This window comes from Pogoniulus pusillus, chromosome 6 (genome assembly GCF_015220805.1).
Source record: "Pogoniulus pusillus isolate bPogPus1 chromosome 6, bPogPus1.pri, whole genome shotgun sequence".
NCBI classification, from domain to species: Eukaryota; Metazoa; Chordata; class Aves; order Piciformes; family Lybiidae; genus Pogoniulus; species Pogoniulus pusillus.
Genome location: NC_087269.1, coordinates 33,775,971 through 34,340,936, shown reverse-complemented (window position 1 = coordinate 34,340,936; position 564,966 = coordinate 33,775,971). Strand labels below are relative to the sequence as shown.

General features: G+C 41.3%; 3 protein-coding genes and 1 long non-coding RNA gene across 21 annotated transcripts; 3 read left to right on the top strand and 1 right to left on the bottom strand.

The window, feature by feature from the left end:
- Positions 1–25,253: 25,253 nt before the first annotated feature.
- Positions 25,254–82,530, top strand: RHOBTB1 (Rho related BTB domain containing 1). 4 transcript variants are annotated; one of them, XM_064145178.1, is made up of 12 exons: positions 25,254–25,474; positions 29,942–30,037; positions 54,843–55,044; positions 55,320–55,423; positions 70,629–70,814; positions 72,489–73,456; positions 73,879–73,997; positions 77,156–77,306; positions 78,263–78,351; positions 79,632–79,737; positions 80,229–80,403; positions 81,916–82,530. In XM_064145178.1, the coding sequence occupies exons 3-11, from the start codon at positions 54,853–54,855 to the stop codon at positions 80,396–80,398; spliced, it is 2,085 nt and encodes a 694-aa protein (XP_064001248.1). In that variant the 5' UTR covers positions 25,254–25,474; positions 29,942–30,037; positions 54,843–54,852; the 3' UTR covers positions 80,399–80,403; positions 81,916–82,530. The 4 variants fall into 4 exon arrangements, with proteins under 4 accessions (XP_064001248.1, XP_064001247.1, XP_064001249.1 ...); XM_064145177.1 differs by lacking the exon at positions 81,916–82,530 and adding an exon at positions 43,480–43,542 and having other exon boundaries at positions 80,229–80,580; XM_064145179.1 differs by lacking the exons at positions 25,254–25,474; positions 29,942–30,037; positions 81,916–82,530 and adding an exon at positions 47,909–47,980 and having other exon boundaries at positions 80,229–80,580.
- Positions 82,531–107,872: 25,342 nt separating this feature from the next.
- Positions 107,873–119,175, bottom strand: CDK1 (cyclin dependent kinase 1). Of its 2 annotated transcripts, XM_064145175.1 has the most exons (9): positions 119,072–119,163; positions 118,507–118,661; positions 117,865–117,915; positions 116,340–116,496; positions 115,240–115,363; positions 114,104–114,274; positions 113,507–113,670; positions 113,220–113,361; positions 107,873–108,202 (listed from the first exon to the last, which is right to left on the bottom strand). In XM_064145175.1, the coding sequence occupies exons 3-9, from the start codon at positions 117,899–117,901 to the stop codon at positions 108,077–108,079; spliced, it is 921 nt and encodes a 306-aa protein (XP_064001245.1). In that variant the 5' UTR covers positions 117,902–117,915; positions 118,507–118,661; positions 119,072–119,163; the 3' UTR covers positions 107,873–108,076. The 2 variants fall into 2 exon arrangements, with proteins under 2 accessions (XP_064001245.1, XP_064001244.1); XM_064145174.1 differs by lacking the exon at positions 118,507–118,661 and having other exon boundaries at positions 119,072–119,175.
- A 73-nt stretch (positions 119,176–119,248) lies between these two features.
- LOC135176259 (uncharacterized) lies at positions 119,249–120,023 on the top strand. Its single transcript, XR_010302583.1, has 2 exons — positions 119,249–119,615; positions 119,729–120,023. It is a non-coding gene; the product is annotated as an uncharacterized LOC135176259 (long non-coding RNA).
- Positions 120,024–126,263: 6,240 nt separating this feature from the next.
- Positions 126,264–556,655, top strand: ANK3 (ankyrin 3). 14 transcript variants are annotated; one of them, XM_064145162.1, is made up of 47 exons: positions 126,264–126,447; positions 175,686–175,724; positions 390,006–390,107; positions 390,546–390,644; positions 391,030–391,128; positions 396,294–396,392; positions 399,950–400,135; positions 402,029–402,127; positions 417,421–417,519; positions 428,141–428,239; positions 432,814–433,011; positions 435,350–435,448; positions 438,729–438,827; positions 440,112–440,210; positions 442,060–442,257; positions 442,755–442,853; positions 443,625–443,723; positions 447,513–447,710; positions 449,895–449,993; positions 461,159–461,257; positions 461,340–461,438; positions 461,839–461,934; positions 465,236–465,308; positions 465,514–465,576; positions 472,535–472,658; positions 475,641–475,743; positions 484,528–484,634; positions 492,935–493,159; positions 496,211–496,365; positions 503,354–503,565; positions 504,913–505,120; positions 508,897–508,993; positions 510,242–510,470; positions 511,135–511,260; positions 511,988–512,110; positions 512,597–512,623; positions 514,316–514,397; positions 519,630–527,327; positions 527,968–528,042; positions 528,913–529,044; positions 530,504–530,647; positions 532,973–533,642; positions 536,093–536,471; positions 550,211–550,294; positions 550,421–550,480; positions 552,292–552,384; positions 555,241–556,655. In XM_064145162.1, exons 1-46 carry the CDS (start codon positions 126,400–126,402, stop codon positions 552,358–552,360), a joined length of 13,716 nt encoding a protein of 4,571 aa, XP_064001232.1. In that variant the 5' UTR covers positions 126,264–126,399; the 3' UTR covers positions 552,361–552,384; positions 555,241–556,655. The 14 variants fall into 14 exon arrangements, with proteins under 14 accessions (XP_064001232.1, XP_064001233.1, XP_064001230.1 ...); XM_064145163.1 differs by lacking the exon at positions 126,264–126,447 and adding an exon at positions 205,402–206,002 and having other exon boundaries at positions 175,688–175,724; XM_064145160.1 differs by lacking the exons at positions 126,264–126,447; positions 175,686–175,724 and adding an exon at positions 318,275–318,899 and having other exon boundaries at positions 475,656–475,743.
- Positions 556,656–564,966: the final 8,311 nt, after the last annotated feature.

Sequence of the window (564,966 nt, the reverse complement as noted above, 5' to 3'; positions counted from 1 at the left end):
ACATTTGATATTCCTGTCAGAGGAAATGCCCTTTAAAGCACTGAGATTTTCACACAATGTGGAGTTCCCAGCCCCACTATGTAAGCATCTCAGGCAGATGCAATCAACAACTCCAGTTGACATATCTGCCACTGGAAAAGCCCATGTTCCCCATCCAGTGACAAGGAAAACAAAACAGAAAATACATAAAACTTGAAGAAACAAAAGCCTAAAATGGGATACAAAGAGCTACCTGAAGTCTGCCTGAAAGGTGTTTATCTCATTGGAAATGGGTATGAAGGCCAACAGCCACTAAATCATCCATGCTACCACAAAAAAGATGTTCTGCACAAATTCTAAACAAAAGAACAAGACATAGCTTTGGCTACAACAAGTCCAGCTCTCTAGCAGTTGGCATTAAGCATATGAAAGTTTTGATGAAAGCAAAGTCAGGACATGTTTGCTCTTTGTACAAAATTAACATCTTGCATGCTACCTTTCATATTTCATAAATTGTAAATAAAGTCATCACAGCCAGTCTTGCCAACCATGTCACAATCTATTACTTTTCACCTAAACACAGATTTGGTGACACTTTCAGCATATCAAAATACCCCACATTATTCTGGAGCTGGTGAAGATGACCAACCTGTATCTTCTTTTATTTTGTGCTAGATATATGGTAGCTGCTATGATACAACCAACCACTTATCTTGTAGAGCTAAATGGAGAGGAAATGACTCACACAATCTGATACAGGCTGTTTATTAGTCATGACCACAAGACCATGGTTTTGTGCTATGATAAGCTCTGACTCCTGCTCTTCCTATTATGCCCACGAGTTTTTGATGATGATACATGGGAACGTTCCGTTGCGAATGAGAACAAGGTGCCCTGTACTGCGATATTATCTGCTGTACTACTGCACATTTTTTACAGATGCTGATGGATTCCCAGGAGCAACTGAGCAAACAAACCCAGAGCTGCCCCATTTATAAGCCATACACAATTGTCTGAACAGGTTTTTCGATACATTTGTAAGGCAAAAAGGATAGTTGGATGTTTTACAACTTTTGTGTTATTTTCAGCCAGTAATTCTCCAATCAGAGTTCTTAAGCTGTCATTAATATAGCTGATGCCATTTTCAAGCAAGGTGGACCTCATGACTTACCAATGTCACTATCAAACCCATCTTTTATGTTCTGTTCAAGCAATTATACAGCTGCCAGGAACCTAGCATGTGGCTGCTGCCTGTCAGAGTACAAGAGTCAGAGATGTAATGCTTTAAGACAAATACAGCATAAACACAAATGGCTGCTCTGAAAATGTAAAGCCAGACAGCAATTCATAAATTCCAAGCTGTAAGATTTAGCACTGGTGGTTCACCATTCCCAATTCTTTGGAACCTACAGAATCATCAAGTACATAATACAGACCTACACTGTTTGGAGCACGAGTTCCAACTCACATCAGTCCCTGAGCTTAAGCTCTTCTCCCACACATGTGGGAGATCATTTAATATGGTCGCTGAAATAAACATCATAGAGCTCCCCATCCTACCTCTAAATTGCTGACAACACTGCTGACAAAATTGGTGTTTGTCCAGATATTTCTCAGAAGGCATGCAGATTTGATTAAATATATCAAGAGGTAGAGGAACCACCACTTTGCTTAGCATTTTAATTGGCTTACTTTCATTTCAAAGTTTGTTTCCATCTCACCAAGTCACTGACTTTTACATCTTTCCTCATCAGATTTGAATGAAAATGATGGATAACAATAGCTTCAGTGTCACTTTTGAGCTATTTTCTACTGTCAGTAGGTCAGAGAAATACATTTGTTCTCATCTTCTAGGATTAGTACCTTGCTGAAGACTTCTAGGCATTAACTGATAGATTTGCTACCAAGAAATCGCAGTAAGAGATAAAGATCTCATTTTTGCCAACAGATAATTATGACATAAAAAGTATTAGTAGACACTATAATTTCTCAACATTGCTGTATATCAGAGCTCACAAAACAGACACCTGTACTTTTGGATAACATTGATAGTTAAGGAAAATTGATTAAAAGTTTTTATCTAGATGATATCACATACTTTATCAGTAATACGTGCTGCTGATTTATGCATTACAGAAGTCCTTTGGATTGAGATTTACAATGGTAACAAATGTTAAATAGCAATTATGTTGCTTAGTATGGCTAGGAACATTATACTGCCTTGATAATTAATTCAGTATTCTCAAAGGACCCTTTAAAATAAGGAACCTTTAATAACTGCAGTCAACCTTCTCACGATAACAGACACTTAAGTACACAGACTCCTGGACTGTCCAATGGAAAAGGTAGTCCTGTGCCATCACTGACATCTCTCATACACTGGCTGCTGCAGCCTAGCAATGAAATGAGCTCCAGAGGATCCTGCCAATTTTTCTTTCTTATCTGTTGAGACCCTACCCTGTGCAAGAGAAGATCGTCTACCTAGCCTCACCATTAGTGCCTCAAGAGAAGAGTCTAATATAAAATCCTGAGAAAATTCCTCAAATAAGTAATTTTCAGCAGCTTGTATCTTATTTATATTTTTTTAATCTGTTAATTGCCTTTACTTGCTTTGACACCTTATTAATAAATGCTAGCATTACTTCACCATGGTTTTTCAACAGCAAGTAATGCAATAATTCATTTCAATGAAACAAATTATGTTTTCCAACATTAGCACAGTAGATAGATAGCTATGTTCGTGGTTGAAAACATTCATCATTGTGTGGTCTGGAGATCACCAGCAGACTATAACCTGTGATAAAACAGTCAATGAAAAAAACACAAAAGAAATTCAATAAAGAAACTATGTATATATAGTCCCATATATGCAAGGAAACAAAGAAGCACAGGGAAGAAACCAATATAATATATATTCAGAGTTCAGCAGGTTGTGGCCATTATACACATGAATTTCCAGTATGAAGGGAATTACATTATCATTGCATATATTTAAAAATAACAGTCAAAATACTAACGTCAAAACAACCAAAGGGCAGGAAATCACTTTAGATCCCAGACCCTACAGACAGTTTTTAAGCCACTTACATGCTGATTAAACCTCATTTTAATGTCTAATGTCTTACAGATGGCTTAGTACAGACTTTTTTAACTGTTGTAAGGATGAGTCTCATGAGATAATGTCCTCAGATTTATTTCACATATATCTCTAAACTTTGACGCTTAAAGCCAAGAAATATATGACTCCACTCTCATTTTTTTTTCAAAATGCCAGAATCTCTCTAAAACTGTTGTGAAACCTTCTGTATCAGTAATAATGTCCAAATACTTAAAAGGGCAAACAGAGGTGATATAAAATTAGGAAAATAGTTATATAATTGGGAAAGTTCTACCTTTGGACTTTATTGTGCTTTTGCATTCCACTTGCACCATTAACACAGTGTAGGAACTCTTCTCTGGTATGGAATGTGTGTGTTCACCTTGCTTCCTGTGTGACTGTTGAGAGACATGATAGTGACATAATAGTCCTTTTCACCCTCTTGAAGCACTGTGCTGAGTAACTTGGCCAAATTTCAGAATTGTGTTGTTGTCAATCAAATACTGTATCACACTAAACTGCAATGCTGTGTTTCCTGTGGCATTTTAGAATGTCAAATTAATCTTTTTATCATTTTGAGTCCAATCAAAGTGAGACATGGACTACTTTAAAGGTTATAGCCTGTGTTCTGTTCACAATCTTGACCTCCTTACCTCATTTCCACTATTAATAGATTTGCATTCCTTAAGACAGTAATAAATGAGGCTAGTCTTGCAAAGGGAGTAGTATCTTTTAATAGCTGAATCAATGGAAGAAAACAGAGAAGCTTGCAGAGCATAGGAGTGGGTTGAGCGCTGAATGCTCTTCTCTTTTCTCCTGCTAGAGTAGCAGGTCTAATAAAAGACAATATAATATTACCTCTCACAGACCATCACAATGGCAACAACTCTTCTTTAGAGAGCTGCCATTTAAGAAGCTGGTTTAAAACTGAGATGAACGGTTTCATGTGAAAGGATATATGTATATCTCAGTAACACTGTAGAGAAAAGTTCCTTTGGTTGATTAAACACATAAATGCCTTCTGTATTTCTTTAAATAGCAATTAATTCTAGGAAAAGAAGTTATAAATCAGATCTTCAGTTGCATTTTTAATTTACATGAGTTTTAGCTAGCTGTATCCTCATAACTTCCTACAGGTCATATATAAGTGATAAATCTTAGAAACACTATTAAATCAAACTCTTTGTGTTAACACCCCAGAATTCCCATCTTTTTTTTGTTCACGAAGTTAGCTATTTGCCATAACTATCTGCCATGCACAAATTAGCATCTTAAGCTTACCTTGTCACCTGAGCTACCTGACAGAACAATCAAACACTTTGAGGGGATGACCAACTTGTCAGGATGTCAAAGATAAGTACACTGAGCCATCTTGTGACCACACAAGTGGACAATTAATGTAGGGTATGGACTAAATGCGAACGTGAGATGCCCTAGCATACCCACTGATGACCCAGAAGAGCAAAGATTTGTCTTAAGTCCTGTGTTATACCTGCCAGCCCTATGTCAGTATCTTACAAGTTTTAGGCCATTTCAAATGACACAGTAGGGCATCTGAAATGGCACTACACTTTTTAGTTTAGGCAATGGATTCCTACTATAGATGTCTAATTAGAAGCAAATAAAATTACATGAGAGGAATTTAATCCACAGGAAATACAGTCAACTATATAATGCTAGAGATTTTCAGCTTAAGAGCATAAAGATGAGACACAAAAAATATCAGAAAGCTGTGAAGTTAACTTTTTTTTTTTTTTTTAATCTGTCAAGGCAAAAGGATGTCTTTTGCCCATACCACTTCTTGCTTAAATCTACCTTCCTCCTCAGCATTCCCTGCTTTGGATTCTATGGAAAGGGTTTGCCTTAACCGAGGTGAAAAGAAATGTATGTTAAAGATGAGGAATGTGCTTATTTTCACAGAAGTAGAACATAACTTGTGGTTGTGTCCTGCAGCAGTCTCACAAAGTCACGAAAAGCTTTCATGAGGTCTGGCTCTCCATCATAAGCAAAAGCTTGTTTATAATTACTCATAATCATCTGACTTAATGTGGATGGATAGCATATGTGATTATATTGCCTCTGTTCTTGCCATTGCTTTCAAAGTTTACTTTTAAAGCAGGATTTTGTAACATCACAGCATTTGCCTATTGTTAGAACCTTAAACATATTTAGCATGTGTTCTCTGCCCACTCTAAGGAAGAAACCTGGGTTGTACATTACTTTATTTGAGAGCTTCAAGGATGTGTAGTTCCTGAATGCAGAAAGCTGGGTTCAAACAATACTTCATTCCATACTTTGGACATACATCTTGATTAGATTATTCTGCATCTACTTCATTTTACAAGAGGTGTTAAAAAACACTATTAGATTTCCAAATCTGGTTCACACTCTTTGGTATGCTAAGAATTTTAATATGTCTTAGCTCTACACTTTACTGTAAGAGTAATGAATTTCACATTCAGAATCTATACTTGTTACTAAGTATGTGATTTAACACTCAAAGAGAGAACAGCTCTATATCATTTCCTATAGTATGAGCCATGTAACAACAATTCCTACCCTGCAAAATGAATCAGGAAAGTCTGTTTTTTTTCATTGCAACATGAGTGTTTGAAGGCCCTGGAAAAATAATCTCATTTTAAAACCACATGTTTGTCTGAAGATACATTTCTTTTCTAGTGTATCATAAAAATGCAGTAAATCTAATAGACAGTAAATGAAGCAGATGTTAACTATGAACACTTGCTTGGAAAATGTAGGATGAGGTAGGGTGAGACAACATTATCTTTCGAATTTCATGGACACTTGCCCCAGCTGAAGAATAGATGTTTTGAAATGCAAGTATTTATTCTCCCTGAAACATTCAATTGCAGTACAAGACTTTTATATGTCTCCATATGCTCATTTTAAGTCAGCTGTGCATCTGATGAATGGTACAAACCCACTCTATTTGCATAGTTGTAACCTCTTAAATGTGAAGATCCATATTTGAAGAGGACATGTGAGCTACCCATCAAAGAACATGACCTTTTTGTGAAGAACAAGAAGAGTCTTATTAGAAATAACTCATGTGATAAGAGTCACAGGAAGGCACATCACATCCCTTAACCAGGATACATTTTCTTTCCAGAATTGCATTTCCCAAGGTGAAATCAGAGTGAATTAGTCTAGACCACAACTGCACACCAGAAGGAATAATGAGTACAGACCAGATTGACATTGTCTATACACATATGCGTTGTTAACATGTCAGTGAATATATTCAAAGCTAGCACCAATCCATCAAATACCTTCAGGCTCCATTACCCTTTCACCCAGCTGCTGTTTGCAGACAAAAGGAATCTATTTTGTTTTGCTGAGCAGATCAAAGTGTAACAGGCTATATATGGCCTGCACTGGAGGAAAATAGTATGGTGTGCCATGCTGCCACACTGATGTAAGGTAATTACAGGCATCAACAGTGACACATTGACTTTTGCACCCATTGCAGTATTTTATCCCTCTTTCCACCGCATCATCAAGTACAGAGTTTAGACACCAGCAGCCCCCCCAAAAATGTGCCAGTGCCAGCCAAAGAGGACTGGAGAAAAAGGACAGGTCTAGACATGGACTTGGAAGCCAAGATCTGACTCAGCACTGTCTAAGCCTCCTGGGCAAGTGACTGACAGGTAAAAGTGAGCTAGCAAAGACTGAATACCCAGCTTGTGAGAGAAATAAGAAATAGCATGTTTCAAACATAGTTAATGGTGGATAGTAAATGTGTAGATGCTGCACCCCTTCCTACTGGATTCTTAAAACATATTCATTACACAATAATTTTTAGCTACTCTCTAAAATACTTGTTTTCTGAATTTAGCTAGTTTGGCTACTGCTAGCATAAAAAGAAAACTTACTCAACCTTCTGCCAGGTTATGTGAGCACAGAGGAGGAAGAGGCAGTTTATCCCTTAAATCCTCATCATGAAAGCAGATACAAGAATTCCAACCTCTATACCAAGCCTTGCAAAACACAGTAGCAGACATGGCTGTTCACAAATAACCGACCACTCCATCAGCTATTGCCAGACTCTTTTGGAGAAACACAGCCAGAGAGATTTTGTCCATGGATTACCTCAAACTAGCTCCTGTAGTCTTGTGGGATAAACAGCACAGCTTGGGAGGACTTACTGGAGAATGTGAGGTTTAGAAAGTTCATTGTAGCAAACACTTTTAGCCTTCATATTTTCTGCCATCAAAGCATCATGAAGCACCTAGACTGGAAAACCTGGTTTCTATATAGGGTGTATAGACTCTGTAGAGGTAGTTTCACATCTTTGCCTATTCTCCTCTTCTTTTTTTAAGGTGTTATGCCAATCACTGAGATACGTGGGAGTCGCTCCCTTCATAATTCTGTGTGTAAATTATGGAAACAGTTTTCTCATAGTCATGTGTATCGTGAAATAGAAGTGTAACTGCTTTGCACTTTGGTTAATTTTCACTGGCAATCCCCAACACCTGAGATTTAACAAAGCATTATTTTGTTCATCCAGTCTTTTGTTTTTCTGACTTGTCTGCTTATCTTAGGAGGCTGTAACAGAATATCATAACAGGAACCTCTCTTTAACAGTTAAACCTATTAGCCTTCCACTCAGTCTATAGTACAGGCTTAGCATGATGCACAATAAAAAGCTTGATCTTCATCTGACAACAGTAGAAAGCATGCACAGCCACTGTGTATAAAGAGGGTGCACTGCAATTACACCTAGTCCCTTCCTGATCAGCATAAAGCGCTTCTGACATTGGAGAAACCCAAATGCACATAAAGGGATAGCACTGTGCCAATGAGGATGAGCCAGTATGTTCAGATCTGCCTAGAAATGACTTTTTGAAACACTTTAAACCAATCTGATTTTTTTTTTTTTTTTTGTATAAGCGCTGATTCTAAGAGGAAGAAAAGATTTTTGGTCATGATATCAATACAGCAACAGTTACTATCTAATGAGGTTCACATCAGCACCTTCAGATTGATCCAAGTTGGCCCAGGCCACTACTATGTATTTCTCATGATTCCCTATAATGTGAGGTACTCTACTGTGACACTGTAACATAGATTCATAGAATCACGAAGTGGTTTGAGTTGGAAGTGACCTCTAAAGGTCATCTAGTCCAACTCCCCTGCAGTGAGCAGGGATATCCTCTGGTAGATTAGATACCTCAGAGCCTTGTTGAGCCTGATGTTGCATATCTTCTGAGATGGGGCCTCAACTACCTCCCTGGGCAACCTGTTATAGTGTTCCACTCCTCTCACAGTAAAGAACTTGTTCCTAACAATCTAAGTCTGACCTAATCTAATCTAAATCTAGTCTTCTCTAATTTCAAACCATTGCCTCTCATGCTATTACTATGGGCCTTGGTAAACAGTCCCTCTGCAGCCTTCTTGTAGGCCCCCTTCAGGTACTGGAAGGCTGCTATTAGGTCTCCCCAGAGTCTTCTCTTCTCCTGGTTGAACAACTCCAGCTCGCTCAGCCTGTCTTAGTAGGAGAGGACATTCATAGTAGTTTGTAACAGTACAGCCTTTGTTCATTTGCCTTCCATAAACATGGTGCAACAGTTACCTACAGCAGGACAAGGATGTCAAAAGAGAATGACAAAAAAAAAAAAAAAAAGTGAATTGAAATAAAAGATGTGACGCGATAAACACAACTCTTCGAGTGAAATTGGCATTACTTGAAGATTTATAGCACTAGAGAATCTAAGCCTGGCTAAAACAACTGAGATTGCAAGCTAGTAAATGTACCCCATGCAGAGAAACATGGTATTGTTCTATAGACTGGCTTATGATTAATAACACCATGGGAATGGTATACTCCAGCTGACACCCACACCTTCTGCTTAAAAAAATTACCTTGTTTTTCCCAGCCATCATTTCAGTCAAAGTTTGTGCTAGTCAAGCTAGCAAAAAGGAAGAACAATTTGTTTTAAGGGAAAGAAACATGTCTCTCAATGAATGTTTAACAACATTTTAGCTTTCTGGTTTTGATCTACATGACTGGTTTATAAACTGCCTTTCAAACTAGCATAGCAAACAAATCTTGTCAGAGAATAATATAACATGCCACTAAGCTGTAGCAAATGATTTCCCTTAGGGTTAGGTTTTGCCATGTGTCCAGAAAAAAAAATAGAGACATGTTCTTGCTAAAATAGTTTTTTCAAAATTCAACATCCTTCCTATACACAAAGCTCTTATTTTTGAAGCTAGATTTTTCTCCCTTAGTGTTTTCTGTGCAGAGAATGACTTTCAACAAATGTCAGTAAGAACAGAGCAAATTCACCAGACTCCCCAGACACTGCTTCATCTGCCTGTGTAACAGCTGTATACGCTATTTAAAGCTGAGAAGCCCCTAGGTTTATGATTAACAATTTCACGTAAGTTACATCATGGGAGAGGCACCTTGTGCAATCTTCTTACATAATCTACTGTACATGGCATTCATTCCAATGTGAGTTATAAGTCATCCATGAGTAAGTACTGAAGAATTAGAGGAAACTGTAAGCAATACACAGAGAAGCCTGACAATGAGCATTTGTGATTTGTTAATAACTTGGCACTAACATTTAAGTTTTGGGTTTCCAACTGTTAAGTGTAATCACCAGAAACTTTCAGACTGATGTAATCTCTTACATTCTTAAGATACAGAATTGGCCTTTCAGCCATTTTTTTTCCAAACTGCTGACTTTGATAGTGCTTGCTACAGCACTGTGGACAAATTCATGGCTTTTGATGGCAGAAAAATGAAGTTCTGACAAAGATGGTGTTCTTCATGGACACAATCATGTTCACTTCAGATGTGTCAATGACCTCACTAGATTCTTATTTTTTTATGACGTCGTATTTTCACTCAACTAACACTATATTTATCTTAAATACATAGGATTGCTGTTGTATTTGAATGATTAAGGAGTCAGTGAAAATTAGTAGCCTGCAGTAACACTCACAATACTGTAGCTGCTTCCTAATCATACCAGCAACAGTCTACTCTCAGTGCAGGTAAGTGTTTGGGAACAGTAGCAATGGGGAAAGAGAAAAGAAACAGAAGATTTCCTAAGTGCAGCAGTTGTGACAGAAGCTTCCAGGGAACCTTTCAAATGGAAGGGTGCTGACAAACAGGGAGAATGAACTGTGCTTGGGGGCTATGATAAGAAGACATATTGGAAATAAATGCAGTAAACACACTGTTCAGTAAATATGGACATCACCTATTACAAGTGCAAAGTGTTACAGTTCACTTATTTTGGTGGTGCCCAGTGACAGGACAAGGAACATAGGGTACAAGCTAGAACATAGTAGGTTCCACCTAAATAAGAGGAGACAATTCTTTATGGTGGAGGTGACAGAGTACTGGAATATGCTGCTCAGAGATGTTCTGGAGTTTCCTTCCCTGGAGACTTTACAAACCTGCCTGCATGCATTCCTCTGCAGCCTGCCCTAGGTGTTCCTGCTTTGGCAGGAGGGTTGGACTAGGTGATTTAGGTGGTTTACACATAACAGTGCCAGCAACATATTCTATGCCTACTATATATTAGGTGTTAAATGATATGCTACAGCAGAGAAAGGAGATCCTTCCATTTCAGACCTGCAGGCAGACTCAAAATATTACTGTAGTGTCTTAATGGAGGATGGAATAGCCAAATTTATTTTGAGTCGTGCTCTCTACATCCATAAAGTGCTTAATTCAAACCTCTTTTCTCACCAAATTTATCAGACTCCAGGGATTCCCTTGGCATCAGGGATTCCGGCTCAATAAAGCAATCAAATGGAATAGAAGAACTGGTTCACTGATCAATTTGTTCTCTGGGATGCTCAAAGAATCCTTGTGTCTGCTGGATTTGACTATATGAACAAACTTTGTTGTACAGAGGAAATTCTCAGAGGGCATGGAGCTGCCAGAGTATTTTTTTTCACTATCTCCTCCAATGGCCCTCGTTTACCACAAGAAGCACAGACAGGAGAAGGAAATGTGCACTGTCGGCACAGATCCCAAGGACACAGGCTGTTAGCACATGTGTTAGTGACCAGCGTGACATTAGAATGGCCTCAGATCTGTAGCCACAGAGTGGAGTTTTCTGCTAGACTGGAGTACACTGCTGCAATGTTTGTGCAAGGTGCCAACTAGTTCTCCTTTATACTCTGTTGCTATTCATCATAGTAGGTGGGAATGTCAGGAATGATTTACGGCACACCTGCAAGCTAGACTGAACTGGTAGAAATCTACACACAGAAAGGGTGGCATTGCTGGTGTTTTGTTTTGTTTTTCAGGAAGCAAGTGTTTCTCTCTGAGTGGGCATGTTTATCCTTTACATAATTACTTTAAATGTAGGGGGTTTTGGCTAAAGTTGCCATCTGCAGATATGCACTATGTTTCACAAAAACCAAATTCTGATCTGAAAATTTAGTTCAATTTTCCACTGCATGTACACAGACCTATGTCTTTCCATGTATTTTCCCTTGAAGGCTTAATGTAATTCTGATCTTACAGTATGCCTGTATCTACATAACAGCACATGTAGTGGAACAACAAATGAATACAACAGAATATGTCCTACAGGCATACATAGAACACGTTTGTACATATACAAAGACTGACAGAGCTGGGTGTATAGGAGAGATTTTAAGAATCACAGCCAAGAATTAGTGATTCTGTCAGTATCAAGAGATCACATAGCCAGGCTTTATGGTGGAGGAAAATTATATGACTACATTTGGAATTCTTTCAAATGGCGTGTTCACTACGGCAGAGATAGAAGATGGTCATTTTAAGTCCCATCAGAATTAGATGCAAGACCTACATCTCAAGGAAAGTATTAGCTATCTTCTCAGTCCAACATTCCTGTTCCAAACAGATCCCAAAGACCATCATTTATTGGAATTGCACTGCTCCTAGGCTCAAAGTAATTTCCTCTTGTGCAAAAAAGTGTTCTTTATGAGTATGAAGGATTATTTTAGTACCAGTAAATAAGCAAGTGAGGAGTTAGGTAAGGCTACTAAAGGTACAAGATATAAGCATGTGCTATATATCTTCAGTGCATCTAAGATATTTAATTAGTTTTATCCAGATTAATAACTGCAAGAAAAAATAAAGTTGATAAGAGATCCCCACAGCCATGAGTTCTGTCTGACCTATTATTGCAGAAGTCCCTTTCCTCATTATTCTGAAGCAGGTTCTTTCCAGGTAACAGTATTTTTGGCTGTGATCATAAAGTACAAAATGTGTAAGGAAACTGCATGCTGCTTTATGAAGTACCATTTGGGAAAAAAACAGATTCGGAATGCAATTTCAAGCTTATGGAATCAACCTGCCATGTTCATTCTAGATTCAGGAACACTGCCTTAGGTTTGGCTAATGCAGTTTTGTATTTTAATATGGGGAGGAACAATAATAGCAGCCCTACATGAGAGAGATTTAAGACTTAACCAGAAATTCATAATAAGAAGATTCTCTACAGTGCAATGCAGGGTCATCTGGGATGAGTAAAGCTAACAGCCAGGATTCTGAAGAATGCTTTTACTTTTGCATGTCAGATTTAAGACATCTTGGAAAGACTGGGTATGCAAAGGAGAGATGTTCCACAGTTTTTCCGAATGAAAACAGCATGAGTGGTACTGAAAGCAGTAAGCCAGAAAATCTTGGAAAAAAAGTTCTTTATTTTGAGAAGAAAGATCATTCACATTAATGGCCAATGTCCTTTTTCTGCTTGCATTAGGCATTTGAAAATCCCATCAGCATCTCTGAAACACATATGATTTTATGACTGTATTGGAAGAGGCAGCTCTAAGGAAACTGATGGCTATGAAATTCTAAATCAAACTCTACATAAGATACTTTTATTAAAAATTGGAAGCTTCTGTATTTGGAAGAAACTGTCTCCCCTGCTGTGTCTATTGGATTAGACAGAACTTTTGATAAAGTTGCCTTAGAATCATGATACAGCAACAACTATAGCAGATGTCACCAGACCTGTACAGAGGAGAATACTGCTATTCCACTAGTTTATATCTGCTTTCTGCTGTGCTGCATTCAGTTATTGTGTACAACTAAATAAAAAATATAATCAAAGACCTCCCTCTGTGATGGTACCTGGCACTAAAAAAGTATGTGGTTTATTGGAGGGTGGAGAGGGTGCAGGCCACCTTTAATGACCTTTTAAGATAACAAGTATTTACATTTCCCCAGTGTCTGGGGTGCAGTGATCTTGCAGTCTGACTGCTCTCCCAGTAACTGTCAAGTGTGACAGCCAAAGTGCTCAGGTAGCTGCATTCTCTATTGCAGAAAGCCAGTGAGCAAAGGGAAGGACAGGTTTTCCTTCACTTTTAAGAGAATAATGTACCAAATTATACACCCCTTTGCCTCTCTACCTTTCTTCTTTTATCTCTTGCCTCTCACACAGAACTGCAGAACTCCTTAGGAACGTATTTCCACCCACAGCTGCCTTATATCTCCTTAGAGTCTGAATTGCTCTCGGAATCTTAACAGAGACATGAAGTTTCATGTCCCGTGCCCCTTTTATTAACACCCTCCACTACCTCCTCTCACTCAGAAACACCTTTTTTTTTTCCCAATCAGGTATACATTTGGCAACATGAGTTGTAGAATATTACTTGATCTGCTCCTTTCTACCATGCTGGTTTTAATGTGTAACTGTCACGGTGCACAAACATCATATATCCCAGATGTCCAGAAGACTGTCTTTATGCTTAACTATCTTCTATATAATGACATCACATGCAGTTCCTGCGCCCTGAAAACAGACAGTCCTGTATCACATGAAATAGCCTAGACATTCAAGACTGGAATACTACTAATTAATAGTACTTACTCCAGGATAACAGAAATTGGCATTCACCTATATACTATGGAGGTGCAAGACTATAAAAAGGGATATTGCTTTCCAATTTTACATGAAAGGCAGCCAGAAATAACAGAAATTGGGTGGAGCGCAGTCATTTCAGAAAAAATCAATGTTCTAACACCAGAACAAAACCTTGACAATGAGCCAGCAAATGCTGTTTATGGCTGAACCTGTAATTGCAAGTGCACTTGACTTAGTGCTTCTCCAGAACATTGTGGACAAAACAAAATTTTAAATTATTTCCAGTCATAACGACAAGTATACGAACTTTGTGCAAATGATTAAGTAGCTACTAAAATGGTGGGAGCACTTCACTGAAACAGGAACCTGAAAAGAATCCAGAGATTCTCTGCCTCTCAGCTTAAGGTTTAAAATAATTTCTTTTAGCTACTGTGCAGTGACACGTGAGTGGATACAACTGCTCAAACTAGCCCATTAGAACCTCAGCTCTGTGCTGCAAATAATTTCTAAATCACCTCTATCATCATCTCTGGACTATGTAAACATTGGATATCTTGTGTATTTATGAACATGAAAATCTTTGACAAGTTTCATCATTTTACTGCTGAAAATGGAAACTATTTTCTTTCTTGTTAAACTCCCTGGCTTTGCAAGACAGTACAAAATGCATAAAGCAGATATATCCATCCCTTCTATGACCACATGAGGAAATAGTCACTATTTTGTAGGATACAGCCAAGGTCTTGGCTCTTCCCATGCGCCTGCCACCATGGGAAGAATTTGAACAACGGGGTTCTGAGTTCTCACCCTTTTCCCTTGTGCTCCTGAACATTTGGGCAAGGAGTTAGCACTTTTCTCACACCTGCTAGGGACTCATCTGCAGCCAAGAATCAAAGCCCAGGTCTTTTTTTTTTCCTAAGTGACATTGGAAGACGCACTTAGGAGCCTCCTCTTCATCTTCCTCCTCTCTTTTTTAATGCCCATGGCTCTCAACTGTTTCGACTTGAGTATGCTATCATTGGGATTGATCAAACAAGAGTCACCTGAATTCCAGACAAAATATTTAACCTTTCATTCACCCATACAATCTGGAACATATGATCTTATTCAGCCACCTGTGATTTTCAGATAGGGAAAAAGTGAACAGTGAGGCAGCAATATACAGAGCTGAAAATGAACTGAAATGAACTGTTCCATATATGGAGGCATTGCTAAACACCAAAGTCCTTGTTTATGATAAACCTTATTTCACCTTCAACCCACAGTGACTTTATCACATCTCATTTGTAAAGTCTGAGTATGAATCATTACGAGCACAATGTGTTTTATTTATTGGTATATCTTTCCTTAAGGAAGCTGTCCTGTTAAATATATTAGGGATGAGAAAATGCCTATAATTGTGCATCAGCACAAATAAAGACCCCATGAATGGGATAGTTATACCACAGAACACTGACAGAAGGTCAGCACCACACATAATCAGGAAGTCTACACTGTCCCCAAAACAAAAGCAATGTAACCACATCAGTCCAAGATGAGTTAATGGCAGTTTAAACCTATGGCAATACCTTTACTGATACCTATACTACTCGGCAGGCTGCTGTGGCTGCATTATAGCAGGGAACCAAAACAATGGGCCATAGCTCAAAAGCTCACATCTGCTATACGGTAGAGAAGTAAGACAGCATATTTTACAGAAAAACAGGCTAGTAAGAAAAGATCTACTTAAAAAAACAGTCCCACAAATGGTGTGAATCTTTTTATGCACACATCCAGTCCCATCCTAATATTCAGCTAATTTCAGCTGATGAATATCTCAACTGTGGGGAAAAAACTTTGGTCACGGCAGAGACACAATTAGATCCTCAGAAGAATCAAATATGAAAATGGCTCTTCCTCAGTTCTGCTACTCACAGAACTATTAGTAATTCAAGGGATATAAACTAGACAAGGTGCCCTGACAAATCCACCAAAATTGTGGCTCAATTATTTTCCCAGTAGGCTTCTAGTTGCAAAAATTAGAGTTCTGTTTTCCAGGCAAGTGATATGGCAACTACTGAAGACACTGAGTTTATGAAAGACACTTATTGAAGAATGCTGCAGAATTTCTCACATTTCCACCAGTTTGTGCCATGGACTTTCCTCACCTTCAGTGCCTCATTCTGTAGATATGAATCCATATTATTCTCATTATCCAGGTAGTGGTGCTCTTTGCTTTTAACTCTCAGCAGGATCAATTATCAATTAATAATTAACAAGCATGCATGAAAGCTCAGAAATACAGCCTAAGAACTAAAATGTTTTCAGAGGAAGGTATGTGCTTTACTAGTCAATTTTACAGTGCCCTATCACAAACCACTTCTTAGCTCTGTCTCTATTGGCCCAGATTAATACCAAAATACCATATTTCAGAAAGACAATCATGTCACTGTGGCTACAGGATTTTTCTACCTCAGAGACCAACTTCTGCCTAAGAAATTAAAAAGTAATATATTTTCCGCAAAATAACTCCAAAACTTAAAAATAACCTGGCTTTTAACTATGGATTTTGTAAAGTTTTCCCACTGTATTTTCTGCTCTTGGGAGCCATGCTATGTAACAGTACAGGTGCTGTGATAGAACAGATGATAGGACAGATTGTCACATTAACTTTCAAAGAGCAAAAATAGATTCAGAGGTGGAAAGGAATGAAACTTTCTCTAGTCAGAAGTATTGACACTGATTTCCTACCTATGACTGACTTGCCAAGGCAGGGCTTTGCAACTGATTTGCTACCACTAGCACAGTCTATGACCTGCTGATGAGAATAGTGGTCTCAAAACAAGGTCCTTCAAAAGTACTTCTTCTCTGTAGAAGGGAAAGTGTATCTCACTGCACCATTGCAAGTTCAAATCCCTTTTGTTAGTAAGTTTGCAGATGACACCACGCTAGGAGCACATGTCGATATGCTGGAGTAGGAGACCCCTGCAGAGGGACCTTCACAGGCTGGATAGGTGGGCAGAGGCCAGTGGGATGAGATTTAACAAAGCCAAGTGCAGGGTTCTACACTTTGGCCACAGCAACCCCAAGCAGCACTACAGGCTGAGGACACAGTGGCTGGAGAGCAGCCAGGAAGAAAGGGACCCGGGGGTACTGGTAGATAGTAGGCTGAATGTGAGCCAGCAGTGTGCCCAGGTGGCCAAGAGAGCCAGTGACAACCTGGCCTGCATCAGGAACAGCGTGGCCAGTAGGACAAGGGAGGTTATTCTTCCCTGTACTCAACACCAGTCAGGCCACACCTTGAGTACTGTGTCCAGTTCTGGGCTTCTCAATTCAAGAGAGATACTGGAACATGTCCGTAAGGGTAATGAAGCTGGTAAGAGGCCTGGAGCACAAGCCCTATGAGGAGAGGCTGAGGGAGCTGGGGCTGCTTAGCATGAAGAAGAGGAGTCTCAGGGTGACCTCAGTGCTGTCTACAATTACCTGGAAGGAGGCTGTAGCCAGGTGGGGGTTGGTCTCTTCTCCCAGGCAACCAGCAGTAGAACAAGGAGACACAGTCTCAAGTTGTGCCAAAGGAAGGATAGGCTTGATATTAGGAGGAAGTTCTTCACAGAGTGATTTACCATTGGAATGGGCTGCCCAGAGAGGTGGTGGAGTCACCATCCCTAGAATTGTTTAAGACTGGATGAGGCACTCAGTGCCATGGTCTAGTTGAATGCCTAGGGCTGGGTGCTAGGTTGGACTGGATGATCTTGGAGGTCTCTTCCAACCTGACTGATTCTATGATTTAGCCCAGCGAGGAGAAAGGCATCAGAGAGACATTATTGTAGCCTTTCAATACTTAAAGATACTTCAACACAAGAAAAATAGAGACAGACTTTTTATCACAGTCTATTGCAACAACACAAGGGGTGATGGTTTTAAACTAAAATAGAGGTGGTAGATTAACTCATTCTTGGAAATATTTAAGGTCAGGTTGGACAGGGCTCTGTGCAGCTGATTTAAAGATGTCCCTGCTCATTGCAGGAGGGTTGAACTAGATGGCCTTTAAAGGTCCTTTCAAACCTAAAATATTCTGTGATTCTAAGATAATTTGCTTTTTCAGTACCTGTGGCCAGATTTAATTCTTCATTTTCCCATGTATCTTCTGTGTGTTGGCTAACAGCTATGTGTACACTCTCAATTGAATAAAATGGTGCATACTTATGCTGAGAGACACAAGCATTCCCTGATCCTTTAAAGTGCTAGTGGATTGTGTTAACTCTTAACTACTGGCAAGTTCCAGGGTACAAATAGTGAGTCACATCATAAATGTTGTTCTGCATTTTCAGAACACAGAAATACTGCTGAGTAGTTTATTTTCAGAAGTTGTCAAGAAGTTTTCAAAACTCAGGTTGGTGAGACATTAAGAAATATTTCTAATCTATGTCCGGCCAATGGCAATATCTGTGCTTGGAGATCTGTTTCACAAGGAATAAAGAAATAAAAGGTGTTATGCTTCATAATAGTCATTTAAGGGGCAAAAAATATTTCAGAAAGTTATCATTAAACTTTATAGAATCCTTAAAACAAAAAAAATAGTTTATAGTTTCTGAACTGCCTAGAAATATAAATATCAAAAGTTTATTAAATTATTAATATACATGTTAAGCATTTGACAGACAAAAAAGTATTAGTAATAGTTATAACCATGATGGCTAAACCCAAATATTAATTACTTATTAATACAGTCATTAAATCTATGAACTGCTGAAATTTACTACAGTGCATCTGCATAAGATCTGGTGGTCAAATAACAAGTAACAATATTATCTACACCAACCGGTCAGATTTCCAAGCACCTGAAATTTTCTGGACTGTTTCAAACTATCACACTTAAAACACTCTGATGTTTTCTGAAAGTTTTAGCAGAGTAGCAATTGATGGCAAGAAACACTGATGGAGCTTTGACAGTGACTGATCTCACTGTCGGCACTGGAAAAATATCTTGGGTTTAGTGGTACATGCAGTCAGCCTGAGAAGATTAAGCACTTGGTAATGAAAGAAAAGAGGCAACAAAAATGTTCTGTCTACACTGTCTTCTTGCTATTTTAATCTACAACTACAGTACAGAATGTTTACAGGTGCTAGTTATGTATTCAGGAAACCTTTCTATGACACTCATCTGATACAACATCTTGCTAGAACAGAGAGGGCGGAATCTGAAGCCAGACACAAGGGCTGTTTACTGAAACTGATGTTGAAACAAACATCTCTTATACACAGTAAGACAGCTCTGGTCTCCATGATACACTGTGAGGTGATTTCTCAACCAAAGGCTCCTGTTGGGATCTCATAAACTGATGGCAAATTAGGGATTCCAACTGCATATGCAACAGAGAATAATGACTACTCGACACTCAGGTCTTCTGCCTTCTCAGAGACAGTTTTGTGGCTATGTTGGTTTTGGCTTCTGTGGAACCCCAATGCTTGCAGTACACAAACTTGGGGTTTGGTTTGGGGCCATTTGAGAAGCTAATAACTTCCTTTGAAAATCTGTAGATAGACATCTATGATAAGTACGATACAGAATGAAGAACTGAAACAGACAGCAAGTAGATTAAACAGCATAAAGAACTACTATTTATAGTTGTTTCTTTTTGTGCACAGCAGCCTATTTTACCAGGTCTTGAAAAGGATGTTTATATGAGTTTCAAACATTCAACAACTAAACGTAATTACAGTAACACAGTGTACCAGCTTGAGAACTAGTAAAATTGTGTTTGCCATTTCAGATATGTGTGTATCTATTTTTGCATGCATATCATAATTTCAGATACCAGAAGGCACTGGTTTTCCTGTAATTATACAGACTGGTTTGTTTTGGTCAAAGTCCATTGATACTGTGAGTGGTATTCATGAGTATAGAAATTCATATTGTTAGTTGCTTGTTATAACTTATGAAGAGGACAAATGGGGGTTGGAAGCAAGCATGGTATCTGCTCCAGAATTTTTTTACAGCAAACAGCATCTGAATTGACATTCACTACAACAATTATGTTTATGTGAGTACGATGTTTATAGGAGACTCCTACAAGTACTAAACAAGAGGAGTCAGGTCTTAGATGGGAAGGGTTGAAGGTAGTGTGCTTCCTCATTCGCATTTTCCTCTCAGTGGTCCCTGATTTCAAGATAAGGAAGATCAGGAGTGAAGGGCCATAAAACAATTTGACATCTGAATTGTGCTAAACCTAGGAAGGAAGATTTGTGTGTGTGTGTGTGTGTGTGGAAACTGATGGTCACATAAGAATTTGTGCTGGCAGACAGGTAATTTGATTAAATCCAATGTACATTCTCAGCTAAACAGTATTAAATTCACAATGGCCATTAGTTTCCTCTGATCATTTATCCTTCCAAAACAGAGTGTATCTGTGCTGGTTTAGTTTGGTAACATTTCACATGCACTGCATGGTAGAAGGCTATGGTGAAAGGTTGTTGAGAACTACGTTTAGGTGGCATCACAGACCTTGGCTTGTTATACAGAGGATTTCCTAGGAATGCACTGCACCGGTGCAAATCTTCTGTATTGGCAGCATAAACAACTATGCACACTATGCATTGTTGCAATCCACCTTAGTTTCAAGTAGGGATTAAATTCTGCAACTCAGGCTAGGCAGGGGAAGACTACATGGACACAATCCTTCTATCAAATGTTGCAGGAGCACACTGACGCAAGTGGAGGTTCTTAGTCTTTTTCCCCATAGCAAAGTGATCCCTGAGTTCTGTAGTTGCAGTGTAGAAAAAGGATAGGATAGGAATTTTTGGTCAGTTCTTGCTGCATCTCACTTTTATATCTAAACATAAGGATGGATAATCTTCAGAAATTTTAACATTCTATATTACTTTATGATCTCATTTTCCGGGGACCAATTTTACTTAATGATAAAGTCATAGAAGCTTTTCTTGCTGAATTTTGTGCCTTTCCAAAAACCTAGTTGGGTGTGGCTAAATATTCACTAACTATATTTAATGAAAATGTGGAAATTAATGACAAAGTGTTCTCTACCCTCCTTCTACAGCACTATCATCCTTTCCACTGTTCCTCATACAGTATTTGTCATAGGTTATAGGATTTATAATTTAAAAAGAAGGAGCTGCTGAATAAACAGAATTATCTGTGAAAGCAAAGCTACAAAAGTTTATTTGTTAGTACCACTAGACCTCAGGGATTCTGCTGACATTTCACTCCTGCCATTTCTGAGCCCCAAAGCAACAGCAGATTCAGATAGTTTTGCCAAAATCAGGAATGGGTTCCCTCTGCATGACTTTCATATATTATAGATTGGGCATTTCCATAACCTAACTGGTATTTCTGCTTCAGAATAAAATGTTTCACTATTACAACAATGTGCCAGTGAAATCCCTTCTCTCGCATGCAGTTATCAAGTCAGTATCTTTACCCAAAGACTCCACCAGTCTTATAAAGAAGATTTGTCTAGCATGAACACAAAGTGATTCACAATGGTGACTACTTCAGTGTTTAGAATACTAATTTTATAACAGCCTATAAAGATGACATAAGCCTTTAGCATAAGCTAATAGTGTGCCTTTCTGCCATTTTTTTCCAGTGCCCACTGAACTATGCATAGTGCTTTAGGTATAGGCTCGCCAAAACTCTGTAGGCAAGAACCAAAACCTTTCACTACTCTGAAATTACTTCTTGCACCAAAGCTTGAAGTCATAATAGGGCCTTCTGAGACTCTGAAAGCTCTAGGCAGCTAAATCACTGTGATTCTGAGATCTCTTGAGACGAAGAAGCAGCTATGAGGTCAATACAGTCTTTAACACAGAGATGTGGAGAACAGGCATTCCAACTGTCCTAACACCAAATGACAGTGAATAGTAGTAAGCTAGGGCTGGCCACAGCCTGCTGGAGGCTGTGAGCAGAGTCAAAGTATACTTAGCAGTGGAAAGCCATGATCTGAAGCCTGTTCATGTCTGACACAGCAGTGAAGGGCTACAGTAACCATAGCCACAACCTTAAGGCAACGGAGAGCAAAGTATTAAAATAAGCTATTTGTGATAATAGAGGGTAAAATATTAAAAAAAAAAAAAAAAAAATAAAAATCAACAGGTTATAGCATAATGTGCCTATCTGGAAAGGCCAGGGACCTGCTGATCACCATCTCACATATGACCTCCCAAGTCACCACAGCTCAGTGACCAGAAATGAGTGCATTAACACTCCCTATTTCACCACAGCAGAAAGATCCAGGCTCTATTAACTGTCACTGAGACCTAATACTTTGAGGCATGCTTGAAAACAGGCAGTAGGACTTTCAGAAATAACAGGCAGTCTAGATCTATCCTATACATTCAGTGGGTGCTGAAAAGGACAAATGCATCCACCAAGCAGCACAGAATAGGTTTTGCATCACTTTTCTGCAAACAAAAACCACCCTGAAATCTATTATCTTTTAAGAACTCAGACATGTAATGAAAAAAGTGACTCATCTGGAGCTACCATAGTCAAAATAACTTAACTGCAGTTCAGCTACAATGGTGCAGCAATGAAGACTAACAAATATTTTCATCATCACAGTATCTTCTGTGAATGGGAAGCAGCGTAATCACAGTCTTGACATCATTACTGGTATCAGTCTGTCTTATGACTAGGTTCAAGCTATATCATAAAAGTTACACAACTGTCTGACAGCAATTATTCTTAACAGCAAATTTTATAAGATGCTTTGGCTTTCATTCTTTGAAGCTTAGAACTTACACAGCTTCTCATCAATTCCACATGCACTCTCAAGGGTAACATCACACTCTCCATCTTTGCTCACAGCCTCAACATCTGCAGTTTTGCCCAAAAAGAAGCTGCATCTTAAAAGCATGAACAAATCTGTTTGCAAAACTCAATAAAGACAATAAATCAAAGTTTGTGAAAACAGAGCTATGCGCTGTAATGGCTGTTAGCTTTCCACACTACTGCCTAACTAATTTAAGGCTGAAACAGCGTAACCATACTTTAAAACCAGATTACTTATTCAATATTTGCTTTTCCTGAATTAAACACACAGTCTTAGTATCTAGGGCATAGTTTTAAAGTAATAAAGATATCCTAGACTCAGAAACCACAGGGCAATGAAGAAATAGGAAATCTTGCCTGTGCTGGCACGAGAAAACAAGTGAGTTGGACTATCCTGAGCATAGCAAAGTTTCCTCTTTCATATCATTGAGATGTTTCCTCGTGCTAGACTCAGACTGGGATTAAATATGGGAGTTCAATTTCCAAAACTGTCAGTCAAGAACCTTTCACACAACCTAAATTCATTTTACAATGCTAAAGGAAATACATGAAATAGAAGGAAATAATTCAGTATTCAGCAAACAATACAATCCATTGCATGAGTTGACTTTTATCTCACCTGGGTTTAGTTAGCATAAGAATGTTACTCAACACAAAGTCTGAGGCCATCCACTGAATGGACAGACATGATAACCTTGTGAGCAAAACTGCCTGCTTCAGTCACCTTGCAAATGATAGTGTGTTTCCAGCACAACTTACAGGAATTTAGACAGTTTGTTCATACTAATCAGAATTGCACAACTGTACACTTCTGCACACAAATGCCATGGAAGCACTGTGGAAGCTTCCTCACTAGGACTTTAAGTACAAGTTACTGGAACTCTGAATAAAACTGTTCCCAAACAAAATAATCTGTTCAGTCCTAGGCAGGAACTATGGCCCAGCAATCTTTCTTTGCCCTTGGTACCACACAGACAACAAAGATCATTCTCTTTCAGGATTTATTCAAAATCTTAAAAATTGAACAAGCTGTTAATACTTTTTGTTCCCTTAATGAGTGGTTTATAATTCCACTTGTCATTTATTTTAAATAAAGGTCACGGAATCCTGTGATTATTCTTCTATATTTCTTTCATGAAGCACAGGGTATGCTGGGGCTCAACAGTAATGATTTATGTGCTGAAGGCAGTCAGTTTATTCGTGGCAGCACGGAGTCCCACACAAGCTAATTCACCCTGCTGCACAGTTCAGTATATTGATACAGCATGTACTAATACCATATGGATGTACACAGCGCTGTTGATCAGCATGTATTGATACTGCATGCATGTATACACACTACTTATGCAGCATGTGTTGATAAAACAGACAGGTAAAGAGCACTGTTGATGCAGTGCACAGCAAGTAAATTTCAGCCTTTCTATACTCCACAAGGAAGTACATGAATTAAAAATCATCGAAAGAAGAAAGGACCCACACTTTTGCTCTGGTTTTCATATCTAGGGGCTAGATGCATTAGTTTAAACAGGATACCCGGTATCATTTAGAAAGGAGAAAAGCTTTTGGACATCAAGCTCAGCTCGCCCCTCTGTGCAACACTGCCAGCTCCTCCTGTCTTGAGGCCCTGTAGTACTTTCTCTTTAGCCCCGAAGAGCTATGTTGTCAAAAACTGTACATAATCAATACCAAACATCACCACTAAGTAGCATAAAGCACGGACAACTGCACAGCGTCTGCATACCTTATCTCTACGCTCCTCCAAACTCCTTCTAAACCCACAAACAGAAAGAGACAGAGTAAGACCCAGTCCAAGCCACCAAGCAAGCATAAAATTCATTATCAGGTTACTGGGACATTCCTCACACTTTCCTGAAGCATTTCAGCAATATGCTCTATAACCCTCTACGGTGCTGGATTGCTTATAACTTCCTATTATGGTTCCCTTTAGAGAATTCTTTTAGTGTGTTATTGATTCAGAGGTCAGACACCCTGAGGGCAGTGTAAACGGGAAACATCCTGGTAGGAAAACGGGCTTAACGTTGCTTTTTAACTACAACCCACCAGGGCAGTTCTTCCTGGGCAAACTGAGGTGGTGTGCAGCGTAATTTACTCAGGGGACAGAAATGCTAAATAGACTGTACACGCTCCACAGAAACATACATATCCCGCTCCTCAGCGAGATTCGACATTTCGCCATGAGTGCACTTACATGGAGCGCGACTGCCCTTAACACGCAGAGCAAAGAGGGGGGCACAAGGAGCCTCCTCGCTGCAAGAAGGCCGTTCCCCTCACGGAGCTTCGCAGGACTTTCTGCCTCGGCAGCTCCTCAATTCCTGGAAACGACTTTTCCTGAAGGCAGGAAGGGCGGCGCGCAGGTGCCGGCTGCCCAAGGGGCGCAGATCCCCGCGCAAGCCGCGGTTACCCCACGCCGGCCCCGCCGGACTTTACCTGAGCGGCGGCGCGCGGCACCTCACGGTCCCGCCCCGCGCGGCCCCGCCCCCTCCCGCCTCGCGCGGCTGTAACGGCCGTAACGGCCCCGAGCGCTCGAGCGCGCTCACGTGACGGCCCGGCGCAGCCTGGCCCGGGGGGTGGTTGGCTGGCTGGGGCACGGCGGCCGCTCCGCTCCCCGCTGGCCGGGGCGGGCAAGACAAGACAAGGCAGGGCAGGGCGGGTCGCACCGCACCGCACAGCCGAGGAGGCGGGCCGCCCTAGGCAGAGAGCTGCGGGTAGCAGCAGCTGGCACTTCTGTCCCGTCCTCGGCTGGTCCTGCTGCGCGCTCAGGTGAGACGCGCGGCCCGGTCGCGCTCCCGCGAGGTGGTCAGGGAAGGAGGGAAGGAAAGAAGGGAGGGAGAGAGAGAGGCAGGCGGGCAGGCGCCGGTGGCAGGCGCTTCCCGGGTCTTTCTCGGGGGCGCTTTGCCGGGCCGAGCGCGTCGTGTCGCGGGTGACCTAGCGGGTCCAGGGACAGGGTGGATGTCAAACTCCGCTGGTCCCGGGGGCAGCGTGAAGCTGCTGGAGAAAGCGGCAGCTGCCGCGGAGGACGGAGCGGCGAGTGACCGATGCACCGCGGGACTCAGCGTAGTGCCGGTCGGCGGGCCAGGGGCGCCACATGCCGCCGCCCCCGTTGGAGGGCAGGTGCTGACAGGAGTCCCTGGCTTTTACGGGCCGCATCCGCCGCAGGGAGAGACCCGGCACCTGCCTGGCTCTGCCTGCTGTCCAGTCCCCTGCTCTGTAAGGCTGAAAATGCTGACGACTTCGGGTGCGGGACCGCTCCAACGCTGCCGAGCTATTAAATACCGTTAGACGGATTTATTACTTCTCTGGTTGAGCTCGATGTAAATAGTGCGGTAATACGACTTTGACAAGTTCGTGCCCGGGGCGTTTTTATGCGACTTATTCTGACAACCCTCTCTTACAGCAAGCTCGGTGGACACAACAAAAAGCTGTTCATACTTCTTTTTCTGGATATTGATCTGGCACATGCACCATGAAAATCAAATTTTGCTCGCATATGGATTCTGCAGGGGATTTCTGAATGCATTTCGATTGAAAAGCAATTTACTGAATTAACGTAACATGCACAAAGATAACTTGAGTTGACGTGCTAGCAAAGTAACATCTATTACACGAGCAAAAATGGAATATTCCTGCCCTTAGGTTCCTTTTTTAATCTTAAATGATTAATGGGTCTCTGCATTACATGAAAGAAATTTGCCAGCAGAACAGAGTGCAAGTGCCTGTTGAAAACTGGATACAAGAGATGTGCTGGTTATGAAGGATGTGTGTCTGAAAAGACCTACAGGAGGGTGAAGTTTGAGAACCCCTTCTGTTCCCTGTAGTTGTTGAGGACCTCTGGGGAAGAAGCAGTGAGCCATACCCAACACAACTCTCTTGCAGCCATCAGAAAAGAGGAATTAAAATAAAGACAAAACATTTTCCTACTTAGGCAGCACACAAAATGAGAACTTCAGTACACAAACCTTTATTTACCAGCTGTTTAACCAAACCATTGTGGCTGCTCCTACAGTAGAGTTAGTGGCAATCTTAAGTATCTCATCTTTTAGAACTTGTTTGTCAACTTCTCACCATACCATTATTTGTACTTAGTTAAACAAAAATACACACGTGACATCATTTACCTTTGTCTTTGTATTGATTTACAGGAAAAAATACCCAGAAAAAGCATGCTTGTCTAAACTGAACTACAAAAGGCAAAATGCTTGTATAGGCTATGAATTCTAGCACATTAAAAGGTTTAAAAATGTGTTGAGAGGAAATGTTGGTTTAAGTATCAATGCGAGGTAAAGTTACTTCTGTCTGTTCAACCATGTAATGTATAGTGAGGTGTGTCATAGTAATTAAAACAGTGAACTAATGGTCTGCTCTTTCTTTTACTTGAACTTCTTCCAGTGTTTGAACTTTGAAGGTTGGAAGTTTGAAGTAAGACCATATTAACCAAAGTGGCAATTTCATACTTATAAGCAGTTACTTTTCTTCCACATAATCCCTAAAAGTTTGTTGAAGGTGTTTTATGAAAATGTGGGATGTTGCAGAAACCTGAATACTATGTAGATATGATAGGTTAGCAAAAGGAAGCTCTCAAGTAGATTGAGACAACAAAATTCTGCAGTATTGTTAGTTTGGTAATAATCTTAAAAAAAAAAACCCAAACAAAAAAAAAAGAGATTTTTAAATCCCTGCAAAACTGGGAAATAAAAAAGACTGGCTCAGCTTAGTCTACTGAACAACCTGAAGGTGAAACTGGGGTGAATTTGAGTGAAAAAGAGGAATGAATTTTCTTTCAGTTTTCTGATTGCAGCAAAATAAGTTCTTAGGCCAGATCACACGTGACCAGTTGATGTATTGGCCCCACGGAGCCATCCAGGGAGCACAACATTTTACATGGTCTTGTCTGGATTCCTTCCAGGCTTGGTTTGTGCTGTGGGTGTATCACTTCCTAATCTGCAGCAGCAACCACCTGCTCTTCCCCTTCCTGCCTGTTCAAACGAGAATTAGGCCATATAAGTACATCCTTTGCTGAATTACTCTTAGCTCCAGCTGGCTTTAGTTTCCCTTTGTTTACTGCACGTCCAGCAGACAGTACCATAGTCTGCTTCATGTTGTGGGTGAGCATTAGTTCAGGTAGTGCCTGCCTGGGTCAGTGGGAGAGGGAAAGAACTGCACTGACATAGCCAGAACTGGTGCAGGCACACAGTAAGAGTCACATAAAGAAGGTTGTCTTTTCAGCTATGAGCTTCTCAAAACTTGAGTAAGGAAGTTGCACATAAGATTTAGCTGCGCTGTTCTTCTATGTGAAGGCCATCACAAAAATAGAAGATCTACTTCCACTGCCATGACAGGGAAGATGTTTATAATTTGGAGTTGTAATCAGGTAGCACAATAATAAATGAGATTAAAGCCTTACTTTTTTTGGTCCCAACTATATTCAAAATCAGAAAGAAGTAGTAAGATAGAGGGGCAGAGGGATGGAGCCCAGAAATTATTTTTTATTGTGAAATGGAATTTTTAAGACTTATGCTTTAGTAATGATGAAAATCGGGTTTAACTACATTTATATCTGTTTACACTCTTCAAGCAACTGGTCTGACTTAACAGCGTAACAATTAAAAACATCAGCAAGCGGGAGAGTCTCAATGTGTCTTTTACTAGAACAATAATGTAAATAATTAATGATTACTACAAAAGAACTATGAATGAGCTGGTGGAAAGGCTTTCGTGTCCGTTCAAGAGTGAGAATGATCTCAATGTATCCATGGAGGCCATGTCTGTGGATTTTAAGAAGGACAAAGCAGAAAAAGGGTGGTTGAAATGTGAGATACTGTGGTGAATTAAAAGCAGAGACAGCTCTTGAGTTTAGAAGATAGATGCCTCCTTTTTGAAAAGAGGTGTTCTGAAAAACTGCAAATAACTTTTAATCTATAATCCTTACTGAGAGAACAAATGAACAGTTGTGGATGATACAGTAGCACCTAATTAGGTATTTAAACAGTTGGAGAACCCCGTGTGTGCTCATGACCCTAATCGGTATTTGCAGTTTTGTTTCATTGTGGGATTAGGCTCTTTGTAGAGTTCACAGGGTGTGGAAGCTGCAAGGGCCTGCCTTGGAGAAAGTCAAGGTGAAGACAATAGAAAAGGTGATGAGAAGATTTTCAACACTTGTAACTGGATGAAACATGTCAGTTAAGGAAGACTGATATGTTCTTTGCTGCTAAAATGCTTATGGATAAATAACAAAGGACTTCTGGGGATGGAAGGAATTTATAGAGGGATATAAAATCATGTCTCTAGCTCTAATATCAATTCCAATGGTTTGCCTGTTCCATAAAGGTGTAGTGAGGCCTTACTTCATTTTCCGTGTATGTGTCCTCAGTCTTGTGCAGTGTATCTACGGAAAGTGGAAATTTCTGTGAGAAACTAACTTCCTTTCTAAATTCAACTCTGAACTGTTGCTGATAAGGATGGGAAAACGCCTGGACAAGCTTAGCAAGCCACCAGTCTCTTCATCTGAACATTTCACTTCTGCTTTTCAAGCTAGCATGAAACCTCTGAAAGCTATTTGTGTCACTGAGCATTTCTTTTAGGGCAATGTCTGAGGTGAAATCAATGTTACTTTCACCTTAGATTCTTGGAAACACTCAGCCTTGCTCCTGGATGAGAACCAAGCCACAGAAGTGCAGACATTTACCAAACCAAACGAAGTACTTCTATAATTAATTTTATTTGGGACTAAAGGTGGAAGCAACACAGATGTCCTGGTACACCTGTCATCAGGCTGTCAGCTGATTTTTAGAGTAATAGGTCTTGTCACCTTCCTGAAGGTGGACAAAAATACCCCTCCTAAGAAACTCTTAGCTGATCTAGACCTAGTTAGGTGTGATATAGCAGTGTTTAATTCTGACACATAAGGTGATTTTTTTTTTTCCTAATCTAAGTCTTGAGGAAAATTATTCAAGAATAAGCTTTATTTGACAGACCTATGGCAATCTTGTTATGCTCAAAAGCTCGTCTTTTTAGCCATGATTTCTTCAGTGCATTAGAGTGAACAGAAGAGGTAGTATTTTAATGTAGATACTCAATTTACCAGTATGAAACTTTGAAATCAGACTGTTTTGTTGGACAAGCAAGCCTATTTTATAATATAAAATGTATCATGACAGGTCTTTGGTATTGCATGTGTTGTAATTTTGGGTTGAAAATAGCATGGTTTATTGTCTGTTTTTATCTTTTCAGGAGTGCCACAGTAAACTAAAGGCATGAAATATCTGTAATGGAATTCTGCTTTTGATCAAGCTGTTAAAAATGGATATGAACATTTTCTCTTGTGAGGTAAGTGTTCCCAGAGAGAAACAACAAACCCAACAGATGAATTTCACTTAGTGTTGCCTGTCACTGCTGCTGTTCTGTCCAGCAGCTTTTGGTGAAGTATTTTAATGTTACAGCATCTGTGACTTGGAGAACTTGGTACTGAAAGTCTTAACTGAAAATTAATCCTTTCACTTACAGAATGGGTTAGCTTTGTTTTGATGTTCCATTAGATAAAATAAATGTATAAAGGACATGAGTTGTAGAGTTGGTGTAATGGATGGCTTCTGAATATAGCAGCTTTTGACCCAGTGTCAAGTTTTTCTTCAAAGCATCAAAGAAACGGAAGCTGCTAAGTCTAATTTTCAAGAGTAAATACTTGCACACTAACTACAGATGCAGGAAATGGGTGAGATCCTAGGATGAAGAAAGCAGCTTTCTCTGTTCCTGCTCCATGCAACCTAAGGAAAAGGTGAGGCTATTGCCTGCCTGAAATACAGGTGCATATTAACCATGTGTTTGCCAAGTCACACACCCAGATCTTTTCAGGTTCATACAGTAAGCATGTAACTTAGTAAAACCTAAATCTAAATTTAGAATCACAGGAAACTTAGGTGGTAAGGGACCTTCGAAAATCATGTAGTCCAGCTCACTGCTCAGATTTTGGAGTACTCAATGATAGTAGGCTGGTTTCACCTATTGGCTTTCCCAGTCTGTTTTATGTTCAGAAGCATTCAGAAAAGGTGGATTTATACCTTGCCATATTTATTAAACATAAATTATAATAATGCAAGTAGGAACATAACATGCTACTAAAATTTGTCAGAAGGAAAAATATTTTGATTGAGACTGGATTGTGCAAGGATATTTTGTTTCTATCAACAAAGGGAATGGAAAAGCTTTTATGTATTAATTTATAGCAATTACAAATGAAATCTCTATAGGTCCTAACACAGTGATGTGCTGCCAATAAATTCAAGACAGGATCCCTGCAAGAATGACCCCTTCCCAGGCATCTCTGGGGACTCCATATGTTTACTTTCTCATGTAAGCAAAATTGCTTTCTCATAATAAAGGGAAGTGAACACATTGCTTATCCTGCCTGATACATATTACTGAAACATTTCCTCTGAAGTATAAATATTTGTTCATGGGAAAACATAGTGACAATGTGAATAAAAATAAGCATCTTGTCAGGAAGCTTAGGGAGCAATCTCTCCCCTGGGCTCTCAAAAAACCATCAAGTATTACCTCCCCTTCATTATGTACTATCAGACATAATGTTTTGCAAGCCCTAGGAATAACTATTTCAGTGTTTTGGCCAGGGAGGTTCATACAAAGTAAGGGTTAATGGTGTCAGAAAAAAAAAATCTGCATTCATAACCTCATAGGAGGGTGAATGAAGTGAAGAGACACTTGGTTTACTTTGGTTTTATGCTTATCTCAACGTGCTTCAAATTGATCCATCAAAATTGGTAATTTAATAGCTTTAATAGTTACATTAGTAATTTAATGAGTCCCTTCCAGCACATTATCAAAGGCAAACATATACTTTGTGAACAAAAATAGAAGTAATTGCATAGATAATGCAGTTTCTGAAAGCCAGTATATAGCATTACATGTATGCAAGTTGTGATGCTGTGAATTATTTAATTAACTCTAAGTGACCTGAGCATCACAAAATACAGCAAATGACAGACCTAAGAACCCAAACATTTCTTTTCACTTCTATTTCCAGTGTTAGGTTATCATTTCCCAGTCTGATTTTCTGTTTGTAAATAAAGTTCTGAGTAACATGTATAGCTTATGTAAGCAGGCTGCAGAATAATAGTCTTGGAAATTCACTGTTTCCACACCCATTTCTGGTACTTCTGTGACTGGGGCTTACTTCTTGAAGAGAGCATATCTGCAGGTCTGGATAAAAGTTAGCTTGTGTACTTGAGTTATGTGTTCGTGTCAAAAAATGCTGCATCTGTGGAAGGCATCTCTATGGAGAGGTGTTATTTGCTTCTCAGTATGCCAGTGACAGCTTATTTGCTGATGGGCTTCTGTATCACCTGAGGCATTATGAGATGAGTAGTGGTAAATTTAGCTCTCTGGTTAAGGAAGATACTCCTCTCTCAGAGATTACCTACTCCATACTCAGTGGAATAAAATATGTACATATATGTTGGTCACTACAGCACAGAATCTGGCAGTTTAGCTGAAAATTCAGACAGGTAAAAACAAAGTTCTGTACCATGCAAAACCAACAGAGGTGTGTGTGAAACAGTAATCTTTGGTAGAATTGTATGTGGCAGAGCAAATGTTAAAACTGCTTGAGATAGATCTTTGCAATCTTAGGATTGCTTGTGTGCTGAGATTAGAAAATTGGAAAACTGCTGTGTGTCTTTGGTTGGGGTGTGAGGAAAAGGGCAGTGTTGTGTTTGTTGATTTTAATCTTTGTAATTTGTGTTCTTTAGCACTGCTGAAATCCTCTAGTAAGGACTTGTCTTAATTTCTTTATGGGATTTCCTGTACTTTTGGTATGCAGAGTCAGGAGACAATTGTTAGGTGGGAAATGAAAGAAAAATGCAGTTCTGAAATGTCTATTAACTCAGGGAGCTTAGGCAAGAAGGTACCTTACACAAGAAGTGCAAGTTGTGGTATAAAAGCAGTGCTGTGACCCCAGAACATCCTCTTGCCAACTGGAATTAGCTGTCTCTCTCAATTCTGGAAGTAAGTGCCTAGCATTCTAAAGATGAGGATTTGCAGCAATAAAAACTTAAGCTCAGGTACTGTTACCATACTTTAGAGACATATTTGTTTTCAGTGCTTTGTCAGTGGTGAAATGTGCTTGTACACAGGCTTCTAAACTGGCAGATGTTCCAATAACTGTGCTAAGCAACAGGTACCACTTACACCTGAGGCAAATGTCTATGTTGTGGCTCTTGCGACTCTCCATGTTTCAGATCTTGTTTAATGGCTCTTGCTTAACACTTGAAGTCCTCAATTTTGGCTCTTCTATTTCAGATACATGGTTTTGACTGTTGTATGTGCTTAGGCATATATGTGTGGGAGCAAATATGATTAACACCTTGGTAGTTCTTCTATCCTAACCTCAGAAAAAAAATGTAGAGGGTTCTTTAAAAATAAAAAGCTCCACACCTTGCAACTTTATTGAAATACAAAAAAAAATCAAAACTGTTGTAGAATTTATGATGCTTTGGCAATATGATTTCCAAGCAATGGGCACATGAGAAATCTGAAGGCACTGGAATACTTTTTATTCCTGAATGCCTGATTAAGTTCAAAACCATTGCTGTGGTTCCAGTTTGGCTTTAGTTTTGTAAAGGTAAATTCTGCTCATGACGTATTTAACTTCTGCAGTAATCTTTTTGTGTATGTGTAATTGGAAAGTGCTGTCTTTTTCTCATACTTTGCCAGTCACAGTCTATAGGAGCTGAATTCTTTATGTTCCCTGTCTTTTGCCTGAACTGTGTTTCAAGCTTGCAACAATGATACTTTGACAGCTCCTGGAGGTGGTATGTTCCACACTGCAAAACTATAAATGTGTGCAAGAAAGATGTGCTTTTGTGGTTGATGGCTTTTGAATGGTAGAAGTAGAAAAGAACAGAAAACTTTTTGGTAGCTGTTCCTAATAAACATAATTTGGGAAGTTCTTATCAGGTTCTGTCTTTGTCTGATTCTTCAACTTGAAATTGTTTGTGTCCCATCATTTGTCTGCATTCCTCTGCAATATCTGGAGTTACCATTATCCTTTGGCTATATCAGTTTGCTAGAATTTATAGAAAAGTGTTTCAAGAGGGAGAAAGATGTCCTTTAGAAACAACCTTGGTAATCTTTCTGTTTATGAGACCTTCACTCACTGGGGAAACAAAGTGATAGCTGGATTTACTTACACGTACTGAAGAAAACTACAGAAACAGATGGAACAGTATTTGGATGGTAGAAACCTTGTGTTGATATGCTTAGTGAGTTAGACTGGATTATAAATTTGCGTTGCAAAAGTGCAATCTTTGAAAGGAAATATGTGCTAGTGTAACTAAATCACATCATTAAACTGATATAAATGGTTGTAAGAGGCACAAGGTCTTACCTTTCTGGGAAAGCTTTCTCTTTCAAAAGGTGTATGGCTCAAAAGTAGAGAATGTGTGGAATCTAACAGGAGTTTCTGGTTTTGAAATTGGATCTTGGATGATTAAAGCCATAGTGCTGCTACTGTGTAGAATCAGCCTATTCAAAATAAATGAAGGATTGTGCTGTAATCTGGGGCGGGGGAGGAGTACAGAACTGTAATCCAAGTCAGTACATTCTATGAACAATGTAGTGCAAAAACTGTTGAAGCGAGAGGTGTTTCATTCAGTAGTGCTTTGTTTCAGCTACTTTAAGTCAAATGTCTTCATCTTTCAAAGACAGGCATATTGCAACTAATCCCATGGACGTTTTCTCCTTTAACTACCACCTGAATGGAAGCCCAGAAAAGTCAAGGGGAGCTTTTCCATATCAATTGCAGTAGGATTTATATCAGGCTCTTAAGCTATAAATTAGGCTTTTACTTTCAAGTCTATATAACTGGTGGACAGAAGTGAAGTAACGTAGCTAATAAGGCTGTTTCTTAAAGATTAGTAATGGTGAGATGAAGCTGCCCTTGATTCTGTTATTTAATCATGCTCTATTGGTTTGACACCCTGTAAAGATCAGAATATAGCTGTTGTTCTTGTATGTAAGCAGTGACTCAGAGACCAGTAGTACTGGTCATTGTCAACTGTGAAAAAGGAGAGAAAATCCACTTCTTTTTCTCTTACCACCTCTACCCTGCACCTTCTAATTCCTGTAACTAGAGATTGGTGTTCTTGTCCCTAAGAACAAACCTGTCCTTGTGATCACTATGACACCCGTATAAGCACCACAGAGCAGTAATGACTTGCCACTGCAGAGATCTCTATTTATAGAATCCCAGAATGGTCTGGGCTGGAAGGAACCTCTAGAGGTCATATGGTCCAGCCTCCCCTGCAGTTAGCAGGGACACCCCCACTAGAGCAGGTTACCCAGGGCCCCATCAAGCTTGGAACTGAATGTCTCCAGGGAAGGGGCCTCAACCACCTCCCTAGGCAACCTCTTCCAGTGTTCCACCACCCTCATAGTAAAGAACTTATTCCTAACGTCCAATCTAAATCTGCTCTTATGTATTGCTCCCGTAGTATTTATGCAATCATTGACCAATATTTCAGCTTCTAAAATGTGGTCTATTTGGGAACCTTCTGCATAGGAAGCTACTGGGCTTTTCATATATGAGGTGATTTTTATGACCCTCAAAAGGCAGGGAGAGCATTTATAATGCTTGAAAGAGTGAGAGCTGATACATATATATATGGCTTTTAAAGCTTGCTATCTTGGAACAAGAGTGAGAAGCAAAGACTCTGCCATTGAAAACTTCCTCCTGTACTTCAAAGGATTTCCAAGAGATTGTGGTCTATTTGAAATTCCGTACTTGGACAGAAGTGCATTTTGACTTATCTACAGTTAGTCAGAAGGTCAGACAGACAGAAAATCTTCCTCAGCTGACTGCTTGCTATGACTGTCATATCATTCCACAAAGAAGTTCTTTCCATTCTGTTAACATCTGATTAGAAGGCAGAAATATTTTAAGAAACGCTAAGCAGTTACACAGATGTCAACGTTACAGGTGAGCTAACTGGATAACACAGTGCAGATGTGAAAGCAGCTCCTCAAGGTAAAAATCTGCTCCCGGGGTTAGCATTGCATATATGTGTTAATGTTGTCCTGTGGTGTGGCAATAAAGAATTATTCTGGGATGAAAGTACATTTTGGTATGTCCTAGTTTGAACAGAAGCAGTAGCTAGGGACAGACTTGTCAAGAAATTAGAATGATTCTTCTCATATTTGGCATACATTGACTGCTGCATTACTCATAGCAGTACCCTTAATTTTGCTTAGTGAGCTTTAAACAATGTAACTCTTTAAGAGATTGCTATAGAGGGCAAACCTAATTTTGAAGATTAATCTCCTGTACCATGGAAAACCCTTTAAATACTGGAAAGAGCTGATACAGCACACATGCTTTGGATAGTTGGGAAAAGGTCTTGTGACTCTGGTGCAATCACTTCCAGTTTCATTCCCTTGCCAAACAGAAAAATGACACAAATTCAAGAAGAGATCCTCCTCCTAGTGGGTTCCTCCCATTTAGCTTCTGTTTGGAGCTGGTTTTGTAAGCTGATTAAGTCTTTCTTCCATGTGTTGTAGTTCTGAGGATCTAGGAGCAGGAATATAACATTTACAAGCTGTCGCAAACTTGTTACCATTAAAAAAGTTACACACCTAATACAAAACGGTGCTCTACAATAAATTTTTAACACAGCCTTGCCCTCTTTGGTTTGAGAATGCAGCGAGCCATAACTCTGCTGCTGCTTCTTCCCTTGGGAGACTCTTACATAACTGCTCAGCTGTTTCTCTTGCTGTTCTTCATATTAAACCAGAATTCTATTTTGCTTAATTATATCCTGGCACACCTAACTTTGCACACTGAGGTGCTTCAGATGAATCCACTCCTTTATAAAACTGGACTATGCAGCCTGTAGAAAGGGAAGTGCAGCAGCAGAGGCACTAACACAAGTTTTGTAAAGTTTCTTGAGACTCTGACAGTGCAAGTGAACAGGCTGAGATGTACCTGAGTCAGCAAACTGGCCCTCCAGCAGCAAAGCCTAAGCACACACTGGATCCACTAGGATAAGTGTAGTGAGGAAGTAAATGCCAGTGATTATTCCCCTCTAGTCAATGTTTGTGAGGCTGCCTCTGAAGTACTGTGTCCAGTTTCAGGCTCCACAGTACTGAAGTGAGATTGGCCATCTGAGGAAAGTGCTGTGAAGGGCCTCTAATATGGTGCAGGGACTGAAACACAGATGTACAGAGAGAGAATGAAGAAGATGTTTATCTGGCCTGGAGAAGAGAAAGCTAACAAGGCATCAAATTACTATCTCAGGTACTCAGTGAGAGGTTGTAGGGAAAACTAGACCCTTCTCACAGTTGCACAATGAGAGGGCAAGAGGTGGCAGTCACAAGTAGCAGTGAGGTAAATTCTCAGTGTAATGAAAAACATTTTCATAGTGACTCAATAAGCAATGGAACAGGCAGATGAGAGATTGTGGACTTCTCATCCCTGACCAATCAAGCCTTGACATTAGGTGCACACTGAAGAGAAGGTTTGATTAGACAACCTTCAGAGGTCCTTGCCCACCGAAACGATGATCCTTTTGTAGGATGAGTTGTGGGGCCTTATAATTTACAGGTTACACGTGGAAGCAAGGGAAGGCAAGACCCAAAATCCTACAGGCCATTAGTCTAAAACCAAAAGCATTGTTGAACTGTAACTGAAAGAATGGTAGGTAATTTTTATTGCAAATTGTAAGAATTGGCATTTTTTATCTCTGTATGGTCCCTTTCCCTTTACCCAATGTTTAAAATACATGCATGTATTGTGGATTTTATATTCCTCTGTTAGTAGAAAAGAACGTGGAAATAAAATTCATAAGGTAAACAACTGGTGCTATGTATCATTCACTGAATGCTCTAATAAATCTGGTGCATTGCAGGGTTCTAAAGTGATGATGGTCTTGCACTATATTTAGCATTTTGTGAATAAATGAAATAACTGGAAAAAAAACCCTAACAAATGAATGCATAGCATTAGAGTTTAATGCACACAGTGGAGATGTCATTGTGTACATTATATATTTGCAAGTCCGAGAATTCAGACAATTGTGTGGGATAGTATGAAAAGGGATGCAACTGGCATAATCGGTATGCACAGCTGGCTGAGAGTAGATGTTGACATCACTAAATAGAAGCACTTTACGTCAAACACTAAACTCTGTCCTTATTGCACCAAAGCTAAAAAAAAAAAGTACTGCATACAATAGTTTTGAAAAGAAAGCTAATTATGAATTCATAAGCATTTGTCATGGGTACATTACAGTTCTGAATGCAAACATTAGTACAGAAGTTGTATTGACAGGAAATGAGTTGGATTTTATTTCAATGTGTACAGAATATGCTTTTACATACTTTTTTTTCAAAGGCATTTATTCTCTTTATGAATTTTTTATGGATAAAATCTAGTGAAATATATTCTGATCCATTGCAGAAGTAGTTAGAAATTATTTTGATCTACCCACATAATTAAAACCTCTAAGTCTAATTGTGGGGAAAAAGTAGACTTCAATGATAGGAGCTGGGTAATTCTGATATTTTAATTCATGTCCTGCCAGCTGGCTGATACTGCGTATATCGCATACAATGAGTGGATGGTGGAGTCCAAAACTGAAGCACCGTGTGTCTCATTTTGGTTGTGCATCATTCAGTCATGTTCATTTCTATTGTTGAAAGCAGGTTTCATGGACTGTAGAGAGCATGTTCTGTCCCTGTGTGATTGCAGTATGCATCATGGAGCCTCTTTGTTTTGCTTAGTTCCTTACGCATTTGAATTTATTTCCACTAACAATTTTTTAAATCTTAGCATGCTCATGAAGTCTTCCAGTATGAATGACCTCTATGTTCAGGGGTACTTGAGAGGAACTCTGGTTTGTCTGGTACTGATGAGTTTGGTTTCAGCCTGTCCCAGGCTGCCTCTGCAATGTCACATCTGCCCTCTCTCAGTGCACGCTACCATTCCTGTAACTGTCCGTGCTGACTATTGTCAGTGTACCTAGTTAGTCTTAGGAAACTGCATTTGTGCTTATTACTACCTAAACCAGAGGGAAAAGAATCTCGTTTGTTCTGCATTAAAAGCTTGAGTGGGTCCTCAGAGGAAGCAAAGAGCCACATCACTAGAGATTTATTTGTTTTGTTTTTTTTAAGCAGGCATCTGTGGTAGACCCTACCTAGCCCTCTAGTACGGACAACCTCTTGCGTCCACATGGGCTCATGTCTGGTGGGTTTGGGATGTAGACTTTTATCAGATAGCTGGTAAACAATATTATAAAAGCTAAACCCCAGGTTTACCGTGCTTACTATCATTCTTCCACAAACACAGCAGAAGATTGTCTTCTTCTCACATTATGATGGGGTGGTAAGAAGCATCCTCCTCTTCCAGAAGAGTGTTGACAAAGAAACTGAACTAAATGCTTGTAGTCCCCTCTTATAGTACCTCCTGCTATGTTTGACTGGAATTTTTTCCACCTGTCTACTCCTCTGGTGTCTCAGGAGTGCAAAGAATGGAAATGCCTGAGGGTGCTGAGCATTAGCATTTCTGACCTGACAGAAAGCTCTCCCAAGGAGTTCTGCCTGTTGGAACAGCCTCTGAAGTTAAACTAACTCTCTAGATTTGGGAATGTAAAGGTTATTTGTAAATTCAGTTATGGTTTATGGAAAACTGATGTTCTCTCCTGATGTTTTTTAATCATCTGAGAAATATATTCTGAAAAACAAAAGGTTAATCTAGCCCCAGAATAACAAATAATATGTTGGAGCATATGGGAATATACCTTTACATTTGCACTTCTAAATGCATTTTGTGATTAAGAAAAGTTAACATAGTTGTAAGTAGAACTCTCCATGGGTACAAATGCATTTAAAAAAATTAGTATTTTATTCTTTATTCTCTAAGATGTGCAATAATGTTAAAAGCACATATTGGTGGTGCAATGATGAGACACATATGACAGCCCATACTAATGTTTTAGAAAGCTATATGAACTTCTCCAAAGCAGATTCTAGTTAAATGCTAGTCATGGTCAAATGCCATGTCCTTTGGGATTGCTTCCAAAGATTGAACATAGATCTTTCTCCCTTTTCCTGTAGCTGTTATTTTCCCCTGAAAACAAAAAAAAAGAGAAAAAATCAAGCTGGATACCTGCAATGGTTACACATCTAAATGAGTAAAGCTTTACCACTCATCTATTTTCATTGCTGTAAGTGGAAATTCTTGTGGTTTATTACTGTGCTTTCTTGTATCAAAGCCTAAAAACTGCTGGCTGCTCTACAGTCTCTTAGAGATGCATTCCAGCTACTTCTCAAAGTGTGTCACTCAAGTGGTAAAAATTCAACTGCTAGTTTGAAAATTTGGAAAAATGTAAGTACAATTCAATAGGATGATGTGTCAGAGAACAGAGAGCTTCAAGTACCCTGGGATTTCATTTTATACTTTGCTGGAAAAGCTGCAGTCTAAACTATATAAGAAATTGAATGGTTGTGATGAAAGCACTGAAAGGTAGAAGTTGTTGTAAATGATCATTAAAACAGAAGCTACATAGCAGCTTGTAGCTCTGGACACCCTTTGAAACAAAAAAATAAACTTGAGATCTTTATCCCCATCAAACCCAAAGCTCTGTTTCTCTTTTTCAGATTTGAACCATCTGACTAATCTTTGTCACTGCTGTATTCTGCTAAATTTACTGTTAGTCACTGAAAATAACACTTTCTTCCTTCTTCCTGCTCTCTTTGTTTATTCCTGTAGAAAAGCTTTGTAAGAAGCTTTGCAAGCAGATGTAAAGGTGTGGGGTTTTAACTGCAGTCCAATACTTCTTGAGTTAGTATCAGGCTAAGTCTGGCTGCTTTGTATGAATTTTCTCCCACATGGTGCTACTTACCTGTTCTGACAATAACATTCACTCTGTCTGCAGCCATGATAGTCTATTTGATATGTGTTATAGTGTTGTGCTTTGTCTTCAAAAACTGATCCTTTAGACTGTAAAGCAAAGGTACAAATAAGAATTAGGTTTGCTATACTGAAGCAATCCAGTAAAGGGAATATTTTTATTATCACCCTGCTTTTTTAACTCCTTGTTTTGCTCAGCCCTCAAAGTATTGGGGTGTATCTTACTGTTTCCCTTGCAGTTGCATGGTCTAGAAGGAAATGAATACATGGGGACATTGAATGAAAAATTTTAGCTCTTAGTTGTGGAGAAAAAACAGTTCACATAATTATAAGACATAATTTCAATCACTTGCCATCTTTTTGTTTCCCACATTATCAAATTGATATTTGATTGCAAGCAGATGTCTGAGTGTTTTAGTTTCTAATGCGTTCATCTTGTCCATCCAAACTGCAAAGCTAGGAAAGTAACAATGTCTGCAATGATGCAAATTGTTCTTATGCACCTAACAGCCTTCTGTGACATGAAGTGGCAAACCCGAATTTATCTGACATGGATGTACTTCATTCAAAAAACGTTGCCGTCCGACCTGGTTACTGTGAGTGTGGCATCTGGGTGTTTAGAAAATATAATTAGTTGATTAAAGAGCACCCAACTGCATTTGCTTAAACCTGTTACTGGTACTGCTAGCTGGAAGCAATGTTTCTAAAACACTTTTAAAAACACATTTCCCAAAACTTTATGGCATTATTGCTGCAGGGCTGTGCAGTGTGTGATTCCAGGTTGCTGTAAGGCAGTATTTTCTTTTCAACAGTCAGATCCATGTCAGGAATGTTCCCTTGGCTACCGTAGTTGTGCCTATGCCGCTTAACGGATAGTGACATTTTTGGTGGTGTCAAATGGTTCATGGGAAGAGCTGGAGAGCAGCTTTTTAGCAAGGAACCCGGGCTGAATTGTGAGCGCTCTTCTCAGTTACGGTCAGGGTCTGGGGCCCTTTTTTACTGGTCTAGACTGTCAGTTTCAAAGAGGAGACGTTTCTTGTTTGATTGTGTGAGTCTGTTTTACGTGAAGGTTCCAATATTCGTGAAACGGAGAGAAGTAACTTCAAAAGATAGCAGCAGCAGCACCTGGACTATGACATTGCTTACCCAGCTCAGGGATTATGCAGTCAGGCCTTCAGGACCTTGCTCATGCACACACAGCGTGTATCGAGTGTGTGGGGAACTCGTTCGGCTTTGACTAGTCTTCTGTACGAGTTTTCTCCCATGCGAGGCCGCGGCAGCGAGCTCCGCGGCGTGCCGGTGCCGAGCTGGGGAGCAGGGTTGCGGCGCGGAGCTTGTGGCGCGGGCCGGGTGGGCCGGAGGCGGCGGGCGCGGCCCCAGCAGCCGCCCCGTTACGCGCGGCCCCAGCAGCCGCCCCGTTACGCGCGGCCCTGTTTTCATGAATGAAATCCAATCGCCGCGCTAAAAATAGCGCGGGGCTGCAGACGTCACCGTGCGCGCGGCTCCCGCCGGCCCCGCCGCCCAAGTCAGAGCTGCGGGCCGCTAACCCGCCGCGGGGCCGGGCGGTCACAGCCGCCCCGGCGGCATGCGGCCGCGCTGCCCAGCAGGACTGGCTCCCGGCGCTGCCCTGCCGCTGTGAAGAGCCGCGGGAAGGGAGCGCGGCGGCGGCTGCCGCTCCCTCCCGTCCCACTACTCGTACCCCGTCCGACTGGCATCCCGCTCTCCCGGGTAGGTCCCGTATCGCCCGGGCGCAATCGTGCTTTGACCTGCCGGTGCGGCTGCGACTGAGAAGCCAGCTGAGGCGGCGAGCCAGGGGCTCCGCAGGGCGCGAGTGTCGGAGTTCTGCACCTGCCGTCCCTCGCAGGTGCCCGCCTGCCTCGTTGGGAGAGGAGAAGGTATCCTCCCCTCCCCCGGGGACAGAGGACTGAGTCCTTGAAGCAGATCTGTCTGGCTTCCAGCAAGGCCACAACATGCAAGGCAAAAATAGAGGGGTACATTGTATACGGGAAGCAGCAGCCTCCTGAGTGTAATTTACTAAGAACCTGAAGATTTTCTCTTTCTCCCTCTTTTCTTTCCTCATTTCTTTCACCTGCTTTGTCTGTGAAGTCTGTAGTGGGTTGCTGTGACAACAGCTGGAGGCTGCTGGGGGTCTTGAAGCACGCAGCTTATCAGATGTCTGCGTCCGGAGCTGTCTGGAGCCGTAGAAAGGGGCTGTAGAGACAAACAGCAGGAGGCTTTCATTTGTGAAGTCAGTCTTTCGTGGATATTGTGGCATCCAACATCTGGAGCAAAGAGAAAGCGGTCACTGGACAGACTGAGGCAGACTAGTCAGAAAGACTCGAGTTGCCTTCTGTTGGTCAGGGCACCATTCAGGCTTCTGAAGGCAGCAATATACTTGTTTCTAAGATTATAAAAACGCCTTTGAAGCTCTGCATACATCCTCATCGAGAGTAAGAAAGTGATGCCAGAATATTCTCAATGAGTTTGTTCACCCTTGTTTTGTGTACTATTCCAGGACACGACTAACTCAAAGCCAGTGTTCAGCTTGAGCTATAATAAAACCTGAGGTGGATATCAGTTTGGTCACTGTGCTCATGGAGAGTTCTTAAGCTCCTGGGCTTTCTAGGCAAAAGTAATGCATGTGGGGAGAAAACTGTTACCGAAGGACGTAAAACAGTCATGATACAAGTGCTCAGTGTAAGTAGTGGCTGAATGGCATGTGTGTCTGTGTGTGTACAGGCTGCATTTCAGTCTTGGGAGTCCTAGTAAAGGATAACAGAACAGTTTACTTTCTTCTCAATCATTTTCTGAGGTCCTCCCCCACTAAGTTATGCCTTTCTTTTATATGCAGGTTGGATTTCCCTGTCTTGGGTATACAGAATCTATATACTATGAACAAGAAAAAAATAGCTTGGTGAGTTCAATATTTGTGCTAGTGACATAATACTTAAGGAGCATCAGATGTGTAGAAGTACTTTTATCTAAGAAGAAATAAACATCAATTTTAGTTCTGGGAAGCTTTCTAAAACTCCTGCCATTTTAAAACTCCAAGCTTCACAAATGCTGTAGAGCATTAGGCTGAGGGGAAGAGGCAGTCACTTGACCTGTAAATCCCAGTGTTTGATTCTTTCCTAATGCATTTTATTTGCTGGAAAAATGCTTAAGTCCTGCGTCCAGATGTTACTCTGTGCTAGACATGAAAGGACAGAGAAACCTTGATGTAGGAGAAACAGGAAGTGCTTCACATGGTCCTCCCTTGCTCCCATCTGTCCTGCCAGGAGAGTGTGTAAGTGTAGAATGAAGTATATATTTGAAATGTAAGGGAAAAGAAATGCTGAGCAGTCTGTGCTAGTGCAGCAGACTTGCAAAGCAGCTCTTAGCAAGGCTTGTTAGGCTGGCGTGGAGGTACCTTTGGTTCATCAAGGAGCTCAAAATTTCATTCTGAGGGAGTGGTGACATCATGCGTGAGCTAGAATTGGTGCAGCCTGTAGGAGATGTGAGAGTTGGGCCCTTTTGTTGCTGAGGGTGGGTTCATGAAATAAAAATGTGTATTCCCTTTGGTTCCCATCCAACACCATTCTAGTTTTCCTCTCCTTTCTCTGACTTGAAAGACAGAAGATAGCAATTTCTCTTTTCTTGTTGAATTTCCTTTTATTTTAATTCACAAATGAGTCTCTGTGGCACTAGACGTTATAAGTAAAATCCATATCTACTGTCTTCCTGTGCCACTAATGTCACTGGATTTGCATTTGAGACATAAATGCAAAACTTGGCCCAAGATCTGAAAATAGCACTTATGTGAAATCTGCCAGTATGGAGTATTTACTATTCTAGTCAGTGTATAGGTCTTCTGGGGTTTTTACCTGCTCTCATTATAAAGTCTCATTCTCATTGTGTAGTTTCCTTGTAGCAGTCACTTGTGGGAGAGAGTAAGATAACATATAATGTCTTTTTGACATCACTGATTAACAGAGAGAAGGATATATGAGAAATGTCACATAAAGTTCAAGAAACAAGAGCCTGATTCTGTCTTTTAGAAGGAAAACAAGCATGAAAAGTAAATTCAACAGCTCTCTTCAACACTGCTCAGAATAGTGTCCCTACCAAAGAGTGCATACAATGTCAGCACCTGTCTTTATAAATGGGTAAAATGAGTAACAACCTATGCTACAGTATCAGCAGTTTAGTACTGTACGAGCTTCTGATGCCCTTTATTACATAAGAAAACAAAATGAGGCATTTCATGGAGTTTATTACCATGAAACCCTGTAGTGTTAAACTTTTCCAGTGACCCTTCTCCCTTTAAGCTTGACTTTTCTTATCCGAGATACTGTCAAGTGTCACAGCCACCAACTGTAACTTTGCCTCACTTGTGTTCATTCAAATAACAAACCAGAAGCTAGAGCATCTGATGTTCATTTATGTTAGTGAGTTGTGTGATGCAGTAGCAAGGGATTTGGGGCTGAGAAATTTGGTGTGGAGGACCCAAGACTCACACTGCACACATTTCAGACACAAAGGGTGTTGCTTCAGATTACCTTTAATCTGGTCATATGCGCTGAATGATTGTTTATTAGTGTTGAGGACCACATTTTTCATTTGACATTCATCTGAAAAGAATTCAGTTTGTGCACTCCATGTCTGCACCTGATGGTAAACTTGATCTGAACTAAAATGCTAGTACAGGTGCAGCCTTAATCTGCTTGTGCAGCATAATCTTTTATTGCAGAAGGAGGACTAATCTAAAGATTCATTGCACAGTGGCATTTTCATAGATTCCTGCTTTATGAAGTACCAGTTGTTTGGTGATGGTTATCATCATCAATGACTGTTTTCTGTTCTTCAGTTACTTGGTTCTCAGCCACTTTGATAAAAGTCAGTCACAGTTAATTTCAGTTTGTGATGGTATGACAGATTGTGACCCACAGCAGTGCCACATCTTGGCCACTGTCTAGTCCCCTGTGTCAGATGTGCTCATCCCTGATGAATGGAAAGAACAGTCAGTTATGGCCACATCTTTCTGGAATACTAACAAAAACTATGTGCCAAGCCAAAGTGTGAGCCTTAAATCAGTCATGTGCCAGATATGGATTATTTCCAGGAGTGGGTCTAGTGTCGTCACCCTTCCTTACATCTCTCTGCACAGCAAGAAAGAAAAAAAAACAAACAAAAAGAAGCACGAAGGATTGTCCTGTGTTGTGGCCTGTTCTTGGGGTAGATTCTGAAGAATTGGTGAAGATAGGAGTGGCAATGTTGCAGGCTTTCCCACCATCCCACCACTCATCTCAGATTCTCACACACCTGTTTCTGAAACTGTTAAGTGTCCTTCATCTGCTGTATGGATTAATTTCAAGAGAGATGATGTCATCAGAAAGTATATAACAAGGTACATCACAGGTCAAAATAATAATGTAAAATGCTCATTGTAATCAGCTTGATGATTTCTGCCCTTAGAACTTTTCAGAAAAGTGATATTGTTCAAGTCTAATGCTGAGATTTGCCTTTGCATCTCTGTTCTCGTAAACTGTGAGTTTAACACAAGGACAAGTTCTTGTAGGCTGCACGTTTTCAGCAGGCTCCAGAGAATCATTCGTTGTACCTAAAACTGTGTGTTTTCATGCTCAGCTTCAGGGCAGTCTGTTTTATACAGTAATGTAGGAAGAATTTATATTTTGCTAGTATCTCTGATTCTAGGTCATCTGAGGAATTGGGTCGTAATTCTTAAGGTGTTTTATCATCACAGAGACAGACTCAGCTCAACAAAGGGTTCTAATAGCTAGCATTTAGAAACAAACACATCTGGAGCCAAACGTGTTGAGAAAGAGCAGACTGTCAGGCTTTTGATACAACAAGCCATGCATTATTGTTCCCTGTTTCTATGGTTTCTGCAAAGTCTGCGGCAGTGATTTGACTGAGAGATTTTCTAGGTAAACACAGAGATACCTGTTCTGTTTTCAACTTTACATCTTCCTTAGAGGCTGCTCCTTTCATTTCTTTGATGTGGCATCACCAGGTTTTTTTCTCCATTTTAAACTTGAGGGATATAGCGGAGATTATGCAGCTGAATGGAGGCTTCTGAGAATGTATTTCTTCCAGCAGGTTGTGCAAAGTGAGGGGTAGCATCTAGTATTAAATCTGATGCTTGCTGACCAAAAACTGTCATGAAAGAAGCTGGCTCAGGCAAGCCAAGTGAAATGTGTCATGAATGACAACCTCAGTACTTACCTTCTCCAGCTGTAGCAAATGTAAGCAGTGTCTAGTGGCATTTGTTTCTTTGCTGATATTATCTCTAAGATAAAACATCCCAGCTATTCTGGAACAGCTGAAAAAGGTTCTGTCCTTGTGGATGATAAAGGCATTCCTGCTGACCTACACTCTCATTTTGTGGCAGCAGCAGCTAGAGTTATCTTATTCATCACTTCATCCAACAAAGCAACGTTTTCGTCTGCTACCCTTCCCTTTCTGCTTCTGGTAAATCCAAGGGTCTCATGTTTTAGAAGAGGTTAACTTTAGAATGTAAAGGCTTTTCTCTATTTCTGATCACTGGATGTATCTGTTGTTTTCTGTCAATGGGCTTGGTAAGGCAAGTAGTTGATAAACTCCAGAGTTAATTTTTATTTTCTACCTCCCATGTCAATCTGTTCATTTTCAGTCTTTCCATGTGAACTGCCAGAACTTTAAATAATGTAGCAGGGCAATGTCTCTTCATCCTGGCTGAGAATCCACCCTGATATGCCTCATACCCATCTTTGTCCTCTGGTGACCGAGTAATCTGATGCCACCTTGAGTCTTTACCCTTTATCACCAGCTGGTTCCTTGATGCTGACAAGGAATAGTTTTTCCTTTTAAAATGATCTCCTTGATGCCCACCTGCAATTTAATGAAATACTAATATTAATTTATAGCTTATGAAAAATGTTTTGTGTCAATAAGTGCTGTAGTTTATCTGTTACTTGATACCATCTTGTGATTTATTTCACAAACATACTTTTTTGAGCCCTAAATTTGTTGATTAAATTGAGCCAAATCACAAACCTGCCTCTGAGCCCTTAAATGTTCCCCTAATCAGAGCTGTCTGTGAATTCTAAGCTCTTGAACAACTGAACAGTAAACTTCTTTTTCTCCTAGCATGTATGTGTTAATATAATTGTGTCAGAACAAATGGTAGGTTACATACTGAGAATGAGTATTTCACAGGCTTGTTCTGGCCCATGTGCTCTTTGGCCCTTGCAAGCGTGCTGGTGCCTTGGGATTCTGCAGTGTTAAGGTAGTGACTGAAGAATTTGGCATTTTGCATCTCCTTTTTCAGTTTCCATGGTTGCATGCAGTAATTTTGCTACATGGAGATGGAGGTAAGAGAATTGCATGGTCTTTTAGATTTTTTTTTTATACTCCTTTTGATGTGTTATTGTGTAATGGCTCTCTGAAGGAGTTGCTCCAAGACTATACTCAAAAATGCATCTTCAGAACAGACTGAAATATGGAGTACCTAAAAATGCTCTTTCATGTAGTTGTAAATGAGTATAGCTGTCAGGGATAAGTGTTGATGGGCTTATCACCTTACTGGTGACCTGATTTTTTTCATTTACACCATTCATATATTCATATTAAGTAGTGTTAGATTCTGGTATCTCTTTCCATTAGATTCCTTTGTTAAATTGTGGTATTATAGTTGAGGTTGAAAACCTGTTTGACCTCCTAGTTTGTATATTTGGTCAGATTACTTTGGGAAAGGTTTACTAATTATTTTTTCCATAGAATAACTTAAACATCCTTAGATATTGTCACTCTGAATCTAAAGATGAATAGTTTGTTCTTAACACATGAACTGCTTGTTTTTATGCTACGAAGTGCTACCTCAGTCTTAGAGGAAGTGTTTACTCGGCTAAGAAGTAAATGCCTGCTGGATCACTCCGTTATCACTGATTGATGTAGGTCACAGGATCACAGGATGTTAGGGGTCAGAAGGGATCTCTGGAGGTCTTTGAGTCCAACCCCCCCTGCCAGAGCAGGACCTAGCACAAGTCACACAGGAACACATCCATACAGGTCTTGAGGGTCTCCAGAGAAGGAGACTCCACAACCTCTCTGGGGAGCCTGATCCAGTGCCCTGTGACTCTTACAATAAAGTTCTTCCTCATGTTGAGGATGGAACTTCCTGTGCTGTAGTTTACATCCATTGCCCCTTGTCCTATCACAGAGCATGCAAAGAGGCTGTCCCTTCCTTCTTGACACCTAGCCCTCAAATATTTATATACATTTATTAGATCCCCTCTCAGTCTTCTCCTGTCCAGACTAAAAAGCCCCAAGTCTCTCAGCCTTTCCTCATAAGGCACATGCTCCAGTGCATTAATCATCCTTGTAGCCCTCCATAGGACTCTTGGGTAGATCCCTGTCCCTCTTGAACTGGAGAGCACAAAACTGGATGTGATACTCCAGGTGGTGCCATGCCAGGGCAGACTAGAGGAGCAGGAGAACCTCCCTCAATCTGCTGGACACACTTTTCGTAATGCACCCCAGGATCCCATTGGCCTTCTTGGCCACAAGGGCAGATGGCTGTCCCATGGATAACTTGTCCACTACGACTCCCAGGTCCTCCACAGGGTTGCTCTCTAGCAGATCACCTCCTAACCTGTACTGGTGCAGTTTATTATTCCTTCCCAGGTGCAGGACTTTGCACTTACCTTTCTTAAACCTCATTAGATTCCTATTTGCCCAGCTTTCTGGTCTGTCCAAGTCTTACTGAATGGCTGCACAGCCTTCAGATGTATCAACCAAGCCTCCCAGTTGATATCTAAGATGCTCTTAGTGATTTGTTTGTGGTGTTTTGCTGAAAAAGGTTGATAATTAGCTACTGCTTTTAGGGGGAAAAAAAATCATGGTTATGTTTTGTATATGCTGAGGGATGATTTAAAAAAATGTGGACATTTCAAAATGGGCAGTGACATTCATAGTTGTGAATACAAACACTGTTGAGTTTGGATCTTCAGCCACTTTCTAGCAGAGAAAAATGTAATTGTAGCTTTAACTATATTAAAATGCATTCTTAGGACAAGTTCATGGTTAGAATCTAGTGTATATGAACATACATTAATATAGAGAAAGAAAGATAAGTGAGTCTGTTGTGTTTAACCAGTGGACTAGGTAACCAAGTGGTATGCTTCATCCCACATAGTTCAGAAAATATCTCTAGAAAGGCAGTGTTTCACTACTGGGGCTGGCTAGTCAGAAGGATCCACATGCTATGGCAACCACAAGTGTTTTTTAGTGACAATAATAACAACTCATTTAGCAACAATGGAAAACTAAACCAAAAGCCAAGCACCCTTGAGCAATTTGAGGTGAAGCAACAGAGAAACTAAAGTATCCATAACCATCTGTAAACTATGGTTCAGAACAGAAACTTGATACTTCTTTGGGAATAAATCAGCTTTATTTGGAATATTTCTTTTCTGATAACCAAGTAAAATAATGAAATGGCTTTATCTTAGACCTTGAGCCTACTCACGTCTCATGATTTATGACTGTCTGCCTCCTCTTTGACTGTGAAAAATCACAGGTGACAATGTAAAAATAGAAACACTCTTGAGAGATTTCTGAGATCCTGTGTTATTCTTGCAGGTATCTTGTTTTCATTTCCATCCATGTGATTTTTTTTCTTGAGAACTGGATTAAGCAGCTGAATCTTTCACTTTTTACTTTTGGAAACAGTCATATTTGATCAGATTTTTCCACTAGTAGATTTTTTGCTATTTCTCATTTGATGGCCTTTCTTTCTCTAGATTTTTTGGGTGTCCCCTCTGAGACTGCTCACACTTCTAATAACTCACCTCTTTACCCTGTTTTGTTTTGATGTTAAACCAAGCTATTGAGTGTTATAGACTGGCTCTAGCAAGCTTTTCATTAGTCTTGGAATGAAATGCTGGTTTATTTATTTAATATATGCTGGTTTGCTCTTGTCTAACCAGTTTTGTTTCAGTCCCAGTTGGTTTTCCCAAATGTTATGAGACTTTCAGAGATCAAATCTAGTTGGTTGTTTTTTATTTAAGTTTTGTAAATTCATGTTTATAGTTTTTAATCAGTGTGATTATGTAATAGCGTTAGCACAAACTTAACGTAGAGGCTACCTTAAAAAAATAACTGGCTGTATTTTTGAGATCTTGTACCCATTCCTGTCTTTAATCATTCCAGTAGCCAGAATGATTCTGTCTACATTTGTGAGCACTTAATCCACACATTTTGGTAATATTTATCCTGTAATATGTTGTTAGATTCTGTTTATATCTGAGATGTCTAAATATCCATTCAGGCTTTGGTTTGTCAGTCTCTTCAGAAACCATTTCTGGTTTAATCCCTTTCAAAAAACTAGTGACTAATGTTTAAATGATCTGCATTTTAAACACAGACATGCTGTATATATACTGCAATGGATTTAAGAACTTTCCTTAACATAACAACAAAGCTCTAGCTTTGTTTTTATTCCAGTTTATTTTAATCTGTCCTATGCAGCATTGAGTCACGCTAAAAATATCACAGTATTATTAGGATTGGATGAGACCTCACAGATCATCAAGTCCAACCCTTTACCACAGAGCTCAAGGCTCCATGGCACCAAGTGCCACGTCCAATCTTGCCTTGAACAGCTCCAGGGACGGCGACTCCACCACCTCCCCGGGCAGCCCATTCCAGTGTCCAATGACTCTCTCAGTGAAGAACTTTCTCCTCACCTCGAGCCTAAATCTCCCCTGGCGCAGGCTGAGGCTGTGTCCTCTCGTTCTGGTGCTGGCCACCTGAGAGAAGACAGCAACCTCCTCCCGGCCACAACCACCCCTCAGGTAGTTGTAGACAGCAATAAGGTCACCCCTGAGCCTCATTAGACTGCCACTGATCTACAACAGGGCACTTGGACAGGCCATGTTTGAGTTCTGTGATAACTTTTGCTTTAATGAAGTTAGTAAGTATATTGGAAATCTAAAAAAAAAAAAAGAAATAAAATTTTTATTTCCATATATTTCTTTTCTAGTATTCTCAAATACATGCATTGGTTTATCTTGATACATTTGATTAGGTTTGCGTTTGATTTCAAACTCACTTCGTTATCCTCTTAGAAATTTCAGACTCTGTACTTAATAAATATTTTGTAACTGACTGAAGTCCATGTTTGCAAAACCACCATTTAAGACCTCATGAAAAATTTTTACATCAGATTGTTATAAAAAACTGCAGCTAATCTGTGTAACAGCATTTTAATGGAATATTGGAAGAAAAAATGGTTGGGCAATTGGTTTAAAACCAACCAGACACACTGGCTAGCCATACTCCTTCATTTTGTTTTCCAGCCTTGTAAACATTTCTACATTCCATCTGTAATGTCTAGTCCACACATTAATAAGATATGAAGTAATTGAAAACCACATATTATGTCAGGCGAGTTGCTGTTTATTCTCAGACTTGAAATGTAGCAATTTTAGACCACATACCCAAACCTTTTGGGGCTTTGCTACACATTCAGTGTTCTGCCTTTGAGACTGTGGTGTCTGAATATGTCTCTGTGATGTGGGAAAACCAAAACACATAATGGTTTTATACTTTTATTTATAGCATGACTACATTTTTGATGGATGTGCAAGAAGAAAGAGAAATTACCTCTCATTTCTCTTCTTGTATTTGGACTCTTGTATTTGATGATCTGTGAGGTCTCTTCCAACCCTGATGATACTGTGATACTGTGACTCTTGGAGGTGGTACAGAGGCTGTGGGCCATCCTGGTTATCAGGCTTGTGGATGCTTACATCCAATAAGTAACAGTGATTGGATTGCAAACAGGTAGCTGGGCTTCTCTGTAGCTTTTCAGAATGCTGTTGCAACTCAGTTGAAGGGATAAAGGCAGTATCTTAATAGCTTTGTTTCCATAGCAGCTAAAACATCTGTGCTGACACAGCAGGTTAATATCACAAGGCCATTAGGGTTTACAGATACACAAAGTGCACTGGGTTGGAAGGGACTCTCAAAGGTCATCTTGTCCAATTCCTCTGCAGTCAGGAGGGACACCTCCAACTAGATCAGGCTGCCCAGCACCACACCATCTGACCTTGAATGTCTCCATGGACAGGACCTCCATCACATCTCTGGGCAACCTGTTCTAGTATTTTATGGTAAAGATCTTCCTCCTGATGCACAACCTAAATCTACCATGCATGAGTAACCATTGCACCTCGTCCTATGATCACAAGCCATTCTAAACAGTCATTCCCCAGCCTTCTTGAAGGTCCCCTTCAGATACTGGAATGTAGTTATAGAGCAAAGCTCTAGTTTTGCAAATGTGTGCTTAGGGAAGGTTCTTCAATATGAAGGGATGAGACTGGAATAGTTGCCCAGGGAGGCTGTGGATGCCTCCTTGCTGGAAGTGTTCAAGACCAGGTTGGATGAGGCCTTGAGCAACTAAGTCCAGTTTAGAGGTGTACTTGCCTATGGTGGGGAGGTTGGAGGAGATGATCCCTAAGGTCCCTTCCAAACTAAGCCATTCTATGATACTCATGCCAGGATGAGGAATTTCTGGGCCCACAGTTCAGTGTAGGAGAACTCTCTGAAACATGTTCTGACGTGCTAGTCCGTGCTGTAGCATTTCCAGAATCTTCAGTGGCTGTGAAAATTTATCAATGTGGCACAGCAGTGGCATAAACTCACCTTTGTGCATTGTCTGTGCGGTCCTAACTCTTCCCAGCCACGTGTAAATAGATGATAATTGTACCTTAGCCAATATCCCTATTGGCATAATAGCTATTCTTTAGAGTAATTTTAAATAAATGGCTTACATTGAGTTCTGACAGTGACTTTTGTTTCTTGGTTTGCATCACTTCAAATGATGAAACAATGCTGTTAAAAATAGTGGTTTAGTAATTACTAAGCATACTTTTTCTCAAGTCAGATCATGGTGCCTCTGACAGTGAAAAGTGGACATGAAAACAGCTTGTATCTATTATTTTAAACAGCCTGGCAGTTAATATATATTCTATATTTATGTGCAAATGAGATGGGAATATCAAAAAAGAGTACTAAACCAAATAATTTGGGGTTTGTGTCTTGTAGTGCTTTCTTCTCAGGAAAAAGGACACCATCAGTCTAGATGATGACCTGTGTTTTGTCAGTGAAATTGCTGTAGTTTTCCTTCCTGAAGAAATCATCAGACAAGCCTTCCTGAACACATTTGTGCCTTGCATTTCCCCTTTTCTCCCTCCTCTATTATTATTCCCTGGTAGATACCAAATTGCTCAGGAGACTGCCAGACACTGGCAAACCAAAATCAGATCTATCAAACTATGACCCCATTTTCTTTTATAGGAAAGCAACAGGCTGTGCTGAACATGCAGGAGTTAGTTTTAGATTTTCAAATATCCATTTTTCCAGTTTATGTTTGTATGCAGACATTTATTAAATATGTTGTCACAGCATATTTAGGTAAATATTTTCAGTAATAGCTTTTCATAAGGATAGTATCTTCGAAAAGATATTCCTCTTTGCTTTCCATTGTCACATGGAAAAGAATTAGTGGCTATTGTTAAATACATTAGCAAGTTCCTGATAGGTTTTTTGTTTTCATTTTAGTCCATGATTTGCACAACCTTTCTCTCTGGAAAATAAGAGTGCATGATACATGCAGGATATAATGGGAAATGTGGTTTGTAGAAAACAGTCTCTGGAGTTGTCTTACATGTTGATTTTATTATGTGCATATAACTAAAACCATCTTGTGTGGCTTCCTGTTAGAAATGCTGTTTAGACAGCCCTCAATCACATCCTGAGTGGGCAAGGTTACAGAAGGCAGGTTTACACTGGTATTCTTCAGGTTAAATCCAATAATGCCCAGTCTTTTCTCCTTCTTGGCATAAAAAATATTAGCAAGAAGTAAGTTTGTGCAAACTGTCCTTGTTTCACCAAGATCTGTCTTCTGCAAACAGGCTTTTGTTTACAGAAACCAAAGTGAAAATAGCATGTGAAAAGCATAAACCCACTGTGGCCAAAATAGTTGTGTATTTGCATAACTGTGTGGTATTTAAAGGAAAGCTAGCTTACTTTGGGCCACTTTACTACAAGCTTTTCCTTAAGACTTTGTCCTCTTGAGGCAGCTTTCAAGAAGTGGAGTTAGAAGGCTCTGATTTTAGATAGCATCGGCATTGCACAGTAGTAGAAAAAAGTTTAATTGTCTTGTTACAGTTTCTGATAAATGGACACTGACATGGACTACGAAAGACCCAACGTTGAAACTATCAAGTGTGTGGTGGTTGGAGATAATGCAGTGGGGAAAACTCGTCTAATTTGTGCAAGAGCGTGCAATACAACCTTGACTCAGTATCAGCTGCTGGCAACTCACGTACCAACTGTCTGGGCCATTGATCAGTACCGTGTCTGCCAAGAGGTAAGGATGCAGCAGTGAGCTCGCAAGTGCTTTATGCACAGTCTGTACAGCATCCATTGCCTGATATTCATCTCACCGAGTCTCTCATTCCAAAGTATTTTTTTCTGTCAGACCTATATGTAGGGAGATGCATATTCTGCTTGTTTCATAAAGTAGGGCATTTACTGCAAGCTGTGTACACTTGACATAGTGTGTTTTGAGACTTCTTGTGGGGCAAAATAGAAATGTCCATGTTTGATGGTGGGAAAGAGAATGCTTTTTGTCTTCCATTCTAGGTCCTTGAACGCTCAAGAGATGTTGTGGATGAAGTGAGTGTTTCTCTCAGGCTGTGGGATACATTTGGGGACCACCACAAAGACAGACGCTTTGCTTATGGAAGGTAAATGAATCCAAGGCAAATTTTAAATACTTGTGGTAAAATTTTAAGGCAGGAAAAAAATCTTCAAATCTTAATTTTCAAAAGCAAGGACTTAAAAGCAATCAAGGGTATTCATATTCCTGCCTACTCCAAAGAGGATTATCTGTTGCAAGGATTAAAAAGATATAAATATTTTAAAAGCAGCGTAGTTTTACTACACTGCATTTCCTTGAACAGCCTGCTAAGCTCTGTCAACAACTGTTGTCCTATTTCACATTTTAAAGAACATACCCCCAAATCAGATTGTAGTTTTAAAGAATTGAACATCAGCAGTCCCTGTAATCAGTGTATGCTATAATTGTCTAACAAGCAGCTAAGATGATGTTGGGAAACATCACTCTTACCCAATTAAATAATTATACAGTGAGAGCAGAGCCGATTTCATGAAAGGTGAGGTTCTTTGGTACGTTTTTACTTAAAGCTGAGTAAAGGGAAGATTTTTTTTTCCCCTCTGTATATCAAGTGTCTGCTAGTGCATCACTTAAATCTGGAAATTCTAAAAAGAAACTAAAATTAATTTGATCTAGTTTTTCCCAGCACATGTAATGTAACTTCAACATCATTTCAACAAGAACTGAAGCCAGTGATAGTCGTCCTGGTTAGTTTAAGGTAAAGAGGTTTAGCCTTGTGGCAGTACAGAGAGCAGAACAGCTGAGTAACAGATACTTGAATACACATCTAATGACAACAGATTACCTGTACTGGACAAATACTGAGGTGAAGATGAATTTTGGACCTACATTTTTATAACTGATATTTGAGTGGGGTCTCAGACCTCACACATTTTTACACTTTCTTGAGCTTTTTGTATCCTTTTCATACTTGCTTCACTTCAAACTCCTGTAGAAGGACATGGATTTTTTTCTGTCTGGGAATGTCCTCTGTTAGAATGTCTGTTGCAGCTCTGGATTCTGTGTTCCCAAAATACACTGTCTTACTTTTTTCTTTCTCTCTGCACTTCCCAATGAAATAAGTGACTTTGAAGGATGACTCTCTTTTCTGTTCTCTACTCCTTGGAACCAATGGAGAGGGTTCTGTTTGTTGAATCCATCAGTTAGATTTTCACTTTTGTGTGGCAGTTTGTACAGACTTTCCTTTGTATGCAGCATTGTGTCATTATGTTTTCATAGTCATGAATTACCTTAAATTTTGTGTCAGTAACTAAAGCAGCAACATACCTGTACTACACAGTCTGTACAACTTGTGAATAAGCTTTGTGAGTGATGGAAGTTACAGACTTTGAGATAATACTGACCCTAATATTTGGTGCTACTTGAACGTATGAGTAGATATTGTTTTACTTGTTGGCAGAATATACTTCAATAAATATGGATATAACTTAGTGTTTCCACTAACTGTTCCTCCTTGATGTAGCTTTCTGATATTCTGCAACAGATACTGTGTTACTGAGAAGATTACTGGAGATTAGGAGAACAAAATCAGACATGTTCTGAACTCTGATCCCACATTTGCTGACAAGATGGGAGAGGAGGGAAACAACATACTTAGATTCTAATCCTTCAAACATCAAGGAGGATGTGAATAACTTCAGAGCTTGTAGGATTAAGCATATAACAGCACTTCGTTTGTGATACTAGCAGAGCTGAACCTGTGTAGAATCAAGTTTGCTATACCCTGGTTAACTTAAAAGGGCTGCTCTGGAACCATGCTGTTCTGTTTATGTGTTTTCTGCAAGTCTGACAACGCAGGAAGTAACTATAAACTCTAAAAAACCTTTTATAAATAAAAGTTAATTATAGAATTTTCTATTTGTAAGCACTGACTGGGTTCTTCCCTGTTTTGGAAGGTATTTATATTTTATTGAAACCCAGCTGCTGAGTGTTTTATTTATTTTAGTATTTTAAAAATAGATTTCTATATTGAATATTCCTGGTTTACACAATTAATTTTAAATCACCTCTGTAGGTTGAAATACAGTCTCCTTATAGCTGAGTCAAGTCTTGCAGTACAGTGAAAGGCATATTTTATGGCAAGCTGCTCAAGGTACACCTACAAGTGCCCTGTGGTTTTGATTGTATGAAGGACAACATTTTTCTGCTCTCAGAATTTTTAAGTGTATGCCCCTTGTGCAGGGGAAGGTTTATTTCAATGAAATGCTCATCCAGTTGTCCTAAACGTGGTGTAAGAAGAGCTGGCAGATCATTAATTCACTTGCTGCTCATTGGAAAAGATTGTTCCATGGAGTTCTACAAAACGTTACATAAATAGATTATGCTATAAATGACAGGGCGGAGAGTTAATAGGACTTGCAGCAAAGATAAATCCTTCCTAATTCTTTCTTTTTCATGCTTAGAAACAGGAAACGAGACTGAAAAAAATATGTGGTTTCCACTATTTTTGTGTAACAGAAAGTGAGGTTGGAAGAACTAATATTTTTCTGCTGTCCTTTAAAATGGAAGTATGGAGAGTGAGAGCTAGCTTGCATTTGGCTGTGTGGGGTTTAGTTTAATAATCACAATCTTCTGGGAGCTCTGGGAAACAGTGCTTGACAGTTTATGGGAGGGAGAGGGATATGTAGCTGTAGGGACGTGCAGAAGGGTTTGCTGCAGTTTTATAGTGTTACATGTTAGGGTTTTTCCTTCAGTATGTGCTTTAGTTTTGTAAGTATCCTATTCAGTTCAGCTTTGGCACTATGTGATGCCAGGCATTTCTTGATATTGACCCACTGGCTTTGGTTTGATGCAAAATCATTCCAAAATGCTGTGAAATGACAGGGTCTTTGTTATGATTAGTGTATTGATTTCCAGCTCCTGGCCACCTCGGTGGTGTTTTCATAGAATCATAGAATCAACCAGGCTGGAAAAGACCTCGAAGATCATCCAGTACAACCTATCCAACCAACATCATCCAGTCCAGCCCTATCAAATCAACTAGACCAGGGGTCCTCAAACTTTTTAAACAAGGGGCCAGTTCACTGTCCCTCAGACACTGTTGGGGGACGGACTGTAGTTTGGTTCCAGCCCAGTCCTGGCAGGTGCTTGGGGGCTGCAGAGGCCGATGAGCGGATTCAGTGGCAGGAAGTGGCTGCTTGGTTTTCCTCCCAACCCCTGGCGGTGGGGGGAGTGGGAGGGTTCTGTAAATACTGGCAGGCCGATTGAGGACCCTGGGGGGCTGTATCCAGCCCACAGGCCTTAGTTTGAGGACCCCTGAACTAGACCATGTCACTAAGTGCCTCATCCAGGCTTTTCTTGAACACCTCTGGGGACAGCCACTCCACTACCTCTCTGGGCAGCCCATTCCAATGGCAAATCACTATATGTGAAGAACTTCCTCCTAATATCAAGCCCACACCTCCTGCGGCCCAACTTGTGTCCCCTTGTTCTGTTGCTGGTTGCCTGGGAGAAGTGACCAACTCCCACCTCGCAGCAATCTCCCTTCAGGTAGTTGTAGACAGCAATGAGGTCACCCCTGAGCCTCCTCTTCTCCACGCTAAACACCTCCAGCTCCCTCAGCCTCTCCTCATAGGGCTTGTGTTCCAAACCCCTCACATTTTGTTCTCAAAGCCTGCAAATAAGGTGGTAAGTTCACGTAAAGCTCCATTTCTTGTTATGCACCAGTCTCCTTGGGAGGCACAAAACTGCATATAAAAACATGAAAACATCCGAATTTACATTACAGCGTGTCAGGATTTGCTATCCTCTATCCCCCTGTCCAGTTTGGGTTTACATAAGAGTGTCAGCATACTACTGTGTTCAAACTAATTCTAAAAGCAAAGTGGAAAAAAGACTGGCATGTACTTTCTTTGGTTTTGCATCTTTTTCTTTCAGTTCAAACCGCTTAACTACAACTTGATTTAATGTCCTGTGTATCCTGGTTTTCACATGCAGCTCTAATATGTGTAAACATGGCTGCAGATCTGCAAAGAGTTAATTCAGTCCCAATCAAATATTTGTTCTAAATACCATGGATGTGGTATGTCAACTAATGCAGCCAGGATGATTTATTTGCTTGCAACTTAAATATGAGTTGCAGACCAAACAAAATCCATTCATACATCATGAACAGTAAACATCTTTTTCCTTGTGGCTACACATGTGGATGGGATTTGCTGTGAGACTGCTGACAGAGCATCTTTAAATGTTTAGAGTATTTCCTCTGTGAGTGCATTTCATAAGCCTTGTAGGTATTGTATGTACACAAGGGAATATGTGCATTTGTCTTTTTCTGCATGATTACAGTTCCCTTACCAGTCCTATGGAATGAAATCCATAGAAATACACCCTCTGAGTGCTTCTGAAAAGGGGCCATGAGAATAGGAGTTTATTACTGATAGTTGAAGACTTCCAACGGTCTCTCTAGAGTTTAGAGTTAGGCTGGACATTGGGAAAAAATTCTACACAGAAAGAGTGATCACCCTTTGGAATGGGCTGCCCAGGGTGGTGGTGGAGTCATCATCCCTGGAGGTGTTTAAAAGTTTTTTTTATACTCAGTTGATGGGCAAGTATATACTTTATATATCTAAACCGTGAAATTAATGCAGATCTGTTACTGGTGCCACATTGGGAGTAGAAAGGGGTTGCCATAAAAGTGCTGTTTGGACTCTTTCATCCTTCCAGAAGTTACGTGCCAAATGCCTGGTAGTCAGGTCTGAGTCTCCTCTTGTATGCATAATCTATCTATAATAGAGAATAGACATGTAGTGCTTTAAGCCTTCCTTGACTAGAGTGAAAAAGAATGTATCATGATAAGTACATAATGTTCCATTTTCACTTGTTTGCCAAACTCTCTGGCTGGATGGAAAGAGGTCATTTGGGCACTATCTTGTGGTGTAGCATAATATTTTGGAAATAATAAACCTGTGAAGTAACTTTCCATCATAGTCTTGATCTTAGTGAACTATTTCTTTGTGAGTAAGTACTAGGTCAATTTCTTAAGCTGTTTTCTACTCCAAGGCTATCAGGATCTCAGTCTAGATTTCTTCATATGCACATCAGAATATGAAAACCACTCTGCATAACAAAATACATCTATTATAAAATGGAGCTCTTACCAGTAACTTTGTGATGCCAATTAAATTGCCTGTTAAATTTTCTGGACTTTTTAGTAAAATAGGAGGAGAGAGTGGTTTTACTAATAGCCCACAGAAAGCAGAAAATATGGAAGTCTGTACTTTCTCATCAGAGAAAGAGATGCTTGTATCTTCTGTTTATGTCCAGTTTTTGTGTCTTTTGTGACTTCAGAAGTCACTCTCACAGTGACTTATTCTGAATGCAAAACAAACCCTATCCTTCTTCCATTTCATCTGAGCTTTACCTTCCACTTTTTCCTGTGGCTTCCTGTCTGTTCTTCATCAGTATTTATACTGAATTTGGGGACCTTGCTTTGGATCTTCCTTGTCTTTTCTCCTCTTTTCCATCCTTACATCCCTCCTCTCCCTGAAATATTTTTTTTCTAAACATGTTCCTTCAAATTATGTTCTTTCAAGTTCAGTGTTTTTCTTATTGATCATCAGTTCCTGTTTTTTTTAGAGGATGGCACCAGGAGTAAAGAAAGGATTTGCCTCTTCTGCCATTTATTCTTCTGCAGTGCTTTTGATGAAAGTTAGTTTGCTCTTTGTAGAGGTGGTATATATAGTTCTCATCTGTAAGTTGCATCCTTAGAATTATGGAGAATAGACCCCAAAAGTCCATCTTCCTCTGTGTTTCTGGTGTCCTGTTGTTTCTCAGTTTATTTCTCATTAATGTTATTTTCTGACATCTCACATAATTTTTAGCTATATTTTTAGTCCCTTTATATGATGCTGTGAGTTTTAGTGTTTACTCCAGGTTGATCAGACATGTTTCAATTATTCCTGTAATGGCTCTTGCTCTATCCTTTTCCTTCACCCTTCTCTATTGACCTGGTGTTCAGGCTTTGTCTTACTCATATATTTGCAGCTTTGCATGTAGTATGCAGAATATTTCAATATTTTAGTATCTAGAATTCTCTTGATAATAGATTTTTTTTGTTCCTGTGTTAGAAATTTTGGATCTGAGATCTCAGCTCCAGGGAAGGGAAAAAGGCCTATTGGTGTGCGATGGTGGATATGTATACTGCAAACATACCAGATTCCAAAGAGAGGTTTGCTGACAAAATTTAACCCAGAATCATGCTAGGGTGTCTTACAAGAAGCCTGTCTCAAATGCAAAGCTATGTGTAGCACCAAGATGCAATTTTTCATAAGTAAATACTGGAATAGTTGAATTTACTTCTGATAGCCATCGATAAAATGAACTAAATTCCAATTCTCTGTAAGCAATTCTTTAAATTAAAAGTAAAATCGTTTCATTTTGTTACTACCTTCCACATGACTTTGCCATTCTTTTTAGCACTATTATTGGTCAGGCACTTGTAACCTAAAGGTAGCTTTTACACATTTCTGTAATGGAAAATGAAGTATTTTAATCATTCTTTGTGATATCAAAACCTTTTTTGTCATTCTCTGTAAATGCACCACTGTTTTCCCATGAGTACCTTGAAGGAAATAGAAGAGGTTTTGAAATGCCTGTACATTTAGAATGATGTATTATTTGTAAGGAATGTGTGGAAAAACTCACTCCACTTTTAAAGCACAGTCTTGAAATATGCAATTTACTTAAAGGTAGCTTTATCTTCTTTTTATCACTATTGTTTCCTACTAAAAATGATGTTACAGATCTGCATGCTACTCACCACAAAATCTGAATATATTTCAGGGCATTTTGACAGTTTCGCACATTACACCAGTACTTAAGAAGCTTCACTGCTCTCGGTAAAGTATAGAACGAATTTGTTCTCCTGCTCACATCCAGGGCACTGCATGGTCTTGCCCTGCCTTATCTGGGTATCTTCAGTTCTTCACATGCCAGGCACCCCCTGCTTTTTAGTTTTCTAGCTTGTCACCTGAGTGTGTGCGCATAAGTCCTGTGTCTTCAGGTCATTTTGTCATGCTGACCAGTCACTTAATGAATTTCTTCTCATTTCATGTGATGGCTGCAACTGCATTAACTAAAAATTGTGTCCACTTAAAACATTATCAGCCTTGCTTATCTGCACAATTTTTTTAATGCATGCATGAAAAATGTTGTATAACTGAGTGGATCTCTTCAAACTGTATCTAGATTGAGATGGAGATATATCAGGTGTTTGTTCAGCTGTAAATGAGATTCTTAATTCTTACATGGCCTTCTGCCGCCAGAACCTCCTGGTTTTGTGACCTTGGCAGCTGGTATTTGCACTCAGGATGATGCCCTACAGAGTCTTTCAAGTGGCTGAAAAACTCTGCATGTCTTGGTCTCCAGTGGAATAAGTTAAGCTGTGGTGCAGATCTGAGGAATTTTGGGAAAATTATGGAAAATGTGTAGGGAAGAACAATGAGGGTAAAAAGTAAAAGCAAACCAACTTCATATTGATAACTAAATGTCTATGGATAAATAAATGTCTAAGGATTAGCTGTTCTGGTAAAGTCAAGAGAGTCAAACAATTTGGATGAACCTCTACCAGATTGTTTGCTCTGTAAGATAGCCCAATGGACTCCTTTACTTCAACCTTACTTCTGAGAAAAGCTGCTGTCTGAAAATAGGGAAAAATAAAGACTGTAATAGGAGAAATCCACTGTTGGTTTTGGTTGTTTTTCTCCTTTTTTCCCTCGCTTGCAAGTCTGTTCTTGCAAGTTTCATTTGATTAAATATGTGGAACAGACTTCAGGTCAAACAAAATATAACTTGTCTGTCAAACTGATTCTGTCAGGTTTAACTCTTGGATCTCATTTAAGCTCTCTCAAGCAAAATATGTGCTGTTTCTAGACAGAAGAGAGGGTAGCGCAACAATACAGTTCACTTTTCCTCCTTTTCCTCTTTCCCATTCCCTGCACTGATTTCTAGATCAGACACATCTTTTCACATCCTGTGTGCCTCACAGCTTTATTTATTCCCCTTTCTGAACCCAATAGTATTATTCTGTGATACACCTTGTATGTGACCAGCAATTCTTGCATGCAGCAGTTTTTCCCAGTAGCTTATAAATTATAAACTACAGGGAAGAACTTCTTCTGGATAATGCAGTGTCTACATTTCCAAAGACACCTTGTTTCTTTAATGAGACATAAAGCCATGTTAGCATTTATGCAGCCTGCACTACAGTTAATAGCTCTAGATTCAGACCATGAAACCTAAAAATACACTTGCTGTGGCATATATGAGCTATCATTTAATATTGCTGTTTCCTTGCTAGCGCATTAGTAAAGATGAAAAATATATAGCAGTTTCTCCTTGAAAGTTGGATCAGCGATATCGTGTAGGTACTTCTGCAGTGCAGCTCGTTACACCATCTCTGGAACACATATAGCATGGAAGCAGGCAAGGCTTTCAAAATCTCAGTCCTAAACAAATGTTACTCGGAACAGCCCTAGTTAGAAAACATTAACTTGTGTCCTGCTTCTAACAGCTCCACCAGAAAAGCTTGTTACATGGGTAGTATACTTGCCTTTCAGCAGCAACTTGGACTGCTCTCTGTACTTCTGATGCAGTTTGTAACATGCCCTAGGAGCACGCAGTGTGGCAGCACACTGTGTGCTGATTTCTGTCAGAGATTTGGCTGTCTAGAGTTTACTTTCTTTCTCTGATCTCTGAAAAGGGATAGTTGGTTCCATCAAAAGTTCTTATCTGATATCCAAGCTTGGAAAAATATTGTTGAATGCCCATAGGTAATACCTACATGAGGTGGATGTGTTGCTTGAAATGGTGGTAAGGTTAGTTCTTTGGCCATAACTATATTTAGCTCAAGTTGGATTCTCTAAGATGCATAGAGTTTGTATTAAGAATAAGAATTACTTCTGCAACTCCAAGGGGACCATTTGAAGTGCTCTTATGCTTTTGCGTGAGACTGCAAGGCAGGAATCTGGTCAGCCAGGAAGTGACAAATGTATGACTGGTGATTTTCTACAGCTAAGAGATTCTGATCATCTTTTCCACCTGCCAAATCTCAAACATGTACATTGTCTTCTCCCCCTCTCTGCAGCCCTAGTGAGTAGAAAGAAAACCTGCTTTGTTATGTTGGTGGTGAAGTGTTCCAGACTGATCAGCCTCTAGTACCAGTAATGCAAGCTACGAGTTTTGGAGATGCTTCAGCATATTCAGTTACTTCAAAGAAGAAGAGTAGATTATTCACAATTTATTTCAATAAACCTATGAAAAGCAGAATGTGAAAATAAATCAGTCATGTATTTCCAACGTGTACCACCAAATCTATAAGACAGTGTGCTGCATATCCAGGCTGCTGTTTCACCTTACCTGAGTTATTTGTAATTACTCTTTTTGTTTCTTGTGATGCTCCAGTATCAAGCATTAGTATTTGCAGTAAGGGTAATCATTTGCTTTAGCTGTATTTAACAGCTGTGTAATAGATAGATAGACAGAATGATAGAACCATAGAATGGTTTAGGTTGGAAGGGACCTCAAAGACCATCCATTTCCAACCCCCCACCATAGGCAGAGACATTTCCCAGTAGAACAGGTCACTCAAGGCCCCATCCAGACTGGCTTTGAACACCTCCAAGGAGGGAGCATCCACAACCTCCCTGGGCAACCTGTTCCAGTGTCTCACCACCCTCCCTGTAAAGAACTTTTTCCCTGTAGGCTCCCTTCAGATACTGGAAGGCCACTATAAGGTCTCCTTGAAGCCTTCTCTTCTCCAGGCTGAAGAGGCCCAGCTGTTGTAGCCTGTCCTCATAGCAGAGGTGCTCCAGCCCTCTGATCATCTTCATGGCTCTCCTCTGGACTCACTCCAACAGTTCAATGCCCTTCTTGTGTTGGGGCTCCAGAACTGCACACAGTGCTCCAGGTGGGGTCTGACAAGAACAGAGTAAAGAGGGAGAATCCCCTCCCTTGCCCTGCTGGCCATGCTTCTCTTGATGCAGCCTGGGACACAGTTGCTGTCTGGGCTGTACATGCACACTGCTGGCTCATGTTGAGCTTTTCATCAACCCAGACTCCCAGGTCCTTTTCCTTACTCAGATTCCCAGGTCCTTTTCCTCCAGGCTGCTCTCCAGCCCTTGGCCACCCAGCCTATATCTGTGCTTGGGATTGTGCTGGCCCAGGTGCAGGACCTTACACTTGGCCTTTTTCAATGTCATGAGGTTGGCCTGTCCCTCTCCAGCCTGTCCAGGTCCCTCTGGATGGCATCCCTGCCCTCTAGCAAGTCAACTGTGCCACACAGCTTGGTGTCATCTGCAAACTTGCTGAGAGTGCACTTGATTCCTCTGTCCATATTACTGACAAAGATGTTAAACAGCACTGGTCCCAGCACTGACCCCTGAGGGATGCCACTTGTCACTGGTCTCCAGGTGGACATTGTGCCATTGATCACCACTCTCTCTGTGCGATCCTCCAGCCAATTTCTTATCTGGTGAGTGCTGCACCCATTGAGTCTGTGTTTTTCCAGTTTGGTGACCAGGATGTCATGTGGGACAGAGTCAAATGCCTTGCTCAGACCCAGGTAGATGATGTCAGTTACCCTTCCCTTGTGCACTGTTGCTGTGCCTTCATTATAAAAAGCCACTAAATTTGTCAGGCATGATTTGCCCTTGGTGAAGCCTTTGCTGGTTACCACCAATCATCTCTGCTTTGTTTTCCATTTGACTGACTGGCCTGTAGTTTCTGGGGTCACTCTTTCTTCCCTTCTTGAAGATGTGCCTTATGTTTGCCCTTTTCCAGTCAGCAGGAACTTCACCAGTCTGCCACGACCTTTCAAATACGATGGCCAGTAGTTCAGCAACTTCATTTGCCAGTTCCCTCAGGACCCGTGGGTGGATCTCATCAGGCCCCGCAGACTTGTGCACATTCAGATTCCTTAGGCACTCATGAACATGATCTTCAATTATAGTGGGCAGATCTTCCTTCTTCCAGTCCTTAGTTTTGCCCTCTGGGTCTTGGACATTGTGGTTGGAGCCCTTGCCATTGAAGACTGTGGCAAAGAAGTCATTGAACCTTATCCATATCCTCTGTCACCAGCTCTCCATTTTCCTTCTGGAAGGGTCCTACGTTCTCCCTAGTGTTTCTTTCTCACTAATATACCTGAAGAAGTTCTTCTTGTTCCTATTAATATTCCTAGCCAGATTTAATTCTAGCTGTCTTTTGGCTTTTCTAACCTGAACTCTGGTGGCACAAACAATTTCTTTGTATTTGTCCCAGGTTACCTATCCTTGCTTCCACTCTCTGTAGGCTTCTTCTTGCATCTAAGTGTGTCCAGGAGCTCTCTATTCATCTATGCAGGCCTCCTCTTTTTTGGAATGCATTGCTCCTGGGCCTGGAGGAGGTGATCCTTGAACACTGACTATCTTTCCTGGCCCCCTCTTCCAAAGTTTTTTCCCATGGCATCCTGCCAAGGAGGAGCTTGAAGAGGTTGAAACCTGCTCTTCTGAAATCCAGAGCAGTGAGTTTGCTGTGCACCCTCCTTGATGCCTTGAGGAACTTTATCGTTTCATGGTCAAGGCTACCCTTCAGCTTCACTTCACTCACCAGCCCCTCCTTGCTGGGGAGGACTAGGTCCAGCACAGCACCTTTTCTTGCAGGTTCTTCTACCACTTGGAGGAGGAAGTTATTATTGATGCATTACAGGAGCCTCTTAGATTGCTGGGCTCTGCTGTTGATGTCCTTCCAACAGATGTCAGGGTGGTTGAAGTCTCTCATGAGGACCAAGGCCTGTGATCGTGAAGCTTGTCCTATTTGTTTGTAAAGGGCCTCATCTGCTTCACCTTCCTGATCAGGAAGTCTGCAGCAGACTCCTACTATGATGTCACCTTCCCCTGCCCTCCCTTTAACCTTTACCTATAAGCTCTCTGTTTTCTTGTTGCACATCCCCAGGTGGATCTCCATGGACTCTAGTTTGTCAGTGATGTAGAGGGCAACACCCCCTCCCCTTCTCGTCCCTCCTGAAGAGTCTGTAACCATTTGTCTCCAAGCTCCAGTTAGGAGATCTGTCCCACCATGTCTCAGTCATGCCAGTGACATCATAACCCTGCAGACTTGTGCATATTTGCAATTCTTCCTGCTTGTTCCCCATGCCCCTTGCATTAATGCAGAGGCATTTCAGTTGTGCCTTTATTGGAGCTGACTTACTGACTGATTTTCCCCTACCCTGATCCTTGGGAACTCTTTTCTCAGTCTGTACTCCAGTCTTAAGGTCAGATCCCACCTGTCTGTTCAGGCACCTCTGTAGCTATCAATCTATCTCTACCCCTCATGTCATCACTACCACGTGATGTCTTGCTGTTGGCAGCTACTACCTGAAGGAGATCTGGCTCATCTCTGCAAGATTTTGACTGCATTATTTTGTCCCCAGCATGCTTCTGGACAGCAGGTAGAAAGCCCTTACTAGTCCCCCATTGCTCCCACACCGGTGTGTCCTCCCACACAGAAGTGGATGTACACAGTGCCTTATGTATTGCCCATCTCATTTGGATGGTGCTCTAGGAGGAATGTGATGGAGAAGCTCTAAACAACTTTCTGATGACTGTGGAAGTGGACTATGGGAATATCTCTTGAATCATCTTGAATTTTACTGGCAAATAGTTAGGAAATTTCTTTTTAGAAAGAACCCAGCATGTGTTTATTAAATGTATTGTGGCAGCATAAAGAAAGCAGAAGTAAACATGATTCAGCCTTTCTCATTCTTCAAGCAATCAAACCACACAAAAATGAGAATAAATTAGAATATATTTTATGAATCCTATCTTTGTATATTCCCTGAGAATCTTAAAATAACATTGGCCACTTTTTCTTAATATTTGGGAAGTATTAATGCATTGTCTTAACTTGACATGTTCTGGCATTTATGAGCAAATGTCAAACTAATCTTTACACAGAGGTGTTAGCAGGTTGTGAATGTGCCCTTTGACATTAAAAGGAATTGTAGGTATTCTAATTAAAGTTTCCAAAGGACAGTTTTCTCCAAATGTTCACAGTCCTGTGTAGACAATTAATCATCTTTATATATTACTGTCTCCAGTCTGTACTTATAGTGCAAATCATAGTTATGACTTGGATGAAAACTTCATTTATTGTAAGGTGGATGTATTTTGTGAGCTAGCAGATTCAGCTGTGGTGCTGTGTCAGCGTGTGAGCTCTCTCACTACCCAGTGATTTGCCATCTGTCCTGTTTATGGCCAAGACCATTTATTTTCCCTTGTTCACTACAGAACTCTCAGGATATTAATATGGGCAAGTCTAGTTTTGACAGAGGCCGAATAATATGCTAAATGTTTTACCTCTTAGTTCTGTTTTTCACTTCATTTGGAAGGCGGGAAGATGGAAATGCCCTGTTAGTGCAAAGCTATGTGTGTTGTGAGTTATGGGCAAACCCCTGGTGGAGCTTTGCTTCTGTGTGGTTTTCTGAGAGACACAAGGTGTGTTTCGTGGTTTGTAGAGTCAGGAGAGTTGGATACTCATGACTGCAATTACTTGGCTTAGCTATTAGTTTCTGAAGGGCACAAGACAGTCTGTCTTTCTAATATGCTTAGTTACAGTTAGGAGCCAGCCAACGCTTGCCTCTCTGGCTGTCCTGATGATCTTGAATTGAAACCACTGACAAGATTACATTATGTGTAACACAGTTGTTTTTTTATCTTAGCTGTGCATTGATTTCTCCTTTCTGGGAGATAAGTGAATGTCTGCTGGGGCCTACATTTTGCTCTTACATGACCCTCGAATAAAGCAAGTTTGAGTTTAAAAGGTATTTGCCTCAGTTATGTGCGAAACCAGTGTATTAGCTGTTTACCACTTCATGATTTAGTAGGTAACTCCAGTTTGAAAAAGCCTTGTTTCTAGATGTGACAGATAGGTTGCAGTTTATATAAGACACAAACTTGGAGCAAGACCATTGCTCTTGCATTAAATTCTATGCTCACAGCAGTACCTGCCCTGTATGTAGCTATCTTTAGAAACAGTCTTGCTGGATATATCTCTGCCCTCAGTGAAATGTAGAAAGCAGCAGTACCGAGGAGGTGTTTCATTATTTAAAAGGTGAACGTTAAGATTCACTGCTGCTGCTCTATACATTACACAAACTGCAGACACAACAGATTTGTGCTAAATTATAGAGTAATAGACATGAGATAGACATGGCGTTGCTGAGCTTATCCTGCTGACAATTCTGTGGCTATAAGCTGTCTCCTCCAAATGCCCCTTCCTCTCAGTTTTTTATAAGAGTTTCAATTTGACTTTTTTTTCTTTTCTTTCCTTCTTTTATATTCTCCCATGAGAGAGCCAAGAGCTTGAGAACTTATTTGTTAACACCCCATCCCAGTTTATAAATAGTGAAATTGCCTCAAATTAGGAATGCCTGCCTTGAGACAAGTATTCAAGCATTTCTTTGCTTTAAGGAGCTAGCTCTGACAAGAGTTAGGTGGGGGTTTACTGGGTGAACTGTCAACCTTATTTCTCATACTTAAAATTCATAAAGCAACTTTATTTAGTTAAGTACTTTCTCTTTCCTTAAAACCTTTAAAAGCCTGCAAATACTGTCATACTTCCTCTGAATTAAGCCCCTGTCGTATTCTACACTTTGCTGACCTTATTTTTGTTGTAATGTTAATTTTTGCTTATATTGTAGAAGTGGTCATTCTGCAATAATTTGCCCTTCTAACAGGTTATTTATTAAAGACGTTAGTGAAGTGCTGTGCAAAGTGCATTGCAAAGAAGAGCACACAGTGTCTAAACAGTGCAGTAAAGGTATTTCTCCATGACAAGTTCAGAAGCGATCTGTGTCTGCTTGTGTAACTCCTGTCTAATTCCTAAGTACCAGTGATCTTCGAGTTGTAATTTAGGTGTCCAGTTGGCAGAACTACTTCCTGAGCAATGACAACCTGTGAATAGCTATAGTGTAAAAGCAGAGAGTGGCAAGCCCTACGTCGCTTCTCAGTGCTCTGTTCATACATGTAGGGATCATCTCTTGGCATGGAGGGGCAGTGCTTCATAGGTGTGTGGCTTTGTGTTTCCATGCTTCTGTGGCCAGATGTCTAGCTTCTATGAAATCCCTGCATGATAAACATGTACTCTGACATCTGGGTGTCAGTGCATTTTTTGAAGTATAGAGTGGAGTAGCTTTAAGATGGAGTGATGAAATAGGTAAAGCTGCAGCAGAAAGCATATTTGTTGAGTTTTAATTACATATTTTTTTGTTGCCTTTCTAGGTCTGATGTAGTTGTTCTATGCTTTTCAATTGCTAATCCTAATTCCCTGAATCATGTGAAAACGATGTGGTATCAAGAAATCAAGCATTTCTGTCCTCGCACACCTGTCATTCTGGTGGGCTGCCAGCTAGATCTCCGCTATGCAGATCTTGAGGCTGTTAACAGAGCCAGACGCCCTTTGGCAAGGTAAAGTTTAAACAAAAAGAAGAACTAAAAAAAAACACCCACCTTGGTAATCAAGTACAGTGCTTTCAAAAGAGAAATGGTAGAACTTCGTTTCTTTTATTTTTTGCTGTTGTTAATTGAAAATCTGTGTTCTGCTTTTTTGACCCTGTTGTCTGAGTTGGTTAATTCTTTAACACACATGCACACAGACACACAGGTTTTATGTTTCCTGCAATCTTTTTGCACACTGGGCATCTGAACTTGTTTGTGTGCCTGAACACTGTGATAATATAGAGATAATAATGATCACCAGTCATTTTCTTAAGTGATATTCTTGATCTGAACACGTGTGTCACATCCTACTCTGTCACTGCTGTTTGGTACTATTTGAAACTGACAGATTCTAATCAAGTTTTGTTAATCCCACTCCCCCTTTTTTTTGTTTATGTAATCCTAGATCGTGGCAGTTGCAATTTTTTTTTTTTTAATTCTTAGATTAAAAGAGAGTTTGAGGTCATTCTGGATAAATTTTGTTTCTCTCTAGTTCAAAAACCAAGCATTCACATGTTTGGGCAAAACAGTCCCACAGTTACCTGCTCACTTCTGCTTTCTTCCTTTCATGTGAATTTGAATGAGAAATAATATCCATGCCCGTGTAATTAAAGGCTGTATTGTAACAGATGTCCATAAAGGGCTTGAAAGACTGTTTTCTGGGCTCTCAGAAAACTTTGCATTGCATTTCATTTGACTCAGCAATAGGATTTTCATGGGTTGGTTTGTTTCTTAAACATTTCTTGGTTGTGTGAGCGGTGTGGACTGTTTGGTTGACGCTCTAAAAAGGAAATGTTTTTTCAAAACTCTTCTTATGCCCTAATCCTCCTTTCTGATTTCACCAGTCTGCATCAGTATTCTGCCTGTCTAGCACAGACTTCTGCCACCTGATCTGATTATTATCTGGTGACTACAGCAAGCTGTTGTCTGGAGTGTGTTTAAATCTGTGCCAGCTTGTGTCTGTCCAATATGGTATGCTCAGAGAACGCACTGTTGAATCATGTCTTCTGGTGAAATAATTTTTTTGTTGACAAAATGAATTCTAGCCCAGACTTTTTTGCTGGTTTGTTTAGCCTAGAGCTGCACTGGAAATTCATGAGTTTCCACATGATGCTTCTACAGCCAAAATGTAGGCCTAGCTCCTGAAGTGTGTGTTCAGTTATGATTTTGTCATAGGCTGCTATGGTTTTCTTTAAAAAGCATAAGCTTAAGAAATACTTCTCCTTTCATTTTTAGCTATATTTTTGGTGTTTCTATGTCCTGAGAATTCCCATTTGAGTTCAAATGAGGGATACAAAGAAAGATACTGACAAAATATCTGAGTTGAAGGGGACACCAGGAGGTTTCTCCAGCGTCTTATCAAATGCTTTTACAGCAGATTTCTCTTGAACAGAGAGGAGGCTTGCTTCATTTTATGCAAAGGATATCTAGATATTTTCAGTAATGTTGCAAAGACACTGCCAGTCTTAATTGAGATTATGTTTATGTGCTATTGTAAAACTCTTCTTTTATGTTCTGTTTCACCTGAATGATAGTGATCTCAGAATTGTTGCTGAGACATTTAGTAAAATTCCATGCTTTCTGGAGAAACTTTGTGGTGGTTGTGGTGTCTGAGGAAGTTGTGTTCTGTTTGTTTAACCCTAGGCCAATCAAAAGAGGCGACATTTTGCCACCAGAAAGAGGCAGAGAGGTTGCTAAGGAGCTTGGGATACCATATTATGAAACCAGTGTATTTGACCAGTTTGGGATTAAAGATGTGTTTGACAATGCAATTAGAGCTGCCCTGATCTCCAGAAGACACCTGCAGTTCTGGAAATCCCACTTGAAGAAGGTCCAAAAACCTTTGCTTCAGGCTCCATTCCTACCTCCAAAAGCTCCTCCTCCAGTTATCAAAATTCCTGAGTGTCCAGTACTGAGCATGAATGAAGCTGGATATTTATTGGACAGCCCTCTGTGTGCAGATGTTATGTTTGTTCTCCAGGAGCAGGACTATATTTTTGCTCACAAGATATACCTAGCTACCTCCTCTTCTAAGTTTTATGACCTTTTCTCAATGGAGTGTGAGGACAGTCCAGAGTTGGATGAAACACCGTGTAATAAAGAAAATACAAACAAGGATGTTCTGACAAGTCACTTTGAGCCAACTAGTGTCTGTGATGACATAACCTTGAAAGCTGCTGATGTTAAAATCCCCCCATCAGAAAGTACTGACTCTTTAAAAACACCAGAGCCTGAACTTGGTGAAATAAATTCTGTATCAAGATCTCCACCATCATGGGGTAAGGGGTTTGTTAGTGTGCATAAGGAAATGCAAGTGAATCCTGTCTCAAACAGGACGTGTCCTGTAACTGTGGTAAAAATGGATTCATCTGTGCAGGCTGGACCTTTTAAAACTGTTTTGCAGTTCTTATACACGGGACAGCTGGATGAAAATGAAAAAGATCTCACAAGACTGGCTCAGATTGCTGAAATCTTGGAAGTATTTGATTTGCGAATGATGGTGGAGAATATTATGAATAAAGAAGCCTTCATGAATCAAGAGATCACTAAAGCATTTCATGTCAGGAAAGCTAATCGGATAAAAGAGTGCCTTTACAAAGGGACCTTCTCAGGTAAGTAAATACATGCTTTAACAGGAGAAGCACTAACTCTGCTCTCATTCACATTACTGTCACTTCAGAGACTTCAACGAGTGTGACATCTTACATTGTTCTGAGAGGAAGGATGAGCTCAAATTTGTAGTGTTACTTGAGGCCAACGGTTCCAGCCTGGGGTTCTGCAGAGTAATTTCAGAATTTACACAGAAGCTTTTAAATAAGTAACCCTATTTTCTAAGGTGCTGAGCACCTAATACCTACTTTTTAAGGGAGGCCTTTTATTTAACTGTGTAAAACACCAGAGTTCTCTAGTGAGAACTACTAGAGTAGGGGTTGTGGGAAGTGAAAAAAGTCCTTGCTTAGCAATGTGCAAGTAGAATGTACGTTCTTGAGATGGTTTGACTTGCAGTCTGCCTGTTTCTTTGCTCCCATGGCAGATGTGACATTTAAATTGGATGATGGAACCATAAACGCCCACAAGCCACTGCTGATCTGTAGCTGTGAATGGATGTCTGCTATGTTTGGAGGATCATTTATTGAAAGCTCAAACAGTGAGGTATTTGTCCATTTTTGTCCATTGTGCTTATGCTTATAACATCTGATGGATTTAGAATGATGGCAAGCATCATTCTGTATCTATTTGAAGGGCTGCAATAATCCCTCGAATGACTGTGCTTCTTCAGTTTTTCCTTTGCAGACCTGGAATGCTTTTCTCCTTACAGCACTGAATTAGGAAATTAGGATGCCTAGGAGAATTACATATTTTTTGGAGGCATGAGACTTCCTTCAATGCTGGAACATGTGTTTAAACATTTTGGCAGCAGGGGCAGGAATTGAATAGGGATTTGTACATTTCTTAAGTATTAAGTCTTAAAGTTGTGTGAATATATATGTCAGAAGCATTGCAAAGAATTCTTGGGGCAAGGGTATTGTTGATGGAATTAGAAGGAAGAAAGAGTTCAAGAACTAGAAAAGGGAGCTAGCTTTGCAATACTTCACTAGAAACTAAGCTTAGATTCTCTAGTGCATCTGCTTCTCCTTTTGAAGAAAACAGGTATGAAGTCCACCATAAAATATTTCAATGCTTTAAGATTTTGCAGCAGAAGCCTCGTGTTTTCAGGTGCCTTTGTGGTCTGTTTTCTAGTTTCTAAATGCTCTGCTAATACTGGAAGATTGTGTTCTACTTATATTTTTTTTTTACTTGCTTCTTCTAATACAGCTGTAAATACAGTTCCTTTCCCAGAGGCATACTGAACAAGTGGTTCATTAAAAATACATAATTTGGTACTAGTAAGCAACATTTGACAGTGAAAAATATACATTTATTTTCTACCAGCCCATTTTTAATTATTAACTTAACAGTCTTAGCTCATCTTTCCAGTTTAAAATGGCTTCCATTTTGTAACATTGAAAGCATTCAGTAAAGATATGAGCTGAATTGTTGCCTTTGACTGTCTTACCAAAAAATCAAACCATCCACATTTTACTTAGCTTTATTTTGTATTTGAAACACAACATTTTATTAAACTCATTCTCTGAATTTACAGTTATCTGCACCAACTAAAAGGTGTTAAAAATGAGTTTCATAACTAGTTCTACTTACTTGGAGAATTATGCTACTTCCCAGAGTGGCTGATACCCCTAAGTGGGTTCATATTTTGCGCTCTGAGATCTGGGTTTGAATCTCACCCATCCAAGCAGAGCTGAAAGAAAAAAATCACAAGCCCCTAGGGTTAACAACCTGCTTTATGATAACGATTAAACCTCATCTAGCAGGAAGTACATGGTGACTACTTCCAAGTAGTCAGATTGAGTTGCATGCCCTCTAGCTTCTCATCATGACTTCAGTATTCTGCTCTGCAAGTTTTGTTGCTTTGTATTTAATGCAAGTTCTTCACAATACCACAGTGCATTCTAAAGTTTCAGCATCTATTATGAAATTGTGAAGATGGACATAGAACTGTTGGAGCAAGTCCAGAGAAGGACCATAAAGGTGATACAAAGGCTGGAACACCTCTGCTATGAGGATGGGCTGAGGGAGCTGGGTTGTTTGGCCTATAGAGGAGAAGTCTCCAGGAGGGTCTTAGAGCTGCCTTCCAATACCTGAAGGGATCCTACAGGAAGGCTGCAGAGGGACTTTTCATAAGGGTGTCTAGCAATAGGACAAGGGGGAGTGGTTTGAAGCTGAGGGAGAGGTTTAGACTGGATCTTAGGAAGATCTTCAGTATGAGGGTGGTGGGATGCTGGAATAGGTTGCCACAAGAGGCTGTGGATGCCTCCTCCCTGGGGATGTTCAAAGCCAAGCTGGATGAGGCCTTGAATACCAAGTCTGGTTGAGTGGTGTCCCTGTCCATGGCGGGGAGATTGGAGTAAATAATGTCTAAGAAACCTTCCAACCTAAGCCATTTTAATATTCTACATGCACAACAAACTGCTGATGAACATGATTGACTAGTCTAGGTATTGAGAGCAGACTTATCTGTCACAACCTTGAGCTCTGCAAAAATCAATTTCACCTTGTTCTTTGGAGGGTTTACAGTGTGCAAAGTGTAGTTGAGATGCTAGAGTGATTGGTTACAGTGAGGCCTTCTAGCTCTCCTTCCTCTCTGTTAGGCATCCTTACAGTGAAATGAAGTTGGGATTGTGCTGCTGAGAAATTGGATAGCTTTTATTCTAGTCTTGATAGTTTCATTACATGGTGGTTACACTGATTACACATGTGGCAGAAATGGTTTACATTTTCTTTGCCTCATTTCTTCAGTTCTCAGTCCTGTCCCAGCTATCATTTGCTTGGATAAGTTCATTATTTATAGACAGACTGAGGGAGGTTACCTTTGTTATCTTTAGGTTTCCATTATTCACAGAATCCCAGGGAGGTGGTGGAGTCACCGTCCCTGCAGGTGTTCAAGAAAAGACTGGATGAGGCACTTAGTGCCATGGTCTAGTTGATTGGATAGGGCTGGGGGATAGGTTGGACTGGATGATCTTGGAGGTCTCTTCCAACCTGGTTGATTCTGTGATGATTCTGTGAATATCTGTTTGCCAAGAGCAGATAGATTGCATTCCTCAAGAAGTCTACCAAGGGAGGTTTGGCATGTGAAGAGTTCAGTGGCTTTTATGTATCACAAGGAGCTGCTCACTTGCATGCTAGAAAGCTTTCATAGAACCAAGCAGGTTGGAAGGGACCTCCACGATCATCCAGTCCAACCTAGCACCCAGCCCTAGGCAATCAACTAGACCATGGCACTAAGTGCCTCATCTAGGCTTTTCTTCAACACCTTGAGGGATGGTGACTCCACCACCTCCCTGGGCAGCCCACTCCAATGCCAATCACTCTCTCTGTGAAGAACTTCCTCATAACATCCAGCCTAGACTTCCCCCAGCACAACTTGAGACTGTGTCCCCTTGTTCTGTTGCTCGTTTCCTGGGAGAAGAGACCAGCCCCCACCTGGCTACAGCCTCCTTTCAGGTAGTTGTAGGCAGCAGTGAGGTCCCCCCTGAGCTTCCTCTTCTCCAGGCTAAACAACCCCAGCTCCCTCAGCCTCTCCTCACAGGGCTGTGTTCCAGGCCAGGGAAATTTGTTTTTTGAAAACCATTTTCTCTCTGTTTCTGGAATGGCTTGAAAAGACACAGTCCAGCCAAGTGTCAGAGTGAAATATGGCCTCTGATAATTTCTTAGTTATTACAGATTCTTCTCTTAAATCTCTTTTCCAGGTAGTTCTTCCCAACATAAACAAGACTTCCATGCAAGCAGTTTTAGATTACTTGTATACCAAGCAGCTGTCCTCCAGTCAGGAACTGGACACACTTGAGTTAATTGCTTTGGCAAATAGATTTTGCCTTCCTCACCTGGTTGCGCTAGCAGGTAAGAATTTGTGGCCTTGTCCACTGTGGTGTCTTCTGCAATGGTTGAAACACAGTTTGGTGGTTTTTTGCTTTTGTGCTAAACCAGCTCTCAATACTGAAGTATTCTGTGCTTTAAAGATGAAAAGAGCAAACATTGTCTTTAGCATTAATGTTCATTCTGTTTAGTTCTTGTAAATGTTCTGAGTCCAAAGGCTGCCACCAACAGCCGGACCTTAAAGAATCAAATTATCTGACAATGTTTCCAAGAAGCACTCAAAACCTCTAAGATATTAATGATTCTAGGAAAGGGTTAAGGAGACTCTTGAACTGAAGTGACTTTTGGGGGAACTGGTTAGCTTTCTTCTGAATTCTAGGAACAGCTAATCTGAGAAACTGAAGAGGGCCTGAGGTGAACTTTTCTCTATTAGTGCTGTGGATATAGTTATTAATAAATGCACAATGCAATGACAAGTACAGTGTGGCCTAAAAGCTTCACTGTTGCTTTTGTATTGCCCAAAAGAGAGAGATAATCCATATTTCTAATTTATATTGAATATTGCACTTTTCCATTCTGCCAGAAAGAGGCTGATGGCTTCTGAACTTTGCTCTCCTATAGGCGTGCATTAATTGCAGGTTTGATTTCTGCAACAAGGAGATAAGAATTATGTGTGAAACCAGAAATAAATAGTTCAGGTTGAGGCAAAGGGGCAAATCTTCATGTGGACTGCACTCCACTGGAGCAAGATGGTTTATACCTGCGACGTAGAATTGCCAGCCACATGTCTAAATGCCAGAATTTGACTTCAGCAAATCTGAAGTTGCTCAGGATGTCTGGGTGAATGTGCCACTTACGTAATGCTAGAATTAACACTAGGAGAAGGGACAACATGCCTCCTTAGTTCTGTTACTTGTGGAGGATCTGACATTTCCCTTTGCCTGTTTCCCTGGAGAGTAATGAGTTTTCTCCTCAAACAGAACAGCATGCAGTACAGGAGCTGACAAAAGCCTCCATGAGTGGTGTTGCAATAGATGGAGAAGTCCTAGCTTATCTGGAACTGGCTCAGGTCAGTATGCACTCCTTTTTAAAGAGATTGTGGCCAACTGCAGAACTTAGTTTTAGCACCTAAATGATTTTGGTCCATCTAAGTGGCTTGACATCTGTAGGTCTGAGAGTGACTGATGATAGAATTTAGGTTTGTACTGTAAAGATTTTTACTCCTCTGGGAGGTGCTGTCTTTCAGCTATATATTCAAGTTTTTCTTGATTGTAAAGTTTCCAAGCTCTGTGTTCTCATGGTCACATTTCAGTAATGTGAAATGTAGTGTAATGAAGCTGTTCAGTTTAGTGGTATTGGCTGATTCTTGAGTTCCTTTCAATTCAGTATTTGTAGCTGTGTTTAGACCTCTGTTGTGAAGGTAATTGTATTCTTAGACTTGACATTTAGGCCAGCTACTTGGAGCCCATCAGCTGATCAAATCCTACTACTTTAAGTTCAAACACAGTTGAATATTTCTTAAGTCTCAGAAACCATGAAAAGAGAGCTCCAGACCACAGTTAAACTGCATACCTCCATTCTCTAAAAGGAGTGCTACAGCAGTCTCCCAGATACAGCAGTACAAGCCACAGTATTTTTTAAGTTGACTTATTCTTGATTTCACACTACTGATAAGTCTGGCTGCAGCTTGGTCTGAATTTCAGTAGCACTGAAATACAGCACAGGATGGCCACCATGCAAGACGTCCTGCAGGTGCTTTCAAATCCCACTTTTGCAATACCTACAGTGCTGCAAAACCAGCCCTGAGTTCGTTCCAAGAAAAAGTAGTTCACTTCATTTCAATTTCATTTCCTTCCTTTGTTTTTTCCTGCAGTTTCTAGAATATCATCTGTGCCCAGTACCTACACGAATATCTAATGTGAGAAGATCACAGTAGATGATCAGAGTGCCAGAACAGACACAGATGCAAGATTTTGTGTTGAGCTTTCAGTAATGTTTAAATTCTGTCAGCAAGCATACTTTTAGAGGGAGTTACTTCAGAGCAGGCTTTGCAGTAACAGACAGCAATATACGACTGGTGCAATCATATCAGACTGCAGTTTACCATCTGCTGTGCATGCTGAGCACCTATTCATGAGCATTTTGGGCCGCTGGTTGTTCCAGCAGAACTGTGCAACAAGGTCTAGGGAATCTAGAAGCCACTTCAGCCTCAAAAGCTCTGGTGTATGCTTGTGAGAGTACTGCCAAATACAATCAGCTGGGGATCACTGTGGCTTTAGTTGTTATTTGGGGCTGCAAAATGAATAATAACTTCAGGAAATAAAATAAGGCCCTTCTTTTTCTTTACAGTTTCACAACGCTAACCAGCTGGCAGCTTGGTGCTTGCATTACATTTGCACCAATTATAACAGTGTTTGCTCCAAATATCGCAAGGAAATCAAAGCTAAATCTTCAGGTAAGGGCATCTTCCCCCCCCAGTTTTCTCCCGAGGTGTTGCTTCTCTCCAAATGGTTAAACATGAAGACAAAGATGAGCTAAGGTAGCTAAGACATGAGATTGAAATTCTATGCTATCTCAAGTAGCATTCATAAATTTTTCTTGTCTTTAAAGAAAGGTCATAAGCATTGGCCTGATTCCTGGGCAGGTGGTGTGCTCTATACCTATTTCAGGGATGCCAAATGGAACAGCTATTTTCAGGTTCAGCAATGAAAAATAGACTTTGTAATGTGCTTGGTTTCTAACACCCTTTGGTGGACTATGGCCCAGAGTGCAGCTGCTTCCATAGCCTTTTCTCCTTGTAAGACACGTGGAAAGTGGGGGAGTCCTTGACAGGCCAGCTGACGTAGTCTGGATAAAAGATAAGCGGCGGAGCTTTTTGCAGACGTTTCTGGCATTTGTGTATCTTATTGGCTTGTTTGGGGTCTTTTTTATTTTCTTTTTAATCAGATAATCAAGAATATTTTGAGAGACATCGCTGGCCTCCTGTGTGGTATTTAAAAGAAGAAGATCACTACCAGCGAGTTAAAAAAGAAAGAGAAAAGGAAGATGTTGCACTGAATAAACACCATTCGAGGCGGAAGTGGTGCTTCTGGAATTCCTCTGCTGTAGTTGCCTGAACAAAGTAAAGAAGTGAAAATCCATAGCCAGTGTCAGAAATTAGTCTTATTGTTAGAAACAAAAGATATAGTTCAGGTTTTCAGGAAACCTTGTTCCATGTGTGCATTTATTATTGCTAGAGTCAAAAGCACAAGCTCACTAAAGAGTGAGCCTGGAACAGCTCCTTGAAGTTATATATATATATATATATATATATATATATTTTTGTCTAGTAAGCAGATAAACATCTACCATTATTACATTTCTTTTTATATAAAAAGAAAAAATCCAGCATTAATGTTTCAGTCTCCAATTGGGAAATATTTTTATACTGTGGTATATTTTGTTCAGATTAAATTCTGGATACCTTTTTATGTTACAGATCACAAAATAACCATGTAGCAGCTTTATAATTAGATTTTAACTATTTTTACTCTGCGAGTACAGTGAAATAGACAATCTTCAGTCATAAGAGAAGGCTTTTAGAGTATCTCATAAAAAAATCATCTGAGGAAAAGAAATCTCATTGCCTAGTATAGATTGTCTTTTTTAAACTAAGTACTGTGCACTGGTAATATAATTAGATTATTATTATTTCCCCTTCCTAAAGTAAAGGGTTAGAATAAGATCCAATAACTGCAAGATATAGAGTGCTTTATCTTTGCTCAGCTGAATAATAGGCAGTATAATTACCTGTTCAACTGCAGGCAAATGTATTTCTAATATTTGCCATGTAAGTGCAAATAATTATGACTATTGGGCCATGTGAAATCTAGTTATTCTAAGTATTCAGAGGTTTTATATGTCTAGATCAAAGAGAATATTTCTAAAATCATTTAGAAGGGCTTATTAATTTATATCCTTATACAAGTGTGGATCTGAATACAAAAAGCAGTTATACTGCTTGCACTTGAATTACTGCATGGCAGTTACCTTGTTCTGTGAGATCTTAACCATGCAGCTATTCCTCATGCTGAATTCCTTTTTGCTTCACTGCAAGCAAATGAAAGGGCTGCAAAAACAAGTAGAAGTTATTTCATGTTACAGCATTTTGTAAATGAAGAAGGGTCTTCACACACAAGATCACTTCATTTTGATCCAAATTGTTTTACAGATTTTCCCAGGTAAAACTCAGAATGTGAGATGATTTTCCCAGGTAAAACTCAGAATGTGAGATGATTTTTAAGTATTTCTTCTGGAAGTAGATGCTCCCAGAAAGCTGGGTGCAGAAGGGCAGAAATTTGCACAAGTAGTGCAAGAAAAAAATGGAAAGCCTCCAATGTTTTCAAATATCAGCCACTACTCTGAAGCTGCAGTGTTACACTAGATTACATAAGGATGAGAGCATTTTTTTGTAAAGACCAAAACTAAACTGTAGGCTGTAGGACATACACATGCAATCCTGTACTGTCTCAGGCAGAATTCTGTAACCAAGGTAGTATTGTGTGTTAGGTTCATTAATACTGTTTTGTGCTGCCAGCTCAGCATTCAATGTGAAAAGCTGTTTGTTTGTGTTTGTTTTCTTCTCTGTATTCAGAGGCAAGGTAGTACAGTCAAAGGCCTGTACTGTAGGAAAGGCTTTGGACTGAAAGCCATATACACCTCTACATGTTTGCGTTCCGAATGGACTTGTTCTTGGCAGATGCTACCACAGGATGGTAGAAGCCAGCCAGCGTGGAAGGAAATGCTGCTTTACAAACTTTTATAAGGCAAGCAAGTGGCAGATTCTCACCCCCATAAGATTCATCACCATACAGTGATAAAGAAGGGCTACACGTGATGGTCGCGAATATGTCTCCTAAGTTCTTGGTCAGAGATAATGTAGATTGTGGTAAAGAAGAATGAATGCTGGAAGACATGTCAAGACTAAGGTGAGATAAATACCTTTTGTCATAAAATGTTAACCAGTCACATTTTAAGTATTGCTACTAGGTTTTACACAACCAAAGCTGTGTGATTGTAATCTTGCCAAACTGTAATGGATATATAAAATGAACCTGAGGTATATGCAATAATACACAGTTGTGCTAGTTATCAGCTACTATAACCAAGTGGCTGGTTCATTTGGTTAATGCTGTCTATGGCCTTTAATCTTGATGGTTATTTTGTGTTTTTTATTTTGCAAAAGTCAATAAAATTGTTTAGTTACAAATTGTCTCCCAGCTCTTTGAAGAAGCTTCCTGTATTTGTAGTAGGTGCCACCGTTTGTAGCGCTGCTCCTAAGCATCCCGTGGTGGTATCATTAACTGAATTTTGCTGAGCCTGTACTCACGTGTCATGTCAGGATTTACGGTTGGGAATGTCACAAGGAAATCTACAGCATATAGAGAGTCATAGAATAGGTTGGGTTGGAAGGGACCTTAAAGGTCCGTCTAGTTTCAACCCCTTGCCATGGGCAGGGACACCTTCCACTAGACCAGGTTGCTCAAGGCCTCATCCAACCTGGTCTTGAACAGTTCCAGGGATCAGGTGCCTACAGCTTCCCTGGGCAACCTGTTCCAGTGTCTCACCACCTTCACTGTAAAAAATGTCTTCCTAATGTCCAGTCCGAATCTTCTCTCTTCATTGCCCCTTGTCCTGTCACTACAAGGCCTTGTATGAAGTTCCTCCCCAGCTCTCCTGTAGCCTGCTTCAGGTACCAGAATGCTGCTGTAAGGTCTCCCTGGAGCCTTCTCTTCTGTAGGCTGAACAACCCCAGCTTTCTCAGCCTATCCTCATATAGCACAGGTGTTCCAGCCCTCTGATCATCTTCTTGGCCTTCTCTGGACCCATGCCAGCAGGCCCATGTCCTTCCTATGTTGTGGACTCCAGTGCCCAACACACGATGGCAGAAGGTTGGTGCATGTCACTTACTGTTAAGCTGCATAGCAAAAAACATATCTTGCCACTTTCCCCTATGGTTTCTGATATTTAATTACTGTGATATTACCCAAGGGACATGAAACTAATTGGTTGTGACAGATCTGTGGAGAAAGAAAAGCAGGTAAACAGCAGGAAGTCCATAAGGTTTTCAGTGCACTCTAAACTTTGTACAGGCACTGTTTCCCTTGCTTCCTCACTACCTGAGTTGTCTACCATTACACAGAATCTCTCATTATCTCTTAGTGGACTCTCAGCAACTACCTCTCTGAATAGAGGTTAATTGATAGAGGTAGGAAGCTGGTGCTCTTCAAAAGCATTTGTTTTGCAAGATGGTCACGCAAAGAGTCATGTTTGTGCTGGGTTTGTTTTTTAAAGCTCTTAAGCAATGCCAAGGTTGTTGAAAGCAAGCACACTCAGCACAATGTATGTTTCTTATCATCCTGATTTATGAGAATGTAAAGATAGCTCAGTGATTTATCTTTGGAAGCAAAACTTTATTCCTTTGGGCATACCATTAAGAAAAGGTAATGGGCTCAGCAGGAAAAGTAGTGACATGAAATGTAAAATATTTCTCTTGACTGATTATGATAAAACCAGAAGCATGGAATGAGCAAATCAGAAGAATTGTTTATCAGGGCATTCTTTTGTGACCGTTTAGTAGATGTTGTATGGTTGGTTTTGTTTGTTTGCTGGGGGTTTGTTTGGTTGTTGTTTTGTTGTTGATTTTTGTTCTTGTCTCTGGGGAATTTCATTCAGATTATTTCTCAGAAACAGTGTTTTTGTGTTTGTTCTTTAAGACAGAATTTCTGCGAGCAAGTTCCCCTACATCACAACACAAACCAGTTTTGGTGGCTTGCTACCCACACATAGCACACCAAAGCCAGAAATACAAATGTTTTTGATGAAGATAGGAGTGGCCAGTCTTCAACCTCAACCTGCTAATTTCATTCACTGAAGATCTACCCATCACTGTGTTTAAGTCAGATCAGGCCTCAGTGTGCAAAGGTAAGCTAGATAGTGCTAAGTAGTAGGTACATTAAAAAAGGTTGCCTTAAGTAGAAGAGGCTAATCTGGACATCACTTCTGAGCACTAAAAGCAGGATTGCAAGGCAAGTACGGCAAGAGCAGCACAGTGCTGTGTTGCCCTAATTCTTCACAAACTTATCCACAGATATCACTCAAGATTAACTTATGCCTAGAAGTATTTGATCTGTAAAAGCAGGGTTTTTTTCCTGTGTTCCAGTAACAAGAACTGGAAGACCAGCTGAAGCCATCTCAGAAATCCTGCTCTGAGTGCTGAGTCTGTAGAGAGGTTTATGTAAATTTCCAATGTACTAAACGGGATTAATTTTGGCACCAAAACTCCAGGATGACAGATTATAGTCTGGTAAAGTTATTTACTTCATCAGATAAAGCTACAGTTTTGTCCCTATTCCATCTCTTTTTTCCTAAATCACAGTCTTTATCTCTTGTCATATCTCTTGCCAGCATTTATTTACTCTGAGTTGGAATCCAAGGTATATAATGTGCAGTGAGGTGTCCTTAAGGTGGCTGCTTGCCACTGCTGAATCTCCTTAGATTTTTGGCCTATTAAAATGATCTAACAACGTTAGTGTGAGTCTACTTCTGAAGTCAAAATTCCTATTGAGATGAATATGATTTCGCCCCTCCACACACACACTCTGGGACTTTGAGGTGCCACCTAATGAATGTACACATTATCACTTGTCTGTGATCCAAATCTGCTAAGAGAAATTTGCTCTACATTCTGTGTGCAGGATAAAACAGTGTTAGCAGAAATAATCCATATCCTGCGGGCTCTACAATGGGATAATTCATTGTCACTTTACGTTTGCCTTTGCCTTTAGCTAGGAGAATATAACTCCTGTCATTGATTCACTTTGCACTAGCAGCCAGAGGAGTGAGACTATTGTATATTTATACATGCCAACTAAATCCCTCAGTGCTGCTTACATAAAAATCTTGATTTCTGATAGAAATATGAAAAGCTTTTGGATCAAGGCTGCAGGAGACTAAGAAGACAATTTGAACATCAGAGGATGCAAGAATGATTATGCTAATGTATCCCAGCTCTAGAGAAAGTCAAAGTGAGATAGAGATATGATTCAGAGAGAGCAGTTAGCATGGGACAGCAGAATTGTAATGGCTCCTTTATGGTTGCTCAGCCTTATTGTTTAATTTGTAAGCAGGCCATATAGCTGTAGCATCCCACTGTGCTGTTCAGCAGTAGATGTTTTCATCATGCAGGTCCTGCCCAAGGTGGGGGGCAGAGGTTGGTGTGAGAATGTTACATTGGTGATTCATCTCAGGTCCTTTCCTGTATAGCAGATACACCAGAGTCTGTCCTTTGGCCTGCAGACAAGCCCAGTACCACTTGCTGGACATGATATATCTATTTTAGTCCCATATTGAAGGACATTCCAGAACAGCAAGGACCTTACCCCAGCGTATGAGGGATCTCCAGCCAGTCTTCTTCACTGGGGTAGTATAGAGTATAGAATCATAAAATGGTTTAGGCTGGAAGTGACGTCAAAGATCTAGTTCCAACCCCCCACCATAGGCAGGGACACCTCCCACTGGAGCAGATCACTCAAGGCTCATCCAACCTAGCTTTGAATGCTTCCAGGGAGGGAGCATCCACAACCGCCCTGGGCAACCTGTTCCAGTGTTTCGCCACCCTCGCCGTAAAGAACTTCTTCCTAACATCTGGTTTAAATCTTCTCTCTAGAAGAACAAAGATCTGTAGCAGCCAGGTACTGGCCTGTTGAGAAATTTCAACATTAGACTTTCAAAAACCACTCAAAAGTCAGTGTCAGAGACCGCCCAGGCATCAACTGCACACCGGCCTGGACAGCAGTATTTCAGGTACCATTTAAAGATACTGAATTGGAGAGGGGTAGATTTCCTGTAGATAGCAGCTCTGGTTTTCAGCTTTAAAGAAAAGCAGCCTCACCATTAGATAAAGTTAACAAGCTGGGCACCATCCCTCTGTACTGCATAGGTCTGAGCAGTCACACTGGAGGGCTGTCTCTTCCCCCCACAATATTCTGTCTGCTCTGAAGCTTCAAATAAACAGCCAAGTGATCAAACTTCACAGGAAGGATTTTCATATGAAATTTTCCTACCTTTAACATTTTTAAGAAAGGATGCTTTATTTCCCACAGGAATTAATGTATTTTAAGGTGATGGCTGTATAATTGGGATTATACAGCATTGCAGATATTAGTGCTGAGTAGTCAAATTATCCTCACAGGTTTAGAAAAACTGGAATTACCAGCAGTTTAAGAGTACATGATTCAATTTGCATCTCAGTCATTAAGTATAAGATAGCCATTCTGACTGGTCCCACCTCCCAGCTATTAGACATATTGGTTATGCACTACATATTGAAAGTAAATTTCTTTAAATTTCTCACCTAAATCCTTAGTGAGACCTACAGCTTGCTTGAAAAGTTTTGTGCATCTCTCTATTGCTTGTATGACATCTACACCTTCCATTGTAAAGTTTCTGGGGTTCATTTTTAAGTAATTAACATCACATAATGAAAATGTATTAGGTAATGGTGCCTTTTCTCACAAGCAGGGACTCTCCATTGCGAGGGAAGCTCTGTCACTTACCCCATTTCTTCACAGCAGAGGTTGTGGGAGGAGCTGCATTGTCTTGCAGTGGATGTGATCGCATCGCTAGTCCTGCAGTCTGTAAGACATCCAACAGCACTCTGTAAAACAGCCTCTGTCTGTTGGTACTCACACACTACTCCAGAGATTAAGATTTGCCTCTACTTTGTAGCTGTCCAAGGGATACACAGAGTTTTTCCTCTCTCCCTCAGGCTGGTCTGCTGAGGCAGGTCGTCCTTTGTCCCCACTTCATTTTGGCTGGTCAAGGGCAGTAAACTGAGTACCCTGAAATGGTTTCTGACCTGCAGAACAGGGTCCATCTCTCTGGCAGGTGCTGCAGTCAGTGGAGGAGTGCAGTTTCCACAGCTGCACAGCCTTCCTTTCCAAGGCTAGAAAAGGAACAGTGCTAATGAGCTGTAGAGACTGATGTCTTGCACTTAATGGGGGTTTTTATTTGCTCAAGAGGGTCTGTTTGTTTGTTTGCTGCAGTCACAGCAGAGTTTGTTTTGTGGAAGGCAATTTGTTAAGAAAATAGGAGGAATAAAGAATAAGAAATAAAAATGAGTGCATGAAAATATAGTTGGGGTAAATAAGTTAAAGACTTACTTTCCTTTCTGCTTCTCCAGTATGTCTGAAGGTGAGAAGGAGGCTAAAGGTCAGTGCAGAGGGTGCCTGGCAGAATTTTCATAACTGTTAATACAACTGGTTGCTACTCTAAAGCTGAACTGGTGTCTCAGAGTTCGTTAGAAGCCATGAAGTGATTCACCTTCAATCTTTTCTAGATTGAAGTTGAATCTATTGTCTGGACTCTATAATAAGTGGTGTTGATCTGAGCTAGCAGTAGGGCTCGAGGAAGGGCTCTGTAGAATAGTCGTGGTGCGTGGTGCACGTGCCAAGTACCAGGTACTGTGTTCAGGTCTGGGCCTCCCAGTTTAGGAGGGACATTGAGATGCTTGAGCGTGTCCAGAGAAGGGCGATGAGGCTGGTGAGAGGCCTTGAGCACAGCCCTATGAGGAGAGGCTGAGGGAGCTGGGATTGTTTAGCCTGGAGAAAAGGAGGCTCAGGGGTGACCTTATTGCTGTCTACAACTACCTGAAGGGTGGTTGTGGCCAGGAGGAGGTTGCTCTCTTCTCGCAGGTGGCCAGCACCAGAACGAGAGGACACAGCCTCAAGCTACGCCAGGGGAAATTTAGGCTTGAGGTGAGGAGAAAGTTCTTCACTGAGAGAGTCATTGGACACTGGAATGGGCTGCCTGGGGAGGTGGTGGAGTTGCCGTCCCTGGAGCTGTTCAAGGCAGGATTGGACGTGGCACTTGGTGCCATGGTCTAGCCTTGAGCTCTGTGGTAAAGGGTTGGACTTGATGATCTATGAGGTCTCTTCCAACCTTGATGATACTGTGATACCTGTAAAAGGCAGGCACTTGCAGCATAAAGTGTAACTATAGGGACAGCATTTGATGGCTTTGCTGTTCTCTCATAGCTCCATGGCTTTTGTTTTCCTCTATGAAAAAATACCAAGGAGATGTTCGTCCTCTTCCCAGCTTGTTAACACAGACTAAGATTCAGACCTGGGTGGTGACTTCTTAATTAGAACTGCATTCTCCCCTCAAGTTTCAGAAGCTTGTTTCCTTAAACAAAGGTACCCAGACAGGAAGGAGAAATCCAGCCCACTACACTTGTAAACTATTTTTCAGTCTTTGTGTGATGGATTATGCAAAATTAATAATCTGTATTAATAGTGATGTCCAGGCAAAGATTGTTAATAACTATGAACCTGGTTTATTAGCATTAAAACTCGTCAGAAAACTTACAAGGTTCAAAATGCATGGTTTGGAAATGTATACACACAGGGAACAGGCAAAACTAGAGCACTTATTTCTTAAAGCGGCAAACACAAACATAGTGGAAGAGAAAATTCGAGCGATTAATTATACTGCTTATCCACTAGATGGACACAGGAGGCTCCTTCTGCTTGTGACAGAAGGCAATTAGTGAATTGCAAGAGACTTCAGGCATTTACTTGCAAAATATTATCAGTCAGTACCCAAAGCACATAAAGGGGTCGCTGTTGGTGGTTTCAAAGCTGTTAGAGGCTTTGAAGTTTCCCAGGCTGTTCTCTCAGGAAGCTGGGAGTCTACAGCATAATCTCTGACCTGCTTCTCTTGATTCCCAATTCAGCAGAAGCCTTGCAGAGGGGCAGGCAGGATGCAATGCAGTGTGCAGTCTTGGCACCGTGTCACGCTGGCTAGGCAGGCTGATCGTGTGCAGGCATTTAGAGCCTATTCCTGGTTAACTCTAGGCAGCGGAGTTTACAAGCAATTTTGGAATGCAATGAGGCAGCAACAGCATTCCATACTACTTGCTCATCCCTTTTCATCAATACAGCCTGAGACCAATGGGCCTTTGAACATAGATTAGCCAATCAGAATGGCACTTTGCCAAGCTTGACCATATTAGGTGAAGTCAGGGCTTTCAATTTCCTTTCCTGCAGTTGTTTCCCCCAGCACAGAAGGAGATGGAGCAGGGAAACATGCCTGGGACATGTCTGCTGCAGGCAGAGTCCCTTGTATTTGAGGAGATTTATCTTCTATCTGGTGGCAGTTCAAGAGTTAATTGCTAACCCATTGACAAGGGGGAGGAGGGAAAACAGAGTGCTTCATCTCTCATCTGTTTCTAGAAAATTACTGTGCAAAGGATCAGTCTTTTAGAAGAGATGTGATCCACAAAGTGATTGTGTCTACAAAGGCTGCAAAACAGAAACACCTTTGAGCACAGGGGTCAGAATCAGGTACTATCTCCTGGCAATTAAATAGGCTGTAGTCCTGTGTTTGGTTTTGGGCTCCCCCATTCAAGAGATCTGCTGGAGAAATTCCAATTGAGACCAATGATGATGGCTGTGTGACATGAGCACCTCTCCTGTGAGGAAAGACTAAGAGACCTGGGGCTGTCATCTGGAAAAGAGAAGGCTGAGAGAGGATTTTATCAACATCTATAAAGATCTGAGGGGTGGTCAAAGGTACCAGTCTTTTTTCACTGGTGCCCATTGATAGGACAAGGAACAGTAGGTACAAGCTAGAATACAGGAAGTTCCACCTCAACACAAGGAAACACTTCTTTATGGTGAAGGTAATGGAACACTGGAACAGGCTGCCTGAGAGGTTGTGGAATCTCCTTTGGTGAGGAGGAATACATCCAGGTGAGTTTTAAATCTCACCTGGATGTGTTCCTAGGTGATCCTGCTGTGGCCAGGGGGATTGGAGTGGATGATCTCTGGAGGTCCCTTCCAACCCCTAATGTTCTGTGATTCTGTAATATACTTAATGATGAAGTCTGGTCTCAACAGTCTTACAACAATCTCTGGTCATTGTTCTAGATGATACTAAATCACATGAGAACACACAGTATGAATACACTGTCCGTTGCAGACTTTAAATCATCTTGAATCATTTCCCACAAACCAAATACCTAACTAATACATGAGGTTGAGCTCTTTGTGTTGTCATCCTCACAGTCACCTATGCTGCCCTGCACTTTTGAGGGATGCTTTTGCCTGTTGGAATTTAATCAGTTTCCAGTTCTGGAGTTGTACAGCAGCATATTAAAAACATAAAAATAACTCTGATGTGAGCAGTGATGGCAGAGAAACGTGGAGAGATATCTTAATTGTAACCAGCAGCCTGTCACTCATTGTAGAGAGCCAGGGCAAATGCTGTGTCCAGCCCCCACTTCTGCCTACCTTCTTTTGCTTCTTACTTGCTTTGCTTATTTTCACACACAAGGCTGACAAAGTAGCATCACTTAGTGTGATACACATTTCTTTTATTGCACTGGGAATAATCTTTCATTATTAAAAGATTTTTCAAATTTCTTAAGGCCTTTTACCACTTTGCCAGTGTAGCATAATCTATTTTGTGGAGTGGTTTACACATTAAAACATGTGAAGCTGTATTTATATGTCTCTGATGAGTTCCTTGCCGGGTAGTGGATCAGTGTTGTGCTTTTTTCTTTTTGCCGTTTTGTTTTGTTGGTTTAGGCTTTCACAGTGCAGTTTTTCAGCTGAAAATGAGGCTTCAAACTTGCTGACTTCTGCCACTTCACACCAGTTCAATCACTAGTTCAATTCTCAGTTCCAGATAGAAAGTGTAGGGCCTGGCATCCTTCTGCAGCAGGAACTTCTCTCTTCCGTCCAGAGCAGCTGAGGACCCTTCAAACAGAAAGTTACAGCTGTCCCTCTGAGTTGCTGTCCTTTGGTTTTCTGGCTCCATACCCTTAGTTCAAGTTACATATCTTTGTCTATACATTTTATACATAGTTTAAGAACTTCAGGTTCTGTCTGCTGTTATCTTTGAACTGGTTCTTACTTCATCACACATCCTCTTCCCACTTGTAACCGAAACCTATCTTAAGCTATGTAGCAAAGCATGGGCATTAAATGTGATTAAAGATGACTGTGAGTATACTCACATCAGAATGCGGGGAAGACTTAAGTTTTGTACAAATGCCATTAGTGATGGAGAGTTTGTGCAGCATTTCAGGTAGGACAGAGGAAGGCACACACAGACCAGTCCTCACTATTCATTGTGAAAAAAAAAACAGAGCCAGCAAGCTCCTCCCAAATATGCCAGTACCAGGTTGCAGTCACAGCTTACCACTTGATCTGCCATAAATTCCTTTTGTGAAGTGCCCAGGGTCAGCTGAGAACTCTGTTTTTAAACTAGAGACCCAAACCTTAGGCAGAACACTTATATGGGTTAATAGGATAAACATTGTACCTATTAGTACTGAGCTAGTTAGCAAAAATCACAGCTTCTCCTAAAAATACATGCTGAGAATTTAAAGTTCAGGGAGAACAGTGTCATTTGTCTTTGCCTTGCATCAGTGGCATCCTGTTTTGCAGACCAGGCCCTTGGAAGTACAAGAATTACTGTGTGTACTTCACTGCTGTTTGGCCTGGGAAGCAGGAAAAGGAAAACAGGGTTTGGAGGAAGCTGAAGAGTAGTTGATGGGCAACCCATCAGAACCCAGGCTTGTTATTACATGCACAACCATCACCATGAATGGATCCACCTTAGCTGAGAGGGGAGTTTGCAAGCCTGCATACACACAGCTCCTAATCCTTCCTCTTGCACTGCCACCCTTTGACCTCCAGCTTCAAGAAAGTACTGGAGCAGCTTGTTAGGCAGTACCACAGATGAGCTGTTAGGACAACCTTTACACTGTTCCCTCTGGATGTGTGCTAGCTGCACAGATGGCTTCTTTTTTGGCTCTGTTTTCTGCTGAGTTGTACATCTAAGAGCCTGCCTCAGATCAAATCTGCTTTTTCATAGCTAGCTGGAATATAACTGTGTAGATACTTGTGAAAGAGCATCACATTCCTTCATAAATATGAAGATCAGTTCCTTGTTTTGGGATATTTTACCCACCTGCTGAGGCTTTTGAGGGTTGCCAGGACCAGATGAAAATGTATCACACAAGCAACAACAACAGAAAAATACTGCATACCTAAAGATAGGCATACCATAGAGCATCTAAACCCAGTATCTTAAAGGCTGGATTGGCTGTTGAAAGCCTGATTCAAACATTAGAAGTGGCTGATCAGGAACTTTTCTGTAGTAGATGGGGCAGTGCTATAAAAGTGTGCTACTAAGATCAGCACCACTTTTAAGTAGGTGGATTACCTCACTGAACTGGGCAAAAGTAGGAGATAAAAATACTCCATGGAAGCCAATTGTAAGTACCTTATCTGCACAGAGAGCCCCAACCTCAGTTTGTCCTCATTCATTGTACTGTGGACTAGTATAGGTGGAGGACTGACCTGTTGGAGAGCAGTGTAGGAGAAAGAGACATGGGCATCCTGGTGGACTGATGACCATGAGCCAACAATGTGCCTTTGTGGCCAAGAAGGCCAGTGGCAGCCTAGAGTGTATTAGAAGGGCTGTGGTTAGTAGGTAAGAGAGGGTCTCCTCCCTCTCTACTCTGCCCGGGTGAGACCGCATCTGGAATATTGTGTCCAGATCTGGGCCCCTCAGTTCAGGAAGGACCTCCAGGAACTGGTCGAGAAGGTCCAGCGCAGAGCCACAAAGGTGCTGAAGGGAGTGGAACATCTCCTTTATGAGGAAAGGCTGAGGTAGCTGGGTCACCCTAGGTTGGAGGAGAGCGGTTGAAGAGGTGAGCTCATTCCTGTTTATGCAAAGGGCAAGTGTCAGGAGGATGGAGCCAGGCTCCTCTCAGCAATGTCCAGTGATAGGACAAGGGGTGCAAGCCAGAGCATAGGAGGTTCCATGTGAACAGAAGGAAAACACTTTTCCACTGTGAAGGTGACAGAGCACTGGAACAGGCTGCCCAGAGATGTTGTGGAGTCTCTTTCTCTGGAGAAATTCCAAACTCACCTGGATGTGTTCCTCTGTGACCTGCCATAGGTGATCCTACTCTGGTGAGGGAGTTAGACTCAATGATCTTTCAAGATCACTTCCAACCCCTAACATTCTGTGATGGTACAGAGCTACAGCAGCAATACTCTGTAACTCTGAGCAAGACATTTTCCCTGCTGTTACTGATCAGCTAAGATTCATGTTCAAGGTATCCCACATGACAACTCATCACTACAGTTAGGTATTTTACTACTGATTTCTTAGTTGAACACCTCCTTTAGTGCAATGGCATAGCACAGCAGCAGAGACCAGAGAGTGAGGTCTAAAGAGGACCAGAGTTTACCACTGTTTCTTTATGGAAGGTGCTCTGCAGTGCTACAAACTACCAGAAAGCCATCATCAGTGGAGCTGGAAAAAGGAAGTTTTTAGCAGACTGAAATCTTGGATGCTAAGTCAGCACAGAGAAAGCTGTAAGGAACCCACAGCTCAATCTGTGAGCAAAAACACAGGTTAAACAAACAGAGTCCTAAACTGCTAACAGCATGGAACCACTGTCTTGACATGGGATGGAAGACTGTATGCAAAGAAAGGTTCTGATAGGCCTTGGAAGCTGTAAATTTCATTTCATAGCTTACACAACAGAAGAAGAGTATCAGTGGAAGCCAGATAAATGTGAAGCAGTTTGCCTTTAGCTCTGAGTGCTACTTCTCCCCTCCATCAACTCTCTCTGAACTGGCCAACTCTGCTGCTGCTTGAGGTTTTGTAGCCCTCCTGTCCCTCAGAAGTCTGCAACCTCTTCTCCTCTTCCTCTTCCCTGGGCCTTTGTTTCAATTATCTTTAACCTGCTAGAAGTGTAGATATACTTAAGATACTGCATAGGCTTTAATTCTTGTTTCTTACCATCTCTGGTAAAATTGTGTTCTGCTAAGCACAGTAATGTTTTCTCATTTTCAGTGTGCAAGATGAAAGGGTTTACATGAAAATAATATTTTTAAAGTTATTTTTGTAGTGGAGATCTATTTATAATCTTTGATATGTTCTTCTGGAAGAAGTTGTTTACAATAGCCTGACATAAAATTTGAAGCTTGGATCTCAAAGAAGGCCTCTAACAGGACCTTGAGGAAAAAAAGATAAGAAACTTCTGCTGACCAGAAAATAGAGACATAGTGGTGTTTAATCCCTACCTGTGTGCTGCTCCTTCTTCTTCAGTCTCCAGAAGAAGTTTTCTTAAATGATTTAAGTGTAACCTTTTTTTTTCCTTAGTTCCATTAGGCAGCAAAGTGTGTGGAAAAAAGTGTGTGGAAAAAAGTGTGTTTTGTTGGTGTTGTCCTTTACACAACAGAAAGAAAAAAGTGCTCCATAGTGTTTCTGTGACCTGCCGTACAGGTGGCAGGCTCCCCACTTGCTTTATGAAGCACCTCCTTCTGATGCCCTACCCCTGTTACACATGCTGCATTTGTACAGGTGGCAGGCTCCCCACTTGTGTTATGAAGCACCTCCTTTTGAAGCCCTACCCCTGTTACATGTGCTGCATTTGTAACAGGCTGCTGTTCTCTAGGGAAAATGCATGTGACTAAGGACATGAAGAAAATATCAGGGACATTCATGTGGTTTAGATGTGTTCACCTGAGACTCTTTGGACCTATATATTTTCTTCAGCATGATGAACCTCCTCTTAAGGATGCTCTGGTCTGTGGTCCAGGTGAATGCTTCCCATGCTGTGATTTTATTTGCTGCACGCAAGACGCCTCCTGTTGTGGAAGGGATAGCTAACCTGTGTGGCTTTATCTGGGTCTCTTCCCTTTTCTGGCTTCTACTGGCTCCTTTCTTGCCACAAGTAAGGTTTGCTGGTGGTGCAGTGACATCCAGAGCATGTGGCTGCTATCAGACATGAGAGTCCCAGGGGCCTACTGAGAGTGAGCCGCTTGCGAACCTCAGAGCCTGAGCACTGGGGAGGCCAATCTGGGGGCAGCTGAGCCAAGCCCCACACCCTCCTTTCCAGGTCACTTGCAGAAGGCTGGTGTGAGGCCATGGCTTTGTATGTCAGTGTGGTACCTGAGGCTCTTCGCACAGGGTGGTGGCTGTGTTCTGCCAGCAGATCTGGGTTGATGAGCCAGAATCCAGTACAGTTGGTTACTATAATCATGGAGTTTTTGTCTTCCAGTCCCTTTGTGAGTCCTAGAGACTTTAAAATGAAACAAGCAGCTAAATGAGAGCAGCCTTAGTGATAATCCCATGTAGCCATAGGACATTAAACTTATGGTATTGATCACAGAATCATAGAATCAACCAGGTTGGAAGAGACCTCCAAGATCATCCAGTCCAACCTATCACCCAGCCCTAACCAATCAACTAGACCATGGCACTAAGTGCCTCATCCAGTCTTTTCTTGAAGACCCCCAGGGACAGTTATGCTTTTGTAGCTGGTCAGAAAGTCTTATGTGGCCTACAGAGATCACATAGCTCATTATTTTATGGCCAGAAATTATTAAAATAATTACTATGAAATATATAATAATAAATCTGCACTTACTTTAACGTATTTTTTTCCTGGCATTGAATCCTCCAGCTTGCATATAACTCCTAGGGCCTGAAACTCTTCTAAATGAGTCCCACACTCTCATTCCACAGTCCCGTGAGTAGAGTCTGAAAGACTGACTTTAACTCCTCAATAGTTGAAAGGCTTTTTGGAATCTTGTAAGAGATGTTACTGAATGGGAAAAGCTTTGGAGGCCAACTTACTAAAATGGCAAAGTCAAGCACTGTCAAAATCATGACAAATGCTGAGAGCCTGTCACTTTGAAATTGTAGGGGCAGATGGTGAGAAACTTCCCTGCTGGTCAGGAAACTTTCTGACCTTCCCTTACATAAACCAGCCTGATGATTTTTTTTGAAGACATTAATTAATTGTAAGAACTAAACTTGATTTACTTCCAATTTGTCACAGGCTCCAAGCATATGTCACATAGTATAGGTCAGCTGCTTCATGGTAATGTCATGTCCCAGAATAACCTTTTCATTTGATCGTGCCTTTGGTAAAACAAGGAAGCCTTGGAGCTTATTCCTTCTTCTGTGTTCCTCCTCAGTCTTAGCAAGCCAGAACTGAAAGGGGTTTGTTTTGCATGATGTTTTTTCCCCAGGAGAACTGAAGTAACAGAATACTTTCAGGACAGGGCTTAAGAGCTAGAAAGCAAGACAGTCCCTATTCAGACACAAAGAATGACTGGAAGAATAGCCATTGCTGAAGGTGGGCTAGCTGCCCAACTGACAGCTGTGTTGAATATGCTGATAGCAAACTTTGGGGCTGTTTGGAATTTTGGGGGCTTGGTTTTGTTGATCTGGTTGCTGCTGAGGAAGCTTTCCTTTCCCTGGTATTTTAAAGGCATGTGTTGTGACATGCCACTTTCTACATTTGTTTGATGTGAAATTTGAGTCTGGCCTTGGAAAAGCACACGGCAGGAAGATGTTTGTTTTGCTCTCTGCTGGAGGTAATAATGAACAGCTTCCTTTCCAGTTTTGTTAACTTTCAGGTCAGGTTTGTGTTGTAAATGTAATAATCACATTTTTCAGAGGAAAATTGGCATGTATGGTCTACAAATAGAAAGCCCAGAGCCAGCAGCCTTGCTTTACCTTCTTCCAGACTCTGACTTTTCCCAAACAAACATTCACTTGAAATTCATTGCTTAAGTGGTGACAGAAACACTGAAACCCAAATTCACAGCTAATGTAAATCTTGCTTAGATGCTAAGGGGCTTCTCCAAATCACATCTGCCAAGACTGTTTGCTTTAGTACTTGCAAGATACTCTCCAGATTTCATAATGTCAAATGGATTTTAAATTCACTTAATCCCATCCATAATATATAAAGAAATAAAATAATAGAACCAAAGCAGAACCAACTTTTTTTTGGTGCTGCTTAGTTCCCAAGAGATCAGGAAACAAAATCCTATGGTTTTCAAACGTTCTGTTTAACCAGTAGATGCATGTGGAGAATACTCTCAGTTTTAGTTCAAAGGACAATATAGATATCTCAAGGGCTAACTAAAGCAGTTGATGCTTATTCAAAGCCTGTCATCATCCCTCTGGATGGATCCCTTCCCTCCAGAACGTCAGCTGCACCACACAGCTTGGTGTAGTCAGTGAACTTGCTGAAGGTGCACTCAGTGCCACTGTTCATGTTGCCAATGGAGATGTTAAACAAAACCAGTCCCAATACTGATCCTTGAGGGACTCCATTTGTCACTGGCATCTACTTGGACAGGGACCCATTGACAACCACTCTTTGGGTGCAGCCATCAAACCAGTTCTTTATCCACCAAGTGGTCCACCCATCAAACTCTTATTTTACCAGTTAGTTTTGAGGACCAAATTCTCAGAAAAAGTCAAGTTTAGAGCAGCTTATTTTTTTAAACCAACAGAGTATTTAGGCAAGCTCCTGAAGAGTGCTTAGGAAGTGACAGACTGTAAAACAAAAAGAGACACAATGCTGTAGACACAAGTCCAGGTTGGCAAATCTGGAGATTAAATGCGAAGGCTTAAAAAAAATCATCTGCAAAACTACCCACTGTGGACAACAGATAGGGATTTGTGAGCCTGGTTATGAGCCTACTGCAGTTTAACTATATTGACTGGCACTTCTGTGATACATGCTTTATTAAGCAGAGTTGTTCTGCTCGTTAATTTCAGCATGAAATGGTTTTACAGAAGCTTTTGTGTGTTAGCTTAAGTGATTCTTCACTAAAGAAAGAAATCAGTATGTCAGTATGGTACTGGACATCTTTGAAGTTAGCAAAATTTAACTGCCCAGATGTTTCATGAAAGGCTTTCAATTCAGATAGTATTTTCAGCCTGGCTGCCTACCAGAAAATAAATACCCTTCCGTTTTTCATGGAGCCAGGGAGTCGGTTTTTCATCTCTTCCCTGCCCCCCCTCAGTTGTAAGTACTGAGGTACCAGAGTGACACCTCGTGGTAAAATGAAGACACTTTAATAAGAGAATAGAAATTTTATGCTAAATACACGTCAGGACTTCACTACATCTCTTCATAGTTCATCCAAAATAATGTTTTCTACAGCTACATTATTTTAATTTCCATACATTTGTTTTAAGCCCCAGATATTAATAAAACATATATTAGTTACTGAACCAGGAAAAAAGTACTAGAATTCTGCAATGAGATCAGAAGAAAAGGTTATACTTCCCCAAAGCCTTATAGATTTTATTTTACTTTTAAAAATCATTCTTTCTCAGGCAACTTTTAAGAAATGCTTTCCTATATCCCCCCACCCCCCCCTTTGTGGGGATGTAAAATGGTTTAAGCTTTCTCATCCATCTGCCAATTTTATATGTTGCACACTAATTTTCTTCTTCCTTTTATCCTTTTGCCTATCACTGAATGTTGAGTAACTATTGACTTTGCAACAAATCAGCACTTGCAGTACAAGGATCTAAGCTGGGTGAGGCAACTCATGGAAACTAATTCCTCATCCTCAGATTACAGCTTTTTAATAAGATCAAGGGAACTCTAACAAGGGAGGGGGAATTATCTTTTTCAGTCAATGAGTTGAAAGATAGTTCAGTAACATGTGCCTGCGTGGTGCAAAAAAAGGTTGGCAGGTGTGGGGCACATTTGTAATACAAAATATTAAGTGTTCAAAGCCCAGAGCAAACAGTTCACCAATCAGCTGTGAAATATTTACACTGCTGTCTACAGTTTACACAGCAAGGGGTTGAAATGGAACATAGAAGCTCAGGGGCTTACTTACACTGAGTGATGAGTAACTGCTCTGAGATAACGCAGAAAAGGTGAAGATCCTGTGGAAGAAACCAAAGTTGATCCATGAAGGGGGACAGTAAAGACTTAGTCTTTTCCCTGCCTTCAACTTGTCAAGTCCTTTCTGATCTCCACAGGTGTCTGAAGACCTGCTAGGTCACAGCAGTAAGCTGTGTGCAGTTTGATCCATTAAGAGAGCCTACAGGCTAAAAGGGATTGACCTTTCCTTTTATCCTCTCCATGCCACCAGTTGGGAGCATTTTAGAGCCTGAGCTCTCCTCTGATATAGAAGTGTCAAGATGGGACAATCTTAGGCATTAGTTAAGCCTCCTCATTGTCGTTAGTCCCTGTTGGAAGCAAGACAGGTAGAGTCAAGCCTTTTGTTTAGTTATGATGTTCTTGCTGTAATCACCATCAAGGAGAATGGCCTTGAAAAAGGCCCAGCTTTGATGCCTCCTAAGTCAGTAGATAGCAGAAGGGCAGAAAAAGTAGCGCTGAATGGCAATTGGAGATGGATGGAATGACAGCAAGGTCTTTTGATGACACAGACACAAAAAACTTCATTTTTTTAAGGCATACTCTTCTGACAAACCAACAACTGGCAGGAAAAGTGCTAGTTGATGAGTTTTGTACAAAGAAAAGCAGTAGGTGCAGGGCAAATCAAAGCCCGGGAAACTCCTTCAGCCCCACTTGGATTAGAAGGGCCCATGGAGCAAGACTAAGCTGTCATGGAAAAAACACATTCCTCCAAAACTAAAGATCCATGGCAAAAATTGCCAATATTGCAGGCTTCAGCTCCCTGTCACAAACATTGTGCCTTGCACAGAACTGAGTACTTTGAGTTGTAGGCAACTCACAATTTAAAAAATCAAATGCAGTAATTTACCACTCAAAATAGTTTGGAAAAAATATTTTCTTAAAGATCCTGCAGTAGTCTAATCTAAACTCTGCAAAAGTCAGCAGGAGGGCTTCTATACTAAATGCAAAGGCCTGTAAAGCCTTTAATTTTTCCCAAAGGCACAATGCCTGTTATTTTAACTACTAGGAGAGACCAGCTACCAGTCTCGTTCTTCCATTAAGGCAGCCAGACACCTTTGTTGGCTGTATTTGAGATCACAGTATCACAGTATCATCAGGGTTGGAAGAGACCTCACAGATCATCAAGTCCAACCCTTTACCACAGAGCTCAAGGTTAGACCATGGCACCAAGTGCCACGTCCAATCTTGCCTTGAACAGCCCCAGGGACAGTGACTCCACCACCTCCCCGGGCAGCCCATTCCAATGTCCAATGACTCTCTCAGTGAAGAACTTTCTCCTCACCTCGAGCCTAAATCTCCCCTGGCGCAGCCTGAGGCTGTGTCCTCTTGTTCTGGCGCTGGCCACCTGAGAGAAGAGAGCAACCTCCTCCTGGCCACAACCACCCCTCAGGTAGTTGTAGACAGCAATAAGGTCACCCCTGAGCCTCCTCTTCTCCAGGCTAAACAACCCCAGCTCCCTCAGCCTCTCCTCGTAGGGCTTCTGCTCAAGGCCTCTCACCAGCCTTGTCGCCCTTCTCTGGACACGCTCAAGCATCTCAATGTCCCTCCTAAACTGGGGGGCCCAGAACTGAACACAGTACTCAAGGTGAGGTCTAACCAGTGCAGAGTACAGGGGCAGAATGACCTCCCTGCTCCTGCTGGCCACACCATTCCTGATGCAGGCCAGGATGCCATTGGCTCTCTTGGCCACCTGGGCACACTGCTGGCTCATGTTCAGGCGGATATCAATCAGCACCCCCAGATCCCTCTCTGTTTGGCTGCTCTCCAGCCACTCCGACCCCAGCCTGTATCTCTGCATGGGGTTGTTGAGGCCAAAGTGCAGCACCCTGCACTTGGAGCTATTGAACCCCATCCCATTGGACTCTGCCCATCTGTCCAGGCGGTCAAGGTCCCACTGCAGAGCCCTTCTGCCTCCAACCCAGCCACATCTGCCCCCAGCTTGGTGTCATCTGCAAACTTGCTGATCAGTCAATCAACAGTAACATAAATAGAGGCTGCTGTTGCTGCAAAGACAGAATGTATTGAAATAGCCAGCAGAAGTGAAACATACTCAAGAGCCCAGGTGAACACCCAGTTCCCAGCTAACTTCTGTGAGAGGAGTCAATACTTTACACGGGAATAACAGCAGGAGCAAACCCAGGAGTCATTACCTGAAATCAGCCATTGACACAGCAGACACAGACACAGCAGCTGGTGGTCAAAGCAATGGGAAACTTTTACATTACTCCATAAACTGATGCAGCTTGTCAGAAAATAAGACAGAGAGCTTGGTTGAGAATGAATAGTCAGGCTTAATGAAGTATGGCCTCTGTATCAGTATTTCCTTATTGTCACTCAGTCTTTGTAAAGCTGATGGAAAATAAAATCAAATAGAGCCGGGGGTGGTGTTATAGGCTTCATGCAGGTCTGCAGACATCAAGCAGGAAATACTGCTGTTCAAAACTGAGCGTTCAGAAGTAACCCTGGATACTGATACAGAAATATTACTAAGTTCCCAGTCTTCTCCTGCAGGTTTTAATTGCTGCTGAAAAGTAATTTTAAGTGTAACAAATGCAGATCTGGCTGAATAGGTATCTCCTTTGGGATTCCAGTAGGTTATTTCCCATCTTCCCTGGACCAGTATGAATCTTACATTTATGCCATCCTTCCCCAGATGAAGTAGCAAAGAAACAGTTTGCAATGCATGTTCCTGGAGAAACAGGAGGCTCCTTAAGGAATTAATAGAAAGCAAGGTTGTTTATATAATCCTTTCTAGCAGTGTCACAATAACTTTGCCCAGGGAGGTGGTGGAGTCACTGTCCCTGGAGGTGTTCAAGCAAAGACTGGATGAGGCACTTCATGCCACGGTCTAGATGACTGGATAGGGCTGAGTGCTAGGTTGGTCTGGATGATCTTGGAGATCTCTTCCAGCCTGGTTGATTCTATGATTCTCTTTCCTCCTGAAGAAAGCTAATTATAGAGATGCTGAAAACAGATTTATGCACAGTGCTGAAAATCTAAAGTCAGTGCTCTCTTAACACCATAGGATCCAACATGCATTTACCAGCTGCTGTAAGACTGTCACAAGGCCCTCTTTAGCCCTTAAAAGCCCATTACCTCCCCAAGCAGCTCTATTGATTTAGTTAGCAGCTTTAATCTTCCAGTCAGAAAGCAACTTACGCATAAAGTTCGTATTCCAACTATAATTGTCCAGAGGTGTGCAGCATTTTCCTTCTTTTAGTAAACTATTTTCTTAATTATTAACCTTCTTCCTTTTGTCATATACATCATTACCTTAACCTTATTCCACTTGGCACCAACTGCAGCATGTAACATCCTCCTTTCCTGGTGAATTGTGTGGTGTTCCAGTGCACTCAGCTTTGCCAGTTGTGGGGGATGCTCTTCTGGTTCTGGTAACTGGTTTCACCAAGCGTTGGAGTTTTTCCTTTTGCAGCTCAGAGAACAGTACTTTCCTAGTACTGACAAATTACCTCTACTTGCAGTTTGGGCAGACATTTAACACAGTCCTGCAGCACCTAAGGTTGATAACAAACCCTCTAAGCACAACTGTAATCCATCTAGTGAGGAACGAGGGTAAGGATTATCACTGAATGGTAGGGGTTAGAAGGGCCTTCTGGAGATCATCTAGTCCAACTCTCCTGCTAGATCAGCATCACCTAGAGTAAGTCATCCAGGAACACATCCAGGCAGGTTTTTTCTACCTCCAGAGACATATTCCACAAACTCTCTGGGCAGCCTGTTCCAGTGCCCTCAAAGTGTATCATATTATAAACTATACTTAGGCCTTGCTCTTTCAGACCTGATTAGGCAGGCAGAGGGAGGTGAAGGTTTGAGGTTTCAGTGGGTGTTTTTTCCCAAGTTGCAGGTCAGCTTCAACTTGCTGATCAGACCCAAAACAGTCCCATCAGACCAAATCCCAGTTTGAGGAACAAGAAGTTAGTTCACTGAAGGTCAGCATCCTGTAGCATGGGTGCCAAAGACAGCATGCAGACCAGTTTGGACAAGGAAAGCACAATGCTGGGGAGCAAAAGTTCATGAAGGGAAGAAGTTCCTGACTGAGCTCTGAGCCGTTTCTGCTTTCCCAAGACAGGCATCTTCCCTCCATAAGGTCCTTCCCAGCTCCCACTGAGATTTAGTGTTTTCTTTCCTGAACTGATGATCAGTTCTGATGCATGGCCTTTTAAGGGTTCTGACGTCAAATTCTGACTAGAAAGCAGAGGGCAAATGTCTCAAACTGAAACTTTCTCCATTTAGAAAGTATTTAGGAAGCTTCTTATCTTTCACACTATTCATTGTCTTCAAAACACTTTTTGTTGTTTTGTAGTTTGTTTGGGATTTTGTTTGTTTTTCTCTTTATTTCTGGTGCCCTTTTTCTTCCACCTCCATTTTGTGCTCTGAGCAGCCTTCTGCCTGCTTAGAAAGTCTCCTTTCTCATCAATAGCAGCTCTTCCCTCAGTTGCCCCCAGGGACTATTCTTTTCTCTCCTCAAAATATAAACCCAAACACCACTGTATTGAACTACAGGACTCAACAGTGAAACCTTTTTCTCCCACAGATAAATCACTAGACCACACTACCCCAGCATCTGAGGTACTCTATGACAGCACTTGCTAATGCAGAGCTTCCCAACCTATATGGGTGGTTAAGGGCTAGGTTAACTTGTCTGGGTGGGCCTTCACATGAAACATTTTCATGAGACTCCTTGCATCTCCTATCCCAGTAAGTACTGGGAGAACGTGATTTGTAACAGCACAGACAGCCAAAAGGTTTTAAGAACATGAGCATCTGGGAAAAATATTCAAGACAAGAAAATAAGCAAGCAAGAGACACCACAGCTATGATCAATTGCTAGGGAATGTCAAATGATGTAGAATCTGGATAAAAGGACAATGCTTAAGAAGAATTTGCATGTTTGGCAGCAATTTCAGGAAAAGTGATCTATTGATGGTATTCCATCTCCAGGTGCCATAAAGGTCCAGAAACTGATAGAAAAGCATCCACAAGAAGATAACCCACTAGAAAAGAGCAGAATATAAATGAAACTTAGGATTCCTTAAACAGTTGCAGCATAAAGCATCCTAGAAGTACTGTCTCAGAAAGGACTACTTCTGACCCTGACTTCTGCACTAGCACAAAGAGGTATACAGGTTTCTTTCTACACCAGCTGTTACAGCACTTACCTTAATCAAGGACTGAAGTTCTTCCTCTTTTATTTGTTGCCTGTAAAATCTCTCCATAAGCAGCACTTATTTTAAAAGCAGCAGATGGCAATAACAGATTCTCACTAAAATGAATCATGCCTGGGTAAAATAAAAACAGCTGATCTCAGTCTACAAGTATGCAGTAGGTGGTTGGCTATTTTGAGAATAACAAAACTTTCTAGCACCTGGAAACTTTGAAACAAAAAACACCACCAAGCAACCAAAACCTTAATTCAGTTCTGTGCCAAGTCATATTCTTGTACACACTAAACTTTCTCATCTGCACTACTTCAAGGAAATAGAAGATAAGCAAATATAGTAAAGCAGCAAGTTCAGTTTGTCATTCCCTGATTGGGTTTGCCTGTGCTCTAGAGGAAAACATGCTACTGAGCAGCAGTCAGAGCACCAGAGGTAATAACTGATTAAACGTTTTGGAATTTCACTCAACCAAGAATAGACTGCTTTTAGTTAAAGTTATCCCAACTCTAATTAAACAATATTTGGCAGAAAACTACTGTGAGCTTTTACAGATTCACTGATTGCATTGGGTTAGAAGGGACTCTCAAAGGTCATCCTGTCCAACTGCCCTGCAGTCACCTAGAACACCTCTAACTAGATCAGCCTCCCCCTACCATCACAGATGCTAACTATCACTAAAAGCAGCCCATAAAGGTAGCTTTAAATGCAACACAGTGGAGAGTAATAACAGTATGCAGGCACTTAGTAACTCAATTACTAAGTAACTTAGCACTAAATCTACTGCACATGTAGTTGGAAGAAAAACACACCCTGCACTTAATGCATGACTTCTAGTCACTTCAAATAAGATACTATGTGCTCTGTTTTCAGTTAATCTTCCATTTGAAGCCATGAAAAAAATAGCTGTTGCCTGGTGCACCCATATCCAAATTGTTCAGTTTAGTATAATTCAATTGCCTAAACATCCCCATAAAAATTAGGAACCAGCAAAACCCTGCAAAGCACTATGATTTCCTCAACTGCAGGACAAGGATTCTACAATTCAATTCTTACAATTCACAATTATTAACAGAGCTGACAATTATTACTCAGTGACTTAAATGACCAAAGCACAAGGCACCCTGTTCCCAGCAGTATAAAATGGCATTTTGAATGGCCACAACCTGAGCATTACAAACTTTATACACATTATGCCTAACAGCAGAGCAAAACACAAATGTGTTTTTTTCCTTACCTGTGTTACTGGTAACTTTGCACTGTATTTCAGAGAGAATATATTGAAATGGATCACTCTGTGTGTATTCACCACCTTCCCTGACTTCAGACAGATTGACATTGTTAGTGACGAAAACAGGGCTTTGCCAGTATTCCAAGCAACAAACAAAACAATTCCCAATTCACTTATGTCTCAGTTCTAAATTTCCCAGAGACTCAAATATAGTTCATAGAACCAATAACAATTTATAGGATGCCCTTCCCTCTTCCCCCTTCTTTCCCAGAAGAAAAGGAATTAAACAGAGAGAGGTAAGTTAAGCACACCCAAATAAATCTCACTGAGATTTGGAAGTTAAAAGAAGAAAAGTTTAGCAATAAATAAAAAGTATGTGAGGTAGGGAAGTTACAGAGATACAGAGAAGGGAAAACAAGGTACAAAATAGGTAAATATATAACCAAATTTTATGGCAATGGGTTTTGTCCACCTCATGGGGTGATGGCCACGTGGTGTAACAAAGAGCAGCAGGAAAACAGGAATGGTGATTTCTGGTGAGCAGGAAGGCAGGGGAGAGAAAGAACACACAAAGTCCCTCTGCTTTTCTGGATCTTAGATAGGAAGGGGGAGTGGACTAACCACCATCACCTGGTAGTGTTCAGACCTGCCCCTGGGTTAACCAAAAGTGGGTTAACCCTGTACAACTTATCAAGAGTCTTCCCCAAAAAGGAGCTTAAGTAAAGGTTTGCCAATAGGAAGAGACAAACTAAAGGTCCCCAGTATTTGGTTAAACAGATGAATTTCTGGTTCACAGAGTAGTTGCTAGCAGGTTTTCCCTTCTTTATTCCTAGACAGCTAGCACCAGCAATACTATCCTTCAGCCTGAAAAGCTCAAAGTACTACATTCAAAAGCAGATAAATTAGGTCCCTAGCTTAATCTGTCTTGAAATTGTATCCTGTTATTAGATGTATTAATAGAAAGCAGCCAACAATCTGTTCCTCTACCTTCAATTAAAACCTTTCTGTATAACCAAATATACACCAAGTCGTCTCTTGACTTCCCACTCTTAGGAGTCTGTTAACTTGACAGCACCCAGATACTTTCAAGAACCACTCCACAGAGGACAATGCTAACACCCCAACTGATAGTTACATCTAAAAGTGCTACTTGTTACCAAAACTTAGGTCTAACACTTACAGCTACTCTTCAATACATAAGCAGTTGAGGGACAGGATGTCATAATCTCTACTGCTTTTATTTGTGTCTCTTCAGCTGCTGTAGGACAGGGCTCTTACAAACCTCACTGCTCATGAAGAGTTCATTTTGTTCCCTTCACATACCTAGTTTAGACATCTAAGTGCTTTCATTATTATTCCACACTCTACTGTAAGCTTTGGCCCTTAGCTAGCAATTATAGTGCTTAGATCCAATGAAACCTGAAGACAGAAGCACATCCCCTCCTCATGGACATATCCATAAGCCAAGAGAAAAAGCAATTGGACATCTAACAAACAATCAGTGTATGCCTTTGAATTTCATTTCAACTTCTTACAACACTCTCGTTTGTAAAGTTAAATATTGGCAAGTTTTGGGAAGCTCCTGCCTTAATCATAGGAGAGTCTATAGGCATGTAGCATCTCAGTCTAGAATTACAATTCCTGGCAGTCAAGTCAACATTTACTTCACTGCTCCTATATGAAGACAGACTTGTTAGCAAACTTAAGCATAATCCAGGGGCTCTAGCAGAGAACAGTATTACTGTTAGCATTTGGAAGGGGCCCTCTTAAGCACTTAGTTACACATTGATATATAGACAGTCCTTGTAAAATTTAAGATGCCAGATTTTAGCTGCTCTGGCAGTAGAAACTGTACCAATCACAAGTTAACATGCTGATATGTAGGTAAAGTCTTGGGCCTTTGAGAAAACAGAAAAGTATACAGAGCAAGGAGTTTTCTAAACACCTTCAAAAAGTCAAACCCTAAGATGTGTTTGGCCATTTATTTGGCTTGAATAGTAAGCTGCAATTCTTCAGAATACCTGAATTCCAGATATCTTTGGCACATTGTCACACTCAAGTAGAATTGTAACTGGCATTTTACTGGACCAACTCACACTTCAGAGGAATTTCCTCTTGTATCTTCCCATCACAGAACCAACCAGGTTGGAAAAGACCTATCACCTGACACCTTCTAATTAACTAAACCATGGCACCAAGTGCATCATCTGGTTTCCTTTTAAACACCTCTGGGAATGGGGACTCTGCCACCTCTCTGGGCAGCCCATTCCAAATGCCAGTGCTTTCACAAACATCAGTTTAATAGTTTAGGTTAGCTGCTTTTAAGAGAAGTAGCACCTCACCAGCACATTCCAAAGAAAGCAGTCTTATTCTAGAGCACATAGTCTGGAAGCAACTTCAGCCCTTCTCTGAATGTAAAGCTTTATTTATAGAAACATCGCTGCAGTAATGGCAGCAATATTTGCATTGTATTTTAAATCAACACTAATAGGTTAATATTTACATAACACTTAAAATCCAAAACAAACTGAACAGCTTTAGAGCAGAAAGAGATAAAAAAGTTACAGAAGTACTTGAAAGAAATCACAATTATTTCTCTCTGGTTGATTTAGTCCAAAGGTCTATTATTAATCAGATGAGCAGGAAGAGTAGATTTGTCCAAGTCATCAAAATATGGATGGTTCAAGGCCATTTTGCCAGAAATTCTTTTTGCAGGGTCATAAGTCAGCATTTTCTGGAAGAAAAAAAACAAACATATTTACTACTTCATGAAATGGGAACCAACATCATGTTAAATAGGTAAATATTTAACCACAATGTGCTGGTTTAAGGCTAATTGGAATATTTTACTGAGAGACATTGAATCCTTAGCTGTGAGAAGAAAAAAAAAACATAGTAACCTGTACCACTCATCCTTCTGCTGAGAAATGCAACTAGTCAAAATAATAGATAAGACACTCACTTGTCACACACTGCTCAGCTTAGTTCTGCTCCTTCTCTCTGGCAGTCTGTGTGGGGTTGCCTCTGCCTTAACTATAATCTGACCTAATGCCTTATTTCCCCTAACCTTTTTGCCATCTTGCCTCCAAACTCTCCAGATTTATCATGTGACATAGAGAGGGATTCATCTGGTTATTTATGAAGGGAGGGAAAGAGGGGGAAGGGGTAGGAGGTTTGGATTGGAAGCCTCCTGTCAGCCTGAGAGGAGAATTTGCTTCTGTATTACTTTTAACTTGTATATAACTGTAAAGGTTTGTGTATATATCTGCCTATAAATTGTGCTAAACTGTGAATATGGCTTCATTCCTTAACTTCCAGCTGGCTGAGTCTAGTTTGGGTGATTTCATTGTGTGTGAGAGCAGGTAATTCCCAAATCAGATCTTATTTTGGCACCCAGTGTGAGGCTAATTCAATTTGATAGCTTCATCTTAACTTCCAGACTTAATTAGAAACTTTACATTTTATTTTCTATTTTTTAACCCATTAGGGCTTGGTTTTTCTACTGTTGGTAGACAGCAAAACTTGGTTCATTGATTTTTGATCTAATATGGAAAAAGTTTAATGGGATGCTCCTGGAGTTCGGAGATTACATTCGCAGCTGGGTTGGCTTTAATATTACTGAAACTATTAACCACTTCCCCTTTTAATAAGTTGGGCAATATTACAATTCTTTTTTCTCCTCCTACAGCTTTAATGTGTATCATCTGGCCAAAACCTGAACTTCCAGACCCCTGTAGTGAGTTTTATACACTTAATATGGTATTTTGCTTATGATGTATTAATATAGCTGTAATAATTTTAGTTTTAGCACTAATGGTAGCATTGTGTATGAAAAATTTGACTGTGGCTGCTTTAAGAAAACAAAAGAGGCAGATTTCCAAAGGCTCACAAGCTACTGATATAGAAGGGAAATCAGCTGTTTCATGTTCTGTAAACAATGATTCTGAAACTCCCATGAGGGGAGAAAAAGGGGACAGTGCTATCGTAGATTCTGGACATTTAGCCAAGAGTATGTTATCTACCAATAACATGGCAGATGGCCAAAGGGTGGCTCAAGCCGTCCAAGTTTCAACTGGTTTTAGTTCTACACTTAGTTCAAATCCACAGGCTTCTAACCCTAAACCAAATTCAACCTCACAGGCAGCAGTTCAGACCCTCAGTGATTCAGACTAACTAGAAGGAACATCTGCTGCCTTTCTTTCTCCCACAGAGGTGCAAGCTGAGACTAAACATTTGACAAAGAGCAATTCATGAGAAGATTTAGTGGAGGGGACCTCTGGTACACAAGAGGAAGAGAAATAAAATACAGCCTTAGAGACCTAGCTATTACACTCAGATCTCAATACTCTGACAAGAAAAGATATGCTAGATTGGCTGCCAAGAAGGAGGATGTCTCTGAGGAGTTTAAGAGTGCTCTTAAGAGAGTTCTGTTTCTAGGCCACGGACAACCAGAGGAAGAGAAGGAGGATGATAGCCACGATTTCAATGATCCCCTCAAAGAGATCAGGAAAGTTAGAAAGGAATATTCAAGTGCATCAGGGAAGCCAATCCTAAGCTGGCTGGTGGGATGCCATACTGTTGGTGCAAATGCCTTCCAGATAGGAGACAAGTCAGCAAAGCAGCTAGAGCCACTTACAGAGGAGAGTGAAATGGGCAAATACCTGGCAACCCCTCTTGGTAAGGTTAGCTTGTGGGCATGCCTCCTATTGGCTGTGGCTATGAGATATCCTTCCCGAGATGATTTGCCATGGGCAGCTAAGAAGCAGAATACACTCACATTCTGCCCTAGCCTCTGCTATAAAAACTCTGGGTACAGAGATAAAAGATACTATGGAAGAACTGAAGGGGGGAATTAAAACCTGTCCGAGAGGTAGTGTCTGCTGAAGGTCCTGGTCATACCTACTGGGTAATGTCAGAGAATGGTAAAATCCAGTGTATTCCACAGAGAAATTTAGCTGAGAGAGTTTAAATTCAGAGTGTATAATGCAAGCTGTTAGGAGTTGTCTGTTCCAGGTATTACTTGGCATCAAAAGACGAATCTACCAGAGATTCTTCAGTACATGAGCATGAACCCAGTGTCACCTGGGACTCCCTGTTCTTGTCTCATCTGTGAGGAGACAAACTGTTTCCTGTTTTTCTAACCTTTTCAGTCATCTACACACAGGAATAATCAAGAATCCATAAAGACAAGTTTTCCCCCACATTCCATGATTTCTCATAGAGGGAGAGGTTATTTTTACTTGTCATAACATCTCAGAAAGGGAAGAACCATTTATTCTTCCATCAATAACTAAGCCATGAATCTATTGGGGTACTGAACTAAATTACCACTTGATGCCTGGTTCTATATTATTAGTCTCAGCTTCTCAACTAAGGGAAATTATAAGCCTTAAACTCTTAATACTCAGAGTGCTTACATCAAAGGCAAGTGGTTGTACTTTGTTAAACTCTCACTGAAGAAAGTAGCATCAAATTGCTTCTACTCAGCTTGGTGCAGCATAGTCATCACACTTTTCAAGTGGACTAGTCCAAACAGAAAAACTGTATACAGTGAGGCAGAAGTCAAGAAACCCAGAGTCTGTAATCTACAAGGGATGCTTTGCTGCTAAAGTACCCCACAGAACTTTAGAGCAGGCAAGAAATTAGTTTACTAGAAGTTAAAAATAAGCTACAGAAACACCAATGCACCCAAACCAAAACTAACCAAATCAACCACAAACCTGCATCTACAGGGGCTAAAAAGAGGAAAAGAATAAACCATCTAAAAGTTTTCTACTAGACCTAAAACTAGCAAAGCCTCTGCAGTCTTTTTGCTTAGATTTCTCTTTAGTAAAGGAAACTACATTTCTAAGTCAAGTCATCAGGATTCTACCAGCTGTTTGTCCTGCAACAAATTTGTCTTCCAGAAAAAAAAGCTTAACCACTACTCCTCTGCCCAGTATTCAGTCTTGACATTTAACTATCTTTAGACTTCATCCCACAGGGAGCTTTACAAGTTGATTTAAGCTCAAGCTATTTGTCTTAAAGCTACATAACTAATTTTCAGCTGTAGTGATTTTACATACTACTTTTATTTACATTCATCTGTAGAAGATGAAATTAACAATTTATTTGACACATCTGAGCTTGTGCTCTAGAGGGAAGCAGGTGCCTGTGCTACCTTTAAAGTTAATTACTGCTTCAGGCTTGTAAATGCCAAAACAATGGATTCCAGGTGCTTAAGAATTCAGGTATATCACTGTCACCAGGCATTAATAGGAAGCAAAAAAATTTCAAAATTTAAGTATACAAGACTTTACAGAATTTAATATTGTGTTAATACCATTTGAGTACCATTGAGGGGTTTTGCCTTAATTAGCAGCAGCCTAAAATATTTGGTTTACATAATGAAGCCACAACTAAGCTTAGATGATTACTTAGCTGGCCAGTTACATGATAACATCAACAAGATTCACTTGCCTGTTCTATTGATTTTAGTTTGTAAACACAATCAGTAACAATTCCACTTCAAACTCATGTAATAGTGATGCCATCAGACACAGAGGAATTAAGTCAGTTCTCTCTGTAAAACAATACTACTGCAAGGTTTAAAGAGCCATCCAAAACAGCTACGCATCTAACACCTGTTGTTCAGGTTGTCAGTCTGACCTGTGACTCTGCAGAAGAAAAATTGTGAGAAGTTGTGGTCATCTGGACTTCACAGTATCACCAAGGTTGGAAGAGACCTCACAGATCGCCAAGTCCAACCCTTTACCACAGTGCCCAAGGCTAGACCATGGCACCAAGTGCCACATCCAACCTCTTTAGTGACACCACTTCATTCAGAGTACATAGCCATACCAGTATCAGAAATAAACTATTTGGGGACTGCTTAAAGCCACGAGCCAGCTACACAGATAATTGCCATATAAGGTTCCCCTTATACAGAGATGGTTCTGAAGTCTGAGCTTATCCTAAGATCCAGAACACCTACTCCACACTCCCAGATGCAAGTCTGCACTGTAAAAATGCAGCTTTACAAGTGTGTTCTTATGCTTAGCTGTGTCTAAGCAAAATTAGACTGCAGTGGCAGCACACAAGCTGCAAGAGCACTAAATGGAAAAGCCTGAAGAAAAACAGATCAAATAAAATCTTAGTGTGGTAGTTCAGCTCCATGCCCACAGAACTGAACTTGTTTGACACAAAATAGACCTATTTAAAAGGTTAACCCACCACAGGAAAAAAAAAAAATTAGCTCAGAACTTAAAGGCAGACAAACTAAGCACCTAGTTTCACAGCTAAGCAATACATTTAGCTGTTTCTATCACCGAGTATTCAGTTAAGACCACCACTAAAGCTGTGTGTTTTTTTACTATAAAATGAACCCACAAATATTAATCCACTTGCTACCATGAAGGAAAAGCATTTCCAACTCTATCTGCAGTCACGGGGTCACATCATGCTTACTGCTGCTACCAGGAAAGTCATGACTAGTTTTAAGAGAGAAGACTTCAACTTAAACCTGTTTATAAGATTTCATTCTCTTTTTCAAGTTGGATCTGGCCTGTTAGTATAAAAAAGCTGAGGCATAATTGCTTAGTGAGTAGCGGTCTAATTATCTGCTACTTATGAAAGCGAGTGCCACACAAGGTATCAGTTCTACAAAAAAAAAAAGGCAATCCATACCACTGCTGATAGTTTAAAGATCTCAGTATCTTAATTCTAGCGCTCTCTCTGGTTGTTAAAGCTGCAGTTTAAGACAGACTACTTACAGACAGCAGATCAAGTCCATCTTCATCTAAGTTTTTGACTTGTGTTGCAAGGCTGCCAGGTTTCCATTTTGGGAATGTGTTTTTATAATCCTGCAGAGATTCCACTTCAGGCCATACATCATTGTTGGGGGTTCCTAAAGCTCTACACAAGTATAAGCAAAATATTAAGCAGTTAGTCTGAAATCTGTATGTACTACTATAGTTTCAGTAGTAGCTCAGTTTCAATAAGCACATGGCACCTGCATGCAGTGCTGCAAAGTAGCAAGAAATGGTTCAGCCTGACATACCTGAAGATTCTGAAGAGCTGGTCAATTTCTGAGTCCCCGTGGAAAAGTGGCTTTTTAGTTGCCAGCTCAGCAAATATGGTACCTATGCTCCATATATCTACGGGAGTTGAGTAACGAGCAGATCCTAGCAACACCTCTGGAGATCTGTACCACAGAGTCACTACCTATCAAACAAAGGGTATTTATTTCAGTAAGTTTGCAGAAACAGATTCTCTAAAAGACTGCAAGCACAACAGTTCATTCATTATTAAGCAGTATTCAGGGCTTTTGTTAAAATATCCAGGGCTAGTTTTAGCAAAGATACTAATGCAAACCTCACAAACTTCAGCACTTTGTGAAGCAAAAATACCCTTACATGTCAGAGAGCAACAAGTTCTGGCCCATCCAATTCACTGTTAAGGATTGCTAGGTGGGATTCGTAAGAGCCTTGGAATCTTAGAGTAAAACCAGTCAAGGAAATAGAAAGCCACTGAATAAAACTGAAGTTTTGAAGTCAAACTATCAAAAAAATTACTATTTTTCACTTGTTTCATATTCAGTTTTTATCAGAAGATAGTAAGCATTGCTCAAATCAATCAAGAGAATGTTCCAACTCACTTCATGAGTGTATACACGCACTGGAATTCCAAAGGCTCGAGCCAATCCAAAATCTGCCAGTTTAATCACTCCCTTGTCATCTATTAAGAGATTCTGAGGTTTTAGGTCTCTGTGGAGAACTCTTCTTGAATGGCAGAAGACAATACCTTGCAAGATTTGATACAAATAACTCTAGAAAGAATGTAGAGGGAGAAAGAAAATTAGTAACTTTTAGTACAGTGTTATCAGAGAACAGTAGGGGTTGGAGGAAACCTCTGGAGATTGAGCCCAACCCCCCTGCCAAGGCAGGTTCACCTAGAGGTGGTTTTGAATGTCTCCAGGGATGGGAACTCCATCCTGTCTCTGGGCAGCCTGTTCCAGTGTTCTGCCACCCTCAAAGTGTATCAGTTGCTCCTTATGTTTAGATAGAACTTCCTATGTTCAAGTTTGTGCTCGTTATCCATTGTCCTGTCACTGTGCACTGAAAAAAGACTAGGCCCATCCTTCTGACACCTGCCTTTTAAGCATTTATAACCATTTATGAGATCCTCCCTCAGTCTTCTCTTTTCCAGACTAAAAAGACAATTCTCTCAGTCTTTCCTCATACGAGAGATGTTCTCATCCTCTCATCATTTTTGTAGCCCTGTACTGCACCCTTTCCAACAAGTCACTGTCCTTGAACTGAGGGGCCCAGAACTAGACCCAATACTCCAGATGTGGCCTCACTAGGGCAAACTAGAAGGGGAAGAAAACCTCCCATGACCTTTTTCCCACACTATTCTTGATGTACTCCAGGATGTCATTGGCTTTTTTGGCCACAAGGGCATGTTATGTTCTGCAACATAAAGCTGTTCCTTTACTTTAGCTCTCTCCCTAGCAGTATGACATGGAGATCCATGCAGATATGGGGTTAATATCAATCACAGAGCCATGCAAATCAATTATTTACTTAAGCATATTTTGAGGCATCTTCATTTCAGTAAAAGAATTGGAAATTACATTTGAGAGCAAAACTCCCATTCATCTTATTATCAGTAGCTGCTGCTTTACCTCTTTGTTTCATCTCAGAGAGTTAAATTACACAGAAAATAAAAGAGCTGCTTATAGTTTTGTAGGTCATCTTTAGATTAATCATATTAAGAAATTGTCCTCATTACCTTAACACGTGAACGATCCAAATATTGGCCAGATGGAATAGTATCCAAGTATTTCTTGAGATCCATGGAAAGGAATTCGAAGATGAGGTACAGTCTTGAATCCTGCATAAGAACATCCTGAAGACTAAAATCAAGTGTTCGATCAACTTCATTGCAAAATGCATGGACTCATGGTTACATTTCTCCTCTCAGCAGGGATACAAACTGACATTTCTGAGTTCCTGTTATGTAAATCTTAACAAGCTTTCACACTTCAAAGACTAACAGTGAGTTATGTTGTCATCTAGAAAATCAAGGATATCGAAGCAGCATTAGACAGATGTGTTTCCTCTTAAACTCATGTTCCTCGTGCCTAGTACTGGGCACAAAATCTGAGGAAAAGATTGCTGGCTGTGGGTGTTGGTGCTCCACTTCTCATTGAAGCTGGTTTATTACTGCAGAGCATGAATTACTAGGATAGTTTAGGAATACTGTAACAAGAACCTAGTAGACAACAGGTTTTACACGGGTTTTTAATTAGCCCTTTCATCTTTGATAGATAAAACTTCCTAAACCAAATCACGCATGCATTGACACATTGCACAGCTGTAACATGGCCAGTTTCAAGACACATTAGAAATTATTTTGCTGCATCAAAGAGAAAGCAAATATTTTGTGGGAAAGACAATAGCTACCATCGATTCTACATGTCAAGTAGTCACTGATGGAAATTTCACTGATAGCTCAGATGTGCCAGCTATGGCAGCATCATAACATAACATGTAAATCTTGCTATTCCGAGGTGACAACATTGAGACCAACTAAAGTAACAGCTTTAACCAGTTTTCGTGAGTTATGCCATCTCCATTCTGACAGTAACCACTCTGCAGATAATTTACAAAATTAACAAAAATTCCTTAGACTCATGGAATGGAAAGAGGCAATGAAAAAGTCTTAATCAGAAAACTGGCATAAACGTCTTGGAATTAGAGCTATTTGCTACTAAGCAGACCTGTATTAAGCAGAGTAGCTTTCATCTCATTAGAATGGTGGAAAAATAATTTATCTGAAGGGACCTAGCACCCTTCAAAGAGTTTAGCTAAATACCAGTATATGCATACCAGACTATATTGGGATGATGCAGCTCTTTTAATAAAGAAATTTCTCGGATAGCAGTACTTGGAACACCTTCTTCCTCACTTTCTAGACGTATTTTCTTCATTGCAACCACTTGGCCTGTGGTTTTGTGCCGACCTTTATACACAACACCATAGGTACCTGAACAAAAAGACAGGGAAAGGTACATAGGAAATACCAGCCCAGGTACAGAGAAGTCATTGCGAGTAAGAACTGCTACCACAAGCAAGTCCTTGCAACCAAGTCTGTAAGTGTTTGGCTTGACTACAAACCACTACTTAGTTTTTGGCATTTAACCATGCAGTAGTATTGTTTAAGGCATGCCACCCATAAACAGTGTTTGTTAGGGCAAGGTACTACTGTGTAGCCTCAGTGTGAAATTCAAATATTTGGAAAATGTAGGTGTCAAAAACAGATACTATGATTTCAGGTTGATTAGTTTCCAGGCAAGGTCATTATACTTCCTACGATTTTGCCACTGATACATTGTATTTAAATGCCAAAATTGTAACTGCAGAAAAAAAGTGAGGCCTCTGCAGTCAGAGCTCTATCCATCTATACCTCTAGCAGAAACCTCAGTGCAGGAAAGGGTAGTGCTGTGGGTCTCAGCAGAAACTGAAATTGGAGCCAGTGGTAACACTCAAACCAATAATCTATTTTATTTATCAGTGTTCACAGAGATAGGATATCTTGGCTTGTCAAGGATTCTAAATATGCTCTTTCTTGATGCATTAATCTCTCAGATTAAGCTCAAAGTAGTTTCTTTCAGGGAGATGATTCAGACACAAGTTATGAAGCTTTGTTGTAAAATTCAAGCCCATAAGTTGTGCAGTTACCTTTGAGAGTACCTTTTCAGAGTAATGTACTGCAAATTCTCAAGTCTACATAAAGGTTGACCATTATCAAACACAGACTTCTACATGTAACTCAGGCTGGATTTCCAGTAAAAGTGAGCTTGTGATGACCTTCTGCATAGAAGCAATCTTCTTGGTGACTTAAAACTTACAGTTGTTAAAATTTTGCTTCTCCAGAGGTATACAACCTGGCTTTTTCTCTTTAACACATGGAGTGACTGGATTTAATCCCAGCAGAACAATCCACAAGCCCCTGCTACCTACCAGCAGTTCCAAGCAAAATAAATATACTACACAAAGCAACTTCAGAGGCAACTGGTAAAGAAATTCATACATGACAAAATAGAGGAGCTTCCTAAACTGAAAGCTGGTTTCAGGCCTAAGAGCATTTCCCCACCACCACCCTTGGAAGAAAATTGCACCATCAGTCATTAATATAAAGCCAAATACTTCTCAACATTGATCAGTTGTTTCAGCTGGACCATATCATCTTCAAAAGAAAGGCAGTCTCAAAACTCTGCATAAAGAGATAATTACTGCAGTATTTTGCTGTTTAGTTGAACATCAGAAGTTTCTCAAATAGCCAGAATACAGAGCGTCTACAACACCTGATAAACTCTGGACCACTACAAAGTTTACAATTCTCAGTACTTACCTTCCCCAATCTTCTCTATTTTTGTGTAATCTTCCATTGTTACAGTTATCCCTGAAATTAACAGGAAGAAAAGCCATAAGAGTGAACAGCTGCTGTTCCAAACACTACCCAGTCACTGAAATGAAGCCAAGTCTTTAGAACCTAGTATTGCCTTGTGATTAGGATGTAAGGTGGAGCACCTACCACTCCACTTTAAGCACAGCTTCCTATTTGGGATTCCGTCCAAAAACCTACACCCTAAAGCACGAGTGGACACTCAAAGGAGAAAAACGCTTTTGTGAAGAAAGCTTCTCCAAGTAACTGAAAAAAAAAAAACAAAAACAAGCCAAAACACTCTAGGCAGGCATCAGTTTGAAATAGTTATGATTAGCAGGAGCTCTACTGTCTAAAGTCACAGGGTTTGAAGCTAGCAAGCAACACGTAAAAAGAGAGCAGTACCCTATTATATGATAATTGCCCTGCAAGGTCTTCAGAGCTATGAACCTAAACTACATTGTCAGGCACAAAATACTTGGAGGCACTGGCACCTGACGGGACTGGCAGTTCAGACTTTCCATGTGACTCGTGATCTCTGCTAAGCACAGCTGAGCTGTACTACCAGGCTCGGAAACGTTACAAGGTAAGGAGCTAATTTGCGGCTACCTGCAGCTCCAGAGAAGGCTTCCGAGCTCAGGCAGTCGCTGACGAAGCGGGGAAAGCAGCGAGTGTTCTCCCCTAGCCCGCTAACCGCGCAGGCGAAACAGGAGCACGCTTCCCTTTCGGCCTAGCTCCTACCCTGCTGTCACACGTCGCAACACCTGGAAAACGCCACACTGCTGCTGGGATCAGAGACAGCTGAAACCTCAAGCATCCGCTCTAACAGCTGATGCCCCGACGCCTCCCTTCCCCCCAGCTCTCAAGGGCGACCTCGCCGGAATCAAGCAGGGACAGGGCCCGTGGCGTGACCCAGCACGCTGCCCTGCCAGGGAGCGGGCCCCCCTCCGCCATTCCTCCGGTGCAACAAGGGCTAAGTACAGCAGAAACTAGGAAACGGCCAGCCCCGCGCCATCCGCCAGCCTCGGCCCTGCGCGACGAAACAACTCTTCCTGCAGCCGTGACGCGGCCGCCTACACCAGCGGCTAAGGAAAAGAAGCGCAGCGGCCCCTCCGCGGAAACAGCGCCAGTCTGAAACCCCCGGAACCCTCTCGCCAGCTCTGCTCGTCCTTACCTGAGGCGCCACCGCCGAACCCACTCCCCGCCGCAAGGACGTCCCGGAGACCGCTGAGGGGCAGGCGCTGCACATTCGAACTAGCCGCGCGCCGCCGCGCTCCACCAATGGCGACGCGCCGGGAGGATTCAAAGCGGCCAATCAGCGCAGCCTCGCTCCGGCGGCGGCGCCAAAGTAAAGCCGAAAGGCGGCTTCCGCCTCCGCTGTAGCAGCGGTGCGGCCGGGCGCGGCAAGCTGAGAATGAGTTGAGTGTCTGATTGGTTCGCGGCCGGTGAGGGAGGCAGGACTCGAAAGTTTCTTTGCCCAAATGGCGAGATGGGAAGGTGCTCGGGGGTGAACCGATCGCTGCGCAGATAACAGATTAGCCTGCCTGTATGGAATGGGGAAGGTAATCGGCTTTGGTTGAAGGCAGGCTTGTGGCTGCCGCTGCTGCTTTGAATCAGCAAGTGTAGATTCAGATGCCAGAGCATACATCGATTATTTCTGCTTGCAAGGCTGCTGAGCTGTGACTTTTGAAGCCGATTTTAAAATACACACATTAAGGGTAGGTCATTGGATACCTTGATTCTCCAAAAGGCGAGACTTATGTCTATAGCAAATCAAAGTTCTGTTTCACTGCTCCCAGCTTAAGAACAATTATTCTCTGTGCTCTCACAGCTTCTGAAAGAAAGGTCGGGAATGTAACCAGAGAAGCTCCTGAGGCCATGCTCAGTGAGTGCTCTGGCAGCGGCAACCTCACTCCATCGGTACCCTGGAAAAGTCCCAGTGCAATGTGTTCTCATTTGAGAGAGGAGAAGAAAGAAGAAAAACAATCAAAACCAAACAAGCTGAAGAAAATATTATTCCAAACATTGCAAAAGTGTATTAATTAGAAACTTCAATGCTACATAGGTTTGCAGAGAAAACGTGTTTCTAAATGTATAGGTTTTCGTGGGGATGTTGTGAGGCTGCTGACCCACTCTGGCGTCCTGGGCCAACAGACTGCTGTGGAAACGTGCAGTCCGTGCAGGAGGGAAATAAATGCAAGCACGACTCCACGTTGCTGGAATAACTGCATTTTCTGATTACTTCATCGCACTCCATTACAACATCCTTGAAGGAGATCAGTACTACTCCTCATAAATGTAAGCAAAGCGGGCTGCTGTGTACGAAAACATACACCTTCTTCCTTTAAAAGCATTTGTTTGGGAGGGTGATTCCAGCAGGCAGGACTGTTTATGGTGCGCTTCCTTCTCTTCCCTAGCCCCTGCAAGGCAAAGGCCCAGCTCCTCCCCTCTAACACACTTACGTTTCAGGGGGAAAAAAATCCTTCACTTTCCCCTCCCTCCTGGGGAATTTTTGCGGCATAAATTGTGCATGCTTGTAGATTTCTATTTGCCTCGAATTGTGTCTTCCAGCACTTGCTGCAGATTTACTTGCCTAGAACAGGACTTTCACAACTCTGGGAAATCCCAGATGGAAATGCAGCTTCACATCTTATGCAGTTCATAGGAAAAGACTCTGACCTGCTGTGCCTTGCTCTTTCCTTTGTGTAGAACAAGTCTAAGGCAGCCAGGACAGCCTTTGAAAGGTAGCCAAAGTCTACATTTTCCTCCAGAAAAAAGGAAAACATGTCTGGGAAATCCCAGACAAATGGTAACCTCAGTTAACATGTGTGTGGAGGGGGAGGTAGTAATATAATGTACTAATAATCTAGTTTAATATTACTTACACTAATTTAATATTAAAAAAATACTGTACCTGAAAGTACTGAATACATGGATCTGAATTTTCCTGAAAGCAGCATTATTATTTTTATTTTCCAACTTAGTTTAAATATACAGGAATATTTCTTAGTTGTGCTCATCCAGTCATTTCTGTTGAATATCGAGCATTAATTCTCAGTGGGCTCACTGCATTTTCACATGGTTTGAGAATATGTCTTTTTCCATAATATCACATTGCCTCACGAATTTTGGGTGGCGAAAACCAGGAGGAAAGTTGGTCAAAGGGGAGCATCTCTCTCTTAGACTGTAGCCCACTAGCCTTACTTCTGTTTCACCCTTGAGGACACTGCTCTACAAAGCCAGCAGAATACAAGGTTGTGATCTATCTGAGGCTGTGATCTCATCAACTGGTACCTGAGATAACAAGTTCGGCCTTTTCTGATACCTTCAGAGAAAACTTAGGAGGCAGATAGCTTTGAGATCTCTCTGATTGCCATTGCACTTGAAGCCCAGTATAACTGTCTCTGTCTTTGCTTTGGCTCTTGTGGCACTCCCTCAGAGCACAAATAGTGCTGGCTTAAACGCAAGTAAGCCGCTCAAGCAAACTGTTTTGCTGCAGCCTCCACATGAGGTGAACTAGCAGCTGTGTACAAACAACTTACAGCATGGCATAACTCTATACACTAGCAGTGCTGCATACTCGATGCCTGTACTATACTTGCTCACTTGCTCTGCCCTGCTCTGTGTAGCAGTGGGCTCTAGTTGGCTTGCTTAAAAGGCAGAGCACATGTAAGTAGAGACCTGTCATGGCATTAATTAGTCAAATATCAGTCTTGACAGTCCTGCTTACCCAGCGTTTTCCTCCTTCTTGCTATTGTCTGTGCAACCTTAGGATATAAATCACATCTCCTTTCTCACTGGATAGTGCTCATCTCATGCTGGTCATTGCTTTAGACATAGCAGTAGCTAATGATACTGCTCAAGAGAAGTGATACAACTACGCTTGTATTGACTTCAGTGTTTTAAAGAGATTGACTGTTCTGCTTGAAGGAACAGTAGCAGTGAGCCTGCTGAGTCATCCGTGGACAGATGTGGGAATCTCTAGGACTGCTGTTCCTCTTTACAGCAAAACATAGATCTGAATGCAAAACTGAAGGAAGACTCAAAAGCAAACATCAAAGGAATCTAGGTCTACTTTGACAATATGACATTAATTACCATTTTATTTATATAAATGGGTCAAGGCATATATGTTAAAACCTCTTCAGTATCCAAAACTTCGCCTCGCTTGAACTTCAATGCTATTTGTGCAAGGCATATATAGGATCAGACTTACAATGCCAAGCTCAGATTATAGTATTACAGTTGTATTCATGGCTAAGAACCCAGGGTAGTACACTGAACGACTCCTTCTATGCTGAGTAGAGGGCAGCTGCAAGAGTCAATATCATCTTGTCTTTCATATATTAGTCATATTCTCCTCAGCAATAACATCATTGTTAAGGAAGAGAGAATGTGTATTCTGTCTTTTACATAATGGGATGGGATTAGAAAAGGTCAACTGATTTGTGAATACCAATGAGGACATCTAAACTAGATCACATTTACTGTGCTCAGAAGCAGACAAATTTAAACATTGATTGGCTTCTTTTAACATTTATTACAAACAAAAATTAATTTGTTAATGTAACAAAAAAGTAGAATAGGGCAGATTTAGTAGCATTTAGGAATGATAATCTCTTCACTGCTTAGCTCAGGTGATGCATTTGACATGTTAAATTCTTCTTGTTACATAGGACAGTGAAAAACTCCTCTACTGCTCTTATCCTGCATTATCATTTTGACAGGATGCCAGAAAGCAACAAGCTCCTGAAAACTCTTGGACAATAAAGTGAAAGAATGGAAACTTAAGGAAAAAATAAGTGTCAATATCTCTGGAAAGCATGAGTATAAATATTGTAAATGCATTTAAACTATTTTAGGTTCAGATTTTTTAAAGTATCATTTTTAATAGCATAGTGTGTGTCATGCACTAGACTGCTTTACCTATGAAATTCAAGCATTTCTATGGTTGCAGTAATGAATATATCATAAACCATCCCCATATTTCTAATAACAAAATTGTGGCTAGAAGGAAATGTCAGTCTGGTGGTTATTCATGGGCTTGTATCTTCCTGGAGGAAGACTTGGCTGAATTTGAAATTAGGGGAAGTTTTACCATGAACTTGGTAGCAGCACACGAAAAGGAGCACAGAGTGCAAGGAGCTGTTGAGAGGGAGCAGTAAGTGTATTGGGACTGGCCTCCAGATTCTGAAACGTGTAGCCCCTGGATGTGAAGTCTGAAACCTCCCTTCAGCTCTGACTTTGCTGAACTCATGTGCCACTGTGAGGAACAATTCACTATGACTAGAACTCTTCCTTTATTGTGGGACACACAGATGGTTACATACAAACCCGAAGAGAAATACAATTCTAATTAAATGAGTAAGGTAAACAGGGCATGTGTATCAATCCAGGGGAATGAAAAAAAAGGAAGGGGTAAAAAAGGCTTTTGATTCTCTGGAGTATCTGGGCAAGCATCCAGGCTTTTCCACTGAAGTTATTGGTGAAACTCCCATTAACTTAAGCTAGGCAAAGCTTTTGCTTCTGATCCTGTAAAACAAACCTTAGAAAAAAGTGGCTGCTTCCAATTCTTGGTTTTTGCACTTCACACAGCTTTCTAGACAAGAAGAAAAATGGCAGAACCCAATAAACTGCTTTTTAGTTGTTTTTTTGGATGTATGAGGGTGGCAGAGGTGCATCTAGAACTACGCTTTGGAGCTCAGCTCTCAGCCCTGATGTAGGCAGGCAGTTTGCTGTGGCTGGAGGGCACTGGATTTGAGGTCTCTCTGAAAGGCTGTCAGCAGAGTCCTTCAGGTGAACAAGTGTGCTGCTTTGAGGCTAATTGGAATATTTTAATGAGAGAAATGAGATAATTGGTTGTGAAAAGAAAATAATGATGAAGAGTATATCATTCATTGCTGAGAGGAATAAAATGCCAAAATACAAACAATCTCATTCAGTCTAGTCTGTGTCACTGGATCTAATATCTCTCCTCTTAACTCTGCTCTGCTATCTTTTCATTAATCTTGCTAACAGAAAACAATGTAAGCTTTGCTGCTTGTTTTGTCTGTCTGTGTGGGGAAGTAGAGGGAGAAAGAGGGGGGTTGCATTGAGCCCTTCTGGGCAGTTTCCCGTGTCTGAGAGGGAGTTTGGATTTCTGTATTATTTGTAAATTGTATATAATTGTAAATACTTGTAAATATATTGTGTAAATATGCTCGTAAATTTTGTCATGCTGTAAATATAGCTTCATCTTACTTCCACGCTCTCTGAGTTTGGTAAATTCCAATGGTGAGGGGAGAAAGTTCCTAGCCCACAACAACAAGGCAATCTCAAACTCAGTTCCTTTAGGCTTTGTCCAAATGTAAGGCCTGGTCAGTACAGCTGTAGAAATATAACTTTATCAGCAGCCTTCCTCAGGTGAAGGCAGTTACGCTAGAAGTCTGTTTGCTGGAGTATTTGTTTCATTTCAACAAATCTTTCTCTCCTCAGTCACCTCGGATTTTCTCTGTGCTTCTTAGCCACTTTTTTTTCATCTTACAACAACCACCTGCTACTCTGCTGTACCAGAGCCACTGCACAGCAAGAGCACATTGAATTTCCAAATCTCCTTTGGGGAATCCTGGTGTGAAATAGTGGGAGTAAACTTCTTCCCTCTGGGTATCCTTCCAGATCTCAACCAAGAAGGTATACTCGTCCAAGTGAGAGTGCAGGTGAGATGAGCCCATGGAAATGGATTCACATGTACACATCACCCTTGAATTTGTTTAAAAATGTGTCCTATCACTCGTGAGAGTGGAATTACAAACTACTTTTCACTTAAAGTAAAAATGTGGGGAGGGGTCCCCCTTAAACTGTGTTTTCTTTCACAATCTGTGAATTCTATTTAAGTCTTTACAATTTTCCTTCCTGAAGAATGATGGGAAGGTGGTATGCAGTGATGATGTGGTATGTGACTTGTATAAAAGTCATGCTTGGCCACCACAGAGCTGCTAATTGCCACCAGTGATAGTACAGCTTGTCAGTGAACTTCTGCATCCTTGCTTCATGCTTTCTTATAGCCAGTGAGGAGGTTGTGATCCCTTTCTTCCCATCTTCTCTGTCTCCCAGCTCCCTGAGTGGGATGAGGAAATGAGTCATGTCCAAAATAAGAGGGATAAAGATATTCTGGGGAATTAACTTCTACATATGAGACACAGCCAAGGTCTGTGGTTAAATATTTTTGTTTGGCTCTATATACAAAGGAAAAAGATACACACTTCATAGAGAGAATGAGCAATCAGTTACACAGTATCGCTGTGATGTATAAACACCTACAGTCAGTTTACACAGCTGGGTATTGCCTTCCTAAATTGTACCTACAGCACGCAGGCCCAGGGCAGCAACAAGTAACTGGATTAAGCTGTTATCAGCAATATTTCTAGATAAATTAGTGTTTAATAGCATTTGTTGTGTTTAACCACTCCCAATTGGTAAAAGAAGTTCTACTGAAAACAAGAAAATAGTTTGGTGCACCATAACAGGCTTTTGAGAAGTGTGTTAGTATAAAGTCATTGAAGTAAGAATGAAAATGATGTTAGTTGCTTTTACAATACTTTCACAATCTGAAGTCCTGTGATAAAGCACACTTCAATAAGAGTGATTTAAAATATTCTTTAATACCAATGCAGCAGTTTTTGTGTGAGGTTTGTGTAGTTGTCAGCTTTGACCATGAGGGGAGAAACCTCTAGACTCAAACACGTTCTGGGTATCACTAACCACTATAGATAGGAGCTCCTGACTGCACTCGTTGTGTGTTGTGTACTTCTCATCAAGCAACTTCGAATTTGCTTCGTAGGAACTATTCTACACCTTCGTACTCATTATTGCAATCCAACAGCAAACCTTTAAGGTAAGGAGTATGGCAAGGAGTTCACTAGTGCCAAGACAGAGACCTTGGCTGACTTTTTCATTTCACGTAACAAAGTTCAGCTTGTCTCTCCAGACGGCCCCCTCCAGAGTGACCTGCAGGCAGACAGGAGAAGCGACACTCCGACCTGCCCTCGGGACTGGCACTGGCAGCCGTGGGTCGCCGTTTCAAAGTAAGCCCTGGTGCAGGTGGCCTAGCTACAGCTTGAGGGGCTCTGGGTCCTCGACGCCCTCCCGTAGCAGCCGCCCGCCCTCTCTCTTTTCCCGCGCGGCAGGGCTTTGGCGCACTCCCCTCACCGCAGAGCGCCTTGCTGCGGGCGCTGCTAGGGGCAGGCAGTGCCCGGCCACCCCGCGCTGCCCCGCGACCAGGCGGGACGAGGGAGGGCGGCGGCGGCCCCCTCAGCGGGCGGGCAGGCTGCCGGGAGCCCAGCGTGCCCGCCCCGCCCCTCTCCGGCCTGCCGCGGGAAAAGAGGCACCGGCGGGGCACGGCTCCACCTGAGGGGGCGGCGGCGGCGAGGGGCAGGCCCGCCTGCCGGTGGGGGTGAGGCCGGGACGGCTCTGCCCCCACGCTGGGCGAGGTGTGGAGCGAGAAGTGCCTGGGAGCGTTGCAACATGGCCTCCTCCTCCTCCCGTCCCGCGGGACGGGGCGTCAGAGACCAGGTGAGCAAGCAGCCCTCGGTCCGCACCGCTGCCGTCGGGCGGCGTGAGGGCAGTGGCGCCGGGACCGGGCTACCGCTTCTGCTTTTCGTCCTTCCTCCTCCCTTCTCACTGCTGCCGGGAGGAGCGGGGCCGTTTGCTGCTGGGCTACGAGCGGCGGCACCGACGGCGGCTGCGGCGGGGAGCGTGTACCGTGTACCGTGAGGGGAGGAGGCGGCTCGCGCAGCCGTTAACGGTCGCAGCTGGCCGTCGGCGGCCCCGGAGCTGCCCACGTAGGGTGGGAGAGGAGCGGTGCGGCTGGCTCTCACCCTCTCTACCCCGCCAAGGTGTGAGGGCTGGGACTGGTCGTGGCCAGCCCCCTCTCCCCACTGCCAATCTCGACCCCAGCCCGTGTCGGGACTGGCCTCCTCCGCTGGCGTACCGCGTGTGCTTTGCTGGCTTTTCACACCTCGGTCATGACGCAGCCAGGTGCTTGTGGGGTGGATGGATGCTGACATCCCCCTCGAGAGAGGGCTTGGGTTTCCTCCATGCTTGCCTGGTGCTTAGCCGTCGACTTGGGCTTGTGGGTCGCTGCTGGGCAGGTAGCGTCTGGTTTGCAGCATGTCACCGGGGGGGATAGCCAAGGTGAATCCATAGCAGAACGGCTTCAGTGTCGCTGTCACAGGCAGCGAGGCAGGTAGAGAGGAGGTGCTGTGTAAGGCTGTGCTGGAATGTGGCGCAGGCTGGAGCTGTTTTTTAACCAGGTCCTCCTTCCCCCACGGTGGTTAGACCCATGCCACAGGGTCAGGTGAAGGAGCTTTGCTACCTTGTTGCGTATCCCTTAGGTATTCAATATGAGCGCTTTCTGCTTATTGCTTTAACAAGCGCTGCCTTGTGTCACGAGTGAGCAGGCTGGTCCCACATTCCTCCAGCTGAACACAAATGGTATAATCAATTTTAACTGTGAAGACTTATGTTCTCAGGGGAGAAAAAGAGTGCGTCTTAGCCTATTACACAATACCTGACCAGCAAAATGACACTTCTCCCACTAGAAGTAAGTGTTTCAGGATTGGGAAAGTATGGTAAATGTGAATTACTTTTTGAAGGCTCTATGCCCAGAGCTCCTGAAACTGAAAACTGTAAAATTAAAGTATAATGAATCAAGGGTAAATAAGCTTCTCCCTTTCCTTTTGATTCTCTCTCAAAAGTGTCTGGCGTTCATGCTCTAAACCGGAATGTGAATTAACATCCCGAGAGAACAGACCAGCTAGGTTCTCTGTACGTTCTGTCTCAGCGAGATGCTGTTCCTCTTGTCTGTCAGGTCTTCACTTCATGGCATCTGTGTTTGAAGGAGAGGTCATAGGACACGAAGATAACACTTCTTTACTCCAGGCTCTTTTACTTCCTCTCTTGGCTGAAGGATAAGTGTAGCGAATGTGACCTCTTGTGCGTTCACAATGTGGGCAGTTTCCGAACCTACACTGAGAGTTTTATAACCTAGGCCACGTTAAAAACATTGAACTCTTAAACAAGGTGGCAGTTCTCAGTCTCCAGACTGTATATATTACATCTTGGACTTTGAGTAGCTTCAGACCTGTTGAAGGGACTCAGCTTTGCTCTCTGATCATTCAGACGATCAAGGGCAGCTGATTTCCCATTGTTTTGAGACTGTTCAATCCTACTCTAAACTTTTGTGTGTCTTTTTGTGTGGTTGTTTTTTCTTCCCTCCCAAGAGGGTGGTGGGTGTCTAAGATGCTCAGATCTTGACACACTATTAATGCCTAATGTTGGAGGTGGGGGCATACTTTGAGAAGGTTGACGTTTTTAGTGAGTTCTTTGTGAGGATATTTTCTGCCATTCTAAATATCATCCTGACATCCTAGATGTTTTTATTGGAGTTTCCTAATGCTCATAGCTTGATTTCTGTTGCCAATGATGTTACTGTGCTGTTACTCTGCTGATACTTGCCAGAGGAAAAGTTTGGGGACTTTTGTTGCTGAAAACATTATCATCTCTCTTATCTTTTCCTAGATACTAGTTAATTTGCCATATACATTTTTAATGGTAAGATTAATCTGTTACAATACAGGGATTTACTAATTCCTGTGAATAATTAATTGCATGTGGACTTTTCCTGCTTTAAAAATTATATTCCTTTTTTTTTTTTCTGAGATAGCTTCTAAGCTTTACAGAGGGAGACCAAATTGTTGTAATGACACCACCTCAAAACTTGCAATTACAGATATTTATGTTACTGTACTATTTTGGTGTTAATTATCAAGACAGATCTATTTGCTCTTTATTTAATTTATATGTACTCTGTAATGTTTTCTTCAAAAGATTGTGTTTTTAAAAAGCAAGAAGAACAGAACACTAGGGGCTTTCTTTAGTTTTCTCTTGCTTTACTGTGAGAGTTCTGAGCCTCAACAGCAAGTGCTGTTAAAATTCAGCACCTAAAAGGAAGTTAACTAGATTTATAAGTCACTGACAGTGCTGTGTTACAGTTTATAGTGTTTATATTCAGTCAGCTCAGAATACTGTAAGTTTGGAGGCTGTCTAGGGCTATAGGAGATCTAACTTTTAAATCTTCTCATTTCAAAAATTCTTACTTTTTCACCACTTAACCTAAAACTGAGATGTTGGTGAGAAAAGAGAGGAGACAGTGGTCGTACTGTTGCACAAGGAGGAAAAAGAAAACACAACAAACTGTTCAAATGTGAAAGCCATGTTAGTCTAAAAAATAATTTGCTGTTGAAGTAGAAAATGTAATTCACAGACTGAGCTTTCAAGTGCAATCTGTAAGACAGTTCATTCAATTGCAGCTGTTCTCAAAACCAACAATAAACTTAAATTTTCTTCATTCTTTGAAACTTTTTGGGAAAATAGTAGTAGTTCTGCAGTTAAAAAACAAACGAACCACCCAGATGTTCGGTGTAGTATACAGATTGTTGGTTCTGCATCTAAGTTTCAGACAAACGTTCAGTCTAGGCAAGCTCCTGCCCCTGCTGTCTATTCTGAGTTTGTTTTACATTTTTATCAGGTTAGCTTCCTCCCCCCCCCCCCCCTCCAAATTTCTTGGAGCTTCATTCTTACATGCTCTTGTTTCTCAAATGTTGATGTACTTACCCAGTGGTTGATTACCTGTAAAAGTTTTTTTGGCTGCTTTGTGTTGTCTGATATGTGAGTACTTCCCATATACATTACCTTCTGTGATAAGCTGTTGATTTGGCTGCTTGTAGTCCTGTTGGCATGGCTCTCAGAATGGCAAAGTAATACCTGGCATGTTGCATTATTTCAGACAAAAATATGGTTTTACAGTCTTTAATGTGCAAAGTTTCATTAGTGCATTCTTTGAGGGAGTTTGACAACAACTTGACCCAAGGAAGCTCATTTTCCCCCCTTGCTTTTTTGTAGATAGCTCATGACATTTGCTAGCTTTTTCTGGGGACTAAAGAGTGGCATAGAACTTGGGGTATGAAGGTGGTATAAGCTGTTTCTGTGGATTTTATGCTTGATTTTTGAAATGCATAGTGTTAAATAAGTATTTGTGATGCTGGCATGTCTAAGAATGAAAATTAGGTTTTAGATTTTTATTTTTCTGAAACAAATAATTAAAAATAGTTTTGGACATGGCACTTGGTGCCATGGTCTAGGCTTGAGCTCTGTGGTAAAGGGTTGGACTTGATGATCTATGAGGTCTCTTCCAACCTTGATGATACTGTGATACTGTGAATTTAGATTCTGTTCCTTTCTTCCCTGAAAAAAGAAGAGAGAGAGAAATGAGGCAAGAAGTAAAAATATAATGTTGCTTTTACTTTTTTTAATCTAGAGAGAGAGAGAAAAGAAGGAACTCCAAATGGTTACTCTCATCTGCAGTAGTTAAGAAACACAAAAACGTTGTTGTTTTTTGATAACTTGCATTTTCTGGCTGATGGTTGGTGCCAGTACCTCTTGCTCTCCACTGTTGAATTACCTCAGAAGTCACATAAAATACATAGAATATAGTTACTGCTTGCACTGTTTTTTTCTGCCCTTGCCAATGGGATGCAGCATGACTGTGAAGAGGATATGTTACAGACTGAGAACAATAGGTCAATCAATGATTGTCTCCATGTTCACATGATTCTTACAATCTTACTCAGTTTTAGTAGTGTGTTCACCAAAAATTAACCTGTTTAGTCTTGGTGTAGTGGTTGCTCTCTCTCCCACATTTCCCTGTGACATCTCACAAAAAAGGTTTCAGTATTGGCTGTTTAATTATGTGGTAATGATCTTGGAGGTCTCTTCCAACCTGGTTGATTCTATGATTCTTCTAATAAAACAGTTTAAAACTTCTGTTCCCACTGACTCATTGAAGATACAAAAGTTATCGTATTTCTTTCACTCTCCTTTTAAAATTGGTCAAGGGCATACTTAGGTTGGTGCCCTTCAAAGGAGAAATTGTTCTAAGTTTCCATATAGTATCTGATGTGTGCATCATGACTTTATCAGTAGGTGTTATTGATTCTGTCTGGTAATAACCTAGAAAACGTTATGAGCTAATGAAAGCAGTTCTGCACAGCTGCATTGGGGAGCATTCATGAGCTGAAATCTTCCCATCCAGTCTGCGTGCTAGTGCTAAAGCAAGAGCTGGGCTCAGCATCTGCACTGTTCTCCTGTATTAGTTTAAACAGGTTGTGATGACAGCTCCTTTTAGTAGGAGAAACTAAAGTAACAATCTGCAATGACAGAGTAGTTGATAGCATATGCATATCATATGAGAGCTAGTTATTGCCAAGAGTCTTCACTGAGACTTCTGTGATATAGCATCTATTTTGGAAAGTATTTTAAAAGCAATCCTAACTGTTGGGTAAACAGATGGAAATTATTTCGATGGTCTTTGCATACTATTGTTATTGGTGCTGCATTTTAGGGCGGTCTGTGTGTATTTTTAATTCTGAAGAAAGCAATATGGATTTTCTAGCTTCCCTGACTATTCATTTACTCTATAAAAACATAGACATTTGAAATGTTATAAATTGCTGCACCCTGGCTTAATTCTAAACAGCTAACCTGCTTTTATTTTTCATGACTCAGCATTTTTGCCTATTAGTGTATTGAGTGTGCTGATTATACAGCCAGCGAGGAATTACTTAGAGACAGCTGCCTGAATATCTTCCTAGTGCTATTTGTCTTCTGAATTTGAAAGTGACAAATCTGAACTCCTCTGTGGTGGGGAACAGCCATATTCATAGAAACATTCTATGCAGATTACTCTCACTTGTTTTTCTCTTAGTTTACTATTCTGTAGATTTTTGTTGCACATGTCTCGCTCTTGAAAGGTTACCTGCTTTTCTCTTTCTTGTCCTCACTTTTGTGTGAGGGAGATTTTATTGAATTTCTCTTTTCCACCTTGTAATCTCAGACACGTTTCTGTCACTTTAATAGTTTAGTGCTGCCTTAGGCAACAAAGCAGCGTCTGTGCAGGTTCAGTTTCCTCAAAACACCTGTTCAGCTTTAGGACTGAGTCAAAGACAATATGTCCTGAAATTGCCAGTTTTACTGCACAAAGAGCTCCCAGGTCCACCAGAGAACAGAACTCACAAAACTGGAAAATCAATGATTAGTTTTAGCCTTTCTTAGTGACTTTGGTCTATGTGTGAACCCACAATACATTTTTAAAAGCACAAAAGCCAGGGTCTTATAATAGCAAGGCTCATGGAGAGAGGATAAGCAGGAGAACTGCAGGTGTTGCTTATTGAGTAAAGTTCATTTGTTTCATTAAAGTTTTCATTGTTTCCTCTCTTCTTTTTCCTTATTTTAAAGTCTTCTGTTTGTGCCGTGGAGGAACAGAATCAGACTGCTCTGCTTCTGAACTACAAGACCAACCCTTTTAAGAAGGTGTTTTGGGGACTGATTTGTAAAGTCTGCTGAGGTAGTTGGGTGAGAAGAAAAAGAATGATCCATGTGAATGGGGAAGGGGGAATATACAAGACCAAGTCACAATAGTATGCCCTTCAAATTATATCTGTGGGGCACAATGGGCCACTATAAACTTAACATAAAAATTGAGTCAGCTGGCCTTCTGTTCTAACAGTCAGTATGGCATTCAGGGAAAGAAAAGAGACTTCTAAAGTTAGAAGAGTCCTCCAATTATAGATGGAAGTACTCTGTAATATTGAAAAGTAGCAGTAGTAGCATATAGGAGTAGTCATGTGATTGGTGTTAAGGGAGCAAAATCAGAAAGAGTATTAGCAACTTTACAATATTTTTTGAAGGAAAAATTATAGGAATGAATAAACTTATTGATTAAACATGTTCACAATTTAACATTATTTGTTCCTTATCCTCCAGTGTCCTCAGTGCTCTTCTGTGAAGGAAAACATTTTATTGAGAACCTTAAAAATAAAGTAAAAAAGAGGGGGGGGGGGGGGTTTCAATATGACTTTCAGATATTAATTTAAAAGAGAAACTATACTGTGTGCCTTATTTTGGTGGTGGTTTTAGTTTTCTCTTGGTTTTGTAGATATCTTTGGCTATGCCTGTAAGTGACTGTCTTTCATTAGAGATTAGATGTAAGGCACAATAGTTCTGCTCTTGTCCTGTATTTCTGCTCATGATTCCTTTGTGTAATTCCTGAGATGGAAGGTATTCTTAACAGTCTCTTGCAACACTTGATCTGAGAACATTATGTGCATATGGAGTTAAAGTTGTTGGAGGTTTTTGGCATCATAGCTCAAAGCAATTGTGTCTCAGTTTTGCTGGGCTTTAAATTAGGTAAAGTTAAATTTCTGTGTGGCTGCTGAATGTCTGGCTTTAAATTTTTTTGTTATATTGTTTAATATGAACCATCATGCCCAAAATTCTTGCTTTCAGTGTCCTTCCTAGTACAATGTGGACCAGCTTCTCTGTACCCTGAGGTGGCATAGGCACCATACTTTTTATTTAATCCCAGCTTCTGTGGTGATATACTTGACCTCATCTCATTCATGCTGTTTAATAAGGAGATGCCAGTCTATTTCTGTGTGGGTTTTTTTGGTGGGTGGGTGGGTGGGTGGTTTGGTTTTTTTTTTCTGCTCAGCCTCATAATCCTTCATTACTGTATTTGGAGAATTCAGCTTGAATTCTTAGGGTACTGTACCTGCAACCTGACAAAGATGAGAAAAAGTCCAGCATGTTTTGGGATGTGGACTTGCTCTTGTGACATTCAATTTAACAAATAATGACTTGTTGTGCCGCAGATGTGGCCTCATGTAGGGGAACAATCTATAGGTGTGAGTCAGTGTTTTGAATCTCTGATGGCAAAGCTAATTTCTTAATCCTCTTTTTGCCTTGATTCTGCTTGCTCTTGTTCAATAAATACTACAGAGAAAGCACATGTGCATGTGTCTGAGAAGGCAAATCATATCAGAGGCCGTGACTTTGCAAATACATGAGTCAGCCTTAGTCAGGTATAGGAACCTCTGGTGGGAACCAGTTACAGTGAAAAATGGAATGGGAAAAACCTCCTAAATTGCATCTGCCTGTTAAAAATCTGCCATATAGAACATCATTATGCAGTGCAGGTGCTGATCTTTTCTGTTCTGGAGCATATGTAGACCACAGAACTAACGAGGTTGGAAAAGACCTTTGCAATCATAGAGTCTGAGATCATAGGGCTCAACCTTGAGGCTTGCATGGTCTTAGACTTGGTGCTTGTATCCTTGCTTGGGAACTCAACCTGTGGCTTCAGCATCTCATTCCAGTGCCTTAGTTCCAAATAACCTAACAGAGAAGAGAACTTCATCTTTTGTGTGTCTGTGGTGGCTTCCCCCCCTTTTTAACTCCTTCCATTTGTGCATCAAATCTACTGATCTACTGTGCTTTGGTGATCACGGAATGTTAGGGGCTGGAAGGGACCTCAAAAGATCATCTAGTCCAACTCCCCTGCCAGAGCAGGATCACCTATACCAGATCACAGAGGAATGCATCCAGGTGGGTTTTGCATTTGCTAACTCTCTGCCTGTTTATTGTCTTCCTCTGCTTTGTGAGGTGATGTCAATTCAGTTAAAGTACTGAGGTCATTGAAGCTATTGCTCTTAGGCAGGATGAACTTTTTTTAGCCTTTAGTCATATTGGTGCTATGGTTTACAGCTCGGTCTTGAAGTGTTTTGTTGCTGTAGTTGGGGAGACAGACTGTAGTGATGTGGCAGGGAGCGTCAGGTGCTTTGTTTCTTAGCTGCATTGCTGCAGATGATGTCATGTAAATAGCGAGACTTTGCTCTGATGTCTGATGAGTAAATATGTGTTGTGTGAAACCGGGTTTGCAGAGATAGGAAGGCAGTAAGTTCAAAAACAATGTAACAACAGCGTAACAATTCTGTAAGAACTTTCCAGTTATCCAGGAGCAGCCTGCCTTCTCGTTATCGTTCTGGAAGGCCATGAACAGTAGTGACACCTTCACCCCTGTTTGGTTTAGTGGTTGGAGAAGCCTGCGATTAGCAAGAGAAGGGTTGGTAAGTCCTACATGAAGTTGTTTTATTAAGTCTCATAAATCCCCAATAATTTCAATATAAAGTTGAGATACACAGTATGTCACCCTTCTAACTCATAAATCAAACAAGTCCAAATAAAAAAGCAGGAAGAATGTCCACACATCGGTCTGTGTCAGTTCAACGTACTTTACTGTGTGTGGCCTGCCTTTCTTTTTCATGGAGTCCATCCCTGCAAAGCTGCTTTGTGATCTCAGCCTTGATGTGGGTCAAAAGGGGAAGATTGTTAACATTCCTCCTGCCTGTCTCCATCACCACGAGCAGCTCCCAGTGGATATCAGTCCTTTGGGCTCCAGCAGGAGAAGATAGTTGTATTTTATGTTGCTTGTAATCACAAATATGTCTGTGTCTTATCTGGACAATGATCCAGCTCCCAGTTTTTGATGATTATGCTGAATTGTGGTTGATTAGTAATTTGAATGCCAGTATTGCTGGAATGCTAGTATTTTCATATATTAGTGACGTTCTCATGCCCAGCAGGAAGTCTATGATACAGCTAAAGAAACAGCTTTTCTGTAGAATTCTCATTCTAGGTAGAGTTCTCTCAAAAGCTGACTCACCTTGCCTCTGACTGGCCACTTTAATCTTGTTGCTTGTCTATGTGGTTCCCCTCTCCTCAATTGAATGATTTTGAATGATTGTGCTGTATTTCTTTTGGTATCAGAATAGTTGCAGTGTCACCATTTTGGCTATACAGGATAGAAACAACCAAGTTGTTTTTGTCTCTTGGATTTGACTGCTTTTGATAACTTTAAACTGCTTTCAAGATGAAGTGCTGAAATGCCCTTTGTTCTGCAAATGAGTTTCGAATTACATGCTATATTAATACAAGTAGGTAACAACATGGCTCTGAAGAGATTAAGGACTTGTGTTGCATTTGTTTCAATCACCATAATGAAATGCATGTATCTTCTCTGCAGTCTTTCTCTTGTCTTTAATGTGTCCATCTTTCTCAAGAACTTGACAAAGAACATGATATTGCCAACCAGTATTCCCTTGATCAAACTCAAACAAAAGAAAATATAATATTCACTTGTGGTCTATAGATTGAAAATCATGTACAGAAATCATTAGCTCACACTGAACTCCAATGTGTTGTTATTATGGGGGAAGGAAGGTATCAAATGTGATTATCATGAAGCTTACATACCAGGGAGAAAAAGCCCCAAGCAAAGCAACCTGTTTTGCATATCCATGATAGGCAATTTTTACTTAAGGAAAGTATGTGTAGAAAGATAGTATTAAGTTACAGCTTGTGCATTTCATGTTAAATATTTCTTTCCTGCTCTGCTTTTACTACAGTTAACAAAACCAGTACATTGTGGTAGAAGAGTCATAAGGATGATAATTCTATTTAGTCAGCTGTGTGGTTTGTTTAACTGGACTGTGACATTTAAGGAACAAAAAGATTGCTCCATGAAAGTTGAAGTAATTGTCTTGGACACCTGTAATTTCATCAGATGCCTTTTTTTTTTTGTCAATTCCCTGCAGTGCAGATGATTTTGGCAGTTTAGCACGATAAACATGTTAAGCTTTCTGCATGAAGTATGCTAATATCTGGGGGGAAAAAATCAAATTCTTATGTAATTACACTGCTTGAATGTTTTGGTTTATTATGTAAAACTTTGTTGTTTGTGTCAATTGTTGCTGATGTAAGTGTAACAAATCCAGCTGTACTAGTCACTAGTCCTTGCCAGGGTTTTGGTGTGTGGTACTGTGCAGTGAAACTATAAAGAAAGCACCAATATAAGTTGTGTATTTTTAAGTATAAGATATGAACAAGTTTGTGCTTCTCTCAGATGTGTTCACGCATACTGAGTTCCATGTAGCAGATTCAGTTAAAGTAACAGCAGTGGAACCGCTAAGAAATAGTAATAATTTTTCTACAGTCTGTCTAAATAGAGGAAGAAAAGGAAATGTATGACTGCAGCTATATGTGATTGATTCCACTGGCTGGAACAGAGTACAATTCTCTTCATTCTCAGTGATACTTCTATAAAAATGTTGCCTATTTAATGGAATTACAACTATCAGTCACTGTCATCCACACTCAGCACAGTGACTCACTAATTCATGTCTTTCCCTACTCTCTCTATACTGTGGCACAGTCTGTGCAGCTGAGGGAGTGGAATTGACTGTCCTTTGTGTGTGCAGAGCTGTTGATGGTTTGTCTTCTCATAGGTGCTGTCAGAAGAAGTGCAGCTCCTTGTAATAACAGACCTTAAGTCTGTATAATACTGTTGTGTGATACTAATTTAAGTGGTAATAAGGACCAGGGAAAATAGTGATGTCCGTATTGAAGATTGACAGGCTTTTCATTTATTTATTTTAATTCATGTCTACTTATGAGATTAGATTGGAGAAAAGATTAAGATGAAATGTAGAACAACTTTTCAGAGCTGCTGGAATTCTAGAGTTGAAATATTTAGAAAAATGAGTGGTTGATACATAGATATTTTTTCTATATTAAAAAAATTGTGTGTGAGGTCCACATAATAATGACTGGGAAAAAAGTGTCACAGAGACATGAAACAAAGGGAACAGGTAACCAGTTAGTCCATGTAGCTAGGTCACTAGGGCAATAGGATTGGTGGGAGGTCTAAGCAGCCAGATAATTCCTATCATAGTTCTATTGGAGCATGAAACTCTGATTCCAGCTGTTCATCTTTGTCCTGCTGGCCTGTATTTTTGGCAGACACCTTTCAGGAATTTCAACCTAGACTACTGGAGTGTTTTAATGAAGGAAGGAGGGGACTCATGGAGTGTAGACTCCAAAACATGAGAGAGATGGAGTAGAAGACAAATTCATCATGCAGTCTTTCTTCCTCATCAGTGATCCCTTCATCAGTTCTGAGTATGCTCTCTGCTAGCACTTCTGTTAGGTCCTCAGTGATCAGATGCTGGTTTTGGCATACCCATACAGATGCTGTCTTCCATGGTTGCATGGAAGATTTATTGTTCATTTTTACTGCTTGTGATATAGTTGTTACTGTTCCCCCTGTACAGTTAAATGTGTTTGGTTGCGATTACAATTAATCTGGAACAGAAAGCCAGTCATTTGAAAAATAGCCTTATGAACCATACCAAACAAAGCTTGGGCTTACAAACCTGCTGATGTCAATAGAAATCTTGAAGGTGATTATGGATGCTGACTTGAGTCTTTTTGTAACTGATGCTGCAGTAACCTTCTCTACTTCAACATCAAGTTTTCTTTGTTCTCTTTCATAGTGGTTAGGTAGGTAATGGTAAAAATTGCACTGCTTAATGTTGTTCTTTTCTCTGTCCTTGAATAAAACCACAGTTAAAAGGTAATTCTGCTGGGTTCAATTGACTGTTTGTATAAATCCTGTAAGAAAAAGGCCATCCCTGAAATTATTTTACCAGGAACTCCCCAGCTTCTAGTCAAATGCAAGACTTTTGTCCTAGTAGAGTAAATTACGGTCTTACCTTCTCAAGCCCACTGAATCTCCTTCCAAAAAAGAAAACCAGATAGTGAAAACTAGCATTCCCTTTCTCTGCTGAGATCTTGACTGGTTAGAGGCATCCCCTGAACGTTGCAGGAGTGAGCTCTGTGCTTCCTGGGACTGCTGCATGATCTGAAGTCATTTTATGGTTGGCAAAGCAGAGATGACTCTTCACAGCATGGGTAGAAGATTTTCCTAAAATGCTATTTTTTTTACCCCAACTTCAGGAAAAAGTGTTTGTGGGCTTCTTGGTGGTTGGTTTGTTTGTTGGTTGGTGTTGTTGTTTTGGTTTTTTTTTTACTCTTTGTGTTTTTTCTATTATGCACTTGAATGTTTAACCCTTAGCACTTCCCAGCAAAAACATTTGTCTTTGCGTTATTTATTTACTTTGTATTTATCACTGTGTGCTCTGCAACTAGGCAATCCAACATGAAATGAGGATATAGAACTTTAGACTGCTCACTGACTGTGAGCAGTGCCTTAAAGACTGCAGTTCCTCCAAAAACATCTGCCAACATGTAGATGGCTTGCACTTCTCCTGATGGAAGGAAAGCCCTTGCTGTCCCACTTGAGTTTGTCAATATAGTTGCCTCTAGCAACTTGCTAGCCACTTCATTTTTTTGATCTCCTCTGCTTATAAGGGTGGGTAGATGTTTGTCTCTTGTCATAGTGTTTCTTCTGCTTTCCTGGCAGATTCTTGTATGCCCCACGTGGTTGATTATTCTCTGGGTCAGAAAGCTTATTGTGTGCTGGTGGGGCTTTCGTCCATCTGAACTACTGATCCCCCCTCAAAGCTTGGCTGGAGCTTTATGATACCCTGATCACACCACATACAAAAACTCTTCCATTTTGCACAACGTATTCTTTGCTATTTTTTAGTAACTCTTCCAGTGAATTATTAGTTTGTAACAAGCATCAGTGTCTCTGTTTCAGTTGTGCTGATAAACAGATCTTTGTGTTCTGATACTTGGTGGTTTGGGAGGACAAAATCACATGGCTATCTAAGGATGAGCAAATGCTTTTAGTAAAGATGGAAAGAATGAGATGTTGAGATACTGAGTCCAGAGAAGGGTGACAAAGCTGGTGAGAGGCCTGGAACACAAGTCCTGTGAGGAGAGGCTGAGGAAGCTGGGGTTGTTGAGCCTGGAGAAGAGGAGGCTGAGGGGTGACCTCATTGCTGTCTACAGCTACCTGAAGGGAGGCTGTAGCTAGGTTGAGGCTGATCTCCCAGGCAAGTAGCAACAGAACAAGGGGACACAGTCTCAAGTTATGCTGGGGGGAGGCAAAGGCTAGATGTTAGGAGGAAGTTCTTCACAGAGAGAGTGTTTGGCATTGGAATGGGCTGCCCAGGGAGGTGGTGGAGCCGCTCTCCCTGGAGGTGTTGAGAAGACTGGATGAGGCACTTAGTGCCATGGTCTAGTTGATTGGCTAGGGCTGGGTGCTAGGTTGGACTGGATGATCTTGGAGGTCTCTTCCAACCTGGTTGATTCTATGAATTCTTGCTGTAAAAAATGAGTTCAGTTTGAAAACAGATCCAGAGGTTTATTCCGTTCACTAACAGTTAAACCTGTTAAGTGCAAAGAAATTGCTACCAATACATTATTCAATCTTTTAATAGTATATATAAATATGATAAAATAATTTTGACATTTGTATTTAAACATCAGGTTTATTCTCTATGAAGGATTGTAGCTTATATTTAAATAACAATTACTATAAATAATAGTTACTGTAGGAATGTACTGCACTAATTTTTCTTTTTCCCATCCTCTGCCACATCCTTGTGTGGGTAGGCAGAAAACCTGTACCAAAACTAATCTTGTTTTGATGCTAGTCAGCAGTAAAACCCCATTAATCTGCTTTAATTTCTTTGACATGGCTAACTTCTAATAAAAAATGAACATCACGCTCTTCAATTGAGACTCAGTGATGTGTGTATTCTTGTTTCATAATCATCCTTAAATGATTAGCTGAATAGAAAATTGCATGCTCAGTAGAAAAATAAATTGAAAAGGGTAACATTGTAATATTAATCTTCACTAAACTGTAGTTAAGGGCTTTGAAATGGAAGAAACATGTTTTTCCTGAAGTATTTCACTACTAGCAGAAACTTCTCTAGTTTACAATTATATGCAAATATTTTTTCTCCTGTTCTTAGGTGAACAAGTAAAAGTAAGTCTTGAATTTCAAAATGTAATGTTTGGGGTCTTACATCCAGTTTCTGGTTTGGAAATCTTTAAATGTATGCATTTTAAATATAGGCATTTTTTCCTTTCTTATTACTTATCTACTTCTACCCCACACTTACTACCAAGTATCAGATTTAAACAAATGCTTTTGCCTTTTGTGCATTTTCCCAATCTCTTCATGGTCTTTATGGTTTTAGTAGGAATTGCAAACTGTCCAGGACTGTACTGGTTTTGGCAGATATTCCACTGCTCTTGGGACATGCTGAATATCAGTTATGTTCTAAACACCACTCCAGAGTACATTAGGGCTCAAACTACACCAGCCTATAACCAATGAAGTTCATGGTCATAAACAGTTCAGGTACATCCTCTAACATTCCCACTCTCATGACTGTGAGTCAGTCTGTACGTGTCTCTCAGAACACTGTTTAGATCACATATTCTTGTTTTCATTCCTTAGAAGGATTTTGAGATTATTGCTGTTAGTGTAGACCTTATTCTCAGTGCCAAATTCATCACGCTGCCTGGCTGAGGGTGATCTGGGATGGGATTTATGTACTGTAAAATCCTGTGATCAGAGATTGTCATAAAACAAAGTTATTGCTTTAAAGTGAAAAATACTCAGGGAGAGATCAAATTTAAATTGCCTTAGCAATAGATATCCTAGGCCGTTACAGAAAACTTTGGAAAGTCCAAAGGTTCTTAGATATAAGCTGTGTTTCTCTGCATGAGGGCCTCTCATCTGTAACAAAACTTTTTCTGGTGCTTACAGGGATTTTTGAGTAGTTTGTGGATACTCGTGCTAGAGTAGTTAGAGATAGGCGTAGGAAAGAGTCAACCACAGGCATGGGACTTCAGAGAGTGTAGGGAAGGAAATACAGTGCTGAAGGAATTGCATGTGTTAAATGGCCATGAAAAAGCACTGTTAGAAACAAAGCTAAAGACTAAACAATTACAAGGTTTCTGTCATAAAACAGGGTGCAGAGGAAGCAAGCAGGACCTCACTGGCGTGAGCGAGCCTCAGACCTACAGTGGGTAGGAGAAAGATCAGACTTGTGAGCACAACTGTTGAGTACACTACCTCACGTTAGATCCTGCTCATGTGCTGGGCCTTAGTCTCCTGGCACATGTGTTCATAGAATCAACCAGGTTGGAAGAGACCTCCAAGATCATCCAGTCCAACCTATCCCCCAGCCCTATCCAGTCAACTAGACCATGGCACTAAGTACCTCAGCCAGTCTTTTATTCAACACCTCCAGGGACAGTGACTCCACCACTTCCCTGGGCAGCCCATTCCAGTGGCAATCACTATCTCTGGGAACAACTTCCTCCTAACATCCAGCCTATATTTCCCCAGGCACATGGTCACATTGTCCAGATGGCACCTGCCAAGCCTAAGACTTCTTTGAATCTTCAGAGACCTGTGCAAGTCATGACGCTATTTGTTTGTGATTGATTCCTGACATCATTTATGTTGTGGAATTTTCTTCTGTTTATCATACATTTAAAATAGTAGCCAACATAGGTACAAGATCAAATGTTGTTTATTGTTCTATTGCAGAGCTACTGATTGGGAGATATTCTCATAGAAATGAGGTGTTTTGATCACTTTGCAATTTCAGATTTAATTCTAATTCTGTAATACTGGGAGTAGCAACTTCTTTTCCTCTCTAAGTGAGCATCTTGCACTCTGATTCAGAGCTCAATGTCTGTGAAAATATGGTGTAGAATATTTTCTTTTTTTTCTTCATTTTTAGCACATGTCCTTTTCCTATGAAATCTAAAATTTCACTGCCTGTGTGTTGAGATAGGCTGTCAGCCGTGATGGAACACTTCAGGATTAGCAGATGAGAAAGGTTAGGTTTTTGAGAGAGGGGAAAGGGAAAAGAATGTTCTTTTAGTCTTTGTGTGATGGTTTGGGTGTTCCCTGCTCCCCCACACTTTGGAAATCACCCAGACTAGACTCAGCCAGCTCTGGAAATAGGAATGGAGCTTATATTTACAGCTAGCACAATATACAAGCAGCTATTTACAGTACATACAGTTATATACAGAAATATACAAGGTAAAAGGTAATACAGAAACACAACTCCCCTCTCAGATACCTGAGTCCCCAGGAGGGGCTCTCAACCACCCCTTCCCTCTACCCCTCTCAACCTTACCCCAGTCCCAAGGAAAAATAGAGGTTCAGCCAGGGGGTTAGGAAGGAAAGTGAATTAGTCCAAAATGGAGGGCAAGGTTAGAGAGTAAGATGCAGCTCAGCCAGCAGCCCAAGTGAGAGTGGTTATCTATGCTTTTATTTCTTGCTCCTGTATGTCTCAGCAAGCCTTTGAGGGAAGCAGACATCACCATTGTTTTCCTTTTACAGCCTGTAATCTAGTTCTTCTCACCAAAACATTCTAGCTAGGTTCAAACTGGCACACCTTGAAAATTTGCATTCTTTAAAAATGGTGTAATCCTGGAGTGCTGTAGGTGCAGAACAGTTAAATAAGCCAGAAAAGTACATGACTATTGGCTTCAAGTCCATATTTGTGAACAGCTGCCCTAAAGCAATGGAAAGAGGAGGAAAACCCACCACATCTGAAAAGTGGTGCTGATGGAAACTTGGGTTTCAAGTAACATAAGTTAGAAATAAGTGGAGAATGTAAGACAGAGAGAATTTAGGTCTTCCTTCACATTTTTTTCTGAATGAGTGGTAAATGTTTTGTTTCTCCAAAGCCATATCTGTATAGATAATCACTGACTACGATGTACAAGAAACTGTCAAATCAAAACTCTGGTAGAGGATGTTTAGAATGTATTGCATTGAAGAGGTAGTGAAGCCATTGCAAAGGTGGATAGTGTGGATTGCTTTGATCTGACAGCTGATTTCAACCCAGAGCTGAATGTACTTGTTTCTCATTCTTCTTTCTCCATGCCCAGTAAAGGTTCTAGGTGTGTCTTCCCATAAAGCATCCTTACAGCTGCCACACCAAAGCATGAGGTAATCTTCTCAGAGAAGCTACTACACTTAATGTGTTTTCGTTGACACTCAGATTTAAAACAGAAACCACAATTAGTTTCTCTTGTGGTAAAGAGAGTGTGGGAAAGAAAGTAGGACATTTTACATGTGAATTGTGATGTGTCATGTAGCTTACCACTACTCTGATGCACTGAATGCGCTTGGGTAAGAAAAGTCTAGACAGAGTATTCCGAGATGCCTTGAAAGAAACTGAAACTAGTATCAGATTTCCCCCCAGTCTGATTTTCCTTGTGTGGTATGCCTGTTACAGACCTTACAGTACTTAAACTTCCACATGGCAAGTACAGCCATGTTCACTGATGTTTCGATTTGCCATTGGAAGGGGCTGCCCATGGAGGTGGTGGAGTCACCATCCCTGGAGGTGTTCAAGTAAAGACTGGATGAGGCACTTAGTGCCATGGTCTAGTTGATTGGATAGGGCTGGGTGCTAGGTTGGACTGGATGATCTTGGAGGTCTCTTCCAACCTGGTTGATTCTATGATTCTAAATAATGTCTGGAGCAAATGCAAGTGAGTCTAACAATTTTGGGATGCTTTTAATTCCTTAGAAGAGACAAACACATTGGATGTGACGTTACTGAGGAATCTTCCAGGCAACTCCAATTTAAAAGAAGGAAAATCCTAGAGATGGAGGATAGGATGGGGGGAGCTTTCACCTTTCCATCTCTCTCCCTCCTTGTGTCTCAACAGTCAGCACTGAGACCCAGTCTGATACAGGATATGGAGCAGAGATAAAGCAAAAACTGACAGTTTTGGGTTCCCCTTCAGATTAAAATACGGTCAAATAAGCAAATCCTATTGGGCAGAAGGGAAACTTTAACAAACCTGATTCCAAATTTCCAGAGTTACTTTCAGAAAATTATTTTTTTTTGTTTATGACTGAACTTTGCCTTGACTATTATCTAGTAAGGGGGTTTCTGGTGTGTTTTTGTTGGGTTTTTTGTTTGGTTTGTGTGAGGGATGTGGGGTTTTTTGTTTTCATTTGGTTTTGTTTTGTCTTTTAACTTGTTGTAGTGAAGACATGAACTGAAGGACTTGGGTCCCTGCTGTGTAGTTCTAGACGTTGTTGGATATGGCTGAATGAAAGTGTGCATTATAAGTCTATAAACATACACTATTCCTAATTGTTCCTGAGTTATCAATTACATTCAACTTGAATGTTAAGAATTCATGATTGGGTAATTATGACCTTTATTGCAGATGGAATTTGATCTAGGAAGATTTTAATCCTTTTTCATAAATTGACCTTTTCCTGTATGCACACCTGGACAACTACAGCTCTTTCCTAAGACTTCTTGCCCTTTCCTCTCCTCTTTACAGAATAGTTAGAAGTGCATTTATTTAGTCTTTTGTGTGTGAGGGAAGGTTTTGTGGTTGCAATCTCTGTGCAATAATGGAAATACAAATTGCTAGTCTATTTTCAGTGTCTAGTTATCACGTATATTATTTCTCTCCAGAGTGTTTCCAAAATTCTTTCCTTTGCTCAAAATAAGTGGTTTTATTCTGTGCCATCAGGAAAGGAGAAACAAAATAAAGAGTTTCCTTTTATCTTCATAATATTTCTGTAGTTTCACCGAACAAAAAACATGAGTCATGCTGGTACTGGCAAATCTCAGGCACTTTGATGAACAAATAGATAAGGAAGAATTCTGACACTTTGCTCTGGTGAGACCATATCTGAGTGCTGCATTCAGCTCTGGAGTCTTGGACACAAGAAGGATGTGGACCTGATGGAGAGGGTCTAGAAAAATGTTTGGAGGTCTACAACACTTGGGCTACGTGGACAGGCTGAGGGAGTTTGGGCTGTGTAGCCTGGAGAAGAGGAGGCTCTGGCCAATTAATAACCATGAGAGTGACGGACCATTGGAACAGGTTGCCCAGGGAGGTAGTTGAGGCCACATCCCTGGAGAGGTATTCAAGGTCAGGCTGGACAAGGCTCTGAGCATCCTGATCTAGCAGAGGATGGCCTGGCTCACAGCAGGGGTGTTTTGCTAGATGACTTTAGGAATTCCTTTCTGACTCAAATAATTCTGCAATTTTATGTTTCTGCAGTGAACAGAGAATATGATTATTCAAACTAGATGCAGAAAGATCTGCACACTCACTAATGAATGCTGACTTGGAAAAAAAAACAAAAAAACCCAATATTTTGGCCATCTGACCTATTAAAGAGGAAGTTGTAATCTGTAAATTTTGCTGTAAACAGTTACATTCAGTTCTGCAGTGTATCTTGAAGAGCAGAAATATGAGACCCTGTTTCCTTTTGAAATGCTGTTCATTTTTTTGTATGTTCTTTCCTCTTTTTTTTTTTCTTTCTGTGAAGAGGATTATCCCCAGCTTGAGAATAAAATAAAACCAGAAAGAGACTTGCTCCAGAGGACACAGAAGCTTAAAATATGGGAAGTACTCATACAAAAGTTCCATAATTCAGAAATGGGAAGTAATTTTCATATAAAAATGTAAAGAGAGCAACACCTGTTTTATCTTAAGATGTAAAACTTTGTTTGAATCTTGCCAAATCATGTCTATTTTTAATCTTATTTAATCTAATTCCTAACAATATTCAGTTCACTCCAACAGCTGCAGCAAAAAGGCATTTTGTGAGCTGCAAGTGGTACGCATCAATGCTACATGTGTTTTTGTGGAGAGTGGCTTCCCTATTAGGTAATTGGGGCTCATATGATTCTCTTTACTCACAGAATGTTGGGGTTTGCACTTCTGAGAAAGTGAGCAAGTGGGAATACAGTTGAGAGAGGCATTTGAGAAGGAAGTTCTTTTGGATTCTGTTGATAACGTTCATAAACTGTAAGCCAAAAGCCATGTCTTGCAGAACTAAGAGGTTCCCAAGGATAAGGCATAGAATAAGTTGTTTCAGAACCTGTGTGAGAGTTTTGTACTCTGAAGATTTTATGATCTAAGAAAAATGTGTACATAGTACTTTTGTGTTTGCTATTTTATTTGTAGGCTAATTTTATCTGGAAAATTTAGCTATATTATTATGAGTACATTTAATTAACATGATTGCTTGCCTATAAGAAGGGAAGTGTGGATTATCTATTGCAGAGCCACAAGTGTTCTTGCAGAACTGTCTTTAGGGGAAAGGATTTTAAAAAATGCAGGATAAATGCAGCAGTTTAGGTTTGTTTGGGTTTTTTTTAACCTGATTAATTGTTTAGAGCCATGAGTGGATGATTAATTTTACACTGAGATTACTGGATTTTGAGTCACTTTTTATTCTTCACTGCAGCATCCTTCAGTGAAAACATCTCCGTTTGCTCCCTGACAAGAATAGTGGATTAAAAGTATCTCTACCCAATTCATGCTAATATCATGCTTGTTTTCTTGCTTTTGTATTTCAGGAGAGTATTTGAGAATATCTGTGCTTTCTGTTGGTCTATAGCACCTGATGACTTGTTCTTCAGAACAGGAATGTATGGCTGAACTGGAGCCAGAAATCAGTGGCCGTGTTACAACAGTGAATCACAGACTTCCTGGAAGATTCAGTGTTAGATGTAGAAAATGTAATTGAAGTCTTAAACCCAAAGTTTGGCTTAAGTATTGTAGGTGTGAAAAATCCTCTACCATGTTTTTATTATAAAATCTCTCCAGATGAGAATAAAAGGGAAGAACTTAACCTTTTCTCCCCTTATTATTAGTTTGTGTTCCCCTAAAGCATAAACGATTCCAAAGGTAGCAGGTTAAACAGCTTCAAGACTAGGAAATTACAAGTTCCTTTTATTGTTGTTTGTTGCTATGAGTTTTGTTGGACATTAATGATGCAGAAAAAACTGTTTCATGGGTGCACTCTGTAGGTGGCTGAATCACAGTGCAAACATTCAGTCATTCATCTAAATCACTGTTTAGCCTTTCAATTGTTTCTTTTGGGGAGGAACTGCAGGTGGGAGGTAGAAAGTTCAGGGTAATTATTTCCCTACAGTGTTGAAAACAAGCTCTATACCTATTGTATGCACTTGCCTCTGAAGTATAAACAGTTTTCGCTGCTGCAGTGTTTTGGGAAAGTAGTGAAGGTATTGGAGGAAGGGTGTGTTTAGTAGCTATTTAAACTTCTGTATTTAGTCAAAGGAGAACTATTACTTAATTTCTATCTCACATTTAATTGATTCAGCCCCCAAAACGATGCTAAACCAATGTATGGATTGGTCTAATGCATGGAATATGATATGCAGGGCATAGTTAGATGCCTAGTTGCCCCATAGAAGCTGAAGCTGTGTAGAGCAACACAACTCTTCTGTGAAGTGGTCAATGGAGGAAAGTCGTGAACCTCACCGATAGCTGCTTACAGCTGATTTGTAGTTTTCCACAGCCTCCTCCAGTTCGTCTGGCTGCTGTCATCAGCTTGGTTGGGAAGGCAGGAGCCACAGTCAAAACAGCTTATGAAAACTGAGGGAGAGAGGGGATCACACAAGATGCAGTTGCCATGACTTGCTTTCCTATTTCTCATTTTTGCAGCTTCTGCTGACTGGTCAGGAGTCTGGTGGGAGCTGCCAGGTGCAAGAAGTGAGAGGGAAATTGAGAACAGAGCCAAGAATGGGAAGTAGCTTGAATCTGAAAACTGCCCGTGGTAGCTCTGCTGACAGAACATAATCTTATGGGGATAGCTGAGTGTGTTACTGTATGACCTATTAAATACATAACTGCAATGAGCTGACAGAATGTTTTTGGTGAGAGGATGTACTTTTTAGCTGGATTTTCCTGCACAGTAATCCTTTCTGTCAGCCTTTCCTTACTCATACTCAAGACATTTTAATGTTCTTGACTGCTTTTGATGAAATTTGACAGAGTGAAAACAGTTCAAAGTGAGTTTTCTACAAGCTTCTTGAAAATAGGTGAGGACACAAATTCACATTCCCAGTTTATCCACTGTAGTGTGAACGTAGCTATATTAGGGCACAGCAAAGAATCTCAGTGGGGGTGGTAAGCAGGCAGGGTAAGTCCCACTAGCTTGCTTAATTGTGTCACATGCTCATAAAAGTTGTCGTGCCAAACTTGTTAAAGTTTACCAAAAATAGAGACAGCTCAGAGGTCATGTTCAAAGATGCAAAGCACATTTAAGGACTGAAGAGTTTTGTTTAGTTTTTGTTTGTTTTTTCTTCACTTTATGCTAAAGAATTTTTAGGACCCATGTGCCTTACCATGGAACAAGTATGCAGCATGACAGGATAGGGGATAGGCACATTTAATTTATTTCTAGGTGAGAGACCAGTTGTTAGCCTTCTGACAGTTGAAGAACTCGGTTTTTATTTAGAGAGCAATTAGACAGGCATGAGGTTTTGCATATTTATTACAGTGAGATATTTTTGTTAAACAGTGGTTAATTATTAGTGAGCTGGGAAGCCTGTCCAGTATGAGATTTTCCTTGTGCCTGTTGTAGACTGTTGTGAAAACTCATTTGAAGGACCTGCAGCTTATCACATTGCTTTTGTTTTTATCCAAAATAGGTTTTATATTTGAAGAGTTGCATTATGACTTCAAAGTAATGCAATCTTCTTCCATGGCATAAGCTCTAAGCACTTTGTCTTCTGTAATTTGACTTGCCTCTTCTTTGAAGTGCACACAAATCTGGTTGGAAAGATTTAATTTTTTTTTTCCTGTTTAAGGAAGTAGCAATTAGAATGTGTGTTACCCTAGAATATGGATTATGTATTTATGTATGTAAAGGCAGTATATATGCTTATGATAAGAGCAATAAAAATGAATGCATTTTATGCTAAATGGGTAGGCTAGGAAATGCAGAATCATAGAAGGGTTTAGGTTGGAAGGGACTTCCAAAGGTCATCTAATCCAAACCCTTTGTGGTGAGCAAGGATGTCTTCCACTAGATCAGGTTGCTCAGAGCCTTGTTGAGCCTGAGTTTGAGCATCTCCAGGGATGGGGCCTCAACTACTTCCCTGGGCAACCTGTTCCAGTGTTCCACCACCCTCATGGTGAAGACCTTGTTCCTAAAATTCAATCTAAATCTCTTCTTCCCTAATTTCAAATCATTGCCCCTTGTCCTACTGGGGTCTTTGTGAACAGTCCCTCTGCAGCCTTCTTGTAAGCCCCCTTCAGGTACTGGAAGGCTGCTGTTGGGTCTCCCTGGAGACTTCTTCAGGCTGAACAACCTCATCCCCATCAACTTGTCCTTGTAGGAGCCTCCATCCCCTTGATCATTTTTATGGCCCTTCTCTGGACCTTCTCCCTTGGGTCCATGTCCTTTCTGTGTTGAGGGTTCCAGGGCTGGACACAATACTCCAGGTGAGGTCTCACTGGAGCAAAGTGGCAGAATCACCTCTCTCTATCTGCTGGCTTCTTTTGATGCAGCCCAGGGTGCCATTTGCCTCTTGAGCTGCTGAGCCACTAGAAAATGAATAATGTGCATTTACACCATTCGTAGTATAACCATCCAAATAAAGATTAAGTTTAAAACTATGCTTTAAATGCATGGAAAGACTAAAAGAAAAAGGACTGTGATGTTTATTCATGTTTTTTTAAGATAAATGCCCATTAAATAGGGTGATCAACAGTGCAGTTGCAATCCATTTTGTACTCATCTACTCTAATAATGCATTGAATTCTGATTGTACTCATCTACTCTAATAATGCATTGAATTAGATTTTTATTAGTGTGTTTATATGTGCCCATTTGACAAGAAGAAAAGTAACAACTCTAAAAACTGTCAGTAAATGTGCTAGTTTGAAGCTAGCTAGAATGTTTTGGTGAAAGAACTAGATTACAGGCTGCGAAAAGGAAAACAGAATGATGTCTACTTCACTCATAGGCTTGCTGAGAGATACAAGAATCAGAATCCAGACGTAGATAAGGCACTTCTCCTGCTGGGGAGCTCTGAGCTGCATCTCCCTCTCTAACCTCACCCTCCATTTCTCTGACTAATCCGCTTTGCTTCTTAACCCCCTGGCCGAACCTCCATTCTTCCTTGGGACTGGGATAAGGTTGAGAGGGGTAGGGAGAAGGTGAAGGGGCGGTTGGAAGCCTCTCTTTGGGACTCGGGTTTCTGAGAGGGGAGTTGTGTTTCTGTATTACCTTTTCCCTTGTGTATTTCTGTATATACTGTAAATATCTGCCTCTATATCGTGCTAGCTGTAAATAATAAGCTTCATTCAATTTCCAGAGCTGGCTGAGTCTAGTATGGGTGATTTCCAAAGGGAGGGGGGGGTGGGGGGAGGCGTGGAACACCCAAACCATCACAGTAACCAAAGGTGCTTTCATACAATACTGACATTTGTTGCTTTTAGTACCTGGTTTTAGAAAGGACAAGAGATTCTTCATGCCTTTTAGGTTTAGTTTTTGTTGTAATTTGAGAAGAGTTTACAGCAAGAGCTTCTGCCTCTGGCAAATTCGGTTTGATTAGTTCATTCAGTCTCCCAGCTGTTTGCTGTTGAAAACTTGCATAAGGCAAGTCCATACTAGATCTACCTGATAGACTAAGGTGATGCCAAAATGACTTGGTTAAATGATTGTTTTTAATTGCAGTTGTAGCCTTTCTTTTGAATTAATGGGTACCTCTGCAGATTCTTGGTCAAAAATCTTGACTTAATGCCCTTAAATTTGGATTTAGAAGCCTCATTTAAGTGCTGTACTACAAATTATTAAGGCCTTAGGGTTTTAACAAATATGCTAACTTGAGTAATGCTTAAAACACCAGGACTGCTAAACATGCTTTTTATATTTCTGTCATATTTTTTTCCCTATTACTGATATGGAAGCCCTCTAAAAGCCTAATTTAACATATTTTGCTAGTTCTTTATCCATAAGCTGAATTTCTTTACTGTGTAGCATTAGAAATTTGCTAGGCACCATCTTCATTAAAATTACAGCATCTTGGAAACCACAGGGGAAGAGCTACATCATATGAACAAAGCAAGTGTGTGTTCTTTTGGTTTTATTTCCAATTTCTACCAGTTCAGTCTTAAAATTAGTTTATTATTCAGTCTTGTACTGAGTAGTGTGTTTGCTTTCACTTGTGTCAAAACCTGAGCTCTCTTGATAAGAGCACGGGGAGAAGGGTAGCTTTGTGTTATTTGTTCTTAAAACATGTCTTTGTTTGAAGCTGATATACAAATATCATGTGATCCTTTCAGAAAAGAATGGGGAAGAAAAACACTTTCCTCTGTGATTTCCTTTTACAGTAAGTTGTAGATAAAAGCAGCATATTAAAACTACAGCATTGCATCCAAATAGTCTTCTTAGAATTGTGTCTCTGCATAGGTGAAAACATATAAGGATGGTGGTTACAAACAATGAAGTTAATTGTTATGACCTGTTTCATATATATTTAAAGCTCTGATATTCAAGTCTTTTAGTCATTGACTTTACATGTAATATGAAAATAAGTTAAAGTACAATTTTTCTGTGCCACTCCTGTTGTAGAAAGATCTGATAGCATTTGCTGATTTGCATGTTACTTTTATTAAACAAAAGCTAAGGAAATATTGAAGGTACTTACTAATATTACACATGTGAAACTCAAACTACAAATTATGTTTCTATGATCTATGGATGCATTCAGTGTTCAACTCTAGTGTAGTTCCCAAGCATAACTATTGAACAGAAATGCTTTTTGTTGTTCAAATATGCTTAGGAAATTGAAGAATTTACTATGCATTAATATCTGGTGAATCTGGTGATCTTTTTTCCTCTGCTACTATGATAAAATAATGTAAAAAATCTGCCAGAGTGGAACTGCTGCAATGTTTGTAACAGGTTTATCCCCTAGAGAGATCAGTTTTGGACATCTTCAGATACCTTTCACCCAGCTGATGTCTGAATTCTGCAAAGCACATGTACATACCTCTACCCCAGTGGATTAAACCTTAGTGCATCCCTGGTATCTTGCTGGATCAGAGCTTTAGCTCTTCGTTGTTTCTTTTAAAGGTGGGTGGGTAGTTTGTTTTTTTAAAAAGTAGTCCTTACTTTGACTTCACACATCTTATGCTGTTGGTTATCTTAGCGTTGCTGAGCTCTGAGTGCACTCGGAACAGCGCAGCTTGATGGTCTTTATGGCCTTGTGTGTGATATGAATTGAACGTGTATGGTTTCCAGTACAAAAGGAGCAGAGCTTGTGTTCAGTTTCCATGGATGCCTTGACTGGTGAGGTAGGAGCTACCTGCTAGTGCTCCACTTCAGTCTGGCATTAAATGAGTGAAGCTTGTGTGTTTGGTTGGGTTTTCGATGCATGTCTGGTTTGCTTTCGCCTGCCTGTGGTTTTGTTTTTTAAAAAGCTGAAAGTTTCTCAGAAGGGATTGATGACACAGGAGTCCCTGCCAAAGGGAGGATTTTATGCTTCTGACCTAATGCCCTTATGCCATCTTGGCACTTGCTGGCTGGTATAGGTCACAGGAAAAAAAAAATAGCAGAAAGTTGGTTGCTTTTTTTTGTGTGTGTGTGTGGAATAGGGGTGAGGAGTTACTACTTCAGTGGGTTTAAAAGACTTGCAGTGAGTCTGCTGGGTGTTGGGAGAAGGTAGAAGTTACACTGGAGAAAGGTCAAGAGGGATCTCTCACTTCTGATGGGTGCAACTGCATCTTTCCCAATTTCCCAGAAATCTGAAGCCACAGATCCTTCACTTCTTGAGTGTTAAATATAGATCTCTTTGCAAAGTGTTTAATGTCTTGACTATTAGCCTGGGGAATAACAGTTGCTGTTTTGCAATAACATTACAAAACAAACCAGCCTGCTGTAGTATAAGAAGGCCATTAGAATTGTGAAATAAAGAGCCAAAGATACTTTTCATCATGGATATGGTTGAATTTAATCCTTGTATGTGAAGTACCTGTCAAGTGATACACATGATAACGTATCCACGTCTTGTAAGGGCTACAAATTACACCAGCAATGTCATAATCCAGAAAGATCAATTTTGCTAGAAGTGGCATTTAACACTAATCTTAACATTGTTTTGTAAAGATGAGTATATGCTCTGAATTCATCACTACAGAGTGTATTGGAGTTGTTCTCTGCAGGGAACTTGTCACTTTATGATTGTCTTATCAGAATGAGACCTATTAGTAAGTGCACAGAAACTTCCTAAGAGTTTTTTGGTACAACAGCTTTCTCATAGATACTCCTGCAGGAACCTGCACATTGCAAAAAATAAACAGATGAGTTAAGGAAGAATTTAGGATCTCTACTGCTCTTACTGGCAACAGTACAAATGCCAGCAGTAGTAAATGGTGTCTGTCCTGCTAAGCTCATTTTGCATGCATTCCAGCTGTGACTGCATGAAACCAGTAACCAATTCACTGCCCTCCACGGGTGGTGTACAGTGCAGTAAGATGATGTTTTAGTCAACCACAGGACCTGAAGGCAGAGAGTATTCTTGCTGAATTTCTTAGGATAGATACCTTGGTACTTTAAAGTGTCAGACTAAACCAGTGCCCAGTGTTCTGCACTGAATGGCGTTTGTAGTTGAAAACCGTATTTGAGAAGAATTATGTTGCAGAGCTTTGTCTTGTGATGTTTGACTTCAGGAAATGAGAAGGCTCTTGGAGGATGGCAATCAGCAGAAACACTTTCACAGTAGTAGGAATTTGGACTTGATTTTAAGGTATTAACACGAATCACCTGTTCTTGTGCTTTTATACCTTCAGTTCTGTTGTGCTGTCTTGATAAGTGTCTGCATGATCTCAGCAGCAAAGCTTACAGCATAATGACCTGAGGCAATGTATTTTTAACCTTCACTGAAACCAGTCAATTAGCCCTCTTCAGCTGGCCTAATTAGTAAAATAAATTACTCATTTAATCCATTTGCCTATGGTGATTTACTGTTATCATTACTAGGGAGGGAACAAACAAACACCACACCACCCCCCAACAGCAACAACTAAGAAAATCGGGAGAAGGTGTGTTTAGTTTGTTGCAGTCTTTTAATGGTGTAAGTAAAACCTGCTTGCTTTAGTCTTTTATGCTGGTTTTCAGCTGAAAAACGTGTCTTCTCAAAACCACAGAAAGTTCTGAGATCAGCTTGTGATATTCCTGACAACGATCAAGAGCTTTAAATTGCTTAGCAGGCTGGATGGTCAGATTGTCAAATCCAGTGAACTGTCCTGTATGTCTTGGCTCTTGTGCTTTGTGTAGAGCTTTTGACTCCAGCAGGAGTATGTGCTAGAGCTCTCTGCTTGCTGTAAAAGTGTCTATTTATAGTTGTTTTGTGTGTTAAGTTCAGTACTTCTAGGAAGCAGCAGGCCTGCAGGGCATGCGTTGTTTCACCTTCCTGCAAATGTTCAGTAATGCTCGATGCAAACCAAAATTACTGGAATTGCTGCACGCCTGGAAAGTTTTCTTAGTGTGTGCTGCAGGCTGGGTGCTTCTGAAAAGCACAAGACCATTGTGTATGCACAGACCAGTGAGGGAGAAACTATGCAGCAGGGCTTCTCTTAAAGCTTCGCTTTATTGCACATGGCTAAAAAATATACTGCCCTGTGTTGCCAGTGCCGGTGTGGGTTGAGAATACACATACTGAAATCGTTTAAGGTTTCCTTATATTAGAATAATGTTTGGATAAAACTAATTATTTCCATTTTTGTGTGTGTCTGTCTGTAACTTTGTGTCAAGATCCAAATTTTCTCTTTGAATTAAATGGGTACCTGTCCTTTGTGCTCCAGAAACCATACTCATCCCTTGTTTTATTCTTTTATAACACTTTCACTTCTGAGTATCTTTTTCTGCATTCTGTCAGTATTGAGGCTCCTACCATTTTTACTGCTTAACTGCTTCCTATAAGTTATGCTCCATGACTCGGGCCATTTTTGGGAGTGGAGGGAGGAAGGAAGCTATTTCCTGCATATCTGCTAGAAGCAGTCATCCATTCTATCAATCTCTTCCAGCAATCACTCTATGGTATCATTTTGCCATGTTTCACTGATCCAGGTCAAGCAGTATGACTACAAAGATGTGTATCTGTTTCCAGACAAGTATAGGAATGTATTTTGGGTATATGTGTGTGTGTGTAGATATCAGTACCATATCCCAATTATTAGGTGTGGTGTTGTTGGTTGTGATTTGTTGGGGATTTTTTTTTTTTTTGGTGTGTAGGTGTGTTTGTTTTCTGCAAGACATTTAGCTTTCTGTGAATAGCTTTTTGCATTTGAATGATCAAAGGAAAAAATGTACATTGACTATTATCACTCCTGGGCAGTATTTTTGGATCTTAAGAAAAAAAGTAATGGACAAATTTTAACTTCCTCCCTCGTGTTTACAAGTCCTCATTTCACTGTTTCTCCCTCTATCTGACTATATGTTACAACTTGTTCATGAAGTATGTAGCATGTGGCACAAACTCATTCCATTTTTAGACATGTTAAAAATAATCCACCTCTGTGCCTCTCCACAAGGCTTTGAATTGGATTTGTCAGTACATGCTACCAACACCTGCTCCGTAATGTTTGTGATAGCATAAGAGACCATATGGCATACATTTATAGTGGCATAGGGCAGTTGTAATGTTGTTAAATATCCCTCATCCTATGTGATGCTGCACAGCAGACTGTTCTCTGTATGATGGTGGTGCCAGATGCTCATCTAATAAATAGTCTGGAGCCAGGAGACACATACCAAGAAAAAGCAAATAGGCCCAAGTCCTGAAGCTGCTGCTGGGTGGGTTGTGTTAGCCATTCCAGTGGTAGTGTTGTAGCAGTAGTAGTTTCAAGATTGTATGAGACCTTCTCTTTTATAACTTGCATGACAATTGACTCGTATGTCAGGAACAGAGGAAACAGTAAAATGGTTTTAGAGTATGAAATGTCTTCCTTTTCTCCCATCTATGTCAGTTAATGCTTATAATGGTATAGTGGTTCTGAACTACAGAATGTTAGGGGTTGGGAAGGACCTCTAGTCCAACTGCCTGACAGAGCAGGATCACCTAGAACAGGTCACATAGGAACACATCTGGAAGGGTACCAAATGTCTTCTGTGAAGGAGACTCCAGCCTCTCTGGGCAGCCTGCTCTAGGGCTCTGTCACCCTCACAGTGAAAGAGTTTTCCTTTGCACCTACTGACACTTGTCCTATCATTAGATGTCACTGAAAAGAGCCTGGCTCCAGCCTCTCAACACTCACCCTCCACATCTTTATGAACACAAATGAGGTCACCCCTCAGCTTCTTCTCCAAGCTAAAGATGCCCTGCTCCCTCGGCCTTTCCTCATAAGAGAGATATTACCGCTCCCTTTGTCTCTATGGCTCTGTGCTGGATGCTTTCAAGCAGTCCCATGAGTTCCCTCTTGAAGTGAAAGGCCCAGAACTGGACACAATATTCTAGATGTGACCCGATCAGGACAGAGTAGAGGGGGACAGGAGGGCATGGCTTATGAGGAGAGGCTGAGGGACCTGGGGCTTTTTAGTCTGGAGAAAAGAAGACTTAGAGGGGGTTTGATAAATGTTTATAAGTATCTGAAGACTGGCCAGGATGGGGGAGAGGGGGGGAGGACGGGACACGGACAGGTTCTGCTCACTTCCTCTCTGTGATAGGACAAGGAGCAATGGGTGTAAGTTGCAGAAAAAGAGGTTCCACCTCAACACAGGGGGGAACTTCTTTACTGTTAGGGTCACAGAGCACTGGAACAGGCTCCCCAGGGAGCTCGTGGAGCCTTTCAAGGTCTGTCTGGATGTGTTCCTCTGTGATCTGTGTTAAATAGCATTGTCCTGCTCTGGCAGGGGGGTTGGACTCGATGATCTTTTTGGGTCCCTTCCAACCCCTAACAGCCTATGATCCTCTCTTGACATGCTACCCACAGCCCCTCTGAAGCTGGTGGTGTGGATAAATGAATGAAAAGTCTAGGAGAAGCCATCCTTGGTTAAACAAGTAAAAACAATTGGAACAGAACAATTAACTGTTGCCATCTCCACTTAGAATCTTTGCACTGCCGAGGTCCTGAGCTATCGTCTAACGATGTGGTTTAAATACATAACTGGCAGGCCTTTCACATGCAGGCAGCAGTCCTCAGTTTTTTCAGTCGCACTCCGGTTAATTAGAAAACACTTTGCCCACATCCAGACATTTTGCAAGTGAATCTTTGCACGGGCAGCTTAGCCCACACTTGCTCGCAGCGAGATGGTAGTAGAGCGTTGGTACGGCCAGTAGGTGGCGCTGCGGCCTCACGGCTGCGCATCCCTTAGCATGGTAAATGCTCCCTGTGCTGCTTGAGTTGGAGGATTGCGGGGCCTGACTGTACTCTTTCAGCTTTGGACACCTGCATATTTAGACGCATATCTCGTTTAAACAAGCGTATTTTCAACCTTATGCTCCTGAAATTTTGTTCTTGGTTCACAGAACATCTTGTCTAAAAAGCGATGGAATTCTTGGTCTCCTTCAAGTATATATTTCTGAGAACTATTCCCATGTATTATGCTGAAGTGCTTTGCTGAACTGAGTAACCCTGCGCTCAGATTGCAGCTTCGTGTTGTCTCCTATGCTCTTCTTTGCCTGCATTTAAGCAAGAACATTAAATGAATGACTTTCATTGGAAATGCATCTCTAATAGGGTAGATAAGTGTTGAAGGAAACATTGGAAACACCAAAGCTCATCTGCTTCTGCTCAAGCCTGCAGATCGTTTCTCTCTTTCTAGGAAACAAATTTGTACGTGTGTGCTGCTCTGTCATTATTTTCTTAGTCTAAGATGGATACTTGTAGCTGTAGCAAAGACAGCATTTCTAATTACTTCTTTCCTTTTCTTGTGTGTGGTACAGATTGTGCCTAAGAAGCAGTACTAGCCCTTTGTTCTGTCTGCAGTGTTACGTATGGCTCTCCTAGCTTGCCTTTCTCTGATAATTGATCCTTCCTTTCAGCATTTAATCAACTTAGCAGGTTCAAATACCATCATTCACATTTATGACTGGTCTCTGAAGTAAGACAGCTATTCAATACCTGTAGTAAGGGAGGAAGTAAGAGGTCATTGGAGAGAAGTATATTAACTGAATGGAGGGGGGTTTAAAAAAGGAAATGCAGGAAGGTGTAATTTTTTTCACAAGGAAACATGAAATAAGCAATAGTGGGAAAAATTAAGAAGATTTAAGGCTCTAATATACTCCAGGCTGACTGGGACATATCTGAATGTGTGTTTTTTAGATGATGCTCTTGGGACTTCCCACAAACAAATTTTCAGGAAATGAGACCTTTTGATTGCTAAATTATCTCAGTTACATAGAGGGGAATTACTAGGACACTCTCGTTGTGTATTTAGGAGGTGACATCTTGTCAACATTCTTAGCTTGCCTTGTTTTCCTGACTCTTGTCTTCAGCAGTGCTGCCCGTCCTTGTGTAAGACATGTCCTTGTGTTTTCTATGGTAATGCAGAGAACTCTACAGACCACTGTTCCACAATAGTCATATTGTGCATCCCACATATGTGAGGCTGCTCCTATATGTACATGACTCAAACGGATTTTCAGGTTAGCTCCTAACATTTTTTACAAGTGAAAACTGAAGTGAACAGCATGTGGGGTTGTGTGATTTGCATATACTGAGTGTCAGAAGATTATATGTGATGGTTTGGGCTCTTACCCGCCCCCCCACACTTTGTATTTGCCCCAGCTAACTTAGACGGACCCTGGGAATATAGATGAAGCAATTTATTTACAGCTAGCAGAATTTACAAGCAGCTATTTACAGTATATACAGTTATATACAATTATATACAGAAATATACAAAGGATAAACAATACAAAAGCACAACTCCCCTCCCAGAAACCTGAGTCCCCAGGAGGGGCTTTCAAACCACCCCAACACCTCCCCCGGCCCTTTCAACCTTACCCCGGTTCTCAGGAAGAAAAGAGGTGCAGCCAAGAGGTTAGGGAGCAAGGTTAGTAGGAGCAGGGTTAATGAGATGTGACCAGGTCTGAAGGCAAAGGCAGAAGAGAGACAAAATGGAGAAAAAGTCTTTCTTCTTCCCAGAGTTCTCAGCATGACTGTGAGAGGAGGAGACACCATGTTTTCATTCCACTGCCTGTTATCAAGGTCTTTTACCAAAACATTCCAGCTTGCTTCTAACTAGCACATTATAGAATGTTAGGGGTTGGAAAGGATCTCCAGAGATCTGAGTCCAACCCCTCTGCCAGAACAGGATCATAATCTAGTGCAGCTCATGAGTGTCATAGAATCCTAGAATCACAGAATGGTCTGGGTTAGAACGGACTTTCAAAGGTTGTCTAATCCAACTTTCTCTGCAGCAAGCAGGGACATTCTTAACTGGATCAGACTGCCCAGGGCTTTGTCAAGCCTTACTTTGAATATCTCCAGGGATGGAGCCCCACCCACCTCCCCGGGCAACCTGTTTCAGTGTTCCACTACCCTCGTGGTAGCTGAAGAGAAAAACAACAACAAAATCAAAACAAGCAAAAAAGCAGCTAGAAATGATGACAACAAAACCCCAGACCAACCTAGCAAAATATAAAACAAAACAAAAAACAACCCAGGAAAAAAATCCTAAAAAACAAACAACAGAAAGAACAACAAAAATCGACAAGACACCTCAAAAATATGCATGGAAGTAACAGAGATGTGAATAAAAGACAAGTCTCTGCCCTTGCCAAGTACACGTGGTGTTGTATTATCTTGAAAATTCATGCCAAATACATTCTTCATATCTTTTTAGTTCCTTTTAAGCCTAAAGTACTAACAGAAGGCAAACTGGTTGTGTATTGGGCACTGTACTATTTAGTGGAATTAAAGTAGTTAGAAACGAATGACTGGATTCGGTCCTGTGCCGCCAGGTTAGACACAAGAAGATAAATTTGCACTGAATAATACTGTGCCTGATCACAAAAATAATACAAATCCTGTTCCTCTGTGGAAAACTTTGCTGCCTGAAGGTCCACCATGGATTATGATGCAGTTTGTTAATTTGCAGTGTGTCCAACTGCAGTTTACGTTTTAGAAAAATCAGATTTGTGACTTGGTCTATATTAACTAAAGCCTGATGAAACACATTTTTTCCCTGTGACTTGCTAAGTTCTGTGATACTGAAATATGTCTTCAATTGAATACCAGGCTGTGGCCTGCTTTCATTTTATTATTTCATCCCATGCCTTTTCCTTGGTCTCTCCAAACGTGCCAGTTAATATGTTTCTGCAATTCACTGAAAACTCTTCTTATGATCAGAACCACTGCTCGTGCTACTGAGTGGGATTATGGTGATTTAATGTTGTGTGTATTCAGTCTGTTGTGGCCACAGCCAGCAGTGCTTGGAAGCACAAGAGGGATTTGCCAGATATTCCTCTCTCTGTGGAGCAAAGCTGGAGGTGGGTGGATTCAGATGGGACGTGAGGAGGAAGTTGTTTGGCATAAGAGTGGTGAGAGCCTGGAATGGGTTGCCCAGGGAGGTGGTTGAGGTCCCATGGCTGGAGGTGTTTAAGGGCAGGCTGGATGAGGCTGTGGCCAGCCTGATCTAGGGTAGGGTGTCCCTGCTTATGGCTGGGCAGTTGGAACCAGGTGATCCTTGTGATCCCTTCCAACCCTGGCTGATTCTATATTGGTCCAGGTTACCTTTGTATTACAGGTTATGCTACTACTGAGGTACATTTATTCTGTTAACACTTTGGCTTCAGATGAAGAAAGTCTTTCCAGCTTACCTATGTTCGATATTCCTTGAGCAAACTGGAGAAGAGTCTTGTTTGGGTTGCAGCTGTGAGATAACAAACAAAATCTGGGGAGGGACTTTTTAGTCTCTCAGCGAGTGACAGGACTAGGGGGAATGGAGCAAAGCTGGAGGGGGGGAGATTCACACTGGACATAAGGAGGAAGTTCTTCAGCATGACAGTGGTGAGAGCCTGGAATGGGTTGCCCTGGGAGCTGGTTGAGATCCCATCCCTGGAGGTGTTTAAGGGCAGGCTGGATGAGGCTGTGGCCAATATGATCTAGGGTGGGGTGTCCTCTGCTCAAAGTGGGGTTGGGACTAGATGATCCTTGTGGTCCCTTCCAACCCTGACTGATTCTATGATTAATTCTTTTGGTACCCTATCTCATAAGACTCAGAAGTATGCATTTTTGTGGTTCTTTCAGGCCTCTGCAAGGTCAAAGTAGTTTAGAAGATGGGTGAGTGTAACTAATGCATCTAATCTTGGTCAGGAAGATAACTTCTTATCATGTGGAGCTGCCTCTTCTAGGCTTGAGATTTGCTGAAAGGATGGTGTTATGGAGTTTTTACCACTGGGATAGCATCAGTTGTTGCAGTCACTCAGAAGCAGTGAGAATCTGGCACCTGAGAAGCCCTACAACCCTGAGACTGTCAGAAATATCTGACACAAAGCACACCTTTTTAATCCCTTATTGCTGAACTCAGTGCTTTGTCATTTAGGAGAGCCAACAACTGATATATTTTTACCTGGAGGATGGCTAATAAACACATCATGGATGTTGAGGGACTGAAGGAAATAAATCTTATATCTAATATTTACCTGATTTTTATGTTTTTGTGGAGACTTGCATGTGAGGGAGGCCTAGGTTATAAAAGCAGATAAGCCATGAATAAACATATGTTAGAAGACATAAATACCTCTGGTTTCTGTGCTGCTAGCATGAGCAGAATCCTGACACTTGAGATCCCTGGATGGTCTTCTATGACTGAAGATTTTACTATTTCTTTGTGACTTATCAGTTATATTGCTTCTGAGACAAGTAGCACTTGCTTTCCAGCTGGTACTACCTCTTTTTAAATTCTAGGTGTTTGCTGATAGGGTACTTGGACATGTCTTAAATTTTGACTCTTTGAAGTATCTAGAAAGCTTTCTGAAATTCATCCTTGGAGAGTATTTAAAACAAACCAGCCAGCTTGCACCAGATGTCACTTGACTGATAATTTTATCACTTTTAATAGCAACATTTTGTTCTGATATGTAACTATCAACAGTGGATCCTTTTTCTATAAACAAATAAGTGAAAAACACTGCTCCTGCACTGTGTTGCTGGAACATTCCTATAAAGTAACAGGATATCTTGTTGTGAGCCTTTTCTGAAATAGCAAAGCAATGCTTTCCATCCTTGCAACGTGAATAGCAGTAGTTGCCATATGGAGACTAACTGCATGCTTAGTGCAGTATTCTGCATAGGTTAAGAACAGCACTTTTTTGGTGGATACAGAATACAGCAAGCATTGTGCACAGATAATTCTGTTACATCGTGGGCTGACAACAGTGTTTATGTGCAAGATGATGCAAACTTTAGGTGTGTTAACCACAGATATTTTTCTGCTGTTTGTGGAATTGAAGTTCAGTCATAGGATTGCCTTGAAATAGTGGTTTCCATTTATACTACAGCTACATAATTTTTGCACATTGCAATATTGCTGCATATGTAACATTTTGCAGGGTTCCAAAACTCATCTGATCTCACACAGGAAATGTACAAATATATTTATAGTTTTTGTTATAAATGATACATGAAATATTTGGTCTCCAGACATCTTGTCTTTAGCTTCATGTTGCCATGGGCACTCATTAGTATTCCAGGGAGGCCTGGTTGTCATGGCAAAGTGTGTAGTTTTGCTGTGTTCCCATGGTAACCTCCACCATTATGTACCTTTAGCAGATCTCTAGCAAAAATCTGTTTGGGTAAATCTAAGACGATTTTATGGTGGAATTAATGTTTTAAATAGCGTTGCCATCCTACCCCTGGGTGATCAGCAATGCAAATTTTTGGTACATTAATATGGACCACTGGGTTAGTATAACATAGCACAGCTTTACATTGCAGGAAAATCAGCAGCAGGGGGTAGCTCGACCTCTAAAGAGGTTAAAACAAAATCATGCTGTGAAAGCTTTTTACATCTTTCGTGTGTTCTTATGTCTGTCTGAATTAGAAATGAAAATATTCCTGAGGTTTGCAGCTACTGCCTTGTACAACCTTCAGCAGGAACAATGTTTCTGTGTACATCTATAAATGTATGTGAGAGAGGTTTGATTTTGAACCTCACTTTAAGGATGTTCACCTTCTGGCACCTGTTTTTTTGTGGATTGTTTAGGGGGCAAGGTATTATTGCTGGTGTGAAACAGCACTGCTGATAATTTATTTTTGGACCCGCAAAGTCTTCTAGCCATTGCTGGAAAATTGTTTTGATGTTGAAAATGTTTATTTATGTAGTGGACAAATTACCATCTGTCAGCTCCTTGCTAATGACAGGCTGTTGGCTTGTCTTAAATTTTGTTTTGCATTCATACAGGTTTAGTAGCATACCTAGTCAAGGAGCTGATGAAAAAGGTATGGGTTGTTTTGTTGTTTGTGGGTTTTTTGCATGCTTTAGCAGATGTGAAGAGCTATGTGTTCAGAACTGGAATGTGATTCTCTAGCCTGCTTAGATGGGACAGCTTGATTTGCCTCCGCACATCCAGAGTATGCCCATCCTGTGTCTGTTGTTCAGTAATAGAAATCAAGTACAGAAATATACAATTGCATGGAATGTAGAAATTTGCACTCTTTTAAACAATCAAATACCACAAAATGGTACTGCAATATTCCTGTGAAGTGGGGATTTGACACACATGGAGAATTTCCTTTTGCTTAGCTTAAGGCTTTCTGCAGCCCCAGGTGGTGCGTTAATTCTGTCATGGTTATGATGGTTTCTTTTTTGTGGCCAGCAGATTAAACCAGTGGCTTAAAAGCAGCAAAACTTATAATTTGAATAAAATTAATTAAAGATATAAACATTAGAAATCACTTTACCATCTTCTATCCTTATTCCTTTGCTTCAGCTTGATAAAGGCAGTTTGCGCAGATCCCTTGGGTTCTTCACTGACTGCATTTAGAATTTCAGATATTTCTTGAAGTCCTGTTTCTGAAGATGCTTCATGCTTCAAATGTCTGTGCTGAAAAACACTTTTTTGATACCCTTGCTTAGAGAACACCACAAACTTAAATGTGAATTGATAAACAACTGAGTTATGGTTTTAAGCAATGATGTCTTTCAATGTACTGCCAGCTGACAGCCAGGAAAGCTAATGCTTTTTTATCTTTTCTATGGTTCTTCAAATTGGGTTTGCTTTCAAACTGAGTCAGACTGCATGGCCTGAATCACACCACTGCTTCTGAAAATGTTATCTCACAACACTCTTAAGCTGAATCAGAGCAGTGTGCCTCTAAGCACTTGGTTAGAAAAGAGAAACGCACGGTAGGAGGGGAAAAGAACATACTTTTATATACTAATACATTAAAAAGGAAATTTTTTACTCAACCACTGGTGCAGTTTTGGTTTGCAGCCAGATTTGTTTAGTGATTATGATATGTATGTAGGTGTAGCAACAGTTAAACATGTGGCTCCTTTGAATCAGTGAGTGTAGAGTGGCATCTGTAATGGCCAGGATAGGGTCATGGGGTATTGTTTTGTCCTGGTCACCAGTAATTCTTCATGGAGTCCTTCCTTACTCTAGGTAGATTTTTTTTGTAATAGAAGAAAAGGACTTATAACACTGATCTATAAAAAAAAAGTAAAGAGAGGAAGTGTGATTAATCTGCACAGTTGAAGAGCTGTGCTAATGTGAGCAGACATCTACACAGCTTTTTTTTTTTAATAAATCCAGAACTGAGTGGTAAAAAGTGATGGGAAGCTCATTTTGATATATTTTCTGTCTATCACTTATGTCCCCAGTGAGTAGAAAATTAGTTTAGAGAAATTAAGAATAACTGCTGGAAATCTGGAAACAAACACTTTTAAAGGAATCAATGCCACAGAATAAATTGTCAGAATTGCACTGAAGTTGTGGGAAATGTTAGCTGACATGACCTGCTGTAGCACTTCCACTCTACAATGCTCAGGGTGGGGTTCTTTCTATTAGTTTTGTTTCTACCCTCTGTGTTTTGTCCCAGGTGGATAGAGGAGGAGGATATGAGAGGGTGAAAATTCTTAGTCGCCCTCATAAGTACAGAAACACAAAAATCCCGAGAGACGTTGGCTGTAGCCTGAGGTTTTAGCGTTAGCAGTCTGAAATATGAAAACACTGCTCAAGCTTAGAGCTTTCCTGAAGAGAGCTTTGGCTTTTATTGCAAACACTAAAGGCTCTGTCACAAGCACAGGCTCTGCTTGTGGAGGGCCTTTCCCTGAAGCACTGGAATTAATGTTTGAATGAAAAAGAGTCCAGAATATCTGACATGAGAACGCCCTGCTATACAATATGCATTCTTGTGCCCTTAACCTAACCTTACAAGTGTAGCTGATGCTTGGCTATTTGGAAACTTACTGTCCTTGGTTATTTTTTTTAACATGAAAATGTTGCAGTTGCATAACTGAATAACCCAAGCTATTGCCTAGTAACTTGAAATTGTGAGGCTTGTTTTTCTTCCTGTCAACTGGAATAATATATTGAAAGCAAAAATCACTCTTGAAATAATTTTAATCTGTAGGTGGTTCATAAGCAAGTGGAGTGATTTCTTGGAGTATAAACATGCTTTGAGAATGATCCCATTCTCTACCAGGAGAATAGAACCTTTAAGTGTTCACATTAAAGATTGAATTTAAGTTACATAAACTTTTTGAATAGCCTATCATAATCCCTTTAGTTGTCATTGCAAGTAAAGTTTGTTTGTAGCAAGCAGCTGTAAAGGTAGCAATGTATGCCAAGTAAACCTGATAGAAGGTGTTCCCCTGGCATGCTTGTATATGCTCTTTATCCATCTCCAGTGTTGGCAAGTATCCTACTGCTCGGTCTGTTAATGATTATATTTCTTCACTGACAATTTCTTTATCAATTAAATATCCATATAACCATAAAGTGTAGTGACTGTTAGTAGAGCAGATGAGATCAGTAACTCTATAAACCTCCCATGGAAACACTAAGAGCACAAAACATGTTTGCTGAGGTTCTTCTTAAAGAGAGAGTGACATGATTTGAACTTGGAAGACTTTTAGATAAGTCATGTATGTAGATAAATGTCATGTGTGACCAGGACACTGCCAAGATCTTTGGCAGAAGTGCTTGTCATTCAGTTGTGACTTGTGTTCTTGCCAAGCCATGTTGTGGTTTTTATTTTGGCTTTTCTTTTTTACTTCTTTCCCCACAGCAATTGAATAAATAATGGGCTTTATTCCTCTTTTCTATAAACGCAGAGGTTCTTGTCAAGAGAAGTATAGAGAGAGTACAGAATTAACTGAAGGAAATGAGACATAGTCCACTGGCATTCTATGTGAGCTTTTTGTTTTACTATATATCCTAAGATTTCATGCATGGGTAAGGAAAAGAGTTTAGTAAAACAAGTTCTATATGCAATGATACCCGTAAAATTTGGTATTTGCTACTACTTTTGCTGTCCTAATATTGATGATACTCTCATACAAGAGCATTTTGACTGGAGGTTAATTCTTTTCTGGTGATCATTTGCAGTAAATTGTATGGCATGAAATGACTTTGACTTATTTTCACCATTCCATATGCTGTAAGTCATCAGCTTTTAAAAATACCAAGTATGTATGTAAATAATATCTCATCTATTTATTAGAAGCTTTCTGCTTAGCTGTTAATTAGCATGTTGTTAGATTGCAATGAAATGTTAAACTGGTTGCTGAGCCTGCTTCTGGGTCTCCAACTTGGCAAACATGTAGGTTATGCAGCACTTCCGTACAAATTATTATTGCAAAGAAAGGCAGCATCTTGAATCTTGAAAGAAATCTTTTTCAGATGAGTAATTAAATCTGGGCTAATAGTGAATTCTGTTGCTGCTGATATACTGGAGCTGTAATGGATTAAAATGAGGAAAGAGAAAAATGCACCAACGTTAATGAAACCATCCCAGACAACATAAACTGTGTAACATGCTAGAAATGGCAGTCTTGTAACATGTTAAGTAAGGACTACTATATGTATGTATGTATTATTCTTGTACTGAGAGAGAACTTGCTGTTTGGCTTCATAATGTTTTTACTTAAGAGAAAACTATTTTTGGTAGTAAAGTGCCAATTGACATAATACCATTTCTCCAGTAGTCTGACTCGGGACTCTAGTGGCATTTCAAATGGTTTGGGTGGTCTCCCAGGTGACCATTCTTGAACATGTGACCTGAACAAATCAAGTTCCCATAGGATCCTTGCTAGGATGAGATTAAAAGTGTGGCTTGCACTGGAGGGGAAAAAATAAAAAGGTAATTTCAAAGACTCAGACCTCAGGCTCTGACTTGTGTATTCTACTCCATATGCATGGGGCACAGAAAGGGCGTTGAAGGAGGGTTTGAGAGTGTCTGTCATTGATTAGCATATTGTTATCTAGAAAGATTTCAGAAAATGGGTGACTCATAACTTTGGTAGGAATCTCCAGCAACAGTGATGTGCTCAACAATTGTTGAATGAGAATAATTTGCATTCTGCCATTGTGGCAGTTTTGCCAACTTACATGCTTGTGGCAGAAGAGGAGTGCTTTGAAGACGTCTTCAGAGTGCTGCCTTTGTCGAAGCCACCCTTAGTAGGATTGGTATCTATAATTACAGGCAGTGGTGACTGGAGCATGTGCCTTTCCAGAGCTGTGATTTTTACCCTTTCTTAAAGTGATGCTCTGATACAGTGACATGCAGGTGATTATAATCTTGCACGAGTTATGCTAAATGCAGTGCTAAGCTGCATTGTGCAGCTATCTCTGTCTGTGAAAGTGTAATTAATAAGTGGATTTTTGTTGCTGAGAGAAGTCTGAAAACTGAGCAAGGATGTGATTTCCGTCTGGCTGTCACCTACAGCTTATATTCTCTTGGTTCTTGAACAAGCATTGCGCACTGAACTACATAGGCCAGCTGATGTCCTCTCTGCTTTGGCACACAGCTGAGTCAAAAGCAGCACTGGTCTGCTTACATGTCCCACAGTCCTCAGTCAAAAGCAGCGGGAGTGCAGCAGCATGTGGCACAAGTAACTGAGGTGGACACAATGTACAAACAGACTAGCACAGCTGGGAATTAATTGTACATCTTGAGTGGGACAGCTCAAAAATTAAAAGCTTTCTTCTGCTTCTACACAGTGGTTAAGTGTATTAAAAAAATGAATGTTCTGAGTAGATGGGACTATTCCCATTAAAATGGGAATAAGAAAGGGTGGTAGTGGACCATAGCAGATATAGGACCTGATGTGGGCTGCATAAATTAAATATTATGCAATACTTTTGTTCTCTAATAAGTGGGAACCTAGAAATGGAAATATGAACATTTCCCCTATTTACCACTTGCAGAGACTATTCTTTTAGTCTAAGCATTGGCCAGCAATGAAGGGAGGTTGTTCCTTGTGGGAATTGAGGCCTTTATTCAAAATGTAGTTCAGCAGTTGAGGTAAAGAGGAATATCCATTAGCTACCAGTAATAGCACTTGCATCCCCTTAGCTGGATTCTAGCTGCTGAATGTGAAGACATTAAAATGCTACAAAAGCCTGTGCTGAAATGGGACTAGGGACATAAATTAAACATTTGAAACGTACCGGTTCTGATTGATAATGCTTCTCAGGACTCAGACATCAGTTGAAGGTGCTGCTGCTAGTTTATAGGGAAAATAGCAATCTTCTGCAGAATACACAAACTTTCCAGAAAGAATTGCTCACATACATCTATGCCTGATTTCTGTTTTGCTTAACTGTGTGATAGGGCTGTAACCTGAGTCTCTGAGACTCTCATGTGATTTCAGCACAAAGAACCCTGTGTGTGAGAGGGAGTACCTGATTGGAATGTGTGTCTCTAAGTGAAGACACTCAGGAATATTGAAACATCTCATAGCAGTGATATGCTCTTGCCTTTTACTGTTTCTGCATTTCAGGAGAAGTAAGTTAAAGGTCTGTCTAAAGTTTTCACTCTGGTATAAAAACTCAAGATTTTGACTGACAATGCAGTTAAGTATTTTGTTTAATTTGAATCACTGTTGAAAGCAATGATTTTTTTTCTTGTCTGTCTTAGGAATGTGAAGCTTTAGAAGCCTGTTATCAAATTGGACTTCTCATTATTGGGTTGGCAAATCTTATTTGTGGCTATGCTTTTGATTGGTGTTACATTCTTTTTCTCCTCCTTTCTCATGAGAACACTGTTGGGTACAACCAGTACAGTTCGGCTTAGTGCCCTGGAAAATGCATAAAATATGTCCCTGCCTCAGTGTGAAAGACCGAGTGGATTCCAGCTATTGATGAAAGTATTTGTACCTGTTTGCATATCATTAGCTGGCACTAACTTGCCATCATACTGCCGACTGCCCTGTGAGAATGCTCTTTCTACTGCTGTTGTTATCCTGTGATTCTCTTTGGCAACTCATCAGGCCAAATAATTCTGTCACGTAACAGGTCTTTTCTGTTGACTACCTGACGTATTGCCAAGACAGATTCTATTAGAGAATGAATGGAGGTTTAGTAGGTCCCTGAACTTTTGCCCCTGAGATCTTCTGTTAATTTTTTCCATTGATATTCCAGTGTAACTGGTAGTGTCTGGCATATACAGAGGTCTTAGCAACTGTTCCAGGTAATGAGAAACATGTGATACTTCTAATCACTTCTCATCATGGAGCAAATGACAGAGGGATCCTTGTTTGTGATTCTCAAGTTGGAGCCAAATTCTCTAAAGCTGGAAAGTGATTAAATTTCTTTCCTCAAATATGCTACGCACAATGTAGTGTGTGTGCATCAAAATGAAATCAGCACTGCTCAATGGAACAATCATGGGTACACACTTGTACTGTGGAGCTTGTCCTGAACCATCTGCTATCAAGTACTTCTATGGAGGCCAGGTTTCTGTATGCCTGTATTCTGTCAAGCTCTGCTTGTGCATTAGACAAGAAACACAAGCAGCTGTGGAAAGAACTAACTGTTATAGTACTGTCGCTTACTGAAACTTCAATATAGCCTAAAAGTAAATTGATGAGAAAATTAATTGAGAGCAAGAGCCCAGTCTATTGAAACCTCCATCATTCAGAGCACTCTATGTACCTTACTGTGATGGTTTGGGTGTTACCAGCCTCCCCACTCTTATGAAATCACCCAGACTAGACTCAGCTGGCTGAAAATTAAGAAATGACACTTTATATTTACAGCTTAGCACAATATACAAGCAGATATTTACAATATATACAGCTATATACAGAAATATGCAAGTCAAAGGTAGTATAGAAACACATCACCCCTCCCAGAAACCAGAATCCCCAGGAGGGGTTCCCAACCACCCTTCCACCTTCTTTCCACCCCTCTACCTTATCCCAGAGTTCTCCTTATGTGCAAAGTGAGTTTGGAGGATCGGCCAGGGGAGTTAGAAAGCAGAAGGATTAGTTACACAGAAGAAGCCTGAGGAGAAAAAGCACAGGCTCCCAGAGACCCACACCAGCTGTCTTATCTGTGCTTATGTTCTTGTTTCTATACATCTCAGCAAGCCTATGAGTGAAGTAGACATCACGATTGTTTCCTTTTCACAGCTTTTGATCTAATTCCTCACACTAAAATATTCCAGCTAGCCTCAAACTATTTCACTCAAGAGTTTTGCTGAGAACTATCTGTCTAGTCTAAAACAATATTTACAATAACAAATATTACAAGTTCAGTTTACGCTTCATTCCGGCTATCTCAGATGTAGGTGATTCAAAAACTCAGAAAGTACTTTTATGTTTATGAAAATACAGGTATGTGCCACTTCTCACCACGAATCAGCAACCCAGACCCCCCCAACTTCCAATTTGTCAGAAAAAAATTTATAGATGTCTGGACATGATGATGCTGGGAATCTCATTTATAAAGTTCAAGAGTCATTGTTGAAATAATGCTGTTTTCCTAATTCAAATTCTGGGAAACATGGAGGCTGGCATTCTTGTGAGTTGTAAAAAAAACATGGTGAAGAACTAAGCAGCAAAGTATTCTCATCCTTCTGGCTACTATGGGCACACAGTGGCTGTTGCTAGTCTTGTTGCTCTGATACCGGTATTCCAGGGATTGACTGACTTGGTTTGGTTGAGATGCAACGCTTCAGTAACCAGAATCTTGTCTAGAGGTACATAGATATCTACTACAAACATTGACTATGTATCTTTGACTGTGCAGCTTCTTGTTTTCTTTTATTAGGCAGCTGTCAAAATTCTTTAACTCCTGGATTACCTTGCCCGTATGCCGAGTATGGAGAAACTCTCCAGTGCTCACATCAGTGAGAGGTTTGAACTACATAGCTTGTTAAATTCATTGCACTTAGGGAATACATAACATGGGTGCCTTTCTCCTCCTTTGTCCATTCTCATTACAGTGCTATAGGCATTACAGTATCACACATGAATTACATGAAGCTATATAGATTGCACAGACTACAGAAGTTAGTGATTCCTAGAATCTTGTCTAACTTCCTTGCTTTTTTCTCATGCTTTGAGGCATGCAGATTGCAAAGGCACAGTGATTACCCCTTATAACTTTCCAGTCTGTAGTGTTTCTTCCATTTCCATGGAAATCAGTCAAAAATTGGGTACTCTTAGCTGGTCTGCAATTTGTTCTCAAGTCTAGTGTGCTGCTTAGTTTACAAAAGTCTGTAATACCTGCCAAAGTAACATATGCGAGTGACATGAACAGTATTGTAGTAAGCAGTCAGCTACAGTAGCATCTTAATTCAACACTCAGTATGAGAGAGTGACAGTTTAGCATATGGCCAATCTCTTCAGATGCTGGTTTGTTATTTCAGATATATTTAGAACTATTTTATTCTTCCATTCGGGAAGTGATTTGCTTTGTAAATAAATTTCTCCTTGAGCTTTTTAAGTATCCTTTGGTGGTGTTCAGATCTCAAAGTTAGAGCAGCAACTGAATTGAAGTTGCTCCATGTGTGCTGTAAGATCATCACAAAATGCAGACATGAATTATTCACTAGGGATTGTTAAGACCTCTTCAGGTAGGCTAAGGATGGATTGTTGAGTGATATGTGTAAGATTTTGCATAACTTACGAATTTGAACTGGAAAAGTGTTTGCAGAGGCAGATCCTGCTGTTTGCTTAGTATTAGAGCCAAATAATTACTGAACTGGAACATAGTTTGACTTTATGGTGAGAAAAATTGAGTAGTTCAACTATAGTGTTTGCTATTTATTTGGTTTGGGTTGTGGGGTTTTTAATTACAGTCATTTGTATTCAAGTTAAATCTTGGAACAAGTACTTGAGAGACTTATACTGTGAAAATATCTCAGTCTTCATTACTGGGACTATCAGACAGAATACATTTATTTAGGAAAGGAAATATTCTGAACCACTTGTTTGTGGTTTTTTTTTAATATGATATATAGATAATGACTTGAGTTTTATATAGATATTGTTAATAATTAATTCTGGATTCACACTGATAAAAAAGTTACATTCCTGCTGTGACAAAAGCCAAAACCAAGTGTGTGCATCTCTGGAACTCAGTTTCTCCTAAGGATTTTAAGTAACTTCTATAAAAACAGTAGAAAATGAGCAGTTCTAGAAAATGTCCTTTCATTGGACTGTTCCTGTAATGAAGCTGCTAATTTTGCTTAGTTGATATTCAGTCTGGGTAGTCAGTGACAGTACAAGCATTCCAAGTAAATTTTGCAATTTTATGTGCCTTACTTGCAAAGAAAGCAGAGTTTTGCCCCCAGTGTAAAACAGATAAATGTATAGTAATGGCTATGGAAATTGATCACCTCACAGAGAGCAACTCTTCCATCAAAGACATAAATACTGTATATATATATATATATGTAAAAAAAAAACAAAAAAAATCCCAAAACAGCAACCCAAGAAAACCCAGAAAAAATAAAAGAGGGGCAAAAAACTCCCAAGTAGCCACAACCTCCAAAAAGCCCAATAAACTCAAACGCTGAAACTAAACCAAACAAGAGAAAAACAGCTCAAACCACTTCTAAGATTATGAAACTTTGCTTTTCAAATACATCTCTGTATATTTTAAACAGATTCTAGAGAGCAAGTAAATTAATGTTCTTTACTGGAGTCATGCTGGCATTAATTCTTACTTTTTTACTTCTTATGTCGTCTTGTGTTTTGAGCCAGAGAGCTGACAGATGGACTTCCATAAAAAGCCAGGGTTTCATTAGATTGGCAGGTTCAACTTCCTGCTTTTTCACCTGAAGAACTGAACAGTTGGGTAGTCCTGACTCTGCAGAGATCCAAGAAAGACTCTGGGAGCTTGTGTCATAACTCCATGAAATTTGCTTGGCCTCTTTTCCAGCCCTTGCCAAGAAGTCCTTGTTTATGTAGTCATGTAGTCCTTGTGGAAAAGCATTTGGTCAACCACTGCGGGTGGTGCCTCAGATGCAAAGCTACCAAGATGCTTAAAACTAAATTATGCTGAAGAACAGGGTCTGTCTTTGTTCTTGTTATTATCCAAGTAGATCAAAAGGGTATTTCTCCTGTGTTGGGGTTAGTGTTTTGTTTTTTTTTTTGGTGTTTTTTTTTTTTTTTTTGTTTTTGTTTAATTTATTTTTTCCATCATCTTCATCTGGTAGTTTCTTTTGTCTGTCTGCAGGCTTTGGCAGAACAAGGGATGTTGCACTTTCTTTGGTGCTTTGAAGGCTTTTGTTTTGTCATTCCCTCTTGCTTAGCATCTGAATATTTCACTGTCTGTGACTTCCCCCCCGCACCCCCTCTTTTGGAGCTACTTCATCTTTTGCCCCATGACAATGAACAGAACTGCTTATAAAAACGGTATGAATGGATTTCCAGGACACACACTTTTTCATGTCAGACTCTGGGTTGAAAACAGCTGATATATGTAATGCCTCTGTGAGACAGTGGGACATCATCCTTCCAAGGAACGTGAAACACTTACTGTAACTTGGACATTAAGTATAATTTGTAGATCTGGACTCTCTACTTGGTCATTAAGTATAATCTGTAGATCTGTACTCTAAAAATGTTTGGGGTTTGTTTGTTTTTGGTGGGTTTTTTTTGGTTTTGTGATTTTTTTGTTGTTGTTTGTTTGTTTCCCCCCACAAACATTTGAACGTAAAATGTTTGATTTATTAAAATTTTCTTACCTTTAAATCATTTGGATAAGAATTAAGCATCTATATTTCACCTGAATGAAGCAAATATTTGTGGGTTGAGTTATTTTTGCAAACTAAATTACCAAACAAGCTTTAAACCTAAAATGTTCACTTTAATACCTGCCATAAATGCAGCCTCTATCTTAACAAAAACAGACTGTCACCTAAAGCGTCTTGATTTTCACAGCTACTGTGTTTTCAGCAGCAATGTATAAGTATGGGATGTTTAAGTAATGATTATGGAAACTGTTCATTACTACCAGGCTAATGGGCTGCCCAGGGAGGTGGTGGAGTCACTGTGCCTGGAGGTGTTCAAGAAAAGACTGGATGAGGCACTTAGTGCCATGGTCTAGTTGACTGGATAGGGCTGGTTGATTCTATGACTTCGGTCAACTGTAAATGTATTCTGACTACATACTTCTGATGCTCCATATTGCAGCAGCCCAGGGTATCCAGCCCAGGTTACTGCTATGCAGGTGGTCCATCACTGTGCTTGTGTCATACAGAGCTGCAGTAACTCCACTGCTTTGGCTCTGCTGGTCAGACACAGAGTTTCCTCCTTGTTTCTGGGAAGCTGGATGGGGCTCACAGTGTGTGCTTCAGCAGGCGCAAAGCCTCCAGCCTCTCTATGGCACCTTATATATTATATATGAGGTGTAGTGTGTATATTCTGGAGATCTTTGCTACATAGTGACAGTGGTGTTTGGATTGCTCCACAGTAGACCCTACTGGTGTTATTTTATTATTATGTAAGGATGACATTGTAGCCAGGTGGGGGGTGGCCTCTTCTCCCAGGCAACCAGCAATAGAACAAGGGGGGACAGTCTCAAGATGTTCTGGGAAAAGTATAGGCTGGATGTTAGGAGGAAGTTTTTCACAGAGAGAGTGATTGGCATTGGAATGGGCTGCCCAGGGAGGTGGTGGAGGCACCGTCCCTGGAGGTGTTCAAGAGAAGACTGGATGAGGCACTTAGTGCCATGGTCTAGTTGACTGGCTAGGGCTGGGTGCTAGGTTGGACTGGATGATCTTGGAGGTCTCTTCCAACCTGTTTGATTCTATGATTCTATTCTATGATGATGTATATGTTTATACTGTCATGGAGGTTGCCTTGCCTACCAATTGCAATTATTTTCAATTGAATTCCTTTTTATTTTTAGGTATACCACAAATTCTGCCACTCAGGAAGCCCTAGAAAGGTAAAACCTTTAAAGTTCCACTTCTGTTCATTCTCTGGGCTTAGATGCCAGCATTGTTTTGTTTTTATCCTTAATGTGTTGCTATAATAGTGAGCTTGCCACTGGGGGAAAAAACCCAGAGAATATAAAGTCTTTGTGACTGTCTGATGTTTTTGAACACCCAGAATGTGTTTATCTAGTGGTTTACGTTTTGATCTTCACTTCTTTGGAGCTTCTTCAAATTCATCTGTCTTTGTAAACATCTGTATTGCTGTAGTACATTTGTTTAGTGTTCACCACCATAGATATTTTGTTTATGTGAGCAAATAAAGAGTAGCCCTTCAAGTGGAGTTGCATGAAAGGCATCGTCACATCTTTGTGACAAGAAGTTCCTAGATAGACAACCACTTGCTACAGAATTTGCTTATGTTTAACAAATTGTCTGTCAGTCAGATGTGTTCTCTTGTGGATGAAAGCAATTTCATTCAAAGCCCTTGGTTAGAAAACCAATAGCTGTGTAGACTTCAGTGTTTACCTCTGTCCTCATCAGTTCAACTGTTTTGTCACTTCAATGAGAAATTAAGATCTGTTGCATGCTTATGTTTATATTATCAGTGCACAATCCTGGCATGTGAATTATCATCTGGTTTGCCTCACCTGAAACCTGCATGGGAAATTCATAGGCTTCAAATGTTACAAATATGAATGTAAATTTCTCCTGATGGCCTTGGCTTTTAGTTCAGTAATATTCTGGTGTGCCTTTTTTTTTTTTTTTCTTCTTCCTTATTTCAGATTAGAACAAGATGAACAAAGTAATCAGATTTCAGAAAGTTTTGGACAGGAATGTGTTGATTCCTTTTCTCATTTTCTTTTCCCTTATATTTTTCCTCTTGTCTGGATGGCACTTATCTTAGATGTGGTTACTGACAAACTACTAGGCAAGATGTTAGACAGAGAACAGCTGACTTTGAGTTAAGTTTCTCTGGTTTCATGCTGCAACAGGACAACAGTTGTTCCTCCTAGTTGTTACTGTCATCTGTAGAAGCAAATATGGGCTCTGGTGATGCTTGAGTCAGATGTTTGAAGACCTGTGGTATCACCTAATGAAGCAGTGGCACTGATTGTTTATCTCAGATGCGTCTTTATTCCCCTAAGGGGTGGAATTCAACTTTTTTTGGTATACAAAGACCTGCTTAATAGAGCAAGGGCCTTCTATTTTTCACTTACATTGTTCACTTATCCTTTTCAATAAAAGCATTTGGTAGAACTGTCTCTCATTTAAGTTTTGTATTTGCTGAACCTTGTGACATATTTGAAGCTTCTAATAATGCATAAGATTCCATAGACAAGTCTATCACTCAATTTTCCATGCTATGATTTTGCAGTTTAAAGCACTTCTAAATCTTGGTATTTGAATTTTGCTGCTACAAGCAATCGTATGTTGCTATCAAAGCTATTGTGATTCAGCTGGGAAGGACAAAGGCTGGTCAAGAAACTGCCATAATCTTGGTCGAACTGAAACCTCTTGGATTATACTTCCAAATCTAGCAGGTGGCTGAACTAAGGTGTCCTGTTGACATTGTGACCAGTGACTGAGGACATGAACTGCTACAGAAATCTCCTGGCAATGCTGTTAGAACTTTAAAAGTGTGATAAATTTCTGAATTGGAGAAGGATAACAAGGGAGGGGAGTAAATGGCTGAAGCTGGCACTCTTGTCTTCATTCTCTTTTTCCATCATCAAATGCCCTCTGCTAAGCCTAACACATTTAATGGAGGAAGCATGACTCTATCAGACTTTGATGTTCTTTGGGCTAGAAGATGATTTGGGCGCTCTGGTAATCCACTGGAATGGAGGGAAGGATTGTTTTTGTGGAGGCCAGTTATTTGATTCTATGTAACAAAGTTTGTGAATTAAGGAAACTCAGTTGCTAGCTCTGATCCTGCTGACCTGCTCTATGTTCCCGTGGTACTGCTGTTTCCCTGTTGTGCTGTGCTCATGCCCAACCTAAAACTGAACCTGGCACCATGTGTGGTGAAGGGGGGGAAAAGGAAGGATTAGTAGGATTTTTCAGGGAACAGCAGGAAATATTCATTCTTAGCAGGCAATTCTCTTAACTTTTCTGCTTACCCTTTCTCAGCAGTGAAAGATGATGGTAACTGACTAGTAACTCCTTTCAATGAGAATCACCAAACTATGCTGCCCAATGATCACCATTTTCCTTTTTAAATCTGCACACCACACTGCTGCCAAACATGAGGACTCTCTGTTTGGTGCCTTCTGAGCTCTGTTGCAATATTAAGTTCAGACTATAGTTTAGAAAGAAATGAAGGAATTCCTATGCACACTGTGCCCATTTTATTTGTAGTAGTGCACAAAAAACAGGAAAAAGAATGCAGTATTTAAAATGAAGAACAGTTGTAATCAACAAAACTAAATAATATTTCAATGTGAACGATGGGCCTGCTTTTGGCTAATGAGATGGTCAATGTTAGGTTCCATATTTGTTACTGCTAGTTGTAGCAAGTGATGCAAGTGTTCATCAGTTAGTCTGGATCTGATTGGAGATTTCAGATGTTTCCTTGGGGAAACAGTCTGCTCACAGACATAGATGCTGCCAAAGATGGCTGTGCTTTTGAGTGCATGGTTCCTGAGTTTATGATATGCCTCTGAGGGGGGAGATGCATAGAAATTAGTAAGGCTGCTTGATTTGAATGCATCCTTCAGCGAGTCACAAGTCTGTAGTTCGACCAATTCCATTTGGTAAATCAGATCAACAGTTTCAATGTCAACAGAAAATGGGTTCTGGAAAAGCTGCATGTCCTGTTCATGGAGACAAAGCTCTTTAATTTGAAACTCCTTTTGCAACATTTTTAGTACATCCATACATATTTTGTTTGGGAATGCGACTGCTGTTTTTTCTGCAGGCAGGATTTGAGTTGTGGGGAGATGGCAGAAATTTTCCTCCTTTATTTGGTTAATGAGCAGGTCTAATTTGACTTGAAATGCTTTCACATGTGAATACATATCACAGATGATCTTCCCCTTTCCTTGAAGTTGGACATTGAAATTGTTGAGTAGCTCTGTTACATCGGTCAGAAACGCAAGGTGCCATTTCCATTCTGCATCTTTGTGCTCTGGTACTTCTTTGGTTTCTAGAAAGCATAAAATCATAAACCAGTGGAAGTAAGTCATAAAATCGTTTCAAAACTCTCCCTTGACTCAGCCAGCAGGCTTCTGTGTGGTACAGAGTATCTTCATAGGCAACATTTAGCTCAGACAGAAGTTCCTGAAACTGTCTGTGGTTTAGTGCATGAGCACTAGTGAAGTTGACACAAGAAACCACAATTTTCATGACAGAGTCCAGCTGCAGTGATTTACAACACAGTGCTTGTTGGTGGATGATGCAGTGTATGGCTATTGGATGTAAATGGCTGCGTTTGTCCATCTCTTTGTTAATGCGTGCAACCACTCCTTTCATGGACCCCACCATACTAGGAGCAGCATCAGTTGTCACACTGAATAGTTTAACCCAGTCCAGCTCCAAATCATTCATAGTTTGGCAAACTTTCTCATAGATATCCTCTCCTGTAGTTGTTCCTTTGATGCTTTTCAGTGTAGCAAGCTCCTCTGTGACTTCGAAAGAGTCATTTGCCCCACGAATGAAAATCAGTTGTTGTGCAGAATCACGAACATCGTTGCTTTCTTCGAGTGCCAATGAGAAATAAGAGGAGGAGGAGGACCGGGTGGCGGCGGCGCGGTTAGTAGCCGAGTGGCGCCCCATGGTGGGGGCAGGTCGAGGACGAGGCGCTGGTTCCAGCCCAGTCCCGGCGGGTGCTTGGGGGCTGCGGAGTTAAGTGGCTGCTTGGTTTCCCCCCAGCCCCGGCGGGTGCTTGGGGGCTGCGGAGTTAAGTGGCTGCTTAGTTTCCCCCCAGCCCCCGGCGAGGAGGGGTCTGTACATACCGTCGGGACGGACTGAGGACCCTGGGGGGCCGTAGTTTGAGGACCTCTGCATTAAGGTCTTAAAGTCTAGTGCTTGCTTAAAACACATACCCAGATGGAATTACACTGTGTCAGTTACTGTATGCCTTCATAGATAAGGCAAACACTTTTCCCTTTGAATTTCACCAACAGTAGCTTAACAAGCTAGTTTTAATTTTTGTAATGAAAGAAAAATGGAATATAAAATATATTTAAAATCAGGTGAAGCTTAAAAATAAATGAAAAAGCCAAGAAATTGTGAAAAGCTCTAGATCAACTTGATCACATTGCATGTTTTTAAACTGACAGTCCTTGTCTGAAAATGTAATTGCTTTCTCTTCTGCTTGACATTAAGGATGTTCTTTTTATTGTTGTTCAGAAGGTTATGTCTTACTGTTAGAGCTTTAACTTGTCATGACTCAATCCAAATTCCAGCATTTTACTTACTTCAAGAGCTTTGAACAAGCTGATGCTTGAGATGAAAGCTTTTTTCATTACTTAAATTACATATTTGTGTGGGAAGAGAATCAGATGGCAGCGTTTTGGAAATCTAGTTCACCACTTCACTCACTTGTGCCAGTTAGCTGTCTGGTCAGGAGCTTGATATATAGGCTTGGAAATAAGAGTTGGCATCTATAGGCCTTTTTGTTTAAAGGTAAATTGAGTTAATAGAAGCAGCCAGAAGAAAGGACTGGAGAAAAAAAACAAAACCCAGACTCTGAGATTGACACTCTTGGTTGTAAGACAACAGCTTGACTCTCAGTACAGTATCACAGTATCAGCAAGGTTGGAAGAGACCTCACAGATCATCAAGTCCAACCCTTTACCACAGAGCTCAAGGCTAGACCATGGCACCAAGTGCCACATCCAATCCTGCCTTGAACAGCCCCAGGGACGGTGACTCCACCACCTCCCCGGGCAGCCCATTCCAGGCAGTACTGCATAATATGGGAGGTGTAAAACTGCTGGAGGATAAATGGTCCTTGCAGAAATTATATAGAATGATTAAACACTGTTAAAATTGCATCCATTACCTGGTGTTTCCTGATCCAGTTGTATGCAGTGCCAGATCCTGGGATTTGGCAGGTGGAAAACTTCTTTTTAACCTTGCTTCTAGCAGATGACGTTAGAGTAATTGAGGATCTTGGTGAACTCTTTGTGTGTGTGTTTATTTGAAGCACACACACACACACAAAAATCTTAACCCAAATTATTTTCAGGAAAATATGTTGACTTTGAAAAGGTTTTATTTGGCTCTTTTTATTTTGTCCATACATCGTAGACCTAGGACCTAGGAGATAGTTGGTCCCTCCTCCAAAATTTTATCTCAAACGGCAGTTTTTATTGCCAGTCAGTGGTGGTGGGGAAATGAATGTGTCAGCTTTGGCTTTTCAGCAGATATAGAAAACTGCTTCCAGCAGTGTGTGCACTTCATATTGACTTTTTAGCTGTGTTCATGTCTAGCTTTGATGCACATCAAGAGCACACATCAGAAGTCTTCTGAGATCCTCTGGGAGGTTAAAAATATAATGTAAGTGCACATCAAATGGATGAATGTCAAATAAACTGTTTTGTTTTCTCTCTTTTTTTTCTTCTTATACTTACTAGAAATTCCAGGAGATTTTTTTAAAAATTATTTTATTATTTTCAGACACAGAATGTTCATCAGTTTCTGTGCTGATAAACTACAACCAAGGTTTTCAGTTGTAAAATAGGCCATTATTTTAATCATAGAATGGCTTAGGTTGGAAGGGACCTTAGAGATAATCTACTCCAACCTCCCTGCATCACAGGCATGCCTCTCAGATTCAGCTACTAAAGACCTTATTTAGCCCGACCTCAAACATCCCCAGGGAGGAGGCATCCCCATGCTTCCTGGGAAGCCTATTCCAGAGTCTCACCACCCTTGTACTGAAGAACTTTGTTCTAAGATGCACTCTAAACCTAGTTTCCTTCAGTGTCAAACCATCCTCCCTTGTCCTATGGCTAGACATCCTCCTGAAAACTCCCTCTCCAGCCTTCCTGTAGGGTGCTTTCAGGTATTGGAAGGCAGCAAAGACAAAGCTGTGTAAAAGCTCCATGCAGAGCACTGCAGTCAGAAGATAAAGGCATACTGAGCAGTAGGTAGCAGAGGCAGCATTAAGGATTTTGATTTAAACATCTGAGTCTCACTTGATGTAAAAAAGGACAATTTACATAAGCAATTGTGTGGTAATAAGACATGTGTAAAAACTGGGGTAGGTGAAGTAATTCAGATGCAGTGTGGTAGAGCAGGAGAGTGTTCCAGAGTTGTGGTTTTTGTAAAAGCATACAGTAATTGGGATTTCTAATTCAAGTTTTGTCTACCGTGCAAAGGTGAAAACTGAAAACCATGGTGAGGGAAGGAAAGGTGCATTTATTTATTTATTTAAAACTCCCATTCTTCTGGGGTACAAACTAGTCAGCTAGAATAGCTGTTTTTGGTGTTCAAATATTGCTTTAGCTAGGACCCTATTGTATGCTATTCCTTTTAGAACATTTTCATAAACACCTAAATCACAATAATGATTCACAGCAAGACAGGTTGTTCCTTCAAGATTTACTTGAATCTGTTTTATCTTAATCCATGCAAGCAGGCAATACAATAACCTGCATGAGATTCAACAAGTCAAAATGCGTGTCCTGCATCTGGGTTGGCCCAATCCCAGGCACAAATCCAGGCTGAGTGAAGCGTGGGTTGAGAGCAGCTCTGAAGAAAGAGACTTGGGGGTGTTGATTAATGAAAAGCTCAACATAAGCTGACAGTGTGCTCATGTAGCCCAGAAGGCAAATCATGTCTTAGGCTGCATCAAGAGGATGCAACTCTGCTTTGGTGAGACCTCACCTTGAATACTTATGTGCTTCTGGTTTCTTCATCATAGGAAGGACGCAGAGCTGTTGCAACAAGTCAGAGGAGGGCCACAAAGATGGTCCAAGAGCTGGAGAACCTCTGCTATGAGGATAGTCTGAGGGGGCTGGGGTTGCTCAGTCTAGAAAAGAGAAGATTCTGAGGGGATTGTAGAGCTGCCTTCCAATACCTGAAGGAATCCTACAGGAAGGCTGGAGAGGGACTTTTCATAAGGGTGTCTAGCAACAGGACAAGGGGGAATAGTTTGAAGCTGAGTGAGAGTAGTTTTAGAGTGGATCTTAGGAAGACGCTCTTCAGTACAAGGGTGGTGAGACTCTGGAATAGGTTTCCCAGGGAGGTTGTGAATGCCTTCTCCCTGGGGACATTCAAGGTCAGACTGGATGAAGCCTTTAGCAGCTGAGCCTGGTTGAGAGGCATCTCTACCAGTGATGGGGGAGTTGGAGTAGATGATCTCTAAGGTCTCTTCCAGCCTAAGCCATTCTATGGTTCTGTGAAGCAGAAATTACAAAGCTTTTTGATAATGAAATAGCAGAGGAACAATAATGGTGGCTATCATTCACACCATCAATCAGTAAAATTCTTCCTTTTTACTTTTCCCTGATACCAGTGACCTATAGAGTTTGGAGTTCTTAGTCAACTCTTTTGAAGCTAACTGGTTGCTATTGATTGTTTCTTTAGGTATTCCTGTAAGATTTTTATTATATTTTTTCTCAGGAGAAAGAAAAAAGTTACAAAGACTTCTGGGTTTAGTTCTCAATGCTTTCTTTCTGCCTGCTTTTCAAAGAGGTTACAATTTTGAACTTCTCTAATTGCAAGAAATTATTTTTTACTTCTTAATGCAGCAATTTTATACACAGAGTGCTGGAAAGGAGGGATGGATTCCAATATCATATTTTCCTGGCTTCCAAAGTTAGAGGCCAAAACAATGCCTTGTTGGAAGATGGCAAAGCCTCTGGGCTTATCTCCAGACTTCCATTATGTGATCACTTTGTTATAGCTGGACAGCACCGGTAGGAGGAGGGGTAATAAATGAACCCTCACTTAGAGCAAAGGCTGCTCACAGAAACACATAGCTAAGGGAAAGGAAAAGTCCCTGCACTCAAGCAACCTTTGTCTTTTGCAGCATCAAGACATCGCCCAGAATATGGAGTGAGAACACCTAGTGAAGTATGCTGGGGGGTTCTGGGGTGCAAGTCTGCTTAAGAAATGATGGCCTTGTACTTCTTCAGTATAGAATCTACTCTGTATTTTGTTATCCTGACAGTATTCTGCCTGACTTCCTTAGAATAGAGGACAGGGATGTCTTCCACTGAAGCAGAGAGGCAAAGCTTGTTGTGATGGGATATGTAACTTCTCTTGGATATTTTTTTTCCCAGTAAGGTGTGAATTGTGAAATAATTTCATCCCTTCCTACTATTCCTTGAGGCAAAGCTGAGGAATAAGATAGCCACTCATCCAAAGAGCATGAGAAACTGAAGAAGCACGGCACAGTGGGGCTTAAGAGGGGGTGAATGAAAGGCATTGGAGCCTGCAAAGGGGGAAATTCTAGTTGTAACTGCCCAGCAATAGTAATTTGTGACCAAGAAGTGTTCTGACGTGGAGGGTAAGAAGGTCCAACATAGAACTGGATGAAATCAGGAATGCCAGATGTGGAAGAAGTCCATGTAAGGGATGTTTCCCTTGCTGATGACAGAAGAAACAGCTACAGCATGGTCTTGTAGTGATTATGTAATGCCAATATTTGGGCAGCAGAGTGACTATGGGTGTTTGGCATGATATGAATTATGTTTATTAATATTAATAACCAGGCAAAAATAGTTCTAAAACTCTTGACATTTATTAATACTAAATGTCACCACAAAACTTATTTATAAGATTTGAACACATGGTTGTGGATATTTACACAGGGAACAGGCAATTAAACCAGGCAAAACCAGAAATGCAAACCTTGAGGTGAACTTTTGGAGATTCTTGTGGTGCAGTATGCTACTTGTTCTCTAGGTGCAGTTGAGAGACTCCTTTCTGCTAAGGCATAGAGCAATGGAACCAAAGCAAAAGCTTGAATTACAAAGAGGCTTTTTAGAATAGTTACTCACAAAATAGTATGTCTGAGTTAGAGCTCCATACAGTACCCCAAACACTTGGAAGGGTTGCTGTCGGTGGTGCGGTACCTGTTGGAGGCTTTGGGAGTTTCCCCAGGACTCTGGCAGAGTCTGTGACCTGGTCTTGGTTCCTTCTCAGATGGATAGTGTCCTTTCCAGGTTCGCAGGTGTGCAGACAAGCACAGTGTCCTGTGGCTTTGGCGGTAACCTTCTCTCTCTCATCATGTAAGCTGTGGTGAGGCCTCTCAGGGGCACAAGTCTTACCCCTTCTGCGTAGTCCAGGCTGCTGTTACCTGCTGGAGGGGTCTTTCATGCTAAGGCTGGCTGATTCAGGCAGCTTTTGCAATGATTCTTGCCTATGGAGTGAAGGCACTTAATGCCTCTTCCTGGTAAATTAAGGCATGACAAAGTTTCCAGGTAAACAAGCTTGAAGCATCAAAGTTTGTTGTTAGATAGCAAAGCTGATTTGAAGCAGTTGGTCCTAGTTGCCAAGACGAAGTGAGTCGAGGCAGAGCATGTTGTCTACAACTTCACGTGGATTTATCAACTGCCTGAGTCCCGATGGCACCATTTGGCCACAGTCAGAATGGTACTTTGCCAAAACCCATATTAGGTGAAGCCAGGGATTTGCTCTACCCATATTTGGGAAAGCACAGGACATGTATAAACAAGTGCATGCACCTTCTTTCCCATAAGAGCAGATTTGGTGTCTCCAGATCTTTTGTCTTCTTTCCCATGTTGCTCCCCACTCCAGTAAAGGAGAAGGGGGAGTGTGGGATATCATGCCTGGACAAGCCAGGGCACGAATTAGGCCTACTTTGGCCTCCTGTGACAGGTGTGCACCAAACATTGGGCTGAGGTGTCCCATGCCAGTGCTCACAGGGTTGGTAGTGGTATAAGTGCACATAAAGAATTGGTTTCCGACTCATTTTTGCAGGCTCCTTGTAGAACTGCTTATGAAAGAAGCACTGTCCAATAGAGTGCTGTTATGTGGTGTTCAAGCACTGTTTAATTCACCTCAAAGAGTGCTATTAAAAAAACCCAAACACCAAATACCTGGAATATACAAAGTATAGGATAAAAGGAACTGGTGAACCTGTTTGGAAACCAAAGCTGGAAAGAATAACCATGCTTGGTTCAGTGAGTATGGATGATGAGAAAGACCTTGGAGGCAGAAAACATATGGGAGGAAACAAATCAGAGAAAATGCTACACTTGAAAGTGAAAATGAGTTTAAAAAGATGGAGAAAGATGCTGTAAAAATTAGGGTACATGCCAGGAGTATGAGAATGAATTAGCTGTAATGTTATACACAGAATGAGACAGATACAACAAGAAAATGTAAGTCGGAAGTGAGCTGCCTTCCAGTACCTGAAGGGATCCTACAGAAAGGCTGGAGAGGGACTTTTCATAAAGGTTTAGAGTGATAGGACAAGGGGGAATGATTTCAAGCTGAGGAAAGAGTAGGTTTAGACTAGATCTTAGAAAGAAATTCTTCAGTACAAGGGCGGTTAGACTCTGGAATAGATTGCTGTGGGAGTTCGTAGATGCATCCTCCCTGGGGATGTTCAGGGCCAGGTTGGATGAGGCCTTGACCAGCCAAGTCTAGTTCGTATGTGTCTCTGCCTATGGCAGGGAGGTTGGAGTAGATTACCTCGAAGGTCTTTCCCAACCTAAGCCTTTTTATAGTACTTAGCTATGCCCGGAAAGGAATTGGATCTCTTAAAGTTGCAAGGAAGAGAGTGGGAAGAAGCTGAAAGTGAATAGATGAAGAGATGAATACAAAATCCTAAGTGTTCATGGTAGGAGGGACAAACACCACAGAGCTGTCACTGATTTCAGAGGGTGGTGCAGTGAGATGTGCTACCAAAGTGGCGTGTAGAGGGAGGTGACACATGGAAGAGACAGGTGAAGAAGTGGTTCACATAAAAATTCACTGACGAGTATGAGATTTCAGATTGTCCTGAGAGATGGAACATTGCACACACAATGCAAATCAGGAAGAGGCAAATGAACCTGTGGAAGAGAGAGCAGCAAATAACACTATTCCAAAAGGAAAATTAAGGGGAAGGAGAATGGGTTGCATGAAAGGCAAAGGGAAACAGTTAAGAAGTTAATTATAGTCTGTTTTTGCAAAGAGTAGAGTGTGCACAGTGCTGTCAACAGAAAAATGAGATGCCAGCTCAAACTCTTTATGTAAATAATCTAATGGAATTTTACTTCCACAGTAATTCCTGTGTCCATGTTCAGCCTGATAGGATTAATCAATCAGCAGGTAAAGTGTTAGAGACAGTAAACAATGCTGTCCTTAATTTTCAGTTACCAAAGCACTCAGTAACTCAAAACAGTGTTTGTTAGCTAACTCCTGTATCTTGAAGCTGAATTGTACAAACTTGAGCTATTTCATAGAACCACAGGATGCTGTGTTGGAAGCGACCTCCAGAGATCCTCTAGACCAATCCCCTTGCCAAAGCAGGATCACTTAGGGCAGGTCACACAAGAATGTATCCAGGTGGCTCTTGAAAGACTTCAGAGCTTTCTCTCCACGACCTCTCACGGAGCCTGTTCCAGTGCTCTGTCTCCCTCACGGTGAAGAAGTTTTTCCTCATGCTGAGGTGGAACTTCTGTGTTCCAGTGCTTCACAAGTGTTATGTACACTTCATGGGCTTAAAAATTCTACTTTTTTTCTGAACAGAGCTGGGAAGATTCTTTGAGCAGTAACACAAGTTCAAGAAGCACAATAAAATATCAAGATTGAAAGATTCATAGAATGGTTTAGATTGGAAGGAATCTTGAAGATCATCTGATTCCAACCCCCCTGCTATGGGCATGGATGCTCTCTACTAGACCAGCAGCTCTCCTCCAGAACTATTAAGGCCATCACTCTGTCTACTCAAAGTATGTCACACCTTGTTTGAGACTATGAAGACATTATGGTAATCAGCCCAGTCCTGCCACGTGTTATTTTGAGACAAGAGAGGACTGGTCTATCACACACATCCAAGTCCTTCTCTTCCAGTTTCCAGCCACTCCTCACTCAGCCTATATTTGTGCTCAGGATTGCCTCTCCCCAGCTGTAGGAACCTGCACGTGGCCTCATTGAACTTCATGAGGTTGGCTTGGGCCCATCTCTCAGGCCTTTCCAAGTCCCTCTGGATGGCATCACTTCCCTCCAGCCAATTCCTTATCTAGTAGTCCACCTGTCAAGTCCAGTTTAATTCTTTTGGGATAGCAAATCTGCATATTTCAATGTGAAGGCTTCCTTCTCTTGAGTATTTTCCAGTTAGTGATAATGCAGCTCAAATATGTGAACAGAAATAAGGAAAATAGGTAAACAAATTTAAGAACTTTTTCAGTTCATCATTGTTATAGTAAAAAAGGTCTCCCTAGGAATCCTTTAATGCTCAGTTGTCGATGAAAGAAAAGAGCTTTTCTCTCTAAGATGCTTACATGACTGTAACTCCTCACCTACTTTGAGCCTGCAAAAGCCTCATGCTAGTTTATCAGATATAAAGTTTTAGAAAAAGCAATGTTTGTTCTGAGGAAATTCTACCTGAAACTGAATGTTGACCAAATAAGATTTTAACTTGCAGAGTTAAACATCCTTAGAGAAAGAAGTCATTTCGGACACCAATCTGTGTGGCACATCACTAGAGGGGAAGATGCCATCCATAGGGACCTGGCCCAGGCCAACCTCATGACATTCAACAAAACCAAGTGTAAGGTCCTGCACCTGGGTTGGTGCAATCCCAAGCACAAACACAGGTTGGGCGGCCAATGGCTGGAGAGCAGCCCTGAGGAAAAGGACATGAGGGTCTTGGCTGATGAAAAGCTCAACATGAGCCTGCAGTGTGCATGCAGCTGAGATAGCAACTGTGTCCTGGGCCGCATCAAGAGAAGAGTGGCCAGCAGGGCAAGGGAGGGGATTCTTCCCCTGTACTCTGCTCTTGTCAGACCCCACCTGGAGTACTGTGTGCAGTTCTGGAACCCCCAACACAAGAAGGACTGTTGGAGCGAGTCCAGAGGAGGACCATGAGGGTGATCAGAGAGCTGGAGCACCTCTGCTATGAGGACAGGCTACAAGAGGTGAGGCTCTTCAGCCTGGAGAAGAGGCTTTGAGGAGATATAGTGGCCTTCCAGTACCTGAAGAGGGCCTACAGGAAGGCTGGGAAGGGACTATTTACAAGGCCTTGTAATTACAGGACAAGGGATAATGGGGTTAAATTGGCAGAGGAGAGGTTCAAACTAGATGTTAGGAAGAAGTTCTTAATAGGGAGGATGGTGAAAGACTAGAATGGTTTTCTGAAGGAGGTTGCAGATGCTCCTTCCCTGGAGGTGTTCAAGGCCAGGTTGGATGAGGCCTTGAGCAACCTTTTTCAGTGGGAAATGTCCCTGCCTATTGCAGGGGGTTGGGACTAGGTGATCTTTGAGGTCCCTTCCAACCTAAACTGTTCTATATTTCAATTAATAGTAGTGGAAAGAGAATTGAATTGGGCAGACATAAAGTTAACAGTTTAGCTGTTCTTGTTTTGCAAACTTGATCTACGTTGGTTGCATTAAAACCAATGCCAATGTTTTTACTTAAACCATCATATGCCTTGCTTGCACTCAAGAATGACAGGTTTTTAACAGTTTTGACTAGAAAGCTGCAAATTACACTCACATGTGTAGAGTCCTACATCTGCGAAAGAACAACCTCACGTACCAGTGTCGGTTTGGGGCTGATCTGTTGGAGAGCAGCCCTCTCTGGAAAGAGGCCTGGGAGTCCTGGTGGACAACAGGATGACCGTGAGCCAGTAGTGTGCTCCTGTGGCCAAGAAGGTTGATGGCATCCTGAGGTGTACTAGAAGAGATGTGGTTGGTAGATTGATGGAGGTTCTCCTTCCTCTTTACTCTGTTCTGGTCACCCCGCGTCTAGAATATTGTGTCCAGTTCTGGGCCCTGCAGTTCGAGAAGGACCTCAGGGAACTGCTTGAAAGAGTCCAATACAGAGCCACAAAGATGCTGAAGGGAGTGGAACATCTCCCTAGTGAGGAAAGGTGCAGGGAGCTGAGTCTCTTTAGCTTGAAGAAGAGGAGACTGAGAGGTGACCTCATTCATTTTTATAAAGTTGTGAAGGGTAAGTGTCAAGAGGACTGAGCCAGTCTCTTCTCAGTCACCTCCAATGATTGGACAAGGGGGGCAAGCTGGACCATAGGAGGTTCCATGTGAACGTAAGGAAAAACATTTTCATTGTGAGGATGACAGAGCCCTGGAACAGGCTGCCCAGAGAATTGTGGAGTCTCTTTCTCTGGAGACAGTGCAGATTTGCCTGGATGTGTTCCTACATGATCTGCTTTAGGTGATCCTGCTCTGGCATGGGGGTTGGACTGGATGGTCTTGCAAGGTCCCATCCAACCCCTAACATTCTCTGATTTTGTGGTTCTGTGATGTTCTCTAGACATTCTTGTAACTTCTACCTACCACGGAAAACTTCACAAAACCTGATGGAGAACTGCTGTTTGGAGGCCAGAGGAGCAGATCTGTCAGAATATCCCTTGCTTGAATCCTGTTTGGTATGATTAAGGCAGCAATGATGCTGATGTTAGGAGCATTCTGGATAGAAACAAGATTGTGGAAACCCCTTGAAGGTTGAGGAAGCTAGAGATCCTGAGGTGGTAAGAAGCAAAGAGCCTTTCAGCTTCTTGCTTACCTCACCAGTCAATTTCTTTGCATTATCAGAGCTAGTGACTGTTGTGCTCTGTCATATAATTCTTTAGCAGGCCTTTGACTTCCACTGGCACATTGAAGGGCTGAAACAATTTATGTTGTCCTTATGACCTTTTGATGACTTTTCTGTCTTCTTCAGCTTGGAAAAGTGTCTGTTCTTCCACCAGATAATCTTAGACCAGTACAATGATTAGAGCTGCTAATGGGAGCCTGAAAGGAGAGTAAGCAATTACAAGCTCAAAAATCATGTCAAACTCCCAACAAAGCCAGAAAAAAACAAACAAATAAACAAAACCCAAAAAACTGCCAAAAAGCCCGGGGCTGAAGTGTGCATATAAGCATCAACAAGAGGCTGACCATCTCTCAGGACACCAACAATGCTGCAAATGGTGTGGAGTTAGACATGTGTGACAAAGAAGGTATGGCCTAAAACGACTGTTGGGGTTTAACTCCAGCCAGTGGCTAACTCCACACAGCTATTTGTTCACTCCTCAGACAGTGTTGGGGTGGAGCAAAGAATTGCAAAGGTGAAGGCAATAAAAGTTGTGGATTGGAATAAAAGAGGCTTAATAGGTAAATCAGAAGCTGCTTGCACAAGGAAAGCCAAAAGAGGAGTTAATTCAGCAGTTCCCATTGGCAGTGTTCAGCCATCTTCAGGAAAGCAGAGCTGCATCACAAGTAACATTTACTTGGGAAGACAAAGACCATCTTTTTGAATGTTCCCTCTTTTCCTCCTTCTCCCAGAGCATCAGGTCACATGATATAGGATATCCCTTTGGTTAGCTGGGGTCTGCTCTTCCAGCTGTGTCCCTTCTCACTTTCTTGTGCCCCCCCAGTTTACTCACTTGGTGAATGGGGAGAGAAGCAGAAAAGTCCTTGACTCTGTGCAAGTACTGCCCAGCAATTACAAGAACATCTCTGTACTGTTGGTGATGGTTTCAGCACTAATCTAAAGCATGGTCAATAGTAGCTACTGTGAACAAAATGAACTCTCTCCCAGCCCCAACCAGCACAGCAATGTTCTTCGTTGGATAAAAGCTCTCGCTGGAAGAGTGGTTTTGTTTGTTTTAGGACTGTCAGTGCAGAAAATTCCCAAAACAAACCCTTCATGTGCATATCCCTTGGATAATTTGTGAGCTCTAAAGAGTATATGAGTAAATGTGCACAATAAAGTAAAATACAGCTTAGAGTATTAGGGAAATAATGTGTACAGTTAAGTGAGATTGTAACAGTGGATTGATACCTGAGACAGTGCTTTTAAGTGGAAATCTTGAAGAGCTGCCTTTCTACCTCTACTAAGTGTCTAGTTACCTGCTGTTTGCTGCAGAAATAGTCAAGTTTTCCTTAATCCTGAAAATCTTTTGAAATGGAGGTAATTATCCATTAATACAAGAGTGACTTGGCAATGGGATTGTAAGAATTGGTTTCAATGATCTTTTCCTACCTCAAATTTTATTTTGAGTACTGTACCCTTTCAGGGACTTTCTAAAAGGAGTGTTGGAATCTTTTCAGAATCTGGAGTCCCAGCAGTGAGCTTTCTGAATCTGTAAACCACTATCACTTAATGTCTGTTTTGATCACAGCTACTTTAATACAATATCTTTAAGAATTAGAATCATAGAATCAACCAGGTTGGAAGAGACCTCCAAGATCATCCAGTCCAGCCTATCACCCTGCCCTATCCAATCAACTAGACCATGGCACTAAGTGCCTCATCCATTTTATTTATTTTAAAATAAAATGTATCTTCTTCATTCTATTGCCTTGGAGACATCTGGATAATAATTACTGGACTTCTTGATCAGGGACATGCTTTCATGTTTTGGCTAATTTTCTGGCATCATTCACAAGGTTGTTTTGAATCCTCTGGTGCTCACTCATATTTTTTTTTCCCTCTACATTAGATTTACTGTATTTTTCTTGTCTGTAATCTTATAGAGTAATATGAATTGAAAAATAGTTCGAACAATTGCAATGAGCTGTTCCACGGCAACAGGGGTTGTTTTGTGTAGATAATGCGAGAGGAAATCAACCCCTTTTCCCCCCAGGGACCTTCTTCTGCAACCTCGTGCTATTTGTTTTCTGGTCCTGAATAGCTCTTCCTGTCTGTATTCAGCAAGTTATTGGAGTACTTGAAAGTGGGCACTCATGGTAGAGGGCAGGTTGTACATTAAAATTTCAGCACAGGTGAGCTTTGTGAAGCATGACAGAACCATTGCACTCAGTGCTCCTTTCACTCGTGTGATTCATCTCATAGCAAAAACTTTTGTCAGGTGTGAATCATTACAGATTTTCTGTTGCACTTAACCTGATTCAGGGCTTCAGAAAGACAAAGTTATTTTCCCTTTCTGTTGCTTGTGGTCACTTCTATCATTTCTGCAGTGCTGTTGAAAAAATTGCAGATGTGGAACTCTAGACCTTAAGTGCACATTAAGAATTGCTTTGCATACATAAGCTTTATATGCTAGAATGGCAAACGACATCTTATGTTTCAGCTATTTTAAATGGTGGCTTCTTTCTCCTATTCACCTTCTAGCTGATGAGAGAAATAGGAAAATATACTTGGGTTAAAGAGACTATTTTGGCTGTAGTCATATTTTACTAATTTTCCTCCCCCTCTCAGTTTTTGGATCTTTCTGAATAAAAAGAATCTTTTACATTTTGTTTTCAGCATAGAGATTAAGTGAATGTGAGATCTTCTTCCTTGTGTGCATCTCTAAAGAACATACTATTACAGGTTAGATAAATGCTTTTTTGTAATGAGGTCTGTGCAGTGGTTCCAGACAATAATCATAGAATCATAGAATGATGGAATCAACCAGGTTGGAAGAGACCTCCAAGATCATCCAGTCCAACCTAGCACCCAGCCCTAGCCAGTCAACTAGACCATGGCACCAAGCGCCTCACCCAGGCTTTTCCTGAAGACCTCCAAGGACGGTGCCTCCACCATCTCCCTGGGCAGCCCATTCCAATGATAGTTGTAGGTTGGTGTTCTTTGGTGTGGTGAGTTGAACTTTGCTGGCAACCAGATGCCCACCCAGCCAGGCTCTCACTTTGCCTTTTCAGTAGGATAAGGGACAAAAACTAAGATGAAGTTTGTGGATAAAGGCGAATGCAGAGAGATTGCTTGCCGATTACCATCGTGAGCAAAAGAGTCATAAAATGGGGGAAATTTAATTTCTTGCCAATTAAAACACCTCTAGATGGTGAGAACAAAAGAAAAAGACTTTCTCTAAAATAATTCATTTCATTCTCTTGTAATAGTGAAATAAAATTGCTCACAGGTTTCAGGATCTTGATCTGATACATTAAAAGAAAATACTGTATTTCTGTGAGTGTAACTTCTATAGCTCATGAGGATCTTGTGGATTTAGCTGACTTTTCTGGAAGGCATTTTCATGATTTTCTCCTTTCAATTGCTTTTTCTCAGTCATAAAATAAAGATGAACTTACATCAATCTGGAAATTTGATGCTTTTAATACTTTCTGCTATTCTCTGTGTTTTATATTCAATGTCAAGTGTTGTTTCCAGTTGCCATAGCATCAATTATGATACTTCATGAATCTTCATGAATTGCTTACTTAATTAGGAAGCATTTTCTGCTCATTTTATGAGAAGTTGAAAATCTTCTTTTCTTTGACAGCTTTTCTAATTTAATAACAACTTAGAAACTCAAACTAGCATTTGGGGAAATCCATTTTCTGCATGACAGATCAGATTTGGAATTACAGAAACTGGACAAGAATACTGTTGGGTGCACATCCCTCTCCCTACCACTCCACTGACCTTTTTTTTGGCAGGCTTTTGTTCTTAGTCTAAGCTTAAAGGAAAGGCAGGTTTAGATGGTGCTTGTCCATGGGGTGTTATTTGTGTGTTCTGGTTATTTTTCATGTAGTTCAGGTTTTAAAATAATTGTGGAAGTTGTACAGGAAAATCAAATTCAGAGATGGTGTTTAAGATCTTTATAATGGGCTTGTAATGTTCTAAATTATGGCATCATAGATCATAGAATCATTTAATGGTTTGGATTGGAAAAGACCTCCAAAAGTCATCTGGTTCAACACTCCTGCAGTGAGCAAGGACATCCTTCTCTAGATCACGTTGATCAGAGACTTGTTGAACCTGACCCTGAATATCTTCAGGGATGGGGCCTCAGCTATCTCCCTGGGCAAACCTCTTCCAGTGTTCCACCAACCTCATGGTAAAGAACTTGTTCCTAACATCTTGTCTAAATCTACTCTAATTTCAAACCATTGGCCCTTGTCCTGTCAGTACAGGCCTTTGCAAACAGCCTCTGCAGCCTTCTTGTAAGCCCCCTTCAGGCATGGAAAAGCAGATGTTAGGTGTCCCTACATCCTTCTTTTGTCCAGGATCAACAAGTCCCCAGCACCCTCAGTCTATCCTCATAGCACAGGTGTTCCAGACTTCCAATAATTTTCATGTCTCTCCTTTGGGCTCTCTCTCTGAGGTTTGTGTCCTTCCTGTGTTGAGGGCCCCAGATCTGGACACAGTATTCCAGGTGAGGTTTCACCAGAGCAGAGGGACAGAATCACCGCTCTTGATCTGCTGGCCATGCTTCTTGTAATGCAGTCCAGGACACCATTTGCCTTCTGAGTTGCAGGTGCACACTACTGTCTTGTGTCCAGCTTCTCATCAATCAGTCCATTTGCCTTCTGGGCTGCAAGTGCACACTACTGTCTTGTGTCCAGCTTCTCATCAATCAGTCCATTTGCCTTCTGGACTGCAAGTGCACACTATTGTCTTGTGTCCAGCTTCTCATCCATCAGAACTTCTAAGGGCTGCTTTCTATCACCTCATCCCCCAGCCTGTACTGATAATGAGTATTGTTAAGACCCAGGTGCAGAACCCTGCACTTGGCCTTGTTGAACCTCATGAACTTCATTTGGGCCCACTCCTCCAGCTTGTCTAGGTCCTTCTGGGTGATGAGCCATCCCTTGAGCATATTGATAGCACCACTTCACTTGGTGTCATCTGACCATCACTGTTGGGCTCTGGATGCAATCACCCAGCTGATTCCTTACCAACAGAATGTACAAAGAAACTCTTAATTCTGTTTAAGTATTTGTCACACCTTTTATGGACAAAAGTTGTTAATTTTGAGCTGTATGTAAATTGATTTCAGTGAGACTTAGGCTGGAGGGCTGGGCAAGGAGAAGTTGAATGAAATTCATCAAGGGCAAATGTAGAGTCTTGCACCTGGGAAAGAACAACCTCAGGTATCAGTATAGGTTGGGGACTGACCTGTTGGAAGGTAGTGAAGGGGGAAAGGATTGAGGGAGGGTCCTAGTGGATGGGAGGTTGACCATGAACCAGCAGTGTGTTCTTGTGGCCAGGGGGGGCAACGACATTGTGGAGTGTACTAAAAGGGATGTGGTTGGTAGGTCAAGAGAGATTCTTCTCCCTTCTCTACTCTGCCCTGATGAGACCACATCTGGAGTACTGTGTCCAGTTTTGGGCCCCCCAGTTCAAGAGGGACGTAGAACTGCTTGAGAGAGTCCAGTGCACAGCCACAAAGATGATTGATGGAATGGAACATCTTTCTTATGATGGGAGACTGAGGGAGCCGGGGCTCTTTTGCTTGGAGAAGAGGAGACCGAGAGGTGACCTCATCAATGTTTGTAAATGTGTAAAGGGTGAGTACCAAGAGAATGGAGCCAGCATCTTCTCAGTGATGCCCAAATACAGGACAAGGAGCAGTGAGTGGAAGTTGATGCATAGGAAGTTTCATGTAAACATGAGGAGGAATTTTTTCACTGTAAGGGTGACAGAACACTGGAACAGGCTTTCCAGGGGGGTTGTGGATTCTCCCTCTGGAGATATTCAAAACCTGCTTGGATATGTTTCTGAGTGATCTGGTATAGGTGATCCTGCTCTGGCAGGGGGGCTGGACTGGATGATCTTTCAAGGTCCCTTCTAGCCCCTGACATTCTGTGATTCTGCGATTTCATAACTCTGGATGAAAACGAACATTACACTGACCCAGAGCAGCTTAAAATGGTTTGGATGATGTTCGTTCTTGAATTGATAATAGATAGAATACTCTTTGGCATGTTGGGAAGAAATGAAAGTCCAAACCTACTTTTACAACTTTACATGAGATAAAAAAAACACACCAAAAAACAAACACCAAAGCAAAAAAAATTTGTTGCTATTAAAATTCTCTGGGACACTTCAAATTATGGGTACAGTGATGGAGAGAAAATAAATATAACAATGTGTCTGTGTTCTTATGTTACTGAATGGTTGCATTTAATCCTGTTTCCTGTTTGACCTCTTGCCTGCTCTCTGCTCTAGTCTCTCTTGTCTCTCCATTATCTGTGAATTTATTCCCCTGTGCATATCTTCTAATGAAAGAAATCTAATCACAGCCAGCATACAGCCTTGAATATAAATAGGATAGACCTTATAATGTGGTGCTCTGTGAAATAATTATGACCATTATTTCATCCATTTTGTATGTCTGGTAGCTGGGCAAACAAATTGCAGCTTTCATTGTTGGAGATTAAGAAAACCCAAAACTATTCCAGTGGCTTGTACTAAATGTACATCCCAGTTTTTAAAGGTCCCTCCTTCCACTTCCTTCAGGATGGCTTTTAGTAGGCTTGTCGTAGGGTTCAACCTTCCCTGCAGCTGGTGAGTGACAGGTGATGTGATACATCTACTCATGCTATGCTTCTTGGCTCAAATGCCTATAAGGTTGTTTTGAAAATGAACTCCATTATCTGACTCTGCACTGGTTAGGCCACACCTTGAGTACTGTGTCCAGTTCTGGGCCCCTCAATTTAAGAAGGACATTGAGATGCTTGAGCATGTCCAGAGAAGGGCAACGAGGCTGGTGAGAGGCCTTGAGCACAAGCCCTATGAGGAGAGGCTGAGGGAGCTGGGATTGTTTAGCCTGGAGAAGAGGAGGCTCAGGGGTGACCTTATTGCTGTCTACAACTACCTGAAGGGTGGTTGTGGCCAGGGGGAGGTTGCTCTCTTCTCTCAGGTGGCCAGCACCAGAACAAGAGGACACAGCCTCAGGCTGCACCAGGGGAAATTTAGGCTGGAGGTGAGGAGAAAGTTCTTCACTGAGAGAGTCATTGGGGCACTGGAATGGGCTGCCCGGGGAGGTGGTGGAGTCGCCGTCCCTGGAGCTGTTCAAGGCAGGATTGGACGTGGCACTTGGTGCCATGGTCTAGCCTTGAGCTCTGTGGTAAAGGGTTGGACTTGATGATCTGTGAGGTCTCTTCCAACCTTGGTGATACTGTGACTTGCTTCTTTCTGGGGTGTCATGTTACCATAGGACTTGTTTTTCCAAGGCCTAGGATGGTATTCTGAGTGGTGGCATGGAGCACTGAATGTTTCCAGCCATCCAGTGGTTTCTTTTACATTTGCCTTGGCAGGTTTGTGGCAGTGATGGAATCAGTCTGCAAGGCTTCCCCATATTTATATGTCAGCCATCGTGTCCCATACTGCAGAGTCTTGGCCTATTTGGTTGCAGCATACATTTGAGATTCATGAATAATAAACTGTGCAATGATGTCCATGGTTAAGCCCACCCCTTCACCTTGAGCCCATCTTTATGTCACATCCCTTCCTTTGTGGCCTGAGCTGTCATGGGCCCACCAAGATAGAAGTAATTCATTCTTATGTTGCCAGTCTAGATCCACCTGAGCCACTTCAGTCTTAGCAGCTTGATCTACCTGCTGGTAAATCAACCCTTTTCCTGTCATACAGTGAGCATGATGTGAACTTGGTGTAGAATATCCAATTCAGCTTGCTCTGTTGCTCTGTGCCACTGGGGTGGGGTAGCACCATCCCTTGTCACTTGTCCCTTCTAGTGGGGCCAGTCAGCTTTAACCGATACATAGCTTTATAAGCTGATTAACCACACAACTATATTGTAGTATAACTTCTGTATGCAAATATAAATAGATTCATATAGATAATGTTATAGTGTGCTGGTTTGAGACTAATTGGAATATTTTAATGAGAGAAATTAGATCACTGGCTATGAAAAGAAAATACTACTGGTATCTCTATCACCCATTAGTTTTGCTTAGAGATATAAAAAAACAACAAACAACAAAATCAGTCTCTGGCTACTGCTTGCTGCATTGACTATCTCTGCTTGAATCTGTGTAACTTCATTTAATCATTCTCCTTCTAACCTCTGGTTGGCTTTCTGCCTCTCGCCCCTGCACATAAGCTTTCTGAGATAAGGGAGGGGGTGGGAAGAAGAACGGGAGTTAGTTTGGAGCCTTCCTGAGTGGTTCTGCTGTTTGGGAGGGATTTTGAATGTCTGTATTACTTTTAACTTGTATATAGTTGAAAATATTTGTATATATTGTGTATTTACAGTGTGGCACAAATTTAAAAGCATATATAAAGCTCCATCCTTAAGTTCCAGCTGGCTGAGTTAGTCTGCTGAATTGTGGGGTGGAAACTCTCAAACCACCACTGTAAACAATATAGAGTAGATCTCATCTGCATATCATTTTTTGGGTGTGTGTGTGTGTGTGTTTCTTCCTTCAAAGGCTTTTGAGTAGGTTGTTAAAACCCCAGACATTGGCTTCTCTGAATTCCCAAGGCACTGTTGGGCACAGTAGTGGTGTGACTAGGAAAAAATGTTGTTTTTATATTCCTCAGTGGAAACTTTAAGTTTGAATCTAGGCATTTTTCAGTTAGTACTGTGATTTTAGTGCTGTTCTTGCAGTTCTAAAACAGTGTTTACAGTGGCTACATCTGATACCATGATTTAAAATAAAAGGTAAGAGGTGAAGATATTGGCACTTAACCAAAATGTCACATTTTCCTCTCTAATTAGGGAGAAAAGCTGTTAGATACTCTTACTGTGACATTGTGGTCCCAAAGCAGAGTTGCTCCAACACAACTTTTTTCTCCCTGTATTTAAAAGCCCAGCTTTTCTTGTTGCTTCAGTATCACCAGCAAGATTCAGAAGAGTGTCTGGCTTAAAAAACTTACAACCTGAGGCCTTAGATTTAGAAATGAATTTGGGCTGTTCGGTGAATTTGTATGGTTATGAATAATCTGTCACGAAGACTGATACCATTTCACCAGCTTGTGAAGCTATTACCTTTTGGGATCTTTTTCTTTGATTGTCAAAATAAGCATTATTCAGGGGTGTAAAGAGGCTGCACATGCACCTACCTATGTGTAGATTTGCTTCATCTATCTCTTACCTCCTATTGCTTTGCATACCGATCTCAAAAGGGGTGATGTTAGGCTGCATTTAATAAACACTGATTATGGCAATGTGCTGTTGTGGGGCACTGCTGCCTGATAACCAAACTGACGAACCCCTGTAATGATCAGATCAGCTGACTTGATGGCTCCCTGTGAAGGAAGCACCATGGAAAGATGGCACACACATACCCCTGGCCATGGTGCTGCTACACAGCCTGAGGAAAACCAGCCCTTCTGGAAGGGGCAGCTCCGTGGTTGTTTTATGTTCTCTTGTATGCTGAATGTAGCCATGGGAAGACACTGCATTACAAACCTGCAGTGGCTTCTGATGTAGATGGACCTTGAAACACACGGTCTGAAATACTGCCTTGTAAGGTAAGGCTTCTTTGCCTTATGCTCTGGTACTGTAGAAGTTTGTCCAAAATAGGCCACTCCCACTCCTGTACTTCCTCTACAAGATTTTGCTGACAGCAGTATACATACTTGGTATAAAGCTTGCCATCTTAGTTTAGTAAAATGGTCTGGTTTTCTACATTTAAACTTAAAGAACTCAAAACAAACTATTAAATGACAGGGACAAAAAAAAGGTAACATAAAATACAAAAGATGTGAAATCAAAACCAGAATCTGTCATGAAGTATCTCAGCAGATAAGCAGGAGTTTATAGAACTTGGGTACAAAATACCTTCTCTTCATGTAACTATTTTCAGTCACAGTTGGCAAAGATTTTGTATGAGTTAACAAGATTTGCAGGATTTTTGTGGTATGACTTTTTTTCCTTGCCTAATTTTTGATATCCCCTTGTTAATGAACTGGAATTCTTACCAACTTCAGTTGCTGAGGGATTTCTCCCCTTCAGGGAGCACAGGAAGAAACTTAATCGTTTAGCTTTTTCTCTCCCTCAGAGTAACTTCCCAGCCACCCTGAGCTTCACTCCCAGACTCCCTCTGGTTCCATCCTCAAGGGTTATATTTGTCCTCAAGGCTCCTAAATTTGGTTAGCTAACGTGTTAAAGCAGTTATCAAGACAAGACAGCTTGGTTTCACTTCATATTAGCATCTTGTGTTCAGCCCTGGACTTCAACACAAAAAATAATTATAAAACTTGAGTTTTAAGAATTTTTCCTGATTGCAAAGGGAGAATTGTAGCAATCAATCTTTGAGGGTTTAATCACAGACTTTACCTTCCTATGGCTTTAGTTGACTTCTGCTTCTACTCTAGAATATTGTTCTAGGTCTGAATTCATGATGCACCTCAATTTAAAAGGAGGAGGGAGATCAAGGGGACGGTGCTAGCCTATAGCACGTGGTTTTAGGAGAAAGAAAAATAATCTACAGATTGGCACTTGAGTCTGTATTGAACCAGTCCAGTAATCAGGCATGGTTTCTAAGTGGTAAGCATCACTCCGTTCTCATAATCTTAGTCTGAAGGTAAGTGGGTTCGGAGTTGTTTTCATGCTGACATGGGACTAATGAGCCTTTACACACACGTGGCTTTGAAACAACAGATTCATAAACAGGCTGTGATGGAAGCCTACTGTAATATTACAAGTCAATAATGGTAGTATTTGAGCCCTCATTTTCTAAACTACTTTCTTTTTCCAGTTATGAAATATGAAAAGAATTTGAGACCAACCCCAAAACCATATTTTTTTTCCTTGACTTCAGTGTCTACACAAAATGCTTCCTTCCATATTTGAAATGAAACTATGCACTGTATGCAAAAGAGCTATGACTCTTAATGTGATTTTAATTTCGTTAGAGAAGGAGGCCTAGAGGAATGTCACCCTCTTACCACAAATTCCATTCCCATCTACATAATACTTGATTTTTCCATGAATTTTGACTTATCATAGGGCAGAATATTGCTTGAGGTGCAAGAGGAAACACTAAAGAGTCCATCTGTGAAGTGATCTTAGAGTAAACATTGAATACCACAAGCTTTTGTTAAACTAAACCTGTGGATTTCACACGTAAAGAGCAAGCTGGCTTTTTGTCTGCCCTACTTCCTCCACACTTCTAGTCTTTTAGTTAAACCTTGAAGCAGTTTGGTGATTCGGATTTGGATATTGTTTTGACAATTCAAGTCAATCTGTCATAGCTTCTTTTTAAAACCTGTTGCACACAGTTACAGACAGGTTACCAAAAGCAAGTTGTGCACTCCTTGCTTCTTGCATGCAAGTCACTCTAACTTATAAATAGAAGTGTACTGATAGACAGAACTTGGCCTAGCCTCTTGTCCTCTTATGCGAGTTATTTAGATTTAAAAATAGAACTGTCCTAGAACTGATACATATCAGCGAGCTTGTGAGAGTTCACTTCTAGACACTGCTGTAGTTAAGCAGCAATTACAGGCAGTGGTGTGTGTGTTCTCATCAATAATGATTTTAGAGTACAGCAGTAGTCATTTCTGTTTTTCACGGATCCAGTGTTACACTTCTGCATGTTGTTCTTTTGTTGTAGCTTATTAAAACATAGCTACGTACATATGTGAACTTACACAAAGAAGCTGTTGTGAGTGTTACAAAAAAGAAGATGCTCCTGTAAGCAGGGACTCTCTGGACAGTAGATAGTAACTGATTTGTAAGTTATCATTATTATGCTTGATCACAGAAGTGTTGCAATGTGTTCAAGCATAGATTCTTTCCGAATGGCAATGTTTCCTTGAAATAAAGTAACTGCATCGGTGTTGCTCTGTTGCAACTTTGTTTGCTTTCTTGACTTGGAGATCACTTCTAAAGCTTTTAATCTTCCTTGATTTATACTGTTTTTTGAATGCTTTGTTCAAGTTTTATGCACATGGAAGTGCTTTAATATGTATGAGTCTTTTCTTGAATGTTTGAAATTTTTCACCTTTTCACATATTACAGCTTGACTTGATTCTATGATTGTATGACTTTTCTCTTTCCAGTTCAGCTACCTTAAATAACTGAGTACAGCAAAAGCCTGGGGTTGGAACAAGGCCAGTTTGAAGATTATTTTTTTAGGTATAATTTAGAGATAGACTGATATCAGCAGTCACTTGATTGCAGTTTTACTGTGAAAGATAATTTTTGTGGGTTTTGCAGATGAAGAAAATTAAAAAGCATGTTCTCAAGAACTTTCATGTTTGTTTTTTTGTTTGTTTGTTTTTCTATTTGTTTGGTTTGTTTTTCCCTTTTTTCCCCCCTAAAGGTCTTTCCTAAGAAAGCTTTTCTGTATTTCTGTTAAGTACTTTAATACTTGAGTTTTCCTTCTGTTGCTGTGGCTGTACCCAGAGTAAAAATATGTGAAATTTCTTGAGATAAGGAAGAAATGAAAAAGAAAAAAAAGCTAACAACAAAACCACCCCCAAAACCTCCCAAAACCCCCAACTCCCCCCCAAAAAATAACAACCAAAATTCCTTATAAAACGGTCTAACTGTTGACATACAAATGATTACTTCAAATGGCAGAAGACAGATTCATTACATTCTTCTTCAGCAGGGTTGCTATGGTTAGCTGAGCAATAAAAAAAGGGGGGGGAAGAGGGGTGTGAGAGCTTTTCCTACCTCTCAGAGCATCTTGTAACTATAAAATGCTTCTGTTGCTTATCTGGATTCTTCCTTCATGTTCTAAATATACTAGTGCTTGGGAGATTACTCATTTTTTTGGTGAAAATAAGACAGAAAACAGGGAAAATGGAAGTGGTTCTAAAATATATAGCTACTGAAGGTATTGATGGTTCAGAAATAATTAACTGCTCTGAGTCTTAAAGCCTGTTAGCTGCAGTTTCCATCTCATGAGCTGGTCTCGGAGAGGTACACAGTGGGAACCTGTGGTGTTTCTCTGTCTGCATACCTGAGCTGAGTGAGTGGTTTGAACATGTCAGCTTTCTGACAGCTAACAGGTTGCTCTGGAGAGAGGATTTTGAAATTTGTTAAGAATTATTTTTATTCCTGAGGAAGCATGACTGTATCACCTTAGCATTTAAAAAGCAATACAGAATGCCTTTATATGCTTAGAACTAGCTAAGCATGCCACAAATTACAGAGCCTTTCCTTTAGCTAGCCAATTGAATGTATCCAAGCCATAACTTGCTTTGAGGAGATTCATCTGAATTGTACTTGAACTTTAACTGTTTGGACTTATTTCAGAAAAGAATGTGTTGTCCAGGGGGGATACACACAGAAATAAAAATAGTCTTTTGAAAAAGGAGATTTGCTTTGCATAAGCATTAGGACAGGATGGCATTTTGGTATTTTGAGTGTTTAAGCATTGTTTTACCCACTGTTAACCAGCAGAGAGCACTTGAGTTTATAACATAACATCCATCAAAAAGGTGAAATTGGGAAAGGCTGTTTGGGAAGGTCCTTTTTCTCTGAGAGAGCCATTAAAAACAAACTGCCTGTGAAACTTAAAACGCTGCTTTTATGCATTATCAAGAGTGCCTGTGCTTTGTGAGAAAAAGACTGCTTTATAAGGACGAGTCAGTAGCATACAGTAAAACTTAAGGAAAGATTTGTGGTAAATTTTATCAGTAGTCTCTCAATAGTGTTAAATTCTGCACTTTTGAGGTACAGCTCCTCAAAATGTCAACCTTACCAAACTGATATGAAGAATTATCTCCCTAGTTCGGAGCACCAGGTTCAGATGGTACTGGTCTGTTTCCAGCTGATGAAGACAGCAAGCACAAGGACTTGTTGCCAATACACGGAAAACAGCTCCCATGTGATGCTGGTGTGTGGTTGCTTGCTGAAATTTATTTGTAGAGAATGGCACCATGAGAAAGCTTTGAGGCAAATGGCATTGTGAATCAGTGCATTAAGCCTACTTCTTTTCTCAGGCTATAGTACAAGTATTGGTTGTCATGAGTGGAATAAGAGTTGAAGGGTGGGAAGATGTGAAAAGACAGGAGGCAGAAGGATGCTGATATTGACCTCAACACCATCCCCCATCCTCAACCATGTGTTAATTGGAGGCTGCCTACCACATAATTCCAACTGAAACCCAACAGCAAATAGTCACCTGGAATTTCTGATGTGACTGGCATCTTCAGAAATTAACAGATTAGTGTTTTGCTGACTCAGGTCCACAGTATGAGTGCAGTGAATTCGGGCCATTGCATGATGTCTGATCCTAGTTCCACTCTCTCACCTCACCCCTCCCACAGATAACTTGGTGGGAGAGTACGGATCCTTAGGGGCAAGGTCACTGTAGGAATCTGTGGATTTACCAAATGAGCTGCACAGTCTTAAGTGTGGTAATGACATAATTCAGACACATCCTGAGTGACTGCTGTGTTGGCTGTTGGTGATATGTGGGCTGCGTGTAAAGTGTCTTCACGGGCGCAGAGGGGAGAGAATTATTGCCACGAAGTCTCTGACCTCCCTTGATTTTTAGTTTTCCATGAGACTTGTGGAGAAGTAGCCAAGGCATTCTCTGGATTAGCTCACAGCATGAGGAAACATGATCTGCAACCCGCCAGTCATGCACATACATGAGGCACGTAGCACTTGTGTAGGAGAGCTGCATTAGTAGAGAGACCGTACAAATCCTGTCATAGGAACAGGCGAGCAAGGGAGGAGCAAGCTCTCGCAGGCAGGGATTGTTGTAAATATGTGCTTTGCTGAAATACTGTTGCTGCTTTTGTGAGATGAATAATTAATAACAGAAATCTTATTGTTCAGGGTGGCAATTTTCAGGTCCTTTGGATGGGGATATGGAGCTGTTAGAAATGTAAACATCTCGTCTAGCAATTTCTTCAGCAGCGTGTTGTGCCTTTTATTGTTTGAATCTGCCTGGGAGTGGCTTTAAGATCCAGTAACCTGATCTTTTATCACTCTTGGAGGCTTCCTTTTCTGGTATGCCCTGATGCATTCAACACATGTCGGTATTGTACGCGACCGGCAATCAGAGCAATTCAGGATCACTTTCTCCGTCTGCAAGAAAGAGCAAATCATCCGTTGGTGAATGCTTCTCCGCTGGTCAGCCGTCTGCTGCTAATTTCTGCCTGCCTCATCAACCCCATTTAAGAGGCTGGAAGCTCGGTGGATGACCAAGCTAGAAAGCCTTGGCAAAATCTTATCTCGGGAGGCAAGACTAGTTAAGAATGAGAGAGAAAAGCTGTTTTTCTTTTCTTTAAAGGAATCAGACTGATGTGAGAACACCCAGTTTCTCACTGAGCAAAGCAGAGCAAGGCTATGAGCAATTCAAGGCTGAAGAGCAGAGACTCCCTTTAAACAGCACTAATCCTGCTACTTGTCTGACAAACGTCAGCCCATGGACTTTGGTTTCAGTGCTGTGAATATTTGCAGTGGCTTTGCATGTTGGAATACTAGCAGTGATCTCCTTTTTCCCCCTTCCCCTGTACATCTACCTGCTGAAAAATGAGTGAGGAAGCGAAAGAGAAAAATGCTAAACCGGCTCACAGGAAAAAGAAAGGAAAGAAGGTAACTGCCTGTATAGACAGTCTGCTGTATATGTCTTTTTAAACTCATTTTGTCTTCTAGCAGTTGGCTTCTGGGTGTGGAGTGGCTTTGGTTTGGTAATTTGTTTCAAATGAGGGTGATGGTAGAAGCAGGGTGATTTTGTTTATGCTGGATTCTGATGGGTGTGTTCTTTGCTAGAATCAGTAATCCCATCGCAAGGCAGCTTTGCATTATTGAACTATGCCAGCATTTAAATATATTAGCTATAGAATTTCAGTGAGGTTCTAGTTTTCTTAGTGTATTCCAAACACAGGATTAACAAGTAAACAGGTATCTGAATGAAGCCTTTTTAAAAGGAGAGGCTGATAATCAACATGTGTTCCTGCAAATGAATATTATGGGTGTTGGTTAAAAAACCCTAACTTTTAAAATATGCTCCTGTTTTTAAGAAGCTGATTTTTTACTGTGTGCCACTTCAGTCAGTGTTATGTGGTTTGGGGGCTTAGAAATGCTGTGGTTAAGCTACACTCTGGAATAAAATTCCTGTTTCAGGGGAACTAATTTGTGATATGGTGTGTCTTTTGCCTGAGACTGTACTGAGAATGACAAATTTGATCATTACCTTCTGTTACAATTTTTTGCTTTCTTGATATCCATGTAATATCTCCTCCCATTTTGAGGTGGATGATCTTTCATGTGTTTACACTCAGGAGCCAGCTTATTATATCTAGGGAGTTGACTTCTTCACGTTTTTTTCTAGCTAACATTTTGAACTTTAACTCAGTATGTTTATGTATAATGTCAATTTACTTGAGTACTGTGGAAAAAGACATCTGAAAGGTTTATCACTGTTGTAAAGAAAATATTCAGACTCTTACCCTTTCTTTCCTGAGTGTATTTGCTTCCCTACCATAGGAAAGTGTATGACAGCCTCATAGTTAATCCAATTCTTTGGTGAATGATGCAGTAAATACTGTAGAAACAAGGCAAATTAAAACAGATTGGCCTGCCTATTCTCCCAGAATTGTGAAGAACAGCTTTGGAAGGAAGCAAGGAAAAACATAATTGAAATCACTTTTAATGGTGAATTAGGATACCTTCCTGACATACAAAATGTTTGTTTCAGGCATGGTAGATTGCTTCAGGGCTAAATCTACAACTTAATTCTGGGATGAGCTTTAAATGTCGACTGTGTTAGTGGTTTTTACTGTGCTATGGAAATTATTTTATGGTGTTCAAAAATCTAGCTGTACTTCTATGTCACACACCAAGTTTTAGAGCTTAAGCTCATATAGATCTATGTCTTCTGGAGGACCAACACAACAGCCAACAAGACAGAGCAGCCCAAGTGATTAAGGATCACGTGAAGTCTGGAATCTCACCTGTTATTCCAGCAATGACTGGTGATAGTCTACCTGTATCTTCACCTTTTAAGGTTGATATTCTCTGTGTCAGAAGGTGAAAGCTGTCCTGTCCAAATGCACCCTCTGTTGCCTGGTACAGTGTGTCATTGGTCTCAGGCAAGGCGGAAGGGGAAACTGTCAGACATGTTTGCACTTGTGAGCAACTGCTGTGAGTGCTGAAGGCCTGTGGCTGGAAGCTCCCTTGATGTCATGCAAGGTAATGGTAAGGCCTACTCTTAGGTGCCTCAAACCTTTTGCTACATAAGCTGTATCTAACACCAGGGTGTGACTGCAGACCATTGTGTTTTGCTATGGAGTGGCTAGATATTAAGCTGCAGAACATATTGTTCCACTGCGCTATTTGATTTTTTTTCTTCATGCTGTTGGAATCTTTGAGGCTGCTCAGATATGCTGCACCATGCTGAGGTGTGTCCTTCATGTGCATCAGGGCTGCTTACGTGTCTGTATTAAACACAGGTTTGGGCCAGAACATGCCCACTGGGAAGCAAACTACCCTTTTTGTTTGTGTTTTTTTTTTTTTTGACAATCAGCAACCATTTCTTCTGGTGCTAATAGATATCTTCAATGTCTTTCACAGTCCATTAAAAGAAGGGTTTAAATGTACTGTGTTGGTTCAGAAGATGATGCTCTGAAAGTCCAGTGAGGAAGCACTCAGTTAACTCTCCAGAAAGAGTTTGATAAACAAATGGTGTTTGGCTCTAAGCTTCTGAGCCAGGTGAAAGCTTAACTAGGTCTGGGATTCCAGTGAGTTACACCACCTGTCCATCCTAAAAGTAGGCATCCTGAAATGGGTGTTTCCATGGCTGCCTTCCTGTTCTCTTTAGTCAGTTCCTTTCTTGGCAGCTGTGCTTTCTCTGTATTTAGCCTTTCCGTCACCTTCTGTCTCATTTGTCTTCAGAGCTGAGTGGTGGTAAGTCTTCCTTCTGCTCTTTGACTGCTGAGGTACTCATTCGTATCCCATTCCCTCTTCGTCATCTCTTGGTTTTTCTGTTCTCACAAAATTTCTGAAATGAAAATATGGAGAGAGCAGAAGGGCAGTGATGGAAAGGTCACATAGCTTGCCATGGGGAAACCACCAACAGCAGTGTGTGTTCCACTTTCCCAGACATGTGTGACTGGGATGTGTACCACAAAAATAAACTTCAACCTGACAAACCAGCATCTCGCTGCTGAGCACACAGATATGCAATACCTGTACATTTAGAGCAGATTGGCCAAAGCAGAAGATTTTCTCAAGTATGTCAAAATGTCAATCTGCATGGAGTGGATTAATAAAAAAAACTAAATTGGGAGATGCTGCCAAGATTTATTTTTGAGGATGGACTAGTTATATGAAAGCAAAACAATGTTGTGTTTAGTATAGTGATACTAAGTGGGGGGACAGCTTTCAAAGGATGATGAAGACACCCTAGCAGTGTTTATTGCTGAGGCTGAACTGAATGGGATTAGCTCTGATGGAATAGGAAGCCTAATTAGTTTCTCTGTTCCATTCTGTTGGATTTCTCTCTACCATCAGCCTGTGCCTCTTGCACTTGGGCTTCAGTCATCCTGCAATTTCCAGCCACTCTTTTATAGAGACAGTGTTTTGAAACTGTCAAGTTGAATCCCAAGGCATTGTGGAGTGGCTTTATCTTGTATGCTTTTGTCATCACTTCTCAGTAAATTTTGGAATCTCAATTATAGAAGAGCATTGAACTTGGATGTCGCTAGAGATGCAAGATGTGTTTTGTTTTGATTTTTATTGAGATAGAAGTATTCTTTCCTCTTCTTTCAGCAATCAGAATGGAGTTAGCCATGAAAACACTTGTGATCCTCTGAAACTTTAAAAGATAGTCAGAAGTGGATGAACACATTAGAAATAAAATTAGATCACCTCAAAGCTTTTGTAGTAAAAGATATAGCTTTTCCAATTTGATTTTACAGTTATTGGTTGGGCACCAGTCACTCTTGCTTAGTGGGACCTTTCATATTAAACTCTCCTACCAGAAGCTATGCTGGAAATGCTTGGTTTTATGTGGGGGAGAATCTTTCATTCTCTCTTCCTCTTCATGTTTCCAGACACCACACACAATGTTGTTGATGCATCTCTCAATGTGGATCTTGCTTAAATCAGCAATGGCAACTCCAAACAGAAATGTTATTAAAAGTGTTTGTTCTTAAATGTACTTAGAAGAGAGCTCGTGATTCTAGAGTAATCTGTTTATTAATCCACCTCACTGGCTTATATAGTGATCACTGTAGTGTGACTTCAGCACTCTATTCCATTGCTTTGTGTCAAATCCAAATATGCTGTGCAGGAAGGGGTGAGCTGCTTGTGCAGCAGATTGAAGATCAGTGCTTGGGGTCAGACAGTCTAGAGTAGCCAAGATTATGGCTTTTTTGGACTAATAGGAGTTTTAGCTCAATCCACTAGATTTGAGCCAGCAGCCTGAGCTCACCACACTGGGAGCACACTTTGCAATTTCTGCTGTGGTGTATTTGCTCTCCAAGGTTTGACTCAGCAGCATTAGTGGCTGTCCTCAAAGGGGACTTTTCTGTGGTTGCAAATGACTGAAAACCTGCTCAACAGTGTAACTTCACAGGGATAAGAAACTTTAAGGAGCTTATGTGTGAAGGTGGATGCTGAGAGGTCAGATGTTCTTGGGTGTGATTAGCCTTTACCCACTCTTGTGAAAATAACATGTGTATGTAATATCAATAGTTGTCTTATGGAGTTGGACTGGGTCCTTTATAGGCAAAACCTGCCTCTGCTGAAATAACATCACTGTTTTCAGTGGGGACAATACTGAGGGACCTGAGTTCTCGGCATTGCAAGAACTCAAGTAAGTAATCAGTGTGTGCATGTATTATTACAGAGGGATTTCTGGTGATCATAAGTCAGTGTCTGTGAAGACCAACTTTTGTCATGACAAGATGGGAAACTGTTTTGTTTCGATATTTGTGGTGGTATCACATGAAGACATCTCCTCTCCCAGCTGCCTTTCTTTTACAACTAGATTTACTGATTTGGTTGCTTTAATGAACTATGTCATATATTTTCAATTCTCATGCACATTATGGTTGTTGGGGGAGAATATTCACTGCTGTTTGCTCCCAGCGGAGAAGCACTCATTCCTAATGGTAAAGAAAATGTTCATGGCAGACTTCTCTAAATCTCTTGTACTTTTTAATCTATTCATACAATTAAGCTATTGGAGTGTAAATTGATTTTCTAAATTATTTTGTTTTCCTGGCAAGCTGAGAAAGGAAAATCTGCTTAGATTTGTGGAAACAAACAGCAAAAAGACTCTATGAGGAAACTGTCATCTTGTTTTGGTAAATACAGTTTCCATCATCTTGCTCATTTCAAGAAATTGTTGTTCTGGGTTTAAATTTGACTGTATGGTGGTGGTCTTGAACCTTGATCTGCAGTTGCAAATGATGCTGAAAATTTAATTCAATGACCTGATAAACAGGTTTGCTTTGGCCTTGCTTTCAAATTTCTACTTGTTTAGCTTTATCATCCACATTAGTGATGTGATGAGTTCTTAACCTCATGTGTTCAGACGATAAAACAAAGTATAAAGAAGCTCACAGGGCTTCTGGGACATACTTGTCCCATGCATGTCCAAACAACACAACAGCAAGATGAGGATGTTTTCAATAATTTTGGCTCTTCTTAATTAATTTATTCTACTTTTAAAATAAACTTCAGGCTTTAAAACTGTATTCCTGTGAATCAACTGCATTTACATTCTTCCTACCATCTACAAGTATCTGGAGTACCTCAGATAATACCTGTCACCTTGACTGGAATCACTTTGATACAAAATAATCAAACAGAATAAAACTTGTAATGACAAGTTTAAGCATCCTGTTTCCAAAGGAGCCACTTCAAAAGTTCATTTTCCCTGAAAAAGTGCCTTGAACACTACCAAGTTTTGGTAGAATTAGTCAACACATGCTAGCCCCTAGATCCCTCCCTCATAGAATGGCTTAGGTTGGAAGGGATCTTAGACATCACCTGCTTCAGCCTCCCTGCTGTGAACAGGGATGCCTCACACCTGGACTCAGCTGCTCAAGGTCTCATCCAACCTGGCCTTGAACACTTCCAGGGAGGAGGCATCCACAACCTTCCTGGGCAGCATTTTGCAGAATTACACTACCCTCATACTGAAGAACTTCCTAAGATCCACAGAATCACAGAACTTTAGAGATTGGAAGGGACCTCCAGAAATCATCAAGTCCAACCCACCTGCCAGACAGGATCACCTAGGGTAGTTCACACAGGAACATATCCAGGTGGGTTTTGAAAATCTCCAGAGAAGGAGACTCCACAACCTCTCTGGGCAGCCTGTTCCAGTGCTGTCTGAAGAAGTTTCTCCTCGTGTTGAGGTGAAACCTTCTATGTTCCGGTTTGTAGCTATTGCTCCTTGTCTTAGTGCTGCTGACCACCAAAAAGAGATTAGCCTCATCCACCTGACACACACCCCTCAGATATTTGTATACACTCATTGGATCTCCTCTCAGTCTTCTTCATATTAAACAGCCCCAGGTTTCTCAGTCTCTCTTTGTAGGGGAAATGCTCAAGTCCCCCAGTCATCCTTGTTGCTCTCCACTGGACTCTTTCCAGCAGGTCCCTGTCCTTCCTGAGCTGGAGAGCCCAAAATTTGACAGTATTCCAGGTGTGGTCTCAGCAGAGTAGAGGGGAGAAGAACCTCCCTAGACCTGCTGGACACACTTTTCCTGATGCACCCTAGGATGGCATTGGCTCTCTTGGCCACAAGGGCACATTGCTGGTTCATGCAGAACTTACTGTCCCCCAGGACTCCAAGGTCTTTCTCCACAGAGCTGCTTTCCAGCAGGGCAGCCCCAGCCTATAGTGGTGCGTGTTGTTATTCGTCCCCAGATGGAGCACCCAGCACTTGTCCTTATTGAACTTCATGTGGTTTGCTTTCATCCAGTTCTCCAGCCTGTCTAGATCTTATTGGATGGCAGCACAGCCTGATGGGCTGTTGGCCAACCCCCAGTTTTGTATCATCAGCAAACTTGCTGAGGGTACACTCAATGCCCTCAACCAGGTTGTTGATAAAGATATTGAACAAAACTGGACCCAGTACTGATCCCTGGGAAACACCACTGACTACAGGCTTCCAATTTGATTCTGTGCCACTGATGACAACTCTCTGAACTCTTGTGGAACCAGTTTTCAATCCACCTCACAGAGCAGCCATCTATGCCACATCTTCTGAGCTTATCTATGAAGATATTATGGGAAACAGTATCGAAAGCCTATCTAGTCTAAACCTACTCTCCCTTAACTTCAAACCATTGCCCCTTGTCCTATCACTAGACACCCTTATGAAAAGTCCCCCTCTAGCCTTCCTGTAGGATTCCTTCAGGTATTGGAAAGCAATGCTAAGGTCTCCCTAGAGCATTCTCTTCTCTATTCTGAACAACTCTCAGCCTATATATGGTTCAAATATGGGAAGTAGTTTTTTTTTGTCAACATAGTCTATGTGAAATGAAACATGAAGGTGTGCTAAGTAATTGAGTTTTGATATAATTAATTCTGTAGATAAATGATGGAACTTGTAACTTGAGTGCCAGTCCTTCCATCTGATGCTAAATTCCCACTTTAACTAGACAAAAAAATGTTGTAACACAATTCTTTAGCCAAGAAATCCTGCAGTTTCATGAGAGAACATGAAACCTGAGGGAGCTTCTTCATGTAAGTTCATCCTGTAGTTTTGAGATTTTCCCAGAAAATGCAAATGTGAATAGTCCTTGTCCTTCTGAAGGATGGCTCTAGGAATTTGAAATACAATTTTGGAAAATAGCTACTTATCTGTTTTTCTTCCTTCAACAGATTTTGCTTCCCCCTTGTGGGGTTTTTCTCCTTCCTTTAGTGAGCTATATTTCTATCTGCTATAGGACCAGTCACTTCCCTGTGTTGCCTTTTCTTCCATTTCTTTTTCAGAAGTTCCTCATAGGGTTTCTGAGCTGTTCCTTACCATAAATAACCTCGACTGTTGCCACATGTCTTCCACCAGGAAACTGATGGATTTGAGTACAGTTTCTGGTAGAATCTTCTGTTCTCTCAGTACTTTCCTTGTACTGAAATGGATGCTTCATAGTTGGTGTTTCACTTAATGTCCAAAAGGCTGTTGCCCCAAATAGAGTCTAGTTCCTTGGTGACCATTACTGAGTGCAGTGTGGCCAAGCATGAGTGCAATGGGCAGTATTCCAGAATGACTTGCATGTGGATCATTGCTGGTGTCTGGCACCTCAGCTGGAGGACTTACGCTATCTTCTACTTCATAATCTGGGCACTTACAGTCCAGCTCAGATGTCTCCTTTGCAGTAAATTGTTTTATGTGGAGTTCGGTTAGAGTTAGATTGGATTATAGAAAGTGGGTTTGAGCTACAAGAGACACAATTTCATACTGCAGTGCAATTACACACTGCAGTTTGGCAGTCATCAGTGGGACAGGAAATGATAGGAAAGTTTTTGCAATAGTCATCTGTTCACCATGTTGGATCTTCTTTTGGTAGGCTCCATGGCTGAGACAATTGCAGAATTCAGAAGTTTATAGTGATGGTACCTGGCAGGTCTGGTAGGTGTTAAAATGCTTATCTTACTTATGCAGTGATTATGTCTTAAAAATACTTTAATCAACCTGTCAGTTACAGATTGAGAAAACTTAAATGCATTGGGTGTTCTCGTTTGATTTCCAAATGTGAGTCTGTAGATCTGCACAGCCCTTGCTGGATGTGGGCTTGCTCCTCAGTCTGTTTGCCTTGCTTTTACTTTGTGAAAGTGGTGGTAGAACCCGAAGCTTTCCTTTACCTCTGGTTGACTGCAGGGAGGAGTAGGGGATAGTGCTCTGCACAGTTTCTAGGACTAGAGAGGCAACACGCTGCTAGTAGGAAAACAGCTCCAACACAGTTTTGTTCAAAGTACCAAAATGTCTTAGCAAGGAAGAGATGATAATCAAAGTAAGCATTTTAAGCAGGAGAAGTAGAGCTTTTCTTCTTATATTTTCAAAGCTCCATATTGATTGCAAACACTGGAGCCAGGGTACCATGCCTAACCGTTGGATCTTTATCTTGGCAAACAGGCTCAGCTTCAGGTTTCCAATCTTAATGCTATATGAAAACATTTTATTAAATTGCTAACTGTTGGGTCCTTATTTTGAGTGATGAAGCTTTTGATATCTGATCAAGCCAAAAACATAATGAATTCTCCTTTGTCACTCTTCTAAACGCTTCGGATTTCAAGTTTGGAATGTAAGCAATAGGTCAGTGCTTTATGGAAGTCATGGCAGTCTCCATGTTGTCTTCCATTTAATTTCTAGCTTGATAACAAAGATGCAGGTTGTTGCATTCCACTGACTGGCAGGTGTTAGTTCAGTCAGTTGAAAGTATTTGCTGGATAAACTGAGACAGGCATGAACTTTGCTCTTTTTTCTTCCCCAAAAAAGCACTGGGCAAACCCTGCATTTTCCCCTTAGCACTGAAGAGAAGAAACAGACTGGATGGATGACAAAAAAATAAACATGGGGTATTTGCTTTAGCATTTCTTCAATATGCAGTGAACACTGTCCTATTATGTCTAAATTAAATGCATGGCTAAGTATATTTAAAACACTTAAAGTGTTGCCATCACAGACTTGTTTCAGGTTTGTGCTTAAAAGGGATTTTTGGTTGCTGAGCATTCTCTATAGTGCATTAGCAATTTATACATGTAAACAAGGACTGATTTGTCTGAATAATTTTTGGGTTTTTGAGGAGTCATTGTATTGTGAAAGGGAATAACATGAAGCTATGTGGTGCTTCCTTCACGGTGTTCACTGCTGAGTCTGTTTCATAGCTTCGTTTTAATCTGCTGTTTAGGGGGAATGATAATTTGGGGGTGGGTAATAACTGTTATGTAACTGTTGTGTATTGCCAGTGTGCATGGCCTTTTTCTTGCAGTTTGATGTAAGCTTGTATTAATGTCAAAATGAACAGATCACTGCAAGCTGTGTTCCTCCTTCCCTTTTTGGATGTGTCATTCATGGCATAACCTGGAATGAAGAGTTGTATTGATTTGGGTTTTTTTCTTTATAAAAGAGTATAAAAACAAAGGTTCAAAAGAACACCACTGGTTTTTCTTTGCTACCTGATATTTGTGTGATTTCCCTTAATGACATTTTTAAGGAGATCCTCTTAGTCAAGGGATGGTTGATGCCTTTAATCAAGGTCATGCCACTCACTTCCATAGTTGGTTTCTAAACTAGAAAGAAAGAATATTTCTGAAATGACCCTGAAAATTTGTAAGATTCATGGTATTAATAAGACTCTTTATTTGAATGATTCTAGTGTGCTGGAAATTCATAATTGTCTTGGAATTTGCATCAGAGGAGTGAGTGGGAGAAGCTAGAAAAGGAGGTCTTGGTGGAGAAAATGGGGTGTTCAGAAGATCGGTCCAAGGTTGTGTTTCCTTGGGCAGGAGCAGGGACAGGACATCTGTGCAATTCTGCTGGTTTCCAGCTTTTTCTTGTTGAGTACCTTTGGCTGGGACTGTGCCTGGGCTTATTCATGTATTCAAAGCATATGGATATACTGATCTTGCAGGCTCTCAGAGGAAATACTGTTTCCTAAACCAGGGGGTGCTATGTGTGGTGAGGATGAAATTTATCCTGATGGATGGCTATCCTCAGGCAAAATCTCAGCTGCGTGTGAAGGATGCGCACACAGAACACAAGAGCCTAAGGCAGAGTGCTGTAGGATTCACATGTACTCTTGTCAGATGGGGCTAATTCTATGCAAGTGACGCTGAGGACTCTCTTCCCCTCTTCCCTGCTCTCCTAAACAGACCTGTAATTTCATTACTTAATTACTGTTGTGTGTTGTTGGGAGGTAGTATCAGTACTAATTAGTAATTAATATTTGCTGCAGAATGCCAGTGTGGAGTTAGCACAGGGGAAAGCCTTAACAACTAGAGCAGCAGCACTTTGAATGCTTTTCCAGATGAAACTTCATTATCAAAGATGATCAGTGTAATTCTAGTGGCTGGTTCCACTCATACTTGATTGAATTTGAAGGACACATCCCAGAGAGGGATTTTATTAAAGTATCCTTTTATTACACAAAAATTAAATATGTGAATGCCAGTCCACACTAAAGTACTTTGTGATCCAGCTATTTCAGTCATCCAGGCACCATAAATGTAAGCCTTTTGCCTTTTTGATACACTGGTTTCTTATATACGTAACTCTTTTTTTCCATGATCTGACATTCAGTTTTCAAACAATCTTTGGTACACCTCAAGCCCTTCTTAAGTGTCCATTACATAATTCTTGTACAGGTCCATCAAAAGAATGCATGAACTGATGAGTACAAGTGTTAGGATATTAGGAGGAAGTTCTTCACAGAGTGATTTGCCACTGGAATGGGCTGCCCAGGGAGGTGGTGGAGTCACTGTCCCTGAAGGTGTTCAAGAAAAGACTGGATGAGGCACTTAGTGCCATGGTCTAGTTGACTGGATAGGGCTGGGTGATAGGTTGTACTGGATGATCTTGGAGGTCTCTTCCAACCTGACTGATTCTATGAAGTGACAATGGAAGAAATTAACCTCTTTCCTTTCTTTACTAATTGTGCTACACAGTGTCCTTTCTCGTTGAGAGTCTCTTCCATACTAGTTACGTACAACTTCCTGACTTTTCCTTGTCATCTAGTATGAAACAATTCTCTCTCAATAGGAACATCAGCTGAAATAATTATGGAAGGTGAAAATAGGAAGAAGTACTTCCTAGGCAGTTGAAATCAGTAAATAGCTTTGCATTTATGGCCAGGACCCTCATTCTGTCACTTATCCAAAATGTGCTTCATATGCTGAAAGGGACAGTCCCAGATGAAAATTAAGTTTCATAGTACTTTGCAATACATTCATGGGGGATATGAGGATATTATTTACCTTTTTAAGAAGAAACAGTATTGTAAGTACAAGGATGGTGATAGCTTTAAGTAACCAGACAGCTACTGCATCTAACAAGAACATATGGATCTAAATGAAAATATACTTTGAGTTAGCTAATCCAAACCTGCTTATTTTTAGCAGGAAGATGAAAGGTAGTGCAAGGGTAGTGCTTACTGTGGTAATATTGTAATCTCCTACTAGCAAAGAGGAGACTCAGGGGTGACTTCGTTGCTGTCTACAACTACCTGACATTGTACCCAGGTGGAGGTTGGTCTCTTCTCCCAGGCAACCAGTGACAGAACAAGGGGACACAGTTTCAAGTTGTGCCAGGGGAAGTACAGGCTGGATGTTAGGAGGAAGTTCTTGCCAGAGAGAGTGATTGGCATTGGAATGGGCTGCCCAGGGAGGTGGTGGAGTCACCATCCCTGGAGGTGTTCAAAAAAAGACTGGATGAGGCACTTAGTGCCATGGTCTAGTTGACTGGGTAGGGCTGGGTGCTAGGTTGGACTGTGGATGATCTTGGAAGTCTCTTCCAACCTGGTTGTTTCTGTCATTCTATTTGAGAGAAAACATTTCAAAGAAGCTAGAGCAAACTTGGGCTAAAGAAGATACTCATGGTATTGCTCTGAAATCAGATTTTTTTAATGGACCCTTGGACTTATCAATGCAATAAAGGTAGCAGATCTGTCACTCTGAAGTGTTTGAAGATCAACTTCTGGCAATTAAAATAAAGCTAAACAAGAGATCTGCTTATCCACAAGTGCTGATGAAATTATGAAGTCTTGTGTTCGTACCAAAGCCTGTAGGTGATTTATCTCAAAGCCGAACTTCTGAAATTGAAGAGAAAATATCAGGCTGACTTAAGGGTAACCCTTAAAGAGGAACATAACTTTAAAAATTTAATTCAGTGGTGTAGTTAAACTCCAGAACTACAACCTTTTTATTTTCACCTAGCTCTCAAATGTACCAATTGTTTTGACTAGCCATACAAGTGCTACCCAAACCAGATTTATACTCAGCCTGTGGTATGGCAGTTTTTAACAAGAGAACTCCTATGATTTGTCTGCAAATACTAAAAATCATCTTTCAGGAGAGAAATTTGAAATACTTTCTAACAACTTCCAAGCCCTAGAGGGAAGAGCTCAGGTGTGCTGCATGAGCAGTGGTAAGGCACCTGCATGCAGCTTCCTCCTGCGTTGCTCCCTGGCGTTGCCCTGAAAAAGACCCACCAAACCAGAACTGGAACACAACAGAGCTGAGGTTGCTTGTTTCTGCCTTAACTTTTTCTATCACTGTGACAAACCTTTGTATTTATTCCCAAGGCTATACCTATGGCACCTCATGAATTCAATAGCACGCTTCTGTTCTCTGTTTCCTATTAAGCTGGCTTAAAGTAGGAGCCCATAACTACAAATTTTCCAGTTGGTTCACCCTTTCCAAGCATTTTTGTTATATTCATGGCTTGATTTGCTAGCACAGGGATTTCCCTTCTCTCTCTGTTTTTTTTTTTTTTTTGTTCTAATTTTGTATTACACAAACTATATGTATGTAACAAAGAACGGTGTTCTTCCTATTCCTTCTCAAATCTCAGCCTTTTCCATCAGGTGAAAACCTGCAGTTCTGCTAGATGAAAAGATGCCTTTACAATGGACTGTTTCATTCCAAGCTGTGCAGCCAGCTTTTCTGTCTTCTGTGCTCACAGTTCTGCTTTTAGGTGCTGACTACAATAAGATCTTGAAAACAAAATGAAGATGTGGGTCATCACTGTTTTTCCCTTCTATACACATACATATGTATTTATAAGGAAGATCTATTCTGACAGATCTGACCCCAGTGTCAAATTAAATGCAACGTGAGCAAGGTCAGCTTGGAGGGGCAGCCAGAAGCCCTTTGTGATGACCTTGACAGGAAGAGCTTCTGTGAACTGCAGCATCCAGCTCTTCACTGTAGTGGAAGCTCTTGAGAGGGGGAGAAAAGCAGCACAGATTCTGCCTAATCTCTGGAGTGGATGTTTCATCAGCAGATTGCAAAGGCCTGGTATTTTCAGCAGCTAATTGTAAACTAGGACTCATGTAAACACAGCTCATTTTCTGGAAGTTGTATTTAATGAAAGGGACATACCTACTTGATGCTGGTAGATCACTCCAGTGCACACATCAAATGTTGGTGGCAGTAAGAAAAAGGAGGCCAGATGCATGTAAGTATGAGCCAGGAATCTGTCTCCTTTAAAAGAGAGTCAGTCTATCTTGGATTTTAAAAGTACTGGAAGAGATATGCCACCCCATGGTGTGGCAGACTATGCAGTGCAGGAAGAGCACTGTTTTCTGACCTACAAGGCTGCTGGCTGTGGCTTCATCTGCTGTCAATAGTAGTTTGGAAAAGAAGGAATAGACATTAACCAGCTAATCTAGTTCTTGTGCCTTTTAAAGACTCAATAATTTATTAAAATTACCAAGAACTGGTTTTTAAAATGATGGCATTTTCCTACAGCAGGTGACTTGGGGAACAGGGTGGTCGTGGTGGTAGTGTGGTTATGGGAGTGTGGCAGGGAATCCTGGAAGGAATTTGAGAGTAAGATAGGGCAAATGGACAAATGATCTATGTTCCCTTTATGCTCATGTCACTACTTCGATTATTTTCCCTCTTGAGTCTTGTGATTGGTCAGACCCTGGAATGGGTTGCCCTGGAGGTGGTTAAGGCCAGGCTGGATGAGGCTGTGGCCAGCCTGATCTAGGGTAGGGTGTCCCTGGGCAGGGCAGTGGGGTTGGAACTAGATGATCCTTGTTGTCCCTTCCAACCCTGACTGATTCTATTTTTCTATACACTTTAACTTTTATACTCCAAAACAGAAGGAGAAATCCCACTTACAAAGGTTGTGGGCAAAGAGCAGGCAGGATGTCCCTTACAGTCCATTATTCCTCAACTGTATCTTAGACACCAATGTATCTGCTAGATCTGTTTGCTACATCATAGTATTCTCTGAGGTTTAAAGTACATATTAAAAAGTATTCACAATGACAATAAGAGGCTTATAGCAGATTCAGCAATAAATTTGTGTATTGCATCTCACATCTTTTTCTCATCTCTTGAATTTACTATGAGTACACTGGGAAATCAAAATGACAAGGTTGCAGTTGATCCTGATCTTAGTGGTCCTGCAATAACATCCTTTTCTCATCTTGTCCAAGTCTCTGTAGGGCAACCTAAAAGTACAGCAAGTTTCAGTAAACAGTATGGCTACACCGAGTTGCTAATGTCAGCATATCTTATTGGGAGTTGGTCAAACTTTATATAGGATCAGTGGGCTTTAGTTTGTTCTGGTTTTAGAGAACTTGTTTTATAAAATGCATCTAGAAGAAAACAATGTTTTTCTATTTTCATATTTATCTTGAAAATACTATGGATTTTCATTTGAGTAAAAGTTTAACAGGGATTTATGCTCTTTTCTGAAACAGGAACTGAGCAGGTACATATTATCTTTCCTTTTAATATTATTTTCAGAAGTCCCCTTCAGTCTGTAAAGAAGAGAATTTGACATAGGTCCACATTTTTTGGTGGTTGTTTGTACAGTCAATATTATGAGGAGTGCTGGAAAGATGGGGGAAAAAACAATACTTGAACTTGTGCATTTCCCTGTTATGCAGAATATAATCTCTTTAATTGCAACTCAAAATCTAGAGAGTAAATACACAATAAGAGTTTGCCTATGAGGTTGTAAAATATAGTTTGAGGGCTTTATGTCAAATGCAGTTACTATTTTTTCTTCTGATCTTTGCTACTTCTGCTTGAAGCTATTTCACAGCTGGGAGGGACAGGATTTATTCTAAAATAGGCTACAAAATGTTAATCTATGAGAGACTGGAGTTGTGGTGCAAAATGTCAAAAAGGACTATGAACTGCTCTTCAAGTTTTGGACAATCAAGGGCTAGCAAGTGGTCAAGTGAACCAAGAGTGTATATTAACTTTTCCAAAGGCTGCTTTAATATGATGTAGAGGAACATGGTCAGAATCCAGGTCGGTAATATGGGCTCTGGAGAGAGACCTCACAAATGTTTGCCTTTTACACCTGCTATCACATTTCAAAGCAAAGCTCTGTTGCTAGCATAAAGTTAGAGCAGTCCAGATTCCCACCAAGAAATTGTATTTCTTTATTTTACTCCCATGGCCGGGATTAACACTGAACAGACTTTTGTCAGAAGGGAGACTGGGAGCAGAGTTTACAGAGTGCTCTAATTCTCAAGTGTTGAGCTCTCAGCAGCTTCAGTGAAGAGTGGGAGTTGCTTGTCTGTTCAGCAGTTTTCAAATCAGGCTACTTGTTTAGCCCGACTTAGCCTGTGTGGTTCTTACATGCATTACAGCACACTTCTGTGAATGACTGTTAACAATGCCGTTATGCAAGTCTTTGCCATTCATCATGATAGGCATACTGCAAAGTGCATGCACTGATAAATCCAACAAAACTGGGAGCAGGTTTATAATTAGAGCATGGGGGAAGGGAGCAGAGAAAGTAGCTATTTGGAACACATCTTTGCTTTATATCTTTATTTCTGAAAACGTGTGATGCGTCCATCTGGAGCTAAGCAGAATCTGCACTCAGTCTCTTGGAAAGAGCATGACGAAATGTTCTGACAAGCCTGTTCTCACAGCAGCTTTCATCCCTGGAGTAACTCTCCCCTTACTCATTTAGACCAGTCATCTGCCTCAAACTGAATCAAGATCTCAATTGCTGTTAAGAGATAGTCAAGCACAGGACAGAAAAGGGTGGGGAAAAAAAAAACAAACACCAGTCCCAGCATTGGCTTGATCTTTCTTTTCAGGAATTCTAGCAACTTTTTAAAAGTGGTCTTGTGAACTTTTCATTCTGTTAATAGAGTGTGCCTTCCAGTACCTGAAGGGATCCTACAGGAAAGCTGGAGGGGGGCTTTTCATAAGGGTGTCTAGTAATAGGACAAGGGGGAATGGTTTGAAGCTGAGGAAGACTCGATTGAGACTGGATCTTAGGAAGAAATTCATCAGTATGGGGATGGTGAGACTCTGGAATAGACTTCTCAGGAAAGTTGTGGGTGCCTCCTCCCTGGGGAGTGTTCAAAGCTAGGCTGGATGAAGGCTTGCACATCTGCGTCTAGTTGTGAAGTGTCCCTGTCCATAGCAGGGAGACTGGAATAGATGATCTCTAAAGTCCCTTCCAACCTAAGCCACTCTCTGATTTCAGCAGCAAAGGTAGTATTTTAAGAGTCTGGATATTTAAGCTCTTAATCTTTAATATATTTTTTTTAAAGCTCCTTAAGGGTTTGCATATCTGAACTGTTCTCACTTCAGAAGCATGGTGCTGCATATATAATGAAACGGAACAGCAAAAGCATTGATTGATTCTGCAGGTTAAGTAGGCACTAAGGATGTAAGTGACCCCTTCAATCCAGACTGTGAAAAAGAGGAGGTAGCCTTTTGCATTATTTTCTCATATTTCCTGAGTAAATAACTTCCTGATGTGATATTAATGACAACAATAAACGAGTCTCTTGTTTATACTGGAATTGATGAGGGCTGTTAGTGTTAGGGAGAGTGCAAGTCCAATAGCATTGGTTACATTGTGGTCTTTTCCTTCGTGTTGGTACTTAGAATGGTGCCACCTTGTGCTAAGTTGATTTCAACTGCAAACTGTAAAGGTGATGCTGTATCAAAATGTATATCCATTGCTTTTGATGAGACTGGGGTACTGGTGAGCTACTGGCAGAGCAGGCGAATTGACTGAACAAGGGAGCCCAGGCTGAATGAGACAAATGTGAATCACATGTTGGCAACTGGCTGAATATGGGACCCAGTGTCACTCCATATACACGGATCCAAACAAGTTGTGCTCTGCTGCTGATCTGGATCAAACCTTGGGGAGATCAGATGGAGAAATCCTGACTTTTTCCCTTATCAGAGTTATTGTTTCCTTACAATTAATTTCCAGAATAACCATGTGAAAAATTAGCAGGCACTCAGCTCTTGCATCTAAAAGAAAATCACAAAGAGTTAAAAACAATCATAATGCAGGATTGAGACTGCCTTGAAATTTTATGTAGTCTGATTCATTTTATCCTTGGAACACCCTGATGGGCTTTTGAAATAACCTTTAGATTTTTTTCATTAGCTTAATGTGTATTAATTCATGACAGAATGAATCATATCTTGATTCATAATGTACACTGCTTGGATTTAGTCACTAAAGCAGAAATTAAAGTGGTCCAAAAAATAAGCAAATGTCATCTTATTCACTCAATACTATTATTGTACATTTCTTCTAAGGTCAAGTTTTCATATAATGATAGGATGATGTGAATAAACACATCACTTTAACACATAATTTAAATGATAAATGACACTGTCCCTAAATAAGACCCTCTGCCTAGAATATGTGAGCATTATAACATCAAGAATAACATAAATCAGAGTTGTGATTCTAACTGTGGTTCAACAGGCAAACTGGATTTGCTTTGCTTCTGAGAGAAAAAAAAAACCCACCAACCCCCAAACCCAAAAACTGAGACACCGAAGAAACCCAAACCCCCAAATAACTCTCCACACTAGACATTTGGATTTCAAACTTTGCTTCAGCCTTTTCTCAGAAGCATATTTTTCATGGATTTCAATTGGCTGGTAGAAAGTATGGAAGATCTGAGTCCTCACCTGCACCTCATTGCATTGTTTCCCATAATGTAAAGCACTCTCAAATCCAAACCTCAGGCAGCTGTCATGCTTCCGTCATCAAAATAGAAATTGGACTGACATTAGAGCAGCAAAGGGATTGTGATAACCCAAGTTTACACAACAAGTTTGTGATTGTTGTCTACAAAAGCTTTGTATTTTTGTCACTGTGGTAAAAAATAAATAAATAAGCTTTTTGGCACAATACATGATGTATAAAATGTTTTGGGGTTGTTGTTGGTTGTTTGTGTGAGGGTTTTTTTTTGCATCCTCCCAGCTTCAGTGTTAGTATTGAAGACTTTTCTGTTTTGTAGATTGTTTTGGAGGCTTTGTGGTATTGTCATCACACTTTACCTGAACTGAACAGAACCTGTTTACAAATTTGTGCTTGTGGGGAAAAAAAAATAGTCCTACTAGAGAAGCATGTAATCAATGACTTAGAGAGTGGAAAGAAGAGGAGATTTGAGGCATCTGCTGTGAAAGTGGGTTATGGTTTAAACCTGTTGTGCTGTTGCCTTTGTCTATATTTATTGCAGTGAAAGTGCATGCAGATGGCCCCCTAAACCCAGATTTGCCATTCATTTCCTTTGTGCTTGTTCTGAATGGGTATAAACAGCCAGCAAATCTACAAGGCAGGCCAGGGTTGATACCCTAACACCAGGTTTCGCTGCCCCAGTTTGGTGACAATGCTGAAAGAAGTAATCATAAAAGCAGAGACAAGGTCCTGTGAAGGTGCAGCCTTTTGAGGCAAGCTGTAGTTAAGTATCTGGAAATTAAGATGTGGGAGGCTTATATCCATTTAACAATCACTGTAACTGTACATTCATTTTGAGTTTATAGTTGTGTTCACTTGAAATTAATAGGCTGGGTATAATTCTTTACAACTGCTTTGCTGCAATATTGATGTCCCTTCGTATCCGAAATGTCCGCTGAAGTTAAAATTCAACAACAGCTGTGAATAGAGGAACAGCCACTCACTGTATACTGAGAAACCTGTGGGGTTTTCCTTGTAGCTTTTTGGTTCTATAAACACTCAGGAAATAGTAGCTTGCTTACAGCGAGGACCTCTTATGACTTGTAAACACGATATGAGGGTGTATAGGAAGAGTGAGTTTAAAATCAGCTGATAGTTCATCCGGGGAGGATTTACATTTTTGACTTATCTCCAGCACTTCCGTTGCTTCACAGGGACAAGGGTGTGCAACAGAGGCAATGCAGGCTGCAGAGAAAGGTGGTAATAACCACAGTGCAAAACTTAGGAATTCATTCCAGGTGTTTTGGTTTTAGAACATGTGTATGAAACGTACCAATATCTCCATGCCAATACACTGAATATCTAAATAGTGGTAAACGAATGATATCTGCTTTGGGGAATTGAATGTCTGTATGCATTTCCACATCTTTCCTCAGAATTCTTCCTAAGGACTTTGCATAATCATTTTACAACCACACCCTTTAGAATTTTTCTTAAATGGCTACTGAACTAAGGCCCAAGTGGCTTTTCATAGAATCATAGAATCAACCAGGTTGGAAGAGACCTCCAAGATCATCCAGTCCAACCTAGCACCAAGCCCTAACCAATCAACTAGACCATGGCACTAAGTGCCTCATCCAGTCTTTTCTTGAAGACCCCCAGGGACGTTGCCTCCACCACCTCCCTGGGCAGCCCATTCCAATGGGAAATCACTCTCTCTGTGAAAAACTTCTTCCCAATATCCAGCCTATACCTACCCTGGCACAACTTGAGACTGTGTCCCCTTGTTCTATTGCTGGTTGCCTGGGAGAAGAGGCCACCCCCCACCTGGCTACAATGCCCCTTCAGGTAGTTGTAGACAGTAACAAGATCACCCCATTTTAAATATGTTGCAATCCTAGGAGGAATTTAGAGAAAAGAGTGCATTTTGGTTGCTTATGAGAACTTTGCTTTGCTTTTTGATAGAAAATGTATGCATCTCCCTGCTGAACAAATGATTGGCACTTCGCTAATTTTCAGTAATTCAAATAATTACAGCAAGCATATTTATTCAGTAGCATGATCCATTGCCAGGATAAGCATTAGCACTAATGGCTATCTCAGAAAATCTTCTGTGGCAGCACAAAATGGCAGTGCTGGCAGCTTATTTTGTGATGAATTACGTCGGGAAAATTTATAAGGTCTGCATCCTTACGGAGAAGGAGCAAGAAAGATATGTTCCATTTCAGGTGAAATTTAGCAACCAAACGCTGGGTACATATAAAGACTTGCAACAACAAAAGGTCTCTTAGCTGAGCTATAGCAATCCTTCATGCAAATGTGCTATGTTTTGAGTTGCATGCCTAGAGGGGGCCTCAGTGCGAGCTGCATTCAGGCAAGATGCGGCCAGAGGGTGTTGGCATTGACCTCAGCCCTCGGGGTGGTATTTCTAACGTGCAAGTCTTCTCATCTGCCAGTAGGTTTGATGACAGTCCCTGGGGTTTGTCCTCCTCTAACGTCAAGAGTGATGTTTAGTGATCCTTTCTATGCTTTGTAGCAGAGGCTTGTTGCTCAGCTGCTGGTGTGTATGGCCTCACATTTGCTGGCTTTTTATTTAGTGAATAAAAAATTGAGGGTTTTTTTAGGAATGCCAAGTGCATCAGGGAAACATGCAGATGGAAGCCTGAACCCTGTGACATAGTGGTATTGGCAAAATAATTTGTATGAGCTGCCAGAAAGATGCAAGCTGGAGGGTGTGATTGAAGCCTGACCTTCCAGAATAAGATTAAAGGCTTGTGTTCAACATATAGTCCAAACACAGCAGGTACTGTACTTAGCTGCTCAACTTGATCTATAGCGAAAACTTAACAGAAACTTGAACAGGAGAAGAAGGAAAAAATAACCAGGACTGTATCCACTTGTGTGTTCATTGTAATTTATCTGTTTGTTTAGTTTGGCTACTGACTGTTGATTATTTGTGCACATTTCAAGGGCAAGAACTTTGGGAAAACAGTGTTTCAGTATAGTATCTAAATATAGACAAGTGTTTTTGCAAGTGTTTAATATCTACCAAAATAAATTATATCATTACAGACATATAGAAATGTCTGTGGTGATCAAGTGAAAAATGTGTATTGCTCAAAGTGGCTATTTTATTCATTAAACTACCTCTGTAACAAAAAAGGCCTCCATATGTGAAGAAACCAGGTTACAGAACTCCTATCTTTTTCTCTCCCTCTCCTTTGCTCTGTATATAAAGCACGTTTCCTTTAGGCTTTGATTATCATTTCTCTGCTGTTAGCAGCCCTTCACTCAACTGCAAAATTGTGTCATAGAAATGGAGGAAAATATTTTACCATACAAAAGCTGTGCCTAAGAGAGGCAGACATTTTGGCTGCTCTGGTTACTATGGTGAGAGCTGTGGAGAATGCCTGTAGCGCATCAGTTTCTATCTTCTGTTTTTAATTTCCTATGATCATTTACAAGCTGTAACAATATTCATCTATTTATATCCTTTTTCAGCACTTTGCTTTGCAGTATAAGCCCCTTAATACAGATTGACTGGGGAAGGACAGATTTGTCCTTCTTGCTGTCTGTCTGAAGTGCTCTGTGTGGCTAGAGAGCAGGGCTATCAGGGGAAGGATGACCTAATATGCTGCCGGCAGGAAGCAGAGCTGATTAATATGCCTCGGAGAGATGCCATTACAGGGTGTGACTGAGGTAATAAAAATCTCCTCAGGAGGATGTTTTATTCCTGTACCAATGACCACACAAACCTGTATAAAGGAGAAAAAAAGAAAACCAGTGTGCGTTCATCAGCTTTTGGCTACTTACTGATATGAGCACATAATTTTTTCCACATAACATGGTAGTGATGATCCTTTCTCTTTTGGCTTCTGTAAGTCAGAAGACACTTTTTCTGCTTTAGGGGAAAAAAATCTTTGTCACAGACTTAGGAAGGACCCACCTAGGCTTCTGTGGAAATTCCGTGCTTAATACTGGTTCAGGATGGAGATTGGAGCAGAGAGAAGTTTTTATCCAGTGACTGAGAGACATCTGAGTTTAAATTTCTTCATGGAGAGAAAGCTGAGTACTTGCCTTTCTCGAATCCTCATGGGTAGGACATGTTGCTATAAGGCCAAAGGGAAACAAGGAGGAGCATGTCAGTATACCATTATGACTACTTTTCCTCTGAATTGCTTGACAAATTCAAAACATATCTGTAGTACATCAGGCTGAAATACTGCTTTAAAGTGAAGTTTCTGTATATCTCATGAAGACTTGCATATCACAGTATTATCAGGGTTAGAAGAGACCTCACAGATCATCAAGTCCAACCCTTTACCACAGAGCTCAAGGCTAGACCATGGCACCAAGTGCCACGTCCAATCCTGCCTTGAACAGCTCCAGGGACGGCGACTCCACCACCTCCCCGGGCAGCCCATTCCAGTGCCCCAATGACTCTCTCAGTGAAGAACTTTCTCCTCACCTCAAGCCTAAATTTCCCCTGGCGCAGCCTGAGGCTGTGTCCTCTTGTTCTGGTGCTGGCCACCTGAGAGAAGAGAGCAACCTCCTCCTGGCCATAACCACCCCTCAGGTAGTTGTAAACAGCAATACAACAACAATATGTTATTTCTGATGCCTTTATGAATTTAATGCTACTGAGTTAGTATTACCAATATATGAACTCTTCTGAGTGCTTCCTTGGACCCTTCTTCCTTCGTTCCATTGAAAATTTACGTCAGCATTTTGCCTGTAATGCTACCAATATGAACTAAAACTGAAGGGAAAATTAAGTATGACTTGTTTATTTATGGATCAAGAGAGTGTGAAGTTTGCATTAAATAGGCTGAGCTGAGAAAGTGAAAAGCTAACAGCTGAAACAAAACTGGTAAGGGGGATTTCTGACTGTTATCTAGCCTAGCTGCAGCAGAATGGAATGAGGCCACCTATGAAGATCTTTCAAGCACTGATATATTTCCTAGCATGGCCTATCCAAAGCTGACATCATCTCATGCCAAAAAAGCTGCTGTGTGTGCTCAGGAAATGTTTAGTTACCTTGCTGTAGCTCTGTTGTGGCATACTGCCTTTTGTCTTCCCTTGAAGGTTTTGTCATTGTTAAGACAATCACACTTGCTGAGTTGAGTCTGGATGTTAGTTGTCTCCCATCATTGACGTCTCCAAAAATCAATCTGGAAATGCTAGAGTATGATCATTTTCAGGGGGAAGAAAGATTAAATGAAAAATGTGGAACTCCTTGAATTGTTCAGTGTACTCCTTCTTTTTGGATTTTCTCTTTCACTGTGGAATTTTCAAGAGAATAAAAGGTATTTTAACCCACTTTTGGTTGTTATGCCAACTTTTTAGAAAGCATGAGCTAGAACACATCTTCCTCAGGGTCATGGTGAGATAGGTAAAGATAACACTGTCTATTTTGCTGCTGAAAAGTAGCAGCAGTGGGAAAAGTTGATTATTGAGGGAACGTAGAACTCCTCTGTTTGTAAGTTTGTATTCTTGAAGATGGAGACTTAGGACTTCAGCATGAAATCATGGATGACAAATCATCAGTGCTTTTCTATCCTTTTTGAGACTTCTCATTGTTTGTCTGTCATGGAGATTTATACTGGAAGCATAGCTGATGGTAAATGTGTATATGCGATGAGCTAAATCAATAGCATCCACTTCAAGTGGTACAGATATGCTAATAAAGGATGATTTGCCACAGTTTTTATGTATAGTTTAAAATCTTTTCGTGGGACTAATACATATGTATTTTCTTATTTAAAAGAACCAGGTGTATTAATGCTGGAAACATTTTGAAAACGACTGGCTTCCATTGAAGATGGGAAATATAGGAGAGGATGGAAAGAACAGTTTTGTTCTCTGCATCTGGTACCTTGTCAGATGTAAAGGCTTCAAACAAGATCTTGCTCACAGGAAACAAAATCTGCTGCTCCCTCTTCACAATGAAGAGCACTTAGTGTGAAAACTTTCACACTATGTTGTCGTGTATGCCCTGAACTTGATATATGGAGAAGCACTCCTGATTAACGCTTAGTAATGTTTGTGTATCCACTAACGATTTGCCTATCTTCTCGCTTCTCTGCCTTGCATCTTCCATTTGCCACTTTGCAGTATTGCATGTAATTTCAATGCAGTCTTGGTGTCATGCAGCATCTCTCTTCAGTCTAAAGGTAGCGTCTTTTGGTATACTTCATTGAAGAGATGAACAGTAACTTGGCCTCTTTCTTCATTCATTTGGCTTAAATCATGCCACTTATCTGAGCCAGGCATTGTAAGTGCAGAAAGCTAATCTTAGCTTTTCCATGTAGGGAAAGGGGCTCCTCTCTAGAACCCAATTGGCTGGCGTGCTAGGACTTACAAAGCACATGATGCTGTGTGTGTGATGACTTCTGAGAAACTGGAGATATCAACTCTGAATTGCAGTTCTTGCCGAGTCTCTCTGAGGCACTGTTTGTTAGCAATGGAATAGAAATCTTGGGAAACCTAATCTTTGCCTACCTAAACATCTCCTCTAAAATTTCTGTTCTTTTGGATGCACTGACTGATTTCTTGGTGCTTTAGCACAAGGTGAAGAGGGCTGGCACGGTGGCTAGTGCAGCTGTGCTGTAAGCATAGAGAGCTACTACCTCTTCTGGCTCTGTGGACAAAGGTGGTTCCTGCTTTTATGTGCCTTGGCTTCAAAGGGGCCCAGCTGGTTTGCAACCACTTATTCATCAGTCTGAGCTGAGCAGTGCAGGCAGAATTTCAAGAATATTGTGTTAAGGGCCTGTTTTCCCTTCCACTTCATCCTACTGTGCCCCCAGGAGGTCCCACTGGATTTGGGACTCCAGAACAAGAGGAAGATCACTAGAAAGGCCTGTAGAATTTAGTCAGTTGGGTGGTTTTCTGCTTGTATTTCTCACATTGCCTTGAAAACTCTCAACTTAGCTCTGCAGGAACAACCTGTCATGGACACAACCAAAAGGTATAGGACTCACAAGGATACACAAGCAAGGAGCTGCTTCTGAGAACCTTTCCTACTAGTAGTTCCACAAGCTGATGGGATTTGTGAGTACATTTCAAGGCCTTTGCTGTGCAATAGAATGAGAGAAGTGATTGATGTCATCTCACAGGAGAAGGGCTGCACCCCTGTTTGAGGTGGAAATTCAAAGCTTTCTTGTCTCCACTTTCAGTATGTGGGGCTAACAGGGAATGCAGATTTCCAACTAACACGAGCAGACAATACTCATAATGTAGAAGAAGATTCCCATTTCATATTCCAGTTAATTTTCAGATGTGTACAGGAAAAATGGAGAGAGCCCACAAAGGACCTAACAATGAAAAAGCAACTGGTGACAATCTAAGAAACTGAAAAATCCAGTTCAGTCTTATTCACCAGTAAAGCTGAAACTGTTTAACATGAGAAAAAGAAATCAAACATAGCTCTAGGTTATCACTCAAATTACTTTTGCATTATTTCAGCTAATTTAAAAACCACATTAAAGGAGACGTGGTGCAGGGGCTGCTGTCTCTGTTTACTGTACAGAAACTCTTAGTTCTCTTAATGTGTTTAAATAGCAATTACACTGTAGGGAAGGAATATAATGGTTTAATGCAGGATGTCTTTGAGCTCCTTCAGTTTTCTCTCTTGTAAGAAGATGAATTGCTGTTTCCTTCACAGGTGGCATTCAGCCAGCCAAACCCTGCTAATTATTTCTTGTCATGGTTATCTTGTGCATACCTGCCATTCACTGGACAGCCATCACAAAATATGAAATGTCAGTGCAGGATAGTTCAAGGATGTTTTGGGGAGGAAAGAGTGGTGTGTTTGTAGTGAGAAAGCAGTCAAGAAAGGGAAGATAGTTTGAAAAGTAACAGTCTTCACTTTGGATTGCTGTTTTGAGATGTGGAAGAGTCTAAGATGAGAAATTCCTTTTCAAGTGAAGTATAATCATGAATAGTTTCTCAGTAGCAGCACAGAAAGCTGCAATTATAATCACAGCCCTTTTATGCTACAGTCTGCATGAGGTAAGGACCTGGTCTTTGTCTTCAGCCTTTTTACCATCTGAAGCAGTAAGAAATGAGGGAGCAAAATATGTGGTCAAAGAGAACAGAATTACTATAATGATTCCATGTGTTTCTAAATGTTAAGATTTATTTTTGTATAGAAGACAAAAATTTGGAAGACCTATTAGGATGAAGGCAGTAATACTAATAACAAAAAAGGAAAGTTGCAAAGCAAGTGCAAGAAAACCTGTTTGTGGGATGACCAGAGTCAGGAAGAGCAAATAGTCAAGGAGCAGCTGGGAGAGGCTCAGGATCTGATGCAAACTGACCACTGTGGCACTGTTGTTATCTGGGTGTTTTAACAGGCTGAGAGTTTCATTTGGGCTTTTGAAGGGAGTCTGCAGGAGATCTGGGTTCACTGGATAATTTATTTTTCTCCTCATCTTTCATGCATACTCTAAGCAAATGCCTGCTCTTGTTTACCCAGCAGACCTTGACATGATCCTCCAGAGCCTCTAAGGAGGGTCTATCTTCTCTGTCACAAGTGAGGATGAAAATGGGAGATAAAAAATTTTCCCAATATTGTAATTGCTGTAGGTTTTCATGTGAAACCTTGCATTTACCTTACATACATTTCTGGCTATAAACTGGAAAGCGAACTTTTACAAGCTGTGATCAGTGATTCTTACACTGTTGCCCACCTGAGATTAGCCAGCTTTTCCTCTCTAATGTCTGTGATTGAAGCTTCTGAGATGAGTGCAGCACCTGCCTAAACTCCAGCTAGGTTCAGTATTTGGGCTAATACTTGCAAACATTTCAGTCTTTTCCAGGATCTTCAAAGCATGGCTAACTTATCTGAAATTCATAGCACATAATGCTACGAAAGATTATGGAGATGAAATTCTTCCACAGCACGAAGCAGAGAATTTCACTTTGCTTTCTTTAACCAGCTCCATAATCTGTAATTCAACAGAACTATGTTATTCAGAAAGGTGTCTGATTGCACTTTAAAAGAATTCTCAATGTATGTATTGCACACAAACCCCCCAAACCAGACCAAAGCAAGCAGTCATTCTCTTCCATGAAATAATTCCCTGAAGTGTCAGTTTGGTGTGTGTTGGGTTTTTTGCTTGTTTGTTTCTTTGTTGTTTCATTACCATGTGCTTGTGCATGCTGCTTAATGAGGGTGACTTGGTACTTACTGAACTAATTGTGGGATATGTAACACTTGTGAATGCCAGCTCCAAGAGGTGAATTTTGGTACTTCTAGATGAAGTGCCAAGTGTTGACCTGGTGCCAAATAAGGCATGGTGCTTCATGGAAAACAACTCCTGTGAGTTGGGACCAAAAGGGGGAGTATTTCCTTTCATGAAGTAGTGGATCAAGAACAATATCTTTGTTGGTGTGTTGGTTCTTTCTTTGGTGATGTGTTTTGGGTTTTTTTCCCCCATCTCTGGAATTAGCTGGAGCTGTACCAAAAGCAATGGAAATTATTTCAGTGAAAAAAAACATTAAAACTACTCCAGAGACACTATTTTTTTTCCCTAAGAAATTATGGTGAGAGAAGAGTGTCTGAGGAAAAAAATTGACCCATGTGCAGAATTTATTCTTTTCACAAAATTTTGAATTGTTTTGTATCAGCCTTCTCAGGTAAGTGTTACTGGCAGTACCTATCCCTGAGTTCTGGAGAATCCTTTGTAACTTCTGCACTTTATTGTGATGGTTTGGGTGTTACCCAAACCTTTATTTTTCATAGCCTTTGTTTTTCCAAACTGCTCTTAAGACTTCTGTAAGTGAAAAGGCATCAGATTTGCACAGGAATCTTTTGGGATTCAGGCCATAGATGCAGAACCCTTTGGAAAAACTGATCCTAGCAGCAGTTTTATATTCAATCTTTCCATTACCTTAGCAACTGCCTCAATCTCTTTTTAAAGAGTCCTAGCCTAAAGATACCTAGCCAAGAGCAAAGGGATTGACTGTGGTTGGAGGACATCTTGTGACATGGTGGGAAAATGAATTTCTGCTAAAGTGCCAATTAATGCTCAGTGCTTCAGAGATTTAATTGTGAAATAAATTTTCTTATGTCCTAATTTCTCACAGTTCCAGCTTGTTAAAACCTTGCATAAACTAGAGTTGGAGCCATCTGCAATCACAAAAAAAGCTAAACTCCAGGAGATAACCACTACATTCTGGTAGTTTGTGCATCTGTTATTGCTATGTGCCTTGACAAGATTACTGGGCAGAAAAAAGTATTTCACTTTAGCCAAACAGTGAGGACAGCCACTTTTTTATCATCCTTCTTGCTCACTGGGAATGCAAATGAATACATTTTCCTATAGAAAAGCATTTGCTGACATTTTTTTTATCTCTCTGCCAAAGCGAGGAGTAGAGTTTCTGTTTTCAGGAATTATTCTGGCCTTTCTTTTGTTGTGTTAGGTGGCCTGGTTTTGTGATGTGGGTGTTTGGTGTTTTTTTACGTGTCTATGATTTTTGGGTTTGTGGTTGGGTTTTTTGTTTGTTTGTTTGTTTATTTCTTTCTTGGGTTTGTGGTTTTTTTTTGGTGATTGTTTTGTTGGAGAGTTTTATCCTGGGGCTTTTCACCTTTGGACTGACCACAGCACGCCCAAACTACAAGCCCATCTTCCAGAAAGATAAAATGCCAGGTCAGGACCTTTGCATTTTTTCTTTGGCTCTGTGTGAACAGGTTTCTGTGTGATTAAAAAGAATATATAGAGGGGAGAAGTGTTTTAATTGCAGCCTACCTACACTTCTCTGTTCTATGGCATAAGACTAGGTAAGTATAGATGAAATACTTTCTAAAGTACATGAAATACTTTCTAAAGTAATTGTAGCCAGGTGGGGGGTGGCCTCTTCTCCCAGGCAACCAGCAATAGAACAAGGGGACACAGTCTCAAGTTGTGCCAGGGGAGGTCTAGGCTGGATGTTAGGAGGAAGTTCTTCCCAGAGAGAGTGATTGCCATTGGAATGGGCTGCCCAGGGAGGTGGTGGAGGCACCGTCCCTGGAGGTGTTCAAGAAAAGACTGGCTGAGGCACTTAGTGCCATGGTCTAGTTGCCTGGATGATCTTGGAGGTCTCTTCCAATCTGGTTGATTCTATGATTCTGAAGCAGCTGCCCCAGTCATTTTCAGTTTAGTTGTTTTTATCTGATTACACCACAGCTCCTTAGAGATTTTATGTATTTACTTACTTTCTTTCAACAGATGTGGTCAGGGGTAGTTTACATGACCTCTGAATTACTTTTGTGAGGTGAATACTATTCATATTCTATAGATAACCCTGAACCTTTAAATAGCATTGACTTATCTTTCAGAAAGAGATTAAAATGCAGCAAATGGGAATTTTGCAATATTAATATTATTCACTTCTGTCTAGAAACTTCACAGGTTGACATTCTTTCATGGGCTGCAGGTATTTTTGTGAGGTGAATACTATTCCTGTTCTGTAGATAACCCTGAAACTTTAAATAGCATTGACTTGTCTTTCAAAAAGAAATTAAAATGCAGCAAATGGGCATTTTGCAATATTAATATTATTTGCTTCTGTATAGAAACTTCACAGATTTACACTCTTTCATGGGCTGCAGGTACAAACAACTGAAACTATACTGTTCATTGATGACATAAAGTCAGAGAAGAGTGAGTAAAGGGAAATCTAAATTATTTGTTGGAAATCAGACCCCAAATCCACTTAATCAACAGTTTTGGTCAGTCTCATTAGAGGATGTGATAAATGTTATGTAAGAATCAATGCTTTAAGGTTTAGTAGTCGTCTCCTCCCAGTTTGGTTTAGATTTAACGTGTTGAATTCCTGGTTTGTTGCTGAAAGTGTCTTACTGCATTTAGTGTAGTGATTTTTTTTTTTTTTAGTTTCCAATTTATTGCATGAAAGAGAAAATTCAGTTTTAAATTTTTGTAATGTTAGTTAACTTTTTTAGCAGCAGAAGGTTAGCAGTATCATGTAGAGAACAGCACTTAAAATGACAGAGTTACAACTGAAGAGCTAAATAGAGCTGTTGCAAGGCTTGATTAGGTATGTATGGAGTGGGGATTGATGATATGTTTCCCTGAACTGTAGCTGGTTTTCATTGGTAGAGTTGGATTTTTGTTGTTTGATTTAGGGAGCAGCATCATTTTTTCTTGCCAGAAGTTGTGATTTTCAGAGGAAGTACCATGCCTTTGACATCATTCTGACTTTCAAATGTAACAACTAAATGGAGCTCAATGTTGTGCTAGTCCATTACTGAACCAGTGTTCAGAACGGACTAGCACGTCTTTGAGCTCCCTTTAGGACACTGTGTCACTTGACCAGGCTATTTCCTGTTACCTTTACACTGAGAACCTTGTTTGATTCCATCCTTCCAACTTCATACCCTGCCCTACTCCACAGAAATTACTTATCCTAGTTTCAAACCCTGTAAGTTATTTTGTTCTTGTTCATGCTTCTTCTAGAGTTGTTCTGTTCTGACTAGTGCTTTTCTTCTATCCACTCCTTAAGTAATGGTGCTTTCCCTATCTGGGTGTAGCTTTCACAGTATCACAGTATCACCAAGGTTGGAAGAGACCTCACAGATCATCAAGTCCAACCCTTTACCACAGTGCCCAAGGCTAGACCATGGCACCAAGTGCCACATCCAACCTTGCCTTGAACTGCCCCAGGGACGACGACTCCACCACCTCCCCGGGCAGCCCATTCCAGTGCCCAATGACTCTCTCAGTGAAGAACTTTCTCCTCGCCTCCAGCCTAAACCAACACACTATAAAATGTTGGGTCAGTCTTAAATAGGGTGCAAAGTAATGTTCCTTTTTCATAGTGATCCTCTGCTCAGTTTGACTGCTTTGACAAATCCTTCTCCTCCTCTCCTCTTCTGTTGTCTCTTGGCTTGGCTTTTCATACTGCAGGCTTCTAAAATCTGTCACTTTCTGTTCGCTGCTACTGATGTAAAATTGGCTTATGCCATGATTTTCTCTTGGCTAAGTTGCTGTAAAGCTCATCCTTCTTCTGTCAGCACTGACTACCATTTTTACCCCAGACTTGCTGGGTGTTTGGCATGGGCTTTTGCCATGCTGCTCTTTTCATCTCTGTCTTTCTGCATAAAGTAAATACACTGTATCCTGCTTTCTTAAAGACATTTGCCCAGCTCAGTCACTGCCTCCATCCAATTATCTGCTTTCCAGCCAATGCAATATCTTTATTCTGCTTCTCACACCTTCTGAGATAGCGGAGGTCTCCTGTGTAACTTTTGGCTGATGAGGTTTTGTGGTTTTGGGTTTCTTTAATTCTTAATCTTGCCTGGCTGGGTTTCAGAACATGGGCCAGCTCTTCTGCTTCTCCCCTCATCTCCTTTACAGATCATATTCAGACAGGTAAAAGCAGATGACAAACTTGGTGTAAATTTTCACTATCACCTTTCTGTGGAGAATCAGGTATTGGAAAGCAAATGACAATTCTTAGTTTGTCTCTTCTGGGAAGAGTGTGCTCACTTACCCTGTGGTAACTTGTTTGCAGCTGAAGGAGTAAACCTGAGCCCCTTGCTTTTTGTGATTCTTGACTGGAGTTGGCAGTGAAGTTTGTTCCCTGTGAATGCAGCAGTTGCAAACAACTTAATTACTTGTCTCTTTAATGTAAAATGTAAAGTCTCATCATAAAATTCTTCTTGAATTAATTAGCACATTTTCCCCTGTCCTCCAGAACATCTTTTGACAATGGTACATTTGTCTGTGTGGTTAGTGCATCTGGTTTCCCCAAACAGCTCAACTTCCCATTCAAACTTCATAGGATGAGAGCAGGCACTCGGTGCTGTCCAGGCTGCTGCTTTTATTTCCAGTCCAATGACATAGTGCAAAAAATGTCAGTGCAAGGAAGAACCTTAATGCAGGAGATTCTTCTTCACAGACATTCACTATTCTGCTCTCTGGATAAAATCAATGCTGAAGAAGGCCTTTTCCCATCATCTAACAGCTGCTGCTGTGGTTTTGTTTGTTATTGAGGTTTGGTTTCAGTGCTGGTTTTTCATGGTTTTTTGTTTGTTTCTCTTTTCTGTGTGCTTCCACCTTTCTTGATGTTAATTATGATTCCAGAAGAGTGTAAAGAACATATCTACACCTTTTCTTTTTCTTAGCTATTGTAACTTCTTGGATCAAGTCTGTTATTGTTTTGTAGAAATGCCTGCAAAATTGCTACTAGCCACTTCGTATGCTTGAAGCCAGCCTTGCAAAGACCTTAGTCATTGCTTTTGTCCGTTTGAGATCCTGTTTGGAATCTCTTCAAATGGATGATGGCTGCCTCCATTCCTCAGTTTTTTCCAGACCCTTCCTGTAACCCATAGCTATGGAAGCTTTCAGATGAGCTGTAAAGCAGATATTAATTCTGTATATTGCCACTGAAATTCCGATCAGAAAGTAGTCTTCTCAAATAGGGAGGAAATGACTGCATGGGATGCTTGTTGTCCTGTCAGATGAAGAGATGTCTTGTTCACTAATAGGCCACTAAATAATTTACTGAAATTAGGGTAAGCATTCTCATGCTCAACATTTCCAAGCAAAGAACAGTTTAAGAGAGTGTATCAGCTCAGAATTGGACTCCCGGCTCAGCAGCTAAGCGTTATAAAGCAGTTTCATTCCAGATATGCTGTGTATCTGGAGACTTCATATCCTGTGTGTGCAAAGGGTGAACAAGATAATGTAACAGGTCACTTTAGCTGTGTCTGTGTGACACAACACAACCTTCTGCAGACTACTGGCAGTCTCTGTGCAAATGATCTCAGAAGTAACACAGCTTAAAAGCAGATTGTGCTAAACTCAGGACCTTTGCAATGTACCTTGACTGCTTCTGACACTCAGGTTAGCTTCTGTGAATCCTCATTTCTTATTTTTGTTGTACAGTTGAACTGTGTATGATGAATCCCTTTTCAACCAGAAATCTGTGGCTCTAACAGAAAACCTGTCAAGTGTACATTCCCACTTACAACAGGCTTTACTTAGCCTAAACAAGACATTGTAAGACTCTCTTTGTACGTGTTTATACACCTGAAAAGCTCCTTCAGGTTTTCAATTTGATCTATGCATTTATTCAAACAAACCCAATGAAACTCCGTTCACTTGTGTCTTTATAAAGTTGTTCTCCTGACTAATGTGTTTACTTATCTATTTCCTAGACATTTCCTTTGTGAAGAGATTGTAGGAGGATTTAAAATTAATTTTGACCTTATCAGTATGACACTGACATTAGCTAGCAACATGAGATTGTTCTTGTTTTGGTCGTTTGCTTTATTGCTGAATCTACGCCTGCTGTTACCTATCATCTGCACTCTCCATTTGAATATCCTGGGGAAATGGCTTTTTCTGAAAACATCCACATTTTGAATTGAAATATAGACAAGAATTCATTTGTTTTGTTGAGTCAACTCCTAATTCTTTCCAGAACCACTCCTAGAGAATGGCTAATTTTCTCTGTAAAGTATTATAATGTTATATAAACACAGAGGAAATGAAGTTATAAATAAGCTTACTCTGTAGTTACTCTGTATTTTTTTTTTGTTATAATGCTAATACTTCTTTATAAATTAAATACCCATTGCTTTTACAAATTAGTTACAAAGAAAATTGCTGCTGCAGAAATTAAAAATGGTATTTAATGAGCAAACATGAATGATGAATTGTTATTCTTGGAGAGAAGCAGATAAATAATATGCGAACTGGTTATTCAGAATAGCTGACAGCTGATTACTCTTTCTAGGTGTTTACTTGGTATTTATTGTTGCACTAAATGGAATGCATGAGTGACCTAAATTTAATAAACCTATGCTTGTGTTGTAGGCTAAACAGAAACAAATGACACTATAAAGACATTATAATAAATCTTTAAAATATAAGAGAATAAATTCTCATTTTGTCTGATGCCTGAGGAGCCCAAATGAGTGCCTGCTGTTACTAAGAAGTCTGGGTGCACTGTTGTTAATAAGAGATTTCCTCTGTAAAATCTATTCAATTTGAAGCACTTTTTACATAGGCTGTTGAGTTGTTTTCTTCTACCTGATGCACAAACCTCTTTCTTATTCCCAGGATCTGGGACTGTAGCATAAGAAAGGGAATGCCTGCTTTTTTTTGATCACCCATACCTTTGTAGGGTGTATATTTTCTTGCATGGTGAATGTTGCAAGTGCAAACTGCTTTGAGTCTGAAATTGGGAGTGGGGTTTACTGCTTCTATTTGTGGCTCCGTTGAGCAGCCAGTTGCCTAGGAGATCACTGGCAAAGCCCCAGCAACTACTTGTACCATGCTAGCCTATAATGTAAGCGCTGCAACAGATCTAGTGACAATCATTAGACGCTTCCTGAGAAAACACCCTGGAGGTTTTAGAAGGGTTTATGTTTCCACCACCTGTTTCATTGTCACATCTGCTCTTCAGCAAACAGGGAAACATTTGTGATCTCTGGATAAATAAAATATTTGTTTCTTTCCCCAATATAACCAATCAATGTCTATTAAAGGCCATTTCTATTCCTGCCTCATGTAATCGTCTTTGTGTCAGACATAATTAGCAACCATCTAATAAGATTAGCTAACTTCTGTGATTAGTGAGCTCAAACCCTGTGCTTTTCCTTTTGCAGGTAAGTGAATGTGGCACTGAACATCCCTATCTACATTATTATCACTTTCTTTGGCTCTTATTTCTGATGCTAATTTATGGATTGAAAAAATAAAGGCGATAGGACAATACTGCCATGCAGGTACTGTGGATGCTATTGGAGTGTGTGTGCTGAGGAAGATGGTAAGTGGGATGTTTTCCAGTCATGATAGCATTTTTACTACTTTGCCCCTGACATCTAGCATCAGCCTGTTGCACTCTTAGAAATCAGCACCACGTGCTGAAAGAAGGATAAAATTGGAGCTGCTTTTTTAAACTGATGAATAGTAGTTTTCTGTAGATATTTTTTCTGGGGTTGCAGGACATGTGTCTCTCTGAAAGATGATTATTAGCTTTTTGTTTGGATTTGGGTGTTTCAGATTGGAAGCCAGATACCATTAGAAGAGATGTTCCAGGGTGGTGTAATCAAACATTGACTCGGAAGAGCTGTTCCAGGCTGGTGCAGTTAGCCATAGAGTACCAAAGCGGAAGGAGGGATAAACAACTAGAAATGGCTATTTTGTCCGTTGCTGGAAATGATGGGAGTGTTCAACTGAGTGTGCAGCAAGGAGTTATTCTTAGATCACTCAGAGGCTTTGTAATTAAAGATAATTGCCTAAATTTGTATAAATTGGAAATTAGTCAGTCAGGTTTTACAGGTACTGAATTATGCTCCAGGAGATGCACAACACAGGGGAGATTTTCAGTGGAATGGAAATGTACCACTGTGAAGTGACGTTTAAAGGAAAGACAGAAGAATGAGCTTGTTAGTCTCAGTGTCAAGGCAGATGGAGTTCCAAGGGAGCTCAATATTATGCTGCATTTTCAGGGGAGGCAAGAAAGTGTTTTCTCTCCTACAGCAGCACCTGTGTATAATCTAACATACAAATGAGCAGGTCTACTTAAACCCTTATAAACAGTGGCTGTTACAAGGACAGTGTTTTAAATGCCATGTTTTGCATTGAGTATCTCTAGGAGCATTAATACTGAGTGAATGCTCTTAAAGGGTAATGTCTCCTCTAGTACCTACTTCTCTCACACATATTCTATTTTAAAATACTTTCTAAGGGAGGAATTACTCCTCCTCCTCAGGGGATACAAATTTCAGCTCCACATTGCCTTTCACACTTGCAGAAGACCCAAGAGTCAGGCTACCCACTACTGTGGTGCTTCCTCCAGTCTAGTCACAGTGGCAGAAACAGAGTTTTCTTAGTAGAGGCAAAAGGTGAAAAGAAACTCCTGTAATGCTGATACATAATGTCTGTCATGACATTGTGTAACTCTAACGATCACAGCTGCACATACTCATATTTTTATGAATTAAGAGAGAAGTTGTTTATCTCTTAAATGAGAGTTTTAATGATGGGAATAGCCAGTGGGATTTGCTATGTGGAATTACTAGTTAATTCAGCACGATGTCTTTTCTGATTAAACAGTTCATTCTGGGAGAGAGCCAAAATGATTTCCTACCCTTAGAACATAAACCCCCATGGATTCTTTGGCTTTCTCCTTGTGAATGAATTATGTTGCAGCTTGTAACATTTTCTGTCATCTTTAACATATGATAAAAGAGCTGAAAACCTGTTTACAACATAACTTAAAACAACTTACATAACCATTTTCCAGAGTCTTTATGAGATTTAAAATAGCAGAATATCAGACAAAATATAAAATAGATTATAAAGAAAAGAAGCACGGACACTAAATATTTGGGTTCCTTTTTCCTGAATTGCCTTATTACATGCCTTATTTATTCATAAATCTTTTATTTTATAGACTTTATTTTGTTGTGGTTTTTCTCTGCTGGTTTTTATGCTATATACATAATTATATTTGTGTGAATATATTAACATAACTTAATGTTTTTCTGTATGAATATGGGTTTTAAGCCATCCTCTTGGATATACATGAAATAATATTTATAGTTACAGAATATTTAATCATATCATCAGCATCTGTTGAATAGATGATTTACATTGTGTGGTAGGTTTTTGTATTTGCTATTATGATTCCTCCTTGTTTAAAACTAGTATGATTCACAAAATGCTATTAAATGTCAGATTTTAGTGTTGCTTACATGCACAGCTAATTTCTGTGATAGGAATATGAGAACAGTATGGTGAACCTATGGTGACCGACTGTAAAAATGCCTGTTTTGGCTTTTGGAAAGGTCTCTTGATCTTTTCTTCGTTGTTTTTTTGTTTGTTTGTTTGGTGTGGTTTGGGGTTTTTGGTTTGGTTTGATTGAGGGTGTTTTGCTTTGGTTTCTTTTGTTAAGTGTGAATTGTTCTCGTTTACTTGACACTTTGAAGAGGGAGTAAGTGGATGGGAGAAGGAGAGGCCTCAAACATAGCTAGGGACAAATCTTCTGTGCTCTCCTATGAGATGTCAAAAAAATCTGTTTTGTTGACATTTGATATGTACATCAGGCCAAGGAGAGAGTTTATATTGAAAGGTGGGCTATGAGACTGTCAAAGGTGTTGTGATCATCCAACTGGAAACTCTTGATGGAGCAAGACAATTTGAGAGTCAGTTTGGGGTGAAAACTAACTGGCTTGATCAACAGAAACAGGACTATGGTAGTACTGAAAGGAAAAGAAGCAACTGGAGAAGATGGTGGAGACTGTGGTCAGATCCAGCCTGACAGAGCATCTTTATTACTCAAGTACCATTATCAGTGTCTGTCCACTCAAGCTGATGCGGCTGTTTTACAAGCTGCAGGGAGTTAGACCTCAGGCTTATTCCACTAACTTACATCGGTGAGCATGACTGGTTCACCTGTCAAGCTGTCACTTCTGAAATTCAAGTTGTCACCATGTCTTCAATGAGCCCTGCTTTTCTTGTTAGGACATTTCAGAGTGGTAAATCACTTGCACAAGATTTTACACTGGGCTGACCTTACTTCCAGTGAATCTCCAGGGACAGATGAACTCAGTGGCTTTGTTCTGTAGAAGGAAGCTTTTACCTTGGGAGGTGTGGTTTGCACACAGATCATCAGTTTGTAAAAGCAGTCGTTATTAATATGGATAAAATAAGCCCCCTTGTTTTGAACCAGTGCAACAGGTACATTGTAACAAGTTAAAATTGATGAACATATTATTTTCCTGACCTTTTTATTGGCTACTTTTAGAACAGTGCTTATGATTCTTGGAAATAGAATTTTGGATAATATTAATTGGTCATAGTAGCTTGGCATACAGCTTTGCCCATATGATGTTAAATATAATATGTAAGCCTACCATTTAGATATGAAATGAGCCTGTATTCATTTTCTCTGGCTTATTTTATGCTTGTGAAAAGTATTCCTTTATTAGGTCATCGTTTTTTATTAATTAACTTGTATTTAGAAGAAGCTACTGTTTACATTAAGAATTGTAAATGGGAATTTACTTTTGACACTCCTCTTTCTCTTTGTTATGTCCATGGTCTATTCTTAGGTTTGTGAAGTGCCATGTGTGCATGACTAATAACTATACTAGATACCCCATGAGGAGTGTGGCCAGCAGGTCAAGAGAGGTGATTCTTCCCCTACACTCTGTGTGCTAGTTTGAGCCTAGCTGGGATATTTTAGTGAGAGAAATTAGATTATAGGTTGTGAAACCCAAACCATCACACTCTACTCTTGTGAGATCCCCACCTCGAATAATTTGTCCAGTGTTGGTGTCTGCAACATTAGAAGGACACAGAACTGTCAAAATGATTCCAGAGGAGGGCCACAAAGATGATCCAAGGCCTGGAGCATCTCTGCTATGAGGGTAGGCTGTGGGAGCTGTGGTTGTTCAGCCTAGAGAAGACTCCGGGAGGACCTTAGAGTTGCCTTCCAGTACCTGAAGATATCCTACACGAAGGGTGGAGAGAGACTTCTCATAAGGTTGTCTAAAAACAGAATGGTTTTAAGCTGAGGCAAAGTGAGTTTAGACTGGATCTTCGGAAGAATCTCTTCAATATGAGGCAGGTGAGACTCTAGAACTGTCTGTCCAGTGAGGTTGTGGATGCCTTCTGCCTGAGAGTATTCAAGGCCAAGCTGGAGGAGGCCTCGAGCATCCGAGTCTAGTTGAGAGGTGTCCCTGCCCATGACAGGGAGGTTGGAGTACATGATCTCTAAGGTCCCTTTCAGTCTAATCCATTCTATGATTCTACTTTGCATCTGAACTTAATTTATTCAGAAATACATGTTTTAAGTTAATTTATCTTCTAACATGCACAAACACATAGACCCTGCAGTCGTCGATGCAAAGGAATGCTGTCACCACTAAACACATAGAAAATGGGGGGAGTTCTATGTTGATTTGTGGCTGGCTTTGTTTTGGCATGGTAGCTTGTGAAGTGCTGTGGATATGTGGTCACGTGTGTCTCTTAAGGCCAGCCTGAGATTTTGTGATTCATCATATTTCCCCTTTGACTATTTTGAATTTGGAGAAAGAATAGAATAGAATCATAGAATCAACCAGGTTGGAAGAGACCTCCAAGATCATCCAGTCCAACCTAGCACCCAGCCCTAGCCAGTCAACTAGACCATGGCACTAAGTGCCTCATCCAGGCTTTTCTTGAACACCTCCAGGGACGGTGCCTCCACCACCTCCCTGGGCAGCCCATTCCAATGCCAATCACTCTCTCTGTGAAGAACTTCCTCCTAACATCCAGCCTAGACCTACCCTGGCACAACTTGAGACTGTGTCCCCTTGTTCTATTGCTGGTTGCCTGGGAGAAGAAGCCACCCCCCACCTGGCTACAGTGTCCCTTTAGGTAGTTGTAGACAGTAATAAGATCACCCCTGAGCCTCCTCTTCTCCAGGCTAAACAACCCCAGCTCCCTCAGCCTCTCCTCATAGGGTTTGTGTTCCAGGCCCTTCACCAGCTTTGTTGCCCTTCTCTGGACACATTCCAGCACCTCAACATCTCTCATTTACAGACTGGCCCTGACAGAGGCTAATCTTTCAAGGATAGGCAAATAAATCAGTGTTTCAGTTTTTGTTTTTAATGAAAGATAATACCTAGCCTTCTCCATGTGAAAGTGGCTGGTTTTGCCAGTATTGCATTTAGCTGAATTTCACTGAAATCTTATGTTTTGAAAAATATCTGTAGTTAGTTGCTTCATTATTATTTTTCCAGTACATTAATGGTTTTTCTGTATACAAAATCACGGTGATTCATGATCAGGTCACAGCAACTGGGTACCCCTGCTATTTCTTTAGAGAGGTACTTGTACAAAAAGTGCTAACCTGTTTTCTGTAGAATAAAAGGAGGAGGTAGCCAACTCAGTATGTCTTCCAATAAACTTCTAGCTTCCAGTAAAAATACTGGCAAATCCTTGTCTGAGAATCACGTGGGTGTTTGCTAAAGTTGTTGAGGTGAGAAAATCTTAACTATAAACTTATCACAGTGATGATATGACTTGTATATTCTCAGCAACTTGTGTGTATGTACTCTGCTTATTTAGGTGACTCTTGCAAAAATAGGAAAGTAGCTGTAAACCAAATATATATCTATATATATGTATGTATGTATACACTTATAATTTTTTTTAGAGATTGGATTATGTTCATCCATTATGGGGTTTGTTTGGTTTTTTTTTGGTGACAATTAGGACAGAATGAAAGTTGCAAAACCCTCCCAGTCTACCCTTTTAGACCCATGAGTTAAGGTGCAGATAAGATGAGCTTTTTGCTGTGTAGGTTGAGGATGCAGATGAAGTTCAGGTCAAGGCTTAGAAAACATAACCTGACACTGAGGCTCTGCCTTACTTATGCTTTACTCCTTGTTCCTGAGCCAGGATGTTAATGGCTTCTTTGGTGTAATATCAAATAGGACCGAGAGTGTGTTTGATGATAGAAGTGTTATTCCTGTTAGCAGAGAAGGCAGTGCATTATCTGTCCTTGTGCTCCTTCATGCTGACTTGCTCTGTCCCATGAAATGCACTCAAGAGATTTCGTAGTGCATCTTACACAGAAGCAAAGTACCACCAGGGTGGCAGGGCAGGCACTCCCCTTGCTGATGTTGAGGAGATCCTGTCTATTTGTATTGAATGCACGAAGACCATTCAATTCCAGTACTGGAGAAAGTTATGGCTCTAATTGTCAGTTCTCATGGAATTTTGCCTCACCTCTGACTTTTTAATTCATACAGTTCTTGTCGTGCTACCGTTTCACACCACCTTAATTTCTTTGTGATTTTTAACTTGGTGTAAGACACTGGCAATTAATTGATTTTAATTAGCATGCCTGTTGCCTGCAATGATTTTCTTGGCCTTTTCTTTATGCCACAGCTTCTCAGTTGCATGCTTTCATAATTTCTCACTGTGAGAAGAATTTCACTGTATAATGATGGCATAGCATTTTCTATGCTGTGGAAATAGAAGTAGAAAGGTTTTCAAATGAAACATGTACTTGCATTTATCTACAATGGCCTGTACAGATAACACAATTTTATATTGATTACACACTGTGCTAATCCTATTTACAATTAAGTTGAGCAGGCATATCCATACAGATATCTTATTTTCAGTATTACAGTACTACTTATGTATCATTCATATCCCAGACAGATGCTTTAGCTGAAAGAAATGCAGGGGCAAGGAATTCTTCCTGCAAGGCACTGTTTTCATGACAGCACATGCTAAAAAACAACATTACAAACCAACTCTGGCTTCTTACTAAGAGTCCTTTGAAGTAAGATGCAGGAAACATGCTTATTTATGCTATTCCTTTGGACTAGTAGAATTAAGCTCCTTGTGCGACAAGGAGAGGAAAAACTCTGAGTAATAAGTCTTAAGGTGCTTAACCTAATGTAATGATATTGATGTTCCTAATAAAGTTGTAGTGGACAAGATGTAGAGTGAAGTTTTCTGTACTAAGCATAAGGTTTGTGCAAAGCTAGAAGGAATGTTGATTTTTCTGAATCATTCCTCTTAGCTATAGGAAAGAGTTACAGGTTTTGTATAATGTGCATTCTCAATAAAGTGTAAACAATGTGGATGTGAAAACAACCACTTGCAAGGAAGTTACAGTGCAGTGAGTGTGCACTGAAGGGATCCATTTTTATGAATGGTGAGACTTAAAATTCCCACAGAAGAATACTGTTGGGCTTTATAAGGTGTTAAGAAGTTGGATTTGTGCTTTTCACCATAAACTACACTTTCATAGATGGAATGCTGCTGTACTTTTAAACCCACCAGGGAAAAATATCTAAGCTTATAAACCAAGCGGGCAGGAATTCACAGTGATGTGGAGAAGGCTGAGATTCTTAATGTCTTCTTTACCTCAGTCTTCACTGGCAAGGCCTCCAGCCACACTCCCAAAATCACAGAAAATAATGGCAAGGAATGAGAGAAGAAACTGTCCATTGTAAGTGAAGATCAGGTACATGACCATCTGAAGAACTTGAGAGTCCGTGAGACCTGATGGGATACAGCCATGGGTACTGAGGGAATTGGCAGATGAGGTCACTAACTCACTCTTTATTATATTCCAATAGTCATGGCAGTCCAGTGAAGCCCCCACTGACTGGAAAAGGGAAAGCATATTCCCCATTTTCAAAAAGGGGAAGAAAGAAGAAGGAGCAAGGGAACTATAGGCCAGTCAGTCTCACCTTTTTGCCTGCTAAGATCATGGAGTGGATCCTCCTGGAGGCACTATGAAGCAGAAGAATAACAAAGAGGTGATTGGGTACAATCAACATGGCTTCACTGAGAGCAATTCATGCCTGACAAACCTGGTTGCCTTCTATGACAAGATCATGACATAAATAGACAGTAGTTGACATCGTTTATGTGGACCTGAGTGAAGCCTTTGACACTGTCCAATGCAATATCCTGATCTCCAAGCTGGTAAAATATGGGTTTGATGGATGGACCACTTAGTGGATAAAAAGCTGGCTTGATGGCTGCACCCTAAGAGTGGCTGTCAATGCATCCATGTCCAAGTGGATGCCACTGACAAGTGAGGTCCCTCAAGGATAAGTACTGGGACCAGTTTTGTTTAACAACTTCATTGGCAAGATAAACAGTGGCACTGAGTGCACCCTCAGCAAGTTCACCGACTACACTAAGCTGTGTGGTGTGGCTGACACGCTGGAGGGAAGGGATCCATCCAGAAAGACTATAATGGGCTGGAGAGGTGGGCCCAGGCCAATCTCATGAAGTTCAACAAGACCAATTGCAGGGTCCTGCACCTGGGTCATGGCAACTCCAGGCACTGATATGGGCTGGGCAGTGATCAACTTGAGAGCAGCCATGAAGAAAAGGACTTGGGGGTGCTGGTGGACCAGAAGCTCAATATGAGCCACCAGTGTGCACTTGCAATCCAGAAAGCCAACCATATCCTGGACTGCATTAAGAGAAGTGTGGCCAACAGTTGTAGAGAGATGATTCTCCTCCTCTACACCATTCTTGTGAGACCCCACCTGGAGCACTGCATCCAGTTCCAGAGCCCCTATTAGAAGAAAGACTTGGACAAGTTGGAGCATGTCTAGAGAAGGGCCAGAAGGGTGATTGGAGGTCTGGAGCTCCTCTCTTATGAAGACAGACTGAGAGAGTTTGGGTTGTTCAGTCTGGAGAAGAGAAGGCTCCAAAGAGACCTTATTGTGGCCTTCCAATATCTGAAGGGGGCCTACAAGGAAGCTGGTGAGGAATTTTTTAGGGTGTTGGGTAGTGATAGGATTAGGGGGAATATATCCAAGCTAGAGAAGAGTAGATTTAGATTAGACGTTAGTAAGAAGCTCTTCACCATAAGGGTGATGAGACACTGCAACAGGTTGCCCAGAGAGGTGGTGGAAGCCCCATGGCTGGATGGTTTTAAGGCCAGGCTGTATGTGGCTCTGGGCAATCTGATCTAGTGGGAAGTGTCTCTGTCCATAGCAGGGGGCTTGGAACTGGCTGATCCTTGAGGTCCCTTCCAACCCTGACAATTCTGTGAAAATGAGCAGTATCTTACAAAATCTGAAGGTTGGCATCTATTGTCAGATACATGGATACAATATTCCACATAAGACTGACTAAGGTTTCTTTAAGGATCATTGCATTCTACCTGGCTTGACTTTTTTCTGCACAGCAGAAAATAACAGCTATACGTAGCACCGGTTCAAACACAACACAAGTGTTATAGTGTTAACCTTCATTTGAAATGTCAAGTGGCAGTGTTAACTGCATGATTGGTTAAACTTTTGTTAATGAAATTTTCTGTTAACCATTTTGTCAGGCACCTGTGCTCCGAAATGTGACATTAACAAGGTGTATCGTTAATCACAATTGCATAAAGGCTTTTGACTGTCTTCTGTGTCTTATTACTCTGGGAATTGAAGCAGTATGCATGTCAGAAAGGTTGCTCTTGAGGGGCAAAAAAAAGCACAAGGGAAATGTAATTGTTCACCATCTCAAAGGTATTAGCTGCTTTTCTTTACTCATCTAACTGCCTCCATGGTTTTTGATCTGCTGAAGAATGTATTTTTATTGCCAGGGCTGGGCTTAATTTATTTAGGAAACTGGTTGTTCTCGGGGGCTTCAGGTCCCCCTCTGTAAGTCTGAATCCACAAGGAGCTTTTCTCACCTCTTAAAAATAGACCTCTATTTCAGAAAGCAAAATTCCACCCTCAGTGATTCCTGTGTGCTCCATTTGGTGTTCAGAAATGTATTTGAAAATGTAGGAGAGAAATGGCATATGCTGTTTGCTGTTGAAAGCATGGACTCAAAATGGATGGAGACTTGAATTCTTGTTATCTGCCTGCAGAGTCACTGCTGGTAGTACTTGAAATGGTGGGGATAGAAGGACAATGCTCCTGGATCATGCTCTCTTGTTGTGAAACAGAAAAAAACTAAACACAGCTTGGGCTTTGTCTGTTGTATTGTCTACCAGTCAGATGTTTGAGTGGGACATTCCCATTGTGACCTTAAGGGACATGTAAAATGTGTGGAGATTTCTGTGTTTCTTCTTAATCCTCACTAGTAAGGATGCCAGGCAGTGTTACTTTGTGCAACTTGGCTTTAAGCTGTTCTTGTCTGCATCTGTCAGCAAAAACTATCAGTCTAACAGGGCAAATTAATTGGGTTGGGATGATCCACTCTTAAAATTTGCTAGCAGATCAGAGGCAATGTTCTTTATTTAAACTATAGACCATATAGGGGCAGTGCAGTTCCTGGGGCAAGTGACTTAGAGAAAGCACCTTAATTATTGCAGACAAAGAAACTGCAAAGGAACCAACAAAGCAGTATATTTGTTGGAGCATGTGAGTGTGGGCAAGTCTAGCTTGATTAACTGAGGAGGATAAAACAACAATTTTAGTGTTTACTTAGATGTGAAAGTAGAAATTGTTTGGATGTAACCTTGGTGTAGTCAAGTAGGTGATAACTTTTTAGACTATACATTTTAATCCAGTTCAGTCCACTGTTCTTTTCCCCCATAGTGTCATGGAGCTCTGATATTTGATGAATCACATTCAAGCCAGGGCACTTTAATAGAGAACTTGTCCCATGTCTGTAATTTTAGATGAAAGTAGATGTTTCTGTATATACTTGATTTGTGTTTTGCTGTCATCTAGTTCAGAGCTTTTTCCCTTCAGTGTACTTCTCCCACTACTCCATTTATGTGATTTACAAATGCTAAACCTGCATGTCTTTGTGCTAGCTGGAATTGTGTGACTCCAGTTCTCACCCAGGGAGGCTCAATCCCAGCAACTTCAAGGTGTTTCTCTTGATCTATAAACCTTTTGTATCCTTTCATCTTTCTCTTTCGTCTTTGTAGCCTCATGTATTTCTGAGCCCTGAGGTATTTAGCACCTTCTGATGCACTAGGAAAACACTCTGGTTCTCAGTATGAAAGAAAAGAGCTTTCTATGTTTCTTTTTGCTTCCTGTAAATCTTTTGTGACAAGTTCTGTACGCATTTGCTATGCTGCATTTCTAAAACACTCTGCAAAGTAACCTACAACTGATTACTAGTGCATGATGTTGAGAGAGAGAGTGATTTATTAACATTTATTTTTTTAGGTGCCTAGTTTAAAAAAGGAGATATTCTAGAAAACTGTCAGCAGAGATCAATATCACTGAATAATGTAATTATGGAATAATAGTTCTGTGATGAATAGAGGCAGGAAGGAAATCACAAAATCATTATCATGCTGGCTTTCCATGTAATTTGTTGAAAAGGGAATCATTGTTAACACTTCTTGCTTGAGTTGTTCTTTTAGTAGATGCTGTACAGCCTGACTGCAAACTCCAAATAGTAGTGACTTCACTCACCACAAAAAAATACCAACAGTTGCTACTCTGTGGCACTGAACATATTGATCTTAGACCAGAAGCAAAGAATATTATATTCTAGTAAAACTGTAGTGAATATGTGCAAAAGTAAGTCAAAATTTCCCAAGCTGAAATTCATTTGGGTTACTGAAGGTGACATTCAGGTATCATGGGATCTGTAACCATCACAAAGGGTCAGGAACTTGTATTTAATTTATGAACTGCAGCAGGATAGTTATGATAACATCACACTGGAGAACTGGTTCAGCACCGACTGCTCTTTTTCTTGAGTGTCAGGGTGTTCCTCCGTGCCACATTACAGTGCTAACCCAGAAAAACCCTCCTCAGGCAGGCAGGGTCAAAAGTAGTGTGATTTTAAGCATATTTCATTGGTCTTTTGCTTGTTTGCTTTGTATTCAAATACTGTGTAAATGTTCAGATACTTTATTCCAAATTCAGTCATTCCAGATGGGGATGATTTTGCTTTCCTGATCATCCAGAAACAATTTTTTGTGGTTAAAAAAAAAGTCACTGTGCGACCTCTTGTGAAGTAAAAAACCTGAGGTCATTCTCTGTGTCATTCTCATGACTCATTCCTGCTTAATATTTTGATCTCTACTTGTGGCTATTGTATTTGCAGATTCTGACAAATAAAGCTTGACAGGTAGGAAACTGATGTATGTCAGTGAGTCACAGCTGAAGCACCTGGTACTTTGTGTCTGAAACACCTTCTTATAGCTGCAGTCTTGGAAATACTGGTTTAAAGAAACTTCTGTGATTATATTTCTGATGGTCAGTGTGAGATTATTGTTGAATGTATTGTGGAGAAGACTGAGAGAGGATCTAATAGATGTATATAAATATCTAAGGGCTGGGTGCCAAGAAGGAAGGGACAGCCTCTTCTAGTGCCCTGTGATAGGACAAGGGGTAATGGATGTAAACTGCAGCACAGGAAGTTCCACCTCAACATGAGGAAGAACTTTACTGTAAGGTTCATGGAACGCTGGAACAGGCTCCTCAGGGAGGTTGTGGAGTCTCCTTCTCTGGAGATTTTCAAGACCTGTCTGGATATGTTCCTCCATGACCTGCACTAGATTGTATGGTCCTGCTCAGGTTGGGGGTTCATTCAAAGATCTCCAGAGGTCTTTTCCAACCCCTATCACAGTATCGCCAAGGTTGGAAGAGACCTCACAGATCATCAAGTCCAACCCTTTACCACAGAGCTCAAGGCTAGACCATGGCACCAAGTGCCACGTCCAATCTTGCCTTGAACAGCTCCAGGGACGGCGACTCCACCACCTCCCCGGGCAGCCCATTCCAGTGTCCAATGACTCTCTCAGTGAAGAACTTTCTCCTCACCTCGAGCCTAAATCTCCCCTGGCGCAGCCTGAGGCTGTGTCCTCTTGTTCTGGTGCTGGCCACCTGAGAGAAGAGAGCAACCTCCTCCTGGCCACAACCACCCCTCAGGTAGTTGTAGACAGCAATGAGGTCTCCCCTGAGCCTCCTCTTCTCCAGGCTAAACAATCCCAGCTCCCTCAGCCTCTCCTCGTAGGGCTTCTGCTCAAGGCCTCTCACCAGCCTCGTTGCTCTTCTCTGGACACACTCAAGCATCTCAATGTCCCTCCTAAACTGGGGCCCCAGAACTGGACACAGTACTCAAGGTGTGGTCTAACCAGTGCAGAGTACAGGGGCAGAATGACCTCCCTACTCCTGCTGACCACACCATTCCTGATGCAGGCCAGGATGCCACTGGCTCTCTTGGCCACCTGGGCACATCCCTAACATCCTGTGATTCTGTACAGCTAAGTTTTTATGGCTACAATGTTGGCTAATGAGCTTTGTAGCTGAGATGGGATCTACTAAGCATGTTAAGTAAAATATCAACTCTCTTTGTGGTACTTACAGCTGTTAGAAATAGGCTAAGTATATACAGTGCTTGTGAGGAAGGATATATGCAAAACGTGCCCAGTAATGGAATGGAGTAACTGCTTTTCAGTGCTCATCTTTACTTTTAATGCATAAAAGTCCATGTTTATAAGAACATTGTAGGAACATGCCCTTATTAGTGGGAAAGTGTACCAAAAAATCCCAAACTTGGAAATATTGAGACAGCAGAAAAAAGTGAGCTTGGAAGCCTATGTTGATTAGTGCTTCAGACAAATTGATATGAGTTACCAAAGTAAAAGAAAAAAACAGTTTTCATGTACCCTATTCCTGTTGGGCTTTAAAGAATGTGTTAAGTGACATCTTCAAACTATTTTAGGAGTATGTATAATCTTTTATACTAATCATAGCATCATAGGTTGGAAGGCACCTTAGAGGTTGTCTACTCTAATCACCCCACCATAGGCAGGGCTGTCTCTTAAGTACACTTGGCTGCTCAAGGTGTCATCCTACCTGGCCTTCAACATCCCCAGGAAGGAGGCATCTGCAACGTCTCTCGGCAACTTATTCCATAGTCCCACCATCCTCACACTCAAGAACTTCTCCCTAAGATTCAGTCTGAACCTACTCTCCCTCAGCTTCAAACCATTCCTCTTCGTCCTGTTGCCCATAGGAGAAATTCCCTCTCCAGCATTACTGTAGAATCCCATCAGGTATTGGAAGGCAGCTAAAGGTTGCCCTTGCAATCTTCTATACTAACACTTTTTACAGGACAGAACTAAAAGAAATATGCTTATTATAGTGGGACTTCAGAATCTTGCTTTCTCTTCTCCTCCAGTCAGTAGAATTTTATTCTGGAGCAGGCTTTTCTCACAGTATTTTTGCTGCTCTCCAAGTTGCTACAAACTAATGCCTTACAGAAGTTGCTCCTTCAGTTCACACAATGTATTTTGGGAGAGGATCTTGTTCTGTTATGCTCATATTTGTCCTGGAAGGCCAATAGAATGTGGTTTTGCCCTTTTTTCCCCCAGCATGTATAAAACAAGGAAATTATTTCTTTTGTAATATTCTTTATTTTGACTTCTTGGAAAAATAGTTTTATTCAGTTGTCCTCATAAAACAATATATACTTGAGTGTTAAGGTAGGAAGAATTCAGTGTCTCTACAAATAGAGAGGCACAAAGGGATGCAGAAAATCATGTTTTGTGAAAATATCACCACATCTAGGGGAGCAGCTTTGCACTTCAGGTGGTTTGGGTGTTACCCGCCCCCACCACACTTTAGAAGGTACCCAGACTAGACTCAGCCGGCTCTGGGAATATAAATGAAGCTATTTATTTACAGCTAGCACAATATACAAACAGATATTTACAGTATATACAGTTATAGACAGAAATAGACAAGGTAAAAGGTAATACAGAAACACAACTCCCCTCCCAGAAACCTGAGTCCCCAGGAGGGGCTCTCAACCACCCCTGCACCTTCCCCCTGCCCCTCTCAACCTTACCTCAGTCCTAAAGAAGAATAGAGGCTCAGCCAAGAGGTTAAGAAGCAAAGGTGAGTGGCAGGAGAGGTTAGGGAGATGCAGCTCAGTCAAAGCCCAGCCCAAGAGTGCCACAAAAAATGGCGAAAGTGTTATCTGATGTTTTTCTTTCTTGTTCCCATACATCTCAGCAAGACTGTGAGGGGAGTTGACATCACCATTGTTTTCCTTTCACAGCCTATAATCTACTTCTTCTCACCAAAACATTCTACCCTGCTTCAAACTAGCACAGCACTACAGCCTTCATTCCTTTCCTGAAGGTAAAATGTTGAGATGAAATGCTACCTAAATCTATTCCCAAGCCAGCATTTCAGCCTTTAGCTTCCAAAGCAGAGTTTACCATAAGCCCTTCTCAAGTGAGAACATCTTTCTCCTCTTGTAAGCATGGCAGTATGATTTCCTTAGAGCTCTCTTGCACGCTAGGTTCCCAGAGGTGTGTGATATATCATACTGGTATATTTTGCTGCACATATGGGTCCATCCTGGCCCAGCTGATCTGTCTCCCTTTTTGTCTGGCAAATGATACCAACTCTGGACTTTCAATCGTCATTGCACCCTTGTCATTCTTGTCCAAGTCAGATGCTAATTTATGTCCATGTGTCTCACTGAGCCAGCTTTATTTTTTGTGTGAGTTTGTTTGTGTTGTGTTGGGATTTTTTTGTTCTCTAAATGCCACCAGTACTAATTATTATTGATTCAAGTTCAGATAAGGTGTAAAATTTAGTTTTGTGGGGTTTTATTTCCACTCCTAATTCTTCATTTACACAGGGGCTTGCTTTGGTTTGCTGCTGCTCTTAGCTGGTCTAGGCATGGGATGCTGTGCACATGAAGTTTAATTGTTTGGTTGAAAATGACTATGTCTTTCAAATAGATTTAAATCCTTTAGCTGCATGGTACTAAAATGCTAAATGTATTCTGTTTGTTGTTGCCAGAGATCCTAAAGCACAGAGGAGCCCATGCTGACCTGTGCTAGCAGAAACTGGGAGTGGGGGAGAGATTCTTCCCATAATTGGTTCTCTGTGCTGTATCCTTCACCATGGGCAGTGGCCTGTGCATCCTCGGCATGTTGATGCGCATGGAGACAGGACTGCCAGTATCTTTTAGGTGCCTCAGCAAATAGCAGAGTAAATAGGAGGCCTGATTTTATGGTTTGGTTCTGGGTTGTTGGTTTTTTTTCTTTTTGAAATTCTGGGAATCTTGTTTCCATGACAGATCCTTAGAAATGTTGGGAGCTAAATTGGAGAGCGATCCGCTCGGCGTTGCTTAACTAGGGAGCTGTTTGGGGTGAGTTGGTAGCAAGCCTCCCAGATTTGCAAATGGCACTCACAATTAAGGCAGCCCCTCACTTCACTTGATGCTCCCACTTCTTGTCTCTGTAAAACTTAACAGTGGGCTAATGTGGTCTTAATGTCTCTGAAATACTGGGTTTCGATTTTGCCTCTATGAAGAGTTAGAGCTAGATTTAACACAGAGGTTTACTAAGTAAGTTAAGCATAAAATAAAGCAACGTCTTTTTGGTAGAAGGAATACATTAATGGCTGCTTCTTGTGCTGTTTTTTTGGAGTTGGGTTTCTCTTAATACGTGAAGACAAAAACAACCACCGGTTGGTAAAGTGACAGTATAGTTCTTTCAGTAAGTAAGTGTTAAATGTGCTGTCTTATTATGAGCATGACAATTGTTGTAAAAGCGCTTTTGTAAGCTTCAGGTTCTGATTTTCAGAATCAATTTGCAATTAATTTGTGCTTGAGGGGATAACTGAAAACTGCTTTTTAGATTAAGCAGAGTGAAAAAGAACTATTCCTTGAAGTATCTGAAATCCTGATATGTCAAAAGATATACACAAGCAGCAGAAAATAAATGTGCAGATGGGGAGGCCTGAAAAAAACATCAAGTGCAGATCCTGAATTTATGCACAGTTCTGACATTGTTGGATGAAAAATGCTGCTCTTATCTTCTATGGGTAACCATGGCTACCATGTGATGGGGTTTTTTTAACACAAAATTAGACACAAGTGCAGGAGAGTGGTCTTGTCTCAGCTTGTACCATATGTATTTGGGTGATAAGGATTACAGTCAATGAATGCAGTTATCAGTGTGGCACATTTGCTTTGTTAAAAATAGGTTCAGATTTATGTCTCCATGTCTCCATTAGTCCGTAGAGGGGAAATGGTGCTGGATTTCCTCAAATACTATTGCATGAGATTTAGGATGCCTTCTCTTTGCATAAAATTTTGTGTGTGAGCTCCTAATATTTGAGTCAGGACCAAATAGAATTTGGGGAGGGAAGGATTCAAAAGGCAACACAAACTTAAATACAAAGCATTGCAGGTTAAATTTTATGATGTCTCAGTGCCATATTCTTAATTATCAAATACCTGCTCCCCAGAGACTTAACTGCATTTTAGATTGATATGCTTCCCTGCTTGACCTGGTTTTGTATTCATTCAAATTTTCAGCTTCCATATGAACTCTGATGGAAGCAGAGATGAGGCATGAATTCTCAACCACTGAAATCTCTCTAGCTTGGGAGGGTTTGTACAGAAGCTGATAACTTATGCATGGAGCTAAGAATACATTTATGTTTATCTCAACAAGTGCATGAGTTGTACTCCAAGGATGGTGTCTGTGAATCAAAAGTGCTTGGCTTGCATGGGTGGTGAGATAGCTTGCAGGATCCCTAACACTGTCCTTCTCGTTGCCAGTCACTGTTCTGAGCAATGCTCGCTAGTATAGTGGCACAGCAGTAATATTGTACCTACCAACAGCAGAGAGAGTTGTCATATGGAGAAACAAGCTAAAATTGCAGTTTATGATGCAATTTAAACCTTTACAAACTGATTTAGGAGTGGGAATTTGGTTTGCTTAGAAATAATCATTTGGATTATGAGTGCAAGTACTCAAATTTGTGGTGTTTTTGCTGTGCTTTGAAAACATCTGAATTTATACTCGTTCTCTTGCATTTGTTGCCAATTGAGAGGATTTTGTAACAAACAGTAGAAGAAAGTTTTAAAGTGATATGTCAAGGAATGGTTTACCTTTTTTTGTAACAAACTCTTTCTGCTGCAGCACGTAAATGCTCTTTTTAGGTGTATCTTTGCTCCTGAAAGAGGTTTGTGAAACAAAAATGGATAATTTTGCATATCATATTAATGAAATTAATAGATGTGAAATGTCTTAGGGCAGTCCCTGATAACTGAGTGTGTGGTACAGACCACAAGCATACCTATGAAACTCTGTTGGACTGAGAAGGAAAAGGAACAAGAATAGTTTGCTGAGACAGATTAAAGTTGGCAGGGGAAAGCTTTAGAAAATTCTAGAAGCTTTCTGCAAATGTCATAATATTAGAAAGAGGAGATTATGTTTGAATAGTCTTACAGTAGAAAAATCATAACGAAATATGCACTCCTATGTAAATGTTTAAACCAGAGGTAGCTTTCAAACTGTAGTAATCCACAACTGAAAAATAGATCACTGTACTGCCTGCTTTGGGCAAGATAACTGTTTCAGGCAATTCTGCCTTCGTGAAAGTCAATTCATAGAGAATCATAACAAGAAGGAGAAATTCAGGAACATGATTGAGAAAGCCAACAATCATGCTGAAGCTCTTGAGAAAAACAAACCAGTGTGAAGCTATGGACTTAAGATTTAGCCAAAGACAATGGGTACTGCAACACAGAGCATGACAAATTTCTAGAGGGTACCGCAGGATAAGGAAGAACCTTTGTATGTTTTCTTTTCTTAGTGAAAGAACAAGTACAGAGCAAAACAGGCAAAGAACATGTGAAATTTGGAACCTAGGTCCAGCAGAGAAAAATATACTAATGGAACATAGCCTTCAAAGTAGAAGGGTAGAGTTACTGTGGAAGAAATCATTACACTGAGGAGTGTCTTATTTCAGGAGGCAAGTGGTGACTCATGAGGATGAGATAGCATATATATGAAAGCAGTTCAAAACAGCAGAAGTAAATGGTTTGTTAAACTCATATTAGCATCAGATGCAATTAGAAGTCAGTGACATGAAATCAAACAGGAAATTGAATGTCAAAGATGCAATAGGACGTGAATGACCGTGCTAGGCTATAAAATTGTCCTTAGCAGAGAGCAGGAAAGCAAAACTGCAAACAAAACCTAGCAAGTGGCCTGCATCAGGAACAGTGTGGCCAGTAGGACAAGGGAGGTTATTCTTCCTCTGTACTCAACACTGGTCAGGCCACACCTTGAGTACTGTGTCCAGTTCTGGGCCCCTCAATTCAAGAAAGATTTTGAGGTGCTGGAACATGTCCAGAGAAGGGCAACAAAGCTGGTGAGGGGCCTGGAGCACAAATCCTATGAGGAGAGGTTGAGGGAGCTGGGCCTGTTTAGCCTGGAGAAGAGGAGGCTCAGGGGTGATCTTATTACTGTCTACAACTACCTAAAGGGACATTGTAGCCAGGTGGGGGGTGGCCTCTTCTCCCAGTCAACCAGCAATAGAACAAGGGGACACAGTCTCAAGTTGTGCCAGGGTAGGTATAGGCTGGATGTTAGGAAGAAGTTCTTCACAGAGAGAGTGATTTCCCATTGGAATGTGCTGCCCAGGGAGGTGGTGGAGGCACCGTCCCTGGGGGTCTTCAAGAAAAGCCTGGATGAGGCACTTAGTGCCATGGTCTAGTTGATTGGTTAGGGCTGGGTGCTAGGTTGGACTGGATGATCTTGGAGGTCTCTTCCAACCTGGCTGATTCTATGATTCTATGATCTGATGGCTTCCTTCTAATGAAGCAGTGGCTAGGAGCTGTGCCTTGCCGTTCTAGCAGAGCAGTTGAACAGATGCACCTCTGAACTGAAGATAGTGTCTGTGCCTGAAAATCAAGGATAGAGTTTATTCAACTAGGAGAAGAAAAGATCCAATGTTGGAAGCCATTGCAAATGTCGACATAGCCAAATGTTCGCCTACGAGTCATGCCAGGCTGTGCCTATAGAAGGACTATGACTCACTGGGAGTTCTGGGAAACATTGTCAGACAGTGACACCGCCATCACTGTCAGTTGGGCAGACAAGCAAATTGGCAGGCAGGCCATGGCAGATAATGGACAAGGAGCTTGTCTCTGAACAGGAATTTAGGCGTGTTGCAACATCAGCTTACCATGACCAATCAAACAGTTAAGTAACCAGCGATATTATTTAGCTTCAAAAAGCAGAGAAACCACATTGTAACCAGTCCATCAAACTCTCCCCTGAAAGCTCTTGTGAGTAGCTCTGTAGAGAAAGCATCATGTGAATAGACACCTCTGGCAAACGAAAGTGATTGTCGAATGGAAGACAAGTGTCTTAAGCTAGGGAACTGTTATTATTCTAAATGACAAGGGAAAGACACTGTTGTTACTTTAAAATGTGGTATAGAAGCAAGTCATATGCCTTGGACAGGTAAACTTTAGTTGTTTTTAGACAGCTTTAGATATTTACACTTACTGGATCTAGCCTCTAAAGATACAGGTGTCACAGGTGAAATATTTGAAAGCGTGGTGAAATGCTACTTGTCTATATTAATTTCTCTTTGAATTCAGAATTTATGTTTGATTTCAGAAAATCCTCCCATATCCCTTGCTCATGGCTCTACTTTTTCCTGTCTGTCTGCTATAAAATCCAGGTCTGGAATTATCTTACCACTGTGGTTTGGGTAAGCTCCACCCTGCTTTCTCTCTGTGTTTTGCAACAGCCTCAGGCTTCTCTCTTGTACTCCTTTCTAGATGCAAATCCCTTAGCTCTTCTCTTCAGTTTTTTGCAGTATTTGTCTTTCCTTTTGTTCCCTTTCTTCATGAGGGTTTATGTCCCAGATGCCCAGCGTTCTACATCAGAGTTGTTTTCACAGATGTATGTCACGTGTTTTATACCTTCTCCTTGCCCTTTTCTACTTCCTTTGATCTGGGGCTTTTGAGCTCCTGCTTATATTAAGGGACCTTTTTCTTCAGCAGAGACTGAGTTGGAAAGGATGATTGCAAGGACTGGTAAATCTATTTTTCCTTCTTTGAAAAGGACTCAGGGGTTGGGAAACTTTGTGGACCTTCATTCTGATAAGAGCCTGTGCAAATAAAATGGAATAATTTCCATATGTTAATTTCTCATAGTGTTAGAATGGGGTGGCAATTCATTAAAGTTTGCTAGGGAAGGTAAAGAAGTCAAATATGTAAATAATATGTAGATAGGTCATTGGAATGCTTATTTTAGTGTTTCTTAATGCCCACCTTCACCATTCTGGACAATGATTCTGAGAGCTCATAAAGTCATATATTGCCTCTACCTGGCCCAGTTGATAAGTTTCAAAGGAACAGTTTGTGTTACAGTGAGTATATGTTTGGGAGAACTGAATCTGTGCCAACAAGTAGTTAGGACATCCTGAATGATAAAAATTACTTGAGACTCTGTCAGGGAAGAATTCCCTTGTGTTTTACTTAACATTTTGTCTATGAAGGAGGTCATAGAATTAAGTTACACAGGCAGTGATTAAATAGTTCCCGGGTGTTTTGTCTGTTGAAGCCTACTTGGTAATAGGCTTACAAATGTAGAGGAGCTGATGTATGTAGGATATTGTGGGAGGCACTGTTTGACATCTGCTGAGGAATATTATGCCTTTCCTCTAGGTTTTGTGAATGACATTCTGCTTATGGAGGCGGGACTGTGAGATACACTTTTAATGATTGCCACTGATAAACCTGGAGAGTTAGTGAGGGGGGAAAAAAGTCCATAACTGTGACTCTCACATCTCCATAGTGAATAATTTTCTCCTATAGCTCTGTGTGATTGTGCATTGCTTCTGTGCAGCTAAGATAGATAAGACCCTCAGTCTTTCTGTGTCTTTACAGATGCTAACATTGGAGCTTCATAACCATTTTAACTAGATTGAGCTACTGTTGAAAAAGGCAGTTCTGCCCTTACTCTTCCACTTTCCAGCCACTCATTCCTGCCTCCCTTGTGCTGTTACTGTTGTTTGTGTGTTCACTGGCTTAGGGAAAGAAACCGATCAGTTGATCAGTTGTCCCAGCTCAGTTCACACCTCAGGCCAGGAAAAGAGTGAGGAAAGGAAGATAAAGCTACTTTGGTAGGATTTGTTTGTTTGTTTAGTTTTTTTTTCTTGTTTAGTTTTGTTTTTCATGTTTTAAAGGACATGAGGAGGGTGTAGAGGGGAACTAATAATTTTCAGGAAATTTAAAATTGCAGCATCTCAGCATCATTCATTCCTATTTCCTAACAGTGAAATCCTTTGGGTTTCTTTTGAGGCTTTTATTTTGGAGCTTCTGAAGTGACAGTTCAACACTGTTGACCACTGCAGTCAGTTTGACACAGTTAGGATATGTGCAAAGTACCACACTCAGAACCGCTGATTGCTTCAGACAGCTTGTTAGAGGTGGTTGCCAGTGGAATTTCTGGGCCCACCCCAATCAAAGTCAAAGGAACAGCACCAGAACGAGTCTTTTTTGATGGAAAATTTTATCTGTGTCATGCATAGCTGTTATCAGTGTCTTAATCAAATAATATAGTAGCACCAAAACCAATATAAAATATCATTAATAATGGAAATGTCTGAAGCTCTTAGGTTATTTTTTTCCCTGTCCTTAGGATTTCCATATTCTGAACATAGAGATAAGCCACAATATATTAAAGAATAACTGGAACTGCTGACGAGATATTAGCTATGATTCAGTATATGACATTATCCATGAGTTACATACAATATGTGACATCCTTTATGTATCTAGTAAATCTGTCTCCAAGAGCTACTAGTATATGAAAAAGATGTAGTGACACACAGGTACTCTAAAATAAGCACAAATGTGGGTTTTTTTTAAAGTATGATACAGATAAATGTGGCAAGATGAGTAGATACATAGAGAGAGATTAAATATTACACACTATGCTGAATCATGTTTCAGTTCATACACCCTTTTTCCTTGCAGTTTTTGAGTATACATGGCAGTTCTAAAACATCCTTCTGGTACTGGCCTTAGTTTCTACATTGCCACCCCTTAGAGTGACTCCTCTGCTTTCTGACCTTGTGGGGTTCACTCTCCCTGTAGAAAGGACACTGTGAACCCAGTCCTGCAAATTACTGTTGATTCTATGAAGTACTGGGACTCCTGAAATGCTCTTTTGTTGTTCCTGCAGAGGAAGGTGGTGTCTTCTCTTAATGAGACAGCTGGAAATGGATTTACTTCACATCTAATGGAGGATAGTTACTTTCTGCCTCTTTAGGTTTTGTTGACTGTAAGTTCACTTAATAATTTGCAGAGAAGCACTATTTGTTCACATGCCTAGTCTACGTCTGTTTAACCACATTTGAATCTCATGCTTCAAAATGCTTAATGCAGGAATTGCTCCTGAACTGTGTTTAGACTAGAGAAGGCTAATGCAAGAATGTATTAAATGATCCCTCTTCTGCCAGTATGTGATTACAAAATGAGAATTTGAGACAGTTATGGTATCTATTTGTGAACAGTTTTTATGCATCACTGTGTAATGAAGGAGTGGTTGTTTGATTGTGAGATGGTATTTATCAACATTGATATTGTTTATTAATTTTGGTATTTAGGAGCCTCACCCCTGAATACTAATATCAGGTTCTTCTGCAATGGTCATGAAAGCATTAGACATATGATAACATAGGATCTAGAAATTACTAGCAAAAATTTAAACATTAATTGAACTGGAAGAGAAAGTTCTTGCTGCTAATTATACTGCTGGTCCACTAGCTGGACTCAAGTTGCTCCTTTCTGCTTATGGCAGAAGGCTATGGCGAATTACAACAGGCTTTAAGTATTTTCTCAAAACAATTCTCTCCCAACTTGCAGGGCTAGCTACAGCTTCAGGCAGTACCCAAACACTTGCAGCAGGTTCTCTTGGTGTCTTCTTAGCTGCCGAGGCTTCTGAGTCTTCCCAGGCTTTACAGGCTGCTGAGGAAAGGAGGCAGATAATCTCTGGCCTGGTCCTGATTTCTCTGGATGATCTGTGTACCTCCAGGACTTCTTGTCTTGGCAGGAGACCTTCAGGTGCAGGCAGGATGTCTTGCGATGTGCAGTTTCAGCATGGATGTCACACTGTCTCTGCAGGCCTGTTGCATGGAGGCAACTATGCCTCTTCCTGGTAAACTCGAAGCAGGCAGTTTCCAGGCAAACAAAGCATCAGTTTGTTACTTTGTGGCAGAGCTAGCTTAAAACTTAGCATAGCTTAATGCCGCAGAAGGCAATGGCAGAATGATTGCCAGAGACACAGAGGAGCAAACAGGAATCAATACAGCCCAAGACTAATGGGCCTTTAGACACAGGATAGCCAATCAGAATGGCAGTTCACCAAGCTTGACCACATTGGGTGAAGCCATAGGCTTACTTTATCCAAATCTGGGAAAAACATAGGCCTTGTATGAAGCAGACACAAACCATGTAAAACAAGTCTGGGCAAGCCAGAGTCCTTAGACTCAGTGGCTTCAGGTTCTTTGTCCTCTTTTGCATGGTTGCTTCTCCCCAAAACAGAAGGAGGGAGAGCAAAAAGCCTTCCCTCAAGCCTATTTTTGGCCTATTCAGTCTTACCATGACACACTGTTCAACAATTTTTTTTTTAATGTTCACTTTCTGCTGTCCTGTTGTATTCACAGCAAAGTTTCATCACTGAGGTGGACATGATGTGGAAATTATGTAACCAAGTCATAGTTAGGTGAGCAGTTTAGAGAAATGTAGATTATTGAAATCTCATCATTACTGATGGCCTCCTCTATACCTGTTCAGGTGCTTCAGCCCAACAGCAGTGCTATACCCAGTTATGCTATTGAGATAAATGATCTGAACCACTGCTTCCAGTACATGGCACTGAAAGGTAATTCAAGTGGCAAAGCCTTAACCACTAAAACTGTAGGTGTTTTACCTTGTTTCTACTAGTTTTTGTCTGTGGACACTACAGTGCCAAATGTGACTTTCAAAGTGTTGCTGTTAAAAGTAATGGCTGCTGAGAGAAGATTGACTGGAATTTGACCCTGCTCAGAATTGCACATCTAGTGTTTTCCATGACACATCCTACAGCACCTTTAAACAGAGGAAGTGGCACCAAGCTGGATAGGAAAATGCTGTGCTGGGTATCTTAGAGTTTACAAGTGTGTAGATACTATTTCTGTACTTTATTGTGCTGGAAAGTGTCCAGAGAAGGGCAACGAAGCTGGTGAGAGGCCTGGAGCACAAACCCTATGAGGAGAGGCTGAGGGAGCTGGGGTTGTTTAGCCTGGAGAATAGGAGGCTCAGGGGTGACCTCATTGCTGTCTACAACTACCTGAAGGGAGGCTGTAGCCAGATAGGGATCAGTCTCTTCTCCCAGGCAACCATCAACAGAACAAGGGGACACAGTCTCAAGTTGTGCTGGGAGAAGTCTAGTTAGGAGGAAGTTCTTGCCAGAGAGAGTGATTTGCCATTGGAATGGGCTGCCCAGGGAGGTGGTGGAGTCACCATCGCTGGAGATGTTCAAGAAAAGACTGGATGAGGCACTTGGTGCCATGGTCTAGTTGACTGGGTGCTAGGTTGGACTAGATGATCTTGGAGTTCTCTTCCAACCTGGTTGATTCTATGATATTCTATGATATTCTATTCTATGTGTGAATCCAGTATGTCCAAATAGTCAAACGTCCCCCTGTTTGGTACTGTCAGCAGCTGCACAGAGTCTGAGCAAACTCAGTGCACTGCAATGGCCTCAGGAGTGACTTTCCGCCTGTGCCAGTGGCTTCTGCTTGAACAAAGAAATGTTGAGCGCTGAGTGCAAGAGCACATCCTATCTTATTTAAGAAAACATTGATGGCTGTTATGGAAGTCAACTTTAAAAATTATGCTCTCAGTGAGAGGTGACACAGTATGCTGTTCTATTGTCTTGCAAGTTGTGTTTGTAAGGCTCAACTTCCTGGTGAGCCTCTGCTGCTTCTGCCCAAGTGCTCTTATTGGTACTACACAGGGTACAACAGCTTAGTGTCTTTAGGGCTGCATTTGGCGTCTGCACCGAGGAAATCTATCACCTCTTCTGATTGTACTTCACTTTCCAAGATAAGGGATGTTTGGGTGGGAAGAGATTGGCAGCTCAGTTCGTTTTCAAACTGGTATTTGATGTGCAAAAATGTGACTTTAACTCTGACTGTCAGGCACCATGCTACTCTCTTCTCCCTCTCATACCTTTTTAAGGGGACAGTCCATCCTGCTCAGAAGGCTTGAGTACAAGGTGGCTGGCTGGGATCACTTCTAGCACTTGGAATGCTTTGTTAGCTATCTCTAAATGTAGCCTGTGTTGGTATCCAAATGGCTTAGAAGACTTCTCTTTGTGTTTTGAGATTACATCCTTTTTTCCCCCCAGATACTAAATTAATGGGAGAGATCAAAAGTATTGCTAAAAGTTCAGCTGAGTTGCAGCTGAAGATTCACGATAGATGAGAGAAGAGCACCATTGGGAGAATGGGGTTTGTGCAGACACTTTAGTATTACGTAGCCTCTCTGTAGGATCCAGTTAATTATGTAATACTATGGTGCAAAGTACTACTTAATCACTTACCTGCTAGATGTAAAGTTACAGAACAAGAGAATGGCTTCACTCCTACAAAACAGGGTAAACCTTCTCAATACTAATTTACTAAGGAGCAGAAATTGACAAAGGTGACTTGGCAAAGGCAAGCCACTGAAGTGCAGTCTGGTATGGGAGTACAGAGAGTGATTTCCCATTGGAATGGGCTGCCCAGGGAGGTGGTGGAGTCACCGTCCCTGGAGGTCTTCAAGAAAAGACTGGAAAAGGAACTTAGTGCCATGGTCTAGTTGACTGGATAGGGCTGGCTGCTAGGTTGGACTGGATGATCTTGGAGGTCTCTTCCAACCTGGTTGATTCTATGATTCTTAGCTTGCTTTAGCTGAGTAACATTTAAAATGTTTTGGTCACAAATTGTTATGGAGTAGAAGTACATTTGTCTTGCTCTTTAACAGAACCAGACCTTGGACCTTAGGTTTATACGGCAGTGAGGATTAGGCTAGTTGAAAGTGAGACAGAAAAATTCTATATTGTTTTCTCTGTGCAAGGGATTTTCTACTAGAATTATGTTCTTAATCTGTACCCTGTTTTGTCACCAAGAGTGAGTACCTTGTTGTGCTAGTTTGAAGATATCTAGAATGTTTTGATGAGAAGAACTAGATTACAGGCTGTGAAAGAGAAACAGTGGTGATGTCTACTTCACTCACAGGCTTGCTGAGATGTATAAGAGCAAAAAACCAAACATAGATAAGACATTCGGTCACTGCCTGGGCTTTGAGCTGCATTTCTCTGTAACCTAACCTGATTAATCCACCTGCTTCCTAACCCCCCTGGCCAACCCTCCATTTTTCCTAAGGTGCAAGGCAACATCTGGGGTGAGGTAAAGAGAGGTAGGAGAAGGTGGAAGGGTGGTTGGGAGCCCTTCCTGGGGACTCTGGTTTCTGGGAGGGCTGTTGTGTTTCTGTATTACCTTTTAACTTGTGTATTTCTGTATATAACTGTGTATGTTATACAATATACAACCAGACTGTAAATGTCTGCTTGTATATTGTGCTAAGCTGTAAATACAAAGCTTCATTCAGTTTCCAGAGCTGTCTGGGTCATTTCTGAAGTGTGGGGGGGCGGGGAACACCCAAACCATCACACTTGTAGAAAGAACATGCTGTTCTTGTTGCTTTTCTTTGTCCGTTTAATAAAGTTAAGGCTTTGGGGACCACAAGCTGAAAACTGGTGCTATACACAAAGTATTTTCACCTTGTGATTTTAGAAAGTATAGAAGTCCAACCACAGAAAACTTACACCTTAAGGAACCTGTGTTAATAAGACATCCAGCAGCTAAGTCTGATGAACAGCAGCTAAACAAGATGCAAGATGTAGTTTGCTATGTAACTGCAAAAACTTTGATTTTTAGACCACATTTGCTTTTGTTTTTGCTGTCTCCAGATTCCATGTCTTATTTTGAAGGATCACAAATGTAATACAAAACTGAATATCATGTATAGAGCTTCCCCAATGAACTGTTTTGCTGGGCTGGACTTTTCTCCAACCTTTCATTCTTTTCTTTTCCTCTTGAGCCTCTTGCCCTTTCTCTTTTCCTACTGTGAGAGTGCACTGGGTGTTGGGCTGCAGGGATAGGTGCATCCTGTTCATGCAGGACTCCTTTGCTGCTCTGGTACTCCAATGTTATGTTGTGCAGGTGAGTGAAGGGTGGATAGAGCAGTGTAAGAGGCAAAAGCCTGACTGGACAGCTTGTGTTTTGATATATGTGTCTCTTGAAAAGCACACTTTCTATTCCCTGTAAACTCCATTCCTATGAAGCCTTAAGGGAAGTTGCACTGATCTCCAAATGCAGAATCCAGCGAAGTGCTGTGGCCTCACATGCCTGGGTTTAACAGAACAGCTGCTACAGCTTTATGGCTTGGGTGACCCGAAGAGAATTATCTAGACTTGTAGCTTTAAATGCTTTTCATTTTTCAGTGGCACTTCAAAATACCAGTATTTTTGTGGGAACTAGAAGAACCTACCTGCTTACAGTGAGCTTGATGTCTTGATTAGGTTTACCATGAGCTTTACTATTGAAGTGCTGTTATTCTGCTAGCTTTAATCCTTATTGTTACTAAACATTGCAATGGGAAGTCCAAAAAATGCTGTAGGATACATTTCAGATAAGTGCTTTTATGTTTGTATATGAAGAAACATGCTGAAAATAGATATTGAGTATTCCAGTAAAATTACTGGTTACACATCCTGTAAAACTGATTTTGATGTAACTTGATCAGAGAAGTCACTATGAAGATCAAGCTTTTTGTTTTTTTCCTTCAAGCAAATTCAGAGAAAAGATACCATGAACAAATATAATGGTTAGATAGTGCTAGGTCTTCAGGGGAAAAGGGCCACATGCTTATTATAACCAGTGTTTCTGTGAGTGTGCTTTTTTTGCCTGGAGACTTCTTTTTGCTAATTGGAAATGTCAGTGAAAATGATGCAAATTGACAAGATACAGCAGTGTGCCCTGTAGTTTACAGATGATGATTAGAATAATACATCTTAATATTTCATTGTAAGCCACAATACAGTGAAATGTTACTGGCTGTATTAATGATAACTGCATGTGTGCCTCAATTCTTGTACGGCTATTTAGTACCACTGAAGATGACTGTGCTGTCAGCTGTCCTATTCTGGAGATCTGTACAATGGGGATGACCATGCTTGGCTCTGGCTAAAGCCCCTGCTGTTGAATTCCTGGCTGCTCCAAAAATATTCCTGGGAATGTAGACATTGTCAACCCAGAAGGATTGTTCTTGTCTAAAGGGTGGACAGTGTTAGTCAGAGGAAAGGGTTTTGAGTTGCAGACAGTCACTGATGATACAGGTCAGCTCTATATGTGGGCAGGGACTCAGCAAAATGGTAATTCAGATGTTTTTGTGGGTTTGAATTCTGGTCTTCAAGCTCCAACTGCAAAGCAGAGTGCCTAATTTTAGGGCAGTTGCTCAACTTTTGGACTGCATACCAGTTTAGCACCTGGTGAAGTGGTCAAGCAGATGGTGCAGCCTTTTAGAAGTAATAAGGTTTTTGAATACTAAGATCACTGTCTTGTGGGAAAGGAGCATTCTCTTCTTTCCCTTGCTTTGCTGTAATTCTCAAAACAGCCATGTACCTTCAGTGTCATACCTCATTAATACCTACTGATAAATGGGTCCTAGCCTGCAAACAAGTTTGCCTTTGGCTAGCTCACCTTGCTTTCCTGAAATGCATAGCACAGCGCTGTAGGAAGAGTTCAGAGGTTGACTGTTTTCAGCTAGTGCCTTTTAGTGTGTTGTTCACAGGATCACAGGATATTAGGGGTTGGAAGGGACCCAAGGAGATCTAGTCCAACACCCTTGCCAGAGAAGGACCACACAATCTAGCACAGATCACAGAGGAACACATCCAGACAGGCCTTGAAAATCTCCAGGGAAGGAGACTATACAACCTCTTTGGGGAGCCTGTTCCAGTGCTCTGTGACCCTTACAGTAAAGAAGTCCCCCCTTATGTTGTCATGGAACCTCTTGTGCTGCAATTTGCACCCATTGCTCCTTGTCCTATCCCAGGGAGCAAGTGAGCAGAGCCTGTCCTCCCACTCCTGACCAGCCCTCAGGTGTTTACAAACATTTATTAAACCCTCTCTGTCTTCTCTTCTCCAGACTAAAAAGTCCCAAGTCACTCAGTAAGCCATGCCCTCCAGTCCCCTAATCATCCCGATATCCCTCCATTGGACCCTCTCCAGCAGACCTCTGTCCCTCTTAAACTGGGGAGCCCAAAACTGCACACAGAATTCAAGATGAGGTCTCACCAGGGCAGAGTAGAGGGGAAGGAGAACCTCCCTTGATCTGCTGGACACACTCCTCCTAATACACCCCAAGATCCCATTGGCCTTCTTGGCCACAAGAGCACATTGCTGTTATTTTCATGAGTGAATGTGGAAGCTGCTCTTTGTCTACTCAACATTTTTGCGTTCTTAACTTTGCAACATGTTTTATGTTTTGAGATCTTTGGATAGCATTCTTTGTTACTCCCCAACACCATGAACTGCAAGCATACTGTATCTAGTGCTGTGCGGTACAGCATGAGTTTCAGGTAGTATTGTGCAAAGAGAAGTTGAAATGGCTTGAAATTCAGCTTACTTTTGATCTGCTGCTTTATCTTAACATCAGTGGCAGTTTTTTACTAATTTTTAAGGAATGCATAGTCATTATGGTTTGGTTTTTTTCCATTCCTATACCTGGAGAGAAACCTCAAAAGATCAGCTCCAGCTCTGATAGCTAGGATGCTAACCTTTTGAATTTTGGTACAGCTGTCTGTGTATGATTAAACCTCTGTGGACTGTTTTAAAACACAGTCTCAAGTTGTGCCAGGGTAGGTATAGGCTGGATGTTAGGAAGAAGTTCTTCACAGAGAGAGTGATTTCCCATTGGAATGGGCTCCCCAGGGAGGTGGTGGAGGCACCGTCCCTGGGGGTCTTCAAGAAAAGCCTGGATGAGGCACTTAGTGCCATGGTCTAGCTGATTGGTTAGGGCTGGGTGACAGGTTGGACTGGATGATCTTGGAGGTCTCTTCCAACCTGGTTGATTCTATGATTCTATGAAAACAAACCAAAAGTTGAATGTCTGCTAGAAGCAGTTACTCAAGGAAGAATGGGGGTTTTGCAGTCTTTAAACCCTGTTTAAAGAAACTGGAAATGATGAAATTTATTAATCTTGGGATATATATCAATATAAGTCCCATATATTTTTGCAAGCTCTGCCAGAAATGATGTGTATATGTAGGTTGTGTTGTACAGTTGCTGGGCTATTAAAGCCTCCAATGAACAGATCTTGCTGATAAAACACTTCACAAAGTTCTTAAACCCTTTTTACTTTTCATCCATGAACTATTAGCTCACAGAAGTTACAGAAACAGCCAAAAGGGGAAGAAATAGCATTGTGCAATGCAAAGAAAAACTTGAATTAATTGAAGTGGCTTGATGAGAGTATTATCATAATGTTACACAAAATATAGGAAAGCCAAGAGTAATTTTGAAAATTGGATAATGTATTTTCCTGATTGGAAATAAGGGTAAGAAATGAAATAGCCGGGAGAAGAGCTGCATACAATTACATACTTGTTCAGGAGCAGCCAAGGTTTCCTGCCGAGTGACTCATTTTTGCCCCCCTGTGGACAGAAGATGTATGGCATGATTTTTTTTCCCCCTCAAAACCTGTGGAAGAGACTGAAATCAATGAAAATGTAAGTTATTTACATACATTCTGAACCACAAGCTCTGTAGCATTAAAAATGTAATTTAAAATTGAAGTTGACTGCTTTTGTTTTACATTGCATTGGCAAAAGTCTGCGATTAGTGTTTTGCTGTTCACAGTAATCACTTTGAAGTAGCTCTCTTGTCACTCCGGTACTGAAGGCAATTCCTTGCCATGTTTTTTGCAAGCCTGTGGTAGAATCATCCCTGGAGGTGCAGCTTAAATGCTGTCTTTTCTCTTGTCTTGTTCTTCCCTCAGTCTCCATTTCAAAAACAATCCCTAACCAAAGAGCATTGTTTTCCTCCAAAATAAAAAGCAAACCAAATCTCCCTCTCTAAACCACTACATCATATATAATGGGGTAGAAATCAGTGATTGGGTAGGGGAAGCATGGGATTTGCCATGGCTAGTTTATTTTGTTGACTGGGGACCAGACATGAAGGTCCTGTATCTTCCTGTGCTGGCTGTGTATTAACCAGAGCTTTCACTGAGCAAACAGTCAGGCTACGTGTTTGAAACAGTTCTCTTTACTGAGTAACAGCCTGCCAATAAATGAAGTGTGACCAGCATTGTGCAAGTGAGAGTGTTATTCTCAAGAGCCAGTACTGACCACAGATGTGTTCCACAGCTTCTGCAGGGCACTTCTCGGCACTGGCTGGGAAGCCACTGGTCGGCTGCCTTCCTACTAAGGCACACTGCTTTTGCATGGCTGGGTTACAGTCCTTGCCTCATGCATTTATATTTTCCAGGGTTTGCTGCTGTTGAATGGGTGCAGGCCTCACCTTAGCCACCCACGATGCTTCTCAGTTGCAGTTCATTTGTTTTATAACAGTAGTATTGTCCCAGTTTCCCAGTTATCAGCAGGGCATTCAAGTTGGTGTTTGCATGTGAAAAACAGACCTACATTGAGGCAGTCCTGTCTAGCTTTGTGGGAATGATAAAAATATGAAGAGGTGTATTAGAAGGACTGTGGTTAGTGGATTGAGAGAGGTTCTCCACCTCTGCTCTGCCCTGGTTAGGCTGCATCTGGAATATTGTGTCCAGCTCTGGGCCCCTCAGTTTGAGAACCTCAGGAGACTGCTTGAAAGAGTCCGGTACAGAGCCACAAAGACACTGAAGGGAGTGGAGCATCTCCCTGGTGAGGAAAGGCTGAGGGAGCTGGGTCTCTTTAAGCGTAGGGAAGAGGTGACTGAGGAGTGACCTCATTTATGTTTATAAAGATGTCGAGTTTAAGTGTTGGGAGGACAGAGCCAGGCTCTTCTCAGTGTTGTCCCATGAAAGGACAATGGGCAGCTAGTGTAATCCAGAGCATAGGAGGTTCCATGTGAACAGAAGGAAAACAGAGGTTGACAGAACACTGGAGCAGGCTTCTTGGAGAGCTTCAGGAGCCTCCTTCTCTGGAGACATTCAAAATCCCCCTGGATGCATTCTTGCATGACTGGCTCTAGGTGATCCTGCTCTAGCAGGGACATATAATTCTGTGATTTAGCTTGAAGTTCTGAAATCTTAAAGCATTCTGTATTGTAAACACATTTCTGCATTGACTTCTCTCCAGAACCCAGCCACAGCAATAACAACTCTCTGTTCTCCTAACACTGTTCATGCTGATCCAGTCGTTGGATTGCTGTCTCGTTACAGAGTTGGTTCTCAAACAGATAAGAGAGTATCAGTTGCAAGTCCTTCCTGGCATATGTGTCTGTTTTTTCTTGCTGTTCATTACCAAACAAGATCCCAATTTTACATCCTGCCTTAAAAGCAGAGGACTTTTGCATGATAAAGAGAAGATGCATCCTGCTTTTGTTAGTTTTTCTGAAGTGTGGAAGAAATGTAAAAAAAAAAAAAGAGTAAAGTGGAGCAGTGGAGAAAATGTCACATTCCTTATTTTGATGTAATTCCCATTCATTGTTTTTAAAGTGTGTTGAGAATATTGAAGTTTGGGTGGATGGCATTTGAGGCAAATAGCCTTTTCACCTAATCTGAATGATGAGGGAACTCTGCTTTCTGTGATTGTTTTAATTTTAGAACAGTTGTCTATAGTGACCCACATAAACTAATGGACTCCAACAGGTATGAAGGGAAGAGCACTGCTCAATTACCACTAGGGTAGCTCTGCTTAAGGCTGTATCTGTTTTGTCTTGATGTGAAAAATGTCAGGTTTGGGTGATGATTCTTCTTGTGTTGAAGAATCAAATAGCTAACCCAAACCGTAATTATTATGTATGTTCTCATAATAGACCAAAGATTGTTAAAGTTCTTTCTATGCACTGTTTAAATTTCAATCTCTCCTATCACTGTATCACAGCAACTATGTTTGTATCTCCTGCTGCTGCCCATTCTTTTTAGTATTTGCTTTCTGCTTCCTTCTTGTGGATGACTGATTCCTATGAAAACATGGTAGAGCACTGGAACTTTCTGTGTGATCAGTGCTGTCTCTCTTGCGATGATGACTTCTGATTAGTAGGAAGAGAAGGAAAAGCTGTAGCTCTGGCCCAATCTATGGATAAAAACTGAATGAAAATTAAATGGCAAATGTATTGCACCAGACAGCAGCTATAGCTCAACTGTTTTGTCCAGTTTTTAATACTTACAATAGAAAGAGGGGTGGTGGTGAGAATAATAATTATCAATCTATCCCATCAATATTTCATAACTACAATGTGCAGATTCAGTAATAGTCCTAGTTGGAACAAAAAATGTTGCAAGACACATGCCCATTCTGCACAGGTTATTTAGATTGGCTAGGAGCATAGAATTTCACTCCCACAAGTAATTTGCTAACCAGGAGGGTGAGGCAGGGATGAGAATTGCAACAGCAATTCCAAACCACAAAAACAGAGCTCAAAGTGAAATGCCTTCTTGAGTCCCCTGGAACCCTGCAGCTTAAGCTCCAGGCAGGCAGTCAGTCACAGCTGGTGGAGCTGGCTTGCAAGTCGCTTGAAGGAGGCTTAGCAAATTTCTAGAGTTAAAAAAAAACTCAAACAACCAAACCCAGGTTGGAAATGTGACTAGCAAAAGGTATTCTAGTTGGGTCAAGGAGTCGCCTCCTCCTGGGCAGTAAGACATACAGAAAACAAATGCACCAGTGGATGTGCATCTAAAATATTTCTCATTGCTTAATTAACACAGATCTCAAAGTATTGAATAGGATGCTCATGCAGTGTCTTACACAGAAAACCTCTACATAAACCACTGTTTGTAGGAGTTCAGAGGCATAATGGTATGGTAATATATGTACCACAGAATGCTCTGAATAGTGTTATGTATTACACCTAAGTAAATTTTGGTGTTGAAATACCACTATTTGGTATTGATGGCATTTTGGTATCAAAACCCTAATGGCTGTTATGCAGCCTACTGGAAGGCTGGCTCCTAGAATGCACCTTGATAAGGTGTCTACATCCTTTAGGTTAAATCATCTAGCTAATAAGCATGGATACTGTTCTCCTTCCAGTGTCACATTATCCCAGAATGAATGTCAGACTTCTTTCACTTGTCAAACTATTGCTCAGGCAGTTACTTATATTATGCTTTGTTCCTGTCCAGACATCAGCAAGTCTGGCAGTCATCTCAGACCCTGGAGCTACTTCTCTCCGGTGCAGATATCAACAGCAGAGATTTTTGCAGCATGTAGCCTGATGACTGTTCTTTGTGTAGAAAACAGTCGTGTTGCTTATCACAAGATTGTTTTCTAATGTGACTAAATGAAAGTTTGATGTGAATGTTGTTACAGGGAAGGGGGGGGGGGGGGAAGAGTGTAAGCATACTAGCAACTGAAACATCTGACACTGGCCAGAGGTGAAGAGTGACAGCATCATTTTAAGAGTATCTATGCATAACAACTTTGTTGCCTTGTGCAGTCTATTGACATACTCTGTAACGATGAGATGCCTTCACCTGTTACACTTGGCTACATGTAGCTGAGATTAATAAACAATTCACAAAACTCAAAATGCTGGTACAGACGTGCTGAATTTCTCCTAAGCTGTGGCAATCTGGTATTTTTACCTGATCTTTTGGTCTGAATAGTTTACTGTGCAGTGGATTGATCTGTTAGAAATAGTAGAACATATTTTTCCCCACCCTGAGGAGACAGACATTGCTGAAGGCTTAAATTACTGCTTTCCCAAGGAGTTTTTAAAACACACTGATCCTTACTGACCCCCACCCCCCCCAACCACCACCAAAAACAAACAAACAAACAAACAAAATGATCAGCATTCAAACTTGACTTTTATATGATGACCTGTGAACTTAGTCCTGTTCAGGTTGTTTAGCCTGGAGGAGAGGAGGCTCAGGGGTGAGCTCATTGCTGTCTGCAACTACCTGAAGGGAGGCTGTGGCCTGGTGGGAGTCAGTCACTTCTCCCAGGCAACCAGCAACAGAACAAGGGGACACAGTCTCAAGTTGTGCCTGGGGAGGTGTAGGCTGGATGTTATAAGGAAGGTCTTTACAGAGAGAGTGATTTGCCATTGGAATGGGCTGCCCAGGGAGGTGGTGGAGTCACTGTCCCTGGAGGTGTTCAGTAAAAGCCTGGATGAGGCACTCAGTGCCATGGTCTAGTTGACTGGACAGGGCTGGGTGCTAGGTTGGACTGGATAATCTTGGAGGTCTCTTCCAACCTGGTTGATTCTATGATTCTAGTGGGGTGTGTCCCTGCCTATGATGGGGGTATGGAACTAGATGATCTTTGAGGTCCCGTCCAACCTAAACCATCATATGATTCTATGAAAATAGTCATGCAATGGTTTAGATAGTCAGCATTTATGATGCCCCAGTCCTGTGAATCCCAAATAGAGCAAGACAATAGGCTTAAAATATCCTCATCTTGTTTTGAGCTGCTTGCAGAGAAAGTGATTCTCTTTAGAAATGGACATAAATTCTTGGTTCATCTGTTTTCTGTCTCATATTGTTTCCCGAGTTTCTCACCATTTTAATACAATGAGCCATGACACAGCCTGCTTAGTGAACAGACATGGGGGATAGAAATCTAGACCTTCAATTTTAAGTCTGAGAGGGAAAGCCAGAGCCCATGAATGCATTCAGTCACCCATTTTGTAGCTTTTTTCCATTTCTCAGCTTAGCCTTTGACCTTTCTGTTTAGAAAGGAATGAGCCAATTCAGCTGCATCTCTGTTATTTATTAGCTGTTCTTAGGTGCCATGCATACTTTCCCCCTTCCCCTTTCCTGTCAAGTTCAGAATAGATTTCTGTGTAAGCTCTGACTGTAGGATTTCAGGTGCTTAATCTATTGAGAATCTCTGAAACATCTTCTGGTTGCTATTGTAAGCTTGTAATGACTTTCTTGAGAATCAGTGGTGTGAAAATAATGGTTTTGTCTTAATCCCACTCAATATAAAATTGAGCATATTTATGGATATAAATATCAAGAGGCAACATTTGTGGAAAATCCCCCCAAATGAATGTGAAGATCAGCCTCTTTCTGTCATTTGTGGTTAAGGGTTCTAAAAATGTTGTGCAACTATTACATTGCTTCTAGTTGTAGAAAATATTCCACTCCCCCTGGATTTTTGCAGCCTTTTCTGTGTAATTTCTCAAGTTCTACAAACTGTGTTGATTTAATGTCAGAGCTGATTTATCCACTGTTCCCTCTTATTTTCTGGGGGTTTTCTATTTGCTAGCAGTGACTTACTTTGGGAAGAACACATCAGATATTACAGGTTATTTGGTTTTAATCAAATGCTTTGTTTATGTTGGAGAGGAACATTTTAATTATAAGGATATAACCTTAAGAAGTCTTTCAGTTCTGCTTGTGGATTAGATCCTTGCTCATCACGGGTGCTGTTTGGAAGGCAGATGAATAGATTTTGCTCTTGAATGAAGCTAGTGTTAATTCCTCTTGCCACCTGCCCCCTCAAACATTTGGCTCCAACACTACAGCAAAGCCCAGGATGCCACAGGCCAGCCCTTATGGCTGTTCTCTGCAGGCAGAAACCATGTCACTAACATCTTGTGAACCTGATGATTGCACTCAGCTTTCTTCTCTGATGCTTTATTAAAAGAAGAAGCAGCTTTCATTGCAGCACAGTGAGCCTTTAAAAAGAGAATAAAGCAGAAGAAACTGACTTCCTTCACTTCTTGTAGATGAGCATGAATCATTTCTGCCTTGCTTCTTAACAACTCTCCACAATATTTATATTTAACTAGCAATGTTTTCCATATTTCAGTCTCCTGAGTTTCTTGTTTTCTTACCATTTCTTTTATCTGAGCTTGCTCAAATGTTGACTATTCCTTATTGGTTGATTATCTGCAGTATTGATCAACTGCTTTTGTCTCTACCCATTTGTAGTAAAAAACACTAACTGCAGTTGAACATGATAAAAGTAGTAATTTTCATCCATGCCAGTTTCTAGACCTGACTCCTGGATTTTTCTGAGTTCATTCCCCCTCTTTCTTCAAGTGTACTTAAAAGATGTTTTATAACTCATAAAAAAGAAATCTCTGATAGGCTTTCCAGAATTACAACCACTGATAGAGGGTTTTGTAGCTGCCACTTTAATATTTTTTAACACTAAATCTGCTACGACAGGAAAACCTCAATTCATCTCAATCCTACCTGTTTGATGCCAATGCCAGCAATAGATGCCCAGAGCCTGGGGACAGAAGCAAACCCAGCAGCAAGTGAGCCCCTGAAAAGCAGCACAAAGGAATTCCAGACAGCAAGCTAGCTTCATGGGAAGCCCAGTTTAGATTACTCTATGCAAACTCATGTAGCATGGGAATAAACAAGCAGAGTTAGAGATGTGTGAATGCCTACAATCTCACTGGCATCACAGAGGACTGGTGGAATGGCTTCTGTGACTGAAGTGTTGGAACAGAAGGATACAGGGTCTGTAGGAAGGACAGGCAGGGCTGTTATCTTCTATGTCAGTGACCAGCTGGTGTGCATGGATCTCCACCTGAGGATGGATAAGGAGCCTATTGAGAGCTTATGGGTCAGTATTAAAGGGAGAGCAGGGACAAGTAACAGTATAGTGGTGCTCTGCTACAGACCGCCTTACCAGGAAGACCAGAAGGATGAGGCCCTCTATAGACATGTAGGAGCAGTCTCACATTACAAAATCCTGATCCTCACAGAGGACCTGAACCACCCTGACATCTGTTGGAGGGACAACACAGCAGGGCATAAGCAGTCCAGGAAGTTCTTGGAATGTGTAGATGTAATAACCTTCTCCAAGAGTTGGAGAAGCCAATGAGGAGAGGTGCTGTACTGGACCTTGTTCTAACCAACAAAGAGGTGCTGGTGGGAAGTGTAAAGTTTAGGGGCAGTCTTGGCTGCAGTGACCATGAAGTGGTGAAGTTCAAGATCCTTAGAGCAGTGAGGAGGGATCATGACAAGTCCATGGCCATGGACTTGAGGAGAGCAGATGTAGGCTTCTCCAGAGACCTGTTTGCTAGAGTACCTCGATATAAAGCCTTGGAGAGGAGTGGGGCCCAGGAAACCTGATTGATATTGCAGGATCACTCCAAGCTCTGGAGTGATGCCTCCCTACAGAGAGGAAGTCAGGGAAAAATGCCAGGAGGCCTAAGTGAATGAACAAGGAGCTCCTGGACAAAGTCAAACACATGCTACAGAGAATGAAGGTAAGGACAGGTAGCCTGGGAGGCATATAGAGAAATCACTTGAGCGTCCAGGTTAGGAAGGGTAAAGCACTTCTAGAATTAAAGTTGACTGGGAGCATCAAGGACAAGAAGAAAAACTTCTATAGGTACATCAATGATAAACAGAGAAGTAAGGAAAATATGAGCCCTCTGTGGAAGGAAATGGGAGACCTGGTTACCTGGAATATGGAGAAGGCTGAGCTACTCAACTACTTTTTTTCGTGTAGCCTTCACTAGCAAGGGCTCCACCCATGCTGCCAATTCACAGCAGACAAAAGAAAGAACTAGGAAAGTGAAGAACTGTAGGATAACATCAACACTGAGGCTGTTTAAGGGACCTGAAGGTGCATAAGTCCATGAGAGATCTGATAAGATACATCTGTGGGTCTCAAGGGAACAGGTAGATGAAGTCACTATGCCACTATCCATCGTGTTTCAGAAGTAGTGGTAGTCAGATGAATTTCCTCATGGCTGGAAGAGGGGGAAAAGTTGTTTCATTAAAAATGTAATGATATTTCTGTGAAATAACACCCACACCTAATATGCCTGTAATAACCAGGTGTTTGCAGGCCAGTGAGGCTTCACACATGGTCTCAGTGGATTGCCAGATTCCTCAGTTACTGACAACCTCTTGTCTGAAGAATTTTATAGACTATATTAGCTATTAAATGCTGCTAGAAAAAGACAGTTTGCTAAAATGGATAATTATAATAATTCTAGATATGAACAATTTACACAGGACTCTAAAAATCTCCCCTGTTGACATATTGGCATTAACTCTTCTTTTTGTATGCTGGGTTTTTTATACACACACACACACACACACACACATATATATGAAAAAAGCAGAAGTTAGTTTTGCTTCTCCCTTTTTCCTCTCAAAGTGTGAGTTGTTTTTTTTTTTAGCTAACTTACTTTACATAAAAGTAAGAGTCCAAACACTAAATATTGCTGTTTATTGTAGCTACTTGATAGATCCCTTTAACAGCCTCTCATGCCTTCAGATAAGGTTTGGTTCACTGTAAGTATACCTTAACTGAATAAATGCTGGCAAGTAATGTGTGAGTGCAGCAGTTTGGTGATCTCACAAGGTGAATATTAAAGCAAATGTTAATCAGGTTAAGGAACAAACCAAAACAATTACTTTGATTTTACTTGCCTTAAAAACAACGGATTGAATCTTCTGCCGTAAAGGATGCCACAGCCAATACTCAGCTTTCAGATTAGGGGTGTCTACTTTTAACTGAAATGATATTTGAGTCTGCTTTTAATTCCCCTTTCCCAAAATGATTGGGCATTTTCTCTATTCCACCTTCATCCCTGCTCCTCAAGGCTGTGTTGCACTCTTTATGTACTGCTTTCATATAGATTGCACTCTTAAGAGCATTCTTGCTTGTTTTTGAAGAATAGTTTGAGTTGGAAAGGACCTTTAAAAGCCCTCTAGTCCAACTCCCCTGGCAAGAAGCAGGGCCATTTCAGCTGGATTCTTGCTGAATACAGAGAAGATTCCAGAAATTCCCAGAAATGCTCACGTCTCTTGGATTTTTATGCTTCTGGTCCTGCACTCCTTTGCAGTGCCCATGTTGTGTGCCTACTGAAAGCCCCATGTGCTATTTTGCCTTTGCTGCTCAGTTTGTCAGGGCTCACTGCTGGCAGTTCTCTCTTCTTCCTCGCCTTGGGATGCTGTTCAGGCTCACTCTTCTTTGCAATGGCGTAGAAAAAGTAGTTTAAGTGTTTCAGTAGGCCATGTGTTCATCCCAATAGCAGTACTGCACAGTCCAAACTTAGCACAGGGGGAAATAGAAGTCAGAAGCAAACAGTTATATATTTCTGGTAGAGATGGACATTGCTGTCCCCAAAGTAGAAGCTGCCTTCTTTCGTTCTTTCCCTTGGCTGTGGGACACTGATCACCCTAGGCTTGTGGAATAATAACAGTCACAACCCACATTTTTGTTTAGCTATTCCTGAGTCTCTCTGATTGTACATCCTTTGTTCTCAGAAGCCTAATCCTATCCCTAAACCAAGTCTTGCCTTTCTCAGGGTGGTAGCCTCATAGCAGCCTGATTTCCTTTGAGGTTGTCAGTAGGCAAGGCCCATGCTCTTCCTCAGCTACATGTTATGGTGCTGGCATGCACACTGCTATCTGTGTTTAACCTAAGTGGAAAACAATTTGGATGTTACTGAACTGATTTAATGGAGATGAACTGAACTGTATCTAGTGGAAGGTCTGACCGATTTCTGTTAATCTGCAGATCTCTGTGTCAGAGATGAAGTGAAAAAAAAAACCACCCTGTCTGTCAAATAGATAAAATCAGCTCTAGGTTTCAATGTGGTAAGAGCTTCCTGGACATATTAATTGTAGATGACAGCTGGGAATGATTTCTCAGTTTTCAGAGAAGATTTATGAATGCTTTGCTGAGGAAAAGGTCTGTATTTTGAGAGGTAATTTTGGCCTGACAGTAGTCGATGGCTTACAAAGGAATTGAGAGATTTGCTGCTGTAAAATAATAGCATAGGACTGCAATTGCTTACCACCCAGAACCCTATGCTCTGCCTGTTCCTGAGCTATGATTTCTCCTCCCTCCCAGCCAGCTCCCTCAGTCATCTACTGAGCATGATGTCATGTGGCATAGAATATCCCCTTGGCTAGTTTGAATCAGCTGTTGTTGGCTGTGCCACCACCCAGCTCTTTGTGAAGATTAACTCTATCCTAGCTGAACACAAGACATCAATATATTCTGTTGTGGATAAGAATCTAGACCTTCCAAATTAATTTTCTTGGTGATCTTGGGAAGTAAAATTTTGTTTTATGGATATTTTGGCCAGTTTTACTGATGTTCATTTGGCAACATCTCTGTAAAAGAGTAGTGTTTCTAAAGCTGGGTATCTAAAGTGTTCTCATCTTTTAGGCAGCACTATTATGTGCACCATGTGGCTGGCTGGTATACAGAGGGTGACTTGATGTCTTGGAGGGTATGCAAGGAAGCTTGTGGCCTTCCTTTGAAAGGCTGGATATCTGCTGCAAGGCATGGCTTTGGGATGTGGTTCTTGCTGAGACACAGGGAGAAGTGATTTTGACATGATCTATGATGTAGCCTGCACCATATTTTGTAATGATGCTGAAGTGCATTGCTCCTCTACTGCTTCTTCCAGTGCAGCTTCACTGACAGACTGATAAAAATACTTCTGTGTATGATCACATGAACCTATTACTCAGCTTCACATGGGATGTATCTCTGCCTTACCCACTGTGTGACCTGGTACCTCTCTCTGCCCTTGGGCTGCACAGGTTGTGCTCATTTGCTTGGTGAAATATTCTGCTTCCACCTCTTGGTAGACTAGTTTGGGAGTGCCTTTTACAAACCTGGGTGCAAAGCTGCTGGGCAAACCATGAATTCCTGCTGCCTGGAGAACATTTCCTTTTGAACTCCTGCAGCCCTGAAGTGTTAAGCCTGTCTTCCACCGCAACTGCTGTCACCACCCCAGACTTGTCAGTGACTTGGTTCTCAAATCCTTTGCAGGTCTCTTCTGATAAACAAAGAACTGCACAAACTCACCTGAGAAGGGAAGCTCCTTATATCTGTCTTGAACTGTGTACACCTGTCCATGTAACCTGCTCTGACACGCACTTCAATAGAGGCAGTTTTCAGATAGGGGACCAAAGCCAGGCTAGTGTTAAGACATCACAAATGACTGAAGGGAAAGCCATGGAAATAAAGATATAAAACTGCCATAAAGACTGCAAAGAGCACCAAGCTCGCGATTGAGCCTGGTTCCTTTGGTAAATCCTGTAGTGGGACTTTTGCAGATAGCTGTCACTCTGTATGAAGTCATGAGTATTAGTGAGTCTAAACCAAGACAGGCTCCCTTGCTGTAGAGAATGTTAGCTGTCTCTCGGTTCAGTCGTTTGCAGAACTTGAATGAAAATAATTCCTCGGAATATAAATTTTAAATGCAGTACTCATGTGGCTTACCAAAACCATTGAAAGAGCTTAGTCATACAGTAGCATTTTATTATTTGTAAGTCATTTTGGTTTAAGAAACAGAACAACTGCACCCTCTAGTGACAAATCGTGTGTGTACCGGAGGATCCAAGGCAGCTTTTGAACTGTGGTGTGGCATGACAGAAAGGAAGATTTCATGTTACAGAACAGACAACCTTGGATGGAAATAGAGCATTAGGTATTTGTTGAACGTATGGACGAGATTCTTAGAGCATGGCCTTTCCTGCTAAGGACTTTTAAGCCTGTCACTGGGTGTCAGACACGGAGAATCGCTATTTATGTTGATCTCATTTGATTAGAAAGGAGCTGTCACATTACTTGTCAGTGTGTCATGCCATGCTTTTGGTTACTGCTAGAAAGAATTTACTTCTCGTTAGGAACATTGTTACTAAACCCCTGCATATTTGAACGGCGTAACGTGACAGTCTGTCAAGTGTGCTACAAGCAATACAGACTTTCCCTGTAGGGAAACAAGCCATGTTTGAGTTCCCTGCATGCATTAGAAACTTAGGGCTTCCCCTCTGAATGTTTACCTTCTGGTATCTCACTGCTGCAATGCTCCTGCAGTGATATTTTCATTGAGATGTTCAGAAATAGTCAGTGATGAATTTAATTAAACTGCTATTGAGGCTTAACAAGTGAAGGTTGAAAACACATCTCTTGATATGTAAGAATATTGATAAAAGACACAAGTAAACCAAAAGCAGAATAAAATGTTGTTGGTGACTCCATTCGATTTGGCCAGCATTTTGGCTTTGTGTTTAGCTAGAATGCAAGTTCTAGCCAGCCTCTTCTCTCTCACAACTACTTTCAATGATCTTCATTTGCCTTGGAAAAACTACTTTTGCTGCAGCATGCAAATGGTGTGTTGATGTTGTTTTGCTTGTCAACTGCTGATTGATTGGTATTGCTTCCTGCTGTCCCTGCTCTTCTTTACTTGGCTGTCTTTGAAAGCTGATACTCCTTCATGTGGAGAGGCAGTTTTATCAGTGAGCAAGGCTGTGTGGTGTGTTGGCTGCAGTAGTTGTCAGATGTCAGGATGTGCTTGTCACATGTACTTCCTGTGGAGATTTTCCTAATTATTAATTGCATGAGTTTTGAAGAGGATATTAATCAGCTCTGGAACATTGTGTCATCTTCAGCAGTCAGATGATACCTCCTAAGAATAGTTTGGGAAGGCATTGCAAATTTCACACCGAAGTTATTTCCTCTATTGGTTTTCGTTGTCTGCTAACAAGCACATTTCTTTTTGAAGCCATCATCTTACTGTTGTTTGAGCTAGCCAATGATTATTTTTCTTCCTCTAAAAACAGATATTCCATAAAAATATGAAATTCTTTAGTAGGATTTATAGAAATAGGATAAGATTATTATAGGATATTATTAAATGTTGATGTTGTGATACATCCATTATTAAAAGCCTTAAGGACCTGAGTGTTAAACCCCTCAAAGATATGTTTTTAAAATGTTTCTGAAAGGAAACCATTACAATATGCAGAAATTCTTTCAGTATAAACTTCAGCTGTTTTGTTTGAGCTGAGCTCTTTGAGAACTGTAAGTCTTCACATCTACGTTAGCCTGGGGTCAGTGGTGACAGTTTTCTGTGCTCTGAAGCTCATAATGCTGATACTCTGTGTTTGAATATAGATACATGAATGATGCATGCGTGAATTTGTGTACTTGAAAGTTTTCGTGGCTCTATGTGCCATTAGGTAATACTTAATGCAAACTCTGGGGCAGAAGGAAGGTCTTAATCTCAGTTTAATTTAATTTGCTTGATTTGGGGTTTGTTTTTAATTCACTGTATGTTAAATAATATTTTTAACAAATCCTTATGTAAATGTTCACAAGATCAGATTTAATGAACCAGTTCTAATATTTTGCAGTACTGCAAAATTGCAGATGGCAAAATACAGTAGCAAGTAACTTTCACTGAACCCCACACCTGCCCAAACAACAAAAGCTCTTTTTTTTCCCCATCAAGAATTAAGGATTTTGATGAAAAGACTACTCTTTGCTTCTTTGAATCTTATTGTTAAGAAAAGTCCAAGGCTGCTTACATTGTGTGCCACATTACTGTAACTATGTCAGTATAGAAAGATTAGAACAACTACCAAGATAAATCTACTCCACTTAATTGTTTCTGTTGTTCAAGGGCATTTCCATCAACAGCTCAGCAGAGCACCATGAGAATCTGAAATCAAATCAGGAACCTGTCCAAATCTCATGTTAAAATTTCTATGTAATTTTCATGTTAAATATAAATTTAAATTCCAGTGGCATTTCCCAGCATCTCCAGCTAAATCCGATGTAGTGACAGCTTATACATGTGTCTAAAGGCTTCTCAAATGTAAAAGCTCTTCTTGTACGTCCGTGGGCTTTCACACCTTGGTTGCTGGTTGTGACATGATTTTTGACAGGACAAGGCACCCCATTCATGGCATTGCATGACCCATTATCAGGTAATGGCTAGTTCAGGGTGCCCCTAATTTGCCTTCAGTTTTATGAATTCAGAAGCTCTTTCAGGAAAGCAGACAGGTTGTTAACTCTGCATTAATCACTGAGCTGTGAAAAATTATTTTTATGGGAGGGCATCTTTTAGCCACCCACATGTGTGATAGAAAGAAATCTCCATAAAGCTTTTTTTTGGTGAAGTGCTATGAAGTATTCCCAGCTTGTAGGGCTGTAAACACGGGCAAGAGTAAAACAGCGATTTCAAATTGGCTTGTACCACTGCGTTGGCTCACAAAACAGGTCCAAGACATCCGGTAACAGTGAGACCTCCTATGGGCTGCTCAGCGTTTCTCTTCTCCTGCCAACACTCTGCTCCATCTTCCACTCTGGATCAGGTATAAACCTGCCAACAAGAACTGTAATTTAATCTCAAATTGGATGAAACCCAAGATGACTAGATGAGCCAGGTTGTTTTTGTCATCTTCATGTCTGTGATTTTCAGTCTGGAGAGCAGATTATCTTTTTGGGTCTTTATTTGTAAGTGCTGTAGACACTTGTTCATTAATAGGTGGATCTGAGCTTTAATTTTATTTCCAGCCAAGGCTTGTTAGTCACCTCCTATGGGATGTTGATTACCATTGTTTTTTTCTGACTTGATTATGGTTTAGAAGTCAGGCTGTAGCTTTCCCTTGATCAGTATCAATACCTCTTTTTTTTTCTTTTCTATTTTTTTTTTAAAGCTTTCATCAGAATTGATTCTAAGACTTTGGTTTATTTTAAACTGATACTGTATTGTCCTGCAAATAAGGTGAAAATCAAGAAGACTGTGTTAAATTCTGTTCCATGATTTCAGCTTGCTCTTTAACACTTACTCCTGTTCATCATCTCTGTATTGGAAATTAATAATCATTATGACTTATGACTATTAATTTCTGCATGACTATTAATTTTTATTATTTCTAGTAAAAATCGGGAAAATTCCCTGTGATTCTTTGGATTTTCAGCCAATAGGAAATAATTGCACAGAATGAAACAGTTTAAACTTGGAAAATGGGAATGCGAGAACAGGAAGAATTCTAACTATGCTATGGAGTCTTGGCATTCACTCCAGCATATGTACTCACAACGCTTTTGGTCCCTGAGTAAGTCTCCTATATCAAAGATGCTTTCAAACTCACGATAATGATCCTGGGGTAATGTACTAAATATTCCATGCAGAGGGGAAGGAGTTGCTGCTAAGCCACTAGTGTTAGCTGCAACAAGTGGCCGCCTTTAATGAGCCACAAATGATGAGGGGCAGGAAGGCTCTGTGCTGAATGCAGGAAGGCTGATGCAGAAAGGTGTGGTTTTCTAAATCATCCCCCTTTACATACTTCATTTGGAAAACCAAACTGGCCAATAGGCACTAGCACCATTGTTTTGGCCAATGAATTCAAAGCTTTGTGCCTCCTTTGACCATGCAGGCACACTGAGGGCAGCGCAGGACACCTGACACATGGTGCTAAACCTCCTAGCCCTCAAGCCTTCACTGGGGCCAAACCCATATTGTTTGCTGATCTGACTCACTCCTGGACCCCAGCACAACAGGAGGAGGAGAGCAAGGGTTAAAAAGGCCAGGCAGGATTTATGCCCTACCAGCACAATATCATTACAAGCAGGAAGCCACATTTGTATCTTAGCATTTGTATTGTAATTACAAAAGGTGATTCCTATAAATATCATATATATAGCAGTACTTTAGTGACCAGTGGTGACCCCTGGATATGTTTGATCAATTATAGGATTCATCAGGTAGATTGATACACATGATAATCCCAGAAGAATTTATGCATGCTGTGGAAGGGCTGCTGGGTAGGTTTTGAATTCCTGTGTTCACGTTGTGAAACATTTTACACTGCAACCTAGATGTAATTTTGGGAACAATTTCATTTTATTATAAAAAATAAAAAAAAGAGTTGTGTTATTTTTGGTAAAATGTAGAGGCTAACCACATTGTGTTGATACAATATCATGTTTCCTTACGAAGGTCTGAATTTTTTATTTGTATCTTTTCTGTGACCTTCAATTCTGTTTAAGCCATGCTCTTTTCTTACTAGAACTGTGCTATTTATGACTTCTTTTCAAAAGAAAATCTGAAAGGATGCAACTGTAGGAAAGCTACATGGATTTCTCTCTCCCCATCTAGGGTGCTGGGCCAGTCAGCTCCCCCAGTTTTAAATCAGAGGCCTTAATTTGCTATCTAGAACGTGTTAGCCTCAGTACTATGACATGAAAAGGAGTAAAGGGTTTAAATTGGAAGAGGGGAGATTGAAACTGGATGTTAGGAAGAAGTTCTGTACAGTGAGGGTGGTGTGACACTGGTGCAGATTGCCCAGGGAGGTTGTGGAACACAGAATCACAGAAAGTGGTCAAAGATCACATCCTGTGATTCTGTGCTTCACGACCTCCCTGGAGATGTTCAAGGCCGGGTTGAATGAGGCCTTGAGTGACCTGTTCTAGCAGGAGGTGTCCCTGTCTATGGCAGGGGATTGGAACTGGATGATCTTTGAGGTCCCTTCCAACCTAACCCATTCTATGATTCTATGAAATTCTGTGATTTTTGTATTAACTGCAAAAGATGATGCTGTACCTTTATCCTGCCTTGCTCTGTTTGGAGAATCTTGGATTTATTCTGCTTGAAGTAATTCCTTGTGGCTTAAAGCGTCTGTCTAATAGCTACAGGAAACTGGTGCTGTGCAGCAGCTGATGTGACTTTGAAGGAGAGTTTTATGGAGTTTTGTGAATCTGCTTTGTGTGCACCAATTCTGGATCTTTCTAGAGGTAAAGGTTAAGGTAGCATGGTCACTGGCTGCATGAAATTTGCAACAAAAGGTCTCTTATACTTTATTGATTAATATAAGTTAGGTAGGTAGACAGGTTGGAGATTTTGCTCATTCTCAAGCACAATCTCTCCCCTTCCCTGAAATGGGTCTTGAGGGAAAGGGTTTTTAGGGGAAAAGTGTGATCATGGCAAGTAGGATAAGGGAGGTTCAGCAGGAGTCTTCATACAACTGAGAGTGAAACCAGAGTATTTCTCAAACATTGATAAGGGAGCGAACAGTAAAAGTTTTGAACTTGGGGATGGGTACAGGATAAAAGATTAGGATATCACCTTGACACTACAGAAAGAAATCAACCTTTCTCTGTTATATCCTTGAATATCAGACTGTTTGCTAAGGTAGCGGCTGTGACCAGTTCACATGGAACACTGGGCTGTTTAGAAGAGTCAGTGAGACAGGTGAGTGCAGCCTGCTCTCACAGGGGCAATTCGGGTCTCCACTTTACTCTTGGTCAGAAGGACCCAGGGTTTGGTATTTGCCAAAATCCATTTTATCCCACAATAACTGGTTTGCATCTTTGTGTAGGATCTCAGAAGCGATCCTGAATGATGGCCTTGCAAGGGGCTCTGAGTGGTAAGAGATGAACCACAAGGAAGCGTAATTTAACCTTTGGCAGAAAAGGTCATAGCCAGGTTTTCACAAAATACTTTGCATGGGTTTGGCACTTAAAAAAAAAATCTGTATTGATTAATTTGCCTCAGCCTTTGTTGTGTTAAGAAACAGAGTCACTGAAATCGATACCGCAAGTAAGCTGTGTCTTCAAGTCGCAATGAGATCCTCGTAGCCTTGTCCCAGAGACAGGGCCAGTGGCTCTACTGAGGGTTGTAGAGCAGAGGCCATAGAGGAGCTATGATGAACCATTGCATACCTGAAGAGCTTTGGAATTGCCCTCTTCTTATTTGGCATTGCTGCTGTGAAGCCTTTGGATTTCACTGGTGATTAATCTTCTGTGACTGGAGAGTGAAAACTCTCATTTAATTCTGTATCCTTTTAAAGTACTTTTTGAGTACTATCCAAGTACATAGTGGTTAAATGAAAGTAGAACAACGAACTGCATTCTTCATGCTGCTACATTTTTAGCTGTATTAATGGTGTTGTAGAAATACAACCAGATGTTGGCATGATAATAAGTTTTTAAATATGCTGTCTAGGATCATGTCAATGATTAGGCATTAAATGTTCTTACAAACTTGTCATCTGCTTCACTATTAACAGGAAAACTGGAATATAAGCAGGCAGTGAGCTCAGAGTCTGATGTGGGATTGCTTTTTATATACTCTTCGTTACACGGCGTTCAGTTCAAAGATTGTGTCATTCAGGGCAGTTGGAAATGTGCTAGCACATTTCTGGATACTCCCAGAAAGATTTTATGAGAAAGAGAGATTTATCATGGTTTAACTATGTCACAGAGAGGTAACATTGACAATAATGACTTATGGAAGTGATAGAGGCAGTTTATTGTATTTCAAATGCATCCAATTTATATCTGTGCAGAATGCAGAAGAGTTGTGGGGTGCAGGTGCAGGAGAGCTGTGGAAACGGAGTGAAGAGAAATGACAACCCCATGCAGAGATACAGGCTGGGGTCAGAGTGGCTGGAGAGCAGCCAGACAGAAAGGGATCTGGGGGTGCTGATTGATACCCGCCTGAACATGAGCCAGCAGTGTGCCCAGGTGGCCAAGAGAGCCAGTGGCATCCTGGCCTGCATCAGGAATGGTGTGGCCAGCAGGAGCAGGGAGGTCATTCTGCCCCTGTACTCTGCACTGGTTAGACCACACCTTGAGTACTGTGTTCAGTTCTGGGCCCCCCAGTTTAGGAGGGACATTGAGATGCTTGAGTGTGTCCAGAGGCTGGTGAGAGGCCTTGAGCACAGCCCTGTGAGGAGAGGCTGAGGGAGCTGGGATTGTTTAGCCTGGAGAAGAGGAGGCTCAGGGGAGACCTTATTGCTGCCTACAACTACCTGAGGGGAGGTTGTAGCCAGGAGGAGGTTGCTCTCTTCTCTCATGTGGCCAGCACCAGAACGAGAGGACACAGCCTCAATCTACACCAGGGGAAGTTTAGGCTGGAGGTGAGGAGAAAGTTCTTCACTGAGAGAGTCATTGGACACTGGAATGGGCTGCCCGGGGAGGTGGTGGAGTCACCATCCCTGGGGCTGTTCAAGGCAGGATTGGACGTGGCACTTGGTGCCATGGTCTAGCCTTGAGCTCTGTGGTAAAGGGTTGGACTTGATGATCTGTGAGGTCTCTTCCAACCTTGGTGATTCTGTGATACTGTGATGGAGACTTCGCTAACAGGAATAACAAGGCGTGTATGTATGCAGATGTGGTGGGTTGTCCCTGACTAATTATGCTAATGTGTAGGCATGTGCTCTACTGCCTGAGTGTATACATTTGGGCTGATACATAAATAAAGTGGTTCTGCGTCATTCACGTTGAATCGTCTGGAGTCCCTCGTGGCTGACCTTTGACCATATTGGTTGATAGGTTTGTGTACCACGGTCCCACAGCAAGCAGAGATAGCAGGCAGCGCAGCCTGCAATATATCTGTATTAGTACAGACACATATAAGCAAAGTTCATATACCCAAGCATGAATAATGTCTTAAAATGTGTTCTCACCACTATTACATGGTGTAAGTTCGAAGCAGGCTGGAATGTTTTGGTGAGGAGAACTAGATAACGGGCTGTGAAAGGAAAACAGTGGTGATGTCTGCTTCGCTCACAGGCTTGCTGAGAAGTATAGGGACAGGAAATAAAAACATTAGATAGCATTACTCGGGATTCACTCTCACTTGGGCTGCTGGCTGAACTGCATCTCTCTACCCTCACCCTCCATTTTGGGCTAACCCACTTTGCTTCCTAACCTCTTGGCCGAACCTCTATTCTTCCTTGGGACTGGGGTAAGGTTGAGAGGGGTAGGGGGAAGGTGCAGGGGTGGTTGAGAGCCCCTCCTGGGGACTTAGGTTTCTGGGAGGGGAGTTGTGTTTCTGTATTACCTTTTACCTTGTATATTTCTGTCTATAAGTGTATATACTGTAAATATCTGTTTGTATATTGTGCTAGCTGTAAATATAAGCTTCATTCCTATTTCCAGAGCTGGCTGAGTCTAGTCTGGGTGATTTCTAAAGTGTGGGGAGGTGGGGAACACCCAAACCATCCCATACACTTGCAGGTATATGCATGAGCATCTGCCGTAAAACATGGCTAACTTCACCACCAATACTGGCATTCAGTACCAGACTATGGTTTTATCCTTCAGACCACAAGATGCAGCTGTGCCTACAGGGGAAAAATCCCAAAAGAGTGTTGATGCAATCTGTTAAGGCATAAGAAGCCAGTGAACCGTTCCTAGTTCTATCTGATATTTATCCAGTGTAGTTTCAGGGTTGTTTTCACAGCTTAGTCTGTAATCTGAATGTGGTTATATATATAAAACTTCATTGTTTTCCCCAGAGAGTCCACAAGATGGCAGTGCACCAAAATCATGTCTCTGCTTTGTGCTGTGCAATCATTTTTTAAAGCATCATTTCCATGTACTGGTAATTCAGCAGAAAAAAAAAAAAAAGACTGCACGTTCATCTAGGTTAAGTAAAGTATTTTAAAATCAGATATGCTGACATTTATCTGGGTAACTCCTATTAATGCTTGTCGTGTGCTCAAGTACATCATTTCCAAAGGCTTTGTGCCTCTCTGAGATGGATTTCTGTTCCATCTTTGGAAAGAAAGCTTGTAGTTAAGGACTAAACTTTAGGCACTTGGTGTGATTTTGGATAGTTAATGCCTAGTTTTGCTTTTTTCCCTATGACATGCTGTGTATATCAAAACTTTACTGATGAAATAGTCATGTTGGTGAGAGGCCTTGAGCACAAGCCCTACGAGGAGAGGCTGAGGGAGCTGGGATTGTTTAGCCTGGAGAAGAGGAGGCTCAGGGGTGACCTTATTGCTGTCTACAACTACCTGAAGGGTGGTTGTGGCCAGGAGGAGGTTGCTCTCTTCTCTCAGGTGGCCAGCACCAGAACGAGAGGACACAGCCTCAGGCTGCACCAGGGGAGATTTAGGCTTGAGGTGAGGAGAAAGTTCTTCACTGAGAGAGTCATTGGACACTGGAATGGGCTGCCCGGGGAGGTGGTGGAGTCGCCGTCCCTGGGGCTGTTCAAGGCAGGATTGGACGTGGCACTTGGTGCCATGGTCTAGCCTTGAGAATTGTGGTAAAGGGTTGGACTTGATGATCTGTGAGGTCTCTTCCAACCTTGGTGATACTGTGATAATTTTTTTACTTGATATCTTTTAATGTGTATTAAAAAAAAATAAAATCAAAATATTCCTAAAGTTTCCTGAAATGAATGAGTATGAAAATCTCCATGGGGGGAATCACATTGGTGACTTCTGTTGACTACATCTTCCACTTGTCAGGGAAACACTTAGGGAAGCCCTTATGGCTTAGTTTCACAGAAATCATTGTTCTGGGTTGGATAGATGATGGATGTAAAGCTCTATTTTCTCTCTTTCTTCTTAACTTTCGTTCTTGTGCCTCTTTCAGCTGATCCTGGCTTTCTCATGACTCTTGACTTCAGTGTTGTCAATTAAAATGCTGTGATTGGTGCACGGTTGCACTTCATCCCTGTTTGTAGCTGCAGCATGTAATGTGCAAATCTCTTTTATCCATATTAGGGGAACTTTCCTGACAGACCTGTGCATGTGTCACTGGCTGATGATTACACTTCAGGTCATCACTAGGAGGAATGAGTCAAATTAATTTCTTTGTACCTCTTTGATCTTCAGCATTACAAGTATGGATCCTAGTGCCTGTTTGGAGATAGGAGCCACAGAAATAACAGAGTTGATGATATAGAGAAATCCTGAATAACTCAAGGTGCAAGTACAGGTTCTACCAGACTGTAAGCACTTCTATCCCTTTCTTGGCCACCACTGGGTCTAAGTGGTGTTGACTTCTGTCTAATCTAGAGATGGAATAAAGCAATCCTATTTAAATTTATTCATGAAGGGAGTTATCTTCTCCAGCTATCTTTGACTGTGGAAGAAGCAAGGGAGTAGGCAGTGTTGTGTGAATGGTCCCTGCTCTCAGCTCCCTGACTGAGCTTCCTTGCGGAGCTGTGTAAGTTGTCCTAAAGCAGCATGTCCAATTTAGTCTTGCTCTGACAGGGATATGGAAGTGTCCACCTCTAGGATACTACACAAGAATTGCCTCTCTCAACAATTTGCTACTTAGCTTCTCCAAGCCACTGTGCATGCAGCTGTTCTCTGTAACAAGTGGAGTATGTCTATGAATTGGACAGGGCTACCCATTCTCTAGGGAAGGCTCCACACTTTTGCTTACAACTACAAGGAAACAGCTGAGATGCTGTGCTCCATAGGCTATTCAATGGCCATAGCTTAACACAAGTTTTATTTAAGTATTCAAAGAGCTTGGGCTAGAGGTGCAGATTTCATGAGCTAAACTGTCCTAGTAATCCCAATGCCTGTGGCTATAGTGTTAAAGGATGTGATGATTCCTTTTACTAACACATGAACAGGAGTGCTAATTTCTAGACTTGCCTGGATGTTTACTGTTTTAAAGGAAAACAGTAGTTCTGTAGTGGATAATGTAGAAGTGAGCCAATAAAAATGGTTAATAAACACCAATTTTATATCTCTCTTAAGCAAAGCTGGATTAGATGTAAGCTTAGTATCAGATGTTGTTGTGAGGTTTTTTAATCTGTTAGATCATTTTTCCTTTGACAAGTCTCCTAACCCAAATGTGTAGCTACAGTCTTTTTGGCAATTGAAGCATAAAATAGTCTTTAATGAAAATAGCAACAGACACTTAACTCTACCCATTTCAGCCAGATGTCATCATAATGTTAACCATCAAAGTCAAAAGTCTCTTTTGATCAAAGGTATTTTGAAATCTATATAGACAGAAGGTAGTTGGTGTGATATGTAATTTTACCATATTCCTAATATGGATTTTTTAATATTTAATGGTAAAAACATTAAAAAAAATCAGATTCATCCATGCATTACACTGAATTGCTTATTCTTCAGTTAATCTGCAGCACTAACTGGAACCACTTTGTTAATATTCTTCAGCGATTATGCCCACAAGGCATATTCTGACATGCTTGACTCCCTTTGCCACCTCTTAAGCCTTACATGGTCGTAACTATTTGCCTATGGCTTTATTTGTGCCAGGTATGACACAACTCCTTTACAGTTGCCAATGTGAACAGCATGTCCTAAAACCAGCATGATCCAAAAAGGGATGTAATATTCTGCTTGGGTCCAGGTCTTGAGTGGCTGTGTTGATACCTGATCTCTGCTCTTAGAATGGTTTTGCATGGACATTTGGGGTATCCTTGAAAATTGATGATGTCCTTTGTTGCAATTTCATCTCATTTTTCACATTTTAAGACCCCCAGTGTTCACTTTCTGATCCTAGGAGCTGTACTTCCATCAGAATGGCAAACAGATGACCTGAAAAGTCAAATACTCCAGAGGATGGGGTTAAGTCAGCCTTTTTCTTTATCATACGTGTATAAGACAATGCTAGTTGTGAGGCTGGCTGCATTTATTAGCATTCCTGCCAGGACTTAGATTTTTGCTATAACAATATTTCCTGTCAAAGAAGATAAGAAATGAGGCTTTAGGTTTTTCAGAACTTGCCTGAGAAAGACTTAAGATACCTAGAAAACATGAAAGCATGACTCTTGCTAGTCCAGGTCAAGTGATATTATTTTAATGACAGTAAACCAAACATCTCAATTCAAAATATTGCCTTGAAATTTGAGCAAGAGAGAATTGTTTTTATGCACTGCATTCTACAGTGCTCTTTGTGAAGGGAGTTTAAAATCCCTGTGATGGTAATAACTCTTTATTACATTGCAGCATACATTCTGAGTAAGTGAATAAATTTCTTCTAAATATGAAGCTGAAGTTTTCTGTGTCTTGTGATTCATGATGGCTAGAGTTAGGCTTCTGAAAAGTGTTTAAACTGGAGAAGGTGGAAGGGAAGTACCTGCATTCAGCCAGAATCAGCTGTAATTGCAAGGAGTGACTTCTCTTTTGTGCTTGAGAGAACACCTGAAATGCAAGATCAGCAGTTATCAGGCAAATCAGGAGGAGTGACTGTAGAACTGTAGCAACAATAAAACAATTTTTGTTATAAAGGCTGAAAGTTACCCAAACCAGTAGTTAGTTTGGGTTTGTCTCATGTTGGAAAAGATTGAAATGTATTTGAGCAAGGCAAATCATGTCCAGTTATGCTCTGCTATACTTTTCAAATAATTAGTCTCAGCTCTCTTTTGTTTTCACCTTTTAGTTGTTGGTTGTTTTTTTTTCTCTTCTCTTTTCTTAGCTTTGGGTTTTGCAGTGATGAAAAGGCAGATCTCAAAGCTCTAGAAGATAGAAGGTCAAGATGCAGAATATCATTAACATGAAACTGCAGCTGCTTACCATAAGGCTCTGGAAGCCAGTCAAAATGATTTTGTGCTCAGTCATCTGGAAATCAGATTATTGCAAGGCTAGGATATCCTTCATAAAATAAAGGCCAAAGTTTATACTTTTACTTTTTTAAATGCTTGATCTCTGCTCTTCTGATGTGTTGTGCCCTGCTGCCCATATCATCAGATCATTGGGAAGAGCCTTTTGAACTTAACATGACTTCCAAGTGGGTTGTATTTAATGGATGGTTTTAGCAATACAAGCAAGTTCCAGCCCCTTATTGAGGTTTTGCCAAACCCCTGGATCAGCCAATGTCTTGTTGCTTATACCTCTGCCAAGATGTTACTAACCTCTGTTATTACATTTCCAGAAACTCCAACTCATTATTGTCCTGAAATAAATGGACATTTGTTTGTCTGTAGCTCAGCCTTTCTTCTGTCACGCCATTTGCAGATGACTTCTTCCTTGACTTAGTGACATTTCTCAGAACATCCTTTTAGGCTTATTTTGCTTTTGCATGCAATAGAATGACTCCTGGTTTGTACACCCATCTAGTGAGATCACAATGATATCTATCCTTTGTGCAAAAAAGTATAGAACAATTGCAGCTATTTCATATACTTTGTAGAGCTAGAGTGCTACTGGAGATTACATTGTAGTTTTTTTTTGGGAGGAACAAGATTCCATCACTTCATTCACAATTATATAGAACAGGTGAAATATGAACATAATTCTTCTTTACTTGAGGGGGAAACTAGACAAGATTATTGTGCATCTTTTTCTTACACATTTCAATATTTGAACACAGCCTTGGTGTTTTGAATTTCTTCTTTGTTCAGTGCCAACAATCTAGAACATGCAGATAGCTTCTTAATGTGTCTGTTCACATGCTAGTACCATGGCCAAAAGGGTAAATAACATAAGGAATAATGTGGAACAGAATAGAAAATAAAACTGAATAATATTCTTTATTAGCTTGCAATGTTCGTGCATTGAGAAGAGTTTCTGTTGCTCTATCACCCCATATCTTCTCAACAAATATGATGAGGTGAGAATAGCAGGAAAGAATGGCAAAAAAAATCATAGAATCACAGAATCAGCCAGGTTGGATGAGACCTCCAAGATCATCCAGTCCAACCTAGCACCCAGCCCCACCCAATCAACTAGACCATGGCACTAAGTGCCTCATCCAGGCTTTTCCTGAACACCTCCAGGGATAGTGCCTCCACCACCTCCCTGGGCAGCCCATTCCAATGGCAAATCACTCTCTCTGTGAAGAACTTCCTCCTAACATCCAGCCTATACTTCCCCTGGCACAACTTGAGACCATGTCCCCTTGTCACTACTTGTAGAGACATATTTCATCTAATTTCCTGTAATACAAGTTTTTGAGGTGTTACCCAAGCAAGAAATGGAAAATTCCTTTTCTTGTTTCTATATTACTGAGGTAACTAAATAAAAGTAAAATAAAAGAAATGCAGAGAGTTGTCATTTCAGAAACTGTCCCTAACCTTGCTGTTGTTGTGATTAGTTGTTAAGTACCAAAGAATTGAAGTAGTAAAACTGTTTCTTTCTACTTTTAAGATAAAATGTCTATGGCTTTCTGTGATACCTCTGATTTCAGTGTGTGCATGAGTGTTTGCTTTAACTGTAGTCTTCCAAGGAAATGAATGTCACCATCATAAAAAGGCTATTTGAGAGCCATATGGAAAATAGATGAGGGCAGGATGCTACGAAGGTTTAATGATGTGGGAAAGAAACTGGAGGCATGGTGAGGGTGGGCAAACCAGCAACCAGATAGACGTGGGAAGGGACTGGCAGGGGACCTGTGGCAGTAGCCTGAAAGAAATGGTAGACACCTAAAATTGTGCAAGGAGTGATGAGGGGACATGCTCCAAAGGTGATATAGAAAATTAGACTTGGTCAGCTCCAGTCTTCATGGAGCAACTTCAAATTTAAAATGGGGCATGGGATTATGGATAGTGTACCTGTAATACACATGAAAGGAATACACATATAATGCTGAACATATAATTCAGTGTAATGATTTACTCCAGACAGCACAGGAACAAGCTTCCAGAGAGCTTTGCTTTTTGCTGTAGATGGGAAGCAGTAGGCAGCCTTTGCCAGGGAGGTCAGGCTGACCTCAAGCCAGCTCCAGTAGCATTCCAGGAACTGGCACATGCTGATGCTGTGGCAGAGCTGCTCTTCTGCAGTGGGATTGTGCTTTATGAGACTTCATATACTGTAAAACTAAAAAGAATATACACCCTCCTGTAAAATTCTAGAGACACTACTGAATAGCCAGTGCTTAAAACAGGTAGGAATGAAGCCAGAGGAGACTGTAGGGTAAGAAATCCATCTGAGAGTAATGCACAGCCTTCCCTGACACCAATTTGTACTGATGGAAAAAAACTTGTCCATTGCTTCTAAATCATTGCAAATGAAAATGTTTCTCTCCTTTTGACTACCCTTGTGTGTGAACTTGGGCACTGTGCCACTAAATACACAAATATCTCAGTAAGAGAAAAAGGAGGCATGCTTCAGTTATGTGGGTATGCTGTTTGTCATGCGTCTGTCATGGAGACAGTAGTTTCCTCCCTGCTTATAAGAGACAAAGGCAGGCCACGTGTCAGTATTTAGTGTAGATACACTGCAGCATGGGTGCTTTCCCTGTCTACCTATCAGGAATAGTAATCTGTCCTGTCTCTTTTGCACACTGGATTTTGCCTTGAATGCCGTTAACAGAACACTGGTGAATGCTTACTTCCTTTCACCTGAGCTTGCATCTTTAACCAGACCTGTGACTGATGTTAATTTTCATTGCTTTGTTAAACTTGAGAAACTACACATAAAAAAAATTTACTTGAGGCCTCCAGTGAGATAGAAGGGAGAGGGAATTGGTGGCAAAAGGTCTGTTCTATGCCCTGGTCCTAGTGCAGAATACATTGTAGGTGTAGAGGAGAAAATGAGCTACAGAAAATAATGGCATCTCAATTTTTATTTTATTTATGGGATTCATGCTGATTTTATTGCTGCTAATATCTCTGCTGTATGTTTTGAATTAATGGTGTAATGGGAAGTGCCTTCATAATGGCAGGATTTCTGCTCTATGCTTTTCTTCCTAGTAGGGAAAAAAAAAAGTCTAGGAATGTTGTGGTTTAAAAACAAAAGCATGACACATCACTAGATTACAGCCTGCTGATGTTAACAGCCAAAGTTGAAGCTACAGAGCAGGACTTTCTTCAAATGCAAAGAATGAGTTTGCCTTGTGCTGTGGGTGTAAAAGTACTGGCAGCGTTTTGGATCCTTGAGTTCACTGGTGAGATCGTGGCTATCATAAAGGCTATTAGCACGGTGAGACAATTGTTCAGCCTACACACTGGAAGCCTGTGTGACCTAGATGATTCTGATTAGTGCTTCTTGTTTCTTTCACTGAATACTATGGGAATTGTTAATTGTCTGTTCACAAACACACAATTCTTAATGATGCAGTCCAAAACTTGTTTTTCGTTATCATTTTATCTGCAGCCTCTGCCAAACTATGCAGCTAGTCAGACTGCATTTGTGCTGGATTGTGGCTTCTCTAACTTGCATGTCCACAGAATCAACCAGGTTGGAAGAGACCTCCAAGATCATCCAGTCCAACCTATCAGACAGCCCTAGCCAGTCAACTAGACCATGGCACTAAGTGCCTCAGTCAGGCGTTTCTTGAACACCTCCAGGGATGGTAACTCCACCACCTCCCTGGGCAGCTCATTCCAATGCCGATCACTCTCTCTGGGAAGAACTTGCTCCTAATATCCAGCCTAGACCTCCCCAGCACAACTTGAGACTGTGTCCACTTGTTCTGTTTCTGGTTGCCTGAGAGAAGAGACCAACACCCACCTGACTACAGCCTCATTTCAGGTAGTTGTAGACAGCAATGAGGTCACCCCTGAGCCTCCTCTTCTCCAGACTAAACAATCCCAGCTCCCTCAGCCTCTCCTCTTAGGGTCTGTGTTCCAGGCCTCTCACCAGCTTTGTTGCCCTTCTCTGGACATGTTCCAGTATCTCAATATCTCTCTTGAATTGAGGAGCTCAGAACTGAACTGAGTACTCAAAGTGTGTCCTGACCAGTGCTGGGTACAGGGGAAGAATAACCTCCCTTGTGCTACTGGCCACACTGTTCCTGATCCAGGCCAGGATGCTATTTGCTCTCTTGGCCACCTGGCCACACTGCTGACTCATCTTCAGCTCCTCTCTACCAATACCCCCAGGTCCCTTTCTTCCTGGCTGCTCTCCAGCCACTCTATCCCCAGCCTGTAGCACTGCTTGGGGTTGTTGTGGCCAAAGTGCAGAACCCTGCACTTGGCCTTGTTCAATCTCATCCCATTGGCCTCTGCCCACCTATCCAGCCTGTGAAGGTCCCTCTGCAGGGCCCTCCTACCTTCCAACAGATTGACACCTGCTCATAGCTTGGTGTCATCTGCAAACTTACTGATGATGGTCTCAATCTCCTGGTCCAGATCATCAATAAAGAGGTTGAGCAGAATAGGACCCAGCACTGATCTCTGGGGGACACCACTAGTGACTAGCTGCCAACTGGATGTGGCACCACTCACCACCAGCATAACAGCAGGAATGTTGGTTAGTCTGGCGTCATACAGACTGTAAATGCCCTTCAGAATATGTACCATGAAGCAGTTCTAAGGCTTCAAATTAAAGTTAATAAAAAAAAATACAAGTTATGTTATATATATTGATAAGCATCATGTTATTAATTATTTTGATATCTCTAACCAGTTGTAATTTTAAGCAGTGAAATGAAGAAGAAAGAAGGTCTATAAAATTGCCATTTCATGTGTGTGGTAGAATAGAACATCTTGTGTAAGAAAAAACCCAGTGCCTAGGCCCTTCTACTCATGGAAGTCCTCAAAATGTGACAAGAGATGGAGAAAAACTATCATATCATCTTAGCCATTACCTTGACAAGGCAGAAGTATTCTTTACAATTCTCCTCTGCATTTTCTAGCTCAGTTTTAAGTGTAATGGGTTCCCAACATTTTCTTTAAAGTTCTGTAATGCACCTGTAATTTACAGTAGGCTTCTCAGTATATTGCTTATTTCTGTGTAGCTTACTGTGTTTAGTTCCTCTTAATCTTTAAACCTATGAAGTAATGGCAGGTGTTTGTTTTGTTTTGTTTTTTTTAATTCTATTTTAGATACACTGAGAAATACATTTAAAAGATTTTCAGACACAGGAGAGTAATTCAGACATGTCACTATTTCCTTTTGATTTGGATCTTCATTTTTGGAGCTCTGGTGTCTGCAGCAAGCGCTTCTGATAATGTGGAGCATGCTAACAGTGGTATTAGTTATATTAGGAACTATGGAATATAAATCTAACTCTCCTGCCTCACTAAAGCATACAACAATGAAATCAATAAAATAGCTTTGTGCTGTCACAGTGAGGTTGAATTAAGAACAGATTTTTGGAAGCTGATATGTCTGTGGTTCTTTTGGTGTGGTGGCCATAGGATGGTCATGAATGTTACTGGCATAAATATTGCCAAATGGATTGCAATGTGTATTTTAGAAGAGAAAAGCTGTAAAGTTTCTATTCTGGTCATAGTTAGAATATTAGATTGCAGTGGGTTTTGTCCAAAAATGGGTAGAGAGAACTAGTGTTGTAAATATCACAGTATCACAGTATCACCAAGGTTGGAAGAGACCTCACAGATCATCAAGTCCAACCCTTTACCACAGAGCTCAAGGCTAGACCATGGCACCAAGTGCCACGTCCAACCTTGCCTTGAACTGCCCCAGGGACAGCGACTCCACCACCTCCCCAGGCAGCCCATTCCAGTGTCCAATGACTCTCTCAGTGATCTAGTGTGCAGTTCCTTCAGACTTCTAGTATGAAAAGTGGGCAGAGACAGGAGTTTTCAGTTTCTTTAAATATTTATACATTTGATAACGCAGTTGGTGTTTTTATGTTTTAGGCAATTACTTATGCATCAGTCTTCTAATGCTCACTTCTGCATTAAGTTGCATTGGGTAGATCAAGTATTTATCTAGGGCATAGGGATGTCTTGATTAATAGCACTATGTAGAGAGCTATCTGATCTACAAGGCACAGACCCAGGTCTGCTTTTGTGTTTGTTGGGTTGATGTTTTTTTCCTTTTTTAAAAGTATGGGTTGTATTATTGATTTCCTGATGATCAATGTATCACACAAACTATTTTGGTAGTATTCTACACTTGCCTTCTGCAAATGGGCTATGCACACATGTTCTTGCTTTGGTAGTGTCCTGCTGATATTCGTAAGCCTCTGTAGTACAGAGCCTTTATGCCTTTCCTGAAGGTCAGTGATGAAGTTGATGTGTTTCTCTTACATTCTACTGTGGAGCTTCATCGTTCTTGTGTCCAGAGAAGGACAACCAAGCTGGTGAAGGGCCTGGAACACAAACCCTATGAGAAGAGGCTGAGGGAGCTGGGGTTGGTTAGTCTGGAGAAGAGGAGGCTCAGGGGTGACCTCATTGCTGTCTACAACTACCTGAAATGAGGCTATAGCCAGGTGGGGGTTGCTCTCTTCTCCCAGGCAACCACCAACAGAACAAGGGGACACAGTCTCAAGTTGTGCCGGGGAAAGTCTAGGCTGGATGTTAGGAGGAAGTTCTTCACAGAGAAAGTGATTGGCATTGGAATGGGCTGCCCAGGGAGGTGGTGGAGGCACCATACCTGGAGGTGTTCAAGAAAAGCCTGGCTGAGGCACTTAGTGCCATGGTCTAGTTGACTGGCTAGGGCTGGGTGCTAGGTTGGACTGGATGATCTTGGAGTTCTCTTCCAACCTGGTTGATTCTATGATTCTATGATTTTTCATAGTTCTCCAAGTCAGTGTTGCTGCAATTCAAACTGTTTACTCCTATCACTCTCCGTAGTAACAGTAAGGAACTATTTCTTTCTGCATTTTGACAGACTGTGATGGACTTGAGGACTGTTGCCATGTTCCATTAGTCATCCTTTCTTTGGGCTTAATGAAGTTCTGGTTGATGGCATTTTGATTGCTTTCATTCTCCAAATATTCATACCTTTCTGGCAGCATAATAGAAGTAGTCAGTTACAGAGTACTTGCAGCTTTGCAAAGAGTAAACAGGAGAGATTGTTCTACTGCACTTCTACACTCTTCTGTTTTTTGTCCAATATTGTACTTTCAGTGTTTTATACCCAGCAGACCTTGATGAAGAGCAGTTTTTAGTTGTTCCTTAGGCTATGTAAATGTCTTTTTCTTTCATTGGCATTCTCATGGAAGTTAATTTATTTTGTTTTGTTGTGAGTTCTTTGGGGACTGGGTGTTGGAGGTGTTTTGTTTGTAGGGTTTTTTGGTTGGTTGGGGCTTGGTGTTTTGAGTTTATTTGCTTCCCAAAACGACTCCCTGGTCTTACCATTTTGATCTAAAATTTCCCTCTCTAACATGCCAGGCACATGTTGTTTGCATTGATAACAAACTGTCTTTTCCATATCCCCAATCATTAATGGAAACCCAGAAGAGAAGCAAAGCCAGGACAGACTCTTGTAGAACAGCCATCCACTTTAACAATGAATATTAGTATCTCATTTCTGAGTTCAGTTGCCAGATCTCTCTCAGATTAATCTGATAGTCTTTTAGTCAATGTATGTCCTTTGATTCCTAAAGAGAATATCAGGTGCAAGCAATTGCTTTTCTCCTCTCTTCAACACCTGTTACCCTTTCATGAAACAACATTTAAAAATAATTGTGTAGTTTCCTCTTGACAAATCCAGACTGATTGCAGTTCAGCCCATTACCTTTCAGGTCATTGACAGATTCTTTGATACAGGAGATTTCTAAAACAGGCAGCTAGTTCATATTCTTTCAAGTTTTCTCTCCCTACCCCATTAGTCTGTTTTCCAGGATGTCTCAAAAACAGCAGCAGAAGAGGAAAACAAAAGACAACCAAACCCAACCAACCAAATATAAATAAATAGAATCATAGAATCACAGAATCAGCCAGGTTGGAAGAGACGTCCAAGATCATCCAGTCCAACCTAGCACCCAGCCCTAGCCAGTCAACTAGACCATGGCACTAAGTGCCTCATCCAGTCCCTTCTTGAAGACCTCCAGGGACGGTGACTCCACCACCTCCCTGGGCAGCCCATTCCAATGCCAATCACTCTCTCTGGGAAGAACTTGCTCCTAACATCCAGCCTATACTTTCCCTGGCACAACTTGAGACTGTGTCCCCTTGTTCTGTTGCTGGTTGTCTGGGAGAAGAGACCAACCCCCACCTGGCTACAGCCTCCCTTCAGATAGTTGTAGACAGCAATGAGGTCACCCCTGAGCCGCCTCCTCTGCAGGCTAAACAACTCCAGCTCCCTCAGCCTCTCCTCATAGGGTTTGTGTTCCAGGCTAAATAAAACCAACAGTGGCTGAAACTTTATCTTAAGTCTACTTAATTCAAGAGTCCTAGCATGAACTTCACAGACTTCACCTTGTCATTGTGTACCTATTGTTGTACCCTTTAAGTCAGGGGTCCTCAAACTTTTTAAACAGGGGGCCAGTTCACTGTCCCTCAGACACTGTCGGGGTCCAGACTATAGTTTGGTTCCAGCCCAGTCCCGACAGGTGCTTGGGGGCTGCGGAGGCTGGCGAGTGGATTCAGTGGCAGGAAGTGGCTGCTTGGTTTCCCCCTTGTTGGATATAGTAATATTAAATGCAGTGACTTTATAGAATTGTCTGTAGTACAGCTATTGGACTATTATACAGTGAAACAAGCCATGGACAGGCAGGAGTTCAGTAAGTGCTGAGAGAAGGTTGGAATGACCTTAGAGACTGGTGTAGCAAATGTAAACAAGTGTAAGCCTGGAGTCTGTGGTTTTCGCCTATCTCTGCTGACTTAGAATTGCCTGACACAATATAGGTGTTCTTATGAGAGTATGAAGAATGTCTCTGCCAAGTAGTGTGTAGTCCTAACCAATTGGAGTCTGAGATGATTTGTAACCTTCCTGTGTAGCCTTCTGATAAAAAAAAGTATATAAGCTCATGCTTGGACTCAGTAAACGGACTCGGATGGGATTTGGATTCGGATTGGATTTGGATCAGATTTGGGTTGGCTTGTATCAGGCCTTTGCCTCATCTCTTCTTACCTCTGATACTATGATATCACAGCCTGTGACACCCCCCAAACCTCCGGCAGGGGGGGGGAGTTCTGTAAATACCAGCGGGATGGATTGAAGACCCTGGGGGGCCATATCCAGCCCACAGGCCATAGTTTGAGGACTCCTGCTTTAAGCTGTTCCACTTCTGTTCTAGGCTGACAATTCTGTGTTTTCTTATCTTCTGCTCTGTGTAGCATTGTTTGAAGTTTAGATTTGTCAAATATTGCAGGCAGAATTTATGCTCTCTTTAGAAGACAAACAATGCACTTGTCTCTGAACAGACCTTCCATGCAGTTTGCAGCCCCCTAGCCTCTCCACAAACTACTTCGAAACAAAACAAACCACAAGAAGAGGAAGAGAAAAAAATATTTAAAAGCACCTTTAGTTCTTATGCAGGTTTGCATCCAGTCACTTGGTGTGGAAGAAAAGGCAAAGAGAGTGGAGGATGGGAGGCAGGCAAATGAGCGATACCGCAGTGCTGCTGGTATTCCTCTTAGGTGTGAAGATGTCCAAAGCTGGTTATTAATAAACACACGTTAAGAGAAGCATTCAGCTTTGTTTTGTGAAGTCTGATTTCAGGTTTAAAGCAACAAATTCTTCACAACTCCAGCTGAACAACTTTTTCCTAGAAATTTAGTGCCTGAAATAGGACACTGCTCCAGCTGAGATGCAAGCAAGGCTGTGTAGGAGAGAGAGATTTCTTCCCTGTGTTTTCAAGTCTGTTACTTCTGTTTTTACATCCTGAGTATGATATTTTCCATCTGTTAACTTATGTTCAGTTTGCCATACAATATAAACAAAACAACCCTGCCTCCAACTTCATCATCTCCAACTCACAGTTACCCTTCTCCAAAGCAGGAGGAATGCATTCTTCCTCACCCCCTGTACATGGTGCTTTCCAACAGACCAAGGCAGGAATTACCTCCTTACTATGTCATTCTGGATAGGGCACTAACATTGATGTTAGGCTGGATGTTAGGAGGAAGTTCTTCACAGAGAGAGTGATTGGCATTGGAATGGGCTGCCCAGGGAGGTGGTGGAGGCACTGTCCCTGGAGGTGTTCAGGAAAATCCTGGATGAGGCAGTTAGTGCCATGGTCTAGTTGACTGGCTAGGGCTGGAGCATAGGTTGGACTGGATGATCTTGGAGGTCTCTTCCAACCTGGTTGATTCTATGATTGCCTGGGTTTTCAGGCACCACATCAAAGCACATATTCTGTGCTAACTGGAATTATTGTATAGGTAAGTGTGTTTTTTCATATGCTAGCTTACTCTTGCTAGGCCAAGAATTAACTTTGCCTCCTATGGATATTAATAGCTTTTGGTGAAATTTATGCATAACCAAAATTTCCAATTTATTTTTTTGAGTAGTGGCAGTGATTAATTAATTAAATGACTTATTTATTGATGTTGACTAGTGTCTGTAGTTATCTTTCTTGCTCCAAGCATTCTGATAGCTGGGCTTCCTTTTTTTCTTTGTTTCTAGGATGGCCTTGAATGATCTTTGATACTGGTTGTTATTTTCAGAGAACAGATAATTTTCACATGCCATGGTTTAAAGTGTAAAACTTCTGATGTCTAGATGAGTTTGCTTATAGGAAAATGTGAAAAATATCACCTGAAAAATAAGCATTTGATAACCTTTTGCTGTTTGTTATTGATTTTTAGTAATTCTGCTTGTTATTCTTTTTTCTTGTGGAAGCCAAGTCACTGCTGCATAAGATGTGCAGAACACTTGCAGTGTTGAAATCTTACTCAGGGAGCATGTTAAGATTTTAATGATTCCCTGACTTAATTATGGAGAAGGTCCTTTGGGAATAAGACAAAGATGGTCATTTGAATATAGGAAAAGGAATAATGAATAATTAAGATGTCTAATTGAAAGAGTTTCTTATTCTGGAGTGGATAAGGGATATTTATTTTTTTCCTTTTTTGTTTTCATTTATTTCGTTCATTTCCTTATAACTTAATTAATTGAGTGTATATTGATAGGAACCAGAGTCTTGACTGCACTTAGTTTTGCTAAGCTGGGAAGTCTGCAATTAAGATAAGAGTAAATATGCCCTCTGTACTTGTCAAGGGAGCCTAGGTCAAGCATGGCAGTGTGGCACTGAGCAGAGGAGGAACTGAACCTGCAGCTCTCTGTTGGCTCACACATAGCTGTTTTCCTCGTTTTAAAATGGTGCAGATTTGTATTAATATTTTTTTGTTTATTTTAAGCTTCAAAGTAGTTCAGAGAAATGAGCAGAGGAAAAATGCCTACCATGCAAAACAAGGTACCATTTTTCTTCCTTTCTTGTATTTTTCTGTGGTTTTGCACCGCAGAAATTCAATGAACCATTATACAATTGGAAGTCTCAGGGTAACAGGGAAATGCTGGAAACTTCAAAGAGAGCTTTTCTTGTGACCTCTGCAGATGGGTCCTTTGTCACACTTATTCAGCATTTTTACATTGCAAAATAAAACAACAAGTAAGCTGATCTTGAGGTGCAGAGCTTGGCAACAGGGAAACACACACGTACCAGATCACTTAGCACAGCTCCTACTGTCAAAGGCTCCTTACTTTCAAATTATCCTTCTTTGAGACTGGGGGAAATAACCCATTTCATAAGGCAATCAAGCCCTCCCTTTGTCCAAAGTTACACACATTTTTACTTTTGTGCCTGTGTCATGGTTGGGAAGGTAAAATAATGTTTTCTTTTCCTGAGGTGAAGAGGCTTTCTAGCTCTGGATATGCATCATGCAATGATCTATGTGGAGGCTCGCTTAGTCAAAGTTCCTTTTAGCCAAAAGTATCTATTTTTGACCAAAACCTAACAAAATTAAATGGCAGTGGAAAAATGATCTGTTAATTATAGGAAAAGCTGTTGCATCTATTTGTGACCATTAGTCTCATTCCACACTTTGTTTGGCAGGTTCATTTGCTTAAGCAGATTCAGTTATTGACACTGCAACCAGCAATAGAACAAGGGGGGACAGTCTCAAGTTGTGCCGGGGAAAGTCTAGGCTGGATGTTAGGAGGAAGTTCTTCACAGAGAGAGTGATTGGCATTGGGATGGGCTGCCCAGGGAGGTAGTGGAGGCACCGTCCCTGGAGGTCTTCAAGTAAAGCCTGGCTGGGGCACTTAGTGCCATGATCTAGTTGACTGGCTAGGGCTGGGGCATAGGTTGGACTGGATGATCTTGGAGTTCTCTTCCAACCTGGTTGATTCTATGATTCTCTGCAGTGCTGTGGATTTTAATACAGCTTTTCTTCATATGACATTTCTGCTGCCTCCACATAGGGACAGCAGGCAGGGACTTGATGCTGAGTAACTTGAATTACTTCAACGACATTGCCTGGTGCTGTTTTGGGTTATTTTTAAGCCACTCTGAGACAGGGCATTTTCCATCCAAGACAAGCAGAGAATAACTCCTCTTGTATCTATTTGGGGACTGATGACCTGGCAAAGATGCTTCTGAAAGCCACACAAGGACCTCCTTTATATTTGCTTTCCTTATATTGAAGAAAACCCCACCATGGGCGCAGTGATCACTGTACGTGTTGGCAAACTGGCTGTTGCTTCAATGCTTTGGAGCAGAAGTTAACAGATGGAGCACTGATTAATTGTCCACTCAGGGTGAAGCTTGTAGCTGAATAATAAAACCCTGACGAATGGCTTTTCACATTTCTTGTTTGAACTCACCAGGAAAAGACAGATCATCCCATCATACCACACATAGTGTTCAAGCTATACACGTGAGAGTACAAAATTGATGCAATGTCTACTTTTGCACCTAATCCTATATGCTGGGATTGCTTTTCCTGTCTTTTTTTGGTGAAATTTGCAGGTGCATTTAACAATCCTCAGATCAAAACTCCGTTTGGTGCCATGCAGCAGCATCCCTCTGATCTCCTTGTCCCTTTGTTGTACTGGGACACCTAATAGAAAAGCTAGGATAGCAGAGGATAACTCTGACACTATGAATCTGGGAAATGTCAATATACTGGATTTATCATTTCAGAACATTAGTGAGTTGTTTCAAACGAGTTGAAAAACATGTCACTAGTCTAGTGCCAGTCCTGGATGTAACTTCCACCTGTTAACATGTTTAAAACCAATTTACTGGAGTTTCATAGGGTGATTTTAACAGCATCCCTAAGGCGTCTATACTCAATATGTGAACTTCAGTCCTAGTTGTAGCCTGCTATTTGAATTGCAGGGAGAAACACTGAAAAACCTTCTCTAAAAGTACATGCTTGTATAATTTCAGTGATTCACAGTAAATGTAGGTTTTTAGCAACATTCCTGGTGGAGAAATAATAGGAAGAAAGTTGGTTGGTGTTTTTTTAATGTTTGCTCAGCAACAATTCAGCGATTACGTATCTTACTTTTACCACATTCCCTACATCAGATACATTTCCTGGGCTCCTCAGCAGTTCCATCCACAAACCCACTCAAAGTCTACCTTCCAATTAGTGTGCCTCTATAAATAAGATACATTGGAATGGGTTTTTTTTAGTTTGTAATGAGTCAGAGATGAAATTCCTTAAACCATCTTTACAGAACAGTTAATACTAATTTGTCACTTTTAGCTCACTTTCTCTGTGTAAGCACCAGAAAAAGTTATCATGGTTTGAAAATCAGGGATGATAGTCTCCAGGTCCTTGGTACTCTGCAGACTTCTAGTCATGATTTCTCCTCTCCTGGTGGGTAAACAAGTAGTTTCCCTCTCTCCTTGTTAGCTGGTGAGGGGCCTGGAGCACAAATCCTGTGAGGAGAGGTTGAGGGAGCTGGGCCTGTTTAGCCTGGAGAAGAGGAGGCTCAGGGGTGATCTTATTACTGTCTACAACTACCTGAAGGGGCATTGTAGCCAGGTGGGGGGTGGCCTCTTCTCCCAGGCAACCAGCAATAGAACAAGGGGACACAGTCTCAAGTTGTGCCAGGGTAGGTATAGGCTGGATGTTAGGAAGAAGTTCTTCACAGAGAGAGTGATTGGCATTGGAATGGGCTGCCCAGGGAGGTGGTGGAGGCACCATCCCTGGGGGTCTTCAAGAAAAGCCTGGATGAGGCACTTAGTGCCATGGTCTAGTTGATTGGTTAGGGCTGGGTGACAGGTTGGACTGGATGATCTTGGAGGTCTCTTCCAACCTGGTTGATTCTATGATTCTATGATTTGCTATGCCTAGATGGTGGCCTGGGACAGTTATCCCATCTTCTCTGAGGTCGTAAGTTGAATGAGCTTTGAGTCAGCTGTCCCAATTTGTGATATAAATCTTAAAGGAAAACCAAATTTGATAGGTTTGTTTTGTTTTGCTGTTTGTTTTTTTTTTAATTTAAATCTCGTATTTCCAAATGGAAATTAGTCACAAATTCATGGACATGTCAGTGTGCTGGTTTGAGGCTCATTGGAATATTCTAATAAGAGAAATTAGATCATTGGTTGTAAAAAAAATATAATGATTAAGTCTATATCATTCCTTGGTTTGCTAAAAGGGATAACAACCCAAAAGTAGAAACAACTTGTCCCTCTTTGCTCAGAGTGCTTGTTCCCTTTGGATCTCTTCTCTCTCTAATATCTTCCACTAATCTTGGCTAACAGACAACAAGCTTTGATGGTTATTTTCTGTCTGGGAGAGAGAGGGTGGTGTTGAGCCCCTTCTGGGCTTCTTTTGTTTGTCTTGAAAGGAGTTTGGATTTCTGACTTATTTCTAAATGTTATATAATTGTAAATACTTGTAAATATTGTGTGTATATATATATATGCTGTGGTCTAGCCTTCAGCTCTGTGGTAAAGGGTTGGACTTGATCATAGAATCGTAGAATCAACCAGGTTGGAAGAGACCTCCAAGATCATCCAGTCCAACCTATCACCCAGCCCTAACCAATCAACTAGACCATGGCACTAAGTGCCTCATCCAGGCTTTTCTTGAACACCTCCAGGGACGGTGCCTCCACCACCTCCCTGGGCAGCCCATTCCAATGGGAAATCACTCTCTCTGTGAAGAACTTCTTCCTAATATCCAGCCTATACCTACCCTGGCACAACTTGAGACTGTGAGGTCTCTTCCAACCCTGATGATACTGTGATATATGCTTGTAAATGTAGCTGTGCTGTAAATATAGCTTTATCTTACTTCCAACTCATCTAAAGTGGTCTGCTAAATTTTAATTGAGAGGCAGAGGAGGGGAAGTTCCTCAACCCATTACTGTCAGCCATCCTCATGCTGGCATTATGCTGGACTGCAGGAGGTGTAACTTAATCAGCTAAGCCAACTATGCCATCCCTGCACAGAAGAATAGTAATTTTGCACATAATTCTGCTTGAGTGTGATTGCTGCTTTAGGCTCATTTAAGTTCAGAAGGCTGCAGGTGATGTGTCTGGAAAGTGCTTAGTGAAAAGTGTGTTCCATGAATGTTTACCATGTCAGTGTTTTGAAGGATTTTAAGGAGCTTTGAGGTGGGGTAAGTTGTGGGTTTGGGGTTTTTTTGTTGCTTGTTGGGGTTTTGTGGTTTTGTTGCTGTTGTTATTTGGTTTGGGTGGTTTTTTTTTTTAACATTTATAATCATTGTAATTTCTGCTTAAGTTTCCAGTGAGGACAGAAAGGTCATTTAAGTAGTAGTAAGCCTCTTGGTAGGAAGTACAAATACCCTTAGCCCCAAATATCTGACCATTATCATTACATCCCCGCATTTGTGTCGTTTCCAAAGTTTCTCTTAGGTTGGTATGTCCTAAAGAATTCCAATAAGAAACAAAAAATAATTTGATAAAGTTCTAAATTTTACCCTGTCCATTCAAAGAAGTTACAGAGTAAGAACTGTAAAAGTGCTATAAATGCAATTTAGATATTGTGTTATAAAATGCAATTCAGCTATTTAGTGATCTCTGTATAGTGCATGCATTCCTTCCTGTCTCTCTTCTGTATCTTTAGAGTTTCTCTGGGGCTGTTGCTGCCAAAGCAGAATTCTGCTAGAAGAGGCAGGTGGTGAGGAAAACTCAGTGCAGCAAAACAGAAGGGCAGAACAGGCCTTGGCTTTTCCTAGTTTCCATTTATTTGCTGTTTAGTGACCTTAATTTTCTGCATGCTTGGAGATGTGTCCATTCTGCCCTAATATCAGATGTGTGAAAAGGAGATAAAAAGTAAGACTGGATGCTAAATAAGCTTTTAATCTTGTTTTGTTTGGGTTGTTTTCTGAAACGTAACGCCTGCAAAGTCTAATGTGTCAGCAAATGAATCTTATGAGAGTCTCTTGAAGGGTTCTTTTAGGAGTTAGCTAAGTTTCATATCTAAATGTTTGTTGGTTGTTTTTTTTTTTAACAGCTCTTCTGCTTACTCTTCTTCCAAAGCATTATTTTAATGAATTAGTAAATCAGTGTTGTCCTTATTTCCAGCATGTTTCATTCTTCTTTCTTATCTTTTATCTGCTCTCTTCCACTGCTTCTCACAATACAATAACCCAGAACAGGGCTACAGTGGCAGATAGACCTCCCTTTCCTTCTCCCTTTAAAATTTCTTCTCTATCAGATAACTCAGGAATTAGGAATTTAGGAGTAACCTAACAAGAGTTGGCTTTATTTTTCTTCATGTGTTTTCATTTACCTTTCTGGCCCTTCTGTTCTACCTGTAATGCTTCTTTTTGTCTTTGGGAAAATGTAAACAGACTTCAGCTATCATTGAGAGTTGTCACAGTGACCTTCTAGTGCTCTGTGTGATTATGAGCCTTTTTTGATCTGTAGTGATCTAAATAAATATTAAATGTTTCTAGGATGCTCCATCTTCCATAAAAGAGATTATTAGATTTTTGTACATCTATGTTCTGACATATTAGAGTAACCCAAAATTTTCATAATTGTCTCATCTTTTTTTTTCCCCTTTCTTTTTCTTTCTCATCCTGCATAACCATTTGAAATAAATGTAAAAGTGATGGTGCCATCTTTGCTCTACGAACTTCTGCCTTATGGATCAATTGACTCAAATAACTAAATCACAAGCTATTTCCCTCTCTGCCCCCCACACTTCCTGTGTGTTTGTCAAGATGTGTCTCAATGTTGTGTACTAATAATGTTTCACACAGTCTCTCTTGAGTCTCTCTTTAAGAATTGGATCAGTAGCTTAAACTACACCGAACGGCACACTGCACTTCCCAGTTGTGATGGTTTGGGTGTTCCCCGCCCCCCACACACTTTGGAAATCACCCAGACTAGACTCAGCCAGCTCTGGAAATAGGAATGAAGCTTATATTTACAGCTAGCACAATATACAAGCAGCTTTTTACAGTATATATATAGTTATAGACAGAAATATACAAGGTAAAAGGTAATACACAAACACAGCTCCCCTCCCAGAAACCTGAGTCCCCAGGAGGGGCTCTCAACCACCCCTGCACCTTCCCCCTACCCCTCTCAACCTTACCCCAGTCCCAAGGAAGAATAGAGGTTTGGACCAGGGGTTGGGAAGCAAAGTGGATTAGTCCAAAATGGAGGGTGAGGTTAGACAGTAAGATGCAGCTCAGCCAGCAGCTCCAGTGAGAGTGATTATCTATGCTTTTATTTCTTGTTCCTATACATCTCAGTAAGCCTATGAGGGAAGTAGACATCGCCACTGTTTTCCTTTTACAGCCTGTAATCCAGTTCTTCTCACCAAAACATTCTAGCCTGCTTCAAACTAGCACACAAGTTGATAAAATCAGTTCCCAGCCATTATTACAACATTGTGAGTAGGTGAAGCTAAGTAGATGTTATCATTGTGCTAATAGAAATTGTAAGTTTCCCATTGTTCAAGTAAGATGCAGTTTACCTTTCTCCATACCTTTATCAGGATCCTATGGATTGTGCTGAAACATTCACTGGCATTTCGTTAACTGTGTAATTATAGATGAAATCAAATAGCTTAATTATTTCACTGAAATCTGAAAAAAAGCACTTAATGAAGTTTTCCAGTACCAAATTCCCTTGAAGTAAGTTATGACACATCTGGCATGAAAACATTCACTTTTCATCCAACTTTCATCTGGCAGTTTCATATCAGCTTCCAGTGAATGATACCAGTTCACCAATTCCCCAAAAGGAGAGGTTGTACACATACAGAGTCTTTTCCACAGGGGTCTGGCAGTTTCAGATCACCTTCCAGTGAATGATACCAGTTCACCATGTCCCCAAAAGGAGAGGTTGTACACATACAGAGTCTGTTCCACAGGGGTCTGGCAGTTTCAGATCACCTTCCAGTGAATGATACCAGTTCACCATGTCCCCAAAAGGAGAGGTTGTACACATACAGAGTCTGTTCCACAGGGGTCTGGCAGTTTCAGATCACCTTCCAGTGAATGATACCAGTTCACCATGTCCCCAAAAGGAGAGGTTGTACACATACAGAGTCTGTTCCACAGAGGTCTGGCAGTTTCAGATCACCTTCCAGTGAATGATACCAGTTCACCAATTCCCCAAAAGGAGAGGTTGTACACATACAGAGCCTGTTCCACAGGGGTCTGGCAGTTTCATATCAGCTTCCAGTGAATGATACCAGTTCACCAATTCCCCAAAAGGAGAGGTTGTACACATACAGAGTCTTTTCCACAGGGGTCTGAATCTCTTACACCGTTTTTGTAGCATCTTTTCTATGCGAATCTGTTCTGGCCTGCAAGATGCACAAAATCTTGCTAGTATTGCTCCAACTCTAAGAGTATTTTTTTTCAATCTGTTGCTTTACTAGCTAAGACATAATTCTCAAAATCCTAGCCTGAAGACTTCCCCCCCCCTCCTTTTTTTTTTCTTTCTGAAATCTATTTCAGGAGGAATTTAGACTCTGCAGTTCAAGTAGGGATTGTAATCCACATAAAAAACACCTACATGTTTGGTCCAGTTGGCTAATTAGCTGAAAAGATATTTGGGATCAAGCAGGCTTGGCTGACAGAAAAAATCCTTGCACTTATGCATATTTCAAAGGATTGGGAGACCTGAATTACTATCTTCACTTGTTAGAGTTATTCTCATTAATAAAATCTTAGGCTGCTTTCTACCTGGATAGAAGATTGCCTGTACATAAGGTGGCATTTGGACATCTAAGCTGTGTGCATGGATGCATATTATTGTGTGCCAACATTTTTTAAAGTGTGCTTCAAGTATTTCAAATATAAAACACATTATAATAAATCCTTTGTATTTCCACCTAATGAGGTTATTTAGGCATAAATTACAGGCTACTGTGGTTAAAAGGTTTATGGAACATCACAGGATTAGCTAGCAAGTGGTGAATGACAGCAGTATTCACTTCATTTGTGACTTGTATAAGAAGCTGGTTTCCTAAGACATGAAATCTTCCAAATCCAGATGGAAATGTGCGGGGAATAAGAGGGATCCTATTGAATTTTGTTGAATTAATTTTCAGTTCCAGTCCTGCTGTATCTTCCAGGTGCTTCCTTGCTAATAACTCTATTCTCTCAGAGGGGATCTAATGTCAACTTATTTTGTGGAGAAAGAACTGAGCTTCAGAGAGAATAGCTGCCAAGGTTATGCAGGCAGCCTATGAGGTAGAAAGTGAAGCCTTGGGAGCTTTTCCTTTCATTGTTTTTTCCTTTTTATTTTCCTTTAAACTTTTAATTTATTTTATTTTTAAATAGGCAAAAGTCAGAATCCATTTCCAGCCAAAACTTGACAGCTTCTCCACCAGCCTCCTTGAGATGCCTTCTCCCTGGTATCAGGTGACAGAAGGAGAGAGAATGCTTGAAAGTGTGCTAGGGGAAGTTTAGACTGGATATCAGGGAAAATTTCTTTACTGAAAGCATGGTCATGCATTGGAATAGGTTGCCCAGGTTGCTGGTGGAGTCACTGTCCCTGGAGATGATTAAGAAATGCATGAACATGGCACTTTGGGACTTGGTTTAATAGCTGTGATGGTCTTAGGTTGATGGTTGGACTCAACAACCTTAGAGGTCTTTTCCAGCTGAAACAATTATATGATTCTGTGAGTCTCCAGCACACTTAAAAAAGCAACTTTATTCACTTCTGCTTTCCAGTAGGTCTTCTGTGGTACATCAGAGCCTTCCCACTGTTGCCCTGTGCTTCAACTGAAGAGCTGGGCCAAAATCCAGCCACCTCCCAGAATGTGGCTTTTGAATGCTTGCATTTATGCCTTACAGTTGAAAGCATGCTCTGGGCATCCTTTAGATATAATCTTTGCAACTTTAAAAACAGAAATGTGTTTATTTGAGCACATGAAGCAGTGGGTATTTACTTCTGATTCAAAACTACGCATTGCCCAACTGCAGCACTCCTCTTTCCACACCTTTCCAAAGGCAGCTTTGTATGAGGCCTTTCAAATGTGAAAGAGGAGTAGGCAGAGGTACAGGGAGTTTTGGGTGCGAGCAGGAACCTGTGATTTTTACTGCATCAGGAAGAAAGATCTCTAATGTCACATAACTGTGGCCTCCATACTTGTGCATTTCTTGAAAGTCATTCCAAAATAAACACCTTTTAAGCCCCAGTTTGTTAGCCTGTGAACAGCAGACAATGAGCATACTATGTGCTGCCTTTTGGACAATTTCTACAGTGTCTTCAAAGTAGTTTCTGGTTTGGGTATTTAAAAGGTTATTTCACTTTCAGCCATGTTATGTGAAAACTAAACCAATGGAAGTGTCATTTATGGGACCTCAGCAGCCTGGATTCAGAAAATGTCTCTCAAGTTAGGAGGAAGAATATCTACAATCCCATGAGACTCCTCTGGGTTTTATGCTGCACTCTGAAGATTTGATCCAGTTTGGCTAAATTAAAATTTCACTTTATTTTTATGACAAATTCTGGTTTGTTTTTTTTGTTTGTTTGTTTTTTTCCCTTCTGGAAAGAAATGCTAGGATCATGTAAAACTACACTGCTTTCACTTGTGGAGAATTTTGGTTCTTATCCGAAACAAATCAGGCTGCCTTAAAACGCCGCTCTTCATTACTGCAAAGTATGCTACTAGGAATACTGGGAAAGGTTAAAAACAGCAGTCTTGATGCAAGCTGCTGAATGTTCATGTTTGTGGTGGGAAAAATATGGTTCCTTATTTACTAGATGCCTGCTCTGTGTTCGTCCTAGTGAGGGATCCTCCTGCAGGCCTTAATACTGCTGCTATTTTACCTCCCATAATGAATATTCAAAAGCTGCAGTCATTCAGGACTCAGGTGGCAAAAATAGTAAGATGATTGAAGCAAGCCTTGACATAAAAGCCTAAAAGTACATTTCTAACTACGTGGAAATAGTGCCGATTTCCCTTTCTGGCCACGTCAAAGAACAGTGCCAGGAAATCTCCCATGAATTGAATGCCTGTTTCACACACGCCAGTGCTATTGCATCTTTCTTTCTGTGTGATGTGTTGTAATAAGTATGTATATATGTGAAAGAAAAAAAATCCCACCACAAACCTCACAAAAAAACACACACAAAAAGGGGGTGGGGGTGGGGGTAGGAGAAAGACAACAGGGCTTTCTGTCATCCTCTGTCACAAAATATATTGCAATTGAGAAGTGGGTATAAAGGACACAGTGTTAAGATATGGCAATGCATGCATTGTTTTCTGCATAAGGCAGTCAGGGTCTCCATGGCAAAAAGAAATTTTTATTTCATTTTTTGTCACCATCAGCAGTTAACCTAAAGTAGGAGCTGCTCCATTTCATGATAGGTTAAATGGCTCAGCAGAGAAAACTAGCTGAGAGACGTACATCCTCAGCGCTGCAGTTTTCAACGGCTTTTTAAAACGTGCTTTAAGATTAGTGAAGAAGCTACAATGCAGCATATGTTATTGTTCTGGAATCTGGTTTAATAGAAAGCGCTCCTTTTCAGCATTCCCCCTTCGGTGGAGTCACTTAGACACTTCCAGCTGGTGGCAGGGGATACAGCCATAATACAGCTTTCTCTGTCCCAGCTGTCTTTTTCATTACGTTAAATGCATTACGATGGCTGCACTGGTTTATAAGCCGTCAGGTACAGAAAGGTATAGGAAGAAATCTGCAACTATGTATTTTTGTAGTGACTGCAAGCTTCTGTGAGATCTCTGAAGCCTGAATGTGTTCCTGGCTCTGGGCACAGATTTCCTTCCAATCACTGGAACATTTGCTGTAAGGGCTGGCTAAAGGTGCCCGAGGAAATCACCTTTTGCAAGGGAGCATTGTTGTAAAGGATTTTTAATGCATTATGGCTCACGCAGCATCACAGTTAAAGAAAAACAGGGATTTAGAAATTAATGCTGAAGAAGAAACTGAGAAAAAAAGAAAACACAGGAAAAGATCCCGGGATCGGAAGAAAAAGGTATCTAGATCTGTGCCAAATTCTGACAGGGATTCTTTTGTTTTAATTTCTTTACCTAGCAATCCAAGTATCGAAGCTCGTTCTTGCGTGTAACTTGGTAGCTGTGGGAGTAATTTGTTAGCGTTGTAAAATAGCATTGATAACCTCAGCTGTGGGCTTTGCAAAGCGATTGAATGTTTAATTGGATATTAGTTGATTGCAGTGATGATGCAGAAGGTGTGCTTTCATTTCCCGGATAAATCACTTGTGCTACTGTGATATGCAAACTGTCTGCGAGTTGAAAATAGTTTGTAACCGTGATGTGAGGCTAAATGCTGACTCTTCTTGTAGGTTTAAAAGCATGATAGTTTAGCCTTGCATGCATGTACTTAAAAGGGATGTGTGTGGAGACAGATTTATTTCTTTTTTCTTTGTGTTGGGATTCTGTCACATGTTTGACTTCTGAAATACCCGGGTTTGGGATAGCGTTAGAGAAATTAGATGTTTTGGCGTTTCTCTCTTTTCCTAAGGATGAACCATTTCAGGTATTTAAACTGCAGCAATCTGTTGTTAGCAACTTTCTTTTGTTAGGGAAATATGTGACTGAGGTTGCAGAGCTTGGTTTTTCTCTGCTGTAGATTTGTCCTAGCTGCAGAAAACCCTCCAGCAAACTAGGATCTGAAAAATTCACTAGGCACTGCATTGCTCATTGTTCAGCTCAGGAGCCTCTGTGTGATTCTAGTCTTACTGTTCCTCTCTGAGGTATAAAGTGAAGTAGTTATGGTTTGTGACATAACGACGGGTAAAGAGGCCAGCCACTTTGGCAGCTCACTGGATATGTCCTTAAAAATGACACCTTGTACTCTGCTCCATAGAAATAAGGCCCTGCCATGATAGCTTGACTTTGGCTCTATTTTATTATAAATTCCAAGAACACAATAAGAAGCCTTAACAGAAACCTGGTATGTAGTATTTCTGTGTGCCTTTGTGAAATCCCCCTAAGGGGGGGATTGAATAATCTTCATATGCTCAGAGAAGCAGTACATGTGCTTCCTAAATGACATGTAGATTTCCTCTAACATATGTGCATCTTTTGGTTGGGTGAGAGTCAGCATTTCCCTGCCCTTTTCTCTCTCTCTCTCTCTCTCTCTTTTTTTTCCCCCTTGCCATAGCAGTACTATAGATAATGAAAAGCTCTAAGAAACCCACTGCCTTCTGTTCTAGCGAGCACATTAAGGGGATGTTTAGATGGCTGCAGTGAGTGTACTGCAGCGTGTTAACTGTAGGTATTTTTTTCTGTGTGAATGTATACATACAGATTTTCTGAATCATCTTCCAATATAGAGGAAAGTGTGAAAATAAGATTCTGCCTTTGGGGCCAATGTCGAGGTGCTGCTGTTCTAAACTGGCCTAAATTACTAATATTTTTCTTGTTTCCTGTTTAGGTTATGTGCAGATCTGTAGTGTAGCTATCAGTACAGATTTTTTTCATCCTAGCTGAAAACCATTAGAGCAGCTAAGATTTTTTAGGAGCTGTCCTGTCAACCCATATTTAACTATGCCTTGTGAGCGAAAATGTGTAGTCTCTCAGGTAACTCTACTCGTGATGCAGGGAGCCCATGCTGTACTTAATGTGCTCAAGTTTAACAATAGCACGTCCAAACATATCCTTATACCGTCTTTGTCTGAGGGTGCTTTCTCAGAACAATATAGAAAGGATGTGGCAGTGAGAGGCTCTTGATTCAGTGAGGTGAGACAATTGCTTTGTGGACAAAAATGCTTTTATTGTTTATACAACACAGTGCTGTAGAAAGCAAATCTCTTAGCAACCAGAGTGGCACATGGATAAATATCAGCCTATTAATCTCAGGTGTGTGGATTTTTTTCCAATGTTTTATTTCTACATCTTAAGAATGAGATAAAATAGAGAGTTTTGCTCCACCAGAGGCTTTTTTGGGGTCTCCTTGTCCCTCTTCCACACCTCTTTTGTGTCACTCTAGAATTTGGTACCTTCATCCAGTTCCTTTCTCTGTTTCCTTAGGACTTTACAGACCCAGGGTTCTTTCTAGTAGAAGAATGGGGCAAAAAGCATTAGTTGTTTCAGTTAACATTTATTCATTGGGCATCAGTCTTGTCATATGGAAGACATGGTTTTGCTACCTAGTACATAGGGCGTAGGACGCCCAGTAATTGTGGTTTGCCATTTTGTACTTTTCTGACTATTTAAAACATTTTTCCCCCCAATTTTTCCACTATGAGTTGTGAGTCACTTCTTGTTCCTCTGCACCACCCACAAGCAAGCAGTACTCGGGGCTTTTTTTTGTTATCACATGATGCTGTACAAAGCTAACCTTTTGCTTAAGCAATATACAGAAATATCCTTTAGGGTCTTCCAATCATGCTGGAACTACAGAGTGCACCAGTGTTTCTGGATAATTTATGCAGTAAGGAGGCCAAGGCAGCCAATGGCTAGAAAGTAAGGCTGGACAGAGCACCCAGTGTCCTAGACATGATGACACCAGCAACAGTCACCCCGATAGATGTTCCTATTTGGTTTGAGAATTCCAGTCTGAGGGTAATACTTTGCTGCTTTTGACTGGCTAAGCAAGTTACGGCATAATAATGTTTCAGTTAAGTCTTGCTTCAGGGCTTGTCCAAGACAAATGACCTTTAAAAAATATACACAAATCAAATGCCTGTATTGTACACAATCCCATTGAATTTCGAGGTGAGAGATACTTTCAGATTGCTGCACTCATCTCTGTAGAGATGCTGTGTTTCTGTGCCTTATGAGCCCACTGCACTCTTTCTGTTTGCCTGATTTCAGGATGTTTCCAAAGGTTCAAAGCTTAAAGAGTTTAATTCATGCAAGAGAAAGGGAGGGGACCAGTAAGCAAAGTGAGTACAGTGCATTATACAGGTTTCACATTTGTTCTATTCAAGCTTGTATTACAGCTTTGAGCAGATCTGCCTCTGGACGATTGTGCAGTGTCCTACACTGCAAATAGTTTGAGCATGCCCAAGGGCAGACCTGAGCCTTAAATGGCAGCACAAACCCAGTCACCCTTAATACGAAGTGATTGATAAGATGGCTTGCTTGATTCCTTATAGTGTGACTCTGTTGTGCACAGTTTGGTTTGAGAGAACTAGAAACTGCTTCTTCTGTAATGATATGTGGAAAAAAATAGTTGCTTAGTCAGTGCTGTTCCTAAGGAAAGGTAAAATCTCTGACTGCTTTTGTCGCTGGTTGCTTTTTTGGTCTTCTCTGTTCAGTACATAGTAGAAGAGAAGGGCAGGTCTTGGCACATTCTCAATGATTTATGTTTTATGCAATATTCAGTAGGACTGAAGTGGTTTCCATTTGTGTGTAGTGCTCAGGAGCTAGCATGTTCTTTGGGAACACAGAGTAGCTTGATCATAATGTAAAAGCCTGGTGCTGCCATCTCCAAGATGTTAAAGGCTGTTGCTGTCACATCCTCTGCTGCTGCAAACTTGTGGGCAGTGAGGAAAGTACTGGATGCCAGTGTCACAAGTCTCGGTAATTTCATCACATGGCTCACAGTATTTGAAGGTTTTACTTAACTGTCAGGTATGGTGATGCCCTATGGTTCCCAAAGGGTAGAAACTGAAGTGCTGTGTCAGGAACGATCCACCTGTAGGTGTGCAGCTGCTCACGTAACTTGAAGGAACTCGTGCATCTTCTGGGCTAGTCTCTGTTCCCAGATGTTAGGGCTTGGGGGAGATGTGTTGGACTACCCAAGGTAGCAGAGCTGCAAACACCTCCCAAGGGCGGTGGTACCCCAGCAGGGCTTTATCATATCCTAGCTAGGAGACTCCCACTGTTTTCTTTCCTCTTAACTCAGGGCTGCCAAATGTTTTACAGATCTCAGCCATGTCAAGGTTCAAGTACAAGTGCCATGAGGCTGAATAAAAATCACCATCTGCACCATCACAATTAACTTGAGGAAAGAATGTATTCAGGCCTGCTTCGGTGCAAGTGGCTTCTACAATTTGATGCACACTGATAGTTAAGCAGGTTTAAGGAAAACAGGGATAGTTCCTTCTCTGACCTGCACACATTCCTTTGGTGAATTGCCTTGTGGTTTTAATAGCAGCTTGAGTTTGAATTTATGATGTTTTGTGTGCAGACGGGTCTACCAGTTATCAGGTTAAGCTTGAAATTTGAGTTTCAAGGTTTTTAACACAGGTAACAGGTACAAATCTCCATCCCTTTATTAAGACTCATATTTTGATGATTTTTAAACAAATCTCAGCATTAGAGAGATCCATTTCACGGGTTTGGAACTGCTGAACTTGTCAGTTGTACAATACAGAGAGTACAGGCACAAAGGATTGTTCCTAAACTTGTTTGTGGTAAGGTACAAACCTGACAGATGTTCTAACATCTGAGAACATGACCTAAAGTAAATGAAAAGATTATGTAGATTTAGAACCTGAAGGAAAACCTCATTCAGGAAATATTTCCTGTGTGCTAGGAAATTTTTTGTTACATCCTTGAATTTGGACATGATGCTCTGTCAGAAGCAAATCTAATAAATACTTGAAAGATAGTTTGTGATGTTTAGTGCCACTGGTGGATGGGATATCTGGTAGCAGTGTTGAATTCCTACCAGCATGGGCTTTGGTGGTGGAAGAGTTTCTATTTAGCTGGGAAAAACAATTCCTTCTTTGAAGATGACCCCCAAGGGAATGAAAAGATTGTGTTGTATTGTGTAGGCAACACTACAGCATCATTTGAAGTGGACACTGCTTAGTCTTACTTCGTTGTTTATAAACTCAGGAAAAAATTTTGCACTCTCACACATGTCCAGGTTTATTTAGGCAAGTTCAGAACATTCACGTTTTCATCTTCACCTTCTTGATGCCTCAGGTTTGCTTTGTCACAATGGGTGGCCATTAGTTCTTATGCAAATGTCAGTTTGGGTTATTTATCATGTTACATTTAATGTTAGCAGCTCGTGGTGGGAGAAGATGGGGAAGAGGGAGGACTAACAATGGGTGACCTTGCCATTATAGGAAGATTGGCCAGCTGACTAGATTTAGAACTGAACACTCAGTGTTATCAGCACTGTTTCATCTACCTGGTTGATATTAATGGAGGGTTTTTTTTTCCCCACTCAGGCAGTTTTAATTGCATTTATTGGAAAAGCTGAAGGGGAGAAGTAAATGTTTCTTCTATGGAAAAATAGAAATTTGTGTAGTTATGCATATTCAGCTCTGTGCCAAAAGTCAAAGCACTGCTAATTTCAGGCTCTTAGCTTGCCTGAATTGATGGCTTCAGGATAAGTCCTGGGTACTTTGATACAATTCCCCTTGGTCATTTGATAAATATTTGTCACTGTGAGCCAAAGTATTTGTCGACTAGTGCAACTGACTGAGAGAGCACCTGCTAAAATTGAGTCTTAGACTCAATCAGACCTAATTTGACTGCAGCAAGGGGTAGGAACTAGGCTCTTGGTATATTGGATGTGGGTAGAAGAAAGAAATTGAAGAGGAAATAAGTCTGAATTGTAAGTTGCTTTTAAATAAAAATAAATGACTTCATTTCCACACAGAGCCAGATATATTCCCATGTTGATGTGAATGCAAGCTCAGGCTGGATTTGCTACTATTCAGTAATTTGTACAGGTCTTCAGCCCACTGGTAGAGTGGTAATGAGAATTCTCTGACTGAGGCAGTAGGGTTAGCACAGGACTGCATTGTAAAAGGCGCAGAGAACTGCGCCTTGAGGGTTGGACTGGGCTTATCGTGCCTATCGAGTTGGAAACCTATTAGGCATTGTAGCAACTCTACAAAATAATGTTTCCCTGTTAGACTGTATGTAGGCTCCTTCAGGTGATGAACTCAGCTGAGATAATAAAACTGCCCCACATTGCTGCTGACTTCAGTTATCTCACTCAGGCTTTACTCTTATATATTAAATAGAAATGATAGGTGCCTTCAGAGCATAATTCAATGCATGAAAGTGAGACAAGCTAAAGTAGTGTCCTCATTTTCAGAGGCATCAAGTATCCTTCAGCCTTGCAGCTTCAGCTAAGAGCTTTGGGCGTTCTGCAGATCAGGCCCTGGCATCTCTGATGGATGTTTGGGATCATGTAACATTTAAAAAACCCAATTTCTTGTATGTCTGTTGCCCGAATGTGCTGTTTGTGTGGAGCTCTGCTTTGATGTCCAATGCACTGTGAAGCGGCCAGTTACTGATCTGCATGGGGGAGGACAAATTGTCTTGGTTTGGAAATCACCAAAAAAAGAAATCCAACAAAATGTTTATTTGGTATTTGTTCAAGTAAGACTAATGTGAGCAGTAGAATCAGACTGAAATAAGATTGTCTTGATAATTACAAAGAAAATTCACTCTGGGGTGTATTGATTTTTTTTTTCCCAAGGAAGTAATCATTTTACCAACGTGCTGAAGTTCTCCATTATTTGGAAAGTTATAACCAGCAATGTGAATTTGTCCCACATTAAATTATTTTCTCTGACGTGTACACAAGCAGTTTAATGAATTTGTATTATGCACCAGAAGTAAAACTTTATTTTACCTTTGTAGTTGCAGAAAGATACAGGACCTGTGATCCTGCACAGTTACCTTCACTTGAGTGTTCTTTTAGAAAACTCATTATGGTTTGTTGTACTGACTTGAAATGAGGTATTTTGCTTAACTTTTTTTGTTGTTTAGCTGTGCTTGATTCACAGTTTTAGCTCATTGGGGAGCTAAAGAGTTTAGGCATAAATTTTAAACCTCTTTAGAATCATTGAACAGCTCAGGTTGGAAGGGAATCATCTACTTGGACCTCCCTGTCATGGGCAGTGGTGATGTCTCTGAATTAGACTTGGCTGCTCAAGGCTTCAACCAATCTTTTAATCTTCCTAATTTTTCATTGAAAATCACTCATAATTTAAGAGAAAATCACAAGATAGAAAGCATTCATTTATCACACAGTATCACAGTATCACCAAGGTTGGAAGAGACCTCATAGATCATCAAGTCCAACCCTTTACCACAGAGCTCAAGGCTAGACCATGGCACCAAGTGCCACATCCAATCTTGCCTTGAACAGCTCCAGGGACGGCGACTCCACCACCTCCCCAGGCAGCCCATTCCAGTGTCCAATGACTCTCTCAGTGAAGAACTTTCTCCTCACCTCAAGCCTAAATCTCCCCTGGCGCAGCCTGAGGCTGTGTCCTCTTGTTCTGGTGCTGGCCACGTGAGAGAAGAGAGCAACCTCCTCCTGGCTGCAACCTCCCCAATGTTTCCCCTTATGTTTCTGATACTCTAGTTATGCAGAATATAACCTACTCCATATTTATCCATCTGTGGGGACTTCATAGAAACAGTTACTTCTTGGTAAAAGTGGTAGTATACAAGGCCTGTGTTACCAGGTTGATTCCTCATGAGCACAAACAGGTAACAAAGGTCAATACTTTATGAGGTGTTTACTACTTCTTTGTGACAAGTCATACACCCACAATATCTGCATTTATTTCATGGGCCTAGGATGACAAATATCATAATGCTTAGTGGAGGCTACCTCAACAAAATCTTCATCAGTAACATTAAAATTGATGTCTCTGGTGACCATATCTCTGCCAAGAGCCAGGAAGGCTCCCAGGTGTGTCACCCATTCATTTAATAACTTGTAAACACAAAAAGCCACTGTGACCTTGTCATGTGCTTCCCTTGTGAAAGTCTCCATGTGTCACTTTGATGCTTGATCCAGTGTCACTGGAAATCACTGCCTGCTTTCTGCAAAGCACTCTGTGATGGCTTATAGAAAATTGTGGTTTGTAGATTCTGGGCAGATTTCTGAACACCTCTGTTTTGGTGCATATCAAGGAGAAGTCACTATTTGTTAACTGAGCTTGAATTGTATTCAAGTGTTCCACACACATTTGTAATACCTCTTTGAGCATATGTGCATAGATGGGGTGAGGGTATAGTGTGCCAGTTGTTTGTTTTTTTTGTTGAATATGGAAGGTAGTTCTGAAAGGAGAGAAGTGTTTCTTCTTCTTGTGAAATCTCATCAGCTCAGATCTGAACTACAGCCCTATCCTTTAACCTGTGGCCTCTGCCTTTTGAAATAAGATGTTTCTAAGTACCCAGACTCTGCTGGAATAAAGGGTCTGAAAGGGAAGTCAGAAAAAGAGGTAGGCAGTTGCTGAATTTTGAGTGCTGTGAAAGGATTTCCTGGAGCTACTGAAGTGGCTGGTTTTGCATAATCATATTTTACAAGTAAGCACCATGATTGTGCAAATCATTGAACTCAGACAGACTCCAAGCAACTATTAACCAATCTGAATTAAAGTACTTTCACAGTTCACTAGTACTGAGGAGTAACCTTGGGGTGTAACACAAATACTTTTCTTCTAATGATGATATGATCTGCCAAGGTGTGTATAATGCTTTTGTAAACTGCTGCTTGCACGGTGTCTTTGTGCTCTGTCTGCTGAAGAGTTCAACCTAAGTATAAAAACTCATACCCTCTACAAGGAAAGGGTTTATACACAGCAAAGCACATATGTAATGTACTTATGCATAGATGTAATGTACATATGCATGTACTTATGGGAGTGTGGTGTTTGCAGGGCAAGGGCAGAAAGAGAGGTGATCAGGGCTTTGTTGCGACTCCCTGGCCTGTCTTCTTGCACCAGTCCATCTCCAAAATGTCCCTGCTTCCCAGAGCGAATATCCCCATCTGTGTTAGGTAGCACTGACACTGAGAGGGCTCACCTGGTGCTGCAAGGCAAACATTTGGTTTCAGAGCAGCTGTGTTTCCTTTGCTGCTCTGCAGTGGCTCCTGGAAAGCCAGGCTCACCCCAGGTCTGGGTCCTTAGGAGGAAACTGGCCATGAAGCTGTTAGCGATGCTTGCAGAAGTGTGAACTTCTCTGTGGGGGCATATAAGTAATTTGCTTCTTCACCTCTGTTATTTACAGTATGATTTTGTTCCATTGCCACCACTGATTCCTAAAGGAATTATAAATGTTTTTTTTCTAAATGGAAAGACAATTTGAAGGAAGAAGTTGTTAGGTAGAAGAGATCAAAAAGGTCAATAGTCTGTTTTCAACTTTGATACTTAGAATCATAGAATCATAGAATCAACCAGGTTGGAAGAGACCTCCAAGATCATCCAGTCCAACCTAGCACCCAGCCCTATCCAATCAACTAGACCATGGCACTAAGTGCCTCATCCAGTCTTTTCTTGAAGACCCCCAGGGACGGTGCCTCCACCACCTCCCTGGGCAGCCCATTCCAATGGGAAATCACTCTCTCTGTGAAGAACTTCTTCCTAATATCCAGCCTATACCTACCCTGGCACAACTTGAGACTGTGTCCCCTTGTTCTATTGCTGGTTGCCTGGGAGAAAAGGCCACCCCCCACCTGGCTACAATGCCCCTTCAGGTAGTTGTAGACAGTAATAAGATCACCCCTGAGCCTCCTCTTCTCCAGGCTAAACAGGCCCAGATCCCTCAACCTCTCTTCATAGGATTTGTGCTCCAGGCCCCTCACCAGCTTTGTTGCCCTTCTCTGGACATGTTCCAGCACCTCAACATCTTTTTAAGTATCACCCACAATCTCTGCACAGTGTTCAGGGCTCACCTCTAATACACTGTGATGTTGCCTGCCCTGTTTGGTGTTAGTAGAAGATAGAGCTGTGGAATTTACTTTCTGTTCAGCACACAGGTTCATGTTCTGGGAGATTGCCTGTTAAAGTTAGAACATGGAATAACTCCTGATAACTCCCCTCAACTAAGCAAGATTGTCACAGCTAGCTGGTGCATTGTCCTTTCTAGTGACACGTCCAATATGCTGTCCCCAAGCTTACCCATCTAGAGGTGTTCTCTGGGAACCCATGGAAAAGCAAAGTTGTACAATATCCACTGGATAGGTATTCCCTCCACATCCCAACAGTAAACAGGAGTTTGCAGGGCATTTTACTAACAGAAGACAAAGGTGGAACTGAGACACTGAGTTTCAATTTGTTTTTCCAGAACTGTAATCAGAGTATCTTCTAAATATAAGCATTCACAGCTTTGGATGAGATTCCTTCATAGCTTGAATAGCTTTATTTTCTCCCACACAGCTTTTTATTTCTTTTTCCTGTAACAGCATCACCACACCTTCTGCATCCTATCATGGTATCTCCACAATTGCAATCATTTCCCATTCATTAATCACTAGCTTAATGTTTATCATTTGCAACCTCTCATCAGCTGAATTCCCCATTGGTCTATGAGGAGACATCAGTGTCTGGGTGATCTGAGTCTAACCTGTTCTCCTGCACGCTTCAGATTTGTATGGATCTAGCAATCATTCCTGGTCCTGCGGCTAATATTTTTGTGCCCATTCTCTAGGAAAATTAATGCAGCTGTTATTTAGAAATAGGCTGCTGCCTAGATGTTGAAACACAGGTGAATAAGCCTGGGGTACTCTCCACACCTGAAGAGAAAGGTCCCCCATGAGACGACAGATGGGTACCAAGCACTTCATGGTGCAGTAAGTTAAAACAAGACCCTCAATCTAGTGATGAGTAAACACAACATTTTCCTGTAGTGTAGAGGGAACCTCTGTCAAAGAGGCTTTCTTTGGCTTGGCAGTATCAGACAGTACGTTCTGAAGGGTGGATGTGGATGGTTTCCTTTTTCTCACACAAGACTCAGAAGAGTTGAAACACCTCATAGCAAAATATTTCTGAGAAGTGAGTGGGAAAGGCTTCCTTTTCTACATTTTTTACACACTAAGCAAAGAAAACATCTTTGAGGAGAAGGAATGAATGCACTAGATACCTGCAGTCCTGGTTTTTCTTAACACTTGATTTAATTTGAAACCACCAGCACTTTGAAGCTGTTAAATATCAAAATTCTGATAACTAAAGACTGCTGTTTTTCTACCAGTCTGAAAAGATTAAAAAAGATGTTGAGAGGAAAACATCTCTCATGACAGTGGGTGCACAATCAAAGTTTTAAAGTAGGACAGCCTGAGGAACAGCCAACGCTTTTTAGCACTTATGGGAAAGTGTATGTTGTTTGATGTGCCTATCTGATAGCTTCCTGTCTACCTTATTTGTAATATCAGAATGCCTGGTTATGCTTAAAGAAGGCTTAACAAATGTTTTGCACACTCAGCACACGCTACCCACATAAAAGATCAATGTATGCAAACTTCCAAGTCATCCAAGCAACAAAGTGTTGGGGGTTCTTCTGCAGAGTGGGTTTGATCATGAACAGTTTATTTAATATCTGTTTTTTCATTATGTAAATTACTTCCATATTTTTCCTGTGCATTTTAAGGATCTCTTTTCAAATGGCAAGCACTGAGTATTCTTCTGTTCTCGATACGGAACATATTCTGCATGTTTTGAGTAAGGACCTTTGCTGCCAAGTAAGACTTGCACAGAGTTAGTAGTTTTTTTTAATGACCTTGGAGCTGCTCAGTGCTGACCTGGTGTGTGACCTCTTGGTGGCATCCACAGGTCTCAGGAACATTTTTGCTGGTGTCTTGCCATGATTCTGGAGGAGAAATGTGTTTCTTAAAGAAGTATAGGGTTACTGAAAAGCTTTTGGTGGAGAGGAACCATGCATGGTAATGATTCTAATTATGGCATTTGATATTAACTGTGTACTTAGATTAATTTTCTTTTCTGTAGCATTCCAAGGCATTGGCTAAAGGCTCTGCTAGAATGACTAGAACAGATTGGGTTGAAAGGAACCTTAGAGATCATCTTCTCCAATCTGCCTGCCATGGGCAGGTGTGCCTCTCAATTAGACTTGGCTGCTCAAGGCCTCCTACAGGCTGGCCTTGAACACACTGAAGGAAGAGGCATCCACAGCTACCCTGGGGAACCTATACCCAATGGGTAGGAAATCAAGAAGGGAATCCATGCAGCCTGCATTGTTAAATGGGGAACTGCTGAGCAAACTTAAGTGGAAGAGGAGAGTCTCTAGGCTATAGGTGGAAAGGCTGGCCTCTACTTGAGAGAAGTAGAAGACTGGTGTTAGACGTGCAGGGAGGCATCTAAGAGAGCTAAGGCCTCCTTGGAATTAAACCTTGTAAGGGAAGTCAAGGACAACAGAAAGGGCTTCTTAAATGCATTGCAGGAAAAAACTAATGCTAGAGGAAATGTAGGCCCACTGCTGAATGAGTTGGATGCCCTGGGGACAGGGGATACAAAGAAGATGGAGTTGCTCAATGCCTTCTTTGTCTCCATCTACGCCATTGGCACTGTCCTCAGAAGCACCAGGCCTGTGAGGAAGTCAGGATAAAGGAGGGGAGTCTTCCTTGGTTGATGAGGATTGGGTTAGGGAGCAGTTGGGCAGCCTGGATACCTATAAATCCATGGGTCCTCATGGGATGCAGCCGTGGGTACTGAGAGAACTGGTGGAAGGCTACTCTCCATCATCTTTGGTAAGTCATGGGGAACAAAAGAAGTGCCTGAGGACTGGAGGAAAGCAAATGCCAATCCACTCTTCAAAAAGGGCAAGAAGGAGGACCCAGGTATCTACAGACTGGTCAGCCCCACCTCTATCTCTGGAAAGGTGATGGAAGAACTTATCTTTGGTGCTCTCTCTCAAGGCATAACTAGGATAAGAGGGTCACTAGGAGCAGTCAGCATGGCTTTACAAGGGGAAAGTCATGTTTGACCAATCTGACAGTCTTTTGTGAGGGCATAACCAGGTGGATAGGTAATGGTGGTGCAGTAGATGTGGTTTATCATGGTTTCAGTAAAGCATTTGACACTGTTTCCCACATCATCCTTGCAGCTAAACTGAGGAAGTGTAATCTGGATGATTGGGTAGCAAGGTGGATTGGGAAGGGGTTGAAGGTTAAAAATCAGAGAGTTGTGGTCAATGGTACAGTCTAGTTGGAGGCCTGTATCTAGTGGAGTCCCTCAGGGGGTTGTACTGGGACCAGTATTACCCAATATGTTCATGACCTGGATGAGGGCATGGAGTGCAGTCAGCAAGTTTGCTGATGACACCAAACTGGGAGGAGTGGCTGACAGCCTGAGGGCTGTGCTGCCATTCAGCCAGAGCTCCACAGGCTGCAGAGCTGGGCAGGGAGAACTTGAACAAAAAGTGCAGAGCCTTGCATCTGGGAAAGAACAGCCCCACAGCCCAGTATAGGTAGGGGACTGACCTGTTGGAGAGCAGCACAGAGGAAAGGGACTTGGGGGTCCTGGTAGATGACTATGAGCCAGCAGTGTGCCCTAATGGCCAAGAAGGCCAATGACATCTGGGAGTATATTAGAAAGGGAGTGATTAGTAGGTTGAGAATGGTTTTCCTCCCCCTTTGCCCTGGTGAGGCTGCATCTGGAATACTGTGTCCAGTTCTGGGCCCCTCAGATCAAGAAAGACATAGAACTGCTTGAGAGTCCAGCGCAGAGCCACAAGGACGACTAAGGGAGTGGAACATCTTCCTTATGAGGAAAGGCCGAGGAAGCTGGGTCTGTTTAGCTGGGAGACAAGGAGACTGAGAGATGACCTCTTTCATGTTTATAAAGATGTGAAGGGTGAGTGTTACGACAATGGAGCCATCTCAGAGATGTCCAGTGATAGGACATGGGACAGTGGGAGCAAGCTGGAGCAGAGGAGGTTGCATGTAAACATAGAGACAAATGTTTTCACGGTGGAGGTGACAGAACCCTGGAGCAGGCTGCTCAGAGAGGTTGTGGAGTCTCCTTCTCTGCAGACATTCAAAACCGGCCTGGATGTGTTCCAGTGTGACCTGCTCTGGGTGATGCTGCTCTGGCAGGGCAGTTGGACTGGATCGATTTTCAGATTTGCTTCCAACCCCTAACGTTCTGTGATTCTGTGATTCCAGACTCTCACCACCCTCATAACCCTACTAGTTAAGCTGCAGACAGAAACGTGTGCTCTTCACAAAGATTTTGTAAAGCTCTCTGAGAATGGTTTTTGTTTTGCCCAGCCAATGTCCAGGGAAACTGTCTGATTTCTGGTATTAGAAGGGCATGGGGTTAAATGTGTTGTGTTTTGTAATGTTGTATGTATCTTCTTGTTGACCTGTGTGCCTCTTTTCCTTGAAGCTAAACTCACTGAAATGTGACCAAGTCATAGGTCCAATCAGGAGAGCTGCTGAATATGTGCAGTAAATTCATCTTGAAAGGCCACATGCACAATCTGCCTTGGGTTGAAAAGCCAGGAGATGCTGCGACCAAGTAAGACCCTCAGGGAGGCTGCTCAAAATTGTAGCCCTTTGTTCCCATCAGCAAAACTACCACTTTCTCCTTGTTTACTGCCTAACTCAGATAACAGACAAAGCTGGTGGATTTTAAAATAAGTCAGATTGGTGGAAGAAGAGGAAAGAGTAATATAAGCATTAGAGCCCTGGTGTTGAAATGGGAGCAGCAATTAAACAGGAGCTGCAGGAGGAGCCACGAGGGCAGCTGACCCAGAGGTTTGATTTGACTTTGGCGGTAACTAGCTGCTGGGAGATGAGCCTCTCGTCCTGAGGAGCTCCTTACTAGCCCTCAGTGTTTTGCTCAGGCTGAGCCAGTGGATAAAACCTCAGAAGGGAGGGAGCAGAATAAGACAAAGCCAGCATAAATTCAGTCTCTGCTGGGGTCTGAGCTCCAAACCCTGCTGAGTTCAAGGAGGCCTGCGGTTCCTTTCAGGACAGTGCAGATCGGCTTTGTGAGCAGTAAAGGTGATGTATGGCTGAGAAGATGGCTAAGGGGCTGGGTCTTTTCCCTGAGAGCATCAGCCTACTGCAAGCGAGCAAATACAGTGCTGCCTGCAGGGCCGCTGCTCTGTGATTGCATTGCTGCTGTGGGACTGCAGTCCTCTTGGCCAGCCCCTCCTCCCTGCACAGAGATGCTAGCTTGATAGGGGGAGAAATTCAGGCATCGAAGTAGGCAAAAAGATAAAAACCCTCCAGCTTTGTGTAGCAGGGTGAGAAACTTAATTGGTTGGAGGACGTCCAAGAGATTGCATCTGATTTAGTCCTTGAAAAGATAAGGTCTTTTATCTGTTACCTGGTTGCATGATTTTTTACTGTTGATATGTAGCCTACTGATTTGTTAAGGTCCACGTACAAAGAAGTAACCAGAAGTTAATCAGGGCATGTCAGTTTTAAGTCATTTCAGATACAAAATAGAGCAATTAATGTACACCTACAAAACAGCAGTTGTTCCTTAAAATAGCTGTCTCCTAACCAAAAGATGTAGTTCTTTAATTCTTGATGTTTAAGGGTGAAACCAAAATGTCTTTCTGTGTGTTTCTTTTTCATTTTGCAGTAAAATTGTCTCACATTTTCTTGACAAGCCAGAACCTCTGTCCTAGTTTTTGCCAGATATGCTCTCTGTGCCTGCCTGCTTCTTAGAAAACAGTTGTCTAAAAAGTTGCCTGAAAAAGGATAAAAGATGATATCCCAGAAGGAAAAGAAAGTCACAGTTTATATTGTCATTCAAACTAAGTAATGTCGTAAGGAAAACCTGAGGAAACATAGGAAAACAAAAACCTGAGGTGGGGAGCAGGGGAGATCTTGCAAGGCTAGCCAGCAAAACCCCTGCTAGAGCTTTTGAAGGCTTCCAGTGGGAATACTGCAATACTTTGAGTCTTCTTGTGGGTTCAGTTTTGTCTGCTTTAGTTATCCAACCTAGCGATTTCCTTTCTTTATGGACACAGGCACGTTAACTAGTGGCAGTTGGTTTTGTCATTTTATGCATTTATTGTTCAGAGGTCTTTTGCCTCTTGGATAGTTTTGTACCTTCAAACAGATCGAGTATATGAAGCCTTATTAACATATGGGTTGCCTGAAATCCATTTTATTTCACAAGTATCTCGTTACTGTGATTCAGTAAATGTGATTGTCTGTAGTCCTTGTATTTGGCAGGTACAAATTAGGGCTGCATATCTTCAGGGAGGATTTTCTAGCAGTACAATTTAGGTTTAACATGTAACAACCTTATTTTGAATACATCCTGCTGTTTGATGAAGAGACATTAATGGCTGCTCAGGGGAAGAGTAGTGGCAAGAGAGGACAAGGTCAGTGGTAACTTGGAGTGCATTATCCAGCCCCGGAGTGACAACACAGACTTTTTTTGCAGATGGCAGAACTAGAGTGTTTAATAGCACAGCAGTGACAGTGACAATAATGCTGGATTTCACTCTTCTGCAGTGAAGAAAAGACAGCTGTATTTTGTGGGGAGGCTGTTGATGACTGTCCTGGCACTCTGTGCTACTGGTCCACTGAAGTGAGTGGTCCTTTGGCCTTGCTTTGTTACCATACTGCTGGTATTTTAGAGAACAGTTTTATTCCATTTCTTCTTCTAACCCTAGTCACATTGTACTTAGAATGACTTGTAAAAAACATCTGACCCATGGGCTGTGGCATTGTTGCCTCTCCTGAATGATGCTGCTGTGGGAGTGCATGTGAAAGGGAGTCAAACAGCTTTTAGTGTAGCTTGCAAAATGAGGGAAACTCACCTGTCTCATCAGAAAGAGGGAATTAAAGAAATGTTTCCCTTCAGAGACCTAAGTTCCTTTGCTTTGTTCTAAGGAATCATTCTCTTTGCTTTGAGTTTATAAACCTACAAAAGGTGCATTAGCCATTTGCAATTGAAATGTGTAAGGGAAAGTGATGTTACATGCTGGCCACAGATCTCAGTTTTCAGAAAGCAAAAGTATTTTCAACTAGATAGGCTGATGAGCTTTATGTGGTGAGCTGACAGGAGAGCAAAATTCAAGCAGCTTCTCGTTTTGAAATCTGTTTCATTTTTACTTCTGTTTTCAGTCAGAAAAAGGCAATAAAAAGGTGCAGCATTGCTTCTCAGTGCTCACAAATGACTAAGCAAACTGTATGAGGTCTTTGCTTCTGTTGTCATGAGTCTGGTCAGTCAAAACTGCTAGATGTTCTGGCACTAATCCAGCAAAGTACTTAAGCTCATGCTTAAATTTAAAGCTATTTGCAATTTAGTGTGTACAGAGACAACAATATGCTTAATGATGAGTCCAACCTTAAATGGTGTGTTGAATGGAGGCTGTGGTACTTTAACCCATCAGAAGAGAGAGGCTGTAGAAGAAAAGGTCCATCCTGAAATGCTACATCCCAGCTCTTGAGCACCTGCAATCTGGAGATGATGTCATTTATTTTGACAGAAATATTGAGGAATTCAATCACCACCCATCCTTGGCGTTTCAATGGCAGTGTTTTCTTCAGGGGTTTCTATTACTTGGTTTTCTTTATTTGTTAAGAACCATCAAACACTAACAGTGAGAAAATCTTGAAGATGAGAAAAATTAAGTCCATTAAATAAGGCAAGTAAGGCCACCTAGCACTAAGTCACAGCTGATAATTACAATCATATTATTGATTTAATCATGCTTATTAAGCAGCTAATTAACTCATTATATGGCTGGTGTTACGGAGGTATTAATCCAACATGCAAATCGTAAGTATATGAATTCTCCATTGGACAGTTATTTGCGTGCCACAAACAAATGTATGTTTGGAACATCCCAACTAATTTAGGGCAATTTTTTTGGGTGAGTTTCCTAATTTGAAAAATGCAGAGTTTGATATGCTTAAAGTCATAAATGTGATTTAAGCTCAACAAAGTATTTAAGTCGGTTATTAAATCAACACATTCTGAAAAGCAAAGAACTGAAACCCAAACAATTAAAATTCTGATTAGAAGATGTCATTTATATTCAGTAAGTAATACCTAAAATAATTTCCATGTAATTTAGTGGCATTTCCCCCATGTATATATTTCTTTTTTATTGCTGTGAGCAAAGGGAGCCATTTCAATCACTAACACTGTTCTCTTTGTGACAGGCCTCCAAAAACATCATGACCCTGTAGGAAATTCAGTCTTGTGAAAACTATTAAAGATTAGCTTGTCCTAAGACTTCAAGGGAAAAGAAATACAAGCAGATAGGAATGTACTGTCGTTCCTGACACATCCATGATTCTGGAGACTCAGCTAAGCAGTCAAATAGTTAAGTGTTGGTGTTATTTAGCTGGGCGTGTTCTTTGTGACATTGTGCAAGTACATCTCATCTTTTGAAGTGGAGTTAGTGTATTAAAGTATTTTCCTAAATCCAGGAGTGAAACATGATCATTCCCACTATCCTTAATACAGGCATTTCATGCTGTGTGCTCTTTCAGTGACAGTTCCATTCAGCATTTGCAGTGGCATTAGTACTAATTCCCAGTAACTAAAATATGGGCTGCATGCACCTGGAGGTTTGAGGTCCTCTGCCTTCCCATCTCCTGCAGAGGTGGGCTTTGTACAGAGGTGGCTGTCAGGATGAGGTCCCAGTGCTAAAGAATCAGTTCTGCAGGCATGTTGATTTACACATGCATGTTTCCTTTCTCAGAAGAATAGACAATTTCTGATGTTTTGAAACCTTTTAAAGCTGGTTAAGGTCAATGGATTCAAACCTGATTGCTAAGAAGACTATTTAAAATCGCAGCTATTATCTATTTTAATTTGCTCTGGTGGAGAGCACCCCAAAACATTCATTATGTGGAGGGTGTAATCTCTGAGCAAATGACATGGTGGAATTAATGAACAATTAACTGCGATCATATGTTATAAACAGAGCTGATTAGAATCCACACATGCCTGGGTTTTAGGAAGATTCTCTTCTGTGTTGCTGAGGTAGGACCATACATCTCTCATTTCTTATTCATTGTGTGAGTATAACATCATTTCCTCCGAGGTAAGGCTACATGTCTTAGTTTTCATGGCAACCAGACAAAGAATTAATGTGTTCTTCAACTTCTATGTGTGGGGAGGGCAGGAGTGAGGAAAATAAGAATGCTTCCTGGTAATTTTCCTCTTATCCCTATATCTAATACGCATACATTACAGACCATTTCCCATATCCTAGAGACTATACTGTCCAATATACCATGTGGTGATTAGATCAGAGAGAATATTGTAAAGCTAAAAGAAAGGGAATATCTGTCCCCAGTAGCTGTGGCTGCACAGTGGTGTATGCAGCATGGAATGCAGTTACTGTGCTGTGCAATTTACTGTCTTCATTAAATCAGACAAGCGTCAGGTGAACCGTGGAAATTCCATCTGCATTCGCAGTGGGCTCCATGCATACTATTTACACTTTGTTCCTATCACTTTATTTAACTTCCACATGTATGTGTTTAATAAATGAATACTATTATAAATTATGCTGATTCTTTCAAACAATCATGTCAGATGCTGTCATCAAGAGCCATTTTTCAACCTTAAAGGGAAAATGCTTCTGACACGTTAAAATTGAAGCAGGTCTTGAGCTCTTCTAATGTCATTGGGGACAGGCGAGGATTTGTTTCAGAAGCTGCACTGCAGCACCAGGCAATGACTGGACATACAGCTTGATGATTTTGCATCACATAAAAGCACTAGCTTCCTTCTTATTGCCTTAGTGCTCTGATCATTTGGAAAAGTGAGACAAAAGAAATGATCCACTGTGTACTGACCTTCATTGTAACAGCAGAAACCTTTCAGTATTTTATCTCATTACTTGATACCCTCAAGGGCAATGCATTTGAAACTAGGAAATTTCATTTGCAGAAAGCAAGCATGCAAAATTTTCCTTACATAAGGAGAGGTGGACTTTTACATGTGTACTCTGTGTGTATATTTGTGCTTCTCAAAATACATATGCTTGAGAGATGCTTAAGCAGTAACTTACAGAACAGCTCTTTCGTCAGACCATTATGCCTGAAAGACATCTTTTGAAATGATAAAAAGATGTTCCTGAAGTACAGACAACACAGTCAGATACAACACTGTACATGAAAAATTGGTTTGTCCAAGTTACACAAATATATGTTCAAATAATACTTTTAATATTCCTAACATGATTATCAAGTGTTCTCTGCCAGTGGCATTCTATGCTAGTAGAGACTATGTACCCTAACAGTTAAATAATAATTAATTGGCCTGGGAGGATTTTTAGCAAAATGCTCAGAATTCCCAGTTTATTCATGATGTTAAATGATGTTCATGATGTTAAATCACAGAGTCACAGAGTGATTTGGGTTGGAAGGGAGCACCAAAGGCCATCTAGTCCAACAGCCCCACAGTAAGCAGGGACATCCTCTACTAGACCAGGTTGCTCAGAGCCTTGTTGAGTCTGACCTTGAATATCTCCAGAGAGCGGACCCCAACCACCTCCCTGGGCAACCACTTCCAGTGTTCCACCCCTGTCATGGTAAAGAACTTGTTCCTAACGTCTCACCTAAATCTACTGTTCTTCAATTTAAACAATTGCATCTTGTCCAGTCGCCACAGGCTTTTGTACAGCGCCCCTCTCCAGCCTTCTTGTAGGCACCCTTCAGGTACTGCGAGGTCTCCCTGGAGCCTTCTCTTCTCCAGGCTGAACAACCCCAGCTCCCTCAGCTTGTCCTCATAGCAGAGGTATTCCAGCCCTCTGATCATTTTCATGGACTGTAAGATCACTGTCTGATTCTCATAAATTCCTATCTTGCATTACTAACTACCTTGAAAAATGTCCAGGTACAAATGTAAAGATGTCAGACTTAGGCTGATAAACCCACAGAATTTGTGTTCAATGACCAAGTGTTTTGCTCTTAGTATGCTGTTAGCATGCATAATTTATCCCTAATACTGATAGATGGAGATAAAAACTATGAAACTATACTTGCTGTCTTTAGAATGAAAGGCTTTTAACTAAGAATTTGAAAGTGGTTTTGAAATTATTAGGTACTAAAGGCTTTGGTCTCCCTCCTCGTTGGAAAGTAAACGTGGAGTGTGTGAAATCCATCTGCACCTCATCAGTTACAGGACTGTAGACGCAGTGACTTTGACCAAAGAGTCGCATAGAGTGTAGAAGGGCCAAAGCACCCCAGGGAGACAGTGTTCCTGTTTGAAGGTCACAGAGCACAGTCTGCAGCTGAATGTCACTAAGGGAAGACCTCAGAAGCCTCACTGCATGTCGTGATTCTCAGGCTGCAGAGAGTTCACTGTCTTCAAGTGGAAGAAAATAGAGCAGCTTTTGGGTAAAGGTGTAAGAGGACATGTACAGCAGGTAGCAGGCTTTGGTCTTTGTGCCTTCAGTTTTTCATGCACTGAGACCTGAGAACAGCTTTCGGTGTGTGGAATATCCCTCCTCCTGCCCGTTTAAAGTCACTTGGCTCTGTTGACTTCCCTACCTTGAGCAGAGCTACAGTTTCTGACAGCAGCTGTAGATGTGATTACTTGCTATTAGAAAGGATATGTTACCTTTGGTGTGAGAGAGAGCGAGGTTTTCTTTCTTCTGTCTCACAGTATTGAGGAGTTTGGAAGCAGCAAGATTTGAAAGTTTTAGCATTCAAGAATGTGAGGGTTATTCTGCTTGGCAGCTAGAGTCTGTGTAAACAAGGGAGAGCATTCATCTTGGCAGGGAAATGGGAGTTGCTGTTTCGATGGGGTTAAGATGGAAAGAACGTAGAAGAAGTTTCCTTCTCCTTTAGAGGTTTCTATTCCACAGTGATCACTAGGCAAAGACCCTTCTACTGTGTCTTCACAAGGCAGCTCTGGAAACAATATCATTTTATCAGACCATTGCTCCTTATAAGCTAGTTACAGCAGCTTTCTTATAGCCCTCTATTGCTATAATTAGGACACTGCACATGTTCTGCTTCTAGGATCTAAGCATCTCTCTCTTCAGGGCTTTTCATTGTTCACCGTGGACACCCTAGATTGCTCCAAGCTGATATGACTGTCCTTGTTTCATTTTTGCATGAGGTCAAGAATATGCTCTTTGACTTCTACCAGCCAGATTTACAACTAAATCTTTTGAATTAGCTGAAAGAGTATTTTCCTTCAGAAGCAATTTTTTGATTTGAAGGGATAAACAACATAGTAGCTAATGTAAATGCTTGCAGAGGACATGTAATATCCTTTTCCAGGATAAAATTAATAAAATATATGCCCAGATTTGTTTTTCTTTTTACAAGAAGCCTTTCCAGATAGAGAGTGAATGTCTGGAAATCAGACCAAGAAAATATTGATCAATACATCCAAAGGAAACCTGAAACCTCAGTTGCTCAGCCAGTAATGCAATTGCTTTAATAACTGGTGGCATTGATTGTTGAGGCATTGAATACCGTGTGCTAAAAAATGAGAATATAGATTCGTTTACAACGAAGCAGCTTATCTCTCTTCTGGCTTTCAGAGAATATCTGTAAGCATACTGTGAGCTACAACATGTTGATGACCCCAGAGAAGCAACAGAGGCATTAAGATGGATGAGAAGAAGTCAGAGACTTAGTTGTAATCTCAGTTTGATCTTGGAGTGTGGCCTGGTGTTCTTGGACTACAGTCTGTTTGGACTCATTGAGCCCCACCTGTCACTGAAAGCTGCAGGGCTTAATTCCCGATTTTCCTTCATTTCACCATTCCCTGTGTTTTAATATTATTATTGCAGATGTTCAGCTCACATTTGGAGGGACACCAATGGTTTAGAGGTGCAGCAAAGTTGGCCCAATGGGAATCTGAGCTGTGTAGAAGAGGTGAAGAAGAGAACATGAGCAGTCTTTTTTTTTTTTGGCTTGCCATCCAAGATTAAAATGTGCCCTCAGCATTTTTTTTGTCTTGGTTCTTTCTGCAGAACCATCTCTAGCACTTAGTTGGATCACAGATAGTGCTGTAGCTCTTTGTTGTTCCCATTATGAAAGTGTAAGGTAAAACCCATACATTTTCAAAATGCAATCTCAGACTCTTTGTTTAGCCTACAGGTGTTGTGAGTTTTTCTATTACTAAGCTGTCCTGTCTACAACATCTCTGGTTTCTCATAACCTCACTCACTAACAAGACAGTATTTGCCAGTTAAAAGGTGGTGCCTGGCATGCACTCAGCTGTTTTACTGCTGTTAGCAGGTAAAATCCTAGAAGAAGCATCTTTGTATCCTCTTGTAACTGCATATATGAGTGTTCGATGTGGCCTCAATTTGATTAGACAAATGAGGGAAACCTCCATAGACTTAGTCTGTGCTCTGCTTTCTCTCCATTGTCATAAGAAACTCAGACTGCTACCTGTGCTGGTAGGAGACAGCCAATTGCAAAAGTCCTTTTGTCCCCAGCCTGTCAGAAGGCTTATAGTTTCCTGCAATTATAAAGAAACAGAAGGAAAACATTGTTGAGCCAAATTCCCAGAACTTTATGGTTTGGCAGTAATTTGCTTTTAGCTTTAGGGTTCACTGCTGTTTTCTTGTTTCTATGCTGTGGTGGATTATGCAAGTGTCAGAACTTTAAAGCCCACTTACTTTTGTTCCCATGAACTGGATAGTAATTTTGATTCTAGGAGTGACTGAAAAATCAAAACAGCATATGAGTTTTGAAAATCTTAACTCTAAATGTATGCTGCTGTTAAATCTCTGAGCTTTAACATAAAACTACTTTGATTTACTCTTAAGAAAATTTTGAGAAAAAAAAGATTGGGAAAGCTTTAACAATTGTATGGTTTTGCTAATTGTGAAACATGAGTCACCACATCAGTAGCATGACAGTATTTGCTAAGGTATAGATGATATATCAAGGAGGAGCCAAAGGCAGGCATGAAGTTGTGCCAGGGGAGGTCTAGGCTGGAAGTTCTTCACAGAGAGAGTGATTTGCCATTTGGAATGGGCTGCCCAGGGAGGTGGTGGAGTCACTGTCCCTGGAGGTGTTCAAGAAAAGCCTGGCTGAGGCACTTAGTGCCATGGTCTAGTTGACTGGGTGGGGCTGGGTGCTAGGTTGGATTGGATGATCTTGGAGGTCTCTTTCAACCTGGTTGATTCTACGGTATGCATGTTGACTGACTATATGGTGAATGCTTACTAATTAGGAACTTTAAGTTAAAAAAAAAAGCTACAGACTGTAGATGTAATTGTTCTCCCAGCATTATGGACTAATGCAATAGGGCTGAATACAAAGACTTTGAATCTGTGGACTTGGCCTTTGTAGAAAACAAAGTGAATGCTACCAGAGACTAACTCCTACCAATACTTTCTGCTTTCCTTCTCCCTTTCGTCATGCTGAACATATGTTGGTTTAGTTTCTGTGTAACATTTGGCCATATGTTGAACAAGTCCTCTAGGAATCACTTGCCAAGTGCCAGAAAGTGCTCTGCCATGGCAAATTGACAGATAGACTAATGCTATTCTCATTTAATGATATTGTAACATAAGCAGAGATTTGAATGTGTCTGAAAATACATTCAGAAGGAGTGACTAAGGGTTTCTTAACTAGAATACCAGAAAAGAAACAACCACTAGGAGTGTTTTTTAGAGCCTTTACTACCTGTTTGTTTGAAAGGAGTTTAAGGAGATCTGTTAATGGTTAGCCTCTCATCTCTGTTGATTCACATGTCCATGGTTCCACTGTATATAAAAACCTCGAAGAAACAGACCCCAGCAAACAGGTTTGTCCCTTTTAATGTTTCAAAAAGACAGAGTTGAGAGTTTTCTATTTAAGTCAGCCCACCAGCATGCATATACATGACAAGAAAGAATCAGAATAGCCAAACATTTTTGTTCTTATTAAGAATGAATTGGAAGTTGTGATTTCTTTACAACCATCATAACTTCGCTTATGTTAAAAGTATATTCGGTTGCTGGCAGAATCTGCTCTCTGAGAAAGAATTAATAAATTTCATTCCATTTGCATCTTCTTTTGATACTGAACATTTTTCCAATGATTCTTGAGTTCCTTAAAGAAGGAAATTGTGTAGTGTGAGTTTTCTTGCAACCTGCAGATGGAAACTTTTGAGTGTAGATAGATAGGTAGTACATTCAGCAGTTGATTCAGGCAAGGTTTTGTGGATGAACAAATATAAACTCTGAAAGACTACAAAAAACTAAAAATGAAAGTGACAGAAATTAATCTGGCAGCCTTTTTGCCCTGCTCCTGATATGGACCTGGACCTGCTTGGTAGTTATATAAGAGAATAACTTCTTGGTTTACTTTGCTTTGTCTGTTCATTTATTCATTTTAGAATGAAAGTGGGAGGTTTGAATATACATGGTACCAAAGTCCTGTTACAGATACTACATTATTTGTTGCCTGTGGCTTCTCAGGACACTGAGCAGAAGGCAGGAATAAGTAGCAGTTCTTGGGAGACAGCTGTGGTGGTAGAACTGTTGTGGAGTTCAGGACATCACCAGTACAGTGACTATTTGTTGTTTTGGTGTTTGCTGGGGTTTCTGTTGTCTGTTTGTTGGGGGTGGGGTTTTTTGCTTGTTGCTTCTTTTTCTTTTTTTTTTTTTTTTTAGCTGAATTAATAGAACTTTACAGATTTGAGTTCCATCTTTCTCTTTAGTGTTATCATAGTGTATGGGATATGCCTGCAATACTCAGTTTTGGAAGCAAATTATAGCATTTATAGTCTTCACAGTATCACAGTATCACAGTATCACCAAGGTTGGAAGAGACCTCACAGATCATCAAGTCCAACCCTTTACCACAGAGCTCAAGGCTAGACCATGGCACCAAGTGCCACGTCCAATCCTGCCTTGAACAGCCCCAGGGACGGCGACTCCACCACCTCCCCAGGCAGCCCATTCCAGTGTCCAATGACTCTCTCAGTGAAGAACTTTCTCCTCACCTCCAGCCTAAATCTCCCCTGGCGCAGCCTGAGGCTGTGTCCTCTCGTTCTGGTGCTGGCCACCTGAGAGAAGAGAGCAACCTCCTCCTGGCCACAACCACCCCTCAGGTAGTTGTAGACAGCAATAAGGTCACCCCTGAGCCTCCTCTTCTCCAGGCTAACCAATCCCAGCTCCCTCAGCCTCTCCTCGTAGGGCTGTGCTCAAGGCCTCTCACCAGCCTCATTGCCCTTCTCTGGACACACTCAAGCATCTCAGTGTCCCTCCTAAACTGGGGGGCCCAGAACTGGACACAGTACTCAAGGTGTGTTCTAACCAGTGCAGAGTACAGTCTTCTTGAGGGTTAGCATTAACTAGTTTTTAAAAGGAGTACCAGTGAAAAGACACAGCCATAATGGCACAGGAACAGTGCTAAATATTTTTCAATATTTGATTATATTTTCCATCATTTCTTTTGTAGTGCTTTCTGCCCTGATACAATGAACTCATCAACACCTTAGTAAACATCAACTGCAGCCTGCAGCTTTATTTTTTTCATCATTAAACAATTGACAATGTGCTCAGTATTCAGCCCAGCTGATCATGAGATAAAGTATGATGAAAAAGTAGATCATCTGGTGGATGCTCCAACATTTGATGTGACACAGAGGGCTTCTTTATTCTCCCCATTCTGTCCGTGCAGCTCCCACTGCAATCAGTTGGAGCTGTGCGTGCTTATTTGAGGCACGTTTCTGTATCTGAAGCATTTGCTCAATTTCATCATTGAAATTAGCACAACAGTAGAGACATCCAAGACAAGCACAGCCAATTCTTGACTATTTGTATATTCAGCTGCTTGCAGAATTAGGGTTAGTGGCTGAGCTTTTCTTTTATGTTTTGTTTTGTTTTTTTTGTAGCCCACATAGTGCTTAGCATTCATACTTTTCATGGTGGAGGATGGCTGAGGGTGGTGCTAGAGATAGTCATTAATTGCCTCGAGGCTTGCTCAAAGAAAGTTGTTCTTTTTTCCTTTTATCATGAGGTGACCCTTTTCAGTAAAAACTGCTGTCTTGTAGACAGATACCCTATGAGGGTAGTTCGCAACTGCTGAAGGTGCAACTTTGATTATTCACACCAAGCCTGTCTTGGAAGGGCCATCCCTGGGAGGACAGCTGCCATGTCCAGGTGGTGCTAAAGCCACTAGATGTGATAAGCAAACAAGGAACTTGGTTCTATTTCTGAGTGCATGTGGCACATGAGAAGAGAACCAAGCCCAGCAGCTATCTTCCATGATTTGGTCAAGTACAAAAGTGCAGAACTCAGATGAATTTGGACTAATGTTGTAGAGCTAAGATGCTTCCTTTGGAAGGCTCCTGTTGCAAATATGTTTAGTTGTAGTTTCATGACTGGAGTTGCTTTATAAGATTAATTATTCAAGCCTTGTTTATTTTCCATGTGTGTCTTTTGACTTTGGTGTGCCACAGGCTGTGGAGATAGAAGTGGTGTGTCTCTGTGTTCACATTTTCCACGGTGCTGAGGCAGGGCTGACCCCTATTGGCCCCTCTGTTTAAATGTTTGTCTGTATCTCAGAGCCTGGAATGTGAAGAGCTTTGTTTTTTTTCTAGTACCTGACAAAGGACCAGAAACTTGTGGCTCACATGCCAGATACAGCTGGAAGCTCTTATGTATGTGATGTTGTTGGTGCCTGAGCTGCCAAAGATATTTGGAAATACTCAGCCCTCTGCAGAGTCAGCTCCTCACATGTGTGTGGGAATTTGTTGCAGCCTGTTTCCTAGCCATCTTTGTAGTTAAAAAGATGTATGGAGACTGCATTTGCACAGTGTTTGTACTGTTATCCTAGGATTATCCATATGCCCAGAACTTAAACGTATCCATGTAGAGCCTTTTCTCAAGCTTTCTGCAGCACTGTAGACTGAATATACCTGCATGACTTTTCATCTTGGCAGGCTTTTATGTTCCTAAAGCCAATGGTGAGGTTAATGTGGATGGCCATGCTAGAAGTGCAGCAGTATCTAAAAAGATTAAGTGGCCTTCACAGTAGTGTTTATTCAGGTCCAACCAGCCTGAATCAAAGATGAAGATAGAGCAGGTTTAGTTGCAGAAGACCACCTGCTTTGCAGATGTCCAACTTACTGCATATTGATGTGAACTCAGTTTGGGCATTAGAACCAGGGACAAGTTACTCAATTGTGAAGCATTTATATCTTTTTGTCTTAGTTGTAATTTTTTTTTTCTTATGTACTTTCAGTATATTCCACCACCTCCCCACCCTGAGTGTTTTTTTCTTTCTAATATTTATAGAAGTTGATCATAACTGGGGAAATGTGTTTCTTTAAATGTGGAACTTGCAGACAAGCAGCTGTACCCTTACTTCTTATACTTGTGTGTTGCTAGATCAGTTCATGTATGATCCAATCCCTATGGAAGTGAGTGGGGTTTTTTGCAGTAACCTCAGTTATTGCAGGTTGTTGTGGGCTACTCTAGCCTTAGCCTTCTGTCTGGAGCCATTGAGGGCAGCATGTAGTATTTGGCATGTGCAATCTGGAGACTGCTCCCGTGTTATAGAACACAGGATGTAAAACATCACTGACAACATGGAGTGAGGGTTTTCATAAGCTGAAAGGACTAGTGTACCCATACATGTACACTTACATGGGAGTGCTGGTGGCAAGAGGCCCAGTGGCAGTGAGTGTGTCTCAGAAAGCTTCAACTGCCAGTCGGAGAGGAGAGGTTGAGGGAGCTGGGCCTGTTTAGCCTGGAGAAGAGGAGGCTCAGGGGTGATCTTATTACTGTCTACAACTACCTGAAGGGGCATTGTAGCCAGGTGGGGGGTGGCCTCTTCTCTCAGGCAACCAGTGACAGAACAAGGGGACACAGTCTCAAGTTGTGCCAGGGTAGGTATAGGCTGGATGTTAGGAGGAAGTTCTTCACAGAGAGAGTGATTTCCCATTGGAATGGGCTGCCCAGGGAGATGGTGGAGGCACCGTCCCTGGGGGTCTTCAAGAAAAGACTGGATGAGGCACTTAGTGCCATGGTCTAGTTGACTGGCTAGGGCTGGGTGCTAGGTTGGACTGGATAATCTTGGGGGTCTCTTCCAACCTGGTTGATTCTATGATTCTATGATTCTATGTGCTCTAAATGGCCTTTCCCCACTAAAGCTAACCTCAGATATACATGCATGTGAATTCTAAATCAAAGTGACTGGTCTACCTCAAAGGTGCAGTTCTGGTGGGTTTTCTTTTCTTATAAAACAGTCTCTGATAGCACTGAAGTGAATAATTCTATATTTGGCAATTATTTATGAAGTACAGATCTCATAAACACAGCAGATGCGGCTCCTGGATGGAAGCCATTAGTGCATCTGGGGACTTATTTGCTAGTTATCAAAAATATTGGGCTGGAAGAGAAAAAGAAAAGATGCTGCCAGCTCTTCTTGATTTTTGACTAATTTGTGAGGTGCTCCACAGCATCCCTTCCTGGATATGTGTCACAGTAGAAATAAACGTTGACATCTCTCAAATATTTAATTGTCTTCCAAAATAATAACATTCCAGAATACATTGCAGTTCCTGCTTCTTGCAGCTTTGTATCCGGAGCCACTTAGGGCAACATCTCTCAGTTTTGTTGAAGAATAACAAGAAATCCTTGCAAAAGAATCTTAAGAGGATTTTCTTATTGTGCCACCCATGACTAAACATTCGAATGAATTTTTTGAGTAGTTGAAAAGTGAAATTGGATGTTTCAGATAATCAAAGATTTTCTTTGTTCTACATAGATGTATAAACCTAGGACAATGAGGGCTGTCTTGGTCCCTGTGTGTGGAGGCCACTGAGAAGAGCAGAGCAGCCAATGGGTGTCAAGTCCCTCTGCTGTTTCTTCCTTGGCTGCCTCGGCTGCAGCTGACTGCGGGTGGTGCCGGACGTGGTGCTTTCCTATGTGCTGCTAATATACCTGCTTCCTTGGGCCAGTGGAGAGGCTCCAGCTCATTTTAGAGGCATCAACAAATTACAGCCCCAGGTGACATTTTTAAGGGAAAGATGGTGGGGCTAGTCTGTTTGTTTGTTTGTTTGTTTGTTTTTCCCCAGAGGTAAAGGAGAATAAGCTTGAACATAGCAAATTCCATCTAAACGTGAGGAGAAACTTCTTTACTGTGAGAGTGGCAGAGCACTGGAACAGGGTGCCCAGAGGGGTGGTAGAGTCTCCATCTCTGGAGTCATTCAGAACCTGCCTGGATACTGTCCTGTGACAACTGCTCTAAGTAAACCTGCTCTGGCAGGGGGATTAGACCAGATGATCTCCAGAGGTTACTTCCAACCCCTATCGTTCTGTGATTCTGTGATCTGAGATGTAATGGTACCCTTGCTGCTTTTTTGATATATTGCAAACGTTAGAGTGCAAGTATTCCCTCATTCTAAATTCAGGAGTGATATAGTGAGGAGAAGCATCTCTTTTATGCCAAACTTGAGTGTCTCATACCCATTATCTCCATGACAAGATAGGGTGTATGTTACCTGGTTTGTCTAGTTTGGTTTGGTTTTGTCCAAAATGGTTCTCAGTGGTATGAGGGACTATTTGATACTCTCTTCCATCCTGTCCACTCTCATTCCTCCTGTCTTCTGCTCTTCCATTTTTCTTTCTTTAATGCCTTTCTTTTGAGAAGGGGAGTTCCACTTGTAGCAAGAATAGGAGAAAAGGATGGCATTTGAACATTAATTTGCCGTGGGTTGTTTTCCATGCTTGAGGAGAGAGAAGGGATGATTTCAGGCCATCAGGCATTCAACAGAATGTGTGCGTCTTTGAGCTTAGTATTTCCTCTCACTGAAATGTAGAGATTTGGGTTTAATATGGGCTTAGTCTAGGGAAGAGCATGCTCTATGTGATACAGAATATTTTGTTCGGTTTGTGTTCGAATTTCATGCGTGAATATTTATGGAATTGGGGTTGAATCCTTCAGTCTTCCCCAGGAGGCAATGCCAGTGACTCGGTTTACAGTATCCACAGAATATATTCTAGTTTAATGGAAAAGCAAACTTCTTTGGCTGTATGTGATCTTCTTTTCTCTACACACTAGCCATATGTTATACTTTATATATAAGTGAAACACTTAAGCATATAGAGTCAATTGCTCATACAAAACTACTTGTAATAGGCTTATGAGAAATACCGATTTCAGTGCTAGGCTTTCATGCTTTATATGCCCTTGGCGTTTTTCCATATTGAGGTGAGACCAAAAGAAGCAGTGCAGCAAAGGTCTGAAAACTTAGAAGTACAATTTACTGTCTGCAACTACCTGAAGGGGCATTGTAGCCAGGTGGGGGGTGGCCTCTTCTCCCAGGCAACCAACAATAGAACAAGGGGACACAGTCTCAAGTTGTGCCAGGGTAGGTATAGGCTGGATATTAGGAAGAAGTTCTTCACAGAGAGAGTGATTTCCCATTGGAATGGGCTGCCCAGGGAGGTGGTGGAGGCACCGTCCCTGGGGGTCTTCAAGAAAAGACTGGATGAGGCACTTAGTGCCATGGTCTAGTTGACTGGATAGGGCAGGGTGCTAGGTTGGACTGGATGATCTTGGAGGTCTCTTCCAACCTGGTTGATTCTATGAAATTCTATGAAATTCTATAATACAAATACTCCACTTGTGTGCTAATTATTTCTTCATGATGGTTAGGAGTTCTAGTGCTGTCACTACTTGAATACTTTAGAAGACATTTTGGGCTCCGTTTTGGTTTTAAAATGATATAATTTTTTTTTAATCTCTGTGATTTCCCTGCAAACAGTGTAATTGCCATTATTTATTCTACTGGGCATAATAGAGTCTGTCATTTTAAGTATGAATTAATTTCCAGTCTTCAAAAATGTCTTGGGGCATATTAATCTACGCTGTGGATGTGAGTGTCATTTGTGATAATTTTTTGCTGCTCTATCTTTCCAAGAAATATCTGAAAACTTCTAAAGGGCCATTAGGGTTCGATACAAGAGAGCAGACATGGCAGTAATATGTAGCTCTTGGGTACATGGTTCTCTGTTATCTTTTGTGCAAGAAGTTAGCACGGAGATGCAACCTTTCAAAGTGAACCATGTTCCTAAAAATAGGTTAATTGTTTTGCCCCCCCCCCCCCAAAAAAAAAAAAAAAAAAAAGAAGTGTAGAAGTAAAAAGCTCCATGTTCTCTGCCAGGGGGTCTTTATGCATTTCTAGTAACACCTCTTATATATTGGCATCTATGTGAGTCCTTAAGCTTGAGGAAGGAAGTCAGAGAAAATACTGCAGAATAAGTTACTAGAGATTTTCTATAGCATAGTGTACATAGTGTGTGCACCTAAGGGTATTTTGTAAGGTAGCAGTTTGCTGTTGAGACACATCCTTGTGTGTTGGTTGTGCATCTGTCAAAACTAGACCTTTTTCTTGTCCTATGTACTCTAGCCTTTCATTTCACCACAGTCTAAGAAGCTGAAGTCTCAAGTCCAGGTCTGCAACCACTCTATTGTGGAAACTTCTACTAATGTCTTCCTGCCATTACCTGGAGTTCATACTGAGTCTGTAGATTAATGGCTCTCACTCATTCATCTGTGAACCATTAGAGGCCCATGGAGTATTTGCTCTTGAGGTGACCTTTTCCTCTCATTTAAATGAAAATAACTGGAAGATACCTGATTTCTGTAATTGCTGTAGAGCATGCTGGGTCACCCATAGAGAGCTAAGGAGTATCTGTGCAATTAAAAGGAGAGTCAGTGAGATTATTTCAAATGAGAGATTGCCATTGTATAGCTGTGAGTGAGGACGGAACGGATGATGTGATTTGTCGTCACCCAGCGTGCAGTCCCTGTCCGCACACTGTTCCCTGTGGGAGAAGACAGACTAACACTCGGCTGCCTTCAGGCTCCGACCTAACCCCATGCAGAGATACAGGCTGGGGGCGGAGTGGCTGGAGAGCAGCCAAACAGAGAGGGATCTGGGGGTGCTGATTGATACCCGCCTGAACATGAGCCAGCAGTGTGCCCAGGTGGCCAAGAGAGCCAGTGGCATCCTGGCCTGCATCAGGAATGGTGTGGTCAGCAGGAGCAGGGAGGTCATTCTGCCCCTGTACTCTGCACTGGTTAGACCACACCTTGAGTACTGCGTTCAGTTCTGGGCCCCCCAGTTTAGGAAGGACACTGAGATGCTTGAGCGTGTCCAGAGAAGGGCGACGAGGCTGGTGAGAGGCCTCGAGCAGAAGCCCTATGAGGAGAGGCTGAGGGAGCTGGGATTGGTTAGCCTGGAGAAGAGGAGGCTCAGGGGTGACCTTATTGCTGTCTACAACTACCTGAGGGGTGGTTGTGGCCAGGATGAGGTTGCTCTCTTCTCTCAGGTGGCCAGCGCCAGAACAAGAGGACACAGCCTCAGGCTGCGCCAGGGGAGATTTAGGCTGGAGGTGAGGAGAAAGTTCTTCACTGAGAGAGTCATTGGACACTGGAATGGGCTGCCTGGGGAGGTGGTGGAGTTGCCGTCCCTGGAGCTGTTCAAGGCAGGATTGGACGTGGCACTTGGTGCCATGGTCTAGCCTTGAGCTCTGTGGTAAAGGGTTGGACTTGATGATCTGTGAGGTCTCTTCCAGCCCTGATGATACTGTGATACTGTGAACACACGGGTTCTAGAAATGCAGACCGGGTAGCAGGAGTGGTTTCCTTGCAGGGCATGGGGAAGCCAAGCTCCCAGCCTGCCACAGATGCTGCTGCTGCAGATGGTATTGATCTTTTGCACCTGTGCTGGGAGAGCAGGAGCTACAGGAGCGCGCATCAGTCAGCACTTCCACTGAGATCTCTTGCTCACTAATGGCTCTTTCGAAGTCACTTGACTCAGTTGTTGCTGGGCTTGAGCAATCTCCCTCAGGTCAGTAGGTCCTACCTCCGAATGTGGGTCATTTGGCAGCTCTTCCTTACTGCCAGTGTCACTAGGGATAACGCCACACCGACACAAGGGCTGCCATCAGCAGGGCGCCTGCGCTGTCAGTTGTGATTAAAATCTTTGGCCCAAATAATCCATTCCGGATTCAGACAATGAAGGGACTTTTCCCCTGTCTGTGCTGCAGAGGATGTCACCCCCAGAACAACACAGCTTCAGCCCCCTGATTTGGCAGACAATTTTGGCCTGAGGCCCGGATGAGCCAGGGGTAGCCTTGGGCCTGGACGGAATGGGTTTAGACAGAGCAGGGCCTGTCAGGCCCCAGCGGGGTAGTCCTCGGAGCCCACAGCTTTTGGTTTTGAGTGGGGGAACATACAGGGACTTCAGAGTGGGTCACCTTTCGTTTGGGGGTGGACAGACGGACATTGGCTGCGCACCCAGTTACGCTCGAGGCGGCGGTCTCCTCACGATGCCTGTTTGCCCTGGATGAAAATGTCAGGAGCCATGAAAGAATTGGTAGTGCCTGTGCACGCAAGGAGCTCTCGCAGCCTCCTGCCTGTCCATCTGTGGGGAAAGGGCAGCTGCTTTGTGCCAGCTAGGCTTGGGTTTAAGCTAGGATTTTGTGTGTGTGTTTTGCATTTGTTATTTTGGGGTCTTGATTTGGGGTCTTGATTTAAATCACTTTTGATTTAAATTCCAGTATAAACAACTCAGCCATTAAAATGCTCTGACTGGTTGAACTGAGCTTTTTGGAGGCACTTGAGTCGTGGTCATAGATGTGAGTCATTAAAAAAATGGATAGTAAGCACCTATCACTTTTACATGGACAAAAGATCCTCTTGGCTGCTTTGTGCTCTATCTGGGCTGGCAGAGGCTCACCTAAATCTGTGTTTGCTGTTAGCTGGCGCTGTGTCTTTGCCATGGTGGACACATAAAGCCTAGGTGACCATTTTTGTAGTCACCAAAACGCAGTCTCCTTAGTCCAAAGTCACATTGTTTTTATTCCTCATACCATACAAAAAGTAGCATAGGGAACAGGTATTTCCCTCTACTCTTCCCCAGTTGCTTACCGGTGAAAAGGGACTTCTTCACTCAGCTAGAGTTAAAAGTGCATGTTTTCTGGAGGCAAGCATCATGAGGAAGTTCCATCAGAGAAAGAGGGGGCTTCCTTTCACCCACATTCTGCTGTCTGTAGGTGGTGCCTCTGGCAGCTGCTGTGTTTTTCACCAGGGAAGGCTTTCTAAATCTCAGTCTCCAGAGATATTTTGTGTCAAAACCTGATTCACTCTGTTAGCTTCATTTTGAACAGTACAGTCCTTTTACTAAAGCTATGAGAAGAGTGCTTGCTGAAAAGCATTTTAAAATTGCACATGGTTTTATGTCTATTGATTGTGTGTTACATCAGTTTACTGAAAGATCTCCATCTCTGCATTCCCATTAAAGGAAAGAAGCTAATACCTTACTGAAAAAAAAAAATTGCCAAGTAAAGATAATCCAATTAGGCTGCTGCACATAGCTGAGTTTCTAAATTATTGATGTTGGCTCAAAACTGTTTATAGTGCAGTAAAAGCTGCAATGTAGAAGATGTGTTTGGAAGATGTAGTAACATTACAATATGACTATGAAGTACAAACCCTAGATTTTTAATAAGACTTGTTTTGTCTTGCAGAGCACAAATCTGAAAGAACATGTTTACAGATTAAATATCTAGTCAGTAAATGGTAGAATCATAGATTTATAGATTCATAAAATGGTTGAAAGAGAATTAAATCCTCTCTGCTCTTGAAACCCTCACTGCTCTTGAAATTCAGGGCTTGTTTCACACTCTATTTGACATCTTGAGGATCTTAAGCTCTATCATCTCTTGGCCACTACAGACACGGCTGCCCTTAAGTTTCACGTGATTCACCAGCCCTTCCACGTTGGTGAGGACAGCACCATTTCTTGTTGGTTCCTTTGCCACCTGGATGAGGACGTTTTCCATCCATGCATTACAGGAACTTCCTAGGTTGCTTCTGCCATGCTGTGTTGTCCTTCCAACAGATTTCTGGATGATTGAAATCTCCTATGAGGGCCAGGGCAAGTGGATGTGAAACTGCTCCTGCCTGTTTATAGAGGGGCTCATCCACTCAGTCTTCTTGGTTAGGTGGCCTGTAGCAGACCACTACTATGATGTCACTTTCTCTTGGTTTTGGTTTAATCCTCACCCGTAATCTCTCTGCTGCCTCTTCTTTTATCCTCAGGTGGAGCTCCATAGACTCCAGTTTGTCTTGGATGTAGAGGGCCACACTTCCTCCTCTCCTCCTCTGCTTATGTATCCTGAAGAGCTTGTACCCATCTAGTCCCACACTTCAGTCATGGGCATCATCCCACCAGATTTCAGTAATGCCAGTGACATCATAGCTCTGTAGGCACACACACATCTATAGCTCTTCGTGCCCCATGTGTTAGTGTAGAGGTATTTAAGATGGGGTTCCAGTGCAGCTGGTTTACTAACTGGAGTTCCCACCTCAAGTGCTTTCTTCACAGCCTGCTGTCCAGCTTCGAGCCCAGGGTGCTTATTAGTGTTATTGACTTTGATGTGGGATGGATTGATGATCCCTTCTCCCAGCAATCCTGGTTTAAAGACCTTCTCACAGATCAGACAGCTTCTATCCAAACAGATTCTTCTCCTTCTCTGAAAGATGAAATGTGTCAGTCCCCAGAAGACTTAGATGGCCAAAGCCCTGTCTGTGATACCACTCCCTCATCCATTTCTTGATTTTCCCTATTTTGTTATCCCTTTCAAACCCCTTCCCCTTAACTGGGAGGATTGATGAGAAAGACTATCTGCACTTCTGAATCCTTCACTGCTGCTCTCCAGTGACTTGTAGTGCCTCTTGATGCTCTTTAGGTTGCTCACTGCTGTGTTGTTGGTGTCCATGTGAAACAACAGCAGTGGATAACAGTCAGTGGGATATAGAAGGTCAGGCAACCTCCCTATTACATCCCTGATGAAGACTTTGGTAAGCAGCATACCTCTCTATCTTGTGGGTTGGGATGGCAAATGAGACCCTCTGTGCCCCTTAGCACAAGGAGTTGCCCACTACTATCACTTGTTGCTTTTTCCATGTGGCTGAAGAAATTACATGAGAGGGGAGCTGACCTGGCCATCTTGGTTGGGTCTGTGGACTTACCAGATGAAGGTTTCTTGTCCTCCTCTATCTGCAGATCTGGAATCGTAGAATTGTTTTGTTTGGAAAAGATGTTGAAGATCATTGAGTGCAACTATCAACCTACCATGACCATGGCCTTTAAACCACATCACCAGCAGGATCTGACTGAAGTGTGTCTGGACCTGTTGTTAAGATTCAGGGAGATGTCTCCTGTCTTTAAATCTAAGCATGTCTGTGGTGTTATTTGCAAAACTCAGGCTAAAATTTTAATCTTCTGCAGTTGTCCCAAGGAAAGCCCACTTGCAGCTCTTAACTTGCTGAAAAAAAGTATTTTTCTTCTGTGGCTTTTAAAATAGAAAATATTTGGAATAAAAACCCACCAAAACTCCAGAGCAGCTAGGAAGGTGAAGTGGAGCAATTCACCTACGCATAAGCTCCATAGATGAGGGCTGGCACTTCTGGTTGCTCCCTATGGTGCTATGGGATGGCTGCAGAAGTCTCCCTAGGGCAATATGGTTCAAAACTATTTAGTGCTTTATTTTTTTAAGCAGTGCTTTCAAACTTGGCAAACAGTCAACATCTGTGGCACACCAATGCTGTGTATTAAGAGAATACAAGGAATAGCTAAAGAAGAGTACTCTAATCCAATCTAGAGACTGTATTAAAGCCATGGATCACAGTAGCAGAGTTTCTGTCCAAAAGCAAGAAAACCAAAATCTTCTTCACAGATGGATTAAAGAAGAGGTATTGATTACTGCCCCTGTTATCAAGCATCTAGGACACTCATCAGCATCTCAGTTGTGCATTTTAGTAATGAAGAGGAAGAGCAATTCAGTGGTTGGGAAGGCAGCAAGTTAAGTGGGAAGGAAAGGGAATCGGTGCTATATTTATTCAGCTGCTGTCCAAATCAGAATATGAAAACACATCATGATTTGGTTTTGTTTTCAGTGGGGACTACCTAAAATACTACTCCAACAGAATATCCTATTTTAAACATAACCTGGACAAGTTTACTATTTCACATATGTTTTGGCTGAAAACAGCTTGCAGTCTCTCATACTCTGTGAGTAAAGGCTTTGTGCCAAAGAAGGAATTAACTCATTAGACATTTAACAGTTAAGTGGTTGTTAAATGAAATCTGTAAAGCCCTATGAGATATTTCAATTCAGTGGTTGTTATTTGCTGCTCTTATGACGCTGATAAATAGAGAAAGCTGGATACTTTCTCAGGTCAGTTGTCTGTCTCATGCAAATAGCTGAGGTCAGCAGGTAAAGACTACTATTATGGTTGATTGCCACTGCTGAGGGAACTGGATTAAGAAGAATTTAATGAGATGGAATCTGGTCAAGGCATCCATTTTTGTCTAAGTCTGCAAAAGGCAAGCTGGGTCTTTGAAGACTACAAGGTGCTAAGGAATATTACACTTCATCCAAGCTCTTACTGGTGATAAATAAGTGAAATATGGCAGCAGAACAACATGGGGGAGCTTTCCATGTAAATGTACATAGTTGTACAGATGTGTTAGCACCTGGGCTAACAGGCTGTCAGGGAAGCGGTTGATTCACCATCCCAGCAGACACTTAAAAGCCACAGAGATGTGGCATTTGGGGACATGGTACAGTGGTGGGTTAATGGTTGCCCATGGCTATCTTAAAGATTCTTTCCAAGCCAAACAATTCTATGATTTAGTGACAGAATGAAAGGCATATCCTGTATTAATACCAATCGAGTTTCTCAGTAGTAAATGCATCAACCTTTTTGCAAATAACTACCAACTTAAATCCCCAATCTCACTGCTATTTGAAAGCTGTATGTAGTTATACCCTCTTTCTGATTTAATCATGCTTTTACAGTCATTTTTTTCTTGATATCTCAGTTAATACACTCATACAATACAGATTTACATGATGGGTTAAATTAAGCAGAAAGACATCACCAGGAGCAGCACATCCACCAGTTCTATTGTCACAAGGCAAAGCTCCAGCCCACCTCTTTTGCTGCTTTTGTAAGCTTTTAAGAAGTATTTTTCAGCCTTATGTGTGTATGGTAAAATGTTAAAGTAGTTAATAACAAAAATACAGAATGCTAATTATTTATATTCCACTTGTAAGTCTACTAAAATGCTAATGAAAAGGATAATGAATTTTCATTTGGGTCAAACATACTGATTGGATATTAGACATTTGGATGGTGCTTCTTTAAAAGAGCATTCTCTTGCCATTCATTTTAGGAAATGTGATTCGTGTCAGTAACGACATGGTTCTGCACCCTGGAGCAGTCTGTCAGAGCTCTCAGGAGGGTTTGTTTTAGTTTAATATTCATAGATGAACTAGCCCTTGTAAAAGAGCTTTTCTGCTTTTTCTATTTACATTTCAAACAATTCCGTGAAATTGTGTGGCAGCCAGAGAATTGTCTGTTGAATGCTGATGGAGACAATAACATTAATAATAATATCAGTGCTAGGGAAATAGATCAGAGAAGTTTGCATGTGCTTTGTTCTGTAAAATCCTGTAGCTGTGGCTTTTTCCTTCTTTTACAATGCACATATTGCAATATTAATCTAACAGGAGACTGCTTCCCTCTCCAGTCTGTTGAATGGCATCTTCCACAACCCAAACATTACATATCCCCCAGTGAAGGTTAGCATTATGCATCCACAGTGCAGGTTCATTTTAGCAGACTAATAATTTCCTCAGTGCTTAAGCTCAGCTTTTGTGATAGGTAACCTCTTCTAGGGAGATAGACATCTGCTCTGTAAATCAGAAATTACTGTTTATAGTAGTATTATGAAATAGGGAAGAGAAGGGGGGCAAAGGTAATGGAACTTTATATTATATAGGGACTGTGGTTTCTTATTCCAGCCCCAGAAATCCTTATCTACATTTCCTTGCCAATGTATGTCTGGGCTCTGCTGCCCACAGCGCTTGGTATGCAGGTAGGTAGGGACAGCATTTCTTAATGCTCTTTTTATTTTTCTTATGGGTCTGGTGGACTCCTATAGAAATAGTTTTATTCTTGTTTCTTTTTTGGTTTATGTCCAGGTGATATTCCCAGTCAGTTTATGAGAGAAGTGTGTAAATCCACATTTATTCTAATCTGCAGGCTTTCTGGTTCCACAAGATGGTGCCTACAAACTGAAATCAAAATGGAAGGTTTCCCCTCCTCTTCAATTCTCTGCTGTTAAATCTTAGATGAGATCCAGCATTCCTGTACAGAGTACTTGTGTGATGCAAATCACATATTTGTTAGACAGCATGAGAAGTCCAACTGGTACTAAAGTATATTAATAAGTACAGTTTCTGATGCATTAATTTCTCCTTTTGATCTGTTTGTTGCTTTACTTTATATAGTCAAATAATTTATAACACTTGGTAATTAAAAATGGGATTCCTTAATAAATTATGTGGGAGTTGGGTCAAATTTTGTATTCAGGTTTTTAAGTGCCTTGTTTGAGCAGAAGTGGTACATGTACAAATCCAAGAAGGCTTTATTTATTAATAGGAAGAAAAGATGTCATTTACTTCATGGTTGTACTGCCTTGCATCTCAGGAACTTGTTACTTCTCCATTCCTCTTTGCTTAAGCAAGTAAAATTAGAGTATAGCAGTAGTAGTTGATGAGGTTCTTGCCTTCCTTTTGTTTAAAATTCAGAATCAACACTATTCTCTGTGGTTTTCAGAAGCTGTCTATATGCATGGTCAAGTGTAGAGGATTGAGGAATATATTTATAGGTCTCTAGCAAGACCCAGCTCTCTATATGTGTATGCATGGAGAATTGTCTAAACGTGGAAAGCAGTCTTTGAAAAGATCCTTACTTTTCCTGCCATTATAAAGGACTGTAAGTTATTGGAGAGATTCCTTTACATACATTAAAAATTGGATTAGTGATGCATTTAACATGTATTTTGGGTGACTTTTAAAAACACAGTAACCTTGGCTCATCTGAAGTGACCTCAGTATGATTCGAGCTCTTTACCCACTGCCCTGCAGAGAGAGGAACTGGGAAATGTAGGAAAACTATTGGATTCTAGGATTATTAACCCAAAGTATTAGCCATGGTTGTAACCCAGGCATACTGTGGCTAAGAAAACTGTGGGCACCCAGACTGGTGCCTCAGGCAAATATGTGAGTGTCCAGACCCCTAGCTGCAGACAATGCCTGAGCCTAGCTTTTGGAATGGAAGGCGATGGGTATGAGAGGTGCGAGCAGGTGAGTGATCTGCTCAGTATGGTGGCTGGGCTAGAGGAGGGAGTTGAGAGACTATCTGTATGGGATTGTGAAAGGGAAACTGACTGGTGGAGCCAGGCTGTACAGTCCCCGAGGGAGGGCCAGCAGGTGAGGGCTGCACAAGTACTAGAGGATTCTGTTTCGTCTTGCTACCCAGACAAAATGGGTAAAGGAGGAGACCCAGGAGATGAGGGGGAGTGGAGGCAGATACCCCCCTCCACAGAGGCACGAGAGTCCCCTCCCGGTCTTCTCAGTCTTACCAGCTGCCCTTGCACAACAGATACGGGGAAGCAGAAACTGTGGATCAGGCAGAGGAGGATGGAGAGTAAAGTCCACCTGCTCAGTTGCCCAGCATGTGTCAGCCAGCCCCAAGAATTCAGACTTGTGCAAGAAAGGAAAAGAGGAGAGTGATAGTTGTAGGGGATTCATGTCTCAGAGGAACAGAGGAACCAATATGTCAGGCAGACCCCTCTCACAGGGAGGTGTGCTGCCTACCTGGGGCCCAGGTGAGGGATATTGCTAGGGAAATTCCTAGCCTGGTGTGCTCTATGGATTACTGTCCATGACTGATCTTCCATGTAGGAGGAGAAGAAATAATGACTGTTAGTCCCAGAACAATCAAAAAAGACTTCAGGGCCCTGGGACAAGTGGTGCAAAACTCAGGGGCACAAATCACCTTCTCTTCTATTATTCCAACCCATGGCACAGACACTGGATACAGCTGCATACAGTCTTCTAATACATGGCTCCATGGATGGTGTCACCACCATAACTTTGGGTTCTTCGATAATGGTATGATCTGTACAGCACCAGGGTTGTTGACACCAAACAGGAGACACCTCTCTTGAAGGAGGAAGACAGTCTTTGTGGCAGAGCTTGCAGGGCTAGTTGACAGAGCTTTAAATGGGATGTGAAGGGGTAGGGGGATAACGTCATCCGGCTTCCATGTGGCAAGGTGTGGGAGGACACACCAGTGTGGGAGCAATGGGGGACTACTAAGGGATCTCAAGCTGCTGTCCAGAAGCATGTAGGGGAAAAAATAATGCTGTCAAAATTTTGCAAAAATGAGCCAGATCCCCTTCAGGTAGTAGCTGCCAACAGCAAAACATCATGTGGTAGTGATGACATGAGGGGTAGAGATAGGTTGATAGCTACAGAGATGCCTGAGCATGGACAGGTGGGGTCTGACCCTGGGATTGGAGTACAGACTGAGAAAAGGATCAGGGTAGGAGAAAATCAGTCAGTAAGTCAGCCACAATAAAGGCTTAACTGAAATGCCTCTACACTAATGCAAGAAGGTTGGGGAGGGACTATTTACAAGGTCTTGTAATGACAGGATGAGAAGTTATGGGTTTAAACTGGAAGAGAGGAGATTCAAACTAGTTGTTGGGAGGAAGTTCTTTACAGGGAGGGTGGTGAGACACTGGAACAGGTTGCCCAGGGAGGTTGTGGCTGCTTCCTCCCTGGAGGTGTCCAAGGCCAGGTTGGATGAAGCCTTGAGCGACCTGTTCTAGTGGGAGGTGTCCCTGCTTATGGAGGGGGCTGGAACTGGATGATCTTTGAGGTTCCTTCCAACATAAACCATTCTATGATTATTCAAAGAAGGTATAGATATGGGATTGATGGTTTGTCCTGGCAGCTTGTGGCAGATATAATTCCATTTTCAGTTAGTAGAATCCAGCATGCTCTTTGGATACGGTGCTCATTCTGGAGAAAGCTCCAGGTTGCCATATAAAGTGCTGCACACTGAAATGATGTTGAATGTCAATGCCTGCTATTATATGCCTGGAGAATTAGGAAGTGCCATCTCTGTTATTTGTGAAATTTTAATTGTTCTTGTCTTGCTCAGAAAATGAAGAAGTTTTATGGAAAAATGGGAAGTGCTTATCTGTGAAACTATAATGTACTTGCTACAGGAAAATTTAATTGAGGCTGCTGGGACAATGCTTTGAAAGCTTGATTTTTATCTCCTTACAGTATTTTAATTTATAAAATTTTAAGGGTTATTTTATTCCAAGGAAAACCAGATAAGAGTACTGTGTCTCATGTGATTTTAGCTATGTGTTGTCAGCAAAACACGAACTTCCAAAACCAGAGTTCACATCCATCTCCTACTGGTGAGTGGAGCCAGTTTGCACACCCTCTGGAGTTTCTGCCCCATTGTTGTTGGGACAGTGCTTGAGGCAGGGCCCCCATTTCTACAGGTGTGGCAGGTAGTATGCAGGGTGCCACCCTTCTCTGTGATGGCTCCTCTTGAGTCCCCAGTGCAATGAGCTGTGGATGTTGTCTCAGTGGGGCCCCACAGCCTTTGGGTGCTTTTGTACATTTTTTACTTTGCTAAGGCAAATAGGTAATTGAGGAGAAATGATTGAATTGCTGGTTAAATAGAATTTTCATCAATCAGAAAAGGCATAACCATCAGTGAGTTTGGAGAACTGTAAAATAAACAGATTTATAATGAAAGCAGATATTCAGTACCCTAAATATAGCAGCTGCTGCCTCCTCCATAATGCAGTGTGAACACTAGCTAGTTTGTCCTGCCAAGGGACTTTTTTTCCATGAAACATCATGTAAGTAATGCAGATATAAGAAATACTACTGCTGTACAGTAATTTTAGAAGCATTGTGAAAGCTATTTAACAACAGATTGGAAATAACTAGAGAAAGGAAATGTGAGAGTTACATTAGTTGCTACAAACCTGAAGGTTCTCCCAAGAAAAAGAAATGTAATGCTAAGCAGGTTAGGGGGAAATAAAACCAAACCAAACAAAAACCCAGAAACCAAACAGAATCACAGAATCACAGAATGTCTGAGATTGGAAAAGACCTTCAAGATCATCGAGTCCAATCATTAGTTTCACACTGACAAGTCCTTCACTAACCCAAATCCCTTAGCACATCATCTAATCACTATGAATCGCTGTGGTTGAAAAGGACCACCAGGATCAGCCAGCCCAACCTTCATCCCCGTATGCTTCATCACTAGACCTCAAGCACCACATCCACTCTCCTTTTAAACACCTCCAGGGATGGCAACTCTGCCACCTCCCTGGGTAGTCTGTTCCAGTGCCTGACCACCTGCTCAGTAAAGAGCTTCCTCCCAACATCCAACCTAAACCTGCCCTGATGCAACTTGAAGACATTTCCTTTTGTCCTATCATGAGTAATTTGGGAGAAGAGACCAGCTCCAGCCTCACTACAACCTCCTTTTAGGTAGTTGTGGAGGGCAATAAGGTCCCCTCTCAGCCTCCTCTTCTCCAAACTAAACAACCCCAGTATATTATTCATGCAGTCATGCCAAGGTGTATTTGAGCATCTGCTCAAAGTGTTTGGTGTGAAATTGGTAATCAGAAGCTTCATGAGCCTGTTTCACTGATATAGCACAGATTACAGCCATTCAAGACAGGGCAAAATCCAGTAATGTTCTGAACTTTTTATAGTTTGAAATGCATTTTGATAAATATAGCATGGCTGTTACATACACAGGAGTTAAGGCAAGGCAAAGAGAGACCCATAGCCCCTTTATAAAGGCCCTTAATAGTTGTGGCTCTTGTATTTCATCTATAAAGAGATAAGGCACCCAAAATTTTAAAATGGGTTTTAGGAAACCTGCTTTGCAATACAATAAAAGTCCTCTTGTAGCTTAAAAACCCTCAACTATACCTGAAAAGCACTGCACTATAACCCAGTGTAATCTGCTATCAAATCAGTTTGCATCTTGAAAGCTCAACTCTCTTTAGAAATTATGCATCCTACAATTTCTTCCTGCTTTCCCTTCCGTAATTCCTAGGGAGCCAGTGAGTATTGTCGCAGTCTCTGAAGCTGCCCTTTTCTCTTCCTTTCTAGTTCTAATGTAGCTTCAGAAAAGATCCCTCTGAACTGTGGCCTGTTTGTTACACACATAAAGGGATGTTAAACTAGTAGCAGTGTTTCAGGGAGAGCATTACATACTGAGCCAAGGTGCTAGCACTACTGTGAGAACTGAGAGACATTTTTATCCATCTGTACTGACAAATGTAAGTCTTGTTTGGAATGCAGCTTGCGCAGCTTTCCTCATCTCGTAGCAGCATGGCAGAAACTATCTCAATGACATGGCTTTTATTAATTTTGTGGATGTTCCTCTGCCTGGGGTAAATTCCTGCATAACCTCAATGCAGAAAAATATTTACCCCTTCCTGCTGTAATACATCTTGTCATTATTACATCTAACACCTGAATGCTCTCTGTGTTCTTGGAAAGCACTGTTCACAGCCTCAGCATTGTTGCAATAACCAAGTAGGAGTAATATGACTCTAGTGTTGTTACTCTACCTAAAATTTGATGAGGAAAAGGCTGTGAAAGTTTCTTGTGTTTGCTATCCAGACATTTCAATGTGAAGTTAAATCTGAGAGACAGTTTTGTATCTGATCAGAGCACTGACCTCAAATTTCAGTGAATTATATATACTGTTTTATAATTTGTCCATGCCATGATTTCATGCCTTTGAATAGCTCAGAGTGCAATCTGAGTAAGAGAAATCACTTGAGGTTTTGCTGTGACTATGTTAAAAAGGGACTGTTCACTTAAGAATGTACAGTTCATGGTGCTTATTTGAAAAACAGTGCCTTACCTACTGAACTGTGCACTTACTGGAGTTGAAAATTAGATTTTGATCATTTTCCATGACAAATACAGGTTAGTCTTCTCATTGGGAAAAGCACCCTATTACTAAGAATGATTACTTCATGTCAAGCTTTTGATAATTGGTGACTAGTTTGTGTGTCCTAACAATCAGACTGTGTTAATAATGAGGCTGGGGATAACTTGAGTGATGCCAAAATCAACCGCAGTTACAGTCACTCATTTTCCTTTGGGTTCATTGCACTGTAACATCTCATTTTTACATCTTTTTAATGATTATCAGGCATTTGAAACTTGCACTTTTCCTGGAAAGTCCTTCCAAAGTGTAATTTGAAGACTTTTTAGGGTACTTTGTAATGGACATTCTTAAGGAATGGCAGTGCACTGGAGAACAGCAGGCCAATGCCTCATGTGAGGATGATATTTTCTCATACAGTGTCTGTAGGCAGGGCTCAGACTGATTTTATGTGGCTAGAGGTTTGTGTCCAGTAGGATCTTGTTTTAACCTCTCACTGACTAAGTGTGATTTGCCTGAAAAGAGGCTCTAATGCTCTTACACATCACAGAATCATTAGCAATAGAGTTGCATATGATGTTAAGATCTTCCTTTGTCTGTCATTGCCCATAATCATCTTTGCTAATCCACCATTTTCTTGCTTTTTGCCTGGTGTTCTTAAACTCTGAGCATGTTAAAATCCCATAATTGCATAGACAAGCTGTTCTCATGTCAATTTTCCCATGTAAGTTCTATCTTCTGTCCTCTCACTCTTTTACAGTTTATTAATGTGGGCAGAGTCCACATACTGGAGTGGAGAACAAGCTAACTCTTGTTAGCCAGGTGGAGGTTGGTCTCTTCTCCCAGGGAATAGAACAAGGGGACAGACTATCAAGTTGTGCTAGGGGAAGTATAGGCTGGATGTTAGGAGGAAGTTTTTGACAGAGTGATTTCCCATTGGAATGGGCTGCCCAGGGAGGTGGTGGAGTCACCGTCCCTGGAGGTGTTCAAGAAAAGCCTGGATGAGGCACTTAGTGCCATGGTCTAGTTGACTGCGTAGGGCTGGGTGCTAGGTTGGACTGAATGATCTTGGAGGTCTTTTCCAACCTGGTTGACTCTATGATTCTATGATTAAAAGCCTCAGTCATAATACTGCTCCATCAAATTGTTTCCATTGCATTTGTGAACACATTCAAAGGATTAGTTGTAGTTAGTTCAGTGGTTCAGTTTTTCTTTTATTGAACAATTGCCTGCACCATCTACAAACAAAGCCACTGAACAGTAAATGATGACTGTCTTAAATTGTACTTATTTCATGTGGCCTTGGACACCTTTGTACACCCCTGGTGAGAAGATACATTTGAATGTTTTTTGTGGTATTTCTCTTTTAATTAAGCCTATTTCTGTCCTCGTTTGAACTGATCCTTTTAGATTGTCCTGGAGGAATGAACAAAGTTAAGATATACAGTCAAATATTTCATTATGGGTTGGTTGGGGATTTTTGACTAAGGTCTTGTGGAGACAGTCAATTGCCAGGTGTCCTGATCTTGGACAACTATTGCTTTTATAGTACTGCTCTTGGAATGTATTTCTTGACAGAAGTTTCTTCTTCAGCGTAGAAACTGTCTGAGTATTTTGAAACCATTTGGCAGTTCTGTGGCTTTTTATTGCAGTTATCTTCAGAATAAACCTGAAAGATAGACAAGAGAGAGGGGGAGTGTTTGGAAGGGCTTATTTGCCAGCAGCCACATTTCTGGTGCTTAATTCAGCTTTCAGATGAAACACTTCTATGTTGTCACCATGAATGTTGATGATTTGTTCTTTGCTCATGGCAATCCTAGAATATTGAAAATTGCTGGAAATTGGATCCTGACTGAGCACCACCTTTTTGTCACATGGATACCATATACACATGGACAGTACTCTGTGTAGCATTCCTCTGATGCTTTAACTAGGGGGGTTTTTGATATATTCTTGAAAAAACAAGTTATTTTCTGAACAGTTAATTATTTTCCAGTGCTGTGCTGCGATAAGCTTAGCATGTGATTTTCATGTTTCTGTGTTTACATACCTACAAACTCATGCAGAACAACTGCTTTCATCAGCCTGATAGCAGAATTTTTATGTTTGGTCAAATATATTGATCTCTACTATTCAGATGCAATGAACTTTTACTTTGTGGAATCCTACTTTCCAGTGAGGTATGTCAAAGGAATAGTGAGACAGTTGCTGTTTTGATTTGTACAAAATCCCAGTTTTCATCATGACTTGGGACAAGATGCATGGCATGCAATGATCTATTTGATTAAATCAGCAGAAAATTTGCAAACATCAGCAATGCTTCCAGATGATATAGGAAGCTCTGGTATCGTGTCCTTGTGCTTCGCCCTTGTTCTTCCCTTCATCTCCACAAGAGTTCATGTGAGGTCTGTAGTTTCACTAAACATGCAGCTGCCTAGAGTCTCTGGCTTTTGGGTTTTCCCTTCCTAATTGGCTTTTATCAGTTCTTTTTCAAGCATGATGGTGTCAAGTCAATTTGCTCAGGAGCCAATCATGTGATTTTCATCATGGTGCTTATGTAAACCTTGCTTCCAGCTTGCAGCTTTAATACCTCAGTATTTTCCAAAGGTGCTGTCCATAGCAAATCAATGACATGGATGTCTTCTAGTGGGAGAGAAGGAAGTCTTAATAAAGCTAGGGACTTCTGGATAATTTAACTGAAGCTGCTTTCTGTGGTGGTTACAGGATGATATGTTGAAAGTCTGCTGCTCTCTTCAGTTCTTCATGATTTAAAGAGTGGTCTTGATGGTAAAAAGTTACCTTGGTAATGATTATCTCACAGAGTAGCTAATTATGGGATTTCTGTAATAATGTGGCAGTGGTTTTGCGAAATTAACTTTCTCTAGGATATAGGTGCATGAAGCAAGTTTCCCATGGAGAGGTAATATATTGAAGGAGGAAGATACATTGCTGAAATCTCGGTGGTGAGATCCTTGAATATATATGTCGAGTTTTGAAAAGGACATTTGGGTTTCTCTAGCAGTCTATATTCCACTTCTTGCAGTTGTTCCTATTCCCTGGTGACAGGATTATTCTGAGGAATAATCTGCTGATGTTTTAGCCCCAGGGTCACTGGAAGTTAAAGGAGCTTTAGAATTTGGGCATGAAAACCATAGCTAATGGATGAAAATGAAACAAAGTGGCCTTTCAGAAAGCTTGAGATGATTAACAGGGCAGACTGGAAGCATGTAATCTACTCTGCTAGTTTAAGGGAATAATACAGGGTTAAAAAGTGGAATTTGAAGTGGTTTTGTAGATAGCAGTTCAGATGCTTTGGGCATACCACTCATGCCATACATGTATCATTTATTTTAGTCTATAATCCCAAGAGCCTCTTGCCCTGCTGTTGAAAGCAGCATTTACCCGGGAGGTGAAGTGCTGATGGTGAGGTAACAGGAGCTGTTACGGATCTTGGCAGAGTAAACACTGCAGCTCTTCAGTGTGTGTCTTTCCTGGGCATTTGGAATATCTGTAACGTGCTGAATTTCACAGGTCACAGCAGAGCCAGCTTTAAGGCATACTGGTTTGAAGCGTTTTGAGGCTTATGAGAAACTACCGCAGGCTATCCTTTAAAAGTGATCACTTTTCAGTCATTGAGGTTTGATCCTAGCTACTGCTGAGGGAGAACAGGATGAGGCTGAGGGCTTCCTGTTTACTTGTTTGGAAAGAGAGATTTTAAATATCATAGACTGTTTTAGGTTGGAAGATCATCCAGTTCCAACCCCCCGTCATAAGCAGGGACACCTCCCACTAGAACAAGTCTCTCAAGGCCTCATCCCATTTAGTCTTGAATCATAATTTAGTGTAATGAAGACAGTTTTCTAACTCATTCAAATCTAACAATAGGGATCCTCCTATGCTTCCTGAAGAGCCCAAGGTCTAGGCAGGAAGGGCAATGTGCTGTGGATTTATGTTATTCATAGAATGGTTTAGGTTGGAAGAGACCTCGAAGATCATCCAGTTCCAACCCCTCACCACAGACAAGGACACCTCCCACTAGAACAGGTTGCTCAAGGCCTCATCCAACCTGGCCTCGGACACCTCCAGGGAGAGAGCAGCCACAACCTCCCTGGGCATCCTGTTCCAGTGTCTCACCACCTTCACTGTAAAGAACTTCTCCCTAATATCTAGTTTAAATGATGTATCAGAAGTTACAGGATTTCTTTTTTTCCAGTTCTGCAGAGCTTTAGATTCTTTGGTGTGATGACTGATGTGTTTCCTTGTGAGAGTTTAGGAAAAAAATAACTACAGGGTTTACAAATTTTGTGGATACTTTTTATTCAAGAGTAACAGGTTACACAGGAGTTTCAGGGCAGGTTGGAAAGTGTATATCATTGTCTTGTTGGGTGACTTCAACTTATTTAGTGTCTGGACTATTGTTTTCCTATCCTGATTCTATAATTGTATATAATAATAATAACAATAATAATAATAATAATAATAATAATAATAATAATAATAATAACAACTCCCAACTATAGATCTCTAATTCTGTGGATGTTTTAGCAGATGATATGATGATATCAGGAACTGTATCAGGAACAGTGTGGCCAGTAGGACAAGGGAGGTTATTCTTCCCTTGAACTCAACACTGGTCAGGCCACACCTTGAGTACTGTGTCTAGTTCTGGACTCCTCAATTCAAGAGAGATGCTGAGATACTGGAACGTGTCCAGAGAAGGGCGATGAAGCTGGTAAGAAGCCCAGAACACAGCCCCATGAGGAGAGGCTGAGGGAGCTGGGGTTGTATAGAGTGGAGAAGAGGAGGCTCAGGGGTGATCTCATTGCTCTCTACAGCTACTTGAAAAGAGGCTGTAGCCAGGTAGGGGTTGGTCTCTTCTCCCAAGCAACCAGCAATAAAACAAGGAGACACAGTTTCAAGTTGTGTCAAGGGGAGGCTGGATGTTAGGAGGAAGTTCTTGACAGAGAGAGTGATTGGCATTGGAATGGGCTGCTCAGGGAGGTGGAGTCGCTGTCCCTGGAGATGTTCAAGAAAAGACTGAATGAGGCTCTCAGTGCCATGGTCTAGGTGATTGGCTAGGGCTGGGTGCTAGGTTGGACTGGATGATCTTGGAGGTCTTTTCCAACCTGGTTGATTCTATGATATGAGCTGGCAGCATTTGAACAGCAGTATAACAAAATGATATTTTCATGATGGAGGGTGGTTGAACAGACAGGTCAAAAAATTATAGACAAATACTGATAATTTTGACTGTATATTCTCAGGGTCTATGATTATAGTGTTCACAATATAAATGAGTAAATGTAGATTTTGTTTGGATAGTAGCTTTTTGTAAGCCTGGTCATTATCCATCGTGGTTAAGTTCATTGTGTCTGAGGTGGAATCTCTTTGATGCAAAGGGGGAGCCTCTGTCTGTTGAGCTTCATTCACCATGTTCCATTTGCTGCATGCAGTGCAAATCTTTCCTGGCTTCACATATGATCCTGTGACCTGTGGATGTCAGGGAACTGTTCTGTGCACCTCTTGGTTTACTGTTTGCAACTTTTGCAATGCGTCCACATGAACTGCTGTTTTATGATCTCAGTTGAGACATGTGCTAGCTTTTTTTTTAGACCAAAACAGAGGTTTTGATAATTATGTTAAATATCTCATATACTACCACTGCTTTCTGTGTGTGATGGTTTGGGTGTTACCCACCACCCCACACTTTGGAGATCACCCAGACTAGACTCAGCCAGCTCTGGAAATTGAATGAAGCTTATTATTTACAGCTTAGCACAATGTACAAGCAGATATTTACAGTATATACAGTTATATACCGAAATATACAAGGTAAAAGGTAATACAGAAACACAACAGCCCTCCCAGAAACCTGAGTCCCCAGGAGGGGCTCCCAACTGCCCTTGCACCTTCTTCCCCCCACCTTCAACCTTACCCCAGTCCCAAGGAAGAATGAGAGGTTCATCCAGGGGGTTAGGAAGCAAAATGGATTAATCAGAGAAACAGCAGAGAGGCTAGAGAGAGAAATGCATCTTGGAACTCCCCAGCAGAAGAAGTGCCCTATCCATGTTTGAATTCTTTTTCTCTCAGTAAGCCTATGAGTGAAGTAGACATCATTCTGTTTTCCTTTTCACAGTCTGTAATCTAGTTCTTCTCACCAAAACATTCTAGCTAGATTCAAACTAGCACACCATGATATAAGAATCTTCTAAATCTGAAGACCCTTTGTAGGTGTAGATTGTATAAGAACACTTTTGTGCTGATGCTGTCAATCATTTGATCTATGAAAAGGGTGCCTGAAATACCACAGCTATAAATCCCCTGCTCTGGTGGGCTTCAGACGACTCTTCTGAACTGTCTGAAATTTCATCCACTGCAGTTTCAGGGGAAAAAAAATAATCTATTCCTTCTCACAAAATCTGGATCAGTAACTCCAGATTATGGTTTAGACTATTTCAGCTTGTCTTTTCCACTCTAGGGAAGATATTTATGTTTGTATCTCATGACAAGCCATGTTTTTTCATTCTGCAGAGTTCTGCCATGTGTTGCTTTGTTTGCTAGTCACTTCCAAGTCAGTAGTCATAAGTACTCCATCTGGAAGGGGACAGAGTAGTGATAAAGGGACATTTCCACTATTCTGTTTAAAAGACTCCTCCATCTGTACCAAATCTGTCATTTTAATGAGATTGTAAAGAGGTTTTGTCTTTCTTTTTTTTTTCTTTTTCAAAGAGGGGAGGAGATTGATTGTTGAGATTTGCTTTCCTTTCCCTTGCATATCTAGTCATTACATGATTGTATCCAAGGCCCTTTCTCTTTGCCAAGCTGTGAATGACTACAGGAATTTGTAGTTCCTGTAAGTCAGGATGCAAAGCAACAAAAGGATCCTGAAAAATTTAGCCAAAGTCTACAACAGATTGTGTCTTAGTAGTGATACTTTCCTTTATTGCCTTTCATTAATAGCATGCACATGAAAAATCATCCTGAATGTTGTAAGACTGATCCATGAGGTTAAAAAAATATAGTGTCAGTGTGATTTATTACATGAGGTTTCAGTAATCAGAGCTGAATTGATGGATGTGAACGTACCGAGATGACTTTTCCTTGCTGGCAAATTTTAATTTTTCTTTGTGCTTTTCCTTTGTAATTCTGATCATTGCTCCTTTTAAATCAATGGAGAGAGAACTGAGCAACTTTCTTGTGGGAACGTAGCAACCAAAACCAGGGTAGTTTTGTGGAGGCGAATAGGCAGCTGTCTGGGTCGTTCATCTGCTGGTCTCATCGTACTAATGCGTACTCACAGAGCCAAAAGCCAGCGACTGGAAAAGCAAAGCAGCTCTAGCAGAATAAATAAGTGGGCAGTGGGCAGGGCAGAGTGGTCTCAGAGGAGCTCCTGGAGGGAGCAGGCTGTCACCCAGATCGTGCTGGCAACATCCATGAGACCTGTGAAGCCCGAGGAACAAAGGGCACAGCCTGCTGGTAAAACAGACACATACAGAGAATTGTTTTTTTCTAAAAGCATTCTTTCTCCTTTCCAAACAAGCAGTAAGTCAGCTTTAGCAGAGCTGTTGAATTGCAGTTCTGTGTCACTGGTCAACTACGCCCTGACAGGAGGCTGCATTTCAGTGATACCCAGTGGCCTGAGGACACCACCCCACCACGGGCTTGGTTTTCTGGACAGACTTTTGTGAGTTTTCATATACCTGACTAATCTAATCCTTATATCTACAGAAAGAACTATTTGGTAGGTTTTAGATTTCATGTGATTTCCATTACAGAAACCATCACGTTTTCTTTCTCCTTGTTCTTGAGCACCTTTTCAAAGGCAGAAGAAGGGTATGAGGCACTTAGTTCTTATTCAGAGCCCAGCCCTCTTTAAAATCATAGATTCATAGATTCTCTTTAGTTAGAAACAAAAATTCAGTCAGTAGCTTGTAACCCAATGATCTTGGCTTTCGAGAAATAGGGTGTTTCCTTTTATTGTTTTGAAACAGAAGTTCTCAGTCTTCAAAACAAATAGTAATGCTAAGTCAAAATTCAGCTTTAAAAATTGACTGTTTCAGGATACTGTGTGGTATTGTGGCAGCTTGCAATCAGGACACTGCCGAGACAGCTGTGGTGCAAATGATCACAAGCTCTGCTACAGGGAGCTCTGTACAGATGTGTCAGTGAGGTAAATTCATTTAAACTATCTTGGTCATTGCCTTGTGTTTAGACTGAGAGGGAAGGCTTCTCCACCCCTGCAGAGAGCTGTTAGCTTCTCTGTATTGAGTCAGTGGCACAAATGGGTCTTAATCATAGATGCTATAATGCCATAAGCAAATATGTGCAGAAGCAGAGAGTATCTGTTAATAGAGTGCATCCTCGGTGGCATTAATGAAGTCATTTCAAGCTACACCACCTGAGTGCATGGCCTACACTATTCATATAGCAATACACTGGGACCTCAAATTTTGTACCTCCTGAAAGATTTCACATAGATTATTAGCAGCAACAAGTTCTGTATTATAACACAAAAGCATGGACTTAGTCAGTGGCTGGGCTCTAGTCAGTATGGAGAAGCATGTCTTGAAAATTTCAAATTGTCCTTACAATATTTTACTGAGAGATTATTTCCTTTCATGGATAAATTGGATGTTTGGGATAACTTGTCTGACAGAAATACTAGACCTTCATTTACTTTCTTTCCTTTATCTTTCCTGTTGTTGTTCTTTTGTACCAGGGATATCCATGCACTGCCCTGGCGTGTGAGGTGAGCTGTTTTAACAGGCCAGAGCGGTGCATGCTGTGCAGGTGGTGCACTGAAGAGATTTCAGTACCCCTTCTCAATTGGTACTCAGATGGCTTCTCTGGGGACACTCCTGATGTACATAACTGTAGGGTCCCCACGTATGTAACCATAGGGAAGCATGAAGAAAATTCCTGCTGCTACCATTAATTTCCATTGAAAAAGAAGAGTTCTGCCTTACTGAAATCATGAACTTCTCTCTTGGCTTCCCTCTGAAGTAAATTTTTTTTTTGTAGCACTGCTATTAATCTTTCTCTACTTTAGTAACTTGGAGTATATAGAAAGCAACCTTTTAGTTCAGGAAAATAGCCTCCAGAACCGACACAATCTATCATAATTAGTCATCAGAAAATCTAAATAAATATAAAATTACTGTGGAGTGGGAGGCAGGCATATCTGGTATTCAAAACACATGGAGTGTAAAATGATGTTATTGTTGCCTTTAGAAACAGTTCAAAGTCGTCTGCATTAGAAAGAGCTGATAAGCAGAATGACAAAAGCTTGTTTCATGAGTGATTCCAAGCAGCAGTGGTTTTCTGATCAGCTGATGCTGCAGCTATTTTGGGTATTCCACAGATCATGATTACATACACGGGGAATGATTGGAGGCAGCAAATATGGTAAGTGAGCCAGGAATCCTGGGACATGCTCCGTTACTAACTTACAATCACTTGTCCTTTGCCATTTAAATTGCCTGGGGAAGTCTAACAAGTGACTGTACAGAGCTTCTTAAAAAAAAAAAAAGGGAAAAAAAAAGGAAAAAAGAAAAGGAAAAAAAAAAAAAGAAACCACTTCCTGAGGAAGTATTTTTAGCAATGGTGCAGTGTCCAAAGTGTTAACTAATTGAGTCATCAAGTTTCATATCTGGCCACAGAAAATGGCAGTGGAAGAGGGAGAATGCTTTCCAGAACAAGTAAGCATTTGTGGATTCTGAAGTAAGAATGAAATCTGCATATCAAGTTTCTTGTATTAGTGTTTTAAGTCTTTGATTGTGTGAGGCAAAGCAGGATGTAGGAAGTGGTACGTTTGAGCTTGTTTGGTGTGTTCTGATGCTTGGCTTACAGTACAGGGTGAGGCAGTTATCAAATGATATATGGAATTATTTGTTTTCTCCTTACCAATGGTGACATTCTATTCAGCATGCTGCCAAAGAACTACAGAAACATTTTACAGTGCTTTATTCTGTGATCAAGACCTTAAGTCATCTAGATGTAACAGGTGTTTGGGTTTATTTGTTCATTGAAATGCTTTAGAAAATTTTGCATATTTTGAGAAAAAGTTGATTGCAGTCTATGCTTTTAAGGTATATCTATCATACAATACACCTCTTCCACAGAGGTCAGTTAAACTTCAAAAGAAGCCTGCTGTAATGCTAGCATTATGCTAATAGTGGTCTGTAGAGAGGCACCTATATCATTCCTGCTCTCAGGGATAGGTCTCAGTGACCTCCTTGTGCCTTTTAAAAATTCCTCAAGTGAGTAAGATGCTGTGAAATAACATCCTCATGCACTGTGAACTAGACTTTAAGGTTCTTCTGTAGCTTGAGTTAAAAGTACTCAGTTAAAACCTCCAAAGTTAAACCAGTTACTGTCCAGACTGCTTTACTGCAGAGCTAAAATACCGGGTTCCTGGGAAAGTGTGGTGTCATATTATTAATATTCACCACTCCCAAGCTTTGTGGGAGCCTCAATTAGTGGTAGTAGATTTTTTTTTTTAAGTAAAAGTCACTACTGATGGTAGCACCCAACACTTTACCAGCTAGTTTACATGTCAGCAATAGCTCTCTGCTCTGAAAAATTATTGTAGTGGGTTCTCTTAAATGTATATGCTGAGTATTTGCTCTCTGGGTTGTTTCCTGTTAAAAATCATTTTGAAACTGTGGTTGTTTTCTGGTGATATTGTTCATGTTCAGAAATTAACTTCCACCAATAATTTCAAAACCATGGAAACATTTATTTGGGAGATTATCTCCATGAAGCAATTTTTGTAGAAGATTTTGTTAGATTCAGATGTTTCATGGTACTTCATTAAATTCCCCCCCTCCAGTTTTGACAACATTATTTACCCTTTCTTTTTGTTTGAAAAAAAATGGCACAATAGTGTCAATCTTCAGAGTGATAAAACCTCTTTGCCGATGCTTTATATGAGCCCAGTATCATAGAACTTGAGGTAGTCCTGCTAGTTTCTCTGTTCAAGGGTTTGCAGAGCCAAACAAACTGAATATGTTGCTGCTTTTGTACTGCACTGGTCTGTGCAACGCTCTTCCTCTCCATGTTGCAACAGGATAGTACTCACTCTTGCTTTATGGGGGGGTTGTTAGATTTGCATAGAAACTGTTCTTTCTGTTACTATATAGATTGTTTACTGAAGGTGTACTAACTGCTTGAAATGGTGATGAGTGATGGAGAAGGGGTGCAGTATGTATTTCCTTTGTAAACTTTTTCTTGCTGATGTTGCTTCTGGTAAATTCTGTTTTCATTCCATATTTAAGTCTCCTATAGGTTGCCATGCATGGGTTTTTTTCAGGAGTAAGGGAGAAACAAGCTCTACTTCTCTGCTTTTTTTTCTTTCCTTTTTTTTTCTTTTTGATTCTGTAGGTTGGCTATTCAAAAGTGATCATTTCATTAGCATTGTATTGTAACGATTTATTCTATCATCTAATGCTAAGGAACATAACTGTATAGGGCTGGTAGACAGTATGATTGGCCATAACTTATTTCTGTAATCATGTGATAAACCAATCATCAGTTCAATGGTTAATTTTTTTTTATCTATGTTTTTTAAAGTAATAAAGGTTAAAGCCTTTTAGCCCACTTTGGAACGTGTTAATTCATTAGCAGAATATCATTATTTCTTTCAATTAAACAATTATGTGTTTTCCAAACATACTTTATTCTTATGCTAAGACACAGTGGTAAATGTCAGTTGAAAATGTACTATGAAGTCTGGTTAAGGTGAAGCCAAAAGTTCAGATTTTTCTGTTGTTTTTATTTTTGTCCAAAAATTAGAAATCCCATCTGAGGTGTTCAGATCACCACAACACTTCTACAAGGTTCCAGCTCCATAGTGCACAGTGGCTTTGAAATCCAGAAAAACACTAGTTTGGTTCTGTAACTGAGACTGGACTGTGACAAAATGAACAGTCTAATCTGCAGTTACTTATCTATATATTTGGTATTTTTTTCTCACTGTAGGGAAAAAAAATATCTTTGTCATGTTTTCCTTCCACCTTTCTTCATTTCAAAGAACTCATACAGCTAAGATTGTTTTCACTATGGCTGTTTTCATCCTGTTTATACCTGTATACCATTTGTCCTAGGCTTGTCTTGCACTGGTTTAGACTCCTTTTGTTCCAAAACTGATCTCATCTTTAGGCTTAGAGCTTGATTTAAAACTCTCATTTGTGAGTTTTGATCACAGATTTTGGTATTTGTTGGAATGTGAGTTAACCTTCAAACCTGGAACTTGTGGAGCAAAACACTTGTAAACTAATTTACATTCTCTGCATAGATCATGGAATGCATTTCATCCAGACAGTCCCAACAAATGCTAGCACAAACTTTCCATGCCACTGCACAAATTTGCAGCAATGAATGTCAGTGTATAATCACAGATGGGAGAAGGAGGAGGATGGGAGCACTGGGAAATGTGGAGACTGGTTCCTTTCCTGTGTCCAGGCTCACAACTCTTGGTCAGGCTATACAGTGCATTTGTCTACATCATACAGCATCACACTGAGGAGAAAGCAGACAGGTTTTCCTCCTTATTCTAACTAACTAACAGCAACCTGTGTAGCACCTGCTTTGGTTTGCTCTGTCTCACCTTTTGTGGTTTATTGTAATGTGGTGGGTCACAGAATGAATTTGAAGCTACTAGGTCATGTCGATGGTAACAGAATCAAGTGGAAAATTGCAGGTTATGCTCGTGTAAAAGAACATGGCCAAGCCAATGCAGCCCAGAGTATTCACTGATGATATTCTCCAATAGCTCTCATGCACCTCCAGATCAAGATTAAAATTGTCTCCTGGCAGGTTGATTATATCCTGTGTTTGAGAACTGTTAATTCTTCTGTGTGAAATTGCCCTCGTGAGTTTGGGAAGTACTAGCTAGGTAGTACTGAAGTACTAGCTAGGTAGCTGAGCAATCAAAACTATCTCAGCTAGTTTTTCCTCTGGGAATGTGTTTGAATCCTGTGGGATATTATTTCCACTGATTGCTTCCCAATGTTCCAGGGTGTATATATTTCACAGCCAATCTACAAAGGGGTGTCAGGATAGATAGCATTATAAATGCTACTATTCTTCTAAGGTAAACCACTGTGACAAAGCTCATCTGATGCCTCTAACCAGCCCTTTAGAACTGACTGTTACCAGGTTTATGGCTGTTGTGAATCTTGCCCTGGGAGCTCTCCTAGTACCTGAAAGCTCTTTAGATTAGTTCCACTGACAACAAATCAGATTCTGCATCTCCCACATGAGCTGCATGGGCTTTTCCAACTGAAGACTCTCTTCAATGAGGTATTCCACTGTGCAAACTGGAAGAGGGATTTCACTTCTGATAGGGGTTTTAATCCCTGCTAATGAAAGCTGTGCCTTGGCACTTATAAACTGAAAAGGTTTATAATTCCTATAGGAATCCTGAACACTGTATTAGAGAATATAGAACTCTAGTAGATAGCTTTCAAACTAGCTATTCTAATGCCTCAAGCCTATGGAAGTGTAAGCTTTTATTTTGTATGGAGTCATACTTGCAATATAAATCAGTATGCTTCTGCATATAGCTTTGCACTTCGGAAATGGCTTGACCACTTGTCATCAAACAATCTTTCAGTTTAATGACACTCAATCTTCCAAGGCAGAATTTTGGTTTCGAATGAGAGATGCTTTCCAAACAGGCAAAAAGTACAAAGTCAGAAAGGTCGGGAAACTTCTGAATTTACTGTACTGAAGGCTCTTGGCAGATTATCTAGCTACAGAAGAGGTTGTGTAGCTTGTCTGTAGTTCCTATGACTAGTTTACTACAGGATTTTAGGGAGTATTATGTGAATTATGCAGTTTGCTCCACTTTATTACCAGCAATTTCTACTCCACATCCGATTGAAGCATATTCACATGATATTTTTGTAACGAGCTCATTCTAGGCAAACAAAAACTCTCTCTAAAATCAACAATAATATCTGATTTACATTTATACTGTTCTGTTGGGTTCTGGTTGGTTTTTTTCCCCATCTGAAGTTACAGACAAATAAATACATTTTTAAAATGTTTCGAAGAGCATTGCTGATTTTTTTTCCCCTCACCTTTCTGGATCCTGATCCTAAAATCAGATGATCTGAAGTGATCATCTGATCATGCAGTGAACCGAAGAACGTGACTTAAGCATGGAAATAGCTTTAAATTTGAGCCTGAGATGTGCTGAAATTCCCTCCATGCTCATTGTGTAGTCAGTTTCTGAGAGAAAAAAGAGCAGAGAGGAGATCAATGGCATCTCATTTAGCTTGGCATATAAAAGAGTTATTATCTTCAGGTGAATATAAACATGAGAAGAAACCCTTGGAGCACATCCAGGCCTTCTCCACCTCTTTGTGACTGTGGTAGCAGACATGAAAGCAGTGATTTATTTTTTACTTGTTAGTGTATGATAGGAAAACTTCAGAGAGTGAGAGATGAGTCATTACAGGCTCAGGAGTTTCTTCCCAGAGTTTGAAATAAACTTTTAGAAGCTGAGGCTGTCAACCTGGAGAATTAATCTTGAATTTTAGATGCTCAAACCTTTTGCCATTGACTGTATCAGATCCTCCTCATGCATTTTACATATGAGTTATTCATAAAGGGCCTGGTTCTTTGCCTGGTTGTGCACTTCTGGTGGCGTACAGTGAATCACCAGTGTACAGAGTTTCACCAGTGATTTTCCTGGTTTTAGGGTCTTGAACAAAGTTTCCCAATTTACCTTGTCATTCAAGTTTGCCTTTTCATGCAAGTTTGCCTTTTCATGCAGGCCAGCCTGTCATCTTAAAAGTCATTCTGACAGGAATCTTCCCCATTTCAAGAAAATAATTCTTCAGAATTTTTGTCATGCATACTTAGATTGTGTATGTCATGCAGATGTACATTAATTTTGTAATCCTAGAAAATTAGGATCTTGCTTTTGGTGTTATTAATTGGACATGTGTACTAGAAATTGTTTTCATAAATTCTTCAGGTGAGGCTGATACAGAGAGCTTGTGTTCCAAACTCTCAAAACCTTGGCTATGCAAACTGGGAAAGAGCACTGAAAGTAGCATAGACCTTCGCCTCATGTCTGAACGTTGTACCTGTGAGACAATGTTCAGACTTGTAGGTTTGAGCTCAGTTCAGCTGCTTTCTCTTGGGCTGTTAAATGTTGATTTTGTTAAAACTGCAGTTAAATGATTCTGTATTTGTGGAATATCTGTGCTGACGAGTAAGTAGTATGGAGATGATGGCTTTAGGGGCATTTTCAGCTTGGATGTTGTGTTCAGTATGTTATACAGATTACATGTGAACATTTAGCAAGGATTTCCCATCTAAATCTGTGTGCAGCTTTTGTACCTTGAACAACCACAGCCCCCTTTGCTCTTTATAGAAAAGCAAAAGAACAACAGATACTTTTCATTTCTATCTTATGCTTGAACTTTCTTAGGAGTCAGTCATTTAAAGAAACCCAAGGATGGATGAGTTGCATCTTAAGTCACAGGATTGATTAGATTTATAGCCTGCTGAAGAAACTTATTTGTACCAAAAGAAAGTTGCATCGTACCTTCACAGGATATGTTTCACATAGCAAGTCCCTCTGGACCTCTTGATGGTGTTAAAGGCAGTGATAAACACCTCTTGTATTGGAAGCTGTAAAATGCTTTTGTATTACATGGACATATTATCTCAAGCACTGGGTTCTTTACAACTACATTCCACAGATTTTCGGTGGCAGCAGTGCTCGCACACCCAACTTTTTGCCAAGACAGACACCAACAGAGTGGTGTGAGCGGTCTTGAAAATGCAATATACTAAACCTTCACATCAGATAGTAAGACCTCACCTGGAGTACTGTGTCCACCTCTGGAGGCCTCAATACAGGAAAGACATGGGCCTGATGGAGGTGGCCTAGAGGAGGGCTGCAAAAATGATCAGGGGTCTGGAACGCTTCTGCTGTGAGATCAGGCTGAGGAAACTGCAGTTGTTCAGCCTGGAAAAGAGAAGGCTCCAGGGAGACATAATAGTGGCCTTCCAGTACCTGAAAGGGGCCTACAAGAATGCTGCAGAGGGACTGTTTACAAAGGCCTGGAGTGAAAGGATGAGGACAATGCTTTGAAATGAGAGATGAGTAGATTTAGATTGAATGTTGGGAACAAGTTCTTTACTATTAGGGTGGTGGAACACTGGAACAGGTTGCCCAAGGAGGTGGTTGAGGCTTCATCCCTAGAGATGTTTAAAGTCAGGCTTTACAAGGCTCTGAGGGACTTGATCTAGTGCATGATGTCCCTGCTCACTGCAGGGGTGTTTGACTAGATGACCTTTGGAGGTCCATTCCAACCCAAACCATTCTATCATTCTATGCTTAGCCTGCCTAGTGGTCTGGCAAGAAGAAAGGCTTATTTGTTTGAGTGGTTTTGTGAAAGACCTCTAGAAAGGAAGCACTGAAGCCTAGATGTGTTTTCCACTCTGTTTTGAAAGGCTTAGATGTGTGATTTTGTAGGAGTTCTTTTATTTCCTCTACAACTATGTTAAGATTGACTACTACAACAGGCTAGAGCCTCAGTTGTTGCAGGTACTGTTGATTATAGGTTCACCTGTAATTCTTCCAGAAATAGGAGATGTGACTGAGAGAGAGGGGTTTCACACAGCCTGAAATCCAGTGTAGCTTTTACTTTGTGGAAAACATCATAAATGCATAGTTGGACATTCCAAATAGTACAGTTCTTTTGTGTACTTATTCATGCACAATGCAATAACATGATCAAAGGAAGCTGCATGATAGGGAAAACAATTAGAGGGATCTGTTTGGGTTTTGACCAATGATTAAATGATTTCTTATTCTGCAGTTATATGCAAAATAGATGGCCTTCCCGTCACTAAAGATGTTGTCTTTGAGTTGTCAGACAGCTTTATGTCTTGCCCTGTGGTTGTGGTTATGTTGAGGGCTGTGATCCCAAATCCATCTCTCTGAAGGATAATTAACAGCAGAACGGCAGATGGCCATTGGCCCCAGGCTGTCACATTCTTATCAGAAAAACATGTATGGTAGCGTGGTATGTAAAGTGTGAATACAGGTGTAGTTGCTTGCACAAAGATCATCTCATCTCCTGCAACCAGCCTTCTTTCCAATGGGGAAGATACAATTGACATTTTTAATACAAATTTAGTTAGGCAGTACTAGGGAGGTACAATGGAGGATGGGGGAAGAGTCTCCTCTGGATAATTATAGAAAGTTCTTCACTGAGAGAGTCATTGGACACTGGAATGGGCTGCCTGGGGAGGTGGTGGAGTCGCCATCCCTGGAGCTGCTCAAGGCAGGATTGGACATGGCACTTGGTGCCATGGTCTAGCCTTGAGCTCTGTGATAAAGGGTTGGACTTGATGATCTGTGAGGTCTCTTCCAACCTTGGTGATACTGCGATACTGTGATACTGTGTGATATGGCTGCTGTATTTCCCATGGTTAAGACATCGATGTTAAGTGGCCAGTATTGTTAAGGGGGGGGGGGGGGGGGGGGGGGGGGGAGTGTGGGAGTGTGGAAGGGTAGAAATCATCCTTTCCCAACTGAGTCTAAGCATATCAGTTTGGAGGAAAATTGTAAATGAATTAAGGAGCAAAATCTAAGAAATGCTAAGGACCTCCAATTTCCTGTGTACTGCTTAGTGCCCCGAAGAGCCATACTGCAAAACCAGTTCTGTCAGTTGTAGTAAGTCTGCCCTTATCAAAATAAACAAAGGTGTTGTGATCTGTTTCCTCAGATCACCTCATGCTGCTCCAAGACTAGTTTTGTTGAGCACATTTCCAAATGGAAGCAACATAAGTTCATCCCTTAAAATGAGGTCATTGCCTCCTCCCCACAACAAATGTTAGGCATGGTTAGCATCTTTTTGTTGGGACTCAAGCCAGAATGCATCCTGCTCTGGCACAATGGGAACCTGCTGGGGGTTTCCCTTCACAACAGCTACTGTTAAAGATAGAGTGAAAACAAAAGGCAGCTCCCAATGTGAAAAAAAGACTGGATTTTTAATCTAAAAAAGAAACCACTGTAAGCAGAACACAAAGGAGAGAGAGAGATGAGTGTAATAAAAATACCATTGATATTGAAGGGGCCTGTGATGTTGAAAATAATGGCTTTGCACTTTTGAGGTTTTACTAAATAGTACATATTCTCCATTTGCTGAGAGGACCCTCTCTAGGCTCATGGAAAACCCAGGCCAAAGCTGAGGCTGACACTTGCTGCAAATTTACTAGCAGTCTTTGTTTTGACTCATGCTAAATAATCTCCTACTTTGCTGGGAGCAACTGGAGAAAGAGATAATGAATATGTATTTGCTAGCCTGAGTCAGCATCAGCATTTTCTGTTTTAAAATGGAGGCTTAAGACAAAATCCAAGTGACTTAGGAGCTAGTCTTTCCTGTAATATATATATTTTAAAGTCATCTAGATTTTCCTTAAAATGGGGAAATGATTCTCAGATCTTAACCCTGCATGCCACAGGTTCTACCGTCCATCACATGGCAGGAATAGAGAACCTTAGAAGTAGGCCTGGGAAATAGAGTACTGCTACCACCATGGCTTATTCTGCCTCAGCCCTTCCCAGAGATGTCTCCAAAGTCTCTGATGAAAATGAGCCTCTAGGCTGCAAAACCTGTTGTGGGCTGCAGGCAGCCTGCAGTCTGCAAACTCATCGGCCTGCTACACATTAGAAAACAGCATTTACATAGCAGAGAATATTAAAGGGAAATTTAAAAGAAATACACATTGCATAAACCCTGTATTCATTACCCAATCATCTCCATTTATGCATTTATTAACTTGAAATAGTCCCTTATTATTCTGAGAAAGGACGAGGGGAGAGGGAAGAATTCATACCATCTGTGAAGAAAAAGTTTGATATCACTTGTGCAGCAGTGCTGGTACTTTTAGAAATCCACCATTTATTAAATATTGTCTGAATAGCCATTCCAGAAATAAATGCTGTGCACAGAATCTGAGGGCTGCTCTCCAAGAGTTAAAACACTTGTCAAAATATTGATTTTTAATGTGAGTCTGGATGTAGAGGTTAGAAAGGCTGCATTGCCACAGAGCAAAAAGAGGGAGCAGAGGACACAACCTGCAAATGCACAGGAAGGACTTTGATCTTTCTGCTTGACTGCAAGAGCATCTAAGATTCAGTGTGCTTTGTTATATCATAGAATCAACCATGTTGGAAGACACCTCCAAGATCCTCCAGTCCAACCTAGCACCCAGCCCTAGCCAGTTAACTAGACCATGGCACTAAGTGCCTCATCCAGTCTTTTCTTGAACACCTCCGTCGTGGAGGCAGGGAATTAATGTGGTTAAGTCAGGAATTACAAAAGTAGAATTATTTCATTTTTCCTGAATGCCTTGCCCCTAAACCATATACAAAACCAGTTCAGGTTATTTACAGGTTCAGCTCAATTGGGAATTATTATTCTATTTTTCCTGAACACCTTGCCCCTAAACCATATACAAAACCAGTTTAGGTTATTTACAGGTTCAGCTCAATTGGGAATTATTATTCTATTTTTCCTGAACACCTTGCCCCTAAACCATATACAAAACCAGTTCAGGTTATTTACAGGTTCAGCTCAATTGGGAATTTCTTTAAAAAAGGGTGTTACAGAGAAATGTAGAGATTTAGGAAGTCAGGAAATGGAAAAGGGTAAGCTATCAGCGCAGCTTTATCCCACTATTGATCAGGATGAGCAGAGAATTAAGGGGACAGCAGGTCTTACTCATGGAGGTGAGATAGGTATTCCACAACGATCCCTTGCTGGATGTCTCTGCTCTCAGCTGCCTCCTGACACCGCAGGCAATATCCAGTAGTGTATGTCCATGCAGCAGAAGCCCAAAACCAGTGGCAGAGCTGCCATGTCTGGAGCACATCTTCCATGAGTGGGATGATCGTGGAACGATGCTGCCATTGCAGCAGCAGGGGAGAACCCAAACTGCTCAGCCAGGAAGTTGTCACGGCAGGAGCCCGTCCTGTCAGGCGCTCTGTCCCGGCAGGAGCCCGTCCTGTCAGGCGCTCCGTCCGGGCAGGAGCCCGTCCTGTCAGGCGCTCCGTCCAAGCAGGAGCCCGTCCTGTCAGGCGCTCCGTCCATGCAGGAGCCCGTCCTGTCAGGCGCTCTGTCCCGGCAGGAGCCCGTCCTGTCAGGCGCTCCGTCCGGGCAGGAGCCCGTCCTGTCAGGCGCTCCGTCCAAGCAGGAGCCCGTCCTGTCAGGCGCTCCGTCCGGGCAGGAGCCCGTCCTGTCAGGCGCTCTGTCCAAGCAGGAGCCCGTCCTGTCAGGCGCTCCGTCCGGGCAGGAGCCCGTCCTGTCAGGCGCTCCGTCCAAGCAGGAGCCCGTCCTGTCAGGCGCTCCGTCCAAGCAGGAGCCCGTCCTGTCAGGCGCTCCGTCCGGGCAGGAGCCCGTCCTGTCAGGCGCTCTGTCCATGCAGGAGCCCGTCCTGTCAGGCGCTCCGTCCGGGCAGGAGCCCGTCCCGTCAGGCGCTCCGTCCGGGCAGGAGCCCGTCCTGTCAGGCGCTCCGTCCGGGCAGGAGCCCGTCCCGTCAGGCGCTCCGTCCGGGCAGGAGCCCGTCCCGTCAGGCGCTCCGTCCAAGCAGGAGCCCGTCCCGTCAGGCGCTCCGTCCGGGCAGGAGCCCGTCCCGTCAGGCGCTCCGTCCGGGCAGGAGCCCGTCCCGTCAGGCGCTCCGTCCGGGCAGGAGCCCGTCCCGTCAGGCGCTCCGTCCAAGCAGGAGCCCGTCCCGTCAGGCGCTCCGTCCGGGCAGGAGCCCGTCCCGTCAGGCGCTCCGTCCGGGCAGGAGCCCGTCCTGTCAGGCGCTCCGTCCGGGCAGGAGCCCGTCCTGTCAGGCGCTCCGTCCGGGCAGGAGCTCTTTCAGGGCGGGACTCTTTTAAGGTGGGAACCTCAAGGCGGGAGCTCCTTGCCTTCTCCCTTGCTCTATTGAAGCTTTTCTGGACGAAGTGTCCATTTACCACTTTATACCGGGACGAAAACGCAGGCAACCACCAGCCTGGTTCCAGAGCGGGCACCCACACGGGTCAGCCCCAGTGCGGGAGAGTGCCTTTTGCTGTTCCCCCTTCAAGTCCACAGGGCGGGGTGGGGGGGAAAGCAGTTTTTGTGCCACCTTCTCCCATTCCAAGCTAGTGGGGGGTGGAGAAGAAAGGAATTTGGAGTACTGTGGAACAGCTTCCAGGAACGGTGACTCCACTGCCTCCCTGGGCAGCCCATTCCAATGGCAAATCGCTCATCTGGCAGGAACTTCCTCCCTAGGCACAACTTGAGACTGTGTCCCCTTGTTCTGTTCCTGGTTCCCTGGGAGAAGAGAACAAGCCCCACCTGGCTACAGCCTCCCTTCAGGTAGTTGTAGACAGCAATGAGGTCAGCCCTGAGGCTCCTCCAGGCTCGGGGGCCTGGAACACAACCCCAGCTCCCTCAGCCTCTCCTCACAGGCCTTGCGTTCCAGGCCCCTGACCAGCTCCGTCGCCCATGTGTCCCATGCCTGCTGTTCTCTTGGTATTTGTCAAGACAGTGGAAAACCAAAAGTCAATTTTCTTCTTCATGTTGTGTTGAGATTGACTATACACACAGAGGAACAAAGAGAGAGAGAGCTGAATAGATGGCTAGCACACAGAATGAGCCTCTCAGGAATACTGAGGCTTAAGTAAATTTAGAATTAGAGATAACATTTGTTAAGTCTCTTGAGGGAATGTCCTTTATATATACTTTCAGGGCTTCATTTCTTGGACACTAAGTGTTGTGGAGGGTGTAAGTGCATATATAGAGAACAGGTACTCACAGAGGGTATCTACGTGTTTCTATAGGGTGCTCCACCTACACTTACCTATGCAAGTATCCTGAGCAATGGTTGAAGGTGACATCTTTTGTGCCCCTGCTGTGTTTTTTAATGCATATAACAGGTCTTTGAGCAGCCTGTGCTAGTTTGAAGCAGGGTAGAATGTTTTGGTGAGAAGAACTAGATCATAGGCTGTGAAAGGAAAACAGTGGTGATGTCTACTCCCCTCAGAGTCTTGCTGAAGAAGAAATGAAAACATTAGATAACACTATCACCATTTTGTCTCACTCTGCTTTGGGCTTATGACTGAGCTACATCTCCCTAACCTCACCTTTCACTCACCTTTGCTTTTTAACCTCCTGGCTGAACCTCTATTCTTCCTTGGGACTGGGGTAAGGTTGAGAGGGGCAGGGGGAAGGTGCAGGGGTGGTTGAGAGCCCCTCCTGGGGACTCAGGTTTCTGGGAGGGGAGTTGTGCTTCTGTATCACCTTTGACCTTGTATATTTCTGTCTATAACTGTATATACTGTAAATATCTGCTTGTATATTGTGCTAGCTGTAAATAAATAGCTTCATTTATATTCCCAGAGCCGGCTGAGACTAGTCTGGGTAATTTCTAAAGTGTGGGGGGACGAGTAACACCCAAACCATCAAACAGCCTTTGATATAGGCATTCAGGAATGATGGCAATGCAGATGAATAATGAGTAGCATTATTGTTACACTTGTTTGATCTTATAAATCTTTTAGTGATTTGAGCTAAGGCTCTGATGTCGCTTTTGGTTTTGCAATATAGAGGCAATTATAGCCTCCATCAGAGATTCCAGGAAGTTTTATTTTAAACAAAAGAGTACCAACTGGAAATGCCATTTTTCTACTCTGTTATGGCATATAAAAACAAACTGAATTTAGGCTTGAAATAGAAATATAAAGTTGAGGAAGGTTTGGAAATAAGCTTGATGGTTTTGATCAGTTTTTACTGATCCCTCCACTTAGCTTTTGTAGAAATTGGACAGAGTTCATTGCTTCTTCTGGGTTTTGGAAGTGGAATGTCTTAAACAGAAGGGTATTCAAGGCATTTTGCAAGGTAGAAAAAGGTTCTAAGTTTTCCCCTTTCTGAGTGCATGTGGATATGCTACGCCCTGGCTGCTAAAGCAACTCATGGAGTTCCAGATGCTACCAGTTCACATCACGTTCATGTAACTGGAAACCAGTAAGGTGAAAGTTGGAAGTGCCAACTCGGATCAGTTAAATGTGGGAGATTTTGTATCCTGGTGTGCTTCTCCAGGTGCTTCCAGGTTGCCACTGTAGTACCTGGGCTTGTCAGCTCTGCTGTTTCTGTACAGTGCCCCTTGCCCTGGGAGCCTGTCTCTGGCTGAGCAGTGGGAGTCCAGGGTGATGTGTGAGTGTTCCCAGCCCTGCTGCTCAGCTGGCAACCTGGCTGCTGGTGCTAGTGATGTTTCTGGACAGCGTGAGCAAAAGAAGTGAGTTTTGAGTGGTGACTGGCAAAGGATGGCATGCTGCTTGCTTGAGGGTTTTCAGCAACAGGTTTGTGCATCACTTGGCAGCGCCTGATCTAGCTTGATTGGAAACGTTTATATGTGTCCTCAGGCAGGAGGTGTGACCTAACTTTTGTCCTTCCTGCCCCTGGCGAGCAAGTGCTTACAAGACAAATCCTTAAAAGGCGTAGGCATAGCTCTCCAACTACAGGGAAACAGCAGCTAGCTACTAAAGCAAATACCAGCTATTTATCACTCCTTCTGCTTTCCATCCTCCTTCATTTTGTTTAAGCAAATAAAAAGGTTTAGATGTTCCTCAGCATGAGTCTGGAGTGCACTAACATGACTGGTGGGGACTACTTTACTGTATCAAGCTTCTCCAATGCATCCCTTCCCTGCTCAGAAGCAGCTGTAAACAGCTGATGTTAGTGATTGTCCACCTGCTGACTGTGCCAAACAGACGTGCCTAGTACACTGTCACAAAAAGGCTCCCAATCTATTAAGTCCTCCCTCATACCTTTAATAATGCTGATAAAATGCTGACCTGTTTTTTTACTCCAGTGGCTGCTGTTGCTAAGCACTGAGGATATGACCTGTCTCCTATAGTAATCTGCATTGCACAGTTCAGATGATCCTCCAAATGAGTCTTCTACCACACCTCTCAAAGCAGCTCATCTTCCCCAGATTCTTCGTGGTTCTGGCCTTGTAGTTTGTAGTAGCACCTTATCTTTTATAAACCTTAATGAAATATTTGTAACCGAGGGCTGCTTTGTCAGAGCACATCACAGAAGCTGATTTATTATGATCACCATGGCATACTTGGAAAAAATGGTTAAGAGCAGGGAAGGTTATAAGGTAGTAACTTACCATTGCAAAGTGGAATGCCATGAGTACAATACTTAGGAGAAAATTAAAAGCCCGTAAGTTATTGTTCTGTCCTTGGAAGAGACAGCTTGTTGTATTGAAAATACTAGTAAAATAGTCTTTAGCTTGTAGTGGCACAAAGAAAGCAGTATTGTTTGCTGTCCTTGTGCCCAAGATTACTTCATCCTTTTTGGGAAGAAGACTTCAGGTGGACTTGAAGCAATGCTTGAACAGAACATCTAATTTGCAGCGTCTGCTTTCAAAGGAGGAGAAAAGTCTGTTCAATCCAGAAAATGAGGACTGAAAAACAAACAAAAGAATATATCTGAGCTCTGAATAAGTAATGGAACTTTGGTACCAGAGTGTTTTCATTTCTCTTATCAGTTACTGTCTTTAATTTTTTTTTTCTCTGAAGGTAATAATTTTGGTCTCTTTGAACCTCAGCTGTAATCATGTAAATGATCCCGCCAGGAAAACAATAAAGACAATTCCTGTTATACCAATGGAGAAGAGAGCAGCAAAAAAAAGTGTTGACTTCGCCAAGATGCCAGGGAAAAGCCATGGTGCAAATAAAATCACAGATTATATGATTCGTTCCTCTTGAAAGCCATCCCAGTTTATTCCACTTGCTCCAAGGCAGGATCAGAATTATCTAAACCCTCCTCAGTGGATATTTGCATAACTTCTTGTTAAAATCCCCCAGGGATGGGAATTACTTTCAGTGATTATTTTTCTTTTCCATGACTTAACCACTCTTTTTGCCATCCTTACATTCAAACTGAAGTCATCAGAACGGAAATTTGCACAACTATCTTTAAAGCAAGATCTGAAAAAAAGTAAAGTTCAGTTTAGCTAATGGTGCTGTACTTAGAGGTTTGTGGCTGCTTCACTGAATCTGTGCAGATATTGTAACTAAAATGTACCATAAAATGAGGAAGGAAGGAAAATATAAAGCAAAATGTAATCAGACATTAGATTTTAAAATGTCTTAATTCATAGAACTGTGGCTTCTTGTTCAGGTAGTGCAGTCCTTCAATGTTAAGTATTTTGGACTATTTTTAATCTATCACATGAGATCTCACACTACTGGTCTGGTCTGTTCAGCTTGGACATTAAAGGTGGTGTGGCACTTTTGGAAAAAGCAGAGTGGTTTCCACGGAGTTCCTACCCTGAGCATCACCATCTTTGTCTTCCATGCTGGGTACCAGATGTGTCCCTGGTTGCTAGCATGATGCATAATTCACATTTATGTATGGAGTCAAATCTTATGCTGCTTAGTCAGGCAGACAGCCTGTTTACACCAGAGGGAATGTGCGCAAGCAAGGAGGTCAGGATTTGACCCATATTTATTAAGGCAGTTTGGGATCCTTTCATGTCTGGTTAAATGTGTGTACAGTGTGTTGTATCATTAGTAACTTCTTTACCACAGGAATCACTCTGCTGCAGTTGCTAATGGGGCTTTTCCTTTTTTTTCTTCTAGTCTGACACAAATGCAAGTTATCTGAGAGCTGCTCGAGCTGGCAACTTGGAAAAAGCTTTGGACTACTTAAAAAATGGAGTGGATATCAACATTTCAAATCAGGTTGAAGAATATTTTGATCAAATTTACTGGATAAATACCTTTTCTCACTACTTCTTGAATCTGTATTTGCACTTCATGTCAATGCTAACTTATATGTTTCCTGTTAAGTCATGCCTATATATTTTAAGCAATGAAAACTTTTTTTCCCACCCCTTTCCATGACATTATTTTGCTTGTGCTTGTTCATACTATCTTTCATTCTGTTTGTATTGCATCACATCAGGGGAGTGCATGCAGAACTTGAGACCTCAGAGTTAGTATGTTCTGATTTAATTCATACCTTTTCTTTATAATCTGGTTCTTATAAAATTCATGCAAGAGTAGTTTTTGGAAGCAGTCCTCTCACTGGGACATAATAATTTGTATCTTGGTATGTTTGCTGTGCTGGAAAACTTGTGCCAGTCTCTCCATTTGTCTTTTGTTTTTGTTTCAAATCAGAATGGGTTGAATGCTCTCCATCTCGCTTCCAAAGAAGGACATGTAGAAGTTGTCTCCGAACTGATACAACGAGGTGCCAGTGTGGATGCAGCAACAAAGGTCAGTCGGGCCTATCTAATTGTCCTTCTGTTCACGCTGATGGCACAGCTACAAAGAGTTAGACAGCTGATTACAGATATTATTGCAGCAGTAGCCGCATGTTTTCCACTGATGGAATGGTCTCAATAATTCTTTAATAGAAACTTTTTAGATTATAATAAATATCACAAGTTATTAGGGAAGAGATTTAATGAACAAATGGTAGGTTCCTGTCTTGGATTCTGTACGTGTCTTCTAGAAGAACTTAGCCATTAGAAGTATTAAGTAAGAGTACTATACTGCGAGAAGTACAACATTTTGAAATGGAGTATGTTCCTGGTTTTGTTGTCATATTTTGTTGTTCAAGCTCAGGTTTTGTGCTCTTCAAATATCATTCTCATTTCAGAAAGGAAACACAGCATTGCACATAGCATCCCTTGCTGGACAAGCAGAAGTAGTCAAAGTGTTGGTTACAAATCGGGCCAATGTCAACGCACAGTCTCAGGTAAAGAAATGTTTCTCGACTGGGTACTATGAAAAACTTTGCTGACATTAAAATCATTGTCCCCTTATAAACTAATACCAATGAATATATTCAGTAGATCTCATTGTGTTAATGATGCCTCTTGAAAATAGGGTTGGATAGAGTCCTTAATGTGAATATAATCCTGCTAACATTGAAAAAAAATCAACGTTGTTTTTGGCTGTTCACATACACAGATAACCGATTACAGGTGCAAAACCAAAGTTGATACACAGCTGCTGTTTTGTTACTGAAGCAGGCATTTTAGTGAGTGCAGTGCTGAGTTCATTTTCGCCTTGTAACTCAATACACAACTAAAACTTTAAATGCATTAAGCTCTCCCTCTTCTTCTCTACCTCTTGCCAGGTGGCCAGTGTGCCAAGAGACATCACTGACATCAAATCTTGTCCTCTCTCACAGGCAAGAGAGTGCAGTGAAATCTCAGGTTGCACTCAGGTCTTTTCTCATGTGGGATGTCAACCATCATTTGTGATTAACTCTGAGTTACCCAGCTCATTCATCCACAGAGAAAACACAGAAGTAACATCTGTGTTTTAAGCTGTCCAGAAGCCACAGAGAAGCCCACCTCTGGAGATGAATGAAGTGGGGACACATCCAGGGCTGTATGCAGGATACTGGAAGTGGTTATGTAACAGTGAGGCATTTACCCTTCAGTCTTACATCTGCCCTCCAGTGTCCCAAGAGCTGCTAATTGTTACAAAGTCAGAAGAGATACAGATAGAACAGGAGAGCGGGAGAAAACTGGTTCAAATGAAAGGGATCCTATTTCACATAATTCAGTGTCTCAGGCTTTTCCTTGCACAAGATGATACTGCAAGCATAGGCAGAGCTTTAAAGCTTGGTCAAGACCTTTGAATGAATATTTAAGTCAGTTATAGAAAATGTGAAATAAGGGAAATGAGTGCTGGTGTCGAGAGCAAAGCAGTAAAAAGAAACAGAGAGTAACATCTCTAAAAAGATGCATAAACAACAGACTGTTGAAAGCCAAGGTGACTGTGCCATAGGAGATGTCCCTGCATGCCTGCCACATTCCACTTCTCTCTCCCTGGGGACTGGCTAACAGTCAGTGTCAGACAAGGATTCAGGTTAAGAGATGATCTCATGTGGCCCAATATGCCATTCTTCTGTGTTATGAAGTAGTGGGCATGATAAAAAATACTTGTTAAAAAGAGAGATTAAAAATGTTACTTATTAAAGAAACATGAAGTTTTGTATTGATCTCTCAATGGTATGAACAAAGTGCTTAATAGAGTCTGTTTTAAGAACTTGAGTTATTTGTGATCTGTATTTCACGTTTCCTTCAATTGGACAAAAGAAATAGCTCAGTTCTCATTTTTCACTTCTATAGTAGCTAGATACTGCAATACTTGGTTCCAAGCACATTATAGTTTGAATTAAAGAGAACAACATTAAAAAGTAGTTTTAGTAAAAACTCCTGTGACTGTTAGGAAGTAAAACAAAGTAGAAATCTTTCAAATGTTTTTCCTGTTAGAGAGAGATGATTTTTAAACTATCTTTTTGTAGTTGTGTTTGAGAACTTGTGTATTCAACCCTGCCACTAAAAATAATCTGAGATTGTAAACATCTTATATAACTGCATTGTCCATACACCCTAAGGTTTTGCCACATGCTACCCTTATTTTGCTAACATATGAGAATGGAAGAATTAATTCCCCCCACCATTATGGATGTCTTTGAAGCCTTTGCTTGACACACTTGTATATTGGCCATTCCACACCAATATCCCAACAGCTGGCAGCAAAATAACTCAACTGGGATTGAGGTTTTTTTTGGGAGGTCCCTGGAACTCCCTATTACTAGGCTGCCTTTGGACTAGTTTTGTCTGTGGTACTGAACATCTCCTGGGCCTTCATAAATCTCCTTACAAAGTTCTGCTAAATTTGGCATACCTCTAGAGGGGCTACCCAAAGAGTTTTGTTTTTTTTTTTGTTTTCAGTGTTGATTCTTTTCTGTCAATTTGGCTGTCTATTCTTGCCCTTAAAGGTACTAAGGGATGTTTACTACTATTGAAGACAAAATACTTTCCTTAGGCATGTGGTTTTCTGGCAATGTCATCCCCTTTTTAAAGAGAGAAGAAAAAACAAGGTATAGGTGAAAGGATGTTGAAAACCGTACAATATTTTAGCACAGGAGAAAAGGTTCTACTCTATCTCCAAATGCTATAGTACTTGGTTCTGAGCATTTTTTGGTATTAATTATTTTCTGAAGCCAATAATTAGTAAGGGTTTCCTGCTTCCTTTCTAAATGCAAATGTTTGAAACAAAAAACAATTAAAAAAAAAAAAACCAACAACAACCAAACCTTTGCTTCCAGCCGAGTCAGTAAGTAGGTGTTGAATATGCCACGAAATAACAAGGAAAAATGGTAGATTCTGCTGTTTGTGGTGATACCTGCCATATCACATATTAGGTACCTTAGCAAGTGCCTTCTGGCTTCTTTATTTTTCATTAAGCAGAATTCTGACTGTATGGCAATGGAACTGTTTGACTCTGGTCCCAGTAAGTGCATTAACACATCGTTAAGTTCAAGCTTTGGCTCCAGTAGGATTTCAGTGCCTGCTCATAGTGATGCTTTCCAGAATAGGGACCAAATTATCAAAATACTGGAACAGCAACAGACCTTACAGCCTGTGCAAGCCTTGTAAACATGTGGCTTCACAGCTGCTCTCTGTCTCCTTGATGGTAAAGCTCCTTTTGGATCAAACATTCAGTTCATGCCATTTCCTCTACATCTGTCCTTTCTTCTGACCTCCTGTTTGTCTCTGCTGTCAGTAGAGCCTGCATGCTCAGTCTCAGGTCACCTGCACTGTCCTACACGCTCTGTTTTGGACGTATGCCCTGAAGTGCTGCCCTGTTGCTGTGACAGTCAGATGTCTCTCAGCTGCTTTCACTGCAGCTACTATAACTCAGCCAAAATTCACTGCTAGAGGTCCACCTATGTTTAATCTGTATCTGGGGTTAAACTACAGCAGTTATTCTAATGGCTTCTTCCCACCAGGGAATCAGGAAAGAAAGAAGATTTACAGTTTGAATGAAAATTGATTTAATGAAATAACTGAACTGCTGTTAATGTCAATACAAAGTATTTGAAGTCGTACTTAGCCTGGCAAAGTTGCAGTAGTCACAATATCCAGGAAGGCGGTCCTCAAGAACATGGGGTCCAAACAGGAGACTGTACTTTCCTATGCAAACTTTCTCCTTTATACTGAGTGTGGTGCTTATGGACTGGGATACACCTGTAGCCAGCTCCAGTCAGCTGTCCTGACTGACGCAGGACTGCTAATGGCCTGCAGCCCAGGGCTGGCCTGGGAGTCTGTCCTAGCAAAACCAGGACAAGGTCTTAGGCTGCGATTTCCCTTCAGCTCTCCAGGGCTCTGAATATTGATGTGGTTTTTTTGCTTTGATGCAAGCATACAGCTAAACTCTTCTCATCTCCTCTCTGTTTGGTTCCATTGGTTTCTTGTGAAATCTGGGTCAGTGTCCTTTGTAACTGTTCTTCTACCTGAATTGCTGAACTGCTCCCTCTTCATCTTGCACCCTGACCTGGCCACTCTGCAGATGTGAGAGTGCTGATGTTCTCACCCAAACCTAGTCACATGGAAGCACTTCCTGAACTTCTGTATTTAAGCCAGATGAAATTTCCTTCTGTTTTACCTAATATTTTTAACAAGCCATCACCTCCTGCTTTATTTTGTACTTCCCATCCTCCTTATACTTCCCACATTCTAGAGTAGTCATCAGAAGTGGTGCGTAGCACAGCAGGTGGTCTGAGAGGATCAAAGGAGGAGCAGTTAAACGAAGAAGCTGCTGCCCTGTTTGCAGCTGACTTGTGTGTAATTTCTGTAAATCTGAGGTTCATAGGAATCCCAATGGCATGAGATTTGGAAGATAGTGAGAAGAAGGACAGGGGCCTAACAAAGTCTCACTGAATCCTCAGTGACCTGCTGTCCAAAACATTGAAGGGCATCATTGCTGTTACCATAAGGAAAGGGATTAGGCAAAGTCTGACAGTGATATGTCTGACAGAGTATGAAGGCTACAAACACTTATCATGACAGATCAAAAGAGAAAGGGATTGTGTTTCTTGTTGCTGATGCTGCTTTGTCTGCTTCAGCAGTACCAAACTGCTCAGTCAATAGTTTATGGACCTTTTCAGTTGTCACTACAAAATGTGTTTACCACTAGCTCACAGTTCTGTTAGACTGAAGCACATGCAGTGCTGTATGAAAGCCAGGCTGTTCCAGGTGCAAATCAGAAACTTCCATAAATTCCTTTAGAGGTGTCTGATCTCAGGACAGGTTTCATGATTTCATTTTGATGTGTCAGTTTTGTGAGTGACATCAAAGCTGTGGATTTCAGAAATGTCTAGAAAAGTAGGGAACTATGCATTGTCTTAACGCTAGTCCCCAAAAATTCAGTTCCTGAAAGGCTGTAATCTGCCCTTGAGGCAAAGACAAAAACATAGAATCATAGAATCAGCCAGGTTGGAAGAGACCTCCAAGATCATCCAGTCCAACCTAGCACCCAGCCCTAGCCAGTCAACTAGACCATGGCACTAAGTGCCTCATCCAGTCTTCTCTTGAACACCTCCAGGGATGGTGACTCCACCATCTCCCTGGGCAGCCCATTCCAATGGCAAATCACTCTCCCTGTGAAGAACTTCCTCTTAACATCCAGCCTACACTTCCCCCAGCACAACTTGAGACTGTGTCCCCTTGTTCTGTTGCTGGTTGTCTGGGAGAAGGGACCAACCTCCACCTGGCTACAACCTTCCTTCAGTACTGAAAGAGGAGAAAACACTTACTAAAGGATAAGTTAAGCTCCGCAGCATCGAATACTTGTATCTGATCGGCTGAAAGATTTCACTGTGACTTTTAAGTCATACTACTCTTCTCCTATATTCTCTTAAATCAAGGGAGATCATACCATCAACTAGCACAGGAGCATGCAGTTTATTTGGTTTGTTGATTGGGTTTTTTTTTGGGGGGAGTGTTGTTTGGTTGGTTTTTGGTTGTTGTTCTTTTTCCTAGTCTACCCAAGTTTGGCAGATCAGTGGTACCTATGAAATGTTAGTGAAGTATTTACATTTCTGTTTTCCTGTTTCAGAATGGTTTCACTCCGCTATATATGGCAGCCCAAGAAAACCACCTGGAGGTTGTTAAGTTTCTTCTTGACAACGGTGCCAGTCAAAGCCTTGCCACAGAGGTAAAAGCCCGAATTTCACTCTTTATGAACAAACTAGAATGCGCTTTAGCTGCAAGTCTTACCATCTTACATCTAAGTAGTCTTTTCAACACAGAACTAAACACCAAAGGAAGTTCTCTCTGAGAAATGTGCTAATGAGTACCAAGTGACTGACTTTTCAGCAATTCAAACCATCTCTTGCCATTTCCAAAGCTTAAAAAAAATACTTTAACTAGGAGAGGTTCTATATATAGATGTCTTCTTAGTCATAGCTGGTAGACTTTCAGGTTAAGTGTTCAAACAGGGAAGCTCTGTGCATAATACAGAAGCTTTCTGTGCTTTCATTAAAAGTAGTGAGTAAAGTGAAGGATAACCATAAAGAAAAAATAACCCAACTGTTTACCTACACCTTGAAGTCAGCCCTGGGACATCAGGTAAAGCCTGGAGTTAGTGTTGGGAGCATTTTGTCAACTGCATTTGCAGCCTCTCTGTAACACCTAGTCATCTTACCTGGCCCAGCAGTGATCATTTCAGGGTGATAGAAAAGTCCATCCTTCAGGACATTCTGTCATCTTTCTAGAAGAGCACATTGTATTTCTTGCTTTAAAATGTAATTTTAACTCAAATAAAGTAACATGAAAGGAAATAAAAGCAGCAGGTATATTAGTAGTCATAAATTTGATGGGTTTTTAGTTTGATGAGTTTTCAGTTGTCTTAGTTTCAAGATTTTACTATTAAAAAAAAAAATCAGTATCTTCTCTTGAATATTTATTACATCCTGATTGCTCTAACTGAACTGACTTCATGAAGGAAATAATGCCCACTCGAACAAGCCCTACTCTTTCCAAAATGGGAAATGCAAAATCACTTTATTGCATCACTGTACCTCATGGAATCACTCTATAATGAGGTTCATATGGACTCTGTTAATTTTCTTCTGAAGTCAGCAGCATAAAAAATGAATCACTAATGGATCAAAATTATGTTTTCAAAATTAGTTGCAACTAGAAGTATGCATCAGAAACTATTTTCTGGAAATGTTTGGAGATATGAAAGTCAAGAAATACCAAAATTAAACATTTTACATCTGGAAAAGTGATTGGAAATTGTAGTTTTCAGAACACTGATTTAATTTTCTTCGTGACAGCTCTGAAACAAAGAAATCACAGGACCCCCAGCTATGTAATTTTCAGACTTTTGACAGTATTTTTGACACTATATGGTTTTCTGAAAATACATCTCTTTAATTGTGCATGATTACTTGGTTCTTTTTCTTAGGTATTGTTTTTATCTTGAGCGTTGTGTGCCACTCCAGCTTGAACTTGTCTTCAACTCAACTTGATGATAAAGTCCAATCTAAATTTATCTATAGAGAATTCCTTTGAAGATACCAGACTACAAAACAATCTTGCCTTTATTGTCTTATGTGTTTGTGACAGTTTCTTATAGGTGCTTTTTATTTTCTCTTGGTCTGTTTTCATATACCACTGGTTTATCTTTCTAAGTGCAAAAGCCTTTATTGTGAAGTGAGTGCCACTTAGCTAAATATTCATTAAAATGAAAACTCCTTAACAAAGATCTTGTAATTTAAAGTAAAAAGAAAAAAGCAAAGCCCTCTATTTTATTTAAGTGTATGGGTTTGGTTTGTTTTTTTTTGCTTTATTTTTAATGGGATAGGTTTTGCCTTAAGTTTTAAAGTGCAGTTGCTAATTATAGTGCTGACATCAGGGTACTTGCTTGCAATTGCTTTTTGTGGGTTGGCATCTTCAGAGAGCATGTGGTGGAAATGCGTTCCTGTTGGTGTTAATATTCTTGGTCTCAGTTTACTTGGCCTTGGTACGGTGATCCCTGCACACACCGAAGTGATGGCACCACTCATCAAAGTCAGGAAAATGGGAGTTCAGGAGATGGCAGCTGTTCTGGGATTGAAATGGAGTGCTCCCTCCTGTTTGTCCACTTCCCTCTTCCATAAAGAGATAGAAAATGTGTTCCTGTGGTTCTTTTTTTTTTCCCTACCAAAGTTACCAGCATTTTTGGGAGAAGAGAAGCTGGTGCTGTGCTACTGCTGGCAGCTGTAGAAACAGCCCAGGAAGCCAGCAGCTCCAGGTCACTACAGTGTGAGTTGTCGCACTCAGGGTTTGTCCACAGGAGAGCCTCCATCTCTGCAGGTACAGCATAGCTATATTGCCAGAGCCCTCTTGTGGGGATGCTCAGGGAATTTTGTAGCCTTCAGAGGTGCACAGCATATTCTGCCTTGTTCCTGGAGGAGGGTGAGCCAAAGGTGAAGAAGGTGGCCGTGGTTAAACGAGCTGTAAAATTTTCATGAAGAAGAAAACAATTGTTAGGAACCAAAGAATCTAAGTTATTTGTTTTTTTTTTCCTCCAAAACTTTGGAAAAATGCTCTCTTTCAGAACTCCTCCTGGCTTTCCTCCTTTCAGTAAGCCAGAGAAAATCCTTACTGAAAACATTACTTTTAGTTCCAAAGTTAACCTATTAACCCTTGAACTCTTCACTTTTGACATAGGGTGAGGATCTACATTCCTCTGTGTCATCATTACATTTTTATTCCACACATTTTTCTCCATGTCAGATGTGGTTGAAAAGTGAAAGAAGGTGTTTACCTACTAGACTGGAGATATTAATTGAGAGTCAAATGTAATAAATAGCCTAAGTAGAGCAATTTCTATTTGTGATGTTTTTAAAGTGATTTATGAGTATTATCTTGGGCAAAGCTGAATGCATTCATGGTTTGGAATGCTATTTAAATGTTTGGAAGGAGCAGAACCTAAATGACAGCTCTCATTCTTTAATTTTCTAAGAGTCCATAAAAATAAAATTCTAAAACCAGACTTTACTTTTCATCTGTCAGAATCCTTAAAAACCATTAAACAAAAATCTGCTGGGTTTCAGATTTCTTATTTTGCACTATTTTGCTGCTGGCTAGTCTGAAAAGAAATAATTCTGAGAAGATTGTCCATCACATCTATATAAATTTTCATAAATGGGTGTTGTAATAAAATAATTGGTTTATGTGGAGAATGTGGTATTCATAATCAAATATTATTAGATTTTAAATCCTCATATAAAATACATGGGTTTGGTTTTTTTTTTTCCTTAAAAAAAAAAAAAAGTAGATTATAAACTGTAGCTTGGGGGGAGGGGGGAGGGAATAGATGACAATTTGCTATGGAGATGTCTTTAATAATTGTAATTTGAACATTTAAGGTTTTTATACCTCTTTATGTAATTCTACACTTTATTATACACATGTTTATGTAACTGTTCATTTGTGAGTAATGTCACACTTCTTTTTTCTCAACACTCAGTCATTTTTGTTTACATTTATGTTTAAATTAGGAGTGCCAGAAAGGTGTTTGCAGCATTTGGGACCTAATTTACCAACACTTTACTCCAATTCAATGTCATTGCAGGGTACATTTAATCTGCATCATGCTATACTTTGTGTTGTCTGAATTTGAGCCAGTACTGTCACTAACGCATAGAGCTCTTTCCTTCCCCTTTCCACCCTCCTGGAAAGCTTGGAACATGTGTTGAGAGTCCCCATTATGTGTTGCAGGATGGTTTCACGCCTTTGGCAGTAGCTTTGCAGCAAGGTCATGATCAGGTGGTTTCACTGTTGCTTGAAAATGATACAAAGGGAAAAGTCCGTCTTCCAGCCCTTCACATCGCTGCTCGCAAGGATGACACGAAGGCAGCGGCTCTGCTCCTGCAGAATGACCACAATGCTGACGTGGAGTCAAAGGTCAGTTATAAAAGAGAAAAGATTTGCTATGAAGTGCTGACCACATGTGCAACATCCAGTGAAGATCTCTCTTAGCATGAAGTATTTTGTTGCAGGGTGATGCGTAACTTTCTCCTATAGAGTGTGATTAGGAATAAAGTTTCCTTTGGTTACTTTACCTCTCTCTCCCCCATTCTCTTTTTGTTTAAATCAGGGTTAATTTCTCCTGTAGAAACTTTGCAAATGGAAAATAATGAGTAAACTATCACTAGAATTATTCACTGGGAACTTAGGCCAGCCCTGCAGTGGTGTATGCTAGGTACTGTGCAATTAAATAATTTGATTAATTGTTTGTGCAATTTCTCCTTTAAGAACTTTGGTAAACATGTAACAATTAACATTGAAGATACTCTCTCATTCAGCTTCCATTCAGTCAAGCTTCCGTTGTGTGCCAATCGTGCTTTCATCTGAGCTGCCATGCCACATAGCAATCATGAAGCTTATTGCATCCATATCACCAGTGGTGAACTAACCGTTCATTTTTTCCCCTTCTTTGCTTCCAAATGTGTTAACCTAGATGATGGTGAATAGAACAACAGAGGTATATAAAAATATATATATATGCATCATCACTCCTAAATGACTTAGTGCTGCTGCATCATTTCTTCCTCCTCCTTTTTTTGCATCGCCTTTTATAGGATAGATACCTGCTTTAGATGAAATGAAGTAGCATGTGCTAGAGAAGACTGTAGTTTAGATACCAGGGCTTTCTGCAGCTGAAACTAGGGTTTAAAAGGAAGAGTAAGCATTCTTGGGAACTAAATGCCATGATAAAAGAGCTGTATTTTCTAAGATGGAGTTTTCAGGGATTCTTATGGAGCATATGTTTATCAGATATTTTAAGAGCTGCAGACAACCCTGTCATGTTGTGCATCCAGATCTGATTTCAGGCTTCTGCATGACACTTACCTTGATGGTGTCAGCAAATACAATGATCTGAGAGTGGTTTTATATCTGCAAACCTCCCAAAGCAGAGCAGTGGCAGCTAGCATGGCTTGCTAACGATTTAGAAATGCATCTAGTTCCCATAAGGTTTCATTCTTTGCAGGACTGATGGAATTGCTGCATGTTTTAGCATTATTTTTAAAAAGAAGTACAACTACTTAAATATGGAAATAAATTGCCAAAGTAATTTTATCAGTTAGGCCTCTAATTAGGGTGGTAACTCATGGTGTTTGGACGTAACTCAGTGTGATTGCCCACAGTGGGAGACTGATCTTTATGGTACTAACCCTCGGAAAGAAAAATCCATATTAATAATTTAAAATAATCTTTGATCTTGTTTTCATTTGCATCTTCTTTGAATTTTTATATATATATATATATATAAACAAACAGCAAGTATCATTAAATGACTTGTATCTGAACTTCTGCAAAGAATCTCTAAGAGATTTAACTTGCAAGACTGACACAATACCAACTAGATATTTCTAGTTAGAAATTAATTTCATATAAAAGACAGATCATTGTTTCAGTTCTCAAATGTTTTGCTGTTGTTTTGTTGGTTTTGGGGTTTGTTGGGGTTCTTTTGTTTGGTTTTGCTTTTTTTTTGTTTGTTTGTTTGGGTTTTTTGCTTTGTTTTTCTGGCATAACTGAAAGTTTTATCCTATTTCTGGTCTTCTAGAATAAATATGTTAATTTTTTTCCCTCCTGCATACCAATACAGCTTTATTTAGACTCTCTGGGAGTCTACAAGTAAATGTCAGTGAGTGAAAACTAGTACAGAATTGGAATGATGACTTGCAGCAGACTCCTGTTACTAGCTTTTGTCAGTGATGTGATACAAATATTGAAGTAACAATGAGATATCAAAAAATAGATATGTATTGGGTTTGTTTTGCTTTGTTTTTCCAGAGTGGGTTCACTCCGCTCCACATAGCGTCTCACTATGGGAATATCAATGTAGCTACATTGCTGTTAAATCGGGGTGCTGCTGTGGACTTCACTGCAAGGGTAAGTGTGAAATCATCACTTAGACACTTTTTCCCACACACACATACAAAGGTATGGAAAGGCACACTGCTCTTGCCAGCTAAGGAGCCTGACCTGCCTGTATCGTCTTCCATTACTATATGTTGTAGAAGGTGTTTCCTGGGCTGCACCTGAGCTCTAGTCTTCACCTTTGGAAACCTCTGTTTTATTCAGAAAGAGCTACTATTTTCATAGTTCCAGTGTTGCAAAAGGTAGGTTGTGGTTCAGTGAATTGAGTGTGTAATGGTTTGGGTGTTACCTACCCCCCACACACTTTTGGAAATCACCCAGACTAGACTCAGACTGCTCTGGAAATTGAATGAAGCTTATTATTTACAGCTAAGCAGAATATGCAAGCAGATATTTACAGTATATACAGTTATATATAGAAATATAAAAGGTAAAAGGTAATACAGAAACACAACAGCCCTCCCAGAAACCTGAGTCCCCAGGAGGGGATCCCAACTGCCCTTTCACCTTCCCCCTATCCCTCTCAACCTTACCCCAATTCCAAGGAAGAATGGAGGTTCGGCCAGGGGGGTTAGGAAACAAAGTGGATTAGTCAAAGACATGGCAGAGAGGGGTGAGGTTAGAGATGCAGCTCAGCCAGTTCCCCAGCAGCAGAAGCCAGTGCCTTATCTATGTTTGGATTTTTGTTTTTATACATCTCAGCAAGCCTATGAGTGAAGTAGACATCATCGTTTTCCTTCCACAGCCTATAATCTAGTCTTTCTCACCAAAACATTCTACTTAGCTTCAAACTAGCACAGAATGCTTCCACCTGTGTCTTTAACATATGGCAGGATTGCACTCCCTGTTGAATTGTCCTCAATATGCATTTGCTTCCAGTGAGCATAAAGTGCAGGTGTACTGGTGAATAAAGCAGCTGTGCCTTTGCTGCAAATACAAGAGTCAGATGATATGTAAATGAGATCTGAGAAATTATAAAGGTAGAAAATGAAACAAGACACAGAAATTGAAAGGAGTCCATAACGAAAGCTGTATGGCAGAATCCATGGTGGAGTGGTGGAACTAGTCCTGTTGACCCTGTAAGCTGTGCACCAAAGCCATGACATAGCCCAGAGAATTACAGGAGAGTTTCTCAGATGTATGAAAAAGGTTCAAGAACCAGGAGGAAATGGTATGGGCTTTGTTGGTGTCCCCATGGTTGACTCTGGGTTGAGTTGGAAGCAGCTGGCCAGTGGCTTCATATGTGCCTTCATGCTTGGAAAGTTGGTCCATGCTCTCACAGGCAGCTGGACTGCTCTAAGAGCCTGGTGCCAGCAGGGCATCATCACACATTCCTGGCCAAAGATTGCCATATCTGCTGTTTGAAGACCAAAGAACAACATTAGAGTGAAGGAGCATTATCAGATAAGGGAGGATGTGGAAGCAGCAAAATGTAAGCAGGATAAGTGTAGAGGACAGAAAAAGACAAAGAGAAGTTATAGACAGCTGAAAGAGTGAGTTAACAAAGTGTAAATGGGCAGGGATGCAGCAATATGAAGAGTGAGGAAGGAGATTGCACCAGGCACAAGGGAGTCAAAAGAAAAGCAAACGCAGAGGTATCACAACATTTAATGAGCATGATGGACGGCTAGAGAATGGGTGGGGTAGAGAGGACATGGGTAGAAAGCTCAGTAGGTACAATTAGAGTACATGACCATTTAACAAAGTAAAAGTGGGGAGATAAATTAGGGATGAATAGGTAAATAGAAAAGAGGCTAATATTCCAAATAGCTTAATGTTGGAAAATATTGGAGCTAGAACTTTCTACTGAAGTTCATAAAAAAATGTTTACACTGTAGCTTCTTCAGTAATGTCTTAGGCTGTATGAATAAAATGCTCATGGAATTTCTGCTGACATACAGCCAGGAATGGTTATCAGTACAGAAATTGTGCAACAGAACACAGAAATGTGTTGCAATTAACTGTTGGAAACAGATCTAATTCTTGGCTAAAGAACAGACCTCCTTCTCCTATTGGTTTCTCCAACAATCTACCAACCAGGAAAGACCTGTCCATAGTAGTTGTTCACTGGGTAGTATGTTGTGATATGGTTAAAAAACAAGGCAAAATAGGCAAATGTGATTTCAAGGCCTTTCTGTCACAGACTAAACCCAAACCAACCAACAAACTGAATAAAAAAATGACAAAAACCCACCAAATGGAAAAAAAAACAACACCACCAAAACAAGAAACTCAGGCTATGCAAGAATTTGGCTTGTTCACTTCTTCCCTTTAACCAGTTTCCAATCTACCGCATTACTCAATCACCTAGACCCCACCTCCTCAGTTTAGCTGTGAGGATTCTGTGGGAGACAGTGTCAAATACTTTACTGAAATCAGGGTAAAGAGCATCCCCTGCTCTGCCATCATCTATCCACCTGGTTACGTCCTCGTAGAAGGTTATCAGGTTAGTCAAAAGAGTTCCCCTTTGTAAAATCATGCTCCCAGTGACTAATTGTTTACTGATTTATAGTCAATATAAATTATGAAATTCTGGAGCAATCCTTCAATTAAAGTAGGGGAAAAATTAAATAGGGGAAGAAAAAACCTCAATGTGTATTCAATATGATATTGATGAAGGGAATTATGTGCCACAGACAATTCAGCAGTTCCTTTTCAGAGATTTGCATTATGTCTTGTGTTTATTACTTTTTTTCCAGAGGAACAATGTTATTCTACTGCTTGGAGCATTTGTCTCATAGCAAAAAGCAAATTTTCTTTCACTTTAGAAAGCCTGTAAATTTAAAAATTGGAATGCTTCTGTAGTCAAGGAACATATTTACATGAAGCAAAGTGTTTGTGATAAGCATCACAAACCCAGGAAAACAATAAAATAATGTCATGTTTACTGAGAGTAGAAGCTACTATTTGCCTTACACAATTAGAACTTCTCCCATTTAATCCTTCCTCAAAATACATTAAAAATAAGGAACAGTCATTTAGAGATGTCTGTTTAAGGGAGCATGATGGAGTGGAATAGAATGGGAAAAAAACATTGTGGACAAAGACAGACCCAGAATACGTTCCTTAAAACAGGAAGGTGTGTGAAAACTGTTGATGCTGGCCACTATTCATTACACTTAGAATCACTTAATTAATATTAATGAAGATAAATCCCCAAAGCTAAAAGACATTGCTGTAAGGCATGATCCTTACTCACCTACTAATGCTGGTGAGACTGCTAGCAGATATTAGGTCAAGCTGATAGCTCAGTACCAAAGCTAAGAATCAGCTCTCATGTATCCCCCATAAATGATGTTTTCCAAATCACATTCATCACTAAATGTATTTCATATTATTGATGAGAGAGAGGTCTCAGGCTAGATCCAAAGAAGTTCACAAACTAGGAGTAAATTTGAGGGTTAAGCATTTCTGAGAAGCTTCCAGACCTCATTGCTGTCTACAACTATCTGAAGGGAGGCTGTAGCCAGGTGGGGGTTGGTCTCTTTTCCCAGGCAACCAGCAACAGAACAAGGGGACACAGTCACAGGATGTGCTGGGGGAAGTATAGGCTGGATGTTAGGATGAAGTTCTTCACAGAGAGAGTGATTGGCATTTTAATGGGCTGCCCAGGGAGGTGGTGGAGTCACCATCCCTGGGGGTGTTCAGGAGAAGACTGGATGAGGCACTTAGTGCCATGGTGTAGTTGACTGGCTAGGGCTGGGTGCTAGGTTGGACTGGATGATCTTGGAGGTCTCTTCCAACCTGGTTGATTCTGTGAGTCTATGATTCCAACTATATGTGCTTTGCTTTTACTGATAGTGTTGACCTCTTATTCCCACATCATGAAACTGACCAAACTAGAGCATTAATGCATTTCAGATTGTCATAACCTTTGGGATTCAGTATTAGATAGGCTCTAATCACAGGAGCAAGGAAGACAAATGAGGTCTTGAGTCAACTCTTTCCCACTCAGAAACAAGATTAGGGAATTAGCAATTAGCAGCATTTAGCACCAGTGTCAGTAAATATAATGCTTGTTTTATTAAAATAATACATCTTAGGTTTCAGCAGCTCTGTTCAGGACTGGAGCACCAATGTAGTGCACATGCAAAGTAACAAGGACACCCTTCCCTCTTCAGGATCAGGAAATTCCAGGTTCTCCCTCCATTAGCTATGATCAGACAGGCAGAGTGCTCAAATAGCTGGGGAACTGCAGATGCAATGACATCAACCCGAAAGAGCAGTGGGCTGATGCAGTGACTCAGAGCACAAAGCGGCTTGTTTGTGCTTGTGATAACTGGATGGAGGCACCCAGATGGCGCATCTCTACTGTATGGTGGTTGCAAAACCAGATAAAGTAGCTGTGACAGAAGGAATTGTAGCATAAATAACAGTAATATGGTGTTGAATTTTGATCTTTAGTGCTTATCAGACTGTGGGTAATGAAAGCGCTTCACAGAAAGATGAGTTAGATTCTGGCAGAGCAGTGAAATTTGTAGGCAGAGCACCGGTAGAAGCTAAATGTTAAGTGCAATTAGCAGCATTGGGTAACCTTGATTACCCAAATTGCAAAAGAGGTAGGGGTACTACAAGGAGAGGCACTAAAAAGTCACACGGGTACAGGCTGCTCACTGCTACCTCCTTGCCTCTTGTTTTGATTTCTGTAAACAAGATCCACAATGTGCTGTCTCCCTGCTAGAGGAAGGACACCCTTGTTTATATTGTTGTCAATCTAAGACAAGCAGCAGAGGAAAGCTATGGAAGGGCTCTAACCCAGCTGAAATCTCAGTGTGTGTATGTACTATAGCTTTCAGGAGTACAAACTGTAGGCTGGGGGTGTCAAATGCACTTTGTGCTTTTACAAACCACCAACTATTTTTCCTTTGTTCATGTTAAACAAATATGAAACAACACTACTTGCTTATGTCCCAGTTTACATTTAGACTATTTAGGCATGTAATTCTCCAGAGGATGGAACCAGTCTGTTTTCAGTGATGTACAGTGACAGGACAAGAGGTAATGGGCACAAACTTGAACATAGGAAGTTCTGCCTAGATGTGGCAAGGAACTTCTTTGCTTTGAGGATGGCAAAGCACTGGAACAGGCTTCCCAGAGATGTGGTGGAGTGTCTATCTCTGGCATCATTCAAAACCTGCCTGGATGCCATCTTGTGCATCTTACTCTAGGTGACCTGCTCTAGCAGGGGGAGTGGACTTGATAGTCTCCAGAAATCCCTTCCATCTCCTATCATTCTGTGATTCTGTGCATCAATTCTAGGAAGAGATTTCAACAGTAGCAGAGGATTGTGCTAACAGAAGATGGCTGTGTGAAGGGTGCAATATGAAAATTAATATGTGAGGATGGGATGAATAGCCAGATTCCATCATTGGTGTAGTGCAGTTGGGGAAGGGTGTTAAAAATGTGAATGGACATGCAGGATGAAGGTAGGGCTCTGAGCCTTAAGGACAAGGGCAAATATGGTGGAAAGGGGAGCTGGTGAAAGATGTAAGGATGTAAGAAAAAAGAAGGCAGACCCATAGGTCTGCAAAGGAGATCTCTTCAACTGCTGTGGTGGTTTGGCTTCTATCCCACCCCCCCCACACACACACTTTTTAGAAACACCCAGCTAACTCAGATGGGCTCTGGGAATATAAATGAAGCTATTTATTTACAGCTGGCACAATATACAAGCAGCTATTTACAATATATACAGTTATATACAGAAATATACAAAGTAAAAATAATACAGAAGCACAACTCCCCTCCCAGAAACCTGAGTCCCCAGGAGGGGCTCTCAACCACCCCTGCACCTCCCTCTGCCCCTCTCAACCTTACTCTAATCCTGAGAAAGAAAAGAGGTGCCGCCAAGAGGTTAAGGAGCTGCAGTTAGTGGCAGTGAGGTTAGGAAGATGTAGTTCAGTCTGAAGCCAAAAGCAGAGTGAAGACAAAATGGAGAAAGTTATCTAATGTTTACTTTCTTGTTCCCATACATCTCAGTGAGACTGTGAGAGAAGGAGACACAACCATGTTTTCCTTTTTCAGCCAATTATCTAGTTCTTTTCACCAAAACATTCTAGCCTGCTTCATACTAGCACAACTGCTGTGTTTTCAGTGCATTTCTGAGAGGTTCCAAAGACTTGAGCTTGATGATGGCTCTCGGTGTGTGGGCAGGAGGTGAGCAGTGTTGCTGTACTGTAAGTAAATTATGTCTCCAGTGAGACACAGTGGCAGCTGTTCCCCTCACCCCCACTGGTATGCACCTGTCTGCCTCTCAGCTGTCATATATTCCCTTGTTCCATTCTTTCATTGCATCCACAAAAAACAGGCATAGCTCCAGGAGATCTTACAGGTGTTACAGTGCCTGCCAGCCTGTGCACCTGCTGACCATGGAGACTGGGAAGATTGGAAGTGTACCTGCTTTCAGTTTGCACTCTTCAGACCAGTGATTGATTCCACGTCAGCTCTTTCACTGAACTGCACTGAACACGGAACTATCTCTGTGGGTGGGTGGAGATAATTTCAGCAAATCAGCTGGTGATGGCCCTGATTCTAACAATTTACCAAGAGGCAGGTCTAAAAACCTCCATAACCTCAGTCCAAGTGAAACAAGGTATCCTTATTGAGCTGGTTGTTTGCCATTTTCTAATGAAATAAAAGTACTCATTCCTAATTGCTTGAGTTCTTGGGCTCAGATTCAGCAGTAAACCTGTCACAATTACTGATAGGGTATGCACTGCAGAAGTAACATGTATTTTATGTCTGTTCATCATCCTTTTTCTATAATACGTTTTCACATGTGTGGCTATGCTTCTCTGAAACCCTTCAGTCCTAAAGAAATCCTCTAGTTGCATCATCATATTCCCCTCTTGCTTAACTAGGAGGCAATCTTGTACGAGCTAAACAAGTGGAGAAAGAGAACATGGGGTAACTGAGATTGTGCAGTTGCTACCTGGGCATTGAAGAACTGCAGCAATTCCAGGCACCATTCCCTTAACTGGCAATAGCACCTGATGTTGGAGGAGTGAAGATGAATCCTAGTTGCAAACTGAAAGAAGTCTGACACACCCCTTCTAATACACCCCAGAATGATATTGCCCCTCCTGGCCAAGAGAGCACATTGCTAGCTCATGGTCAACCTCCCATCCACTAGTACCCCCAAATCCTTTTCCCCATTACTGCCTTCCTACAGGTCAGTCCTCAACCTATACTGTTACCTAGGGTTGTCATCTTCAGCATGAAGGTTGCAGGGGGCTGATGGGGAAAAAAAAGATTTCTTCTTTATCTCCACTGGTCTCTTCAAATGTTCTCTAAACTACCTTGCACTTGACTATCTAGGATGTGGAAAGGTATCCAGATATATGCTAAAGCAATCAGTAGCCATTGAAAGAAATGAGAAACCAGTATTCTTAGCAGTCTGATTATACCTGTGATGTCGGTGCAAGACAGACCCCTGCAGAGCGCCTGCGTGTTCCCATGCAGGGCTTGCTGCAGTTGGCAGCTGTCTTTGATGGAGATGTGTGTCCAGACTGCCCTGTGTGCTAGTTCAGCAACCAGAATGTGCATATCATTGTTTCTCCAAGGCTGCTATTCAGCCAGGGAGGTGATATATTCTGGGAATTTTAGTTAGAGAAAAGTTATCTTTTAGGGGTTTGCTGAGACTTCAGATATCATTCTTCTCTCTGACAGTATCATTCAGATAAAAGATCTGTCTTGTGCAGATGAAGAAATGCCTCTCTCTGAAGCTCCAGTTATGTCTAAGGAGCACAGTGGTTAGAAAGGAAGAAGAAAAAAATTTGTTCTCTGCAACTTCCAAATCAACAGCTGAAAGAAATATCTGTTGACCCTCACATCCAAGTCATTTGTACTCGAGCAAGTCAGAAGATTCAGGTGGTAAGGGGATCTTCTACATAAAGATGACATTTGCCCATGTCTTTATTGCCAAAGTAAACAGGGGTAGTTGCTGTTCCATATACCACATCCAGCCTTGAAACAGTTTTCCTCATACACACCACTCCTTATTCTAAAGGAGATCTTGGTTCCACAGGGATTGGGCATTTCCTGCAGAAAGTTTGCTTACTGGAAGGTTGAGAAAGGATTTGGCAGTTTTGAGAGAGTGGTGTGAGGACAACATGCATTAATAATGACCCTGAGGCTGAGGAGCAGAACACCATTAGCCCATCAAAAAAGCAGGCAATATGTAAGTGACAGTAACGTCACAAAAACATCTTTCTATTTCCCTAGTGGTAGTTTGCCATAAAAGCTCCTTGCTATATTCCTCCTTCTTTTCTTCCAGGACCCATACATCTCAAGCCTGAAAAAACATAAGTGTATATAAGCATACAAGAACTCAATTACCATGCCTTTCTGCTATTGAGGAGAGGAGAAAACACCTCAAAAATGATGGAGTGCTGTAAGGTTTCCTGGAAAGCATCTAATTGTGTTTGTACTCGTATAGGACTTTCAGAAGTTAAACTGTAAGCCTCAGTGATCTCAGTAACTGGTACTCTATAGAACACAAGGCCCTTTTCTGCTCAGATTCTGCTGAGTTGTAGCTTCAGTTCTGAACTGCAGAAATCTACAGAAGGAGAGAATATTGAGCATTTTCGTACAGAACATGTTGATGTAGCTGCATGGCTGCACATGGCAGTTCTCGCACGCACAGCACAACCTTCTCATACCTCCAGAAACTGATAATATGCATGCATTGATTATTTCAGCACGCGATGATCAACAACCAACATTATTCTCTTTCCTTAAGACTCTCTACTGATGGAGGGATTTTCCTTTGTGTGGGAAATGTCTCCTGTAGCAGTCTGCCTATTTTAAGCTTCTGCTTTATTCACACATTCTTTGTCAGTATTAAGCTCTTCACAAAGTCTGCTCTCAGCTAAGAACTGAGAGGGACTGTCTTATTACATTCCAAGTTAATCTGAACATTTTGTTGAGAAATTGTTGGGTTGGGGTTTTTTAATCAAAGATAAAGAAGCTAAATTTTTCTGATTAAACTCCACTGAGAGGCTGGAGGGAGCCGAGAAGTGGAGGTAAATTCTGTCATTCATGGGGAGGAAAATATAGTGGGGGGGAATAAAGATGATCCAGGGGGCTGGAACACCTCTATGATGGGGATAGGCTGAAGGAGCTGTGGTTGGTTGACATAGAGAAGACTGTGGGTGGACCTTAGAGCTGCCTTCCAGTTCCTGAATGGATCCTACAGGAAGGCTGGAGAGGGATTTTTCATAAGAGTGTCTAGCAATAGCAAAAGGGCAAATGGTTTGAAGCTGAGGGAGAATAGGTTTAAACTGGATCTTAGCAAGAAGTTCTTCAGTACAAGAGTGGTGAGACTCTGGAGTAGGCTGCTCAGGGAGGGTATGGATGCCTTCTTCCTGGGAATGTTTAAGGCCAGGTTGGATGAGGCCTTGAGCAGCTGAATCTAGTGGGGAGGCATCCCTGCCCATTGTGGGGAGGCTGGGGTAGATGATCTCTAAGGTCCCTTCTAGCCTAAGCCATTCTGTGAAATATCAAATCTCCATAATGCTACTAATGACTTGTCACAGTCTGTACATGATCTGCCCTTTAGTCAGCATTTAAAACAATTCTGCAGTTCATAGGAAAGGTTTACCTGCTTTTGTGTGCCACTTTTTAAAAATTATTATTATTATTTTATAAGGTAGGCTTCAGGACCCAATCACAGTATCACAGTATCACAGTATCACCAAGGTTGGAAGAGACCTCACAGATCATCAAGTCCAACCCTTTACCACAGTGCCCAAGGCTAGACCATGGCACCAAGTGCCACATCCAACCTTGCCTTGAACTGCCCCAGGGACGACGACTCCACCACCTCCCCAGGCAGCCCATTCCAGTGCCCAATGACTCTCTCAGTGAAGAACTTTCTCCTCACCTCGAGCCGAAATTTCCCCTGGCGCAGCCTGAGGCTGTGTCCTCTTGTTCTGGAGCTGGCCACCTGAGAGAAGAGAGCAACCTCCTCCTGGCCACAACCACCCTTCAGGTAGTTGTAGACAGCAATAAGGTCACCCCTGAGCCTCCTCTTCTCCAGGCTAAACAACCCCAGCTCCCTAAGCCTCTCCTCGTAGGGCTTGTGCTCGAGGCCTCTCACCAGCCTCGTCGCCCTTCTCTGGACACGCTCAAGCAATCGATTACCTTCAGTTGCAAACATCTCTTTCTTATTTATTAACATCTTCATCCTTTTAAACTCAGGCTAACAGGAGAAAAAGGTAATCAAGGGAGGTTGTTCTTCCCCTGTACTCAGCCCTGATCAGGCCACACCTTGAGTACTGTGTCCAGTTCTGGGCTCCTCAATTCAAGAGAGATGTTGAGATACTGTAAGATGTCCAGAAAAGGGTGATGAAGCTGGTGAGAGGCCTGGAACACAGCCCTGTGAGGAGAGGCTGAGGGAGCTGGGGTTGTTTAGCCTGGAGAAGAGGAGGCTCAGGGCTGACCTCATTGCTGTCAACAACTACCTGAAAGAAGGCTGTAGCCAGGTAGGGATCAGTCTCTTCTCCTAAGCAACCAGCAACAGAATAAGGGCACACAGTCTCAAGTTGTGCCAGGGAAGGTCTAGGCTGGATGTTAGGAGGAAGTTGTTGCCAGAGAGAGTGATTGGCATTGGAATGGGCTGCCCAGGGAGGTGGTGGAGTCGACATCCCTGGAGGTATTCAAGAAAAGTCTGGATGAGGCACTCAATGCCATGGTCTAGTTGACTGGCTAGGGCTGTCTGATAAGTTGAACTGGATGATCTTGGAGTTCTCTTCCAACCGGGCTGATTTTATGATTCTATGATTCATGCCAGAAAATAGGGAGAAGTCTTCATTTTAAAAACCCCAAACTTTTAAGATATACTCTGTCATTTTTCCATATTTTTTTCCTGACTTCCTAACCATTCTTCTTGCTAATTTGTAACAGTAAGGAGTCTGTGTGCTGTGGTGATCTATAATTGATAATGCTGTGTGCTGGAGGGGAGCCGATCTCATTTCAGATGGGGAATGCAGGTGGCTTATTGTTTAGAAAAGGATAACTCAAAAGTTGTTTGAATTTTCTTGTGAAGCTGTAGATAGCTGCAGCTGAAAGGACTTAAGTGTATCCTCTGATCCGGCATAAGCAAAAGGCACTGAATGTAAAAAGCAGGTCACACTTCACCTGTCATATTGCTGGATGCTGTGAGACTCCAAAGGAAGGCACAGGCCCTGTGTGAGAGGGTGGTGGCTTGCAGCACATAATGGACAGTGATGAAGGGACAACAGCCTTCCCTGCTGTTGTGAGGTATGAGGAAAACTGCATGCATCCAAGCTGTCACACTTGGAGCTATATATAGTTTCAGAGTGCTTCAAGTCATATACTCCAGGAAATCTACCAAGGGGGAGAAGAAATGGTACTTGCTAGTTCACAAGATTATGAGCATTTGTTGCATAGTTTTAGGTTGCTATTCTCACAAGTTCTGTTTCATATTCCCTGTGGAATTTGTTAACTCTCAACCTGAATGGCAAGTTGGATCTAAGTGTCAGAGGGTCTACCTGAGACATCATCCAGCATTTGATATTTCAACAGCAAGGGCAAGAAGCAGTCCAGTAGACATTCTCAATCTGAACCACATCTTTTAATGGCAACCTTTTGAAGGCATTTCAGCTTCATTACTGCGGGAAAGCATTTCCAAAAGTTTCCTGATTTACTATTCTATCTAAAGAACAAAGGGAGAAATTTATAGAAGATCAAACAGATAAAAATAGACTGAAAAGACAGCAGATGCTGTTGATTTACTAAGAACTCAGAACCTCACATTTGGTTGCTATATTGTTTGCTGATACCACAGTTTCTGTGAGAATAACTTACACCCATGCTGCAGATATTTTAAAGATTTTTTAACCTCTAGTTTCTTGTGACAAATATCACAGTATCATCAAGGCTGGAAGAGACCTCATAGATCATCAAGTCCAACCTTTTACCACAGAGCTCAAGGCTAGACCATGGCACCAAGTGCCACATCCAATCTTGCCTTGAACAGCTCCAGGGACAGCGACTCCACCACTTCCCTGGGCAGCCCATTCCAGTGTCCAATGACTCTCTCAGTGAAGAACTTTCTCCTCACCTCAACTCGATCTTGAGTTGCTTGCTTTACCTTTTGTCATCAGAAACCTTAATCATGTTGTTGTCTGAGGTTTATTTATTTCTCATTTCACTTTCTTCATTGTCAAATGAGAGAGAGGAAGGGGTCATATGCAAGATACATCTAAATATAACTCTTTAGGCCTTGGCACAACACAGTGTTGAAGAAAGTTGCTTACCCTAAACTTCATTGTGCAATTATTCAAGCAGTCACATAAGGCATCTCTTCATCTCCAGGGAGTCAAAGCTCTCAGCCAGCTAGAAGTATTACTTTATGTCATTCATTATCAGAAAAAGATTTTAAAGCTAAATGGCAAAATTAAGTTCTGAATAGAGAGACCTGTCCCATCTCTTTTCCTCTTTCACTTCCCCACAGCGTTTTCTTGAGCTGCTAGGGCTAAAAAAGGCTAAACACACCTTCCCTTCATTGTTTCTTGGCTCTTTTTATGAGCCATCTGAATCCCTGCATCCTCCATCCCAGAGAGTGAGTGCTCCAGTACTGTTTTCTCAGAGAAGAGGAGCTGAATTTGGTCATCCATAATGACAGATACTTCACTGGACATAGAGGGGTTTGTCTGCTTGGTTTCTTCTGCTCAATTCATTATTTCAGAGTAGCTGTGTGTAGTTCCTTTCCCTAACAAACTACATCTGAAGTAATCACCTCCATTCTCTCTCCATCTCCTCGTAATGTAACTCAAAGTTTCAAGACCCTAGAAACACTACATTTAGTGGGGTTTTTGTGGAGGTTGTTTTTTGGTTTGGTTTTCAATAAAGACAGGAAAGATGGATTGCTCGCAGAAGAGAACTCAGTCCTTGCTCACTGCCGGAGAATTTCCCCATAGTCCCAGCCAGGGGGCTCACCCCTGTCAGAAGCTGAGAAAAGAGCTGCGCTGCCCCGGTCGTTCTAGTACTAGCTTGAAATATGAAGGACATTTGAACAGAACTTCTTTTGAACATGAAATTGGGTATTTTAATTTTATTTTCCTCTGTTGCAAGCAAACAATGTGACCTAAACCTTAATTGCTAAGTGGAAGTAATTTCTTTTGGACTTTAGGTGTACATCTGCCAGTGATTCATCTACTCTTGAATCAACTCTCATTCATTTAAGGCAACAGGAGCTTTGAATGATTGGATGGTCAAATAAGTAGATCCAGAGTACACATTATTATGGTTATACCCTTCTCTGTGCTGTACTAGATTGATTTAGTTTAGTGTCAAGATGAATGAGGACCAGACTTCTAATATGTATTTGTCCTACCTGTCATAATGTTGTCCCTTTCTCCTTCATTACTTAATTGATGCTTAGAAAAAGCATTTCTTCTGCTCAGTGTATGATACAGTAAATTATTCATACTAGGTTATTTTGACATATTAACAAGGCACTGAGTTCTATTAAACTGAATTAACCTCATTGCCCATCAACCCTAGCAAGTGGAAAAAAAAATCATCTTTCAGTATAAATTACCTGCAGTACCCTTTGCTTCAAGGCACAGAAGTTACTTCCTTTACTGGTTGGTTTGGATTTTGTTTTGTTTTGTTTTATTGTTTGGTTTTGGTTTTGTTTTTTTTTCTTAGGAAAACAGAATTTGTCTTTCCTCCTGGCTAGAGAGGAAAAGCAGAAAGTATCTCCCCATAATTAGTTTTCTCCTCTCCTTTCCTGATCTTTTTGGGGCTGATACAGTGATATACTGACCCCACGTTATATCCAATGTCAAATTCTAGTCAAATAGAATTGATTCCTTTTTTTCCAAACCAACTCACAAATTACAGGTTAAATGATGATAGTTTTACATCCCTGGAAGGATTAGACGTACATGTTTTAGTATGCTAAGCATCTTTTTGGTTTACTTCAATTTTTAAAGAAATGAGAAGCTACCCTGGAATAGTAAGTCACTTGATCCTCTAATGATCATTAATATTGACAAAACAAACTCTGCAATTTCATCTCAGTAATATTTATTTTACACCTGGGATAGTATAAGTTAGTACTTGCTAGTAGCTATGTGTTAGCTTTGTAATGGTTAGCTTCATAATGGTGAATGCTTAATCATTGCTTAAATGATAATGTAGCACACTGGATTTGGGTACTCAATGTTATCATTAAGCTATGAGTCAGGCTGTCACATCTGCGAGGAGATCTTTTCCCATGCTGGTTTTCCATTACTCCAACTCACCTTCAGTTTTGAGGAAGCACTATTACATGGTCTGTTGGCCAGGTGACTCCCGTACCACTGTCCAGCTATTTAAGGCTGAAGGATACAAGCTCACAAAAACGTTCTGCTTTCTGCTCACTCTCAGGGAAACTGGTTTTAACCAGCCAGCTGTTTGTGCTGCCCCCAAATACACAGAAACATGTTCTTCAAAATTCTGTTTGCCTTCATACAGAAGCTGCATGCTCTCTATTTGAATCCCTTTATTTTTACTTGGCTCCATATGATCAGATAGATACAAGATATGACCTTTGTATACCAGAAGATAAAGGATTCATCAGAGCATGAAGAAGTGTCTTAGCTACTTCTTGTTAAAGAAGTGTGTTGGTGTGCACATGCATTGGTTATGTAACTGTCCTGGATGTGCAGCATTGCTGCACACTGCTGGCCCGCCAGGCAGGAGACAAACACCAATTTACAGTCTCACTTAAGTACAGCGTTACATCAAAACAGACAGAAACAAACTTGGTAGAAGAAATTAGTGGTGTAGCTGAAATGTAGGTGTTTGTGAGGCTTTAAGAGTTGGCTGGTAATATTCAGAAATCAATAGCATTGCTATCTTGTTGCTTTGGAATCAGGTGTAATGTATTATTTATTTTTCATGGCTACTAAAAGGCCAGTGGAGTTGTGAGGTATGAATCCTCATCATTACATGCTCAGAAACAACCAGAGTTCACTTAAATTGCTAGGATTATGTCAGTAAAATTGCACAAATTTAACTCTTAGACTAAATCTGAGAACTGAGGAACAATCATATCTTGTAATCCAATCACAACTTGAACATTTGTCATTGGAATATCTATGTTAACCTATCAGGCCAGAAATTCACATATGTGGATAAACACAGCTTCCCTTTGCTTTCAGGCTCCTGGGGAAACCAAACTGTACTATGCTTTAGCAGATTGTGCATGATTCATTCTATGAGAAAGCCAACTACAGTGTTTTGAAAGAAAGATATATGGATATTTACTGTCATGTTTTTCCCTTGCACAGAATGATATCACGCCATTACATGTTGCATCCAAGAGGGGAAATGCAAATATGGTCAAACTCCTACTTGATCGAGGAGCTAAAATTGATGCCAAAACAAGGGTAAGCTAAAGTGTGAATGCTGTGACTGACTGTGGAATTCTTGTCTCTGACCTGTTCCTCTCTGTACATCTTGAATCACCTTCCTGGCAGCCTACCATAGCTGAACTGCATTTCTCTCTTTAGAAAATGGTTGCAGTAGGATGTTAACAATTTACATCTCTTAAAGGTGAGGGTGGTGAGATGCTGGAATAGGCATATTGAAGAAGTTGTGGATGCCTTCTCCCTGGAAGCGAGGTTAGGGTGAATGGCCGTTTGAACAACTTGGTCTCCTGGAAGGTGTTCCTCCCCAGGGCAGGGCAGGGTAGTTGAACTAGATGTCCTTATAAGGTACTTTCCAACCCAAACCATTCTGTGATATGTTGAAGGAAGGCTTCATCTGGTAGTTGGGGAGCATATAAACCAAAGACTAGAGGTTAAAACTAGACTAGGCAGATGATAACAAATTGAAACTGGAATATAGTTGCATGTTCTTCTGGGAATTAAATGAGAAGATGTTACAGTTTCCAGAGTTTTTAGCTGCCTAAGTTAATATTCCAAACGGTCCTGATTTCTTTTTCACCATCTGCTGTGCCAGGAAGGATTTCCACACATTTCTGAAGAACTGTGGCTTATACTGCAAATCATATGTTGATAGAGCCCTGGAACAGGCTGCCCAGAGAGGTTGAGGAATCTCCTCTGGAGAGATTCCAAACCCACCTGGACATGATCCTGTGCAACCTACTCTGAGTGACCCTGCTTTGGCAGGAGGGTTGGACTAGATGATAAACAGAGATGCTTTCCAGCCTCTGCTATTCTACATCATTCAGTGTGAAAGCAGTGTGTGAAGCACCATGTATGGCAAAGCTCAGAACCAACCAACCTCCATGTTCTTTGTAAAGTATTCAGTTAGAAGCTGCTTCTGGGTATTTAGAGGTAGAGGTGAATGAACAGGAAATATTAAAATACAAGAATTCAGTTCAGATATTTCAGGATTTGAATGTTAAAAGAATATCTTGAATGTTAAAAGAATAACTTTGAATATTAAAAGAATAACTGCAATGTGTGTTTCTCTTTCACATGACATGATGTCACTGATAAATCTCGTGCAGCTCATGGTGCCACATCCAGCTGGCGGGCAGTCAGTGGTGATGTCCCTCAGGGATCGGTGCTGGGCCCAGTCTTGTTTAATATCTTTGTTGATGATCTGGACAAGGGAATTGAGTCCACCATCAGTAAGCTTGCAGATGACACCAAGTTGGGAGAATGTGTCAATCTGTTTGAGGGTAGGAGGACTCTGCAGAGGGACCTTGACAGGCTGGATAGATGGGCAGAGTTCATTGGCACGAGATTTAAGAAGGCTAAGTGTCAGATTCTGCCCTTTGGCCACAACAACCCCATGCAGTGTTACAGGCTGGGGACAGAGTGGCTGGAGAGTAGCCAGGCAGAAAGGGACCTGGGAGCACTGGTAGATAGTAGGCTGAACATGAGCCAGCAGTGTGCCCAGGTGGCCAAGAAGGCCGATGGCATCCTGGCCTGTATCAGGAATAGTGTGTCCAGCAGGACTAGGGAAGTCATTCTTCCCCTGTACTCAGAGCTGGTTAGGCCACACCGTGAGTACTGTGTCCAGTTCTGGGCCCCTCAATTTAAGAAAGATATTGAGGTGATTGAATATGTCCAGAGAAGGGCACCAAGGCTGGTGAGGGGCTGGAATACAGCCCTACAAGGAGTGGCTGAGGGAGCTGGGGTTGTTTAGCCTAGAGAAGGGGAGACTCAGGGGAGACCTCATTGCTGTCTACAACTGCCTGAAAGGAGGTTGCAGCCAGGTGAGGGTTGGTCTTTTCTCCCAGGCACCCAATGAAAGAAGAAGAGAAAACAGTCTCAAGCTGTCACCATGGCAGGTTTAGGCTGGACATTAGGAAGAAATTCTTCACAGAAAGAGACTGGCATTGGAATGGGCTACCTGGGGATGTGGCGGAGTCACCATCTCTGGAAATGTTTAAAAAGAGATTGGCTATGCCACTTGGTGCCATGATTTAGTTGATTAGATGGTGTTGGGTGGCAGGTTGGACTTGATGATCTCAAAGGTCTTTTCCAATTTGATTAATTCTGTGATTCAGCATCTGTCTAACTGGGTGCTTAGCTATTGGCTTGCATTTGTGAGCAAATGTGCCAGGCATAGGGATGGCTTCCATCAGGTTGACACCTAACACTGCTGAGTGACTCAGAAGTTTAACCTATATGTTTGTGACTAATTGCTGTATTTAAAACCCAGTCAAACCAGTTTAGGGATATTTAGTTTAGTCTGTGTCAAAAAGAGAAGGAAAACATTCAAATGTCTGGAAGTGAACCTAGGACTAGTGGTGCTGTAGGCTGTCATCGTAGGCTTTGCAGCACACTCCTGTGCACATGAGGTAACTTTCAGGAGCTGTGCCTGTAACTTTATGACAACTGTCATTGCATTAAAATGTTAGCTGATCTCCTGACTTTTATTTCTCATTATTCTGTATTATTTCCACCAGAGGTGTCCCTGCCCATGGTGGGAAGGTTGGAGTAGATGATCTCTAAGGTGCCTTCCAACCTAACCCATTCTCTGATTCTATACATAATTCTAGACAAAACAAAAATAGAACTTCTTTTTTACAGTTATTACTGTTCCTGCAGCTTTTTGGTTGGTTTTCCTGTATTTCAGCAGTCTCTGAGATTTCCTGCAGTGCTTGTTGAGGTATATTCTTACTACCTTTTTTTAATGTAGCAAATTCAGAAACTGGGTCAGTTTTTGTCATCTTTTTCAGTCTCTCCACATGTTTCCCCTTGGTTCTTCTATTTTACCTTTAGATTTCTTTGTAAAATGTTTCTGTTTTTTCTAATTGGGAAAAATAGAAGAGATGATTTTTCGTGGATAACGTGAACGGTGGGTATCATATCTGGACTAGTGTATCAGCCTACTACATGGGGACTGCCAGGCTGAGGAGTGTAGACCTACCATGTGGTGGGGAGAGCCACATTTTAGTGATGTAACAGAGGTGGTTTTGGTCAGAACATGGAAAAGGGGATGATTTGTTTCCTTTAGGCAAGCAATTATGTGGCCCACTGCAGCCAAAACAGTGGGGACCACTACTTTATAAAGTCAAAGACTAGCTTGTTGATTTCTTTTAGTTATGGAATTTTGTGATCTTTGTTTTCTGTATCACAGGCTCCAAAGTCAGATATTACGATAATTTATGTAACTAAAAATAAAGTCTAGGATGGAAACAGGATCCAGGAAGAGGGCAGAAGCATTAACAGCTGCTGAGTCTGGCAGAGCTTCTCAGTGAGGCAGAAGACAATGGATGAGTGTGGTTCACAAAACAATGGTTTGTTTTTGCTAGCTTCCCTGAGAGACTGCATGTTTCCCTAAACAGCCATGCACTCCATAAATTAGAGAGGATTTGCATAACTCCTCCTGTTTGTGCTGTACGTGCATCACTCAGCATTGCAACGCTGGCATTACCAGAGGCATCACTCTCTGGCAGTTAGTGACTAAGTGAAAGTTTTGCTCAAGGCAACACTGACTCATGCTGGCAAGGGTTTACCAGCCTATGGTCTGGGCAGCTTGTGCCTCTGCCCAGAAAACTCACTGAACTGAACATTCAGCTGTACAATCAAGACAAAGGAAGAACATTTCTAGAGCAGATCAGGAAGGATTAGCAAATATGTAAGAGAAGCAATAGAAGACAAAGTAAATGGTTCTAGATTAAAAAAAAAAAGACATAGTTTTGGGAGTATCTGTCCATTTCTCACATTTAATAGCAAAGATTAATTGCTGTGAGCTGTTATAGCATGTTCCTGCCAAATTTCTCTTGTTATTTCTACCTGACACAATGTTCTTTTCCAAGGCAGAACAACTGAGGTATGTCAGCTCTGCAGTCATTTCAGTTTTTTTCAGCACCATTCTATTTTTAATATCCCAGACATAGAATACCTTACAAAAATACAGGATGACAAAAGTTTCAGTCATAGCCTTTTGCAACAGCATCACCACTACCGAATGTACTGAAAGATAGAGCAGGCAAGAATGTCTTTTCTGATATGCATACCAAGCCTATCAACTGGATGCCCAGTCAGAACTCCAACTGGGGGGTTCTACGAGGGGCTGGTATGGGTGCTGAATATGCACACACAATTGATAAAAAGAGGGAATTTGCATATGAAAATGAGTAAGGCTTAAATTCCCAGATTTAGAAATGTGGGGTTTCTTTTGTTTTAAAGAGAAGATGGGAATTGTTTTTTTCTTGATTGGTTAGAATATTTTTGATCTTGGACATCATGATATTATTGAATACATATGTTGGTTATGGAACACAAAAGGCCTCCCTAAGGTGAATGGCAAAGGTTCTGTACCCATATAAAAGGACAAAAATTGCTGAAAATTGCTTGTTTCTTTTGCTCAGAAACAGTAATTCCTTGGCCTTTTTGTCTTCTGTACTAGGTCTGTAACTCATCTTTAAATGTGTATGTAGAAAGTAACGACATATGTTGTTGACCAAACACTACAGGGCCAGGATTTGGTGGTACTCTGACTTAGACACATCTATTCAGCTATGGCTTTTTGGTCTCTTCCTGCAACCTGTCCTCTGTAAGGGGCACTGGAAATATGTTCCATGTAATATCTATTTTTATTTTTCACAAGCATATTTTATAAATAATTTCACATGAGGCATTCCTGAGTATTACATAAGCTGGGGTAATGATTTCTTTTCCTTAGTTCTTTCCATAAGCATTTGTATTTGCTGCTGGCAGATGGTCCTGGAAACTACAGTGCTCAAAAGTTAACACGTATGGCTAAATCCTTATCCTGTAAAATTCATCCATGGACTTCCAATTTCTTTATATTTGTTAGGACTAGGAATTGATGTGCACCATTAATACTGTTGCATACCTGCAAACTGTAGTTAGGAGTTGAGATAATGTGTGAGCATATGAGGTTATTTCCAAAAATGATCTTGCAACTAGTTTGAGGCTCAGACATCTCCTTTTTTTCCTTTCCTTTCCTTTCCTTTCCTTTCCTTTCCTTTCCTTTCCTTTCCTTTCCTTTCCTTTCCTTTCCTTTCCTTTCCTTTCCTTTCCTTTCCTTTCCTTTCCTTTCCTTTCCTTTCCTTTCCTTTCCTTTCCTTTCCTTTCCTTTCCTTTCCTTTCCTTTCCTTTCCTTTCCTTTCCCTTTCCCTTTCCCTTTCCCTTTCCCTTTCCCTTTCCCTTTCCCTTTCCCTTTCCCTTTCCCTTTCCCTTTCCCTTTCCCTTTCCCTTTCCCTTTCCCTTTCCCTTTCCCTTTCCCTTTCCCTTTCCCTTTCCCTTTCCCTTTCCCTTTCCCTTTCCCTTTCCCTTTCCCTTTCCCTTTCCCTTTCCCTTTTTCCTTTCCTTTCCTTTCCTTATTGTTAAAGTTTGTGTTTACATTGCATCATTTATTTTAGCCAGCTGTTTATCTCCTCTCTCTGTCCTTTTATTTAGTGTGTGTGAGATGTCTAGCAGCTGGTACTTGGGGCTTTGTACTGAATTCTTAAGAGTACTCCTCAAGAACTATGTGCTGCCCTTGTCCACTCAGGGCAGCTTTTGCCATTTAGCTTTTTAACTAACATTCTCAGCAAAGACATTTTAATGCCTCATATAACATGTTTACGGAATGTTGCCCTAATCATTTTCCCTCTGTCTTCCAGAAAATTCTTTTAAAAAATAAGATTTAATTAGAGGAGTTGATTAAATTAGCTTGATTTGCTTTGACAGTCTAATACTGTATATGCCATTATGAATTTGTCTAAAGTAGGCAGAGAGAAAGTTTTAGCCTGGATTAACAATAAGCATTTACAATCATTCCACTGATTCTGCAGCTAAATAACAAGCCAGCACCCATATCTGCATGAAAACATGTGGGATATGCTCTTTTCAGATGCCTCTGCTCATACATAAACTGCTTTAGAAATCTACAATTAAAAAAAAACAACACAATATTGACTTGACACTCATTTTGCACATGGAGGAGGAGCAAACCTCATTTGTTGCCCTCTGGTACGGAAGGGGTAGGTTGCAATAGTGCTGTTGTGAAGGCAGGGAATTAATGCGTCCGAGTCAGAAATCTATATAAAAATAGAGGTATTTTATTTTCCCAAAAACCTGCCCCCAAAACTATACACAGAAATTAATTTAGTTCTGATTAGCAGATTCAGTTTGATTGAGAAGATCTACAAGGATACCCTAGGTAAATTTGACTGTTTGGGAAGTCAGAAGTTGGAAAAGGCTAAGCTACTAAATCTAGCATTCCCCACTATTAATCAGGCTGAGACAAACGTTTACTCACAGGTGAGTCAGGCTGGCTGAGAGAAAGGGCAGCCCAGATGCTTGTCCTCTCCTCTCTTTCAAAAGCTGTCCGAGGGTCCTTAAGGCCTATCAAGCCTTCATACAGGCAGTGCTTCTGATGGGAAGCCATCCAAAGCAGGGACTGTCCTTTTCCTCAGGAGCTTGTCCTCCAGAGCTCCAGGGGACCCTTTCTGCAGGAATTATCCAGAGAGGGGAGAACTCTAAGGCGGTCACCCCAAGGTGGGAAGTCCCCCAATATTTATACCTTTCCTAGACAAAGAACAGTTACCACTGCCTAGGCACGAAGAGCACAGCCAATCCCAGCCCGATCCCAGCGCGGGCACTGCACAGGGCACCCCTTCGCTCCCCCCCTTCACGCCTGCAGGGTGGGGTGTGGTGGTGGGGGAAACAGGCTTTCACAGCTTTTTCCTCTCCCATTTAAACCACAGAGGGAGAGGGATTTGGGGCTATACAGGACTCCAGGACAAGTGCCAACTAACTGAAGAGTCCAGGAGACTTAGAGCATGGAGGGGCCATGAGGTACAGAATTCTGTTAGGCTGAAGCACATCGTGTCCAGAGAAGGGCGACGAAGCTGGTAAGAGGCCTTGAGCACAAGCCCTGTGAGGAGAGACTGAGGGAGCTGGGATTGTTTAGCCTGGAGAAGAGGAGGCTCAGGGGAGACCTTATTGCTGCCTACAACTACCTGAGGGGAGGTTGTAGCCAGGACGAGGTTGCTCTCTTCTCTCATGTGGCCAGCACCAGAACGAGAGGACACAGCCTCAATCTACACCAGGGGAAGTTTAGGCTTGAGGTGAGGAGAAAGCTCTCCCCTGAGAGAGTCATTGGACACTGGAATGGGCTGCCCAGGGAAGTGGTGGAGTCGCCGTCCCTGGAGCTGTTCAAGGCAGGATTGGACGTGGCACTTGGTGCCATGGTCTAGCCTTGAGCTCTGTGGTAAAGGGTTGGACTCGATGATCTATGAGGTCTCTTCCAACCTTGGCGATACTGTGATACTGTGATCCTTGGAAACTTGATTAAGCAGTGTTGGGGATGAGAAACTCTGGAGCAGCTGTAATTGCCTCCTGGTGAAGCACACCTTCTAACTGCAGTCACAGTCCTGCAAGGTGTAGGATTTGTCACAAATGGATAAACTCTTGCTGAATATTTGCATCACAGCCAAGTATTTTCTCAATGTTGCACTTAAATTCTTCGCTTATAGACTGGGTTAGAAGTTGGTGTGAGAGTCACGGTACTGAGGCTACCGTGGATTTGGGCTACAGCACAGAGGATCCCACCCAAAGGAAATCAGCTACACAGGTATCTGAATCTTAACAGGGACCAGAAACACTGCTTAGATAATTCATTTATTTGTGAGGGAGTGTATGTTTGAAATAAAAGCTAAAGTAACAGCCCCAGAGATGAGTGTTGCTGTGCTAATGGAAAGCTTGTGCCTAAGCAGAACTCCTATTGTCTTCCTGCCTTTGCTAGAGCTGCTCTCAGGCTCTCTGGAGGGATAGATAATAGAGATGATATGATTTATCATGTCAGTGCATACTTAGAGAGTCCTTAATCTGCAGATTATTGTCATAATCGTTTGTAATGGTTTTTCTGAGCCATTGCAGACTATCATATTAAGGCAAGTTTGTTTCCTAGTGCATGTAATTTATTTTATGCTTCACATAATATAGTCTATATGAAGAATAAATAAGCAACTAGAAAATCTCCTGACAGAATCAGTGAAGTCTTGCTGAGTTCAAAGCAATTTCTTTTAATCTCAGATTCTCTTTTTCTACACAAAATTGTTCTGTGATCTCCATTTCAGATTGCCACTGCACATTTCCTTATGTGCTTTTAGTGCCATATAGCAATTACCTAAACCAGGTGGACAGTATCTTTTCTTCATAATAATAATAATAATGATAATAAAAAGCTCTGTAGCTAAATGAACTGTCTTCAAGTGTATTTCCTCTTTTCAGTGAGAGTTCTAACCTCACCTTAATAATAGCCATAAGTCGACTGTCCCAACATTGTGCTGTACTGTTCTGTCACACCATTTGATTGTACTGTTCTGTCATGCCATGTAATGCGTCTGATGCTAGTGACCACAGTGAGCTCTGGCTGACCAAGTGTGAACTGTAGATTGCCAGACATGACTGCCTGTCACCTCCTGTGCCACAGGATGCTTGCCAGCTGTAGGCATAACTTGGAGGGCTAGGCATACTGAGAGAGTTTGGGCACTTGTGCTCTGAGGAGCTTTTAAGTGCCTAGTTTGGTATGATGAAGATGATCAAATGTGTCCTATTCTCTGTGAACTTGATAGGTACTATTCAGTGCACATTAGTGAAATGAATTGGGGTGGCATATGATCTATAAAATGTTTCCTAACTTACAGTTTTGTCCCTAATTTCTTGAGCATCTATCTTGGATGTGCCTGGAGAATATGATAATTAAAGGGAGCAAAAAGAAAAATCTAATATACATGACCTTCAGCTCCTGTTTACTGGTCCCTATTTACCTAGCCTTGCTGGGACTTTGTTTCTGGCTTTTTTTCCCCATACAAATTTTTATGTTGTATGCAGCCTGTTCAGTACTTGATATGCCCTTGGCTGTGTAAACTCCTCGTATGAGAAATGTGCAATACCTTTTTTAAACACTTCTGAAGGTACAGCAAAACATTTACAACTCAGCTGATGAACTCCTGAGCTTTGGTATCTTTTCTCTTTGTCTTTATTTATATCTTTTGAGCAATACATCTTTATTTCATGTAGTGCAATTTTAACAAGATGCCTTCTTTGGGCTGCATGGTTTGAAATAACAAAAGAAAGCAGGAATGACAATGGCATCAACTCCAGAGATGCCAGTGAGAACATAGTGGGCCAGATTGTGTTTTTCTTGCATTAAAAGACAAAATAGTCCTTGAGTCTTGATCAAATTAACTCCAAGCCAAAATCATTTCATCTATGTCAAAAATATGTGCCCTACTTTAAGTAGAAGAACATGCCCAATGAGAACTATACAAGTTTTAAATGAGACTAGCAGAAAAAGTTAATCACTACAAGTTCTGTTTGTAATCTTTCATGGGCTTATTAGGAGAGAGCAACTAAGTAGAATCAGGAGACCTATAGGCGCTCTGAATCATTGCTTCACTCTCCCCAGCTGCCATCTACACTTTGCAGTTTTTAAACTGATGCTCTACTAGAGTGTAATGGTTTGGGAGGTATCAAGAAAGAATACTGTAATTATGCATGGAAAATACATCCAAGCAGGTATCTTAACAGAATTTGCCATCATACAGAAACAGACGGAGAAGGAGTGCATGTGCATGAATTAGCAAGCACAAAATGTGTGAGGAGAGATTTTAGATCATTGTTTTTATAAAACTGACACGACATACTTATTTTAGACAAAACAACATGTGCTTTTAAGAGTGCTGAAAGACACTGGAAAAAGACCTCTTCCTTTATGACTTTTATTTGGAAAATAAAGAAATATTTGTCTTTATTGATTAGTTTTAACCTTTCTTATAAAGGCTCCTCTTTTTACAGATACAGTGAAAATACAATATAGTTTCTGTGTGACAGTAGCTTCTGCATATTTGTTTTGCTTTAAACAAACCAAATGTTTGCTCTCACTTGTTCTGAAAACAAATTTCCTTCCTTATTTTTCTTGAAGCTATGACATTGCTGTCTGTAGCAAGCACTATGTCATACAGCATTGAAAACTCCAAGTGACTATTCACAATTGCTCAAGGTATATGTGCTATCTTTCATGGCAGCCCTGATGTGCAGCAGGTTACCTAACCACTATAAACAGGGTACAGGTCAAAGAATAATCAAATCATAGAATGGCTTGGGTTGGAAAAGGCCTCCAAAGGTCATGTAGTCCAACACCCCTGCAATAAGCAGAAACATCCTCCACTAGATCAGGTTGCTCAGAACGTTGTCAAGCCTGACTTTGAGTATCTCCAGGGACGGGACCTCAACTTCCTCCCTGGGCAACCTGTTCCAGTGTTCTTGAGCCCTAATGGGAAAGAACTTCCTAACATCCAGTCTAAGTCTACTCTTCTCTCATTTAAAACTGTTGCCTCTTGTCCTATCACTCCAGACCCTTGTAAACAGCCTCTGTCCAGCCTTCTTGTAGGCCCCCTTCAGGTACTGGAAGACTTCTGGGTCTCCCCTGGAGCCTTCTGTTTTGTAGGGACTTCTTGGTCTCCCCTGGAATTATTAATTTCTTAGGATGTTGTAAGTCTTTACAAAAGTGAAAAAGATTTTAATGTGTCTGAAACTAATCAGTTATAATATTTGTGTGTGACAGGATGGGTTGACACCGCTCCACTGTGGAGCAAGAAGTGGCCATGAACAGGTTGTAGAAATGCTGCTGGATCGTGGTGCCCCTATTCTTTCCAAAACCAAGGTAACTGGTACTGTTTTCTGCAGAGATAATCCTTGGTTGTTTTTTGGGGAGCTTTTTAATGTAACTTTGTGTGTCTCGTGTATTTAAGGGTTTGACAATAACTTTCTTATTTCATAGCTATTTAAAGTAACTGTGTGGGAGATCTCCAAAGTGAGTTCCGTATGTAGTGCACATCTGCATATGTAAAATGTGCTAAATCAAGATACACAAGGAAAGGTTTCTGTGCCAACCAAAAAGGCAGATATGGTAACCTTATCCCAGAATTTCACTAGCTGCAAATCTATCTGTCCCAGAATAAATACATGGTGATTGCAATATATCTTCAGCTTGCACCAAATTACCCTAAGGCTGCAGTGGAGATAAAAGATAAAAATAGAGCAATGTCTCTTTGCAGAGACAGCTCATATTTCCTTAGGACTCAGTATGATTACCAGTTTCTCCACTTTCTGTCGCTCTCCAGTTTATCATATAAAAATCTTCATAGGAATTTCAAATCACCTGTGCCAGGGTGTGCAGGTTACTCTCTATCTGAGGGCTGGCATTAAAGCGCATACTTGCCAGAACTCTTCTGCTACTGGTCTCTGTTGTACTGTTATTGCTGATTTTAAATCTCAGTGCAGCAGCTTGCTTGTAAATGTAGCACCACTACATTTTCATTCAGGGTTGACATTTGGGCTATGCGGTTTGTTGAGGTTCTTTCCTGAGATAACCTACAACTACTTTTTTTTTCTTTTGGTTTGCAAGCAACGTTTGTCCAACAGCATTTTTGTTTCCTTTTTATTAATTCTTTTCTTTCTTCTGTCATCCAATCCTGTTCTGCCTCAGCAGCATTCTATATTCTGCTTTTCTCCTCCCTTGTCTTTGAGGGTGTTTTATCCCTTGTGTTTTATCCCTTTGCTGGAATATATTTAGCATTTATTTGGGGAGGTTGGCACCAACTTTCCTCTGCTCTGTGAGTCACTGGCAAGTCCTGTCATGAGTAATCTGACAGACAGGATCCACCCATTCTCTGCATGTGGAATTTCCATAGACTTCCATAGCCCTGGTTTGCAAACAAGCCAGGAGAGATAGCTAGGGGTTCTCTAGGGGCCCCTTAAGGCATCTCTGCATTACTGCCACTCTCAGAGCCTAAGGTTCATACATCAGGGGGTAAAGCTCTTCCACGTTCTCTGGTAGATCCATTAATTACTTTATATATATATATATATAAATATATAAGTGTATATATATATATATATGTAAACTCCAGTGGTTTGGTTTCCACCTTTATAAACAAGAACTTCCCCCAAGGAACTACATTTCTTCATTGCATGGATTTTGTATTATCAAACATTACTCCTAAACTTAACCTGCTATTCAAGGCCTGTGAGTTTTGAATTTATTCCTCTTTCTGAGGAGAATCACACAGCGTGGCCCAGAGTTTGGTAGTTAAAATCAGAGAGATGAGAACATGGCGTAGTGGGTTTGAAACAGACTAAGGCTGGAGAACACATTTTGGACACTGACCTGCAGAGGCTTATATAAACACCTTCGTCATCCTCTCTGAAAGAGGGGAACATATCTTGTGTTAAAAATTGAACAGAAGGAAGTGCAGAGCTTCCCAAATTTCTCGCTGATGTGTTAATTCTACTGTTTTCAGAAGGTAAGCTATGCAGTAGCTATCTCTGAATGACATAAATTAACCTGTTCATTTGGCACTAAAGCACAGTAACTATCCTCTTCAAAAATAAGTGGCTCCATTCTCTTTAAAGTCAGTCCAATATTATTGGAAATAGGGCATATCTTTAAAAGAATTTGAACTTCACAAGGTTTTCTCATGTTATATAAAACTCTTTCAGAAGAGTAACTGGACTGCAGTTTGACAGCTATTTCCTGCTAGAGACTGTTTAGTGCAGTGCTGACCCTATTTTGTACTGCAATAACCTTAGATTTATTTTCAGGAGAGGCAATGACCTAACAGATTTTGTGGGATTTCTACAAGCAAAAGGGAAACTGAATTCTAGTCCTGAGTATTCCATATTTTTCTGCATGAGAAATGATATCTTTGTACATCAGTGTCCATCTTCCTTTAATTACTCTTTTTTATTCAGGCTTCTTTGGCTTTTGTTTTCCTTCTCTAGAATTAATGTCACTTCTCCTGATTAAAGACACAGCTACAAGAATAAGCTGTGTATAACTGATACTTTTTTTGGTTTTGCTCAGTCAGACATTTGAAACTTCTTCTGAAGTCTTCTTCTATATTTAATTTGTTTGCTTGCTTTGGAGTTTTTCTTGTTGTTGTTGGTTTTTTGTTGGTTTTTTTTTTTTTTTGGGGGGGGGGGGGGTAGTTGTCTTTTTTCCCTGTATGTTTGTTTGGGGTTTATTAAGTTATTAAGATCAAAAGAGTATCTTCTAGTGAAACAAGATTAAGAGCAAGCTTCCTTTAGGTGTTAACAAAAGATTTTCCAATGATATTTTGTCTTTATCAAACTCTTTAGCATGCAGTCTCGTCTCTTGCTGTTTTGTGTAAATTCCAGTTAGCTGCTGAACTTCTCTCATCCATGCCAGAATTTTGTCAAGCATTTTGCTGATTTTCCCAGACTGATATGCAGCTGCTCTGCCTCTGCCTTTCTTTGTCATCAGTGTCAGCCTCTTTTGTGGAGGTCTCCCCTTTAAAGGAGTACCATGTCATATTTTCAATTTCTGAGTCCATTAGTAAGTGTAGTTTATTGGCTGTTATTGTGAAGAACTATACTTTTCACCTCAAGCATCTTTCTTATAAAAATGGAAGAGTGTATAAAGTTGTGTGTGTGTTTGTTGGTTTGATTTAGCTTTTTTTGCTATCACCTGAAAAGCCTTATCAATTATAAATGGTAACCAGAAGGGGTTTTTTACTATCAGCTGAAAAGCCTTAGCAGTTATAAATGGTAACCAGGTTTTTTTTTTACTATCACCTGAAAAGTCTTATCAGTTATAAATGGTAAACAGAAGGGTTTTTTTTACTATCACCTGAAAAGCCTTATCAGTTATAAATGGTAACCAGAAGGGCTTGTGGCTGAAGGGATTGTTTTTGTTTCAGTTCTGTTGTTTAACTGTGAAAACATTTAAAATGCATTACTAGCTTCCATGCAGATAATTGCTGTAGCCGCCTTTGGTGATGAGAGAGAGGCTTATCCAAGCTACCAGAAATCATAAGTGAGGGACCCATGAGATAATCTTGCTTGAAAGGTACAACCATGTCCAGGAATGTCTGTTGCTCAGAACTGAATATAAATTACTTTCAAATTCTGCCACTATTAGTCTGTTTGTTTTCACCATCCTTCTTCCATTTCACTTTTCAAAGTGGTTCTGCCATGTGTTTCTGCCTTTATTTCGAGTGCTTGACATTACTCTTATGATATGGCGATGAGAAGGCAGAAGAAAAAAACCACGTGTTCCTGAAAATCTGACAGCTCAGCTGCTTTTACCTTGCGGCTTTGCCTTTGCTAACTGCAGTCACATGAGGGCACTACATCTGTGAGCAAGAGTTGGAGTTTCTTCATGATAGCAAATACCGTGTACTGTCAGTCATTTATAGCTTATGTACTATTAAGCGCTACCAGAATAGTTCCTGCACTTGACTCTAATTTTGTCTCCGGAAAAAAACAAGGTTTGCTGGTTTATTTTGGTTTTGGTTTTGTTTTTCAGAAGGTAAAACAGTCATATGGAGGTTTATCTAAGGAGCTGAGGTACCTCTGCTAACAGGACCTCTTTCATTCTAGCCTGTTCTTATGTCTTTTGTCATGAAACAGGGTCAATCCTCTGAAGTTCAGGGAATTCTTTTTCTTGTATTTTCACTTCTTGTTTGCAGCTTGCTGATTGGCTATGGTAAGCAGAGCAAGAAACAGTTCTTAGTAAAGGTTTTGATCATAAATGTGAATCTTTCAGGGGATTCCCTGATGAAACAGTTTTAGCACTGCTGCTGGTAAGTCACATCATGGTGGCTTCATTCATACTTTTTTAATTCTGGTTGCACTTGAAACTGTTGCTGGTTTACTGATCTTGGCTGGGAAGAATGCTCTGCACAGATGCATAATGTTGTGTAAGGCATGTGTGTAACCCAAATTCAGAAAAACTCTAGTGCAGGGATGAGGGAAGGTTGTAGAGATTACTGTGTGGTGCTCTGACCTGCTTTCTCACGTTTGGTATAGGCAGGCTACAGAGATGAGTTTCATGCAACTTTTAAACCCAGCAAATTTCCTATCTAAGGTATTAAAAGTCACAAAGTGCCATTTTTGACATAACTCAGTCTAACTCAAGTAACTGTTCTGAGTTGTGCTGGGTGAAATAAGTTATGTTTACAGCATTGCTGGTGTGGTATGGCTGGGTTTTTTTATGTAGAGCTGCCTACAAACTCTCAGCACAACAAGCTCCAAATTCCACATGGGTTTTGCTGGAGTAAGAGCTCTCGTCACACTGAACATGTAAAGTTTATTTAGACTGCTTACTGGGCTAGTAAAATTCTTCATGCAACAAATGGTCTAAGAATAATGCAGTGGAGTTTAATTTCCATGAGCATTCTATAACCTGTCAATCTTGGTTCTTTTTGTCCACAGAATGGTTTGTCTCCGTTGCACATGGCAACACAAGGAGATCATCTAAACTGTGTTCAGCTTCTGATTCAGCACAACGTGCCTGTAGATGATGTCACTAATGACTATCTGACTGCGCTGCATGTTGCTGCCCACTGTGGCCACTACAAAGTTGCCAAGGTTCTCTTGGACAAGAAAGCTAATCCTAATGCCAAAGCACTGGTGAGTACACAGCAGGTTACTATTCACAGCTAAACATTCTTCCAAAGTTGCAGTGAGATTTATTTGAGAGGTTGCTTTTTTCTGCCTGCTGGTGGCTGACAGTGACAGTGTGTTGTATTGCTGCAGCTCAAGAGAGGATGCGCAAGGTTCAAAATGTTAATAATGTGTTGTGTAATCAGAGCAGACCTGTGGTTACAGACAGTTCACAGTGATTTATGAATTGCTAGTGCAACTAGAGCACTTTTGCCTCCTGGTAGCTTGTTGCAATTCTGAATAGAGGAAGCAGCTCCAGATGTAACTGCTGTAGTTTTTTGGCGTGGAGAGGATTCTTGCCTTCTAAACGTTTGTAAAGAGAAAATACTCAACAGCATTTGAGAGAATTTTTATTAACTCTCAAAGATGTGAAACTGTAAAAAGTAGAAACGAGTTACATGATGAATATTTGTGCTGTTTTTTAATTATGTCAGTGGACTCATGATGTCTGCTGCTACCTGAAGGGAGGCTGTAGCCAGGTGGTCTCTTCTGCCAGACAAACAGCAGCAACAGAACAAGGGGACACAGTCTCAAGTTGTGCTGGGGGAGGTATAGGCTGGATGTTAGGAGGAAGTTGTTGGCAGAGAGAGTGATTTGCCATTGGAATGGGCTGCCCAGGGAGGTGGTGTAGTCGCTGTCCCTGGAGGTGTTAAAGAAAAGACTGAATGAGGCACTTAGTGCCGTGGTTTAAGTTGATTGGACAGGGCTGGGTGATAGGTTGGACTGGATGATCTTGGAGGTCTCTTCCAACCTGGTTGATTGATTCTATGATATGCCTTTCTACTTTAAAAACAGCTTTGGCAATAAAATCTGTTAGTGTAATCAAGCTGCATATAAACTGAATGCATTAATGTGTTTTGTTCAAAATTATACTTGTAATCCATTGCTTTTAAATGTCTTTTTTATTTGTTCTACAGTGACTGTTTTAAAAAAACTCTTCTGACATTATTTGTGTTGACTGTTGGTTTCACAGCCTGATGCTACTAACTCATTCAATTCCTGAGCTATTGAAACCCTCACAAACCAGATGGTATTGACTCCCTTGAAAACAGCACAGGCTCTATAGGTTTCCTTCTCTCAAGCTCTCTGTTTTTTTGTGTCAGGTCAACCTATTTTCAGGTGTCTTTGGTTCAAAGTATTATGATATAGGGGTTTTATTCACCATGACCAGCAAGTGGGGAGGCTCGTGGGTCTGAAATAAATACTTCTGCCCTCTGAAATAATCAAATCAACATCAAGTTCAGCTTGTCAGAGGAGCTTGAACTGACCTCTCATTGGTCTGATAACCTAGCCACAGATTTCCTTTTCCTCTCATGTTATCCTGATCCCCATGCAGAATGTTTCAGTTGAAGAATCCTGAGTGCAGTATCTGAAGCTTACAGTTCCCTGAAACACATTTAATGTTATCCTGGCCATTGTCCACTGCAAAGGAGACTGTTGAGAGCTGCTTACACTCAACTAGAACAGACAATTACACTGCCATCATCTTACAAAGCATACAATATGGAAATTAAAAAAGCAAATTTGGATCAGATCTGAGGGACCAGTTCTAACAGCTGTTTTGAGGCTTGTTCTGCAAAGACTTTTTTGATGCATATGGAGGGTGGCACCAGCATTCTGTGCACTAGTGCTATCATATCAATCTGGGGTGCTCTGGACAGCTCATTTGCTTGTCTTACTTGTTTTCTGTTGTGTCATCTCACACTAAGCAAGATGGCAGTGTGAAATGTTCACTTGAACTTTAGGTTGGACTGGATGATTTTGGAAGTCTCTTCCAAGATTCTATGACTGCACACACAATTTTTTTTCCAAGGAGGGAGTGAAATAATTTAGTTACAGTAAACTGGTAGTTAATGAATGAAAAAAAAAAGAAAAAGTAGTAAGATAGCATATCCAAGTGCAGAACTTGTAAAAAGTTTCATTACCAGCAGCTCTATAAAGTCAAAAGAAAACCAACCACAAGCAAAACCCAACCCCTCCTAATACTGCAACAAAACTCCCTGCACAGCTAGGAGTGAATGTGCAGAAATGAAGGGTTTGATACTTTCAGGTGATCTGAGAATTTTTTTAAAAGAAATTATTTCTTGGAGAGGGCAATATAATTCCTAACTGAAACTGACTATATGAAATATGCCTTTCAAGATTTTTTTTTCTCTTTTACATGAGAAATTTACTGAGGCGAAACCAAAATATGTTTTGACAAATTGAATAAGACAGAGGAATGTTTAATGTGACTTCCCTACTCAGTTCTGGGCTTTTGTAAAGACATATGCAGTATATAAAGGATGCTCCTTCTCATTTACAGAATGGTTTCACACCACTTCACATCGCCTGCAAGAAGAACAGAATAAAAGTAATGGAACTTCTTCTGAAACACGGTGCATCAATTCAGGCTGTGACTGAGGTAAGTCACATTTGCCTTTGTTTATCCTGAAGAATTAATTGTAACTCTATTGATTAATATTTGAATATTTCTGAAAGAGCATGAACCAATCAAGTTAACAGCTTCTTTCAACTAGGCACTACCTAGTTGAAAATAATAATCAAACTGAAGAGTAAAGTCTGCTGGTCTAATAGTCCACAAGACCCAAACAATTAATACACTTTGGAAATCCCATGAGAATAACTAGTGAAACATAACAGACCACTTTTTTTTTTTTTAAAAAGATCTATAATTTCTGTGTCTCAGTTCTAATTTAAATTCCCAGGGACTCAGATATATTTGATAGAACCAATTAACAATTGGTAGAGTGCTCTTCCCCCTTCTTTCCCAAAAGAAAGGAATTAGATGTAGAGAGAGGAAAAGGTAAGCACACCCAAATAAACAAATCTCACTCGATTTGGAAGTTAAAAAGAAAAGTTTAACAATAAATTAAAAAGGTATCTGTGGTAGGAAAGTTACAAAGGTATAGGGAAGGGAAAACAAATACAAAATATGTAAATACAGCCCGGTGTTGATGGGGATGGGTTTGTCTGCCTCGTGGGTGATGGCCACGTGGTAAAACAAAGAGAACCAGGAACAGGGTGGTGATGCTGGTAAGCAGGGAGGCAGGGAGCACAGAGAGAGCGAACAAGTCCTCCTGCTTTTATAGATCTTTAGACAGGAAGGGGGAGTGAGTTAACCATCACCTGGTAGTGTTCAAACCCACCCCTGCAGAGCAATCAAGACCACCTAGGGTCAGGTTCAAGGTTACTCTCCCTGGAGTGTTAACCCTGTACACTCTGCCATTTTAACCTGTAATTTAACACACACTGAAGATGAAATTCACCCTGTTATGCAAACAAAAGTGAAGACTGCTTTACTCAAATCCTGGTTAGAAAGGTGGTTTAATTCAGATCTTGTATTGGTTTTCCACACAGAAGTTACATTCACCGACCATCACATACCATTGGAAATCAGCTAGAGAGAAATCAATATGCTGTTATTTCAGTCAGTGTGAGATGGTCTGCACCAAGTTTCCACCACAATTTAGAGATTAGTTAAGTTCCTATGGAAAATTTGGGTTGTCTGTATGCATAAACACAGACATTCTACTAAGAAGTCAGATTAGAAATGATAAACAATTCCACTGGGTAAATAAAGTACAACTGGGAGCTGTTCCTCTTCCAAAATGGAGTTTCATTTGATGGATTTCGTTCTAATAATTAAACCATGTAGCTTCATTCCTGACTGTCTTGAGAGAGAAAAGTCTACCCTTGTGTATAGCTCACTCCAGATTAGTTTTAAAAACTAAAGGGGTTGTAGATGCAGCTTCACAGCCTAATTTGAAGTCAGGGTAGCAAATGAGTGAGAAGCGCAAAGAGAGCCTTAATAGAAGAGAACTTATGCCTATCCTATATGTTAATCAATCAGTGTGGAAGTAGAAAATCTATCCCATTTTATCCCTTTTAAGTGCAAAGAATTAAGAGAATGAAAGGAACAGCACTTAACTACACTGTCTAGTGTGAGTGAACTAGGTTAACAGTCTGATCTGTACCCCTCTGAATTGTTTTGTCAAACAAAAACTTTCCAAAAGCAAGAGATCTTCCTTTATTTCCTGCAGTTACCTCACCACGATCTGAACCACCTTTTATTGTAGTTGTTCATTATGGTACTTCACTACAGGAGCTCTACCTTCCTACCTACCTCTTTCACTAGCTGCCTATATGGTAACAGCTTTGGAAGGCAGTATTAGGAGTTGATATTCTGCACCCATCCACAAGCTGCTGTTTCTCTAACTCAGAAATAAAAAACAAACAAACAAGTAAATAAATAATCAAACCCAAAAGCCTCAGAGTATTCCTCCCCAAAGAAATCCAAGAGATTGGTTGTGAGATGGGAATAAGCAATGTTTATACACCAAGAGGAAGCAGTTATTAAATGTCACAAAAAACCATTGCATATGAACTTCATATTTAAGGTAGTACTAATTATCTTTTTCTCTGGTAAATTCTGTTTTTCAGGTAGATTCCACACTTCCATTCGTAGTTACTGTGTATTTTGTTGTTGTTGTTGTTGTTGTTCTTTTTTGGGAGGAGAGGGTGGGGGAGGATAGTTTGGGTTTTTTGTTGTTGTTTATTTTTTAATTCAGGTGCAGGCTTGAATATCTGCATTTTGAGTTAGTCTTCATGGTCAAATAGGACAATATACATTATATTTCTTGCAGTCTGCTGTTTTGAAAGCATTTGCATGAAACAGATAAAATTAATAACATACTCATAACATAGCTGCCTTCCTGCTTATGTTTGCTGTTCTCCATGAGAAAGGAACAAATCATTCTTTCCTCACCTCCAGCCTTCTGGGACTTATGCACATCTATGGGGAAGCTGTCTAAATTAGGGGATTTCCAGAGGTCCATTGAGCTTTCTCCGGGTAGCAAAACCCATTTCTGCAGCCTCTGACTGATTGTTGGTACAGCTGTGCAGAAACAGCTGTGAAGAGGCTTCAGGACAATTGTGTGTGAGAAATACTAACTAATGATTGGATTTCTATAGCAAAATCCTTGAGGTCATGTCCTGCTAAAGACTGCTCCCTTTTCCCCCTCCCCTTTTCCCTCCTGCTTTTTCTTTCCAGCTGGTCTTTTATATCCCATGTAAGTGCAAATTTGTGATGGTGATGGCACCACGAGGTTCTTAGGGAGCCAAGAATTCTCCAGTGTCATTTGTGTCTGTACCTCTCTAACTGGATGTTATAGCTCTGAATTCCCTTTTTGCTGGAAAACCAGTGGAAATGTAGCACCCCATAAAGTTCAACAGACTTCTCTATTTATCCAGAAACAACTGGGTTTGGTGGGAACAGTGGACACTGCATCTTTTTTGCATTAGCTGTCTGCTCCAGAAAGTCTTATCTTTCTACTGGGAATGCTTCTACACACACACATGCACAGGTCTCGATTGTTTGTTTTCCTGATCCAAAATGACACTTAGTAAAAGCTTAAGGAATAAATCTTGCTTACCTGTAGTTAACTGTGGCTGGTGAAGAATTACTGGATTCCTAGAATGTTTTTGCATTTGGCCATGTATCATGCTGAGATATTTCCAATTCTGTGTGCAGGCACAAAAGCAAGCACTTGGGTTTACTTACTTACAAATAACTTTGTTTCCCTCCCTCCCACCCCAGCTTTCTTGTAAAGCAGTCTGGAAGTAGGTATTTAATTCTGATTTTGGAAGTAGGCATTTCAATTTGATTTTGGTTTGGTTTTCAGTCTGGCCTGACTCCAATCCACGTTGCTGCCTTCATGGGACATGTAAATATTGTATCACAGCTAATGCATCATGGAGCATCACCCAACACTACCAATGTGGTGAGTAAGAGGTTTCCTTTCGGGGTGGCAGAACTGTCAATACATTGTAACACTTGGAGCAGCACTGTCATCAAATGCCCAATTCCAGTGTTCACCAGCCACCTCCAGCAGTGGTAGCTCCTAATGGAGTAGTGGGAAAGGGAAAGCACAGCCTGCTACTACTTGGGACATGCTTGACAGGTTGAGGAAAACCTCAGTAGAGGCTGACCTTAAGCAGACTCTATTCTCTTTATTTTCTGAAATAGGGAACAAGAACATATTGTAGCTTCTTGTATGTAATTTCTGAGATGTGTACTTGACTGTTGAGCACTGTTTTCCCAAGACCCCAGGGTCCTACCATTTAAGGAAAGTTCTGCTGTTATCAACAGATTGCAGCAGATTGTTGGGACATATTGCCTGTGTTCATACAGCCATACAAGTGTGCCTTTCTACTGGATGTGCACTGTGTGCCCCAGGGCTCCCAGGGCATGTGTAAAAACTGAAATCATTGTTACATTGGTATTTGAAAGTTGGGAAATGGGAGGAAAGGAGAAGACTGATAATTGTTTTTGACAGTTTGGTCTCAAAATCTCCCTTTATGCAGGTTTAGATAGAATGCAATATTTTATTAAGGTCTTCATCTGCAAATTGTATTAGATTATATAAAACCTCAACATCACTTATAAATTAGCAAGTATTTGTACCTAAAGACTGATTAATGCCCAAAAATGTAGAAAGCAGATTGTCTCCTGAATTCATTCTGGTTTCCTTGGATCTGTCTTTCATTAAGTCCATGAAGCCTCAGTGATGTACTGAGCATTGATTGCTTTTTTCCCTCTTGTTCACTCATCTCAGTGCTTGTCAGACAAGAAATGATAGAAGGGGCATAGGGCATAACAAGAGGAAATCCAAATGTATGTGTATGTGAATACACAGAAATTGAAATACATTTTTTCTTCTTCTAAATTAGGCCCTATTTAAATGGACAGCATTCTTAGCAGTTACTGAAATGCTAATAAGTACCAAAATTGCACTGTCTCTTTTCAGCAGAAGTTGAGTGACAAAGACACCATTGTGTTGGGAAACTGACCCTGAAATAAACAGCTTGTAGCATACAGATAAGAGGTCAAATATTGACTTAATCACCCAATTTGTTCACAGACAACTACAACAAGTTACTCTAGGAGAGATTATTCTGAACTGGGTCAACATTATTTTTGTATTTATGAAACATGTTGAGGATTGGTTTTTTTTTCCTGCAGTGTGTTTTTAATCATATTTTGTGTTTTTACTGCTGCATGCTAGAGAGGAGAAACAGCTCTGCACATGGCTGCCAGAGCTGGCCAAACAGAGGTCGTTCGATACCTGGTACAAAATGGAGCCCAGGTGGAGGCTAAAGCTAAGGTAAGGTGATGGTCCAGGTGCAACAACTCTAGATTTATCTACATTTAACAAAACATAGAATCACATTCATTTTACATGTGTCTTTTGGGAGGGGAAAGAGAGATGAAGCTGAGGGCCTTGGCATAATAATAACCACTATATTTTCTCATATGCTCACTTCACTGTAGTCACTGGTGAGCTGTATATAAGAGAGAGAGAGGGCAGGAGGTGTCAAGATGCTACTATGTCTGTGTTTTGTCAGCTTTTATTATAAACTATTATGTGTTTGAAGAGTTTTGTTTTGAGGTGGGAAGCAAGGAGCGGGAGGAATGCCTCAAATCTGCATTTATTTCTGCAAAAGTGTAAACCCCAAGCTGCTGGTGTCTCCTGTCATGTCCCTGAAGCATCAGCATTCAAAATGTGTAAAGAAGTGTTATTTAGAATTTTAACTGTTCTTTAGAATTTTAACTCATTTGAATGCTGCATCAAAAGAAGTGTGACCAGCAGGATCACAGGATGCTAGGGGTTGGAAGGGACCCAAGCAGAACATCAAGTCCAACTCCCCTGCCAGAGCAGGACCACACAATCTAGCACAGATCACAGAGAAATGCATCCAGACAGGCCTTGAAAGTCTCCAGGGAAGGAGACTCCACAACCTCTCTGGAGAGCCCGTGCCAGTGCTCTGTGACCTTTATCATAAAGAAGTTCCCCCTTGTGTTGAGGTGGAACCTCTTGTGCTGCAACTTAAGGATGAGGGAGGTGATTCTCCCTGTCTACTCTGCCCTCATGAAACCCCACCTTGAGTAATGTGTTCAGTTCTGGTGTCTCCAGCATAAGAGGGACAATGAAGTGCTGGAGCAGATCCAGAGGAGGGCCACTAACATAATCAGAGGGCTGAAGCCTGAAGCGCCTCCCCTATGGAGGCAAACTGAGACAGTTAGGGCTGTTCATTCTGGAGAAAAGAAGGCTCCAGGGAGACCTTATAGCAGCCTTCCAGTACCTGAGGGGGGCCTACAATAAAGCTGGGAAGGAACTTTTTACAAGAGCTTGTAGTGATAGGATGTGAGGGAATGGATTGTATCTTGAGGAGGGCAGATTGAGACTGGATATTAGGAAAAAATTTTTTCCAGTGAGGGTGGTGAGACACTGGAGCAGATTGCCGAGAGAGGTCATGGATGTCCCCTCCTTGGGTATGTTTAATGGCCAGGTTGGATGAAGCCTTGAGCAACCTGGTCTAGTGGGAGATGTCCCTGCCCATGGCAAGGGCAGTTGAAACTAGATGATCTTTATGGTCCCTTCCAACCTAAACCATTCTGTGAATCTATGAAAGTAAGGAGGTACAAGTAAGTAAATGTAGCATGCTGCTGGAATGAAGGAACCAACCCTATAAAAACAATCACAGTTGAGGAAGATCAGTGGGGAGGAAAAGGTCAAAAAGACTGAAGAAACATACAGAACTAAGGAAGTAAGAGTTCCAGGAAGCAACAGGGGGCGTTTGTTGGTTTTCTTTGTTGTTTTTTTTCCAAAATCATGCTCAAATGAAAACAATTTCAAAGAAATCTGCATTTCATTGTGAAATTATCATCTGTGAATTGGCTCACAAAGAAAGTTACTAGTAAGAGTATCTACTTATAAGGAACCCTGATTAATATTAATAGCAGTTAGACAATATCTGCAAGCAGTCTGACAACAGAAGTGCATCGTGTAGTCTGTCAGTCTCCAAAGGCAGCCTTGAAAGTGACCAGATCCTGCTCAGTAGAATTAATGCTCATCTGCAACTTCAAAAAGCCATAGAATCTGAGCAATTATTTTTTGTCAAAATACAAGCCTAAGTGTCCTTACACAGGCCTGTTGCTTCCTTTCTGTTTAGGATGACCAAACACCACTGCACATTTCTGCTCGACTGGGAAAAGCAGATATAGTACAGCAGCTGCTGCAGCAAGGTGCATCTCCAAATGCAGCTACAACATCTGGCTATACACCCCTGCATCTTTCTGCTCGAGAAGGACATGAAGATGTAGCTTCTGTTCTTTTGGATCATGGTGCATCTTTATCTATCATTACCAAGGTAAGGGAGCTGCAAAAGAGACAACCTTTAATAGTAAAATATACCTGTAGCAAATGCTTCTTGTGAACGAAATGCTACAAGAGTCATATACACATAATGTAAGAATGAGGTACATTTCGTTAAAAGGCTACAAAGCTTCATACCTTAGAGCCTGATGTGCAGCACAACACATCCCAGCCAGCAGACATAGATTTTCTTGGAATGAAAGGAATGCAGGGCAGAAATTCCTGATGAAGTTGATAACCCTTGTCTTTGGGGCTTCAGTGGTGTGAAAAAAGGAACTGACTCTTCACTTTTTATAGTTGTTTTGATGTAGATAGTGCTTTCTCCTGCAAGGAGAGCCTCCAGACCTGCCAGGGCAGTTGGGAATCTGCAATTGCTGCCTATAGTCAGGATGTAAGGAGATGTATGTAAACAGCAGTATCCTATAGGTCAGAGGCAAACTTTACCCTGAAAAAGAGTGTGCAAGGCTGCTATATGACTGCTTTCTCTTACAGAAAGGATTTACTCCTCTACATGTGGCTGCAAAATATGGGAAAATTGAGGTAGCCAATCTTCTGCTTCAAAAGAATGCATCACCTGATGCTTCTGGAAAGGTAGGGCAGAAGAAACTACTGCCACTTGCACAGCAAATATCAAAATGCACATAACAATGTAATAACACCCTTCTACCTACTTACCATCACACACCTATCCACAGCCTGAGTTTAACTAGAATGGGTTCCATGCAATATTCCAGTCGCTGTTGGGGCTGCCAAGATGCAGTAGACCCTTGGTGGGGGTGGTGTCTGTGGTGTGCAGGAAAAGTGCCTTTTATTGTCGTTAATTAACAATAAAATCGTGTCCTCTCTGTACCCATCCAACAGAATGGAGACAAACTGTTCCTCTGCCTCCTGCCCTGACTATTTACAGTCCTTATCAGAATATTCAGGCTCTGTTCTCCCGGGTCTCCTGACAGAGGGCAAAGCCCAATAAGATGTCAAGCCTTTTAAATCATCCCAGCTTGTATTTTTACAGATCCAACAGACAATTTACTTATCCACTGCAATAAAAGAAAAACATTGATGAGAGTGTGACCTCTGGGTCAGAATTCCTTGCCTGCTCTTTCTTGAGGGCAGCACAGATGTGCTTCTCTGTTCATCTTCCCTGGGGAAAATGTAAAGTGTAAAGGGCTTTCACAGCTCTGTAAGGATTTTCAAATCATTGCTTTATTTTTTTATCCTAAAGATGTCAAATGCTCTGAGTACAAGAATGAATAACAAATATGTTGGGTTTTTTTCCACCTTATCTGCTCCAGTTTTCCAAACTTCTGCGTTTTCCCTGGAGAGGGTCTTTAACAGCACTGTTTGTTCTGCATGTGTTTTTAGAGCGGTTTAACACCACTGCATGTAGCTGCACACTACGATAATCAAAAAGTGGCACTCCTACTGTTGGACCAGGGAGCTTCACCTCATGCATCTGCCAAGGTACATGTACTGGCCACTCTAGGGGAAAAGTACTTAACGCTTTCTGTGTCACCTTATTCCCTGTCTATCTCTGTTCTTTCTGTTCTCTATATCCTTGCAAATGCAGGGGCTTAGTCACCTTGTTTATTCATGTCTCATAGTAGTCACCTTGTTTATTCATGTCTCATAACCACATCAAGCTGTTAGAGTAATTCTGCAGGTGAATAAAATAGCAATCAAATGCAAACATAGCTGCACAAACATTTAAAATATCTAGATGCAATAAAGGTTAGTCTTGGCAAATACTGAGCCTTGCTTTCACTTGTCTGGTCTTCTTAGTACCTTCTCTAAGCCATCCAATCCTATGTTATTGAGTCTTAACATCTGTACAGGGCAAGCTTGGAGTTAATGCCTTGCTACATAGGGGTAGTTCTCCCATACTGTGCCATAAGATGATTTCTGAGCTGTGATACACTTCTCAGTATAATGTACATAACTATTAATGTGCTTCACAGTACTTCTACCACAGTGTAAATGGTCTGGTGAGAAAATAAAACTGAACACAGTCCTGCTTTGGTTGCAAATTACTTTAGGCGAGACAACAAATTCTGTGAGACCTCAGGACATGTGAAAGAGTAAATATTTAAATGTATCACAGTTCTGAGTTAAGGAAAGAATTTAGAGAAGCTTATAATGTCTATATCTTTTGTGGATCCTAGTTTTAATTATTGGATCAATAATTGCTAGTTGGACACCAACAATAAGTAAAACAAGATGGAAGCTTATGTAGGTTCAAGTGGGGTAAGTGCAGTCTAAATACCTCATCTGAAACAACCCCAGATATGTGCCTAAAATGACCAAAAAAAACCAACCCAAAACAAAACACATGGAGATGGGACAGCTAGTGGAAAAGCCTGTATTGTAGACAGACAGATCTCCTCGGTAGCATTCCTCTCACACATGACTGAACACAGCCATAACACTAAAGGCCTTCTGCATGGATAAAGAAGAGGATGGAGTCTGTTGTAGATGGTAGATTCCAGAGTTTCTAGTTTAAAAGAGAGGAAAGCTAAATAAACATAGACAGCCAACAGCAATAGCACAGTTCAAAATCAATAATGTCAATAGTGGCAGTAGTGGCAATCTGCCAGAACGGTGCCCCAGGAAGTGAACTGGAGTGATCTCAGATCTTTTACTGCTGCAACACAGCATTCTTAAATGCTGTTGTGAGGAAAAAAGGGCCTTCTGAAGACAATGTGAAGACACTGACTCAGTTTTCACTGAAAGAAACTGTCAGTGGAAGCTGCACATTTGTAGGATCAGGGATTGAAGCAGCCACTGCCAAGGGCTTAGGAAGTCCAAACCAAGGTGGGAGTGCTATAGGCTACAACATAATATTACAGAACCTCATGTGTTAGATTGCCTTAGCTTCCCTATCTGTAACAGAACAGTTTTTCAACTGCCACTTCAAGCCTTCAAGTGCCAGCTGTAAGCCTTCCCAGAAGAAAGCATTTGTTAATCTTATGCAGTAAGTGAGCCACAGCAACACTGAGCAGAGCATCAATACTGAATAAAATTAACGGTAGCACGTTTGTCGCTTTAGGCACCCACTGTGCAGTCATCTGAAAGATGATGCCAGTAACAGCAGATTATTTCCCACTTCTTTTGTAAATGTTGTCTTATAAATGAATGTGTTATGTCATATCTCGTCACTGGCTTCACACAGAGTTGTATCAGCAGTTGCTTTTTTCTATGGCACTCCTGCCTTTAACACAGATCTTAAGAGTATCTCGTTAGCCTGGCCTGGGAGCACTTGCCTTGAAGAGTGATTATTGAAAGGGAACTGGGCATTCTGATGAACCATTCCTCTTTTTTATAGGCAAAAATCAGGCTTTAATTTGACATCCACTTTATAATGCTCTCTTCAAGTCTTCCCCACCCTGTAATTTTTCTGTCTCTTCATCTTTAAGCACTTTCCCTTTTTACCCCTTTCCTCTGGCAGTCAGTATAATCCAATACTCTTCCTTCCAAACTTCTCTGTTCCATTCTGCATCTACTTGTAGTGGCAGAGCAGAGCCCTCATGAGGGGAAGATGCAGACTGAGACTGAGGTGAACTTCAGTTTTTATTTTTCAGCTCTCTTTCTGGCCTCTATTGGCAACCTGCTGATTTCCATTTTGCTGAAAGCACTGTATGCCCATTTTTGAGGAAAAGGCTTGAAAACTGCATTTGATAGTTCATGAAACATAAATGAGCTCCATTTAAAATACATTAGTTTAGCATATATGCAGGACTTAGCAGGTTGTATTTAAGATTTAGTAGGCATTTATGAGTCAGTGGCTGTTCTGCATGTCAGTATCGTACAGGAAGTCTAAGGGAAAGGAAAATTGTATTTTCCTGAAGTGTTTTATTTTCAAAGTGAAAATTCAGTGGCCCTTATTAATTGTGACACTGTTTCCTGAGTGTCATTTTCAAATATCTTAGGTTTTATCTAAGGTGTGAACTGAATCTGAATGTTGAAGCTTACAGGACAAACAGTGATAAAACAAGAGAGAATGGCCTCATGCTGCACCAGGGTATGTTTAGGCATACATCAGAAAAAAACTGTTTACTGAAATAGTGGGCAAGCATTGGAACAGGCTGCCCAAGGAGGTGGTTGAATCACTATGCCTGGATGTATTAAAAGGTCATTTAGATGTGGCATTTACCAATTTGGTTTAGTGGTGAACTTGGTAGAGTAGGGTTAATAGTTGGACTTGATGATCTCAAGGATCCTTTCCAACCTGAATGATTATACAATTTGAGGACCTTTTACACCTGCCTCACTCTGCATCTGTGATGATCTAACTTCGACGTAGTCCAGCCTGCTGCCCCACTGGGCTTAGGGAGGAGCCAATCCAGGTGAATGCTTTGTGCCTTTAGAGAGGTTTTAATGGGCTGAGGTGGACACAGTATTTATGATACTCCACAAAGTACTTTATGCAACTAAGGTCTCATCCCACCCCTGACCATGTGCATATTTGTCATTTGCTTTAATTTGAGGGCTGCTACATTTCTGGACAACAGAAAGTTCTTGAATAAGCAGGCATGCAACCTGAAAGAAAAGCTGATCAGACTGCAGTATTTTGCTATTTTCTTGCTAAGTAGTTATTCTTTATTTAGCTATTTTCTACCCAGTCGATCAGTTTTTCGAATGATAAAATTTTATCATACAGCAAGTACCACATTTTTTATTTTCAGTAGTTGCGTCACTGGTTACACATATTGGAAGGAATAAAAGAAACCAAAGAAAGCAAGATTCTGAAGTTGTATGCTGTAATTTTCCTTTGATCTGAATGAAAGCAGCCTGTCAGTAAGGTTAGGGTAAATGCTGCAAGAAAGGCCATATTTCATCTCCATAATGCTTTCATTCACACTGGGAAAAGGGACAAAAACCCAAACAACAACAGCTGTTCTCAGTTATGAACACACATCCTGCTCTTCCGTTTGTTAAAGATTATGTGGACATTTAAGGTAAAGAAGCAAATCTCTGTGAAATTAAATTCCTACTGCTTTTCTGAACAGACTTTTTTCTTCCCCCACATATAGAAGTTTTCTTTCAGAATCCTTCTGTTTGTAGCAGTACTTTCAAAACCAGATTTCTTAATGCTCTGATAGAGTCATTTGTACAGCTAGTTAATATTGTATTTGATTACCTTTGGCAGAATTTTTAGAACTAATGACTTGCTTTCATAGAGTTGAGTAGATGCAGGCAAGTGATTTATCACATCGTTTAATGAGTAGCTTACAAAGAAGTGTGTTCTGTTGACAGAATGGCTATACTCCACTGCACATAGCTGCCAAGAAAAACCAGATGGACATTGCAACTACACTGCTGGAATATGGTGCTGATGCCAATGCTGTAACCAGGCAGGGTATTGCCCCCGTACATCTTGCCTCTCAGGATGGCCACGTGGACATGGTGTCATTGCTTCTTACCAGAAATGCTAATGTGAATCTCAGCAACAAGGTGAGTGTTGCCCCTGTTTATGGCTAAGGCCATACACAAACGTGGTGATAACACAGACAGCATCTCGCAATTAAACTGTGTTGACTGTGATTCTTCACATTATGAAAACCTTTGCAGGTGTTTGAATACACCTAGCAAATAGAACAGCACTGAGCATGCCATGTCACATTGAATGAACTGTAGTTCATAGTTCATAGCATATTTACTAATCCATCTGCCTTCCTTCCATATTATGTTAGTCTGCCAAAACGTGCTCAGAGAGAAAATGTTTGCCTGTAGGTCAACAGGGTGTGTCATTTATGAGCCTCCAGGTGTATGTCTGTTTATTAAGCAATGGTAACAATTAACTTGTTAAGGGAAGCTGATTTTTGTTATAATACCAACAAGGTTGTCTGACATTCCATTCATTAATATGATTCTTCCTTCCCTGGGGTTAATCTGCAGAATGCAGTGAATTTTGGTGTCATTTCTCATGGGGGCAGGAAGAGGAAGTTGATTGATTTTTAGATTCTGTGTGTATGAATTCATAGGTTATTCAGTTTGCTCTACAGCAACAAATGTGCAGCCTCGGTTCTTTAAATGCTACACCAGACATCAGATGTTGGAAAATGCAGTTTCAGTACTGATTTCTGTGACTGAAGTAAAAAAGCATGAGAAAAAAGATTTAATGGAAAATATTTCCTAGCAGATAGAAAGACTCAACACCCTCTAAAGCTGTGGGTGATGCTGCACAGGACACTGTGTTTTTCTGTTTGTAACTTTACAGTTCAGTTATTTCTGGGCCCTCCTTCAGGAAGCTTTTTTTGCAGATGTTAATTTCCCCCCCCCCCCCCCACATTTCAATCAAGTGCAGGGCCTTTAAATAGTTTAGGATATACTTTGTATCCCCATAGGGCAATCTGCCATGTGCACATTCTGGCTATTACAGTTTTGCTGTTCAGGCTAATACAGACAGCATGATTGCAGCTGCTTGGCATTTTGATTAAGTCCCACCAGAGATTAACTATCTGCAATCTGTTACTGTTGAGTTGTCATTTCCAGTTTCTCACCACCACCTTTAGATAATAGTTCCCCCTGTGTTCACTTAGGGATGCACGTTTTGGTCTGAGCTCAGCACCTACATTTGAAGCACACTAAGTTCTAAGTTTTGCAATGGGAATAAAGATAATATTTCTTTCCTTCAAGATCATCAGGGTCATTGGGAGCTGAATACTCAGAGCTCCCTAGTGCAGGTGCTGAGCATTTATTAAATCTTTTCCCAAGGTTTGGCCCATAATATCAAGGCTCCATTAGGTAATTTACAGTTGGTTATTGGTATATATACTTGTGTAATGTAACTCACATAAGCTACATTGTCGTCAGGATTACACATACAGTACACTGAGATGCTCTCAGAATAACTGCCTTTGGTAGCAAGTGCTCTGTGGACATGAGCTTGGGTTAAAGGGTAGGAAACTTAGCAAGTGTAGAGTTCTGTCTGTTGTGTCAACTGCTGCCACCTGCTCTTCTGTCACTGCTGCTAAAGACAAAATAAACACGAGGAGAAGAAAAAGACCCATAACTTGGAAATAAAGGATATTCTTTCACATTCCTAATGGTATTCCCTCAGCAGATTCTCTCTTCTACCCCTTCTACCTGAGGTCTTTTACATTTCAGAAAGTTGTATAGCTTTCTGAGCTTCCAAGTGTTTTAGGTCTCAAGTTTCAGGTACACACCAAGTCTGTGTACTCCCTGAGCAGAAAGAAATGGACCTGGTGTCAGAGAAATGTAATTTTCCCTTCATGTTTGAAAATGATCAAGTAGAGATGTGAAAGGCAAGGATAAATCTGAGGGAATGTTACTTCTAGAAAACTTGTAAAAGTGTCAACAATAATTCTTACTCATTCCAAGGGAAGAAATTAGCCAGGAGGTAAAGAAAAATACTGTACACCTTTTTCTCAAAGTGCTGTGATTTGCTACCCCACATTGAACACTGCATGAAGAAACATTCCTTGTGCAAAAAGAATGTTATCTTCCTGGCTTTCCATTTGTAGTTTCTTGTAAATTGACAATTGTGCTTAGGAATCACAATACACAGTGAAAGTAAATTTATTATTTCCTTAAATTCTGACTACTATCTGAATTTATGCTGTGGCATTCACCTGCCTTCTCTGAAGGTTCTTACTTATTGCTTCTAATTTACAGAGCGGACTGACGCCACTCCACCTGGCTGCTCAAGAGGACAGGGTCAATGTAGCAGAGGTTCTAGTTAACCAAGGAGCTGCTGTAGATGCACAGACAAAGGTATGAGCGCTGTTGTCAAAAGTTATTTCCTTTCAGGGAGGCATGAGCCTGTAGAGTGGACTAGTAATAATTTCAGGGTGAAACTGAAATAACAGCGGAGAAACGTTCCCTGTAATGAATTATGATAGAGTATATTTTGAAAACTGATTATATGAAAACTTGAATATTTGATGTTAATGCTCAGTTTTCCAGCAGGAATCTTACTTCTTGCCAAATATTTAGATCAATAGAGATCTAGATTGTATTCTACTATCACGTTTCACTGAAGGTGAGTGGAATTGATCTGACTTTTATGTAAGGAAACTTTCAGAAAAGCCTGGGCTTTCTATACAGACAGTCAGGTAACCTTTTACTATGTGCATACTCTCATCTGCTTTCCTTTTGGCATATCTTATCTGTTTTATGTATTTTCCATTCAGCTGTCAGTAGAATCAAAACATGGGTCTGTTATTTAAAACATCTCTATTTACTGCAAGGCAAACAACACAAATACAGTGTAGGCATTCCTGGATGTTAAGTGGTTGATACATTTTCCTATGACTTAAGAGACTTTATAAAATTAAGTCCTTTTCTTTCCCTGAGCTGTCACTAAATAGCCATCCCTAGGCATTTATTCTGCAAATAAAGCAAGTGTTCCAGATTGCCTCCTACTTCTACAGCTTCACTCAGTCTTTGTGACTCCATATCTCTGAATTCTTAACCCACTTTGGTATGCAAAGCCTAGTGAAGTGAGATATTTTTTCCCTGTGGGGATGCCGAGCTGTGGCTGTTCTGTCTGAAGAAGTCTTTGGGGAGAGCTTAGAGCAGCCTTCCAGTACCTGAAGGGGGCTACAAGAAAGCTTCTGCAAGAGCTTGTAGTGATAGTATGAGAGAGAATGCATTGAAGATTGAGGAGTGCAGATTTAGACTGGATATTAGGAAGAAATTTGTTACAGTGAGATCCTGCAGCAGGTGAGATCCTGCAGCAAGTTGCCCAGGCAAGACATGGATTCCCCCTCCTTGGAGATGTTCAGTGACCAGGTTGGATGAGGCCTTGAGGAACCTGCTCTGGTGGAAGGTGTCTGTGCCTGTGGCAAGGAGAGTGGTGCTAGGTGATCTTTAAAGTCCCTCCAACCTAAATCATTCTGTGAATCTATGAATCTATTTCATCACATGGGTACATACTAGGAAACTGCCTTTTTCTGCTGTCCCAAATTCAGATTAGACCATTGTTCTCCTTATAGTAAACATTAACCTGTAATCTTGTCACTAAATTTTGCTCTGCTTTGGCAATACCATCAGAGATTAAACATTTAGCTCTTGAGGACAAATTGAAATGGTTTTATCTAATATGAAATTCATATATGCACTGGTGATCCATTGGAAATTTCTTAGTCTAAAAATAGTTGCCTAAAACAAATATTTGGACTCCTAAAGAGACCTGGTTTTCCAAGGTTCTCAGGGATGCCTTTTGAGACTCCAAGCAACGATAGTTCCTACTTCACTGTATTGATTTTAAGAGCGATGTCATGAGTAAATTTCATGAGCATGTGTGCAAATGGGTTTACGTTCACTAATGGTGTACACAGTGCGCAGAACTGATAAAGATGATCTCAGTGTTGCTTACTTATGTCCTCCATACATTATCTAGTTCTCAGAGTCATTCCTTTATCTAGGTGGGGATTCAGTTGTGATCAAATACTTGGACTGTAGCAAATAAAATTAGCTAAATTCACAATCTGACCAGCACTCTGTGCTAGGTATGTGCTACAAATTAGATACTGTGCATGCATCCCAGATGTGTCACACCATTCAGGTGTGTCAAAATATCCAGCAATATTATCATTCTGTCATCACACTGACATCTAGGAAAGGACTGAATTCATAATCATCTCTGGCTGCAGCTGAGATGATTATAATCTGATTTAGAGGGAAAAGATATTATTACATTAATTTTCTACTATAATTCCAGCTGTACCAGACACTGATTTCAATGACATTATTCTAACATGAAGCTGAAATAGTTCTGATGAAATCCCAGGAGATTTTACAGCTTTACACTTTTGCAACGTATCCTCAACCTATACTTTATGGATGAATCAGTCTGGATCCTTATCTGCTAAAGCATCTAGCAGCAGATGAGATCTTCCATGATTCATGCTTTGCATAGTGTCCTCAGAAGTATGTGGTTGCCTTTCTGGAAATAGTTCCTGCCCAGTTTGGGTTTCTGTAGCAAGACATTGCAGAACCTGCTCTTTAAACTTGGTCAGAGCTGAATCTCTTCTGGTCTCATGTAACTTCTCTATGTGTTTGACTTTCTCCCTTTCTTATCTGTCCCACAAATAGTGAGCAGTCTGAGACATTTATCCCGACAGGTGCAGGCAGTCATGCGTTGCCTTTGCCTGCTCTCCAGCATTTTAACAGGATCTAGTTCTGGACTAGTGGCTTTTTAGACACATTAGTGTGATGGAAATGTATGAGATACCATCACAGCTGAGAGACAGGGCATGTTTGTTGGGTCTCAGAACTAGCCTGGTACAGTCACACGAGCTCTCTACTGAACTTTAAGCCTGGCAGAGTAGCAACGTGGTGGGGCAGGCATATGACTGTAGGGAAACATGGAAAAGAAGCTTCAGTTTATCATTCAGAGATCTCCTCTGGGTGAAGACCTGAATTTCTTGATTGCATCTCTTACCAGTTAGAAAGTGAAACCATATACAGGTAAAAATATGCAGTTGTATTTTTCTGCCTGCAGCATGAGCCCTGCCATCAGTAATAGTTACATAAATGTTACAGGTGCCAACAGTAAGTCCCTCATTGTTGTTCATCCTCATTACTCAGTTTCATAAATAACTAGTGCAGCTAAATAATGCTTTCCTTGCATTCATTTTCTTCCATGAGACTGCCCCATAGATGGCAGGAAGTGGGATGGGGACTCACAGTGTATTTAAGCAGGACTACTTCGTGGTGTAACAAATTATTTGTGGGGGAAAATGTGCATTATTAATCCTGTAGGTGTCTGGTGAAAAGCACCCAGGATGGCTTGTCCTGTCTACCATGCTAATTTGCCCTTAGTGCTGTAGGGCATGGTCTGCTCTTTAGGAAGACAGTGCCTACATACCTTGCAGAATTGTGTTAGAGTGGAGTGAGCTTGATGCTTATTCACTGACTTCTGTGGAATCCCACCTGCTGGGTTTGTGCTCTCCACACTCTGCACAGTCAGCTACATGGAGGTGGTTTGTCACTACCACCTGTGACATAAGAAAAGTGCCAGTGTAATGCCACATTTTAGCATGGAATACTTTCCAGATAAACTGATGGTCATCTTGAGTTCCTAAGGAAAGAGCTGGCAAGCTCTGAGCTTCTCCGGTGAAGGAAAAGTCTTAGCTGTAAGAACTATACCTTAACTATGTGTTCCATACAGGTAAAGCTTAGATGACTGGCTTGTAGAATAGAAGCTCTGTAGTTACAAGCTCTCCTTTTTAGATGGATTAACTGTTCTACAGGAATAAAAGGTCTGTCCATGCTGCCTCTAAAAACAGCAGCACTGGGGAGCAAGATACAGCAACAGCTGAATTGGCTTCAGAAGTACTGCTGCTATCCTTGCATGTTTGCACGAAACCATCCAGCATGACCAGTTCAGAGTCATTACTCTGGACACAGGGTGCCAATAGGACCATGCATGCAATGAAAGTCAGTGAAATCACACAGGTTAGAGTGGTATTATACTGGGGATCTCTGCTGCCAGCTGTGTCACCGCTAACCTCCTGGGTTTTTTCTCTCCATTCCATATCTGTACACTTCTGTTGCATTGATTTTTGTGGTCCAGATGATTATTCAGTAGTCCTTTTTTTTATTTATTTCCTTCTTCTTCTGTGTTTCAATTCTCTCCTTGTCATCTTTCTCGTTTTCCCAGGTTAAGTAAGCTTTGGTTATGTCGCTCCAGTACAGCATTTGTCAGTAGAGGGAGAACACTTAATATCTTAGCAGGTCATTCAACTTCTGGAGTACTAACCAATGAGCTATCATCTTCCAATTCTGGTACATGTTCTTAATCACCATTTATATATAACTTACACTCCCTGTGAAAACATCTAGAGTTTGCAGTTCTGACACATGGGAGTTCTTAGTCCTGCTCAGGTTCTGGGGGACACATGTATGATCAATGTTTTTCAGGTAATTAGAGAAGATTGGGCAGAAACACCATTTGTGTCTTGAAGGTATAGCAGGGGACAAAAAAAAGTCCAGTACAGAAAATCTCTTGTGTGGAAGATAAGTCTGGATGATTAACATCAGTTTGGGCTCTAAAACTTATGAGCATTCTCAGAATTGCTTTCAGACCCTTACTATTGCAACCGTGGTTCTCTCTTGGGGTGATTTTCCCTTGGAAGGAATTATTTTCATGGATTTCTTTGTAGGAAAAAAAAACAATCATGAAAAGAAGAAAAATTGATGGGTTTGAAGTTCATTTATTGGTGGTGTTATGGGACTCTTCTGGTTCTCCTGCATCAATTAACTAAATAACCTCTAATCCCAGAGCTGCAGGAGTCTGTCTCCTAAAACCCACTAGTTTAGCAGGCAAGAACTAGTGCTTGAGAGACCATAAAGCTTCTCCTGCCACCTGAAGATCAGCTTTTGTTATGTGGTTTTAAGCCTAGCCAAGTTAGTCTGAGCTCCATTGCTAAGCCACAGAAAACACCTTAGTATGCAAGAAGCAAATGACAGAATGATGAAAAATAACTAAAATGCACTTCAGGTGAAGCCTTTGAGATGTTTGAACCCCCCTCATATTTAGAAAGCTTTCAATCTATTATTCATTGAAGGTATGTTTGAGCCTTGCTGCAGAGGTAGAAGTTTTTGTCTGTTTGTGAATTTGAATTTAGGTAACTTAAAGATATTTTTCATACTGAAATTCTGTTACTCTGGATCATGCTTCATACAAGGAATGCTCATCTTACATACAACACTGGAAGTTAAAAATCAATCTGAAGCCATGCCTGCAAGCAAATTTTCCTTCTCTGATGGCCACGTTGAGTGTGTAAAAGCTGTACTGGTACATGTGATGTTGCTTTTGTTACAGAGCTTTTGTGCTGGGGGCTGGCACAAGTAAATATTGTTTCATGGCTCAGCAGGTCTCCAGATGTCATTTTTCAACTGTTTATCCCACTGGATAGTGTTATTGTAGGATACAGCACTACCATGACGAGGGACTGGCAAAGGAAGACTGACAAGAGAAGAGTGCTGGCTCAGTCAAGGATGAAAAGCAGGATTTTGAGTTTTGACTTTAGTGCAGATTATTTTACTCAAATATTTGCTACACTGCTCTTGATGCTGGGCCTCTGCTGGGAACCTATGGTCTCCCAGTTCCCTGGTTGATGACTGTCTGGAAAATAAAGCCAGTGTTAAGCTATCTTTTGTTCCCCAAACTGCAGAATTAGTATGAGATAATGATGACTGAGAGCTCATTATGTTCTTTTGCAGGTTGAGCCTGGGCCTTTTATTTCAGATTTATTCAGGTCTGCCTGCCTTGTTCTGACAAGAGCCCTATATGAGCCTGAGAGCTACAGTGGTTCATATTAGCAGTGCAGTTTTCCTACTGAAATATCTATTTTTCAGATGCAGAAAAGGATCTCAAAAGGAAGGAGGCAGGGAGGGTGGGAAGTTCTGTGGAGAAAAATTGCATTCATTCAGAATGAACACTCCGATACAGATAGCTTCCATATGTCTGCATGGTAGATTTTCTCTCTCTCTCCTTGGCTCTTGGTACCTACTTGGTTCTTATCAAGACAATTTTGTGGAAATGTCCAGCCTAATAATGTACAGTAATAATGTAATAATGACCCTTTGCAAGGTGCTGCAACATGTTAGGCCTTGATTCAGCAAAACAGTAAAAGTCATGTGTGCACCTAGGATCACCTTTTTCATTCGATCAAGGCTGGATGCTTTTGTGGATCTTTGGATCTAGAGCATTTTCTGGCCTTATTAACAATATTGCTGTGGCTTCAGTGTCTGACATTCACATCAGAAAAACAAAACCAGAGCAGCTTGAGTCAGCATGACTAGAGAGATGCAGTAATTCAAGCTGTTAAGATTTATGATTATTGCCAGTGGAAGATATTAAAGTAATTCACTGTCATGATATACAAGGCTTTGGGATGATTTCCCTCCAAAATAAAAGAAAACAAATAAATTTGAAGGGCCAGAGAATAAGGGATGCTTTGTGTTTGTGTGTGCCATTAGAACTGAAAAGCTCAGGATTTCTGATTAAGTATTTTGGCATTTATTCTTGTGGCTTTTGATAAGCTCTTCCCAGCTGCTAGCTCCCACATTGCTGCTCATTCTTTGAAACAGCTAGAAGCAGCATGGCAGCTGACTGCCAAAAGGTGATGGGCATTAGAGCTACCTCAAGCCCTGATTTTTCTGAAGGTATCTTGTTTAATATTAGGGTGCCTAATAAGTCCCTTGGAGCTTTGTTAGTAACTATAACTCTGAACCTAAACTGCTGTGCAGAAGTGTGTATAATTGTGGGACTGGCTTTGTTGAGTTTTCATTGTTTGGGATGTTGAGGGTTTTTTAATTATTATTTTTTAATTATTAACAGCTTTTGAAGCTTTTTTAGCTGAGAGAACCATAGAATCAGTCAGGGTCAGAAGGCACCACAAGGATCATCTAGTTCCAACCCCCCTGCCATGGGCAAGGATACTCTATCCTAGATCAGGCTGGCCACAGCCTCATCCAGCCTGGCCTTAAACACCTCTAGGGACAGGGCCTCAACCACCTTCCTGGGCAACCCATTCCAGGCTCTCACCACTCTCATGCTGAAGAGCTTCCTCTTCACATCCAGTCTGAATCTACCCACACCCAGCTTTGCTCCACGAACCAAATGAAAGTAGCAACATCTAGCAACCATAAGAATTGATACTTCCATAGTTATCTTGGTTGTGTGATTGCAGAATTTGCTAATATGAGGGTTTCCAAAAAGTAACAGAATCTCTGTATTCCATGAGGATGTCGAGATATAAATGTTATACCTTCCTGAGCTAGAAATACTTGAATGTAGGAATCCTTACTTGGTATGCAAAGTATATCCTTCCTAGGTTTCTGGCATTAAAAGGGCATCTTGCTAATGAGTTGACCAGTGTCTTCAATGCAAACATTGTTGACTATAAACATGAGAGATGTCCTCTGGTGGCTGATGAGATCTAACATGCCCAGTGAGATGTGATCTGTCCTGTCAGATCTCTGTCACTCTGCTGTCAGTCACTGTGTGCCACATTAGGCGGTGCCTCACCAAGCATGACATGATGCGAGATGACCACAGGGGACGGCAAACTTAAAGTTCCCAAGGAGTTCAGACAGGAAGCTGGCCTTTTGCCATCGGCTTAGCCTGCATCACTTACTCAGGACATGTGTGACGTGCATGCTCCTCCAGATGCCATACCTGACCAGGTCAGTAACACCAAGAGCTGCAAAGGGAGCTTCCTTTATCATTAGTTCTGGGACAACAAGAGCTGTGGAAAGGAGAATAGTGACCATGTCACCACAGAAATGTCATGATTTTTACACACATTTGGATGAGAAAGGAAAAGATTTCACTAAATTGAAACAATTGAAACTCTCTCACAGAGAGAATGATTTGCCATTGGAATGGGCTGCCCAGGGAGGTGGTAGAGTTGTCATCCCTGGAGGTGTTCAAAAAAAGACTGGATGGGGCACTTAGTGCCATGGTCTAGTTGCTTGGACAGGGATGGGTGATAGGTTGGACTGGATGATCTTGGAGTTCTCTTCCAACCTGGTTGATTCTATGATAAGGGGATGGTCAGGAGTGACAGAGTATCAATAATTACTCCTCTAGCCATTTATGAAGGTACCACATATAATTTTTTGTGTATGCCATTGATACAGTAAATATTTGGGGTTGATAGCTCTTCAACATTCACTGTTACAGGCTGGAGAGAGGAGCCTTTACAGACCACTTCAAAGGAAAAGCAGAGATAGCTAGTCTTAACTTTCTGTTCCTCTCCAGGTTTTAATGTTTTAGAGTTATTACCAGGAGGTTCCCAGCAGGTGGCCCTTGACTTTGGATTTCATCTCCCCTGTTAGCTTTATGATGTCTCATTTTTGTTGACTTTGCAGGTCATGATAAGAGGTCTCTATTTTCAAGGGGGAGAAGGAAATTAAGTTCTTGCATGAGGAGGTTTCATAGTATTATTTTAACTGATGTTTTGATAGTTTGGTCATGCTTTAATCTGAGTTTATATTTGGACCTGTAGGAGCAGGGGCCACAGGAGATGCGTTAGATCTACATAGCTGTGAGTATGCTCAGCATTCTGCTGAGGACTGTAAAATCTGGCCAGTTCAGGGAACCCTATCAGATTCAGAACCCAAGCACTCCTAGGAAGCTGTTAGGCCAGCTCTAAACAGTAAGTGCAAGTTGAGGTCCCAGTGCTCAGGCTCTTGCCATTGCGTGCAACTATTCTGTAGGACAACTTTCTTGGAGTCATTTGGCACCTGATCCAGTATTTCAGCAAGTCAACAGAAAATTTCATTCTGCTGATGCCAATGGAATTTAGATCCAGTGCTTTTTCTTGCAATGATTAACTTGTCCTGGTTGTCAAACCTAGTAGTTTCTTTAGATGGCAAGAGGTATATTATTAACTGAAGAAAAAATACACACCCTAGTTTAATGTAATTGTCACAGCCACCATCTCCTAGCACACAGGCATAGAATTGAAATTAGGTAACCCTGTGTGAAGAGGCAAAAGACATGAAGACAATAATCTGTCTAAACCCATGGATATTTGTAGCTTCGCATTTGAGGAAATGGTTCACATTTGAGGTTTTCAATTGCTTTCTTAGGAGCAGCTTTGACCTCATGGTTTGAACATGTGGCATAATGCTGTCTCCTGAACCCCAGGCTGACCTTTTACTTGCTTCTTCAGTGCTAGCAAGGTGTCTAATCTGGCCACACCTCACTAACATGCATGTAAAAATGAAGGATGGCAGGCTGCAGCTTTTAACTGCCTTTGTGCCTCTACTTCTTGGGCACAAGGGTTTTATTTTTAGAGCAGGAATACAAAGGCCCTTTTTGTCACCTCTAAAAACTGATGTTTGCTGCTACTATTGACCATTGTTTGGTCAATCCACAGCTAGTCCAGTTTTCATTGTTTCTACCCACAAGGTATGCTTTTGGATCTAGTTCCAAATTGTTCCTTCTGGTGGGATGGCTGCTTTGAGCTCTACCAACAGCCAAAGCACAATCACCGTAGCCATGTTTCCCCATATGTATTTTAAGTGACCTTTCTGCCACTGAAAGTAGTGATCTCAGATGGTCTCACCTCTTACCCCCTATCTGAAGCAGAATTCCTGTAGATTAACAGCAGTGCATGTCTGCAACATATTTTACTGCATGTTTAGTGTACTTGGGTTCCTCGTTGGCTGGGTGGGGCGGGGTGATGGGTTGGACTGGATGATCTTGGAGGTCTCTTCCAACCTGGTTGATTCTATGATTCTATATCATAGAATCATAGAATCAACCAGGTTTAAAGATCACTTTTACAGCCTAGCAATTATTTTTGCATAAAAACTGGTAATGGAACATTGGAAATTCCACAGAGTAGCAGAAAGACACATTATACAGGCAGTGTAGTTTCATCCTGCTTGCAAAATGGTGAAGCCCCTTGTGAACACTGGCTAAAATGTTCCTTCTGGCTTATCAGAGCCAATCAAGTGGGTCCATGAAACCTGACCTTTAAAGGGGAAAGGAATCCAAATTACTCATCTCAAGAGAGAGGGAAACCTATTAATCTGTCTCTATGAGCCAAGCAAAGCATGGGCTGGAAAGCAATCAAGCTATTAGTATGAGTTGGGGGGAGAAGTTTGGGGAAAAGTAGCTTCTCTCCATGACATGGAGAAAAATGGCAAGTGTCTTGTTCAGAGGTAGACATCTCCTAAACTGTACTTTGTGCAGGTCTAGATTGTTTGTTTGTTTGTTAAGGAAGAAGAGATAGGGTTGTCTTGCAGGGAAGATAAGGAAGAAGAAGATAATTACTTCAAGAAAGATAATCTAATAATTTCTAATATGTTTGGCACCTCAAGTATATCTAACTTTTCCCAACCTGCTAACTGTTCTCATGGACTGAGATAAGAGCAGCAAGAGCAAGCTTTGGTCCTCTTTGTTGCATTGTGTGTTGAATGTTAACTGTTGATTAAAGTGTTTATTACAATTGACAGGTTTCAACATGCTGTTTGACTCACTTTAAACATGCGAGTTTTAATGCGAGTGTGAGTTCATAGTCAGCATAATGACTTCTGCTTTGCTATCAGGAGTAGTCGTTTGTAAAAATCTTGTCAGGTTTTTAAGTGACATCCTTCTTGTAGTAACCAGTTTTAGAAAAAAAATGCAAATGGTGGATACTCGAGTAGAAAACAATAGCTAGTTGTGCTCAGAGCATTCGTTGGAGGGATCCCAGGGCTGACAAACGTTTTTAGTCTGTCCACTAGTAATGAAAAATGAGTGATAGGAACAAAAACAGATACATTCAGCTTTCTCATCTTTGCAGTTGCCAAGAAAAAGCAGTTTCTTGCAGTCTTTGTAAGACAAGGCCAGACACATGAAAAATTAGGCTCTTCTGTCTTACAGCCTAAATTCACCAGCTGGTATTTCAGTTTCTCTAGAACTATGTTCTTGTGGCAGAGCTGGCAAATCTGTTGCAATGTTTTAGATTTACCTTCTAGGTGTTTCAGTCAGAACTGATGTGCTTCAGATTACACTGTATCTGCAAGAGCCCTGGGTTTCATAACGTTTCTTATGACTTATTTATTATCATGCTGTAGGAGCACCAAGCATATGAAGCTCATTGTAAAAGGATTTACCCATAGATGTGTTTAAAAAGATGGGCTCGTCCCCAGAGACAAGATAGTCTGACCATTGCCAAGGAAGGCAAATCCTTAATCAACGCTAAGATGGTGAAGATTACAGAAGAATAAGGTGTTCAGACAGGGTAACAAAGAATGAGGCTTGAATCAACATTCATGAGAAGTGCGTTTATTTTCCAAGATTGAAAGACTTTTCACACAGTCCAAAGAAATTCAGCTTAAGAGGATTTTTGCTGTTTCATGCCTGAATGTTTTACCAGGGGACGTGTGGGATATTCACACTGAGTAACTGCTGCTGTTCTTTCCAGATGGGATACACTCCTTTGCATGTTGGCTGCCACTACGGAAACATAAAAGTCGTTAACTTCCTTCTGCAGCATTCTGCAAAAGTTAATGCCAAAACGAAGGTGAGTTTCCGCCTCTACCTCGCTGCTTGCGTGGAGGCAGCTTGTGTGTCGTGCTCACCGCAGCTTCTCCCTCTGCCCGCAGAACGGCTACACGCCGCTGCACCAGGCTGCGCAGCAGGGGCACACCCACATCATCAACGTCCTTCTCCATCACGGCGCGGCACCCAACGAGCTCACCGTGGTAAGTGCAAGGGGAACACTGCCAGGCCATTGCTTTCCCCTTGGGCTCAGCTCTTCCACTCCAGGTAAAGCATCTGAGTAAGGGAAATGTGAAAATATGTTTGCGGTAGGAGAGGAAAAGAACAGCGGAAGCCTGTTCCCATCGCCCCCACATCCTCTATGCCATCATCTCTTCCAAACTTTCAGCAACTATCTGAAAATCTTTTCATTTTCACCCCGTTCCTGCAGAGTTAAAATCTTATATATCCCACTATCCAAACTGTAATCATTTCAGTCACCAATATACAAGCATTTCTTTGGCACTTATTGCACATTCTGTAATCTATTAGCCATCTCTACACTTTTCCTTACTAACATTCAACTCTTTTTTTTTTTCCCCCCACCAATGTTTCAATTGCTAGAATGGAAACACTGCCCTCGCCATTGCTAAGCGACTTGGCTACATTTCAGTTGTTGACACATTGAAGGTGGTGACAGAGGAGACTATGACTACAATTGTAAGTACAGTTTAGTTCAGCTGTGAATGGAACAATTTTTCCTAAGCCAGTGTATTCAGCTTTGTTTAGTTACACGTCTACTGAGATTTCAGTTTAATTTCCACCTATTTCCTTTTAGCAGTACAAAGTGGATATTAAGTCAAATATGAACAATACATTTTTAAGGTAGTAGACCCTATGAGTGTGCATGCAGAAAGAGTACCAACTGAGCTGAAAATGGCCAGTGTAAATGACTGGTCATAGCTGCCATGGAGGTTTTTTTGCACATCTTGTTGTTTAGGACATAAACCACAGGAATACAAACTGATTCCAGTGGACTTCTGTAAATAGAAACTGCTTCTGCCTTTCGAGGTTTGTCAAGGGACCAATCTATTTGGCCTAAAAGAACCTATCCAAATCTAAAAGGTGACTGGAATTTTCCTAAAAGCACCTCACTGCATAGTTTCCACCATCTTCTGAGGTATGGTGAGAGGCTATCTTCCACAAAGCAACCGCAGTCATCTCCAGCAGCCCCAGATATCCATTCACAGACACATTCATGAAGTCCAGCTTGTCTGTCCTACTGGTCAGGAAAGTTTATTACAGCACTAGCTAGGATAAATTAAAAAGACTATCAATGGCCAAAGACTACCTGCTATCAGGGAAACAGCACTTCCTGGGATGCAATATATAGAATCATAGAATGGTTTTGGTTGGAAAAGACCTTTAAGATCCTTGGGTTCAGTTCAACCATTCTCTAACTCTGTCAAATCTGATGATAAACCATGTCCCTCAGGACCACTTCTGCTTTTCTTTTAAACACCTCCAGGGATGATGATTCAACCGCTTCCTTGAGGAGCCTGTTCTTGTATTGAAGAACCATTTCAATGAAGAAATTTCTTCTAATATACTATCTAAACTTCCCCTGGCATAACTTGTGGGTATTTCCTCTCATCCTAGTACTTGTTGGTAGGGAGAAAAGTACAACACCAACCTCAGACCAACAGGTAGCTCAGGTCTTTCTCAGGAAGATATTTAGTTTACAAGTAATTCAGTAAATTGCTCTTTGGAGAAGAGTTTTCTAAGTTAAGGAGCCTCCATGCACTAGTTGTAAAGCAGTAGTAGTAAACCACAGTGGTAAAGCCCAAATCAGGTCTTTAGAACATAAACTCAGAGTACTGGCTCCAGATTTGCTTTTTTTCTTCTTTGCATTTTTTCCCTGATTAAAAAGAAAAAGGGAAGTAGGCAAACGAGTATTTTTAAGCATTATCAGAGACAGAAGAGGTTACTGTGTATTCCATGTTCTGTTGTCACCCATTGTGTCGTCTACCAGTGTAAAGAGGTGGTTGTGACACAATCAGCTTTTGGGATGACAAGCAGATTTTAGCTGTGCTACTGCATGTGCACTTTCTTCTTGTGACTTTCTTGGCTGTGGTCTATAATTCAGTAACTTACAGAAAATCCACCACATAAAAATCAAAATTCAGAAGAATAAAATATAAGAGAATATGACAAGAAAAATATTTTTTCCTTATAGTTTCTCTCTAAATTTTCTCAGAAACACATTTCTGTCTAGAAAGATTTGGAAATAGGTTTCCACAGTGAAAAACTTGATTGATTGTATGAGGTAGCATAAACCTGTATGATTGCCTGGTATACAACTAGGTAGCTGCAGAAAAAAGTGAATTCACACTTTTATGCTAAGAACTCCTAATATCACAAGGTCACTCTGAGCTTGTAGAATCAAGAAGTTGGGGGATTTTGTGCTGCCTAAGATGACTGATCACTTACATTCTGTAGATGAGGGAGAGTAGAGAGATGGTGGGTTAGACTGTGAATTGTGTTGGAAGAAATGTTAGATGCTGAAAGGCCTATACTACCCCAAATGCTTCCTCTCAAGAGAAGCCCAGTAATAACTTCCATTAATATCAGAAGTTGGTGCTTATCCATCACAAGTGCGTAATTTTCAGACTTTGGAAGTCTAGACAAGGAATCTGATTTACAGATCAGGGTCTTAAAAACTCAATATGACTACTGAGACTTATTTTTACAAGCTTCTGGCTAAAAAACTCCCAAAGCTAAATTTAATAAAAACAGAGATGAAAACAGCTAATTTTACTGTAATTCATGCTCAAACATCAATAAAAAAATCCAGCAGTGCCTGAAAAAGAAATTCCTGTGATTTTGCTAGGTTAGCAGCAATGTATTAAAAAGCTTTGCCTATATTAAGTGATGGCAGTAGCTGAAGAAACATGGATTGCCAAAGGAGTATTCATGAGGTCAGAAAAAAAAAGAAGTATTTTGAAAGAAATTAAAATAAGAAAGCTCCTGAACCTGTGAATGATTTCTCATATGTATATAATGAATGAGAAGTAACGGTGACTAAAAATAATGTACAAAATCCCCATAAAGACAGGGGTGGCTTTTGGTTTGGAGCTTGGATTTTGTTGTTTGGGGGGTTTTGCTTTACCTCCTTCCCCCCTTCCTCCCTGCCCAAAATTATTCCATTGGGCCCCTTGAATGGTAGCTCTGCATGACCTAAAACTCTACCAGTGCCTGTTGTGTTGTACTCCAGATGGAGAGTAAAATGTGCGCATGTGTGTCATTTTGTGGGATACACAAGCATTCTAGGAACAGATTTCAGCCATTCACAACATTTTTTTCTGCCTTTTTTTTTTTATACTGGTCTTTGAGTCTGAATCAACACAAACATCATGATGAAAATCAGCCAACCACTTCTGAGTGTCTTTAATGCACAAATTCCTTAAAGGGTGTCATTTAGCCTGCATGTGGTTGCAATTGTTCTCATTCGTGGGAAGAACACACAATTCATGCTGAGGCACCTCTGAAAAAAAATCACATGGATTAAGCCTGTGTCCAGATTGCAGCATTTTGCTAAGGACAGAGGAGAAATATTTTCCTAATAAAGTTTAGTTGAAATGGTGATGATATATTCCTGCTCAACATTTAGATGACTATTTTAAAGATCTTTCATTAAACCCCTTAATATGAAACTCTTTTCAGTGTACTGGTTTCTTCCTTTAATATCATCCTCTAGGTTTTCAGTTCATGCTTTCTCAGCTGTGAAAATATGAATACAGTCTAAACCACAAATACAATATTGCCTGTTTCTGCAGTCTTTCATAATGTATAGTTCAATGCATCTATAAAAAGGAAAGTGAACAAAAAGCTAAAACATCAATCTTGGGTTTGAGTCTGCAGATACAAATATGTCATACTTTGCATTTGATTTTTAAAGTAACTATAATTTTAAGGAAAAATATGTCTTCACTCTTAAATGATTTTTGTTTTCCTTTGACAGACTGTTACGGAAAAGCACAAAATGAATGTACCTGAAACCATGAATGAAGTTCTTGATATGTCTGATGATGAAGGTATTAAGACTTCAAAAACTCTTTTGCACGTTCTGGAGGGGGTTTTTTTGTTATTGTAAGAAACATTTGCTTAGAAAAATGTGACAGCCTAACAGTATATTAGTTAGATGCAGTCTTTACACATTTGTTACTGTTTTACATTGATCATTTTATTGACACATGTCTGTGCTTTTATTTACTTATTCTGTTTATTTAAATCATGCAGTTCGTAAAGCCAATGCCCCTGAAATACTCAGTGATGCTGAATATTTGTCAGATGTTGAAGAAGGTATTTGTGCATTTTTGTATTGCACTGATATTTAAGCTTCTTCCTTTAATTTAATTTGTCTGAAAATTAATCCTTTCAGATAATTTTCCTCTTATCTCACTAACAATAATTTCTGCCTTACAATTAAGAATGATTTGGAAGATTCTTTGATTTATTGCTGATAATCCTCTAACTTTTTCTGAATTTCTTATTCTTCATTTTTTTAATCAATCTACCTTCACTTTCCTGGAATAGTCCTTTTGCTGCTATTTCTATAAAGTGGATAATTGTTTCATTATTGTAAGTGAAAATAAAAAGTCAGACAAAAGGGTCACATAGCAGAAGGCTATGGAAGAAAGACCTGATAGTCAAAGTGAACAGCAGACTGAATGAATTGTTGGTTGTTTAAAACCTGACATTGGTTCAGGTCTGAAATAGTTGGGTTCCATTGATAGTGGACTCTTAGCCTGGAAAGAAGTATTTTCAGGGTTGATTTTTTTTTAAATAGTATTTCAGGATTTCAAGTGTGACTTTCAGTTAAAACATAGTCAGATTACTTTCATCCTGAATGAAGAGGATGCTGCATTTGACTCTACATGCTGATGTTCATTAGTGTTGAGAAAAACCTTATAGCTGAGATTTCATCTGTATCACCCTGTATAATAACATGGATTCTGTGAGTTGGTAATGAAGCTCTCGGCTTCAAGTGCCTCTAAAGTTTCCTGAGCTTTGGGCACTTGCACTCTGCTCATCCCGGCTCACTCCTTGGTGCTGGGCAGGTTTGACATGGCTTTGGTGGTCCCCAAGTGTTTAAAAATCCTTTGGCAACTGCATCCATCATCCTGTTAGGTCAGACCTCCTCAGGTTTGAATGTGTGGGACTCTGTCAGTGCCCTGAAGGTATTTTTGTGAGCCCAAATTCACTTTCAGTAAGGCTGTATTGTTTTATTCTTCACTTGCAGGAAAACAAGTGACTGGTTTCAATTTTCTTGTGCTTGTTTAGTTAATCTCTCTTTCTTCATCCATATTGTGATACATTTACTTTTCATTTTTATAGCATTTAAGCAGTAAGGTGTAAAGGATATTTAGCTAAGTTCATTGCAGGCAGGATTTGTTTAATTTGTTCATTGAACCTTTTGATTTGCTTTCAGTTTGTCCTTGTGTTCCCATTGCTGCTGTTTCAAATAGAGTGTTCTTATCTCACCTTAGTGTTTTACAAATAAATCTCCTAGGCTATTGTACTGCTTAGAATACTGTATTGTTTTAAGTGACTGGAACACAGATTCAGAGTGGTGCTAGCTAACAGAGGCAGTAACTATCATCCAATTCCACCCCACAGCAGGGGCACAGGTACAGATGAGAAACATTCCTATGTGAAATCTGAATATAAGAGCCAAAGATGTAAAATGTGGCTTTTAATGTACAGTATCATTTTAGAGGCCATAACTGGGGAAGGCTTTTGCAGTCACTAACTTCCCATTTAACAAAAAAAGAAGCCAACCTGAAAATTAAGAATGCAGGTAATTAAATTGATCCCTTGCCTAGAGACTGTGTCTTCACCCACGTAGTTACTAGGGGAGCCAAGAGACCAGCTTATATAAAACAGGGTAATTTTCTAATCCTAACACTGAAAGGGAGCTATCAAACCAAATAATTGGTATTTTATTAATCTCTGCTGAAGCATTCCAGTGTACAAGGCATGACATGAATTACAAGCTTTGAGGTAATAACCACTGAGACGTCTCTCTTTCCTGGGCTGCACATATGTAAAGACAATATACCAATGCCCATCCCCACAACTCTAGAGTGTTGACAGGGTATTTATGTACAGTATTTCCACTTACACCAATTGAAATAAACATGTTCAAGATGGCAATATGCTCTGACAAATCTCATAGCCAGGATGCTGGCTTCCAAATGAGAGAAGAGCACAAATCTACCAACCAAAGCTGATCTCTACCTCGCTTGGCTAAAATTCATGTCATCCGCCAAAACTCTTCAGTGAGAGAAACTTCTTTAATGAGTTCTCAATATGCCACAATTCTTAAGGTTTCTCCCATAAGAGAAATTGAAGGCTTGGAAAGTAGAGTCTCAGAGCTCAGTGACAAATGTCAGGAAACTGTTTGTGTTTATACCTTCTTGTGCCCACTAAATAAGTAATTGCATGGAAAATGTGTAATTTCTCTTCACTGCCGAGGACAGTTTGGTTTGGAGTCAGACTGGCTGAGAGGAAAGATCTTTTCCTCCTTTTCCTGGGTTAGTCTGGCACATTTGCCCAAATGAGGTTAAGTGGTTGAAAGAGCCACACCCTCACACTCCCCTCCCCCCCCCAAAAAAAAAAGTGTTCGGGTTTTTTTTGAAAGTGAGCAACAGTTGAGGGGGGAGGGGGAAATTGAAGCTCCTCTTCCTAGTGTTGCAGAAAGTTTGTAGAAGAATATAGAGCAAGTCCAACTGAACATGTGCTCTGCCTTAATTTTTAAAGATATTGCTACTTTTATACATGTGGAACCTAAGACTGCAAGAACTGGATCCATCATCTCACTGTCTCCAGACGTGGGCTGGCACCCCACACACTGGGCAGCTGGGAAATCAGCCATGCTAAGGCACAACCCGAGCCTTCTCTGTGTGCCTCGGAGCATCCTTCTGGGAAAGTGCAGGAGATTTAATCTAGTGAAGGAAGCTGGAGGCCTGCTGTGACTGCCACAACACAGCAATGACCTGTGTCACATCAGCCCTCCAAGAAGTGAAGGGACAGCAGGCAACAGCAGATGGTATGGAGAGGGATAGGACTATGTGGGCAGCAAAGGGAAAAAAAAGCCCAACAACAACAAACCAAAAAGTATTTCAGGTGTTAACAATGTAGACAGTCATTATCAAGAAACACTAATTGTTGGTTTTGTTGTTTCTTTTTTAGTTAGTTTTTAGTAGATATCAAACTTCTGGGGGTAAATAAGGACAGTCTTTTAAACCCATTTAATGGAGATTCCTCTCTCAGTAGGAATAAGTATCATGCTAATCAGTCCCTGGCAGATTAGACAGATGTCCTAAGAGGACATGAGTGTACACTCCATGATCCCTGAGTAGGTGCTGAGATACAGCAGTTTAAGTGCCTTTAAGACAGGTCAGGGCATCCCCAGGCATAAAAGTTAATCATTTTAGGAGGGATTGATTTATTATATTTTTATGCTCAGACTTTTCTGAGTTTCTTTGTCTCCATAAAATTTTACAGATTCATTAAAGTCTCATCATTTTGGTAATGGCTTTTCTTCCTACTTGTGCTAAAACAAAACGTTGGCTACAAGTAGAAGCATTCTGCTTTTCACTGTAGCTATACCTCTTCTGCCATCGGGCAGCTCTGGACAGGCTGTGACAAAGGAGTGGCAAAAGCTTCAGGGCTCTTCAGCAAAGCCAATGACAAGTGCCCATTTGGATCCCAGGCTATGATTAAATTTTGCTTGAGAATTTTCCCAAGCCACATCATACCTTCTCTCCTGCTGCCAGAGAGCCTGTATTTTTCAGTGTCCTCTATAAAAAGCACCTCCCCTGAGCTCTTACAGTTCCCAGCTCTAGAAGATACACTGAGGGACCAGAAATACTGAGGGACCAGAAATACTGAGTAAGCATGGAAAAAGATGATGAGAGATATGGAAAAATTTCTTGTGGAGAAGAGAGAGGGAAAAAAAAAAGTTGTCAGAGGAATGGGCTCACGTCTGTAAAATAGGAGACAAATTGAACAGTACTGCTCACTGCATCTCCTCTAGTCCAAGAACAGTGAGGAGTATCAGAGAAACCAGTTTTAGCCTAGAACCACTGCTCTTTCTGCAACAAGTAGTTGTGATGCCTTGTACACATCCATGGTGCAGTGAATGCAAAGTTTACGTGAGTTTAAAGTGTAACTGATGTAATTTTTAAAGGGGAAAAAAACCCCATACAACAACAACAACAACAAAACTGGTCGTGACTAAGCAAACCTCTTCTGCTTAGGTCACTGCCAATGAGAAGATGTCCCAGAAGATTTCCGGTGTTTCATGTTCTTACATTCTACTAGAAATTTGTGGCCGTTGTAAGAAACAGGGTTTACTAGAACTGGTGGGCCTTTGTTGTGACCTACTGCGACTTTCCTTCCCTGGATTTTGAACGGTTTCCCATACTTGTGGTAGCTGTTTGCCTGTTGTTAACGTGGACATCATCTTTCTCCAACACGTAACATGTTATGAAGGACAGGATGGCGATTGCAGCAAAGCAGCGCAGTTCTTCTTTTCTTTGGTGTTTTTTTCATCAGTGCCTCACTTTTGGAGGCATTTCTCTTGTTTAAATTTAGAGATTAATTTGATCTCCACTTTTCCAAGGCACCTCTCTCTGCAGAATGCGGTGTGCCTGTGAGCAAACAGTGTGCTCCTTACCTGAAAGGCAGGGGATTAGGCTGTGGCAACTCATTAAACAGAGTGGGATCGCTGAAACATGCACCACCCATTCTGCTCCAACCTCCCACGATCACGAAACAATGTCTGGAATTCTTTGAAATTACCACTCCTAGATGCAGCTTTTCCTTTGATGAGAGCATTTCATCAGAGTAATCCTGCTCTGGCTGGATTAGCTGCAGAACGGGATAAGATCTCATGTATTTTGCAGCTCATCAAGAATAGTTTGAGGGGATTTTTACCATTCTCCACCTTGCCTTTAACAAGCGATGCTCCTAAAGAAAATGTCTCGCCCGTTTCTTAGAGTGGCTCACAGCTTGTTTTCAGGTGTGGTAAAGGCAGGAGTCTCCACATTTACTGGCCTTCTTAGTTGCTGCTTAAAGCTGCCCGTGGCTCTCACCCTCTCTGAGTCACTACTTCGCCTTCGCAGCGGTGGTCCGTTTTTCTCAAGCTCCTGACCTTTCTCCCGGACCTAAGTCCCGTCTCCCCCCGCCCAAGCTAAAGGGCGGAGACGGAGGCCCTAGCCCCGGCCTCGGCCTCGGCCCCGGCCCCGGCGGGGGCGGTCGGAGCGCAGCGCCCTTCCCCGCAGCCCTGAGCTCTCGGCTCGGCCCCGGGATCGAGTTACAGCAAAACGACACCCTCGCAGCACCCCTATTTACATACAAATAACTGGAGTGCCTGCGTTTATGTCACCATTCGAGAGGCTTGCCAAGGGAGGCTGTAATCCAATCAGCAGAAGCTTTAAAGGGATGTCTGTAGAGTGATTAAAAGGGGATTTTAAAATTGCTTTTGTTGGCTTTTTTTTTTTTTTTTTAACTGTAGTAATTATTTTGAGTTTTGATTCATATTTGCAAAGAACTTTGATCTGAGTTGAGCGGACAAAGATGCACATGTCCTAAAATACATACGAAGAGATCAAGATGTTAAGAAGATCTCAGTTGTGTGGAAAGCGAATATGACCCACAGGGATTAGTTTGCGTGTGCTGGTTTGGAGATTAACTCTAAATCACTGCTTAAGGACTAATAGGACTAATAGGAATTCTTGGAAACACCAGGGAAAAAATATCTTATAGACCAGACTGGTGAAAATGGCTTTCCAAAACAGTAAGACTTTTTAAAGTTTAACTTAATATATAATGTTTATGTTTCTGGGGTTTTGTGTGGGTTTTTTTTTTTTAATGCTTTCTGGTATATTACGAACATTTCAGCTTTTAAATTGTTACTTAAGATACTGATTATTGCTGGGCTGGAAGAGAAAGTTGGTTTGTTTGTTTGCCGCTTGCAGAGCAGTAGCTGAAGGAGTATTTTTAGACTTGATTGTTAGTTTAAAGCCAGAGGTTCGTATGTGGTTTCCTGAGTTTAGTGAATGGAAACTAGCCTAAACTCCTTGAATGTGAGAGGGAAGCGTTCAGCTGGGCTTGGGAGTTATTTACCCTCGCCAGCGCCTTGTTAAAATTAGCTGGAGTGCAACTTTTACACCCCTAAACCGCGTTCACAACAAAGGAGGGGAGCGTGAATGTCGGAAAGGGAGCTCTCTCCTCTGTGTTGTAGAGGAAACGGGGTGGGGGAGAACTCTTACGACCGCAAAAGGCATATTTTGGACTTGCTCTGTCAATGCAGGAATGTAGGTTTGCATGATGTAATGGTATGCAAATGCTCTCAGAGAGAGCGAGCTGCGCCGTTAACCCTTTGGGGTGCCCGCCCTCCTCTTCGAACGTTCGACTTGCTTTCCTTTCGTAGTGATTTTTGTTTATTTGCGGTTTTTTTTGTTTGGCGTTGTGTCGTGTTGTTTTGTTTTCCAAAAAAAACTGGTATCGTACCTCTCTGCCGCAGCCCGCGGTGCTTCCCGGTGGGTTCCCCTCCGGCCCGGGTCTGGCACTCGGCTCCCGGGGCAGCGCTGCCCCGGTCCAGAGCTTTGTTCTGCTCCCGAGGGAGCCCCGCTGAGTCTCCAGGGAAGGGGCTTCAGGAAGTGCCGACCCGCAGAAAATCAACACGGGAGAGCGAAGTAGTTCATTAAAAAAATCTAATCCCCTCTTAAATTCAAACTCGGGAGAGTCATTGAACAACGCCTTAGGTGGAAGGCGGGTCTCGTGCTCAGCGTCCATTCAAGCTTACTGCACTTACTGGTGCTGGTGTGCAAACAGGCTCTTTCTCACAGACAGTACTTAATTGATTTATTTTCTCTATACTGAACAACCCGACTTGAGTTTGCTACCTTGAGCTTTTTGATAAGGAAAGCAAAAGTGAGTACAATGGTGCATAGTACAGAAGGGCCGTGCAGCTTGCTTAAACGGTGGGGCAAAAGTCATCCCTCGTATAACTTTATTGGATTTACGTCAAGGTGGCGTTTTGCTTCCTAAGTTTGCCCCCAATAAAATTATTTTCTCAGGCCCGCTCAAAGGGTGGATAATTAACGTGCTACATGGAGAGTGCCTTAGGGAAAGTGGGGGTGACGGAATTGATTCCTTGCTAGCGAGCAGAGAAGGGCGTTATAACTAAGCACACAAACATTTACAATACACGTAGCTTCTGATTTCAGCTTGGCTTTTGTGCTGGCAGGTGAGGATGCGATGACAGGCGATACTGACAAATACCTCGGACCTCAGGATCTGAAAGAGCTGGGAGATGATTCTTTGCCTGCTGAAGGATACATGGGCTTTAGCCTGGGAGCCCGCTCCGCCAGGTATTGTGTTCGTTGTCTTGTCTTTGTGTCACCACAGTTGTTACAAGCTTTTGTAAACCAAGAGCACTCCTTGACACAAAGCTGGAGTCTGTTTTGAAACGAGGCAGAGGGGGAGTACTTCCGTGATGTGATAATGCTGCACCTTTAGAGCGTATCTTCATTGCAGTTTTATTTCATATACTTTATTCATGTTGGCTTCTTATGGCAATGGTACAAAAAACTAACTATTCACTTTTTCTGGTATCTGCTCTGAACATCTCTAAGGCACCTCTTTACTAGCAGTTTGCAGCTGGTCTAGGCACTGATCTAGAACAGCCAGCAAAAAGGGAAGATTTCTTTTCACTGCTGCCAGCCAGATTGATACTTACATTAGAGTGTTCATTAATGAACTTAATTTAGGCAAATAAAGTAAATGCCAGGAAAACTGAATGACAACCATTTTGCTATTTTGGTGCTTTTATTTATTTAAAGGTGCTAGTAAGTAATCTAAATGAGATAGACAATAATTAAGAAAAAAAATCCCCCCAAACCAACAAAAAACCCCCAAACAACCCAACCAAAACCACCAAACCAAACAACCAACCCATACACAAACAAACACACACCCCCCCCCAAACCCGACAAAACAAACAAACACAAAAAAACCCAAACCAAAACCCAAGTGTACCTTAAATTTGTTGCAAGGTTTCATTTGACAAGGAATAGATTACCTGTTATGGAAAACAGGGCAAAGTTTCTGTGAACCCGATGAAATGTTGTAATCTTAATATAGTCTCTGACTAATGTTGATTTCAGTTCAGACATTTCTAGATCAACAGTTTAGATTTCATTTTCGAATCTTGCTAAAGCCTGAAATGTGCAGTGTTCAAAACAATTAAAGCTTTATGAGCAGAGATTGCTTCTTTGGTTGTGAATTTGCAATGCATTTACTGACAGTTGACTCGTACTGGGGCTAATGATTAAGCCTCATAAGCTGAAGCCCTGAGGACTTTTTCCTATGCTGCAGTTTAAGGATCTGTTTTAAAAAAGGTGTTCGTTGTCTAACAGCAAATGGCAACTCCCATTAGGTAAAGCTTAGATGTCTGCTCTTCAGTCTTCCTTGTTACGGTGGCATTAGAAATGGCAGCGTACCGTGCAAATTTGTGCTTTAATAGTTAGTACCCAGCTATGGTTTGCTTCCCTTACAAATTTTAGGTAAGTTAGAAAGTATTTACATGACAATACATTCATGAGCAATGCCAAAAATGTATTTAAATAGCCCATTAGCTAAAAAATCAGCAAAACAAATCTGAAGGGAGAGTCTTACTTCTTTGTAAACTTAAAGCTGCCATGCTGCTTTTAAACAGAAGTTAGTGTGAGCAAGGTCATACAGCTCTGTCAGATGTGGTCAATCCTGAAGCACTGAAGCGATGGCGGAGAGGGAGTGTGCCCTGTGTGCAAAGCTGGGCACTGATTTACAGGGCACCTTTGCACCTTTTTTTTTTTCCTTTCTTCTCTTCTTTTTTATTTTGAGAAGTCTTATATTCCCATGCTTCTGGTTTTAGCAGTGCCATTACTATTTGTTGCTGTGTAACTCATTCCTTTTTACATTGCACATGTTATGCTCAGAGGAGAAAAATATAGTGGTTTTCCTTTGAAGTATTTTATTTAGCAAAAATGTGATCTGTGGATGATCTTTCTACTGATTCTGAGTGTAACATTAAGAAATAAGCACACAAAATATATAAGCCATCCAGCCATAACATCTTGCTTTTCCTGTCTGATTCTTTGCTTTCTATTTCTCCTGTTTCTTTTCTACTATAAATTGCTTTAGTCCAAAAGTCAGGTAAGAAGGCATGGCATCGTGTTACATCTTTCTGCTGCTGCCATTGCTCATCCTCATTTTATTCAACACTGGAAAGTGATATGCTTTTATTTTGGGGGGTGGGTGGGGGAGGGCTTAGCCTTAGAGAATATCCCTCTGTTATAACAAATCTAACTGGATTTCTTTATGCCATTTATCATGTAAAAGATTGCTTAACAAATGCCTACAGTGTGTAATTAAGATCCCAGTTCTGCTTCCAGCACAAGGAAGAAAGTTTGCTAAAGGACTAGAAAACTTTGATTATCAGCTACAAAATGCATGAAGCAAGCTGTAGATTTGAATCTGAAAAATGTTGCTAGTTCAGAAATGTAATATATTGTTGAGTGTTGCTTTTTAGTAATTCACATTTTTTTACTACTTTATTTCTTTTCCTTTTTTCTTTTTTTTCGGTCACGTAGTGAGCATGTTTAGGCATGCAGCATGTGTTTAGCACATACCATAATGTATCTTCCAGGGTTAAGTGTAACACACTCCTACGTTGATTTAATTGCATCACATTCAGAGTGGTGGCAGTTGTTTCCAAATAGTGTAACTTTCACAAAACAGTCCCCCAAAGCATTGGCATCTGTATTTAATCATCAATATGCAAATGTAGTTTTATTTTATTTCTTCTTTCATTTTTCTGACTGAGTAGCTAGTGTATTTATAACAAAGCCAAAAGTGGTTCAGCCACAAAGAGAATGACAACACATAAAACCTCCTCTTAGTTAAACCTGCTTCAGCAATCTGAGCCATATGGGCAGATGCTGCAACCTACCCACAGCTCCCCTGGGACCTGCCCTCATGGGTCTCATGTAAGGATTAGGGTGTGAAGACATTTATCAAAGTTCATCTAAATATTTGACTGCACTTTTCTGGATTTATTCTGAAAATCTGGCATTACTGTCAAAGCAGTAAACATCTGTTGTGCTTTTCCTTATGTATACTGTAGGGAAGGGGATATTTAACTACAGTCAGATACTTCTTACTCCGTTTTCCCCCTTGTACTTCTTTCACAATTATTAAGTCTATTTTGCCACTTTGTGCTATTCCCTGGAAGTTGCATGTATTAATTTTACTTTTTTTTTGTCCATCTCATTGTCATCTGCACATTCTATGATAAATGGTAAATACAACAGCCTCCGCTCCTTCAGTTCGGATAGGTCCTATACGCTGAACAGAAGTTCTTATGCCCGTGACAGCATGATGATTGAAGAGCTGCTGGTACCAACAAAGGATCAGGTATGTGCTGTGCCTCTGCTTCATATTTATAGGGGATGACAGTCAGTAGCCCTCATCTGTGCTTGCAGATACTATTGCCTCTCTCTGAACTGTTGGAGAAGAAATGAACTGAGAGGAAGAAACTCTTCCTGTGATTGAACTTGTGAGTTTAATCACATTATGATTTTGATCTGACAAGGAGACAGGGTGATGGGGACCTAGACCAAAAGAGCCCTTGAGGAGTCTGTTGCATTTCTGAAGCTTGGAGCTCTTTACTGAAGTCAGTGGAAGCATCTGTGGAATTAATGTTATTGTGTGTCCTTGGAGTGTTTTTACAGTAAGCAGCCTTTGTCTGTACCATATAGCTCTGCACTTAAGTTTATTCCCTACACATAGATGGGACTCCAACTGCTGTCCTTGGTTTTTCCAGCTTTGGGAAGAATTTGGCCTTGTAACAATTAAGCTACTATGCAGTAGCCAGCTTACGTGTCTTCCAAACATTTGTGCAGTGACTAATACAACAAAAACAGAGTCTTTTGATGGGTTTGTAATGTGAGCAAGTCTTTCCTAAAGCTAATACTGGAAATGCTGCAGTACTGTATGACTTATTTATGAGTTCCTCCATCTTTTGCTTGGTTTGCTTGATTCAGACTTTCAAATGTAACAGAGTAGCTGAAGAGTTTCTGGATAGTAGGAAGTCCACTAAAAAAACACATAGAAATCTTTACTTGGGAATTAAAAGGTCTGTGGAGTGGAAGTGTTATCTACTGGAGTCTCTCAGGGGTTAAGTACTGGGACCAGTACTATTCAATATTGTCAGCTACCTGGATGAGGGCACACAGGACACTGTCAGCAAGTTTGCTGATGACACAAAACTGGGAGGAGTGGCTGACACACCTGAGGGCTATGTTGCCATGCAGCAAGACTTGGACAGGTTGCAGAGCTGGACGGTGAGAAAGTGAATGAATACAACAAGGACAAGTATGTAGTCTTCCATCTGGGAAAGAACAGCCCCAGGGACCAGTATAAGTTTAGAATCATAGAATCAGCCAGGTTGGAGAGACCTCCAAGATCATCCAGTCCAACCTAGCACCCAGCTCTGTCCAGTCAACTGGACCATGGCACTAAGTGCCTCATCCAGGCTTTTTTTGAACGTCTCCATGGATGGTGACTCCACCACCTCCCTGGGCAGCCCATTCCAATGCCAATCACTCTCTCTGTGGAAAACTTCCTCCTAACATGCAGCCTACACCTCCCCCAGCACATCCTGCGACTGTGTCCCCTTGTTCTGTTGCTGGTTGCCTGGGAGAAGAGACCAACCCCCACCTGGCTACAGCCTCCCTTCAGGTAGTTGTAGACAGCAATGAGGTCACCCCTGAGCCTTCTCCAGGCTGAATAACCCCAGCTCCCTCAGCCACTCCCCATAGGGTTTGTGTTCCAGGCCTCTCACCAGCTTCATTGTCCTTCTCTGGACATGTTCCAGTGTCTCAATATCTCTCTTGAATTGAGGAGCCCAGAACTGGACACAGTACTCAAGGTGTGGCCTGAGCAGTGTTGAGTACAGGGGCAGAATAACCTCCCTTGTTCTACTGGCCACACCGTGTCTGATCCAAGCCTGGATGCCATTGGCTCTCTTGGCCACCTGGGCACACTGCTGGCTCATCTTCAGCTACTATCTACCAGTACCCTCAGGTCCCTTTCTTGCTGGCTGCTCCCCAGTCACTCTGGGTTTGTTGTGGCCAAAGTTGGGGACTAATCTGTTTGGAGAACAGCTGTGGGAAAAAGGATATGGGACTCCTGCTGGACAACAGAACAATCATGAGCCAGCAATGTGCCCTTGTGGCCAGGAAGGCCAGTGGCATCCTGGGGTGCGTTAGAAGGGGTGTGGTTAGTACCTCAAGAAAGGTTCTTCTGTCCCTTTGTTCTGCCCTGGTCAGCCCACATCTGGAATATTGTGTTCAGTTCTGGGCCACTCTATTCAAGAAGGAAACTCCTTTTAAAGAGTCCAGCACAGAGCCACAAAGATGCTGAAGGGAGTGGAATACCTCCCTTATGAGGAGAGGCTGAGGGAGCTGGGTCTCTTTAGCTTGGAAGAGAGGAGACTGAGAGGTGACCTCATTCAAGTTTACTACAGTGTGAAGTGTGATCGTTGGGAGGATGGAGCCAGGCTCTTCTTAGTGATATCCAATGACAGGAGAAGAGGCAGATGGTACAAGCTGGACATAGGAGGTTCCACATGAATCTAAGGAAAAACCTTTTTACCATGGAGGTGACAGGACACTGGAGCAAGCTGCCCAGAGAGATTGCAGAGTCTTCTTCTCTGGAGACATTTGGGACCTGCCTGGATACATTCCTGTGTGACCTGCTCTAGATGATCCTGCTCCAGCAGGGGTTTTAAGTAGATGATATTTTGAGGTCCTTTCCAACCTCTAACATTCTGTAGTTTTTTGTTGCAATAAGAGGGATTGTAATGAAATGGAAGGTTTTCTGCTGCCATTTTCATAGAGATATCACTCAGCAGCAGCAAGTATTCCTGGCAGGAGTTATTGTCAGAGGATTCTTTCATGGGGAAGAGTCCACAGAGCAGGACTTATGCATTTTAAGTGTTGATCATATTCCTCTGTGAAGTTTCATGTAAAACACCCAGTTTTACTATAGCTTTTTGATTCTGCCTGGTGTTTGTTGTTAGGTTGTTACTTTCAAGTGAAATGCTACAAACATCCAATAACATCCAGTTGCAGTAGCCAGCTAGGATGAGTTTGTGAACACTACATAGTAGTAGTTTTGTTGCTTTTGTTTATTTTGAAGCCAGAAATTAAAATTTGCAGCTACTAACATTTGGCACAACAAATGATATTTCAGGACTGAGAACCTAAAGTTACTCTGCCACAACAACTCCATGCAGAGAAACAGGCTGGGGTCGGAGTGGCCAGACAGAGAGGGATCTGGGGGTGCTGATTGATACCCGCCTGAACATGAGCCAGCAGTGTGCCCAGGTGGCCAAGAGAGCCAGTGGCATCCTGGCCTGCATCAGGAATGGTGTGGTCAGCAGGAGCAGGGAGGTCATTCTGCCCCTGTACTCTGCACTGGTTAGACCACACCTTGAGTACTGTGTTCAGTTCTGGGCCCCCCAGTTTAGGAAGGACACTGAGATGCTTGAGCGTGTCCAGAGAAGGGCGACGAGGCTGGTGAGAGGCCTTGAGCACAGCCCTACGAGGAGAGGCTGAGGGAGCTGGGATTGTTTAGCCTGGAGAAGAGAAGGCTCAGGGGTGACCTTATTGCTGTCTACAACTACCTGAAGGGTGGTTGTGGCCAGGGGGAGGTTGCTCTCTTCTCTCAGGTGGCCAGCATCAGAACGAGAGGACACAGCCTCAGGCTGCGTCAGGGGAGATTTAGGCTTGAGGTGAGGAGAAAGTTCTTCACTGAGAGAGTCATTGGACACTGGAATGGGCTGCCCGGGGAGGTGGTGGAGTCGCCGTCCCTGGGGCTGTTCAAGGCAAGGTTGGACGTGGCACTTGGTGCCATGGTCTAGCCTTGAGCTCTGTGGTAAAGGGTTGGACTTGATGATCTGTGAGGTCTCTTCCAACCTTGGTGATACTGTGATACTGTGATACTCTCTACTTCTAAGCCTTCATGAAATCTTCCTGGTATGATGGAAACTTCAGAGAGGAAGACTCTCATCCTGAAAACGTATTACATTGGTTTGTGATTCTGACCAATTTGTGATTACCATCAAAACTGATGGCATTAATTTATCTGCTAGTGTGCATTTGATCACATAACAAGACTTAAAATCAGCATTGTACTGAATAGCTTCTAAAGAATATTGTTCACTGTATGCAGCATTAACTTGTTTTGTATTACAACACTCCACTAGAAAAATAAGAATTCCATGTCTGTACACAAGGGTGTTGAAGTGACACCGCTTCAGGTACAGGAGGCCTACTTTAGGTCAAATTTCATAGTCTCTTCAAGTGTCCATCACTCTGCTTTCTGGAGAATATCTTGCAGTGCTGACTCTTGAGCTGAGAAGGCAACAGATATGAAAATCTTCTATTGCTCACGCTGAGCGGTAGTGTAGGCTATCTTCGTTGCTTTTTTAGTCTCCATAGTTTTGTGATTCTGATTTTTGTCTAGCAATGATTATGCAGTTATTGCCACTTAGTCTATTTGAAATTCATCACATAAAACAAAGTGACATTCTAGCTGTAAATGTTTTTGTGATCTTGATCCTCTAGACAAACTTCAAGGCTCTCAAGTCCAGGAAGGGATCAGGTAATAGTGAAAAAAAAATCAGCCCTATCTTGAGAGGTTACTAAAACTGTGATCCCCTAAATAACTAATGACAGTAAGGTGACAAACTATCTTCATTAAAAAGGGAGCACAGATAAAACTTTCTGCTATGGCTTCTGCAAACCTTGAAGTCCTGGCAAAACATATATATATCCTCTGGAATTCTTCAGTCCAGCCCAGGCTTATGGTGGTAAGCTTTACAGTTCTTCAGCTGAAGCAGAAGGAATGCATCTGGGAGATGGAGAATACTATTCCCTGCCTCTCTCCTTCTCATCCCACGCTCTGTACATTGCTGGGTTTCTAGCTAATCTCTGGTATGGTAGTAGGACACAGGAAAGAAGTCCACCTTGTGTTCCAACAATGGAATTAGCATTGTGGGTCAAACCCAATAACCTCAAAGTCCATCTGTAAACTTGCAGGGGTTAGTGCTGTTTTGGGATATTGTACTACACTGAAGGAATGAGCCATTTCCTATCTGAACATTCCATTTCACTTCTTTTGTAAAGCTCAGACCTGTCTGGAGTTCATAGAAACAGTGAAGTCTTGGAGTAAATGGAATTGATTTTATCACAAGGTTAAGCATATAAGACACAAGGTTAAGCACATAAGAGAGTAAAAGGCATTTGTCAACCACTTGATCAGGTTAAAACTGAAGATCCCACAGCACCACTTTCTGAGATCTCTGGGAGACTTGGGAATCTAAAAGGAGACAAACAAGGAAGATTTGGAACTGGTCTTTAGTGGACATGACTGCCAGCATGGCACATTGGGTGTTAGAGAAGAGTTTCTAAAAATTCCTTGAGAAGCTGCAGTATTCTCCATTGTTTGCTGACTGGTTCAGCAGGGAAGTCTAAGTGCAAGCCATGCTGTACTTCACAACCTAGCTGGAGCACAGTTAGAATTTCAGTGTCATGGTGTGTTACCATGGACACAGCAACTCAGACTACATCCAAATTACTTTCTTCATGGAATAATTTACATCAGCCTCTGAATTTAATCAGCCAAAAGCAAGATGAACCAGGCTGTCCATTACATAGCAGCTTGCCAAATCTGTTCTGTCTGGATAAATTCATCTGGGAGGAAGCACACATTCTTCTGTTTGCTGAACTGTAATATCACACAGCCTGGATATTGAGTTATGCAACTAGCAGCATTCTTGCCAGCAGAACCATCAGTGGTTTTATGCATACATTTGCATCTAATGATGCCACACCCTCTAGCAATGCACATTTCATCTCCCTTACTCCAGGGAGGGAACACTGGGACCTGAACAAACACAGGATGAATTCTATGATTTGTTGTCACTCCTGGTGCACCATCTTCTGGACTGCTTGTATTGCAGCATGCTCAGGAAGACTTTTTGCCTGCCTGTAAAATCTAGCACCATAACAGACTGACAAAATGAGAATAGCAGATGTGTGCTGTAAGGTGCATGTGTACAGATATTAGCATTCCCTGCTCTTTTTCTCTGCCAAAACTATTGACTACTGGCTTTGTGCTCTCGCTGGCTACAGATGTGTCCAAAAATGCCCTTTGTCAGTAAAGGAATGCATCAAAAAGATATACTTACCTCATAATTAGTATCTCAGGACAAACAGATAGACCAAGGAGCCCTATGTTATGCATGTAGGCATGCCTACACCAACTCGGTGAGTGTAGTAGCACCTCTATCTAGCACAGATTATTTTAGAGTGGTGGTATTTCCTAGGAAGTGATGTGGCTATACATTTAGTTTTCTGCATCACACTGCAGAGAAGGAACTTCATAATTTTTCATCTGTTACAGTAGAAGTGATCAAACATTTATTTCAAAGAATCATGGAGTCATTCAGGTGGGAAGTAACCCTTGAAATCATGAAGTCTGACCATTAACTCTACTATACCAAGTTCACCACTAAACGACATTGCTAAACACCACATCTAAATAACCTTCAAACACATCCAGGAGTGGTGATTCCACCACCTCACTGGGCAGCCTATTCCAATGCCTGACCACTCTTTTGGTGAAAAATGTTTTCTCATGCCTAGCCTAAACCTACCTTGGTGTAACTTGAGGCCGTTCCCTCTTGTTCTATCACTATTTGTCTGTAAGAAGAGACCATCATCTACCTCCTTATATTGTCCTTTCAAGTAGTTGTAGGGGGTGATAAGGCCTCCTCTTCCTCAGACTAAACAGTCCCATTTCCCTCAGCCGCCCTGACTCATTTACTAGGCCCTTCTCCAGCTTAGCTGCTCCTCTTTGCATCCACTCCAGCACCTCAATGTCCTTATTGTATTGAGGTGCCCAAAACTCAACACAGTACTTGAGGTGTGGCCTCACCAATGCCAAGTACAGGGCCAGAATCACTTCATGGAATGAGCGCTTTTCAAATTGAATCACTTGAAGAGAAGGCTTCAAGCAGACCTTGTAGTAGCCTTCCAGTATCTGAAGGGGGCCTACAGGAAGGCTGTGGAGGGACTATTTACAAGGCCTTGTAATGACAGGACGAGAAGTAATGGGTTTAAACTGGAAGAGAGGAGATTCAAACTAGTTATTAGGGAGAAGTTCTTTACAGTGAGGGTGGTGAGACACTGGAACAGGTTACCCAGGGAGGTTGTGGCTGCTCCCTCCCTGGAGGTGTCCAAGGCCAGGTTGGATGAGGCCTTGAGCAACCTGTTCTAGTGGGAGGTGTCCTTGTCTGTGGTGAGGGGTTGGAACTGGATGATCTTCGAGGTCTCTTCCAACCTAAACCATTCTATGAATAACATAAATCCACAGCACATTGCCTTTCCTGCCTAGACCTTGGGCTCTTCAGGAAGCATGGGAGGATCCCTATTGTTAGATTTGAATGAGTTAGAAAACTGTCTTCATTACACTAAATTATGATACATTTTTCAAAGTGGTGCTAATTAAATCCACTGCTGTTGCTTAATTCTCATTGTTTTAATGTCATTCATTTTATCTTTTATGCCCTATGGTGTTTTTTGCTGTTTAACATATGCAAATTTGCCCATTATTGTTGTTGTCTGTGCTTGAACCATCAGGCCTCAAGTATATGTCTGACAGCAAAAAGTTAAATTAAAGAGCTTAATAAAAGAGTTCAGGTAGCAACAGAAGGAGCCACCAAGCCATGTGATGCAGCATTGGAGCAAAGTTGTACCCTGCAGACATTTCTGTTGATTTGCAATATATTTTAATGGTGATGCTTCTTTGGAAGAAAACCTGACATGCCATATGAAATAGTAATAATCAAAAAAAGAATGTTTGAAAGGAGGAGTTTTTGGGAAAGCCCAAAGTGATAGAAAGGTTGCAGTTTCTGGTCACCAACAGGTCTGTGTGGTTATCTTGTTCAAGCTTCTTAACAGAATTATTTTCATGTGTGTATGACTGGCTTTGCCAGATTTACTACTAGTGCTGATATTTCCACTCAAAAGAATTAATTTGTACTATATGGTGGAAATAATGAAGCTTCCTGATGTGAAAGTGTGTGTGCATAGCTCAGGTTTGACTTGAACCCACAGGAACTGGATTTGAAAACAGCTTAGGAGGTATTAGTCTTACCAGGCTCTGCTCTCTAGATGCATTTGCCTGTAAGCACAAAGCAGCCTACTTGCAGGAAACATGTCTTTAACACTAGTTTAGGTGAAGATATTCTGTGTGCACTGAGTGACAGCTTCTTGACTTAGTTTTATTAATGGACCTTCTGATGGTGCTTCTTAAATTACTCAGAATCTTTCATATCACCCTGGAAATATGGGCATATGGCATTTAAAGATTCCAGTTTTAAAAACATAAATGATGACTTTGCTACACATAAGAGGATTTTTAGTGTGAGACCTTGTTGCAGAGCACAGGATGCATGAGTGTGCATATGCATGTCTGTGGGCAGCTACCAGAAACAAACTACGCCTCAGTGTCTGTCAGATGGGACAGTTAATTATAGCACCAATGTGCCAATGCTTCACAGGGTTAAAGCTATTTTTATAGAGATGAGTAGGGACAGGGCACTCCAGAGAACAGTGTTCATGTTGGTCGTATGTGCATAAAGGCAAACTGAACTCTCCTCCTACCTGGAGCTTAGTCATGCACTCACAGCTTCAATTAAACTCTCAGTGTAGTTATTCACAGGTCCTGCTTGAGTAAAGATCTATCCAATGACGTTTTCTGGGGTGGGGGAATATTGTACTGCCTGTCTATGTGGTGTATGATTGCTTTGCAAATGGTAATGTCTTTTTCTGTGTTTTTAACCTTGCACATGTAAGCCAAGATTGGAGATAGACATCACTGTATCTGAAGAAACTGGGAAAAGCAGGCCAAAAGAATGTTTATGATATGTAAAATTAATTTGTCTGAGGATTCCATGTTTCTGCTATGGGGTTTCCAGTAGTTTAACACCTGGGTATCAGCATTGTTATGTGAAAAGGGGCCAGATCTAAATGTAATAGAATCATTATATTAACAATCTTGTAGTTAAGTGTTTTTTTATGTTAATTTTAAATTTCAATTTGTCTTTGTTTTGGTTATATCTTTAAGCACCTGACGTTTCAAAGGGAGTTTGATTCCGATTCTCTCAGACACTATAGCTGGGCTGCAGACACCTTGGACAATGTTAACCTTGTTTCGAGTCCCATCCATTCCGGGTAGGTCACTTCATAGATTTCCTTTATCTTTAAATGTGAAAGTGTAACGACTCATAACATGCCTGTTCCTGTGAAGTATTCACGCTGACTTCTAGGAGGGTGCTTAATAACAGGAGTCTGTCTAAATTCTTGCATATCAAACCAAAAAAAGCTTGCTTCTGCACTGAAATTTCTGAATGCCAAAACATGGGCCTGTTTTGGGGTTGTTGTTGTTGTTTATGCTTTGCTTTAAGTGTCACGAGGTGATGTTGTTTAACTTGTATTCAGTAATTTGGAATATGAAGTCAGAGATACACTATTATGCTTCTTGTTCTTTCATAGACAAAAAAAGAGATGACTTTAACCTCTTGCTATGCATACACCTCCATACTCCTGTCTATTCTCAAATATCTGTAGTTTAATTTTAGTGGTACTCTTAATTCACTTGTGAGTCCTCACTGTAGTTGTGGTGCTAAATGCAATAATAGTAGCATTTGATTGTAAACATGTAAAAATAAATGAGTAGGAATCATTGCATATGAGGTTGTCTAGTAGAAATATTTGCTGTTTAATTTTCAACATCAGGACATCCTTTTTAATTTACTTCCTCATCTTGTGACTAATTGCCTTGTTATAATGAAAATGAGTGCAGCACATAGCAAAAAACTGCAGTTCTGAAGCTGCAGCAAGTCCAACAAAGCTAAAGCTACAGTCCCACAATGCCTGTAAGCATCTGCTTCTGCTGACCAGGTCTGTACAGGGGTGGATTTTTGATAAAATACTGCACATTGTCAATGCTAGAGCTGAAAATATGAGAGGAATTGCCATGTGAAAAGCTGGAGTCTGTTGATTATCACAGAAAGCTAATGTCAGCAATGGACCTCAGAGAGCTGGTCGTCCGCTTAATTGCATTAAAGCAGGATAAGATGTAGTCAAGACACTCCTGAAATATATTCAGTTTCTTCATAGTCACTAAAAATAAGACTCTGTACTTCCCCAGCTCAGCAGTTCACTGTCCTTTGTTATGATATTTCTTCTTCTGACATTCAAAAGTTTCATTGCTGCATAATAAGCCTATTGTCATATCCATAATAAGCAAGCAGAACAATATTTTACTGGTCTCTTAACAACATTTTATGTATTGGTAGATATATAATCCTCTCTTTGGTAATCTAAAATGTCCCAGATCCTCCTAGGCATCTTTTCCACATTTCAGCACATTCTTTCTGCTGTCACCCGGCCCTCTCTGATTTGATGATAGCTTATTACTAAGCCTGGATCGCTATCTCTTTGGTCTGACATATGACACACTTAATCTTCAGCAACCCCACCATGAGAATTATCATTTTGCTAACTGCAGTTTTCCTTAACAGATGTTTGTGATTGGCTAGAATTTCTTGGCTATGTTTGTTTGTTTGTTTTTTAAGAAATTCTGCAGTCTGGTTATTTTTTCTGCTTTGTGCTTGTCTGTTTGGCTGCTTCTTTCTGTGTTTGGCTTCACAGTATTTCAGTTTGTTGGTGTAGTGGTTTTGGGAGTTACCCACCACCCCACACAATGAATTCACCCAGACTAGACTCAGCCAGCTGTAAGTTAAGGAAAGAAGCTTTATATTCACAGCTTAGCACAATATACAATGCTTGAGCATGTCCAGAGAAGGGCGACGAGGCTGGTGAGAGGCCTTGAGCAGAAGCCCTACGAGGAGAGGCTGAGGGAGCTGGGATTGTTTAGCCTGGAGAAGAGGAGGCTCAGGGGTGACCTTATTGCTGTCTACAACTACCTGAGGGGTGGTTGTGGCCAGGAGGAGGTTCCTCTCTTCTCTCAGGTGGCCAGCACCAGAACAAGAGGACACAGCCTCAGGCTGTGCCAGGGGAAATTTAGGCTGGAGGTGAGGAGAAAGTTCTTCCCTGAGAGAGTCATTGGACACTGGAATGGGCTGCCCCGGGGAGGTGGTGGAGTCGCCGTCCCTGGAGCTGTTCAAGGCAAGATTGGACGTGGCACTTGGTGCCATGGTCTAGCCTTGAGCTGTGTGGTAAAGGGTTGGACTTGATGATCTGTGAGGTCTCTTCCAACCCTGATGATACTGTGATACAAGCAGATATTTGCAATATATTACAGTTATTTACAACTATACAGTTGTAAACAAGTTAAATGTAATACAGAAACATAATATCCCTCCCAGTAGGCAAAGTGCCCAGGAGGGGCTCCCAACCACCCTTCCACATTCTTTCCACCCCCCTCCCTTATCCCAGAATCTGCCTTACTTGCAAGGTGAGTTGGAAGGATTGGCAAGGGAGGTTAGAAGGAAATGATTAGTTGAGTTATGTGCAGGGTCAGGCAGAAGCAGTTAATATGGCAGAAGCGAGGGAGAGACACTGCCTTATCTATGTTTGTCTTCTGGTTTTTATGTGTCTCAGCAAACCTATGAGTGAAACAGACATCACTTGATTTTCCTTTTCACAGCCAATAATCTAATTTCTCTCATTAAAACATTCCAGTTAGCCTCAAACCAGTATAGTTGGTTTCAGCCCCGTTCAATTTTAACAAGATAACTTTTAATTCTGATCCTATTTTCCAAAGACTTTTCAGACTTCCTTTCTGTCCAGTGTTCTAGTAGTGAATGAAGGCATTCACTTAGTTAGCTGGCCCGGGACAGCACAGCGAAATCTCAACTTGATGTTTCCATTCAATTTAGTGGTAAATCACTGATGGTATCTCTTTTGAGATAACTTCTCAGATAATTGTGCACTTACCTTATCTATACTGTACCTTAATTGCTTGCTGAAATAAGGAGACTGTACTTCCAGCACACTCTCTGTGTAAATTGCCCTCTCAAAGAAGGATGTTAAATTAATTTCACGTGAGTTCTTCTTGGGACTTATATTTTGGTTCCGTTTTATTTTGAGGATTTGCTTGATTAAGTCCTAGATTGATTGTTGGATTATTTATTTGAATATTTCTGGTAATTTGGTTTAGATTTTCTTTCTCCTCCTCATCTTGGTACAAAGCAGGTCAGATGTTTGCACTCTGCCAGTTCTCTGGGACAATAACTTGTCTGCCCTTAGTTCTTGCTAATGGTTCCAATGCTCCAAAGGATAGTCTGTAGACGTGGGATCTTTCACATCAAATACTTCAGATCTGTTCTCTTTTTGTGTCAGTCCTCGCTAAGGCAGATATGGCCTTAGCTGCTGTCCAGAGTGGAAAGGCTGCAGACCTGCAGCAGAGGGGCAAACTGTGGGGCTGCAGAGGAAGGAGAGGGCCTGAGCATGAAAATATTCTCCCATCGGATACAGATTTTCTGATCTGTCATATTTCTTAATTGACAGATAAAGTCTGTCAGAAATTGTGCTCTGGTGGTTCAGTTCCTTTGTTAGGAAAGAAAAAAATCACTTGTTGTTTACTTTTAACTGTGGCCCAAAACACGATACCACTTCGTTTGCTCCTTTATCTTTACCTAAGGGTGATCAACAGATGTTCCCTTTCACAACTTCCAGTTCCTCAGCATATCTGATGTACAGAGGATCATGGCTTTTCTCTGCTGACAGATTTTTTACGAAAAGCACCTCCTTTCCTGCTTGTCCACAGTGCTTCCTCCCCAGCTTTGCCCCCAGTTCTTTCTGGTCCAAGGCAGAGGTAGGTAGGCTGGCTGAGGCAGCCTGCTGTCAGCAGCCCGCATGATGCTCTGGGTCACCCTGCGGCCAGGGTCTGACCCCACGGCCTGTTGCATTCTTCATCCTCCTCCAGGCTCTGCGAGCTGCTCCTCTGCAGTCCACTCCCTCGGGTTGCTCTTTTCCCAGTTTACTCAGTGTTAGAGGATGGCATTCAAGCCTATTCCTGTTTCTTAACTGGGGCAGAAGGGGAATTTTGGGAGCAGGATGTGGAGATTCAACGATGTATCCGTGACAGAGGAAGAAAGAAGAATTTGTTGGCAGTCATTTCAGCTCTTCTGGTTTTTCCCTTTTTTAAGCCAAGAAAATGTTACATGTTTGTTCTTTCTGAGTTCAGATAAGCTGTTTTGCCAGCATATATTCTGAACAGAGTCCATTGTAAGCAGTATTGTGTCATGTGTCTTGGGGCCTCTGGAAAGGTACAAGACCCTTTACTAAAGTGACCCTTAGCTTTCAGATGTGAGCTTACTTGTGCAGCTGTCCTAAATGAAGATGTGACTGTGCTCTCTTCATGTTGCTTTCTTTAACTCCTTTGTTTTCTTAGCTGAAAATTAATGTGTCATATTGCCTTCTATACCAAGAAACACCAGAAAGACTATATCCAGTCTTGCAAGGTGGAATCCATCAGATTAATTATAGTTTTGTTAGGTACATACAAAGGAATGAATTTGTGAAAGCAATGTAACGAGTGGCACGGTCTGATGCTTCTTTCAAGGATCCTTTATACATCACACTTTCGAAAGTAAACTGCTACAGAAAAGCACAAGAACTGGTTTTCCATGGCTCCCCAGAGCAGTCTGGGGAATTAAATGAGAAGTTGTGTTACAATAAATTCTCTGTTGACTTATGTAAAGTGCAAATGCTTTTCTCTTCTTCATGTGCTTCTACATTTCTCAGGGACGTTATGGGCTTGTGCTGACTAATTAAATGAACGCTTCTTTTCAGGCATTTTTTCCACGTGCAGCGTATTTTATATGACATAGGTCACATTTGCAGAGTAAAAGGCAAATAAGTTGGTCTTCAAATGCGTTGGTTTTTGTTATTTTTCTGATTGTTACTTTTCCTTTGCACTTATTATTGATATTTTTTAGTTGCTTGCTTCTAATTATCTTACATTAATTTTTCCCATTTGCTTTCTAAATTATTTTGCAGCTATTCCTCTCCACTCCCCCAGTATGATTCAAGGTGACAACTCTGTGCTTTTTGTGAACCCTCATTTTATTTTCTTTTATTTTTAAACTTTTTGTTTTTTATTTTTTCCCCCACAGAGTGTGTGTAGATGTCTGTAGTGCATCCTCCCACATCCTCATCCTTTCCGTGTATTCAAGTAGAAATGTTCATTAGCCTTTAGCATTGTGTTTTAGAGATCATATTGTAGTTTCCATTATTAGTGCAGCATTAATTTGGGTAAGCATCAACTACTAATCTTTTTGATAGAAAGTGCATGAAATACTGTTTGGAATTATTGTCATTGTTTTAAACAGTAAATTACTAAATTGAACACTAAACAAGGAAATAATATGCTATTGACAATGATTGCCTTTATATGAAAGCAATTAGCTTAAAGGCAGATCTGCTACAGAGTTGGTCTTCACTGAAGGCTGCAGTGTGGTGCAGACACCAAAGCTGGCTGTAATGGGCTAGTTCCTGCAATGGGGCATAGACTCATGTCAAGGGTTAATCTACCCTTGCTGTGAGCACTGTGCAGTAGCACTTCTAAGCCCCAGATTGCCAAGGCTGGACTGATCTTGAAATCTGCAGCCTATATGTACATGAGAACGTGGAGCTTGATTTTTATAGGTACATAGTCTTAACTGCCATTGATTTTATTTTTTATTTTTAGTTATTAAAGTCAGTTGACTTAGGTGCCTGGAGATTTTTGACAGTCCACTCTTGTTTATGTAATCTGAATAGTTTAGGTATAGAGAGTTCAAGCATTGACAGTTTTTTCTTAGGTGAAAATCTCCTGTTCTTACTAATTCTAAGCTGGCTAAATGTGCCAGTGATCACATACATGATAGGCAGCTGGCCAAAACATTGCTTTGTATGGAGCCATCAGGCCAAGCTCAGCCTTTCCAAGCTCCCTGGGAGGCTTCTTTATCACTTCATGGTGCACCAACCGGATGTGCATCTGTGGAGCTGATGAAGCATTGATCCCGAAGGGATGCTCCATCCAGCCACCCCTCTGCCCTGCACAATGGCCTGATGTGGCCCCATCTCCTCTGCAGACAAAACCCATGCCTAATTTTCAGAAAGCCACCAGCACCAATTTTAACAGATTCCTTCCAGTGTTCCCCTTTTTATGACTAGGGAGCTAGGGATCCCTGCTTAATATTTGACTTTGCTTCAGAATAAATTTTAATGGATTGTCCTGAAATCTCTTCACAGCTAGTCATAAGCATGCTGCTTGCTCTGAAGACTGAACATTGGCCCCTACCCTTCCACTTGCTCAATGACATCTGCCTCCCACCATCAGACTTCACCACTCACCATATAGAGCAGTTGCAGGCAGAAAAAGCAACATAAACATGCTGATAGGTTAATAGTGCTCAGTGAGCAGAGGAGAGAGGGAAAGCAAGGCCCATGCTCCCTAGAGCTGTTGTCTCTGCTTGGCACAGTCTTCTGTTAACAAGCAGCAAAGTGTCTGGTCAAGAGTTGACAAACATCTAAGATCTCATGATCTCTAAATATTAAAATTCACATAACTTCTATAATTTAGAGAATGAGTATATCATTTTTGACATAAATGTAGTACTTGCAGAAAGCACTTGGTTAGCAATTCAGCAAAGATCCTGACCCACTAAACCAGTTCTTATGATGAAGTGGGATGTCCTAGGCAACATTTGCATTTTTGTTCAGTGTTTTTACCTATGTGAGAAATGTGGATACAGTTTATTTACATGAAAACTACTGCAAAATACTGTGAATTTTATTCCATACTTCAGTATTATAAAATGTTTCAGACATAAGAAATTGTAAACTGGGGTTAAGGTCAGCTTAGAGGGCTGTTTCACTTCCCCATCTTTACTGATGGATTTTAATTTGCTTTGAAGAAAGACAGAGCAGCCATTTCTTTATCTTGGTTTCAGATGGATAAGCTTTCTGTCCTGTTTCATATTTAGAGCTGGTGTCCCTACCTGCCTGTCTCCTGCAGACCACTAAATATCACAGCGTGATTACACTCCTGCTTTTGTGCAGATTTTTCCCACTCACATTGGGTGGACTTCTGAATGCAGCTTGTTTGCAGGCCTGGCCAGTGCACATTAGCTGTTGCTTCTGGTACCTTGTTGGTCTCCAAAGCAAATGTAGCACTTAGACAAATTCCCATTCGCACAACTGGGAGCTTTTTAAAAGAATCTTTATGACTCACCTGGACTATTGCAAATTCAATGGATTCACCTGTTAATCACGGGAAGGTTTGATTCTTAAGATCTGAAAGCTTTGGCAACAGCTTGAAAATAATGAAATGATACAACAGATATGCCAGCTATGCCATCATCTGCATATCATACAGAAGGAGCAAACAAAACATATATTGCCACAAAGAATGAGTTGGTAGTTGATCTCCGTATTGATACAGGCTGTTACTGTATCTTATGCCTGAAGCTGTTCTCTTTCAGCAGCTTATCATACAATGGAAAAGGGAAGCTATTTTTGAGCACCAGAGGAGCTGTTTAATCTTGCAGGAATCTGTGTGTCTCAATACCTGTAAATTAGAAGGATTTTTGCTGAAAATTTTTAAAACAGGCTGGAGTTTGGTTTTGGTTCTGGGAGGAGACTCCACTTTCCTCTCACCATTATCTTAAGGACAGTAACACTTCACGTATGCAGCTTTTCAACATTTCATGGATGAAATAAACCATGGCTATAATGATTATTCTTGTTAATATCCATTATTCCTTTGCCGTTAAAACCAATTTTATTTTAAAATTGACCTCTCACCACTTAGGAATGTAACTGCTTACCATTGTGTTACTACATGGAAAATCATGCTTTAGAGTTGCACTGGAAAATGTGATTTTTCTTTAATGCCATTTTCTGCTAATGAATGTCCTCTTCAGAGAGGAGCAGTGGCATGATTTCCTCCAGAGTGCTAGCAGCCGAGGCAAAATTATGTTTTTGACATTCTCACTCATTCTTCACTAGTGGAAGCCCTTGGTAGCCTGAACTGTCACCCACGATGCCAGTATTCACTCTGCCAGCCACACAAATGTTTGTACCATGAGCAGGTTTTGAAAACTGAGGTCCCAAAAATAATAAGCATAATAATAAGCATTCATGACTCTCCTTTTTCTGCACTGTCTAGTTCCTTTCTGCATGGTAGGCTAATTGCTCACAATAGAGCTAAAAGTAACAGAGAGATGTTTCTAAATTCTAATAAGCCACTACTAATACACTGCTTGTGTCCTCCTTTAATCCGCATTACTCAGTAGCACCATGATGTTGCTAGACATTTAGCAATTCCTGCTTTTGATAACCAATAGTTAACATGTAAGTATAAGTTTTAAAAGAACCTTTATGTTCTTTGTTCTTTTTAGTTTAGCGGGGATTGGGAGGACTTCTGAAATAATGTTTTAAAGACTCTAGAAGTTGACTTTTTGCTGGTCATCTTGTTTTGTGACCATTTTTACTGACATTTTTCCTTTCTCCTACAGTTTCCTGGTTAGTTTTATGGTTGATGCACGTGGAGGTTCGATGAGAGGTAGTCGTCATCATGGCATGAGAATAATCATCCCACCACGCAAGTGTACGGCACCAACCCGCATCACCTGCCGCTTGGTAAAGAGGCATAAACTGGCCAGCCCACCACCCATGGTTGAAGGAGAAGGATTAGCGAGTAGACTTGTAGAAATGGGGCCAGCAGGGGCACAATTTTTAGGGTGAGTTTTTCTATTATTTTCATTCTTTACACTCATATTGCATCTTTCATTTCCTTTATCCTGTGGATCTAAGTAATTAACACTGACTTTACCTCATTCGAGCATGTAAGAGAACCTACTCAACTTGACACGTCAAAAAAATGCCAATCAACCATTCCTTCTCTAAAGTACCCTTGTATTTTAAGGGCAGTTTAGCCTCTGTGATGACTACAGGGTGCAACCAAAGGTAAGTAAGGCCATGAAAAGGCCAGGTCCTGGCCCCTTTTGGTTTTACAACATATGAAATCAGGAGGAGTCACATACTTATAATCCAGAACAAATTCTGACCCTCTTGCTTGTAGAGTATTGGAGAAACATCATGATCATGTAAAAGTGTCCAAAAGTCACACACCAGAGCCAAATATGAAGCACTCTTCCCTATGCCACAGCATATGCTGGAGTGGCTGGGAGCTGCCTGTCTCTGTCTCATGGAGAAAGGCCACTGAGAGCAATGGCAGAGCATCTGTAGAGCATCAAGTAGCACAAATACTAGGAACTGGCTTTTTAAAATCTTAAAATAGAGGAAACAATCCACTATGATGTGGCTTTTTTACCCCCCCTAATTATAAATTTTGTTCATTACCATGAGTGGTACCCCGGTGTAAACTGCTGGTTCTGTCGGGAATGACAGCTTGTTCCTAATTTCCCCTTCTCGTTTCTCTTCCTGCTGCATGGATGTTATTCAGTAAACTTCATCTTCCTAATGCTCCTCCCCCTCTAAATGAGGGTGAGAGCATGGTTAGCCGAATCCTGCAGCTTGGTCCACAAGGAACAAAATTTATTGGGTAGGATATGTACGGAAAAGATACAGAATGTCTACAGTTTTTCTTTTAGTTCTGATTTTTTTTTTTGTTATTCCCATTTTTTTTTTAAGTTTTCTAAAGCTTTCAGCTGATTTATGTCACTGAAAGAAAATCATAGTGGCTTGATTTAATATAGCTCTGCTACTACCTTGTGCTTATAGGCATGTAAAAGTTCACTGCCAGCATTCTGCTTTCATAACTTCTGTGCTTTTTTAAATTTGAAGTGTTTCAACTGCATCAAATACATTTTAATACACAGTGACAGTCCTTTAAGTTCAACCCTGTGGTAGAGAAGGTATTTACAGGCCTTGAGTGAGTCTATTTGTAAAACATAATCATGTAAAAGTCTATTATTTATTTAGAAAAAAAAATTCATTGAGTAAATGACTTCATTCCACAAGGTTGGAGAAATAATCATCTTTTCAACCTGCAAGAGACATCTTGTTAAAATAAATATACATAAATCTAAGTATGCTACCCAAAGAAGCTTCAGTGTTTAGTCTAAAAATGTCAGAATACTTATGTATATTTTTGACTGTTGTCTTCAAAACACATTGTGAAATTTATTGCATTAGGTTTTCAAAACGTTAGTGAGTGTTTGGTGTCAATACCTGTTCAATACCTTCTCGCTGAGTATTCCTGTTAAATGTCATGCACAAAATTGTGTGGTTTCTAAGTATTTACAGAGACAGTATCTGAAATATTAGCCTGCAAAGATTGTATTATAGTGTTAGGTTCCAGTCTGTACCCTTTTTGAACTAGACACTAAACATCTTAAGCAATGTATTTGAATTTTTGGTATTTATGTACTGTGCACAATGGGTGACAGCAGCTGCAGTCCTATTTCTTGTTAAAGAGCTCAAGATTTAGAATAACAGCCTGAGTGTTATTCCAAGTGTCTAAAATTTGTACTAATGAAATAGTCTTTTTCTACTTTCATGGGGAAGAAATCCTATATAACTCTTCTCCTGTGCTATTTAATATGAAAATTGGGCTTTAAATTAGTTTACATTTTCCCCTCATGGTGGCTGTTGTGGTTTCTGTGCTGAAGGAACTGACTGGTTAATGCACCCGGCACTTTGCACGTGTACAGTACCGTACAGTACCATACACTACCACGATGCTGCATACTTACCCCATCATGTGAGGCTACATTCAAGTGAATTATTGCAAAGCAGTGAAATCCTTTACAACCTCTGTAGGAAAATAATGATACTGTCTATTTAAATGTCTTAAAGCTGCATAATCCATAACTTGTCACTTACGGTGTGATTTCAGTTGGTTTGTCTTAGCGTACTTTAAAATGCATATCCTGCCTGTGAAGTGTTTGGCAAAAGTGTCTGTTTTGTTAAGGAATGACACATGAATGGTGGTCTCTGTTGGTTGCTCACAATAACTGTTCAGTAACTCACTTGTAGTCCTCCGTTGAAGGTACATTGTCTTGTGACATAGATGCATTATTAACCACCTTCTCATTCCTTCCCCCTAATCTGTTTGATGGCAACTAATATAAGTGTGGTTGTCATGTTGCTTACCTCTGAGAAATCCATTCTGAAAGGATCTAAACATTCTCCAGTGAGGTTTACAGTGCAGATTTTGCAGATGTGATTTTGCACGAGAACCAGAACATGAAGCTAATGAGAATCAACCTCTAGTGTTTCACAGAGTTGCATGAACAGGGAGCCAGGAAGAGCTTTCAAAAGTTTAGTTCTTAGTTTGCAAAATGAGTTTGAAACATATATGCATGTGCAGTTCCTGCTGCAGTCCATAGCTGTTGCATGCATCTAGATAGCTGAACTGTTTCTGAACTGACTTTGCCCCTTTAAATCTCTTGAGCCAAATCCCAACTTTGGCTATTGCTAATGTCAATTAAAAGGCAGTAGAACTGTGTGCACTGGAGACAGGTTGGATCTCCTAAATCTCAGGATAAATGAGCAGGGAGAACTCTTCTTAGCAAAAGTTGCCACTATTTTTTTTTAATGTAGCGAGCTGTTTCAAAATATTTACATTTAAAATTACCTCTATATTAATATTTTCAAATTATCTATTGATTAAAGCTTAAATGATAAAGGATTGTGCAGCTTTGGCAGTTTTAAAAAGCTTTTTACTGTGACAGTACTGTGACTACTTAAAATTACTGCAGTTTACTTGTGGACATAGAAAACTGAGAAATACAGGCTTATGAATGACATGATTCTCTTTTCTCTAGCCCTGTCATAGTGGAAATCCCTCATTTTGGATCAATGCGAGGAAAGGAAAGGGAACTGATTGTACTTCGAAGTGAGAATGGTGAAACGTGGAAGGAGCACCAGTACGACAGCAGGCATGAAGACTTAACTGAGATACTCAATGGCATGGATGAAGGTAAACATTTTCTCAAAGCTTTGGCAAACCTTCCATTTGTCCAGGCTTGTTAACAACAGACTTTAAAAGCAAGCTCAAGCAAAACAGTGCAGGTGACTTTGGGGAATACAGTGTGTGTTGCATATTAAACTAATGGTAAGGGTGTTAAGAGAATTGTTAGCAGTGGCCTGGAGACATCCTAAAATGAGTGGTGAGTTTTCGTCTGGAGTCTTGCCAAGTTTAAGCGAAGTTACACAATTGCTTTGCAGCATGAAGTTGAGAATAACATCACAGCAGGAGGTAAGCATGTTTCCGCTGCTCAGGCAGGGCCGTTCCAAACCAATAATGAAGTGTAAATATCAGTTATATTAGACTTTCCCATAGATGCAGACCTCAGCCCTTAGACCATTCTTCTTTGAAACGGTATTGTTAAGAGATTGCCTCCCACAAACGCACTACCTGCATTCCTGATGCCCATCTGGGAAGTTTGGCTCCCCTGTTTTGCTTCAGTGTTGCTGTTTACATGAGAGTCCCTTAAGATGAGAGGACTCAGCTGTACACAATTCCTGAGACAGATGTCCCCAGTGGATGCACTGTGGGCAGAGCCAGGCTGGCTTTGCAGTGATTCCTTGGCACCACTGCTTGCTTTTCCTGGCAAATATTTTTCAATGCTTGTGTTGATAAACCCTTGCTTGAAATCTGTGCAACTGAGTGTGAAAGAAATAGCTCGTGGTTTGGATTTTCATTTTCTATATGGCTTTATCTGCAAGGTTTTCTGTGGATAACCTTTTAGAGAAAGTCACAGTGTGGTGGGGTACAAGCTGCAGGAAAGTTCTTTAATTATCAGCAAAAACATTTCGAGCAGATGATCAGGCTGTGGATGGCAACGATGAGAGTTATCTGTGAGCAGGCTCTGCCTTTGATCTTGGACTCTCCTTGTCTGAAGAGGGCGGGCTCAGCCAAAGGCATGCTTTGAGATCATGGAAAGGAGAGTAGTGCTATTATCATCGACTGTCTGAATGTTTGAGTTTTATCATTTTTGCTGATTTCCTGATCATAGAGAGAGCAGAATTGTCCTGTGTAGTATTTTCACTTTGAAGTACTTGAACTACACGTGAGCTTGTAAAAACATAGAGCCATGGCAAAGATCTTATTGTTATACAATGATGTATGGTAGGTATTTATTTCAAAATAAATACAGAGCCAACGAAGCAGTAGAGCAGTAACTTTGCAAATGTTGGGTCAGTATGTTTGGAAAAATACAGTAAACCTCATCACAGATGGATATCTAAAAGCAGTGGAACGTGCATAGTCCTGGAGTGTATTACTTGGGGAACAATTGGTTCAAGATTGAGGACAGTAGTTGCAGCCTTTCTGGGAGAAAAATCTCAACATCACACCCTTCCTGTGCATTAATGTGAGATTAAGAAGTAATGATTTGGCATTTGGGTGAACCATCAGTGTGTTGTCAGTGATGAGGTAGTCAGAACTGTTTGGCAGCTGCCACAGTTGCTTCATGTGCTTTCCAAGCTGGGCTTAGTTCAATTTTGGGATAGGAAATTTTGGCATGAACCCACTGTTTTAAAGTTCTCCAACTTTCATCACTTAGGAAAGAGCTCTCCAGGGGTACCATATGGATAAATTCTTGTTTTACAGAGAAAGGTTAAATAAATGAAAACATTTTGAAAGAGGTGGATATGAAGCTCTAAGTACTTACAGACTGAAATAATAACCTTCACAATTTGGATCCAGAGTGTAACTTTCTGATATGTTGTAGATTTCAGGTCACTCTTCCTTTCTGGGGAACTGCTGTTTGAGATTAGCAGGTATATATACAGCCAGCAAATCATAGAATCATAGAATCAACCAGGTTGGAAGTGACCTCCAAGATCACCCAGTCCAACCTATCCCCCAACCCTATCCAGTCAACTAGACCATGGCACTAAGTGCCTCATCCAGTCTTTTCTTGAATGAGGCACAGAAAGTGTGATGGACACTACACTATTCCCTTCGCACCTTAGAAGCCAAGCCACAAAAATGCCTTTTGCCAATCCATTTACAAGAGAGAAAGGAGAGAAGACACTGCCAACACACCCAGAGCATTGTGTTGATCTTTTTTTGTTGTTCAGTTCATTTTAGCTTAATACTTCTCTAGTTAGAAAAACAAAACAAACACCACCCTCTCAACCCCACCACCGCCCTTGCATTAAAATAGTACAAAGACCTGGAGGGTGTTGTACTCCAGTTAAATTGCATATTTGTAGGATTAAAAGTGAGCAGGGTTTTGTTGATTTTTAGGGGGTTTGTTTGTTTGTTCGTTTTTCATGTGAATTGTTAACCACTTTGTTAGAAAATACTGCAGTTAGACTTGGCTCTGAAGGAGTACCTTGCATCTCAGAGACCATAACTGTGGAAGATGGTGTTATTCCAGGTATGAGCCCTGGAGGCAGAAGCTGTCTTTAACTGAAATAAAAAGCAGCCATATGGTAGTAATTTCTGGAAGTTTAGTGTGCCTTTACAAGAAAATTAATCTGCACAGCTTCCCTAAATGCCATAAGATGATGCAGGAGTGTCCAGCTTTCTGTTTAAAGCAGTTGGTCCATATTGTGTTAGACCTGCTACAATTCACTAGTTCTTTCCTATTAGTGTAGTGAAGGAGGGCAAGCAGACTTTTATTCCCAATTCCTTAATATGATGGATTTTTAAAGACATAGTTTGCTTCTGTTTTGTTTTTCCTGGTTTGTTCTTCCACTTAGCTTGGGGGGATGAAAGCGAGGACGTCTTTCCTTCTCGACCTCCACGGGGATTGCTGACAACCTGCCTATTCTTCACTGGAAGCAGCACCATCTGCTGGAAAACCTGGTCTCAGACTCAAAATAATCCAGAGCAGGAGGCAGCGCTTCAGGGCACTAAATGCAGGATTAAATATAGCAGAAGTTTGCTTTTATTATCGTAAAAGAGCGATGAACCCTGGTGCAAGAACTCAGTTTCTCTTTGGTGCTGGCAGGTTCCTGCTTAAATAGTTGTGGTTTTTTTTAGTCTAAAAAAGGTGTTGTACTTAAATACAGGGCTGAGGAAATACTGGGAACTTGATATTTTTAGGAAGAAGAGGAGTTTGTTTCTGAGCACAAGGGTAGCAATTCACAGCTCTCAGCCATTTTATTTTTATTTAGACTTGGATCTTTTTGGTTTTATATAAATTAAATATATACAGATATATATATGTACAGGATGAGGTTTTTTAGGAAGAAGCTTTCTCTCTTGTAATTGGCAATTGGTTTTGCTTTCAGCCAGGCTCCATTTAATGTAATTTGTGGTTTATTTTACACTCCTGCACCCCTTGCAAGTCTCTGGAGACAAATTGTGGGCATAAATGGACACACTGGGGTAGCAAGTCTTTTGACAGACATTTGCAGACTAGTGAGTGAGCCAGGAAATGTAAATATTGGCTACAATATGCTTGCAGCTGCACAGTGTGGTTTTGGATGTGAAGCAAGAGGTTTTGCATAGCTACTTCTTTGCATCTACAGATCAACAAGATTGTGACCTTGGTTTGAATACCACCGTAAGCCACTCCACTGTGATTCTGCCACTGCACCCAGAAAAGTTTTAAATGTGTTGTTAAAACTTCACATTGTGAATGGCAAGATAACAGACTGCACAAAAACAGACAAAAGCGCACAAAAAGGGCATTGTCTTATTGGAGGATGAGATCTCCTTGTGGCACTGTGCGTGTCTTATTGCCTGTATGAAATACTGAAGCTGGGAAAGCTCCTTACCAGCATTTTTAAGACAAGTCTTCCTACCCTTAGCTTCTCTTTGCCCCACCCCACATGCTCTTTCTGCCTCCATCCTCCTATACTTTTCTCCAAAAGGTGAGAGCTGTTTGAGATTAGCAGGTATATATTAGCAGGTATAATATCTATCTATCTATCTATCTATCTATCTATCTATATATATATATATAAGCAGGTGAGAGCCACCTCCCGGGTGCCCTGCTTGTAGTGCAACAATTTCTTAACAGACACATCTCTGTATGTGGAAAACATATCCTATGCTTGTCTGACCTTCCAGGCTCTGCACAGTGGCAAGGTCAGCTCTGCTCTAGCTAGTACTGCAGGAGGGTTGCAAAACTCAGAGAGCTGTTTAACCTGCTAAATAGAGATTAAATTTGCTTTTTCATTGCTAGCAAAACTCTTTTAAAGACCCTGGAATAGGAAATCAGATACTAGATGTCGATGAAGGTAGCAGAACCCTCTTGCAAAATCCTCATTTGTACACTAACTACACAAGGACACCTTGTAACTTGTGAAACATCCAGATGTTCTGCAACTTCTCATACTCTACTTCCAGTCAGAGGATACTAGCTTTGCATTAGTTTACCTGAAAGAATAGAGGAAAGTTATTAGATTTAGGATTAATTTGATCCACAGCTGCTTCTCACTTGACAAAACTGATTTGACTGCCTTCCTTGACCTGAGCTGTGCTGAGGTCCCCCTTCTGACCTTTAGGATGTGTCTGGGTTTCTCTCCCTCTGGCCAGAAACTTTAACATAATGCTCATGTGGCAGCACAGACTAGAGGGTGAGGAGGAGTCATCTTCCTTTCCTCCCTCTTTTCCTCCTTCCATCTCAGTTCTCCTCCATTACTCCTGTCAGCTTACCTTAAGGTAAGTGTATCATACACTTGAGTGGCAGGGTAAGGCATATATACACAGAGTAGTCACAATACCTTTCTCATGACTTACTGAAACTTAACCATAAGTGGTCCTTGGGCTGTTAGTGCAAATCTGGGAGACAGTGGCACTGGGAGACTCTTCCCAATTCTGCCACTAACCTTTCTGCTTTAGATCTCTGTGCTTTACCATGCCTGTCTGTAAGGTAAGTTGTATAGCATACTTCTCTGTGGTTAAAAAAAAACATACACAAAACCTAACCAACCAACCAGAAATTCCTTTGAGGCTTTTAACTGAAACACGTTGCATAGGAACGAAGTGTCAGCAACTGAGGAGAACAGTAATGATGATAGCACTTTCTGCAAGATGCATGAGATGTATTTGGGAAGTGTGACCTGTCCCAGGTCTACTTTTCACTGATTAAGTCATGCTTGTGCTGCATTTCTTATGGCAGTCAGTGAGGTGGTTTGATTACTCATCAATTTCTTTTTTCCATTAGAGGGCAACTTCACATGGAAGCTTACCTATGTATTCTCCAAATAACCTCCCCACATATACTCCAACTCCTCTCCATACCTGCCTCTTGTTCTGCAACTCTGATTTTCATATCTTCTTCCTCCTCTGAAGGAGAGCACCTGCCAGGCAGGTTGAGAGAATTTTGAAATGTTCTTACATAAACCACTAATTTTCTACTTCAGGAGAATGTTAATTATCCTTCATCTCTGTGGGCAGTTTGCAGTGGTTTAATTTCTAGCAACAAACAGGAGAATGTATAGGATTTGCCAGTCAAGATTATACCTGCCTGGGAGTTTAAGAATGTGGTTTGTCTCCTGCGCAAGCCATTGCTTCCAGAGGCTGCAGGCAGAATATCTTGTTCATTAGAGAGTTTCAGATATCAATTTCTGAGTCAGACTAAATGGAAGCTGACATTATGATACAAAATTATCCTTTTCTGGTAGGTACATATGGTCCACAACAATGCCATGCAATTGATCTGACTTACCTGCTGAAAGTTTTATAATGGAAAATTGACATTTTACCAAATTTACATTCTAATTCTCTTGGAACTGTACTTGAGCTTACATGTTCAGAGGAAGAAAAGGTCTTGGTCATATAAAGTAAAGGGTTTTAAAAGTGTCTTTTGTCTTGATGCCATTTCTGGTCCTCCTGCTTTCTCTGATTTTGTCTGATAGAAATGTCTTTCAAAGAATAAAAATTGTTTAGGAATGTGGTGCCCTTTTTAAGGAGGAAAATAATTGTGGAAACCTGTGGCATGAAACTCAGTTACAATAGCTGAAAAGACTGAGTGCAACAAATGACAGGAGAAAATGCATTCCAGTTATGTAGTTATCTCCATTTGTGAATGGTGTTTGTATCACAGAGATTTCACTAGTGTGTACCGTTGCATTAGTTATATTTGTGACATTACAGCTTTCCTTGGTGCATATATGCTGTTGTCATCTACATAACTAATGAATTAACATGGACAGATAGTCCTTGCACCTGGTGACCCTATGAGCTAAGAATGTGGGTGAGAGCACTAATTTTTGATGACTTGTTTCTATTCCAGTTGTCTCTGAGAATGCATTAAGTTTCTCTAGGAACCAAGGAGCACAATGCAAGTTTTTTGAGGCAGGTACCTGAAAGCCTGATGTAGAAAGAAATCCTTGCTATGGAATCATTGTTAGTGCTGGCAGACTGAGCTCTGTCACACCCACAGCTTGCTGGAGAGCTCAGTGTCTGGTCAGGATGATGTGGGTACCAGTCTGAGAAATACCTGTCTCAAGTGCTTTAGCTGTGCAAACTGTGGACTGAACATGTGACATCTATTTAGATAGCTCATAAAGTGGCTTTGATTTCCTGTGGTTTTCTGCATTTTGGAGCTATGTGAAAGAAGAGGCTGGAAATACACATCTTTTGAAGGTGTGCACGGGAATATCAGTGCACTTCTGTTCTTCCAGATGCAGATCTGAAGAAAGAAGCTTGACCATGTCCCTCAGACCTCCTTAGACTTCCAGGCTGTGTGACAAACCTGCCATTCTATGGCAGCTGCTGCTATAGAAACTGTTGCTCCTTAGTGCTCAGGTGTCATGACATCTGTGTGTCCAGTGCAGCTGGCTCTCATTGTCAAGATTCACGTAAAAGTTCAAAGAGCAAATCAAAGCCTGACAATTAATCACACTGAGTTGGTTTATTTTTCTCCTGTAGTAAATACAAATCCCAAACCATTTCTCAAGAATTTTAAAGCATAGTCAAAACCTTGTACTCACAGATGTGTCTGGCAGGAACCTAGGCAGAGTAATGTCTGACTGTTTTAACTGTCTCCTTCTCCCAGAGCTGGACAGTGCTGAGGAGCTAGAGAAGAAGCGCATCTGCAGGATTGTCACAAAGGATTTCCCTCAGTACTTTGCAGTGGTTTCACGAATCAAACAGGAGAGTAACCAAATTGGCCCAGAGGGTGGTGTGCTGAGCAGCACCACAGTGCCACGTGTCCAGGCCTCCTTCCCTGAGGGTGCTCTAACCAAGAGAATTCGTGTTGGACTCCAGGTAAGCATGCCCTTGTGTTCATGTCCACTGATGTCTATGAACACTAGCTGGGCTCAGTGTGTAAGGCTTGCTGCTAAAGAGTCTGCTGCTCCTTAGCACTGAATTGCGGAGTGGATAGTATTGGCATTAACATATGCCTTCCCAAGCACGGTCTCTGCCTCTCAGTGCCACCTTGGTGTAGCTGGTGCACAGTCCTCCTCCCTGTGGCAGAAGCCCAGTTCCATTTTCATCACCACCTTGGGTGCTGCTTAGCATCTGAAAAATGGAAAGAAAAGCAAGGACCTGGAGCCACCACAGTGAGAATTGTAATTTATCTTCCTGTTGGCTGTGGCTGCCAGCTCAGCCACTGTGAGGTCACTAGCAGCCTGTGATTAGTGTCACTGAGCTGTCCTTTGCCATAGGAATGCATTTGGTAAGGATTTCATGCAGCTGCTTACCAGCTGTTACTGGGTCAGAGACCTCCCGTATACATCTGTTGTAGTTTAGGGCAGTCACCATTGGATGGAATCTGGATAAACCAACAAGCTTAAACTCACTTTACACAGAAGGTGGAGAGATACTCTGTAGGAGGTATTCTTTTTTTTTTTTTTTTTTTTTTGCATTCTGTTGTCACTTAAAATTACTTAATAGCCTGACAAGTCTGGTGGATTCATGAAATAGAGGTGCTAGTTTGCATTTTGGTGCTTGGAATTTGTATCTGGATGTCTCTGTTAATGATGATTAACTGTGAGGAAATGGTTATACAGCTGCTTTTCCAGAGCTCTCTAGGGTGAGGGTAGCACAATGTCTCCATGTGCAGTGTTGTGATTGCTGAGATTGCAATTTAGCTATAGAGTCTATGTATATCAACACGTTGTGCAGCTCAAATAATGCAGTAAGTCACAGGTCAGCGTGATTGAAAGAGTCTTGCATGTTGAAAAAAGAAAAGGCAAACAGATGAAAATTCCATTTCCACTAAGATGTCATTGTGTATTAATTCAAGTCTTGTGTGATGAAAATTACAAGAATTCTGCAGTGTTTCTTCCCATGTGTATTTAGTATCACCTATCACTGTAAAACAAAACCAAACAGACCCTGAACTGCTTTCCATAAATGCTGTAGGCAACCTTCTGAGAGTTATACTTTTGCTCTACAAGTTAGCTATTAGGAAACCATAAGTAGACTGTTGAGAAAAAAATACTAAGCATGAATTATACTAATAATCACCCTCAAGAGCTAGTAGGCTGCCATGAAAAAAAAAATCTACAGAAAAATAGAAATAAAATTGAATTGTCTTTTTGGAGAACAGTTCTGTGTATCTAACACCAGTTTGTAGCTCTAGTTTAAATACTTTCCCCATGTTGACAGGCTCAACCCGTTCCAGAGGAGATTGTCAAAAAAATCCTTGGAAACAAAGCAACTTTCAGCCCCATTGTCACTGTGGAGCCTAGAAGAAGAAAATTTCATAAGCCAATAACCATGACAATTCCTGTGCCGCCTCCGTCGGGAGAAGGTGTAACCAATGGGTACAAGGGGGACACGACGCCCAGCCTTCGACTTTTATGTAGCATTACAGGTTAGAGAAAATCATGCTCTTTGCAAAGGTCTCTGTGACAGCAGTGCTTCTGCACTCACTTTCACCACTGTACAGCTCGTGCTTTCCTGTAAGGGAACATTGGTGTGCTTGGTCCAGTAGAGTTCAGGTCAGTTCTCCTGTCACCATCACTGAAGCGTGGTGGGATGGCTCACATGATTGGTGTACTGCAATCAATGGCTACAGACTCTTCAGGAGAGACAGGCAAGGAAGAAAGGGCGGGGGAGTGGTGCTGTATATTAGGGATGCTCTAGATGTCATGGAGGTAGATATCAAAGATGATCAAGTTGAGTCATTCTGGGTGAGACTTAAGGCGAAGGCCAACAAGGCTGATATCCTGGTTGGAGTCTGTTATAGACCACCCAACCAGGAAGAAGAGGTTGATTTATTACTCTTTAAACAACTGGAGGCTGCCTTAAGATCACCTGCCCTTGTTCTGGTGGGCGACTTTAACCTACTAGACATCTGCTGGGACTTAAACACTGCAGAGAAGAGGCAGTCTAGAAGGTTTATGCAATGTGTGGAAGACAACTTCCTATCCCAGCTGTTACGTGAGCTTAGCGGGGGGCCGCCCTGCTTGACCTGCTGCTCACAAATAGAGAGGGGCTGGTAGGGGATGTGGTGGTTGGAGGCTGCCTGGGGTCCAGTGACCATGAAATTATTGAGTTTTCAATACATGGAGAAACCAGGAGGGGCATCAACAGAACCTCCACACTGGACTTCCGAAGGGCAGACTTCAGCCTATTAAAGGAACTAATTCAGAAAGTTCCTTGGGAAAAAGCCCTTAGAAACAAAGGGGTCCAGGAAGGTTGGACCTGCTTCAAGAAAGAACTCCTGAAGGCACAGGAGCAGGCAGTGCCACTGAGCCGGAAGATGAGCCGAGGAGGGAGGCAGCCAGACTGGATGGGCAGGGAGCTGCTGAAGGAATTAAAGATTAAAAAGAGAGTGTATCACCTTTGGAAAAGAGGGGAGGTGTCCCAGGAAAAGTTCAAGGAAGTTGCTAGGTCTTGTAGAGGAAAAATTAGAGAGGCAAAAGCCCACTTGGAGCTCAGGCTGGCCACGGCTGTCAAGGAAAATAAAAAGTGTTTCTTTAAATATATGAATGGCAAGAGAAGGGCCAAGGACAAGCTCCAGTCCTTGTTAGATAGAGAGGGGAATATAGTGACAAAGGATGAGGAAAAGGCAGAGGTGCTTAACACCTTCTTTGCCTCAATCTTCAATAGTGGGACAGGTTGTCTCCAGGACAGTTGGACTCCTGAAGTGGTGGATGGAGTCAGGGACCAGTACAGTCCCGCTCTAATCCATGAGGAAGCAGTAAGGGACCTGCTGAGACATTTGGATCCTCACAAGTCCATGGGACCGGATGGGATCCACCCTAGGGTGCTGAGAGAGCTGGCAGATGAGCTGGCCAAGCCACTCTCCATCATTTATCAGCAGTCCTGGCTCACTGGAGAGGTCCCTGAAGACTGGAAGCTGGCCAATGTGATACCCATTCACAAGAAGGGTCGTAAGGAGGAGCCAGAAAACTACAGACCTGTGAGCCTGACCTCAGTGCCAGGCAAGGTCATGGAACAGGTCATCTTGGGTGCCATCACAAAGCACTTACAGGATGGCCAAGGGATCAGGCCCAGCCAGCATGGGTTTAGGAAGGGCAGGTCCTGCCTCACCAACCTGATCTCCTTTTATGATCAAGTTACCCACCTGGTGAATGTGGGGAAGGCTGTGGATGTAGTCTACTTGGACAGATTCACTCTGTGCTGGGTCAAGAACTGGCTGGATGTCAGAGCCCAGAGAGTGGTGGTGAATGGTGCCACATCCAATTGGCAGCTGTCACTAGTGGTGTTCCCCAAGGATCAGTGCTGGGCCCAGTCCTGTTCAATATCTTTATTGATGACCTGGACGAGGGCATTGAGTTCAGCATCAGTAAGTTTGCAGATGACATCAAGCTAGGAGCAGGTGTTGATCTGTTGGAAGGTAGGAGAGCCCTGCAGAGGGACCTGGACAGGCTGGATAGGTGGGCAGAGACCAATGGGATGAGATTTAACAAGGACAAGTGCAGGATTCTGCACTTTGGCCACAACAACCCCAAGCAGCACTATAGGCTGGGGACTGAGTGGCTGGAGAGCAGCCAGGAGGAAAGGGACCTGGGGCTACTGATAGATAGTAAGCTGAAGATGAGCCAGCAGTGTGCCCAGGTGGCCAAGAGAGCCAATGACATCTTGGCCTGCATGAGGAACAGTGTGGCCAGTAGGACAAGGGAGGTTATTCTTCCCCTGTACTCAGCACTGGTCAGGCCACACCTTGAGTACTGTGTCCAGTTCTGGGCCCCTCAATTCAAGAAAGATGTTGAGGTGCTGGAACATGTCCAGAGAAGGGCAACAAAACTGGTGAGGGGCCTGGAACACAAACCCTATGAGGAGAGGCTGAGGGAGCTGGGGGGGTTTAGCCTGGAGAAGAGGAGGCTCAGAGGTGATCTTATTACTGTCTACAACTACCTGAAGGGACATTGTAGCCAGGTGGGGAGTGGCCTCTTCTCCCAGGCAACCAGCAATAGAACAAGGGGACACAGTCTCAAGTTGTGCCGGGGTAGGTATAGGCTGGATGTTAGGAGGAAGTTTTTGCCAGAGAGAGTGATTGGCATTGGAATGGGCTGCCCAGGGAGGTGGTGGAGGCACCGTCCCTGGGGGTCTTCAAGAAAAGACTGGATGAGGCACTTGGTGCCATGGTCTAGTTGACTGGATAGGGCTGGGTGATAGGTTGGACTGGATGATCTTGGAGGTCTCTTCCAACCTGGTTGATTCTATGATTCTATGATTAAAGCCAGCTGAGGTCATTTGAAAGGCTTCCACTGGTTCCCTGGGCTTTGAATCTGGTCTCATGCCACTGCAAAAGAGCTCCACCAATAGATATTAAATGCTGTGTTATATTTAGTCAGCATGAAGAATTTTAGCCTTGGCTATTAAACATTGTTGTCAATAAAAGTGGTTTGCAGAAATAATTCTGTGCTAGCTGATCTTGGAGGTGGATTTTCTATTAATTTGTAGGCATGTACTTTGCTTACGTCAACATTGTTTTCTGTGTGTAACTTAGAATCACTAAGGCTGGAAAAGGCCTTTTAGATCATTGAGTCCAACCATAACCACTAAATCATATCCTGAAGTGCCATATCTACAGCTTCTTGAACACTTCTAGGGATGGTGATTCCACCAGCTTCCTGGGTATCCTGTTCCAATGCCTCACCACTCTCTCAGTAAAGAAGTTTTTCCTCGTGTCCAATATAAACCTCCCCTGGAACAACTTAAACCCCTTTTTACTTTCCTCCTGTTGCTATTTGCTTGGGTGAAGAGACCAACACCAGCCTCACTCCAAACTCCTTTCCAGTAGTTGTAGAGAGCAGTAAGATCTCTCCAGACTAAACAGCCCCGTTTCCCTTACCTGTTCCTCGTATGCCATGCCCTCCAAACCTCTCACCAGCCTCACTGCACTTCTTGGGAGATGCTCCAGGACCTCAGTGTCTTTCCTATCCTCTGGTGCCCAGAACTGGGCATAGTACTCAAGCTGTGGCCTCACCAGGGCCAGGTACAGGGGCATGATCACTTCTCTACAGGGGAATATGTATCATGTAGCTCAGCTGTTGGAGATGTCTGTTGTCTAGATTCTCTTTTCGTATGTGAATCAAAATAAGATAGAGATGTTCTTATTTAGTCTGTGTATGCCTGGTGTTTGAAAGAAAATCTCCGTGGCTTGTATTTCTGTAGGAGGTACTTCACCTGCGCAGTGGGAGGATATCACAGGCACCACTCCGCTGACGTTTTCAAATGACTGTGTCTCATTCACAACCAATGTTTCAGCCAGGTATGGTAACAGAGCTTGCCAAATACACTTAGGGAGCAGGTTCCTGTGATTAATGGGAGTGCATAGTTGTGGGGTTGATTTTTGGCTTTCTGTAAGTCTTTTGCAAGACTAATGAAGCAGCAATGGACCAGATGCTTCTTTGTCACTGGGTATCAGCATCCCACACATCTAGGGCTTTGTCCTGGCCTATTCAGCTGCTGAGATGTCTCTTGGCAATCACACATGCTGTTTCTCCAAAGGCTGTGGTGCTGTGCAGAGATTTGGGTTTTTTTTCGCCTACACAACAGAAAGGGAAAATTTAAAATGCTCATTTAATATATTTTTTATGTATTTATTTGTTTGGGAAGAGTGGAGATGTATTTGTTTTTGTTAAAGCATATCTGGTTTAGTAGTTGAAGATGTTCAGTTTCTGGCTGTGAGATTTCAGTTGAAAATTATGTAAAAATACTCTCACAAAAATACCTTTTGCCAAAAAAAAAAAAAAAAAAGGTGGTTTGAAATTAATTTTGATGGACTTAATGAACCTAAATGCTGATCTGAGTCATTCAGCAGGATCTGTACAAATAAATCATGTATCCTAGTTAAAATTCATGGTATGCCAGGTCAAAAAGTTTATCCTTCTGTATGTAACATTTGCACCTATAAAAAGTTCTATAAAGAAAGAGGATTGATGAAAGAACCAAATAGATTGGGGCTGAAATATTGTGAAAAAAACTCATGTACACTAAAAATTGAAGTATTTATAACTTGTATCAAAATTGTCATCAAATTCTTAATCATGAGATGAGAAAATGACAGCTTCTCTTTGGGAAACTTCACTGTGGGTATATTTGGTTTCAACCTGTATGAGAGGTGTGATCTTGCTGTATGTATGCTTTATAAAGCCATATGTATGTTTTAGCAAATCAGTTGTGCAGTGAAGCATCATCACATTGCAATATGCATGGTTTGTGGTCATGAAAAATGCACTTTCCCCACCTTGACTTTAAATGAAGCTTAAAATAGATTTATGAGATACTAATGTGAGAAAGGTCAAATAAATGTATCAAATTGTATATGTTATCAGATATTTAACCATATTGGATGGTTAAAGCTCCACTGAAATTAGAAAGAAAATTACAGCTTTGAGAAGTCTACCAGGATAGTACACATGCAAAATGGCAGAGGATTACAGAACATGGTTTCTCTTTAAAGCAGTGTTTGAGCATAGTTAAAAGTTCATCTAATGGTTTGTTTTTTCCCACTCAGATTTTGGCTCGCAGACTGCCATCAAGTACTAGAGACTGTTGGACTGGCAACACAGCTTTATAGAGAATTAATATGTGTTCCTTATATGGCAAAGTTTGTGATATTTGCCAAAATGAATGACCCTGTGGAATCCAATTTGCGTTGCTTCTGCATGACTGATGACAAAGTGGACAAAACTTTGGAGCAACAAGAGAACTTTGAAGAGGTTGCAAGAAGCAAAGACATTGAGGTATATGTCTTATAACTAGCTTTCTCTTTGTAAATGAACAGTGTGTTTTCCAAGTGGCAACAGGTCCTGCAAAAAATCACTATAAACCCAGTTAAATAAAGGTTCAGAGCAAGGCTGTGTCAAAATACTTCTTGGAAGGAGGCAAAAAAATGGACTAGGCAGGAGGAGTGTGAAGACCTGTCTCCAAACGGATGCCTCAGGCTAGTCTGCAGAGGATTTTGTATGTGCTGCTGTTGGGTATCCCTGTTTGGGCTTTGCAGATGGCTGATCTGGAATCCTTTCTCATTGTCCCTTCAGACACACACAGTCCTGAGAAGGGCTGGTTTATAGCACATATGTTGTCACTAATACACTGTTTCTTGAAGGAAATCTGTATGTTCTTACTGCAGAAATGCAACGCCTATAGCTCATGTTTTCCTAGACTACCTGCACTCAAGTTAGACCTGATGATCTCTTTGGATCCCTTCCAAGCCCTGACATCCTGTGATCCTGTGATAATACCTTGCCAGACTGCACAGTGATTTTCTAATTTGTGGAGGAGTTTTATCTGAGTGGGGACTTGTGCTAAACTCAGGAACTATGATGGGGAGAATCATGATGTACTTTTCCGCATGGATCTGCTGTGAAAAGAGGTTTTATTGACTTCTCTTTGTTGTTTTGATAGGTTCTGGAAGGGAAACCTATTTATGTTGATTGCTATGGAAATCTGGCTCCTTTGACTAAAGGAGGACAGCAACTCGTTTTTAATTTTTATGCTTTCAAAGAAAATAGACTGCCATTCTCTATCAAGGTAAAAACAAAAAAACCCCACATCATTCTGCTGATGTTTTTCTCCCCACAGGACTGACTTGCCCAGAGAAGTTGTCATTGTTTAACACGGGAATAACACAGAGAGGGTGCTTTGCATGAAGCCGCTAAATAGCTGCTGGCAGTGCAGGCACCAAAATATCCATCATATGGTTTCACAGCCTTTTATTAAAACCATATCTCGAGTTAGACCTCCATAATATTATTAGTAGATCACTATTTTGCAGAAACTAAGCAAAGGAAATACACTGAATAACATACTCTACAGCAGAACAGCCTCTAAAAGGTGTGCACAGACTGTTCATCTCTAAATTACGGTGAGAGAGCACTCACTTTCCCTAGGCCTTTCACACCTGCCCTGCCAAACAAGTTTTTAAGCATTTTGATGAGCACAAGTTCAAGGCATGGCAGAAGAAAACTAAGATGAGCAGAAAATGTATCTCAATAATATTCCAGTATGAAACTGTTGGATTGGACTCGCTCAATATCTAGCCTTACGTGGATTTACCACCAGAGAGCTTCAGGCTAAGTTCTTTCATAGGAACACCTTTTGTCCTTCAACACCTCAGGCTGAACTCCAGCTCAGTAACATTGGTATTTACCCATCAAATAGCTTCTTGTGGAAAGAAACTTTAAAAAGTTATTCAGAAACCCTCTCTAGGTACCTGAATTATTACATAATACTACACTTACTAAAATATCTTTTCTAGGTAAGAGACACCAGCCAGGAACCTTGTGGTCGACTATCGTTTTTGAAAGAACCAAAGACTACAAAAGGACTGCCACAAGCAGCTGTTTGCAACTTGAATATCACTCTGCCTGCACACAAGAAGGTATTTGTTGGGAAAAGTAAATGTTTTCCTCAGGGTTAGTTTTAGTTTTGCTCCTTGACTTCTTAATTTTTTTTCCCTGCTAGTGGTAAAGAAACCCTGTCCAATACCAGTAATGAGAATGCTTTGGAATATGATAAAGGCTTTTTAAAGTTCTGTTTTATTGGTTTCTTGTATGTAGAGCGCTTTTAAAGTCTCTTGTTACTGTGGTGTCAAGTTCCTATAATTTTTATGATTCTGTTTACAGCTCATGCTTCAGCCTGCAAGCCATAGGTTTAAGTTTTCAGTAATGTCACGTGTTGATTTGCATTGGATGTAAGATTCTTCTTTTTTTGTTTTTTCTTTTATGTTGACAATTTGGATTTGCTTTGCTTATAAATCAGCTTGCATTTTGTGCTCCAAATTTGGTCCTTTTCATATCCTGATATTCTTTTCCCTGCTGTCCATTATAATATTCCTTGTCTCTGCAATGCATCTTGGGACCAAAAGGAAACAGAGTCAGATCAAGATGATGAGGTAATATAAACACTGTCTTCTGTTTTTATTTCCTTCAGATTTAGTGAAGAAAAGTAGTATGTTCTAGAAAAAAAAAAACCAAACTATTTTTAACTATGGCATTGAAATAATACCTACAGAGTAACCATATCCTCACCATCAGATAGCCTCTTGCAAAACGATAGAAGTGCACAAATATAAAAAGAAAATAATTTTATATTATTAAATTAAACCAAACATTTAATAATAGAAGTCTGAAACTTAACTCACTTTCTTCCAAAAAAGAATAGAGTTATAAAATTCAGACCAGCTCCCGTTTTGGCAAAGTTAAGAAGAACATAGTCAATATTATTTTTGCCTGGTGGACTAATACTGCCAGTGCTTTGGTAACTTGTCTCTGAGAAGGAAGTGTGGTTGAGGCCACAATAGTGGACTATAGTATTTTTACTTCCGAAAATAAACTGGATTCTTCTGAAAGAAAGCAAAGATAGCTAAAAGCAGCTTCTAAATATTGTGTACAAATCAATTTTCAAACCTCAGATATTTGCAATTTAAAACCTCACTGTTTTCTGGAAAGTGCTACTTCAGGTTGTGAGGAAATTGAGCATGTTTTACTTGTTAGAGGTGATACTAAATTAAATCACCTTATAAGAGAAACTACATAGATATATTCCCTATATGTAGCAGCAAACTTCTCTTCTCTTCCTAGCAGCAGGAGACACCTACTGATTAAAATAATTAAAAAAGCCCCAAACCAAAACACCCATTACTTGTTAAAAAATTATAATGGCAACCACACATTGCTTTGTCTCCCCAGGATTTGTTCCCAGTGACCTATTATATAGCTGTAACAATAGTTTTCTCTCTAAACAAACCACATAATCAAGTAAACTGATCTCTGAAGGACTTTTAAGACACCACACTAGCAGCTATGCCGCCTAACGCAGCGACTTAGAATGCACCGATTAGTTAACAATAGTAGTCTGCTTTCTAATCTGCATATTTGCATTTTTGTGCCTATTAAAAAAATCCCCTCCCATGCCTTTTTTTGTCCTTAACATATTCACTTTAAAACCAGTGTACATTGTGGTGTATGTGCTGTCAGGACAAACTAATATGAGGAGATATACTTGATTGGTCTAAGTTGTACTCTTATGAATGTTTTATGTCTGCATCTGTAGTCTTTTGTGTTGATCTCCTGTTCCTAGCCAAAGGTGGTGTATTTTACAGAGAATGAATAATATAATGCCATTTCTAGCAGTGTGAAGCAGTTTATTAAGTGGGAAAGGGAAAATACAGTATTGAGATACTTTAAGGCAGGATCATGAGCTTCATTTACTGTCTAAGCTCTTCTATCTCGTGAGCAGAGACACAAGCAGGAATGAACCCATGGGGTCATCTCTTAGTGTTGCAGTTCCATCCCTGCTTGCTCCAGATGAGCAGTCATTCGCAGCAAGATTCTACCACCTCCAGTAGCCATGCTCCCTGCTCCGCAGTGCCTGACACTCATTACATGGCAGACAGGAATGGAGACCAGCTCCATCCATTCCCTGCCTGCTTGCCCAAATTTGGCTTCAGCTTGCCTTCCTGCAGCTGAACAGAAACACCTGTTCTCCCTCGTGGGGATGTGTCACGCTGACATTGGATGATCTTCTGTTCACATGGAGCGTTAGGGATGCTCAAGACACTAACCAGCATCATGTTTTGTTGCAGACGGAGAAAGCTGACCGGCGCCAGAACTTTGTCTCCCTTGCTTTACGTAAGCGCTACAGCTATCTGACTGAGCCTGGAATGAGTGAGTTGCTCTTACCAAAGTACTAAATCATGCAGATATGATTTTTCATAAGAAGAGACATTTTTTCTATAAACGTTGTATTTGGTGTCACTCTGAAAAAAAAATACGAAAAGAAAGACCAAAAAAATCCTAAAATACCCCAAAACAACAACAACAAAAAACCCCTAACTGTGCCTATCTAAACCAAAACTCTTGGATGGTCTGGGAACTCTTGTGTTGTGAGAGCTTGAAGAATCCTGACTGGCAAGTGACGTGTGTTAGTTAAGTGAAAATAGAACAGTTCTTAAAGCGTTGTGTAGTTCCAGAGTAGGAGGACTGCAAAGTACTTTCAGAAGGAGTCCATTCCTTTTCTCCTTGAAAGATTAGAGAGATCTGCTGTAGTAGGCAATGTCATGCAAAGTCCAACAAGACTGAAGAGTATGATTCAGATGCACACTTAGAATGTTTGGATGCTTAGCCGAAATGGATTCTCTCATATTTTATATTCTCCCTCTTCTTTCTCCTCTTCTTCCCTTTTTCTTCTGTTCTCTGCAGATGCTTTTTATGCCCTGGCACCACACATTGCTTTCTCTTAAACTTATGTTCCCCTTGAATAGACCTGTGTCATTCCTTCCTTTTTCTTTCCTTTAGCTTTCTCTTCCCTTACTTCTGTTGTCTGAGGTTGGCTGCTGGTTTTTCCCCATTCCCAGGCTTTTTCTTGCCTTTTTATTTCCCTTCGTAACCTCTTAGTTGCTACCCTGCAACAGACCCTTTGATATAATTCCATGAAATCCATAGACAAGCTTCACCGGGTCTTGGGAGTTTCTGCTGGATGTCTGCTGTTTAATTACCCTATAAGATCTGTGGCTTCTTTGGATCAGATGTGCTCCAGAGTGCATTACACTTCTCAGAACTGGAAGAAGACTTCAGGCATATAACATCTGAAGAAGCTATCAGATTTGCTGAGACAACTTGATGGATTGTTAAGGTATCGTTAAAGGCTTGATGGGAACTGAGAGGGAAAAGGAAATTGCTTGATAGGAGTTTGTTTGACTGTATATGCTGCTTACAGTTAGGTTTTCATTGTGGGGATTGGGTGGAGGGAAAGAAAAAATAAAAAGTAGTCTTATTCACCAAAGATCCATTAAGTCTCATTTGCAAAAGGCCGGAGTGCAAAAATTCCCAAACCCACTTCAACTGCACTAAAAAATACCTAAAAAAAAAAACAAAACAACCCACCAAAAACCAAAAAAGGAGACAGTTAACACAGTAGAAGTTCCTGACCATTCAACTATTCTATCCCTTTTGGCAATGTCTGCTCCTTAGACTGTGAGCTACCCAAAAAAGGTTATGCAAAAATGACTGTCTACCAGGAAAATCACAGGTAGTTTGGCCATCAGCCTGAGGACTACCTCCTCTGCATACCTGACATGCAGTCAGCATCTGCCACTACCACCTGTACCATGTTGGTGGGAGGTGTGGACATGATATTGGAGATGTAGCTCTTCCAGACAGCCCAATACAAAGCCAGAAATGCTGTTGTGGCAGCCTTACACTGCAGGGGGTTTGCTCCAGTGGTTGACATGAGTGATGAACCTCTACCTGTTTCCAGTGAACCTGATGGTACGGCTCCTCCAGTTTCAGTAGCAGCAGAAGTCATCCATTTTACTCAAACAAATGCCTGTGTGCATATGCACACAGATTTTCCCCCCCTGCATACTTTCCTGTGCCATTGAAGAAGAGAGGAAGGCAGGCGGGATATTCCCCAGCCTCCCTGAGCTTGCCTTGCTCAAGGGAAAGGACCCAACGGCCCCTCAGCTCTTCCCAGAAGTGAGGTCAGGGCCACTTATATGAGTTCTCTCAGGACTTCAGTTACCAGCTGCAAGCAGGGAAGGCAATAACAAATCTGTTTTCTGATAAAGTCTTGGATGGAAATTTTTAAGGCTAAAAATGTCCAGTAGCCAGAAAGGGCCACTAAATAAAATAAACTCACTCTTTAGAGCACTATCTACTCTAAAGTCTCACACAGTTGTGGGGATTTCTTACTTAAAAATGCTAACATTGGCAAGCTCCCTGCTCTTGGAGTTGTGTCATAGCTGCAGACACTGGTAAATGACTCCATTTTCTTTGAACCAGATTTTCTGCTCAGCTGCAATAAGTAGCACAGAAGAAGCATCTTTAATATCTCTGGATCCATGATTTAACAGGAGAAAGAGATGTTAAGAGGGGAGCCTCTTGATTTGATTGCTTCACTAGACAGTTGTGATAGACCAGCTCATCACAGCATACTGGGGGGTGCTGTAAGGGCATTTCCAAACACCAATTGCTGAACAGGATGTTTTGTGGCTAGATGGAATGGGTCCAGAGGAGGGACATGAAAATGATTGCGGGCTGTAGCACCTTTCCTACAAGGACTGGATGAGAGAGCTGGGATGTCTAGCATGGTGAAGAAAGGGCTGCAGTGAGACCTACTTGTGGCCTTCCGGTACCTGAAGGAGGCCTACAAGAAGGCTGCAGAGGGATTGTTCACAGTGGCCTGGAGTGATAGCATGAGGGGAAATGGTTTAAAATTAGAGAAGAATAGATTTAGATTGGATGTTAGGAACAAGTTCTTGACTGTGATGGTTTGGGTGTTACCCTCCTCCCCCAACGTTGGAAATCACCCAGCTAAACCCAGCGGCTCTGGAAAATTGAATGAAGCTTTATATTTACAGCTTAAGACAGTGTACAAGCAGATACAATATATACAGAAATATACCAGTTAAAAAGTAATACAGAAACACAACAGCCTGAGTCCCCAGGAGGGGCTCCCAACCACCCTTCCACCTTCCTCCCACCCCTCTTCCTTACCCAAGACTTTGCCTTACACTTTAGGTAGTTTGGAGGGTCGGCCAGGGGGTTAGGAAGCAGATGGATTAGTCACACAGATGCCAGGTTAGGTTAGAGAGGTTGAGCCCCAAAGAGAGACTCCATTATCTGTGTTCTTTATCTCATACATCTCAGCAAGCCTATGAGTGAAGTAGACATCACCTTTGTTTCCTTTTCACAGCCTGTAATCTAATTCTTCTCACCAAAACATTCCAGCTAAGCTCAAACTAGCAAATTAGAGAAGAGTAGATTTAGACTGGATGTTAGGAACAAGTTCTTGACCATGAGGGTGGTGAAACAGTGGAATAGGATGTCCAGGGAGGTAGTTGAGTCTTCATCCTAGAGATATTCAAGATCAGGCTGGACAAGGCTCTGAGCAACCTGATCTAGTGGAGAATGTCTCTGCTTACTGCAGGAGGTTTGGTCTTAATGACCTTTGGAGGTCCCTTCCAACTTGAACTGTTCTATGATTCTATAAATGATTTTAGGGTTTGTTTCATGGACTTGGGACTGCATGAATGTTTGGTGAATCTTAGCAGCTGTTGCCAATTAATCTTCATAATAAAATCTAGATCATTTAATGAAGTACACTGTTTCCTCTTTGAGTGAAAAAAGAAGTATATTTGGGCTTCCAAGGAAGATGGATGTTTATTTACATAGGCTGTGCCAGTCAGGCCTAGTATTCAAGCTCTCTTCAACCTAAATGTTCTCATATTGCAATATTGCCAGCCATCCACATTGCCTTTTGGGCTCAATTGGCTTCTACAGGACCAGCACATTTCTCCTTGCAGGATATAGACCTGTGGTATACTGAATATTCACTGTTCTACAAGCGTGTGGATTTAAGTCTTAAGTTTAGTATTAGTTTTGTTAAGCTCCTTTCACTGTAAGTTACTGCCTGTCTACAAGACAGATCACTCATGTTTGGAAAGTTATTAGTGTAACTTCAGAGAAAGGTGTGTTGAAGAAGTTGTTTGGATATTTTAGCTCCATTTCTAACTCAAACTTCAAAGGAAAAAAAAACCGCCCTCTAAGTTGCTTTCAGTGCCAACTCTCTGAATGTTATTGCTGTATCAGAGGATATGTGGGGATTCCCAGGAATACTGTTCTTCTGGCATGAGTGCCTCCTGTGATGCAAAATGTGGTTAATGATGAGTTTTGTTTGAGATGCCTATGAATAAGCTGAGTTTTCTGGAGGATGGTAACAGTGAACAGGTTTGTCCTTGCCAGGAAGTCTTTGCATAATATGTTGTTCTCTGCTTTTCTCACGTTACCTTTTGAGAAATGTAAAGTTGAACAGGTCTGTCTATGAGCTGATACAAGAAATCTCCTCAAAAGGTACCAAGACACTACATCTTGTAGAAAAAGTGTACTCTTCTTTTAGTAGCCTTTTGTGAAAATATTTTGTAAGGTTTACATGTTTGTGCTCAATAAGTATATAAAATGTATTAATCTGTGTGCTCGTTTTGACATGATATATTGTGCATGAATAAAAAACCCATTCAGTTTGCTCTGCTTGCTCACGTTTATCATATACTTTCCATATCCCATATACGACATATGCTTCTTAAAATCATTTCATGTGAAGTTTTATTTTAGCTTTTACCCAACAAGAAAGAATATCGCATGAAAACCTAATGCAAAAGTTCTTTTTTCTTTCTTTGTTTTTGTTCTTTTTCAAATACTGACTCAGAAAAGCTCTTGCTCTTATTGGCTTTGTGAGTGTGAAGCATATCCGAATAGTGCATGGGATTTATAGATTTGAATTTATTCCAGTTGCTTCACAGTTTGCACATCAATTGCCTGTCACTTAAAGGAATTTTGGGTTCTGCATGAAATAGTTCTGAGTGCTTAAAAAAAATATAGCTATATAATGTCATTTTGCACAGGTTTATATTTTGTATAGGTTCAATAACTGAATAAAACAACAGCAGAAATTATTAAAAGGATAATTCTAGTAGTTCCATAAAGCAGTGACATAACTAAACAGGCAAAACAGAACTGATAACAAATATTTCAGAAGTAGCACATCAGAAAGTCAATAGGAAGTAAGAGAAGAAATTTTGATGTGGCTTTATTTTTACTTCATGGATTCCTTCTTCATGTCTGGTGTTCCTCATTGTTTGCAGATTTGGTTGCAGTGTGCTTTCTGTCACTCATTTCATGTTGCATTTTTATTTTTGAGCAGTCATCAGTATATGGCTCATCCTTTTTTCCTTTCCTTTTAAAAATCTTCTTTTGCCTCTTTCATCCTAACTCATGCAGACAATTGTACTTGCTTTTTGTAATATTACAACGTTTACTGACCAATTTTCTTCTCTGGTCTCTCTGTTTTTCAATCATTTTTGTTGATTTTTATGTTTGATTTTGATTTAACAATTTAAGAAACAGTTGAACGGAGTGCAGGAGCAACAAGATCCCTACCTACTACTTACTCATACAAGCCATTCTTTTCAACACGGCCATATCAGTCATGGACAACAGCTCCAATTACAGTGCCTGGGCAAACCAAATCAGGCTTCACTTCCTTATCAAGTTCTTCCTCTAACACTCCTACAGCTTCCCCATTAAAATCAATATGGTCTGTTTCTTCTACTTCTCCAATCAAATCCACATTAGGAGCTTCTACCACATCTTCAGTTAAATCTGTTAGTGATGTAGCATCTCCGATTAGATCGTTTCGGACAATCTCTTCACCAATAAAAACTGTGGTATCGCAGCCTCCTTACAATATACAGGTTACTACAGGCTCTTTCGTCAGAGCTCCTGCAGTCACAGAAGCTGCTAGTCTGAAAGGGCTGGCATCCACTACTACATTCCCCTCTCGGACATCTCCAGTGACTACAGCAGGATCTCTCTTGGAGAGATCATCCATAACCATGACGCCTCCAGCATCCCCCAAATCCAACATTAACATGTACTCTTCAAGTTTGCCTCTTAAATCGGTCATCACATCAGCATCTTCACTTTTATCGTCCCCTCTGAAATCAGTGGTGTCACCTGCTAAGTCAGCAGTTGATGCTGTTTCATCCTCTAAAGTCATGATGGCCTCGTCTCTCTCGTCGCCAGCAAAACATGTAGCTGGGCACACAGAGGTACCATTGCTTAATGGATCTGTGTCACCTCTGAAATACCCATCTTCTGCCAACTTAATAAACGGATCCAAAGCTGCAGCTGTTTTTCAAGACAAGATGGCTGCAGCTGCACATACTGCAAGTTGCACTGCCAGTGCAGTTGCTGACACGGCTGAGAGAGTGCTTTCAACAGCTACAACAATGTCATTTTCTCCACTCAGGTCATTTGTGTCCTCAGCACCATCAGCTTTCCAGTCAATGAGAACTCCTCCTGCAGGTGCTTTGTACACAGCCCTTGGGTCAATATCTGCAACTACCTCATCAGTAACTTCATCAACAATAACAGTGCCAGTATATTCTGTAGTCAATGTTTTGTCTGAACCAGCATTAAAGAAGCTCCCAGAGTCGTCTTCACTTACAAAATCAGCTGCTGCGCTGCTGTCACCTATTAAAACATTGACTACAGAGGCACGCACACAGCCTACCTTTAGTCGAACTTCATCACCAGTAAAATCATCCTTATTTTTAGCACCTTCTGCTCTCAAATTGTCCACACCATCTTCTTTATCCTCCAGTCAGGAGATACTGAAAGATGTCGCTGAAATGAAGGAGGATCTAATAAGAATGACTGCAATATTGCAGACAGATGTCACAGAGGACAAACCGTTCCAGCCTGAGATACCAAAAGAGGGTAGAATTGATGATGAAGAGCCCTTTAAAATTGTTGAGAAAGTAAAAGAGGACTTAGTAAAAGTTAGCGAGATTCTCAAAAAAGATGTGTGTTTAGAAAGTAAAGGGTCTGCTAAAGCACCCAAAAGTGATCAAGGACACCTGTCTGAGGATGACTGGGTAGAGTTCAGTACAGAGGAGATTGATGAAGCGAGACAGCAAGCTTTGACAAGCCCTCCTATATCTGTTCCCGAGAAGGTCCAAATTAAAACTAAAACCGTGTCGGAAAAGGATTATAGCTTGTCAAAAGTTATTGATTACTTAGCAAACGATATTGGTAGCAGCTCATTAACAAACATAAAGTACAAGTTTGAAGAGGGGAAAAAAGAAGGTGAAGAGAGACAAAAACGCATTTTAAAACCAGCTATTGCATTGCAGGAACATAAACTTAAAATGCCTCCAGCCTCCATGAGGCCTTCAACATCAGAAAAGGAGTTATGTAAAATTGCAGATTCCTTTTTTGGAACAGACACTATTTTAGAGTCTCCAGATGACTTTTCTCAACATGATCAAGATAAAAGTCCCTTGTCTGACAGTGGCTTTGAAACAAGGAGTGAAAAGACACCTTCTGCCCCACAAAGTGCTGAGAGCACAGGGCCAAAACCACTTTTCCATGATGTACCCATCCCTCCCGTCATTACGGAAACAAGAACTGAGGTCGTTCATGTTATCCGCAGCTACGAACCATCATCTGAAGAAATTCCAGAGCAGAAAGCAGAGGAGCTACCAGCCTCAAAACCTACTCCTGCATTTATGGAGCTGGAGCAAAAGCCTGCTGGATCTATAAAAGAGAAGGTTAAAGCATTTCAAATGAAAGCCAGCAGCAGCGAAGAAGATGACCATAAGTGTGTCCTTAGTAAAGGTGTCCGAGTAAAAGAAGAAACTCATATCACTACGACAACTAGGATGGTTTACCATAAACCTCCGTGCACTGAAAGCACATCTGAAAGAATTGAGGAAACAATGTCTGTTCATGACATAATGAAAGCCTTTCAATCTGGACGTGACCCTTCCAAAGAACTGGCAGGTCTATTTGAACATAAGTCATCAGTAACATCCGATGTTAGCAAGTCTGCTGAAACTTCACCACAACATGCAGAGAAGGACAGCAAAGTGAAACCCAAACTGGAGCGAATAATAGAGGTCCATATTGAAAAAGGTAATCAGGCTGAACCTACTGAAGTCATTATTAGAGAAACAAAAAAGCATCCAGAAAAAGAAATGTATGTGTATCAGAAAGACTTACCTCGGGGAGATATTAACTTAAAAGAGTTGGAAAAACATGATGCTTTTCCTTGTTCAGATGAACAAGGTCAGCAAGAAGAAGAGGAGCTCACAGCCGAAGAGTCACTTCCTTCTTATCTGGAATCCTCTAGAGTTAACACTCCTGTGTCCCAGGAAGAGGACAGTCGCCCTAGTTCTGCTCAACTCATGTCTGATGACTCTTACAAAACACTGAAGCTTTTGAGTCAGCACTCAATAGAATACCATGATGATGAGTTGTCAGAACTAAGAGGGGAGTCTTACAGGTTTGCTGAGAAAATGCTTCTTTCAGAAAAGCTAGATGTGTCTCATTCTGATACTGAGGAGTCAGTTACTGACCATGCTCTACCCCTTAGTGCAGAGTTACAGGGGTCTGATAAACGATGCAGAGAAAAAGTAGTTACTGCCCCCAAAAAAGAGATCCTCTCCAAAATCTATAAAGATGTATCTGAAAATGGTATAGGTAAAATGTCTAAAGACGATCATTATGATAAAGTGACAGTGTTACACTACACTGGAGATATTAGTAGTCCAAAACATGCCATGTGGATGCGCTTTACTGAGGACAGATTAGACAGAGGTAGAGAAAAGTTGATATATGAAGACAGGGTGGACAGGACTGTTAAAGAGGCAGAAGAAAAACTGACTGAAGTATCACAGTTTTTTCGGGATAAAACAGAGAAGTTGAACGATGAGCTACAGTCTCCAGAGAAGAAGCAGCATAAAAAGAATGGCAAAGAAATACATTCTAGCCAGAGCTCTGCCAGCAGCAGCCCCGAGAAAGTTCTGCTCGCTGAATTGCCGTCATCCGGTGATGAATGGAGTAAGGTGAAGCAGTATGCGCATGATGGAAAATGCTTTCCCAAGGTGGATGAACGAAGAGCATCCAGCTTGCCCAGCAGTCCTGAAAAAAGGATATTTGTGCAGCATGCAGAGGACTCTAAACAAACTATGGAACACAAAGGAAGTGCTCAGCAGACTGGAGCACCTGAGGTTTCACAGACTGGATTTCAGCTGAAGCAATCAAAACTCAGTTCCATTAGGCTTAAATTTGAACAAAGTATAAGTCCGAGGAGTAAGGATGCAACTCAAGAAGAAAAAAAACTGGATGGTCACTCCAAAATTCCAGTTAAGAAACTGCAAGAAAGTAAGTTACCAGTGTATCAGTTTTATTCCAGAGAGAAACACGCAAAGCAAGTCGAAGTCATTGATGGGAGCACAGCTTTACAGAAAGAGGTGAAAACACAGGAAGAATTTGTTCCAGGTAAAGCAAAAGCTATTGAAGACTCCCATGCTTCAGACACTCAAAAACAAAGAACTGAGCTGAGTAAAGGCGTGCCAGAATACTTTTCAGAACCACAGACAAAAGAACTGGCATGTGGCTCAGACTCAACAATGAAGGGACACTGGGACAAAAGGATCTTTAGGACATGGGAAAGTCCTGGAACTTCTAATCATAAAACACAAAAAGAAAGACTTGCACATGTGCTGGTTCCAGATACAGTAAAAGAAAACCATGTTGATCACGCTGAAGCTAAAACTGACCAAAAAAGTGAATTTATCACTGTGACGGAGCACAAACTGGCAGCAAATGGAATCCATTCAGAAGAAGTGAAGGAACTGACTGTAAAATCTCCCTCAAAAAGGGTTTTATACCGAGAATTTGTTGTAAGAGAGGGGGAACGTAATGGTGAAGTGGCCGATAAAATACCCAAAAGGAAAGAAGACATTGCTGTGTCCCATATTCCAGTCAGAGTTGTTGAGGAGAAGAGAACCATGCTTGATGGTGTTTATGAACGTTCAGCCAAAGTATCCCAGTCAGCTGTGATTAAGGGGAAAGTTGAGAGACAGATGGATTATGTGGAAGATGAGAAAGTAAAGCATTCAGAAACCAGGAAAGTTACCAAGCAGCAGAGCTCAACAGGACTAAGTCCTCCTGTTGAGGAAACTGAGCTATCCCCTAGCAAATCACCAGATTCTTTAGAATGCAGTCCTGGAAAGGAATTTCCTTCAAGTGAGTTAGCTGACCCTGGTGCCAGTGATTACTTGGATAAAGTTGCACCTCTAGTAAGCACTGAGGGAGTAAAAGAGATTAAGACCTTACCTGTTTACGTCAGTTTTGTACAAGTAGGAAAGCAATATGAGAAAGAGGTGCAACAAGGAAGTATAAAAAAAATTGTCAGTCAGGAGAGTAAGACAGTACAAGAGACAAGGGGAGCATTTTACACAGCTAGACAGCAAAAACAACCTCCTTCTCCACAAGGCAGTCCAGAAGATGACACACTAGAACAAGTGTCCTTTATAGATAGCTCTGGTAAAAGCCCTTTAACACCAGAAACACCAAGTTCAGAGGAAGTGAGTTATGAGTTTACCTCTAAAACACCCGACTCACTAATAGCTTATATCCCAGGCAAGCCCAGCCCTATACCTGAGGTATCTGAGGAGTCAGAGGAGGAAGCAGAGGCTAAGTCAACGTCTGTAAAACAGGCAGAAGTTGTGGAACCACAGATTGACAAAGCATTACCTAATCACATAAATAAGGACTCTAACAAAAGACCCAAAGGTAACAGAGTTGCCTACATCGAATTCCCTCCTCCTCCACCACTGGATGCAGATCAAGGCGAGTCCGAAAAGAAGCCTCATTATTCCACTGAGAGTGAGATGGAAATGACAGAAGTCAACTTGCAAGATGAACACGACAAATGCCAGCTGGCTGAACCTGTCATAAGAGTACAGCCACCATCTCCTGTGCCGCCGGGAGCAGATGTCAGTGACTCCAGTGATGATGAATCTCTCTATCAACCTGTTCCACTTAAAAAGTATACATTCAAACTGAAAGAACTGGAAGATGACAAGAAAGAAACCTCAAAACCCAGAGCTCCTGAAAAGATTGAGAAACAGAAAGAGTTAGGACATCCCGCTTCTGGGAAACCTCATGAGTTTGACACTGGGCTTGATTCACCCCAGAATGATGTAGTGCAAAATGGGAGTAACAATGACCAGTCTGTCACAGAGTGTTCCATAGCAACCACTGCAGAATTCTCCCATGATACCGATGCAACAGAGATTGACTCTCTAGACGGTTATGATTTGCAAGATGAAGATGATGGTTTAACTGAGAGTGATTCTAAACTTGCAGGTCCAGCAGTTGAAACCAAAAAGGACGTATGGACTACAGAAGGCATTCTAAAGCAGACCGATCGCTGCTTTAGCCAGAGTAAGCTTGAAGTCATTGAAGAGGAAGGCAAGGTAGGCCCCGAAGAAGACAAGGCACCTTCAAAGGGTCCAGCTTCTGAAAAAGCCGGAGATAAGAGTGACCAGAAGTCAGGGGCACAGTTTTTCACTTTGGAAGGCAGACACCCTGACAGGACTGTATTTCCTGACACATATTTCAGTTATAAAGTAGACGAAGAATTTGCAACACCTTTCAAAACAGTGGCCACCAAGAGTCTAGATTTTGATCCGTGGTCCAATAACCGAGGTGACGATGAAGTGTTTGAGACTAAATCAAGGGATGATGAGGCTAAGCCATTTGGTCTGGCAGTGGAAGACAGATCTCAAGCAACAACACCCGATACAACGCCAGCCAGAACTCCAACAGATGAAAGTACACCAACTAGCGAGCCCAACCCCTTCCCATTTCATGAAGGGAAGATGTTTGAGATGACTCGCAGTGGTGCAATTGACATGAGCAAGAGGGATTTTGTTGAAGAAAGACTCCAATTTTTTCAGATTGGTGAGCATACTTCTGAAGGGAAGTCAGGGGACAAGGGGGAAGGGGATAAAAGTACAGTCACTGTCACCACACAGCCACAGGCAGGGGACAGCACTGTAGAAACAAACCTAGAGAGACCAGTAGAAACAACAGCAGTTGAACATAAGCCCATCATCCAGGCCAGTGGAGATTGCATGGAACAAACCCTTGGTAGTAACTCACTGGAAAAGTCATCGGCAGCGGTAAATGCTTCTAAAGTTGACCCCAAATTGCGCACACCAATTAAAATGGGAATTTCTGCTTCCACCATGACTCTGAAGAAAGATGGCCCTGGCGAAATGACAGATAAGATAGAAGCTGTGATGCCAAGTGGTCAGGGATTAGAAAATGAAGCTGTAGCAGTGATGGCGAGTTCAGCTTCTAGCCAGACAAGCTGTAGGCAAACAGAAAACACTGATTTTCCAAAAGATAATTATAATAACAACAACAATTTGGATTCATCCGCTGTCCCTCCAGATGATAGTACCTGTAATGTAGTGCTAAAAGAACATTCGGAACCCAAATGTTCCCTCCAGAATGGTAATCAAGAGAAAAGCACTTCAGGAAAAGGTACAGGGACAACACAAGGACACAGAGTAAGAGATAAGCAAAAACCACACGGAGAGCAGCAAAAGTCAACAGAAATGGTAGGGGCTAGAGGAAAATCCAAGCTTCCTGTAAAGGCCAGCTCAGTAAAAGAAGCCTTTTCACAGAATATTCTCCAAAGCAATACAGGGAGTAAAGCGAGAGCGGCTAAAAAGCCTGACAAAGCCAAACAAAACAATTCTCCCTGTCTAGAAGCAAGGTCTAGGATTCCTGTAAAAAATACACATAAGAGTAATCTAGCTAGAAGAACTCCAGCCCTGCCAAAACAAGAGCAGGTAGAGAAAGAAAAAGCAAAGCAGCTTCCTTCTAAATTACCAGTAAAGGTAAGATCTACCTCCGTCACCATGACAACAGTTAAAGTAAGGAAAAACCAGCTTAGGGAGGTATGTAAACATTCTATTGAATATTTTAAGGGAATTAGTGGTGAGACATTAAAGCTTGTGGATCGTCTATCTGATGAAGAGAAAAAGATGCAGTCAGAGGTCTCTGATGATGAAGAAGACAGTACATCAAGGAACACATCCTTATCAGAAGCTACTCAAGTTTACCAGCCTTCCATTACATCGAAGTCTGCTAGAGACATGAGAACAGAGGCAGCATCTATAAAATCAAAGAGTGAAAAGGCCGACAGTGAGAGGAGGAGGAGTAAGAGGACTGGTGAGAATGAAGGCAGTCAGGTTTCTGGAGCTCTCTTGGCTCACCTCGTGGAGATCAAGCCTAGTTTGTAAAACTTTCAACTTGTTGATCCTAGTGCATGAACTGTTGTGGTTGCCTGTGGAGTGACTTAACTGTAGTTTTCATTCTGTCATTGTCATCTGTATGTGCTGTCTTCTGCTATTCTTTCTTCCTTCAAACAACTCCTGTACTGTAGAAAGCTAGTGAAGCATGCCAAAGACATTCATGTAACTAAACATTTATGTAACTCAGAAACGGAAAGATTTCTTTTATGACAGCAAATTTATTCTGTCAAAGTAGTAAAGATAGATGATAATCTGGTCTTGGTGGTTTCCACCAGTAATTCAACAATTTGTGTACAGTCTAACAGCTAGATTGTCAGCATGTTTGGTTTCATTACACGACATCATGTAGTTTGACATTTGGCTTTACACAGGTGAAAACCTAAAATCTGTGGAAAAAAAAATTTGCTTTGTAGGTTATTAAGACACACAACCATTCAAATAAACAATATAAGCACCGGCAACGTAGTCAAATTAAAGCTATTCCTTATAATAAGCTATTGTCCAGTATTGTAGTTTTCTGTGCAAAACATTTTTAATCGAGAAATTGTGAATCACAGGTCCACAGAGTCCATGCGAACGGACAGATATAAGGATGGCAATTGTAGCTGATCATCTAGGACTTAGCTGGACAGGTAAGCTTTTCTGCTTTTGTATTGGCATTAATCTTCACTGTGATGTTTTAAGGTAGGCTTTTAATAAAAGCCTCAGCAGTAGGCTCTCCCAAATTCACAGTCACCCCAGCTTCCCAAAACAAGCAACGCGCTGCTGGGCAGGGATGCGTAATAGGAAATTATCCCGTGGTCTTAACAGCAAATCGAACAGAAGCTCACTTCGCTCAAGAAGTTCAGAGGATCTCTCTACCCAGTCTCAGGGCTACCTCTGTGTCTGGACAGCAGTTTCTCCAAAGCCCTGGGAGTTGTGGGGAATGCAGCAGTTTGTACCATGTGTGGGATTGTCAAACTGTACGCCTGCCATTCTTCCACATATTCATAGGCTAAACTGGCCTCTCGTGGGCTTACAGCTGCAGCAGACAACCCTTCCTGCCTATAGGTGACAACAGCACCAGTGCCGAGTTGCACAGCAAGCTCACGAAGGAGTACCTGTCACCAGGAGAAAAAGCAAAACATGCAGATTTCATAACTTAGCAATGATGAGGTGGTCTCCATGGAGGGTCTTTCAACCTTGTTTGAGTGGCTTACTGAGTGTAAATGCACTAAGTGGTCATAAAGAGTAAATGCAGTAAGAGCTCACAGAGATGATTGAAATTCAAAGTGATTTCTGTCTTTGGAAATTAAAGTATAATAATAATAATAATAATAATAATAATAATAATAATAATAATGCCATGGTCATTGTTATCTGTGAAGTTTGTGTCAGGCAGTTTTGTTGACATCTGTGTGATCTATGATAATTTAAAGCCTGACCGGAGTTTATGATTTGTTCATTGTTTTTGTTGTTTGGTTTTGTTTTTTCTTGCTTGCTTATTTTTTTTGTCTTTATAGAACTGGCAAGAGAACTGAATTTTTCCGTGGATGAAATAAATCAAATCCGAGTAGAAAACCCAAATTCTCTTATTGCTCAAAGTTTCATGTTATTAAAAAAATGGGTTACCAGAGATGGGAAAAATGCTACAAGTAAGTTCAAGTAGATATTTTCTTGTTTGTAAGTCGTAGGCCATTTAATCTTTTGCCTGATCTAAATAGCTTAAATTGAAGAAAACCTGATGAATGTTTTTTTTTTGCAAACAATTGACGGAAAAAAAAGTTTCGGTTGTATCTTTTTTACCAGAAGCCAGAAATGTGTCATATATATTCAGCATAGATGTAGAACAAAAGAATCTGTTTTCTGCCTCCCTAACTGATAGGACAAGTAATGAAAATATTATGGAAAACATTCTGATATCAAGGAACGTGAAACATAGAATCATAGAATGTCCTCAGTTTGAAGGGATGTTAGAGGTCATCTACTCCAACCTCCCTGCCAAGGCCCACACGTTTCTCCACTAGACTCAGATGCTTGAGGCCTCATTCAACCTGGCCTTGAACACCACCAGGGATGAGGCATCCACAGGCTCCCTGGGAAACCTATTCCATAGCCTCACCACGCTCACACTGAATAACTTCTTCCTAAGATCCATTCTAAACCTACTCTCCCTCAACTTCAAGCCATTCCCCCTTGTCCTGTTGCTAAACATCTTTATGAAAAGTCCCTCTCTGGTCTTCCTGTAGGATCCCTTCAGGTATTGGAAGGCAGCTGTAAGGTCCCCCCAGAGTCTTCTCTTCCCTAGGCTGAACAACCCCAGTTCCCTTAGCCTATCCTCATAGCAGAGGTGTTCCAGCCCTTTGATCGTCTTTGTGGCCCTCTGCTGGACTCGCTCCAACAGCTCTGTGTTACTCCTGTGATGGGGACTCCAGAAGCAGACATGCAAATAGACTGGAAAAGTTAGGTAGTCTCACAGTATTGCAGGTGATAAGAAAAAAAATAAACCTCCTTCTAGGAGGAGTGATGGAGACACTGATTCTGCTGCATTTTACTTGAATTGCTCAACGTGAAAGAGAGGTTTTGATTTTTGTGTTAGGCCAGTGGTGTTCATTACTGTTCTGTAATCCACACACTCCTACACAGTGTCTGAGCTTACTCTGATCTCTTTGACTGTGAAAGTCATTTCCACTATTAACTGTGTTTTCACAGCACGGTCACTGTAAATGAGATTTCATGAAGTACTGCATGAACAGCCTTACACATGTTACTACCTACATGGCTACCTATTGTCTTGTTTCTCATGAAAGGATTTTTACACTCCTTTTATGCTCCAGCAAAAGGACTTTTTTTCAGTAATAAGCAAATACATTCTTTAAGAACTCTCTGACCTTCTTTATGAGGGAAAACTCTCAACAGATGGATAACTTGAATAAGTAGGCAGCAGAATGACTGCTTAGACAAACAATGGGGTTTGCTAGAACCAAAAGCATTGGGGCAGTCATAAATGCCAGCCATTTAGAATGAATGCAATGTCTGTATAACTGAGAAAGGTGATTACAAAGCTCTGCTAAGCCAAACTTTCTTTCTGATGTGTCTTTATTTGTTTTTCAGCTGATGCCTTAACCTCTGTATTGACAAAAATTAATCGAATAGATATCGTGACCCTGTTGGAAGGACCAATATTTGATTATGGAAATATTTCAGGCACCAGAAGTTTTGCAGATGAAAATAACGTTTTTCATGATCCCATTGATGGTAATTGAATTCCATGGTCATACTCAGTTCAGTGACATGTCCAATGATGCAGTAATGTCGTATAAAGGGCACAAACAACTGTTTTGAATGTGAAGAGGGTATTTTTTTTCTCTCCTAAAGCACACCTATAGTATGATATGTAGGTTGCACAGCAGTATCTCAAGGATGTCACAAATGTATGCCTCAGTAAGCTTGTTCCCACCAGCCTCGGGGTCAGTTGATAAGATTGGAATGTGAAAAGCATTCTACATTAGTTGTGGTTTGAGGCCTGCCCAAATATATCTTTTTAAGTACTTGGTATTGCATACTTTCCAAGTTACCTGGGAAATACATATGTCCTTTGACTCGCTGCCTAGATAGTTATCAATAGGATAGTTCCAAAAGGAAAAATATTAAAAAGAAGAGGGAAGAAAAAGTGCTTAGTAATTGCAGAGAGTAAATTAGTGTGTCATTTACTACCAAGCTTCTTTGAAACAAGTGAACATCAATTGCTTTGTGAATTTCACATGTACCATTTCTCCAATTGCAGCAGAAAAATAAAAGCCTGTTTTATTAATGCACAAGCAGATATCTTTTTCAGGCAACTAATGGGTGAAATTGTGTAATAATTTTCCTGTGGAAGCTGTGCCAATTGAGAACGTTATTGTGCAGGTTAATTTTCAGGTAGCTAAAAGGATAAATAAGTTCCACTTGTAAACCAGAACTGCTATTGGTATACTTTAGTGTTTATCACTATGTTGAAGCTGCTAAATGTTTATTTCTTCTTTTAAATGTTAGCTAACAGGCACTGGGTTGCTACATTCATTGCTTTGATTTTTGTCACATCTATTATAAATAGCTCCTTAAATAAGATTTTTCCTTTGTAAGTAACCTTTCCTTTGTTTTTTTTTGGCAATTTGTGCGAGTGTGTGTTGGGCTTTCTTTATATTTTAGCAGGATTGTCTTCATTTAGAGCGTATAAGCTCAGTGTGCTTCCATTACTGAGCAGCACTGCTAATCATTGAACCATTGCATTACAGAAATATTTTTCTGTTGACATTTTAAGAAAGTTGCTCTTGAAATGTTGCTTGCACTTTTTGATAATAGCATCAGTGTTTTTATGAGAAAAAAAACCAAGTGCTTCTCTGCAGTTGCTTTCTGTCTCTCCTCTTCTCTGAACCTTCCTCAAGCTTCCTTTCCTCACCAAGACCAGACCGCCTTTGCATTTCTCTCAGCTGATTCAGGAAACAAAACCCCAAACCCTCTTAGTGCACCTCCCTTCACAGGCAGCACAATGTCAAGTTAACCCCACCATATGTATTTTTTTCCTTTCCTAGGCTACCCAGCCTGTTGTTTGCTGGAAGGCAAACTTCAGTGGTGTTGTCCTTTTTGTGTGTATATATATATTCAGTTTAATCTTTTTGTGTGTTTTTCTCATGTTTTCATCAATTTTTCTTTTTTTCTCTTTATTTGGTCAGTGTATCTGATTGTACCCATGTCACCAAGATCACCTCACTCTCCAAGATCACCAAGATCTCCTTACTCACCACAGTCCTCTCGCCTGTATAACTTAACTGTACCTGAAATATTCATATAGCTCTCCCTTGTGCGTGTGTGTGTTCTCTTATCCCTTTGTTAACCTCCTTTTTTTCAGTTTTCTTTTATCCTGCTGTGTAGTTAGATCTGCTATTCTTTAGTATCCTCATTAGGACCCATTTCCATTCCTCGTTCTTATAACTATTCCATTCTTGTGGCTCTGTGGTTAAATTGGAGTTATATATATTAGTAACATTGTATTGCTGGTATTGTGTAGACAATTTATAGACAATTCGATTAAAAATGTGGACCTGTTGTGCAAATAATAACTACTGACAAAAAAAAGGCAGCTATCCTATCTTATGATCTACTTCTACTTTCAAAATCTATTTATTAAGCTTGCCAATTAAAAAGAACCCTTAAAACTTAGGGAAGAAAGATTTTCACAAAATAGCTGCAAGAGATTGTATTGGATATAAAGGAACAACCACCCTTGTCCACATTTGATTTATTGCATGCTCATAAGAGAAACTGCTGTAGCTTGAAAATGTTAAAATGGCTGCAAAGTGATTTTGTTAAAGCTTTACAGACTATTTACAGAATAGTCCAAAGTACTGGCTTCACTCTCCTGGTCACTGGCAGTATTCATTCTCTGTGAGAACTAGCTATCAGAACTGAATTTGTTCTTAGACACCTGCACCTCCTCATGCATTTTAGACTTTATATAACCCATGAATCAATCATTTGACATTTGCTTCTTTGTTGCTCCATGCTTCATCCCAGTCAGTCCAAATGTGCTGTCTTCCTTAGGTTATCCCACCCTTCAAGTGGAACTGGAAACTCCCACTGGGTTGCGCTTCGTGCCACCCGCCCCTTTCCATCAGGATGATTTCTTTAGTGACACCTCTAGCCTAGAGTCACCCCTTAGAACTCCCAGTAGACTGAGTGATGTGTTAGTGACATCCCAGGGACAAGTAGATGGTACAGCAGCAGCACCGCCAGTGGTGACTGAAGAAGACACTTCACTGGATGACAAGCTCGATTTCTCACTGCCTAGAGAAGGAGCACCTAAAGATATTTCTGTAGGCGAGAGCCAGTTGGAGGAAGTGGACCTTAAGGATTTTCCACGGTATCTTGGTAGTTATGGCGGGATATCAAAAGATACAAAACAAAGGCAAAGTGAAGAGACTAGTAAAACAGGAGTAAGGACTGGACAGCCTGAGAGAGAAAAGTCTGGTATTGATGAGGAGATGACAGAAGAAAAGTTTAAATCTTTGTTTGAGGACATTCATCTGGAAGAAGGAACTGAGTCTGAGGAGATGATGGAAGAGAAAATGTGGTCAATTCTTAAAGGTGTTCAACAAGCAGAACAGGAAATATCTTCAATTACAGGTTGGCAGCCTGACTCGTCAAGTGTCACCGAGACATCAACATCGGGACGCAAAATAGGTGGTAGCCTGCTAGATCGCTTGGATGACAGGTGAGCACCTTTGTGGAAGAGTCTGTGTGGTGTCTGCCTGTAAGCAACTTTGCTTTTACCTCCAGGAGCAGTGCCGAGGCTGCTCCTCTGCTATTCTACAAGAGCATGTCTCTATGCACATGTATCTATTTAAAACAAATCATTTGAAGTGTCCTCAGATGTAATGGTCTTTCAAAATGCGTATTTATCAGATTTCATTCTTACTAATGTGTTTCAGAAGTAGTTTCTACTATGGTTAGTGGCTAATATTACATGAAATTTGATCTGCTTTCGTAGAATCATAGAATGGCTTGGGTTGGAAGGGACCTTAGAGATCTTCTACTCCAATCTCCTTGCTATGACCAGAGCTGCCTCTCCACTAGACTAGGCTGCTCAGGGCCTCATCCGGCCTAGTCTTGAATGCCTCCAGAGAGGAGGCATCCACAGCCTCCTAGACAACCTATTCCAGTGTCTCATTACCCTCATGCTGAATAACTAATTAAGATTCACTCTAAAACTACTCTCCCTTGGCTTAAAACCATTTCCCCTTGTCCTGTTGCTAGACACTCTTATGAGAAGTCCTTCTTTAGCATTCCTGTAGGATCCCTTTAGGTATTGGAAGGCAGATGTAAGGTACCCCCCAGAGTCTTCTCTAGACTGAACAACCGCAGCTCCCTCAATCTATCCTCATAGCAGAGGTGTTGCAGACCTTTGATCATCTTTGTGGCTCTCCCCTCTGGACTCAGGCTAACACGGCTGTGTCCTTCTTAGGATGAGGACACCAGAAATCGATGAAGTATTTGAGGTGTTAAGTGATACAGCCCTGTAACTGCAATTAAGCACTCTAAAACATATGTGATTTGAAATCAAGATACTGCATTACTTCAAATTTTCAAGTATCTTTTAACAGTCTTCCTTTTCACAGCACCTCTTTGCAGTCCCTCATAAACTTGTTACTTTTTCCATAGGCCAGTTTTTAAATTGACAGGGTTTTTACAACACATACTTCAAGCATGTTATGTCATATGGATTTACTAACCTTTTAAAGAGATGAGTTACAAGGTAAGAAAGATGATACCAAACCCATCTAGTCCCATATAGTCTCCCAGCAGTGACTACAGAGGATGCTCGAGGGAGAAGAGTGGACATCGTTTTCCTCCATCACTCTCCCAAGCTCCGTTTGCTTTCATTGTAATGACCTGCTGAGATGAACGTTTTTGACGTGTTTATCCTCAGTGCATTTTTCTTTCATGAGTTTTTCCAGCCTCTCTTTGGACCTCCTTAAGCTTTCAACATTCACAATACATGAATGTTCACCATTCCTGGGACACACTGGTTGAAGAGCTCCAGTCTGCCTTTGTTTTGAACTTGGCTTCCCTGATTACTAATTGAAGGAGCCAGGTCTGCATGAGCTGTGATCAGCAAAGAATGATTATCAGCATAGTGATCATTTGTCATCACTTAACACCCTTTTTAGCTTTGACTCAGGTTGTTTTCAGGTTCCAGGTAGCATTAGATGTTCTCTTATGGAGGCCTGTAGGAAATCTAGCCATTGATCTCAACAAGCTGATTGTCTTTCAGGACTGCAAAGCAATTGATCTACTACTGATGCAGATGCTGATGTTGAGCAAGCATTGTAATTCTGCATTTTATATTGTGTTAAATGACTAATGGAGATTGCTTCTAGAAGTAAAAGGACTTCCTTAAGAAGTTTACATCCATTTCTAAATAGATGAACTCAATTTGCTGTATTTCATAAGAATTTGCTTGCAAACAGCTATAGTATTGTCCTGTCTACAGTCATAGTGCTTATCTGAAAGCAAGCATAAATGCAAAAGAGAAGAAATCTGGGCATCAGAAGTGTAAGTTAAACCTGCCCATATGTAATCCAAGGCAAAATTTTCTTAGGCTTTCTATCATGTAGCATCCTTCCTTGCCTTTGGCTTTGTGTATCATTGAAACTACTATGTAAGGATTCATGTTCAGATACCAGTATTTTTTAAAAGACGTGACTTAACAGGAGTGCAGATATTGTAGGCTGGGGGGAAAACAACAAAAGCTGTTTGATCATTATTGGTAATTGCACAGAAAGAAATCCTTTTGCTACCTTCTTGTTTAGGGAGCAGGTTGAAGAATTAGTGCCTTAGGGATTTATCTCATGATTATAGATGTAAAGTGGTAGATTTTGTGTATTTTTCATTCTCATTTTTCCTTTTCCTGCCAAGTGAAAGGAGGTTAGCATAGAACGCTTGACCTTCTTTCTAATGTTCACCATGTTCTCATTGCTTCCCAAAAAAATATGATGCAGAAGATAAGGCTACTAAACAGGTGTTTGCAAGCAATTTTACTTTCCTCTGACTGTAATGTATATGATAAGAAGGTGAAGGCTCAATAAGAGGCTCAGTGCTTTCCCCTTCTAATGTGGCTCATGCACTGAACAACTGTCTGTTCTCTTTTCCTTTTTCTTGTAGTTTGGACCAAGGTAGGGATTCTGTTACCTCATATGTCAAAGGAGAAGCAGGGAAGCCAGAAACAAATGGAAGCCTATCCGAATCCACATCAGAGATGAAAACTAAATCATACATCCAGGAATCTTTAAATGATGTGGGAAAACAGAGTGACAAAGAAGCTCTGAAATCAAAGCCCCAAATTTCAGCTGGTACTGATGAGCAAACGTTATCATCAACAGCATATCAGAAATCTTTGGACGATACTAGCAAGCCAACAACAGAAGGCAGCAAAACATCTGTGCCTGTCAGTGTGAAGAAGATGAGCTGGAGTACTTCTGAGGATGGCAAGCCAAGGACAAGCATCCAAGAAGAAGAGGGAGCAGTAATGTCAGAACAGAAGGTACAGTGTGTCCTGTAATAATTATCAGTGTGAGGAGTCCCTATTACTTGACATATTGCTTGATGTAATTTTTGGTAAGACTTAACGGTGTTGTTTGTGGCAGGAGGGTTTTTAGCCTTCCTTATGCCTTTTCTACTTATTGATAAATTAAGAAAAATTGAAGTTGGTGGAAATTTAGATTCTGTGGTATGACTAGAATGAAGTGATGTTGAGGAAACAGAGAAGCCAAGCAGGGCTGCTTAATTCTCTGCCTGACTGGCCCTGAGCCCTGGAAGAGGTTAGAGCAGCTTCTGGCAAAACCATCCGGCATCACTGGGGAGCAGGCCCCGTTCTTGCCCTGACATACCACCTGTGCAATCAGTGCCAAACAGCTCAGCTGTCCTCCCATCTGTTTCCAGGAAGATTCTGGTGTTGCCACTGGTTTACACTCTTTTTGTGACATTGAAGTGAGCAAAGAAATAACGGGACTCTTCAGCCTCTGTCCTGCTCCTTATCCCCAACACTCCCTGCGTTGTTCCACTCTGTTAATTTACAAGTTAAAAAAAGAAAAAGGGCGGGGGAGGGGCAGCAGCTGATACTATTATGTTAGGGTGGGGTTTTTTGTTTGTTTCATGGCCTCATTGATCCCAACTCCAAGGTGTATCCAGCCAAGAGGAATCAAAACATTTCCAAATACGTAAAGCGCTTTTCCAAGTGGTGATTCTTTCTTCTTCAAGTACTGCAGAGGGGCTGCCCTTCATTTCTACCTTGCCTGGCTTGCACATGCTTCACTGCAGGACCTCAGTAATAACTATTTTTTTCTGACAATGAACATTTTAATAACTTTCTCAGTTGCTTTAAAGTAATGCTTCAAAGAATGGTTTATGGCCTCCTAGCTGTTTGCACCTCTCACCCCAGCAGTGAGAGGGCTGCCACAGAATAGACCCCAGGGCTGACAGGGACCCAGGCTGAAAAAGGGAATTGCAGTGTTGATTCTGCATCCTTCTCTCTGCAGAGATTGTCTTTTTCTGGGCATAGTACAGGAGAACTTTGTAACTTCTGGAAGCAAGGTCTTTCAGTAGCATTACTTCTACAGGATATAGCTGCTGCCTTTTTTTTTTTTAATTGTGGCACAGTAAGAACATTGGTTATGGTGAGCTGCAGTCAGTCACTCAGGTTTAAATTAGTTAAGCTATTCTTTTGATTATACAACCAAGAGTTCTTTAAATGGATGGCAACATAACCAGTCTCAGCAGTAATGCTGCATATGATTGTTATTATCTTGTTATTAGTTCATGACAGTTGAAGCAGGGAGGATCTTTGCTAATGTTCACTAATTACTGGAATACTTAAAAAATGTAACAAAGAACCTTCTGAGAAGGCAGTTGAAAGCAGATGGCAGAGTCTCTACAGTTTCAGTAGGCTTTGGACCAGACCTTGATCAGTTTAAACACAGAGATAAGTGTAGATGTACACTGTAACATGCTGAGGGTTGCAGTGCGTTACAGTGTGCACTTCTCCCTCTGGATTCCTAGCAGTGAGAAGATGAGTTGTCATCCACTTTGACGTGCTCTTTGCTTTTGGATATCCCATCTGGACTGGGAGGAATAAGCATGTGCCTTTCTCATGCGTAGTTTTTGCACTGCTTTGGCTTTATTGGCAATGGGGTGACAATCTTATCTTCTAAATGACAAATCTTTTTATAGACACAATCTTTGAATAAACTGGTATCAGAAAATAATGCCATTTCTAAATGTAAGTCTCTCCCAGTGCCTGCACGGGTAACAAACTTGTGTTTGTTAGAATGATAACCAGAATTGCTTATAATGCTTTGTTGACAGTTCTTCAATAACCTAATTTGAAGGCAATCCTTTAATTACTAGCAAAGACTAGTTCATGGTGCTGTCATAAAAATGGAAAGAAAGTTTCACCTGCAGGCTTTCTGTAAGATGTTGCTCAGAAATGCTCCATCGAGCAAAAAGTATAAAAGAAAGATTTGTATTTGTGAACAGAAAGGGGGAACAAAATGAAAATACATCCCAAAGTAAGAGGTTTTTTTCTTTGACCTGTTGGGAAAGAGCTTACAAGCAGCAGTTGTCCACCTGTGGGGTAAGGCCTGCGTTAGTGTTATGGCACACAGTTTGCAGCAAGAGATAAACTCAGATGACTGATACTGGGCTGCTGCCTGGTGATGTGGATAAAACAAAGTGTTTGCCTCATCCCAAGTCCACTTAAATGCAAAAAAGTTTCCAAAAGCAATACAGTGACAGCATAGACTGTATAACTCTCTATGAATACTCAAGCATCAGATTCCAGTGGTCTTTAAGTGAGTACAGCATAGTTGCTCTATTATCCCAAAGTGGGTGATGTCCACTCTGTGGTCAAGGTGATTCCCAAGGTCAGAACTTTGTCACAAATAGACCACTGGAAGCTGTTTATTAAAAATAATTCTTCTAAAACCTTTGTGCCATCTGGGAATCTTCTGCTTTTTATTACTTCTTCAGGTTAAGGTTGGATTAATTTTTTTGTGTGTGCCTGTATATATTTGGTTAGTGTAAGAGAACAGCAGGAAACGCTACATGTAGATGAATTGTGTCATCTTGTCTTAAATGTTTTGTGTTATATAGTCCTTCTTCTTTTCCACCCACCCACGTCTGCTTTCATTTTGCACATCATTTTTTGAGAAATATTTGAGTGTCTTGGGCTAGATTAAAGAAGAAGGATAGAAATGCAGTTAGCACTATCACTGTTCATAACTTAACAATCAGTTTGAGGCTGTCATTAAGTAATTATAGAAAGAATTTTCAAATTGTTCTGTTTGGGAAAGGTTGGTTCAGCCAAACATAAGGTCCTCTGCCTCACACATACAAAGCCCTATGCAAGATGTGTGTACAGAGCTGCTCAGCCTCAAAGTCAAGGGGGTTCCAGAGGGGAAAACAGTGGGGCAGTCAGAGAGCTTGAGAGTGGAGTAAATGTCTGCATGTGTCTGTGATACCACCCTGAGACTCATGTCAATCTATTTCCCCTTACCCTGAGCTGAGGTCTATCAATTCCCTTCTTAGAAAATGCAAAATGATTGTACTTCACACTAAAGTTTTGCTACTTAAAAGCAGATAAATACTGAGCAGAGAAGCCATTTACATGGAGAAGTTCCTCAGAATGCTTATTTGTAATCTTATTTGTGGGAGTGCTCCACTGAACCATTCTGTGTGACCCTTCTTTACAAGTGAATTCACTTCCCACATCTTGTGAATCCGTACAACTTATTGGAAACTAATTTTGGGGGAGTAAAAAAAGCAAGATGTTATGACAAGGGTTTTTTTGTACACAAAAACTTTAATAGCTCTGTAAGATTTAGAAATTCCAGAGGTCAGACACATTCCAAATAGCAGTTTCTAAGACTTAAGAACTGATTAGATATTCCACACTTGATATACTTACCAAGCTACAGCAAGCCAAGGAACAAAAAGGCCACCACCCACCGTATGCTTCAAGAGCAAAACTGCGAGTCATGACCTACATAAGCAGAGACAGGAAAAGCACTGTCCATGATAACCTCTGTTTTCTTCTCCTAGTCCTGATCAGCATGTTCTGTCTTGCAAACGTGCTGTTCAAATATACTAAACCTGCATTTATTAGGAATGTAGTGACAGTGAGATTGAGAGTGATTCGAGCTCAAGTGAAGAGCAGAGAATTACTACAAGAGTTTATCGACGGCGATTGATTCTGAAGGTATTTTGTGGTTTGCTTTCCCAAGGTGCCATTGGCATGGGTGTGGGTTTGGACTGCTGTGTCAGAAGGTCAGATTTGGCATACCTGACTCCCTCTGGTAGTGTGCTTTCCATTGCCAGTTTGTATTTATAACCAAGTGCTAGATGGCCTTTCCGTGCTTAACCCAGAGGTTTATAGTTGTCTTCTGCTGGAAAACAACTATGCTGCATGGCATGGTGTGCCTTTCACTGCCACTGTTTCGCATGGCATCTTAGAGACTTGATTTGGCTGGGAATTAATAGGCTAAGGTATATAAAAATGGAATTAGTTTTATTTTCCTAAAAATCCCTGGGCCCAAACTACATACAGAGCTAGTTAAGGTTTATTTGCAGCTTCTAGTTTGGCTGGGAAATCTTCATGAAGATGCTTATGGGCAAGTTTAATGATTTAGGGCAGTCAGAAAACTGAAAAGGCTAAGCTCCAAGACAGTTTTACCCCACTTATAAATCAGGCTGAGCAGATTTCACTCATGGAGGTGAAGAAGGACTTTAGAGATGATCCCCAAATTTCTCTGAGGGAGCCTCTAAAACTGCAATCTGTATCCAGTCATGGATTCACGTGGCATTAAGTGCAATGTGAGTAAAACCTGCCAAAGTCCAAAGTGTCTGTAGACACAGCTTCCATGAGGCAAAGATCATGGACTGGCACTGCCTTAGTAGCACAGGGAAAAAAGCCAAACTGCTGCCGTGTTCCACCAGCTCAGGATAGCGAGCAGGCAGTCAGGATACGATGCTCCACGAGAAGCCAGGTCCAGGTGCCGCTGACAGTTCTCTCTCACATGAACCTAAGGACTTGCTGAACTTGCAGACTTGTGGGGGAGCAGCATGAACTGTGGCAAGAGCGGGACTGGAGTGGAACTGCACAGAATGGTGCAAAAGCAGGAACTGTGTGCTTTTTTTCCTCACTCTACTTATAAGCTTTCTAGACGTTGTGTTTGTTGCCACACGAAGAATCCAGCCAATCACCAGCTGATTCCAGCACAGGCTTTCCCATGAGTCAGTACACGTGTAGGAAAAGGCTTCTTCTGCCATTCCCCCTTCAAGCCCCCAAGGGGGAGGGAAATGGTTTTGTGTCACCGCCTTCCATCATTCAAACCTATGGAGATGGAAGTGGGGGAAGAAGGGTTTTGGAGAGCCCCACAAGACTACAACTAGATGTAGTGTGCTGGTCTTATGGGGAGCAAAATGAATTGCAGACAGATATGGGTGACTTCCCCCACCCTCCATCCCCCCATTTTCTTTAAAAAGAAGTGTTGCAAACTAAGAAGAAAAAAGGCAGGAATGTACAGGGGGGGTATAGGAGCGTATGAGCTATGTGTTCTGATTGAAATTTGTGGTTCTAAATGCTTAATATAGTCTGGAAAACCTTGAAACAGAAGATGATCTTAATTTAAAACCTTCCAAATTTGATAAGAGTCTTTGCATTGCCTTCAGTAGGCTTCATTTAATATGTTTATTTACTGATCTCTGCAGATGGCCTTTCTTTACAGCACAGTGTTTATTACATGGTGATAATAATGACACAGCCACATAAATAGTTGTATTTGCCCTCCTGTTTTTTTTCTTGTATGGCCATATAGCATGGCATTATCTGCCTGCAGCATATAGAATAAGGAAATAATTCTGCATTGGAAACAGTTGTGTTTATCCCTCAGTAACTTACAGGATTTATTAGATTCTCAGTAGAAAAATATACAGTCAAGACAAGCCAGCCACTACAGTGTTATGACAGCACTAGTTTGCCTAAGATAAAATTGTTTCCTTCAGGAGTGACTGGAGGCACTGTTTGCAGGTGTCTGTAGTGCTGTTATTTGCATGCTTTGTGGAGTGGAGTACCTGTGCAGGCACTGCCCCTTCTGTGTGATGTGGAAGGCAGGCAGGCTGATCTGCACAGCTACTCACCTGACCAAGACAGAGACACTGTCAGAAAAGGCAGGATGACACTTTTGACTGTCTTCACCTTGGGTTTCTTCAGTATTGCCAGTGCTTCCATTTGGCACAAAGCCAAAATTGAGCTCAGCAGAAGTGACTCTTGCTGGATACCTCATCTTTATGGGCAGAGCCATGGAAGAACCTGGGCAGGTTTGGGTATAACCCTTCCTCAGCAATTCCCTCTGCAGATAAGAAATGACTGATCAGAAATAGGAATGTAGTTTCTGTTTTCAAATAGAGCAGGCTGCCTGTGGGTGCTTACTGACCCTCAAATGTTGTAAGAACATTTCTGGCAAGACATAAAGTGTCTGTGTGCTGAAAATTTTAAAGGCTATGTAGTTGGCCTGTGGCTGAGGCACTCCACCCTATTTATGTCTGCACTATTTAACTGTCCACTGGTTTAGAGTCAGGAAATGCTGGAGTAGAGAAAAGCAAGTATCTAAAAGGCAACCTTCACTTGTTTCCTGAGTACCTCCGCTGTGTTTAGAGAAAGGTATAGAAAATAGTTTTTAAATGTGGTTATCTAATTTGGGGTTGAACTTCCATCAGAGCAACAGCAAAGCAGTGTCTATAGCGCTGGAATCTGCAGCTAGGAGGATGTGCATGGCAAGCAGAGGCAGCTGAACCTTCTCTTTTGGGAACGTCTTTGATCTGAAGTGAGTTAGAGAATTTACATGTGATACTTTTGTCCGTTTCTGATGATTTATATCTTCTTTTTTAACAGCCCCCCCCCCCCCACTCCACATCTCAAGCTTAAAATAGGAAGAAAATGTTTCGAAGCAGGAATCATCAGGCCTTTTAGGGGAAGAGTTTGATAGTGGGAATAATCATTTTTAGGTGTATTTTGATCATGTAAAGTTCATGAAATGGTGATGTGAAATGGAAGACTCAAGCTTTAACACTGGTAGTGATCTGGACTGTTAGGGATCTGGGAGTAGAAGCTAAGTTTGGGTGAACTGAAATCACTGTGAGAAGAAGCACAAGCTGTGGAACAGCTCCTCATACAGAGAAGTCCGGGGATACAGTGCTCAGAGGCAGGGAGCAATGCTTTCAGCCTGCAGAGTGAAAATGACTTCTCTTTTTCTGTCCCAGGGCCACAGGCACTGGTCAAAAGCAGCGCACTCTCGCCTACCGGTGCCCGAGTGCCTGGCAAGCAAGCACTCTGCCTGACCCTGCAGCCTGGCGCTCACACTAAGCAGGCCTGGCCTCTGGGGTGAAGCAGTAGCAGGAAGGGAGTTATGCTCTGCTCCTTTGTCTTCTGAGACTCCTGGCTAGCCAAATAGATGTTAAGGGGTGACGCAGAGCAGAAGACAGGGACATTTTTCTCCTGGGTCTCATGTCCCACAGGCAGTGAATCTGCCATACATCCAAGCCCTTTTCTGTAGCCATGCCTGAGCTATGGCAGTACTTACCCTACACTGTTTATTGTTATGGTTATTTAGGAGCCAGCCCTAGAAATCTGCACTGAGTTTGCATTCTCTGGAACAAAACCTGTTTTGAGCATCTGAAAAACTTGAGCACAGGCTTCATAAATGGGTAACAGTGCCATTCCAATGCCATTAGCCCATTCTGCCATCTTGTGCTAACAGCAGCAGCAGGGAGGGGACAAGGGTGCGCTTGGAGCCTCACTGGGCAGAGCTGCACGTGGGAGTTGCTGCTTTACCTCACATGTATTCATTGCTGCATTGAAAGCAGCAGAGCTACTCACCGGGCCTGCAAGGGTAAGCTTGGTTATGCCAGACCTTAAGGATAAATTGAGGCTTCATTATGTGCCCCCACAGCCACTGTCAGGGCCAAATTCCTTCCTTACCTTCGTTCTTCTTTCCCAACCTGTTATCCCTTTTAGTGCCATTCTGCACTGAATGCTCTTATTTCCGTTTAACTGCTACCTTAGTTCTCTGTCCTGTTCCAGATATGGAGAAAGGCTTTTTTCTCCCCTGGAGGTATTTTCCCAGCACTCAGAGAGCTGAGTCCTGTCAAGTGTTCAGCACTCTCGAGCGCATTCCCATGGGATTTAGCACTTCAGAGGGCTGAGCCCATAAAAGCAGACAAGCAAGGACTGATGCCCATTTCCACATGTAATAGGATCGCATTCTAACCTCAAGGTAGTGCAGATGTTTTTGGTTTTGCTTCCTTTCCCCTCTTCTGTTCATAGGGTGGATTGCTGGGGTGAGGCATTGCAGAAGAAATAGGGGTTTACGGTAGTGCAGGAACGCAATTAGCACACGAGGGAAAAACAAGAGTTCTGCCACAATGTGCACATTCAGAGCCCAATCCAAAGCTCCTTTTATTCAGCCATGACAGAAATCAGTGTCTCTTTTTTCATGCTTTTACAGAGGTTGCTAAATCTTTCACGGGGACAGATTTTCAGCAAAAAATTGTTTAGTAAGATTCTCGCCAAATGGTTCGTGGTAAAATTTTGTGATGGGAAATAAAATAGATGTCTAAGCAGGAGCTATTTCAATCTAGTGTCATCTTGCTTCTTGTAGTTTTGGTTTTTCTTGCCCATTTTTATTAAACATTTATTTGTTCATTGTGCCCATGAAAACTCCTATTACTGATTGAGGAGGGTTTAGATCAGCCTGCACTGGAGGAGGGATGTGGGAGCCTGAGCAGCAGTCAGCCACAACTAGAACCAACAGTTTTCATGATCTTATTATTCATAGGAAACTTATTTATGGAAAGTGAAAATGTGGCCATCCTCTAGGTGAGAAGAATTAAAGGCCATAGGAATTAGCTCACATAGGAAGTGTTTCTATTTGTGTATTCAGATGGGCGCAGCCTCTCCACTGCAGTCCCTGCCAAGCTGGGAGAGCTGCAGGATGGCTCGGCTCCCTCTGTAAGTGCCCTCATGCTGTCTTGCCCCAGGAGGGACTGGCAGGTCAGAGCAGCTGGCCTTAGAAAACTAACACAGAGGTAAATTAAAACAAAGATTACAAGTGCTGTTATAAGGCTTGTTAATCATTTTATCCCCATACAACAAGCAGCAGACCTATGACCCAGCTCTCAGTACTGCTCTATACTCTGCCCTATTTGCAGCACCATATCCTTTCAGGTCTCCTTGACTTGCCTAGAGGCTTGTTGGGTGCCCCCCCCCCCCCCCCCAGTGACTTCAGCAACACATCTGCAAACAAGCAAGTACAGACAGCATAGGCACAGTAAGAAGAGTCATGGCATCTGCTTAACAAGGTCTCCCTGAGTAGGCAGATCTCACTAATGAAAATGACCTTAATGAAAGATGTTTTTTTCCACTGCCACAGAGGCTTGAGATACTGAGGCGCAGCTGCTGTTTGTGCATGACAAGAATGTGATCTTGACACTTGAAATGATTATGTCTTGATGGTGACTTAGGCCAGTAGGGAAGAGTCTCATCACTCTGTACAGTTCCTCTTCCCATTGCAACATTGCCTCTGGACTTTGGCAAAACTAACTATTTAGGATCATTTCATCTTACTTATTTCTTCCTGCTTTTAAATTCCTGTTTTATCCACCTGGGTAAGACACAGCCAGCCACACTTTTTTTCCCCTCAGTTACAATACCAGATGTATAGGAGGAGTAAAACGGACTATTATCCTTCTAGTAACAAAACAAACATGAAAGGAAACCAGAGCTCTGACAAATCTGCAGTGAACTTTGGCACAATACTGTAGTACTGACTGTGTAAGTCAATTTATCTGGAGATCCCTGGGAACACCCATAATCTACAAATAAGTGTTGAGAAAATCAGTGGAGCTGGTGGAAGACTTTGAGGAAGCTGATTTTTGCTTCTCCTGCCCTGGAGAGGAGCAGGCAGAGGATACCAGCTGGTTTTGGCTAGACTACACTTCAGCAAGCAGGGTGACATTAAAGCACTCTGCTTTGCAAAGCTTCCTGGCATGTTCTGAGGCTGAGGCTTGCAGACTGCAGCCTTTGTATGGTTTAGTCCCAGGGATATAACCAAGCTTTCAGTAATCATGGTATTAAGTTTTCACCCTGCCTTTCTAAAGCTGTCAGTATTGTGGCAGTGATTTCAGCTGGTCAAGGGTAAAATGAAGCCCACATTAAGTGTGATGCAGCAGAAAGAATTTTGTTCTTTATCTGTGACGCAGATGCACCAGCTTTGTGTTTAAAAACAGCTTTTGTTGACAAGGTCATCTAATGTGCTGTTCTAACTCAAAGCTGGTTTGAGATCTGGCAAGGAAAAGCGACAGTGGATAAGGGTTTGTTTTTAATTTTGCTAGAAAATATCCATCTTTATAACTGCATCAGCTTAGAAACATCAGTAAATCAGATCCACCTCCTGCCAGTTGTGAGCTCTCCTGCAATTTGTTTAACTACTCACCAGCAAGAGACTTGTGAAAGCTAGATTTCATGTGTGCTGACTGCTGTTTACAGCATATACCCTTAAAACTGTGCTGAAAGGAGCATGTGGCTAATTAAAAAGATCCATTGTACTTTTAAAAATGCATTTTCTTCTGAGAGACATCTTTCAGTGCATCAATATCATTTTCATTCTAAAGCTGAAAACACCAACTCTTGCTGACCTGTTTTAAGGAATAGCCTTGCTTATAGCAGCAGTAAGGAGTCAAAGGACCAGTACACACAAGATACACAAGATACCTATCTGGTGACCTTGCCAGCTGCCATGGTTTATTTCTATTTCTCATGGGTTTTTTATTGTAGTGGCTTTGGAGATCCTATTCACAAGAGGAAACCTTTCCCTATCTCTGTCCTCCGTGTAGTGGGAAGGATGTCTGGACCAGGGTTCCCCCCATCCCTAAAGGGTGGGAGGCCAGGAAAGAAACTGTGCAGCTAGTTTCCTATCTGTTATGCTTGTGATCAAAGTATTAGATCTCCAGAATTAGTATTTTCCCCATTTCACTGTGGCCAGGAAACCCCCCAGGTTTCAGTTCCCAAAACCTTTACCCAGCCATTGCTCCCCTGTCACAGCAGCAGTCCCCATGTGGTTTTCGGTTCTGCTGTCTGGCTCATGACAGAGGAAGCAGTAGGCTGCTGCTGCTGGGGCTCCGCTCACCGGGGAGACCAGCCACTTACTTCCCCCCTCCTGCACACAGCCTGCTGTCGGGTAGGCAGGTGTATAATTTTTCCTTCCTGTGGCCCCCTCAGTAGAGTCCTGGGCAATGAATTCTTAGAGCCCAGCCCATGCTCCATCTGAAGACTTCAGCAGCCATTTTTTCTGCTATGTTTCCTGTAGGGATGCCACCATCACCAGGCTGGGCACCTAAGTCAGGTCCCTTCAGCCCCAGATGTATAACAGATACAGGACCTCAAAGAATGGTTTGGGTTGGAAGGGATCTTAAAGATCATGTAGTTCCAATCCCCCTGCCATGGGATTCCACTAGACCAGGTTGCTCAAGGCCTCATCCAACCTGGTCTTGAACATCTCTAGGGAGGGGATATCTATGACCTCCCTGGGCAACCTGTTCCAGTTTCTCACCACCCTCGCTGTAGAAAACTTCTTCCTGATATCCAGTCTAAATCTACTCTCATAAATTATCCTTCTGTTCTTATGCAGTGATGTATGCCTGGCTGTGGAGCACACCTGTGTCTCAGTGATGCCTCCTGAAGCACCAAAGTTTCACAGTTTAGATACAGCCTGTGGAAGTGTGCATTTCAGACCTGAAATGTCTGAAATGGTTTAATTGCTTAATTATCAGTGATTCTGATACAACTTCCAAGAGGAAATAAGCAAAAATTCTGCCCTTCAGCATATTGACAAATGCTGACCAGAGGCTGGGTCAGCAGCAGAGCTGCACTCAGCTCCTCAGCACTCCCCTCTGCATTCCGTGTGCCCCAGTCCCTCTGTAGCGAGGGAAGTGGACAAGCCTGGCTAGAGAAGAGACCACAAATGGTTTGTAAAGGAAAGGAGAGGTTTCTTTGGTTTGGAGATTAGAAATAGCACAGAAACTTAATGTTGTAACATACATTTTGAAAAGCTGTGTATCACAGTATCACAGTATTATCAGGGTTGGAAGAGACCTCACAGATCATAAAGTCCAACCCTTTACCACAATTCTCAAGGCTAGACCATGGCACCAAGTGCCACATCCAATCTTGCCTTGAACTGCCCCAGGGACGGTGACTCCACCACCTCCCCGGGCAGCCCATTCCAGTGCCCAATGACTCTCTCAGTGCAGAACTTTCTCCTCACCTCGAGCCTAAATTTCCCTTGGCGTAGCCTGAGGCTGTGTCCTCTCGTTCTGGTGCTGGCCACCTGAGAGAAGAGAGCAACCTCCTCCTGGCCACAACCACCCCTCAGGTAGTTGTAGACAGCAATAAGGTCACCCCTGAGCCTCCTCTTCTCCAGGCTAAACAACCCCAGCTCCCTCAGCCTCTCCTCGTAGGGCTTCTGCTCAAGGCCTCTCACCAGCCTCGTCGCCCTTCTCTGGACACACTCAAGCATCTCAATGTCCCTCCTAAACTGGGGGGCCCAGAACTGAACACAGTACTCAAGGTGTGGTCTAATCAGTGCAGAGTACAGGGGCAGAATGACCTCCCTGCTCCTGCTGGCCACACCATTCCTGATGCAGGCCAGGATGCCATTGGCGCTCTTGGCCACCTGGGCACACTGCTGGCTCATGTTCAGGCGGGTATCAATCAGCACCCCCAGATCCCTCTCTGTTTGGCTGCTCTCCAGCCACTCCAACCCCAGCTTGTATCTCTGCATGGGGTTGTTGTGGCCAAACAGTTAAAAAGGTAAACATGACATCCCTGTGTTTATTCACCACAGAGCAGCAGTGCCACCAACTTCTGTAGACAACGGTGCACAGACCACAGCACACAAAAGCTATTTTTTTTCCCCTGTGCTGTTTAGTATATGAAAGCATTCTGACAGCTTGATGTTGAGCCTTAATAATCTCACTTAAAATGTTATTTCACTGCTAATACTGATATAGAACATTTTATATGTTTCTTCCTGCTTCTTCTAGTTGGCATTTTTGTCGTGGTGGGTTGAGGGTGAGGGGAGGAGAAAAGCTGTAAGGATTTGTTGGATTTTCGAGAGGATTTCTTGGAGTTTCTAAAGGCTTGTTTGTTTTTATGGGGGTTTATTTTTGTTCAAATGTAGGCTAGCTACATTATGAGTATATCTGTTTTATTTATATGAAATAAATAAGCACAAGTAATGGATATTTTTGAAGCATTAAATGCAGTGCTTGCTTCAGTACCTAGGTTTAGAAACATGACTTCATGAGGTAAAACTGTCAGAGCTCTTCTGGAACAGAAGTTCATGACTGCCAGCTAGCCTTAGACCCTGAAGTAACATCATTTCTCTGTAATTTGAGCAATAATTCTTGCAGTGGTATGAAGTCATTAGCAGAGCAGTTAAGACACTGCTTTTACACTTATTTACACTGGTCCTATAAATCACTGGTACTCAAGAGGCGATGGCTGGAGTGCTGCTGACCTCAGTAAGTTGTGCCCCAGGCTGCCAAGGCTCCTCATCGGTTTGGCGGGTGAAGTGTCACTTAGGATCCCTTCCTTCATTTTGTAAACACTGATGAGTCTTTGGTTTTGTGTGCTTCTTTAAGATCTTGTGTTTAGCAAGCTGTAGGCAGAGCTGTCTTTTTAAATCATGTATTTCCCCCACCTTATTTTGGTGTTATGCTGTGTCCGTGTGCGTGCAGGGTACTGAGAAGCTGTGAAAAGCGAATGGATGTCTGATTAGAGATTATATCATCGTGAATCTGTGTCCCCAGCTCATAGGACTCAGACTGATTGTGAGGTGATTTGTTGCCTAGAGAGCTTCATGTCACAAATTACTTAACAGGAACAATGTGCTAGAAGCTTAGTACAGTCTTTTAAGGACACATTCTGTGGTTGGACTCGATGATTTCTGGAGGTGCCTTCCAACTCCTAACATTCAGTGATTCTGTAGAAAAAATGCACAGGTATTGGCATGCAAAATGAGCAAGGCCTTCATACTCTCTGTGTGACGTAAAGCAAGCTGTCACATAAAGTTGAAGCTAGCATGTGCTTGTTGCTTGGATTTGTGTGGCAATATGTGTGGGTTTGGCAGAATATAGGCTACTTTATTAATCTTATAACACGTTCTTTAGGGTGAGGAAGCAAAAAACATTCCCGGTGAATCTGTAACAGAGGAACAGTTTACCGATGAAGAAGGCAACGTCATCACGAGAAAAGTAATCATGAATTGCATCACTGGTCTGAGCCTTTGCATTCAAGTAACTCCTTTTAACGTACTTTTTCCCTTTAGAACTTAGGACAAAAATTAAAACCCATTCCTTTTCGTGCATTGCTTCCCACAGATCACCCGGAAGGTAGTAAGACGTGTTGTTATCCCCCATGAGAGGAGAGTTGGTGAAATGGTAATGGAATGGGGCCTGCCAGGAAATAACAGTAGACACAGAGGGTTGTGTTGACTGCTAGAAAGTGCTGCTAAAGGGCTGGAGGTTTGCTTTTAACAAGAAGCTTTGGCAAAGTGCAGTGCTTGTTGTTATTGACAAGTTGTGTGTTGGGGTGATGGGCAGGGGTCTCTCCTTGTGGTGCGTGCGGGCAGGGGCTGTGCCTGGCTGAATTCTGTTGGCAGAGAGGCATCGAGGTCTGCTTCCGTGTAACAGGCAGCAGGCTTGAAACCTAAGTCTGGAGCCTGTTTTGTGCCATCAAGATGAGCTTTGTCTGTGGCTTTGGTTAAGCCTTGCCGAATTTGTGCCTTGCACATGTAGTTGTAGTGTGTTGCTTTTTTGTCAGCCCAAAGGAATAGGCTGCAGCCTGGTCCCCACTGCCTCTCACTCAGCTGCAGAATGTCCTGTGCTAGTCACTGAGAGTCTGTAGTATTCAGGAGAAAATGAATATACCAAACTAATAGCATCTTTTAGAAGCAAGCACCAAGACAGGGGTTTTCTCTTGGTAATTGATATTGGAAACCTTCTTGCAGGGCCAAACTGTGCCCAGCTTCAGCACCCCTAATAGGAAAGGATGACAGATGGAAGAGTGGGCCTATTGTGCCCCAGTATGCCCCAGACCCTCTTGCAATAGGTGCTGGAGATAAAGGCAGATGTGGACAGGCTGTGCCTTAAGCTGTGTTCTGTCCCAAGAAGGCCTTAGGGGAACAGGCAACACCTCTGGACATAAATGGTTTCATGCCTCGTTCCCTGTCCCAGGGCCCTGAGAAATCTTTGCTCCAGTAAAGTTGTCACTGGGGTTGCTGTAATTTTTGTCTGAACGCCAACAGGCTCAGAAGCAAAGATAACAAAGGTTCTTTATCTGCATTGTTTTTAAAAAAGGTGGAGGGTGGTGAGTGAACACCACACAAATAAGAGAGTTGAAGCAAACATTTTCATCTGCTCTTTCACAGCCCTTTGTCAGGGAAAAAACTAAGCCTGTCCAGCAAAAGTGAAACCTTTTAAATTTGCTGCACCAGATTAGATTAGTCAGAAACTAAAAATAGTCACAAATACATCAATGCAGATCACCCAAAGGGTAAATTCTGCCAATAGCTACACATAAACAGATGTCTTTCTCTGATGTGAATGGGGCTTGAAATTACTGGAGTATTTATTTTTAGATTATTATTGAGCTGCTTTGAATGAGAAAAGATGAATTTTATTATGGGGTTTGTTGTTTTAAGGACACTGAAACCTGCACTGCTTGTTGACGTCGTTGGTTTCACTTCTGCGCTGCTTCAGTGGTGGTTTTTGCTGGCTTTCTTTCTCCTCCCTTTATCCCATTACTAACCTGCTCACTTTAAAGCACAGACACTATGAAACATCATAACAGCAGCCATGACCTACACTGTTGTGGAAACGTCCACTAATCCCAACTGACCTAGGAGGCCAATTGGGAAAGGTGATTTTCCTTGACAGTGGTGCTGGATCCCGTTGCAATTGGCAGCACAGTCTCTTCTGAGGGCTGTCAATTGGGCACTTCCAGCCCAGGGGTTGTGCTGAAATTGTAGAACCGTGTTTTCTACTTGGAGATGGTATTTCACACCTGTGCTTTTGCTGCTCAGCAGAGTGGATAAACAGATTGTGTGTATCTTTGAAATGAAGTGTTAATGTGGTTTAACTGCTTTTTACTTAGCCTGTTACAGCAAAATGTGGAGCCTGTTTTGGAAGCAGGTTTCGAATTATGAGCACTCTCTGCAGGCTATGCTGATGTTTATACTTTTCCTTTAAAGCAGGGAGAAGCTTATAAGGTTAAGACAAAGAAAGAAGTCAGACACGTTGAGAAGAAAAGTTACTCATGAAAGCTGAAAACCAACCATTGAATGGTAAGTGTGATCAGTTTTACTCCATTCCTGAAGCCTTTTGCCAGCATAGCGCTGTGCAGCACGGAGGCAAGCACCTAGGCTGCACAATGGCTTGTGTCTGCAGCCTTGACATTGCTTTTAAGCTGCAAAGCTGAATAGATGGCCCTTGATCTTATCAGAAATAAGCGACCTTGAGTTCGTGTATGGAAACTGAAGGTCTTGGAAAAAAGACGTTTCGTTTCTATACATGAGGCATGCATAAGATTTTCAGGGGTTCTAGAAAGTCTGGTATTTGTAATCCACAGCACTTTCTGCTCAAAAAGTCAACTTAAATACAAACGGTGCAGGAGCTGCACACAAGTAAACTTGCTGGGAGTGAAAGGCTTCTTTCACTGTTGGGCATGTGATCCGAGGGCAGTTATGCAAGTCAAAGTCCTTGCAAGAGCCAGTGAAGTGTCTCAGTATTTGCCGGCAAAAATCTTTACCCACTGTTTCTTGTGCATTTGTTGATTCAGCCTTAACGATTGTAGTAGCACAGCACCTGATAGTGTAAGGGCTTCCTAAACTAAAACCAAGCATAGGCTGAGACACCCTTGCAGGGGCTCTGTAGCAGCATCCTGAAGTGCTGTGAAGCCAAAGGCTGCTTTGTCTCAATCACGTAGCTATAGTCACACAGTGAATGTGCCTAGAAATATGAGAGGAGCTATTCTGTGTCTGTCAGTGCTGGTCTGTCATGGCTTCAGGTGTGTGTGCCTACCACAGCTGCATATTGTTTTCTGCTCAGAATTTCCTTGAGCTTTGGTCAGTTTTAGGAATTAGGAAGAGGAAGAGTTTATGAAGTGTAAGTCTGTGTTATCTTTTTCCTGTATACCTGGAATAGGATTGACTGCAAGACTTAAGAACAGGATTAAAAGAACCTGGAAAGCACACTGTATAGTGATGTGGAGGTTAAGGACAGAAGCAGAGTCCCTCCTGAGTCAGTGGTCCCCTCTGACTGAGGCAATGTATGGTAACCCCTAAAGACACCTGGCCACATGGGCTTTTTCTGCCTCTGAGTAGTGCCATATGAGGTCAGCAGTACTTGGCATGTGGGATATAGCTGAGGGCTTTATGGAATCAAGCCTGAAGGAGTGAGCTCTGCAAGGCAACTAGTGTGCTTTCGGTGTCTGGTTAGCACCTACTGGGTCCAGCAAGCACGAATACTGAACTCCTAGAATAATACCTCTTCATGTGGCTTGCTGCTCAACATACATATAAAATCTTTCATGTTTTGAAAAGGGAAGTGATTCTTTTGACACATCTTTTGACATCTTTCAGCTTCACTGAGCTCAAGGATATGGGAAGAAAGCAAGTCAGAGGCACTGCAGTGCTTGGATGAAATTGTGTCCCATGTTGACTCCCATGCTCCTTCACTGTCAGTCTACAGGCTGAAAACAGTGGAAATTTGTGAATTCAAAGGACTGAAGGCAAGATAGGGCATTGAAGCCCATAAACAGTGCAGATACAGAGCCTCCTGGAATGCAAGTGTGATGCAACACACATTGGGGATAAGGAAGAAGCGTTTAATTTAAAAATAAAATAGCATTGATAAGGCAGTCCTTGCCTAATGTTTGGAACATACTCTGACCTTCAGAAAGCCAAAGTCTGAGTTCCTTAGGACCACATTTGCTCCTGTGACAGCTGATGTGTTTCTCCTGTGATTTCCAGTAGGCAGCTCTTCCGTGTTAGAGCCCCTGAAGAACTCAAGTCTTTCTTAGATAATAAACATTTGCTCAGGCAGAAACTTTGTTCTCTAAGGTGAATCTCTGCGGTCCAAACTTTGATACAATAAGCACAACCACATGTGCATTAAGTAAGTAATTGTGAGTTGAGTCAAGAGGCTGTTGAAAACATTTTATGTGAATGCAGAAGTGAATATATTTGCACAGGCAGGGGATACTGATAAAAAATGTTTGTTTCTTGAGCAGAAAAACCTAAATAAATTCCTGCTTGGGAGGCAGAGGTGCTGCTTTTTGTTTGACAGCTTGAAAGAAATCACAAAGTTATAAATAATAGTATTGCTGTAAAAGTGTGTTTGTGTATGCTGAAAGGAAAAGCCAAGAACTTTCACATTCAGGGACAGTACTGTGCAAGCTGGTGTGGCTACTGCAATGCAAATCAGTGGCTTTTAGCAGCAGGGCAGATTTATGACCACCTTAGATATGGACAAGGACAGATTGTTTTAGCATAGAAGGAGAGCACAAGCACTCCTGGGGAATGCATGTGGACGTGTGACCTGATTAGTAAACAGGCATGTCCTTGCCAGACTCAATTCCTTGGGCACTGGCTCTACAAGCTGTGCTGCCAAATAGGCTCCCCTGTGCCCAGGTGCTGAGGACCCACAGGTCTTCTAGCTCCTGTTCACTGGTGTGAACTTTAGTACACTGGTGTGTACTAAGGACATCCTTTTAGTACAGCAGCTGTAACATACTTGCTGTCCTTATGTGCATGGCTGCATGACTGGTTTTGGGTGGGTGAGAGGTCAGGAACTGGACCTCCCGTCTCCTCAGTGTCACTCACGCAAGCCAGGCAGGAGATTGTTAGGGCTGCTCCTCTTCCTCACTTCGTCCTTCACCAAGCCTCCTAAAAGCTGGACTCTGCATTCCTGGCTCTCCCAGTCACATTTCCCAGGTGACTGGCAGAGGTGAATGTGCTGCTGCATTTTCCCTTCATGCTGAGAGTCTGGCTAATGTCATTACCTATCTAGAAAGGGAGTGATTTGTCCCATGGCAGAATTCCATACTGCCAGCTAGAAGTCTTCTTTTTAATCAGGGTAAGGCAGGAGACTGATTCTAGCCAAGGTATTCTGAAATGCTTTGTGCTCTTTTCTTTCCATAGGACTGTGTGCTTTTACTGCCAGTATTCCAAAGGGGCACAGATGGAAGAAAAATCGACAGGAATTAAACCTTCACCTATAGAAGTGTGCGTGTGTTTGCTGCTTCCACACATTAACCGCATGGTTTTTATGCAAAAACAAAACAAAACAAGATTAATTTAGCATGAGCCAATTTACAGAGCATGGAAATTCACGTTCATTCACAGGATTGGAAGGTGCTCAGTTACCAGTGCAGTGTATATATACAAGATGCCATGCTGATAACAGCTTCCTTCAAGCAGTTTGATGTCATCTCAAAAGAAATCAATTCCTGTGGCCAGAGGGAATGTACGAAGACAAAAATGGTTAAACCTTGGAAAGACACTAAAGATTACTAAAATCCACTACAGCTCGCCTTATTTTTCTTGGACCCAAACTGTCAGGGTAATAAAACACTATTTGTTTCTTTTTTAAACATCAATAGTTTTGCTGTAAATAAATAACACTGTGTAAATTCTAACAGAATAGAATAAATGTTGATAAGGCACTGCCTTTTCGATCACAAACAGAATACTGCAGATGCATTGAGCAGGCTAAGGTGTCTCAAAAGGCTGCACCTACAGGGATATTCTGGGTGTATCTTCACAAATTTCTTGTATATTAGCAATTATAATGTTTGTATATGCAAAAAAAAAGGAAAAAAAAAAAAGCTAGCTTGATTTTAAAAAAATCTTTAAAATCTGCTGCAAATTTAAATGATTCCCAAAATGAGGAATTCTGTAGTTCTGTGAAAATTTTTCTTCAGAGTACTAATATTTTGATGCATGTGTTTCACCTTATTTTGACTAAATCTTTTCCAGTTTTGCAAACACAATATATACCGCAACATGACAAATAAGATTTTATCTGTAAACACAAAGCCCTTCATCTAATATTTGTTGCTGTTGCCAATTTTTCAATGAAATGACCTAAAACCCATAACATATACAGTAGTTGCATTATGGGGAGGGGGGTGCTATCTGTTCTTGCTTTCTAACGGGGGTAATGCTTGCAGCTTTAGAATCGGGTTGGTGCTCAAAGGAGCACAAGTTTGGGATATTTTTAAATGAACTGAGGAGAAATTATTAGCTAATAGACTGGCAGCACGCTGTAAAATTATTACTGTATTGTGTACTGGCTATAAGATGTAGAATCTTTCAGTAAGCCAATCATCTGTAATCATCCTAGCAGTGTAATATTAGGTTGTTAAGGCTGCTGTGTTTTAAAGGGCATTTTTATTTGGGTTTTGGTGAAATACTTTAATTTGTTGATTATATTCATATTGAAAACAGCATTCATTGATAATAGCTCTAATTACATATGTATGAAAACAACAAACACTGGATGATCTAGTTGATTATTTAAGCATAAAATAAATTGTGTTAAGACTCTTGGATAATGTGTATTTGGCAGTGTTCTTGTAGCCTAGATATGAGTGGATTCACAAGGCTCAGATGTTCACCATCCCTGGCTTTGAGCGGCTTTTCCTCTGCTTCCTTTGTCTGATCCACTTCCTCATCTTCCCAGTGTAACAGGCCATCACTTGGCAGGCTCTCCTCAGGTGAGTTGAATGAAAGGCAAGCAGAGCAACCAACACATAGAATCATAGAATCAACTAGGTTGGAAGAGACCTCCAAGATCATCCAGTCCAACCTAGCACCCAGCCCTATCCAGTCAACTAGACCATGGCACTCAGTGCCTCATCCAGGCTTTTCTTGAACACCTCCAGGGACGGCGACTCCACCACCTCCCTGGGCAGCCCATTTCAATGCCAATCACTCTCTCTGTGAAGAACTTCCTCCTAACATCCAGCCTATACTTCCCCCAGCACATCCTGTGACTGTGTCCCCTTGTTCTATTGGTGGTTGTCTGGGAGAAGAGACCAACCCCCACCTGGCTACAGCCTCCCTTCAGGTAGTTGTAGACAACAATGAGGTCACCCCTGAGCCTTCTCTTCTCCAGGCTAAGCAACCCCAGCTCTCTCAGCTTCTCCTTCTAGGGCTTGTGTTCCAGGCCTCTCCCCAGCTTCATCGCCTTTCTCTGGACGCATTCCAGTACCTCAACATCTCTACTGAATTGAGGAGCCCAGAACATCCTCAGCAAAGCTAAGGACACCCACCTCCCTGGGATGCAGGAAACTCCATGGGCATAGGGAAGGTACCTGTGCAACAGGGCTGCACAGCCTCTTCTCCAACCCAGATTACCTCTGGACCTCCTTTAAATTCTTTCACCCAGATGAGGACCAGGAAAAGCACTACTGAAAGCAATTCTTTTCCCCAGCATGTATTAATGATACCAATAACCAGTTAGCTCACTAAAGATAGTGTAAACAAAGTGTACATCTGTGCACTGCATGCACTTCCTGGATATTAACGGCAATGGACCACTATAGATACCTAAAATATTTCCAAAATGCAGTTTTGTAGGCAGCATCAGTACACACTTGCTGCTCTGGGCTGCAGGCTTCTGCTTGGGTGCAATAAATACATTTTATTATCAAGGGTTCAGTTTTACATGGCTTTCAAGGCAACACGAAGATGATGTGTTTTCCCTCACTTTGGCATCTGTTGAATACCACTGCTACAGCTCCAGCTCAGTCTGCTGCTTGTCATGTGCTGACCCCCACAGGAAGCTCTTCTCCCCTGGGGTCAGTCAGCAAAGCTCTCCTGTCTCATGGTGAGAAGCACTTGGTTTCAGGAGAGCGTAACTGATCGGTCTGGCAGTACTCCTGAGTTAATGAGGGCTTCCAGCTTTTGAAGCAGTGATGGTAAAAGAAGTGGTTTTCGTCACTCTAGCAGCCAACTTGTGTTGCAATGCAACTTCTACCTAGGTCAGGATACTGCTGGTACAATGCTGATGGTCAAGTCCTTACACCAGAGTCTGGAGTGCAAATGCCACTTACACCGCCGGAGAACAAACACATCTTGCTGCAGGTCACAGTCCAACAGCAGTGATCATCCTCTTGGAGACCTCACTGTCCTGATGCCTCCCTCCCACTCATGAGTACCCCGATCAGGTGAATGAAACAGACTGCATTCAGTAAATGGAGTGTGGATGTATCTATTTGCTGTTACAGGACACTTTTAGAGCTGGAAACAAAAACCGTGGTGACCAGCAGCAGGAAGGCAGGAGCAATGCTGTAGAAGAGCCTTACTTCACCTCTCTGACAGCCTCCAAAAGGCAGAGTTTCATTTGTCTCAACTCTTCTCTGCCTAGTCCGTGTTAGTGCCTGGTGCTGATGAGGAAAAAAGCTGTGACTATACCTGCAAAGGTAGGTCTGACAGGCAGAAGGTCTCCTTATGTAGACAAAAGGGTTTGGTTGACTATACAGGCAGCAGAAGCATCTAGAGGAATCCTGACAGGTCTCCTGGTGCTGGTGGCGGTTTTTGTGGCACCTTCATGATCAGATAGTTGGTCTTGACTGTGACAGCACCCGTGAATAGCTGCTGACTCACACTGGCCACCCAAGGACGCTGTTGCAGCCAGGCTTAGCCATAGACAGCACCCAGCACCTGGGCAGGCTGAGACTGCAGCAGGCACACCTCTGCAGCTGACCAGGCCAGCACCATATGTGCCCGAGCAAGTCACCCATTGTTGGCAATCCCAGTCCTCAAGCTCCTGTCTCCTTTGAAGCTTTGATAAGAAGCAGGTGACAATGCTTGGAACAGGAGCTTTGTAATTAAATCTGCAGTGTTCAAAATACCACCTTAAATGCTGCACCATTAACAGGATGTTCTGGGGGTTGGGTTGTTTAGTGGTGAGTGTATTGATTCCAGCAGTAACTCAGGATATTTGGGCAAAACAAGGTTGAAGCATAAATGGTCAATTGAGAAGGAAAACAGAAGTCTTGCCAGTACTTACAAACAGCACTGGCAGCCCTAGAGTGAGGACTCCACCTCTAATGCATGCCTTTGTCTTTTTCATATATTCTCAGTGAGAACATTCCCCTTAGAGGCAAACTTGTAAGTCATGGGACTTTTATTGCATCTATTAAACTCAATTGCTAAATACAGTCTTCTTTTCATCCTTTGATATTAGATTTAGCACTACCTAATAATAATAATGCTGCAGAGAACACTACCATACTTTTTCCATTTCTGAAAGAATATCAATTACATTTTATTTGTGGGCAGTAACAGTTTTAATGTTGAAAATTCTAGGAGCTCCTGTAGTGCAGAACTGGCATTAGTGGGATAAATGTCAGTCGCTTGCAGGATTGCAGCACTCTGCTAATTAATGCTGATTTCCTGGTGGGCTGTTTAACATGAGCATTGTCTGCAGCATGCACTCTGCAGGAAATAGAGACCTGCTTTACCAGTGGTTGCTGCAGACATGTGAGGGATGTGTGCCCCCAAAATCCTATCCATGCCTCTTTGGAAGAAGCTAATAGTTGGGGCTTCTTTGAGCCAAATTAACAGTGGACAAAGTTTGATGAAACTCATAGTAGTCCATTGGCTGCAATTTTTATCACGTAACCTACACGATGATGGCGAACAGCAGGAGCAGCTTGTCCTGGAGGAAAGCAGGTGTTGCTGACCCATGTGAGCTGCACCCAGTCCCACATAATCAAGAGGGCTATGCAAGATAGCAAAAATGGGTTGGGGCAGGTCCCTCCACAGGAAGGGTCTGCAATCTTGACAGGTGCAGTTTGCCTAACTGAGAATGGTGTTGTGATGCTGGCCATGGTATCAGCAAGGGGCTTATTTGTCCTGGCTAATGCTACCACTGACCCATCACATCCTCAGCCCTGGATGTGTACACTAGCATTTCAAGGGCAGGCAAGAGAGGTTGGCTGCAAACAAGATCTCTGTTTCCAGGATGGATCCCGATGGATCCCACTAAAACAAAGATAGCTCCCTTCTAATCCTGGAGTGAGCTAGGGAGGGAAAACATGGTGATAGTGAGAAGGAAAATAGTCTTGCTTTATTGAAAGCACAGCAGTTTTCTGACCATAGAATCATTCAGGTTGGAAAATACTCGTGAGATCATCAGGTCCAACCGTTACCCCTACGTTACCAAGTTCACCACTAAATCATATTGCTATGTGCCACATCTAAATGACCTTTAAACACATCCATGGATTCCACCACCTCCCTGGACAGCCTGTTCCAATGCCTGACTACTCTTTCAGTAAAAGGTTTTTTTCCTAATGTCTAGTCTAAACCCACCCTCGTGCAGCTTGAGGCCTTTTGCTCTTGTTCTATCAGTAATCACCTGTGAGAAGAGACCAGCATCTACCTCTCTGGACTGTCATTTCAGGTAGTTACAGAGGTTCATGAAGTTTCCCCTCAGTCTCCTCTTCCTTAAATTAAACAGTCTCAGTTCCCTCAGCTGCTCTTCATCAGATTCATTTTCTAGGCCCTTCACCAGCTTAGTTGCCCTTCTTTGCACCCACTTTTGTGTCTCTATGTCTTTCTTGTACTGCCCAAAACTCAGCACAGTACTTGAGGTGTGATGGATGCAGACTCTACAATAGGGAGAAGGAAGATGGGAAAGTTAGATCTGTCCTGCTACAAAGTGCTTGACATAAAAAACTGTCCATTACTGGGAGAGAAGAGAGTTAGCTAAATTAATTTCCTAAAAAAAAAATACATACATGACACATTTTTTGTAACTGCTGATGCTAAAAACAGCATCCAAATTGTGCATGGCTTTATTTATTTGGCCTCAAGTGCTGGAGGAAGGCAAAGATTTGCAATGGAAGTTTAATCGGTACTTTTGCCAGCACACTAATGTTAAACTATTGAGAGCCATTTGGGCTATAAAACAGCAGTGCACAGTGATCCCTTGTTCACTGACTTCTTTGTAAGGCTTCCAGATGATGGATATCATATGGCATGGCCAGAAAGATAGAACCAACTGAGTATGAGCTGTGAAAAAAACTCCTTGGGAGAACAAAGATACAAAAGCAAAGCCTCAGAGGTGAAGATGTGTGGGGGGCTACTGGGTGGCTGCTGTGTGGCACAGTTTCATAGTCAGATACTCCATCCTGTGCAGAGAATTCTTTTACAATGCAGGTAAATAAATGTCTATTTATTTCTAAATAAAGAATTGTTAGAAAAGCAAAGCATCGCAGCATTATCTTCACCTGAATTGCTTCTAAGAAAAACAGAATCATAGAATGGTTTGGCTTGGAAGGGACCTTCAGAGGGCATTCCTGCACGTTATATCCTGCATCATTAGACACCTCAACCCACGACATTAGCCAACTGTTCCTTTTTCTGCTCATATGAAATAGCTGTCAAATTGAAATTTCTTCTCTTCCACAGCAGTAAAGTCTCCACATCTGCAATCTGCACTCCATTTTCCTCTTTGAATATTCTCTTGTAAACAGATGCTCTTTTTTTTTTTTTCAATCCAACTTCAGTTTCTTTTCCTAGCAATATTTCCATTAATTGTATTTTAATATGCAACTTTGTCTTTATTTTCCCTCTCTATTGTGGTTGGCACTCAGTACCCTACTGAATTTTTCTTGGGGGGGGGGGGTTAATTAGCTTCAGTTGCATCTTTGTGTCTTCAATCTACATGTACTGAACGTTTTAATAAAGTTGCATTGTTATAGAAGGTCTTCCAGTTGATTACTGACCATCTAGAATGCCACTAAGGATTACATTAAACCTCTGAACATACCAATTCTTCCAATACCTCCTGCCTAACGATGTATTTTATACAAACATTTCTGCTGCTGGTGTGTGTTTGTGAAACAGTTCCTTGCTGACCATTACCTCCTGGAAGATTCAGTGAACAAGTCCCTGCCTTTATATTGCTTCTTCTCTATGTAATTATCTGCTCTGCTATTATTACACTGCTGGTGACATGTGGAGACTCTTTATTTGGACCAACACTCTCCCTTGCTTCCTTATAGCTTTGCTTTCTTTTTTTTTTAATCAGAATAAAAAAATACTGGGACAAGGAGGATGAAGTTTTCATCCTGCGGGTGCTGCAGCAGTGACAGGCTGGTCATAGTGGCTTTGCTGCTGCATCAAACCTCTGGCTGCCTCCCTGCAGAGAGGGGCAGGGCTCCAGCAGTTGTCCCTGAGCAGCCCTGCAGCCAGGCAAAGCCACAAAGCAGGGCAATCTGTGCCATGTGCCCTAAGCCACTAAAAGGGGTTTTTGCTAACTGTGCTTATACCACATAGTTATACTTTTTAATTGGTTTGGTTAACATCTTACAGATGTGCAAATGTGCATACAGATGTGGGGTGCTAATTAGGATAATTTTTTCTCTCTGTTTAATCTATTAATTTGGAGTAGTTGTCTGTAATTGTAATTAAATATACAGGTTCTACTGTTTAAATGACTGAAATGCTGTTATGACATGAAGGATGCTGCCTCAAATTTAAACATCAAGGGCCCTTGAGTTTTCCTCCCACTCCCCCACTGACTCAGTGTTTGTCATTGAGCAAGTACTTCAGCTCACTACCTCCCTTTCTTGCCTTCCAGGGCTATTGTGTGAATTAATTAGATAATGTTTCAGCACGGCTTTGAACTAGTGAGTGCTATAAAAGTGCCAAGTTATAATTTATTGTTATGAAAGCCGGTGTGCTGGCTGGGAGCAAGATCTCTGATGCAACTTCAGCAGAGATGGATGGCAAGGCAGCCAGGGCAAAGCCCCCCCCCCCTCTTGCCTCAAGGTCCCTTTTCTCCATACCCAATAGCTGCAACACCTTCAACCTCTTCTGGAAACCTGCTGAAGGCAGCACCAGCAGCTGCACAGTATGATCCTGGGGATGCAACCCCTGCCTTTGCCAATCCATTCCAGTTGCTGGATTGAGGATGTTGCCTGCACCAGGCCAGTTTTGGTGTCTGAAGGAGCAGCAGACAGACACATCCTCTGAAATATTATAGTGCTTTGACTCAGCAATGCAGTTGAAGTTAACATCGATAGGTCTGAAGAGTGGCTTAAGGTTAAGCATGCCATGGGGCTTGCTGGGTGAGATGAGCCTGGCACAGATGCAGGTTTTGCTGAGGCAGAGTTTCAAAATACATAGGCCTTGACTCAACGAGGCACTGGAGCAGTCCCTCAGAACGCAGTGGAAATAACTGGCTGAGCAAAGCCTGGCAGACGGCTGCAGAGAGAACGTGAAGCTACAAACCTGTTTGTTCAGAAACGACTTAGCTTTGAGGAGCACATGCTGGCGAGGAGGGAGGCAGCAGCGCAAAGCGGCTTGGCTGCCGCTGCCGGCGCTGCGCTGCGCTGCGCTGCGCTGCGCTGCGCGGCGCGCAAAACCCAGCGGCTCCTCACCGCCCGCCTGCCTTCCGCCGGCTGCCCGAGCGCCAGCAGACCGATCGAATTGTCAGCACCTGGTCAGAGCAGTGCTCAGCGTTTGTTGAGCCCTATTTTAATCCCTCGGGCTGTTTCGACCAAAACCCGCTCTGGTGGAGTGACTAAGCCGCGGGCACTGCTACGGGGACAGAGGAGCCAGTGGCTGCCCTGGGCAGTGGGGCTTGGCTGACATACAGACCCGAGGATTCCCAGGGCTTGCTGCGGGGGCATTTTAGAACAGCACTGAAAAGCTCTCACGGGACATCATCTAGCTGGTCTGTGGAGATCTGTGCATCTGTAGCAGCAACTCTTGATGTCGATGCTTTTATCTGTTGGGAGAAACCCTGCCCTAAGGAAGCTCAGGGATGGGAAATTCAGCTGGAAGGCTGCAATTGCCTGGGTAATGCCAAGCATCGCTGGTGCTGATACCCTTACTACATCTTAAGTACAGAGGTAATAGGATGCAGGAGTACAGCTCAGTTTCTACAGGGCCAGACAGTTTGTGCAGGACCTTTTCTAGTCCAAGTCCTGAGCCAATACACCCCAACAGGTATGGGGCAAGGTTTGTGGGGCCTTGCCAGCACTGGATAGGGCACCCCACTTCCCACCCCCACATCCCCCCCCGCCTTCATTTTGAGCTCTGTTTGCATGGCAGCACAATGTGCTGGGGCCAGACACACAGACAATGACCCCAGAAAAGAGTACCTGTGGCCAAAAACTAGGAATGACCCTTTTAGTGCATTTCTGGTGATTAAGAGACCAAAAATAAAGTGACCTGCACTTCCATTTCCAGGCAGGCAAGAAGAACAATCACTTTACAGAGATGGAATTCCTCCATGTATTGTAGCCATTAAAAAGAGTAACATTTGAAATATACTGTGGCATGGGAAAAAAATAAAAGGGTAGTGCAGTTAGAGATAATGAAATCCTTACTTGCCATTAATGGGAAAATTACTGTTGCTAAAAGACCCCTTCATAAATAATTGAGAAACCAATTACAGAGCCTTGGTGACTAATTTATCCGGGAGCAATGCGGACCGCGTTGTGCTATACGATGAACAGCACGTACACTCTGTGTACCTCATGCCTTTATCCAGCTGCTCCACAAAGAAATTAGACCAAAAAAGGTACATTGTGATCAGAAGATACATTATGTGGAATGAGAGTTGGGCTTTAATATATCTTCATTTGAAACACTTTTAGAGAGGCGTGGAGGCCTGACTTAAGCCACAGACGAGGCTTCTACCACCTCTTTGGGCTGTGCATGCGCTGGCATTCACTGTAAGAAATTCCTTCCTTCTAGTTTAAATCTCTCCTCTTCTAGTGTTAAATCACCACCCCTCGTCCTGTTGCAACTGGCCCTGATAAAGTCTGTCCCCATCTCTCCTCAAAACAAATTTTAAGCGTTGAAAGGCTGCACTGAGGTCTCCCCATAGCCTTCTCC

What these genes read in the sequence shown, in the direction of transcription:
- CDK1 (XM_064145174.1), bottom strand. Translation starts at nt 117,901, where the DNA reads ATGGAAGATTACACAAAAATAGAGAAGATTGGGGAAG. An exon ending in TGGATCGTTCACGTGTTAAG is followed by an intron (nt 114,275 to 115,239) that starts GTAATGAGGACA and finishes CATTCTTTCTAG; the next exon opens with AGTTATTTGTATCAAATCTT. An exon ending in ATGGACTTGATCTGCTGTCT is followed by an intron (nt 108,203 to 113,219) that starts GTAAGTAGTCTG and finishes TTTTTCTTCCAG; the next exon opens with AAAATGCTGACTTATGACCC.
- RHOBTB1 (XM_064145178.1), top strand. Translation starts at nt 54,853, where the DNA reads ATGGACACTGACATGGACTACGAAAGACCCAACGTTGAAACTATCAAG. An exon ending in AGACGCTTTGCTTATGGAAG is followed by an intron (nt 55,424 to 70,628) that starts GTAAATGAATCC and finishes TTGCCTTTCTAG; the next exon opens with GTCTGATGTAGTTGTTCTAT. An exon ending in TTACAAAGGGACCTTCTCAG is followed by an intron (nt 73,457 to 73,878) that starts GTAAGTAAATAC and finishes CTCCCATGGCAG; the next exon opens with ATGTGACATTTAAATTGGAT.
- ANK3 (XM_064145159.1), top strand. Translation starts at nt 318,786, where the DNA reads ATGGCTCACGCAGCATCACAGTTAAAGAAAAACAGGGATTTAGAAATT. An exon ending in ATGCTGACGTGGAGTCAAAG is followed by an intron (nt 400,136 to 402,028) that starts GTCAGTTATAAA and finishes TTGTTTTTCCAG; the next exon opens with AGTGGGTTCACTCCGCTCCA. An exon ending in GAATTCGTGTTGGACTCCAG is followed by an intron (nt 503,566 to 504,912) that starts GTAAGCATGCCC and finishes CCATGTTGACAG; the next exon opens with GCTCAACCCGTTCCAGAGGA.